This window comes from Ovis canadensis, chromosome X (genome assembly GCF_042477335.2).
Source record: "Ovis canadensis isolate MfBH-ARS-UI-01 breed Bighorn chromosome X, ARS-UI_OviCan_v2, whole genome shotgun sequence".
In the NCBI taxonomy this organism is placed as follows: Eukaryota; Metazoa; Chordata; class Mammalia; order Artiodactyla; family Bovidae; genus Ovis; species Ovis canadensis.
In genome coordinates this window covers 15,936,280-16,512,995 of record NC_091727.1, presented here as the reverse complement: position 1 = coordinate 16,512,995, position 576,716 = coordinate 15,936,280, and the positions used below count along the sequence as shown (strand labels likewise).

Below are 576,716 nucleotides of genomic sequence, written 5' to 3'. Positions count from 1 at the left end.
GTTGCTTTCATCGCTTTTTGAGGCTTTGTGGGCCAGAACATTTGCTCTGTGTATCTATTTCCAACTCATAATGCAAGATATGTAATTAGTGGTGCCTCCGCCCCCTCCCTGGCAAGCTCAATCAGGCAGAGCCCATCCAAATGTACTGCACAGAATCCTCTTCCACAGCAAACCAGGGCAGATGTTTCTTCTTCCAAAGAATCATTTTCCAACAATTCTCCAGCCAAAGAATCATCACTGGGATGTCATGAAATGTATCTGCTCTGGAGGAGCTCACATTAATTAACAGGGTTATTAAATACTGGACAAAGGGTTGTATGTGGCTAGAATTCTGTTACATAAAGCTTCAAAGGAGACAGTACCATCAGTTCAGTTCAGTCGCTCTGTTGTGTCTGACTCTTTGCGACCCCACGGGCTGCAGCTTGCTCAAACTCATGTCCATTGAGTCGGTGACGCCATCCAAGCATCTCATCCTCTGTCATCCCCTTCTCCTCCCTCTTTCAATCTTTCCCAGCATCAGGGTCTTTTCAAACGAGTCAGTTTTTCGCATCAGGGGCCAAAGTATTGGAGTTTCAGCTTCAGCATCAGTCCTTCCAATGAATGTTCAGGATTGATTTCCTTTAGGATGGACTGGTTGGATCTGCTTGCAGTCTAAGGGACTCTCAAGAGTCTTCTCCAACATCACACTTCAAAAGCATCAATTCTTTGGCGCTCAGCTTTCTTTATGGTCCAACTCTCACATCCATACATGACCACTGGAAAAACCATAGCCTTGACTAGACAGACGTTTGTCGGCAAAGTAATGTCTCTGCTTTTTAATATGCTATCTAGGTTTGTCATAGTTTTTCTTCCAAGCAGCAAGCGTCTTTTAATTTCATGGTTGCAGTCACCATCTGAAGTGATTCTGGAGCCCAAGAAGATAAAGTCTGTCACTGTTTCCATTTTTTCCCCATCTATATAGGCAGAAAAATATTTCTTTAAAAAGCCCTTTCAAAAAGCCAGTGTGCAGTTGAACCTCATGCTGTCACAATTTTTTTAGACCTGGAAGGAACCTACAGATTCACCCTTACATTCAATGATTTACTAAGCATTAGCTGGGTGCCAGGCACTAGAATGGGTGAGACAGATGGAAATGAGTCCCTGGTTAGAGAAACTTCCAGATCAGTAGGGAAAAAAGATTCAAATCAACAATTTGGTAGTATAACAGAAGTGATTAATGTAAAATTCAGCTGAAAGATATTAGACCTGGATGAGGTCTCACAGATTATCAAATCCAGTCAGCCTTTCAGAACCAATACCCCCTTTTCATATAAAAACAAAACTCTAGGCTACCCTTCAGGAAACTACAACACTATCCCCCACTCCCAGAAGATATGAATATTTTAGGAACATGGAGCTGGCTGGCTTCTGTGGATCTTACTCAGATCAGATTAGTTCCTACTTTGCTTTTTGGGTAGTTTTATTAAAAAAAAAAACCCCCACAATCTTAATGTTTTCTAAACACTTAAAGGCTATTTAAAAACTCCTCCCTCCGCTCCTCCTCACATCCGCCACCCTAGTTAAACTCATCCCATCCAAGAGCTCCATTTCAAAGATGAAGACATTGAAGTCCAGAGATATGAAAAGCAAGGCTCAGGGAACCTGGTGCCTCCAATATGGTGTGGGAGGATAAAAGAAATGGCAGGACTGGTTTAAAGAACAACATAGCCTTTGCTTCTCAATATGTGATCTATGGATCGGCAGCATCAACATCATCTGGGAGCTTGTTAAGATTACAGAATCTCAGCCTCCACCCAAAACCTACAGAATCAGAATCTGCATTTTAACAAGACTCCAGGTAATTTGTATCTCCACTAAAATCTGAGAAGTACTGCTGTAGCAGTCACTGTGGATGACCTCATGCCGTATCTTATTTGCCCACCTGAATTCATCAGCAGATATGATAGACAGTTTCCAACAGGTAAGCAGCTGCAATTGCTGGCATCTTAACTCCTTTCAAGTCTAGTGGAGTTGATGCCACAGGGTAAACCCACAACCAGTGAGGAACTGAAGCCAGCAGATAAATGCCCCATTCTCCCCATCAACAAACCAGAGTTGATGAACCCCCAGCTGGTATGGTTTGTCCAATTCTGTGAACATCTTAACAAAAAGAATTCCAAATAATCCTGAAGGATTCTGTCTCAAGCTGACTGGAGGATCTTATCAAGATCTACTTTGTTCAGGTGATTGTTTGGTTTTTCCCTGGCTCCTTGCCATCTCTCCACCTCCTAGTCATCTCCCATGATTTAGGATTACCCCAGGCCTGGGAAAGTAGCACCCAGTAATTTCTTGCAAACAGACTCTACCTGCTTCTCTCATACAGGTTGCCCATGTTGCTTTGGGAATTCATCCAACAATCTCTACCTTTCAAAGCCTTGAATCAGACACCAATCTGACTGAGGCTGGAATTTCAGGGCACTGCTTTCTTTCTTTAGATTGGGTTTTAATCATAGGCTTGCCCTTCTCAAGTCACACTGACCATCGTCCCTTGGGGTCTCTTATTTACTTATTTTACTTACTCTTTCTAAGAGGCATGCCTTCCATGGATGATGACTGTTGATATTCTGCCACCTAGTGGAGGAATCGGAACTGCAGCGATGGAGCCTACATGCTGAAGAGATGAATAATTTAACCACCACCATGATCCTACTGAACATGTATTATGTAGCTGCTGCTAAGTTGCTTCAGTCGTGTCCGACCCTGTGTGACCCCATAGACGGCAGCTCACCAGGCTCCCCTGTCCCTGGGATTCTCCAGGCAAGAACACTGGAGTGGGTTGCCATTTCCTTCTACAGTGCATGAAAGTGAAAGGTGAAAGTGAAGTCGCTCAGTCGTGTCCGACTCTTAGTGACCCCATGGACTGCAGCCTACCAGGCTCCTCCATCCATACGATTTTCCAGGCAAGAGTACTGGAGTGGTATTATGTAGAGACCACTCTATATAGAGGAGCTCATTTAATACTCATAATAGCCCCACGATGGAGATGTTTTCCTAATTTCATAGGCTTAAGAAAATTAAGGAATGTGGTGATAGTGATAGAGGGAAAGGACAAAAAACAATTAAAGAGCTCATTAATGAATGGGTTACAGCTCTAGGCAACTGAACCTCAACTCTGATGGGGATCCTTTGATAAACCACGTGAAACACACGTTAGAATTATCCCACCTGGGGATAGAGAGGCGGCAGCATTTATACTGACTCCCATTTCTCATTGGTTGAGGGGTCCTCAGGACTGTTAACTCATCCACAGATCTGGGTTGTACCTACCTGTGGCTGAGCAGACCTCAGTGGTGTCAGAGACTGCTCACAGCAAAGAAATGAAGATTCAGGCTCTTGAGGTGGGAAGCTGCCAGCATGCTGGAAACAGAATGTGGTAGAGTAAGATTCTGGTCCAGGCATGTCACACTCCAAAGTCCATCTTTTATCCTGTCCATCTATACTGTCTCAATAGCTCAACCACATATAAAGTGTATCACTCGGCAAGTTCTTCCATGTAGTCAGCACTGCGAGGCAACAGTTGGCAGAGCTCAAGTTCTCCTATCAGTTCTGGGTCAGACTGAATTTGAAGCCAGTGTCCACATCTTCTATGGACCGCCCCCACCCCCGCTGATCACTGTGGATGATTATAGCTTTGAAATGCTTCATGTCATCATGCTCATAAACAGGTACACTGCGTGAGCTGTTTAAGCTTTAGCCTGGCAAGGCCTAAGAGCTGGAAATCCCAAAGCAACTAGTGGCCACCTAGGGCAGGTTGTGAACATGGGGTGCCACAGCCCCACAGTTCTTGGTTTTATCCAGGCCCTCCCACCTTTGCATTTTCTTGTTCAACAGCACCAAGATACAAATAGTTATCAGGGAAAGAGCTTTCACCAGACAGACCCAGATTTCACTCTGAGCTCTGCCACTGACCAGCTGAAGGAACTTGAGAAGGTCAGTTGACTGGCCTGAGTCTGTGACTTCATTCGTCAGTGGGAGCTGATACTACATACTACCCATAGGATTGCTAGAGTGACTGAATAAAATAATGTGCATAAAGCAGAGCAGGAGCCCAGGCTTCAGGTGCCACTAGTTTATTCGGGAGGTGCAGACAAGAAGGGCGGGGAAGCAGGACCAAAGCCGGGAAGGGAGGGCAGCCACAGCAGGGTGCATTGCTAAGCTGGCTGCCGCTGTGGGCAGTGGGAACCTCATTCTGCAGAAACACTATGAGTATGAGGCCCTCAGCTCAGAATCACCCCAAACAAAGAGTGAGGGAACTGCTCTATTTGTGGACCAGTTCCTGCGAGTCATTCATTGAGAACCACTCCCTGGGTGCACAGCTGTGGGGGCTGGAGGGGGCAGGAATGAGCCCCTCCAGCCTGGAGATGTGGATGCCGGCAGGTGGAAGCGGGCCGGAGTGCCCCAACAGCACCCTGGACCATGAGCAAGGTGTTAACAGCACCCACTCTCAGCTGCCAGCCTGTGCCACTTGGTAGGTCAGCCCCACTTTCTTGCTGCCGTGCCAACCCATCCCCCATCAAAGACTCTTCCACCATTCTGCCGAATACAATGTGTGAGGCACTTGCCATTCTTCTCTATCATCGTGTTCTGCTGTAATCCCGGCGCATTGTTCTTTAAATATTCGTGCCTGGGAAATCCCATGGACTGAGGAGCCTGGCGGGCTATAGCCCAGGGAGTCACAGGGAGTCAGACGTGACTGAGCAGACGCACAGAGCTGGTGTACAGTGTTGTGTTAGCGTCAGTCAGTTCAGCCGCTCAGTCGTGTCCGACTCTTTGTGACCCCATGAACCGCAGCATGTCAGGCCTCCCTGTCCATCACCAACTGCCAGAGTCTACCCAAACCCATGTCCATTGAGCGTGTTAGTGTCAAGTGTACCGCAAAGTGATTCAGTCATACATAAACATATATCCACTCTTTTTCAGGCTCTTTTCCCATATAGGCCATTACAGAATATTAGGTAGAGCTCCCTGGACTATACAGGTCCTTGTATCTATTTTATATACTCATGCATCACTCTTCATCTCTTTTCCGCACTACAGTCCTCTCCCCTCCCCTCTCTCACCCTCTTCCTCACCTCTCTTCCTCAGTTCCCTCATGTTGCAGTCATTACTCTTTGTTTCCCCACTCTCTGGCGACCATCAGCTTCCAATTGTTCAGGAGTTGGTCTTTGTGCTATTTCAGAAGTCTCTTCTCCTATGACTTATATTAGCAAAACCATTTCTCTCTCTCTTGCTCCATGAAAAGGGAGGTTACCATGCAAAATGAGTGTTAAAGAAAAGAGCACTGAGGCAGACACTGTGGATTGCTCAGCCAATGGCTATTCCATCCCATTCTTCTTATCAGGAACTTACTGATTTTCTTTTTTTTTTAACTTTCAGAAAAAGGCATATTCCTCAGAGAGGTCAAGATCAAAGGAGAAGTACTTTTGGGTCTAAGCCAATCAGGGGCTAGCCTTTCCCTTGCAAGTGACTGATTTAGACATTACCTGGGTAGGCAACGCTGCCCAAGGAGACCTGGGAATGCCCAGGGCAAGGTAGGCCTTGCTCATGAAAAGGGATCTTTTTTTCTGCTTCCAGACATTGTTACCTGCACGAAACATCTTGGAACCATGAAGAAAATACAACAGAATATGAAAGAAATGAACTAGGGTCACTGTGTTGTTGAGCCACTGTTTCCACCAACCCTAGAGCCAACCTATCAGATTGCTTAAGTCCAATATGATATGATAAAGTCTTTATGCTTTAGAACTTTGTTAAAAAAGTACTTATGAGAGAATGATTTTAATTCACAAATGTTCTTAGTGGCCCATATATTTCACTGGGCTTGGCCACATTCTCCAGCATAGTGTCATTATGCATGTAATGTCTGTAAGAATGAGCCTGAAGAGACACAGGAGCACATCTAAACGAGCCCATCTGGCCTTTAATTAATACAACTCCTAAAAAGTCATGTGGAAACTGAATTTTTTCTATGTTGAAGAGCTAGCGAACTAAATTAGATGGAAGTGTTCTGGATAAACCTGAGGTCATGATAGCTTATGAATCACTTTCAACAATAAGACTTCCTTTAAATAAGCAAGCCCACGGCAAACCCTTTTGGGTTCAGAGGAATTTTATTATAAAAGTATATATTCTCCCTGTGATGAGTGATTCCTTAAATTGGAATTTGGCTTCAGGGAATCCGTGAATCCCATGAAATTAGAAGCCACATTCTATGTGTAAATGTGAATTTCTCTGAAAAAATAACTAAGCTTTCATTAGATTTTGAAAGGAATTTATAATTGCTCTCCTACCTACACACACACACACCCACACACCCACACACACACACACACACATATGACTTAAGAGCCACTGCTAATGTAGGTGTTTTCAAAGCCTGGATTTTCTTACAGAGGCATACTCTTGCATTTGAAGGCAATCTGACAGAGGGCTAGTGTATTATTCTGAGGAACCAATGTTCATATCCAATTTGTAAATTCTCAGATGTCACACCAGATGGCCTTATTTTCATGAGGGCTCTTAGGCCCTATGGGGAAAAAATATGTGGAGATTTTGGAACTAGTTGCCATGCCCTGTATTCCCAGGAGACATGGTTAACTATTGGAGTAATGACCCTCAATTTTTTCCTCTATATGTCTCTATATCAATCTAGCCCTTACATTTCCCATACTAACTCTGAACTTGGCCACATGACTTGCTTTGGCCAAGGGAACAACAGCAATTGTGATAGAAGCAGAGACTTGAAAAATACTCAAATATTGGTGATTTCTCTCTTTTTTACTGTTACTAGAGTCCCTGCCACCACCTCCATATGAAAAAGCCTGGGTTAGCCTGATGCATAAGAAACATACAATCCAGTCACCTCCATTATCTGTACAGTCAATCAACCCTCAGAAGCAGAACACTCATCTGGGTGGCAGCTGACTGCAGGCACATGAGTGAGTCCTGTCAAGACAGCAGTAGGACCACCCCACTGAGTCCAGCCCAAACTACCAACCCTATAAACTGAGTAAATAGCTTATTGTTGTAAGCCACTAAGATCCCTGGTGGCTCAGATGGTTAAAAAAAAAATCTACCTGCATTGTGGGAAACCTGGGTTCCATCCCTGGGTTGGAAAGATCTCCTAGAGAAGGGAACAGCAACCCACTTTAGTATTCTTGCCTGGAGAATCTCATGGACAGAGGAGTCTGGCAGATTACAGTCCATGGGATTGCAAAGAGTTGGACATAACTGAGTGACTATAGTTTCACTTTTTTCACAAGTTTGGGGATAGTTTGTTATGCGAACGCTAACTGATACAGGAGGGAAGACAATGGCTGTTTTTCCCCTGGCACCAACATCCTTTGTGGTCGTATATGGTGGAGACAGCAGGAAAGAAGACCACAGCTGCTGTAAAATCATGTTCCAGACCATGGGAAGGGTCTGCGACAGCCCCAGAAGTGGTGGTCAGCAAGCAGGCTGAGGAGGAGGGGCGGCCAGTGAGCAGAGGGGAAATAGGAGCCCTATGCTAGGTCCTTGCTGCCCCTGGCCTCACTAGAGTGGTCTGCACCCCAGAATAACTACTGGGCCCCTCCCTTCAGCCACTCTATCTCTCACCAAAGGAAGGTCTGGTAGGGGCAGCTAGAAAGTGGTTTTCAAGGGTTATTCAGGCCCCTTTTATAAAATGAGAATTAGAAGAGATTAAGTAGGAAAAAGGAACATCAGGAATTGAGTGTCAGAGATGGAGAAAGGGAATCAAAGAACAAAGGAGAAAAAATGATAAGAAAAAAAAAAAGGAGAGAAAGAAGATGTGAAATGTTACCCAGATTTGATTATAAAGAGTATGAAGGAAAACATATGATTATTATTTTCAGGTGCCTGCACTCCCAGGAGCCATATAACCTTCCCAACTGTCCTGGAGGAATTGAGGCTCACACAGGTCATGGAAGGTGCCCTAAAATTACACTGCCCCAAAGTGGCAGGACCATGACCGAGGCAGTCCTTAGCCCACAAAGAAAAGCAGCCTTGATGTGGATAATAATAACAGACTACACTTCCAGGTGCTTACTACGTGCCACACACAGACAAAGTGCTTTACACAGCTCGCCCATTTGGTGCTCGGAGCGGCCAGGCACCAGGATAACCATCCTGCCCACTTCACTGATGAGGACACAAATGTAAAGAGAGGTGAAGCAGCTCACCCAAGATCACAGAGCTGGGAAGTGGTGAGGCCAGGATGTGAGTCTGGCTGCAGAGTCTGCGCCTGCAGCAACTACACCACCACACCTGTCAGTGTGCTCCCGGAGACCACGCCCACCGAGGGTGCCGCCGCTCTCAGGGTTCTTAAGTGGCCGAGGGCTAGGCTCACAGTACTGCGACAGGCCTCAGAGGAGGACTGGTCACAATGTAAAGATCTGGGAAGGCAGGAACATCGCGAGGAGATCAAGTAGAGCCTCCCTCACGTTAGAGAAAAAGGCCTGGCTGCCGTGTGCTCCACAGCCAAGCTACAGCCAAGCATTCCTCTGGGATACACTTGTATGACTGCCCAGTGCACTGAACTTCACGGGAAAGAATCAGGAATGGGTCCTTCTCATTCTTGATGTCTAGGCCTTTGGAAGCTGGAAAGAGATTTTGCTGGGAGCTGTCTGAAGAAACAGTGAGGGGTGGTGAGGGGGAGATGAGAGCACAGAGAGGATACTAGTGAGACAGGCAGAGACACGTGGAGGGGAGGGGGGCCAGAAAAGAAGAGGCTGCTTCCCCGGGGTGGTTTTGCGTTGTTGACTGCATACCTCTTACATTGAAGTCCCCTGGGAGCCACAGGTGCATCCCAGCTGCACCCAAGAGAGTCTGATTCAGAACTAGATTCCCTAGCAGTCTCCTATCTAGATCTTAGATGATAATCCCAGGAAAAGAAAGAGTGGAAGATTCCACAGAATAAAACGTAAGTCAGAAATCTGTTTCGCTTTTGAAGTTCCTCTTAAAGAAAAGCAATCACCTTTGTCTCCGCATCTCCACTAGCCCTTCCTCTTTTCTGAGTTTCTTCTTGGTCACCAACATGCATTTAAGGCACTTCAAGGCGAGACACACCAGAAATCAGTTTAGCGGGAAGACTCATTTTAAAAAGCTAAATGAAAAGAAGAAAAGGCTTTGATTATGGTGGCAGTGCTCATTTTTGTGATATGAATCCAACTGAAATAAGGAGACAGTGGCTTTGGCAACCTGGGGGGTCTTTTGTGTGTTTTTGAGGGAAATTTCTGGATCTCTGGGCTTCGAGGAGTTTCGGCATCAAACCATCTGCCCCCTTTCCACACAGAACAGAAGAAAGGCAGTGTGCAGGCCCTGATTCTCTGCTCTTTGGTTTGAAATGTTTCCAGGGAAAGCACGAACACTCCCAAGAACCCTAAGGTATGTATTTAAATTTCTGAGATGGAAGTTAAAGGTAAGGAAAGAACACAAGGTTTCCAAAGGGAAAATTCCAGAAGAAGTAACCATGGAAACTGTTCCAAGGTCTTCAGAGTAGTGTCACATCGAGCCGAGAGACAGCCAGCCCCATTAGTGGGAAACGAAACCCTAAAGCAGACAAGCTAAGCAAAGGACTGAAATGAATCGAAAATGATTGAAACAATTTTTAATAACCAGGAAGCAACGAAAATCATGGGCTTCTATGCATGAGTGATACAAGCATCCATATGCTTTTTGTAGCCCTTCATCCTGAGGTTGTATTGCAATCACATGCATACCTCCAGGCTTTCCAAGTGGACCAGCACCAGATTTCAAGACTTTATTTATTCTCATACATGTATTCATTAGTTTACTCTTTCGATCAACAGCTGTTATAAGCTATTAGATGGCTCCACCGAGGCATCCATTCGGCACTTATTCAGTACCTACTATGTGCCAAATATTCTACTGCATATGAGATGTGATTGTAAACAAGACAGATATAGCACCTGTCTTCACAGAGTTTGCCATCTAGCTTATGTTGTGCTCAGTCATATGAAGGATTCAGAGAAGAAAGAAGTAAGTTTGCTAACCTTGGGGAAGCCACAATTTCATTATGAGGAAGGAAAAACACAGGATCAGTAAGAATTAAATACTTACACAAGCACTAGATCAGAATTCCAGGCAAGAACACAAGCAGTGTCATGGGCAATATATTTCCATTTTCCCCTTTTATCCCTGCCCAAGCTCACCTCCAAGCTTGTCTCCAGTTATTTAATACATTGTGAAGTTTCTTTGTGAGGGGAATCCTTAATGAGGTGAATGTCTTGAAGCAAATCTACCCAAAGCCTGTCTACACTGCAGTCATCCCTTAACCTGTATCTCCAGAGACAACTTTGGGTGTAGGTAAATTTCCAGATCTACTGATGGAGGGATAGGGTGAGAAGAAATACATCTTTGAGACCTGCTACTTCAAGGGCATCATAAATAACCAGTCCACTGTGAATTATGTTCCTGAACCAGCTCTCAGCCTTTAGGAACTCCCAGTGGTGTCTTTGCTCTCACTTCTGGAGCTGGACTAGTACTAGACAATCCTGCCGAATTCAAAACAAAATGACAGGTTTCTGCCTGCTAGAAGACCAGGAAAATGTGTGGGTCTTATAAGAAGTGAAAAAGTGGAATATGATCATCAACCTTGACTAGGGATCTCACACTGATGTCCGTGTGAAAATGGGGCAGAGTCAGGCCTCGGGGCTGGGGGTTGGGGGGAGATAACCCCGCCCCCTTCCTCTCACTGGCATTGGGCATGCCCCTCCCTTTTTGAATGACACAGATGACTAATTCACCACTTGGGAAGACCTCTGCATATTCCAAGAAAGTGACTCCTGGCTTATAGAAGTGAGGCTTGTTTGAATCTTTGGCTATGTAACTCCCAAGATGGACTGATGGGGAAAAAACTATATGATAGGTTGTGGTGGTGCTTAGTCATGTCCAGCTCTATGTGACCCCATGGACTGTAATCCTTCAGGCTCCTCTGTCCATGGGATTCTCCAGGCAAGAATACTGGAGCGGGTTGCCATGCCCTCCTCCAGGGGGTCTTCTGGACCCAGGTGAGGGGAAGACTATCCCTCTCACCACAGACTGTGCTCCCTTTCTCCTTTGTTTCTAGTTTACTTATCACTGGCAGAGAAACAACCTGGCAGACAAAGCAAAACCATGATCCTGGGCTACTGTGGGCTAACTGTGAAGAAAGTGGGGTTGGAGAGCAAGTCTCAAGAGGCTCGGCAACGCTGACTGATGGACTCTTTTCAGGCAAAAGTGTGGCAGTCTTGCTGAAGAGAGAATGCCGACTCTGGTTCATTTCAATTTCCTTCCATTTCTCCATGAATCAAAATCATTTTCACTTCATTGAGTTTTGATGGTAATCCGGTGATGAGCTACTCATTTGTCAGAATTTTCTAATTAGCACAGAAAGGAAAGGAATGTTCAACATGGTGTGTCTCATTTGCTTTCCTCTAAGGCAGAGGTCATAAATTTATGCAGTTGGCTACCTTCTCTGTGGTTTTTTGGTTTTATTTCACTTGGTAGAGGGAAGAAAAAAAAATGAGGTCTCCAGATCTGACCCAGGCTCACAAATTTATACTGGGCCTAATTCTTACCACTCTAAAAGGAAATATGTGCTCAAAATAATAAGCACATATTAGTTTACTGTTCTGTGAGTCAGTGATCTGGCCCGAGATCATTGGACAGTTCTGGTGGTATCATCTAGACTTAGGAATACAGCTGCTGTTGGCTAACGGACTGACTGGAATCTGGTCATCTATGGTGGACTCATTCACATGTCTGGTGGTTGATGCTGGCACTTAGTTGGGACCATGTGGGTAACCGATCCATACATCTTTGGCCAGCCAGCCCCAGCTTACTCATATGATAGAGTTCTCAGGGATCCCAGGAGCATCAGGAGAGGATGACCTCAGTGCAGAAGTACTTATCAAGTTTCTGCTTCCACCATGTTTTCTAATACCCCACTATTTAAAGCAAGTCACAAGGTCAAGATCAGATTCAAGGGGTGGAAAAACAGACTCCATACCTGGATAGAACTGTTGCCGAGTCACACTGCAAAGTGAGGGGGGTGCGTGTAGGAGAAGACAGACTTGTTGTGGCCACTTGTGCAGATAATCTCCTAGAGCCCTGTTGCTGTTTGAGACAGCAGCCCATGCAAGGACTCCTTTGCATCTGGCTGGCAGTGTAACGGGCTTGGTTGGACTCCACGTTTCATGTTTTTCCTCTGGTAAAATGAAATGGTTTGGAGGAGACAAAGGAAAAGATGTGAAGTGTTTAAGTTGCCAGAGGGTATTGTTTCAATTACATTTTCATATCTTTACAAGAACAAAATCACGCACATATGTATATCTTATATGTATGTATATACACAGATAAATTATGTATATACACATACATACTGTGTTCTTTTGATAAGGACACATGCTAGTACAGAGTCTGGGCACCTCTTTTTTTTGTATGTGAAAGCAGTGTTGATAATGTCTATCAAATAAATAAATGCTCCCAACCTTGACTTATTCATTTGATAGAAAGTTTTTACATCAATCTGTAAGCTGATCTATATAATCCCCATAAAATACACACATACTCAAACACAAACTCATTATATTTTCAAGCTAAGTAATTATTTAGAAGTGATAAGATTTTCTTTTCACTTTCTCACATTTATGACAACATATGTTGATCCAGTCTATTATTTTGTGTAAGGTGCATATGCCAAAGATGACAAAAATGATGGTGGTATGAGTGGAAGAGGGGGCCTACCTGGTGGCTCAGCAGTAAAGAACCTGCCTGCCAATGCAGGAGACATGAGTTTAATCCCTGGGTGGGGAAGATCCCCTGGAGAAGAGAATGGCTACCCACTCCAGTAGTCTTGCCTGGGAAATCCCATGGACAGAGGAGCCTATCCATGAGGTCATAAGAGAGTCAGAGAGTCAGACATGACTTAGCTGCTAAGCATGTACACGCATATCACACATCAGCCAGGGTTTGGTCAGGGAATCAGAAACCACTCTAGGTATTCTGAGAAGAAAAAGATTTAATGCATAAAATTAAATATTTACAAAACCATTGGAAAGGCTCAAGAAATGATGGTAGGGAAAAGTTGTCCCTCAGTTCAGTTCAGTTCAGTCGCTCAGTCGTGTCCAACTCTGCGACCCCATGAATCGCAGCACGCCAGGCCTCCCTGTCCATCACCATTTCCCGGAGTTCACTCAGACTCACGTCCATCGAGTCTGTGATGCCATCCAGCCATCTCATCCTCTGTCGTCCCCTTCTCCTCCTGCCCCCAATCCCTCCCAGCATCACAGTCTTTTCCAATGAGTCAACTCTTTGCATGAGGTGGCCAAAGTACTGGAGTTTCAGCTTTAGCCTCATTCCTTCTGAAGAAATCCCAGGGCTGATATCCTTCAGAACGGACTGGTTGGATCTCCTTGCAGTCCAAGGGACTCTCAAGAGTCTTCTCCAACACCACAGTTCAAAAGCATCAACTATTCGGTGCTCAGCCTTCTTCACAGTCCAACTCTCATATCCATACGTGACTACTAGAAAAACCATAGCCTTGACTAGACGGATCTTAGTCATCAAAGTAATGTCTCTGCTTTTGAATATGCTATCTAGGTTGGTCATAACTTTTCTTCCAAGGAGTAAGCGTCTTTTAATTTCATGGCTGCAGTCACCATCTGCAGTGATTCTGGAGCCCAAAAAGATAAAGTCTGATGCTGTTTCCACTGTTTCCCCACCTATTTCCCATGAAGTGATGGGACCGGATGCCATGATCTTCGTTTTCTGAATGTTGAGCTTTAAGCCAACTTTTTCACTCTCCTCTTTCACTTTCATCAAGAGGCTTTTTAGTTCCTCTTCACTTTCTGCCACAAGGGTGGTGTCATCTGCATATTTGAGGTTATTGATATTTCTCCCGGCAATCTTGATTCCAGCTTGTGCTTCTTCCAGCCCAGCGTTTCTCATGATGTACTCTGCATAGAAGTTAAATAACAGGGTGACAATATACAGCCTTGATGTACTCCTTTTCCTATTTGGAACCAGTCTGTTGTTCCATGTCCAGTTCTAACTGTTGCTTCCTGACCTGCATACAGATTTCTCAAGAGGCAGGTCAGGTGGTCTGATATGCCCATCTCTTTCAGAATTTTCCACAGTTTATTGTGATCCACACAGTCAAAGGCTTTGGCATAGTCAATAAAGCAGAAATAGATATTTTCTGAACTCTCTTGCTTTTTCAATGATCCAGCGGATGTTGGCAATTTGATCTCTGTTTCCTCTGCCTTTTCTAAAACCAGCTTGAACATCAGGGAGTTCACGGTTCACGTATTGCTGAAGCCTGGCTTGGAGAATTTTAAGCATTACTTTACTAGCCTGTGAGATGAGTGCAATTGTGCAGTAGTTCGAGCAGTCTTTGGCATTGCCTTTCTTTGGGATTGGAATGAAAACTGACCTTTTCCAGTCCTGTGGCCACTGCTGAGTTTTCCAAATTTGTTGGCATATTGAGTGCAGCACTTTCACAGCATCATCTTTCAGGATTTGAAATAGCTCAACTGGAATTCCATCACCTCCACTAGCTTTGTTTGTAGCTTTGTTTGTGGGCTTTCTAAGGCCCACTTGACTTCACATTCCAGGATGTCTGGCTCTAGGTGAGTGATCACACCATCATGATTATCTGGGTCATGAAGATCTTTTTTGTACAGTTCTTCTGTGTATTCTTGCCACCTCTTCTTAATATCTTCTGCTTCTGTTAGGTGCATACAATTTCTGTCCTTTATCGAGCCCATCTTTGCATGAAATATTCCCTTGGTATCTCTAATTTTCTTGAAGAGATCTCTAGTCTTTCCCATTCTGTTCTTTTCCTCTATTTCTTTGCATTGATCGCTGAAGAAGGCTTTCTTATCTCTTCTTGCTATTCTTTGGAACTCTGCATTCAGATGCTTTTATCTTTCCTTTTCTCCTTTGCTTTTCACTCTCTTCTTTTCACAGCTATTTGGAAGGCCTCCCCAGACAGCCATTTTGCTTTTTTGCATTTCTTTTCCATGGGGATGGTCTTGATCCCTGTCTCCTATACAATGTCATGAACCTCATTCCATAGTTCATCAGGCACTCTATCTATCAGATCTAGGCCCTTAAATCTATTTCTCACTTCCACTGTATAATCATAAGGGATTTGATTTAGGTCATACCTGAATGGTCTAGCGGTTTTCCCTACTTTCTTCAATTTGAGTCTGAATTTGGTAATAAGGAGTTCATGATCTGAGCCACAGTCAGCTCCCAGTCTTGTTTTTGTTGACTGTATAGAGCTTCTCCATCCTTGGCTGCAAAGAATATAATCAGTCTGATTTTGGTGTTGACCATCTGGTGATGTCCATGTGTAGAGTCTTCTCTTGTGTTGTTGGAAGAGGGTGTTTGCTATGACCAGTGCATTTTCTTGGCAGAACTCTATTAGTCTTTGCCCTGCTTCATTCCACATTCCAAGGCCAAATTTTCCTGTTACTCCAGGTGTTTCTTGACTTCCTACTTTTGCATTCCAGTTCCCTATAATGAAAAGGACATCTTTTTTGGGTGTTAGTTCTAAAAGGTCTTGTAGGTCTTCATATTGGTTGGGGCATAGACTTGGATTACCGTGATATTGAATGGTTTGCCTTGGAGACGAACAGAGATCATTCTGTCGTTTTTGAGATTGCATCCAAGTACTGCATTTCGGACTCTCTTGTTGACCATGATGGCTACTCCATTTCTTCTGAGGGATTCCTGCCTGCAGTAGTAGATATAATGGTCACCTGAGTTAAATTCACCCATTCCAGTCCATTTTAGTTTGCTGATTCCTAGAATGTCGACATTCACTCTTGCCATCTCTTGTTTGACCACTTCCAATTTGCCTTGATTCATGGACCTGACATTCCAGGTTCCTATGCAATATTGCTCTTTACAGCATCGGACCTTGCTTCTATCACCAGTCACATCCACAGCTGGGTATTGTTTTTGCCTTGGCTCCATCCCTTCATTCTTTCTAGAGTTATTTCTCCACTGATCTCCAGTAGCATATTGGGCACCTACTGACCTGGGGAGTTCCTCTTTCAGTATCCTATCATTTTTTTCTTTTCATACTGTTCATGGGGTTCTCAAGGCAAGAATACTGAAGTGGTTTGCTATTCCCTTCTCCAGTGGACCACATTCTGTCAGATCTCTCCACTATGACCCGTGCATCTTGGGTTGCCCCACAGGCATGGCTTGGTTTCATTGAGTTAGACAAGGCTGTGGTCCTAGTGTGATTAGATTGACTAGTTTTCTGTGAGTATGGTTTCAGTGTGTCTGCCCTAGCTTCCAAGAAATCAGGAACTGACAAAAATTGTAGAAAGCTCCCATTCATGGAGATCAACACTGAAATGGGTAATCTACAAAAGAATGTCTAGAAGCTGCTGGAAAACCTCACATCTATTGTCTGGAAAAGCACACACAACTTCTGTTGCCATTCTAATAAATTTTGCTTCTCTTCTGCTTTTCAAATCTTGAAAACTTCCCTATCATTGGAGGGCTTTATTATGAAAGCTGGCTGGCAAGATTTCTAGAAGATATAGCTACTAGTCTTGGTGCCCTTCAGTAGAGGGGAGAGCACATAAAGAAATGAGGTTGAATACTTGTCAAAATAAAGCCATTTAGCACAGACCCCCCAGTCTTAACCTTATAGCATGCAGTATTCTTAAGACTGTGATCCCATATTGTATGGACATATTGTAACAAAATGCAGTCAATCTATACATACTAGTTTTGTGCTCTTTTTTTCTATCCCAACTTTACTGATGTAGCCATATAACTCTGAAAACCCATAAATTGATCATTTTCATAGTAATAATATATTTCTTTTATTTAATATATGTAAGCACCTTTGAGTTCATAATTACACAAGTGGATTTCTAATATTTTCCACTGCTATACAAAGTTGCGAAGATCTACTTTCCCTCTTTTTGAGTTAACTTCTTAAGTGTCATTCTCCCAAAGAATTAACAGGTCAAAGTACATAATCAGTTCCTTAAAAGATACTGTCTTGTTAAAGCTAATGTAGAATAGTAAATTGTACTAATAAACATTACACAGAATAATCTTACACCATATGGCATTATTCAATCTGTTACTAGCTTTTATTTTCCTCTGAGTATACAAGGGATTAAAAAGTATAGGTTCACACCAAGACATCTGGCTTCAAAACAGTTTAAGTCACAAAGGGGTGGGTGGGTGGGTGCGTGGGTGCGTGGGTGTGTGGGTGTGTGTCCTGAGTCTGACAATCCCACTCACAACTTTTGGCTAATCCCTCCTGATGACTCCTATCCTTCCATCATTTCTCTAGTGTAACCCTGTGTTGAACTCTCTAGTTCAGAATGGGAAGTGTCCCTGGATGTTATAGGCCGTATCTCAGGGGTTCTGAGAGGCCTCTGGGGTCAGCCTGCACTCCAGAACTGCTGTTTGCCTGAAAGTGGGCCAGCCCTGCCTGCTCCAGGACTTCTGGGGAGAGGGGTTAGGTCACCGCCACACCTCAACTTTGACATGGAGCTCTCTCCTTCAACTCTTGACATCTTTAACCACTCCCTTTGATTGCCCTCTCCCAGCCCCACAGAAGGTCAAGACTGTGACCAGGACTCAAAGTTATTATGCTCGAAGGCCACCTCCTCTAAGAGGTCCCTCTGATATCCCAAATAAAAGACATCTCACTGCAGAACTGCCGTGAGACTTCATCTGTACTAGTTTTTGTACAACTTTTATTTTTTCTCAATTGTGAAGTGATCCATGCTTATTGTAGAAGAGTTGAGGAATATGGAAAAGATTAAAGAGGAGATAATCACTGTCAATATGTTCCTGTTATCCCTTTAGCCTTTTCCATGATTTTTTTAAAGCATAATTGAGAGCATACTATGGATATAGATTTTTTAATCTAACATTTTATCATGAGCATATTTTCATGTTAATTTTTTGATTTCTCACTTCAACAGGAACATAAATTCTATTGTACATATGTACTGTAATTAATTCTCAGTTGTTCCATATTTGGGTAGTTTCCAGTTTCATACTATTATACATAATGCTGTGATAAACATCCTTAATAATAAATCTTTGTCTACATGTCTATTTTCTTAAGATGGGTTTCTAGAAGTGGGAGTATTATTAAGAGTTAAACAACACTTTAATTTGAGAATTAGACAAAATTAAGGATCCTTTTCCCAGAATAATGTACTCAAACACAGACCCACACTTATGCATACACTTCATAGAAATTTACCTGAAGCTCACGTGTGGATTTACTGGGGGGTCCAAGAATCCCTAGGTTAAATATATTTCAATCACTAGGTCAAGAGATGTGACAAAATTCAAAGATAATGATAAATAGTCCTAATTTTTTAGAGCACTTAGAAACATCTGTCCCACTTTTACAGTACAGATAGTACTTTACACCTTTTATAATTATTATTCATGTCTTACCACCTTGTTAGACAGCAAGCTCTCTGAGAAAAAGGGTCATGGCTGATTTGTCTCTGAATTTTCCACAGGACTGAGAAAAGTGCCTAACCCACAATGGATGTTCAGCAAAGGGCCATTGAATCAATAACTCAAAGTCAACACGGAAAAGAAAGTTCCAAATATGATCATCTGGAAAGAGATTTGGAGTATGCTTCACACGCATGACAAACGAACGGTACTAAGAGATGGTCGCCGGAGCCGCCAGCAAGCCTGGTAAGCAGAACGGGGCATGTCACTTTACAGAGCCAAAGGGGACAGTGCTGCAAACGGATCTTCCGATTCCAGTGCAAGTGCCCAATGCTCCATTTCCGCAGCGTGGAGGGTGGCTATTGCCTGTCTCTATGATATTGAGGACTCTGCACCAGCAACTGGCCTTCAGTTCCTTGCTAGCGAAGTATTTCTAAGAACCACAATGACTATTAACTCCAGGATTAAGATTATATTCAAGTCATATTACCAACCTCCGTTAACTGCTCACAAAGTGCACATTTTTCAAGCAATGTGGAAGTGACCAGACGCATCACTGGCAGACATGCTTAACATCACAGCATCCACTGCTCCGTGCCCCCCGACCCCTGCCATTCTCTGTGAGAAGACATTCACTCTAATTTGGTTTGGGTTGGCAATGGACCCAGGCCTAAAGGGTGACTATGATAAATGAGAAAATGATTGTGATCATTCCATCCCCCCTTTGCAGGTACTGCTTTACCTCACATAATGACTGCTCAGTCTTCAGTCAGACTTTCTGCTATCATGGCTCTTGAAAAGTTGCACCACTTTGTGAACAATGACTCCCTTTTTCCCCCAACAGATTGACCTTTTCCACCCCAAAATACACTAAACAAATATGCTGTAAGACGTGATATGACATCATTGCAGTCTCAGCCTGAGTCCCGCTCACCAATTTTACTCGACATATATTTACTTGTCAGAGCATATCATATGGAATGAATTTGGATTGAGCATCATGTTTGAATGAGCCCAGAATGTTCTGTTTTGCATATGGAAGCCAAGTGCAAGGGATGAAGAGGTGTCAGCTCCATCTCTTTTAGTCCTTATGCATGTGCAATTTCCCAAGCTTCAAACCACTCTCGTGTTTATTTTTTTATTTTGTCTAAAGATTATTTCTAGGCTGTTACTTCATACTGAAGTGCACTTAAGAACAAAATAACCAAGAACTCCCTCTCTAAAGCTGGAAAGCTGGAGAAACAAGTGGTGGAGACAAAAGAATTCACCTTCCAAAGAATGACTCATACACTCTCTCCACCACCATTCCTGTCAAAAGTCTAGTCTTTCTACATTATATTTTGTGTACAAACAGCAGTTATTTACTTTCCCATTCTTCTTCATTTCTTATGAAAACTTGATTTCACTTTCACTCGATATATTTTCTTATCTGTGAAAATTTTCTGGGTATCTTTGATTGAGACAGACTAAGTTGTCATTTCTTCCCACAGAAATTAATGACTTAAAAAAAAAAACGAATAGCTTGTGACTCAGTGGCGGGGCTTTCTAGACTGAATGAAAATCATAAAGTGAGAGGCTGGGGTACTTCTCAGCCCACCCTGCAGCTAAGGATGGCAATGAGAGTCAGTTCCAGTCAAAGAGGGAAAGCCTCTTAGGGGCGGAGGGGGGAGTTTCTGAGGAAGATTCTTCTCCCCCTTCCAAGAACATGTTTCTCCTATTCTGGTCTTCCTACCTTGAATGTTAAGGTATTTTAAACACTGATTGGAATAGAGCTAGGGCAGCCTTCTCGTCAGGGAGAAAAGCATCAGAAGAATCATACCACGTCAAACCAGCACCCTGACCTGAGAAGAAACAATCCTAGAGCCATCCACCAGACACAGTTATGTGTGAAGCTAGCTTAAGCTTTGAGTCTACACCACAACAAAGTGAAACAACATAAAATTGACTATGAGTTTTATCTTTATAAAATATTTTGGCCAACCCTCTGAGTTCCTTAGCCCAGCTGCTTATCTTCTAAATTTCTTTGCTTACTCAGTTTAGGGATCATCTCAGGGTCCCCCCAAAAGCCCCATTCCTCTCACAGTATTATGCAAAGTCACTGAACTCTCGACACCTCCACTGGATGGACAGCCATTTCCACACATCACCGTTCTATGTTTTATTGTAAAATGGGCCAAACTCCACTGGCAAAGACAGTGAACTATCCACCCTTGACTTGTGCCTCACTTTGCAGACTCTCTGACGGGAGGGAGGAGACATTCCATTCTTTATTGCTGTGGATTATGCCACTACTTTAGAAGGCAGATCTGGATACAGTCAATTTGGATTTTAAATAATGCTTTTTCTCAGTTTCAAAAATATTGTCATAGTGTGTTTGAAAGAGCACAGAACTGGAATTTGGAAAACCTACATTTCAATCCAACCAAGCCTGACTATTTACAAGCATCTCAGGATGCCAATATCTTCATATGGAAAAACATGGGGGAGGGGAGAATGTACTAAAAAGTATCTATGGTCCCATCCTACTTGAGCACTTTCTAGATGAGCTATGTGGGGCCTGAGAAGCCAGCTGATGCAAAATGTAACTTACCATGTGTGATCAACCTCTTTTCTATTTTTAGTTCTGAGGCTTGATTTATCATGGTTAATTGTATAGTTGATATTTTGTTTCGATGCTCTATTTCCTTTCCTGGATTCCAAAGTTATACTGATCTCAGTACACTGACATCGCAGGCAGAAGGGGAAAATGAAAGGTTATGAAACAAAATCAAGTGATCAGACAGACTTACATATGTGTTGGTGGTTGCGGGGTGATGGGTATACAGAACTAGCTGTTCATTGCAGCTCTATTTGTAACAGCAACAGAGTGGAAACAAAATGTAAATATCCATCACTAGAAGTCTGGTTTACCAAATTATGACACATTCCTAATACTGAATACTGCTGCTGCTGCTGCTAAGTCGCTTCAGTCGTATCCAACCCTGTGCGACCCCATAGACGGCAGCCCACCAGGCTCCCCTGTCCCTGGGATTCTCCAGGCAAGAACGCTGGAGTGGGTTGCCATTTCCTTCTCCAGTGCATGAAAGTGAAAAGTGAACGTGAAGTCGCTCAGTCGTGTCCGACTCTTAGCAACCCCATGGACTGCAGCCTACCAGGCTCCTCTGTCCATGGGATTTTCCAGGCAAGAGTACTGGAGTGGGGTGCCATTGCCTTCTCCGAATATTGAATACTAGGCAACCATTATAAAGAGCAAGGCAGGGACTTCCCTGGCAGTCCAGCAGTCAAGACTCCACACTTCAACTGCAAAGGACACCAGTTCGATCTGTGGTCAGGGAACTAAGATTCCCACGTGCCACCTAGTGCAGCCAAAAAGTCAAAAAAAAAAAAAAAAAAAAGAATGGGGCATATTTTCATGTACTGATATGAAAAGTACTCCTAGATAGGTAGATCAAAAGATCAATAGAGAGAGAGAGTGAGAGTGTGTGTGTGTTATGGTCCTCAAAAATGTATATACTGTGCTGGCATGATGGAAAAAAATACATATGTTTGCTTGACCATGCACAGACTATCTCTGGAGGAATATATCAAAAATGCTAACAGTGACTGCCTTCTGGGATAGGAGATAAGGATTTGAGGGATGAAGATATGAGGGAAACTTACTCGTTATTGCTTATTTTTGGCATCTTTAAAATTTGTGCTATGTACATGCCTTATCTATTAAATAAATTCAGTTTTTAAGCATTAAAAAATCTTGTACGGAGCAGTACAGAGGTTAATGAGGTATGGGTATTATTGGCGGGCTTCAAACGCCCATATGCTTTCCCTCCTATGCTGGTAACAGTCCTCCACATCTTACATCTAGGCCTAGAGAACACCCCATGACCCACAGTTGAGATGGTCAGTGCCATCCTACTTTGTAACCCTGTTTGCGTCCTGTCCTCCCAGAAGACCTTGGGTACTGGCTTTGAGCTCATAAGAGCCGGTGCCCCCTCCTTGGGACCAGCAGCCATCACTGGGTGGTTGCTACTTAGCATCTCTGCCCTTTCCTGGCCACAGTGGGAGGCGGCCCTGGGTTCTTGGTGGAAAGCACATGGGTGCTAGAGTCGGACAGCCTTGGACTGGATCACAAGATCCGCTTTCAGAGACACGTGTTCCTTCTGTCCCCAAGCCTCCAGCTCATCTGTATGAGGCATTGTGAGACGTGAACCACATCAGAAAGGCACAGTGGGGGCGGGATAAACATGCATTCCTCTTCTCCCTCTCTCTTCACTTGCTTCACTGGTGCCCACTCATCACCACCCTCCTCAGTTTGCAGAGCAATTCCGCAGTTGCTGTTCCCTAAACAGTTTTTCTAGAACAATGGTTTTTAACCAGAGGCCACTTGATAGTGTTTGGAGACATTTTGTTGTCACAACTGGAGGAGGGGGCACAACTGGCATCTTGTGAGTAGAGACAAGGATGCTGCTCAACATCATCTTATGCAAAAAACAACTAAGTATTATCTGGTCCAAAGTGCCAGTAGTTCTGAGGATGAGAAACTCTGATTTAAAGATGTTTATAAAGCTCCAGGTGGTTGTTCAAATTGGAAGGGCACTGTATTTAAGAAAACTATTTGATTTTAGAGCAGCCTATCACTAAATTCACTAAGGAAATTTTCAGCAGTTACCATCTTTGCCCTGTGTCCAAGAACATGAGTCTATCTTTAAGTAAAGGAGAATGGAAAATTGGTGGTGGTTGGGGGTAGGGGGAATCATTACATCTTTTATTCCAAGAACTTGAGAAAACTTTCCTATGCCCTTTTAGACATGAATTGAGATAGCTTTGTATCACTGATCCACTGCTGTCCAGCAAACCACCTGGAATGTAGTGACATATAACAACAACCAGTATTTAGTTTATGTTCTTCTGGACAGTTCTCTGATCTGGGCCAGACTCAGCTGATCTCAGTTAGACCAGATCAGAAAGACCATCCAGGAGGGTTCACTCCAAATTGCTGACCTGCAGAATCAGGTGATTATGCTGACTGCTACATTTTGGAATTGTTTGTTACACAGCAGAAGCTAACTGACAGAACAAGCATTCGGTTTGGGGCTTCTGGCAGTAGTGCTGCTATGAACATTCTAGTACATAACTCATTCACATGTGCATACAGTTCTGTTGAGGGTAGGAATGAAAATGTTGTTGGATCTGCTTCATTCTTAAAGTACCACATTGGTCACACATATATATGCATGAACAGAGCTTCATTTTCTTTTCATACCTTCTCTTTGCTGCCTTCAGTTGCAGCAACTACCCTGAGCCCATTTTTCAAAAATTAAAGGTAATTGGCAGGAAGGAGTTCACGATGATTTTTCATAGCCAGGCAGAGAGTGCAAACTTCTGGTGCCCTGCCTCCTGTCCCTCCCACAGTGAAAACATCTTCTTCCATTAAAGCAAACAAACAAACTTTTCATCTTGTCTAAACAAAGAACCGTTCCCAAACATTTTTGCACATAAGAAGGAAATGACCAAGAGCACACAATAAGAAAATAATCTCTCAGGCATGTGAGAACATAAGAGCCATTGTGGTTTTTTAAAAAGCACACTTCAATGAGTAGGACAGAAGTTTTGTTTGATTATGACTCAGGACCTTGAGGCAGTAAATGGGAAAGAACTGCCAATTCCTGTGGGGAAGATGAATACATGTCAGGAAGAAATGTCTGGGTTGTGCATGTAATCAATCATCAAACATTTCTTAAGCGCCAACTGTGCATAGAGTCCTGCACTTCCTGTAAGTCCTTTGGACCCTGAGGAAGAGGAGGGGGCCATGAGCTCCGCCTGTGGTCACAGGTGCCGGGACACTGAAGCTCCAGACAAGAAACTGGTCCCACCCAGTCCAGGTTTCTGTGATTTCAACCTGGTTCAGCTTTTTCTGCTAGTATAATTCAGTTTCTTATTTCCAAAAGAAAAAAATACATGGGCATAAGCAGTCCCATACTTCTGAAGAATTTACTAGATAATGTCATTAAACCCAAGAGACATTTTTCTGTTCTCCTCTGACTTGACTTCACACTATGGACCACTCACTACTTTTCACAACTTTCACTTCTCTTGGCTTCAGTGATGAAGACCCTCCTGGTCTTCTTCCTTCTTTTCTGGGCTCTCTGCCTCCTGGGGAGGTTGGTCCTCTTAATAAGCTGTTAGATTTTGGAGTTCCTCAGTCCTGGGCCCTTGACTGTCTCTTGTTCCCACTCTCCCAAAAAAGTCTCATCCCCACCCATGCCTTATACATGTGTATGATGATGCCCACACATTTCTTTTACACTCCAGACCTCTACCAGTGGCCTATTTGACACCTTCTCATGGGCACTCAAGGGTACCCCAAACCAAGCACTTCCAAATCAAACTCCTAAGAGTCCAAATAAACTCGTCCTTGTGGGTGCACTATTCCTATCTCAGTGAGCAGCACATCGTTCATCCAGGGATACAGGACTGAAACCAGTTAGGTATTCCTGGTATCCTTTACATCTCCCTCCCACTGAAGCCTCATGACCACACATCACCCCATCCTGTTGAATCCCCTCATTCTAACTTTCCATGTCTATTTGCAGCTACCACAAACTTTCAGCATTGCTTGCCTTAATAACTAGCCCCTCCAGTCATTCTCCACACATTTACAATGTATGGTATCCCATATATATTTTAATTAATCTTTAAAACAATCCTAGGAGGTAGACTCATCATTTTATATAAGGAAACTGATGCCCACAGGAATGAAGTGAATCACCCAATGAACCACCATACCTAAGACACAAATCTGGATCTCAAACCCAGCCCTTGTGCCTCTAAATGCCCCATGAGTGCCCCACACCATGTTTTGTTTTGTTTTGTTTTGTTTTGTTTGCAGATTTATCAAGTTTCTTCACTTCAGTGTTGAACATGCTACTGGTGAGTATGGCTCATCTCCATGAATCAGCTCTTAAATAAACTAGCTAAAGCCATCCCACATTAAGGGCACTGTGTGTCATTTTGTAATGTCCCAGTTCTGTTTTTTATAGACTCCAAACAACTGCTTGGATTGATGCCTTGGAAGAACAGAGAGTATGAAGGAGATGAAGGAACTGGACATAATTCCAGAATATGACTATGGGAGAGTGTGGCTAAAGAGGGGAGAAACGAAATCACTGCAGGAGGAAAGAAAGTACAGACAGGCAGACTATTAGGAAGGTCACTGACATGATATGAAAGTCCCCAAGAATCAGGACTGGAGTAGCATCAGCAAGAGTGACAGTGAGGAGGATATAAAATCATAGTGGAAAGAAGGAAGTGAATGAGGGTTGGCAGATGACTGTAACAAGGAGATGGGTGGTACATTCACAGATGGAGACAGAAGAGACATTAGTGAGGAAGAAGAGAAAATGGTCTGGGAATTAAGAAACAAATAGCAAGGAAGGGTGCCCACCCCACTGTCCAGTCCAGAGATATGAGGAACATGGGAGAGAAAACAGCTACCACTGAGAAGATGGCATGAAAAGCTGTGTTCTCAAGACAAAGTCAGGTTTCATGGAGAGCAAGATAAAGGAACTATTCACGGTCGACATTTAGGACAAAAGCAGTTTTACTGACCAAGACTTCCAGATGGCACAGTAGAAAAGTTTAAGGAGTTGGGGAAAGGTGGTCAAAAAGCTCAGGAAGCCAGGTGTGTGAGCTAGTATACAAGGAATTCCAATAAGTCCTGCCTTCTGTCATGCTCATCAAGAGGTGGAGAGCCTGTTTCTTCTCCATGTGAATTGCTGTCACTTGACCAAAGGGTACTGCTTTCCTTGGGCTACACCCTCTGGGACTCAGCTACTGTGCTGTGAGCAGTCCCAGCTAGATGGAGATGATACACAGAGGGAAACCAAGAAACTCTTGTCAACCACCCACTGGAGCTTTCTGCCAAAAGCCTGTGTCAACTGCCAGCCACCTGAGATGACTGCTGCCCCAGTTAACATCATCAGCAGAAGTGAGACGAGAAGAAAGGGAGAAGGGCACAACTGTTAACAGAATGACATAGCTACTGAGAAAAATGAGATATGACAAAAACTGGTTATGTCTCAAACTCCTAATTTACCTCCTCATACAGCCTGCTATTCCATTTGGTAACCAGAAGTGTGTTTTCTATGTCTGTGAGTCTATTCCTGCTTTGTCAATAAGTTCACTTGTATCATTTTTTTTAAGATTCCACAAAGATAGCACAGATAACTATATTCAATATCTTGTAATAACCTATAATGGAAAAGAATCTGAAAAAATATACATACATATACACATATACATGTATATATGTAACTGAATCACTTTGCTGTACACTTGAAGCTAATATAATATTGTAAATAAATTATACCTCAATCAAAAAAGTGAGCATAATTGAAAAAATTGATTAGAACCTCCTAGGCCCAAGATGGTGGAAGATTAGACTTCCTGTAGACCTTGAGCCTCATCATATGCTCATTACAATGCATCAGCATGCTAATGACACACCCCACAGGTACCATGACAGTTCAAGGGTGGCCATAAAAGGCCAAAAAGTGGGCAGTGGCCTTATTTTAAGAGACCCCACCTTCCCCATGCCCCATTCCCAAAATAGTTAGAATAGTCCTCCCTTGTGTTAACCTATGAAATTACCAGCTCATAAACACTAACCATCCCATACCTCGGGGGCCTCTCATGCTGTCCAAGACTGATTGCCCTCTGTCTATGGAGTGTGTATTTCCTTGAATAAATCTATTTTCACTCTACTTTGGCTCCCTCTTGAATTCTTTTCTGTGTGAAGCCAAGAACTCTCAGTTGGCAGCCTGGATGAGACCTGGAATACAACCATTCTCTCGCTCCCCCTTCTCCTGCAACAGAAGAACCATCTGGCTTGGCTCAATAACCCATTAAACTCTGTGCAATTTTTTTAAAAAAGAGACTGATATTTGAGGAAAACAGGAGAATGGGAAAGACTAGACATCTCTTCAAGACAATTGGAGATATCAAGGGAACATTTCATGCAAGGATGTGCATGATAAAGGACAGAAACAATAAGGACCTAACAAAAGCAGAAGAGATTAAGAAGAGGTGGCAAGAATACACAGAAGAACTACACAAAAAAGGTCTTAATAACTCAGATAACCATGATGGTGTGATCACTCACCTAGAGCCAGACATCCTGGAGTGTGAAATCAAGTGGGCCTTAGGAAGCATTACTACAAACAAAGCTAGTGTAGGTGACAGGATTCCAGCTGAGCTACTTAAAATCCTAAAAGATGATGTTAAAGTGCTGCACTCAGTATGTCAGCAAATTTGGAAAACTTACCAGTGGCCACAGGACTGGAATAGATCAGTTTTCATTCTAACCCCAAAGAAGGGCAATGTCAAAAATGTTCAAACTACCATACAATTGTGCTCATTTCATATGCTACCAAGGTTAGGCTCAAAATCCTTCAAGCTAGGCTTCAGTAGTACGTAAATTGAGAACTTCCAGATGTACAAACTGGGTTTCAAAGAGGCAGAGGAACCAGAAATCAAATTGCCAACATCCATTGGATCATGGAGAAAGCAAGGAAATTCCAGAAAAAAACATCTACTTCTGCTTCATTGACTATGCTAAAGCCTTTCACTGTGTGGATCATAACAAACTGTGGAAAATTCTTAGAGACGCGAATACCAGACCACCTTACATGCCTCCTGCAAAACCTGTATGCAGGTCAACAAACAACATTTAGAACTGGGCATGGAACAACTGACTGGTTCAAAATTGGAAAAGGAACAAGACAAGGCTGCATATTGTCACCCTGCTTATTTAACTTCTATGCAGAGTATGTCATGCAAAATGCTGGGCTAGATGAATCACACACTGGAATCAAGACTGCTGGGAGAAATATCAACAACCTCAGATAAGCACATGATACCACCCTAACACCGGAAACTGAAGAGGAACTAAACAGCTTCTTGATGAGGGTGAAAGAAAAGAGTGAAAAAGCTGGCTTAAAACTCAACATACAAAAAACTAAGATCACGGCATCTAGTCCAATCACTTCATGACAAATAGAAGGGGGAAAAGTGGAAGCAGTGGCAGGTTTTATCTTCTTGGGCTCCAAAATCACTGTGGATGGTGACTGCAGCCACGAAATTAAAAGACACTTGTTCCTTGGAAGGAAAGCTATGACAAACCTAGACAGTGTATTCAAAAGCAGAAACATCACTTTTCTGACAAAGGTCTGTATATTCAAAGCTATGTTTTTTTCAACTAGTCATGTACAGATGTGAGAGCTGGACTCTAAAGAAGGCTGAGCATCAAAGAACTGATGGTTTTGAACTGTGGTGCTAAAGAAGACTCTTCAGAGTCCCTTGGACGGCTAGGAGATCAATCCTAAAGGAAATCAACCCTGAATACTCATTGGAAAGATTGATGTTGAAGCTGAACATACAATACTTTGGCCACCTGAGGCAAAGAGTCGACTGACTGGAAACCCTGAAGCTGGGAAAGTTTGAAGGCAAAAGGAGAAGGGAGTAACAGAGGAAGAGTTGGTTAGATAGCATCACCTACTCAATGGACATGAATTTGAGCAAACTTCAGGAGATACTGGAGGACAGAGGAGTCTGGCATGAAGTCCATGAGGTCTCAAAGAGTAGAACTCAACTTAGTGACTAAACAACAAATCTTAAGCCATTCAATTTTTGAGTGGTTTGGGTATAAGCTCAGTCATGTCCAACTCTTTGCGATCCCATGGACTGTAGCCCTCCATGCTCCTCTGTCCATGGGATTCTCCAGGCAAGAATACTACAGTGGGTTGCCATTTCCTTCTCCAGGGACTGCCCTGACCCAGGGATTGAACCCACGTCTTCTGCATTGGCAGGCGGATTCTTTACCACTGCAACACCTGGGAACCCCGGTGTGTGTATAGCAGATGGCTGAATCAGGGATACACAAAGTCATCTGGGGTCTAGGGTAAGTAAGTGAGGGATGACTAGGGTACCTTGAGTTTCCTTTGTGATTCACGTCATCCAGGGCAAAGGCTTAATGAGCTAAACTTTTTTTTTTTTCTGAGCAACTAACTGGAAGAATGGAACTGCCTTGGGAAATGTGTCTTTGCCTAGAGCTTCTACGCTGAGTCACAGTACAATAATGACTTATTTTCTGCCTCAGAACACAAACTCTGCACACAGGTTAAGACACAGAGTTTCCACCCCAAATCAGAAGAAGAGGTCTCCAGATGAACTGGTTTCAGGCTGGATCTTAGAAATTGTTTCTATTTTGGACATATCTTCATCTAAAATCATCACCCAGATCCCCGATAATTAGGACTCTGCTTCACCCTTCATGTATGATTTCCCCTCCCCCTGGAAGGAGACTCTCTGAGTGGTTCTCAGGTTAATAGGAAAGGAGCTTGCAAATGAACTGAGTAACCATGACAACAAAGAAGGGAAGGAAACAAACCAATTATGCCTATGCAAATTCCTTCCTGAACTGGCAAGGTGAGAGAATAGGGCCATTGCAGTAATGCCTAGTGGCTGAACGAGTTAGCGCCAGAAGCAGTTGTGGGGGCAGCTGTGGTAAGGGAGGAAGCTAAGCCTTCACCAGTCACTGCTACATGTTCATATTCACAATGACAGTACGTTTGTGGATGTATTTGTATATGCACGTGTATGTGTGTGTGTTTATTGAGCACCTATATACCAAAGACTTTGGAGAAGGCAGTGGCACCCCACTCTAGTACTCTTGCCTGGAAAATGCCATGGACGGAGGAGCCTGGTAGCCTGCAGTCCATGGGGTCGAGAAGAGTCGGACATGACTGAGCGACTTCCCTTTCACTTTTCACTTTCATGCATTGGAGAAAGAAATGGCAACCCACTCCAGTGTTCTTGCCTGGAGAATCCCAGGGACAGGGGAGCCTGGTGGGCTGCCATCTATGGGGTCGCACAGAGTCAGACATGACTGAAGTGACTTAGCAGCATACCACTTTAAGATAAAGCACACTGTATTTCACTTAATTTTCTTCAATTCAGGCCTTTCTGGACTTAAGCCCCCAACTCATCAACTCCAGTTGGCATGGGACAGAACAGAGGACTCCAGTTGTAATGTGCATGTGAATCGCCTGGGCATCTGGTTAAACTGCAGAGTCTGATTCAGTAGGTCTGGGGTGTCCAAGAATCTGCATTTCTAACATGCTCCTTCAAGAATCACATCTCGAGAAGTGAAGGTGGAAGGATTAAGTGTGGGTTCTGCATCCAGACCAGCTGGGTTCAAACCCTGGCTCTGTATATCCCCAGTGTGACTTTTGACAAGCTAACTGGCCTTCCTGCACTTCCTTATTTGTAAAATGGGAATGGTAAAAAAAAAAAATGGCAAAGGATAGTGTCCAAGAATTCCTGGGTGACCTAAATCAGTTTATGTATTTAAGATGTTTAATCAGTGACTCACAAGCTGGAATCAAGATTGCCAGGAGAAATATCAACAACCTCAGATATGCAGATGATACCACTCTATTGGCAGAAAGCAAAGAGGAACTAAAGAGCCTCTTGATGAGAGTGAAAGAGGAGAGAGAAAAAGCTGGCTTAAAACTCAACATTCAAAAGAAAACTAAGAATGGAACCCAGTCCTGTCACTTCATGGCAAATAGATGAGGAAAAAGTGGAAACAGTGACAGATAAGATCTTATTTTCTTGGGCTCCAAAATCACTGTGGATGGTGACTGCAGCCATGAAGTTACAAGATGCTTGCTCCTTGGAAGAAAAGCCATGACAAACCTAGATAAGATATTAAAAAGCAGAGACATCACTTTGCTGACAAAGGTCCAGAAGTCATGTACGGATGTGAGAGTTGGACCACAAAGAAGGCTGGGTGCAGAAGAATTGATGCTTTCAAACTGTGGTGCTGGAGAAGACTCTTGAGAGTCCCTTGGACTCCTACAAGGAGTTCAAACCAGGCAATCCTAAAGGAAATCAACCTTGAATATTCACTGGAAAGACTGATGCTGAAGCTCCAACAGTTTGACCACCTGATATAAAGAGCTGACTCACTGGGAAAGACCCTGATGCTGGGAAAGACTAAAGGCAGAAGGAGAATGGGGTGGCAGAGGATGAGATGATTAGCAAGCATCACTGACTCAATGGTCATGAATCTTAGCAAACTCCAAGAGTTAGTGAAGGACAGGGAAGCCTAGCATGCTGCAGTTCATGGGGTCACAAAGAGTCAGACATGACTTAGTGACTGAACAATGACAACATGTAGTATACACTCAATAAATATTAGTTACTGTAAACTTCTTATGACTTACTAATAAAACAGTTTATGCATACTGGGAATAATGTACTATGTCTTTTACCTTGATCATAGATGTTACTTTTCACACCTTTGTGAGAAAATTGGCCCCATTTTACAAAGAAAATGTGAGATCAAGGAGCTAGTTGGAAGCTGAATTTGAAGGCAAGCTGCCTGACTCCAGAACCCACATCTATGCAATGAGTATCATGAGAGAAGAAACTATAACTATTCATGACCATATCCTCAGGGAGCTAACACAAAAATATTTGTTGAATGAATTATCTAATAGGTATTTTGCCCTGAATTTAGAAATAAGTAAACTAAAGTTCAAAAGAATTTTAAAACATGCCCAATTACACCACAAATGGGAGAGATGGGATTGAAACCCAGATCCTCAACCTATAAAGGCAGCGGACTATTCTTATCGCAGAAGTAATCTTGACTTTACCACTGGGAGAGATGAAAGTGGGTAAAGAAAACTGACCAAAGAACAAGTATTTGAAAATACTCAACTGGAGCTGCTTGGCTTGTTTTGAGGATAACAGACCAATGAATTTGCTCACATGGAACTTCTTAGCCAAAGATTCTCCCCTCTGCTGAAGCCTCTAGGGCTACTGGGATCATGAGCCCATGCTTCCTTACCCTTACAGCTAAAGGGTTAATGGAAGCTTCTTTAATGGTCTTATATAATATTTAGAGGGTGTCTTAGTTTGGGTTCCCCCCAAGAATTCAGTACACATAGTCCATTTGAGAGGTTTAATGAAAAGAAAGAGGAGAGTGGATAAGTGATTCAGAAAAGAGAAGGCATCCAATAAGGAGTACATGATTAAGTCTTCTATCCACAATAGGTAATTGGCAATGAATCCCATGAAGAAGCCTGGGAAATGGTACAAAACACAAGTTTCAAATTTATCCCACATGAGGAGAAAGGTTGCTGAGGTACTTCTAACAACAACCAAGATTCGCTGTTTGAAGGCTGCTCTCAGGGGTACTTCAAGCCTGCCACACGTAAGAGCATGGTGACCCCCACTGTTCCAGAAAAAGCCATGTGGCAAAGAGATGTAGATGCTGCCAAATGTAAACCAATGGGAACACTGCACCATGGCAGAGTTCAAGGGTTATGGACAGGAAATCCACAGAGTCTGCTAAGAAGCAACTGTTTCTGATTCCTATGACAGCAGCTCACCGAGAGGGGAAACAAATGGGGGAGGAAAGGACCTACCTGTCCAAATGCGGTTCTTGGGGAAAGAAAGGGGCTATACGTCCTGTACATTATAGGCTAGGCCTCATACAGTCATTTCAAAAATGGGGGATGCAAGAGACAAAGGACCACACCTATTGGGTAGAGTGTTGATAAGCGGCCCACGTCTGTACCTCTCAACCCTGACTTCATTTAAACACATTCTTAAACTTGGCTGCAGATAAGGAAATAAGAGGACCTGTACTTGAGGGCTGGGGAGACGGTAAGAGAAGGTTCAGAGGAGGCATCCTGTGTTATTAGATTTGTTCTTAATCCTGGAAGGAAAAAAATATATTTATTTTCAGAAATATCAGCGTTCTCCAGAATCAGTGAGGTCATGGAAACCCTAATCTCTGCCATGTGCTCTCACAGCCAGTTATGCTAATTAAACCTGGGGGCTCCGGTGAACCCAGTGAAGTCAGGCCCAAGTCAGCAGGCTGAAGGGGGATGGGAAAGCACATGGAGACAGTATTAGTCATATTTGTATTCAAAGCTTACGTATGAGGCCAATTTGCCCCCACCCTTCCTTTCATTTTCCTGACACCTGGGCCATGGAAGCCACTCGGAGTCCACCCAGAATGTGCAGTAGCAAACAGCAAGATATGCCATTGCCATTAACCTGATTTGCCATCACCAGTGATGGGGGGGAGGGGAGGGAATCCTTCTAGAAGGGCATTAAAACTGGATTTGGGATCTAGAGTACTTCAAATGTTGTTGCTATTTTCACTCAGTTTCTCTTTTATTTTTTTTTATTTTTGGGCACACGTGGCCACACGTGCCACACAGTATGTGGGATCTTAGCTCCCCAGAGACGGATCCAACCTCCAACCCCTGCATTGGGAGTGTGGGGTCTTAACCACTGGACCTCCAGGGAAGTCCCTCAACTCAATTTCTTCAACAAAGGGGCATGGATGCTACTGGAGAATTATGAGCACATGGGCCTGAGGAAGCCACAGCAGCCATTCCCCAGCCTGTGGAGCTCTGCTTCTAAAGTGAAGTGAAAGCGTTAGTCATCCAGTTGTGTCCCACTTTTTGTGACCCCACAGACGGTAGCCCCACCAGGTTCCTCTGTCCATTGAATTCTCCAGGCAAGAATACTGGAGTGGGTAGCCATTCCCTTCTCCAAGGGATCTTCCCGACCCAGGGGTCGAACTAGGGTCCCCTGCATTGCAGAGTAAAGGTGGATTCTTTACTGTATGAGCCACTAGGGAAGCCACTTCTAAAGGGAGAGGTAAAATATTCAATATGCTTTCGAATCACCACACAGTATTTATTCCAAAGACATCTAAGAGCCCAGAGAAGGCAGATTTGTTCTGTGTATCTCTGCAATCCTGTCTCTTTCTTTCTGTCTCCTTCTCCTTCCTACCATTCCTGGTTCTTCATACACCAAATGCCTTTGAGGCACAGAGTGTGTCTGTGTGTATTTGCATAACAGCAGTCTTCTATATAAAAATGAATCCTGAATAGACTGCTGCATTATATATATGTGTGGGTATACATGTGCATACATGGATTTATTTTTTCAAGAACTAATGCCTCAATGTTTCTTTTCCTTGAGAAAAATTACCAACTACCAGGTCCTCAAATTCCACATAGAGCTTTGTAATAAGAGAGAAAATATATGCTAAAAGCCACAAAGACATGAAATAGAGTGAAGACTCATATTTTTGTTTCAAATAGCCCTGAATTTCCAAAGACTTCACAAGTAGAAGGCAATCTTGAAATGGCTTTGTTCCCCTCTACAGTAGGTGAATAATCTTTTGGACACTGGCCAGTGATTAAGTAACCAAGATTCATTTTCTCCCTGAAGCATAAAGAAGTTATGGATGCAGAATTGCTCCAGGACTGTGGGAAACACAGCTTTGCAAACACTGTCCTGAGTTCAGCTCTAGACACTGCTACTCACTGGAGCAACCTCTTAGAATCAGCTTCCTTATCTAGAAAATGGGGGCAATTCACACCTAGACCACAGAGTTACTGTGAACATTAGCCATATGGTATGGGAAGCACCCGGCACAAAGCAAGTGTCAAGAACTGTAAAGGGCCTAAGAGTCCAGCCTGCTTGCAAACTACCAAGCTAGCCTGCCACGGTTTTATGGATAGAAGACACAGACTCCTGGGTCAGAGATAGACAGTTTCTTACAGCAATAATAGTAGCCAGATTATCAGCATTTTCCCATCAGTTTCCCAAGTCTCACAGTGGCGTATGAAGAGGACCAGGTGACACCTGTATACACAGGCAGGTTTCATTATAGGAGAGTAACAGCGGCAGGCTGGGGTGGGGAATGATGGATCAAGGGAATGTATGAGGGAGTGGGCCCTGAAGATGTAGTTGTTGTTTTAGTCATTCAATTGCGTCCAACTCTATGTGATCAGATGGACTGTAGCCTGTGAGGCCCTTCTGCCCGTGAGATTCTCCAGGCAAGAATACTGGAGTGGGTTGCCATTTCTCCCTCCAGGGGATCTTCCCAACCAAGGGATCAAATCCCAGATGATACAGAGGAACACTCATTTTGGAAGAAGATGAAAAGGCAAAGAATGTGGAATAAGGCCACAGTAAAATGAGGGGATGAAGAAGAAATGGGTTGAAGGGTGTCTAATAGTTTCTGTTCTTGTACTGAGAAAAGGAATAGACATGTGAGGCAGATGATATTTTCCAACCAATGGTCTTAACATGTTGATGTATGGCAAAACCAATACAACATTGTAATTAACCTCCAATTAAAATAAATACATTTATATTAAAAAAATATTTCCATCTGCTTTTCCAGAAACTTGCCACTCCCCCATCCAGAGGTGGACTCTATTTTTCCTCCTCTTGAAACTGGTTAGGATTTTGTAACTGCCTCAACAAATAGAATGCAGTAGAAGTGATGTGTGACTTCTGAGACTGGATTAGAAAAGCCACCGTATCTTCCAGCCATTTCTCTCTTTCTTGGGATAGTCATCCTTGAGACTGAACCACCATATTGTGAGGAAGCCCAAGCTACCCAGAGAAGTCATGTGTAGATGTTCTGGCTAATAACCTCAGTGAAGGTCCCGGACACATTAGTAAACAGGTCTACAGAGGATTCTAGCACCTGGCTGTCAGGTCACCATCACCCTCTGAGGTTTCACCATATAACAGAGATCAACCAATCCTGCTGTACCCTGTCCAAATTCCTGACCTGCAGAACCCACAGAATGCATGAGCATAATATGTGGTTGTTTCATGTCACTGAGTTTGGGGTAATTTATTACACAGCAATAGATGACTATAACAACCAGGCTGGGGAGCAGGAAAGCCTTCCTAAAGAGAGCTGGGGAAAACTGAGCTGGTGTCTTTTAGGGAGAAATGAAAAGCTTTCAGTGGAGAGAAGCCTACCTGGGGAATGTGAAGCACAAATGTGTAGGGACCATAGGTTCAGTATGCCGCCATTCCTGAGCCCAGCTCACATTCCAGAAGCAGTGGGTGGTTGCATCACTCAGGCAGAGTACAAGAAGGGCCCTGACTCCTCAGAGTCTCCGGCTCATTATTCCAGCAGCATCTCTAACCTTTGTTGCAGACTCACGGCCATGCCTTCTCCTTCTGGCGATCTGCATTTTTCCTCCTTATTTCTTGTTTTAGCAGCACTAACCAGCCAGGAAATTGAGGAGTAGCTCTCAAACTGAAACACTCTTCATTCCCATGCATTTGCCACAACTCTGATACCCATGCTTCTTTGAATAAATTACACTTATTAAAAAAAAGTACCAGTTTTGGGACTTGCCTGAAGTGATTAAGATTCTGCACTTTCACTACAGGGGGGCGTGGGTTCAATCCCTGGCCAGGGAACTAAGATCCCACATGCTGCATGGCATGGCCACAAAAAAAAAAAAAAAAAAAAGTGTACCAGATTGAACACTGGAAACTGAGATGTACAGAAACATAAATTTACTTTTGGTTCTTGAGCACCTACCTCCATTGATGGTGCTAATTATAGACATCTCAGTTTCTTCTAGCTTTCTTTGGTTTTTTGGGATAGTTATTTAGTTTTCCAGAATTCTGCCTCCTTATCAAAGATTCCTCCTTCTCTTGTTTTCTAATATGGTGACTAGGTACATTTTCATGGCTGGGAGAAGGTAGCCTGGTCCTCCTGCTGTTCTCGAGGTGGAAGGTGGCTTGGCTTACCTGATTGCTTGGCATCCTGCCCTGGTCTCCACTGAGGGGTGGCTGGTCTTTCAGATACTGTGCTGGCAACCCCTGCTGCTGATGGCAGCTCCTGCCATTGCCTCTGCTGGAAGGTCCCCCAATTCTGCAGGGCCCCCGCAGGCCTTCACAAGTACCTCTGCCCTCCCAGTGCTTCCATGCCCAAGTCAGGCACCCAGGACCTGCCTCCTGCCTTCCAGAGAACACAAGTCTGTGAGGCTGACATCACCTTAATTCTTCTGTGTCCAGAAGATGAAAGCCAATGTCGTCGCAGGTTCCTGAGATACTCATAGTAATTCAGGATGTGCCTGGTGAGGTGGTCACTTACCCTGATGCTTTCAGGTTCTCCCAAGCCCAAGTGGGTGCTTCTACCATGCCTTTCTGTGGCCCGCATGTCTGGTATGGAGGGTGGGAAGGGTGGGCACTTGCTTCTTCTAGCGTCACCTCCCTGAACTGGAAGGGTGTTCCCTCTCTCACGTGTAGGGGCCCCCCTTCCTTACACTGGGTCTTCATCCTTCCTACACTATGACTTTACCATGGTCAACCCTCTAAGCTTTGGTTTCTATTTTATGAGAGCCCAACTTTGGGAATCCTGAGAAAAGCCTTTGCTTTCCCTTGTTCGTCTGCCTTTCAAGATTATTGTTTCAGGAAGGGCTTTTAAAAGTCTAGATGAAATGTTAAGCTAAGCAATGATTCATGTGTCCTCTGTCATACCCACTTCTTCCCAGGACACTAAGCCTTCATCTCCTGGCATGATCTTCACGACAGAAAAACAGCAAGTGATTCTTTTTTTTCTCTCCCTTTTTAAAATAAAACATACCTACAAACATAGAAAACACATTTTTATAGTATTTTAAAATATTCTCCTACTATCTATTAATAAGCTAAGTGGAAAAGTAACATCACAAGAAATCGAGACATACTGGCTTCTATTTTAAATTATATCTACTCTAAAAATGAAAATTGGTTTGCCAATAATTAAAATACTAAGCTATTTTTATCACATTTTGTATAATTCCAAATTTAAGTTAATTGTCATTATCCATGGGGGAATTTTGAAGCCAGAGGGAGAAATCTTTAAATATCACCTCAAATACACCAGGTACAACATTTGAAAAGTATCTTCTCAGGACAGAGCAGTGAGATGATTACTTTAGAAGACAACATTCTCATCATTAATGATCATCTCAGGCCTCAAACACCCACCAGAAGTCACATTTGGGTTAATTACAATCTGATTTCCAATGTGTACATGCTGCTATGCTTCCAGGCTGAATTTTTTCTTAACCTGAAAACACATATTTCAGAAAAGAGGAGTTTTGTGTGTCGATGAGACTAGAGTGTACAGGAGGTTCTGTTGGGCTATTTGAACAGAACCAGGGAAGGTCTCCGTCCCTGACTATCTTCCCCAGCCAGGTGCCAAGGTGCCGATATTTCACCATTAGAGAAGTATTCCTTTAACTTCAGAATTACCCAAATCAGCAATTCTCTTTAAAAATTTTCTTAGGAGTTTTCAGTTCAGTTCAGTCGCTCAGTCGTGTCTGACTCTTTTTGACCCCATAGACCTTAGCATGCCAGGCCTCCCTGTCCATCACCAGCTCCTGGAGTTTATTCAAATTCATGTCCATTGAGTCAGTGATGCCATCCAAGCATCTCATCCTCTGTTGTCCCCTTCTCCTCCTGCCCTCAATCTTTCCCAGCATCAGGGTCTTTTCAAATGAATCAACTCTTCGCATCAGGTGGCCAAAGGATTGGACTTTCAGCTAAAATATCAGTCCTTCCAATGAATATTCAGGACTGATTTCCTTTAGCATGGACTAGTTGGATCTCCTTGCAGTCCACGGGACTCTCAAGAGTCTTCTCCAACACCACAGTTCAAAAGCATCAATTCTTCAGCGCTCAGCTTTCTTCACAGTCCAACGCTCACATCCATACACGACCACTGGAAAAACCATAGCCTTGACTAGATGGACCTTTGTTGGCAAAGTAATGTCTCTGCTTTTCAATATGCTGTCTAGGTTGGTCATAACTTTTCTTCCCAGGAGCAAGTGTCTTTTAATTTCATGTCTGCAGTCACCATCTGCAGTGATTTTGGAGCCCCCCAAAATAAAGTCAGCCACTGTTTCCATTGTTTCTCTACCTATTTGCCATGAAGTGATGGGACTAGATGCCATGATCTTTGTTTTCTGAATGTTGAGCTTTAAGCCAACTTTTTCACTCTCCTCTTTCACTTTCATCAAGAAGCTCTTTAATTCTTCTTCACTGTCTGCCATAAGGGTGGTGTCATCTGCATATCTGAGGTTACTGATATTTCTCCCGGGAGTCTTGATTCCAACTTGTGCTTCCTCCAGCCCAGCGTTTCTCATGATGTACTCTGCATAGAAGTTAAATAAGCAGGGTGTCAATATACAGCCTTGATGTACCCCTTTTCCTATTTGGAACCAGTCTGTAGTTCCATGTCCAGCTCTAACTGTTGCTTCCCGACCTGCATACAGATTTCTCAAGAGGCAGGTCAGGTGGTCTGGTATTCCCATCTCTTTCAGAATTTTCCACAGTTTATTGTGATCAAATGTTTAAAGAGCACTATATACCACCCTTATGGCAGAAAGTGAAGAGGAACTAAAAACCCTCTTGATGAAAGTGAAAGAGAAGAGTGAAAAGGTTGGCTTAAAGCTCAACATTCAGAAAATGAAGATCATGGCATCTAGTCCCATCACTTCATGGGAAATAGATGGGGAAACAGTGGAAACAGTGTCAGATTTTATTTTGGGGGACTCCAAAATCACTGGAGATGGTGATTGCAGCCATGAAATTAAAAGACGCTTACTCCTTGGAAGGAAAGTTATGACCAACCTAGACAGCATATTCAAAAGCAGAGACATTACTTTGTCAACAAAGGTCCGTCTAGTCAAGGCTATGGTTTTTCCAGTGGTCATATATGGATGCGAGAGTTGGACTGTGAAGAAAGCTGAGCACTGAAGAATTGATGCTTTTGAACTGTGATGTTGGAGAAGACTCCTGAGAGTCCCTTGGACTGCAAGGAGATCCAACCAGTCCATTCTAAAGGAGATCAGTCCTGGGTGTTCATTGGAAGGACTGATGGTACAGGTGAAACTCCAATACTTTGGGTACCTGATGTGAATAACTGACTCATTGGAAAAGACCCTGATGCTGGGAGGGAGCAGGAGGAGAAGGGGACGACAGAGGATGAGATTGGATGGCATCGCCAACTCGATGGACATGAGTTTGAGTAAGCTCTGGGAGTTGGTGATGGACAGGGAGGCCTCGTGTCCTGTGATTCATGGGGTCGCAGAATCAGATATGACTGAGTGACTGAACTGAACTGAATATACAATTCACTATACTAGGGTGCAAAGAGGAGTTGGGATGAAGGGTGGGCAGAGATGAGAGAGAAGCAACAAACAAATTGATCAGTTAAGTCACCAATACCTTAGTGTGACTATTTTGCCAGCAGTTTTCCTTCCTTTGAGAATTAGGCTCAATGAGAACCTTGGGTATCTGAAGAGAGACCACAAAGAAGAAAGAAATAGAAAACAGAAGTTAGGGAGAGTAGAGAAGCTGCTAGAAACTATTATATTCCCTTAAGTTATCATTTCTGCCTCTCTCACACATTTTAATAATTTCTCCTCAGGACTTATCCTGCAATCTATACATAGATTTAATGAGGTAGTGTATTTCCTCTTTTTTCTTAAGTTATTAAATTGAGCTTGACATTAAATAATACTTATAATCCATGGCATCTAATACTTAGAGATCAGTAGTATTTTAATTGAAATTTTAATGGAGATAATTATAGATTTACATGAAGTCATAAGAGATAATGCAAAGATATCCTGTGAACACTTTATCCAGTTTCCACCAATGGTAACACTGTATAAAGCTATAGTATAATATCACAACCAGGACATTAACATTGATACAATCCACAAATCTTAATTGGATTCCCTCAGTTTACTAGTACTTCTGTGTGTCTGCTTAATTCTATGCAACTTAATCACATTTGTAGGTTCATGAATTCACCACCACAGTCAAGATACCACAATATACAAACAGCTCATACAACTCAATATCAAACAAACAACCCAATAAAAATGGGGCAGAAGACCTAAATAGCCATTTCTCCAAAGAAGATACACCATATGGCCAACAGATACAAGAGAAGATGCTCAACATCACTAATCATTAGAGAAATCCAAATCAAAACTACAATGAGGTACCACCTCACACCAGTCAGAATGGCCATAATCAAAAACTCCACAAGCAATAAATGCTGGAGAGGGCATGGAGAAAAGAGATCCCTCCTACACTGTTGGTGCATCCAATATGAACAGTATGAAAGTTCCTTAAAAAACTAAAAATAGAATTACTATATGATCCAGCAATTCCCCACCTAGGCATATATCCAGAAGAGATTAAAACACTAATTCGAAAAGAAACACGCACCCCAATGTTCATTCCAGCACTAATAGCCAAGACGTGGAAACAACCTAAATGTCCATCAACAGATGAATGGATAAAGCTGTGGTCCATATACACAATTAGTCATAAAAAAGAATGAATGAATGGCACCTGCAGCAACATGGATAGACCTAGATAATCATACTAAATGAAATAAGTCAGAGAAAGACAAGTATTATACAATATCACTCATATGTGAACTCTAAGAAATAATGCAAATGAACTTATTTACAAAACAGAAACAGACTCTCATAGAGAATAAACCTATAGTTACCAATGGGGAAGGGATAAATTAGGAACATGAAATTAACGAATACATACTACTATATATAAAATAAACAACAAAGATTTGCTGTATAGCACAGGGAACTATATTCAGTATCTTGTAATAAACTATAATGGAGAAGAATCTGAAAAAGAATATGTATATATGTATGTGTGTATATATAAATATTTGTATATATATAACTGAATCACTTTGTTGAACACCTGAAACTAAGATAATAATATAAAACAACTATACTTCAATAAAAAAAAACCCCACAAAATTCCTTCCAGATACCCTTTTATAACCACACTCACATCTCTCTCACCTCCCAACCCCATCCTGAACCCCTGGCACCTACTAATCTGTTTTCCATTTTTAAAATGTTGTCATTTCCACAATGCTATATAAATGGAGTCATACATTATATAATCTTTTATGGTTTTTCTCTCTTGTCACAATCCTCTGCAGATTTCTCTAAGTTTTGAGTGTATCGGTAGTTTCTTCCTCTCCAGCGCTGTGTGGTTTTCCACGGGACAGATGTAGCATGGTTTAACCATTCACCTGGTGAAGGACGTCTGAACTGTTTCCAGTATGGGGCTGTTAGATTAGTAATATTTATTGAGCACCTACTACATACGTTGTAACTCACTGGAAAAGACCCTGATGCTGGGAATGACTAAAGGCGGGAGGAGAAGGGGACAACAGAGGATGAGATGGTTGGATGGCATCACTGACTCAATGGACATGAGTTTGGGTAAGCTCTGGGAGTTCGTGATGGACAGGGAAGCCTGGCATACTATAGTCCGTGGGGTTGCAAAGAGACAAGACTGAGTGACTGAACTGAACTACATATGTTAGATACTTTCATATATGTTGTCCCAACTAACCTTTACTCCCCCAAAACCTTGTGAAATAAATATTGGTATCTGCCTTTATAATATATATTATGGAACTGAGGCTCCATGATGCCAATTGAGATGCCAAGTAACATCATCAGAATTCATAGTCAGGTCTATAAGTGCCAAGCACATGAGTGCTACTTGCCAGTTGATTTGATGGCTCTTCCCTTGGGCTAGCTTGGGTATCAGGGCTGGGGCTAGCCATAATGAGCTCAGAGTGAGAGCACTTAGGGCTATTTATGCAACCCCAGGTTTCTTCATTATTTTCCCACCATAAATCAGGATGGGCCTGGGGAACTGGGCAGTGAAATGCCTGGTATCTCACCTGCTCAATGGATTTCTGTTTTAGAGCAGCCTGTCTGTGCTCAGAGGGTCATCAACAAACCAAATAGCAAGATGAAGGTGAGATTTGGTTTCCCCCATCTTGATCAAGAATCAACTGTTTATTGTGCTCTTTTCCCACTTTCTCTGCCAATTGACAAAAGTATCAGGGGAGTGGTAGTTAAGCTGACACACTGTCATTCTGAAAACAAATGACTGGAAATGCCACGCCAGCTCAGATAGTTCCAGAAAAAGCTTCAGAGCAGTCCATCTGCCCAGGGGAGGGACACACTGTGCCTGTCATAACTCAAGCAAGTCTCCTGGAGGCATGAGTATGCCTGTCAATAATAAGTCAGCTCTCTGATGGAAGAGCCTTTGGGAAAAAAGGCACATGGATGTTACCCCTTTTGGACTTCAATACTGGGGCAGTTCCTCAATCCTCTCTCCTATGTAAAGTGCTTCTCCCATCAGCCCATCACATACAATTGCCATGCCCACTACATACCCCTGAAAACAATCAGAAGTTCTGAAATTACGGGAACAATTCCAATTAGAAATTGTGACAACAGTCAGGGGTGTGTGTATGTTTAAAGGGGGGATGTGAAAAACACAGTAAGAGATGACCAGACATTCACCAGAATGGTTAAAACTAAAAACACTGGCAATATCAAGTGCTGGCAAGGGGTAAGCATCCAGGAGCTCTCAAACACTGCTGATAGGAACACAAAACAGGACAACTGCTTTGAAAAACTGTTTGGCAATGTCTACCAAAGGCTTTCCTTGTGGTTCAGCTGGTGAAGAATCCGCCTGCTATGCGGGAGACCTGGGTTTGATCCCTGGGTTGGGAAGATCCCTTGGAGAAGGGAAAGGCTACCCACTCCAGTATTCTGGCCTTGAGAATTCCATGGACTGTATAGTCCATGGTGTCACAAAGAGTCGGACATGACTTGAGTGACTTTTGCTTTCACTAAAACTACAATATGCATCTCTTAGAACCTAGCAGTTGACTCCTAGGCATATATTCAAGTGAAATGAATGCGAATGTCCGCCAAAAGACATGCACGAGAATGTTCACAGCAGACTTATTCATAATAGCCAGATGTCCAGCAATGGGACAATGAATAAACAAGTATTGAATATTTGTGCAATAGAAAACTAAAGAGCAGAAAACAATCACTGATATTTACAACCTGGATGAACTTTACAGAGGCTGAACTCAAGACTACATACTGTGTGATATCATTTACATGAAGTTCAAAATGCACTACGGCAACAGAAGTCAGAAAAATGGTTACTTCCAGAGGGAATAGGAGATGGTAATTGACTGAAAAGGAGCATGAGAAGCCATCTAGGGTGCCTCATCTTGATCTAGGGGGTGGTTGCTTGAGTATATACTTTGGTAAAAATTCATCAAGCAAAAGACAAGATTCGTACACTTCATACCTTTCACTATATAAACAATATTGCCAAAAGTTTAGCAGTTAAAAAATGCAAGGGAGAGTTGCTCCCCATTCACTTCAAGGGAATCTGGACCAGGCCGCCCTTCTTTCCTGCCTTCCTCCACCTCATCTTTGGATCTGGTGGACAGATGTGTGACAGAGCCAGCTGACTGCTCCACCCAATGGATTATTTGGGGGATCCAAATTGATACAATATTAAGCATAATTAGTGGGAGAGTAGATGAAAGATTGGCACAGCAGTTGGAGGCAGGATAAGCACCTCATGCTAAAATGCCTCCAGAGACTTTTCCTGTCTCCCATGAACAAAAGGGTGACTCACATTGAGGCGGAGATGGAGGAATTATTTGAGCACGGATGATTTACGCTCCCTTGGAAACTTGAGTTGGGGACACACACACACACCGAGGGATCTACTTCTGACAGGCACTGATTCCAGAAGGATTTAAATACTCAAAATGAGAGATAGTGATTTAAGAAAAATCAGCAGGGTGTGTTAACCTCACACAATGTATGCATTTATTGTTTTTATTTATTTAACTGACATGCAGTAAAATTTACTCTTCATAGTACATAGTTGTATAAGTTTGAACAAATGCATACGGTTATTTAACCACCACTACTATTAAGACACAGAACGGTTCTCTCACACCAAAAATTCCCTCGAGGTGCCCCTTTGTAATCAACCACTTGTTCCACTCACCACCAACAATGCTCATCCCTTCTCTAGCCCTATGGTCCCTAGTTTTACCTTTTCAGCAACATCACATAATGGAATCATACACTATGGGGTCCTCTGGGTTTGACTTCTTTCACTTAGCATAAGGCCTCTGAGAATCAGCCATGTTGTTGTGTGGATCAATAGTTCATTACGTTTTACTGCTGAATATTATTCCTAGGGATAGAAGGAACACAGTTTAACCACCTACTAAAGACATATGGGTTACTCTTAGGTTTTGGTAATTATGAAATAAAGCTGCTACAAACATTCACATATAGGTTTTGGGGGGAGCACATGTTTTAGATTCTTAGGCAAATACCTAGAAGTGGGATTGCTGATAAGTGTAGGTTTGACTTGATAAGACACCAACAGTTTTCCAAAGTGCGTGTACTGCTTTCTAACTTGCAATGCATGAGAGTTCCACTTGTTCTACATCCTCGCCAACATTTAATATTTTCATTTTCAAAAAATGTCAGCCACTGTAACAAGTATGTAGCAGCACATTCGGTTTTAACTTGCATTTCCCTAATAACAAATGAAGGTAAGCATTTTTCCATGTGCTTATTTGCTGTCCACATATCTTCTTTGAAGGGCTTCCAGCTAACCTTTTCACCTTACCTTCTTTGATAATGGGTCTGTTCCACTCGTTTGCTCATTTTTTAAATGAGATGTTTATTTGCAATAATGATGCATTTAGGGAATTCTTTCTATATTCTGGATACCAGGGCTTGGTCAGAAGTATGATTTGTAAATTTTTTCTCCCAGTCTATAGCTTGTCTCTTCATTCTCTTCAGTTCAGTTACTCAGTCGTGTCCGACTCTTTGCGACCCCATGGACTACAGCACACCAGGCCTCCCTGTCCATTACCAACTCTTGGAGTTTACTCAAACTCATGTCCATTGAGTCAGTGATGCCATCCAACTATCTCATTCTGTGTCATCCCCTTCTCCTCCTGCCTTCTGTCTTTCCCAGCATCGGAGTCTTTTCCAATGAGTCAGTTCTTCGCATCAGCTGACCAAAGTATTGGACTTTCAACTTCAGCATCAGTCCTTCGAATGAATATTCAGGACGGATTTCCTTTAGGATGGACTGGTTGGATCCAGTCCATTCATTCTCTTAAGAGTATCTTTTAAAGAGCAGAAGTTTTAAATTTTGGTAATGTCTAATTTATCAATTTTTTTCTTTTATGGATCAACATTTTCATGTCATATCTAAGAACTCCTTGGGTCACAAAGCTTTCCTCTTATGTTTTCCTAGAAACATATTAGCTTTATTTTTACGTTTTTAAAATTGTATATATGATCCATTTTGAGTTAATTTTGGTATAAGTTCTGAAGTTAGATTGAGGTTCATCTTTTCACATATAGATGTCCAATTGTTCTAGTACCATTTATTGAAAAAACTATCTTTTCTCTATTGACTTGCCTCTGCAACCGAGATGAAAATCAACTGACTATATTTGAGTTAGTTAATCTATAGACTGTTTTATTCCACTGTTCTATGTTTCTATTCTTTCACCAATACCACACTGTCTTAATTAATGCAGCTCTATAGTAAGTCTTGAAATTATAGAGTGAGTCCATTGACTTTGTTCTTTTTCAAAATTGCTTTGGTTAACCCAGTCCATGTGCTCTTCCATGTAAATTTTAGAATCAGTTTAACAACATCTATCCCCCAAAATCTCCTGGGATTTTTATTAGAACTGCATTGAATCAATAGATCCATTTATGGAGAATTGACATCTAAATCCCATTGAATTTCCCAATCCATGACCACGCTATCTCTTCCCATTTATTTAGACCTCCTTTGACTTACTTCTTCAGTGCATTATAGCTTTCAGCATTCAGATCCTATGTGTACTTTGTTATACTTACACTTAAATGGTTTATATTTTTGTTGCTGTTGTAAATAGCACTGTTTTTAAATTCTGAATTCCAATTGTTTATTGTTAATACAAACAATTATTGTATGTTTGCCTTGTATCCTGTGACCTTGCTAAACTTACTTATTAGCTCTAGGAGCTTTTTGGGTAGATTCTCTGGGACTTTTCTATATAGACAATGTTATTGTAAACAAAAACAAGTTTATTTTTTTCCTTTCCAATTTAGAGGCATTTTACATATATATGCCTTTTAAGGTCAATCCCATGGCTGCTTAAAATATTTCCCTTCCCAAAGCCAAACTTTGCAGTTCTTAAGATGTTGCCTCTCTCATATACTCCACACTAATAACTAAAGCTGGGGACCACTAAAGTATAGTAGTCTGAATAGGCTAGGTTTTGCTGTAGTAACAAATAGCCCTGATACCTCAACAACAAACATCTCTTACAACAAAAACGTGTACAATCTTGCTCATAGTATATATCCATTCTTGGCTGACAGCAGTACGACCTCCATGGCCTCTCAGGGGCCCAGGCAGATAGACCAGCCACTGTTTTAAATGTTACCTGTGACTATGCCAAAGCAAAGGAGAATTCCAGAAATTTTTTCACAGAAGATTCATCGGTCAGTGCAGAAGTATCACATGCATTCCACGCACAAAGCACTGACCAGAACAAGACACATGATGCCACTCCACCAGAAGCAGGCTAGAAAATGCTATTCTACCACATAACTGGAAGTGGAGAGCCAGAAGTATTTGGTGAAGAGTGCTAATGACTACTGAGGCATAAACACACACACACACACACACACACACACAGATAACACATAAAAATCATTCTAATGCAATACAGGAAGTGGTGTGCCCCTTGAGACAAGTACAGAGGAAGTGCACATGGAGTTAAGATAAGGTTTCTCTTCTATGAGCTCCAGAGAGACTCCAGGTGAGGTTCCAGGCAACAGGAATCTTTAAAACTAAGCCTTGAAAGATGTTACAGATCAGATGTTCAATATGTTTACACTTCATGAAAGTGAAAGTCGCTCAGTCGTGTCCAAACCTTTGTGACCCCATAGTCCATGGAATTCTCCAGGGCAGAATACTGGAGTGGGTAGCCTACCCCTTCTCCAGGGGAACTTCCTGACCCAGGAATCGAATCAGGGTCTCCTGCATTGCAGGAAGATTCTTTACCAGCTGGGCCACCAGGGAAGCCTCCTTTGGATAAGTCACTTTAATGTCTCTGTGCCTCAGTTTCCTCATCCATAAAATGAGGCAACTAACAGTGCCTGATTCATAGGGTGTTGAGAAGATTAAATGAGGTTATATTTGTAAAACCCTAGAGTATTGTCTGGTATATAAGCACTATAAATGGTAACTGTATTCACATGCACACAAACACACACACACGTCTTTCACCAATTTTAACCCCATGAGATTTTTTAATGTAGACACTAGAGAACTAATTACCTATTTTTTCTTATCTGTAGCGAAATTTACCCCTGGCTCCAGTGAGCAAGGCTTGCAAACTGACAAAGTCCCACATTCCCTGCCCCCACTGACCAGGAAGCACCAAGCAGGGCTCTTCCTCCCACTCAAAACCAGCAACTCAGACCAGACTGCTCAGCTCTAAGTCAGTATTTTCCCTTCCCTGTCCAGAGCTAGACCACCTCAGCCTTCTCTAGATTTTTCTCTCTGACTGTAGAGACCTAATCTCTGTCTAGAAAAGTCCTTCCACCAAGCTGTGTGGAAATAAACCTTCCTTTATCACCTGCCTGGGGCTACTGTGGGTGCCATGAAGGAGCAGAGCCATGAAGGAGCAGAGCCCTGCAGGACAGCAAGAGATCTGGCCCAAGACACTTTTTCAGGAAAAGGACACAGCCGGCACTTAGAGACCTCCACATCTCCCTGAAGATGAGCAACTAAAGAACTATTTCTAGTGTAAACAGGAAAATAATAAATCTCATAAGTAGAATGACAATGAAAATTTTCATGGCTTAGCGCATTTGTGCAAGTAAAGCTCTTTCGGGTGTATTCCTATGTTTGACTCTCAGAAAAACTGTCAGGATTGCAGTCACTCTCGCCTCACAAACAATGAAACACAGACTCAGAAAGGTGAAGAGATTTGCCCATGACATGGCCGCTGGTAGTAACAGAGGAGAAGCTTGAACTCAGAGATCCTTCTCACAGTTACCTCTAACACCCTGTTTTCCAAGATATGGAAGGCACACTGCCAGCAGCGTGCCAAATGATTTCATGCTTGATATACTGATTAGCAGAATGTAAATCCGGAACAAACTCAAGCTTTGAAGCTTCCCTTTTCAATCCATTTTATTTGTTTAAAACAGTAGGCAATTTCAAGAAAACCTTAAGCAATCAACGGTACAGATGGCACACAGACGTGGCAAAAATTGTGAAGATGATCCTGAAAGGGCTGCAGGCTGGAAACCCTGCTATAAGGTGAGTAGTGAGAACAATGACTTCAGAAGCAGTGTGCTAGGCCGGGCTCTGTCACTAAAGAGCTCTGTGACCTTGTGCTAGCCATGACCTCTCTGAATGTCGGCCCCATCCTGTGTAGAATGAGAGGGTTGCTGCAGTCATTTCTGGAGCCTCTCCAGAAGGAGTTGTCTAGGTAGAAGCTGGGTGTTACATCCAGAAATGTGCTGGGCTGGCCATCTTTGGCCCCCTTCTTCTGCAGTCCTTTTTTGTTGCCTGAAATAAAGCCAACAAGAGACAGCCAGACCCAGGGCCACTCCTCCATGGGAGATGCTCAGAAACTTCCAAAGAGGGCCCGGGTGGCAGGCTGAACTCTCAAACCTGCTCCCCCTCATCAGCTGTGCACCTTGGGCCCTGCAGCCAGCCTAGGAGGAGAGACCGTGACAGAAGGGAGAGGGGGAAGGAAGAGCTTTTCCCATAGAGCCATCCTCCAACAAGAAAGGAGCAAAAGGGAAGCCTTGTAAGGATTCCAGCTGGGAGGGGATTGAGGGCAGCAAGAGGAATGGAATTCATAACAGGCCCACTCTGAATGGGACCAGGGTCAATGGGAAAGTTTCTTGGAAGATTCCCATTTGAAGGTTCTTAAAGGCACTTGTGGGTGGGTGGGTGGCAGCTCTCCTACCATTGAACCAGATCAGTACCCAGAACAAGAAGGTACCCGGGGTGGGGGGGTGGTCACCATCAGCTCATGAAATTATGAGGAAACCCAGGGCCACCCTGACCTGCCCTGTGACCTTGGGCAAGAGCTGTGTCTCTCTGTGCCTCTGTTTCCCCGTCTGTGACACAGACATAGTATGCTGAGGATTAAGTAAAATAATACATGTAAAGCCTACCACATGGTCAGAATGAATATTACTATTTATGTTTACCATTGAAAACCTGAGATGGGGGCAGCCTAGATGGTGTTCCCAGCTTGGATTTAGACAAACATGGGCTGACATCGTGGCTTAGCTACTACTTTGCGGTAAAACTTTAGACTGCAATTTCTACTGATAAAATGGTGATGCTAACAGTACCCCCTTCAAGAGAGGCCAGTTGTCAAATTCAACTGTGTGATCTCACAAAGCACTCAGAAGAATGCCTGCGTGTTTGAATTACTCAATAAATTATGGTTGTGATAGAGATGGAGCCATGCACCCGAAATCCTCTCTCAAAGACAACTCATGACCCCAACTATGAGGAATACAGCCAGCAGGCTGGGCACTATCAGTGCCTTTGGGGCCTGGGTGTCCCTAGTAAGTTCTCTGAAGGCAGAACTTTTGCTTTCTGGTGTCCACAGGATGCGCAGCACAGCAAGTATACAAGGTCAGCTCTAAATACTTACAGATGGGCTAACTCATTCAATGACTTACTTCTGAAACTTGGGGTGTACTTCAGTGGCACCAGCTGTTTTTTGGCCATGATAAATAGCTTGCGGGATCTTAGTTCCCACAGCAGGGATTGAACCCAGGCCCTCAGCAGTGCAAGTGTGGAGTCCCAACCACTGGACTTACTGACAAGTCCCCAGTGGCATCTACTTTTAAATCTTCCAGGTGAGAGGAGAGGAAACTCCAAGGAGCCTAATTCCAAATCCTCAGCAGGGATGAGGCTGCCCTTGCTTGCCAACTCAGCAGGTTTCTTTTCTTTATTTTCTGATATGGCTACCGAGCAGGGGCCTTGGAGAATGCAACTGAGTTCTCATCAAAATCCCTCCCCTCCTCCCTGAGCCTGGCTGCCAGAGAGGACACTCGCTCCTCTGACCTCGTTTCCCGGCAAGGCTGCCTGTGAAAGTGCAATCTTGGCAGAGGTGCCCTTTCAAGAAGATTTTTATCTTGCAGAACTTGACAGATTTTCGGCTCCACTCTTTCTTTTGAAATTTCTCATATTACCCCCTCTCCTCTTGCCATTCCGGCTTGGGTAATTTTTCTCTAAAGTGCCAGTTTCTCAGTTGGTGGTTACATTCCGGAGAGGGTTAATGTGAAAGGCAGAATGGCCACATCTTGAATAACTTAAACCAAAGGGAAGACTGAATATGAGATTGACCAGTAGCTAGCACAGTCCTGGGCTTTTGAGCAGTACTTTCCAAACACTGTGGGGCAGGGTCAGCCCCAGTTACAATGAATTGCAATCTGGTAGTGGTGGGGTGGGGGCGGTTGGTCACATGGAATAAAGGCCAAAATACTTAGCAGCTCCCTTGATCAAGAGGTGGTCCCTTCCTGCACCCCTTGAATCTGGGCTGGACTTGTGACTTGTTTCATCAATGGAATGCAATAGAAGTTAACACTGTGTTGATGCCTGGCTGAGACGTGGAGAAGCCTTGAAACTCCCACTCTACAGCTCCTGGAACACTGCAACCATCACGTGCACAAGCCTGTGCTAATCTGCTGGAGGGCAAGAGAGCACTTGGAGACAAAGGCCCAGTGCCCTCCTTCCCAATGAAGGCTCTTATAAACCAGCCAGGCCTTGCTGACCCAGCAGCTGACAGTGGAAGCATGGGAGGCCTGGCCTAGATCAAACAAGTCTGGCCCAAGCAGAAGAATGATCCAGCTGAGCTTAGACCAGATTGGCAGCCTAGTAAGTTTTGAGCAATTAAATAAGTGATGATTTATATCACTGAGTTTTGGGGTAGATTGTTTCATAACAAAATAGCTAAAGCAGGGGACAGAAAGCCAGGAAGCAAAAAAATTTCTAGAAGACCAAGATAATACAAATTGTGACATGAATAAAGGAAGCAAACAGGGTCATGTAATGGAGGAATGTGTGTGACAAATTTGGAAAGTGCAGTCAAGGGAAGACATCTCTAAAGAGGTGACATTTTTCCTGAGACCCCAATGACCAGGACAGAGCAAGCAAGGTGAAGACTTAAGGGCACAAAAGAAAACAAATGGGAACTAATCAAAATTACAAGCTTTTGCACAGCAAAGGAAACCATAAACAAAATGAAAAGACAATCTACAGGATGGGAGAAAATACCTGCAAATGATGCAACTGGCAAGGGCTTAATTTCCAAAATACACAAACAGCTCATACCACTCAACAAAAAAATAAACAACCCTATCCAAAAATGGACAGAAGACCTAACAGACATTCCTTCCAAGAAGACCTACAGATGACCAACAGGCACATGAAAAGATGCTCAACATCACTAATTACTAGCGAAATGCAAATCGAAATTACAATGAGGTGCCATTTCACACTATCAGAATGGCCATTATCAAAAAGTCTACAAATAACAAATGTTGGCGAGTGTGTGGAGAAAAGGAAACACTCCTACACTGTGGGTGGGAATGTAAGTTGGTACAGCCGCTATGGAGAACAGTATGGATGTTCCCCAGAAAACTGAAAATAGAGTTACTATTTAATCCAGCAGTCCCACTCCTGGGTATATATCCAGACAAAACTGTAATTCAAAAACTTACATGCACTCATATATTCATTGCAGCACTATTTACAATAGCCAAGACATGGAAACAACCTAAATACCCATTGACAAGTGACTGGAAAAAGAAGATGTGTTACACAGAAACAATGAACTACTACTCAGTCATAAAAAAGAATGAAATGGTGCCACTTGCAGCAACATGGATGCAACTAGAGAGTATCATGCTAAGTCAAGTCAGAAAGAGAAAGACAAATATCATATGATATCACTTAGATGGGGAATCTAAAATGTAACACAAGTGAATTTATCTATGAAACCAAAACAGAATCACAGACACAAGAGACAGGTGGTTGCCAAGGGGGAAGAGGTTGGGAGAGGGATGGAATAGGAGGTTGGAGCTAGCAGATGTAAGCTTTTATATGTAGAATGGATAAATAACAAGGTCCTACTATATAGCATGGAGAACTATATTCAATATCCTACAATACCTGGTACAGCCACTATGGACAACAATATGAAGTTTCCTTAAAAAACTAAAAATAGAGCTACCATATGATCCAGCAGTGCCACCCCTGGGCATATATATAGAGAAAACCATAATTTGAACAGATGCATGCACCTCAATGTTCATTGCAGCACTGTTTACAATAGCTAAGACACAGAAGCAACCGAAAATAAGCATCCATCAACAGAGGAGTGGATAAAGAAGATGTGGTACATATATACAATGAAATATTACTCAGGCATAAAAAGAATGAAATAATGCCATTTGCGGCAACATGGGTGGATCCAGAGATTATCATACTTAGTAAAGTAAGTTAGAGAAAGACAATATTATATGATATTGCTTATACATGGAATCTAAAAAAGATACAAATGAATTTATCTATAAGACAGAAATAGAATTACAGATGTAGAAAACAAACTGATGGTTACCAGCGGGTAAAAGGGCAAGGGATAAATTGGAAGATTGGGACTGATACACACAAACTATATAAAACAGATAACTAATAAGGACCTTCTATATGGCATAGGAAACTCTACTCAATACTCTGTAATGGCCAATATGGGAAAAAACTCTAAAAAGCAACATTGTAAATCAGGTATACTTCAATTAAAAATTTTTTTAAATCTTGTGATAAATCATAATGGAAAATAAAAAATTATATATATATATATACACACATACATATATATATATACATATACACAATTCCACAGGTACAAGCTGAATTTAGAAAAGGCAGAAGAACCAAAGATCAAATTGTCAACATCCGTTGGATCATAGAAAAAGCAAAGGAATTCCAGAAAAACATCTACTGCTTCATTGACTATACTAAAGCCTTTGACTGTGTGGATCATAACAAACTGTGGAAAATTCTTAGAGATGGGAATACCAGACTACCTTACCCGTTTCCTGAGAAACCTATATGCAGGTCAAGAAGCAACAGTTAGAACTGGACATGGAACAACAGACTGGTTCCAAGTTGGGAAAGAGTACATCAAGGCTGTATATTGTCAGCATGCTTATTTAACTTCTATGCAGAGTACATTGTGTGAAATGCTGGGCTGGATGAATGACAAGCTGGAATCAAGATGGCCGGGAGAAATATCAACAACCCCCGATATGCAGATATACCACTCTAATGGCAGAAAGCAAAGAGGAACTAAAGAGCCTCTTGAAGGTGAAAGACGAGAGTGAAATAGCTGGCTTTGGCTTAAAACTCAACATTCAAAAAACTAAGAATACAGTATCTGGTCCCATCACTTCATGGCAAATAGATGGGGAAAAAGTGGAAACAGTGACAGACATTATTTTCTGGGATTCCAAAATCACAGATGGTGACTGCAGCCATGAAATTAAAAGGTGCTTGCTCCTTGGAAGGAAAGCTATGACAAACCTAGATTGCATATTAAAAAGCAGAGATGTCACTTTGCTGACAAAGTCCGTGTAGTCAAAGCTATGGTTTCTCCAGTAGACATGTACAGATGTGAGTTGGACCATAAAAAAGGCTGAGTGCCAAAGAATTGATGCTTTGGAATGTGCTGGAGAAGACTCTTGAGAGTCCCTTGGGCAGCAAGGAGATCAAACCAGTCAATCCTAAAGGAAACCAACCCTGAATATTGATTGGAAAGACTGACGCTGAAGCTCCAATAGCTTGGCCAGCTGATGCAAAGAGCCGACTTACTGGAAAAGACCTTGATGCTGGGAAAGACTGAGGGAAGGAGGAGAAGGGGGTGACAAAGAATGAGATGGTTGGAGGACATCATCAACTCCATGGACATGAGTTTGAGCAACCTCAGGGAGACAGTGAAGGACAGGAAAGTCTGGAGTGCTGCAGTCCATTTGGTCACAAAGAGTTGGACACAACTTACTGACTGAGCAACAATAACAATGTATAACTGAATAACTGTGCTGCACAGTAGTAATTATCACGTTATAAATCAACTATACTTCTATTGTTTTAAATGTACAAAAATTTCCCTGCCCCCCCCCCACAAACAAAAAGAGCTGAGGGCAGAGGAAGCTGCCAGCACAGCCTCGAAGGTGTGTTTTCAAGAAAGAGAACCAGGGCCAGTGTGCCTGAAGTCTGGAAAGAGAATGAAAACAGGGCCAGGGGGAGTCAAAGAAGTCAGCAAAGAACAGCAAAATGCCATGGGAGGGTTTTAACAGAAGACAGATGCCATCTGAGTCCCATCTTTGAAAGGTCACTCTGGCCACAGTGTGGGTGTGGAGGATGGCTCATAACGTGCCAAGAGTGGAAGGCTACCGCAAATCCCAGGTGAGCAAAGATGCTGGCTTAGACTAGGTAATTATCAGTGGCAGTCAGGAGAAGGAGTCAGATTCTGGAACTATTTTGGAGGGAAAGCATCCTTACAGCGCATATGCTGGCTTGAAACCAAAGTTTGTTATTTGGGCTGTATGTCTAATAAAGTTTAGGTCATTGGTATTGCTTTTACTCTCCATATGCTTATCCCACAAATTTTATTCAGAAGTTTTTAATAAGTCCTGAATTTACTTGCATTTTATACCAGTTTTTATGGTTAATTATTAATAGGCACATGAGGTTTTCCCTATACTTAAAAGTGGATGAAACATAAATCCAACATCTGGTTGTATATATTAACAGAATGGAGAATTTGTTCATAATTCTTATATTCACAATTTGGTGAAGAAAATTAAAGTTTTTCTATTCAGAAATCATTTTGAACATTTAAACCAGTATCCCCATTATCATCTCCCAAGATAAACATTTGCTTATAAATCATTTCCTTAAAATGTTAGTTTTCTTAGAAATTAATTTGGAAACATATGTTTGACAATTATTGATAAACAGTAGAGTTCGGTGATTAAAATCATGGACTCTGGAGCCAGTCTGCTGGGTCCAAGTTCTAACTCTTATTACTTAAGTGATCTTTGGCAAGTTTTTAAGAATAAGGTATTAACAGTGTTTCCCAAATGGTGGTGTTGTGATTATTAAATTATCTCACACACAGAAAGTGCTTAGAATAGGCTCTGGTACACAATAGGGGACTTTAGGATGCCAATCACTGGGCTACATGTCTTTGCTGGTGTGACTATTTGAAAGGTGGAGAACTGCATTTCATTTAAAAGTTACCCCCCCCCAGAAAATCATATTTCAGGTTTTTCCCTAATCCAGTGTTTCCTTCCTAATTTTCTCTATGAATTCTGACTACATGCTGTCATCTCATGCCTGGTTCTCACTCTCACTGTCCACTTGGCCAACACCAGCCTTGAGTTCTCAACTGTGGATTGCATAGGTAAGGACAACCACATCAACAGCACACTGCATGATGACTATGCCAGACATGGCATGGCTGTGGAAAAGTTGCCTCTTCAAAAGAGGCAGTCAGAAAGCTAGTCCTGAGGTTGCACTTAGAGAGCGACTGGGATTGAGGTCATCTTACAGACTTACTCAGTCAAATAGTGCCTGGGCTGGGAGGACCTGGCCAGCTGGGAATCCTCAAGCATCTCTATCTCTATGTGGTCTCTCCCTGTGGCTTCTCCAATATGATGGCCACAGGGTAGATTTCTTATATGGTAGCTCAGGATGCCACCAGTACCTCGAGATGGGGAGAGGGCAGGGGAGGCAGGGGGGAGAGAGAGAGAGCCTGAGAGAGCACACATGTGCCAGGCAGATGCTGTATTCACTTTTATGACCCAGCTTTGGAAGTCACAGGCTAGTCACAACTAATATTGTAGTCTACTAGTTGAGGCTGTTAGACAGGTCCACTGGATGTTCAAGGTGAAGCAACACACACTCCACCTTTGGATGAGGGACTGAGAAGGTCCTGGGAAAACATGTGGGACTGGAACTATTATGGCCATTTGGGGAAAATATGCTCTGGCACAGATGACAAGAGCCAGTCGACTGAAGCACGACCTGTGTGGCCCAGGAGATGATGTCCACCAGGAACAGAAAGTCACAAGTCCACCTGAGCTGCTTTAATTTGTAGCTTTACACAAATGGCCCTGCTTTCATCAGGTTAAGAGAAAGAGTGATTACAGCTGAAAGAGAAGGAATAAAGTTGTATTTATTGAGCACCTATTACGAATTACCTATTGGGGCTTCCCTGGTGGCTCACTGGTAAAGAATTCGCCTGCCAGTGCTGGAGACACAGGTTTGATCCCTGGGTTGAGAAGATCCCCTGGGGAAGGAAATGGCAACCCACTCCAATATTCTTCCCTGGGAAATCCCATGGACAGAGGAGCCTGGTGATCACATGGGATCACAAAGAGTCGGGCACGATTTGGCGAATGAGCATACACACACACATATTTTGCCCTGGATGCTCACACAAAGCTGACTGTGGGTCAATAACGATTCTTCAGGAAGGCAATTTGCAGAAGATTCAGCAGGGCAGAGAGCTGGGCTGGCTGGTGCAGCCAGCTGCCAGATCAGCTGGGGCTGGCCAACTGTCGGTTTGGGTACTTTGATTCTCCCCGACCTGGTCTCTGGTTATATGATGGAAGCAAGTCCCATTGTGCAGGCACTTTTGAAGTGTCTTCTTATGTCATGATTGCTATCATCCTCTGGCCCCAACTAAGTCACATGATCAGACAAGTTCCACAAATGTTGCAGGAGTGGGGACACAGGGAAGGGAAAATTTTGTGGTCATTTTTCTGCAGCTTTACTGCAGCCTGAGAAGTCAAATTTTGTTCACCAGACCCACAATCATCTCTCACAGAAGTGGGACATGGTAAGAGAAGGGCCATGCTGAGACTCCTTATGCTTTACCTGAGGAGAGCCTGGGAGGACCAAGAACATCTCCAGAACAGCTCGGCACACTATAGCAGCCCCATGTGGTCCACAGACACAGAGAGACATCCAGGGGTCACCTCTAGCCTGGAATGACAGCAGCATATTGTGACACAAAGAAAAATTATGAGTAAGAGAAGAGTGAGGGGGAAACACAGCAGTAACAAGGCCATGAAAGGTAGAGAAAGAGTGAATTTTGGTGTGTTACTGAGAGACAGTATGGTTAAGAATGGTTCTGCAGCCAGACTACACGGATAACAATTAGGATGTGATAATGCATGTAAAACACTTGTTCCCAGCACCTCATCAAGGGCCAATGAATCATCACGGTCACCATCATCTGCGTGGAGGTTTCAGAGGGGAAGTGATAGGACAGAGGATTTTGATGAAGTTTTGTAAAATTTCACTTGCCCCCAATTCCCTTTTGACATATCCTGGAGAAAGACAGAACAAAAGCCTGAAGTATTCATTTCTTTTGTGCCTGCCAGACTGTGTTTCTTCAAGTGGGATGTCAGCCAAGACTAGAGATGTAGAGCTGGGCTTCCACTGGGATTACTCACAGAAAATGATGTTCTCATTTCATCCTCACAATCACTCTGTAAGGTAGGTGTTATTCTTCCTTTATAGCCTAGGAAACAGAAGCCCAGGAAGGTCAGCTGGATGGCTCTTGGTTACTCAGTAAGTGGCAGATCCAGGATTCAACACTAGATCTGTCAGAGTTCAAGTTCCATGCCCTTCCTTCCTGTCTTAAAGTTAATAGTAGGCTTTTTTTCTTTATTGCATTACTTTTATCTCAAAGACAATATGAGTTCACTGTAATAAAAAGATGTAGTATAAGTATTTTTACCCTAAGACCCTCTTCTCCTCAGTATCACCCATCATGACCATGGTCCCTGGCTGCCCCACCCCACTGTGCTGAAGTAATCAATGTTATCAACATAATGTGTATCTTTCTCCACTCCTATAAACATATGGACGCATGTATAGAGGGCATTAACTGTTTTTACTAACTTTTACAAAACTTCAATTTTATGATAAATTAATCTGCAAATGGCTTCTCTTCACAATACAGCACAAAGCAATCTTGAGAAAGAAAAATGGAGTTGGAAGAGTCAAGCTCCATGACTTAAGACTATACTACAAAGCTGCAGTAATCAAAATCATATGGTACTGGCACAAAGACAGAAAATAGATCAATGGAACAGGCTAGAAAGCCCAGAGATACAACCACACACCTGTGGTCAACTAATCTACAACAAAGGAGGCAAGTATATACATGGAAAAAAGACTGTCTCTTCAATAAATGGTGCTGGAAAAACTGAACAGCTACATGCAAAAGAATAAATCAGAACATTAACACCATATAACAACAACAAAAATACTCAAAATAGGTTAAAGACCTAAATGTAAGGCTGGATGTTATAAAACTCTTAGGAAAAAACACAGACCATGCTTTGGCATAAATCATAGCAAAATCTTTTTTGTTTCAACTCCTAGAGTAATGAAAAATTTAAAAAATAAACAAATGGGACTTAATTAAACTTAAAATATTTTACATAGGAAAAGAAATCATAAATAAAATGAAAAGACAACATATAGAATGGGAGAAAACGTTTGCAAATGATACGGCTGACAAAGGATTAATCTTCAAAACATACAAATAGCTCACGCAGCTCAATATTAAAGAACAAACAACCCAATCAAAAAATGGGTAGAGGACCTAAATAGACATTTTTCCAAAGAAGACATGTCCTCAGATGCTCAGCTGTGTCCGATTCTGTGACCCATGGACTGTAGCCTGCCAGGCTCCTCTGTTCATGGAATTCTCCAGGCAAGAGTGGTGGAATGGGTAACCATTACCTTCTCCAGGGGATCTTCCCAACCCAGGATGGAACCTGGGTCTCCTGCACTGCAGGAAGATTTTTTATGGATGGTCAGAAAGCATATGAAAAGATGCTCGATATAATTACTTACTTAGAGAAATGTAAATCAAAAGTAAAAGAGGTATCACCTCACACTGGTCAGAATGGCCATCATAAACAATTATACAAACAATAAATGCTAGAGAGGGTGTGAAGAAAAGGGAATCTTCCTACACTGTTGGTGGGAATGTAAATCAGTACAACCATTATGAAGAACATTATGGAGTTTCCAAAAACACTAAAAACAGAACCACCATATGATCCAGCAACTGGGCATATATCCAGAGGAAACTGTAATTCAAAAATATACATGGACCCCAATGTTCACTGCAGCATTATTTACAACAGCTAACACATGGAAGCAACCTAAACGTCCAATGACAGAGCAAATGAAGAAGATGTGCTAGATAAATACTATGGAATATTCAGTTCAGTTGCTCAGTCGTGTCCGACTATCTGAGACCCCATGAACCACAGCATACCAGGCCTCCCTGTCCATCACCAACTCCTGGAGTTCACCCAAACCCATGTCCATTGAGTTGGTGATGCCATCCAACCATCTCATCCTCTGTCGTCCCCTTCTCCTGCCCTCAATCTTTCCCAGCATCAGGGTCTTTTCAAACGAGTCAGTTCTTCACACCAGGTGGCCAAAGTATTGGAGTTTCAGCTTCAACATCAGTCCTTCCAATGAACACCCACAACTGATCTCCTTTAGGATGGACTGGTTGGATCTCCTTGCAGTCCAAGGAACTCTCAAGAGTCTTCTCCAGCACCACAGTTCAAAAGCATCAATTCTTTGGTGCTCAGCTTTCTTTATAGTCCAACTCTCACATCCATACATGACCACTGGAAAAACCATAGCCTTGACTAGACGGACCTTTGTTGACAAAGTAATGTCTCTGCTTTTTAATATGCTGTCTAGGTTGGTCATAACTTTCCTTTCAAGAAGTAAGCATCTTTTAATTTCATGGCTGCATTCACCATCTGCAGTGATTTTGGAGTCCAGAAAAATAAAGTCAGCCACTGTTTCCACTGTTTCTCCATCTATTTGCCATGAAGTGATGGGACCAGATGCCATGATCTTCGTTTTCTGAATGTTGAGCTTTAAGCCAACTTTTTCACTCTCCTCATTCACTTTCATCAAGAGGCTCTTTAGTTCTTCTTCACTTTCTACCATATGGAATATTACTCAGCCATAAAAAAACTAAATAATGTTATTTGCAGCAACAGGGATGAACCTAGAGATTATAATACTGAGTGAAGTCAGATAGAGAAAAACAAATATCATGATATCACTTATATGTGGAATCTGAAAGAAAGGTACTTATTTACAAAACAGAAATAGAGTCACAGATGTAGAAAACAAACTTACGGTTACCAGCAGTTGAGTGGGGATGGATAAATTGGGAGACTGGGATTGACATATACAGACCACTATATATAAAGTAGATAACTCATAAGAACCTACTGTAGAGCACAGGAACTCTACTCAACATTTTGTAATGACTTATATGGGAAAAGACTAAAACAGAGTGGATATATGTACACATATAACTGCTGTACACCTGAAACTAACACAACATTGTAAATCAACTATAGTTTAATACAATTAAAAAAAAACAATAAATCACAAACATCCTTCTAAGGCAATTAATAGAGATCTAATTAATTTTTTGTAAGAACTGCACAGCCCACACACTGTCAACAGGATATACAATTCATGCAACCATTTTCCTGTTGACTGGTGTTCTGGCTTCCAGGCTTTTTTTCCCCTATAGCCTAGACACAAATAAATCTTTATAGATCTACTTATATACCAATGATTGTGTATGTATAGAATATATTCTGAAATGTAGGTTTTTTGGGGTCCCAAATGTTGCAGTTATTTATTACTGTACAGCAAGCCATACCAAAATTTAGCAGCTTAAAAAATAATAATAATTACCTTTTGACCTCAAACCATCTTCAAGGAGGAATCAGTAGGGATAGAATCAGTAGGGAAGGAAGAAAGAATCAAGAAGGAATCAGTAGGGATGGAGCACCTCTGTTCTCAGTGGGATTAGCTGGGTCAGTTCAACTAGGAGATGGAAGATCCACCTTCAAGATGGCTCATTCACAGGGTTAGTAAGCGGTTGTCAGCCATTGATTAGGAACTCAGTCAGGACTGTAGGTCGGGGGCCTTAACTCCTTTCCACTTGGGCCATCACACCATAGGCTGCTTGGGCTTCCTCACAGCGTGGTGGCTGGCTTATAAGCACAAGTATCTCAAAAGAACTAGGCAGAAATTACATTATCTTTCTATAATCTAACCTCAGAAGTCATGCAGTATCAGTTATACCACATTCTATTTGTGGAAATAGTCACAAATCCACCCAGATCAAAGTGGAGGGGAATTAGACTCTACCTTCTGATTTTCTGATGGGGAGGGCAAGGTTTTGGTAGAGAATGTTGGCTGGAAGATACTGTTGCAGCCATCCCATCTTTCAAAAATATAGTCCTACCAAAGATCACATTGCTAATAAGTAATGGAACTAAGACTTAAATCTTGGTCTATTTTTCACTTCATAATGTGATGTGTTTTAGTGACATTTGCATGGTTGAATTTGGGATATGCAATCGAGTCAAGGAAAAACTGAATGCTGGGGCCAAGTGCGAACTAAACCTTATGGAAATAACCTACCAGGATTACCCAATGACTTGAAAAGCCCCTTTCTGCCTATAGCATAACATGGTTGAGGACAAGGTGGCTAAGGACCAACAGGGACTTCTGAATGGTCTCGGCAACCAAGCCCCATCCAGAGGATGTCAGTCTAGCACAGCTGCTCCCATTCATCATTTATCGCTTGTCCCAGAAGGGAGTTTTCATTCAGCCTCAACACATTCATACTACTATAAGCAAAAAAGTAAAATAACTCAGTTCTGCTTTTTGTTTTTCTTCCTTTTTACATTTTTGTTTGGACAGAGTGGAGAAGTTCAAACAGGAGATGAAAGGAACAAAAGATCAGCTGGAGTAGGAAAGCTACTTAGCCCATGAATGGACATGGTTACATGGTCAAAGCCCAAGAGGTGTAAGTGTGTTCTTGTGCAGAGTGAGGCCATGAGTGCATTTCAGAATACTAAATTGTCTTTAAAAATTGTCCTTTATTTCTTCCACTTATTAACAGATGCCTCATTTATTTATCCCAAACACAAGCCACAGCCTTCATCTATTTGGGGGCAAGCATTTAACTATGCTATGAACGATTTGTCTCAAATAACAATCCCCACTCCCACCTTTCATTCTCCTACCCCACCCCCAACAGCTTGGATGCTAACCCCATAATGCAGTCCCAAACCTCAGTTCCTTCTTCACTCAGGAGGATTAGGCTTGTGGAACTTAGACCAGACTCTAACAGCAGACACATTCTTGGCCAAGGTTTATGGCAACAGCTCCCCTATTCCTGATATCCTTTCAGAGTCTTGTGAGCTGTAAATAGGACACTACTCGATTCTAGGATGCCCTCTAGTTGTTTCCCAAATTCATGGGCTTGGTAGCACAGGTAGAATATTAGCAATCCCAAAATGTATTAGATTGCTAGCACTGTGAGGAAGAAACTGTCACAGGACTCTCTCTTAGCCTCTATGGCGTTCTGCCAATCTTTTTCTTTTTTAATTAAAAAAAATTTACAATTTTAAAGGTTACTTTCCATTTACAGTTGTAACAAAATATTAGCTACATTCCTGCACACCCAATAGTTTGTACCCACGACTCCCCCACCTCCATAATGCTCCTCCCCTACTCTGCCCACTGATAACCACTAGTTTGTTATTTAAATCTGTGAGTCCGTTTCTCTTTTGTTATATTCACTAGCTCATTATATTTTTTAGATTCCACATGTAAGTGATAGCATATAGTATTTGTCCTTCTCTAACTTATTGCACTTGGCATAATGCCTTCCCAGTCCACGTATGTTGCTGCAGATGGCAAAATTTCCATCTCTTCTATGATTGATTAATATTTCATTGTGCTATGTCACTTCAGTCATGTCTGACTCTTTGTGACCCCATGGACTGTAGCCCACCAGGCTCCTCTGTCCACGAGATTCTCCAGGCAATACTGGAATGGGTTATTTCCTCCTCCAATATTTCAGTGTGTGTGTGTGTGTATGTATATAAAACAAATGCTGGAGAGGGTGTGGAGAAAGAGAAACCCTCCTACACTATTGGTGGGAATGTAATTTAGTGTAGCTACTATGGAAGCAGTTTGGAGGTTTCTCAGAAAGCTAAAAATAGAATTTCTATATGATCCAGCACTCCCACTCCTGGGCACATATCTAGACAAAACTATAATTCAAAAAGATACATGCACCCCAATGTGCATAGCAGCACTATTCACAATTGCCAAGACATGGAAGCAAGCTAAATACGCACTGACAGACAAATGGACAAAGAAGATATAGTGCGTGTGTCTGTGTGTGTATATATACACACACAATGGAATACTACTCACACATAAAAAAGAACAAAATAATGTCATGGATGCAACTAGAGATTATCACATTAAGTGAGAACAACAAATACCACATGATATCACTTACATGTGGAATCTAAAACATGGCACAAATGAACCTATCTAAGAACCAGAAACAGACTCACAGACATAGAGAACAGATTTCTTGTTGCCGAGGGGGACGGGGAGGAATGGAATAGGAGTGTGCGGGTAGTAGATGCAAACTATTACATATAGAATGAATAAACAACAAGGTCCTACTGTATATAGCAGGGAGTTATATCCAACATCCTGGGACAAATCATAGTGGAAAAGAATATAAAAAAGAATGCATATATGTGTATAACTAAGTCACTTTGCTATACAGTGGAAATTAACACATTGTAAATCAACTATACTTCAACTAAAAAAAAATTTTAAAGAAAAAATAAAAGGAATCCTAACTGGAAAAAAAGTAAAAGAAAATCCTAAAGATGCTACCAGAAAACTACTAGAGATATCAATGAATTTGGTAAAGCTGCAGGATATAAAATTAATATATAGATATATGTTGCATTTGTATACACAGACAATGAACTAGCAAAAGAGAAGTTAAAGAAGTAATTTCATTTACCATTGCATGAAAAAGAATCAAATACCTAGGAATAAGCCTACCAAAGGAGGCAAAGGAGCTGTACTCAGAAAACAAAGACACAGATGAAACAAATTGAAGATGACACATACAGATGGAAAGATACACCATGTTCTTCAAAGAATCGGTATTGTCAAAACAACTATACTACCCAAGGCAATCTACAGTCAATGCAATCCCTATCAAACTACCAATGACATTTTTCATAGACTATAACAAATAATTTAAAAATATGTATGGAAATACAAAATATCCCAAACAACCGAAACAATCTTGACAAAGAAGAAATCACAGTCCCTGTCCCTGACTTTTCAGACAATACTACAAAGTTACAATCATCACAAAAACAGAAATATAGAGCCTAGAAATAAATCTGTGCACTGTGGTCAGTTAATCTACAACAAAGATGGCAAGAATATATACTGGAGAAAAAACAGTCTCTTCAATAAGCTGTGCTGGGAAAAGTGGACAGCTTCATGTAGAAGAGTGAAATCAGAACATTTTTTAATACCTATACAAAAATAAACTAAAAATGGACTTACAATCTAAATGTTAGACGGGATACTACAAACTCCTAGAGAAAAATATAGGCTGAACACTCTGACATAAATAGCAGCAATATTTTTTTTGATCTATTTCCTAAAGCAAAGGAAATAACAGCAGAAACAAACAATTGGGGCCAAATTAAACTTACAACCTTTTGCATAGCAAAGGAAACCATCAACAAGATGAAAAGACAACCTCCTGAATGGGAGAAAATATTGTCTTGCAATCTTTGATGTTTCTTGGCTGGTAGATGCATTACCCTGATTTCCTATTTGGGTTCATATGGTTGTTCTCCCTGTGTGTGTGCATGTGTCTGTGTCCAAATCTCCCCTTTTTGTAAGGAGCCAGTCATATAAGAATAGCACCCACCATAATGACCTTATCCTAATTTGATCATCTCCAAATAAGATCACATTCACAGGTACTGGGGTGAGGACTTCCACATCTTTGGGGGAGACATAATTCAACACACAACAGATGTCTATGTACTAATCCCTGCTGCTAAGTCACTTCAGTCGTGTCCAACTCTGTGCGACCCCATAGACGGCAGCCCACCAGGCTCCCCCGTCCCCGGGATTCTCCAGGCAAGAACACTGGAGTGGGTTGCCATTTCCTTCTCCAATGCATGAAAGTGAAAAGTGAAAGTTAAGTCACTCAGTCGTGTCTGACTCTTCGCGACCCCATGGACTACAGCCTACCAGGCTCCTCCGTCCATGGGATTTTCCAGGCAAGAGTACTGGAGTAGGGTGCCATTGTACTAATCCCTGGAACCCATGAACCCAGTTCAGTTCAGTCGCTCAGTTGTGTCTGACTCTTTGCGACCCCATGAATTGTAGCACGCCAGGCCCCCCTGTCCATCACCAACTCCCGGAGTTCACTCAGATTCACATCCATCGAGTCAGTGATGCCGTCCAGCCATCTCATCCTCTGTCGTCCCCTTCTCCTCCTGCCCCCAATCCCTCCCAGCATCAGAGTCTTTCCAATGAGTCAACTCTTCGCATGAGGTGGCCAAAATACTGGAGTTTCAGCTTTAGCATCATTCCCTCGAAAGAAATCCCAGGGCTGATCTCCTTCAGAATGGACTGGTTGGATCTCCTTGCAGTCCAAGGGACTCTCTAGAGTCTTCTCCAGCACCACAGTTCAAAAGCATCAATTCTTCAGCTACTTTATGGCAAAAGGAACTTTGAAGATGTGACTAAGCTTACGCAAGAGACTTTGAGATGGGGAGATTATCCTGGGTTACCTAAGTGAGCCCAATAGAATCACATAAGTCCTTAAAAGTAGAAAATCTTTTCCAATTGTGGAGAGACAGATATGTGAGGATGGAAGAATGATTAGAGAGATGTGATGCTGAAAGTGATAGAAGAGGTCCAGAAGCCAAGGAATGCTGTAGCCTCTAGAAGCTAAATTTTTTTTTTAATTGAAGAAACTGATTTCTTCCTAGAGCTTTCAGAAAAGAATGCAGCCCTGCCAACACCTTGATTTTAGCCCAGGAGACTTATGTCAGACTTCTGACCTATAGAACTGTAAGATACCAAAATTGTCTTGTTCAAGTCACCAAGTTTGTGGTCATTTTTAAGGCAGCAAGAGAAAATTGGTCTTAGGTCATGTTCCCCAGAAGTAGAACCTGAGTAGAGGATTTTGCGCAAGTGATTTTGATGGGAAGGAGCAGGAGAGGAGGGAAGCTAACTAAGGATGTGGTTTCTACTGGAGACCAGCTTCAGCCTGATCCCATGAGGCGCTCTGGATCATAACTAGCACCACCAAGTAGGTCAAATTTCCACAAGGTTTTTCTACCCCCATGCCAGTCCATGACTGATCGAGGTTGTGGAGGTTTGGGGTAGAGGTTTAAGTAAGGGAGGGGCAGAGCTTGCAGAGACAAGAGCAGCTAGGAGTTATCAACCAAAACTCCCAGTGGCTGGGAAATGGGGTTCCTACCAATAACCTTGGGCAAAGCAGTCAAACTTGGTGATCTTCAGCTATCTCACGCATAGACCACCAGGACATTTGTTTTGCACAATTTTAGGGTACATTTTGCCTGTACCTTCTCAAGGACATGACCTCACCCTGGCAGTCCAAGGCCTCTGTCTCCCAGGAGATGGGGTGGAGCCAGGTAAGAGATTGAGATTTTCCTATAGAGTGAATGTGGCAAGAAAGACGAAAGTAGTATTTGGCTTTTGACATCAAAATTGAAATATGCAGCAGGCAAGGGGCTTGCATGCCAAGAGATTATCTTCAGAAAGAATTTTCCAGAATCCTTTGTCTCCTTTTGAGTCACTCAGCAAATGAACTTCAATGACTCCACTCCTGAGTATTTTCTTGGTGGAAAAGGGGAGACCTTTGTCTCCCATTAAGGCATAGCTGAAGATAGGAAGAAGGAAATATGACAGATGGGAAACAAAAGCCCACTCCTTTCCCAGACTAAGAATTTGTGAAAAGTAGGAGACTCTAACGGAGAAGGCAATTGCAACCCACGCCAGTACTCTTGCCTGGAGAATCCCATGGATGGAGGAGCCTGGTGGGCTGCAGTCCATGGGGTCGCTAAGAGTCAGACACAACTGAGTGACTTCACTTTCACTTTTCACTTTCCACTTTCATGCACTGGAGAAGGAAATGGCAACCCACTCCAGTGTTCTTGGCTGGAGAATCCCAGGGACGGGGGAGCCTGGTGGGATGCTGTCTATGGGGTCGCACACGACTGACGCAGCTTAGCAGCAGCAGCAGCAGGAGACTCTGAGGTGAGGAAACAGTCATAGGAGTAACTCCTGAGCACACCTTTCCAAACTAAGACAAACCTCAGTCACTTTTTTTTTTCCAGCCACACTGCACAGCTAATACAACCAAGGATGGAACCCACACCCTTGGCAATGAAAGTGTGGAGTCTTAACCACTGGACCACTGGGGAATTCCCAAACCTCAGTCACCTCAAAGTCAACTGGGAGGTAATGGCATCGAGAATAGGGGTCTCTGGTCTTCCCAAGCTGCCTTCAGTCCCTGAAGGGTATGGCACCTAGGTTTAGAACCAGAGGACCCACCACAAGCCCACCTTGGCAGGACAAATTCACCTTGCAGGGGGCTGAACAGAGGCCTCCGCAGGTACTTCAGGGATGCCTGGTCATCCTGGGAGGGCCACAGGCCTTGACTACACCCAAAGAATGGTCCGAACCCAAGTTGCACCAGCAAAAACAACATCTATCTCATGTCCAGAAGAGGCTGAGGAACCTGCCTAAGTCTCTCTTCTCCTAGAGGTGGGAAAGTGCCCTGAGAGACAAAGTTTTCATCAAATCAAAGTCTGAACATCTCCTTCAAGGCCCATGTATATTATCACAACTGATGGTGCTAAAACCAGAATGGACATTTCATTTACTTTTTGCCCACCAACAAGCAAGTAGGGCCCTAGCAGACTCACTGAGGATCAAATAATGACTTTTGGCACACCCTCTGTGCAGGTGTTGAATTCTATCATGTGCATCAGGAGGAGGGTGAGCCAAATGATCTTCCATGTTACTTCCTAATGTTAACATTCTGTGACTGTATCCTGACATAGCAGGAGGCCACCGGAGCCGAGGAGAATTGGAGAAGTGGACTGTACTGCCTCTCTGGGGCTTGGAGGCAGCCCTTGGGCCAGCCCCTCACCCTTGCTTCTGGGGCAGAGCTGAAGGCCCCCACTTCCCCACTGCAGCCTCAGGCCTGGGCCCTCTAGCTTGTCCTTCTTCATCAGGGACTTTGCACTTTTCAGGGCTCATTAGTGTCTCTGTCATCCAAGAGAGGGCAAACTACAGGAAGCCAGCCTCCTGTGGTGGCTCTCAGGAAAGGCTTGGTGGAGGGAAGGTGAGGAACCCTGCTGAAGTTACCACGAGGTTCAGAGATGGTTGGGGGTTCCAGCGGCTCACCCAATGTCAACCAAACTCAACATTCTCAGAACACACTACAACAGTTCTGCCCCCCACGACCACGGACTCATCTGCTTTTTCTTTCACTTCAACTGTTTTTCAAGTGCATGGTTTCTCCTTCAAGCCCCACTCAAATTCCACCTCATCAAGAAAGCAACGTCAGGAGGATGCTTCCCTCCCCCACGCTACATTTTGCCCTGGCTGCTAATACAGAATTATTAAGTCACTTTGGAGAGTTTCTGCCTCCACTGTTAGAGAAAACTTACCCCAATTCAGGTGCTGCATCTCCAGGGCCTTGGACCTTGCAGACACTCAACAAAAGTTTCTGGAATGAACGAGAGCCAGGAAGGCGTGTCCCCTGAAGCAGCTCGTCAGCACCACCTGGAGCTTGTCGGAACTGCAGCAGCGCCGGCCCCGCCCCGCCCGCAGGTGATTCCTATCCACATTAATGCTTGCACCCCAGCACACGGCGCACGCACGCTCAGACTCGCTGCCTGCAAGGTGTGCAAGTGAAAGTTGCTGAGTCGTGTCCAACTCTTTGCGACCCCATGGACTATACTGTCCATGGAATTCTCCAGGCCAGAATACTGAAGTGGGTAGCCTGTTCCCTTCTCCAGGGGATCTTCCAACCCAGGGATGAAACCTAGGTCTCCCTCATTGCAGGCGGATTCTTTACCAGCTGAGCCACAGTGAAGCCCAGCAAGGTGTGCAAACTTCTTCCTAAATGGCCTAACGGTAAATACTTTCAGCTTTGTGGGTCAGGTATGGTCTGTGTGACAACTACTGAGTACTCTCAGTATGGAGTGAAAACAGCCATCAGTTCAGTTCAGTCGCTCGGTAGTGTCTGACTCTTTGTGACCCCACGGACTGCAGGAAGCCAGGCCTCCCTGTCGATCACAAACTCCCGGAGTTTACTCAAACTCATGTCCATTGAGTTGGTGATGCCTTCCAACCATCTCACCCATCTCATCCAGCATCAAGGTCTTTTCCAATGAGTCAGCTCTTCACATCAGGTGGCCAAAGTATTGGAGTTTCAGCTTCAACATCAGTCCTTCCAATGAATATTCAGGACTGATTTCCTTTAGCATGGACTGGTTGGATCTCCTTGCAGTCCAAGGGACTCTCAAGAGTTTTCTCTAATACCACAGTTCAAAAGCATCGATTTTTGGCACTCAGCTTTCTTTATAGTCCAACTCTCACATCCATACATGACTACTGGAAAAACTATTGCTTTGACTATACATATCTTTGTTGGCAAAGTGATGTCTCTGCTTTTTAATATGCTAAGTTGGTCATAACCTTCCTTCCAAGGAGTAAGCATCTTTCAATTGCATGGCTGCAGTCACCATCTGCAGTGATTCTGGAGCCCAAACCAGGTGTAAATGAGTGAGCAGGGCTGTGTTTCAATACAGCTTTATTTACAAGAACAGATGGCCGGCAGGATATGGCCTGCAAGCCATAATTTGCCAAGCCATGGTTTACCAAAAGGTAAGGTGAATGCGTTCATGGAAACAATACTATTTTATCCCAATCTCCCCTCCCACCCATGCTTCCACACTGAGCTTCTCAAAGGGGAGAAATTCCCAATAACTCTTAAAATGAGCAGCTTGACTTCTTAGCAGCTAAGAGCTCTTGTAAAATAACCCTTGTTTTTCACGGAGCCATTCGCAATTTGGAAGTTTCTTTTTGTGTGAAATTTTTGAGAGGAGAGATGCTTCAGTACTCTCTTTTATTTACTTTTTTAAAAAGTAAAAGCATCAATAAAATGTATATGTACAAAAGAATTATGAAACATATGTAGAGTCCACAGAATAGCAATGTACCAAGGTACCATCACATGGCCTAAGAATCTCAACTTTATCATCCAACAGAAGCCCCTGCACCCCCTATGTCCACCTATAATTGAACTATCCTCTCCACCCCAACCAGAGTAAGTTACCCTTAATTGTGTATTAATCTCCTTCTTGCTTTGCTTTCTATTTTATCATCTGCACAGTTATTCTTAAACAATTTTTTCATTTCCCCTTTGTGGGACTTCATGCAAATATAATCATTCTGTATGACTCCCTCTGGAACTTATTTTTTCCCAGCAACATCTAATTTTTGAGATTCAACCATGTTGGTATAGATTGTTGTGGTTTCCCCATTTTCACTGTTGTAGAGTATGCCATCATATGTACTACACTATCACAACATCCATTCTGTTGTTGACAGACATGGGTTTGTTTTTCACCGACCCCCTGCCCAGTTTGGAGCTATTATGCTTCCACAAGGCATTCTTCCACACACCTCCTAGCATATGTGTGCAAGAGTTTCTCTAGGGCATACCTTGTGGAATGGAATGGCTGCTTTGTAGAGTGTACACATGGGCAGGTCTACTTGGTAACACTAAAGTCTAAATTCAGCCATTCTCCAACAAACAGTAGGTGAGGCTTCCTATTGTTCCACATCCTTATCTCATGGATTTATTGATTCCAATTCCTTTTGTTTCCTTTTCAGTCAGGGTTCTAGCTTCATGACCTTAGCTTTTTCCTTGGTTAACTCTTCAGTTTTCTCACAGTTTGCTCATTCAGCACCTACCCTACATCCAGACATTGAGTTGGGGGCTACACCTTGGATAAATTTAAGACGTGGGCTCTGCCCTCAAGAAGCTCAGCCTGATTAAGACAAACATGTAACACTTGCCATATAATCCAGCAATCCCACTTCTGGGTATATACCTAGACAAAACTATAATTCAAAAAGATACATACACCCGTATGTTCATAGGAGCACTATTCACAACAGCCAAGACATGGAAAAAACCTAAATGTCCACCAACAGATGAATGAACAAAGAAGAGGTAGTACATATATATACAACAGAATACTACTCAGCCATGAAAATCAACAGAATAAGGCCATTTGAAGGAACATGGATGGAACTAGAGGTGATCATACCACATAAGGTAAGTCAGACAGAGAAAGACAAATATATCACTTATGTGTTGGATCTAAAATATGACATAAATGAACCTACCTACCTATGAAACACAAACAGAATCACAGACAAAGAAAAGACTTGTGGCAACCAAGAGGGAGGAGGAGGTTGGGGAGGGATAGACTGGGGACTTGGGGTTAGCAAATGCAAACTATTATACAGAGGATGGATACACAACAAGGTCTTCTTGTATAGCACAGGGAACTATATTCACTATCCTGTGATAAACCATAATGGAAAAGAATATTTTTTAAATGTATATATATATATATATACATATGTGTGTGTGTGTGTGTAAGCGAATCACTTATAGTGATTAGAAATTAACACAAGTAGAGCAAAAATTAACACCACAGTGTAAATCAACCACAATTTTAAAAGACACAGGCACATAAACAAATCATTGTAAAATGATGTGGTTCACACAACAACAGAAATGCTTGCAAGGCATTATGGGAGTTCTGAGGAGGGGCACTATAGGGTTTGGATCCAAAAGGCCAGTGGCTCTGCAGATGGGGTTGAATAGAGACGAGTGCCATTCAACGAGATGATGCTTGGACATCATCAACGTGGATTACTGATGCATATGCGCACACACATGCACACACACAGATTCCCACCCCTAGAGTGCCAGCTCAGCTTAAAACAGATTGTGAAGTGTCAGATCTGAGATTCCAGTCCCTCTCCCACAGTGAAAGGAATGTGACTTACATTGAAGTTTCTTTTGAAAATGCTTCTAAATTTCTAATGGCCTAGCACCACATGCCAGGCCACCACCCTGGTCTGCATTCAATTTATCTAGTGGCAACCACTGCCCCACACCTACCACAAAGCACCTCCCTGACCCAGGCCAAACTCACTCTGTGCTCTTAGGACAAAGCTGCTATTAAGGGCTGCTCCACAAGGGAAAAGCAGCCACCACATGGGCCCAAAGTCAGTGACATCAGTCATCCCCTGAGAGCCATTCCCCATTTTGGCACATGGCGCCTGATGGGCTTTCCCACCCAACCACCAGCACCTGTGTCTCATTTGGTGGGTTGCTCTGATCATCAACCATGAGCTGCCCAGGGACAGTGGGTTGGTGACATACTGATGGGTATAGGGTGTAAACACTTCTTGTCCCTTAATGCAGACACAAACTCCAGAGCATCATTGCAGGCTTGAGTCAGGCACCCCTGTGTGCTTTGCCAACTGCCTTGCCCTCAATGGGCTCCTGCCCCTCTCCAGGTCCACCTCCCACTCCCCTCCTGGTCTTTAAATATAGTGCTGTTTCATGAAGCCTCAGGCCAGAGTTTGCTTTCAGGGAACCCAATCCTAAGACAACAGGTGAGTATGACTAGGAGTGGCTGCTGTTCCTACTGGCTTGATTTCGGGGAGGAGCAGGGTGAGCTGACTGCTTAAAGCCTCTGGCCTTTGTTCCCACTACCTGGTGCCACGGCCCGGCTTCCCTCACCGAACCTGTTTCTCCCCAATCTTGACAAAGTACAGTAAGCTCACCAAACTTTCTGGGCCAAGATCTTTTCAGTTCAAATGTTGATAGGTCTCCCAGAAGCCATCGGAAGGAGCTTCCTCAGTCAAGTTTGTGTGGGCGAGCCCCAGTGGTTCCGCAAAGTGACAAGGAGATGGCACAAAGGTTTGAGTCCTGATCACTCATCTCCGGGAGAGTGCTTCTCCGGGGAGGGGAGCGCTTCTCTGGGGGAGGGGAGACAACCAAAGAATTCTCAGTCCACAGGAGCCTTTGCTTGTTCTGAAGGAAATTCTGTTAAGAGGCGTCCTTGACCACAGAGGATCATGAATGCACTAAGGGAACATTTCTAGTCTGAATGGAGTGCCTCTAAATCATGTTTCTTGGCACCATAGATCCTGCTGACTCGGGATGTCAGAACTGGCAGGTGTGAAAAATCCCTACCGTCCATCACTGCAAAACTCATCTTCCCCCTGGGGTCCAAAGCCAGCAGAGCTGAGGAAAAAGAAAACAAGGCAAGGAGGAGACCCTGCAGGAAAGCCAGCCAGGGCTTTCAGATTCAGAGACGCCAACATTCATCATCATTAGGTAAATGAAGAGTTAAGCCAAGGGTCGGCACCCTCCATCACTGGCTCCCTCCTTGGAGGGTGGGCAGAAGGCGGGCCAGTAGCTCGTGAGAAGCCCATGGGCTGTGGCCCCAGTGCCTCCTGAAGACTTAGCAAAGCCATGGCTAGGAACCCCTGGGGCTCCTGCTTTGATCTATGCATCCTGGGTAGAAACTCGGTAGAAGGTCCTTGTCAACCAGAGAAAAGCAGACTTGAAGCACAAGATGGGGTTCTGGAGAGGGTGTGGAGAGTCAACAGGGAGAGGACTCAGGGAGGAAGAGACGCCAGGGGCATGTAGGGCTATGGCCAGGTCTGCCATGTGCTCACTAACTCCCTTTCCTGTCTTCACTGGCACACAGTGAGATCCATTTCCCAGACTCCCTTGCTTTGTGTGTGTGTGTGTGTGTTAGTCGCTCAGTTCTGTCCGACTCTTTGCGACCCCATGGATTGTAGCCCACCAGGCTCCTCTGTCCATGGAATTCTCCAGGCAAGAATGTTAGGCACTGACAAGTGATTGAGCTCTGGCTAACGGGATTTGGACAGAACTGTGGTCTACTTGTCCTCACCTGAGCCCCAGAACCTCCCCCGGGAGCCCCCGTGCTTCCCTCCCCTGCCTGCCTTCCAGGGAAAGAAGATCTAGCTAGCAACAGCGAAGCCCTTAGGAGGGCAGAGATGCAGGTAGATGGAATCTGGGTCCCTGCATGACCATGTGGAGCTGAACCTCCATCCCCACACCGCCAGCTGGGCTTTGTGTGAGCCAGAAACCAAGGTCGACTGTTAAGGGCTTGACATTAACGGGTTTCTCTGTTTTAGCAGCTGACGTTACCTCAATTAATTGACCACGGAAGTTGAACCATGATGAAAGCAACCTTTGATATTTCACCATTGGGCCAAGGACAGGCCCCCCAGACAATAATCCTGAGAAGCAAACAAAGCAACAAAAAAAACTAGCTACTTGGATCCAAAAGTCTCCTTGCCAGTCTGAGGAGCCGTGAACAAAGACGAAGTGCTATGCAGGCTGACAAGCCAACATGTGATCTAGTTTGGTCACTGGCTAGTTGTGTGACCTCGAAAGGACACTTCACCTCTAAGGCACAGTTTTCTCACCTGTAAGCTACAGAGAACCCCATCTCATTTCTGTGGTTGTTGTAACACTCAGATATGTCATCAAGGAGATGAATATATCTAGTGTCCACCCAGTTGTCCCCCTTAAATAGGAGTTTTTCATTCTCTTGTCTTTCTCTGGAAACTTCTCCACACTACCATTTTCCCCCATAATCACTGGTGGTGTCTGACCTCGGTGAAATCACTGAAACACATACCTCATGCAATTTATCAGGTGCAGGAGAAAGACAGGACCTGGTGCTGGCCTGCTGTGTCATGCTAGAGCAACTGGACCAAGGCTTTCGTTCCACTGATGGATCACGTTCATTTCGAGCATCGTTTGGCAGCTCAGAGAAATTCATCCCCAGCCCTCACAGAGAGTTGGAAGGCTGGCCTGGCCCCAAGGACACCTCAGCAAATCTGCTACCCAGCTCCAGTGGCGGGCAGCCAGGCGTCTGGTCCCTCGGCCTCAGTCGTGCAGCTGTGACTGACAGGCAGCAGGGAGCTGAAGATCTGCTCTGGCTTCTAGAAAAACAGCAGCAGCAGCAGGCTCCACTGGAAAGCAGCCCTGCCAGCACGTCTGATGCTGACGCCCCACTGCCCGGGGACCCACACCGGAGGGTAAAACAGCAGGTAATTGATGGCTTTCCAAACTAACTTAGCTGACTGAGTTGACTCTGAAGTTTAAGACAGACGTTTGATTCCGGCCTGATCCTTACAGGCTATTTCCTGACAGCTTGGAGCAGAGAGCAGGAGCTGACTGTTGCTTCTTTGGGGGCAGACACAAACAATCCCTTGAGAGTGGGGGTGGGTCTAGTCGTGGGTCTCAGCCCTGGTTGCAGAGTGGAATCACCTGGGAGTTTTAAAAACACCTGCTGTTCAGAATACAACCCAGGCCAATGACATCAGTATTTCCGGGGCTGGGACCCAGGCATCAGGGGTTGGAACTGGGGGAGGTGGACGTTAAAGGTCTCCAGGTGATTTCACTTTGCAGCCAAGGGCAAGAATCACTGGGCTACAGCCTCCTAGTTCTCACCAGGCATTAGTTCCCTTGATGTTGGCCCCATTTGACAGAGCAGAGAATAAACTCAGACAGGATAAATCATTTGCTTAAAGTCATGTGCTTGGTAAGCAAAGGAGCCGACATACAACCCAGTTCAGTTCAGTTCAGTCGCTCAGTCGTGTTCGACTCTGCGACCCCATGAATTGCAGCACGCCAGGCCTTCCTGTCCATCACCAACTCCCGGAGTCCACCCAAACCCATGTCCATTGAGTCGGTGATGCCATGCAGCCATCTCATCCCCTGTCGTCCCCTTCTCCTCCTGCCCTCAATCTTTCCCAGCATCAGAGTTTTTTCCAATGAGTCAGCTCTTCACATCAGGTGGCCAAAGTATTGGAGTTTCAGCTTCAACATCAGTCCTTCCAATGAACACCCAGGACTGATCTCCTTTAGGATGGACTGGTTGGGTCTCCTTGCAATCCAAGGGACTCTCAAGAGTCTTCTCCAACACCACACTTCAAAAGCATCAATTCTTCGGTGCTCAGCTTTCTTTCTAGTCCAACTCTCACATCCATACATGACTACTGGAAAAACCATGGCCTTGACTAGACGGACCTTTGTTGGCAAAGTAATGTCTCTGCTTTTGAATATGCTGTCTAGGTTGGTCAAAACTTTCCTTCCAAGGAGTAAGCGTCTTTACATTTCATGGCTGCAGTCACCATCTGCAGTGATTTTGGATCTGAAAAATAAAGTCAGCCACTGTTTCCACTGTTTCCCCATCTATTTGCCATGAAGTGATGGGACTGGATGCCATGATCTTCGTTTTCTGAATGTTGAGCTTTAAGCCAACTTTTTCACTCTCCTCTTTCACTTTCATCAAGAGGCTCTTTAGTTCTTCTTCACTTTCTGCCATAAGGGTGGTGTCATCTGCATATCTGAGGTTATTGATATTTCTCCCAGCAGTCTTGATTCCAGCTTGTGCTTCCTCCAGCCCAGCGTTTCTCATGATGTACTCTGCATAGAAGTTAAATAAGCAGGGTGACAATATACAGCCTTGACATATTCCTTTTCCTATTTGGAACCAGTCTGTTGTTCCATGTCTAGTTCTAACTGTTGCTTCCTGACCTGCATATAGGTTTCTCAAGAGGCAGGTAAGGTGGTCTGGTATTCCCATCTCTCTCAGAATTTTCCACAGTTTATTGTGATCCACACAGTCAAAGGCTTTGGCATAGTCAATAAAGCATAAATAGATGTTTTTGTGGAACTCTCTTGCTTTTTTGATGATCCAGCAGATGTTGGCAATTTGATCTCTGGTTCCTCTGCCTTTTCTAAAACCAGCTTGAACATCTGGAAGTTCACAGTTTATGTATTGCTGAAGCCTGGCTTGGAGAACTTTGAGCATTACTTTACTAGCATGTCAGATGAGTGCAATTGTGCGGTAGTTTGAGCATTCTTTGGCATTGCCTTTCTTTGGGATTGGAACGAAAACTGACCTTTTCCAGTCCTGTTGCAACTGCTGAGTTTTCCAAATTTGCTGGTATATTGAGTGCAGCACTTTCACAGCATCATCTTTCAGGATTTGAAATAGCTCAACTGGAATTCCATCACCTCCACTAGCTTTGTTTGTAGTGATCCTTTCTAAGGCCCAGTTGACTTCACATTCCAGGATGTCTGGCTCTAGGTGAGTGATCACACCATCATAATTATCTGGGTCATGAAGATCTTTCTTGTATAATCTGGGCCTTTGGGCATTTAATTCAGTCATCTTTCTCTTCACCCTTCTAGCCTCATCTTCCTCTTCTATAAAATGATAATATCATTAATATGCTACCTCACAGGGTTGTTGTGAGGATGAAAACAACTCAATTTTCTTTCTTTATTTTACTTTATATCTACATATGGTCATCTACTGTGCCCAGCACTACTCTAGCACTTCAAGAATACAAATTTAGCTGAGTTCATTAAAATAGCCCCCTGTACCTTCTTATACCCCTGCAGGGAATTGCTCTGGGGAACAATTTGGCAGCCCCAGATATCACCTTTAAAATGTGTGAACTTTTTGACCAAGCCAAGTCTCATAAGTCATGCAAAGGAAATAATTAAAGATGTCTTTGAAAAAATTTAACACAAGGGTGATCACTGTAGTTCTTATAATGACAAAATGGAAATGCTAATGTTTGAATATAATGGATTTGTTAAATAAATGATAACACATCAAAAAAACTGAACTAGCATGGCTCAGTTTTAAATGGTGTATAGCACACCCTTTCATGTTATCTGACTCTGATTCCATGGGAGCTATTTTACAACTCTTGAAATATTATAACTGATAGCAATGTGAAACACTTCTTGCTTAGAGACACACAAATCCTGCCCTGTCCTGTCCCACGGAGGTTCAAATGACTGCCCTCCCCAACTAGGGAAGAGGCTGGTTTTGCCTCCATTCACACATTTATGCCAATATTCTTGATCTATAAATGTTTGTTCTTTGGATTTTCTTTTGAACTGGTTTTACCATCTTCTAGTTTCCTCACTGATTAATTACTTAAATAAAATCGTTAACAAGGATAAATAAAATAAAATTTGAAAATTTTAGAATAAAATACAAAGCGTATAGCAAACAGATTTCTAGGGTGGTTTCATGTTCATACCCTGCATAATCCCCTCCTCTTGAGTGTGGGTAGGACCTGAAACTTCTAACCAATAGAATAGGACAAAGATGTATGGTTAGATTTTCGTAGTGATAGAGATGTAGATGTGGATACAGATATAGGTAGAACACTGATCTTGCCAGGACACACTACAGAGATGCTCTTGCTGGCCTGGAAGAAACAACCATCATACTATGAGCTGCCAAAGGAGAGAGCCATGTAATGGGGAACTACGGTTGGCCTCTAAGTCCTAAGGGCAGCCCCTAGCCAAGAGCCAGGAAGAAGCTGGGCCCTCAGACACACAGCCTCAAGAGGTGAATTCTGCTACCAGCCTGAATGAGTTCGGATGTGGATTCTCCCCTTATCAGGCCTCTAGATGAGCATGCAGCCTGGCCTATGCCATGCATGTAACCTTGTGAGACCCCAAGCAGAGGCTCAAGCTAAACCAGGCCTGGACTCTTGACCCATGGAAACTGTGAGATAATAAATAAGCCACTCAGTATGTAATAATTTCTTACACTGAAATAGAAAGTAATAGAGGTGTCATGGAAGAATATTCTCTTACATGAAAAACATTTACAAAATTTTACTAAATTATAAAGCAATATGATCTAACACCCTCCCCCCCCCAAAATACAGAATTTGGAAAGTGAATACAGTAGAACGTGGGGACTTTTATTTCCTTCTTTTCAATTCTGTTTCTTATAAAATTACTTGCATTACTAATATAACACTAGAAAACATTGAAAATAAAAACACTGACTAGTATATTCAAGTGTTAATGGTGGTTATGTCAGGGTGGTAAAATTGTGGTTGAATTCTATGTTCTAGAATTCTAGAAAGCTATTATAATTTTTCTGCTTTGAAAAGCTAACACTTCTTGGTGTAATTAAACAAAATAAATAACTCCCAATTATTTTTTTAATTATTGAAAAAAGAATCCCACCATCATTGCTCCCAGATTGAATTAACAGGGGGAGACTAGCCACACAGAGTCCGTCTGTCATGCATAGACATACAGAATAACCTAGAGCTTTCAGCACAAATTCTAGTACCATGTGACCTGGATTCCAAGGTGGACTACCCAATTGTTGTATTTTATGAAGTTGGGCAAATTATTTAGCCTAATCTATAAAATGAGAGAATAATAATATCAACCTTATAAAGTAAGGATATCATGGATATTCTGTAAGACAGTGTATATAATTTATTTTTAAATGAGCCTAGTATACAATAGATGTTTAATCAGTGTTAGTGTTTACCATCATCATCATTATTATTAACCAACCAGCCATTGTAGGGGTAGCAGTATATTTCAGTCCTTGTCTTGTTCTTAGATTCAGTTTTCAAGATCAGTTCAGTTCAGTCACTCAGTCGTGTCTGACTCTTTGTGACCCCATGAATCGCAGCACTCCAGGCCTCCCTGTCCATCACCAACTCCTGCAGTTCACTCAGACTCACGTCCATCGAGTCAGTGATGCCATTCAGCCAAGCAATCTCATCCTGGGTCGTCCCCTTCTCCTCCTGCCCCCAATCTCTCCCAGCATCAGAGTCTTTTCCAATGAGTCAACTCTTCGCATGAGGTGGCCAAAGTACTGGAGTTTCAGCTTTAGCATCATTCTTTCCAAAGAAATCCCAGGGTTGATCTCCTTCAGAATGGACTGGTTGGATCTCCTTGCAGTCCAAGGGACTCTCAAGAGTCTTCTCCAACACCACAGTTCAAAAGCATCAATTCTTCGGCACTCAGCTTTCTTCATAGTCCAACTCTCACATCCATACATGACTACTGGAAAAACCATAGCCTTGACTAGATGGACCTTAGTTGGCAAAGTAATGTCTCTGCTTTTGAATATACTATCTAGGTTGCTCATAACTTTTCTTCTAAGGAGTAAGCGTCTTTTAATTTCATGTCTGCAGTCACCATCTGCAGTGATTTTGGAGCCCAAAAAATAAAGTCTGACACTGTTTCCACTGTTTCCCCATCTATTTCCCATGAAGTGATGGGACTAGATGCCATGATCTTCGTTTTCTGAATGTTGAGCTTTAAGCCAACTTTTTCACTCTCCTCTTTCACTTTCAGCAAGAGGCTTTTTAGTTCCTCTTCACTCTCTGCCATAAGGGTGGTGTCATCTGCATATCTGAGGTTATTGATATTTCTCCTGGCAATCTTAATTCCAGCTTGTGTTTCTTCCAGTCCAGCGTTTCTCATGATGTACTCTGCATAGAAGTTAAATAAGCAGGGTGACAATATACAGCCTTGACGTACTCCTTTTCCTATTTGGAACCAGTCTGTTGTTCCATGTCCAGTTCTAACTGTTGCTTCCTGACCTGCATACAGATTTTTCAAGAGGCAGGTCAGGTGGTCTGGTATTCCCATCTCTTGAAGAACTTTTCCACAGTTTATTGTGATCCACACAGTCAAAGGCTTTGGCATAGTCAATAAAGCAGAAATATATGTTTTTCTGGAACTCTGTTGCTTTTTCCATGGTCCAGATAGATACAAAAAAAAACACATAGGAATTATAATGATAGCATATTAATACAGATATTAAAAGGAATATCCCATCCCTTGAAAGACCTAAAGTGGATCCTATAGGTTGCTGTGGGTTCCTGAAGGCATATTTTGCCCACTTCAATGGTAGAAAGAGGTTCTTATATATAATTACCATTATGCTTGCTGGGTGACATGAAGTGGTTGGAACTGACCCTTTAAGAATCTGAGTCATGCTGGTTTGAGGTTGGTTGTATGCTACACTAAACTGCTTAGCTGTGGTGTGAGATGAGCCAGCTCTAGGTCAAAGCTCTCTCTCAACATTCCAGGGGCCTCTGGGCACTGGCTGGGAGATAGAAGCATTCCAAGGCCACCATGAAGCACAACTGAAGAGCTACAGCTAACCTTGGGATAATGTCAAAATCTGGGCTTGGTTGGGGCAGGCCAGGCCAAGGAGACTTGACAAACAGACTGAAGCAGGGGAGTAGCCAACATCAGGGGATCTACAGATCAGGTATCTAGTTGTGTGGCCACAGGCAATAGGCAAATGGCAAGCCAGCCAGGCAGATGGAGTCAGGGATGTCCTACCAAGTTTTCATTGCCTGGGACAGACCTGGCCTTGGGAGTCTGGCAGAGAGGGGTGGGCAGAGGCTAGGCCAAGCACTGACAGGGCAAGTGAGCCGAGCTACTGGAAGCAGTGCCACAGCTATGACATGCTCAGGATGGCATGTGGCCCCAAGGAGCAATTTTAAGGGATGAATCTCCCTCAGAAGCATGTGGCTCCAGAACACTTTCAGGGACAGGCATGGAACTACTCCCAGGATGAACAGGGTATAAAATGAAATCCATCTAAATCTTCCTCAAGAACATTCCTAAAGGATCCTCACGAGGACCTGTGCCCACTCTCACAAAGAACTAAGCAGCAGAATGGTGCATTCCATCTTGCTTAGATCAGAGGCTCGGTCACAATTATGAGGAAGATGCCACATATCCTCAGACTCAAAGGAGAAATAGAACCTATCTGGTGGGCCAAGCTTCATCACCATCACCATCATCATCCTTAAAAAACAAACAAATAAACAACAAAACCTTCTAATGTATTTATTTTTGAAAAACTGGCCTTTACAGACTCTGATCCTGAAATACCAAGGTGGAAAACAATTTAGATATATATATTTTTTCCTATGTATGTGGGAATTTCCACAGTTTAACAAGTTTCCTCCCCGGAAGGAAGGTGTCTAACACCAAAGGACTGTCTACTTCAGTGCTATCCTTTCTGCTCTCATGGCCAAGGCCACATCCAGGTCATAGTCTCCTTAGACCTAGAGCACTACAGAAGCCCCTTTACCCTGCATTTGGCTGCTAAACCCAGCAACACCCACATCACTGCTTTGAGGGTTCCAATACCTCCACTCGAAAGCTTGCAGTGGTGCCTACATTAGTCTGGGTGAGTAACGCCAGATGCTGTAAGAAACAACTCCTAAATCTCAATGATCTAAAAGCTTAACATGATAAAGTAAAATAGAACATGATAAAAGTCTATTTCTTGCTCATGCAAAGCCCACTCTGCTGAATGATTCTCCTCTATGGAGGAACTCAGGAATCCAGGTTGTATCCGTCTTGAGGTTCTACCATCCTGTGTGTTCAAATCTGACCTGATTTCACCAGCTACCAGACAGGACAGAGAGAGAGTATGGAGGATCCCATATTTAATACCTAGGTATCTCAACCTGTAACAAACACCCCTAATGCTCACATCCCACGGGAGAGAACGGGTCATATGAAAAGAGAGCTGGGAAAACAGTCCCTGGCTTGGCAGTCTGTTCCTTGCCTGTTGCAACTCAATACTGTGCAACAGGGGACCCAAATGTTTGGTCATAAATCAACCATCTATTCCACAGTATCTCTCTGCCCAATGAATTGCTTTCAAACTCTTTAGGGTGGCATTCAATTTAGCCCCAATTTTAGTCATGAAGACCATCTTTTAGCCAATCAGGATGACCAAGTTTCACCCCAAACATGTTGGTTAGCTTTTTTGATCAAATTGCCAACATCCGCTGGATCATCGAAAAAGCAAGAGAGTTCCACAAAAACATCTATTTATGCTTTATTGACTATGCCAAAGCCTTTGACTGTGTGGATCACCACAAACTGTGGAAAATTCTTCAAGAGATGGGAATACCAGACCACCTGACCTGCCTCTTGAAAAATCTGTATGCAGGTCAGGAAGCAACAGTTAGAACTGGACATGGAACAACAGACTGGTTCCAAATAGGAAAAGGAGTACGTCAAGGCTGTATATTGTCACCCTGCTTATTTAACTTCTATGCAGAGTACATCATGAGAAACGCTGGACTGGAAGAAACGCAAGCTGGAATCAAGATTGCTGGGAGAAATGTCAATAACCTCAGATATGCAGATGACACCACCCTTATGGCAGAGAGTGAAAGGAACTAAAAAGCCTCTTGATGAAAGTGAAAGAGGAGAGTGAAAAAGTTGGCTTAAAGCTCAACATTCAAAAAATGAAGATCATGGCATCCAGTCCCATCACTTCATGGGAAATAGACGGGGAAACAGTGGAAACAGTGTCGGACTTTATTTTTTGGGCTCCAAAATCACTGCAGATGGTGACTGCAGACATGAAATTAAAAGATGCTTACTCCTTGGAAGAAAAGTTATGACCAACCTAGACAGTATATTCAAAAGCAGAGACATTACTTTGCCGACTAAGGTCCATCTAGTCAAGGCTATGGTTTTTCCAGTAGTCATGTATGGATGTGAGAGTTGGACTGTGAAGAAGGCTGAGCACCGAAGAATTGATGCTTTTGAACTGTGGTGTTGGAGAAGACTCTTGAGAGTCCCTTGGACTGCAAGGAGATCCAACCAGTCCATTCTGAAGGAGATCAACCCTGGGATTTCTTTGGAAAGAATGATGCTAAAGCTGAAACTCCAGTACTTTGGCCACCTCATGCCGAAGAGTTGACTCATTGGAAAAGACTGTGATGCTGGGAGGGATTGGGGGCAGGAGGAGAAGGGGACGACAGAGGATGAGATGGCTGGATGGCATCACGGACTCGATGGACGTGAATCTGAGTGAACTCCGGGAGTTGGTGATGGACAGGAAGGCCTGACGTGCTGCAATTCATGGGGTCGCAAAGAGTCGGACACGACTGAGCGACTGAACTGAACTGAACTTTGTTGCAAAGCAAACCATTTAAACCTTAGTGGCTTAAACAACCACCATTTATTTAGCTCACAATTCCTCATATTGACCATTTCAGTCAAGCTCAGCTCAGATTCTTCTGGTTCAGCAATGTTTACTCATGTATCTGTGGTCAGTTGCCAGGTTGGCTAGGACTTTCTGTTTAAAGGGTTCCTCAGCTGAGCTGGCCTGCCTTTGCTTCCTGTGGTCTTGCATCCTCCAGCAGCCTAGTCCAGGCTTGTAGACACAGAGGGCTTAGAAGAATGAGAGAAGACTGGGCAGAGCCACCCAAGGCCCAGGATCCCAATTCACTAATTTCTGCAGCACTTTACTTGAAAAGCCAGAATTAGAGTATAGATCCAAAGAGTAGAGAATAGATTCAACCTCTTGATAGAAGGAGCTTCAAAGTGACTCCACCAGATAAATGTGTTATTGTCCATGTGCCATCTACCTAAAACCTCCCCCTCTTCTTTGTCTCTGCCTGTGGACCATTCCCGGAGAAGGCAATGGCAACCCACTCCAGTACTCTTGCCTGGAAAATCTCATGGACAGAGGAGCCTGCTAGGGTGCAGTCCATGGGGTCACTAGGAGTCGGACATGACTGAGCGACTTCACTTTCACTTTTCACTTTCATGCATTGGAGAAGGAAATGGCAACACACTCCAGTGTTCTTCCCTGGAGAATACCAGGGAAGGGGGCGCCTGGTGGGCTGCTGTCTCTGGGGTCGCACAGAGTTGGACACGACTGAAGCGACTTAGCAGCAGCAGCAGCAGCAGCAGCAGCAGCAGTGGACCATTCCAGCTCAAATGCCTCTTATTTCATAGTGACTTATGCCTGAGTTTAGGTTCTCCCCAAAACAGAGTCTGAGACAAGGGTTTGTGTGAAAATACTGAGTGAAGAAGTACGGGGAGAAGAGAAATGCAGGAAAAGTCAATATAAGGATGCTTTGGTAAGATCACCACTACGGGTATAAGAGCTGGTTCCATAGGGATCTGCTCAGCTACAGAATGCCTCTCAGAACTGTCCACCCTTCAGAGAAGTGGAGGTGGAGCCTTTATTCACAAGTTCTCATTTTTATTGGTGGAAGATGACCCTAGGGAGCAGTATCTTCCCTGCACTTTCAGGCTGCTCTTGCATGTGGACCAAGTCAACTCCATAGCATGAAAGACCAGAGGCAGAAAGATATTTGTGCAGGCTTAAAGTGGGATGCTGTCAGCTGGGATCCTGAGCTTGCCTAGAATGATCCATTACAGCTGTGTCTGCAATCAGAGAACCGGGAATGTTTGGCGAGGTACCAAAGAGGTTAGGTATAATTTCTCTGATGTCTGCTAGGAGGGGAATGCTCCCTTCTCAGGAATCCTATGCTCTCATCATTCTATAGCACCAATTACACACTATTTCTAATTTCAGGCATTCATATATGTATATAATCTCCCTTGCTAGAGTACAAGTTCCCGGAGGACAGTGGCCACATTGGACGGAACTCTGTAGACTCCTATGTTGGCCCCTAGCACAAAGCCCTATGGGTTTTGTTGGCTGAGCAAGGGAAGAAACTCCTAGATCCAAGACATTGTCATCTTTCACTCAAACACTCCTTCAACAAGTAACTGTGAGTACCTGCCATGTGCAGTGCTAGAGGGAGTGTAAAAAAACAAACAAAAACCAACAGAAGACCCACTGTCCCCAATCTTGAAAAATTTTTACTTGGGTATATAAACCACACACACATCATAAAGTCTAAAAGTAAGCATGTCTAAGGTAGTGCCATGGACATAATCTAGGGGAATGATGGTTATGCAGAGAAGACTCAATGGAGGGGGTTTATTGGTCTGCAGGTCACAATGAAGGCTGAGCTGAAGAAGGAGATGATGCAATAAAAGAAGGCACCATCTTCACCGAAAGGTTCCATATCTTTACAATGTCCTTCTGACCATAAAAATAATACATGCTCATTATAGAAGAGCCAAAAAGAACAAGGAATAGAGCTAGCACTCCTTCATAATCCTACACCCAAAGGTATCCACTGAAAACATTTTGACATAATTCCTTCTCGCCTTCCTCCTAAACATTTATGTTACATGACTGAAGTCACTCCTGGTTTATTTAGCATAAGAGCCAGAAGAGACACAGAAAAATGAGCCCAACTTCTTCACCATATAAATGAGAAACAGGCAGCCCAAAGAAATCAAGGGACATAGGAAGGCCCTAGAATTGAGACCAGAATGGAGGTCCCCCACTCCTAACCCAGTGCTCTTTCTTCACATCACTGCCTCTATTTACCTCTTCTTCCTCCCCACAGAACTATAAGTACACATACAAAACTTATGTTTGGGGCTTCAGACTTTCCAAATCAGTATGTGCTCTTAAAATTGTCCCTCTCCATGTGCAAACATTGGTCTGGAGAGAGATCATGGCTGCCAACAGAGTCACAGTGAGAGGTTAAAAGGCAGCAGCATACATGAGAAATCTCCCTGCATGCAGCAGGGGCCCCCAAAGCAAGGCTGGGTGAACGTGTGACTGGGGTATGGGGAGACTCCGTCTTCTTCCTGGTGTGTTTGGGGATGGGCTCCCAGAGTTCTGCTGCCTGTGCCCCAAGACAAAATAACCAGCTTCTCAGCCAAGAAGGTGGCTCAGTCAGGTCCCCTCTATGTCTGGGTGGCTTCATTTTTCTATAAACTTTATGGTGCTTTGTGGGGCCCTAAATGGGAAACCTTAAAGATGGGTTAGCTTTGTGGTGGGAAACTAAGATGGAGCCTGGCAGAAGAGATGAGGGCGCAGCCTAAGTTGTTTGTTAAAACTTTTGATTGGCTCTCTTGATTTCTGTGCACGTGGACAGCGCGTGATCACCATAGACTCGTTACAATGAAGCGCATGACGACTTGACCTTTAACGTGATTGGTGCAACTATGGTATATTAAGATTTGACCTTTAACATGATTGGTCCAACCCTCGTAAAACCCCCTTGCTTGCCTATATAAGCCAAGAGTTTGTGGCAATAAAGCGGAACTGCTTAGACGGAACTCCTGTGGAGTCTGATTGTTTCTCGCTGGCCGAGGGGCTGGGTTGGTGGACAGCAGGCTCACCTCTCCTCAGGAGCCCTCGGCTTTGCTGAGGGAAGTTCCACTGCCTCTCTCTTTCTGAGGAGCACCCCCCACAGAAACTGGCTCCCAACGTGGGGCGCGAAGCAGACAGACGGAGGTGGTGTCAACGTGCAGCTCTGAAAGAGGAGCGATGAAGGACCCTAGGCTGGTCGCAGCGCGGAGCTCCCCTTTAGAGGAGTATCGCCTGAGGTAATTCGGATTTCAAGGTGAGTCCCCCTCTGCTTTGAGGGAAGCGGCAAAAAACTCTCCTGACTTATTTTCTTTCTTTTTTTCTTTTCTGATTTGTCCTTAACTCCTTTTTCGAGAGTTTCAGTGAACAGGGGAATGGTTGTGGAGGCAATTGATAAGTCCTGGCTAGGGCCACTCTCTGGCGGACTTTGAAGGCCCTGCAACAAGTAAGCCTCAGTAACGAGAGCCCGACCGGGTGAAACTCTCCTTTAATCATTCTTAACTGAGGACGTGGCTTAGAATCTTCCCTGTGGGCACGGGTCAGGCACTTAAAGGCCATTAGGGCGCCTGCCACTTGAAGACTCCCGTGACAGGATAACGGGGTCACAGAACGGGCTAGAAACCTCTCGGGTGCCCGCCCCCAGCAAGAAAACTTCCGTGCAATGACGCAGGCACATAAACAGTTTCAAAAGCATACCACATGCCCAACTTTCTGGCCGCCACCACTCCAGGTAGGATTTTTGGTGGTGGTTCTCAGTGACTTTTCTTTCTATTCTGTCTAGGCAGCATGGGAAATAATATCAGGAAATCTGATGAGCCCGCACTCAGAGCACTGAGATATATGCTCATAAGCAGGGGACTTGAGATTTCTGACACCCAGGCCATTAAGGTCTGGGGGACCATTGTACAGTTAGCCCCCTGGGTTGCTTCGGCCAATCTGTTTTCTTGGGACACTTGGGATTGAGTACAAACCCTTGCTAGGCAGCGAGAGGCTCAAAATGGTGAGGAGCCCCCCTTAGGGTTCTATCTGACCATTTTGGCCCTCAAGCTCTGCTTTCCATGGAGCGAGGAGCATGTCACTGATACGAGTACCCCCAATTCAAAATCAGAAAAACAATGGGAAAAGTTAGACGAGGAACGAGTCATGTCAGACCAAAATATAGCAAAAGAGAATGTAGGGAATAAAGACTCAAGAGCGAATAGTGGGCCATGGGAGCCTTTTGGGGATGATAAAGGGGTGGAAGAAAATAGAGACCCCTCTGATGCCCCGAGACCAGGAGCCCAGGGGAGAGATCTGTGCCTCTCCCTGCCTCCCCCCTTTGAGGTAGTTTCGGGAGCACCTTGGGTGGGAAAGACAATGAGGTCACCTTGGAAAGGGAGAACCTATCCCGGGGACCCTTGGGGATCCTCACTGCCCTTTATTGGCCCGACTCAAGCCTTTCCTGTAAATGTTAACCCGGGGGTGCTCTGCAGTGCTTTGCAAAGAATGACTAAAAGGGCTGCAGATGTTGTAAGCTCCTCTAAGCAGATGGTCATGCCTATAAAAATCTCAGGGAAATTATACCTTAGCCTTTTGAGTCAATGAGCTAAAACCCAACAGAACATTCTGGGCTCATTTCTTATTTTCCCCCAGAACAGCAGGCTGTAGAAACAAAAGCAATTCCTGGGGAGTAGCCTGTGGTCACTGGAGTCACAGGGAAGACCAAGCTCTCTGTGTCTCAGCCACTGTGATTCTCTCTCTTCTGGCAACACAAACGCTTGGGTAGCAGAGGAGAAATCCATTCACGGACCCTTTGTGGGTGACAAAGAAAGTAACACCTCCCCTACCTTTCTTCCCAACAGCCACTTCCAAGTCCTCCACGGCCATTATCACCCATGCCAGGGGTGAGAAGCAGAGCAGCAACATAGAGTTTGGGAAGCATTTAACCTTCCTCCTGTGCTGGAAGCTGGTACAGGATTAGAAAACAATATGTGTACAATCAGGAAGGCTTAAAGGAATTTCAGAACTAGAACACTAGATGAAGTCACAGCTTGCTTGCTTGCTGTCTTTCAGTGAATGCAAAAACATCTCTTTTGGAGTGGATATATGTATCTATAACTGATTTACTTTGCTATACAGCAGAAACAAACACAACATTGTAAGTCAACTATAGCTTGATAAATTTTTTTAATAAAAATTTTTTAATTAAAATTAATGAAGCATATGGGGGAAAAAAGAACATCTCTTTTGCTCATGTACACCTCAGTGTCTAAACACACTTTTGTAAGAAGGGATTAGGTTACTTGCATACAGCAACACATCGTTTCTCTTTGAGAATAAGAACAGGGCATATCCTCTCTCCATGAAGAACAAGTTTGCTCTCCAGTTTGCTCTCTTTCCTCCCTTGACCCAAGCTCACCTCCCTCCATACCATCCCCCACAAACATGGAGGTCAATGAGTAATGAGTAACCTTCTCCCTAGGATCACATTTCAACATGAGGCCAGGGCATTACTAATGGCAGACTCCAAGGAACGTCCCAAAGCATACTCTTTGAAAACACATTCCACTCTTCTCTCAGACAATTCACAAGGGTGCAGAATGGGTCACAACCAGAATCCCTACAGATGAGGGTAAGAGAGAGTGACATCCCTTGAAACAGAATTGGGAGGTAAAGTCACATGAAAATGTTGGGTTCACTTTAAACGCCCAAGGGGAGAACAAGATTTCAAGCAAACAAATAGGTACTTCATCTCTGAGCCCATCCCAAGTGAGGCAAGCAGGATCCAGTCTGGTTCCGTTAGTGGCAGTGGGCAAAGGTCCATGTTCCCTTAGTTTCTCCCAGCTGGTTTGTCCATCCTTCACTTAAATGTGGAGAGATTGTTTTTAAAAGTCATTGCCATCTTTTCATGTGTTTGTTAGCCATCCGTATGTCTTCTTTGGAGAAATGTCTATTTAGTTCTTTGGCCCATTTTTTGATTGGGTCGTTTATTTTTCTGGAATTGAGCTGCATAAGTTGCTTGTATATTTTTGAGATTAGTTGTTTGTCAGTTGCTTCATTTGCTATTATTTTCTCTCATTCAGAAGGCTGTCTTTTCACCTTGCTTATAGTTTCCTTTGTTGTGCAGAAGCTTTTAATTTTAATTAGATCCCATTTGTTTATTTTTGCTTTTATTTCCAGAATTCTGGGAGGTGGATCATAGAGGATCCTGCTGTGATTTATGTCTGAGAGTGTTTTACCACTTCACACCAGTCAGAATGGCTGCGATCCAAAAATCTGCAAGCAATAAATGCTGGAGAGGGTGTGGAGAAAAGGGAACCCTCCTACACTGTTGGTGGGAATGCAAACTAGTACAGCCACTATGGAGAACGGTGTGGAGATTCCTTAAAAAATTGCAAATAGAACTACCTTATGACCCAGCAATCCCACTGCTGGGCATACACACCGAGGAAACCAGAATTGAAAGAGACACATGTACCCCAATGTTCATTGCAGCACTGTTTATAATAGCCAGGACATGGAAACAACCTAGATGTCCATCAGCAGATGAATGGATAAGAAAGCTGTGGTACATATACACAATGGAGTATTACTCAGCCGTTAAAAAGAATTCATTTGAATCAGTTCTGATGAGATGGATGAAACTGGAGCCGATTATACAGAGTGAAGTAAGCCAGAAAGAAAAACACCAATACAGTATACTAACACATATATATGGAATTTAGGAAGATGGCAATGACGACCCTGTATGCAAGACAGGGAAAGAGACACAGATGTGTATAACGGACTTTTGGACTCAGAGGGAGAGGGAGAGGGTGGGATGATTTGGGAGAATGACATTCTAACATGTATACTATCATGTGAATTGAATCGCCAGTCTATGTCTGACGCAGGATGCAGCATGCTTGGGGCTGGTGCATGGGGATGACCCAGAAAGTTGTTATGGGGAGGGAGGTGGGAGGGGGGTTCATGTTTGGGAATGCATGTAAGAATTAAAGATTTTAAAATTTAAAAAATAAAAAACTAAAATTAAAAAAAATTTAAAAAAAAATTAAAAAAAAAATAAATAAATAAATAAAAGTCATTGCCAAAGGCTTCTCTCCCAGTCTGACTGACTCACCGGATCTGTCCTCAGGTAGAGTAAAGCAGGGCTGTCTAGTAAGTGTGGTGGTCAGAAGCTGAAGAAGTTCCATCTGATGTCTTCTATTCTCTCTATGAAAATGATGACAAATTCATCTGCTCCAAATTGAGTGCAGGTCTGTGTGTGTGTGTGTGCACGCGCATGTGCGTGCACGTGTGTGTGTTGGTGGAGGGCAGTGTTGAAAATGGAGAAGGCGGAAAATAACTCTGGAAGAAATTGGGAGAAGGATCTAAGGACATAGAAAATGACTGCATATCAATTTTGAGGCCCCAGTTAACTTGGACAGTCTAACTTTGTATGTGCCATTGTTTTATTTTTTTCCATGGGCACAGGTACAGACTGAATGAGCCTGAGCCCCAGACTGACTCAGAGTGTGGTTTTGTCAGGCAAGTGCAATTATAGCACAATGAGGTCAGAGTTGAGGACATTTTCAAGAGGGTGAAGAGCAGCTGGAGGGAAAAATCAGAAAAAAGTGGACCCGGAGCACACACCAGGCAAGATACAGCATCCATTCCCACCAAGTGGAGAGAAAAGCCTCAGAATTCAGGGGGCATCAAGTAGAGTACTCAGAAGCGCTTTGACTCAAGAGTGGGAAATAATGAGCCTTAAAGTAAATGCTGCCTGCTCCTGCCTACCAAATCTTAAAAGCAAGACCAGAATCAAACTGTTTCTAAGTAATTCAACCACACCCCAGAAAAAGGGAAAGCAATTTAGAGGAACTAAAAAAAAATATCCAACACTCAATAAGATAAAATTCACAATGTCTGGAATCCAAATTTTGAAAATACCAGGAAAGCAAAGAAGCAGGAAAAGCAATCAATTGAAACTAAGAATGACACAAATGATTGAATTAGTAGACACAATCATTAAAACAGTTATTATAACTGTATTACATGTATTCTAGGAGCTAGAGGAAAGAGCAAAAGTTAATCAGAAAGGGTAAAAATATAGGTAAATCATAGTTCTTTAAAGCATATGTGAAGGTTGAAAGCAAAATACATAACTGGTGGTGATCTCAACATATGTAAATGTAATACATAAAACTACAACATAAAGAGGAGAAATGGATCTATATAGTAGTAACTGTGTGGATAACAATAAACTGGAAAATTCTGAAAGAGATGAGAATACCAGACCACCTGACCTGCCGCTTGAAAAATCTGTATGCAGGTCAGGAAGCAACAGTTAGAACTGGACATGGAACAACAGACTGGTTCCAAATAGGAAAAGGAGTACGTCAAGGCTGTATATTGTCACCCTGCTTATTTAACTTCTATGCAGAGTACATCATGAGAAACGCTGGACTGGAAGAAACACAAGCTGGAATCAAGATTGCTGGGAGAAATGTCAATAACCTCAGATATGCAGATGACACCACCCTTATGGCAGAGAGTGAAGAGGAACTAAAAAGCCTCTTGATGAAAGTGAAAGAGGAGAGTGAAAAAATTGGCTTAAAGCTCAACATTCAGAAAACGAAGATCATGGCATCTAGTCCCATCACTTCATGGGAAATAGATGGGGAAAGAGTATCAGACTTTATCTTTTTGGGCTCCAAAATCACTGCAGATGGTGACTGCAGCCATGAAATTAAAAGACGCTTACTCCTTGGAAGAAAAGTTATAAGCAACCTAGATAGGATATTCAAAAGCAGAGACATTACTTTGCCGACTAAGGTCCGTCTAGTCAAGGCTATGGTTTTTCCAATAGTCATGTATGGATGTGAGAGTTGGACTGTGAAGAAGGCTGAGTGCCAAAGAATTGATGCTTTTGAACTGTGGTGTTGGAGAAGACTCTTGAGAGTCCCTTGGACTGCAAGGAGATCCAACCAGTCCGTTCTGAAGGAGATCAGCCCTGGGATTTCTTTGGAAGGAATGATGCTAAAGCTGAAACTCCAGTACTTTGGCCACCTCATGCCGAAGAGTTGACTCATTAGAAAAGACTCTGATGCTGGGAGAGATTGGGGGCAGGAGGAGAAGGGGACGACAGAGGATGAGAAGGCAGGATGGCATCACTGACTCGACGGACGTGAATCTGAGTGAACTCCGGGAGTTGGTGATGGACAGGGAGGCCTGGTGTGCTGCGATTCATGGGGTAGCAAAGAGTCGGACATGACTGAGTGACTGAACTGAAGGTAGCTACAGTTTCACTGAAATAGGAAAACACTGATTCTAAATAAACTATGGAAGTTCTACATTTTGCAATCCCTAAAGCAACTACTAAAAGATAGTATACTGTTTAGAACATACCACATGACTGATGAAGGAAATCCTATGTCTACTGCAAAAAATCCTCCAATTTAAAAAATCTTCCCTAAGTTGTATTGTAATTTTCCTTTTTCTATTCATCTATTTCTTCTGTTGAATTTCTTTAGCTGTATCTTTTAATTTCTAAGATATCTTTTTTGTTTCATTTTCATGAGGATGATTTTTTTTCTCATGTCTTTACTATTTCCTACATTATTTGCACTTAATGGCAAATAGATGAAGTGCCATGCACTTCATGGCAAATAGTGAAAACAGTGACAGACTTTATTTTCTTAGGCTCCAAAATCACTGCAGATGGTGACTGCAGCCATGAAATGAAAAGATGCTTGCTCCTGGGAAGGAAAGTTATGACCAAACTAGATAGCATATTAAAAAGCAGAGACATTAGTTTGCCAACAAAGGTCTGTCTAGTCAAGGTTATGGTTTTTCCAATAGGCATGTATGGATGTGAGAGCTGGACTGTAAAGAAAGCTCAGCACCGAAGAATTGATGCTTTTGAACTGTGGTGTTGGAGAAGACTCTTGAGAATCCCTTGGACTGCAAGAAGATCCAACCAGTCCATTCTAAAGGAGATCAGTCCTGGGTGTTCATTGGAAGGACTGATGCTGAAGCTGAAATTCCAATACCTAAGCCACCTGATGCGAAGAACTGACTCATCTGAAAAGACTCTGATGCTGGGAAAGATTGAAGACAGGAGGAGAAGGGGATGACGGAGGTTGAGATGGTTGGATGGCATCACCGACTCAATGGACGTGAGTTTGAGTAAACTCATGGAGTTGGCAATGGACAGGGAGGCCTGGCATGCTGCAGTCCATGGGGTCGCAAAAAGTCAGATACAACTGAGCAACTGAACTGAACTTTCTGTTGTATTCATTTGTTTTGGATTGTGTCTTCTATTCTGAAGGCTTTCCAGAAAGTTGAAAAGGTCATCCATTCTTACTAAGAATTCTTATTAAGGTACTAAAAAGCCAGCTTCATAGTTCTTTATGTATGGGCTGGGTTTTTCTTTATGTATGGGCTGGGTTTATCAGTTGTCTGCTTTCAGGCAGAGAGCTGGCCTTTTATCTTGGAATTTCCTAAGTCTCAGAGTGGAGCCAGGTGGCACTAGTAGTAAAGAACCGGTCTGCTAATGCAGGAAGCATAAGAGGGTTCGATCCCTGGGTTGGGAAGATCCCCTGGAGGAGGAAATGGCAACCCACTCTAGTATTCTTGCCTGGAGAATACCATGCATAGAGGAGCCTGGTGGGGTACAGTCTATACAATCACAAAGGGTCGGACATGACTGAAGCGACTTAGCATGTATGCATACTGCAACAAAAAAGCTAAAAAGCAATCATAAAACCACCATCACCACAAATATTGCTCCAGGACACGAGGTCAACAAACTATGGCCCATGAGCCAAATTTTTGTAAATAAGATTGTATTAGAAAACAGCCATGCTCATTCATCTATGTACCGTATATGCCAGTTTCTCATGCTACAATGGCAGAGTTGAGTAGTTCCAACAGAGACCACATGGCCTTCAAAGCCAAACATATTTACAAACCAGCCTTCTATAGAAAAAGTTTGTTGACTCCTGTTCAAGTACCATACAGCCTCATCCAAACAAAAGCCCCATGACCTGTCTCTCAACACTTGTTAAGGGAGAGCTTCAAGCAGGGACCACTGTGAATGCTGCTTCAGAGGAACAAAACTCTACAACTGTGTGTGCTATGAGAAGCATGACATCCACCTCATTTCCATTTAGCAAATCTCTTAGGAAGGCGTCTTTGAGGCAAAACCTGGGACACATATGGAATCCAAGCTGTAAGAGAAACTGGGAAATGACTTAAGCTTTCAAATCCCTACCATGTAGTAAGGTGTGCTATAGAGGGTTGGAATGGGAGTGGGCTGATTTGTAGCATCTGTCAAACTGTTGATCTTGGTGGTCATTCAAAGTAAGATATCCACAATCAAGCCAACAGGATGGAGACCAAGAGAAGGTTTAAAATGGAGAAGAAAAGGCACATTATTTCAATTATTTAACCTTTATTGAGATATAACTCACATACCATAAATTTCACCCTTTTAAAAAAGAGTGGACAATTTAGTGATTTTTACTATTTCACAAAGTTCTACAACCATCACTATCTAATTCCAGAATATTTTATCACCCCGCAGAGAAACTCCATACCCAATAACAGTCACTCCCTATTTACCTCTCCTTCCAACTGCTACTCTACATTCTGCCTCTACAGATTTACCTACTGTATACCTTTCATATAAAGGTACTGTATTCCTTTCATATAAAGAGACTCATGCAATACGTGTCATATATCACTTATCATACTAAGTAAAGTCAGAGAGAAAGACAAATACCATATGATATTACTTATATGTCGAATCTAAAATAAGACAGAAATGAACTTACCTATGAAACAGAAACAGACTCACAGACATAGAGAACAGACTTGCGGTTGCCAAGAGGGAGGGGGAGGGAAAGGGAAAGGGAAAGACTGGAAGTGTGGGATTGGCAGATGGAAACTATTATGTATAAGATGGATAAACAACAAGGTCCTACTACATAGAATGGGGAACTGTATTCAACATCCTATAATAAACCATAGAGGCTCCCCTGGTGGCTCCGATGGTAAAGAATCTACCTGCAATGCGGGAGACCTGGGTTTAATCCCTGGGTTGGGAAGATCCCCTGAAGGAGGGCATAGCAACCTACTCCAGTGTTCTTGCTTCGAGAATCCCCATGCACAGAGGTGCCTGGCAGGCTACAGTCAATGGGGTTACAGAGAGTCGGACATGACTGAACAACTAAGCACACACAAAATAAATCATAATGGAAAAGACTATGAAAATGAATACATATTTTACATATATAACTCAATCACTTTGCTGTAAACCAGAAACTAACACAACAATGTAAATAAGCTATACTTCAATTTTAAAATGTGGCATTTTTGTGTCTGACTTCTTTCACTTAGCATAATGGTGCAAGGTTTATCCATGTTGTAGCCTATTTGTCAATACTTCATCCTTTCTATGAATATGTATGTACACAAAATATTTTGTTTATCTGTTCTTCCATTGATGGATACTTGGGATGGTTCCACTTTTTGGCTAATATAAATAATACTGCTATGAACATTTTTGTACAAGTTTTTGCATGAACATATATTTTCAGTTTTCTTGGTTATATGTATAGAAATGGAATTTCTAGGTCACTTAGTAACTCTGTTTAACTTTTGAGGAAATGCCCAATTGTTTTCCAAAGGAGCTGCACCATTATACAATGTTAACAGCATTGTATGAGGGTTCCAATTTCTCCACATTACTGTAAAGCTTATTTTCTGTTTTTTCTATTACCAACTTAGCATGTATGAAGCAGTATCTCAATATGGTTTTGACTTGTATTTCCCTAAGGACTAATAGTGTCAGACATTTTCTCATGTTTGTTGGCCATTTGTATATCTTATTTAGAGAAAAATCTGTTCAAAAACTTCAGCCATTAAAAAATTTGGGGTTATTTGGTTTGAGCTGTAAGAGCTCTTTACATATTCTGGATACTGGCCCATTATCAGATAAATGATTTGTAGATATTTTGTCCAATTTTGTGAGTTGTCTTTTCACTTTCTTGATAGTGTCCATTAAAGTACAGAAGTTTTTAGTTTGATAAAGTCTAATTTATCTATTTTTTTCTTTTTCTTTTCACTATTATTGCTAGGAAACTGTTGACTAATTCAAAGATATGAAGTTTAATATATATACTTTCTTCTAAGAGTTTTAGCTTTTGCATTTAGGCTTTTGGTCCATTTTTAGGTCAAATTTTGCATATGATGTGAGGTAATGGCCCAGTTTCATTTTTTTGCATATGTGTATCTAGTAGCCCCATCACCATTTATTGGAAAGACTATTCATATCTTATCAAATTGTCTTGGCATCCCTGTAGAAAATCAATGGCTCATAAATGTGAGCGTTTGTTTTTGGAATCTCAGTTCTACTGCATTGTTCCATGTGTCTACTCTCATGCTAGTACAATACCATCTTGATTACTGTTGCTTTGAAGTCAGTTTGAAATTGGAAAGTGTGAGTCCTCCAACTTTTTCTTTCTCAACATTGTTTTAGCTGTTCTGGGCTTGAGTTTCCACGTGAATTTAGGAAAAGCTTGTCAATTTTAGCAAACAAAAAAAGCAGCTAAGATTTTTATAGGGGTTGTGCTGAATCTATAGATCAATATTGTAATCATAACAACATTAAGTCTTTCAATTCATGAACATGAGATGTCCTTCCATTTATTTAAGTCTTCTTTAACTTCTTTCAATGATGTTTTGTAGTTTTTAGAGTACAAGTCTTACACATCTTTTGTTCAGTTTATTCCTAACATTTTATTCTATTTCTTTTGTAAATGGAATAATTTTATTCTATTTTTGGATTCCTCATTGCTAGTGCATAGAAATACAATTGATTTTTTAATACTGATCTTGTGTCCTGCGAATTTTCTGACCTGTTGTTTAGTCCTAATTGTGTGTGTGTGTGTGTGAATTCCTCTGGATTTTCTATATATAAGATCATGTCATCTGCAAAGAAAGATAGTTTTACTTCTTCCTTTCCAATCTGGATACCTTTTCTTCTACTTGCCAGACTGCTCTAACAATAGCATCCAGTTAAATACTGAATAGAAGTAGCAAGAAGTAGACATGTTCATCTTATTTCTGTTCTTAGGGAGAAACTTTCAATCACAAGCATGATGTTAGCTGTGGGCTTTATGTAGATGCCCTGTATCAATTTAAGAAAATTCCCTTCTAGTCCTACTTTGTTGAGTATTTTTATCATGAAAAGATCTTGAGTTCTGCCAAATGCTTTCTCTGTGTCTACTGAGGTTATCATAGGGTTCTTGTTCTTTATTAATCTGATCTATTACATTGATTGATTTTCATATATTGAAATAATCTTGTGTACATGGGATAAATACCACTTGATCATAGTGTTAAATCTTTTTAACATTTGGATTTGGTTTCCCAGTGTTTTGGTGGGTGTTTATGCATCTATAATCATAATGAATATTGGTCTATAGTTTTCTTATAATATCTTTGTCTGGTTTTGGTATGAGGGTAATACTGGCCACATGGAATGAGTTGATAAATATTTTCTCCTCTCTATTTTTTGGAAGAGTTTGTGATGGGTTGGTGTTAATTCTTCCCTAAACACAATAGAATTCACAAGGGAAGTCATCTGGTCATGGAATTTACTTTGTGGGAAGTTTTTTGATTACTGATTCAATGTCTTTACTTGTATTTAGATTTTCTATTTCTGCTTGAGACAGTTTCAGTACTTGTATCTTTCTGGAAATTTACCCATGTCACCTAGGTTATCTAATTTGCTGCCATATAATTGTTCATATTACTCCCTTCTAATCCTTGTTATTTTCATAAGGTCAGTAGTAATGTACCCACATTTATTACACACTTTAGTAATTTGAGTCTTCTCTTTTTTTCTTCCTCAATCTAGGGAACAGTTGGTAAATTTTGTTGATTATGGCAAAGACCTAGCTTTTGGTTTCATTTCTCTATTGTTTTTCTGTTTCATTAAATTTCACTCTAATCTTTTGTCACTTCCTCCCTTCTGCTTACTTTGTGTTTAGCTAGCTCTTCTTTTCCTAATTTCTTAAGGTAGAAAGTTAGGTTATTTTTTGAGATCATTTTTTTAAAAAATATAGGCATTTATACCTATAAATTGCTCTGTAAGCACTGCTTGAGCTGCATCCCAGTTTTACCTATTTCTTCCATTTCACCTTTTGTTTCATCTATTTTGGGAGTCTGGTGTTACATACACATATATTTATACTTGTTCTATCTTCCTGATAAATTGATTCTTTTGTCATTATAAAATATCCTACCTTGTATCCAGTACCAATGACTGTCTAAAAGTGTATTTTCTGTATTAGTATAGATACTCTAGTTCTTTTTGGTTACATGTTCATGTTATTTTTTTTAACTTTTAACCAATTTGTGTCTTTGAATTTAAAGTATGTGTCTTGAAATAAAAGCAAAAATAAACAAATGAGACCTAATTAAACTTAAAAGCTTTTGTGGAGTAAAGGAAACCATAAACAAAACAAAAAGACAACCTACTGAATGGGAGAAAATATTTGCAAAAGATATGATCTATAAGGGGTTAATACCAAAAATATATAAGCAGCTCATACAACCCAATGTCAAACAAACAAACAACACAATTAAAAAATGGGAAGAAGACTTGAATAGACATTTTTCAGAAGACATACAGATGGCTAACAGGCACATGAAAAGATGCTCATCATTATTAATCAGAAGAGAAATGCAAATTAAAACAACAATAAGATATCACATCTGTCAGAATGGCTATCGACAAAAAGACCACAAATTATAAATGTTGGCAAGGATGTGGAGAAGAGAACCCGTGCACACTGTTGGTGGGAATGTAAATTAGTGTATCCACATTGGAAAACAGTATGGAGACTTCTCAAAAACTAAAAATAAAACTACCATGTGATCCAGCAGTTCCAATCCTGAGTATTTAACCCCCCAAAACAAAAACACTAATTTGAAAAGATACATGCATCCCAATGTTTACAGCAGCATTATTTACAATAGCCAAGATACAGAAGCAACATAAGTGTCCAACAAGAGATAAATGAATAAAGATGATGTGGCATATATATATATATATATATATATATATATATATATATATATATATAATGGAATACTACTCAGCAATAAAAAAGAATGAAACTTTGCCATTTATGGAGACTTGGAAGGCATTATGCTAAGTGAAATAAGTCAAACAGAGAAATACAAATACTATGTAATATCACTTATATATGGAATCTAAAAAACAAAACAAGCTAGTGAATTTAACAAAAAAGAGGCAGACTCATAGACATAGAGAATAAACTACTGGTTACCAATGGGGAGAGGGAAGTGGGTATGGACAAGATAGGCACAGTAGATTAGGAGGTTGAAACTACTATGTATAAGATAAAGAAGCTACAAGGATATATTGTACAGCACAGGGAATAGACCAATATTTTATAATAACTTATAAATGAAATTTATCCTCTAAAAATCATGAACCACTACATTGTACACCTGAGACTTAACTAATACTATAAATCAACTATACCTCAATAAAAAAGAAAAAATATTTATGTGAAATGGAAAACCAAGCTTTGAACAGTGATAAGGTGATAAATGGCAATACCAGGTGTTAATCAGTTGAAAGTTAATTCAGATAAATGTGACACACACACAAATGTATTCTGCTCTATTCAAAGTCCTGTTGTCTCTACCAATTAGCTTGCACAAGTTGCTAAAACTGGGAAAAGCAGGGATAGTAATTGTAGAAGCAGTAAAATTATTAGGTATACTAATAATATTGTTTAATGAAAATAACTATTTCAAAAAGATAAAGTATGCTTGTTGTAGACAGACTATCATGGATTATTTTTCAAATATCCATTCTGGCAATCTCTGCTTTTTTATTGTTTAATCCGTTTATATCTAATAATACAGGACCTATATCTACCATTTTGCTATTTGTTTTCTATATGAATTATGGGGCTTTTGTTCACATATTCCTCCATTATGGTCTTCTCTTGTGTTAAATAGATATGTTTATTAGACTATTTTAATTATCTTTTTATTTCTTTTATTATATTTTTGAGTTATTTTCTTAGTGATTGCCCTGAGGATTATAATTAACACCTTAACTTATAACAGTCTAGTTTGGATTAATACCAACTTGATCTCACTGGTATACAAAAACTCTGCTACTATATAGCTCCCTGGATTGCTGTAAGCTTCTGGGTAATTCCACAGTTCTGAAAAAGTTGATCTTGATCACTAGGCCAGTGTTCTTATTGTTTTTATAGAGGAGAGAATTTTTGGATGTTCTTGCTCAACACCCCAATGACATTATTCTCAGGCAGTTCACTTTTAAAGGGTGCCTATAATCTTGGGAAGGAGTGAGATGATGTAGCTAAAGGTGTGGAAGAAAAGATGGCTGTGGAAGAAAAGATTGCTTCACCATATATATATAGCTGTGGAGGATTATATTTTGTTTCCAAAACATAAATAAATGACTGAATAATAAATGAGGATGAAAAAATTAAATATTCCTTACAGAAGAATTTCAATTAACCTATGTAGAAAGAGTGAGGGAACACCACACCCTTAGAACACCACAGCAATAACTGCTGCAGGCAAAATTCATAGATGTGTACACATATGTCCATTTCATCAAATTATGCTGCTACTGCCACTGCTAAGTCGCTTCAGTCATGTCCAACTCTGTGCAACCCCATAGATGGCAGCCTACCAGGCTCCCCCGTCCCTGGGATTCTCCAGGCAAGAACACTGGAGTGGGTTGCCATTTCCTTCTCCAATGCATGAAAGTGAAAAGCGAAAGTGAAGTCGCTCAGTCGTGTCCGACTCTTAGCAATCCCATGGACTGCAGCACACCAGGCTCCTCTGCCCATGTGATTTTCCAGGCAAGAGTACTGGATGGGGTGCCATTGCCTTCTCCGTCATCAAATTATACACTTTATATATCTACAGTTCTTATATGGCAATTATACCTTAATACCACTGGAAAATGTATTAATCTAATGCATTTTATTCTCCAATGAAAAGTCAATTTGTTGCTTGACTCAAGTAGAGAAGGCAACCTTCTGTAGGCAGAGGAACTGTTCTAATACCTATAATTCAGGTATCCCTTATGCCTTCACCATGACCACTTCTCTCTGGCTATTGAAGCCTAGTTTGCCTGCTCATATGTCTGGCCAGAAGTGCCAGCATATTAATGGCCCCAGAGGAACTTCCTTCAACCAGTTGGCTCAACCCATCTCTGCAGGGAACTGATTGGTGTATAAATAACCCAGCTTCCTCATCCTCTGGGTACAGTAACTGAAATAAGTGTTCCACACCATTTTCCAGAGTTCTACAACAAGATTATGCTCTCCAGTTGCCTACAGAAGTACCTGACTTGATAATGTATCCTTTATTGGTTGCTATCCCATAATTGTTTCATTTCCTCACTTCCCTATTGGTGTTTCCTTTATCTCTAAATAAACTACTTGCACTTGAATCTTTGTCTCAGGGCTGGCTTCTGGGGAAAACCAAACTAAGACAAATATTTAATGGGCACTTTTAGTGAATAATGAGCATCTCTTAGAAAAAATAGCTAAGGAACATACTTCTCTTGAATAGAAAAGCTACCAAGAACTTCAAGAGCCAAAAATTTGGTTGGCATTTCCCTGTTGCATGTAGGGTGCATGCGCAGAGGCGTCCTGAGCCAGTGCAGTGAGGACTGGGTTGCTTCTGAACATCCTGTTCACTGGTACACCAAGGACTAGAACAACTGCACCAGGCAAAAAGCTCTCACCAATAACAGAACTGAAATACATTAACATGAGTGATTTAATGATCACCTCAAGATGTCTGATCACTGGATATCATGGAGTGATATCATGATGGCTTCTCCCAAGAACGTGCCAAAACATACTCAGATGATGGCACAAGTCCTAAAAGATACGGGTATCATAGATACGAGCCAAGAGTTATAAATCAGATGTTGGAGTTTGCCTTCTGATACATAATCATGATTCTAGATGATGCAAAGTTTCATTCAGGTAATGCTAAGAATGCTACTGTTTGTGCAGATGATGTGAAACTGGCAATCCAGTATCGTGCTGACCAGTCTTTTACTTCTCAAGAGATTTTCTATTAGATACTACAAGGCAAAAAAAATAAAACCCTTTGGTCACATACTGTATGATTCTATTTATCTGAAATGTCGAGGATAGGCAGATCCACAGAGACAGAAAGCAGCTAAGTGGTTGCTTGGGATTGGGGTGGGGGAATGGGCCATGACTACTCAGTTAAACCCCATTTAATGTGTGGGGTTTCCTTTCAGTGTGATGAAAATGTTCTGTAACTAGATAAAGGTGGTAGTTATACAACACTGTGAGTGTACTGCCACTGAATTCTTCACTTTAAAATGGTGAATTTTATGTTATATGAACTTTATTTCAATTTTTTAATCTAGAAAAAATAGACACATGACAGAAAGCAGCTTTTCCCACCTTGTTGTTAAGAACAAAGTGGTTGGGACTGCTAAAGCCACCCTGTGGTCAGGAAGAAACAAGTCTGAGGAATAACAACCTTCTAGAGATGGCAGAGCAAAAAGATGGAAGGAACCCGGGTTCTGGATGAGATGTCAAGACACAATTGATATGCCACAAAACCACTCTTGCTCAGGACTTTTCATTTTGTAAGATAATAAATTCCCCTATTAAGACATCCTAGGGATGGGATGTTCACCAAATGTTTTATTTTTTTCCCTTTTATTTATATGTGCTGCCTGGAAGCTGGCAGGGTTCTGTAAATGTCCCTGAATGATTTCCAGATACTCCCATAATCATTTTCAGGCACCTCAGCTTTTAAAAACACTTCTATTTACCTGCAGAAACCAGACATGTGCCATTGCTGTTGCTGTAAGTCAAGCCTGTGAACCTAACCACTTACAGAATCTGACCATTCCAGCCCTCCCAGAATCAGATGCCAAGGTAGGGCAGCACACAGGTGCATCACACCCAGATCCTATCTGCAGTCCACTGGCACCTGAGATTCCCCAGTCAGCAGAAGGCTGACCTTCACCAGAAGAGACCCCTCTTTCTAGTCCCATTCTCACGTCAATTAATTTCAGTGTTTCCACATATGTATGGATGCCACGTCCCAGCCTCACCACTAGATACGTATACACATGCACATGTTCACAGCGCCTGAAACCATGCTCCTGGAGAAGCAGTTTTTACCTGAAAAATCACTCCGAAATCGCAATGCCACAAATCTCTCAGTGTAGTTCCACCTCACCTTCTCCCAGCCCTCATAAGAAAACCACGTTGGGTGGAAGTAGAAAAGAGACAGGGAGGCAGCTTGTCACTTCTTGCCCCTGCCCTGCACTGAATCCACGAAAGGTAACACTCCTCCAGGATACTGGAGCTAAGATTGTTGGGGGGGTCCCACGTCAGCAGCCACATCTGCCATCAACAGGAGTCACAGCATGGTCTCCTTTGTATTCTCCAAGACATTTTTATACGAAGAACTCAACTGATATCTATTGACTTGAGTTCTGTGTATCACAGTTGTCACAAATCCCAAGGTGACCTATGTGATGCTGTATAGCTGACAAAAAGCTTCTACATGTATCATGTTATTTAATTGGGGCTACAGTGCTCAGTGGAAAAGAATCCACCTGCTAATGAAGGAGTTGTGGGAGATACAGGTTCAATCTCTGAGTCAGGAAGATTCCCTAGAGGAGGAAATGGCAGCCCATTCCAGTATTCTTGCTTGGGAAATCCCAAGGACACAGGAGCCTGGTGGGCTCCAGTCCATGTGGTCACAAAAGAGTTGGACACGACTTAGCAGCTGATCAACAACAGTTCCTTAAGGTGGGTCTTCTCATTTTCATTTTAAGACAGGAAGCCAGGAGAAGTGAATGTCACACAGTCACAGCCTAAAAGTGATCCTCAAACCTCCAGCCAGCCTTTCTGATCCCAGACCTCTTGCCTTTTCTCTTTCTGTTCTCTATTTTGGACATCTAGGCCCAGAAGCCAGTACTTGGCCCTAGAGTTCCCCTCTGAAAAACTTCTGAGTCTTCAGGGACTCCTAACTCCCACCTCCATGGTACAGGCTATCTGAGGCTTGCTTTTCTAAAGTCATTGTTACAGTATCTATAACTGTGCTAAGAAATGCTGCTTTCATGGCCAGGCTCATGGAGTAAATAATAACCTTGCAGGACTGATGCAGATAAGAACAGAATCTCCTCTAGAAACCCACTAGAAGAACCCATTGTACCTGTATTACTTTTTAAAAACTTTTCAAGATAGCTTCATATAAACCGTGAGTGTTGAGACAGGTCAGAAACAGCTTTTTATCTCTTGGCCTCTCCCCCATCCCTTCCTACCCCCAACTCAAAAATTCTTGGTAGAATAAGGACTTTGAATTAGTTTTCTATCACTGCTGTAACAATTTACCACAAATTTAGTGTTTTGAAACAACACAAATTTATAATATTCCACTTTTGGAGGTCAGATTCTGTGTACAGCAAGGCTCAAGTGAGTCTTCTGCTTAGAGTTTCACAAAAACAAAATCAAGGTGTTGGCAGGGCTGTATTCCTTTCTGGAGGCTCTGGGGATGAATCTACTTCCACGCACATTCAAGGTGTTGGCAGAATCAGTTTCTTGTGACTACAGGGCTGATGTCCTCATTTCCTTGCTGGTTGTCAGCCACAAACCTCTTTCAACTTCTTTGGCCACTTGTATTCCTTATCACACTGCCCTTTCAACCTGCAAGTCCTCATGCTTCACGTCTTTCTGTCTTCCTCTTCTGCACTTAAGGGCTTATGTGACCATGTTAGGCCTGTTGGATGATCCCTCTATTTAAAAGTCAGCTGATTAGCAAGTGTAATTACATGTGCAAAGTCCCTTTTGCAATGTAAAAGAACTACAGGGTTAATATCAGATGACTAAGACCCTGTGGTCCAAAATTCTGCTTATGACACTCTACCGTCTGATGGCCCCCATGACTTGCATCTATTCTACATGCATCCATTTCCAAACAGCCTCCAAGTCCAGATTCCTTCTAAGCTTCTTTATGGTATTCAGGCTTTCTCTAAAGTGATTTAGGATTTCTCTGTAATTGTCCTTAATCCTTCTGAGTCCCCACCAGAAGTCTTTTAATATCCATATTTCTACTAACAGTCTGTGAACTGTGGTGTTGGAAAAGACTCTTGAGAGTCCCTGGGACAGCAAGGAGATCCAACCAGTCCATTCTAAAGGAAATCAGTTCTGATTATTCACTGGAAGGACTTATGCTGAAGCTGAAACTCCAATACTTTAGCCACCTGATGCAAAGAACTGACTCATCTGAAAAGACGTGATGCTGGTAAAGATTGACAGAGGGAGAAGGGGACGACAGAGGATGAGATGTTTGGATGGCATCACCGACCTGATGGACATGAGTTTGAGTAAGCTCCAGGAGTTGGTGATGGACAGAGAAGCCTGACGTGCTGCAGTCCATGGGGTCGCAAAGAGTGGACATGGCAGCAACTGAACTGAACTGAACTAACAGTCTGGTCAAGGAAAGCTAGGCTTTTCTCTATCATGTTGCCATGTCCTAGGTAAGTTACTTCACTTCTCAGGATTAAAAAATTTGTCTGCATAATCTAGTTTTAAATTTTAGGAGAGAGAATACCTCACAGAATGACTGTAATCATCTTCCTGCTGGCTTTGGATTTCAGCCATTACCAGGCTTCACAAGAAGAATGTCATCAATGACCCAGTTGTCACATTTTGGCCCATTCAAGGGGGAAGCAGTTTGGCCAACCTGTTTGCCTAACTTGAAACCAGCAGTGGGTTTTTGGGCTCTGAGATGATCTCTGAGATAGGGGCTCCTGTGTCTTCTACTTCCCAACACTGGACACAATGTCAAGGCCTGACAACTACCAACTGTCAATTTTTAATTTAACAAACACATGTCTAATGCTTACTAGGCAGTATTCTAAGTACTTTTATTTACATTAACATACAGGCACTATTATTGGTAACTTATGGATGAGGAAGTGAGGCACAGAGAAGCAAGTAACTTGCCTAAGATCACATAGGTATTAAGAGACAGAACCAGACATGAAAAAATGTTCAACATCACTCATTTTTGGAGAAATGCAAATCAAAACTACAATGAGTTATCACCTCACACCAGTCAGAATGGCCACCAATAAAAACTCTATAAATAACAAATGCTGGAGTGGGTATGGAGAAAAGGGAGCCCTACATACACCGTGATGGGAATGTAAGTTGGTGTAGCCATTGTGGAAACAGTATGGAGGCTCCTCAGAAAACTAAAAACAGAATAACCATCTGATCTAGCAATCCTACTCCTGGGCATATATCCAGACAAATCGGCAATTCCAAAAGATAGATACATTCCTATATTCATAGCAGCACTATTCACAATAGCCAAGACATGGAAACAACCTAAATGCCCATCAACAGAGGAATGGATAAAGAAGATGTGGTATAGACACACACACACACACACACACACACACACACAATGGAAAACTACTGAGCTATAAAAAGAATGAAATAATGCCATTTGCAGTAACATGGATGAACCTAGAGATAATCATATTAAGTGAAGTAAGTCAGAAAGATAAAGACAAATATTATATGATGTCACTTATATGTGGAATCTAAAATATGACACAAGTGAACCAATCTGTGAAACAGACTCACAGATATAGAGAACTGACTGGTGGTTGCCAAGGGGGAGGGGCTTGGGGGAGGGATGGACTGGGAGGCTGAGATTACCAAATGTAAGCTTTTATATATAGAAGAGATAAATAACAAGGTCCTACTGTATGCATAGATAACTATATTCAATATTCTATGATAAATAATGGAATTTTTTTAAGAAAAGAGAGAGAGATGGGGCCAGGATTTGAATCCAGGAAGTTGAACTCCAGATCTCATGCTTTAAATCACTATGCTATGCAGCCAGAGTGCCATCCTTCAGGTTACCTCTTCTTATTCATTCTAACAGTGTGGTCAGAAGAGGTGACAAAAGAAAATTATGCTCCTACCCAATTCCACTGCCTCCAACTGGACCATCAGAGAATTAAGGAAGAATGGTGCCTGGGAGAAGTATAAAAGGAGGAGGCTGAAACCAGAGTTAGAGAAGAAGGTTGAAAGTAAGGAAGTTGGACATTAGTGAGCTAAACATGTTGTAAGTTTAAGCTCTGTTTCTCCATATCTTCTGTCATTGCAGCTTGAAGCTGACTTCCAGGAATGCTGAGAAATTTCAGAGTCAGAGAGCAGACAGAAAAATGGATCAGCTGTGGATTTCACAGAGCCTAGCAGGCTGAGAGTCCCTTGGACTGCAAGGAGATCCTACCAGTCCATTTTGAAGGAGATCAACCCTGGGTGTTCTTTGGGAGGAATGATGCTAAAGCTGAAACTCCAGTACTTTGGCCACCTCATGCGAAGAGTTGACTCATTGGAAAAGACTCTGATGCTGGGAGGGGTTGGGGGTGGGAGGAGAAGGGGACGATAGAGGATGAGATGGCTGGATGGCATCACTGACTCAATGGACATGAGTTTGAGTGAACTCCGGGAGTTGATGATGGACAGGGAGGCCTGGCGTGCTGCAGTTCATGGGGTCACAAAGAGTCGGACACGACTGAGTGACTGAACTGAACTGAGTGGGCTGAACACACAGTGGAAGCCAATTAAAAATTCTTGCTCACACTTATGATTACCAAAGGGGAAGGGGAGGGAGGGATAAAGTAGGAGTTCGAGAATAACAGATACATATTACTATATATAAAATAAACACCAAGGACCTACTATATAGCACAGGGAACTATGCTCATTATCTTGTAATCACCTATCATGGAAGAGAATCTAAAACAGAATACATATACATGTGTGTATATATATATACACACATGCATATGTGTTTGAATCACTTTGCTGTATACCAGAAACACATTGTAATCCAACTATATTTCAATTTTCAAAAGTTTGATCAAGTCATATTTTAAATATTTTTAAAAATTATTGTGTCTATCAGAGAGAGGGAAGTGCTACTTAGAAGCTAAATTCATTATCAGCCATTCTGCCATGGAAGGAAAAAATTCTTATTAATGAGGAATATCTGTACATTGTTTCTTTCCCTTACAGAGGCTGGCAAGGAAAGAATGAGAAAATGTGGAGATGTGAACGCTCGTCTCACTCTTCTATGCTGCTAAAGGTGAGGTTGCAAACTGGCCATGCTGGGGTCTGAGTTGGCTCAGAGACATGTTTTGTTTGGCCTGCAGAATGTTAGCCTGCACAGTGGGGGTTTTTTTCCCCTCAATGCTTTAAATTGGAAATAGTGGCCAACATATTTTCAAAAATAGGCAGGAATCCTTTGACAGATGTATTGTAAATAACTTCTACTGTTCTGCAGCATGCCAAAACTCTCTTATGAATTTTGATAAACAGTTCTTAATGTCAATGAAATCCAATGTATCAATCTTTTCCTTTATGGTGACTGCTTTGTATGCCCTGTTAAAAAACACTTTTTATGAAATTCATGAAGTTATTATCCTGTGCTCTCTTCTAGCAGCTTTATTGTTTTACTTTTCACATTTAGACCTAGGACCCATATTGAAATAATTTGGGGACGTGGTAGGGATCCAGCTTCATTTTTTGCCATGTGGATATCCAATTGCTCCAGTGTCATTTATTGAAAAGGCTATTTCCCCAATGCCCTCCCCCCCTGGATTATGATAGTGTCTTTATTGTAAATCAAGGGATCATGGATGTGTGGATGTTTCTGGCCTCTCTATTCGGTACCATGGATCTATTCATCTAATATTTACAAAAATGCCACATTCTCAATTACTGTGACTTTCAAGTAAGTCTTGAAATCTAGTAGTGTAAGTCTTCCAATCTGCTCTGCTTCAAGATTATCTTGGTTATTCACTGGGATGGACACTTAAAATTGGTACATGTATGTATGTATCGATGCTAACCCTCAATTTAAAATAACAAAAAGGGACTTTCTGGGGGTTAAGGGAGATGAGATATTGAACATCTCTCAAGGACTCAGAAATCAGGAGCCTGTATGGTGGCAATAGTCTAGAGCTGCCTTTCTAGATACAATGTACAAGCTCCAATCTGTCACAAGCCCCACCTACTACTCCCCATCACCAAGGCAGATAGGCCAGCGCTCGCTCTGCTCTTACTCTGGACTCACTTCATTCATTTACCTTGTTGCTTGGACTCTGGACGTATGGGAACAAACAGACTAGTTTAGTAGAACTAGCTCTGGCCATGTGAAGAGGTGTTCCTGGCAGTGTTGATAAGGCTGCAGGGCTCTCGATAACTGAGGGAGGGTGCTCTAGAGCAGGGCTCTCGTTATGGGCACTGCTGACACATGGGGCCAGATCATTCTTAGTGATGGGGGCTGTCCTGGACACATCCCTGGATCCCACTAGATGCTCTCCCAAGCTGCAACAACCAAAAGCGTTTCTAGACATTACCAAATGTTCCCTGTGGACAGAGGCAGAATCACACCCAGTTGAGAACTGCTGGCCTAGACCCACAACAGAAACAGGAGGTAGGAAGAGAGATGTATAGGAGATAAGGGACCTGAGTTAGGAACATGGGCAGGACCCCTACAGTTCCCACCTACTAACTTTCCCTCAGCTAGCAGAACAAGAGATCTCCAAAAAGGGAGAGGACAACTCTGACAGAGCAAGAGTAGATGGTGCTGGGGGAAGCTGTGAGCAGGACAGTAGCTTCACAAACTCCAAGAGGCATCTTCTGCGTAAACCACAAGAATGATGTCCTCTAGTGTTGTATGATGTGTGGCCCTAGATATAAACTATTTCAAAGCTCTATTTCAAAGCTCTCATCCTTCTAAATAGTCTATAAATTCTGTCCTTTTCCCATTCTACCCCATCCTTCATACACACACACACACACACACACACACACACACACAAAGGCCTCATGTTTGTAGGAAGGGGGGCTGAAGGGGAGGAACTAAATGGTTCTTCCATCAAACTAATTCCTAGGAAGTATATTAAAGCCAGGAGTGACTAGGATAAAAACATCAATTCCTCTACCATTACCTCTGGTTCTCAGATTCTCCAGAAAGATCAAGATGCAGACTCTCACCACACATGGATGGAGGTTCAAGCCAATTTTATTTGCATTTCAAAGGTCCTGCATCACAAGTCTCTGTATCTGTCTTTCATTTGCTTTGCTTTCCCTTTATTTCATTCCCCAAGCATTATCTTTCTTCCCCTTGGCTTTCCTTCAGCCTCATAGCTTTGATGAAGTCTAATGCGGAGGTGGAGGAGACCTGTGCCCTATTCTGCAGTGAGATACCAAGGACAGGAGTGGTTCACACAGGTACAAAATTAAAAGCATTCTCGTTAGAAAATTTCAAAACATTAATACAACTGACTAAAAGTCAGTCTGCTTTTATTATCAGCGTGCATCAGCACTCCAAAGTTGTTCAGACATTCGTCTATAATAAAATACCCCTCCTCCCACCCCAAAATTCTCTTGGCTACGTTCTAAATGGTTACTGTGGTTATTTTTAATATGTATATGTTTATATATCATAAGCATAAGCAAGATCAGCAGATAACATATTTTACATATATACATAAACATACAATATTTATGTCCTCTGCTGATGTAGCTTTTGCTTATGATGCTATAGGATACTCACAGGTGAATCTTGGAAATATTACACAGTGTCTGTGCCAATTCCTTTTTTTCTGTCAAATCTATTGAGAGGATTTCAGGGCAAATAAATGAAGGTATACCTGGGTTACAATCTTATTCTCAAAGATACTTTTTATTCATCATTTCAAAGAAAATGCAGAGAGGGAAAAACCACCCCAATACCTGCAAACACTTATGCTGGCACTTACAGAACACCTCATATTTATAAAACAATATGGCAGGGCTCTCTGAAGTTGCAGCTTGCCACGAAGATGCTGTACTTGGAGCATGTCTCTCCCAGACTCAGGGGTTTTTTAGAATTGTTAAATAAACTCAACTGAGAACTCTTATTCAAAAGGAACTGGATATTTCAGCTTCATTTCCAAACTCTTCATTTCTATACTCTAATAAGCCTTCTTGCTAAAGAAAAGGGGGGCTTGCACCTCTGTCACCTTGGGCCCCTGATATCTCCCCTCCAAAAGAAAGAGTTGAGACTAGATAAAGGTTCACATGATCAGGTAGGACTCCTGCCTACCAGGGTTTAGACCCTTGTGTTCTAAGCTTTGATTCTTTGTCCAAGCAGACACCCAAAGTGTAACAAATTCATGTCAGTGTATGGCAAAACCAATACAGTATTGTAAAGTAATATAAAGTAAAAATAAAAATTAAAAAAAATAAACTAGCAGGCTTGGTTCATGCCAGAAACACTTGTTTACAATCTTCCAGTGAGGCATTTCCTTTCCAGGAGGTAGGGGAAAACATTGGGAGAATATAAACCACTCCTCAAATACCAGTGAAGTGACTTAGATTCACTGTGCTTAGATCTCAAAAGGGGCTGCAATTGCAGGGTTCTGTTTTATGTCTTCTCAGGACATACAAGGCCTTCTCTTCCAGCCTTGTGCCCCCTTCCTCCCCTCCACTCACTCCCTCCAGGGGAGAATCTTTCATAATTCCCAGAAGACAGCCTGCTCTTTTCCTGCCTTGCCTTAGCACACACAGCTCCCTCTGCCTGGAACACCCTCTTCTTCATGGTTAACACCTGTCCCTCTTTCAAGACTCTTCCATGATGCCTTCGTGGATCACCTGTCTGAATTAAATCCTCATGTATGTTCTAGCTTCCCAGACGGTTCAGTAGTAAAGACTCTGCCTGCTAATGCAGAAGATGCAAGAGATGAGGGTTGGATCCTTGGGTTGGGAAGATCCTCTGGAAAAGGAAATGGCAACCCACTCCAGTATTCTTGCCTGGGAAATCCCATGGACAGAGGGGCCTGTTGGGCTACAGTTCATGGGGTGACAAAGAGTTGGCCAGGACTTAGCAACTGAGCATGCAGGCCTACACGTTCTCAGAGCCACCTGGCTTTGTGCCGTCTGACAGATGCTGTGCTCACCACAACTTTTTCCTCCTGTGCTCACAGCTATGCTACTTGTCCCACTCACCCTTGCAGTTAAGTCTTGTCATATAACCGAGTTCCAGGAAATGAAATCTGCGTATAAGTGATGTGTGAAGAGAAATTGTATCCTCTCTACAGTTCTCTTTCTTCCACACACTGGCTACAAAGAGAAAACTCTCGAGCACAAGAGAAAGATGGAAGCACACATAGAAGGGATCTGGGTCCCTACTGAACAACAAAGAAAATGACACAACTATGACCTATACATTGAGTGAAAAATAAACTTTCATTGTGTCAAGTCACTGAACTCTCAGGGTTCTTTGTTACAGACAGCAGTGACCCATCCCTAATACAGTAAGTCCCCTACATACGAATGAGTTCCATTCTAAGAGCACATTTATAGTTGAATTTGTTCATAAATCCAACAAAATTAGTGTAGGTACCCAACTAACACAATCAGCTATATAGCACTCTACTATAATAGCTTTATAATACTTTTCATGTACATAAGACATAGAAAACAAAAAAAATAAAACATTTTAAATCTCATAGTGCAGTACCTTGAAAAGCACAGCAGTACAGTACAACAGCTGGCATACAGGGGCTGGCATCAAGTGAACAGGAAAGAAGAGTTCCTGACTGCAGGAGGGAGAGGAGGTGGGAGATGGTAGAGCTGAGGGATTGTCAGCAACAGGAGACAGAGGGTAAGGTGCAATGTCACTGACACCTGACATTGTTAGCACAGGTTCTTGTTTGTTGGATTCAATTCTATCTACCCTCTTGAGAAAACGATCCGGTGATGTCTGAGTAGTAGCTCTTTTCTTCTCATCATAGATGACATGGTAGCACTGGACTGCATTCTGAACTGATGCTACAACCTTCATGGACTGTTCTAGGTATGGGTCCTGTGCCTCAAAAACTAATAGCATCTCCTCAAATAAAGAAAATCCCCTGCCGTTTCCTAGTTGTGAATCTCTTCAGTTCTTCAGTTATTTCTTCTTCCTCTTGTCTCTCTTCATCCTTTCCTGGGCACGTTTGCATCTTTGAAAGTTTTCAACTTGAAGGTTCATATGTAGGGGACTTGCTGTACATCATATCACCTACCTCACACTGCCGTGCAAGTCATCTGGTCTCTGCGAGCTCCTTGAGGGAAGGGATTCTGTCCCATAGGTCTCATCTCAAGCTCCTAACATAGGGTTTGATACACAACAGGGCCAGAATAAATATCTGTGGAAGGAAGGTGAGGACAGGGAACTGATTCATGAATGGACACTGTAGCACAGCAGCAAGTCAGCCCTGGAAACATTTTTATCCTTTGCTCAGAATTAGTTGAGTCAGTTTTGCCTCTCTGCACCAGTGTGCTTGATTGTAAAATGTAGTTAGTGAGATCACTAGTTTGACTTTAGTGAGCAATCACTATCCCCAGGAGGGCCTGTTAACAGGAAAATTGCCAAGCCCACTCCCAGGGTTCCTAATTCAATTGGTCTGGGGTAGGTCCCAAGATTTTGCATTTCAAGTAAGTTCCCCAATGATGCTGATAGTGCTGGTCTGCAGACCAGACTTGGGAACCACTTGCCTAGATGACATGAGATCCCTGGGAACGGTCAGGGCCTGGTAGTCTCCAGTGGCCAAGCTTATCAGCCAAGTCATGGATGATTTTTCCAGAGTTAGTTTGGCATTTGGAACTACAGACTGGAAATATCCTGTGTGAGGCTAATTTGCATTCACAATACGGAATACAACCCCCAACTGATAGGAGACCGGTGCCTCCTAAAATTATTCAAGTTTTAAAGATAAGAAACTGCAACTAGGGTGCCAGATTACTTGGTTGGGATTTCAGGCCAGCCCTTCCTGATTCCTCCCCTTCACTCGCAATCTAGGCAAGGACATTATGTTGGAAACATTTCTGAACACACAGAACACCAACAAGATGAAGCAAACAACCTGACCGCACATTAAGCCAAGTTATCAGTTTGGTGGATCTTTAAAATGCACTGTGAAAAAAATAAAAATAAAAAATAAATAAAATGCACTGTGAATTAGCCACAATACCCCAGGAATGCGGAGTGTTTATCGAGCTTAAGGACCCAGCTCAGATCAGGAGGTGAAAATAACCAGATCTCAGACTTTGACTGAATAGGGAAGGCTGTCAGCTCCTTTTCACGTCACTTGCATTACATGCACAAGACCAAACACACACAATATACTGACTGACACCAAGACTACACCAGAGTCAACTTCATTATCTGACATTTATTGTCACATAGCACCCCAGTTTCACAGCATGTACATTTTACAAAGTTGGAGACTCTTAACCTGCTATGTTCTCCACAGACTTTCCAACAAGTGTGAAAGAGAGGCAGTAAGGTTAGCTTGAGTTGACAAATCACAATCCAAATGTAGGATACCCTGTATTTATTTATGTTTAAGACTAATATACATAGAGTTTCCAATGTTTAGCACATGAATGAGACTCTGGCTGAGTAAAAGACGAACACAACTTGTTAGCACATTATCATGAAAAGACAGAAGGCATCAAATATATAATTTTGCTGTTCCTCATTTAACTGTTCAATGTACCTGTAGTGAAAAAATATACATTTTTACTTTTGAGGTTAAAATAGACCATCAGCTAATTATCTCTCCGGGCCCACAGCTACAAAGACTAAAATGGCTCTTCCCACCTCTGGCTCACTTGAACACTGGATTTGTGCTGAAGACAAAAAGAATGGCAGTGCTAAAGCAAAGGGTATAACCAGCTCTCAGGGAGGTTACTGCCAAAGTCCTCACCCAAGTTGACTCAAAATAAAAACCAATTCAACTCAGTTGACCTAATCTCCATACAAGGGGGCACCTGCATCACCAGTTCCCTTCCCAAAGCAGGACACTCTGAAGGAGCTTTAGGATCCAATCCTGATGTCCAACATAGTGCTTTATGACCAAATTGGGACCAGAAGTTTCCCTACTGCCATCCTCAAATTCCAGTTCCAACCTGCTAAGTTCCATTGTCCTCTAGTCTTCAGAATCATAAACCACTTTGTCCAATCTCCCACAATCATGAACTTGACTTAGAGCAAGACAGGAGAACCCACAAAACACAAAACACAAACATTCTTCAACTACTGAGAGCAGAGCACCGCTTCCGTCACTAGAATAAGTCCTGTCGAAAACCTGAAATGCTTTTTGAAAAGGTCCCTCTACCATCATGTATGTTAATTAACATAGAAAACAATGAGACAAGCCTCAAGTGTGCACCTGGGATGTCTCGCCCACATTCACAGTCTGGCTGTTTCAGGAAATGCTTGGTAAGGCAATCTCTGAAAACCTATTCTGGAGAAGGAAGCAGCGCGCAGATTTGGCTTACACTGCTTTGCATGTCTGGCCCTCTTGGTCTGCTGTTCTTAGAGCTGCTCTTGGGAGGGTCGCAAAACTAGCTGCATCTCTCACTGCAAACAACAAAGTAGGGAGGCTCATAGAGTAAGACTCATAAACTGCTGTTGATGACTGATCTGCAGGTATTGGTGGGCAGCCTTCCTTAGCCTGGGCTGAAGGGGAAGCAAGATATGCCTCCAACTCAGGATTCCAAAAGCCCGCATCCCCCCAACTTCTTACTAGGAATCTGAACCACACTGGGTCATGATGCAAAATACTATAACAAAGCACCCATAACTAAAGTGTAAATTCAAGTGATTCTTCGAAATCAGTTTCAAAGAGTACACCTGAAACAGAGTCAACAACTTGGAAAGAGAAGCCAAAGTTACTAGAATGTTCTCTTTAACTAGAGGAGAAAAAGACTTCTCAACTGAGATTTCATTTTGTTCACATTCACACTGCTCAAACCACAACCTACTGAGTCCTACTTGTCAGTAATATGGGAAGATTTGGTTGCTAGGATATTTGTAATTCTTTTCTTAATATTTTAAAAATCAAATCCCATTACTGATATCTTGTCAGGAGGTGTGATTTTAGCTTGTGCTGAACAAATGTTCTTACCTCTAAGGTGTTATACTAAAATTGAGATCTTTCCAACTACTATGTTTACAAATGTCTGTCTTAATTGCAAGAAAAAAAACATCCATTCCAGATTATTTTCTTATTGATCTTCTATTAATAAGCACAGATCTATCATTACCATGGTTATAAGCTCATCTAAGAAATGGACACATATCATTTAGAAACAGACTAGAATTAAATCACATGTGAAGAGAGGAATGCTTTAATATTAGTTCAGACATTACTAGGGAATCAAAGAAAAATTCATGTTTCTGATTACTCACCCTAAACTATGCTGAAATGGAATATTTGCAACCCAAGTAACCCATGCTATATTGAAGAAAACTATAACTTACTACATATTGAGTTCATTTCAATCACAGTAGTCTATTTTAAAAACAAACTCCCATAAGGAATACAGGAATGGAATTCATTCAAAGCAACAGCTGTCAAAAGTTCTGCCAAGAAACCCAGGGTAATTTACTACATCATGAAAGGTGAGGTGTTCAGAAGAACAAATAGTTCAATCCTATTCTTTCAGATTTTATTTTTTGCTTCAATCCAAGAGAAATATCTAGATCTCAAATTCACTAAAACATGTTTCCATATTTTAAAACTGATTAATTAAGTAAATAAAACATGGTAAATAGAAGAAACCCTTCTAATCTATTTTTAGTACTGCTAGTGGCCAGAGGACTCAACTTAGAATCCATAAAATCCAACTCTGTCGATAGCTCCCTCCTTCTATGGATTCTTGGACTAGGAACTGTGGTTTCTTAGGGCCTTGGTTTCCCCAAAGCAGCTGCAGGATATGGGAACAGGTCCTCTCATCTCCGACATCCTACTGTGCAATGAGAAGAAAATGGGCACAGCTCCCAGCTAAGCGGCCTCCTCTCCTAACCAGATCCAAAGTATTTCTCTAATATTTATAAAGCAGTCAGATACCTCCAACTAAGGCAAATGTCTGCCTTGATTATGACATACTCCTCCATTCTAGAAATCTGCCTTTTGGGTTTGCTTCATGGCTGCTGGATAGGGAGGTGGCCAAAGCAATAAGTGATAAACCAGAGATGCTGAGGTACCCAGTAAATCGGTAATATACTGTGCATTCATCCTTGGAACTATGAGATTCCTATGGAGGAAGACTGATTAACAATAAGGTTATTAAACCCTCATGGATGGGGGGTAACATCAACATTCTGCCCACAGATTTCTGCCCAACAAGCAGGTCTTAGTCTTGAGTAGTTTTACAAAAGAGGCATAATGGTGATAACAATAACCCAGTCTTCCTATAAATCACATAAAAGGCTCACAGAAACATTATCAGGAGTTATAATCCTAAATTAAAAATACACATCCTAAGAAAACAGAGAAACAAAGGATAAGCACTAGCTAGGTAATAATGATGTTGTATGTGTATTCAATTGGTTTTTTAAAACATCCACTTCTAGGCAACTAAGAGACTGTGGTCACTATTAAATCCAGTCAGGAAGGTGGGGTATAGATAGTATTGTTGTGGGCTTTAATGCAATGTCTATCTTAAAATATTGCTGAGACTATGCAACACATGAGCCTTTGACTGTCCAGTGCAAGTTTTTTCCTTTAATGAAAAGCAAGCCAACTAAACAAAACCCCAAACTCCTAATTTGGCTCACTCTGATTTTGGCTTGATGAGGGAAAAACATGTTAATATTTTAAAAATGTAGAACATTGACTAACATTCTTTAGTTTATATGTCTGCTTAATGGATATGAAGTGCTATCTGGAGTATGTGCGTATGTCCTGGAAGATTATGAGATAAAGTGCATATGCTAGACTTTCCTGGATTGAGTGGAACAAAAGGCAAATATGATGTGAAACGTCTGCGATGTGGACACTGTTGATAAAACGTGTTGCAGCCCCCAGTTCTCAGAACATGTGAAAAGAGGTTACCTAAAAAATGTTCACTCACCCATTCATATTTTAGAAAAGGTTTAAACTGACCCTGAAACCCTCCCACAGGGACAAAGAAGGCAGCCAAAACGGAAGGAAAGGGGACTAGAGAAAGAGTTCAAGTCTTAGGATTTTCAAAATCCAAGCAATTCTGAATCCTTTAATATATACAGAACAGAATCAACAATTTTGTTTTTCTTTGGAAAAAAATCATCTGTTTGAGCATTTCTCTTCTGCCATTAAACTACTGATAAAGCTTGCCAATGGAGTAAGGAAGCATTAAATAAATGCCTACTTCTTCTCAGAGCAGTCAACTCTCTTGAAATTAAAGGCTTAGTCCTGCAAACTGCAGAGCTCTGCTAAACCACTTCAGAAAGGACCCTAGCACACTTCACACAATAGCTTAAGAACTGGTAAACTAGCAAAATGCACAAGAGATGGCAAATTTGCCATCAGTATCTTGAAGTGCTGTTAAAGCTAGAGAGCCCAGATACCTGGGAGAGCCAGTCAATTCCCACTGTCAACTTGAGCCTGCAGGACAAGCAGGGGCCACGTAGATTTCTATCGAATACTGGCTTCTGTGATTGGAGCTTACTGTTTTATGTTTTACATCACTTACACTGGAGTCGGTTGGGCGCCTCTGAACTGCACATAAACCAATCCCTCCTCAAGGGTCACTTCACAGAGAACAAAATAATCATATATCAAGTGTAAGGATCAGCTTTCTTTCATTATTTCTTCATACTCAATACACTTGTGATCTGGGTTAAAATAACAAAGACAAAAATAAATACCAAAGACTGTTGGATTACTGGTAATAATCACTGCCCCTTCTTCCTTAGTTTGAATACCTGGGTTCAAACAACAAATATTCATCAGTCCAAACAGTTTCATCAGCCTTTCACATTTGATGAGTGGTTTCCAAATTCATGCATTTACAGATATATTAACCCATGCAGGATAGAAGTAGAGATCTGGCAACTAGTTACTTAATTTGATTGGGCAAGGCAGTTAGGGCAGATTGCTCTTGTCCAAAAACCTGCATGAACGGGCTGAGTTATTTGTGTTGACAGCGTAGCTGGGCCAAGTTAAACAGATCATGGACAAAACTACTACTTCACAGAGGTGTAAGACTGAATAAGTCTTTGCTATTCCATAGAAAACAACAGTCATGTACTATTCATAGCTAGATATAATATCAAGATGGCACTAGAGAAGCAGTTTTTGGCATACGTATAGTGGTGGAGGGTACAGTGCCAGTCTAAAGCTAATGATTTTGTTTACTTCTAGTTTTTGTTTTTATCATCATCATGCCAAAGACTATCTAGTTGGAATAACAATTATTCAGGAAACCAACCTACTATATATGATATACATATGAAAATAAAACAAGCATCCTGAAGGTACTGGGTTACAAGGTCTTGTACAAATCATAAACTCTTTAAATAAATAATGCTCTAAATTGTTTTTATTTGCTAGAAGATTGGTTTTCAATAAGGAGCAACATCTAACACCTTGAGGAAATACTTAAGAATGGGAGATATGAATTCCACTGATAATTACAATTTTAAGTGTGACAATCAGTTGTATTTTTTCCACCACAGTAAAAATGTACGCGTGAAGCACAAGAGAAAAGGTGATATTGATTATATTCCGCTGCTCAGAGCTTTTGAGTCTCAGATATCTATGACATGTAGTTGCGTTGAAACATTCAAAGGAAAGATCTTGGCAGAAAAGGTCACCCACTGTTACTTGAATCTTGGCGGGGAGGGTCACAATACAGTGACTGGACGAAGTTGTTCCAATTGGTTTTCCAATGCAATCCGTTCTTGATGAACCTCCTGAGTTGTACAAAAGAAAGAGAAGAGAGGGGTCATTTCTTGGGTTCATCCCCACTTCATCTGATATTAAAAAGAAACTTATGACTGGACCCACAAGCATTCAGGTGCCATATAACTCAAGGAGGAGTAGACTGGGAGGCATTGTATTTGAAGCTGGTGACAGGACATAGGAGGCTTCAATAGTCTCTCAAATTCCTTTCTTGATGATGAAATGAAACTAATTGATCAACCCTCCCTCCTCCCCACACCTATATCTCACACTCAGTTTTTAACAGGATCAGTGGCTGGCACAGAATGATGTTAAAAATAAAAAGACTGATTGAAAGGGAGCAGAAAAGCAAAAGCAGACTCCTAATACTGAGACTACATTTCTAGTTTCAATCTCTTGTTTCTAATCCAGCACCATACTAGATCAGAACCAAGGGATAAGAAAGGACACTGGTTGTCCTTACACTAAAGTGTCATCCAGGATCCTGCATCTGTGGTTTAAGGTGTGTCTTCTCAGCTAAAGTTAGAAAAGAGGATCTGCAGTCTGCTACTTGGGAACTCAAACTCTGAGCCCTAAAACAGACCTAATGACAAGGAGAGAGGGGGACACGTAAAGGCATTCTGAAGTAGAATCAGTCAAGGTGGGAAAGAAGTCTATATAAAGGCTCAATTCTGAGACATCCCAGAAGAACAAACATGATGAAAATCATTATGGAACTCAACAAGAGTTTATTTACTTACCCTCCTTCCTACCATCCAACAGTCTCTGAATATCTATCTACTAAGGGCCCAGTTCTCACATGCTAGTAAGGTGATGCTTAAAATTCTCCAAGCCAGGCTTCAGCAATACGTGAACTGTGAACTTCCAGATGTTCAAGCTGGTTTTAGAAAAGGCAGAGGAACCAGAGATCAAATTGCAGACATCCACTGGATCATGGAAAAAGCAAGAGAGTTCCAGAAAAACATCTATTTCTGCTTTATTGACTATGCCAAAGCCTTTGACTGTGTGGATCACCACAAACTGTGGAAAATTCTGAAAGAGATGGGCATACCAGACCACCTGACCTGCCTCTTGAGAAATCTGTATGCAGGTCAGGAAGCAATAGTGAGAACTAGACATGGAACAACAGACTGGTTCCAAATAGGAAAAGGAGTGCATCAAGGCTGTATATTGTCACCCTGCTTATTTAACTTCTATGCAGAGTACATCATGAGAAATGCTGGGCTGGATGAAGCACAAGCTGGAATCAAGATTGCCAGGAGAAATATCAATAACCTCAAGTATGCAGATGACACCACCCTTATGGCAGAGAGTAAAGAGGAACTAAAAAGCCTCTTGATGAAAGTGAAAGTGGAAAGTGAAAAAATTGGCTTAAAGCTCAACATTCAGAAAACTAAGATCATGGCATCTGGTTCCATCACTTCATGGCAAATAGATGGGGAAACAGTGGAAACAGTGTCAGACTTTATTTTTTTGGGCTCCAAAATCACTGCAGATGGTGATTGCAGCCATGAAATTAAAAGACACTTACTCCTTGGAAGGAAGATTATGACCAACCTAGATAGCATATTAAAAAGCAGAGACATTCCTTTGCCAACAAAGGTCTGTCTAGTCAAGGCTATGGTTTTTTCAGTGGTCATGTATGGATGTGACAGTTGGACTAGAAAGAAAGCTGAGCACCGAAGAATTGATGCTTTTGAAGTGTGGTGTTGGAGAAGACTCTTGAGAGTCCCTTGGACTGCAAGGAGATCCACCCAATCCATCCTAAAGGAGATCAGTTGTGGGTGTTCATTGGAAGGACTGATGCTGAAGCTGAAACTCCAATACTTTGGCCACCTGATGCGAAGAGCTGACTCATTTGCAAAGACCCTGATGCTGGGAAAGATTGAGGGCAGGAGGAGAAGGGGACAACAGAGGATGAGATGGCTGGATGGCATCACTGACATGATGGACATGAGTCTGAGTGAACTCAGGGAGTTGGTGATGGACAGGGAGGCCTGGCGTGCTACAGTTCACGGGATCGCAGAGTCAGACTCGACTGAACAACTGAACTGAACTGAACTGAACTGAAGGGCCTGGTTCTGCTCTGGTTGTGATGATACCACCAAGGAACAAAACAGTTCAAACCAATGCCCTCAGAGGGCTTATACTCAAATGGCTGGAGAAAGATAAGAAAGTTTAAAAAAAAACCAAATACTTTCAGAAGGATTTCAGAAGGAAATTATATGCTGTAATAGAGAGTAATGGTGGATCTGGGAGAAAGGCGCAGAGCGTGGTCAGGGAAGGCTTCTCAGAGCTGATGCTACTGAGAAGAGACTTAAATGAAGTGAGAGGTGAGCCACGTGAAGATACAGGTGAACGATATTCAATGAGACAAAATGACAACAACTAAGGCTGCAAAGGATAGAATAAGCTTGGTGCCTTTGATGAACCACAAGGCCTGTGTGACCAAAAGCAGAGGGGACAATGAAGACCTTGGCAGGAACTAAAGTCAGAGAGTTAGGCAGGACCTGGCAGACAGAGTAAGGAGTGTGGATGCCATTCAAAGTGAAGGGGCACAGCGATGAGAGCTTTGAATCAGGAAAGGCATGTGGCCTAATTTCAAATTCAGAATTCTCACTCTGTCTTTTGTGTAGACAATGGATTGTAGCAGGACAAGAGTCAGAGCAGAGAGCATTTGGGAGGTTACTGCATGAAACCAGGTGAGAAATGAAAATGGCTTAGATTAAGGCAGTAGCCACAGAGAGAAGGAGGTGGATTTTGGACATACTTGAAATCTAGAACTAATAAGACATGTTGATAAAGCTGATGTAGGAAAGAAGGAAGAGGATTTGGAATTGAGGAATAGGGTGGTTGGTAGTGTGAGATTAATTGAGAACAAGAAGATTGGATGAGAAATGGACATTTCAAGGAGACAGTTGGGAATGAAGCATCTGAGATGTGTATATTAGGAGAAAAGTAGAATAAGCAGTTGTAAATGCATGTCTAGAGCTTAGAAGAAAGAGAAGAGGGGCTTTAGACATAAATTTGTGAGGTTGGATGGCCTTCAAAGCAATAGGATTAGGTAGCATCACCCAGCAAAATAATAAAGATGGTGGTGCCAAGTAAAGCTGGAACTGAACCTATGTACCAAACTCATTCCCTACTGGAACGCTAAACCAATTTTTTTAAATTAGGGGTGGGGTGGGGGTCATAGACACACAAGGACAGGGAAGACAACAGGGAAGAGGTGATAGCAATAAAACTGGTAAGCTGGAAGACAAACTAATGAATGCTGAATGAATTAGCTAATCCAAGAAAAACAAGTGTGTGGATTCTCCCAGTTGCTGAATATGTCTCTTCCAATGATGCTTGAGGGAACTGGACAGAATAACCATAGGGTGGATTTGGGGATAAACTGGACCCAATGTGAGATGTACCTGAGCTTCAGCTCTACTGATCACGTGATCTCCAGAAGCTCCTACTCTCACTGGTGAAACATAGGGACATTCTGGGTCTTCAGTTTAGAGCCTGTGTTTAGTAATCCTCCCCAAATCTGATGAGTCCCTTTTCCCAAGTGCACAGTCACACTGGTAAATGGGCACAAGGCTCTTTGGGAAAGTCTGAGAGAAAGACTAACAATATAAACTTTTGGCTGAAGAGTGGGGTCCTTCTTGCAGGTAACTAAGATGCCCCTTTATTCAAGGCTTCTGTATGTGTAAACTCAGTCTGGGAACTGACTGAGAGGCCTATGACTAGAGCTCCATTTGATGAGTCTTCAGATTTCTGTTAGCTAGACCTTAAACTTTTTCACGTCTTCAGATCAAGTAAATAAAAGTGCACTGCAAGCTAAGGATGGAGATAAAACAAGAACCAGTCTGATTTTACATAGAAGAATCCCTAAAAGACTCAAACTGGCAGTCTCAGATATCTATGAAAGTGAAAGTGAAGGAAAGAGGACTGTCCTCAAGAAGTGTTCCTTGAAAGTCTGATTCAGAAGTAATCAGATTCCCAAATTCTTCTTGCCACTAGGGTAGAACACTGAAGATTTATTCCTTTGAAAGGCAAAACAGATGACCTCTGGAATACCAACACACAGATACAGTTAACAACAAAAACTAGACTGGAAATAGAGGGGTTAAATGAACACCCTGAATGCTGAGAACCAGAGTCCTCTGCTCCACTGGACCACGTCTTCCTTGCATGCAAGAGACCAGAAGAGTCTCTTCTTTGAGGACTCCAGTCAGATCAAGAAGAAAAAGCCCAACGACACTGTCTTTGGGAGTTGCCCAGCTCTACAGCTCAGTCAAATTGGGGGAGAATGAAGCTCAAAGATGACAAGTCCCACAACAGGTATGGACCTTCAATCTGCATTCTCATCCTCCTCCTAAATATAAGCAGAGAAGGACCATCAGCTATTAAAGGAAAGTATCAGCTATTGAAGGAAAGTATGTAATGAGAAGTATATACAACAAAATAAAAAAGTATTGAGGAAGAAGAAAAACTACAATTAATAGAAGATATGACAACCATAAAACAAGAATAGGATGCCATCAAAAAGAAACAAGCAGAGAATGAAAAAAATGAACTCTTGGTTATTAAACATAGGAGATTTAGAGCTTAAAAATAAGTAAGTCTCCACACATAGACCAAAAAAAGAAACTAGAAGAGAAAAATTAGAAAACCAAACTAAGAAGTTCAGTGTCAGAAAAATATCAGGAAGGGAGAACAGGGAAAATGGGGGGGTCAATAAAAATCAAGAAAACTCCCAGAACTGAAGAATATGGGTTTCCAAATTTAAAAGGCCTATGAAGTATAGAGACCAGTGAATAATAGTGACCTATCTTGAGAACTCTGTATGCAGGTCAGGAAGCAAAAGTGAGAACTGGACATGGAACAACAGACTGGTTCCAAATAGGAAAAGGAGTGCATCAAGGCTGTATATTGTCACCCTGCTTATTTAACTTCTATGCAGAGTACATCATGAGAAATGCTGGGCTGGAGGAAGCACAAGCTAGAATCAAGATTGCCGGGAGAAATATCAATAACCTCAGATATGCAGATGACACCACCCTATGGCAGAAAGTGAAGAGGAACTAAAAAGCCTCTTGATGAAAGTGAAAGAGGAGAGTGAAAAAGTTGGCTTAAAGCTCAACATTCAGAAAACGAAGATCATGGCATCCAGTCCCATCACTTCATGGGAAATAGATGGGGAAACAGTGGGAACAGTGTCAGACTTTATTTTTAGGGGCTCCAAAATCACTGCAGATGCTGATTGCAGCCATGAAATTAAAAGATGTTTACTCCTTGGGAGAAAAGTTATGGCCAACCTAGACAGCATATTCAAAAGCAGAGACATTACTTTGCCGACTAAGGTCCGCCTAGTTAAGGCTATGGTTTTTCCAGTGGTCATGTATGGATGTGAGAGTTGGACTGTGAAGAAGGCTAAGCGCCAAGAATTGATGCTTTTGAACTGTGGTGTTGGAGAAGACTCTTGAGAGTCCCTTGGACTGCAAGGAGATCCAACCAGTCCATTCTGAAGGAGATGAGCCCTGGGATTTCTTTGGAAGGAATGATGCTAAAGCTGACACTCCAGTACTTTGGCCACCTCATGTGAAGAGTTGACTCATTGGAAAAGACTCTGATGCTGGGAGGGGTTGGGGGCAGGAGGAGAAGGGGACGACAGAGGATGAGATGGCTGGACGGCATCACTGACTCGATGGACGTGAGTCTGAGTGAACTCCGGGAGTTGGTGATGGACAGGGAGGCCTGGTGTGCTGCGATTCATGGGGTCGCAGAGAGTCGGACACGACTGAGCGACTGAACTGAACTGATGCCAAAACAAGAAGTGGGGGTAGAAGGGAAGCGAAAGCAAAATGCAAAACAAAAACAAGGTCATATACAAAGATTCATAAAACAGAATGACGTTTGACATTTTTCAAAATTTTATTTATCATATGGTAAAATTGACTTTTTCCCTTTCAGTGTGTAGTTCTACAAATGTCAACACATATAGATTTGTGTAACTGCCACCACAAAGAGGGTATATTACAGTTTCAGTAACCAAAAAGCTCCCTGGTACTACTCACTGACATATAAACCTTTACCACATGCATAATAACCCTTGACAACCAGTGGTCTGCTTTCCAGCACTATACTTTTGCCTTTTCAAGAATGCAAAATAAAAGGAATCATGTAGTACCTAACCTTTTGACACTGGCTTGTCTCATTCAACATAATTGAGTTTCATTCAAATTACTGTGTCTATCACTCCTTCTGCTCACTGAATACTCTTTCATTGTACTCAGTTTATCCATTCATCTTTTGAAGGATATTGGTGTTGTTTCCAAGTTTCAGCTATCATGTAAAATTGCTATTAACGTTTATGTACTGCTGGGTCACAGGGTTAAGTGTATATATAACTTCATAAGAAACTGACAAATGATTTTTCATAGTGGGGTACCATTTGGTATTCTCACCATCAATTCATGAGGGTTCCAGGTGACAGCACTTGATGCTGTCATGACTTTCTGTTTTAGCAATTCTATCACTGTGTGTGGTGGTCTGTGATCATGGTTTCAATCTGCATTTGCCTAGTCTTTGGAATCTCTGGAATCAAGATTTGCCTAATCTTGGGAATCAAGATTGCCGGGAGAAATATCAATAACCTCAGATATGCAGATGACACCACCCTTATGGCAGAAAGTGAAGAGGAGCTAAAAAGCCTCTTGATGAAAGTGAAAGAGGAGAGTGAAAAAGTTGGCTTAAAGCTCAACATTCAGAAAACGAAGATCATGGCATCCGGTCCCATCACTTCATGGGAAATAGATGGGGAAACAGTAGAAACTGTCAGACTTTATTTTTGGGGGGCTCCAAAATCACTGCAGATGGTGATTGCAGCCATGAAATTAAAAGATGCTTACTCCTTGGAAGAAAAGTTATAGCCAACCTAGATAGTATATTCAAGAGCACAGACATTACTTTGCTGACTAAGGTCCATCTAGTCAAGGCTATGGTTTTTCCTGTAGTCATGTGTGGATGTGAGAGTTGGACTGTGAAGAAGGCTGAGTGCCAAAGAATTGATGCTTTTGAACTGTGGTGTTGGAGAAGACTCTTGAGAGTCCCTTGGACTGCAAGGAGATCCAACCAGTCCATTCTGAAGGAGATGAGCCCTGGGATTTCTTTGGAAGGAATGATGCTAAAGCTGAAGCTCCAGTACTTTGGCCACCTCACGCGAAGAGTTGACTCACTGGAAAAGACTCCGACGCTGGGAGGGATTGGGGGCAGGAGGAGAAGGGGATGACCAAGGATGAGATGGCTGGATGGCATCACGGACTCGATGGACGTGAGTCTGAGTGAACTCCAGGAGATGGTGATGGACAGGGAGGCCTGGCGTGCTGGGAGTCATGGGGTCACAAAGAGTCGGACACGATTGAGCGAATGAACTGAACTGAATCTTTGGAAGGAATGATGCTAAAGCTGAAACTCCAGTACTTTGGCCACCTCATGTGAAGAGTTGACTCATCGGAAAAGACTCTGGTGCTGGGAGGGATTGGAGGCAGGAGGAGAAGGGGATGACAGAGGATGAGATGGCTGGATGGCATCACTGACTCGATGGACATGGGTCTGAGTGAACTCCAGGAGTTGGTGATGGACAGGGAGGCCTGGCATGCTGCGATTCATGGGGTCGCAAAGAGTCGGACACGACTGAGCGACTGAACTGAACTGAATGGCTAACAATGCTGAATATCTTTGCACATGTTTATTTGCCATCTTTATATCCTCTTTGGTGAAGTATCTGTTCAAATCCTTTGCCCATTTTTAAATTGGGTTGGTTGAGCTTTGAGAATTCTTATTACTGAGTTTTGAGAGTTCTTTATATAATTTGGACAGAAGTCCTTTGTCAAAATACATGGGTTGCAAATATTTTCTTCCAGTCTATAGCTTGTCTCTTAATTCTCTTGACAGTATTTTTGACAGAGTAAAAGTTTTAAATCTTGATAAAGTCCAATTTATTGACTTTTTCTGTGTTTGTGCTTCTGGCATCGTTTCTAACCTTGGGTCACAAAAATTTTTCCTGTTTTTTTTCTACAGGTTTTATACCTTTATGTTTTACATTTGTTTCTATGACCCATTTCAAGTTAATCTTTGTATCAGAAGTGAGATTTTTGGTCAAAGCTCATGTTTTTACAGATGGATGACCAATTGTTACAAAACAATTTGTTGAAAAGACTATCCTTTCCTCAATAAACTGATTTTGTATATTTGTCAAAGATCAAATGCTTATTCTATTCACATGGTCTACTTCAGGACTTCTGATTCTGCTCCACTGATTCATCATTAATCCCATACTGTCTTGATTACGGAAGCTTGATACTGAAAGTGATTCCTCCATCTTTGTTCTTTTTCAAATTTGTTTTAGCTATTCTAGTTCCTTGGCCTTTACATATAAATTATAGGATTTGCTGGTCTATGTCTACAAAACATCCTACTGGGGTTTTGATTGGCTGCAAGGATTCTATAGATCACCCTAGAGGAAAATAGTATTACTACTATGCTGAGTCTTCCAATCCACAAGCTACGTATGTCTTTCCCTTTATTTAGGTCTTCTTAGATTTCTTTTAGCAGCATTTTTCACATTTCAATATACAGATGAATTTATACTTAAGTAGTTCATTTAGGAGAGGAATACTCTTCTAAATGATAGCTATTGTGGATACTATGGTTTTTCAAATCTCTGTGACAAGTTGTTTATTACTTGTATATAGAAATATGATTGCTTTCTGTGTGACTTTATATTCTGTGACCTTCATAAACTCAGTTAGGAAATGAAATTTTAAGAAACAATTTGCAAATACTTACACACTCAGAACCACTAAGAGGTTTTCTAAAATCTCAACAATTAGAGAATAGTGAAAAATTTATACTACTTGATTTCAAGAGTTACAGAAATCAAGACCACGTAGTACCAGTATAAAGATCAACAAACAGGTTAACATAATGGAGTAAGAATTCATAAATAAATCACACTTACACGGTTATTAGATTTTTGAGAACAGCATCAGAGTAATCCAAGAAGGAAAAGAAACTTTTCTACAAATGATACTAGATTAATGAAATACTGATATGGGAAAAAATGAACCTTGACCCTAATCTTATAGCATACATAAAACTTAATTCAAAATGGATCATAGATACTGGTGCAGTCACTATGGAAAACACTATGGAAGTTCATTTAAAAACTTAAAACTACCAGGAGTGATGTCAGTAGGATGGCTGAATAAGACATTCCTTGTCCATGTCCCCCTGTCAATGACAATTTGGCATCCATTCCCAAAGTGCCTTTGTGGGAGTTATGGGATCCAGCACCATATATGAAAGGACCCAGGAGGTGTCTCATCTAGCCATGCATCTGGTAACAGGCACACAGATCTCAGTTCTGGCTCTGGACCCAGTAGGGTCCAAGAAACAGCTCTAGGCCCTCTCAGCCACAGTCCAGGAAACTCTGGGAAACACTGTTTTAGACAATCACCAGAGGTGAAAGAACTTTTGTGGAAGTCCAAGTTTCAAGCAGAATGGTATAGAAAAATAACACAAGTCTGGATGCACTGGGAGGGTAAGAACTGTTTGACTACTCACATCACCTTACCCCAAGGCAGCACAGTTTATGCCTAGAAAAGATCCTGGCCCATGATTTCTCCCAGGAAAGTGCATACCTGAGCAACCAGGTTCCCCAGTACTAAATTGTGAACTGCATGACTGGAGGTGGGGAGGGGGAAGAGGCTGGGAGAATGGCAGATAGGACTCTCAAAAGGGATTAAAGGAACATGGATCCTACTAAATGTCTCATGGGGCACCATCAAGAAGCCCACCCATAAGCCTGACTATAAGTTGGGCATCCTCCAACTACCCATGAGGCATTTCAGCACTCCATGGGCCTTACACACACCATCAACCTGTGGCCAGTTCCTTGGTCACATTCCTGATGGTGAGTGAACACATGCAGAAAGACTTGCTGGCCCAAATTTGTAGGCCATGAGAGACCACAAATTTGAGCTGCAGTGCCATCTTCAGGAAAATAAAAGGGAGGCTGTCAGTACTTGGCCTTGTGTTTTGCAGGATGAGAACAAGGCATACAAGATTAAGAACTGTGTCATAAGAAGGAACAATAAGTTCTGAGCTGTGCATCCACAGAAGATCTGAGAAACTGTCAGAATCTCTAACACGGCTGATTGAAAGTAGTTTGGGAAGAAGTAACTGCTACTTCAAATGTGAAGATAACAACACAAAACTTCAAGGAAACATGTCGCCACCAAAGAATTACAATAATCTTCCAGTAACCCATCCCAAAGATATGGAGATATAGGACTTACTCAATAAAGAATTTAAACGGCTATTTTAAGGAAACTCAATGTGCTGCAAGAAAACACAGAAAGACAAGTCAATTAAATCAGGAAAACTATACTACATGAATAAAACAAGAAGTTTAACAAAATGATAGAAATCATAAAATAGGGCCACAAGAAATTCTGGAGCTGAATAATAAAATGAATGAATTAAAAATATAATAGAGAACATCAACATCAGAATGGATCAAGCAGAATAAAGAATCTAAGATAGACAGTTTCAAGGGTTTTGAAACTATCCAGCCAGAGGAGAACAAAGAAAACAAATTTAAAAGAATGAAGAAAGGTACATGATCTATGTGATGTCATCAAAGGAAATAATTTGTGAATTATTAGAGTTCCTGAAGTTATGAGACAGAGAGCTTATTTGAAGAAATAATGGCTGAGAACTTTCTGAATATGGAGAGAGATATGGATATCCAAGTTCATGAAGCTCAAAGGTCATCAAACAAACTCCACTGAAGATTTCCTCTTTAAGATTTATTATAATAAACTTGTCAAAACTCAAAGAGAAAAATCTTAAAAGAAGCAAGAGAAAAGAAGCTTATAACTTAAAAGGGACTTCTTAAAAGGCTATCAGTGGATTTCTTAGCACCCTTTGAGAGAGTGAGATGATAATACAAAGTGCTCGTAGAAAAAAAAAAATTCCCAAACAAGAATACTCTATTCAACAAAGTTATCCTTCAGAAATGAAGGAGGGATAAAAGATTTCCCCACACAAACAAAGCCAAGGGAGTTGATCACCACCAGATCTGCCTCACAAGAAATGTAGAAAGAAGTTCTTCAAGCTGAAATGAAAGGATTCTAATTGGTAATATGAAAACATACAATATACTGGGGTAAACGTAAGTATATAGTCAAATTCAGAATACTCTAATAGTGTAATATGGCAGTGTGTTAACCACTTAAATTTAGTATAAATGCTAAAGGAAAAGAGTATTAAAAATAACCATAGCTAAAATAACTTGTTAATGAATATAAAATATGAAAAGTAAATTATGAATTAAAAAACAAAGTGAAAGTCATTCAGTCGTGTCTGACTCTTTGTGGACTGTATAGTCCATGGAATCTTCCAGGCCAGCATACTGGAGTGGGTAGCCTTTCCCTTCTCCAGGGGATCTTCCCAACCCAGGGACCGAACCCAGGTCTCTCGGATTCTTTACAGCTGAGCCACGAGGGAAGCTCTTTTTTTGTTTTTGTTTTTTTTTTGCTTTTGTTCAAAAACAAAAGGGGGAGTAAAAGGGTAGAGTTGTTGCTGCTGCTGCTGCTGCTAAGTCACTTCAGTCGTGTCTGTGCAACGCCATAGACAGCAGCCCACTAGGCTCGCCCGTCCCCGGGATTCTCTAGTCAAGAACACTGGAATGGGTTGCCATTTCCTTCTCCAGTGCATGAAAGTGAAAAGTAAAAGTGAAGTCGCTCAGTCATGTCCGACTCTTAGCGACCCCATGGACTGTAGCCCACCAGGCTCCCCCGTCCATGGGATTTTCCAGGCAAGAGTACTGGAGTGGGTTCCCATTGCCTTCTCTGAGAGTTGTTATATGCAATCAAAGTTATCAGCATATAATAGACTGTTATACCTACAAGATGTTTTATGTAAGCTTCATGATAACAACAAAGCAAACACAAAAACCTACAATAGATTCACAAAAGTTAAAGAGAAGACAATCAAAGCATACTATTGCAGAAAATCATCAATTCACAAAGGCAGGCAGTAGGAGAGGGAGAAATGAACAAGAAAACTATGAAACAGTCAGAAAACAGTTAACAGGGTATTAGTAAATCCTTACCTATTAATATTTACTTCAAATGTAAATGAATTAAGTTCTCCAATCCAAAGACATAGAGCAGATCAATGGATTAAAAAAAAGAAGGGACCAAACTACATGCTGCCTATAAGAGACTCACTTTAGTTTATGGTCACACATAGGAAAAAATGAAGGGATGAAAAAGATATTCCATGCAAGTAGATATCAAAAGACAAGAGGAGTAGTTATTCTTTTACCAGATAAAACAGGCTATAGTTCAAAAACCATATCAAGAGACAAGGCATGTCATTATATAATGTTAAAGGGATTAACTCATAAAGAAAATATGTCATAAATATATATGCAGGCAACATCAGAGCACCTAAATATATCAAGTAAATATTAGAATCGAATCGCCAGTCTATGTCCGATGCAGGATACAGCATGCTTGGGGCTGGTGCACGGGGATGACCCAGAGAGATGTTATGGGGAGGGAGGTGGGAGGGGGGTTCATGTTTGGGAATGCATGTACACCCGTGGTGGATTCATGTCAATGTATGGCAAAACCAACACAGTATTGTAAAGTAAAATAAAGTAAAAATAAAAATTTAATAAAAAATTCGAAAGATGAAATAGACAACAGCATAGTAATAATGAGGGACATCAATAGCTCACTTACAACAGTGGGTATATCATCCAGACAAAAATGTAACAAGGAAATGTTGGTCTTGAACTATACCAAATGAACCTAACAGACATACAGAACATTTGATCCACTAGAATCAGAATACATATTCTCAAGCACACATGAAATACTCTTGAGGATATATCATATGATAGGTTACAAGATAAGTCTTAGCAGATTTAAGAACATCAAAGTCATACCAAGTACATTTTCCAACTACAAGGTTATTAAACTAGGAATCAGTAACAAGAGGAAAACTAGAAAATTCAGAAATACATAGAGATTAAACAAAGCACTTCTAAACAACTGATGAGTCAAAGAAGACATCAAAAGGGAAATCAAAAAACTATCCTGAAACAAATAAAAATGGAAACACAGCATTCTAAAACAAATGGCCAACAGGTACACAAAACATGTTCAGCATCACTAATCATCAGGGAAATGCAAATCAATACCAAAATGAGATATCACCTCACACCTGTTAAAATGGCTATTATCAAAAAGATAAGGGATAAGTGTTGGCAAGGATGTGGAGAACAGGGAACGCTTGTGCAGTGTTGGTCAGAAGGCAGACTGATCCAGCAACTACACAAAATGGTATGGAGGTTTCTTAAAATTAAAAAAAGAACCATCGTAAGATCTAGTAATCCCTAATAATGAGTGATGTTGAGCATCTTTTCATGTGTTTGTTAGCCATTAGAGAAATGCAAATCAAAACCACAATGAGGTACCACTTCACACCAGTCAGAATGGCTGCGATCCAAAAATCTGCAAGCAATAAATGCTGGAGAGGGTGTGGAGAAAAGGGAACCCTCCTACACTGTTGGTGGGAATGCAAACTAGTACAGCCACTATGGAGAACAGTGTGGAGATTCCTTAAAAAATTGCAAATAGAACTACCTTATGACCCAGCAATCCCACTTCTGGGCATACACACCGAGGAAACCAGAATTGAAAGAGACACATGTACCCCAATGTTCATCGCAGCACTGTTTATAATAGCCAGGACATGGAAACAACCTAGATGTCCATCAGCAGATGAATGGATAAGAAAGCTGTGGTACATATACACAATGGAGTATTACTCAGCCGTTAAAAAGAATTCATTTGAATCAGTTCTGATGAGATGGATGAAACTGGAGCCGATTATACAGAGTGAAGTAAGCCAGAAAGAAAAACACCAATACAGTATACTAACACATATATATGGAATTTAGGAAGATGGCAATGACGACCCTGTATGCAAGACAGGGAAAGAGACACAGATGTGTATAACGGACTTTTGGACTCAGAGGGAGAGGGAGAGGGTGGGATGATTTGGGAGAATGACATTCTAACATGTATACTATCATGTGAATTGAATCGCCAGTCTATGTCTGACGCAGGGTGCAGCATGCTTGGGGCTGGTGCATGGGGATGACCCAGAGAGATGTTATGGGGAGGGAGGTGGGAGGGGGGTTCATGTTTGGGAATGCATGTAAGAATTAAAGATTTTAAAATTTAAAAAATAAAAAACTAAAAATTAAAAAAAATAAAATAAAATAAAAAAAAAAAGATCTAGTAATCCCACTTTTGGGTATATCCAAAGGAAAAGAAATCAGGATCTCAAAGGAATATGTGTATTCCCATGTTCACTGTATTATGTACAATAGCTGAGATACGAAAACAAGTTTCGCTCTACAGACAAATGGATAAAGATGTGGTACATACATGCAATTGAATATTATTCAGCCAAAAGAAAGAAGGAAATGCTGCCATTTGTGACACTGATGGACCTTGTGGGCCCTATGCTAAGTGAAATAAGTCAGACAGAGAAAGGCAAATACCATATGATATCACTTTTATGTATAATCTAAAAAGGCCAACTTCATAGAGACAGAGTAGAATGGTGGTTGCCATGGGCTGGGAGGCGGGTGCAGGAAATGGGGAGATGTTGAGCAAGGGTACAAACTTGCAGTCATAAGATATATAAGTTCTGTGGATGTAATGTATAGCATGGTGACTATAGCTAACAATACTTAAAAATCACTAAGAAGTAAATCTTAAACGTTCTCACCACGTAAAAGAAATTATAATTACATGAGTGATAAAAAAGAATGAAATTCTGCCATCTGCAACAACATGGATTTTGGGACATTATGCTAAGTGAAATAAGTCAGACAGAGAAAGATAAATACTGTATATGTGTGCATGCTAAAGTTGCTTCAGTTGTGTCTGACTCTTTGCAACCCCATGGACTGTAGCCCACCAGGCTCCTCTGTCCACGGGATTCTCTAGGCATGAATACTGGAGTGGGTTGCCATGCCCTCCTCCAGGGGCTCTTCCCAACTCAGGGATCAAACCCATGTCTCTTATATCTCCTGCATTGGCCGACAGGTTCTTTACCACTAGCACCACCTGGGAAGCCCATGAGATCAGTTATATATGGAATTTTAAAAAATTCAACAAACTAGTGAATATAATAAAAAGGAGGGATTTTCCTGGTAGTCCAGTGGCTAAGAGTCCATGATGCCAATGCAGGGGGCCTGGGTTTAAACCCTGATCAGGGAACTAGATCTCCCATGCTGCAACTAAAGATCCTGCATGCCACAACTAAGAGTTTCCATGCCAAAACTAAGAATTCATATGCCACAACTAAAGATCCCACATGCTACAATTAAGAGCCCGCATGCCACAACCAAGAGTTTGCATGCTGAAAAAGAGTTCACATGCTGCAAGTAAAGATCCCACATGCCACAACGAAGAACGAGTGAAGCCAAATAAATAAAGAATAAACTAATGGTTACCAGTGGGAAGAGGAAAAGGTAAAGGGCTACAAGTATATATTATGCAACACAGAAAGTCATAGCTAATATTTTATAATGACTATAAATGAAGCATAACCATTAAAAATTGTGTAAGTCCCTATATTGTACACCTATAACATATAATATTGTATAGCAACTATACTTCAATAATAATGAGGGCAAGAGGAAATTTTTACAGGGGATGGGCAATTTATGGCATAAATTGTGACAGATTCATGGATGTATAATTACTTCCAAACTCATCACATCACATACATTAAATACATACAGCTTTATAATAAGTGTTTAGTATATAATAAATAATAAAGTAGTTTAAAAACACAAATGTATCACAGATCTAAATGTAAAAGTTATAACAATAAACCATTTAGAAGAACACATAGGAGAATATGTTCATAATTTAGATGTAGGCAAAGTTTCCTTATATAATAGGAAGAAAGTTAATAACCATAAGTGAAAAAATGATAAATCAGACTTTATCAAAATTAAAAACTTCTATTCACAAAAAGATAGTTAAGAAAATTAATAGGCAAAATAAAGACTGGAAGAAAACATTCATAAAATATATATCTCAACAAAGGACTGGCAATAGAAAATATAAAAAGCATCTACCTACAACTCTACAAAAAAGACTGAAAATGATTTTTAAATGGCCAAACATTTGGAAAAAAACACTTCACAAAATAAAATATATGAAAAATAAATAATCACATAGAAAAGTGCTAAGGAGATGTAAAATAAAAACTACATCACAAGACTAGATAAAAATTAAAACAATAATACCAAGTGTTGGTGAAGATGAGGAACAACCAGGACTTTCACATAGTAGTGGTGGGAATGCTAAATGCTACAACCACTTTGGGAAAAGCTCTAGTCGTTTCTATTCAAACTAATCACACACAATCACCATATTATCTACTAATCCTAAATCCTAAAAATTTATCCAAGAGAAATGAGAAAATATTCCCATATAAAGAGTTATTTAAAAATGCAGTTTTATTCAAAATAGCAAAAATTAGAATTTCCAGGTGTCCATTAATAGAATTAATAACCAAACTATAGCATATTCACTCTGGAGAAGGCAATGGCACCCCACTCCAGTACTCTTGCCTGGAAAATCCCACGGACAGAGGAGCTTGGTAGGCTACAGTCCATGGGGTCGCTGAGAGTTGGACACGACTCAGTGACTTCACTTTCACTTTTCACTTTCATGCATTAGAGAAGGAAATGGCAACCCACTCCAGTGTTCTTGCCTGGAGAATCCCAGGGATGGCGGAGCCTGGTGGGGTGCTGTTTATGGGGTCACACAGAGTCAGACACAACTGAAGCAACTTAGCAGCAGCAGCAGCATATTCACTCAGTAGAATACCACTCAGCAATAAAACAGAACAGATTACTGAGACATACAATGATGAAAATGAATCTCAAAAACAATGCTACGTGAAAGAAGCTTTCCACAAAAGTACATGTCAGAGGACACTGTTTACATAAAGTCATAGAAGAGGCAACAATATGGCATAAGAAGTTTAGAAGAGGGGTTAAGTGTGGCAGAAATTAACTGGGAAGGAGTATGAGGGAGCTTTCCAGGGAGATGGTAATGTCCTCTATCTTGATATATTAGTATACATACTTACAAAGGGTCAGCAAGTGTACACCTAAGATGTGTGCACTCATTGTATATAAAATGTACAACATAAGGAAAGTTTGTAAAAATATTTAACTCTAGTTAATGATACGCATGTTAAAATATTCAGGGGACACACACAGATGTCTTGAAAACATGTTAAAAATAAGACAGACTGAAGGATAGATAAGAGGGATAAAAAAGGACAGATATGTGATAAAACAAGTGTTAGCGAGATGTGAATGGGAAAACCAACATTGTGTAACTTTCTTGCATGCTTGAAAATGTTCATAATAAAATATTAGGGGAGTTCCTTGGTGGCCTACAGTTAGGATTCCAGCTTTTCATTGCCATGACCTGGGTTCAATCCCTGGTTGTAGAACTGAGATCCCACAAGCTGTGTGGTACAGCCAAAAAAAAAAAAGGGGGGGGGGGTGAAGGCAGGGAGTAATGAAAGAGAAAATAAAAAATGAAGAGACAGTACAGACTCATAAAAAAGAATCATCAATGAAGGAGACAGACACGGAAAGTATGACATCCTGAAATCCAGTTAGAAATGACATTTCAGAGGAAGGAATTGCCAATGGTCTATGGCACAGGTTCTGAAAATCCAAAGAGTATTTAAACAGGCCCACTGAATGTGGCTATAAGAGGGGTGTGAGTAAAGGAGAGTAAAAGCCACAGCAAAGTCAAGGGAGAGAACACTATTGGTGAGGAAACAGAGACAGTAAATAACAACTCTTAGGAAGCTTGGCTGAAGGAGACTAGAGGCCGGGCAGCAGCTGGAGAGGATGTGGGCGCTGATGCGCTGGACAACACTAGAGCACGTGTCTCTGTGGGCGGCAATGACCCAGCAGAAAATCAAGGGATGTCAGGGCTGCCCTGAAAACGTGTGCTTAACTCAACTCCCAGTACCTGTAAATGTGAACTCATATAGAATAAGGTCTTTGCAGATATAATCTAGTTAAAACATGAGACTGTGCTAGATTAGGGTGGGCCCCAGCCCAATGACCAGTCTATCCCTATAAGAAAAGGGAAGGATAAAAAGAGGAATTAGACACAGATACACAGAGACCAGAAAAATCTTTATGACAGACAGTGGAGGCAGAAACTGAAGTGATGCATCTACCAGCCAAGGACTGCCAAGGACTGCCAGCCACCAGCAGAAACTGGGAAGAAGACAGGAAGAATTCTCCCCTAGAGCCTCAGAGAGAGCATAGCTCTGCACACACTGTGATTCAGAAGCTGCCATAGCTGGCAGAGAGTAAGTTGTTGTTCTTTTAGGCCACTAAGTTTGTAGCACTTTGTTAGGGCAGCCCTGGGAAACTAATAATACAGGGGAGAATAATGGTGAATAGAAGCAGGCGATAAGAACAGAAGAGATGTCCTTGAGGTGATGCGGAACCATTTTCAAGATACCAAAGGAGGGGATAGCCTTTGTGAGGATCAGGGCCACTCTCTTCCATTGAAATGAGTATAGCATCATTCATAGAGGACCTCGACAAATTAGGGGTTTACCCAGAAGCTTTGGACAATAAAGAATGCTTCAAAGAGCTTTGTAATAGCTTCTCTGTCTCTTTAACTAGCACACAATATGTAGCTTGCATATTAAAGCTTCAAGTCTTCCTCTAACAAGAACCAACCCATGAAACAAATACAGCAACTCTCTGCCTTCCAAAAGGAGTCTGAGAACAAAGAGCAAGTCTTACCAACACGAATAGAACCAGATGCTCAGCCAATGTTTGTCAAAACAAAACACAACAACCAGACACAAGGCCTGGTTATCCAAATTCAGGAAGCTCTTTACCTTGAGCTGCTGCTGGAGCTCACTGTTCAGACGGGCCAGCACGGCATTTGCCTCTTTATTTTTGCGGATAGCAGTTTGAATAGCCTTCTTCTGTTTGGAAGACTGCCTACAAAAAAGTACAGACAGTTCAGTGACACAGAACGTAGAGGTCCAGATCCCTGTGGGTCAGAACTCTCTGATTCACAAGAAGTGCTAAACTAACAAGGGGCTAACATCACAGAGCTCCAAAAATAAAATCATATATTCATAGGCAGGCAGGCACATACTAAAGGAAATAAGTTTCTTGGGATGAATTATTTAAACATGAAGCAGTTTCCATTTTACAACTTGAAGAAAAGCTGTGAATTAGGCCTTTTCAAACATGTTTTGTTCCATTTATCCAAAGGCATTTAATAAGCATTTCTTCCTGACAAACGACATTAAGTGGAATACCCTTTTTGTGCAATCATTAATGGCATTTCAAAGACCTGCAGGTGGCCCTGTGGGCAAGTCTGAAGGCAAAGAATAGAAAAACATTCTCTTCAGTAAAAATCCTACATTAACTTAGTCAACTCTCTTTTATTTCTTTATTATTAGGCATGAATGCCTAAGTATGTTTGTGTGTGAGTGTGTGTGTGCAAGTGCATACACCAACATACATCTGTGGCACTTGAGAAAAACACAAAATTGTTTTAATACCAGTCTTTCCAAAGTAAGTCAACAGTAAATTCACAGAACAGGTTTAACTAAGGTGACCACACAAGCCCCACCTGGCCCATTACAGTCTTTGCTTACACTGCCTGACTGGCCCTAATTTTTCTTAGCAACTACTTTCCCCCTCAAAACCGTCAACGTGGTTGTAGAACCTACAGCCTTATATCCCACAGCAAGAAATACTGAATCCTCAGAGCAAAAGGACCACCTAAGTTCCCCCAGAGAAACAAACATGTTTGTGATCCCTGGGAGCCAGAGCAACTAAACTAGAAAGCATTGTGGCCCCTGGAGAGAGCTGGTGGCGGTACACTGAGAATGTATACTATACTAGCTGCTCTATTCACTTGTATAAGGCATACTCCCTATCCAACAAGTTTAAACGTTAGTTTTTTACCCATAAATAGGCAAGGAAGAAGCTCCAAAATATACAGACTGGATTCTGGTTTCAGGACAAGACAGAGAAGATGCATTTCTCTCTATTCCTCCCACTAAATACAGTAAAACACTGGACATAATATACAGAATAATATAAGATGACTCTGCAAAGTAGAGTGAAGAAGGCAAACCAGCTAGGGAACTTGGTACCCAAGGAAAGAATAGCCATGAACTACCTGGGTTTTCTTTTTCACTTCATATGTATCTCATAAATGCCAATGAGAGCAGACAATAAAAAGCCTCCCCAAATTTCTGCTCTCTCTAGCCAAAGGACTGGGAAAGGAGCAGCCCAGCAAGACAGAAATTAGATATAATATTCCTCCTGAATACAGATGTAAAATCTTTAATAAAATATTATCAAACAGAATTCAGCAATATAAAAAAGAATTATAAATCATGACCAAGAGAAGTTTATTCCAGGGAAGCAAGACTGATTCAATACTCAAAAACAATCAATATAATTCATTACTTTAACAGGTGAAAAAGAGAATCACATGATCAGATAAACTAATATAGATTTTTATAATTTTATTTATAAAGACTCATTGAAATTCTTAGATATACCACAACATATATAGAACTTACATGCTGAAAATATACAACACAAATAAAAGAAATAAATTGGATCTAAGTAAATGGAGAAATATATGATCATTGATTGAAAAACTCAATACAGTAAAGATGTCAGTTCTTCCCAGATTGACATAAAGGTTTAACATAATTCCCATGGAAATCCCAGCAAGATCTTTGCAGCTCAAGACAAAAGTATTCTAAAATTAAATGGAAAGTCAAAGGAATTGGAATAGCTAAACAATTTTGAAAAATACAAAGTGGGAAAAACAGAAGACTTATTATATAGTTATAGTATCAAGTGGTAAAGTAATAAAGATAGCAATCAAGACTGTGTGGTATTGGCAGAGTGAAAGACACATAGATCATTAGAACAGAATAAAGAACCCAGAAAGAGATTCACACTAGTACAGATTATTTATTTTTGACAGACGAGGAAAAGCAAGTCAATGGAAAAAGAACAGCCTTTTCAATGAAAGTGCTGAAGCAATTCAATATCCATAGTCAAAAAATGAATCTGGACCCAAATCTCAAACTTCATATAAAAATTAACACCAAATGGATCACCAACCTAAATGTAAAGTGTAATATTATAAAATTTTTAGAAGAAAATGTAAGAGAAAATCATCAGGACCTAGAGCTTGGTGAACAGATTTTAGAGGTGAAAAGAAAAGCACAATCCATAAAAGGAAAAAAAATCAGTAAGCTGAGACTTCATCAAAAATTTTAAACTTTTGCTCTACAAAAGACTCTTTTAAGAGAATGAAAAGATAACCCACAGACTGAGAGAAAACATTTGCAAACCACAGATGTAACAACTGATCTGTATTTAGAATATACGAAGAACTCTCAAAACTCAATGTTAAAAAACAATTCAATTAGAAAATGGGCAAACGTGATGAAGAGACATGGAACCAACGAGGACACGTGATGGCAAATACATGAAAAGATGCTCTAGCTATTAGGGAAATGCAAATTAACACCACCGTGGATAGCGCTACACACCTATTAGAACAGCTAAATTTAAAAACTAGTGACAGTATCAAATGCTAGTGAGGATGTGGAGACACTGAACCACATACACTGGTGGTGGGAAGATAAAATGGTACAGTCATTTTGGGAAACAACTTGGCAGTTTCTTTAAAAACTAAATATACATTTAGCACACAACCCAACAATCACACTCCTAGACATTTATCACAGAGAAATGAAAACATATGTATACACAAGAACCTGTACACAGATGCTCACAACAGCTTTGTTTGTAATACTCGATAACTAGACACAAACAAAAGGTTTCTGAATAGGTGAATGGCTAAACAGACTGTGATACATACATAGTGTAGAATATTTCTTAGCAGTATTGATTTATACAACTTAGACAGATGTCAAGGGCATTATGCTGAGTGAAAACAAGCAAAGCTCAAAAGGTCACATGCTGTGTGATTCTATGTGTATAACATTCTGAAAATGACAAAATTATACAGACAGGAAACTGATCAGTGGTTACCACAGGTAAAGAGTAGAAAAGAGGATGAGGTGGGGTGACTCCTGTATCTTGATTACAGTGGTAGTTACAAGACATACAAATGTGATAAAATTGCACAGAACTATACATATATACTGTCCCAACATCAATTTCCTGTTTTTTTATATTTTACTATGCTAGATAAAATGCAACCATTTAGAGAAGCTACATGAAAGATACATAAGACTTCTTTGTACTATTTTTTAATCTTCTATGAATCCATAATTACTATAAAATAAAAAGTTTTATGAAAATACATCTTGATCAGAGCTGGATGCCTCTACTTAAACAACTACCACGTTAAGTGTGCTAGTTTATAACACTTTGCCCTTCCCTGGGAATTGTCTCCATCCCCTTCCCCTCCTCTGTAGGGATAGGCCCTAGGCAGACAGTCCTATTTGTTCTATGAAACACTCAGCTCTGTTTTCACACTTGAACAGATGCTAGCCTGTGCTAAGCTTACCAGAATCTCTCTCCCAGGGATGTGGGTTCCAGTTAAGAGTTTGGTTTAGCCTGGGCCCTGCACAGTGAGAATGTAATATCTGGAGCCGAAGGTGGTTGAGAAGATTTCACAGATAAAAATGTCAGAAAATAGAGATGAATCAGGAGGAAGGCCAATAGAAATATGGTCCTCTCCCCCAATCCATCCATGTCCCTGGGTTCAATGAGTCACCCCTGTATTCTTATAATAATGAACACAGTTTTGCTACCTCAAGTTGCTCTTTATGTTTTGTCACCAAATGAGCCCTGCATAATGCAAACACAGGATCCAGCTTCAAAAACCTCTCAAGAGTTCAGTAAAGTCATCCAACTTGCCTCACCATTTAAGACCTGCTTCTAGAGTCTGTCTAGGTTCTCCTAACCTTGTTTCTCACTGTTCCAGGCTGGGCTGTAACTGGCCTGGTTTCCAAGGAGGAAAATAAGGGAGAAACAGTGAGGTGTTTCTTTTACCTGCTGCTGTTGTTCATCAGGCAATCTCTCAGTTTAGAACTGTACACTGCGAGACTTGTACATTGAAGGTTATGTGGCAAACTGTCCTCCAATCACATTCTTGTGCCTTCCTGTTTTCAGTAGCATCTCCTCCTCAATTTGAGCTAGGCACACGGCCATACAATTAGAAACTAGCCGCATTTCTGTGTCTTCTTTGCAAGTAGGTGAGGCCATATGGCTAAGTCTAGGTGAAAGGTATCCAAGAGAAATGATGATGTCCTTAAAAGTAACTTATTTTCTCTCCATTTGTTCCTTTCCCCTTTCTGGGACCTGGAACATGAACATGTTAGAGGTGAGCCACCTCCAAACCCTATGGATAAAGGCAACCTTCACAGGATCTGAAACAAGATGACAGAAGGGACCCGGGTTCTGGACAGGTATGCTTCTGGACCACTCACCAACTCAGACTTCTACATAAGGAAAAAGTCAGTTTCTTTGTTATTTGAGTGACTGTTACCTCATTTTTTTCAATCAGCTGAACCACTGTTTGAAGGAATATAAACTGGGATCTCTAGATAAGAAAAATCTTCTTAGCCTTCACCCTGGACCCTGCTTTCTCCTATGGAATTCTGAGTACAGCTTCTAAGAAGTGAGTTTTTATTGTCTTTTCTCTTCTTGGAAATGGTAGGTTTCCATTAGAGATGCCAATCATCAATCCCACAGATATTCATTCCACTGTTGACAAACACGAAGAGAGAAGAGAAACAGAATCCCAACCACACCGAGAACTTGATGCAGGCAAGCAGACTCTGCCACACAAGCTCCCTGGAATGCCCTGGGGTGCCACAGGATACTTCCTGGGGTTCCAGAGAAGAGCTTAGGCCACAGAAGCTGGCACAGGTTCGGTCACAGTATTGCCACACAACACCCTCTAGTTCTAAACTGTTCAAGCAATTCTATTTTCCCAAAATCCATCCTTAGCAGAAACATAAAATACGGGAAAAAACAATCAAGCCAAATTATTTCTAAGAAAACCCCACTTCTGTCCTTATAGGCAGTTCATTAATGACTACACAATCTAAGAGCTGTTTATTACTTATAACCTGGACTCAGCAGCTCACTTGGAGAGAATATTTTATTAGTTCCTCTCTCCTATATGGAGTAGACAATGATGGTATCTGAAGCAGAATTTGTTTCTTATTAATAGGTCAGTTCTAATGTTAATTTCCCCAAAAGCTGATGACCATTTTGCAACTTGCTTTGTGACTCTTCTCAATTTTCCCAAAGATGGTATATAATAACAACCACTCTAAATGCACTGGAGAGAGATTAACTTACTACAAACCTTAGATGTTTAAGGGCATCAGAGCTTAATTCTCTCCCAGAACCCTAACCAGTAAAGGGCTATACAGACTAACCATTATGTGTCTGGCTGTCCTCTCTCCAGGTCTTAGAAAATTATGAGTGTTAAGTTGCTCCTTATCACTCTCAAATGAACTGGTCTGGGACCTGAAATAAGTCTCATACAGCTCCCTTATGGCAAAGTTTAGATACATGACATTTATAGCACTATTTGCGTTGCTGGTGGGTGCTAGCCTCTCTCACCCTGACCCCGTGAGCTCACCTAACTAGTGAAAGAATATCATGGTGAGGGATGGTGACTGAACAAGCAGATAAAACAAACGCCACTTTTCAACAAATGCTGCTGGGACAACTGGAAATCCATATGCAAAAGAATGAAACTGGACCCCTTTATCACACTGTACAGAAAAATGAATTCAAAATAGACCATAGGGGTCAATATAAGAGCTAAAACTATAAAGCTTGTAGATGCAAACACAGAAACTAATCATGAACTTGATATGGGCAATGGTTTCTTAGATATGAAAGCAAAAGCACAAGGGACAAAAGAAAAACATTAGATAAATTAAACTTGATCAAACTTAAAAATATTGTGCTTCAAATAGTGTCATTATGAAAGGAAAAAGACAATGCACAGAACAGGGGAAAATATTTGCAAATCATATATATGACAAGGGATTTATATCCAGAGTATATAAAGACCTCATTATTCAAAAATAGAAAGATAAGTAATCCAAGGATAAATGGGCAAAAAATATAAGCAGACATTTTCCCAAAGAAGTTATGCACATGGCCAATAAGCACATGTAAAGATGCTCAACATCACTGTTCATTAAGAAAATAAAAATCAAAACCATGAGACACCATTTCACACCCACTAAGATGGCTATGATAAAAACCCTAAAAATCAAATAACAAGTGTTGGTAAGGAAGAGGAAAATCTGGAACCCTCATACTTTACTGGTAGGATTGTAAAGTGCAATAGACACTGCCACTCTGGAAAACAGTGTGGAAGGTCCTCAAACTGTTAAACATAAAGCTACCATCAGTCCAGTCCAGTAGGAGCTGCTCAGTCATGCTTGACTCTTTGCAACCCCAGGGACTGCAGCCCACCAGGCTCCTCTGTCCATGGAATTCTCCAGGTAAGAATACTGGAGTAGGTTGCCATTTTCTTCTCCAGGGGATCTTCCCGACGCAGGGATCGAACCCAGGGCTCCTGCACTGCAGGTAAATTCTTTACCATCTGAGACACCAGGGAAGCCCAAAGTTACCAAATGACCCAGCAATGACCCAGCAATTTGATTCCTAGGTATAAATACTCAAGGCAAATGGAAATATCAGTCCACACAAAAATCTGCACATTAATATTCACAGCATCATTATTCTTATTAGCTGCAAAGTGGAAACAACCCAAATGTCCATCAGCTGATGAATGGGTAAATAAAATGTGGTATATCCATATAATGGAACATTAATCAGCAGTTTTAAAAAATTAAGTTCTGACTTATTATACAACATGGATGAACCTTAAAAACATGATACTAAGTAAAAGAAGACAGTCACAAAAGGCCATATGCTATATGATTCCATTTAAATGAAATAGCCAGAATAGGCAAATCTATAAAGACAGAAAGTATTAATAGATAATGGTTGCCTGGAATGTGGGAGTGGAAAGTGACTGCTAACGGGCACAGAATCTCTTTTTAGGGGCAATGAAAATGTTCTACAATTAGACTGTTATGATGAGTGTACAACTATATTTACATATACTAAAAACCACCAAAGTGTACATTTACCAGAGTGAATTGGATGCTACATGAAACACATCTAAATAAGGTTGCTTTTTTAAAAAAGATGAAAAAAAAAAAGACAAAGATTTCTGCTTGAACTCCACCAGTGGCCCTCCCATCTACTTTGGAGGATGTCATAGCCACCACTCAGTTGTCACATAGCCAGCAATGATGTAAAGTACAGATTACAGTGAAAAGTTGGGGAGAACATCAAAGAAAGTTTACACGTCTGTATCTCTAAGATCCATCCTCTAGACTGGAGGGTGGCTGGAAGATGGCCAAAGCTCTCAGGGACCATTAAGGACAAAATATACTTCCTTGATGCACTAATACCACTAGGGAACTGTCCATTTGGGGAAAAAAACAAACAAACAAAAGCTATCACCTAAAGAAGAGTGCTGCACAGATTCAGAATGAGGACTGACTTCATCAGCAAGCTGCACCCACAGAACCTGTCACTTTTCTTCCCATAACAGTGTAAGCAGGAGAAACCCTGCAGCAGACCATGAGACCTGTAAGGAGCGGTGTTATGACACATCCCAAGCATCTGTGTTAGTAACTAGTCAGGCTCACTTGAAGTCACACATAGCAGCAGGTTTCTGCCCTCAATTTCTGCCCTCACTCAATTTCACTGAGGCAAGTGATGGTTCTTAAAGTCAAAGCCTTCTGGAGAAGGATGGCTTGTCCAGACGATGGTTTTTTTGGTCCCTGGCCATGTCCACAGGTGTCCCTACCCTCTATTCAGCTACAGAAAGATATCTTAAAGGCTCTGCATGTGACCATTCTGTGCTGAGATGCTTAACAACAGAATCTCTTCAGGGGAATGAAAAGGAATCACATACTGCATCTACTCAAAGTCGGGTCTGAGGGTCTTGAAGCTGGTCACATGCATCAGGGGGACATGAGATAAGACAGGTAAAGAGGGGAACTGTCATTTATAGTACTGTCTTCTTCCCAGGAAAACACAGGCCAAAACAAGCAAGAAGGGTGGGAAGGAAAGGAAGAGGAGAGAGGAGGGGAAGGAAATCAAACCAATCTGAAATACACCCCAGCCTGTGATTCACACGCCCCTTGAGAGGTTGTCTTATCGCTTAGAAATCCTCTTTCTACATGACTGGGAGACTGTAATACTATCACAGAAATGAGTAAGGCAAGACTATAACCATTAAAATCACACCAGTCCAAGGGGCTGAGTGTAAACATAAGTTTATATTTACATATGTATATGCAGATTTAAAATGAAAGTTCTGTTCATCTGTGTCTCTTTTACTGTCTCGCATACAGGGTTATCATTACCATCTTTCTAAATTCCATATATATGTGTTAGTATACTATATTGGTGTTTTTCTTTCTGGCTTACTTTACTCTGTATAATCGGCTCCAGTTTCATCCACCTCATTAGAACTGATTCAAATGTATTCTCTTTAATGGCTGAGTAATACTCCATTGTGTATATGTACCACAGCTTTCTTGTCCATTCATCTGCTGATGGACATCTAGGTTGCTTCCATGTCCCTGGCTATTATAAGCAGTGCTGCGATGAACATTGGGGTATATGTGTCTCTTTCAATTCTGGTTTCCTCGGTGTGTATGCCCAGCAGTGGGATTGCTGGGTCATAAGGCAGTTCAATTTCCAGTTTTTTAAGGAATCACCACACTGTTCTCCATAGTGGCTGTACTAGTTTGCATTCCCACCAACAGTGTAAGAGGGTTCCCTTTTCTCCACACCCTCTCCAGCATTTATTGCTTGTAGACTTTTGGATCACAGCCATTCTGACTGGTGTGAAATGGTATCTCATTGTGGTCTTGATTTGCATTTCTCTGATAATGAGTGATGTTGAGCATCTTTTCATGTGTTTGTTAGCCATCTGTATGTCTTCTTTGGAGAAATGTCTATTTAGTTCTTTGGACCAATACAGTATACTAACACATATATATGGAATTTAGAAAGATGGTAATGATAACCCTGTATGCGAGACAGTAAAAGAGACATAGATGTATAGAACAGACTTTTAGACTCTGTGGGAGAGGGAGAGGGTGAGATGATTTGGGAGAAGGGCATTGAAACATGTAAGAAACAAATCGCCAGTCTAGGTTTGATACAGGATACAGGATGCTTGGGGCTGGTGCACTGGGATGACCCAGTGAGATGATATGGGGAGAGAGGTGGGAGGGGGGTTCAGGATTGGGAATTCATGTACACCCGTGGCGGATTCATGTCAATGTATGGCAAAACCCATACAGTATTGTAAAGTAAAATCAAAATAAATTAATAAATAAATAAATTTTTTAAAAAAGACAGTTCTGACTATGTGCTCATTTATCTGTTCTACTTACTTTTGGACTGCTGGATGGGTTTTCACAGTTGCTACAGGAGCTGGCCCGCTTACAGTGGTAGAAGGCTCTTGATTTTCTGTAGCTTGATTTTCAGGTCGGAATTTCCTACGGATGGGCTTTGATGGGGGCTGAGAATATGCTATCTCCTGTAGATTAAAAAAAAAAAAGTTAAACAAGTAAATGCCACTCATCTTGTCAATGCCCTTATGTTCCTTCTGGCCTGTCCCCACGGTCAGTCATGTACTCTATTCAAACTCCACATCCAAGGACATGTGGCTGATTTGTGGCTTGGCAAGACCTGGAGGGACCATCAGATTCCAGGGGCCTTTCCTTCTTCTTTTTTTTTTCCCCATGTTTGCAGCCTATTACCTTTTTGTTACCTAGAAGGACACAGGAATCAGTTGCCCTCTTTACCTCCTCTCCTTTCTTTTTTAAATGCTGTGTGCATCTCACATCATGAGGCCTTTCCTTACCAAAGACAAAATTCTCTCTTGCCTTACTTTGGGGCTTTGGGGAATATGTTCTAAATAAGTTCTAAGTTTTAAAGTTTGTAGAGGTCTTCATCACAAACTCCTCCTTCTCCTACCCCCAGCTCCTACATCAAGCCAAGCTGGTGAGCCACTGTGTCTTCTGGAAGGAGGCCGCTGGCTTGCTTTCTTGGAGGCCCTACCCCATCTGTCCTCCCAAGCATAGGCACATGCTCTGTGATGGGAGGAGGGCCTGAGAAAATGGGGCAGAAGAGAGGAGGGGGAGAAGCTGAATGGAGAGCATGGTGAGTGAGTAAGCAAATGCACTGGGACTCGGTGACACAGTGGGCAAGGGTAAACTGTGGCACAAAGACTAGAAAGGGGAGACCACCCAGGCCCCCTAGGCACTCCTCGAGGTTTAGTAGGGTGCAGGGCTCTGCTAAGGGCCCTCCCCATTGCTCCTCTTGGTCTTGCCAAAAGCAAGGCCATCATATTTAGATTAGAGGTTGAAGATGGAAGTACAAACTGTCAGAGACATCAAGGTGGAGCCCAGGAATCATTAGGACCCTAATCTTCACAAAGAACCCAGATTCAAGGAAATCTGGATCATAAACATTCATGTCAGGGCATGAAAACTTTAAAACAGTCTATGGGTTAATAGAGGCACGCAGCCTAGGGGAGGGGTCACAAGGCCATCACAGTAATGCCTTCATGCCGGCCTTACCTTCTTTGTTGGACTACTTTCTGCAGCTTGAGAGGGGGCCCTGTTCAACTGGGGATGTACCTCGGCCTCAGATGCTTGTTCAGACTGTAGCAAAACATCACAGAAAGGAAAAAAAAAGCAAAAATATATCCACCTAAATATGTAGTAAAGAGAGCTTAGGAAAATAGTTACTAACGGGAGACAGCCAAGGATGGTCAAGTCTGGCAATCCTTGAGAAAACTTTCTCTAGACTCTGCTATTCCCTCCCATCTCTCCTCCCAGAACTGTTCAATCTTAGGAAAAGGAGTAAGAGGAATGTCTTCTATAATTGGATGTATGTATTGCTAAAAACTAATGCTCTGAAAGTGCAAACTAAAAATAACAAGGCACAGTGGAAAAGTAGGGGAAAGAAACTACAATTTCAACTCAAGCACTAAGAAAAACAATAATTATAATAAAAAGCACTGACTTTTTTTATATCTAATTTCTGATAAAGAAACACTAGTAGATATGACTATTTACCTTTAAAAAAAAAAAGGAGAAGGGTAAGCATAATGGAGGGAGAAAACAGAAGGATTCTGGCTGCTGAGGGATACAGAGTCTGTGAATAAAAACACAAAGACTGGGGAGGAATGGCCCCAAAGGCCTGTAAGACAGTGGGGCCACACAGCCCAGTGGCAGAGCCCAGGGAGCAGGGACACCCTGTGCAGCTCCCTCTCTCCCAGGCTTGCTACATTTGGCGCTGCTAGAGTCCTTGGTTTTCAGCAGCTATTAGCCAGTGATGCAAAATGTTAACATGTGAACCAATAGGACCTCCACGTTATTAGTCCTCTATAAACTCACAAGCTAATCTGCATCACAGAAACACATTGCAGCACACAAGCTGTGGCCTGAGCACACCCACTTCATCGCTAACTGGGCCCTCTCCAAGCTCTAGTGGTGGCTCGCTTCTTCCTTCCTCTGACCCTACTCCTCTCCACCTCTCCTGCCAACTGCCCTCAGCACATCCCAGCTGCCTCTAGTCTTCAGAGACCAATGTCCAGCTCAGCACTCTTGTCTCCATTTGTATAGCTCCTGTCCCTAGCATCTGATCAGCCACAGCGTCCTACTTGGAATCATTCTCTCTTCCTGTTATGGCTCGTCTTATCCCTCAGATATGGGGTTTGGGGTTCTCCTGCTCCATTTTCCCATCACTGTTGACTCTTTCCCAGAGTAAGGCCATCTGCTCCTACACTTCCACTGCCTGCCCTGGATCCTTGGTGTCCAACGCACTCCCACTCCCTGCCTCTTCAAAACCCATGATGCAGGCACTCAACATGCCTGATTTCTAGTTCCAAGTTTTTCTTATAGCTTTCTCCTTTCGATGAAGGCTAACTGTATTATTACCATTGCTGTTACTGTTATTAATAAATGTATACTATGAACCACCAAAACCTTGCTATGTGTCACATGTTGCTCTGGATGTTTTGCATGGATTATTGCATTCATCATCACAGCCCTAGGAAGCAGAGGGGAAATTAAGGATCTAAAAGGCAAGGAATTCACCCAAGATCATACAAATAGCAGAGTGTGAAGCCAGGCTTCAGGTCCCAAAACTGGGCTGTGACCACTATGCTATATAGCTTCCAGCACTCTTGGGCCTGAGTGTTATTCACTCAAGAAATATTTATCCAACAGCCATGACAAGCAGGGCGTGTACTAGAACCAGTGCTCAAGGATGAATAAGCCCCAGACCTTGCCAATGAGGAGCTTGAAGTCTAGTGGAAAGGCAGATAAATGAGTGGGCAAACAGGCTTCAGGGGAATAAGGACTCTGCCAAGGACATGTGGAGCCTATAGGAACAGCTGGCCTTGTGGGTGATCAAGACTCAGGCAGAGGTGACATTCCAGCTGCAAGCTGGGTGAACGGCCAGATGTGGCCAACTAGAATGGCCCTGAACAGAGTCTCTTGATGAAAGTGAAAGAGGAGAGTGAAAAAGCTGGCTTAAAACTCAACATTCAAAATACTAAAATCATGGCATCTGATCCCATCACTTCATGGCAAACAGATGGGGAAACAATGGAAACAGTGACAGACTTTATTTTGGGGGGCTCCAAAATCACTTCAGATGGTGAGTGCAGACATGAAATTAAAAGACGCTTGTTCCTTGGAAGAAAAGCTATGACCAACCTAGACAGCATATTAAAAAGCAGAGACATTACTTTGCCAACAAAGGCCCATCTAGTCAAAAATATGGTTTTTCCAGCAGTCATGTATGGATGTGAGAGTTGGACCATAAAGAAACCAAAGAATTGATGTTTTTGTACTGTGGTGTTGGAGAAGACTCTTGAGAGTCCCTTGAACTACAAGGATATTAAACCAGTCAATCCTAAAGGAAATCAGTCCTGAATATTCATTGGAAGGACTGATGCTGAAGCTCCAATACTCTGGGCACCTGATGCAAAGAGCTGACTCACTGGAAAAGACCCTGATGATGGGAAAGATTGAAGACCGAAGGAGAAGGGGACGACAGAGGATGAGATGGTTGGACGGCATCACCAACTTGATGGACATGAGTTTAAGTAAGCTCCGGGAGTTGGTGATGGACAGGGAAGCCTGAAGTGATGCAGTCCATGGGGTTGCAAAGAGTCAGATAAGGCTGAATGACTGAACTGCACTGATCCCTCCCATCAAGAAGCTTACAGAAGCCTCTTAGGTTCATCCACCAGAGGGCAGACAGAAAAAGCAAGAAGAACCACAATCCCACAGCAGCTAAAACCAAAACATTACAGAAAGTTAATCAAGATGAAAAAGCAGAGAGTTATGTTCCAGATGAAGGGGTAATATAAAACCCCAGAAAAACAACTAAATGAAGGGGAGATAAGCAACCTTTCAGAAAAAAGAATTCAGAATAATGATAGTAAAGATGATCCAGGATCTAAGAAACAGAATGGAGAAGATGCAAGAAATGTTAACCAAGACCTATAAGAACTAAAGAACAAAAAATGATGGACAATACACTAGAAGGAATCAACAGCAGAATAACTGAGGCAGAAGAACAGATAAGTGAGCTGGAAGACACAATGGTAGAAATCACTGCCCCAGAACAGAATATGGAAAAAAGGATGCAAAGAAATGAAGACAGCCTAAGAGACCTCTGGGACAACATTAAATGCACCAACATTCACATAATAGGGGTCCCAGAAGGAGAAGAGAGAGAGAGAGGACTTGAGAAAATATTTGAAGACATGACAGCTGAAAACTTTCCTAACGTGGGAAAAGTCAACCAAGTCCAGGAAGCACAGAGAGTCCCAGGCAGGATAAACCCAAGGAGGAACACACTGAGACACATAGTACTCAAAATGATGAAAATTAAAGATAAAGATAAAATATTAAAAGCAACAAGGGAAAACTGACAAATATTAATAACATACAAGGGAACTCCCATAGGTTATCAGCTGATTGCTCAACAGAAATTCTGCAAGCCAGAAGGGAATGGCATGATATATTTAAAGTGATGAAAGGGAAGAACCTACAACCAAGAAAACACTACTCAGCAAGACTCTCCTTCAGATTTGATTGAGAAATCAAAAGCTTTCCAGACAAGCAAAAGTTAAGAGAATTCAGCACTATCAAACCAGCTTTACAACAAATGCTAAATGAACGTCTCTAGGCAGGACACACAAGACAAGGAAAAGACCTACACAAAATAAACCCAGATACAGGATGCTTGGGGCTGGTGCACTGGGATGACCTAGAGGGATGGTATGGGGAGGGAAGTGGGAGGGGGAATACATGTACACCTGTGGTGGATTCATAGTGAAGTATGGCAAAACCAATACAATATCATAAAGTAATTAGCCTCCAATTAAAATAGATAAATTTAAATTTTTAAAAAAATAAAATGTTAATAGGATCATATATTCATAATTACCTTATACATGTTAGAATGTCATTCTCCCAAATCATCCCACCCTCTCCCTCTCCCTCTGAGTCCAAAAGTCCGTTATACACATCTGTGTCTCTTTCCCTGTCTTGCATACAGGGTCGTCATTGCCATCTTCCTAAATTCCATATATATGTGTTAGTATACTGTATTGGTGTTTTTCTTTCTGGCTTACTTCACTCTGTATAATCGGCTCCAGTTTCATCCATCTCATCAGAACTGATTCAAATGAATTCTTTTTAATGGCTGAGTAATACTCCATTGTGTATATGTACCACAGCTTTCTTATCCATTCATCTGCTGATGGACATCTAGGTTGTTTCCATGTCCTGGCTATTATAAACAGTGCTGCGATGAACATTGGGGTACATGTGTCTCTTTCAATTCTGGTTTCCTCGGTGTGTATGCCCAGCAGAGGGATGGCTGGGTCATAAGGTAGTTCTGTTTGCAATTTTTTAAGGAATCTCCACACTGTTCTCCATAGTGGCTGTACTAGTTTGCATTCCCACCAACAGTGTAGGAGGGTTCCCTTTTCTCCACACCCTCTCCAGCATTTATTGCTTGCAGATTTTTGGATCGCAGCCATTCTGACTGGTGTGAAGTGGTACCTCATTGTGGTTTTGATTTGCATTTCTCTAATAATGAGTGATGTTGAGCATCTTTTCATGTGTTTGTTAGCCATCCGTATGTCTTCTTTGGAGAAATGTCTATTTAGTTCTTTGGCCCATTTTTTGATTGGGTCGTTTATTTTTCTGGAGTTGAGCTGCATAAGTTGCTTGTATATTTTTGAGATTAGTTGTTTGTCAGTTGCTTCATTTGCTATTATTTTCTCCCATTCAGAAGGCTGTCTTTTCACCTTGCTTATATTTTCCTTTGTTGTGCAGAAGCTTTTAATTTTAATTAGATCCCATTTGTTTATTTTTGCTTTTATTTCCAGAATTCTGGGAGGTGGATCATAGAGGATCCTGCTGTGATTTATGTCTGAGAGTGTTTTGCCTATGTTCTCCTCTAGGAGTTTTATAGTTTCTGATCTTACATTTAGATCTTTAATCCATTTTGAGTTTATTTTTGTGTGCGGTGTTAGAAAGTGATCTAGTTTCATTCTTTTACAAGTGGTTGACCAGTTTTCCCAGCACCACTTGTTAAAGAGATTGTCTTTACTCCATTGTATATTCTTGCCTCCTTTGTCAAAGATAAGGTGTCCATATGTGTGTGGATTTATCTCTGGGCTTTCTATTTTGTTCCATTGATCTATATGTCTGTCTTTGTGCCAGTACCATACTGTCTTGATGACTGTGGCTTTGTAGTAGAGCCTGAAGTCAGGCAAGTTGATTCCTCCAGTTCCATTCTTCTTTCTCAAGATTGCTTTGGCTATTCGAGGTTTTTTGTATTTCCATACAAATCTTGAAATTATTTGTTCTAGTTCTGTGAAAAATGTGGCTGGTAGCTTGATAGGGATTGCATTGAATTTGTAAATTGCTTTGGGTAGTATACTCATTTTCACTATATTGATTCTTCCCATCCATGAACATGGTATATTTCTCCATCTATTAGTGTCCTCTTTGATTTCTTTCATCAGTGTTTTATAGTTTTCTATATATAGGTCTTTAGTTTCTTTAGGTAGATATATTCCTAAGTATTTTATTCTTTTCGTTGCAATGGTGAATGGAATTGTTTCCTTAATTTCTTTTTCTACTTTCTCATTATTCGTGTATAGGAATGCAAGGGATTTCTGTGTGTTGATTTTATATCCTGCAACTTTACTATATTCATTGATTAGCTCTAGTAATTTTCTGGTGGAGTCTTTAGGGTTTTCCATGTAGAGGAAACATCTGCAAACAGTGAGAGTTTTACTTCTTCTTTTCCAATTTGGATTCCTTTTATTTCTTTTTCTGCTCTGATTGCTGTGGCCAAAACTTCCAGAACTATGTTGAATAGTAGCGGTGAAAGTGGACACCCTTGTCTTGTTCCTGACTTTAGGGGAAATGCTTTCAATTTTTCACCATTGAGGATAATGTTTGCTGTGGGTTTGTCATAGATAGCTTTTATTATGTAAATGGATTACATATAAATGCACCAACCAAAAGACATAGACTGGCTGGGTGGATGAAAACATGTACATGCATGCACTTTCACTTACAACATCACTCCATTTGACCCCCAAAATTGTGTGTAATTATTTTATATTGTTTAGGTTAACCATGTTCCCATTATGGCTTGTAATTATAATTATCTCTTATTTTTCACCTGGCTGTTAATTGTGAAAACTGATAAACATCTTTTACTATTGTGATTATGTAGCTATTACTGACTTAATACCATTATACCATGATTGGTCAATAGAAAAAATAATAGAATTCTATATCAGCAAAACCACCATTTAATAGAAAAATCTGTAATCACTTTTAAAAATTCAGATGTATATCAGAAATATCTTGGAACTTTTTGAAAAACACAAATGCCCAAGTATCACTTTTTTCCTCCAAGCTCCAGATATGTTTCGAATCAGCAGCTATGTTTAAAAACAACTGGACTATATGATTATCTTTCACTTTTATCTAGTTTGTTTCACTTTTTCTATTTCATATTCGCTGCTCCCATTTCATTCAGTTTATGTTTTCCAATTTATCCATCTCTTCTTTTCTTGATATTCTTTCTCAAGCTTTTATCAAGTGTAGGTAGAAAAGCTTTACAAAACGTGAATTTTTGCCCATCTAAAAATTTTATGACATTCTGATTCTACTTGTTTGACAGTATGAATAGAATGCTAGATTTCTAATTTAAAATAATAGATATGCAACAATCAACAAAGGCTTATTGTATAATGGAAACTATAGTCAATATCTTATAATAACCTATAATGGAATATAATCTCAAAAATAATATATGTGTCTATGTATAACTGAATCACCTTGCTGTGCATCTGAAACACTGTAAGTCAACTATACTTCAAGAAAATTTATATATTAAGAAAAAAGAAAAATATATTTTCATTCTGCTTTTGCAACAACAACAAAAAAAAGTTGGACAGGTCACATGGACTTGGATGGTGCTGCCCCTTAGGATGTTGAGAACTACTGAGGAGCCTTGATGGGACAACATGGGCTCTGCTCAGCTGGCTCCCCAGAAAGGGATATAGGCCCAGGGAGGCTAAGCATTTGGATTCTCCACCAGAAGAAGGGATCATTCACTTATTCAATTAGACAGATAATTATTTTATACATCTGATGTGCTACTTTCCAAGAATCCTCATCTCGAGCTCTACTTTTAGGCAACCTGACCTGAGACACCAGGCAATGTGCTTCTAGAAGAGGGGAGTTAAAGCATTCTAGTATGTTTCTCCTTGGGCTCTCTCTTGAATAAACTTTTCTGGGAGAAGCCAGGTGCCATGTCCTGAAGCACTCAGACAGCCTTGTGGAGAGCCCCACATAAGAAGGAAGTGAGGCCTCTTGCCAACAGCCATATGAATGTGCCATCTTAGAAGTGAATCCTTCAGGCCCTGTCAAGCCTTCCAGACGACTTCTGTCACAGCTGACATCTTGACTATGGCCTAATGAGGGACCCTGCACCAGAATCACCCAGATTAGTTTCTCCTGAATCTTGAACTCATAGAAACTTTGAGATATAAATGTTCATTATTTTAGATCTCTTAAAAAACATTCCAGTATGCCTGGGACTTGGGGTCTAGTTGAGTGGAACAAGTGTGAACAGTGGAGAAAAATGGGCAAGCTGAAGCTGGAGAAGGACAGTGGAGTAGATGACACGTGGTCTTATGGATTGTCCTGGCTTGTTTTATCAGCCACTCAGCGCCATTCCCCATGACTAAGCTCTTCTGAGCACTGAAGGGGATCAGAGCCTGGAAACTACATTTATACAATCTCCTGTCAACACAGTTCCTTGCTGCCACTGAGGGTCACTCACATGAAATCAAAGAAATAAGAAAAAACAAGCCATATTACTGCTCCTCTGACAGCGATGGGCAGAAAAGCATAGGCTTCAGGAGTCAGAGTATCTTGCCATGGACTCAGGCATTTCCCTGCAAATCATGACTCTGGTGCTGCAGACAGCCTGAGCATTTCTAGCTGTTTCCTTCGGTTCTTAGAATAGCTACGCTTCCTAAAAATTGTGGTAAACCTGATAGCATTGGCCTTCACCCACCTTCACTCCTCTAGCACATCTAATTCTTTTTGTAAGTACCTAATTCTATGCATGAAATCTCTTCCAGTGTGAAATACCTAGAGTGGTTTCTGTTTTCCTGACTACACCTTGGTTGGTACATCCATGTTGAGGATTTAAAGCTTATCCTGGGTGTCACAGAGGTCAACAAGGGATTTTAGGTAGGGAAGTAATCTGACAAGACTTGGTGTTTTAGAAGGATTATTCTGAATCTGCTGAGTGAAACAGATTGGAAGAGACCCATAATGGGGGGAGGGAACTCAGTTAGAAGGCTAAAGAAGGAAACAAGACAAAAGACAATGGTCATTCAAACCAGTCTGGTGAGAGTCGAGACAGACAACTTTGAGAGCTATTTGGACTGGAGACCGGATACCTCCTTGGAGATTGGTGGAGTGTGGGAAGTGAAAGGAAAGAACAGTGACACATGGACTCCTGGCTTCCATCTTAGACAATGGGCAAATGGTTGTGAGAGGAAACAGTTTAAAATAACAGCAAAGAAACATGGCCACACAATAGCTGAAAAAAAACTAAGCAGATTCATCACAAAGCAGTGCTAGAATCACCCATCCGATCCAGGTTCCAAGGGAACACCAGTTCCACGAATTTCTTAGAGAAAAGATTAGCAAACTTTTTCTGTAAAGAGCCAATAGTAAATATTTTCAGTTGTCCAGGTCATTCGGTCTCTGGGTCTCCAGGTCTCTGCTGCCAACCTGCAACTCTGCCGCTGAGTGCACAACCAGGTATAGAAAATACAAGGAACGGGTGTGGCTGTGTCCCAATAAACTTTATTTACAGAACAGGTGGCAGGATAGATTTGGTGTGTGGGTCACAGTTTGCTAGTCCCTGACCTGGAGGGGAAAAGATCCTACACATAAGGTCAGGAAACACTGCACAGTCTCTCTCCCTCTTAGAAATCCAGAGAACACACAGCATACCACATGCTTTGAAGTCCTGTGAGGTAAAGGAAGCCACTGTCTTTGTTTAACCCAGCAGTTCCCCAGACTTATCTGGCTTCAACTCCTTATTCTCATATAATTCACATTACCACCCAGCAAAACTAATGTCCTGTGTAACACACTTGGGGAAACACTGATCTACAGACAGGGTTTTAGAGGAACAAAGGAGAACCATTACACCTGATTTGAAAGGCAAACACCATTCAAGCCAAACATACATCCATCCCCTTCTCGTTCTGGCCAAGAGTGTGAGGCAGGGTGAGGACATTGCTGCAGGGCCAGAAAGGGCTCCCTTTCTGCCTCCCTCTTTCTCTGCAGTAGCAGCTGTTATTGCTGCTGCCAACTACTTCTCTGCATGAATTTATTTACTGGGCTCCTTTAAAACCTCCTGGACACAAACACAATAAAAATCATTCCTTATGGTAGTTAAAACAGATTAATAGAACATGGATAAATTATGGATTTTTTTTCTTAAAGTAGCTTAAAACAAAATAACTCAGGTTCCAGTTGCAGATGAGCTCACAAAGGCCCCATGGTGCCCATCTGAGACCAGTTGCTCATCACATCCCCTCACCTGGGCCACTGTAGAAACTTCAGTGGGTTTTTTCCCAGCCTTTGGTTTTTCCCTGGTCCAATCCATCCTGCATACCATTGAGGAACTCATCTTGCAAACCACCTTTTCATCAAAACATATTTTTTCAAAGCCCCTCGATGGGTCCCTAAGGCCTGGGCACACAACACACTCCTTTAGCTGGTTAAAGCTCTTCCAGTGTCTGGCTCCAATCTTCCTCTGCATCATAATTGCACTAGTTTGCCCATCTGGAACCCACTCCAGGCACATAACTATTATCTAAATCTTCAAACATATCAGAAGGTTCTCAACTCCATTCTGTTCTAGACCTTCTAACCCAGTAGAAGAGCTGCATAGAGCTGCACAGGAGAATTTTTATACATTACAGACTTTTAGATACCATCCCAGACTTCTCTAATTAGGATCTCCTAGGTCTGGAGCATTACAACTTGTATTTTAATAAGCTCCCTGGGTGATTTTTATGTAGCCTTCCCAGACCAACTAGGGACCACTGATGGCCCAAACTCTTCAGTTAAGAAATGAGAAACCAAAGTCTCCAAGGTCCTAGTCTGGAAAAGGCCACAGGTGCACCAGTAAAACCTAAGTAGGTTTCTTAATTGTTTTCTTCTCCCTTTACCATGGAGGGAATAGGTGGTATATGCAATATGGTTTCACAAATAAATATATATTTGAAGTTGGGAAAAAATTTTAGCAAGAAGGCTTTTGTTTAAAAGTCAGATTTGCAACCAAAAAAAATTCAAATCTCATTAAAAAAAAAGTAGTCTAGTTGCAAAACCAATTGCTACCATGTGAATAACTGATGACTTTTAAAAAGTTGTAATATTCATGCAACTGACAGATTAGAAAAAGAAACTCAAGTTTCATTCCTCCCAAGAATCCAGGCAGATCCCAAGATGGAATCACAAAGGCTGAGGCTAATTTCTAGACAGATGAGCAAACAATCTTGCTACAGCCTCTCAGGGATCTCTAGCATCTTATTGATATCCTCAGTGTCATTCAACCTGACTCCCATCTCTGCTGGGTAAGGACACACCAGAAAACCATGTGGTCAAACCCAGGCATAGAAGTTGCAGAACCAACGGCCAGCAGCACAGTGGCCACAACAAATTCCATCATTTCAGTCACTCTCAGAGAGAGAATCCAGAGGACTGAGTTCTCTGTAAGAACAATTTCCAAAATCCATGACCCAAGTCACTTGTGAGAGATAGCTAGAAGGCTGCATCTTATTTCACTCTTGCTTCCCTGGTACTGAAGCTGAAGGTCAGCGAACAGCAGGTCCTCTGATCAATGTGTGCAATGAGCCAGTAATGAATCCAACACTATTTCATATTCCAGTGCACAAGTCAAAACTGTCATCCCATGTTAACTGGCACCACAGAGCAGAGCAGGTACAGGGCACAGACTGTGGAGTCACATCCAGGCTTGGTATTTGCTTGGTACATAACCTGGACACCGGCTTAACCTCTCTGAGCCACAGCTTCATCACCTGCAAAAGGGGATAATCCACCTAACTTCTAGTGTTGTGAAGATTAAAGGAAACATCTGTCTTTGAAGGACAGGGAGGCCTGGCGTACTGCAGTCCATGAGGTCGCAAAGAGTCGACACAACTGAGCAACTGAACAACAACAACAGGGTTCTAAGCACAAGAACAGAGTAGCTTTTCACTAATGGCAGCTGCTATCCTGATCAGGAAGAAAATTATCATTGGTTTCCCAGGCACAGGATCTACTTCTGTAAGTAGAAGTTAACATAAGGAACTTTCCCCCTCTTGCCAAAAGATGAAAACCTTGAGCAGGAGAGTGCACCTCAAAGGCCTACCTTCACTTGATGTTTTACCACACTTATAATGTTGAATTCCTTTCCCACTTCCATTGCTCTGTATTAATGATGGAGGGTTTCAATAACACTTTTTCTAACTGCTGATAGCTCATACGTAGACTGTGATAAAGGTCCCCTTTGGGGCTGACATGGCCCTTGCTGCATGAGCCAGGTCCATCAGAGAAAGGTGACTTCAGAAAAAAATTCAATTAGAAATAGCTGGCTAGAGAGGTAGCTATAAAAATTACGTAAGAGTTAGGAATCAGCCATAAAATAAACTCAGTATTGATGAGGATGTAGAAGTGAAATGAGAATACTGTTGATGGAGTATAAATCAGTACACTTTATAAAACCATTTGGCAGCATCCACTAAAGCCAAACATATGCTTACCGCATGACCCAGAAATTCTACTCCTAGGGATAGACCCAAGAGAAATGACAATACACATCTACTCAAAAACTCGTACATGAACATCCACAGCAGCATTATTTATAACTGCCAAAATTTGAAAACCACCCAAATATCCATCAGCAGTAGAAAACAGTGATATATTTGTACACACAATGAAATACTACACAGCGTTGATCTACAACTGCATACAACAATCTGGATGGATCACACAAACAGCATGTAAGGTGAGGCCAGACACAAGAGTATATACACTTATGGTTCCACTTATATAAGGCAGCAAACAAGTAAAACTCATCTATGCTGTTAGGAGTCAGAACAGCGGGAACCTCAATAATAAGAATTGGAACTGAAAAATAGCATAAGAGGGACTTTCTGGGTGCCAGTAATATTCTGCTCCTTGATATAAGTGCCAATAACACATGTGTTGAGCTTGTGAAAATTCATTGAGATGCACGCTCAATGTGTACCTACTGATACATATTATACTTGAATAAGAAGTTAAAAAATAAATCCAGTAAAGCCAATTTCCTGTAATGTCCTTAAAGTGCCACCTAGTGGCACAAGTTAAATGAAAACAAGGAGGAAGATTCATTTCTAGTCAAAAACATGGCCTCGTTTCTAACATTTTGGGACCAGGCTGGAACAGTCCCTAGATTTAAAAACAAACAAACTCCACAAAAAAAAAAAAAAAAAAAAAAAAAAAAAAACAACCCTATCCCCTGGCACAGAGAATCCTGACACAAAGATTCAGTGGTAAAGTAAAGCTGTCTACAACAGAGCAGGCTGGTACCAATGAGCCAGTGATGACATACAGCCCTTCCACTGTGCCTGCAATCAGCCACGGTGGAAATATTTACAACACGGATGTCGGCAATGGCTACAAATAGTAGCTTTTTCCTTCATCGGAGAGATTTACCAGCACACCAGTAAGGGATACCTACAGAACTTGCTCAGCAGAGCAGGGTATTCAGGAGACAGGAAGAAAGAACTCGTTCATCCTATTTTCCCAGGACAGGCTTCTTTCCCTCTTCCTCACCTTGAAGGCAAGGCCTTAGTCAATTTCTTCTAATCATGGTTGAGAAACAGAGTTGGGAAGGTCCACTCACAGTAAGCCTTTGAAGCTGTCAGATGAATAAAGGATATTTGCTCAAGGTTCTGCTAGTGAAGTCTGAAAGAGTATCTTGGTCAGATAAAGGTCCTCCAGGTAAAGCTGCAAACTACAGACATAGGCATCGCAATCCTCATGTTAGGAGATGATGGGTTAAAAGCTTATGGGGGACTGTCTTTATGCTGGTTCTTTTCCTTATCATTTCCACTATTTAAGGTAACAGATGAAAATGTGGATTTCACCTACAGATTGTAGTTTGTTGACCCCTGATGTAGGCCAGCCATGAAAAATCACAGATGTGGGAAAGAAAATGATTCTAACACAACTCAGTCTGGTACTCATTCTGGGCTTGTGATCACAAAGTTCTGGCTGTCCTGAGTCTGTAATTCTGTTTGTCAGCTAGACTCCACCTCTGCTTCGCTGGGCCTGTACTGATAATTATAACAGCTCACTGTCGTGAGAGCTGACCATATGCCAGGCACCATCCTAAGTCCTTTAGAGATCTTGACCATCACAACCTATGAGAGTACACACTACTACTATACTCATTTCACAGACAGTGAAACAGACACAGAGAGGCTAAGTAAACTTGTCCAAAGACACACAGCCAGTAAGAGGCAGAGAGAGGATTTCTACCCCGAGTCCATGTTCTTAACTATTCTGTCAGGCTTCCTCCCTAGGCCTGCCCTCTGGGTGTTCTTCACCGTCCACTCCTAATGACAGACACCACAGCACAGGGGGCACCCTCCCATCCTGTTCTGCTTCCGAACTTGCTTCTCCCCTGACACTTAGGGGTGTTTCCTGGTTTCTGTCACTGTGTGGTGGGGGATAGGGGTCAGAGAAGAGAAATAAGAATTCCATTGTTCAGGATCCTAGAAATCAGGCATAGCTGCCTCCCAGGGCAAACACTGGGCTATCTTGTTAGTTATACAAACCATGGTGTCCAGCTATCACCTACAACCCTTGACCACAGAACATGAGGAAATGGGCTTAGATGAGACACACAAAAAATGATAGAGTTATATAGATGCACCATGAGAGACCATGGGCTGGGGGGCATTAGGCATAACTGCTTTCAGATGAAGGGTGAGAATGAAGGAGCTGAAGAAGGACCACATCACAACCTTTGTGTTCCTATAGTTCTCAGCCAAGTGTGGGCCTCTCATAATCACCTTTCATTAACACCTGATGAACTGAGTAGATGAACTTAAGGAATCTTTCAGAGGAGTGATGCTAGCATAGTAAGCTTTACACAGTAACATCACAAACAAAATATAATAAGGAGAAGGAAAACAAGCTACTAGTGATGGGATGAAGCTAATTTATTAAGAGGTTTCAGAAGATAAAAGGTATCCGTGATAATGTGTTGACTCTGTTGTTAAGAAGAGACAGGTTAAGAAAATAACTCTGAGACATGGTTGCACAGTAGAGCACAGTAGGAGGAGGTGGCACTCAGAGTCTAGATAGTCTGGGTCAGAATGGCAGCTTCAGGCCTTACTTGCTCTGGGCAAATTTCTGAAGTTCTTTGTGCCTTAGTTTGCTTATCTGCAAACTGAGGACAGCAACACAACCTACTATACATGGTTGCTAGGATTAAATGAGTTAATATTTATAAAGCACTTAGAAGAGCATCTGGCACGTAAGCACTATACGTACTTGATAAATTAATAAAGTAAATAATCACAAAGCCTCAATGGTTTGTATACTTTTAAAATCAATTTTGAAATGCATAAACAATAATTATTTATGATGTTAAACTTCTGCCTCTTTTTTTCCCCTCTTTGAAAGCAGGATATGAAATACACTTGGCTTTCTGCTATACCAAATATGGCCCAGTGACCAAAATGTGAAAGCTCTTTTGGCAAAGATGAACATAAGTCTGCACTGGGGAAGGCACTTTAAAAATAAACATTTTAGCTTAATGTTAGGAAATACTTCATATTTATAAAATGGCACAGAGACTGAAAATCCATATTAACTTGTGCTTAGCAGATCTATAGCTACTTTTTATGATGTGCAATGAATAATTTTTTCCTTCTCTTTCTCTAAAGGTTTATCATTAAATTTCAAGCACCTCCCCAGAAATCTTTCCCAGTTTTCCTCTTCTACGAAAGCTAGCACTGTCACTTACTAGCTATGAGGCTCTAAGTACCTCACTTCTACTTTCTGAACTTCAACTTTCTGTTCCATAAAATGCTATGCAATGATAGATGACAGCACAAGCAAAAAAGTGTTAAAATAAAGACTGAGACCCACTCAGCAGCAAGATAAAGATCCTTGTGGGGCCAACAAATTGGTAGGCAAGGCTAAGGGTTCAGAAGTAGGTGGAGGGAGTGGAGTGCTCCAATACAGCAAAGTAAGGGGTTTAAATGCCCCACATGAGGCAGGGGGCCCATAATAAGAAGCCAGAGACTAAGGTGACACTTCACTACCTGTAAACCTACAAAGCTGGGAAGAAGTCTGTGAAGGTGTTCAGGGCTGCCTACTTAGGAAAGGAAGCAGAAGCAGATACAACACTGTAGCCCAGTCTTGGGATCGGCCACCATCTGGTATCATCTGTATGATCCCTGACATCTGTACTGGAAGGAAGTGCTGGACCTCAAGAAGAAGAACTAGCCCTAGACTAGAGGCCCATGGGTGCAGGGCTGTGGGGTATGGTTGGCAGAGACACCACTGAACTGCTAGAAATGGAGGAGCTCGGAGAAATGAGAATGAAACTTAAACTCCAATTTCAAATAAAACTGTTAAGCAAATTTCAAAAAAAAATATGAAAGGAAAAAACACAGCTCTAAGAATTTACTTCTGACAAAAATGAAGACAGAACAAGTTGAAAATAAGTAACTTTAAAATAATTTTATTTAGAACCCACAAAGTTAAAAGTAGGGAATACATCCAAAAAGGAACTGAGAACTATGAAACAGAAATTGGGAAAAGCAAAACAAGAACAGACTGACATAAAAAAAATGGACTATAAAACCTAGAATCATATACAGTTACTTAAAAAGAATTATAAGTTTGGAAGTCAAAGATTTCATTCACAGCCAACCCAGAGAGATCATGACATAAAAAGATGAAGAGCCATAACTAGAAATAAAAGATGTGTTGACAGACATAGAAACATACCTAATGAGTTTCAGAAGAAAATAGAAGAAATAAGTAAGGAATAAGAACCTGCAAAGACATGACTGAGAGTGCTCTAAAATTAAAGACATGATTTTCCAGATGGAAAGTACACACCAATCATCATCTAGAATAAATAAGTTTAAATCTATACCTAGACACATTACAGTGAAGTTGCAACAGAACACTGAAAATAAAATTTTAAAAGCCACCAAAGAGAAAAAGATATTCACTCCAAAGGAATGCAACATAGATTCACAGAATACTCAGCAGCAACAAAAGTAAATGCCAGACAAGAAGGTAATACATTCAAAATGCTGAGGGAAAATAACCTTCAACCTAGAATTCTACATGCAGCAAAATAACCACATCAGAGAAAGGGCAATAAGAGTCTACTATTCAGAGAACATAGATGGATTTAAAAAAAATATTAGATGATGTATTTCAATAAAGGGTTTCTTTGAGCCTCAAAACTGCTAGAGTTATCATAATTTTATGATTATGCAATATTATATGCTTCATCACAAGTTCTGAGAGCATGGTTTCTTAAAAGTAGCTTCCAAAAGCCATTTTATTCTGATAGAGCTTTGACTTTATTTTGCTTCTCATAACACTTTTTTCCTTTCTCTCGATCAATCTTTATTGAAAGAGCAAATCTTTGTAAGAAAAACTGCTTAATTTCCCCACCAAAACAGCTGTTTAAACTCCTACCAATTACTTAGGAGTCTACTTCCAAATGGTAAACAGTAAACACATGACATTTATGATTGAAACATATAGAAACATTCAAGGATACTCAAATTCATATACCTACTGCTCACACAGAGTCTCCTCAAAATAGAGAATGCACTTACATAAACAAGTTATTATAAGATGAAATCAGTTCAATTCAGTCGCTCAATCGTGTCTGACTCTGCAACCCCATAAACCGCAGCACGCCAGGCCTCCCTGTCCATCACTAACTCCCGGAGTTCACTCAAACTCACGTCCATCGAGTCGGTGATGCCATCCAGCCATCTCATCCTCTGTCGTCCCCTTCTCCTCCTGCCCCCAATCCCTCCCAGCATCAGAGTCTTTTCCAACGAGTCAACTCTTCACATGAGGTGGCCAAAGTATTGGAGTTTCAGCTTTAGCATCAGTCCTTCCAATGAACACACAGGACTGATCTCCTTTAGGATGGACTGATTGGATCTCCTTGCAGTCCAAGGGACTCTCAAGAGTCTTCTCCAACACCACAGTTCAAAAGCATCAATTCTTCGGTGCTCAGCTTTCTTCACACTCCAACTCTCACATCCATACATGACCACTAGAAAAACCATAGCCTTGACTAGACGGACCTTTGTCGGCAAAGTAATGTCTCTGCTTTTGAATATGCTGTCTAGGTTGGTCATAACCTTCCTTCCAAGGAGTAAGCATCTTTTAATTTCATGGCTGCAATCACCATCTGCAGTGATTTTGGAGCCCCAAAAATAAAGTCTGACACTGTTTCCACTGTTTCCCCATCTATTTGCCATGAAGTGATGGGACCAGATGCCATGATCTTTGTTTTCTGAATGTTGAGCTTTAAGCCAACTTTTTCACTCTCCTCTTTCACTTTCATCAAGAGGCTCTTTAGTTCCTCTTCACTTTCTGCCATAAGGGTGGTGTCATCTGCATATCTGAGGTTATTGATATTTCTCCTGGCAATCTTGACTCCAGCTTGTGCTTCCTCCAGCCCAGCATTTCTCATGATGTACTCTGCATAGAAGTTAAATAAGCAGGGTGACAATATACAGCCTTGATGCACTCCTTTTCCTATTTGGAACCAGTCTGTTGTTCCATGTCCAGTTCTAACTGTTGCTTCCTGACCTGCATGCAGGTTTCTCAAGAGGCAGGTCAGGTGGTCTGGTATTCCCATCACTTTCAGAATTTTCCACAGTTTGTGGTGATCCACACAGTCAAAGGCTTTGGCATAGTCAATAAAGCAGAAATAGACGTTTTTCTGGAACTCTCTTGCTTTTTTGATGATCCAGTGGATGTCTGCAATTTGATCTCTGGTTCCTCTGCCTTTTCTAAAACCAGCTTGAACATCTGGAACTTCATGGTTCACGTATTGTTGAAGCCTGGCTTGGAGAATTTTGAGCATTACTTTACTAAGATGAGATAGCTAAATTATAAATTAATTACTTAAGTGACCCTTTTAGACTAATAAAAAGAATTAGTGGAAATTCACTGAGGAATTAACTTCAATGGCCCAATGAGAAGACAACATTGGCCAGCAACAATGGGAAAGGAATTCAAACTCTGACCACAGCATAATGGCCAACACCTTCAGGATCACTTTCAGAGATAAGAACACCTTATTATCAAAGTCTACTAAATACTTTTATGTAGTACAATCAATTTTCTGTATTCAGATATTTCTACTATTCTCCATGTAGTCATTCTCAGTTCAGTTCAGTTCAGTCGCTCAGTCATGTCTGACTCTCTGCAACCCCATGAATCGCAGCACGCCAGGCCTCCCTGTCCATCACCAACTCCCAGAGTTTACCCAAACTCACGTCCATAGAGTGGGTGATGCCATCCAGCCATCTCATCCTCTGTCATCCCCTTCTCCTCCTGCCTCCAATCCCTCCCAGCATCAGAGTCTTTCCCAATGAGTCAACTCTTCGCATGAGGTGGCCAAAGTACTGGAGTTTCAGCTTTAGCATCATTCCTTCCAAAGAATGGCTGTCTAATATTCTATTAGGTGGATATACATACAATACTCTTAACCAGACCCTTCTTCTCAAACATCTGTGTTGTCTGTACTGTTTTAATTTTTATTTAATACTAAAATAAATGTCATACAGAATTTTTTCTTTCTTTTGAACTAGTTCTCGGGGAAAATTCTAATGGCATTTGTTGAAAGATGGCACACTTTGAGTGGTCTTTTTGTTAATTTATTTATTTTAATTGGAGGCTAATTACTTAATGATAACCCTGTATGAGTGGTCCTTTTAAAGGAGGGAATTATAATTAATCTTTCCTCTTCTATTCCAATCTCAATATACTGTCATTCCCTCTTCTCCTTGAACTTCTCACTACAGCCATTTCCTTTGCTTTTTGAAATTCTCATGCAGAGTCAACTGTTTGAAAATACTACTTTTCAAATTTCTTTAATAAGTCCTTATAAGAGGACTTTAAGAACTCTCAAAATTCTATCTAAACAACAACTGCTTCTTCATGGTATACCAACCTAGGATTACAATAAACTTTCTGAGTAAACTATGAAACAATTCTACAACTAGATATCATAGAGTAAAATGTACTGGCAAAGTCAGCACAAGAAAAAAGGTCTTACACAAAGCAGAATAATCTACTTGAATCTTCAGCCTTGATAAATTCAAAACAGTGTGATCTATAATGAGAGATACATTTATCATAACCTATTTTAATTTAAAATACAGCCTTTTATTTTAACTAGAGGACAACACAAGATTAATTATATTCTTGGTCAGTAAAGCTAAAGGTTTACCCATTTTGCTGATCTCAGAAACCCAACTTATGATTTCAATGACTTCTCGCTTGTTTTCCTATTCTCTATTTATCTCCATTCTTTATTATGTCTTTCCTTCTGCTAGCTTTGGGTTCAGTTAGTTTCTATTCTTTTTTTACAATATTATGTTAGTTTAAGGTGTACAGCATAGTGACTCAGCATTTTTATAAACTATACTCCATTTAAGGTTATTACAAAATAATGGCTATAATTTCCTGTGCCATGTCTAATCCTAACCCTTGTTGCTAATCTATTTTACACATAGTAGTTTATACCTATTAATCCCATATGCCTATCTTGTACCTCTTTACTTCCCTCTCCCTGTGGTATCCACTAGTTTTCTTTAACTGTGAGTCTATTTCTGTTTTACTATATACATTCGTTTGCTTTGCAGATCCCACACATAAGTGATAAAACAGTATTTGTCTGACTTACTTCACTAAGCATAATATTCTCTTATGTCCACTCACATTGCTATAAATGGTAGAATTTTATTCTTTTTTATGGCTGAGTAATATTCCTGTGTGTGTGTATGCATGTATGTATGTATGTATATATGTGTATGTATATATACTCACACCACTTCTTTAACCATTACTCTGCTGATGGATACTTAGGTTGCTTTTGTATCTTCTAAATAATGCTGCTGTGAACATTAGAGTGCATGTATCTTTTTGAATTCGTTTTTTCTTTTTTTCAGATGTATACTCAAAAGTAGAATTGCTGGATCATAGAGTAGTTCTATTTTTACTTTTTTGAGAAAAAAACCTCCATACTATTTTTCAAAGTAACTGCACCAATTTACACTTCTATTGACAATGTACTAGAGTTGCCCTTCCTCCACATCCTCGTCAACATTTTCTATTTGTGGTCATTTTGATGACAGCCATTCTGACAGGTGTGAGGTGATGTTTCATCATGGTTTTGACTGCATTTCTCCAATAATCAGCAACACTGACCACCTCTTCACGTGCCTGTTGACCATCTGCCTATCTTCTTTGGAAAAATGTCTATTCAAGTTTTCTACCCATCTTCTAATAAGGTTGCTTTTATTAAAATATCAAGTTGTATGGGTATTTATCCTGGATATCAGTCCCTTGTTGGTCATATAATTTACAAATTATTTTTTCCCATTCATTAGGTTGTCTTTTTGTTTTGCTGATTATTCCCTTTGCTATGCAAAAGCTTTTAACTTTAACTTGGTCCCTTTTGTATATTTTTGCTTTTATTTCTTTTGTCTTAGGAAACAGATTCAAAAATATATTGCTCTTAGTTATGTCAAGGACTATTCTAGTTTTATGGTTTCAGTTCTTATAGGTAGATCATGAAACCATTTAAAGCTTATTTTTGTATATGGTGTGAGAAAATGTTCTAATTTCATTCTTTTACATGTAGTTATCCAGTTTTTACAACACTATTTACTGAAGAGACTATCTTTTCTCCATTGTATATTCTTGCCTCCTTTGTCATAGATTAACTGACCATACATGCATAAGTTCTGGGCTCTCTGTTCTATTGATCTATGTGTCTGTTTCTGTGCCAGTACCATGCTATTCTGATTACTGTGGCTTTGCACTCCGGTGCATGAGTTTATATGAGCAAAACTTCTAACTTTATTCTTTTTTCCCTCAAGATTGCTTTAACAATTCGAGGTCTTCCGTGGTTCCATGTGAATTTCAGGATTATTTATTCTAGTTCTATGAAAAATATCATGGGAATTCTGATAGGAATTGCATTAAATCTATAGATTGCTTGGGGTGGTATAGATATTTTAACAATATTAATTCTAACACTATAAGAATATGGGATATTTTTCCAATTCATTGTATCATCTTCAATTTCTTTCATCAATGTTTTATAGTTTTCAGAGTATAAGTCTTTCACCTTAAGTTTATTCCTAAGTATTTTGTTCTTTTTGATGCAATTTTTTTTATTTTCACTTTCCAATAGTTCATTATTAATAAATAGAAAACAAATAGATTTCTGTATATTAATCTTGTATCCTGCAAGTTCACTGAATTCATTAATTAGTTCTAATAGTTTTGAGGTGGAGACTTTAGGGTTTTCTATGTACACTATCAGGTCATCTGCAAATAGTTTTACTTCTTCCCTTCCAATTTGGATGCTTTTTATTTTTCTTCTCTGATTGCTGTTGTCAGGACTTCCAATACTATGTTAAACAGAAGTGACAAGAGTGGGTTTCCTTATCTTGTTTCTTATCTTTAGAGGAAATCCTTTTAGCTTTCCACCACTAAGGATGATGCTAACTGTGGGTTTGTCATAAAGAGCCTTTAGTATGTTGAGATATAGTCTCTCTACACCAACTTTGATGATAGTTTTTTCAATCATGAATTGATACTGAATTTTGTCAAAGGCTTTTTGTGCATCTATTTAGATGATTATGTGATCATGATCCTTCCTTTTGTTAAGATGGTGTATATCACATTGATTTGTGAATACTAAAACATCTTTGCATCCTAGAATACACCCCAGTCGATCATGGTGTATGATTCTTTTTATATATTGCTAGATTGAGTTTAGTAATATTTTATTGAAATTTTTGCATCTACATTCATCAAAGATGTTGCTCTGTGGCTTTTTTTGGCAATGTCTTTCTCTGGTTTTGGTAAAATGGTGGCCTTGTAGAATGAATTTAGGAGTGTTCTGTCCTCTTAAAATTTTTGGAATAGTTTGAAGATAACTAGTAGCCCTCTTACATTTGGAAGAATTTCCCTTTGAAGCTGCTGATCCAGGACTTTCGTTTGCTAGGAGGTTTTGTTTTTTAATTATAAACTCAATTTCACTATTAGTGATAGGCCTGTTCAAATTTTCCTTCCTGATTCAGTTTTGGCAAGTTTTATGTTTCTAGAAACTTGTCCATTTCTTCTAGGATGCCCAATTCATTGGCACGTAACTATCTGTAGCATTCTCTTATTATTTTTTCAATCTCTGTGAAACTGGTTGTTATTTCTCCTCTTTCATATCTTATGTTGTTCATTTGGGTTCTCTCTCTTTTTGATGAGCCTGGCTAAAGGCTTATAATTTTGTTTACCTTTTTAAAGAACAACTCTTGGTTTCCTATTTTCTAATGTGGGGTATGTTATTTTTTTGGTCTAATTATTTCCCCTCTGATCTTTATGATTTCCTTCCTTCTGCTGACTGGAATATGTTTGGTCTTTTTCTAACTCCTTTAGATTGTTTAGGTCTTAAGGAAGGCATGTATCCCTATAACTTTCCTTATGGAACTGCTTTTGCTGCATCCCACAGATTTTAGAAAGTTGTGTTTCTATTTTTACTTGTCTTGAGGTACTTTCTTTTTTACTCTTTGATCTTGTCATTGACCTATTGGTTTTTTACTAGCATGTTGTTTACTCTCCATGTGTTTTGCTTGTCTTGTTTTTTTTCTGTAATTGATTTCCCTTTCATACCACTGTAGTTGGAAAAAATTCTTTACATAATTTGTATCCTCTTAAAATTGTTGAGACTTCCTTTGTGGCCTAGTTTGTGGTCTATCCTGGAGAACATTCCATGTGCACTTGAAAAGAATGTATATTCTGCTCTTTTTAGATGAAATGTCCTAATATTTATTAAGTCCATTGGTCTATTGTGTCATTTAAGACCACTGTTACCTTACTAATTTTTTGCATGATCTATCCTTTGATGTATGTGGGGGTGTAAGGGCTCATACTATTATTGTATTATTGGCAATTTCTCTGTGGATATCTGGTAATATTTCCTTTACATATTTAGGTGCTCCTGTATCGTGTACATATATATTAACAAGTATAATATCCTTTCTTGTACTGATTCCTTTGTCTTATAATGCCCTTCTTTGGTTTCTGTTATAGCCTTTGTTTTAAAGTCTATTTTGTCTGATATGAGTGTAAATGCTCCTGCTTTCTTGTCATTTTCATTTACATGAAATATCTTGTTCCATCCTCTCACTTTCAGTGTGTGTGTGTGTGTGTGTGTGTGTGTGTGTGTGTGTGTCTTTAGCTCTACAGTGAGTGTCCTGTAGAAAGTATATTTTGTTAACTGTTTGGGGTGTTTTTTTAAGACTTTTAAGTTCCTTTCTTCTTTTTTTGTTCTCTTGTGATCTGATGACTATCTTCAGCATTATGTTTGGATTCCTTTTTCCATTTTGTGTGTACATCTAATATTGATTTTTGGTTTGTGGTTACCATGAAGTTTTTATATAGCAATATATAAAATAAGCTATAAATATCATACGAATAATATATACATGATTGTTTTAAATTGCTGATCTCTTAATTTAACAACCCTGCATTTGTACTGTCCTCCCCTCATGATTAATGTTTTTTCATATCCTAATTTACATCTAGTTGTTTTGTGTATCCGTTAAGATCCATTGTTTCCTGTAAGGATATGTCATCTAATTTCCACATTACTGAATCTTCCAGTTTTACTTTTTATTGAATTCTAGTTTCATTCCACTGTGGTCAAAGAAGATACTCTATATGATTTCAGTTTTTTAAAATGTGTTGAGACTTGTTTTGTGGCCTAACATACTGTCTATCCTAGGGAATGTCACATGTGCACTTGAGGGAAAACGTATAGGCTAGTGTTGAGTAGAGGGTTCTATAGATGTCTATTGGGCCTCTACTTCCTCATTTGTCTTCTGCCTAGTTGTCAATCCATTGATGAAAGTGATGTATTAAAGTCTCTATTATTGTAGAATTGGTTATTATTCCCTTCAGTTCTGTTGGTTCTGCTTCATATATTTTGAGGCTCTGTTGTTAGGTGTGTATAGGTTTATAATTTTTAACATATTAATGCACTGATTCTTTTATCAATACATAATGTCATTCTATGCCTCCTGTAACAATTTTTGTCTTCAAGTTTATTTTGGTCTGATATTAGCATATATATGCCAGCTCTCTTTTGGTTACTATTTGTATGTTATATCTTTTTCTATCCTTTCACTTTCAATCTGTTTGTATCAATGGATCTAAAGTGAAGTCTACTGTAGACAGCACATATTTGAATAATTTTTAAATCAATTCTGTCTCTGCCTTTTAATTGGAGATTTTAATCTATATAATTTAAAGCAATTAGTAAAAGGAAATATTTACTTCTTCCATTTGCTGTTTGTTTTCTATGTCTTATATCTGTTTTGTTCTCAACCCTCTTTTTTTAGGTTTTTCCTTAGTAGTTACCCTTGGAATTATAGTTAACATATTAACATTATAACAAGTTTGAATTAATACCAACTTAGGATCAATAGTACACATACCTCTGGTCCTGTATAGCTCTGCTGCCACCCTCTATTACTATTCTCACAACCAACATTTTTATACATGTGTGCCCATTAACACAGATTTTAAATTATTTACTAGCTTTTGTATTTACCTATGTAACTACCTTTACCTTTCTTAATTTCTTTTTATAGCCTCAAGGTACTGTTTAATATCCTTTTATTTCAGCCTGGAGAACATTGTTTAGCATTTTTTATAGGGCAAGTCTACTAGTAACAAATTCTTTGGGTTTTCTTACCTGGGAATGTTTCAGTCTCCAATGACACCATCTGGGAGGGTGTAACATGCCTCCCCAAGCTATCTGAGGCCATCAGTCACAGTTAAGAGACTAGATTCCCCCTTAGTCTCTGCTGAGGCCATCTCTGCTGGCTAAGAAAACACCACTCTGGGATGTCTACTGCTACTGCATAAGGGGCAAGATACCTGCCCAGGAGGTCTCTGCTGACATTGGAGGGAGAAGTAACCATGGTGTTTGACTGGGGTAGAGTTAAGTATTGTCAAAAAAAAGTTTATAACCAGCTTAGCTACCTCTTTCCCAGTCCTCTGGCTAGATAGTACATTTTCTTTCTGTTTGCATCTGTCAGTGGTTCTGGGTCTCAGGCTTTTCCTGTGCCCAGTCCAGGATATGTGAAAGATTTTTTTTAAACTCAGGGAACTCACTACTATGCTGTTCCTCAAGTCCTGAGGCCCTAGCTGGTTTGCTTTCCTCTTTACATCTTTTAAAATCCTCTTTCTGCCATATTATGCCTAGAGTTTTTAGTTGTACTTAGAGAGAAGCGGGAGGGAAGCAGGGAAAGATTAGTCCAAGCCATCTTGTACTCAGTTATGTTTTCTGATGTTTCATCTATATTTTCAACAAAATTTTCTTTGGACAGAGGAATACAACATAAAATCTGACACCTTAAGAACTAAGAGGATCTATCTAGACTAATCTTCTCATTTCCTAGAAGAGATACTAGGTCTGTCAGTCGAATTTGCTTACTTCCCACAAAGCCATAGAGCTACACAATAGCAGGGCTAAGGATAAGACCACAGACAGACACACTTGTATAATGTTGTATAGCTTTCATTATGTTCTTTCATCATTGCAAATAAAGATAAATCCTGGGCCTAGATCTTCTTTCTGTAATCACTAAAACACTCACTAACATATTGTGATTTTCAGCTAATCTTCAGCATGCACTGTAGGACAGAACAGAGTAATAATTTGGAAGAAAAATGCCTTCAAATAATTACTGAGTTTCCAATACATAAATACATAAAAGACTACCTCTTGGCATATACTAAATTTATATTTTGATGAGTAAAAATCAGGATGGTGTATATACCTTGGAAAGCTTACAAACATGATTCATCTACATAACCAATATATTGAGGTGATGTGGTAACTAATGTATATTACATTAGATCAGCTGAATATATTATAAAAGATCTCATGATATGTGATATATGCCTTCTGAGTTTTAATTTGATAAAGAATAAAGGCACGAAGTTTTAGAAGCTGTGACATTTCTATATTGTTTACACACAGTTTCTTGCTGTTTTCCTATAGATATTTGAAAGCTACCAATGATATATTTCATTTTACTCTCCTAAAAATGTATTTAACATGCATTTTAAACGGATTCAGTATGCATGCTATACTTTAATCAAATTTACATTCTAAAAACATACTACAGGACACTTTAAGACACTTACATAATCAGTAGTAATGTCAAAAGAGAGAGAGAGATCTAAAACTCTTAATGTCTCCCAGGAGAACTTACTATTTTGTATTATCAGCTATATATTAACTTGTGAAAAGCATACTTGAAATGATATGATATTAATTTATAAAAACAATATATTTTTTTAAAAAAAGCATGGAGTATCAAATATTTAAGAACTTCAGGGCCTACAAACTGCCATTTGAGTTTAAATGAACTTCAGTCTTTCCTTCCAAATGAAATAAAGAGAGTATTTTATATCAAGTTGTATCTAAGAAATTTGGCTTTGAAGTAAAGTATCATGCCCAACATATTCCCAGTGGGTTCAATATTGCCTTAGAGACCTGATCCTAGCAAGATGACAAAGTTAGATGACAAATTAGCTGAATGGACTATGATTTCTTTTCAAGGCCATCTGTGTTGAACGCTACTTCTTCACAACAGTACACACATGACCAGAGGCACATAGCAACTAGTTCTTCCAGCAAGACCTTCCCATCATACCCTCTGACCCTGCTAAAATCAATCATCATTTGAAGCCCGAGACCCCTAGGCCATTCACTGTGATTGGGATTCCTGTCCCCACAGGGTCTGGATGTATCCTAGCTGGACTTCATGCCTCCAATCCCCCCAACTTGAGAAAGCCTCCCACCATGCCCTTTAAGAAGTCAGGGCAGAGCACTGACAAATCCCCTATATTCTCAACTTCTTTGAACATTCCTTCCTCTCACCTTAGTTCAGTGCTTCTCAATCCTGACTGCACTTTCAGAATCACCTGGGGAACTTCTACAAACTCCCAGTGCTCAGGCCTCACCCCACACCATAGGTTCTGAGGATGGGGCCCAGGCCTCAGTAGATTGAACTCCTCCCCCGTCTAAGATGATGGCAATGTCTGCAAAGATAAGCTCCGCTGGGCTGTGTTATACCCTGTGCTGTGCCCTCAGGGGCTGCTCCCCAGACAGAACTCTAGGGTCAGGAGGTCCCTCTCTCATAGCTCTGGCACCACCAGGTCTCAATTGAGCAGGCCAGCTGCTCTTTACTGCCACATTCAAACACGAAATCTCTCTCACCTAAAATCTACTACTTTCCAAATTGTGGGCAGTTCCACCAACACACAGGAACTTCTCTTAAGCCTGTTTCTTTGCATTTGCTTTTTCTCTATAGTAATGCTCTGAATTCTTCAGTCATTGAAAAGAAAAGTTCTCTTGTTTCTGTAAAACTCAATTTAACTGGTAACCTCAGCACTTCCATGAAGCCCTCCTGGTTTCTCAGAGCTTAGAAGTACTGCTAAAAGGCTTCTTCCATAGTGATTCATCCCACAGTGCTATTGTAGTGCTCACCTCATTGCTTGCAAAGAGCACTTGCCATTAAAAGGTAAGAAATTAGTGATATAAGTAGGAAAATTCAGAGCACATGAGTCTAGATGGAGCCCCAGTTCATCAAATGTGGTGCTAATATAAAACTGAAAAGATTATCCTTTGGACAAAAAAAAAAAAACTTCTCTTTATTAAACATAATTACACTGAAGCTGTGGTTCTATCACAATTACCATAAGAAATCTGGCATGAGAAGTCCAGGTTCAATGCATGATACAGGATGCTCGGGGCTGGTGTACTGGGATGACCCAGAGGGATGGTATGGGGAGGGAGGTGGGAGGGGGGTTCAGGAAGGGGAACACATGTGCACCCGTGGCGGATTCATGTTGATGTATGGCAAAACCAATACAATATTGTAAAGTAATTAGCCTCCAATTAAAATAAATAAATTTTAAAAAAATCTGGCATGAGATCAACACTATTAAAGAGATTTGGCTATTGAAGTACCATACAGGCCCTGAACAGAAAACAGACCTACAAGACAAGTACCATTGATTGATTTGTGGATATTGAAGAATCCTTGCATCCCTGGGATAAAGCCCACTTGGTCATGGTGTATGATCTTTTTAATGTGTTGTTGGATTCTGATTGCTAGAATTTTGTTGAGGATTTTTGCATCTATGTTCATCAGTGATATTGGCCTGTAGTTTTCTTTTTTTGTAGCATCTTTGTCAGGTTTTGGTATTAGGGTGATGGTGGCCTCATAGAATGAGTTTGGAAGTTGACCTTCCTCTGCAATTTTCTGGAAGAGTTTGAGTAGGATAGGTGTTAGCTCTTCTCGAAATTTTTGGTAGAATTCAGCTGTGAAACCGTCTGGACCTGGGCTTTTGTTTGCTGGAAGATTTCTGATTACAGTTTCAATTTCTGTGCTTGTGATGGGTCTGTTAAGATTTTCTATTTCTTCCTGGTTCAGTTTTAGAAAGTTGTACTTTTCTAAGAATTTGTCCATTTCTTCCACGTTGTCCATTTTATTGGCACATAATTGCTGATAGTAGTCTCTTATGATCCTTTGTATTTCTGTGTTGTCTGTTGTGATCTCTCCATTTTCATTTCTAATTTTATTGATTTGATTTTTCTCTCTTTGTTTCTTATTGAGTCTGGCTAATGGTTTGTCAATTTTATTTATCCTTTCAAAGAACCAGCTTTTGGCTTTGTTGATTTTTGCTATGGTCTCTTTTGTTTCTTTTGCATTTATTTCTGCCCTAATTTTTAAGATTTCTTTCCTTCTACTAACTCTGGGGTTCTCCATTTCTTCCTTTTCTAGTTGCTTTAGGTGTAGAGTTAGGTTATTTATTTGACTTTTTTCTTGTTTCTTGAGGTATGCCTGTATTGCTATGTACTTTCCTCTTAGCACTGCTTTTATAGTGTCCCACAGGTTTTGGGTTGTTGTGTTTTCATTTTCATTAGTTTTTATGCATATTTTGATTTCTTCTGTGATTTGTTGGTTATTCAGAAGCGTGTTATTCAGCCTCCATATGCTGGAATTTTTAATAGTTTTTCTCCTGTAATTGAGATCTAATCTTAATGCATTATGATCAGAAAAGATGCTTGGAATGATTTCGATTTTTTTAAATTTATCAAGGTTACATTTATGGCCCAGGATGTGATCTATCCTGGAGAAGGTTCCGTGAGCACTTGAGAAAAAGGTGAAATTCATTGTTTTGGGGTGAAATGTCCTATAGATATCAATTAGGTCTAACTGGTCTATTGTATCATCTAAAGTTTGTGTTTCTTTGTTAATTTTCTGTTTAGTTGATCTGTCCATAGGTGTGAGTGGGGTATTAAAGTCTCCCACTATTATTGTGTTATTGTTAATTTCCCCTTTCATACTTGTTAGCATTTGTCTTACATATTGCGGTGCTCCTATATTGGGTGCATATATATTTATAATTGTTATATCTTCTTCTTGGATTGATCCTTTGATCATTATGTAGTGGCCTTCTTTGTCTCTTTTCACAGCCTTTGTTTTAAAGTCTATTTTATCGGATATGAGTATTGCCACTCCTGCTTTCTTTTGGTCTCTATTTGCGTGGAATATCTTTTTCCAGCCCTTCACTTTCAGTCTGTATGTGTCCCTTGGTATTGTAAAGTAAAATAAAGTAAAAATAAAAATTAAAAAAAATTAAAAAAATAAAACAAACAAACAAAAAAGACAAGTACGAACCCTGTTGATGGCATTTTATGCACTTTTTATGCATACAAACAATGAACAAATAAATTTAACTAACTCTCTTTTTAATACTGCTCCATACAGAACTTGTGATTGCTTCTTTACCATTTACACTATGAATCAGTCTTTAAAAAAAAAAAAAAAAGTGTTACCTCTAGCTTCTAGCCTGAGCCAAAATACCACACCCTGCTCTCTGGCATGTCCATAGGAAAACATGGAACCAAAACATTTGATTCTTTATATACTACTTGGCCCTTCTTGATCTTACCTATGGTGCTCAGATGGTAAAGCGTCTGCCTACAATGCAGGAGACACAGGTTTGATCCCTGGGTCGGGAAGACCCTTTGGAGAAGGAAATGGCAAACCACTCCAGTACTCTTGCCTGGAAAATCCCATGGACAGAGGAGCGTGGTAGGCTACAGTCCATGGGGTCACAAAGAGTTGGACACGACTTAGCGACTTCACTTTCGGTTTTCCATATAGTATAAGAAATAAGATTGGTTTCTTTGAATTTATTCATTCTCCTAACTCTAGGGCCCCATCTGGATAACTTAATCCAGATGTTCATATCATGGTGATGTCTGGTCTAAACATGGGTCAGCTACACTGCATTTTATGCTAAAAACCTACACCTCATATCTCTCACTTGATAAAAGTAGAGATGGACTTTTGGTATACATAGGAATGATCTATCTAAGGTCTTATCTATCTATATATCTTTTTGCACATATCTGCAATATACAAACTCTCTTATATACTTAAAACCTGATAGTACATCACTGATTGGCCAAATCGTTTTTTAAACAGCATACTTTTTGGAGAAATAAAATGTTTTCTCATTTATTATAGTCTAGTCTTGGCCATTTATCAAGTTAAATAATATGAAAATGTTAAATCAAAAAATAATTCAAAAATTTTTAAACTTAATCTCTTTTCAAATCTACTAATAAATATAATTATTTTAATTATATCAGGCTTCTTGGTTTCTCCCCCAAGGACTACAGTTTTAAGCCCCATAGAAGAAGTCTCTGTAGTTAAGTATATATATATATATTTTTTTTCCAAAGTAAGCTTGATTGTCCATACACACCAAGAAAACATTTATTTTTTTTATTTTACCAGAGAAAAAGAATAACTCCAAGTATTTAAGTTCTCTGTAATAAAATTTGTTGTGAAGTGGTAAAAATAACCTCATGAGAGAATAAGAAGGAAAAATTAAGAAAACACAGCAAACAAAAAAACACCACAATCCCAAGCTAATGTGTGATAAACTCTTGTTTTCATTCTCAATCTCTTCCAAGGAAAGCTATTGGCATACGATATAAAAATTTAACTTTAATCACATAATACAGAGATGAGGTGACAGATTAAAGATGTCTGGAAATGTTCTTACCAACACCTTAAGGCTGGTGTATAATAATGTGTCCTAACCACTAAGTCCTTAGGATATTAACAGGTATTTCATAAATAAAGGGATGAATGGTCACACACGCTAGAAAACTGCCAGCTTTAACAAAATTGACCAGGTTTCTTTACTGCAGAACTTCAAAGCCTTTAATGGGCTTGTGCGCACTGTGAATCTCCCAGAGCAGGTACCGAGGCAGCAAATTCATCTTACCACAGAGCTCTATTACTATCTCCCAGGAGGCTACTTTATCAAAAGTAGTTTGGGAAAGATTGAAACATACAGGTGCCCCATACAGGTGGTTAGGTGATTTACTCCTAGAGCCAATATTAGGAATTTGACATGGCACAAAAACAATGCACCATCATGTACCAATCACCCAAGAATCCCTCTAGTGTCCCACATACAATGGGTGAGGGGAGCATGGGGGAGGGAAGTGGTGAAGGGTTTTTCCTGCCTGCTTTTCTTACACACCTGTTTCTGGAGTCTGAAATCTCCATACTTAGGCAGCTGAGCTGGAGGCTTGGGCTGAGCGCTGGGCTCAGTGTTTACAATGTGATGGGAAATCTGGCAGACAAAGAAGCAGTCTCCTTCATTAACAGTGACTTGAGCATTCCCAGACCCCCATCAGCTCCTCAGTCACCAAGCCCCAGAGCAAGCAGGAAACCTACACTGAGCAGCTCAGATAAGAACTGCTGATAATGCAACACAGTTCACAACCAGGAAGTAACTACTGTCACTTGCGCAGCAGGAGAAACATAAGGAGGTTGGTCACAAAAGCCTTTTCAGACAAGTCTTTCATGCATTCATCCAGGTGACTCCCAAGCCCCACTCAGAAACCAGTAGCTGGTAGATAAGCACCTCCGGAATGTCCACTAATTCTATTGTGACAGTTTTACTGTTGGTCCAAATCAGGAGTCAGCTCATCTAGGTCCTTCTAGGGTATGTGGTGAAAGTCTCAATTGCCAGTGCAATGGATCCCTGTCTTCCCATGCACACAGATACTTTGACTGCAACTACAGGAAAGGGGAGAGACCTTCAGAAAACGGACCTTAGCTCTACTGTTTACCATGTCACCATGGGTGACTTGCTAAACCCCTGTATGGTTCAATTTCCTCATCTGCTTTTCTAAAAGGTTAATAGAAGGGGGTGGCAGAGGATGAGATTGATGGCATAACCAACTCAATGGATGTGAATCTGAGCAAATTCTAGAAGATAGTGAAGGACAGGAGAGCCTGGCACACTGCAGTCCATGGGGTTACAAAGAGTCAGACATGACTTTGCAACTGAACAATAACAACAAAATATCTGTACTTATATCATAGGATTTTTGTGAAGATTAACTACTATATTGAAAGCACTTAAGGGGCTTCCAAGGAGGTCCAGTGGTTAAGACTCTGTGCTTCCAATGCAGGGGGCCTGGGCTCGATCCCTGGTTGGGGAAACAAGATACCACATCCTGCACAACATGGCCAAAAAAAAAAAAAAAAAGAAAACCGAGAAAGAACATAGCACAAATTCGTGCTGTATTGTAGATGCTCAATAAACACAGTAATTTAAATCCCACGCTCCAGCAGCCCAGGACTGTGGCCACGGTCCTGTGTTCCTGCTGGGACGTCAAGCACAACTTCCTGCTGGGAAGGCAAGTTTGCTGGGAAGTCGAGTCCAAAGAATAGCAAGGAGAGGTAAGAAAGGCTTCCTCAGTGATCAATGCAAAGAAAGAGAGGAAAACAATAGAATGGGAAAGACTAGAGAGCTCTTCAAGAAAATTAGAGACATCAAGGGAACATTTCATGCAAAGATGGGCACAAAAAAGGACAGAAGTGGTCGGGACCTAACAGAAGCAGATATTAAGAAGAGGTGGCAAGAATACACAGAAGAACTATACAAAAAAAGATCTTCATGACCCAGATAACCAGGATGGTGTGATCACTCACCTAGAGGGAGACATCCTGGAATGCGAAGTCAAGTGGGCCTTAGGAAGTATCACTACGAACAAAGCTGGTGGAGCTGATGGAATTCCAGTTGAGCTATTTCAAATCCTGAAAGATGATGCTGTGAAAGTGCTGCACTCAATATGCCAGCAAAATTGGAAAACTCAGCAGTGGCCACAGGACTGGAAAAGGTCAGTTTTCATCCCAATGCCAAAGAAAGGCAATGCCAAAGAATGCTCAAACTACCACACAATTGCACTCATCTCACATGTTAGCAAAGCGATGCTCAAAATTCTCCAAGCCAGGCTTCAACAGTTCATGAACCGTGAACTTCCAGATGTTCAAGCTGGATATAGAAAAGGCAGAGGAACCAGAGATCAAATTGCCAACATCTGTTGGATCATCAAAAAAAGCAAGAGAGTTCCAGAAAAACGTCTATTTCTGCTTTATTGACTATGCCAAAGCCTTTGACTGTGTGGATCACCACAAACTGTGGAAAATTCTGAAAGAGATGGGAATACCAGACCACCTTACCTGCCTCCTGAAAAATCTGTATGCAGGTCAGGAAGCAACAGTTAGAAATGGACATGGAACAACAGACTGGTTCCAAATAGGGAAAGGAGTACATCAAGGCTATATATTGTCACCCTGCTTATTTAACTTATATGCAGAGTACATCATGAGAAATGCTGGGCTGGAGGAAGCACAAGCTGGAATCAAGATTGCTCGGAGAAATATCAATAACCTCAGATATGCAGATGACACCACCCTTATGGCAGAAAGTGAAGAAGAACTAAAGAGCCTCTTGGTGAAAGTGAAAGAGGAGAGTGAAAAAGTTAGCTTAAATCTCAACATTAAAAAAACTAAGATCATAGCATCCAGTCCCATCACTTCATGCAATTAGATGGGGAAACAATGGAAACAGTGACAGACTTTATTTTCTTGGGCTCCAAAATCACTGCAGATGGTAACTGAAGCCATGAAATTAAAAGACGCTTACTCCTTGGAAGAAAAGCTATAACCAACCTAGACAGCATATTGAAAAGCAGAGACATTACTTTGCCAACAAAGGTCTGTCTAATCAAAGCTATGGTTTGTCCACTAGTCTTCTATGGATGTGAGGGTTGGACTATAAAGCTGAGCACTGAAGAACTGATGCTTTTGAACTGTGGTGTTGGAGAAGACTCTTAAGAGTCCCTTCTAAAGGAGATCAGTCCTGGGTATTCTTTGGAAGGAATGATGCTAAAGCTGAAACTCCATTACTTTGGCCACCTGATGCAAAGAACTGATTCATTTGAAAAGACCCTGATGTTGGGAAAAATTGAAGGCAGGAGGAGAAGATGACAGCAGAGGATGAGATGGTTGGATGGTATCACCAATTCAATGGACATGAGTTTGAGCAAGCTCCGGGATTTGGTGATGGACAGGGAGGCCTGGCGTGCTACAGTCCATGGGGTTGCAAAGAGTCAGACATGACTGAGTGACTAAACTGAATAATTTAAATAAGTAGAAATCATAGCCAAAGAAGGACAAGGATGGAACTAAAGCCTTTGGTAGTAATGCACACATGTTCAGTCATGTCCAACTCTTTGTGACCCTGTGGACTATATCCCATCAGGATCCTCTGTCTGTGGGATTTTCCAGACAAGAATACCTGAGTGGGTTGCCATTTCCTACTCCAGGGGATCTTCACAACCTAGGGGTCAAACTGGCGTCTCTTGTGTATCCTGCATTGGCAGGCAGACTCTTTACCACTGTGCCACCTGGGAAGCCCCTGAACTAAAGCTTAGCAGGAGATAAATAGTGGAAATTCAATAAACACTTGTTGGTTAACCAGTCTCTCATAAAGCTAATGCTGGACTATTGGAAAAATAAGTTCTCACTTGTTTATATGTGGGTCAGGAGGAATAGGGCTTTTAATTACCCTAAAAACTGAAGGAAGAAGCCAATGTCTCATGGTATTTGCATCTTAAGGTTGAGTGGACACTAAAGACCATCTAATTCTCTAAGAGAAGGACAAATCAATGTTACAAGTGGTTTCAGTCACTCAGCGAGTCCTGAGATGCACCATATGGAATGGTATGCTCTGAACTATCCAGAGCAATGAGGTAAAAAATGAGACTGTGCACAGAGACATTTGTCAACATTTTCTGCCAAAAGTTGTTAGAGGGTCCTTAAAGATAGTTTCTTCAGCAGCAATTAATGAAAGGAAGGATCTGTAGCACCCTTTACCACACTCTGTGGATTTGCTGCTTGCTTCTCACTTTCAACTCTACAAAAAGTGATGAATAAAGACATAGTAGCACATGTCAAAAAGGCAGAATTCATTCACAAGTGAAACAGATTCAGGTGACATACTCTTCCACTCCTGCTAGATCAGCTCACTGTCCCAAAGGAAAATACCATCCTAAAAAAAAAACACTGTGAACCCAAACCACAGCACTAAACCCATGCTGATGACCATTTATTTTTAGTTTATGCAGAAAACCGCTCCTAAAACACCAAGGAAAATATAGGCACTCAATGTACACATACTTCACAGAATATACATGTTCCCTAGCCACAATCAGAGAGGCACCCCTTCTGCTCCTCTTTGTGTGAAAAACCACATGCAACCCTCCATAGCCAAGACTGAACTGTTTCACACATTTGCTTAAGGAGACTATCTCTTCCATCTGAGGCTGGGGGCTGGCTGGATAGGAAGAAATTCAGCCATGCTCTGCTCTCCCAGTCCAGTCCAGACATCATGTTGGAAACCTGACTGGCCAGTTCGGTGGTGATCAACCCATGCAAAGGAAGCATAGTGGGAGGACAACTCCCTACAGAAAGACAGTATACAAAAATCAATGTTGTCTCCTACCTGTGATGGACAAGGTCTTGGAGGGAGTGCAGGTGGTGGAGGTAACAATCCTGACTTTGAAGCTGAAAAGAAAAACACACACTGTTAAGGACCACCGGTGAGGGGGCGGAGGGAAGCCCTCTTTCACTTGTAAAACAGGAAACTTTTAATATCTGTGGGCTAAATTAAAAAAAAAAAAAGACCACATGCTATTCCAATCCCTTTTTCACTTCCATCCTATTCAAAGTCCAAATATTTATATAGGCTGTTGTAATTAAGATAATGTAAAACAGTAAGGAAATGACACCCTTTGATCAAAAAGGCCGGGATGTAGAACAGGATGGACAGTCAATCCCTCATTATTCTGATATTAATTATTTAGTTTCATATACTCTAGGCCCTTTGGCTCCTCGCCTGTTTCTCACAAGCTCTCAGCCATTACACTGCTCATTAGCTTGAGTTGGGAGCCAGAACCCTAATAAGGCACCGCTGCTGCCCTGTAAGTCAGTGGGTCTGACAGCAGTAGGGGAGGCTGAAAATGATGGACGAAAATGATATTTAGGGATTCTTCAAAGATCTCAATTTCTGATAATTAAACCTGTTTCTAAAGTAACCTGGCCCCATTTGAAGCATATTCTGAAAGAAAGTTTCATTCTAACTTAAAAAAAAAAAATTTATGAGATATAGAGAAAACTGGAGTTAAGCCAAGAATGTCTGAGTTGTAAATTAACAATGAAAACAAACATCTGCTATTGAATTATAAATAAGGCTCATGATCACATGTAAGAAATGAGTTTATTATCACACACTGGTCAAGTAAAACCACATTCTTTACAAACTTCTTTGAAAAGTGTACTGTGCTCTATATAACTATAGGCAGTTTACTTCCAAATCTGTAATATGTGTGTTAATATTTGGACAACTTTCTATGCCTTAAAAATAAATCACAGCAATGTGCCAAGAACATAAAAGTTTTTGCAAATCACTTTTGATTTGATCCAGCTAGATCAGATAAACTAGAATATGGAGTTCAGGGCTTTCCACAAAGGTAACTCAGAGTAATTTCATAGAGATTTTCCTCCTGAGCCAGTGCATGAATACAGTACAACCAAGTTTGCCCATCAGCAATTTCTCTCAATCTGTCTTTCATTAAAATTTATTAAACACATCAGTAAGTCAAAACTCCAAAAAGGGTGAGACCATGAAGAGCCTTCAGAAACAAACCATGTAGCAATAGAAAATGACAAAAGTCTCAGGAATTATCTACCTCAGGGCCCCCACTCTATGGGTCCTCAGAGTCTGGGTCTTTAAATTACCAGTTATTTAAAAAAATAAAACAAAAATAAACACAAAATCTATGCTTGCCTTTAAAGGAAAGGCCTTTCACCAGAATGAAGTTTATATTGAACCAACCCTTCATTAACAAAACAGGACTAAGAAATGATCAGACATTTAATTAAATGAGATCTGATTCCAGTCAAGATGGAATAACGGAAGCCAGATTTACCCTCCTTTTTGAAAAAGCCAAAAACAAATATATAAATGTTTTTTATATAAAATAAACAGTTTCTTTGACACTAGGAAATCAGGCAACAAAAGACAGTGGTGCATGGGGATGACCCAGAAAGATGTTATGGGGAGGGAGGTGGGAGGGGGGTTCATGTTTGGGAATGCATGTAAGAATTAAAGATTTTAAAATTAAAAAAAAAAAAAAAAAGACAGTGATTCCTGAGAGACAGGAAACAAACCAGGTGAGTCATGTGATTCACTGTCCCTGCTGACAGCCCTGCAAGTTACTGGAAAAAAGAATCTGCCTCTAGATACATGTCTGATTAATTTCATGTTTATTAATTTTTCAAAAACAAATGCCCTATTTTTATAAATGATATTAAGGCATGTTTCCAAATATACTTTTGGATAAAATTATATCATAAATATTAACAAATATAAACAAGGGTCCCTATAGTCAAAGCTATGGTTTTTCTAGTAGTCACGTAGGGATATGAGAGCTGGACCATAAAGAAGGCTGAGCTCCAAAGAATTGATGCTTTCAAACTGTGGTTCTGAAGAAGACTCTTAAGTGTTCCTTGCACAAGGAGATCAAACCAGTCAATCCTAAAGGAAATCAACCCTGACTATTTACTGGAAGGACTGATGCTGAAGCCGAAGCTCCGATACTTTGGCTATCTGTTGCAAAGTGCCGACTCTTTAGAAAAATCACTGATGCTGGGAAAGATTGAAAGCAAAAAGAGAAGGGGACGGCAGAGGATGAGATGGTTATATAACATCACCAACTCAAAGGACATGAGTTAGAGCAAACTCAGGGAGATTGTGAAGGACAGGGAGTCTGGAGTGCTACAGTCCATGGGGTTGTAAAGAGTCAGACATGATTTAGTGACTGAACAACAGCAACATGATCTCAAGGATAACATATACAGTATTTCACTGCGAAGCATGGCATTTGCTATATGTTTGTTTTCAGTTCAATTCAGTCACTCAGTCGTGTCCAACTCTTTGCGACCCATGAACTGCGGCACACCAGGCCTCCTTGTCCATCACCAACTCCCAGAGTCCACCCAAACTCATGTCCATTGAGTCAGTGATGCCATCCAACCATCTCATACTCTGTTGTCCTCTTCTCCTCCTGCCCTCAATCTTTCCCAGCATCAGGGTCTTTGCAAATGAGTCAGCTCTTCGCATCAGGTGGCCAAAGTATTGGAGTTTTATCTTCAATATCAGTCCTTCCAATGAATACCCAGGACTGATCTCCTTAGGATGGACTGGTTGGATCTCCTTGCAGTCCAAGGGACTCTCAAGAGTCTTCTCCAACACCACACTTCAAAAGCATCAATTCTTTGGTGCTCAGCTTTCTTCACAGCCAACTCTCACATACATACACGACCACTGGAAAAACCACAGACTTGACTAGATGGACCTTTGTTGACAAAGTAATGTCTCTGCTTTTGAATATGCTGTCTAGGTTGGTCATAACTTTCCTTCCAAGGAGTAAGCGTCTTTTAATTTCATGGCTGCAATCACCATCTGCAGTGATTTTGGAGCCCCCCAAAATAAAGTCTGACACTGTTTCCACTGTTTTCCCATCTATTTGCCATGAAATGATGGGACCAGATGCCATGATCTTAGTTTTCTGAATGTTGAGCTTTAAGTCAACTTTTTCACTCTCTTCTTTCACTTTCATCAAGAGGATCTTTAATTCTTCACTTTCTGCCATAAGGGTGGTATCATCTGCATGTCTGAGGTTAGTGATATTTCTCCTAGCAATCTTGATTCCAGCTTGTGCTTCCTCCAGCCCAGCATTTCTCATGATGTACTCTGCATAGAAGTTAAATAAGCAGGGTGACAATATAGAGCCTTGACGTACTCCTTTTCCTATTTGGAACCAGTCTGTTGTTCCGTGTCCAGTTCTAACTGTTGCTTCCTGACCTGCAAACAGGTTTCTCAAGAGCTAGGTCAGGTGGTCTGGTATTCCCATCTCTTTCAGAGTTTTCCACGGTCTGTGATGATCCACACAGTCAAAGGCTTTGGCATAGTCAATAAAGCAGAAATAGACGTTTTTGTGGAGCTCTCTTGCTTTTTGATGATCCAGCAGATGTTGGCAATTTGATCTCTGGTTCCTCTGCCTTTTCTATATCCAGCTTGAACATCTGGAAGTTCATGGTTCACGTATCACTGAACCCTGGCTTGGAGAATTTTAAGCATCACTTTACTAGTGTGTGAGATGAGTGCAATTGTGCGGTAGTTTGAGCATTCTTTGGCATTTCCTTTCTTTGGCACTGGAATGAAAACTGACCTTTTCAAGCCCTGTGGCCACTGCTGAGTGTTCCAAATTTGCTGGCATATCGAGTGCAGCACTTTCACAGCATCATCTTTCAGGATTTGAAATAGCTCAACTGGAATTCCATCAGCTCCACCAGCTTTGTTCGTAGTGATACTTCCTAAGGCCCACTTGACTTTGCATTCCAGGTTGTCTGGCTCTAGGTGAGTGATCACACCATCGTGATTATCTGGGTTGTGAAGATCTTTGTATAGTTCTTCTGTGTATTCTTGCTACCTCTTCTTAATATCTTTTGCTTCTGTTAGGTCCCGACCACTTCTGTCCTTTATAGAGCCCATCTTTGCATGAAATGTTCCCTTGGTATTTCTAATTTTCTTGAAGAGATCTCTAAGCTTTCCCATTCTATTGTTTTCCTCTATTTCTTTGCATTGATCGCTGAGGAAGGCTCTCTTCTCTCTCCTTGCTATTCTTTGGAACTCTGCATTCAAATGGGTATATCTTTCCTTTTGTCCTTTGCTTTTCATTTCCCTTGTTTTCACAGCTATTTGTGAGGCCTCCTCAGACAGCCATTTTGCTTTTTTGCATTCCCTTAATACATTACAAAAATTCCCATCTATTTTGAGACTTTTTAGGATAATTCATTACTGAATATTGAACCAAATCCACATTTCCATCTGTTGAGATGATGCTACGATTTTTCCTTATGATTTGTTAATATGATAAATTATACTATGAATGTCTTAAGACACTCATACACCCCTAGGATAATCCCAACTTTGTCAGGTTTTTCTATCTCCTAGGCTGAGTTGGCTAATATTTGTTAAGGATTTTTGTAACTATATTTATTAGTTAGACTAACAAGTGAATTTCCTTTCTCATATGGTCCTCTGGTGTGTTTGATTTGGCTCGAGAATGATCCCTTTGTCTATACTCTGGAATAGGGTGTATGAGATCAAAAATTGTTGCTGTTGTTGAATATCAGTTAAAACATGACATCAGAACCATCTGGGCCTCAGTTTTCCTTAAAACAAGATTTTTAATGATTTTACTTCTTTAAATGTTACAGGATTATTCAGACTTTCTAATTCTTAAAGTCATTTTTGATAAATGATATTTTTTAGACAGTTACTCATTTTGCCTAATAAATTTTCACATTTATTGCCATAAAGGTGTTCAAAACCCCCTTATCATCTTAATCTCTGCAAAGGAAATCTTTTTCCATTCCTATATACTGTTTGTGTCATCACTATGGTTTTCCTTCATCAATCTCACCTGACATTTGTCAAGTTTAATTCTGTTTTCAAAAAGCCAACTTTGAACTTTTTGTCTCTGAATTATATGCTTGCTTTCTGTTCAATTTGTGTCTGCTCATCTCCTTCCATTTACTGTCTTTGGGCTTATCCTATTGTTCTTTTTCTAGCTTAAACTGGTTGCTTGGCTCATTATTTTTCAGCTTTTCTTCTAACATAAGCATCTAGCATTTTAACTTTTTTCCAAGTATCTCTTTAATATACTCCCATAGGTTTTGATATGTGATACCATTCAGTTTTTAAATTTCCCCAATTTCCATTACAATCTCTTTTATAATAGTAACTTCTTTCTGAAGTCCATCCTTTAGAATTTCCTTTGTTGAGTGTCTATTAGTAGGAAGTTTAGTCAACTTAACTAAAAACTATTTTGCCCTCATTCTTGAAAGATGATTTCACTGAGTACAGAATTCTAGACTGACAGCTATTTTCCCCCAAAATCATTGAAAATAACATTTCCCTGTCTTCTGGCCTCCATTATTGCTGTTGAGAAGTCAGATGTCAATGGAATCACTGTTTTTCAGTAGGTAGGCTGTCTTCTGTCTGGTTGCTTTTAAGATCTACTGTTTTTGGTATTCTGCAGTACCAAACGTACTTTATAGCTGCCCATGTATTTCTTCATTTTGCTTTTCTTTCATAAGTTGCTAAGCACTGTCAGAATTTCTGAACTATGTGGCATCCCAGTAACTTTGGGAAATATTAAATGATTTTTCAGTCTTTGTACTACTTTCTTTCACCTCTCGTTCTGAAGCTCTTTGTCTAACTGTGTGGTATTCTGGATAATTTTCTAAAACCTGCTGTCCAATTAACCAGTTCCCTCTTCAACTCTTCAACTGTACTTAATGATCTAATAAGCCAGTCTTTGATTTTATTTAAATTACTATATTTTTCATTTCTAGGAGTTCTATTTGGTCTTTTTTTCAAAAAGCCTTTTTCATTCTTATAATTGATTGGCTACTTACTCATTTTCTTCATTTCTTTTTCTTTAAATATGCCAAACATATTACTTAGTCTATGTCTGATAAATCAAAAAACTAAGGGATTGGTATTTTCCACTGTTTTGTTGCTTCTGCTGGCTCTCTCCTCATTGTGTTCCATTTGTTTGAGTGCTTGGCAACCTTTAACTCTGAATACATATTCCTTGGAAAATTACCTATAGGAATACTTCAGGGCCTGAGAGGAAAATGGGTTCCTCCTCTATTACTCCTGCTAGAAACCTAAAGGCACTATCAACCCGGGCCACTTTGGACTGAAATCTTGGCTTGATAATGTGTAGGATTCCTTATTTCTGCTGTCCTAATATTGTGTTCAATGTCCTATAAATATGACCTTTGTGTAAAGATAGTAGTTTAAATATTTGCAATTAATCTCACTCTTACCTCATCAACAGAATAGTGACAAGAACTGTTTATATTTTTTGTTTAAATTGTTTACATTTGTAATTGGGAAAAAGGATAGATGACTGATAGCTAAATGAACAGTAGAGAAGGCAGCCAGTAACCAACCTGGACCAGAGAAGCCCCCAGTTCTCAAGAACTAGTGACATCAAACTCTTCAAGAAGTAGGGGTAAAATGAGGAAAGTAGTAAAAAGTAAACAAAGTTAACTGATAGTGGATCCTATTTCCCACCCTTCAGAAGAAAGGTGTATCTCAACAAGACCCTTGACAATCTCGTTCCAGCTACACCTCATGCCGCTTTGGGCTTCAGGATCCCTGCTCTTGTGGTCCCTTCTGCCTGTTAGTCATCATGATCTGCCTTTAATTCACCTGGATAGCTCAGAATACAAATATTTGCTTGAACTAACATTAGAAAGAACTATACAATTATGTTCCATTGCCATATTTTTAAAAACTGACTGAGTTTAGGAGCAGTTAGATCCTGAGATTTTTCTCATACATTATGCACAGTTTCATCCTGTCTCTCACTCCAGAGAAAGGCCAGAAGTATTTTCTTCTCCGAGGAGGACCCAAGGCCCAGGGGCCATACTGACAACAGTAAATGTAGTACTCCGGATGTTGAGACACTTCCAGCCCTCTCCCTGCTTGCTTCCAGACTATTGCACCCAGAGACTAGAAGATAGTGCTCTGGGGAATTGGACCAGCCAGGATGGAAGATCTAGGTGTCAACATCAAGAGAAACCAACAAGATGGTCCAGCCAGAATCATTCTACCATGAAGCCCACACATGGCAATTCCCAACCATTTACTCATGTATTCCATCAGCTTTTTAGACCCCATTCTTTAATATAAGCAGATGATAAATTACTGCCAGATATCTGCCCAAAATTTTCTAACCTAAGTTAGAACAATAAAAATAGAAAACAACTGACCTCAATGAAACAGATTAGCTCTACATGAGAAAAAAATTTAATGTTATTAACACCATCAGAATGATCATTCAGTTTACTCCAGGAATATTGAAACATTTACTGTGTGCCAGGTACTGTTTAAGGTGCTGGAAATATATCAGTAGAAAAAAAAAACACAGAAAAAAAGCTCTATCTTCATGAAGCTTATATACCACTGAGAAGACAGATAATGATGTAAGAGTAAGGGATAAAAGTTTTAATATAGTCATTAAGGAAAGCATCAAAAAGAGAAAAAATGCTATGTGTAAAGATAAAATAATGGGATGCTACTGAAAATAGAATATTCAAAAAATTAAAAACAGCACTTGAGATTTAAAACATGACAGCAGAAAGAAAAAAGTTTAACAGAAATATTCAAAGATAATCTAAGGAAATCGTAAAGAAAGCAGGTTAATATCCAAATAAAAGTTCCACCAAAAGAAATGGAGATATAGTAATAAATCAATTAACTAGTTCAAGAAAATTTGCTGGAAATGAAGAATATGAGTTTCTAAATTAAAAACATCCACTGGGTACTCAGGGATGGTGGAAGAAAACAGACCCATGGTAAGGTACATCAACATGAAATTTCAAAGAACTGTAGTTAGAAGATTCTACAATTTCCAAGCGCAGGGCAGAAAAGGAGGGCAGGCTATATACAAAGGATCAAGTGTCCAAATAGTTTTAGATTTCTTATTATACCACTGGAACCTAGAATTCATTGGAGCACTACCATCAAAATTCTGAAGAAATAAGATTTCTAATCAATGATTATTTACCCAAACTAGCAGCCTGCATGATGGTTCAATCAGAGATATTTTTAGACATCCAGTGTCTCAAATTGAGCACCACATACCCTTTCCAGGAAAGTTACTCAATGATACATGTTTGTGTGCTAAGTCACTTCATTTGTGTCCAACTCTCTGCAATCTCATGTACTGTAGCCCACCAGGCTCCTATGTTCATGGGATTCTCCAGCCAAGAATACTGGAGTGGGTTCCCTCCTCCAGGGAATTTTCCCAACCCAGGGATCAAACCTACGTCTCTTACATCTCCTGCATTCGGAAGTGGGTTCTTTACCACTAAACAAGAGAATAAACCAAGAAAGACTAAGACATAACAGGATAAAGGAGATCCAACATGGGAGAAATAGGAAGGGAATCCTTGGATGACAGTGCAGGAGGATACCATGATGAAAACTAAATACCAGGCACAGAATACAATCATTTAAGATTTCTTCACTAAGATGAAACTGATAACTGATATTTCAGAATAAGAGTAACCTTAGAAAACTGAGAGAGTCTACAGTTGATTCATGGGAAAGTACACTAGAAACAAGATGAGTTTTCACTCCAAAGCAAACAAAAACCTGTGCAGCAGGAAAAGTGAAAACTTTCCTCTATGACTCATATAGCCACAAAAATAATATAAATACAATATTAATCTAACCAAAATGATAATAAAAGTATACTGGGAGGGTAGAAGAGGGGAAAGGTGATAGTAGAGAGAAGACAGTAGATGATGACTAAAACTGAAAAGTCAATTAGAGGTTATACAGTATTTTATTTTGAAATATGAAGGAAATACCAAAATAATTAACATTAAAACTCTGTAGCAGAGTGCCTTCTCCCAAATCTTGAGGTAAATCAATGGCCTCTGAGGAACTTCCCAGATCTCACTATGTCCCCCCAGTTCAGCATGGAGCCCTGGCCTTCTCTTCCATTATATCAGGATATCAGCTGTGATTGATTACTCCCTTTTCCAGGTTTTCTGCTCTCTTTCCAAAAGTTATGTCCACTCACCTTCAATCAAGAGAAGGGAAAACTAAGAATTCCCACTTATTCTACTTGGCTTAAGATTTGGACCATCAGTAAGAAATCTCAACATTTACCTACTCACACACATGGCTCCTGGAAGGAAGCAGGCAGAGCTGAGTGTTCCCCAAGCCTCAGCTTTTCCCTTAGCTGCTATTCTTCCCCCCCCGAAATGGCATTTCTTCCTGTTTATGATTCTGTGTTCATTTCCTTTAATGGCAGGAGACACAAATCTAGCTTCATTCTACCAATTTTATGTCTAATTCATCTGTTGGTCTTCCAAAGCACCTAAGCATACTATCTTGTGTTTAGTAAGTATACAGTGGGTGAATTGAATTTAGTGAAAAATCTCTTATAATATCTTCAGTCCATTCACGACCTTAAATTGTTGTTGTTGTTCAGTGGCTTAGTCATGTCCAACTCTTTGCAACCCCATGAACTGCAGCACGCCAGGCTTTCCTGTTCTTCACCATCTCCTGGAGCTAGCTTAAACTCATGTCCATTGAGTTAATGATGCCATCCAACCATCTCATCCTCTGTAGCCTCCTTCTCCTCATGCCTTCAATCTTTCCCAGCATCAGGGTCTTTTCCAATGAGTTGGCTCTCGCATCAGGTGGCCTAAGTATTGGAGCTTCAGCTTCAGCATCAGTCCTTCCAATGAATAGTCAGGGTTGATTTCTTACGATTGACCGGTTTGATAGATAACCTTGCTGTCCAAAGGAGTCTCAAGAGTTTTCTCCAGCACCACCACTTAAAAGCATCAATTCTTTGGCACTCAGCCTGTTTTTGTATGGTCTAGCTCTCACATCCATACATGACTACTGGAAAAACCATAGCTTTTACTATATGGACTTCTGTCAGCAAAATGATGTCTCTGCTTTTTAAATATGCTGTTTAGGTTTGTCATAGGTTTTCTTCCAAGGATTATCTTGGAAGAAGACACTTTTAATTTAATCACAAAATTAAAAGACCTCAAATTAGATTCAAATATTTTATCCAGCATGCTCCAATCAATTTTTTTAAAAAGTACACCTTCATGCAAATTGAAACTGAAAACATACTTTGGCTGAATAATCTCTTGTACACATGCAAAAGATGACAACATACCTGTTAATAGTACTGCCTGCTTTCCCAGAAAGGAAGAGAAGGGGAGAAGGCAGGGGAGGAGAAAACATTTTCTGCATACATTAAAGGCTATCATACCTATAAATCAATTACAGGTTTATTCTTAAAGTTTCATAGTTAATAAGGTGGGGCATCAGATATCAGTAAGGCTTTGTCAAATAAGTGTCCACTGACAGATGAAAGGATAAAGAAGAAGTGGTACACACACACACACACACACACACACACACACACACACACACACACAGAGTGGAATAGTACTCAGCCATAAAAAAGAATGAAATAATGTCATCTGCAGCAAAATGGATGAACTGTGAAGGTACTATGCTTAGCGAAATCAGAAAAAGGCAAGTACTGTATGTTTTCACTTGTATATGGAATCTAAAAAAATGAAACACATGAACAGATGTAACAAAACAGAAACACAATCATAGATACAGAGAACAAATTACTGGTTACCAGTGGAGAGAGGGCTAGATGGAAGGGCATGATAGGGGTAGGCAATTAAGAGATACAGACTACTAGGTATCAAATAGATGACACAAGGATGTAATATACAGCACAAGGAATAACCAATATTTTTGATAACTTTAAGTGGAGTATAACCTACAAAAATATCAAATCACTGTGTTGTACACCTGAAAGTAATATAACATTGTAAATCAACTATACTTGAATTTAACATTTTCTATAAGTATAATCAGGGAAAAACTAATAAATACTCACATCTTGAAAAATAAATTAAAAACTTTATAAAAGAACCTACCATTTAATCACAAATTCAGAAAACACAGTAATAATTTCCAGTGTTTATTAAATTTATTGAAAGATGTGCATTTTCTGACACTGATCTGCTGAATCTGTTTCTTAGAACTGAGATTCTAAAACACTAACCTCTAAAATTTTTTATCCTCTTACTTCATTATGCTTAGAAATTTCCCAACACAATATTATTCATATTTATTACTGTCTATTTACTAACTTCCTTCAGATTTTTATAAAGCCCCAAATCAATGACTAAATGAAAACATGTTCCAGCTTACTGAGTGGAAATAAAGCAGCAGATGTAGCAATTGAAAGCTTCAAGGAACAGAAAGCCAATTCTTCAGGGGAATAAAACTTGGAATAACCTCAGCTGTGGAAAAGGGCTCCCATCCCCCCAGACTAGGAATATTTTATGAAGAAAATAAAAGCTTTCAAATGCCAAAGAAAAAAAAAAAACCTTAAAGGATGGAAAATGTTGAAAGAAGCCTGCCAGTGGGACCTACACTTTTAAGTATCAATCAAATAGAGTTGGCCATATGCAAAGCTTCAAGGATTTCGTCAGTGAGCACCATTCCTCTTCTTGGCAAGTTCATAAAAATGGCTATTTCTCTGTAAAAAAAAAATTGTTCTTTCTTGCTCTCCTTTCTAATCATGAAAACATGTGTAAGCCTCTGTCTGCCCCCTGATCACCCAGTTACACACAGTGATGGATTCATGTCATATACACCTATATATATAATAAAGTATGTGCCAGGAGTACCTTTCCAACAATATTTGTGCCCTGATCCCCTGATAATGCCTGACTCACCTTAAAAAATAAAAGGGCATTAAACTCTCTGTTAAGTAGAATAAAATTTTTCACCAGTTAAAATTAATGGACTTAACTTGGAACTATTCAAGAAAATATTAATGACTGTATTTGGGAAAGTAATTAGATCAAATTCCATTCTTTCACTTTACAGATAAGAAATTTTAAGCCTGGGACAGTAAAATTACATCATCAAGGTCACAAGGCTACTGTGATGCAGCAATCAGTATCATATTTTGAACCTATAGGACATGTAGTGGTAAAGAGCAAAAGAGGGCACTGACATGGGAAATAAGCAGCTCCAAAGAGGTTATTCTCCATCCAGAGAAAAAGTGTGTCAGAAAGCTGCAGAGAAAGACTACTGGAACTAAAGGATGTTTCTGTATATGCTGCTGCTGCTGCTGCTGCTGCTAAGTCGCTTCAGTCGTGTCCGACTCTGTGCAACCCCACAGACGACAGCCCACCAGGCTTCCCTGTCCCTGGGATCCTCCAGGCAAGAACACTGGAGTGGGTTGCCATTTCCTTCTCCAATGCATGAAAAGTGAAAAGTGAAAGTGAAGTTGCTTAGTCGTATCCGACTTTTCGCGACCCCATGGACTGCAGCCTACAAGGCTCCTCCAATCCATGGGATTTTCCAGGCAAGAGTACTGGAGTGGGGTGCCATTGCCTTCTCCGTCTGTATATGCTACACACCACAAACTCACTTAAGTGAGATGCTAAACGCTACCTAAAAACATGTCATTATAGCAAATATTTGGACTTCATTATAGCAAATATTTGGTCTTCTTAGTCATGTGAACACCTCTTCACAAGCCTACATATAATTCCTCTGCTTTGGAAAATATTCAATGTAGTATTGACATACAGATCAATGAAACAGAATTGAGGGTCCAGAAATAAACCTTTATATTTATAGACAAATGATTTTCAACCAAGATACCAAGGCAATTCAATAGGGAAAGGAGAGTATTTTTTCAACAAACAGTACTGGGACAAGTGGATATCTACATATAAAATGAAGAACTTAGACTCTTACCTCACACTATATACAAAAATTAAATCAAAATGGATTAGAGATGTGACTGTAAGAGCTAAAATTATAACACCCTTAGAAGCAAACAGAAGACCTACAAGACCTTGAGTTGGGAAAAGATTTCTTAGCTTTGACACCACTTTAAAAGACACCATTTAAAAAATGAAAGGCACAGATTAGGGGAAAATGTTTGAAAACCACATATCTGAAAATACAATGAACTCCAGAATATACAACTCAACAATAAAAAAGACAAACATCCAATTTAAAAGTGAGCAAATGATTTGAGTAGATATTTCACCAAAGAAGATATAGGCATCACTAATAAGCACATGAAAAGACACTCAATTAGTCATCAGGGAAATGCAAGTAAAAATCACAAAGAAATACTACACTGTACCACAGCTGTAACAAAAAATAATAAGTGCTGGTGAATATATTAAGAAATAGTAAGCACTGCTGATGGGAATGTAAGATGGTACATGTACTTTAGAAACCAGTTGGCAATGTCTTTAAAAGTTAAATAAAGGGACTTCCCTAGTGGTCCAGTGGTTAAGACTCTGCACTTCCAATGTAGGGGGCGTGGCTTCAAACCCTGTTCTAAGAACTAGTATCCCACATGCCATTCACAGCAGCAAAAAAAAAAAAAAGTTACATCAGCAATTCCACTCCTAGGTATCTTGACAAGAGAAATGAAAACATATCATCACACAAAGATTTTCATGCATTCAGATCCTGACATCATTACTCATAATAGGCCAAAAGAAAAACCAACTCAGATGTCCAATGAACTGAAGAATGGATAGACAATTACTGTTCAGCCATACAATGGATTACTATCCATAAATAAAAAGAAATTAAATACAGATACATGTTACAACGTGTATGAACCTCAAAAACATTATACAAAGTAAAGAAGCCAGACACAAAAGATACCACATTGTATGATTCTATTTATTATGAAATGTCCAGAAAGGGAAAATCTATAGAAACAGAAAGTAGATTAGTAGTTGTCTGGGGCTGGGCACTGGGATTAACTCTAAGGCATTAAAGGATATTATTGGGATATTGAAAATGTTCTAAAACTGGAATATGGTGACAACCGCAAAATTTAATAAATTTACTAGAAATCATTGAGCAGTTCACTTAAGATGGATGAATTTTATGGTCTAGAAATCATACCTCAACGGTTGCTTTCTTTAAATTGAAGTAAAGCTGATTTATAAGGTTGTGTTAGTTTCTGGTGTACAGCAAAATGATTCATATATATATATATATATATATACACTTACAAGATATTAAATATAGTTCCCTGTACTACACAGTAGGATCGTGCTGTTTATTCAATATTTTTTAAAGCTACTCATGGGGAAAAAATAAAACTAATCATATGGGAATACAGGGGAACACGATGGGCCATAGTTAATAATTGTTGAAGCTACTGGTTCAGTATCCCATACCTTTTCTCACATATATATGGCTTTTTATAATAACTTATTTTTAATAATTAAAAAATAGATATATTCCTAACATCTCCAAGTATTTATGAAGGCAAAACTTCCTTTCCTATCATGTGGAAGGAAACACAAGAAAATTATACTATTTAGTTTCTTGCATATAAAGGGCACCAAATTTATTCTCTAGTATACTTTTAAACTTTAGGTATTAGTGTTATTACCTATAGAAAAATAGCAAAGTATGCCCCCCAAATGAAATTCACACAAATTGCTTTTTCTGATACCAAATTTGCTGCAGCAAAGATCTGAACAAAGATTTCCCACCTTCAAAGGATTCTAAAATTTTTTTAATATTTTATTAAAGAAATTTTAATCTCTATTTTTTTAAAAATGTCTTAGGCTAGGCTGTGAGCAGCATGCAGGATCCTGTGTCCCCAACTAGGGATCAGACCTGTGCTCCCTGTATTGGGAGTACACAAACCACCAGGGAAGTCCTATCTTTAAAGGATTCTGATGGACAACAAGTAGTTACATTCTCTGGATCTCTGTCTCCTCACATGGAACATGTCAGAGTTGGCCAAAATGATGAACTCAAGTTCTCTCTCTTCTCCTTTAGCACTGATATTCTAACATTCTAGAATTTATTTGACAGTGTTTACCAATAACTCCTTCTTCCTGCACCCCAGGATATGTGTATGACAAGGGTTAATTAAGTCTCAAATGGAGACACAGATGGAGTTAAATGACAAATACACCTAAGATTTAACTTCAGTGAAAGTCAAGTTTCATTTCTCATATGAGAATTTATGTAAGTGCATTTTTCCTAATCCTTTTACTAGTAAACTCCTTAAATCACCAGTTGTGTGCATGTGTGTGTGCATGCCTGAGTGGGCATGTGTGTTGGAAGGAAGGAAAGTAGGCAGGAAGGCAGGCATGCAGCCTAGAAAAAGATTCCATCAGAACTCTTTTCCATCAAGAATTTTTAAAATAAGACTTTATAGTCAAACTAAATTTTACTCTTAAACATTTCAAGATGATCACAACTACTTCACATCAAAGTTTCCTAATCACTCCACAACCATTTGCAATCTGCGTTAACTCTACCATGCCAACGGAAGGCTCTAAGACTTCCTGGGGAAACAGTTTACAAACTCTTTCTCCACTAGTCTCCATTTTCTTTGGCCAGTCAGCAGATGTTAGCCTTCCAGTCTCCACTTTATTCTGAAATACACTTCTCCTTGGGCATGCCAGGCCATGGTATTGTGTCCTTTAGTTTTTACATAGAAGGTCCTGAAGGATTTGGGGGAGGGAGGTGACATCATAGTTGTGCTCAAAACAATCCTACTGTTCTATGAAGTAAAGAATGAAACAAGCATATCAGACTGGAGATTATTTTAGAAGACTCCCAGGCAATAAAAACTGAACCAAGGCAGATATCAAAAAAGGATCAACAAATTGGAGTCAAAGAATTTGACTCCAAAAATCAGATCCACCCTTCAATGGTTAGCTTAATTGTATGGTTGGTACGCCCCCCAGCAACACATCCACAGATCATTCCAGTTAGAAACCATCCAGACTAGCACGATTCTCACATGAAACTGTAATACTAATTGACAGATGTGGGGCCTTATCCATATTCCTCTTGGGCGTCTCTATGGTACCAACCACATAGTTAAGTGCTAAGTAAGTACTGGTTAAATGAATAAGACACTTTTCCTGGTCACCAGGAATGAAGTCTATTTCAGTTTTCATATACTTCTATAAACTCAAAATTCATATAAGGAATTTAGTAATGCATTGAGAATTAAATTGTTGTACAGTACTCTTCAGTTTAAAGCTTTAATAAAGGTGATAAGCAAAATGTTCAACAATTGGAAAATGGTTAAATAAGCCATGGTTGGGACTTCCTTGGCAGTCCAGTGGTTAAGACTCTGCTTCCACCGCAGGGGGCATAGGTTCAATCCTTTGTTGGGGAACTAAGATCCCACATCCCACGCAGCGTGGTCAATAAATAAGTAAGCAACCAAGCAAGCCGTGGTCCAAGTTAACAGAGGTAAAAGAAATAAAAGAGAGTATCAACATTTTGTAACTACTAATTAAGCCAAGGATCTAAGCAGTGGTTTGCTAGAAACAGCTCATACTAGCTTGGGAGAACCAACTGAGCAGATCTGTCCCAACCTCACATCCAGTGACACATTAGTAAGACCGAAATTGGCCATGGCAGGAATGTTAACACCATGAAAATTAACAATGGCTAGTTGTTAAATATTCATTATCATATCACTAGATACACACGATGGTGATCAATACTTGATAAAAAACCACTGTTGGAAAGGTTGTTGGGATCTTTATCATAAGGTACGAATCAGGCTAATACTACATGAATCCACTGATCAATCAACCATGACAAAAACAGAGGCATCAGACATTAAAAACCTATTAATGTGACGCAGTAGGAAGTACACAGCATCACTAAGAAGTCTTGCCAAAAACAGAATCTGATTCTAATTAAGTCTAGACCTATCCACTTGTTTATAGGACATACAGGAGACAGAAGAGGAGAGAACAAGCCAAATACAGAATGTGGAAATGTCTACAGAATGGATGATTTTCTAATGAATAGCAAGGGAGGGGCTGAAGAAAGACTCTATTAATAAAAGACGCAAAACAAGTGCAATGTGCATGCTGCCCTTGCTTGGATCATGAGTGGAACAAGCTGCTATAAAAAGACATACTTGAAACAATTCAGGGAATCTGAACACTGGCTAGATATTAAGGAATTATTACTAAATTTCTTACATATGATAAAAGCTTAGTCATTGGTTTAAATGCCTTATCTGTTAGAGATACAGCTCTGGGAGTTGGTGATGGGACAGGGAAGCCTGGCATGCTACAGTCCATGGGGTCGCAAAGAGTCGGACACGACTGAGTGACTGGACTGAACTGAACTGATGTATGAAACTATTACACCACCTGAGACTTGCTTCAAAATAACCTGGGGGTGGGGGTTCTCTACTTTTACACACATTTAAAAATTTTCCATAATACAGTTTTTAACAGAGTAGCCAGAGTACAGAACATGTATAAAAGAATGACAAAATTACCAGTCCTGACATGGATGTATCTTCAAGAAATAACATAGTATGCAAAAGCATGGGGGAAACATGCACAATGTGATGCCAATTATTTTAAATACAAAAAACATGAAAATGATGTCATAGGTACACATGTACATTAATAAATGCACCAGAAAATGCCAGAGAAATACATTCGCAGGGGAGGACACTAGGTTTGGTGGGGATGAAGTTAAGGGGGCACATCAGTAATGTGTGAATTTTACATACAAAAATGTATTTTTCTATTACTTAAACATGTTTTTCAAGCATTTTAAAAACAAAGGTTATACTAACATCTCCCACCACATCTTTCAGACACTCTGGTCCTCCCCTCGTTAAAGCACTTAGCCAGCAGGGATGCCTGTAAAACTGGAAAGTGGAACTAAAAGAGAAAGTACCCAATGGCAGGACCAGCTGCACCTTCACCTCGGCAAGCCTTTGTAAACCTCCAGCTTTTTGTCTTCTACAGATACAAATCATACACTGGTACTAGAGAAACTTTCACATAGCTTATTGGAAAAGAAGCTCAGCTCAGTTCAGTTCAGTTGCTCAGTCATGTCCAACTCTTTGCGACTCCATGAATTGCAGCACGCCAGGCCTCCCTGTCCATCACCAACTCCCTGAGTTCACTCAGACTCGCGTCCATCATGTCAGTGATGCCATCCAGCCATCTCATCCTCTCTTGTCGCCTTTTCCTCCTGCCCCCAATCCCTCCCTGCATCAGAGTCTTTTCCAATGAGTCAAGTCTTCTCATGAGGTGGCCAAAGTACTGGAGTTTCAGCTTCAGCATCATTTCAAACCCCTACAAATGGAGAAAGGAACCAGGAAAAGAAAAAAAAAAAAGCCAAAGACAGTACACTACAACCACAGCTTCGAAAGGCTGAAGTTGGCATGAGTCTGGATGAACATGCTGAACACTGGCACAGATAAACTTCAATCACCTGAACTGTGTTTTAACCTTCAAAAATATTCATCAAGCCCAACAGCCCATTCACATCTATTTCTCTATGTTTAAATGAACTTCTAGACTTCATAGCTCATGACAAAGTGACACTATACTGCAGCCAACACCTTTCATCTATCAACTACTGAGAAGTGCAATGGGAAATTTTAATGTTCTATCGCTGAGTTGTGAGTGTGTTACTTCTCACTGTAGATCCCTCCACAAACAAGAGCAGGCCTGAAAGCAAGGACTGAGGTCTAGGAAACTGGAAGGCATTCCCTGGCCCTTCAAAGACAAATGACTGCAGTGGCAGCCAATTGCCCAGGTCTGGAGATGAATTCCAGTCCTCAGCTGGTTAGTGAAGCAGGGTGAGGCCTGTGACCAGCAGGAATAATAGCATTCTGCCTTCTACCCTCTCTAAGAACTCAGTCTGCAGCAGAGGCAGCTGAAGAGAGAGAGAGACATGCCTAGTAAACATCTGGTTAAGTAGACAACTTCGGAGAGGCAAGTAGGGTAGAGAGAAGAGAAATACTTGCCCCTTCTTGAGGCAACAGAGTTTAGGCTCCAGCATTGGACTGTACAAGTTTAAGCCTAGCTCCACCATAAACTACCTCCATAACCTTGGCCAAATTAACTTCTGTTCTTCAGTTTCTGCATCTCTACAATAAGGATCAAATAGCATGTACCTCATTAGGATTGTTGTGAGAATAAGAGATAATGCATATAAAGTGGTTTAAATATATCCTTTGTACAAAGTAAGCCTCAACACGTGTACACCATGGTGGATTCATGTTGATGTATGACAAAACCAATACAATATTGTAAAGTAATTAGCCTCCAATTAAAATAAATAAATTTATATTAAAATTAAAAAAAAAAAAACAAAGTAAGCCTCAAATTCTTAACAGCCATTCTCATTCTGCTATCTAGTAGTAATGGAGTTAGTGTTAATGGAGTAGAGAATCCACCCCCCCCCAAAAAAAAAAAAAACCTGTTGCAAATAGGGAAACCTTGCTTAGGACAGAATGGATACAGCATACTGATGGGTAAAGAATTTACTATTCAACAAATGGGACTAAATCAATTAGTTTCACATATGACAGAAGACTGGATACTTTCAATAATGATTCTTTCCCAAACATGAAGAACGCATGTAAGAATTAAAGATATTAAAATTTAAAAAATAAAAAGCTAAAAAAATAAATAAATAAATAAATAAATAAACAAAAAATAAAACCTCAGACAAAAAAAAAAATAATGATTCTTTCAAAGTTGTTGTTGCTGTCACTCATTTGGGTCTGACCCTCTTGCAACCCCATGGACTGTAGCTTGCCAGGCTCCTCTGTCTGTAGGGTTTCTCAGAGAAGAATATTGGAATGGGTTGCCATTTCCTTTCCCAGGGGATCTTCTCGACCCAGGGATCAAACCCGCATCTCCTGCATTGGCATTGCTATTTAGATAGCAATACTTTACCGCTGAGCCCCCAGGGAAGCTGGTGTTTCCTAAACATTCATAGGGATTTCCTCTTCGATTTGTGGACAGATACAAGATTAGATAAGCAGTTAGAAGTCCAATAATGAGTATGTTCCCTACCTCATTAATCTAAGTTAAGGACAGTACATGCCCAGACAACTAATAGACAAATTCAACAAAGTTTCAATATAAAAGATCAGTATACCAAAAAAAATTATATTTCTATACACCAACAATGAAGACTGCAAAAATGAAATTAAATAATTTCCTTTAGGATAAAATCTTAAAATAAATAAAATACAGTCATTCCTCAGTATCCCTGTGGGACTGAATCCACAACCCTCTGTGGATACAAAAATCCAAGGATGCTCCATCCATGGGATTTTCCAGGCCAAGAGTGCTGCAGTGGATTGCCATTTCCTTCTCCAGGGGATCTTCCCGACCCAGGAATTGAACCTGGGTCTCCTGCATTGCAGGCAGACGCTTTACCGTCTGAGCCACCAGGGAAGCTTAAAATGATGTAGAACTTGCATATAACCTATGCACATCCTCACATATATTTTAAATTAACTCTAGATTACTTATAATATCTACTACAATGTAAATGACATGTCAAACTTTGTTGTATAGGACTTTCTGTATTATTTTCTGTAATACTTTCAGTCCACAATTGGTTGAATCAGTAGATGCACAAACTGAGGATACAGAGGGCTAAGAATTTGAAGAAGTGAAATTTGTATGCTGAAAATCACAAAACATTGTTGAATGAAACTAAATACTCATATAAATGGAAACACATCCATTACAACTAGAAGACTGTTAAAATGAAAAATATCAAGTTGTACTATATATATATATATATATATATATACACTTTTAATATATATTTAAACAAATTTTATTTGTCAATTAACCTCAATGAAGTTGGGGGGTGGAAATATGAAGATAGTAATATTAACCAAACTTACCTACAGATTCAATACATTTCCCAACAAAATCCCAGCTACAGAAATTAACAAGCTGATTCTAAATTTCATATGAAAATCCAAGGGACCCAGAATAACCAGAACAATCTTGAAAAAGAAGAATAAAGTGGGTAGTTACATACTTTCCAAATTCAAAACATTACAATTCTGGAATAATCAATATAGTATGGTATTGGCATAAGGAAAGACATACAGATCAATGGAATAGAATTAAGAGTCAAGAAATAAACCCTTATATTATGGTCACTGATTTTAAAAAAGATACCAGGAAAACTAACCTAGGAGTTAATCATTTTGTCAACAAATGGTGCTGGGACAACTGAATAGTCATATGCAAAAAAAATAATTTGGACCCCTATATACAAAAACCACCTCAAATGGATCAGAGACCTAATGCAAGAGCTAAAAATATAAAAAACTTCAAGAAAACAGGAGTAAATTTTTGTGACCTTGAGTTAGGTATTGTTTCTTAGATATGACACCAAAAGCACAAATGAGAAAAGAAAAATAGATAAAGTGGACTTCATCAAAATTAAGAACTTTTGTACTTCAAAGAACATCATCAAAAAGGGTGAAAGGACAACCCACAAAATAAGGGAAAATATTTGTTAATCATGTATCTGAAAAGGGACTTACATCCAGAATAAATAAAAAAAAAAACCCTTACAACTCAATAACAAAAAAAGACAACCCAATTTTAAAAATGACAGATTCTGAATAGACATTTCTCCAGAGATGATATAAATATAGCCAAAAAGCACATGAAAAGATATTTGACATCATTAGTCATTAGAAAATGTAAATGAAAACCATAAAAAGATATCACTTCATACCTACTAGGATGGCTAAAAAATAAAGGACAAACAATATGAAAGGTTTCAAGGATATGAAGGAATTATAATCCTCATACATAGCTTATGGGATGGTAAAATAGTACAGCTGCTTTGGAAAATAGCTCAGTAGTTTCTCAAAATGTTTGACAAAGAATTAACATAGAACTTAGAAATTCTACTCACATAGATGCCCAAGAAAAAGAAAAATACATGTTTATACAAAAACTTGTAGATGAATGTTTATACCTATATTATTCATAATAGACAAAAAGTAGAAACAACTGAAATGTCTACTAACTGTTTTGGATAAATAAAATGTGCCACACCCATACAACAATGTAATATTATTCACCCATAAAATTATTAAAGCACTGATTCATTCTGTTACATGGATAAACCTTGTAAACATGATGCTAAGAGAAAGAAGCTTGTCACAAAAGACCATATATTGTATGATTCCATTAATATGAAATGTCCAGAACAGGCAAATTCATAGACACAGAAAGTAGGTAGTGCTTCCCCACAGCCAGGGGGAGAGAAGAGGTGGGTGGAGAATGATTGCTAATAGGTATGGGGTTTCACTGGGGGTGGTGAAAATGCCCTGTGGCTGTACGACACTATGAATATACTAAAAAGTCATTGAATTGTACAAATTTAAAGGGTCAATTCTATAGAATGTGGACTATATCTCAATAAAGCTGTCATTTTAAAAAAAGAAATTGTCCAGACTACCAAACTGAACCTTTGACTGGCTATGTACTGAGGACCCAAAAGTCTGGGCATGGGGCAGGAATCCCATAATTCTACTAGATTTTAAAAAGTAACAATTAGTTCTTCCAGTTCAAGATGGCAGAATGGGAAGACACGAACTCATCTGCTCCTGAGAGAACACCAAAATCCCAACTAGTTGTTGAACAACCATCAAGAGAACACTGGAACACACCAAAAAAAATACCCCACGTCCAAAGACAAAGAAGAAGCCACAACGAGATGGTAGGAGAGGTAGAAACCGATAAAATCAAACCCCATACCTGCCATGTGGGTGACCCACAAACTGAAGAACAATAATACCAAAAAAGTTTTTCCACTGTTGTGAAGGTTCTGAGCCTCACATCAGGCTTCCCAGCCTGGGAATCCAGCAAAGGGACTGGGAATCCCCTGGGAATCTCACTTTGAAGGCCAGCAGGATCTGATTACAGGACTTTCACAGGACTGGGGAAAACAGAGACTCCACTCTTGGAAGGCACAAACAAAATCGTGTACACACCAAGACCCAGAGAAAAGGAGCAATGACCTCACAGGAGACTGAACCAGAGGTGTGGGTTGGCAGTGGCTTGCTGTGGGAATGGGAGGTTACTGGCAGCGACAGTCTGGTAAGCTAGCCCTTGGCTTAAGTCCTCTTAGAAGTTGCCATGAACCCTACAATAGCAGCCACATAGCCCAGGGCTGGGTCACCTCAGGCCAAACAACTGACAGGGAGTGCAACCAGACCCATCAGCAGATAATTGGATTAAAGTCTTAGGGAGCACTAACCCTGCCCACCAGCAAGACCCAGTTTTTCCCAGTCCCTCTCATTAGGAAGCTTACACAAGTCTCTTAGCCTCATCCACCAGAGGACAGACAGAAGCAAGAAGAACCACAGTGGCTGAAACAAAAACCCCAATGTAATAATTCATCAGAATGAAAAAGAAGAAGGTTATGTCCCAGATGAAGGAACAAGATAAAACCTCAGAAAAACAATTAAATGAAGTGGAGATAGGCATGCATGTGTGCTAAGTTGCTTTAGTCATGTCCAACTCTTTGCAACGCTATGGACTGTAGCCTGGCAGGCTCCTCTGTCCATGGAATTGTCCAGGCAAGAATACTGGAGTTGGCAGTCATTGGTTTCTCCAAGAGATCTTCCTAACCCTGGGATTTAACCCGGGTCTCCTGCATTGCAGGTGGATTCTTTACCATCTGAGCCACCAAGGAAGCTCTGAAGATAGGCAACCTTCCAGAAAAAGAATTCAGAATAATGATAGTGAAGACGATCCAGGATCTTGGGGAAAGAATGGAAAAGATGCAAGAAATGTTTACCAAAGATCTATAAGAACTAAAGAACAAACAAAGATGAACAGTACACTAAAAGGAATCAATAGCAGAATAACTAAGGCAAAAGAATGGATAGGTGAGCTGGAGGACAGAATGATGGAAATCACTGCCACAGAACAGAATACAGAAAAAAAGAATGAAAAGAAATGAAGTCAGCCTAAGAGACCTCTGGAACAACATTAAATACATGAACATTCGCATTATAGGGGTCCCAGAGGAGAACAGAAAGAGAGAGAAAAGACCCGAGAAAATATCTGAAGAATAGCTGAAAACTTCCCTAACTTGGAAAAAGAAATAATCAACCAAGTCCAGGAAGCACAGAATCCCAGGCAAGATAAATCCACGGAAGAACACATTGAGACACATAGTAATCAAAATGACAAAAATTAAAAACAAAGAAAAATATTGAAAGCAACAAAGGAAATACAACAAGTATTAATAACATATAAGGGAAATCCCATGAGGTTATCAGCTGATTGCTCAACAGAAATTCTACAAGCCAGAAGGCAATAGCATGATATATTTAAAGTGATGAAAGGGAAGAACCTATAACCAAGAATACACTACCCAGCAAGACTCTCCTTCAGGTTTGATGGAGAAACCAAAAGCTTTCCAGACAAGCAAAAGGTAAGAGAATTCAGCACCACCAAACCAGCTTTACAACAAATGCTAAATGAACTTCTTTAGGAAGGACACACAAAAGAAGGAAAAGATCTTTACAAAGTAAACCCAAAACAATTAAGAAAATGGTAATAGAATCATACATATCAATAATTATGCTAACTGTAAACAGATTAAATGCATCAACCAAAAGACATAGACTGGCTGGGCAGATGAAAACATGTGCATGTATGCATTTCCACTTACCACATCACTCTACTTAACTCTCCAAATTATATATAATTATTTTATATAGTTAGGTTAATTGTGTTTCCATTACAGCTTGCAATTATCTTTTTTAATCTGGTTATTGATTGTGAAAATTGATAAACATCTTTTACTATAATGATTATGTAACTTTTATTTGCTTAATAGCATCGTATCATGAATGATTAACAGAAAATAATACAATTCTATATCACTAAAACTACCATTTAATAGAAACACTTGTAATCACTTTTTAAAATTCAGATGCATATCAGAATTAACTTGGAATGTTTTGAAAAATACAAATGCCAGGTATTGCTTTTTTTCTCCAAAGCTGCAGATGTGTTTCCAATGAGCAGCCACGTTTAAAAACAACTGGACTATATGATGATCTGTTACTTTTATCTAACTTGTTTCATTTTTTCTATTTTGTACTCAGTGTTCCCACTTCATTTAGTTTATGTTTTCCAATTTCTCCATCTCTTTTTGTTGCTGTTGTTGTTCTTTCTCAAGCCTTTATCAAGTGTGGTAGAAAAGCTTTTGAATACATACAAACAGTATGTATAATATATATATTTTAGCAACTTTATGAATTTTTGCCTAGCTAAAAAATTTATGACATTTTGATTTACTATGAATGGAATGCTAGATTTCTAATTTATATTCACTCAAAATTTTGACAGTTTCAGGTATTCCAGCATCTAGTATTACTGCTAAACATCTAGAAAATTTATCTCAAAATAAAAATTTAATGAGCCTTGAAACTTCTAATCCAATTCCAAGGATATAAAGAAATACTGTTGTTAAAAAAAAAAAAACAGGAAATTAACATGTGATACAGTAATAAGCAAAGTTCAAATTCACAAAACTTTATGCTAGTGTCCATTATTTGTTTTCATACCTTATTCAAGACTCCACATTGTTTTTAACTGTATTGAGCAGGTTCAGCTGCATGCAACAAACTCTGGTGAATTCTCTTTTCATTTTTATTCTTTATAAGTATTTCCTAATTTTCCTTATTATGGCTTCTTAGATACACCCATCAGAAACATCTGTCTTCTTGGATATATTAAAAAATGGACATTTAATTTCCAAATACATGGGATTTTTTAAAGTATCTTTTACATTAACTTCTCATTTTGACATTAATTTCTCATTTAAATGCTTTCTTCTCTGTAATAACTCTCTGCGTTTTTGCAGTCTTTTAACTTTCCTGAGGCCTTCTATGGCTAAGTCAAAGGTTTCTCTTGGTAAATGTCAAACTGCACTGGAAAATACGTGGATTATTTTCATGTATCTTTTAACATTGATTTCTAGCTTAATTTCAAGTGATAAGAGAACAGATTCCACATGAATTCAATACTTTTAGACCATAAAATTTTTACACCTTGTTTCATGTCCCTGGACATGCTCCATTATCTCTCAGTTTATAGTCTATGGGAACTTGAATTTGTATCCTGTTCTGTGAAAACTATATAAATCTTAATTATGTTGAACTGGTTCATAGTGCTTTTCAGGCCTACTATGGCGTCACTGACTACTCAATGGACATGAGTTTGAGCAAACTCCAGGAGACAGTGAAGGACAGGGAAGGCTGGCATGCATCCATGGGGTCACAAAGAGTCAGTCGGACATGACTTAGCGACTGAACAACATATCCTTCTATTTGTCCGTATCTTCATACTATTAAAAATCTTGATTTATCCACTTAAAAATAATTATAATGTATGAAAGTGAAAGTGTTAGTCACTCAGTCATGTCCAGCTCTTTGTGATCCCATGGGTTATAACCCGCCAGGCTCCTCTGTCCATGGGATTCTCCAGGCAATAATACTGGAGTGGGTTGCCATTCTCTTCTCCACGGGATCTTCCTGACCCAGAAATCGAACCCAGTTCTCCTGCATTGTAAGCAATTCTTTACCATCTGGGAAAGGGAAGCCCATGATTGTAATATATACTGGAAATATATGTGACCTTGGGGCTTCCCTGATAGCTCAGTTGATAAAGAATCTGCCTGCAATGCAGGAGACCCCAGTTCGATTCCTGGGTCAAGAAGATCCGCTGGAGAAGGGATAGGCTACCCACTCCAGTATTCTTGGGCTTCCCTTGTGGCTCAGCTGGTAAAGAATCTGCCTGCAATGCGGAAGACCTGGGTTCAATCCCTGGGTTGGGAAGATCCCCTGGAGAAGGGAAAGGCTACCCACTCCAGTATTCTGGCCTGGAGAATTCCATGGACTGTATAGTCCATGGTAATTTCTTAACAATGGAATGAACTTTTATTATCAGTATGTCTAAAGCAGAGAGAGGACATTAGCTACCCATGGGCAGATACCAACCTTGGTTTTTGATGGCCAAGGTAATGGTTTTAACATGTGGCTCTCAATGTCCTCGACCATACAGGATGTGGTGGAAAGAGCTGTCCACCAACACTTGATCTCCTCTCTTAAAATAAGCAGTGTGGCACTGGGAAGTTATGGCCCTGCCAGGGACTTCATTTTGCACTGCCTGGCAGCTAACACTATCCAAGAGACTAAGTTTTCCACTTAGATTTGTGTGGACATGATGAAGGCTCCTGGTTTGAAGCTCTAAAAGGATAGCTACATCTCCCTCCACAATTCCTGCTGCTCTTGTCGGTGGAGGTTCAGTGGCTGAAACAGTACTATATGTGGCACTGAAGCAGCTGGCTGTCACTATGGCAACCTCAAGATGCAAACCCAAGACTTTGGAGGAGGTAGGGCAGTGTCAAGAGTGGGAGGAGGGGCCTTTTCACCCCTCACAGTCACAAAAGAAACCCTTTCATGAGGGGGGTAAAAACCTTATGAAAACAACTGTTTCAGTGAGGAAAAGGAAGTTAAAATCTAGAAAGTATTATCTTCACTGTGCTGATTTTTCTTATAGGAATTTCAGTAATATTATATGTTATATGGCAGAAAGCGAAGAGGAGCTAAAGAGCCTCTTGATGAAGGTAAAACAGGAGAGTGAAAAAACTGGCTTAAAATTCAACATTCAAGAAACTAAGTTCATGGCATCTAGTCCCATCACTTCATGCAAATAGATGGGGAAACAGTGGAAACAGGGAGAGACTTCATTTTCTTGGGCTCCAAAATCACTGCAGATGGTGGCTGCAGCCAAGAAATTAAAAGACGCTTGCTCCTTGGAAGAAAAGCTATGATCAACCTAGACAACATATTTAAAAAGCAGAGACATTACTTTGCTGACAAAGGTTGGTATAGTCAAAGCTATGGTTTTTCCAGTAGTCATGTATGGATGTGAGAGTTGAACCATAAAGAAGGCTGAGCACCAAAGAATTGATGCTTTTGAACTGTGGTGTTGGAGAAGACTTTTGAGAGTCCCTTGGACTGCAAGGAGATCCAACCAGTATATCCTAGAGGAGATCAGTCCTGGGTGTTCATTGGAAGGACTGATGCTGAGGCTGACGCTCCAATACTTTGGGCATCTGATGCAAAGAGCTGACTCATTAGAAAACACCCTGATGCTGGGAAAGATTGAAGGCAAGAGGAGAAGGGGACAACAGAGCATGATATGGTTGGATAGCATCATCGACTCAATGGACATGAGTTTGAGCAAGCTCTTGGAGATGGTGAAGGACAGGGAAGTCTGACATTCTGCAGTCCATGGGGTTGCAGAGTTGGACACAACTGAGCAACTGAACAACAACGACATATGTTTCATGGCTCTAAGTATAGAGCTATAATATCTAAACCTCACTGAGGAAGTCCAGGGTTTGACTGCCTCTAGATTTTGTACACTTGCATCATCACTTCCTTAGATCTTCTTGTACATTTTTTTTCTAACAGAGCAGCTGCATGGGACAGCAAAAGGGTGGATCCAAGGCCTGGAACAGCTGTGACAAAGATGAGTTCCCTTTTCCACACAGTGACCCTATTATGTCAATTTCTTCCTATGAAAACACACATTTTTGGTATAATGCCAGCACATATCTATCTGGAACTCTATGATAGCCAGAATCCTATAAATCACATATTCACATCCTCTTCATAGACACCAAATTAAAGCCAACTGTCACCTGCGGCCAGAGTTGAGCTCATTCATTTTCATAAACTCCCAATCTAAATCAGTCCTTCATTATTTTCTATATCATGTTACCTATCATCATAAATTTGAAGGCATTAATACGACCCACTTCCAAGTTATTCCTTCCTTCCCAAGAATCCTAAACCGAGTCTGCAGACTCTCCTCCCCTTGGTCTCTACAGGCTCTTACCCTATTTGCTTCACCCTCTGTATAAACATCATCACTCCTATACAACAACCATCTCACCTTTTCCTTCATTTCCTGCTCTCATGCTTGCTTCTTTGCATCTTTTCTCCATCCTCTTTCTTCTCCACACTATCACTACACTCTAGGCTACTCTGACTCAGCAACTTATCCTCATTCACTGTGTTTTTCATAGCCCTGTGATTCTCATTTTTAAAAACACTGGCTTCATTTTATCTGTCCCTTTCAACTCAAGTTTACATCTTATTTCATTGCACACTCAGTTCAGTTCAGTTCAGTTGCTCAGTCGTGTCCAACTCTTTGTGACCCCATGGACTACAGCATCCCAGGCCTCCCTGTCCATTGCCAACTCCTGGAGTTTACTCAAACTCATGTCCATTGAGTTGGTGATGCCATCCAACCATCTCATCCTCTGTCATCCCCTTCTCCTCCCTCCTTCAGTCTTTCCCAACATTAGAGTCTTTTCCAATGAGTCAGTTCTTCACATCAGGTACCCAAAGTATTGGAGTGTCAGCCTCAACATCAGTCCTTCCAATGAATATCCAGGACTGATTTCCTTTAGGATGGACTGGTTGGATCTCCTTGCAGTCCAAGGGACTCTCAGGAGTCTTCTCCAACACCACAGTTCAAAAGCATCAGTTCTTTGACACTCAGCTTTCTTTATAGTCTAACTCTCACATCCATACGTGACCACTGGAAAAACGATAGCCTTGACTAGACAGACCTTTGTTGGCAAAGTAATGTCTCTGCTTTCTAATATGCTGTCTAGGCTGGTCATAACTTTTCTTCCAAGGAGCAAGCATCTTTTAATTTCATGGTTGCAGTGACCATCTGCAGTGATTTTGGAGCCCAAGAAAATAAAGTCTATCACTATTTCCCTATCTGTTTGCCATGAAGTGATGGGACCAGATGCCATGATCTTAGTCTTCTGAATGTTGAGCTTTAAGCCAACCTTTTCACTCTCCTCTCTCACTTTCATCAGGAGGCTCTTTACTTCTTCACTTTCTGCCAAGAGGGTGGTATCATCTGCATATCTGAGGTTATTGATATTTCTCCCAACAACCTTGATTCCAGCTTGTGCTTCCTCCAGCCCAGCATTTCTCATGATGTAGTCTACATATAAGTTAAATAAGCAGGGTGACAATACACAGCCTTGATGTACTCCTTTTCCTATTTGGAACCAGCCTGTTTTCCATGTCCAGTTCTAACTGTTGCTTCCTGACCTGCAGATTTCTCAAAGGTACACTATCTTTCCCTATTTTCTTTACTTTTTCTTATTCTTCTATTGTTATAAATAGCATGGCCTAGGTAGAGTCTGTCTTAAGTGATAAAGTTAGCCAAAAGATGGGGTACTGGGGACTGGGAGGATATGGACCCCACGAAGGAGCAAATTAGCTTAGCTTCCCCAGGGTCATCTTCACATTCCCAAGTGTCTGAGATAAGACAGACTCAGAATCTCATAGGGAAAATGAAGAGGAGACAAGTGGTCACTGTGATTAGGAACAGAGCAGGAACACCTGAAGCTAAGTGTGCCTCCACATAGCAATTCACAAAAGAATACATATTAATGCCTGATAATGATATGAAAAGATGTTTGGCTTCACTAGGAATCAAGGAAATGCAGACATTTGCCCATTAATAGGTAACGATTAAAAAGATGAACATTAGCCAGTGCTAGTGAGGGTGTGAGGACACATTCTCAGACAATGTTACAGGTGGGGTAAGTTGATAGGTACAAGTTTCTGACAGCATGGTTTGGCAATGTGTATTTACACTTCAAAGGTATATGGCTTTTGAGTCAGCATCTCCAATTTCAGCCAAAGAAAGTAAGTACACAAGGAAACAAAGATATAGCTACCAAGTCATGAATAACCTCTGCCATGTTTATGACATGAGGGTAGCGAGAGGATGGGGGGAGCCTGGGAAAGAGAGGCCCACACCTGTGAAGGGGTGAGGGGAGTAGATAAACTAAAAGGGGAGGGGAGGAGAGAGGAGCAGGAGTAAACACTGAGGTGAAAGGGAAAGGCTCACAAAGGACCCCATGAGAAACGAGTGAGGAGAGTACACACGAGGGGGGTGTGAGGAAGAGACAAGGAGGAGGCAAAGGGGTAGGGGCAGACCGGGAGAGAGAAACCTCCATGGGGTGCATCCACTGCCACCGTCATACATCCGCACCACACAGGCACAAAGAAACAAAAGTTGAAAGAGGGTTGATGAGGAAGCTCAGGATACATGACAGCAAATGCCGTGTGACCAAGCTTAGCTAGAGTGACACATAAAGACAAATGCAGCAGAGGGTGACTGTAAGGGAACCGCGGTTCTCACTAAGGGCGCTATGGTAACTGGTTTAGACTCTATCCTGTGTTTTCCTAGACTGTCAGAAATTTTAATAAGTAATTTCTAGCAGTAGGGAATACACTAAAATTCCACAGAATTGAGACAGACCTTTGTTCTTTCCTGTGAGAATTAGCACACATGCAAACAAATTAAGTAGGTGCAATGGTGTCCCCTGCTTGTCATACTACAGAAATGATCCTCATGTGATCAATTTAAACTGCCCATTAAAATTTCATTTGTGTAAACTGTACTAGAAAGATAATGGAATTAATGTACAAATACAGATGTCACCCATCTAACTATTCTTTGGCATTTATCAAACCAAAATGCTTTTCCCTTGAAGTTGTATCAACATCAGAGATGTAAAGAGAAGCTGTGTAAACTCTCAGGAGCAGGCATTTGATATAGGCGCGGGGCAAACACAACAGGGAAGCAGGGCAGTGGGCCCAGAGAAGCTGTTAGTGAACAGGTGACTGCCACAGGCCACCAAGGCTCGGTCCTTCTGCAAGCTATCCCAGGCACTGTGGAGAATGAGTCACACAACTGTCCCACCGGGGGCAGGGAGTCAGGGACCTTCCTCAGACCCTCTCTCCCCATTGGTCTTCAGTAGGAGTGAGAGTCTAGGGCCTGAACATGGCACTACTTGGATGACGTCTATTATTTCATCAACATCCCATTAATTCTCTGGAGGGTTGGCCCTGTTTCCCAGATTAGGAATCTGAGATACAGAAAAGATTAAGCCACTTGCTAAAAATCAAATAGTTGATAAGTAGCTGGGCTAGACTCCAAATTCAGAGTTCTCTCTCCCACTCTAGGGCGCCACGTCATAAAGGCCATGGCCCGCCCATTCTCCAGCACAGCTGGCACTCCTCATGAGGAAAGACATAGCCTGAGGGAGGGGGCATGTTTCCAGCCTCTCTCCTCTCAAGGAAAATGTATGGAGATAGCTTCCCAGATTGTTTTAATAATCCTGCATCCACAGAAAAATCTTCTAGGTCTTCATCCACCAGAGCCATGTGAAATTTTTATAGCATCATCATCTGTGCCTACTCCCACCCCAAATACCAGTTACTATGAAATTATGCCAGAATTTGGATCAAAGTATGGGGGAAAATTCAAGACAAATTTTTATCTGATGAACTCATGGCAGAGAATCAAATTTCATAGACAGTTCCAGATTCTAGTATATTAAAAAACAATCTGTAACTTTTATGTGAGGAGAGTACTTTATTAGAACAAATAAAACATGCTGAGCTCTGTCAGGACATAGCAATCATGCTAATGTGTGAGCCAAGGAGAGTCTTTTCTTGCTTTAGTCAAATGGATAACCACCTGCAAATCACTAGCATCTGAGGTTGATTTAAAATGCACATAGATATAGAAAAAAGTTCCAGGAAATTATTGCATTTAAAGCTTGCCTGCAGTAGTCAATGGAAAGGCCCTTGTGGCTCCCAAAATAACACTCTGGATAGCCCTGTATGCTAGCACCTTCGCTCCCTCCAAGGTACGGCTCCCATTTGTGCTTCCACAGTCTCCCCAGGAGGACAGCCCCTTTTCACAGGGTGCCAGGGGAGCGAACACAACCGCAACGCCCCTGTCCCAGCTGTACAGCAGCTGACTTGAGCAAGTCCCATCCCCAGAAGCTCCAGAGCAGCCAACCTGAAGAAGCCCTTGCCTTAGACACCTACACCAAGCACCTAATCATTGGTCACTTAGAAAGCAAAGCCCCCCTTAGCATTAACACTTGGAGGACACAGGATCTTCACCAAAAGGATAAAATGCAGAAAATTCTGGCCAGGCAATAATCACGGAGACCTTTCACAGAACAGCATAAGCATCTGAGGAAACAAGAGATGGCAATCCTGGACACAAATTACCATGATGATGCAAAGAACAAGACCCTGGCCAAACATTCAGTGGGCTGTCTGGGGATGAAGCATTTTCATCCTCTGGGTACAGAATTCTGTAATTCCTGGTCCATCGTGAATGTGGGCAAGGCTCCAGACACACAGTATCTATGTGCCTAGAAGGGCCTTCCTACCTAAGGACAGCCCAGCCCCGTGAAGGCTAGTTGGGCCTGGTCTGCTTATTCTCTGGACCCATAGAGACCTCTGTGGCGACACCCATCCACTAACTCCAACAGGAAAGGGAAGGGCTGGCGTGCAGAAGGGCACTTCACCTGGCACACTGGGATGGAAGACTTTATTCAGATCCAAGGAGGAGGCTCTGGAATGGGTTTTCTGTGGCCGCGGTGGCGGGGTGGGAGGGTCCTCGCCCCTTTTCATGGCCTCTTCTATGGAGGTGCTAGAGTAAGATCTGCAGCAAAATAAGGGAAGGTCAGAAGGGAAACAGCAAAGCTTTACTATCTGAAATTGGGCTGAAACGGAAAATACCCACAAAAGTCTAAGTGACTGCCAAGGCCTGTGGAGCTCCTAGAGAAGCCATGTCCCTGCTGCCCCCTCAATGCCACACCAGCTGCAACAAGCACCCAACCCCACCCCCTTAGACCTAAACTTACCCAAGAGGAAACACTTTCTGTAAATTCAAATCCATTTCAATTGGAATTGTTAATAACAATAACATGTCAATGCATCTGGTTAGGTACATCCATATTTTAATAGAAGGGCTTCATGGTATTAACTGACCACAGAACCTGACTCCTATTTACATGTAAATGTGATAACAGGCACATATGGAACTGGGACAGATAAGCTGAGAAGCAGAATCAAATGTTCAACGGAATACGCCACAAATGAAATTCAGGAAAGGAAAACATACATCAATCAGATTGAGGGGCCTTGGGTGTCTTATCATGAGAAACACAGGTCTGGGCAAAATTTCAAAGCAAAAGCATCCTCTTAACCTTTTCTGTCACTCAATCTATAACAAGGCAGGAACTAGGCAATTTCTGATATTATAATTCCAATTAATGGCATTTAATGAGAAAGGAACTGGGTAAATTAGCAACTTACATACGTTTCATTCAAACTCCAATTTCAGTTTCTAAATGCTTTGACACTGTCTATGAGCCAGGGAAGAAACCTTTGGACAGGAGCAGGTAGACTATTTATTAGAGTCCTGCTTATTTTCTAAATTAATTCAACTAAGTACATTAGTCTATTGCTGAGGACTATGTTGATGAGTTCCCAATATGGCTTTCTAAGAAGTGCATATATACATCTTATGTCTATTCTATTCAGCTTCTGAGCTAACTTCATGCCAAAGAAGAAAATGACCTTTGAGTCAGAGATGTGTCCTAGAGACAAATTAGCCTCAGGAAATTGCCTTGATATTTAGCTATTACAGTAGCACTCAGGAAATTAGAATCTATTCATTACTTTTAAGCAACTTCAGTTCTTGGTAAAGCTAGTTTTGACATAGCAAGTTCTTATTTTCCTGAGTAACTTCCTCAAGGTTTCTATGTGGTAGTCCAGAGTTTTGCTTATCATGCAATGTTGCAATCTTTAATAAAGCCACCATAATGACTTATGTTATGCTTTTGCACTGATCCTTGTAACACAACTTGCAAGACATGCAAGCCAAAGGCAGGCAAGAACTAACAGGAAGAGTGCTCTGATTCTTTCAAGCAGAATAAAAAAATCCACAGAAAACGGCAACAAAGTTTTCAAATGGGAACTCCTGATTAAAAAAGGAAATTAGCGACTCTAGCTAGAAAGAACTTTCTATGCCAGATATAGCTCTAGTGACAATTTTTACTCAAGAAAGAAAACATAATGTGGTATGTATAAATCGTGTGCAGGTATATACACACATATACATATACTTGAGCACACAATCTCATACCATGTATCTTATTTCATTTTACTTCCATATGTAATCTGTGTATTTATATTTTTATACAGAAAGGTAAATGAATATTCAATAAGTGATACTATAAAACTATAAATACAGCCAATTAAAATATAAATGTGCAGGGACTCAATAAAATAATGAATGTAGTAGTATTAGAAGGGTGATTTCCCTTCTCCTTACATTTCTAAAAAGTTTTGTTATTTCAAAGAGGAGGATTCAAATAATTTGATTCTCATGGTCTCGGTAAAGACCCAGTTGGATGTAGTGAAAATAACAACATCCAAATTAAACCAAGAGGACAATCCCTAAAAGAATCATATATAAAATTTAGGCAGAAATATTAATAATAGAATGTGTGATTGAGATTTTGTCATTTCACTTGCTTTGAGAGACAGAGAGGAAGCTAGCAGAATTAAAAAAAAAAAACTATGAGGGTTGATTTCTGACATTTAGAGAAGTATTTGTCTACTATGAAGGCAGACAAATGTTACTATTCCTACATCCTAGAGCCAGCACAGAGTAATTTGTAAAAGACCCTTTCATCCTTTAAAACCAGGATGAGAAAATGTGGTGGCCATAGAGAGAAATAGGGACTATACCTTTTTTCCCTACCAAAAATTACTGTACCAGTTGTTTTAACAAATATGAACATAGATATCTGTACCTTCTATAAACAAGGAAACAAAACTCTAACTTGGAAAATCCAGATATAAAAAATAAACTAAGGTGTAATTCTTTGACTTACAAGGAGACCAGAGTTCCTTAAATGGCAGTATTTCAAGCATACAAAATATGATCATATTTAAATTCACCTTCTCAGGAACATATCTAGTAGCCAAAGGAGGGAAAAAAGTCACTGAGAGCCAAAGCAAAACTTGGAAGATACACAAGCAGCATCCCATCTCCCACTGCAGTCTACTGGTGAACAATCATCTCAAAACCGTGTCCCCTCCTTGAGGTCCTAGGAGTTCTACCAGCATCTCTGTATTCTTCCTCACTCCTCCCATCTACTATCTGATGGCTCTCCCTTTGCTCCTAGCCTCTCCTGACTCAGTGATTATGAAGCTGAGAAGAGCCTCTAAGAGGATGAAACAGTCCACAAACACTGCTTACCTGCAGTTTTGAGCCTTACTGACATTGCCAGAGCATTTTCATTCCCTACTCTAGATTTTATACCCAGACTTATTTTTTGGTGTTCACCTTGTCATGACAGGAAATTTCAGTGTTAGTTACCTTTTAACCATATTTCCCTCTTTCCAAAGGTACTTCCCCACTATTCGTTATCATCCTGCAGCAACTGGGTCACGTCACACAGCCCCCTTCTTCACGTCAGCTTGCCAAAGAGCTGCAGCCCCTCTTCTGGCACCAGTAAACACAGAAACTAAGAGCCTCTCCAGCAGCACTGTGGGCTCCAGTCAGACCCCTAGAGACGCGTGAACTCACCTACAGCCTAAGTGTCAAACTGAAGGGAAAGGGGAGCATGGGTTAGGTTTTTCGTTGGGAGATTTACTTCTAGTCAGGGAGAGGGCACAAAGGGCATTAAAGCAGAAATTTAAACAAACACTACCTGGATCTTGGTCTTGCTTTGAGACTGTTGGAATCCTTAGGAGTGGCTGAAACAAAGATTATTTGCTGTTTGCTTGGGTTTCATGTCTGCAGTTAAACAGGTTTATAAGCAGCACCTGGGCTAGTACAGAACACATCAACAGTAAACGTGAGGTACAAACATCCCTATGGAAAACTTGACCACTTCCACATTTTTGTGATTTCATAATTTTATTTCTAAAGCTAAAGGCACAATTAACAGGAAAGAAAAAGCAACATATTTTTCCTTTTATCAGACCACTAGCCACAAAGCCATTCTTAAATCGAAGCTGGCTAATGAAGAAATTCCAGTCTAAAAAGACAACTCCCTCAAAAGGTTATCTATTTATATAATGATGGGTTCAGACTTGAGGGTTTCTTGGTCTATCATGATAGTCAAGTATTAAATAATAACAGATTTTGAACCAGTCTTCCCTGAAGGCTATGAAGAAATTTATCAGGCTATATATTTTTAAGGTTTTCTTAAAATACACCACCAGGACAGCATGACCACAAGAAATCAAAGCTCCCACAATTAAGCTGAAATGAACTATGCAGTTTTTCCCATAAGAAAATATTTTTGTGTCTCAAATTATACAGAGAGTATTATGGAATATATTTTGTCAACCAGACAACTTTTTCTTCACCAATTTAAATCATAAACTAGCTTGCTCACTACCAACACATATGAAGCCTACTTTCCCATCATAACTTGTTGGGAATAATGAGAAAGAAAATGTTTCACTGCAGGATGTCATCCTCTTTTACATTACTCCAAAGATAAAAACCTTCCTTGGTGGGAAGCATGCTGGATTTCTGACGATCATTAAGTGAAAGTGTTAGTCACTCAGTCGTATCTGACTCTTTGTGACCCCATGGACCATAGCCCACCAGACTCCTTTGTCTATGGGATTCTCCAGGCAGGAATATTGGAGTGGGTACCCATTTCCTCCTCCAGGAGATCTTCCCAATCCAGATATTGAACCCATGTCAACTGCACTGCAGGCAGATTCTTTACCACTGAGCTACCAGAGAGCCCTTAAACTCCTTAGGTTAGATACGCAGGACAGAAATGGGGAACTGAGATGCTACCAAGGTACAAAACAAACTAGGAACACACGTTCCCTTCACTATGGTCAGCTGCAGAAGACACGCATTTCTCCTGACCAAAGCACCCTGGCTTCTCGGAGTGAGAATACAGCCACCTTTTGATTATAAACCACTGGAAGGCTGCCAGAGCCCCGAGAAACAGGAGGCCGAGCAGTGTGAACCTGCCTTGCTGGGTCTCATGCACCCACAGTGGTACCTGCCCGAGGACAGGCAACCACCTCCCCTCCTCCAGGCCCCTGGGCAGCAAAGGATAGTGGCCCAAGAGAAACTCTCTTCTAGCCCAGCAAGCTGTCCAGGAGCTGGGCAGACAGTGGGACTCCATTCACCATGGCTGGCTCTGATCCGCTTCTCTCAGGCCCCACTGTTTCCCAAAAATGTGTGAGTCAGAGAAGTCTGCTGCTGCTGCTAAGTCGCTTCAGTCGTGTCCGACTCTTAGTGACCCCATGGACTGCAGCCTACCTGGCTCCCCCGTCCATGGGATTTTCCAGGCAACAGTACTGGAGTGGGTTGCCATTGCCTTCTCCGTCAGAGAAGTGTAGGTCATGTTAAAAGACTATTCCCCAAACCAGACCATGATAACTTGTTAATTCCTTTGTCCACTGCCACTATCTGTCTTTATGCTGGGGTGTGGATGGGTGTGGAAGGAGCAGGAATCCTGTTGCTGATAGACAGGCAGACAGATGGGATGAGGGGGGTGGCTGAGGGTTAGAGACTAGGCCAACTCCTCCTGGCTGTGACATTCACTAGCTGTGATTTCTCTGAACCTCAGCCTCCTCACCTACAGAATAAAGAGAATAAAAATGAGGCCCCTTTCTCACATGGAGAGATAAGAAGGTGAAAGCACTTTAAAAACTAAATGTGTTCTAGAATTGCAAAATATTACTCTTGTACAGTGTCCTTAATTTTTTAAGCTTAGAAATTTGGTTTCAAAATTTAGTTTCTTCTAAGACAGCAAAGGAGATACAGGTGGGTACAGGGAATAGAAGGAGAGAAGTGCTCTGCTGCTTAAGACCATCAGGGTGGCAACTGTGAAAAATACCAACAGGAGGCTGAAGGCTACAGTTTGAGGACAAGCAGGTCCGACACCCTTGGCATGATGTGGAGACACACAGAAAAACATGGCCGTGGTGCAGAGTGGCCTGGTGAATTAGGCTGGAATGTGGCATTAGCTAAGAAATCCATCAGATTCTACTACTATACACACACTCAGCAATTAAAAGGGTAAGAGCCTATGAGAAAAATTACGTACCAAGGAATACCCCACTCCCTGATGATTCAGTCCCATCCCACCTAGAAGCCACAAAATTCTCTTCACTGCCATTACTATTATCATGGTTATCACCACCCTCTGCGGAAGGAAGGGCAGAAGTGGGAAATGAGATCCCAGACAGGGCTGGTGAGTCCCAACAGGTTCCAGATCAGAAAAAGCTGGAGAACACGATTCTATTTAAGTCTTCCATCAGCTTCCAAGCCCCTGAAAGTCGGACTCAGCATTTGGAGCATGTGAACATCTGCAAAAATGGTGAGGGCAGGTTGTGTCAGAATCCAGGCAGAAGACCATGGGCAAATCATAGCTTCTCACTGAGCTGGGCAGAGAGAAGAAGAGTGAGAATTTCCTAGAACACACCAGGCACATCACCTTTCCAGGAGACAGAAACAGGACAGGAAGGCAAGCCTAAAGTTTAATTCTCCAGAAAACAGCAACTCAACCAAGGTGAACTGCTAACTTGGTATGAAAAGCCTCCAGAATTAGAAACCACCACCTTGAAACTCCTGTCTTTCACTAAGAATTCAAACGTTCCCTGGGTATTAAATAAGCTTTCAGATGAGGTATTCCCTGAAAGCTCCAGAAAGGGCAGCAAAGAACAAATCAGAAACCACACAGTATGCTCCCAGGCAGAATGTGAAACAAATTCAGATATACTTTACATACTGTGGCACATATACCCTGATAGGCTCTGACTGGTGATCTATGCCATGCCCTATTAAATGTTGAAAATGACATCTAAAACTCCTGCCCCAGAGAACATGGGGCATGCTCATGGAAATAAACAGGAAGAGTTATAAGCCAAAAAGGTTGCTGGAGAAGCACAATTTAACTCTCCAAATTTAAACAGATTTTATTAATACCATAACATGAAGTTTACAAAAACTGGGATGTATCCACTTCATTTCCAAAAATTAGAGTTGGAAGGAACCTACGTCAGATGATTGTCCTACGCAAATAGAGCATTTCCCCCATGATGAAGGAACTTGAATCAGTTCCAAAAACCAAAACACAGCTTGAAAATTCCTACCATTTTTGGAGTCACAGTTAATTTACAATCTTAATTTCCTATTTCTTAACATTGCTTTTGAGAGATAGTGGTTCCCCAAATAGGCTGAACATTAGAATCCTCCAGGGGGTTGCCTGAAAATACAGATTCTTAGGCCTCATCACTGTAATCAATCATATATTCTCCTTCATATTCATTCTCTCTTCCTCCATCTCCCTCTTCCTCTCTCCCTTGCTCCCCATTCCTTTTTCTATCTCTATCCCTCTTTCTTTTAAACCCTAAATGAACTTGGTATTTCAGAAATACACTACTAAGCCTCGATAAATATTGATTCCTTTGTTCTAACTTTAACAACTAAAGCCTGGATGATACCTAGCTAACTGAAACAAACATGATTTAATTATTAAATATTAAAAGAGAAAACAATAAACGAGAAATGAGCAACTTCTTTCGTGTCCCTATAACCAGAGCTACAAACATCCCTAGCTAGTATGTTCTAAACTAGGTTCATCTTGGTTCAATGACAGCTCCATTGAAAAAGCTGAGGACACAGGCCCGGCCATCTCCAATGTCCACAGACACAGCCCTGACTCTCCAAAAACCTGGGCAAACACAACTTTTATTTTTCTCCATGGAATCTACTCCATGTATAAGCACATTTACCTGTTTTCCTGGTGGTGAAGTATAATAAAAATATTTGAGATTTTTATTTTGGAAATGGAAAGTTTCACCTATGAGCCTCCCGTTGATCCACTCCATCAGCTCCTTACTCTACAGGGAAACCACAATGGCTTACTAAAATCTCAAATTAAAGCCTTCTCAACTTTACACTTAGTGACAATGAGACCCTCAATTCAAACAGAGAGATTCTTTCAGTGAAAACTATATTTAGAACTTACAAAGGAATCACCCTCTTCTCATACCTGAGAAGAGCGAAGGAGTAAAAAAGAAACCAAAAGGTTTCCTTAGAATAAAACACACAACAAATATTTGGAAAGAAATATATACATATATATTAAAAAATCACAAATGTGTCAGTCTTCTCACTGAAACTACAGGGCTGTTTTTTTTTTGTTTTAGAAATAATTACATTTAAAATATATTAAATTGGTTTTCTCCTACCTGAATCCTCAGACATGTCCTTTGGTAAGGCTTCATCAGTAGCACTCTTCAAAGCTAGCAGTGTTTTGTTTTTAAAGAAAAAGAGAAAGAAAAGAAGAGGAAAGAAAAAAAATTATATCTAAAGCATGTTACATTAAAACAAAGAATTCCAAGTTATCACTTATGAAAACAGTGTTCTATATACCTATAAGTTGCTATAGCACTTACTAAAACAATAAAAGCCTCCTATGATAATGGGCTCTACTCCTACAGAGAATACAGACATATTTTCAATGTTCCAGAGAGAGTGCCACCAGTGGCTTGGGAGAGTATTACCAGGAAATATCAAAATTCCCCATTTTTTCCCAAGCAAAGACATCAGGATCTCTCTGGGAGTGAGAGCCAGGCTTCACAATTTTAAGAGCTCGCCAGCTTCCCTGGTGGCTCAGAGGATAAAGCGTCTGCCTGCAATGCAGAAGACCCAGGTTCAATCCCTGGGTTGGGAAGATCCCCTGGAGAAGGAAATGGCAACCCACTCCAGTATTCTAGCCTGGAGAATCCCATGGACAGAGGAGCCTGGCGGGCTATACTCCACAGGATCACAAAGAGTCAGACACGACTGAGCGACTTCACATACACACAGGTTATTCCAATGGGCATTTAAGGCTAAGATCCACTAGGAAAGAGAGTTATCAAAGTACTTGCTGCTACAGACAATGTCCGGGTCTGCCTGCCCCTCCTAATCAAACACTGAAATAGACAGCATGCAATTGTTGTAATTGTTTCCCTGTTGGCTCAGTCAGTGAAGAATCCGCCTACAATGCAGGAGATCTGGATTTGATCCCTGGGTTGGGAAGATCCCCTGGAGAAGGAAATGGCAATTCACTCCAGTATTCTTGCCTAGGAAATCCCACGGACAGAGGAGCCTGGTGGGCTACAGTCCAATAGAAGGGATACTGGCTTCAGAATTAGAAAATCTTAGTTTTTACCACTGCTCTTTTTCTCACTGAATAAATGATTCATACTGCCTGAACTTGAGTTTACTCATCTATATATTTTAGGTGATAAAATATACCAGCCACCATTCAATTTTGTGAGGACTGAATAATGCACTGCATGAGGAAGGACTCAATCAATCATAAACCACTGTAATAGAAGCATGGGAGGAAGTAGGGTGTTCTTCCTTCTCTTCTAGACAGTGCCAAGCCAAGTCATCCCTGTGCTTGATGCTAGCTATAACAAGCAACACTGTGCTGCAATGCTCTCACCCACCCACTAAGGTAAGGAAATTGTTGCTGGGCTCCACGTCACAGCCCAACACCCGCAAAGTCACAGAGAATAAAGCCTAGGGACAGAAACTCTCTCTCCAGAAGGTAACTTCCTCAACGGTTAGATCTGTGTGCAAATGTACATTTATATTGATATTCTGGGATCACACCTACCAACACAATGTATGTTCTCAAACCATTCAGCTTCCAGTCATTTCCTAATTAGTATGGCCAGATTCCAATATGAGGTGTCAGAGTAGCCTGAGGATCAGCTGTGAGTACAGGGTCGTAAATGAAGGGCTTTGGACACTCAAGCTCATTACTGCTTTATGAACTATAGTTCAGTGACAACTGAACAACTTGATCCATCCAAATGTGTTCATATACTGAGAACAGTCCTCATACACTCTAGAAACCAGCCATTCCAAGAGAAGTAGATTTTTAAAATGCACAGAAAATGTTCCCAAAGGGAGAAAACTCTTTCTTTTCATACCTTGTTTGTCATCACCAGTCACATCTTGGGTAGGGACAGGAAAGTCGGCCATGTCTTTAATAGACAGCTTCTTGGAAAGAAAAGTAAATTAACAATATGGGTTGGAATGAAAAAGAAGTGATGTGCATATATGATGAAAATGTTTTTAAAAGCTGTATATTTTGCCAATATTTCTGTCTTCCATAAATCTTGACATTTAATATTACTTTTTCTAGGTTTCTAGTGAGGTATAAGTTAATTTGCATTGAAAAATTTTCTATACACAGAGGAAGAACATAATGATTTAGGCTGAGGTCTATGTATAGAACATACATTGTATCTGAATCTGGTGTGAGCTTCAGCCAGAGTTGTAGAGCATTTGCCCATGACTTCAGTCAAGAACAAACCTATGCTCTAGCTATTTTCTCACAAGCAGCAAGAGTTTCTGACAAGTAGTCCCATCATGTGGATATTTGCCAGAATCTCATGCAGAGGGTGCTCAACCCTGATTCAAATAGCCTCCCTATCATGAAATAAGAGAATTTTATTGGTGTGCAGAAGAAAACTTTCTGCTAACTCATTTAAGAGAGACATTTCCACTTATACTAAGATGAATACCCAAATTAATCATGTGCTGATTAGTTTAAAATTCTGTATAAAACCTATTTACTATAATTTCTTATAAACTCTCAATTAGCATGGACTCTGTCCTCTGATAAGATTAAAGGATAATATATTCATATTTGGTATATATATAAACAAATTCTAGAAAAATATATAAAAACTGAAGGGTGACTGGGTAGATGGGGATAGGGATAAGAGGAAGACTTGTCACTATAAGCCTTTTGGTATTCTTTTTATTTTAAATATATTCAAAGAATCAAATAAAGGAAAATTTTAAAACTTAAAAGTAGGGTAAATTCCTGGAGTTATCTGGTGCTCCCAAAAGTTAATTGGTTTACCTCTTAGAATCAGAACAGCCCAAGAGACATAAGAATACTTCTGTTTTCAAACTGTTTCAAAGAACGGAGTTACAATACTACCTGGTGGTAATCTGATCTAGGGTTTAAGAATGCTCAGACAAGTCATTCTTGGCATCACAATGAGGCCTCCAGACCTAATTTAGAACACAGAATGTATCTCAACCAAATGTATCTCAACCGTGCCCTTCTTTCATTTTCTTGTCCCAACGGGATTATAAACCAGATCCTTAACTAAATAAAATAATTTAGGAGTAGAAAAAAACAGATAAAAAGAAATCCAAAAGAACACCACTTAAAGAAATTTTAAAAATCTAAATAAATGGAAAGACATTCTGTGTTCATGGGTCAAAAGATTTAATACTGTTAAAATGGTGATACTCCCAAAATTCCTCTACAGAATTGAAGCAATCCTTCTTAATTTTTTTGCAGAATTTGACCAGCTGGCCCTAAATTTCATATAAAAATGCAAGGGACCCAAAATAGCAAAAATATTCTTGGAAAAGAACAACTTACCAAAAACTCACAGGAATCAAGACAGTATAATACTCACATAAGACATATAGATCAATGGAACTGAATTGAGAATCCATAAATAAACCCTTACATTTGTGGTCAACTGCTTTTCAACAACAGTACAAAACAATTGAGTAGGGGGGAAATTGTCTATTCAATAAATGATGCTGAGACAACTTGATATCCATATACAAAAAGAATGAAGTTGAACCTCTTCTTCACAATCTATATAAAAATTAACTTAAAATGGATCACAAACCTCAATGTAAGACCTAAAACTATAAAACCCTTAGAAGAAAACATAGGAATAAATCTTCATGATTTTGTATTAGGCAACGGTTTCTTAGACATGATACCAAAAGCACAAGTAAAAAAATTTAAAAATCAGATAAATTCTACTTCATCAAAATAAAAAAATATGTGTGCTACAAAGCATACTATCAAGAAAGAGGAGAAAAACAAAGAAAAATACTTGCAAATTATGTATCTAATAAGAAACTTACATCCAGAATATATAAAGAACACTTAAAACTCAATAAAAAAAAACTCAATAATAAACAACCCAGTTTATAAATGGACAAGAGATAGGAATACACATTTCACCAAAGAAGACACACAAATGGCTAATAAGCACACAAAAAGATGTTTAATATCAGTGGTCATTAGGAAATTCAAATAAAAATCACAGTGAGATACTACTTTATTCCCATTAAGTAAGGAAAGTCACTCAGTCGTGTCCCACTCTTTGCAACCCCATGGACTGTAGCCTACCAGGCTCCTCCCTCCATGGGATTCTCCAGGCAAGAGTACTGGAGTGGGTTGCCATTTCCTTCTCCAGGGGATCTTCCCAACCCAGGGATCGAACCCGGGTCTCCCGCATTCCAGGCAGACACTTTAACCTCTAAGCCACCAGGGAAGCCCAAAATGGAAAATCAGGGAAGGGATTTATTCCCATTAGGATGGCTAAAATCAAAGAGAGATAGTAATCAAAGTTAACAAGGATATGGGGAAATTGGACCCCTCATACACTGCTGGTAGAAAAATGTAAAATGGTATAGCTGCTTTGGAAAGTAGTTTGCTAGTTCCTCAAAAAGTATAACAAGGTATAATGTGATCCAATCAATTCACTCCTCAGTTTATACCCAAGAGAAGTGAAAACGTGTGCACACAAAAACTTGTACATGGATATTCATAGCAGCATTTTTTCTAACAGCCCCAAAGTAGAAACAACCCAAATTTCCATCAGCTAAAAAACGGATAAACAAAATGTGTTCTATCCATACAATGGGACAGTATTCATCAATGAAAAGGAATAAAGCACTGATACATGTTACACTGCGAATGAACTTTAAAATATTATGCAAAGTGATCTCATCACAAGAAAAAAATATTTTCCCCTAATTCTTTAATGGTGTCTCTATCTGAGATGATGGATATTCACTAAAGTTATTGTGATAATCATTTCAAAATGTGTGTAAGTCAAATCATTTGGCCATACACCTTAAACTTATCCAGTTGTATACATCAACTATGGAAGCAGTGACAGATTTTATTTTGGGGGGCTCCAAAATCACTGTGGATGGGGACTACAGCAATGAAATTCAAAGACACTTGTTCCTTGGAAGGAAAGCCATGAGAAACCTAGAGAGCATATTAAAAACCAGAGACATCACTTTGCTGACAAAGGTCCATATGGTCAAAGCTATGCTTTTTCCAGTAGCCATGGATGGATATGAGAGTTGGACCATAAAGAAGGCTGAGTGCTAAAGAATTGATGCTTTCGAATTGTGGTGCTGGAGAAGACTCTTGAGAGTCCCTTGGACAGCAAGGATACCCAACCAGTCACTCCTAAAGGAAATCAACCCTGAATATTCATTGGAAGGGCTGAAGCTCAAATACTTTGGCCACCTGATGCAAAGAGCTGACTCATTAGAAAAGACCCTGATGCTGGGAAAGATTGAAGGCAAAAGGAGAAGAGGATGGCAGAAGATGAGATGGTTAGATAGCATCATCGACTCAATGGACATGAATCTGAGCAAACTCTGGGAGACAGTGGAGGACAGAAGAGCCTGACATGCTGCAGTCCATGGGGTCACAAACAGTTGGACATGACTTAGAGACTGAACAACAACAAATACATCAACTGTATCTCAGTAAAACTGGAAAATCAAAAAACAAACATTATACTAAATGAAAGAAGCCTGTCACAAAAGACCACATGTTATATGTTTCCATTTATATGAAATGTCCAGAATAGGCAAATTCTAGAGACAGAAAATAGCTTAGTGATTACTAGAGGCTGGGGCAAGAGGAGAACAGTAGATGACTCCTAATGGGTACAGGTTTTCTCCCTAGAGTGATGAAGATGTTCTAAAATTAGACTATAGTGACAGCTGCACAACTGTCAATATGCTCAAAACCACTGAATTGTATACCTTAGCTGAATGTGGTATGTGAATCATATCTCAATAAGCCTGTTTACAAAAAAAGCAACTCAGTAACCTAAGAAACATGGCTAAAGACACATATACTTGAAACTGTAATCTTTAATTCTTGATGGAAATAAGTATATGGTACAGCTCTGCTGTCTTCTGAAAAAGATGTACTGCTGAGCAAACTTCTCAAGACCTGAATCAGCTATAGCTCCATTCACAACAAACACCTGACTGGAGTCACCCCTCACAGGGCTGCTGGTACCAAGTTCTATTTAAACTCCAAGCATGAGGACTTCCCTGGTGTTCTAGTGATTAGGACTCTAAGCTTTCACTGCCAGGGGCCTGGGTTCAATCCCTAGTCAGGGAACTAAGATCCCAGAAGACATGTAGCACAGCCAAAAATAAAATAAACTTTAAGCATGCATTCCTGTGTTTAAAATATCTCCATTTCCAGATTTGACAACCATCTGTATATTTGGTCCTTTCCTTTTAGACAGATAACGAGTATACCAGTAGTCATGTATGGATGTAAGAGTTGGACTATAAAGAAAGCTGAGTGCTGAAGAATTGATGCTTTTGAACTGTGGTGTTGGACAAGACTCTTGAGAGTCCCTTGGGCTGCAAGGAGATCCAACCAGCCCATCCTAAAGGGAACCAGTCCTGAGTGTTCATCGCAAGGACTGATGTTGAAGGTGAGACTCCAATACTTTGGCCACCTAATGCGAAGAGCTGACTCATTTGAAAAGACCCTGATGCTGGGAAAGATTGGGGGCAGGAGGAGAAGGGGACGACAGAGGATGAGATGGTTGGATGGCATCACTGACTCAATGGACATGAGTTTGGGTAAACTCCAGGAGTTGGTTGATGGACAGGGAGGCCTAGCATGCTGCAGTCCATGGGGTCGCAAAGAATCAGACACGACTGAGTGACTGAATTGAACTGAAGTGAGTACGTGGGGAAAAGCAACATGAGTCAGTAACTAATTTCTCAAAAAAAAAAAAAAAACAGCATTATTTGTCTCTGTTGGAAAGGCAAAGACTATCTGATACCATGGCAAGATGGGACAAAATGTTTAACCAGAAAGAATATGAATTAAAGACTTTTTTTTTTTAGTAAATCACCTAACAACAACATAATTTTACACAAGCAGGGCTACCCATAGCAAAAAAAAAAAATTTATTTAAAAATAAAACAAAAAATCAAAAACCAGGGCAACTGCATAAGAGTTGTAGTGTCCTGGCCTGACAGACAAACTTCTACGGACACTGCCAGCAACCCAGAATACACTGGGGGCTATGAAAAGTGGCTGACAATCATGTCTGCTTCACCATCATGCACATTCTACAAAAAGAAATTGAAAAAGCCAAAAGTCTTTGAATGCACGTCTATCACACCACCTGAAATCACTTTATCTCTTTCCCCAGAGGAGAAATCTGCTAAGCAAAGGAGCACAGAGGCTACAACTCAAAAAAAGAGTAGCAGAGAGTCTGAGAGAGATGTTATCAGAGAGAATGATGCAGAAGCAGGCTGGACTGGCTCAGAGAGGATGGCATCCACAACAAACACTACAGGCACCAGAGCCTCACGGGGGAAGAATAAATAATCACACACCATCACAAGAAATTTTGTAAATGGCCCTGTATCTTGCCTTTGATTTCTATCATCTTGCAATGTCAGAGCATGGTAACAGAAGCCTATGAACAAACCTCCATTTATGAAATACTTCCAGACTTTTCTCAGGGTGGGAACAAGAGATATAATAAGTTGTCATCACAGCAATTATAATGGTGGTGATGGTGATGATAGTGCTGATATTAACAATAACCATAAGGACCCCTAAGCACACATCTAAGCCCATCAATGGCCCATCGTTAAAGAATTCTTCAGGTTTCTCTTGAGGATCATCCCAATTAGGCAGCTTTGAATGTGATTTGGGGCCCTCATATACAGTTCTCAAGCTTCCTCTCAAAACTGTTCTAATTCATTATACCTGGTTAATACTCAGCTGCTAAAAATACAGCTTTACAATGTTTACTTCAGAATTAAAGTTTGGTTAAAGTAAATAACCTGTCTTCCATTTTTGGGGGCTTAGTTTGGCAATACCTAAATTTCACCTCTAAAAGGTCAAGAGGTTACTTTGCTTTTTTCTCCAAATCTAGTTTTAGGGAGAAAAGAAAAAAAAAAGATAATTACAGATATATCTGGTGTCTAAATCTGAAATGCTGAGCTTCAAAGTACTAAGTATGAAGAGAAAACATTATGAAAGCAGATTTTCCAGAGTTTGTAAAGAACATCAGCTAACGGATTTAAGTGTACACACATCCTTACTTACTAACATATGATGATTTTTTACCTCCATCCGATTCAAGTCACGGGGTTGTTGGTTTGCTGGTACTGACTCAGAATAAGAATCAAATAATGCACACTCCCACTTGGGCTTAGGAAAGGCTAAAAAGAAACAAAAAGAATACATAAGAATATATACTTTAGTCATAGTGATCATTGTTTCCTTGCAGCTTTTCTGTGCTTCATAAATAGAACAACAAAATCAGCCAGCTCCTATACTAGAGATGGCACTCATCACACTGAGGTAGTACTTCATGTTTTTACATATAAAAGCTGGTACTTCTACCATGCCTACTCTACACACAATAAAACTAAGCAACAGTGAAGTGAAGCACCTCAGTCAATGTCAAAGAGCCAGTAAATGAAGAACAGGAACTTGAACTGCTAGCAGTCCTGCTGGAAAGTCCATGCTGTCAGCATTTCATGTTATATTAAGAACACAGGAGTCATTTTCCACCTTAACCATCAGTATTACAATACTTTCGTTTTAACTATGATACTAGCAACATATTTAAATGGCAGTAACTATATGCAGAGTACATCATGAGAAATGCTGGGCTGGAAGAAACACAAGCTGGAATCAAGATTTCTGGGAGAAATATCAATAACCTCAGATATGCAGATGACACCACCCTTATGGCAGAAAGTGAAGAGGAACTAAAAAGCCTCTTGATGAAAGTGAAAGAGGAGAGTGAAAAAGTTGGCTTAAAGCTCAACATTCAGAAAATGAAGATCACGGCATCTGGTCCCATCACATCATGGCAAATAGATGGGGAAACAGTGTCAAACTTTATTTTTGGGGGCTCCCAAATCACTGCAGATGGTGACTGCAGCCATGAAATTAAAAGACGCTTACTCCTTGGAAGGAAAGTTATGACAAACCTAGACAGCATATTCAAAAGCAGAGACATTACTTTGCCAACAAAGGTCTATCTAGTGAAGGCTATGGTTTTTCCAGTGGTCATGTATGGATGTAAGAGTTGGACTGTGAAGAAAGCTGAGTGTCGAGTGCTTTTGACTGTGGTGTTGGAGAAGACTCTTGAGAGTCCTTTGGACTTCAAGGAGATCCAACCAGTCCATTCTGAAGGAGATCAGTCCTGGGTGTTCTTTGGAAGGAATGATGCTAAAGCTGAAGCTCCAATACTTTGGCCACCTCATACAAAGAGTTGACTCATTGGAAAAGACTCTGATGCCGGGAGGGATTGGGGACAGGAGGAGAAGGGGATGACAGAGGATGAGATGGTTGGATGGCATCACTGACTTGATGGACATGAGTTTGGGTAAACTCCGGCAGTTGGTAATGGACAGGGAGGCCTGGCGTGCTGCGATTCATGGGGTCGCAAAGAGTCGGACATGACTGAGTGACTGAACTGACTGAACTGAACTGAACTATGGTGATAGTTTGCATACCATAAACATTAACTGAGGAAATACTGCATTTTAGCTATTACTATTGGAAGTAAATAGACAAGATCTTACAATGCTATGTGCTGAAGAAAATTTTATGAAATACTCATTTCTTTTGATTAGCAGGAATAACAAAAGTAAGAGCACAAGTTCTTACTGATTTATAACAATGAAATAAGAATCACATTATGGGTGTATTCCAACATAGTAAGTTCAGAGACAACAGTTGTTTGCTGGGTAGATGAGTAGATCAGCATAAGAAAAATCATGCTACCTGGTAAGCTAACACTGAACACTCACACTATTTCTTAGAAGCAGATTCTGTTTCACCACTTTTGTCACAAAGTAAGTAAAAAAGAAATGTCTCAACAGCTAAGGAAATTGTCAATATTCCAAAGAGGAAAAGCAGACTGAGGTAGATAGTAAACAGAAGCTACAAATCCAGTTTGTCAAGACCAGCCATTAAGAAATCAGAATTTTAATGGCATGTTTTTAAAAATATTGTTAATCAAATGTTAAGACATGGACTGGTGTTGTTTTGAATCCTTTCTCACCCTCCCATCACCACCAGGGTTTGAAATGCCAACTTCCCTCTTGGTAAAGCAGTGGCCACCAAGAAAGAGCTGCCACACACAGCTGAGCACAAGCACCTTAGATTGTTCCTCTGCTTCCTCTGGTCTGCATTTCACTGATAGCAGGGGGGACAAACCTTGAGCCCCAGTGATTTTTCTGACTATACCAAGTCATCTCACCCTTTCCTTGGTGTAAAAAAACAAACAAACAACAACAAAAAAAACCCTCAGTAAAACACGTTTCCAAGTTTGAAGTTTGTACTGTCCCTCAAGCCAGCCCCAAGAGGAGTTTTAACCAAGATAAGATTTATCTTTGTAGCTGACCAATCAGTGACCCGGCTACAATTATACACTGATGCCTTATCAAGAAGGAGTCGAGCTGCGTAGAAAGCTAACACTTTCAAAAACTACCAAGGCCATCCATTCACTGCCAAATCTCTCTCCAGCAAGTCCCCACGTCTCCTCCTCCACTGTAACTTCCCAGTGTCAGCCTCCCATGGCTGTGATCCACCCTGCCATGATCTGCTCTTCAGTTTCCACCCTTCATCCTCAAAACCTGCTCTCAGTTCAGCAACCAGCATGACCGTTTCAAACAGCAAATCTGACTGTGTCCCTTCCCTGCTTCAAACACATCATCATTGTCCATGATCTGTTCCCCAGCTTCCTCTATAGCCGTATCTTCAGGGCCTGGCTCTCTGCAATCCAGCCACCATAACCTGAAATTCACATGACTCCCCTGCTCCAAACTCCCTATCAGAGAGGGACACTGCAGCATAGCTGCTGTCCCCTGTGCCCAGAGCCCACTCTTCTCCCTTCTTCACCTGCAGTGCCCTTAGCTTACCCTTCACATTTAAGTGCAAACATTTAAGGAAGTCCTCCCTAAAGTCATCCATTCTCCAACTGTCTCCAAGCCCTATGATGGTAAGAACTCTCTTTTATATAGCATGCTGACCACAGAGAATAACACAGTGCCTCTGACATAGGACATAACCAGTAGGTACTTTTAACAAATTATAGGCTAAAAATCTATACCCAAATCCACCCAGTCACCTAGACATAAAAATATCCAAAAGCCCATGAGTAAGCCACCAAATAATCCAAAGTCTCCTTCCAATTCTGCCTGTTAATTTTCACTGTTGGCAGACAGCAGGGAATGAGATGCAACAATTCTTGTTTTGTTACTTTATTGAAAATAAGCTTACATATTTATGAATGCACAATGGTATCAACCAAATTTACACTCTTCACCAATGTTATTGAAGACTGGATTAATTTGTTTTAAAGACCAAATAGAGATCAATTTGAAAATTTTTGAAACAAGAGCTAAGTTTTTTAAAAATTTAAATTTGGTCTCATAAAAATGAACCCTCAAAATGAATAGGACCAGTCACATTTTTCAAAGTCTAAAAGCATAGAGAAGACCTCAATAGTTCTGGCCATTTTCTTGAATCAAATACAAAAATAAACAAGGGTGATAAACCATTTAAAAGTTAACTACTAAACCCTTCAGTTCAGTTGCTCAGTCGTGTCCGACTTTTTGCAACCCCACGAATTGCAACACGCCAGGCCTCCCTGTCCATCACCAACTCCCAGAGTTCACTCAAACTCATGTCCATCGAGTCGGTGATGCCATCCAGCCATCTCATCCTCTGTCGTCCCCTTCTCCTCCTGCCCCCAATTCCTCCCAGCATCAGAGTCTTTTCCAATGAGTCAACTCTTCGCATGAGGTGGCCAAAGTACTGGAGTTTCAGCTTTAGCATCATTCCTTCCAAAGAAATCCCAGGGCTGATCTCCTTCAGAATGGACTGGCTGGATCTCCTTGCAGTCCAAGGGACTCTCAAGAGTCTTGTCCAACACCACACTTCAAAAGCATCAATTCTTCAGCGCTCAGCCTTCTTCACAGTCCAACTCTCACATCCATACATGACCACTGGAAAAACCATAGCCTTGACTAGACTCTTAGGATTTACCTAAAATATATTTACTATCACTATGTTTGATGGGGTTTTATGAGGTCTCTCATGATTTTTGCTAGGACTATATAATTATTATTTAAGATTAATACCACAAACTGGAAATGATGGGTAATTTTTATTTAATTGAAGGGTATGTGATAGATTCTTCCATTTTTTCTATATAAATGCATGCTCCATAAAAGGTCACAAACAAATTGGTGTGTGGCGGAGGGGTTCAAACAAGGAGTCATGACACTTGGCCTAGGTTCCATGGCCACATAACATAAAAACAAGGAAACCACATTCATCAAAACCCCAAAATGGAAGATGGTGGAGGAATAGGACAGGGAGACCACTTTCTTCCCCACAAATTCATCAAAAGAGCATTTGAACACTGAGCAAATTCCACAAAACAACTTCTGAACGCTGGCAGAGGACACCAGGCACCCAGAAAGGCAGCCCATTGTCTTTGAAAGGAGGTAGGACAAAATATAAAAGACAAAAAGAGACACAAAAGAGTTAGGGATGGAGACCCATCTCGGGGAGGGAGCCGTAAAAGAGGTTTCCAAACACCAGGAAACCCTCTCACCGGCGGGTCTGTGGGGAGTTTTGGAATCTCAGAGGGCAACATAACTGGGAGGAAAAAATAAATATAAACCCACAGATTACACACCTAACTGCATCTCTCAGTGAAGTAGCCTAGACGCTTGCGTCTGCCACCAGCAAGCAGGGGCTGAACAGGCAGGCACGGGCTGCAGTGCTTAGGGTAAGGACTGGGCCTGAATGCTCTGAGGGCAATCTGAGGGAACTAACATGAGATAGCAACCCAAACTGTGGGAGAGCCAGAGAGAGAGAAGAAAAAAAAAAAAAGAGGAAAGAGAGAGAGAGAGAGAGAACTTTCCCAGAAAAAGTTCTAACCTAAGGCACTGCCGGCCTGCTCACAAAACAAAGAACTGAGCAAATACCAGAGGAGAGCTAGCCAGTAGTGGACTGGCCCATCCCCCATCAGAGGCAGGGAAGCAGGTAGATGCCAGCCAGAGCTGGAAGGGGCAAACTCAGCCCCAGAGACAGCATCCTCTATCAAACTGCGAGCAGGCTCCCAGTTGCTAACCAAGTCTACCTGGGATCCTGGACGGTTGACATCCACCAGGAGGGTCGCAGCCAGAGGTCAGCTCCCCAGAAGAGACACATGGCACACCTGAGACAGCGCTCCAGCTGCGCACTGGGAAACTGAGTGGCCAGGACCTGGGAGGTGATAAGATGCACCGCCCCATCTGGGGAGAGTGCACTCGCCAAGCACCTGGTCACCTGAGCTGCTCAGACCTGGGAAGGGCACAAAATGCAGGCCCAACCGAGTCTGTGCCTTTGTGGAGTACCCGAGTACCTGAACCTGAGCAGCTTAGACCTGGAAAGTGCACACAACCCAGGGCCTGCCTTAGATAGTTCGCCTGCAGAGCAACCTGGAGCCTCAGCAGTGTAGACCAGGAAAGCACACATGCTGTGAGCAGGGGCAAACACAGTGTGGCCCAAGCACTGTGAGCATTCCTCACACATGCCAGTGATATTTGTTTGCAGTGTTCCTCCCTCCCCACAGCACAACTGAACAAGTGAGCCTAAATAAATGACCACCTTCGCCCCCTTGTGTCAGGGCAGAAGTGAGATACTGAAGAGACTTGCAAACAGAGGAAGCCAAAAAAAAACAAAGAAAAGGAATCCGCTTTGGAAGTGACAGGTGTAACAGATTAAAACCCTGTAGTTAGCACTGGCTACACTGGAAGGGATCTATAGACCTTGAGAAGAAGTAAGCTGGAGCAAGGAACTATCTGAAACTGAACTGACCGCACACTGCCCTCAACAGCTCCAGAGAAATTCTTAGATATATTTTACTATTATCATTTTTTAATTTTCCTAATTTTTTTAGTTTTAAGTTCTTTATTATTCCTTTCATTTTCATTTTTAAAACCTACTATTACCTTGCCAAAAAAAGACTAAAGCAAATTTCATATTTTCTAATAACTTTTGCAATTTTTTTTAATACTGTATTTTTCAGAGTCTACCCTCTACTCTAGATTTTTAATCTTTGCTTTTTGGTATTTGTTATCAATTCTGTACCTTTAAGAATCCAATCTTCAGTAACCATTTTTACTCAGGAGTGTGATTACTGGCCTGATTGCTCTCTCCCCTTTTGACTCTCCTTTTTCTCCCCCAGGTCACCTCTGTCTCCTCTCTCCCTCTTCTCTTCTCTACCCAACTCTGTGAATCTCTTTGGGTATTCTGGGCTGTGAAGAACACTTAGGGAACTGATCACAGGTTAGATTGATCTCTCTCCTTTTGACTCCCCCTCCTCTCTTCCTGGTCACCTCTATCTCCTTCCTCCCTCTTCTCTTCTCTGTGGAACTCCATGAACCTCTCTGAGTGTTCCAGACTGCGGAGTGCAAATAGGGCATTGATTACTGGCTAAACTGCTCTCTCCCCTTTTGATTCAACCTCTTCTCCTCCTGGTCACCTCTATCTCCCTCCTCCTTCTTCTATCAAGAAGAAGAAGACAAAAAGAAAGGCCATGAGAAAATACTCGAGGAGATAATAGTTGAAAACTTTCTTAAAATGTGGAAGGAAATAGCCACACAAGTCCAAGAAACCCAGAGAGTCCCAAACAGGATAAACCCAAGGTGAAACACCCCAAGACACATATTAATCAAATTAATGAAGATCAAACACAAAGAACAAATATTAAAAGCAGCAAGGGAAAAACAACAAATAACTCACAAGGGTATCCCCATAAGGATAACAGCTGATCTTTCAATAGAAACTCTTCAAGCCAGAAGGGAATGGCCCGACATAAAGTGATCAAAGAGAAAAACCTACAACTCAGATTACTGTACCCAGCAAGGCTCTCATTCAAATATGAAGGAGAAATCAAAAGCTTTACAGACAAGCAAAAGCTCAGAGAATTCAGCACCACCAAACCAGCTCTTCAACAAATGCTAAAGGATCTTCTCTAGATAGGAAACACAGAAAAGGTTTATAAACTCACATCCAAAACAACAAAGTAAATGGCAATGGGATCATACTTATCAATAATAAGCTTAAATGTAAATGGGTTGAATGCCCCAACCAAAAGACAAAGACTAGCTGAATGGATACAAAAACAAGACCCCTATATAGGCTGTCTACAAGAGACCCACCTCAAACTTAGGGACACATACAGACTGAAAGTGAAGGGCTGGAAAAAGATATTTCATGCAAATGCAGACCAAAAGAAAGCAGGAGTAGCAATACTCATATCAAATAAAATAGATTTTTATATAAAGGCCATGAAAGGAGACATAGAAGGATACTACATAATGATCAAAGGATCAATCCAAGAAGAAGATATAACAATTATAAATATATATACACCCAACATAGGAGCACCGCAGTATGTAAGGCAAATGCTAACAAGTATGAAAGGGGAAATTAACAGTAACACAATAATAGTGGGAGATTTTAATACCCCACTCACACCTATGCATAGATCAACTAAACAGAAAATTAGTAAGGAAACACAAACTTTAAATGATACAATGGACCAGTTAGACCTGATTGATATCTACAGGACATTTCACCCCAAAACAATGAATTTCACCTTTTTCTCAAGTGCACACAGAACCTTCTCCAGGATATATCACATCCTGGACCATAAATCTAGCCTTGGTAAATTCAAAAAAACTGAAATCTCAAGCATCTTTTCTGATCACAATGTGGTAAGATTAGATGTCAACTACAGGGAAAAAACTATTAAAAATATAAACATAGAGGCTAAACAACACACTTCTGAATAACCAACAAATCACAGAAGAAATCAAAAAAGAAATCAAAATATGCGTACAAATGAATGAAAATGAAGACACAACAACCCCAAACCTATGGGATTCAGTAAAAGCAGTGCTAAGGGCAAGATTCATAGCAGTACAAGCCTACCTCAATAAACAGGAGAGAAATCAAATAAATAACCTAACTTTACACCTAACGCAACTAGAAAAAGAAAAAATGAAACACCCCAAGGGTTAGTAGAAGGAAAGAAATCATAAAAATTAGGGCAGAAATAAATGCAAAAGAAACAAAGGAGACCATAGCCAAAATCAACAAAGCTAAAAGCTGGTTCTTTGAGAAGATAAATAAACTAAACAAACCATTAGCCAGACTCATCAAGAAAAAAAGGGAGAAGAATCAAATCAACAAAATTAGAAATGAAAATGCAGAAATCACAACAGACAACACAGAAATACAAAGGATCATAAGAGACTACTACCAACAACTATATGCCAATAAAATGGACAACTTGGAAGAAATGGACAAATTCTTAGAAAAGTATAACTTTCCAAAACTGAACCAGGAAGAAATAGAAAATCTTAACATATCTATCACAAGCACAGAAATCGGAACTGTAATCAGATATCTTCTAAAAAACAAAAGCCTAGGACCAGATGGCTTCACAGCTGAATTCTACCAAAAATTTAGCAAAGAGCTCTTCCAGAAAACTGCAGAGGAAGGTCAACTTTCAAACTCATTCTATGAGGCCACCATAACCCTAACACCAAAACCAGACAGTTCAGTACAGTTCAGTTCAGTTCCGTCACTCAGTCATGTCCTACTCTTTGCAACTCCATGAACCACAGCACGCCAGGTCTCCCTGTCCGTCACCAACTCCTGGAGTCCACCCAAACCCATGCCCATAGAGTCAATGATGCCATCCAACCATATCATCCTCTGTCATCCCCTTCTCCTCCTGCCCTCAATCTTTCCCAGCATCAGGGTCTTTTCCAATGAGTCAGCTCTTCGCATCAGGTTTGCCAAAGTACTGGAGTTTCAGCCTCAACATCAGTCCTTCCAATGAATACCCAGGACTGATCTCCTTTAGGATGGACTGGTTGGATTTCCTTGCAGTCCAAGGGACTCTGAAGAGTCTTCTCCAACACCACAGTTCAAAAGCATCAATTCTTCAACACTCAGCTTTCTTTATAAAAACCAGACAAAGGTGCCACAAAAAAAGAAAACTACAGGCCAATATCACTGATGAACATAGGTCCAAAAATCCTTAACAAAATTCTAGCAAACAGAATCCAACAACATATTAAAAAGATCATATATCATGACCAAATGGGCTTTATCCCAGGGATGCAAGGATTCGTCAATATTCGCAAAGCAATCAATGTGATACACATTAACAAATTGAAAGATAAAAACCATATGATTATCTCAATAGATGCAGAGAAAGCCTTTGACAAAATTCAACATTCGTTTATGATTAAAAAAAAAAACCCTCCAGAAAGCAGGCATAGAAGGAACATACCTCAACAGAATAAAAGCCATATATGACAAACCCACAGCAAACATTATCCCCAATGGTGAAAAACTGAAAGCATTTCCCCTAAAGTCAGGAACAGGACAAGGATGCCCACTCTCATCACTACTATTTAACATAGTTTTGGAAGTTTTAGCCACAGCAGTCAGAGAAGGAAAAAAATAAATAAAAGGAATCCAGATAGGAAAAGAAGAAGTAAAACTCTTACTATTTGCAGATGACATGATCCTCTACATAGAAAACCCTAAAGACTCCACCAGAAAATTACTAGAGCTGATCAATGAGTATAGTAAAGTTGCAGGATATAAAATTAACACACAGAAATCCCTTGCATTTCTATACACCAACAATGAGAAAACAGAAAGAGAAATTAAGGAAATAATTCCATTCACCATTGCAATGAAAAGAATAAAATACTTAGGAATAAATCTACCTAAAGAAACAAAAGACCTATACATAGAAAACTATAAAACACTGATGAAAGAAATCAAACATGACACAAATAGATGCAGAAATATACCATGTTCATGGATCAGAGGAATCAATATAATGAAAATGAGTATACTACCCAAAGCAATCTATAGATTCAATGCAGTCCCTATCAAGCTACCAACAGTTTTTTTTCAGAGAACTAGAACGAATAATTTCACAATTTGTATGGAAATACAAAAAACCTCGAAGAGCCAAAGCAATCTTGAGAAAGAAGAATGGAACTGGAGGAATCAACCTGCCCAACTTCAGGCTATACTACAAAGTGTCAGTCATCAAGACAGTGCGGTACTGGCACAAAGACAGAAATGTAGATCAATGGAACAAAATAGAAAGCCCAGAGATAAATCCACACACCTATGGATACCTTATCTTTGACAAAGAAGGCAAGAATATATAATGGAGAAAAGACAATCTATTTAACAAGTGGTACTGGGAAAACTGGTCAACCACTTGTAAAAGAATGAAACCAGAACACTTTCTAACACCATACACGAAAATAAACTCAAAATGGACTAAAGATATAAATGTAAGACGGGAAATTATAAAACTCCTAGAGGAAAACATAGGCAAAACACTCTCTGACATAAATCATAGCAGCATCTTCTATGACCCAACTCCCAGACTAATGGAAATAAAAACAAAAATAAATAAATGGGACCTAATTAAACTTTAAAGCTTCTGCACAACGAAGGAAACTATAAACAAGGTGAAAAGACAGCCTTCAGAATGGGAGAAAATAATAGCAAATGAAGCAACTGACAAAGAATTAAGCTCAAAAATATACAAGTAACTCCTGCAGCTCAATTCCAGAAAAAAAACAACCCAATCAAAAAATGGGCCAAAGAACTAAATAGGCATTTCTCCAAAGAAGACATACAGATGGCTAACAAACACATGAAAAGATGCTCAACATCACTCATTATCAGAGAAATGCAAATCAAAACCACAATGAGGTATCATCTCACGCCAGTCAGAATGGCTGCTATCAATAAGTCTATAAACAATAAATGCTGGAGAGGGTGTGGAGAAAAGGGAACCCTCTTACACTGTTGGTGGGAATGCAAACTAGTACAGCCACTATGGAGAATAGTGTGCAGATTCCTTAAGAAACTGGAAATAGAACTGCCATAAGACCCAGCAATCCCACTGCTAGGAATACACACCAAGGAAACCAGAATTGAAAGGGACATGTGTACCCCAATGTTCATTGCAGCACTGTTTACAATAGCCAGGACATGGAAGCAACCTAGATGTCCATCAGCAGATGAGTGGATAAGAAAGCTGTGGTACATATACACAATGGAATATTACTCAGCTATTAAAAAGAATGCATTTGAAACAGTTCTAATGAGGTGGATGAAACTAGAGCCTATTATACAGAGCAAAGTAAGTCAGAAAGAAAAACACCAATACAGTGTATTAACACATATATATGGAATTTCGAAAGATGGTAACGATGACCATATATGCGAGACAGCAAAAGAAACACAGATGTAAAGAACAGACTTTTGGACTCTGTGGGAGAAGGTGAGGGTGGGATGATTTGAGAGAACAACATTGAAACATGTATATTATCATATGTGAAATAGATTGCCAGTCCAGGTTCAATTCATGAGACAGGGTGCTCAGGGCTGGTGCACTGGGATGACCCTGAGGGATGGGATGGGCAGGGAGGTGGGAGGGAGGGTCAGGGTGGGGAACACATGTACACCCATGGCTGATTCATATGAATGTATGGCAAAAACCACCACAATATTATAAAGTAATTAGCCTCCAATTAAAATAAAGAAAAAAAACCAAAATGGAATGAGAGAGGGGAGAGTGAGACAGAGAAAGGGACATAGAGAGAGACACTGAAGAGGAAATACAGCAGTGTATCATGCTGCTCACTTGCAAACTAGTTCCTAGGGACTCCTGACAGTCTCCCCAAGCCTGAAAGGAAAGGGAGCAGGCTGGAGTTACAGTCCGCTGGTGTCAGAAAGCAGCTGCTATAAGCAAAGTCCAAGTTCTGAAATATGTAGTTGCATTTGCTCTGTGAACCCTCCCCTTCATACGTTTTCTGAGGACCTCTGGGCATGATCCTGTGGGTCATGCTTCCTCCAATTTTTCTACCTGTCCCTGGCACCAGACACTCTTCCCTTTGGTTGAGCCTCCACCCATTAGTACCTACCACAGAATGACAGACTTTTTATTAATATTTAAGAGTCAGTGATCTCAAGACTGACTTAGATAAGCAACTGGTCACTTTGAATCTCATGCCTTTACGAGGAGGGGACAAGACAAGATAATCTAAGACCTCTTCCAGATCTAACCACAAAATTTATGCTCTATTAATGACTAATCACATTTTCTTTAGACACTGGTTCCCTCTTGCCAATAATCATCAATGACTAAGCTATCATGTTTTAGAGATCCTCCCTAAAAAGTGAGAATTGCTATTGAAACCACCAGCTGTTTCTGGACAGCTGTTTCTTTCAAAGGAAGCTATACTTCCGTGAGTAATAGAATTCACATCAGAAATCAGCCCACTGCCTTTGAATGGTCAAAAGACACTACTAATTTTTTCAATCTTCCAAAGAAGTTAATACAAATGTTGGACTCACTGTAACTCTTTCCTCTCCAGAGAATTGGGGATTGCTGTTAATTAATGAAAAAGACAAAGAGATTCTATTCCAACTTTCTGGCATGCTAGAATGTTCTATATCTTTCATCTGATTGCAGTTATATGGGTGGATACATATGAAAAACTTAAGTGTACCTTTAAGATTACAGCCTTTCATACATTTTACCGTGTGGAATTTTTAAACTTTTTCATTAGGTACAAGAATCCTAGTCCATTCCATTACCTAAGGTCACTTGGGGACACCAGAATTGGCCTGAAGATGCCAAGTCAGCACTGGCTCTAAAGGTAGATCTTCCTCTTCATGTTTTTATCAGCTGGGGGTTCAGGAGTTGCCTGGTCCACAATTTTTATGAAAGATGCAAAGAGCTGACTTATTTGAAAAAACTCTGATGCTGGGAAAGATTGAGGGCAGGAGGAGAAGGGGACAACAGAGGATGAGACAGTTGGATGGCATCACCAACTCAATGGATATGAGTCTGAGTGGGCTCCGGGAGTTGGTATTGGACAGGGAGGCCTGGCATGCTGCAGCTCATGAGGTCATAAAGAGTCGGACATGACTGAGCGACTGGACTGAACTGAAGTGACCTTGGTTTAAATCCATCCAGACAGTACTCACACTCACCCAGATCATCCCTATGACTCACATGATAAGTTGTGAGTCTAATATCAGTTAAAGACAGTAACTATAGATACAAAGAACTCCTCAAAGTATGTGGACATCATCTTGAAAAACAAAAGTTTCTTATAAGGTCAGGATGGGAAACACCTAAGGTTTGGGATTTATGACCAGGCCTTACCTGCTTGCAGGTACTCTGGCTGCAGAGTTGGAGGCAGGCCCTCAGGCAGTGGGTAGCCGTTCTTTCGGGCCACAATGAGGTGAAATGCAGCACAGAACTCTGGCAGGGTCAGGGCTCCATCGCAGTCGGCATCACTCAGTTCCCTAAATATAGCAGATATCATGAGCGCCTAACATGGGGCTCAGAGGGAAAGTTGCTCAGCCTCAAACATGCAAACACAACTCCTAGGCTCCCTGGTGGCGGCCCTGCAGGATCCCCCAAACTCATATAAAATCTCAGGAGGCCACACAGAGGATGAACAATCAATACCACTAGCATAAGTAGCACTTTATAAATAAAAATTTAAAGTCTTCAAGTTGTCCAGTAGATCTGTTTTTCTAAGGGAATGCACAATCAAAAAACTATGGGATGAAAAGGAACAGGATGCCCACAATTTCACAGTTAGCTGACACTCATTCAATAAATGCCTGGTGTGAAGTGCCCAAGCCTGGCACCTAAAATAGTTGGAGGAAGGGCTTGCCCTGCCCTTTCACCTGGCCCTGCCCTTTCACCAGTGTCCTGGCCATTACTCAATTACCCAAACTCAGATACAAGTACTTCATTTTTCAGCTTTAAGGAAAAACCTTGAACTTTTCAAGTCACACAAATGTTGTATCAAAAATTTGCTTGAAAATTCTCTCCGGGAAAAATACAAATAAGCTCAGTAAATACTTGTTGAATTATGTTTTCAGATAAAAATAGCAACTAGGGAAGGCTGGAACTGGATGAGATGAAAGTAAGAAAGGGAGAGGCTTGAAAAGGCTTATCTTTGCTTCAGTCATTGTTTTCCACTGAAAAGCAGAGACAGACTTGCCAAAACAACTAAGACCCCATAAGCTCAACCAGTCTCTTAGGCATACAGAGACAAATATGCCTGTGTTAGGACAAGCAGAGAGAGAAGGCATATTTTTTCTACTTGAAAGAAAAACCATGGAAGGTAAGCTCTGGAACTTTCCTTTGGAACCTCACACCCACCTCTCCTTGGAATATTCAGAAAATACCAGCCCCCCAGCGTAAGGAACCAGGGAATTTTTTTTAAATGATAGGTGGAGAGAAGCCCACAAAGCTTCTGTGGATACATCTCAACAAAAAGATAGGAACCCTCATGCCGATAATGTTAAGACTGGGAATTCTGCCGAAACAGACTGTATTCTTTACAAAATGATAACTTCTTTTTTCCCAAGCTTTAAAGCCTAATAATGTTTGCCATTTTTTCTTTAATGTTAGAATATATTGCTAAAGAACCGAAAGCCAGATCAGGATCCCAGATACGGTAGCATTTACAAGTGTCAATGGAATAGTTTTTCAATATGATGCACAAAACATGACAAGCAATTTTAAATCCTACTATAATTTTTTATAAATCCTCATTTTAAAAGTTTTACATAAATATTCCAGTACTTTAATTATATATTTATAGCAGCATGGCCTCCCACTCAGACTCGAGGAAGAACAGCCGACACACAGCCAGGAGCTTATAGAGGCACCAAACGCTTTCATAAAAGCAAACAGAGCCATCTGGACCAGGCTGTGAAGCCCTTCTGGAGCCAGGGATGCAGCTGGCACGGCAGCAAGGTACAGAGTGCACCATAGCTGCAAGTCTGAGCCAGGGTCCAGCTGATAAACACAAGCCAAATTTATGAAACTCAGAGGCAGCAAGAATAGTCAAATTTAACTTAATTCCAAAATATCTGTGGACCTTCTGTTCACCTGGCCTCATAAAATATTATAAAGAATAGCTTTTCAAGATTTTCTAGTTATGTGCAGCACATGAAGTAGAAAAATCTGAAAATACACAAGATGGAAATTCTCATATGCTCACAACTGCTTATATTGAAAAGGCATCTAGGTGAGGATACGAATCAGGAAATTACTTTTTAAATAGGCAAAATAGTGAATAATACATTCTGGACACTATTCATTGCACTTTTCATATAATAACTTAATCTTCACAGCAACAATAATTTAAGTTCTATTATTAGGTTGTTTTTAAAAAATTCAAAACATTATTGCTTTAAAATGCAAAAGTAGAAGCTAAGGGATAGCTATGGATAACAGTATGAAACTACAAGGCATTAATTGTACTTACCATATATAGGAGAGTTCTGGAATGGAAAGTTTTGATTTGGTGAAGAAGTTTTTGGCAACAGAACCTGTCAAGAGCCATTGTTTAAATAAATCATTAATTACTTACCTAGAACAGCTTTTTTATTTATGTATTTATGTATAGATGAATTACCAGTTTTTTCATTCAGCCATCCCTACCATATAACAACCACAAACATAACAATTATTCATCAAAGCAACTACAAATCATGTGGCTAAAAGCAACATACAAACAGCTTTTAAAAGAATATGTAAATCAGGATAGGCAAAAGAAGTAGTGACATAATACTTATTATCACATGAAAAGTATATTATGTTCAGGTTCCTTCTTCATTTTTCTGAAAATCTGCAAAATTTACTAAAAATTTAAAAGATACAAATATCAAAATTTTCAAAATAAAATCTGTCCAGCATTTTAAATGAAAGGGTATGTGAAAGTAATACACAATCATGGTAGGAAACAAAGCAAAAAGAAGAAAATGAATACCACTAACCTCATCACACTACAGATAAGACAGGCATCATGGGAAAGTGTTTCAGTGAGATTTTAGATCTCTTGGTGGCTCTTCAAGAATTGTATCCAGGAACTATTACTACTTCCTTTATTCACTGGAAATTCACCAATATCAATGGAAATGATTCCATTCTGCATCTTACCTAGCTGCATGCTCCAGCTGCACTTAAAATGTTTAGTCTCAATCCTTATTGAGATTGAAATTTTTATGCTTTCTGCTCTCAAAACAGTTTCACAATTCTAACACAAAAATTAGTCAAGTCAAAGCCCTAAATGCTATTCTTAACTGATAAAGTCAAATGTCTTTCCTTAGTGATTGTAAGTCTTCTAATTGGCCTTAAAACAAAGGATTATAATGGACACTAAAGCAGACTTATTTTCCATTGATATATAAAGGATCAAAGACAAGTACCCTATAAACGAATGAGCTTCCTCCCCCAGAGCACCCTGGAAATAATGGTGACATAGGACTGTTGGCCATCCATATAGCCAACTTGTCAAACATTTGTCAGAAATGTCTTGAGGGAAATCCCTCATGGTACACTGGGCAAGAATCCACATCATGGGTTCAATCTCTGGTTTGGGAAGATTCCACATGCTGCAGAGGAACTAAGCCCTTGTGCCACAACTACTAAATGCTTGCTCTAGAGTCCATGAGCCACAACTACTGAGCCCACATGCTGTAACTACTGAAGCGCACACACCCTAGAGCTTGTGCTCTGCAACGAGAAACGACCACAATTAGAATCCCTGCTCACTGCCAACTAGAGAAAGTCCACGAAGAGCAACAAAAACACGGCACAGCCATAAATAAATATTTTTTAAAAAGTGTTGAAAGCATATTTGTCAGCTATTTTATAGATATAAAGGCATTCTCTCATTTCATTCTTCTTTTTCCTCGCTGATTACCTTTCTTCAAAGCACAATACACTCAAACCCACAGCTAGAGATCTGGCCTGGCTTGGCCTTCACACAGTAGAGAGAGTAATGGTCGTCCCACCCACAGGGAAGCTGACAGCTAACAAGTACAGAGAGAGGACAATTGAGAAAGCCCAAGTGCTCCCTCCTTTGGTGTGGACAGATGCTCAAACCAGGAGCTGGAACCCACACCCCAGCCTCCTCCCAAGCAATGAAGAAACCCCAAACCAGCCTCCTTTTCATCTTCTCTCCAGTCATTTTCATATCTATTTGAGACGAACATGTGAGAGAAGAGGTAGAAGGGAGACTTAAAAGCTGTTGGCATTCAAATATTAAAACCATGAATCCAGACTTTTTCTTATAAAAGGGTCTCTCAGCCCAGTGAACTACAGCTACACAGAGCATTTCCCTTAGAAGAAATGGAGTAGCCCTCATAGTCGAAAAAAAGAGTCCAAAATGCAGTACTTGGATGCAGTCTCAAAAACAACAGAATAATCTGTTTCCAAGGCAAACCATTCAATATCACAGTAATCCAAGCCTATGCCCCAACCAGTAATGCTCAAGAAGCTGAAGTTGAATGGTTCTATGAAGACCTACAAGACCTTTTAGAACTAACACCTAAAAAAGATGTCCTTTTCATTATAGGGGACCGGAATGAAAAGGAGGAAGTCAAGAGACACCTGGAGCAACAGGCAAATTTGGCCTTGGAGTACAAAACTAAGCAGGTCAAAGGCTAACAGAGTTTTACCAAGAGAACACACTGGTTATAGCAAGTGCCCTCTTTCAACAACAAAAGAGAAGACTCTACAAATGGACATCACCAGATGGTAAACAGCAAAATCAGATTGATTATATTCTTTGCAGCCAAAGATGGAGAAACTCTACACAGTCAGCAAAAGCAAGATCAGGAGCTGACTATGGCTCAGATCATGAACTCATTACAAAATTCAGACTTAAATTGAAGAAAGTAGGGAAAACCACTAGACCATTCAGGTATGACCTAAATAAAATCCCTTATGATTATACAGTAGAAATGACAAATAGATTCAAGGGATTAGATCTGATACAGTGCCTGAAGAACTATGGATGGAGGTTCATGACACTGAAGACAGGAGGCAGTGATCAAGACCATCCACAGGAAAAAGAAAAGCAAAATGGCAAAATGGTTGTCTAAGGAGGCCTTACAAATAGCTGAGAAAAGAAGAGAAGCTAAAGGCAAAGGAGAAAAGGAAAGATATACCCATTTATATGCAGAGTTCCAAAGAATAACAAGGAGAGATAAGAAAGCGTTCCTCAGTGATCAATGCAAAGAAAGGAAAACAATAGAACGGGAAAGACTAGAGATCTCTTCAAGAAAATTAGAGATACCAAGGGAACATTTCATGCAAAGATGGGCACAATAAAGGACGGAAACAGTAAGGACCTAACAGAAGGAGAAGATATTAAGAACAGGTGGCAAGAATACACAGAAGAACTATACAAAAAAGACCCTAATGACCCAGATAACCATGATGGTGTGGTCACTCACCTAGAGTGAGACATCCTGGAGTGAGAAGTCAAGTGGGCCTTAAGAAGCATCACTACGAACAAAGCTAGTGGAGGCGATGGAATTCCAGTTGAGCTATTTCAAATCCTAAAAGATGATGCTATGAAAGTGCTACACTCAATATGCCAGGAAATTTGGAAAACTCAGCAGTGGCCACAGGACTGGAAAAGGTCAGTTTTCATTCCAATCCCAAAGAAAGGCAATGCCAAAGAATGTGCAAAGTACCACACGATTGCACTCACATGCCAGCAAAGTAATGCTCAAAATCCTCCAGGCTTCAACAGTACATGAACCGTGAACTTCCAGATGTTCAAGCTGGATTTAGAAAAGGCAGAGGAACCAGAGATCAAATTGCCAACATCTGCTGGATCACTGACTGTGTGGATCACAACACACTGTGGAAAATTCTTCAAGAGATGGGAATACCAGACCACCTGATCTGCCTCCTGAGAAATCTGTATGCAGGTCAAGAAGCAACAGAACTGGACATGGAACAACAGACTGGTTCCAAATCAGGAAAGGAGTACGTTAAGGCTGTATACTGTCATCCTGCTTATGTAACTTATATGCAGAGTACATCATGCAAAATGCCAGGCTGGATGAAGCGCAAGCTGTAATCAAGACTGCCAGGAGACATATCAATAATCTCAGATATGCAGATGACACCACCCTTATGGCAGAAAGCAAAGTACTAAAGAGCCTCCTGATGAAAGTGAGAGAGAAGAATTTAAAAGTTAGCTTAAAACTCAACATTCAAAAAACTAAGATCATGGCATCCAGTCCCATCACTTCATGGCAAATAGATGGGGAAACAATGGAAACAGTGGCAGATTTTATTTTCTTGGGCTCCAAAATTACTGCAGATGGTGACTGCAGCCATAAAATTAAAAGACGCTTGCTCCTTGGAAGAAAAGTTATGACCAACCAAGACAGCATATTAAAAAGCAGAGACATTACTTTGCCAACAAAGTTCCGTCTAGTCAAAGCTATGGTTTTTCCAGTAGTCATGTATGGATGTGAGAATTGGACTATTAAGAAAGCTGAGCACCGAAGAATTGATGCTTTTGAACTATGGTGTTGGAGAAGACTCTTGAGAATCCCTTGGACAGCAAGGGGATCCAACCAGCCAATCTTAAGGGAAATCAGTCCTGAATATTCTTTGGAAAGACTGATGCTGAAGCTGAAACTCCAATACTTTGGGCACCTGACGTGAAGAGCTGACTCATTTGAAAAGACCCTGATGCTGGGAAAGATTGAAGGCGGGAGGAGAAGGGGATGACTGAGATGGGTGGACAGCATTACTGACTTGATGGACATGAGTTTGAGTAAGCTCCAGGAGTTGGTTATGGACAGGGAAGCCTGGCACGCTGCAGTCCATGGGGTCGCAAAGAGTTGGACATGACTGAGTGACTGAACTGAAGTGACACACAACATTGATCCATCAGTGACCAAATTTTAACACATCCAATATACAGAGACATTTGAAAAAAAAAAAAAAAAACAAAAACAAAAACAAAGACCAGTAACCCATTATAAGCTTCACAGGTGGTTCAAAGGTAAAGAACCCACTTGCCAATGCAGGAGACACAGGAGACCCAGGTTGGATCCCTGGGTTGGGAAGATCCCTTGAAGGAGGGAACAGCAACCCACTGCAGTATTCTTGCCTGGAAAATTCCATGAACAGAGGAGCCTGGAGGGCTACAGTTCATGGGGTCACAAAGAGTCGGACATGACTGAGCGACTAACATTTCATTTCATTTCCCAGAATTAAGATCCCACGTGAAAGAAAGAGAAAAAGGAAGAGAGAAAGGGAAGGAGGGAGAGAAGAAGGAAGGAAGAAAACTATGATATAAGGAATTGTCTGGCAGTCCAGTGGTTAAGATTCTGTGCTTTCACTGCTGGAGGCCCAGGTTCAACCTCTGTTTTGGGAACTAAGATCCCACAAGCCAAAAATAATAATAATAAAACTGTAATATATATTCCATATATATTCCTGCTTAGAAGCAAATAAACTCTTACATTTTCATGACCTTGAATTAAGCACTGATTTTTTTAGATATGATTGTTGTGCAAGCAACAAAAGAAAAAATAATCTGGACATCAAAATTAAACTTTTTTGCTTTGCAAGACACCATCAGAAAAATAAAAGGACAAGCCACAGACTAGGGAAAAAATATTTTCAAATCATATGTCTAGAGAATTTGTATCTAGAATACATAGAGAACTCTTACCACTCAACAATTTTTTTAAATGGCAAAGGAGGGACTTCCCTGGTGGTCCAGTGGTTAAGAGTCTATGCTTCCACAGTGAGGAACACAGATTTGTCCCCTGGCTGGGGAATGAAGACATCATATGCTGCGAGGTATGGCCAAAAACTAAGAAAAATTTTAAATACAGAAAAGGATTTGAATAGGCATTTCTCCAAAGAAGATATACAAATGGCCAATAAGAGCATAAAAAGATGGTCAATGTCATTCTTCATGTACAAAGAGATATCACTTCACATTCACTAAGGTGGATTCAACCAAAGATAGTAACAAGTGTTGGCAAGGATGTGGAGTTATTAGAACCCTTAGACACTGCTGGTGGCAATGCAAAGTGGTGCAGTCACTTTGGAAAATAGTCTGACTGGTTCTCAAAAGGTTAAATATAGAATTATCATATAAGCCAGATATTCTACTCTTAGGTATATATCCAAGAGAGACAAAAACATACATCTACACAAAAACATGTACACAAATGTTCAGAGCAGCATGATTCCTGATAGCCAAAGAGAAAACAACCCGAAAGTCAATCAAATGATGAAAAGATAAATAAAATATGATCTGTCCATACAATGGAATGATAATGGAGTGAAGTTCTGGTATATACCACAACATGGATGAACCTTAAAAACATGCTACGTAAAAGAGGTCACACACCAAAAAACACATATTACACAATGTCATTTATATGAACAGCCCAGAACTGGCAACTCTATAGACAGAGAAAGTAGTTTAAAATGGTAACTTAAGGCTAAGGGATGGGTGGTAGGGAAAGCAGGAATGGGAAATAAATACTAGTAAGTAGGTGGTTTGGGGGGAAGTGTTCTAAATCTATTGTTCTTCAGTTGTTAAGTCATATCTGATTCTTTACTACTCCATGGACTGCAGCATGTCAGACTCCTCTATCCTCCACTATCTCCCAGAGTTCTACATCTAGATTGTGACTATACTAAAAACATTGAATAGTACACTTTAAATAGATGAATCTTACAGTATGTAGACTTAAAGTGTTTTTTAAAAGGGGCCATTAATTGGTTGCAATGTATGAAGCTCTCCTGCCCTTGATCAAATGAAAATTTTCAAAACGCAGTTGCGAGACAATCAGGGAAATCTGAGCAAGACTTGATATTAAGCAATTTGTGGGTTATTTTGTGTTTTTTTTTTTAATGTGCCAATGAGTTGTGGTTATGTTTTTAATAGCAGTCTTATCTTTACAGATACATCCTGAAATATTTTCAAATGAAATGGTCTGGAAATTGCTTCAAAACCATCAAGGCTCAGAGAGGCTATAGATAAAAACAAATTGTGAGAGCTGAGTGGTAAGTATATAGAGGTTTGTTATACTAGCCACTAGAGTTGTGTTTGCATTTGAAACTCTGTGAGATATAAAGGTTTAAAAAAAAAATTATTCCTAACAAGTACCTATTTTCATTTGGCTAAATATCTGTATATACATTGCGAAGAAACTCATTTAAGCAGTGTATAAAATGAACATGTGGTCAATACATGAAATCTGGGTTTCTGGTTTTTTTTTTAAAAATCATTTTGTCAACATTAATTTGTTGTATCTACAACATTCTGCCTTCAAATAAAGCCACTACTACCAATCAGACAATGATATCTGTGTTTATACAGGTATATTCCAACTACACACTGCATGTCCGGAGAGAAAATTAATTTTAGTCCACACTGCAATGTGTCAGGTAACAACTATCAAGGACATACTGTCATTCTTCACAATTAAAGTATAAAAACAAAGTTTTATGAATTTTTCTTCCAGACTCTACTATTTCAGCTTGTTTACTCTTCAGCCAGGTGAAATATAGGCACGTAGGAACAAAATCAATTCCTCTCAGCTTGAATTTTGCATGAGAACACAACACGAATATATATTTCTGAAGATACTACAGAAGAACTAATATATGGACATAAAAATGCTGGCCAATTTTCCAACCAATTTTTTTCTCTCAGAAAAACCAGAGAAAGACTGGAGTCAAAGAAAGTGAGCATGAACTTGAACTCTAAGGTGTATATAGCATAAGGAGAACTGTGACAGCAACTCATTGGGAGGCTGCACTATGTCCTTGCTCTAATACCAACATAATGAGTAAGCAATTAAAAGTGTCACCTTGGTGTAACACTCATTTCCAGAACTGCTCCAGCTAATAAGGCACAGGATCTGGACCAGGACGCTTCATATTCCCATTAAACTCCTTTGAGATGGAAACATAAACTTCCAAATACCGTTGCCAAGTATTTTTCTACATGGATTATAGTTGGTAAGAAATTCAACCTCAGAGAAAAACAAACTGAAATCATAGAAGGTTTTTGTACTCATTTTGAATGGACTATTTCTCAAGATGGGCACTGTTATTTATGTGAGACAGTAAGCTGGGACCTGTGTTCTCACCCACCACACTTCATTACCTGAAATGAAGGAACTCGGATCAGGCTGAAGGGACCGGAACTGGTTGACATAGTACTCGCGCTGCTCTTCCGTTATCCTCCAGGGTTCGTCTGGGTAACTAGTGCTGTTATCCTGCAGTTCTCTCTCCACTGAAAAGGACTTTAAAAAGAAATCAATAAGCAAATGCTCACAGAATCTGTCTTTTGTGAAATGAAGTAGAAATATTAAATCCCAATAAAAGTTACCGAGGATTATACTTATTTTTTTCTCAAGGGAATAAATGTGAACACTTCGTGACTAGAGTTTAATGTGAACATAAACTTCTGAAGGGCAGACATGATGCTTTATACCTTTTTGTGTGTGTTCCCCTAAGTTGCTACCAGGACTAAACATGAAATATTGAACACTCGGGTAAGTGACAAAAGATTTACCAATGTGATGAAGGGGGGAAAGTACAAGCATTCCTTTCTTCAAATATTCGCAACAGTTTGATCCTTTCAAATTAGCTAAGCAGATCATAAAATAATCTAGATTCTTTTTAAGTCATTTTTTAAAAAATCTAAAACAGTTATAACTACGTCATCTTTTTTTCTGAATCATTTCCAGTGTATAAATATGGGAATCAAATGCTCAGAATCAAGTCCCATGTCCCCAGGTCCCACTTGAGTGGCAAGTCAGAATCATCAAACCTCTCATTCCACATTTGTGAACTGAGGTTCTACTTAGTAACAGAGTGGAGTGCAGAGATGGGCTGTCATGGTACCGCAACAAACAGGGTAACAAGGGGTGCATCTGACCTGCCACTAGGGGGCATGCAAGCCAAAGTTGAGAATTTAAGGATACAGAACCAGTGTAGTAGTGCAGGAGAGCAAGCTCTGCGAGGGAACCGGAAAAGAAGCAAAAATGGTGATCCTGGAAAGAGCAGCCCAGAGCTTTGTTCCATCCCTCCCGTCTACTCTGAGGTTAAGGTGCTTCTTGCAAACGCCACCTTCATGGAACAAGGAGGGTAAGCCTTTAAGACAAAAGGAGACTAGGAAAGAAGTATTGCTACTAATGAGCCATCAGGTTGCCTGCTTCTTGAACGCACTATCAAGGAACTAATCATTAGGAAGGTATTCTAGTCACTAGCACCAGAAAAAAAAACAGTCGATCATCTCTGTCCCCTGCCCCAAATTCCCCAACACACAAACACCCCATTTTGGAAGTAATTCTTCCCAGGAACACTTGACTTTCCTCTAATGCCATTCACAGAAGAAACAAGTCTATAAAAGCTTGAGTTGTAATATAACCTTGAGATGCCATCTTTGAAGTTTTCATACTAGATTAGTTTCCACTAAATGTAAGTCAGACCATTTTTAAATGCCCTGGAAGTCATTATCCATTAATTAATGCCTTAAATTCAAAGAGTGTTTTGAAACTCACAAAGTATTTCACCCTCTATCTCACCTGAGTACCTCAAACTTTTGAGAAGTAGCCACAGGAGTTAGTAGTATCATTTTCCCAGATGAAAACTGAGGCTCAGAGAGTTTAAGGGACATGCCCATAGACTTCATGGAACTCCTGGAGTCAGCAGATAAATGCAGTTTTTTTAATCTGTTGCCAAAATTTCCATGCTAGGTGTTGGCTGCTACATTCCTTGGTACTAACATGGAAGCTTCTACTCCCCTAGAATGCACTCCCCTTCATGCCTGGAACCAAAGCTGCCATACCCAGTCATTGTTAGCATCAGCCCATGCTTGTTCTTTTCCCAATCCCATAACCATCTGCTCACTCTATTTCCTCTCTCATATTACCTGACTCCTGAGTGGCATCAGTAGTCTCTTGTTCTTAGTTGCTCAGTCATGTCCGACTCTTTGAGATCCCATGCACTGTACCCCATCAGGCTCCTCTGTCCATGGGGACTCTCCAGGCGAGAATACTGGAGTAGATTTCCATGCCCCTCCTCCAAGGATCTTCCCAACCCAGGGACTGAACCCAGGTCTCCCACATTGCAGGCGGATTCTTTACTGTTTGAGCCACCAGGGAAGCCCAAGAATACTGGAGTGGGTAGCCTCTCCCTTCTCCAGGGCATCTTCCTGACCCAGGAATCGAACCAGGGTCTCCTGCATGGCAGGTGGATTCTTTACCAGCTCAGCTACCAGGGAAGTCTAACCTGACAGTAGAAATCAGGAATAAAAAGGAGAAAGTGACTGATTTTCTCTGCTTAAAAGCTTACAGTATGACCTGTTACTCAATAAAACAAATTCACCTCCTCTACCTTGCTTTTACGACCCTTATAATCCAGCCTCCTCCTTGGTCACATAGCAGGCTTCTGACAGCCCATATGGTCTCTCCTCATGGGTCAGATTTGTGCCTTCTCCCCAAAACACTCTTTCTGTGATCCCAGTGTGCACAAATCCTACCCATTCACAAGCTCCATGGCCCTGAAGGGCTCTCTGATGTACCTGCCATGCCCACAGGCACTGCAGAGGTGCTGCCTGCTCCCTAGCCCCCCAGCTCTGCTACAAAGATGGGTCTGGTACCACATGTGCACCACATGGCCCAACTCATGCCTGATCTCCTCCACCTCAATCCAAGTAAGGGTGGGTGGGCGCACAGGATGCTCTGGTGTAGAAAGCTCTTCTCTAGAGAGAACAAGCTGGGCCAGATGCTCATTCTTGGGGATATAGATAAAACTGGAAAGATAAACCAGAAGAGAAAGCAGACCCTGAGCAGATGTACAGCAGAGCTGCGGTGTCAAGCTGGGGCCAGCTGGGACTTAAAGTCATGAGAGAGCCAGAATCAAGCACAAGCAGAACCTGTGAGGTACAGAAGTACTAGAAAGAGTCCAGGGGTTGTTGGGAGCCAAAAGGTAAATGGACACTAAAGTCAACTCAACTAGGGCAAAGCCTGTTAATAGAGGAATAAATATGAATAACCAAGAGCTCCCATTACTGGGGACCACTGGGCCACTCCTTGTCTCTGATTTTTTGGATTCCCATGAGAATCCCAACCCCTTTCTCCTTCTCAAGAAAACTTAAGCTGACAGGAAGAGCACCTACTCCTTAAAACCAAAAGTGCCTTCCAACAACAAGGGAGGACATGTGAACACTGGGCAACCTGTACATGGTGTGGCCCTTCTACCAGCTTGCACAAAACACATTCACTGACCCCAATCTCTTTCCCTTTGCTTCTCACTGCATGTTTTTAACTGATTGGACAAACTCAAGTGATTTGAGCATCTTACAATGTGAATCCCAAGTATCATACAGTTTTTGAACATTTAAAGTTGTTAAATATCTTCCTTCAGGTTTCAATCTGGAGGGCAAGAGTTGTATCATCTAAGGCTTCATTCCACATACAATCCCTAGCAGGCACAGCACAGACACTACAAAGCCAGGTGAAGGGCCACTTATTGACAGGCTCTAATAACTTCAGGGTTATATCTTATATTGAAAGAGATGCAGAAACACTACTCTAAGCTGTGCTTAATGAAAGAAAGCCTGTAAATCCATTTCATCTTTTAAAGCTTGAGATCTATCAACAGACCTCCCTTTCAGTCTCATGGTCTGATCTCTATGGAGAGGTCTCAAGTTCCTCATCCATTAAGTGAGCAATTTCAGAGACAGGTAAAGGCATATGGAAGGGGCAGATCACATGGCACATATCTGAAGCCAAAATATTCCAAAACAAAGCTGATCTATTCCCTGGTGGCTCGGGCGGCAAAGAGTCTGCCTGCAATGTGGGAGACCCGAGTTCGATCCCTGGGTCGGGAAGATCCCCTGGAAAAGGGAATGGCAATCCACTCCAGTATGCCTGCCTGAAGAATCCCATGGACAGAGGAGCCTGCTGCGCTACAGTCCATGAGGTTACAAAGAGTCAGACATGACTGAGCGACTAACACTTCACTTTCACTTTGGGTTCATTTGGAGGAGATGGTTCCCTGTATCTGGTCCCGGTGGTGAGATGGCAAACCTGGGTTCTGCTGCATTGCAGGCAGATTCTTTACCATCTGAGCCAACCTCAATGAACCCAAAAGTAAGCTCCTCCATCCATGGGATTCTCCAGGCAAGAATACTGGAATGGGTTGCCAAAAGGCAACCATAATAATCAAAGATCTGAAAAGTCAGTCACCTAAGGGAAAATGTCTACTTGCAAAGACTAGAGGCACTGAGAAATGGAGATGGGGGAGCAGGGAGCCTTGGGCCTCTGAAGAGAAGCCAGAACCAGGAGGAGCTCCACCTCCACGTGCGCCCAAGAAGCACCCCCAGTTTCACCCTACCTCTAGTGGTTTGGTTGACTGGGTGGAGATCTTTGGTACTTGGTGCCAATTTTGAGCTCTGGCAGTGTTCTCAAGAAAATATAAAAAGAGAGAGAGAGAATCTTCCACATCTGTGTGCTTAAGCCACATACATATGGTTCATTATACAGTTTCTCTAGACACAGGAGAATTAGATTTGCTTATATTTAAAACATTCAAACCCTCGGTTTTGTTTCAAGTGAAATCCAAATATCTCACACTGCAAGTTGTTATCTCTGGGGAAAACAGGCTGTTTATAATGAAAGAGACTTCAAAAGACTCATTAAAAAAAGTAATACTATTAATAAAATCCCAAAAGGCAACATCTACCCCTAAAGTATCTTAAAATCAAACATAGTTAAAAAATATGAATTGCAAGAAGGCATGTTGGAGAGAACTTAAGAAGGGAGTGTATATTTTTTCAACTACAGAACATTTCTGTTTAGCATATAATTCTATCCTGGAGGCCTCCTATAAATGCTGCCTTAGAGTCTAGCCATTTCACCTGAGGGTGCAATGATGATCGTAGAACAAAGTCCTTTTGGTGCTTAGCAAACAACAAACCATCTGGGGGAGCAAAAACTCCTAGCAAGCCCACAGTGTCTATGTGAGGACACCTCCCCTGTTAACAATCTTTTGGAAATAAGAATGCCATAGAACAACCACAGATCAAAGCATGATTTCATGAACAAAGGTGTGAGAGGACTCAACCACCCTAAAGGGAAAGACTGGCTCACAGGCTGTAAGACTAGACTATAGCCTACATGACCATTAAACTGCCTAAAGAAAGATCATAGGAACTGATCCATCATGGGGCAGAGAGAAAAGAAGAGTCAGAGAAGCAAATGATAGCTGTGCTTCTATGTGGGATTATGCTGGCTGTCCTTTGATCATTCACGCCCTACCTGCCTGATGTATGGGTCTCACTGAGTGGTTGCCCAGCCAGGAATGACATTTTCCAGCCTTTCTTGCAGTTAGCCACAGACATGTGACTAAGTTCAAGCCAATACAGGGGGAGTGCAAGTGACCTGCACCAATGCCCAGCAGGGCTAGCACCCCTTGGTTCTCCTCTGTGCTTCCCCCGTTGGCCCACTGAGAAGGGGATAGCAAGGCCACAGGACACAAGGAGTGCTGGCACCTGAATCACTACGTGGAGGAAAGCTGTCTGCCAACCTGTGAGATGAGTGAGAAACAATCTATTGTGGGAAGTCATTAACACGCAGGTCATTTGTTATAGCAGCTATTACTCTAACCAACCTACTCTTGAAGCGAGGCCCAAAGGAAAGGCAGAGCTGCCTAGCACCAATGGCACAGCCACTCCTGCACCAAAGATGAAGCATGAAGCCATCCTCTTTTTGTAATATGACCACCTAACCACAGCTTTCTAATTGGATTGCTCATGCAGACTATCTATAGGAACAGCATGCAGATGCATCTTTACAGCCATCTTTCTGTGCTTGAAAGATATGACTTTCTATGCTTCAAAGATATGACTCTATCTTTCATGAGTTTGCAGGAGACTCTAAGGGAGTTAGTACAGAGTAAAGAAAAAAAGAGGGCTATGGTAAAACTGAGAAAAATTGTTAAATGAAGAAAGGAGCTAGAGGAGTAGACAGAGCTCAGTGATTTTGTCTTTCACATCCAACCATTCTGTATCATACTCTGTCTATATAGTCTTGTCCTGTTTCCCACCTCACTCTCATTCTAACATAAGGCCCATGATGACAGGAAATTGTTTCTATTCTGATAACAGTTATATCCCCAGCGCCTAGAGAAGTGCCTATCAAGCAGTAAACATTCAAAAGATGTCTGGCAAATGACCGGAAAAACTGTCAGTTCTAACTCACAGACAGAACAGTTAACCTGAGTTCTCCTATAATGACTGGAGCTGAACTTTAAATGCACTTACCAACAATTGTCACTCAGCAGTGTAAAGGCTGGACTTGCCTATGAAATCAGAGAGGGTAAAAAACTTTTTTTTTTAACTTTTTAGTTTGAAATAATTATAGATTCACTGCAAGTTGCAATAAATAATTTCTGGTTTTGCCTACAGTGAAGTTAATCACAATTAAATCCTAACAGAGCAATTTAACTTTATCAGTTTCTTCATGGAAATAAATCTACAAAGATGCCTTTAATCACATATTACCAAACTTACTTAAGGATCTAATCTCAACAGCTTAGAAGCCTGAAGGCCAAACTATAGGAATCTCTTGAGTTTAATGAGCAACGCACAGTTGCTGCTTATTAAGATAAACTAAAAGATTTTTTAATGATCACCACAGACATCGAAGAATGTTACCTAACACATATTCATGATTTTGCCAAGTGTCAGACATTGTGAGCACCTAATATACTGGATCTGTTTTCATCTTCACAACAACCCTGCAAAGTAGGCCCCATGAGCTTCATTTTGGAGAACAGGAAACTGAGGATTAGGGAAGGGAAGTGACATACCAAGACCACACACCCAGTAAATGGTAGAGTCAGAATATGAGCAGAGTCCAGAACATGTACTCTCACTCAGCAGGCTCTGGGGTTCTTCCTATCTTAAACATCCATCCATCCATCCTTTAACGATGTACCATTTCCTTTTAAGAATTAACTGCACAGCAATGCCTATATTATTGCTATTAATTCTGCAGATATAAGATCTCAGTTGAGGATCTGACTCAACTGAGGATGTGAATATCCTATACTTACACCTCCCTCCCCATTATCTAGTTTAGTTGCAGATTCTGGCCAGTGAACTATTAAATTATACAGAGCACCATCTTATTTCTTACATAACTTTTGCTTATAGCATCTGGTATGTTTTCATATCAGGAAAAAAATGACCATGTCTGTCAGCCTCAGGGCATGCTGGCATGGTAGCTAACCCTTAGAGGTTACTTACTATTTCCCAATGGATGAGTCAAGGACAAAATGTTACAGGCAATTTACCCTGCAAGCAAGACTGCTTGGAGGGCTGAAAGGGTGCAGACTAGTGAAGAGTCCAGAAGAGTAAGGGGGGGAAGAGAAGCACTCGGTCAGTAGCACCTCCTGTTGGGATAGGTGATAAGGGGCATGACACCACCTGCCCCACTGAAGTCTGGGGATACTGATGCACTTAGGGGTGAAATGGTGCTGCTGTAAGGAGCCTTTCTTGTTCACACCACACTATCTACTAAGACCAAAGGGGCCTAGGAATCAAATACCACACTCCTTTGCAGCTTTACAAAGTACTCTCTGACACCAGGAGTTCAACTGGGTGTTTTCAGCTACATCTAAGAGGCTAATTCAGAGGCACCCTGACTATCAATCAGTGGGGGCCCCAGCTACTACCACAAAACTTCTGAACACCATAAACCTTTAATGAAATGCTCACAGAGATGGGGTAGAAAAGCAACACTGACCCCACAAGTAAAATGTGCTTATTTGCTTTCATGTAACTAACCTGTCTAACCACATGGATGCTGGAATCCTCATATGTACCAGCCTACCATTTTGATATTTCTCACTGCCTCTAAGCATGGATTCTGAAATACCTTAAGGTGGCAACCCAATTAGTCATGCTATTTACTGAATCAACATCTTTATGGGAAGGATGTCCCATAAACATCCTTCAATCTCTATCCCAAGCACCCTCTTCTTATGTCCTGGAGCCACCTTTCTTTCAGTGATCCAGTATCTCCTTAATATTCTCATCCTGTAATACATGTTTGCCTTTCATGTAGAAGTGTCTCAGTGAAGAAATTAGGTGACTACAATCACTTGAATCATTAAGCAGTGTGGGTACATTGGGAGCACCCGAGGAATACCATAAAAGACAGCTACAAAAGATGTAGGCTGAGAAAAGTAAATTTCAGTATCATTCAGTAAAATGTTTTAAAAATAAGGGATAGAAAATTTCAAAACGAATTATAAGTAGATGGAAATAAGTAGGAAAAGGAGGCTGGATGCTGTGAAATACAGGACCTCTTTGTGGTAATAACAGTGACCACTGGGGTATCTGTGGGTTCTAGGTAGAGTCAGGGAAGTAGAACACACACATCAACCATCTACCCCTTAGGAGATGATCAAACTCCAGCTAGGGTTTGAAATTAAATGGGGAATGAATGTGGTAAAACAAGATGTCAAACTAAGAATAAATCACATGCATTCCTATAAAATTTATCAAACTAGTTTTTCCAGTTATACACAAAGGCAAACAAACACATACCCTCTCCCTCCCTCCCTCCTTTCCCTCTCTCCCTCCCTCCTTTCCCCTCCTCCTTCCATTTAGTCAGAGGAAGAGAATTTGGCTGTTTCAGCAACACATTGTATTGATATTTACCATCCCTAAAACAGATTTTCCCAGCCCTAATCTCTACCCATAAAGAATCTGCCTGCAATGAGGGAGACCCGGGTTTGATCCCTGGAGTGGGAAGATCCCCTGGAGAAGGAAATGGCAACCCACTCCAGTATTCTTGCCTGGAGAATCCCATGGACAGAGGAGCCTGAGTGGACTACAGTCCATGGGATTGCAAAGAGTTAGAAACGACTAAGTGACTAACACTTTCACTTTCTCTCTCTACCCATAAACTAATTCAACTTTGCTGTCAAGAAGGTAGAAACAACAAATCAGTGCCAGCAGGCCTGGGGTGCTCCAGAACCAAAAAGACGTGGAGTTCCTAACCTCCTCCAAGTGCATCGGGGACCCAGGACCTCCTCTCAACCATACAAGAGAAATGCTAAAAAAAACTACACCAGTATTTCATTTTTTACTTATCATACTGACCAAGATTCCTAAGTTTCTTAGTACACTGCATTTGCATGGATATGAGAAAAGACACACTCTCATACATTGTTAGTAAGTGTATAAATGTGCACAGTCTCTAATTTGAAAATCTCTACCAAAAACTAACAATGTATAGCCATCTCACCCAGTTATTCCATTTCTAAGAACTGATCCTACATATATACAGTAAGTTTTGAGAATCTGCCCCTAGAAGACTATTAAGTTCATCCCTTCAGAAAGGAAAAAAAAAAATCACAGCACGTATGTTTACGGTTTAAAAATTGAGTAAAAGATATTTTTAGTGGGATCTAGTTGGAAGGATATTTTATTTCTCAGACCAGTCTCCCTAAAGCCAGGTTAAGGTATACTGCATATATTACATATATAAGAATAGCTGTATGTGCTTATATATACATAAAACATTCCCAAAATGATACAAAACAAATGGACTACCTTGGCTACTTCATGGATGGAAAACCGAGAAATACAGGATGCCCATTCCTCCAGGTGAGGCTCACAGATAAATGGGTGAACAAGCAATGAACTGCTTTTTAAGAATGAAAAAAAAAGGGAACCCGACATGTACAAGAAACATTAGAAAGTTCTAATACTTCATGCTATCAATGGGGAAAAAGCATAGATAAACTGAGACAAAGGAGAAAACCAAGAAGGCAAGAGTGAGGCTGAAGAGGGCATTTTAAGAAGGTGGTCATTGTTAAATGCTGCCAAGGGATCAATAAGACACAGACTTAACACAAGGTAGTTTCTGGCAACCATGGCAAAGACAGAAGCAGTGGTGTATGGTGGGAGCAGGAAGGTCAATTCCAAACCCTACACCAGCAAAATCATAAATGACTATGCGATCTAGATGGTTAAGATCACTTATGAAAAGAAGACCACAAAGGGGCTTCCCTGGTGATCCAGCAGTGAAGATTCTGTACTTCCAATGCAGAGAGAGTGGGTTTGATCCCTGGTTGGGGAAACAGGATCCCGCATGCCACATGGCCAAAGGAAATTAAAATTAAAATACCACAAAATGATCTATCAACACACTACAACAGAGAAGGAGGAAATAAGATTTATCATTTCTTTACAAACACTGTCAACTATTCACCAACATAGGTTGTGTGCTCAGTATCTGAAATTTCATGGGGAAAAATATCCAACATCTGAATGAAAAAATAAAAACATCTGGGCACTGAATCCACATAAGCACCTCTGAAACGCCAAGCCCACAAGCTGCAACAGTGCCGACCCAGAGTCCCTGAAAGCCTCCCCCAGTTCCCAGAGGCCATGTCCCTTCCAACGAAGACATGAAGGACTTAAATACAAGGCCACAGAGGAAGCTACAAGAGAGTGAGGCTGTCATGGGCACAGCAACGTGGGGAATGAGTGACTCCGGCACAGTCTAGCACCACGACCAATCCCTATTAATCGTCTACCACCAAAATCCTTCACGTCACATCCTCTCATCTACATGGCTAATTCTGGTTGGCATCTGTTTTCTGTGATGTGCAGTCCAGCCAAATCAAGTTGACAGGCATAAGAAGGAAACCTAAGAACTGAAGAAAAACACATCAGCCATGAAAACCACAGACTGCTGTCCCAAAAAAGCCCTTGTTCTCCTCTTAAACTGAAGGCAATGCTCCAAACAGGAGGAGGGACCTCCACTGACACCAAACAAACATTAAGGGAATCAGACAGTTGCAGAGAATTACAATGGACTATTAAATCCATTCCAACTAATTCACGTTACAGAAAAGAGAAGGAACTTGCCTCAGGTCACGCAGCATATGGCTAGACCTGGGCAAGAACCTGTCTGACTTTTGTGCATGATCCCATAAGTCCTCTTAATGGCCAATGGCTGCCAAATACTTCTATTCAGTCCCGACTGTCCCCAGGCTCTGGCCACATATATCCTACCATCTCCTTGACACTGCCTTTTGGCTGTCTCAAAAGCTCAAATCTCAACACTGATCTTATGATCTTGCCTCAATACTCCCAACACTGGTTTTTCATTCAGGGCTTCTCAGATTAACAGATGACATCACCATCCATCCACTTCCTCAGACAAAGACCAGAGAGTGGTGTCCAGTGTTTGAACTCTAGCCCAACTGCTTCCTAGCTGTGACCTTAAGCAAGCTAAATGAAGTCTTTATACCTCAGGTTCTGTCATCTGAAAAATGGGATAATGATAGAAATTACCTTATAAGATAGTTCTAAGCACAGCAAGAGAGGTGAATAAAATGCAAAGCTCATAGTAAATGTCTCTGTTTGTGGAGCTCCCTCTCTCCTCTTGCCTGCTTTCCCCCAGCCCCACTCCCTCACCTGGACAATAAGGATCAGCCCTTCCCCTTTCAACTCAAATTTGATTTCCCACTGGAAGACTTCCTTGATCAACCCCTGCCTGCTAAGGCTGGGTCCTAACTTCCCACCTCCATTTTTCATCCTCAAAGCACAGTATAATTTCTGCTCACCACATATCATAATTATATATTTGCTTTGTGATGGTCTGATCAATAGCCACCTCCTCCAGTAGTCTGTAAGCTCTAGGAGGGCAGGGAATGGGAGTGTTATATCTCATTTTGTACTCTCAACATGGTACCTGGCACTTAACAGGTGTTTAGTAAATATTAGTTGCTTAAAGTACTCAAGAAATAGAGGAACATATTTAATAGAATGGGAAAGACTAGAGATCTTTTCAAGAAAATCACACATATCAAGGGAATATTTCATGCAAAGATGGGCACAATAAAGAAAAGAAAAGGCAAGGACCTAACAGAAGCACAAGAGATTAATAATAGGTGGCAAGAATACACAGAAGAACTGTACAAAAAAGGTCTTAATGATCCAGATAACCACGATGGTGTGATCACTCATCTAGAGCCAGACATCTGGGAATGCAAAGTCAAGTGGGCCTTAGGAAGCATCACTATGAACAAAATTAGTGGAGGTGATGGAATTCCACCTGAGCTATTTCAAATCCTAAAAGACGATGCTGTGAAAGTGCTGCACTCAATATGTCATCTAATTTGGAAAACTGAGCAGTGGCCACAGGCCTGGAAAACGTCAGTTTTCATTCCAACCCCAAAGAAGGGCAATGGCAAAGAATGTTAAAACTACCATACAATTGCACTCATCTCACATGCTAGCAAGGTAATGCTCAAAATCCTTCAAGCTAGGCTTTAACAGTATGTGAACCAAAGACTTTCAGATGTAAAAGCTGGATTTAGAATAGGCAGATTGATCTTTGATTGAAGATCAAATTGCCAACATCCAATGGAGATAGAAAAAGCAAGAGAATTTCAGAAAAACATTTACTTCTGCTTCACTGACTATGTTAAAGCCTTTGACTGTGTGGATCACAACAAACTGTGGAAAATTCTTCAAGAGATGGGAATGCCAGACCACCTGACCTGCCTCCTGAGAAATCTGTATGCAGGTCAAGAACTGGACATGGAACAACAGACTGGTTCCAAATTGTTAAAGGAGTCCATCAAGACTGTACATTATCACCCTGCTTATTTAATGTATATGCAGAGTACATCGTGGGAAATGCTAGTCTGGATGAATCACAAGCTGGAATCAAGATTGCTGGGAGAAATATCAACAACCTCAACTATGCAGATGATACCACCCTAATGACAGAGAGCAAAGAGGAACTAAAGAGCCTCTAGATGAAGGTGAAAGAGGAAAGTGAAAAAGCTGGCTTAAAACTCAACATTCAAAAAATGAAGATCATGGCATCCAGTCTCATCACTTCATGGCAAATAGATGGGGAAACAATGGAAACAGTGGCAGATTTTATTTTCCTGGGCTCCAAAGTCACTGCAGACAGTGACTGCAGCCATGAAATTAAAAAATGCTTAGAAGGAAATCTATGACAAACCTACACAGTGTATTAAAAAGCAGAGATATCACTTTGCTGACAAAGGTCCGTATAGTCAAAGCTATGGTTTTTTCCAGTAATCATGTATGGATGCGAGAGTTGGACCATAAAGAAGGCTAAGCACTGAAGAATTGATGCTTTCAAACTGTGGTGCTGGAGAAGACTCTTGAGAGTCCCTTGGAGAGCAAGGAGATCAAACCAGTCAATCCTAAAGGAAATCAGTCCTGAATATTCATTGGAAGGACTGGTGCTGAAGCTCAAATACTTTGGCCACCTGATGCATAGAGCCAACTCACTGGAAACAACTCTGATGCTCAGAAAGATTGAGGGCAGGAGGAGAAGGGGGCGACAAAGGATAAGATGGATGGATAGTATCACTGACTCAATGGACATGAGTCTGAGAAAACTTTGGGAGACACTGAAGGACAGGGAAGTCTGGCATGCTGCAGTTTATAAGGTTGCAAAGATTCAGACATGATTTAGAAACTGAACAACAATAAGTTTTTTAAAGTGCTCAGGAAGCATGTTTACCAGCAGAAAAATGGGCCTAGAGATTAGAAGAGAAGGCTTGGGACACCAATCTAAAGGAGAGCCCAAGGCTATCGCCTGCCAGGTGGCTACACAGAAAGGGCCTGGTGAGCCCCATCTGACCATAGTGAAGCTCAGGATTTACTGCTTGTTTGACCATCATTCTAACAGTTCAGGATGTGGTCTCCACAGCACTAGAATCAGCATTAGACTCTGTAGAAACAAGGACAGCCATACCTTGTAGATTTTTTTAGATGAATCCCAGTCCCTCTGATACCTTTCTTAATGTAACTATCACTCCACAGTAGGTGTGATTCTCATGTTTAAAAACTCTTATTTCTGTACCACAGGACCTCCAAATGCAGCCAACTACTCCATCTGGGTGCTCAGCTGAAGAAAAAACTGTCTGTTCCAACTTAGAGGTAAAACTAGCTCTACTGGGCTTAGGAGAGAATGGCATCTTGGCTCCCCAGTGTGGTACCAATAAGGGATTTTTCAGGAATATTTTTTACTATACCCAATGTTTATTTATACAGCAACTCTAGAACCTAGTCTCCTTGTAACCTGGTACTCTAACGAATACAGTAAAGTATTTCAAAGAACAGGTTTTGATACTGGGCAAGTCTGGTCAAATTCTGGCTCTGCCACTTACTAGTTATAAATGAAACTTTAGACCCATGACCTGACCTCTCTCAGTCAGTTACCTCATCTGTAGTCGGATATGATAGTTGGAGGAAGCGTTACACACAAATACACAGCATAAAGCTGAATTATCTACCATCTTTAAGAAAATTCTTTGTACACAAGAGTTCTACCTCAGAAATTCTGTATCATGCCTACCATATCATGGCTACCGATCTCCAGAGGCTATAAAGTGGACACCTCAACCTCCCTTAGCCTTGTTTATTCTCTTCTAGAATACCAGCCCACTTCATTATGGGACTATCTAAGATCACCCTCTATTGTGAGGAGGTCTCCCTATGCATAAATGATGTTTCTTCCTCAGTTGGACAATTGAAATGTTATACAAACCACCCTACTTCTTCCTGTCTTTAGAGTCAAACAGCCAACTCAGTTTTCCCATGGTTTCTCTCACAGTGATGCACTCACCCTTTTTTGGGAATATGACTCCACCAGCATAGGACTCAGAGGTACTACACAACATAACAGTTGCAGACATGGGGTGAAAAAACAGCTCTTTATCCAAAGGAAACAATGGAGAAAAGGAAAGTAAAATTTTCTAAGTTGTGGTGTAACAAGGAGAAACTGAGATATCACTTGTGCTTCAACCATATTTCTTTTGTATCAACTACAAATAGGAAACTGTAGTTGCTGCCAAGTAACTGTTCTCCAAACAGCAGTGGACTAGGCACTGACAGAAAATACAGGAGAATCACCTCTGCCTTCCAAAGCTGGTAATTTAAGGAGGCACAAAACAAATGGACAATAGCAAAGTATGCACTGAATATGTAATAGTAAAGAATAAGGCAGAGATTTAAAAAAAGTCTGTTTTAGACAAAGTAAAGGCCTCCTGAAGGAGATGCCTAATGATTAAGCAGATGAAGGTGGAAGGGCATTTTAGACCAAAAATCAAAAACCAGGCCAGAGTAGTCTAGAGACACAGAAAAGGGAAGAAACAGACAGAGTAAAAAGATTTAGAAAATATACAAGCAACAGAACAAGAAATACAATATCTGCATTAGGGGATAACTTTATATCCTCCTTAAAAGAGGAGGGGATTCAAAAAGTCACACCCCTGAAGTCTCCCACTGGCATAAGCCAACAGAGGCATCACTTACCCGGATAAGGGAAGCCTGATGCCGAGGGGGTTTGGCTCCTGGGCCTCCTGATGAGGGTCCCTCAGGCGGGACAAGGGGCTGTCTAGCTTCATAAGGAGCTGAAACGGCAGGAGGGAAAGTCAGCATGGTTCACAAAGATTCCACCCACAATTTATGAATTCACATTCAAACTGCTATAGTGTCTGTTCTTCGGGGAAGAATTAGTAATTAGTTTATATACAAAGGGTCACCTAAGACAAACAAGGGCTTCCCTCATAACTCAGTAAGTAAAGAATCTGCCTGCGATGCAGGAGACCCTGGTTCAATTCCTGGGTCAGGAAGATCTGCAGGAGAAGGGATAGGCTACCCACTCCAGTATTCCTGGGCTTCCCTTGTGGCTCAGCTGGTAAAGAATCCGCCAGCAATGTGGGAGACCTGGGTTCGATCCCTGGGTTGGGAAAATTACCTGGAGAAGGGAAAGGCTACCCATTCCAGTATTCTGGCCTGGAGAATTCCATGGACTAAGTTCAAGGGGTCGCAAAGAGTCAGATACAACTGAGTGACTTTCACTTTCACTTTCTTCCACTTAAGACAACAAACCTTGGTGCCCCTGGGTACAATTTAACTGAACCATCTAAAGATAGTCAACCAAGTCATAATAAAGCAGGGAGATATTTACATCAAGTTAAGATTAGCAATAAATTGGAAAGGTGGAATGGTGTAAACCTAAACTGGGATAGAAAATAATGAGCATAGTTAGAAAAGTGCCATGTTTTAAGAGTTCAACTTCTAAATATAAGGTAAATTCTATATATACCCCACTATTTAGAATGCTTCCACTCATCATACACACTCCCAAGGAGCAAGAAAGTGAGCATGAATTTTGAACATTAATAATCAACATTATCATTTTGCTTATTTTTGAAAAATAAATGTCACTATCTTCTTTTCCTTATGGAAAGAATATAAAACCAAATAGAGAAAAATACAAAAAGGAATAAATTCATTTTACATTTATTACTTTATCATTCAATAACCAAACTAAAAATAATTTTGCTACCTTTAAGAAAAGTTTTTAAGTCACAAAAATGAATGCATATTTTTCATTCCTTTTATTTCCAGAACACTTAATAACAACTTTTCCAATATTATACAAAAACGGTTAAACGGAACCAGGCAGTATTCAGCTCCAACAGAAAGGGGAAATTATCACTCAAGATGAAACCATTTCTGATCTCTGCAGGTTAACAGTTCAGGTTTTTGGAAGTATATAAATAAGTAAAAGGTTTTCTTTCTATAGCTTCCTTATACATCAAATTAGGTAGAGACAGAAGAGCAGCCTGTTGTGGCATCACCTTTAGCAGAGTTCGAACTTTTTAAAATAAAGAAGGTATAACAACAGCACATCAAGAACAACAAATGACTCTTGGGCTCACATCTACTCTTTGTATTTCCTCCAAGGAAATGGAATACATTATTATACAATTATTATTAACACAATATTATAACATTAAATTACATTAAAACATCAAAATCACTGCCTGGAAAAACATGAAGTGGATTTTCTGATGCTGCTAAGAATAGATGAAAAACATAAAACCTGCAAAAGAAACATACATAGAGAACTCATAGTCCAAATCTTAAAAAATAAGTCTCAGGTGGTAGGCAGGTGTTGTCCTCAAAGAAGGATTTTTAAGATCATTCCATTTTGAAGGATCATCAAATTTAACTCCTACTGAAAGATCTGAACCACAGCAAACTGTACCATGGCTGGGATACCAACGGTCATAAGCTGATCCCCTGCCTCCCCTTAGAGGGAGGGAACTTCTACTGCTCAGGAAGGACACATGTAGGGGGCGGCTGACTGGCCCATGGCTCCAATCCCTCACCAACAATGGCCTTCTTTCCCTTTAAAGAGACAGACATATCTTATCAATAAGGCTTAAATGAACACTGAGTCACATGGTGGGTCATTTTTCGAGAGGCCTGGCCTCAACGGCAGATTTTCTCTTCATACTCCTGCGGGAAGCATGGGTTGGTCACACCTGCCTACGACTGGAAAAATGAGTGTCTAAAGCCTTCTGGTCACAAATCTTAGACACATGCTCCTATCAGTTGGTACCAGAGCTGATATTCAGGCCACTATTGCTCTGACTCCTGTCTCATTCCTCAACTGAAACTGAACTCAGGAGGCAAAAGATAGGTATACTACTCATTGTCTCTACTCTTTCCCTCCAAAATAAAACCTGAAACATGCAACTCAATATAGAACAAATAATTCTTAGATCCCCTTATAAGAGGTTGAACAAGGAACGAGAAGTACCACCTTTCTCCAAGGGGAAGATTATAAAATGAACCTTAAAAGATTTCATCATTCTGAGATTCAGAGTCAAACTAGAACAGAGATCGCAACTAACTGCCAAATAAAGACTCTCCATCTGCAGTCATCCAATGAATGATATCTAGAAGGTGACTTTTAAGAACACTTGAGCTTCAAAAACATAATGAGTACCATATTCTAGAAACACAAAAGAAAATACAAGGGAACATCTTAGCACCTACAATGTGCCAGGAATTCTGCTAGGAATAGACATTTATATAATATTACTCATTTCATCCACAGAGCAAAATTCTAAGGCAGACTTTATTTCATTTCACAGATAAGGGAAATTGAGCCTCAGAAAAACAAAATACCCATAGTAATACAGGCTGGAAATGGAAAGAAATGAGAAATGTAGGCCTACCAAGTCTACCTTTAGGCCCAGGAGACTGACATCATAGCCCATGCTCTTAAGTGAGAAGATACCTAGAACTGATACATAAGAATAAGATGCGTAAGAAAAAGTAGAACAGACATTGATTTTAAAAATAAGACTTTAGACACCAGAAGAAGCAGGTTTAAAGAGTCAAAAGTAGTTACCTCTGCATAGAAGAAATATATCTCAGCATAGCAATGAATAGCCCATATATGACAAACGCACAGCTAACATTAAACTTAATGGTAAAAAGCTGAAAGCATTTCCTCTAAGATCAGGAACAAGACAAGGATGTCCGCTCTCACCACTTTCATTCAATGTACTTTTGGAAGCCCTGGCCGTAGCAATCAGATAAGAAAAAGAAATAAAAGGAATCCAAAAGGAATCCAAATTGGAAAGGAAGAAGTAAAACTGCCACTGTTTGCAGATGATGTGATACTACAAACAGAAAATTCTAAAGATGGCACCAGAAAACTATTAGAACACATCAGTTAATTTGATAAAGTAGCAAGATTCAAAACTAATAGGCAGAAATCTGCTGCATGTCTATACACTAACAATGAAGTATCAGAAAGAGAAATTAAGGAAACAACCCCACTCACCATCACATCAGAAAACAATAAAATACCTAGGAATAAACCTACCTATGGAAGCAAAAGACCTGTACTCAGAAAACTATAAGACACTAATGAAAGAAACTGAAGATGATACAAATGGAAATATATACCATGTATATGCTGTTAAAATGACCATACTACCCAAGGCAATCTAGAAACTGAATGTAATCCCTATCAAATTATCAATGGATTTTTCACAGAACTAGAACAAAAAAAAAATTAAACTTATATGAAAACAAAAAAGATCCCAAACAGCCAAAAACAATAATGAGAAAATTAGAATGGAGCTGGTGTAATCAAACTTCCTCACTTCAGACTATACTACAAAGATACAGTCATCAAAACAGTATGGCACTGGCACAAAGACAGACACACAGATCAATGGAACAGGATAGAAAACCCAGAAATAAACCCATGCACTTATGGTCAATTAATCTACAACAAAGGAGGCAAGAATATACAATGAAGAAAAGATACTCTATTCAATAAGTGATCCTGGAGAAAGCAGACAGGTACATGTAAAAGAATGAAATTACAGTATTCTCTAATACCATATACAAAAAAAAACTTAAAATGGATTCAAGGCCAAAATTTAAGACCAGATACTGTAAAACTTTCAGGAGAAAATATAGGCAGGACACTCTGACATAAATCACAGCAATATTTTTTTGGATCCATCTCCTACAGTAGTGGAAACAAAAAGAAAAATTTAAAAATAAGATCTGGGACTTTCCTGGAGGTCCAGTGGCTAGGACTCTGTGCTCCCAGTGCAGGGGGGCCAGGTTAAATCCCTGGTCAGGGAACTAGGTCCCACATGCATGCTGCAATTAAGACTCAATGAAGACAAGAAACAATTTTTTTTAAAGGGCTTATTTTTTAAAATGGGATCTAATTAAACTCAGTTTTTATACAAGAAATGAAACAATAACATATATGTACTACTAAATACAAAATAGATAAACAAGGACCTACTGTATAGCACAGGGAACTATATTCATTATCTTATGATAACCTATAATGGAAAAGAATCTCAAAAAGGACACATACACATATATATATATATCACTTTGCTGAACACTGAAACATTGTAAATCAACTGTACTTTTAAAAGTAAATTTAAAAGGAAGAAAGGTAGTTGCCTCTGGAAACCAGAACCAGGTTGAGTCAGAAGGAGAAGTATTATTGTGATTTAAACATGGTTTTTAAAAATACAGATAGCAACTTCTGCCTCTGAGGGTTGTGGTAAATAGAAAACAGTGCACACAAAGAACTCGGAACAATGCATGGCACTTGAGTCTCACCCAGTGAGCATCAGCTAGACCACATCCAGCAAAGGTGAGCAGGCGCCCAGGAGAGAGGCAGAGGGGGGGCTCTGAATCACAGACTGTCCAAAGATGCTGAGCCTGATTTAAAACGCAGACATATGCCCCATTAGCCAGAAATCATGGCAGAATCCTGGACAGAAAAGCAACCCTAGAAAAATGGATTCCTAGAAAATTTTCCTAGCAGCAAAACTCATTTCTGAAAATGCATAAATTCAAGTTTAGGGATCATAATGTAGGAGAAAAACCAGGAAGGGGTAACAGAAACTTAGAAAACAACGTTTCAAGAATAAAAGAGTGCTCACAAGAAAATGTCACTTCACATGTAACAGAATATCTAAGATTAAAAACACTGAAGAAAGAAACCAGAGTACCAACTGCTGGCAAGAACACTTAACTCTTATATATTGCCTACGGGAGTATGCAGTCAGTTGGTGAAACTCTTTAGTAGTTTCTTATACCTACCCTAAGGTGCATCAATTCCACTCCCAGGTGCTAGAGAAATGACATATGTCACAAAAAGACTCATACACAAGTGTTCACAGCATCCTTATTCATAACAGCCAAATGCTGGAAATAACCTAAATATTCATCAACAGAAGAATGGATCATCACTCCATGATACAGTCATACAGCGGAACAACACTGAGTAATATATTAACAGGAACAAACTGCTGAGACACGTAACATGAAGAATCTCAACCACTGTGCTGAGGAAAAGACACCCAAGAGTACGGTCATTCACTATGATTCCATTTATATGAGTTTCTAGAAGAAGCAAAACTAATCTATGGTGATAAAAATCAGTACTGTGTTTTCATGGGGGAGGCAGGGAGCACAGAGAAAGTGACTGGAAAGGGGCATCTCTAAAGTGGCAGAAATATTGGTTTTAATGTCAGGCAGACTTTTTATTGAAGTATACAGTTGATTTACAATATACTTTTAGCATAGTGATTACAGTATTTTTATAGATTATATTCCATTTAAAGTTATTTTAAAATAATTGCTGTATCTCCTTGTGCTGCCTAATATACCCTTGCAGCTTATGTATTTTATACATAGTAGTTTGTACCTCTTAAATGAACCTTTTTTTTTTTTTTGGCTGCACTGGGTCTTCATTGCTTCTGCATGAGCTACTCTCTTCATTGCAGTGCTCAGGCTCAGTAGTTGTGGCGTGCAGGCTCTAGAGCTTGGGCTCAGTAGTTGTGGTACCTGGGTTTAGTTCCTCCATGGCATATGGAATCTTTCTGGACCAAGGATCAAACTCATATTCCCTGCATTGGCAGTGGATTTTTATTTACTGTGCCACCAGGGAAGTCCAAGTAGTTTGTACATATTAATCCCCTACTCCCTCCACTTTCAACTACTAGGTTTGTTTTCCATATCTGTGAGTAGGTTTCTGTTTTATTAAATTTATTCACCTATTTTATTTTTTGTATTCTACACATAAGTGATAGCATTGTTCTTTCTCTGCCTTATTTCACTAAGGATAATACCCTTTAGATCCATCCATGTTGTTACAAATGGTAAAATTTCATTCTTTTTTATGACTCAATATTCCATTGTGTATATGTATGTACGTGTATCTTCTTTCTTCATTCATCTGTTGATAGACACTTAGGTTGCTCTTGTATCTTGGCTATTGTAAATAATACTGCTCAGAACACTGGGGTGCATGTAGTTTTTCAAATTTGTGCCTTTATTTTTTTCAGATATATACTCAGCAGTAGAACTGCTGGATCATATGGTAAGAAAATACTTTATCCATGATAAAAGTGGTAGATACATGGGTATATCCATTTGTTAAAACTCAAATTGAAGATTTTAAATGTGTGCATTTTATCACATGTAAATTTTAGCTCACTTTTTTTAAAAAAGGCTAAGAAAGAATGAAAGCATGGACAATCTTGACACAAGCTGCTAAAAGTCAACAACAAAGAAGAGAAGTGGGTTGTTTCTTTGACACTAGGGGAATGAAAGCCCAATTTGAATGGAATGAGGAGAACATGGAGTATGAAGGAGAGAAAGCTGGTACAGACAGGTTTTTTTAAGGAATAACAACCAAAAAAAGACAGGGTAGAACCTGGTGACTCAGTAGAACAAAAATGACTCACCTTTGAATTAAAAACCAAAAACTAGACACCATGCTAGGCATCGGACTCCAACTTCCAAAACTAGATGAAATTAAGAAAAAAAATCCACTTCTAAAAACAGGGAAATGTGGCAGGAGAAACTATAAGAGGAAAATGAAGAATTCTCAATCCCATTTCATTTTCGGACACCAATGGCACACTCAAGTTCTAGGGGAGTGATTTTTCATTCCTATTCCCTTACACTCATGTTCTCGCTTATCCTCACAACAGCCCTATAGGATGCTATTACTCTGTTTCAAACGAAACGAGGAAAATCATGGTTCAGAGTAGTAAGTAGCTTGCCCAAAGTCACATAACTAGTCACATAAACCCTCATCTTCTGATTCCAATCAAAAGATTTTCCCAGGACTTCCCTGGTGACACAGTGGATAGGAATCTGCCTGCTAATGCAGGGGATATGTGTTTGATCCCTGGTCCAGGAAGATTCCACATGCCATAGGGCAACTAAGCCCATCAGCCACAACTACTGAGCCTGAGAGCTGCAACTACTGAAGCTCATGTGCCTAGACCCTGTACTCCACAAGAGAAGCCACCACAATGCGAAGCCCAAGTACCACAACAAAGAGTAGTTCCCACTTGCTGCAACTAGAGAAAGTCTGTGCAAAGCAACAAAGACCCAGCACAGCCAAAAATAAAAAAGAAAGAAAAATTAAAGAAAAAAAGATTTTCTCATTATGCCATACCTGCTTCTTTCAGCAAGATTATAGCCTCTCTTTAGTTCAGTCTAGCACACTTTTATCTGTGTCCCTCTAGAAGTCATCACTATTTTCAATGCAGCAAAAACCTGCAGAAACTGGGTCATTTTCAGTTACAGCTCACAGAATAAAAAGAGTGGGGGGTTACAGATATCCAATTCTAGAATACCTATAAAGGTCATATCTTCAGCTAGGAGCCTGAACTCCACAAGGACAAGATGCTGCAGTGAATTTGTGGAGCTTTAAGCACTGCAGCCTAGGCAGCCAACTGTATAAGTCATTCTCAGAACCAACTAACATATTTTACCACTAACATAGCCAACGTAACACAAATGTGAGCAAGCAAGCAAGGGCACAATTGGGTACTTCACACACCTCAACACAACGCTTCCCCTGGCATTTCTCTTATTATTTTTATTCTCAAGCACAAGAGCTAAATATTTTCACTTATGTGCTCAGTCTTTAAAGGTTGAATCAATTCTTCTGCAGAATTCTATTTTTTAAGTAGTTTCATGAGAGCAGGTATCATATAAATATGTTTGGTATGTTTGCAGAAAGGAATAAGAATTCCAAAACAATACAAATTCTTCATGTGTGATGTTCCTGTGTAATGAAATTTGTAAATGAAGGATTAAATCATCTAAATCATTATCTACAAGTCTAAAGATAAACTAGTTTGTAGGACAGAAAACAAGGCATTACTAATATAGATTTCATTTTGTGTTTTTTTTTAAACCTTGCTTGAGAGTATAAAATTAAATTGAGTCTGGTTTACAGAGCCGGAGATAAGTCAGGAGACTCAGAAACTGGTCACATTGCTGACTGATAGAGCAAAGTGTCTCTAAGACACTGCCTGGGACAGCTGGCCTCTTACCTGAATGCATCTGCTCCGTGCTGCTCCGCAGTTTGCTGTAGCCATGGCTCAAGGGCACCCTCTGGTAATGAGGCGGGGAAGAAGGAGGGGAGGCAAGAGGTGACATCGAGGGAGACTGCGTTTCCTGCTTCAAAGAACCAGAGTAGAGTTCAGAGGGAATCACTCAAGAAGCCTGGTGCTCTGAGCTGCAGTTATGAAGTATAATGACTGCTTTAACAAATGAAGATGCTTTCTCAAAAACGCAGCTTGGTTAAAAAGCACTGTCTGAGGATTCAAAAGTCTCCCAGAGAACAGTCTCACCAGAATTCAGTTACCTAAATTACTAAAACAAGCCTGACACACTTCCAGTTACTCCAATAATACTATCCTTGGGAAAACAAAAGACAACTGATCACATGAAATAACATTCAAACTCTACAATTTTGATCTCTTTGTGAATAGATTCAATTTTCATTCATTAATAAAAGCTCTTATTCCCTGGATCTACACTTATCAAGTTTTCCAACAATGTGGATATTTTTTAAATATTTTAAATGGTAATGCTAAATATTCTTGGAGCTGACTAGTCAAAGTAAAATGTCAACTTTTTTTATACTGAGAAATTCCAAAACAATTCATTATGGGTAAACTCCAACTAGCCTACTCCTAAACACTAGGATGGCACCTTAATAAAGTACAAATCTCAATTCGAATGTGAACTTTATGTAGGACCACAGGCGAGACAAGCTACTATTACTTGGCTTTTTACTATTACTCGGCTACTGGGTTTCCTCTCTTTTTTTAATGCTACTAATAGACTGGTAACAAGGAAACCATACTTTTTATCAGCATAGAGACTATATATGTGTTCTTAGTAAAAAATAATAATAATAATAGTAATTCAATCTGAGATATCAATCAAGTACTCTTTTTCAAGTAAAAGAATATTTGCTTTGAATTATAAGTTCACAGCCACAGACTGGGTGGGCCTAGCATAAATCCAGACTGAAGTGAAAGGATGTGTCCTCAGTGACACAGCCAGGGGATGAGCCTGAAAAATTCCCAGAGCATCAATCATCCTGGGATAGTGGGCCCTCATTCCTCTCCAAACGCTGGTGGGAAAACATGCCAAAGAGTACTGGCTGAAGATTCTGATATAGGCATACCTCATTTCATTGCACTTCACAGCTACTACTTTTTTTGAAAAACAAAGTTTATGGCAACCCTGCATCAAGCAAGTCTACCAGCACCGCTTTTCCAATAGTATTTGCTCACTTCATGTCTCTGTGTCACATTCTGACAATTCTTAACAATATTTCAAACATTTTCATTATTATCATATTTTTATGGCAATGTATAATCAGTGAGGTTTAATGTTACTACTACTTGCTAAGATGGTAAGTTAGCAATTTTTAGCAATAAAGCATTTTTTAAAATAAGATATAAACATTACAGTTTTTTAGCCACAATGCTATTGCACATTTAGTAGACCATGCTCCTCTGTCCATGGGATTTTCCAGGCAAGAGTACTGGAGTGGGGTGCCATTTCCTTCTCCAGAAGATCTTCCTGATCCAGGGACTGAACCCAGGTCTCCCACATTGTAAGCAAGACGCTTTACCATCTGAGCCACCAGGGAAGTCCTTAGTAAACTACAGTATAGTGTAAATCTAACTTTTGTAAGCACTGCTGCTGCTGCTAAGTCACTTCAGTCATGTCCGACTCTGTGCGACCCCATAGATGGTAGCCCACCAGGCTCCCCCGTCCCTGGGATTCTCCAGGCAAGAATACGGGAGTGGGTTGCCATTTCCTCCTCCATTTGTAAGCACTAGGAAACCAAAAACTTGTGTGACTACTGCCGTGGTCTGAAACTGAACCTGCACTGTCGCCAAAGTATGCCTGTACTCCTTTTTATATAAATCTCTGAAGAACTAGTTTAAAATGTATGAGAATTAGGACATTATACAACAGAACATGCTATATGTCACTTAAATATGACATTTCTGCAACAATACTTCAAATATCCAGCATTATTAGGGTGAACCATATACATTCATTTTCCAACTTAATCCTTTAATAGTCACTGCATTTGAAAAATATTTTTATTGGTCTTTCTAAAACATGACAAATTTCTTTTCCATATAGAAGGTACTACATTGAATATGATTTGACTTTTCTGCATAATTCAGTATCTTCACTGCAAGTACCTTGATGCCCTGAGTGCTCACTAATGTGTAAGTCTATTTTACCTCTTATTGACAGACTCACTCATCTGGAATTTTACACTTTTCTCTCTACTCATTACTATCTGACTATTGTAATTAGTGGTCTAATTTTAAAAGCCTGTACACCCATTCTTGTTCCTGACCTGTACATGTAAAGGCAGCATTTCCCAAGATGGCCCTCCAAATATGCCCCCCAAGAAGGGATTCCCTGGTGAAATAAGTTTAGTACATGCCAATCTCCAGGTCTCTTTATTGCAGGACTTGTCAGGGCCTTTACTGTGCTAATATGCACCGTGAATGTCTAAGACAAGAGTATTTAGCCTTTCCCCCAAGAATAAGGCATGAAACAGCATTCTCCAACCACATTTAACCAGAGAAACCAGATATTTTAGAAGAAAGCACTTATTAAAAACTCCTAGAGGTTACATTTCAAAGAACCCATTTGGAAATGGTGGTTAGATAAATCAAATAAGTGTGTTAAAGCAGTAGCCTTACTTGAGACACAATTCTACATTAAAGTAGGCTCTAAATGGCCCATAGATGGCTCTTGGTAATTGCTATGCATCAGCCTCTCCTTCTAGCTACAAGGAAACTTTATAGGCACACTCCAAGCCTATAATTGTATCCCAGATGGTGCAATTCAAGGAACTGGAAGTTTGACAGCAGCTATGAGGCACTGCTCTGTGAGGGTTCATGGTCAGAAGCAAACAGACTTGCCTGACCAGACTATTTACCTGTTTATCCTCATCGTCGATTCTTTTGAAGGTATTTTTTTCTGTGATTAAATACGGAATCTGAACTTTAGTTCCATGCAGCTCAGCCGTGTTCCCAAACCGGATTTCAGCATCAGTCTTTGACATCATAAAGCGAGGCAGCGGCAGTTCTTTAAGAGCAGAATCAAAGAAGCTCAAGTGAGACTTTATTTGAAAACTGAAAAAAGGGGAACTCAATGGCCAAAAGATGAGTCACTTTTGAGGAAAAATTCCAGAGCACTAAATATAGATTAAATCTGATTTCAACACAATAAAGACTCCTATAATAATGTCATGATAGAAAAATGCTACAGTTTAAGCAAGGTATCTTGGCTCAACATTTTTAAACGCTGTCCAATCATTCTAGAACAAATTCAGGTTTTGGACAGATCTCCCATTTCAGCCTTTAGTTTGGCACCAAGAAAAGGGATGTGACATTGTAGAAATCAGTATAAAGCAACAACAGTAGCAGGGAAAACTTATATAGTATTTATTATATGCCAGAGATTATATTAAGATCTGCAAATATTAACTTATTTAATCCTCACAACTCGCTACAGTAAGATGATCATTATCCTTCTTTTACAGATGTGGACTCAGACCAGAAGGAGCTAAGATGACACAGTGTATCTGTGGCAGAGCTGGCTCTTCACAAGTCAGTGCTGCTGCCCTATAGAAAGGCCCCTCATTCCCAGGGCAGACTTACTGGATACAACACGTTCTCATCCTGTTATTGCTCAAGGAATTTTCACACACAATCTCCAGTTGTCTTTTTGTAATGGAATAAGGAAAATGGCATCAAGTTAGAGCAATCAATCCAACATTCAGTCAAATTCTACTGTTAAAACCATTAGCCACACTCAATATCACAAAGAGCTGAAATGCAACAGTCTGGTGTATTTACTTACCTTTCAAATTTCTGACAAAACTATTCTGAAAACAGAAATGATACTTTGGCACACTTCAAGTTCTCAGCACAGCAAATCGCACACAATAACACAGCACAAAGAACACCAAAAATGGGTACAATATTCTGGATTAGGCATAATGATTTGCATCTGGATTCATTGTTTAGGATAATATTCATCAGTGTGCCTTTGCCTTCCCTTAGCTTGCTCTTCCAAAAACACAGCTGCACTTCCAATGATTGCTGCTGTGTTACAGCCAGAAAACATCTTAGCAACAGCAAGAGTATCTCAGCTCCCCAGGCAAAGAAGGCCCCTGGTTCTCTAATATCCACATCATGTTTATTTTTAGTTGCTATGTCCACATTCAATTCAAAGAAGTAGGCAATATGACAAATCCCTGCGTGATCAATCAGCCAAGAGCCCGAGAGACATGAATAGAATAACCAATCTGGAAAATTAAACCAAGACTTTCCCCTAAAGAGACAATGGTCACCATTTTTAATATTTTATTATTTCCTAACCTTGGCAGCTCTTCAGCACTCAAGGCAGGACTGGACTTCAAAAGAAAGAAGGCAAGAGAAAAGAAAGTCTAGATTCTCAGTAAATCAAATATGAGCTAATCCTACGATTCTCTTCTCAGAAAGGTATTTATTACAGCTCAGTCTGCAAAAAGGATCTTAAAAAATTGAACAAGATCACATAAAATAACTTGTACTCTAATCTGCCCACAAGAGAATGACGCTACTTACAAGCCCTATCTGAAAAAAGAAGAAAAAAAAAAAAAGGAAAAGTTCAGCATTTGTAAGCTCCCTGACCAGTGTTTCACTGCTATTTAACATATAACTCCAGGAACAATGGAACACAAACCGGGTTGGTGAATATCAACTATTACACTAAGGCCCCCAGCTGTCCTTTAGGACACTGTCATATCACAAATTCTCCTTCCCTGGCTATGGCATTTCTCCAGAATTGTTCACCTGGGAAAGAATCTCCCTCCCTCAGACAGCAAAAGACAAAATACAGCTGAATTTCTCTCATACTTTCTTTGTTTACAAGGCTTTAAACAACTTTTACTTAACAGAATTGTAACCATATATAATGATATTCCTATTATTGAAAACTAATAAAGATGCTATTTTTCTTAAGGTGGTGCAAGATTTTTTTTATGCTACAAGCTTTTTAAAAGTGAAAAGCAAAACTAGTTTGTCAACGTTCAGTCTAAATGTTGCTTCATAGTCGTATGTACAGCAAATTTAATAGCAATACTTTATTAGAAAGTTAATCAATAAAGTACCTACTATCCAGTGATATATGTCAAGTAATCACAGGAGAAGATCTATCTGCAATAATTGGTTAGAATCTTTTCTCCCAAACTGAATTAAATTAGCACACAGGAAACAAATTAAGAGTTCAAATAAAATACTGACAGGGGCCAAGGACACAATGAGCACAGCAATCATTTGTCTCATAATGGTGTCTTAGGTTGTATTCTTTGAACACAGAAATGCTTTGTATATTAAATAGAAATGACTATTTTTCCCTTCCACAAAGAAAATTATGTCTCTGCTTTTTTAAACATGTGATCCTCTAAGGGAAAAATCCTTTGTTTTCCCATGTTTGATGGAGTCATGAATATTAGAAATACATCAATCTCCTCAATTCATTATAAAAAACATAAGCAGCATAAATGCAGTAATAAAAGATTAATTACAAAGAGGCAGCTGCTGTGCACTGTCCTCAAAAGACCCTGATGCTGGGAAAGATTGAAGGTGGGAGGAGAAAGGAACAACAGAGGATGAGATAGTTGGATGGCATCACCGACTCAATGGACATGAGTTTGGGTAAACTCCGGGAGTTGGTGATGGAGAAGGAGGCCTGGCATGCTGCAGTCCAGGGGGTCACAGAGTTGGACATGACTGAGTGACTGAACTGAACCGAGAAATATAATCGCAGTCACATGTATCATTGTAAATTGTATAGTAGCTACATTAACAACAACAAAAAATGTTAAGTGAAGAAGCCAGTGAAAAAATACAAATACTGCATGGTTTCACTTACATGACGGATCAATCGTCAAACTCAAGGAAACACAAGGTAGAACGGTGGATGCCAGAGGCTGAAGGGAAGGGAACTGGGGAGCTGTTTAATGGGGGTGGAGTTTCCACCTTGCAATGTAGGCAGATTGGTTGCATAACAATGTGGATATACTTAACACTACTGAACTGTATACTTAAAAATGGTTAAGATGATTTTATATTATGTATGTTCTGTCACACCTAAAATTTTTCAACTTAAAAAAAAGCAAAAAAAGAGGTAAAATTAATTTAGTAATTTTAATCCAATGTTATCAATGACAGCATGTAAACAAGATAAAAATTAATATAACAGTTTACATTCTCTTTTCAGACTAATGCTTTAAACCCCATGTGTACTTACCTGTACCACAGACCTCAATTCAGATACACCACATTTCAGGCACTCAGGAGCTGCAGTAGTATGGCTACTGGCTGCCCTACTGGAAAGGCAGTTTGGCTGATGGTTGCTATGACGCAATATGGACCACTATGGCCAGAGATCTAGATTTTACTAAGAAATACTATAATGTTAAAAATCAACAAATAATTGATTTATTCTTAAATTATGTATGGAGTATTTTGTATGGAGGGATGATGATGATGTACACAGAGCTTAAGAATTTGAAGACTTTTAAAAATTTATTTATTTTTGGCCATGCTGGGTCTTCATTGCTGCAGGCTTTTCTCTAGTTGCATCAAGGGTTTCTCATTGCAGTGGATTCTCTTGTTGCAGAGCACAGATTCTAGGGAGCACAGGCTTCAGCAGTTGTGGCTCCCAGACTCTAGAGCACAGGCTCAATAGTTGTGGTGCATAGGCTTAGTTGCTCGACAGCATGTGGGATCTTCCCAGGGCACGGATCAATTCTGTGTCTCCTGCATTGGCAGGCAGATTCTTTGCCACTGAGCTACCAGGAAGCCTCATTTGAAGACTTTTAACAAATGTATATATAACCTCATAACAAACACCCAAACTGCTTTCTAGTTAATCACCTCCCCTTCTCCCACTGAGCAATGTACTCTAATTTCTAAATCCACAGATTACCTTTGCCACTATAGAACTTCACATAATGGAATCATACAATATTAATCTTTGTGCCTAGCTTTTCTGGTAACACCTTGTGATAATCATCCAATGTACAACATAATCATCTAAAGACATAGTTCATTCTTTTTCACTGCTATGGAGTAATCCACTTTTATGAATATACTAAAATTTTTTAAACCTAGTCTCTGTGATGAACATTTGGGTTGTTTTCAGTTTGGAGTCATTATAAACATAGTTACTGTGCACAGTCTTATAAATTACTTTTGAGAGACATGAATTCATCAGTCTTGAGATATAACTATGAGCCACATTCAACCTGCTGTCTATTTCCATATAGCTCTTGAGTACTATATAGTAGTAGTATAAGTATAAACTATGTACAAAATAAGCTACAAGCATGTATTATACAACACAAGGAACATAGCCAATATTTTATAAGTATAAATGGAGTATAATCTTTAAAACCTATGTGTGAATCACTATATCATACACCTGTAACTTATATAATACTATACATCAAAGTATACTTCAGTTTTTAAAAATAGTATTTTCATTAAAAAACAATAGGTTTTACATTTTTGAATGCTTGGAAAACATCAAAAGAAAAATAATTCATGATGTGAAAATTATGAAATACAAATTTCAATATCCATAAATAAAGTTTTACTGGAACACAGCCATGCTCTTTTGTTTACACATTCTGCTTTCCCAGTTCAAGAGCAGAGCTGGATATTTGCAATAAAAGCCATATAGCTCACAAAGCCTAAAATATACACTACCTACCCCTTTACAGGAAAAGTTTGCTGACACCTGTCTTATACAATACAGTGCTTAAAATAAAACATAGTCTTACTAAAACAAAAAAGTTTCATTTAATGGAAAAACATTTTACATTACTTGAGCTTTTAATTTAAATTTTAAGTAATTTAAATTGTTGATTTAATTAAAATTCAATTTCTCACTGGCACTAGACACATTTTAAATGCTCCATAGCCAGTTTCACAGGACTAGTGACTACCATATGAGACAGCACAGTTTAGATGCCTGGCCAAAGGATTACCCAATTTTATGCTCACAAAAACACTACAAACCAGCTACTACTGGACATCTGCTCCAGTATGAAAAACACTGACAGTGTATTAAAAAGCAGAAACATAACTTTGCTGACAAAGGTTCGTATAGTCAAAGCTATGGTTTTTCCAATAGCCGTGTATGGATGTGAGAACTGGACCATAAAGAAGGCTGAGCATCAAAGAACTGATGCTTTCGAATATGGTTTTTCCAATAGCCATGTATGGATGTGAGAATTGGACCATAAAGAAGGCTGAGCATTAACAAAATGATGCTTTCGAATTGTGGTGTTAGAGAAGATTCTCGAGAGTCCCTTGGACTGCAAGGAGATCAAACTAGTCTGTCCTAAAGGAAATCAACCCTGAATATTCACTGGAAAGAATGAGGCTAAAGCTGAAGCTCCAATACTTTGGTCACCTGATGCAAAGAGCCAACTCACTGGAAAAAGACTTTGATGTTGGGAAAGATTGAGGGCAGGAGGACAAGTAGGCAGCAGAGGATGACATGGTTAGATAGCATCACTGACTCAATGGACATGAATTTGAACAAACTACAAGAGATAATGAAGGATAGGGGAGCCTGCCATGCTCTAGTGACTGAAGGAACTCTCGAGTAGTTCAAGGGTCAGTTGTAATTGTTATCCTTTATAATCCTACAACTTTGTACACATTTAAAACATTACTCCAAAATAGAGACACAGATTTACAGAACAAACATATGGATACCAAGGGGGAAATGGGGATGGGATGAAATGTGAGATTGGTATTGACATACATATCCTACTATGTATAATGTCTACGCCCCAACCAGTAATGCTGAAGAAACTAAATTAAACGGTTCTATGAAGACCTACAAAACCTTCTAGAACTAAAACCCAAAAAAGATGTCCTTTTCATTATAGGGGGCTGGAATGCAAGAGTAGGAGGTCAAGAAATACCTGGAGTAACAGGCAAATTTGGCTTTGGAGTACAGAATGAAGCAGGGCAAAGACTAACAGAGTTTTGCCAAGAGAACACACTGGTCATAGAAAACACCCTCTTCCAACAACACAAGAGAAGACTCTACACATGGACATCACCGACTCACACATGACCAATACTGAAATCAGACTGATTATATTCTTTGCAGCCAAAGATGAAGAAGTTCTATACAGTCAGCAAAAATAAGACCAGGAGCTGACTGTGGCACAGATCATGAACTCCTTATTGCCAAATTCAGACGTGATTGAAGAAAGTAGGAGAAACCACTAGAACATTCAGTTCAGTTCAGTTCAGTCACTTAGTCATGTCCTACTCTTTGTGACCCCATGAATCACAGCATGCCAGGCCTCCCTGTCCATCACCAACTCCCAGAGTTCACTCAGATTCACATCCATCGAGGCAGTGATGCCATCCAGCCATCTCATCCTCTGTTGTCCCCTTCTCCTCCTGCTCCCAATCCCTCCCAGCATCACAGTCTTTTCCAATGAGTCAAGTCTTCGCATGAGGTGGCCAAAGTACTGGAGTTTTACCTTTAGCATCATTCCTTCCAAAGAATTCCCAGGGCTGATCTCCTTCAGAATGGACTGGCTGGATCTCCTTGCTGTCCAAGGGACTCTCAGCAGTCTTCTCCAACACCACAGTCAAAAGCATCAATTCTTCGGCACTCGGCTTTCTTCACAGTCCAACTCTCATATCCATACATGACCACTAGAAAAACCATAGCCTTGACTAGATGGGCCTTTGTTGGAAAAGTAATGTCTCTGCTTTTCAATATGCTATCTAGGTTGGTCATAACTTTTCTTCCAAGGAGTAAGCGTCTTTTAATTTCATGGCTGCAGTCACCATCTGCAGTGATTTTGGAGCCCCAAAAAATAAAGTCTGACACTGTTTCCATTGTTTCCCCATCTATTTGCCATGCAGTGATGGGACCAGATGCCATGATCTTCCTTTTCTGAATGTTGAGCTTTAAGCCAACTTTTTCACTCTCCACTTTGACTTTCATCAAGAGGCTTTTTAGTTCCTTCACTTTCTGCCATAAGGGTGGTGTCATCTGCATATCTGAGGTTATTGATATTTCTCCCAGCAATCTTGATTCCACCTTGTGTTTCTCCCAGCCCAGCGTTTCTCATGATGTACTCTGCATAGAAGTTAAATAAGCAGGGTGACAATATACAGCCTTGACGTGCTCCTTTTCCTATTTGGAACCAGTCAGTTGTTTCATGTCCAGTTCTAACTGTTGCTTCCTGACCTGCATACAGGTTTCTCAAGAGGCAGGTCAGGTGGTCTGGTATTCCCATCTCTTTCAGAATTTTCCACAGTTTATTGTGATCCACACAGTCAAAGGCTTTGGCATAGTCAATAAAGCAGAAATAGATGTTTTTCTGGAACTCTCTTGCTTTTTCGATGATCCAGCGAATGTTGGCAATTTGATCTTTGGTTTCTCTGACTTTTCTAAAACTAGCTTGAACATCTGTAAATTCATGGTTCATGTATTGCTAAAGCCTGGCTTGAAGAATTTTGAGCATTACTTTACTAACATGTGAGATGAGTACAATTGTGCAGTAGTTTGAGCATTCTTTGGCATTGCCTTTCTTTGGGATTGGAGTGAAAACTGACCTTTTCCAGGACTGTGGCCACTGCTGAGTTTTCCAAATTTGCTGGCATATTGAGTGCAGCACTTTCACAGCATCATCTTTCAGGATTTGAAAAAGCATTCAGGTATGACCTAAATCAAATCTCTTACAATTATATAGTGGAAGTGACATATAGATTCAAGGGATTAGATCTGATAGACAGAGTGCCTGAAGAACTATGGATTGAGATTCGTGACACTGTACAGGAGGCAGGGACCAAGATCATCCCCAAGGAAAAGAAAAGTAAAAAGGTAAAATGGTTGTCTGAGGAGGCCTTACAAAGAGCTGTGAATAGAAAAGAAGCCAAAGGCAAAGGAGAAAAGGAACCATTTGAATGCAGAGTTTCAAAGAATAGCAAAGAGAGATAAGACAGACTTTCTCAGCAATCAAGCCAAACAAATAGAGATAAACAATAGAAAGGGAAAATCTAGAGATCTCTTCAAGAAAATTAGAGATACCAACAGAACATTTCATGCAAAGATGGGCACAATGAAGAACAGCAATAGTATGGACCTAACAGAAGCAGAAGACATTAAGAAGAGGTGGCAAGAATACACAGAAGAACTATACAAAAAAGATCTTCATGACCCAGATAATCACGATAGTGTAATCACCAACTTAGAGCCAGACATCCTGGAATGCGAAGTAAAGTGGGCCTTAGGAAGCATCACTAAAAACAAGGAGGTGATGGAATTCCAGTTGAGCTATTTCAAATATTAAAAGATGATGCTGTCAAAGTGCTGCACTCAATATGCCAACAAATTTGGAAAACTCAGCAGTAGCCACAGGACTGGAAAAGGTCGGTTTTCATTCCAATCCCAAAGAAAGGCAATGCCAAAGAATGCTCAAACTACCACATAATTGCACTCATCTCACACACTAGTAAAGTAATGGTCAAAATTCTCCAAGCCAGGCTTCAACAGTACGTGAACCATGAACTTCCAGAGGTTCAGGCTGGGTTTGGAAAAGGCAGAGGAACCAGAGATCAAATTGCCAATATCCACTGGATCATAAGAAAAAAGCAACAGAGTTTCAGAAAATCATCTATTTCTGCTTTATTGAATATGCCAAAGCCTTTGACTGTGTGGAGCACAATAAACTGTGGAAAATTCTGAAAGAGATGGGAATACTAGACCACCTGACTTGCCTCTTGAGAAATCTGTACACAGGTCAGAAAGCAACAGTTAGAACTGGACGTGGAACAACAGACTGGTTCCAAATAGGGAAAGGAGTACACCAAGGCTGTATATTGTCACCCTGCTTATTTAACTTCTATGCAGAGTACATCATGAGAAATGCTGGACTGGATGAAACACAAGCAGGAATCAAGACTGCCAGGAGAAATATCAATAACCTTAGATATGCAGATGACACCACTTTTACGATCGAAAGTGAAGAAGAACTAAAGAATCTTTAGATGAAAGTGAAAGAGGAGAGTGAAAAAGTTGGCTTAAAGCTCAACATTAAGAAAACTATGATCATGGCATCTGGTCCCATAACTTCATGCAAATAGATGGGGAAACAATGGAAACAGGGACAGACTTTTTGGACGGGCTCCAAAACCACTGCAGATGGTGAGTGCAGCCATGAAATTAAAAGACACTTACTCCTTAGAAGAGACGTTATGACCAACCTAGACAGCATATTCAAAAGCAGAGACATTACTTTGCCAACAAAGGTCCATCTAATCAAAGCTATGGTTTTTCCAGTAGTCATTTATGAATGTGAGAGTTGGACTATAAAGAAAGCTGAGCACTGAAGAATTGATTCTTTTGAACCGTGGTGTTGGAGAAGATTCTTGAGAGTCCCTTGGACAGCAAGGAGATCCAGCCAGTCCATTCTAAAGGAAATCAGTCCTGAATGTTCATTGGAAGGACTGATGCTGAAGCTGAAACTCCAATACTTTAGCCACCTGATGCGAAGAGCTGACTCACTGGAAAAGACCCTGATGCTGGGAAAGACTGAAGGCAGGAGAAGAAGGGGACGACAGAGGATGAGATAGTTGGATGGCATCACCAACTCAAGGGACATGAGTTTAAGTAAACTCTGGGAGTTGGCGATGGACAGGGAGGCCTGGCATGCTGCAGTCCATAGGGTCACAGAGTGTCAGACACAACTGAGCGACTGAACGCAACTGAACTGAACTATGTTAAAATAGATAACTAATGAGAGCCTAATCTATAGCACAGGGAACTCTCTCAGTGCTCTGTGGTGACCTAAATGGGAAGGAAATCTGAAAAACTGGATATATGTATGTGTGCTTAGTCGCTCGTCGTGTCCAACTCTTTGTGATCCATGGACTGCAGTCCACCAGGCTTCTCTGTGCGTGGGGATTCTCCAGGCACAAATACCAGAGTGGGTAGCCTTTCCCTTCTCCAGGGGATCGTCCCAAACCAGGGATCAAACCCAGGTCTCCCACATTGCAGGCAGATTCTTCACCATCTGAGCCACCAGGATATACGTATATATATATGACTAATTCACCTTCCTGCACAGCAAAAACTAACACAACATTATAAAGCAACTATATTCCAATAATTTTTTTAAATTGCTCCAAGAAGGGGTTCACAGGTTTCACACTGTCAAAGGGGTCATGGCACAATAAAGTTTCAAAACACTACTCTAGACCCTGCTACACCTTCCCTCAGTCCTCACACTTCCTATTGGCCTGTCTTTGGAAGGCAGGAAGGTTTGCTCCCAGCACAAATGTTCACACATGGTTTCCTCCTCAGGAACTCTCTGCCAGCCTTGAACTTCACCCCAGTACCACCTTCTGCCCTCCTAAGTTAGCTTTCCCAACAGCATTACCCCAGCTCCCACTAGGGTGAGGCTAGAGAAAAGCCTGGGGCTAGCACTTGAGGTACTCCCTCTCAGGGCCCTGGAAAGTCAGAGTCAGCACTTGCAGGGTCCAGGGAGCTAGAACCCCTAAAGTTATACATCCCCTACAGTTATACACCCTGGGTGCCTCTTGCCTCTCTCCAGTTTGGGCCCTAATGTGACCAAATCTGTACTCAGAGCTTAAGCAAAGCTCTTGAAGATACTCCACTTGACTGTCTTTAGAAGTCACTCTCAACCCTGGCTCCACAGAAGAATCACCTGGGGTGCTCTGAAAAACCTTGTGCTAAAGCCACATATCTGCAGGTAGTCCCAGGTTCCTGTAGTTTTTATTTTGCATTTAAAGTTATCCAGATGATTCTCAAGTGCATACAAGGTTGGGAACCAATGCCTAAGAGAGATGACTTCTGTAAGCATCCTCAGAAGTTCCTGGTGAACGTGAATTCCAAATGTTTGTGTTAAAAAGAGTGACAGATGATTAAGACACTCCCCATGCCCAGGCATTTGGGTCTTCATGTATTCATTCAACAAACATGCCCTGAGCACCAACAAGGCCCCTCAGTACAGGGGTTACCAGAGGCTCCTCCCTTCCCCTTAGATGTGCAGACTGCTGAGGAAGATAGCCAAAAAATTACTCAAACCTGTAAAGGAGTACTTACAAACCCTAACAAAAGAGCTATGAAGGAGCAGGCAGTGAGAGAATTAAGCAAGGAGGGGACTGTCACATTATCCAGCACTAATAGGCCCATCCAAGGATTACCTAATTCCCTAGGGATGAATGCTTTTAAGTTACTATTTACTCTTGATGAAGCATTTTACAATTCTGAAAGGGTGATATTAACTTGTGGAAAATTTGTTGGATAACAAACACTTCTTTTCTGATAGCAGTGCAAATGAATTTTATCTTACAAAAGAGTATAATAACCCAGTTACAGTTTTATTTTTCTGTAGGGCATTAATCAATTTTGTACGTAATTTAGCAAGCTTATTCCAGCATTCTTTCTTTCCGTGACTATAAATACTTCTGACTTTCCTACATTTTCTTGAACCAGCTCTACTATATGCTGGTTCCTTTGTTAATGAATTAATTTGACAGGACATACTTTAGATAGGGTGTCAGGGACAGCCTTGGAACCCTAAAGGGTGAGGAGGAGATGCAGCCCTGGAAGGAGAGGATGGAGAACAGACCACTAGCAACCCAAGATCTTGACATAACATGCTCTTTCCTGCAGTAGGAAAGAGGTGGCCCAGAAATGGATACACAACCAGTAAGGCTGGGGGACAGATTACAAGAAAGAAAAGATATTTGAAATGAGGAGGGGTAGTAGGCAGAGACTAGATTATGTAAGGCCTTACAGATAACTGTAGGGACTTCGAACTTTGTGCTATGTACAATAAGCAAACACAGGGAGAGTTTCAAGGAGCTATATAAAATAATCTATTTTGAAAAAGCTACTTTTAGTGCTACGTGGGGAAAGAGACTGGAGTAGAAAAGAGAAAAGTCCAAGAAACTAATGACAAAACCATTGTGGCACTCACGAAAGTGGCTGCAGGTGGCCTCATTTAGCAGAGGTAGAAAGATGCAGGAAACAAGCAATGAGATTGGCAGAACTTTTTAAAAAAATTAATTATTTTAATTGGAGGATAATTACTTTACATATCGTGATGGTTTTTGCCATACATTGACATGAAACAGCCACAGGTGCACATGTGTGCCCCCATCGTGAACCCCCCTCCCGAACCCCCCTCCCACCTCCCTCCCCACTCCATCCCTCCCCACTCCATCCCTCCAGGTTGCCCCAGAGCACAGGCTTTGGATGTCCTGCTTCACTCATTGAACTTGCACTGGTCATCTATTTTACATATGGTAATACACATTTCAATGCTATTCTCTCAATCATCCCACTTCCTGGATCAGAAAGTTGTGGTACATTTTCTGCCAATGGACATCTAGGTTGCTTCCATGTCCTAGCCATTGTAAACAGTGCCACAATGAACACTGAGGTACATGTGTCTCTTTCAATTCTGGTTTCCTCGGTGTGTATGCCCAGCAGTGGGATTGCTGGGTTGTATGCCAGTTCTATTTCCAGTTTTTCAGGAATGTCCACACTGTTCTCCATAGTGGCTGTGCCAGTTTGCATTCCCACCAACAGTGTAAGAGGGTTCCCTTTTCTCCACACTCTCTCCAGCATTTACTGTCTGTAGACTTCTTGATGACGGCCATTCTGACCAGCATGAGATGATACCTTATTGTGGTTTTGATTTGCATTTCTCTAATAATGAGTGATGTTGAGCATTTTTTCATGTGTTTATTAGCCATCTGTATGTCTTCTTTGGAGAAATGTCTGTTTAGTTCTTTGGCCCATTTTTGCTTGGGTTGTTTGGGGGGTTTTTTTGGGTATTGAGCTGCATGAGCTGCTTGTATATTTTGGAGATTAATTATTTGTCAGTTGTTTTATTTACTATTATTTTCTCCCATTCTGAAGGCTGCCTTTTCACCTTGCTTATAGTTTTCTTCCTTGTGCAAAAGCTTTTAAGCTTAATTAGGTCCCATTTGTTTATTTTTGTTTTTACTTCCATTACTCTGGGAGGTGGGTCATAGAGGATCCTGCTGTGATCTATGTCAGAGAGTATTTTGTCTAAGTTTTCCTCTAAGAGTTTTATAATTTCTGATTTTACATTTAGATCTTTAATCCATTTTTTAGTTTATTTTTGTGTATGGTGTTAGAAAGCATTCTAGTTCCATTCTTTTACATGTGCCTAACCACTTTTCCCCAGGACCACTTGTTAAAGAGACTGTCTTTTCTCCATTGTATATTTTTGCCTTCTTTGTCAAAGATAAGGTGTCCATAGGTGTGTGGATTTATCTCTGGGCTTTCTATTTTCTTTCATCGATCTACATTTCTGTCTTTGTGCCAGTACCATACTGTCTTGATGACTGTAGCTTTGTAGTATAGTCTGAAGTCAGGAAGGTTGATTCCTCCAGGTCCATTCTTCTTTCTCAAGATTGCTTTGGCTATTCGAGGTTTTTTTGTATTTCCATACAAATTGTGAAATTATTTGTTCTAGTTCTTTGAAAAAAACTGTTGGTAGCTTGATAGGGACTGCATTGAATCTATAGATTGCTTTGGGTAGTATACTCATTTCACTATATTGATCCTTCTGATCCATGAACGTGGTATATTTCTGCATCTATCTCTGTATTCTTTGATTTCTTTCATCAGTGTTTTATAGTTTTCTATGTATTAGGTCTTTTGTTTCTTTAGGTAAATTTATTTATAAGTATTTTATTCTTTTTGTTGCAATGGTGAATGGGATTGTTTCCTTAATTTCTCTGTTTTTTCATTGCTAGTGTATAGGAATGCAAGGGATTTCTGTGTATTAATTTTTATCCTGCAACTTTACTATATTCATGGATTAGCTCTAGTAATTTTCTGGTGGTATCTTTAGGGTTCTCTATGTAGAAGATCATGTCATCTACAGTGAGAGTTTTAATTTGGATTCCTTTTATTTCTTTTTATTCTCTGATTGCTGTGGCTAGGACTTCCAAAACTATGTTGAATAGTAGTGGTGAGAGTAGGCACCCTTGTCTTATTCCTGATTTTAGTGGAAATACTTTCAATTTTTCGCTATTGAGGATAATGTTTGCTGTGGGTTTGTCAGATATGGCTTTTATTACGTTGAGGTATGTTCCTTCTAGGCCTGCTTTCTACAGAGTTTTTATCATAAATGGGTGTTGAATTTTGTCAAAGGCTTTCTCTGTATCTAATGAGATAATCAGGTGGTTTTTATCTATCAATTTGATAATATGGTATATCATATTGATTGATGTGTGAATACTGAAGAATCCTTGCATCCCTGGAATAAAGCCCACTTCGTCATGATGTATGATCCTTTTAATATGTTGTTGGATTCTGTTTGCTAGAATTTTGTTGAGAATTTTTGCACCTATGTTTATCAGTGATATTGCCCTGTAGTTTTCTTCTTTTGTGGTATCTTTGTCTGGTTTTGGTATCGGGGTGATGGTAGCCTCATAGAATGAGTTTGGGAGTTTGCCTTCCTCTGCAATTTTCTGGAAGAGTTTGAATAGGATAGGTGTTAGCTCTTCTCTAAATTTTTCATAGAATTCACCCATATTGGCAGGACTTCTGATGGATTATATTGTGAGGGAGGGAAAGGAGGAAATCAAGAACGTCTTCTAAGTTCCTGGCTTAAGCAACTGCATATGGTAGAGGTATTTAGCAAAATGGGAAAGACTAGGGGTTAAAGGCACACATACACACAGGCACATGCCACTCAATGACTCTTACAGAAGAAGGACTGAAAGGACCCACAACTCCCTGTGTGATAGGTCTTTCAGATTAGGCTCTCAGAGGGCATTCTCTTTCACCTTCAAGGTGTGTGTCATCAAACACTAAGCTAATCGATTTCAAGCAAAAAATTGGAAAATGCTAAATAGCAGCTCAAAGTTTGGCCCAGTCTTGCACTCATCCTTACTCAACATGCGCTGATTGCAAGTAACTTATTTTAAAAACCTTTAAATGAAGGAATAAAATCCAGAATTGTGTGGATCACAATAAACTGTGGAAAATTCTGAAAGAGATGGGAATACCAGACCACCTGACCTGCCTCTTGAGAAACCTATATGCAGGTCAGGAAGCAACAGTTAGAACTGGACATGGAACAACAGACTGGTTCCAAATAGGAAAAGGAGTACATCAAGGCAGTATACTGTCACCCTGCTTATTTAACTTCTATGCAGAGTACATCATGAGAAACGCTGGACTGGAAGAAACACAAGCTGGAATCAAGATTGCCAGGAGAAATATCAGTAACCTCAGATATGCAGATGACACCACCCTTATGGCAGAAAGTGAAGATGAACTAAAAAGCCTCTTGATGAAAATGAAAGAGGAGAGTGAAAAAGTTTGCTTAAAGCTCAACATTCAGAAAACGAAGATCATGGCATCTGGTCCCATCACTTCATGGCAAATAGATGGGAAAACAGTGGAAACAGTGTCAGACTTTATTTTTGGGGGCTCCAAAATCACTGCAGATGGTGACTGCAGCCATAAAATTAAAAGATGCTTACTCCTTGGAAGGAAGGTTATGTCCAACCTAGATAGCATATTGAAAAGCAGAGACATTACTTTTCCAACAAAGGCCCATCTAGTCAAGGCTATGGTTTTTCCTGTGGTCATGTATGGATGTGAGAGTTGGACTGTGAAGAAAGCCAAGTGCCGAAGAATTGATGCTTTTGAACTGTGGTGTTGGAGAAGACTCTTGAGAGTCCCTTGGACTGCAAAAAGATCCAACCAGTCCATTCTGAAGGAGATCAGCCCTGGATGTTCTTTGGAAAGAATGATGCTAAAGCTGAAACTCCAGTACTTTGGCCACCTCATGCGAAGAGCTGACTCATTGGAAAAGACTGTGATGCTGGGAGGGATTGGGGGCAGGAGGAGAAGGGGACAACAGAGGATGAGATGGCTGGATGGCATCACCGACTCAATGGACGTGAGTTTGAGTGAACTCCGGGAGATGGTGATGGACAGGGAGACCTGACATGCTGCGATTCATGGGGTTACAAAGAGTCGGATACAACTGAGTGACTGAACTGAACTGAACTGAACTGAATACTTAAACCCTCAGTGGTAAAAAGCAGCATCAGGATTTGTAAAATGGAGAAAGCCTCATATTTGGGAAAAGGGTTAATCCCTTATACAAGTGATAATTTAGACAATCCACCCCTTACACCCCCTCCCCCATCCCCAGGAAATTAAGCTATAGATCTAAGCACAGATCAGGTAAAAGATTTCAGTCTAACCAAATACAAGCAACAACGGTGTCAGAAGTTTATTCTTTTATACGACAAAGAAGCTCTGAACTCTTCCAGAAGATGAAGTTGGGAGATACTATAATAAAGATTAATGATCATTTATAATGGAATGAAAACTTTCAGTGCCTACCACAAATCAAAATTCAGTGAGCTATAACTCTGAACAGATCACAGCAAACACTGACCAACAGACACCAAACCAGCCACTGAAATTACACTCCATCAAGAAATCTATTTCAAGGAACCAAATTATATAATACTGAGGGATGCTTTGGGGGTCAGGTTTTTGTTTTTTTTTTTCCTGTTCAGGAAACATTCCAGATTTACAGATTAGAATCAGGACCTTACTAAACAGAAAAAATCATCCAGAAGAGGCTACTATGCATAACAATAAAAAGCCTGGGAAATGGAGGCTGAGATCCTGGCTGGAGCTGGTTAGAACCTAACATCCTTAGGCAAGTTGCTTAATTCCCCTACACTTCCATTTTCACATCTGTAAAATGTGGATAATAACAGCACCAGGATAGAGACTTTCAGAATTCACCCACATCCAGTCTCCTCTACTTGCAGGCACATGAGGGAACTACATCCCCCAAAGCCTGCTCTGCATGTCAGTAGAACCATGTGCCAAGTTCTGGCCAATACACTGTGAGCAGCAGTAACCTGAGTCACATCCAGGCCAAAGCATTTAACTGGTAGGCTGAGAAACTATTCCTCTGTTGTGGCAATTACAGGAACAGGTGCTGTGTTGGAGGTGCCACAGGATAAAGCTGCCAGGATCACAGAGCCAACACATGGAGGGCAGCTGCCCTGGAGGGTCACCCTGACCCACTGCAAAGCAGTATGCAAGCCTTTGTTCCATTAAGGCACTGACATTTCAGCGGTACTTGTTATCACAGCTTATTCTAAGCAATTCAAATTGACACAATTATCTAGTTTAGGTAAATGTCATGAGGACTAAATGATATAGTGTCTGGCACACACTAAGCCTTTAATAAAGATTAGCAGGATGATTGCAGCTTCCTGATGGTTAGTGTAAAAAAGCTTTGTTTTCTATAGTCAATTTACCAGAATCTTCTCTGCTATTTGGAGCTACAAGGTTACCATGGACTAACCATAAATCCTGAGCCCACACAAAGATCCACCAGGGACTTCACAGAACAGATAGGAATAGTTGGGTGATTTTTATCTCAAAATGAGGAAAAAGGCAAAGTTCCTGCATAGCTGTGTAGACACAGGAAAGTAATTCATATCACAGTGAACTAACAAAAGACCTCAGCACATCCACTGAATAATCATGTTCTTTAAACAGCTTGGTAAAAACCAGTACTGAAGCAGGGCAAATGATGCTAAGAGCTTGGGGCTTTGCTTTTGGTTTAAGTCATGAAAAGTGCTCAAGTATGTGGTGGGTTTGGGGCAGGAATAGCAAGATAAGAAAATGATAAATAAAAACTCTGAGAAGATAAATTCATTACGAAAAATAGCCCCCAAGTACTTAATAGGGCTTTGGGAATTGAGAGATTAAAAGATAATCATACTTGACATGCCTGGCAAGAACAGAAGAGAGAGAGAAGGGGCAGTGCCACTCAAACTCTCCTCGTTACTCAGTTCCTTGTCCCTCATAGAACCTTAAACAATAGATTCCTCAAGTGGAAAATTAAACTGAGTCTTACTATTTTGCCACAGGTTCTAGAACCCTTGTCCCAATCTTTCTCAGCTAAAGAACAAAATCTGTTTTTAATGGCAAGTCAGATAAAAGACTCGCTCAGGTCACTCTCTGAATTTTTTCTCATTAAAAAAAAGAAAACTAAGACACCTGGTAAGTCTTATTTTATAGAAGAGATGGAAGAAGACACAAAAAATTCCACAAACGCTTACAGAACAGGCCTTAAACCCAGGTCTCTTTTTTATGACAAAAATGGTTCTCGTTAAAAAAAAAAAAAAAAAAAAACTGTCATGGATGACAGAATGTATAAATGGGAGATACTTACCACATTTAATACTCTCTATCCGCACAGGGAGGCCAGACTGTGCCGCAGCAATTAATTTCAGGGCAACGTAAAACTGTGTCAGACCAAAATAACCAACCCGCTTGGCACCACACAATTCTGTGATCTGGAAACAGACAAGAGAAGGGATGCTGAAAATTCCATTTCATAATGGGAAAATGAGACAAGATAGATTATGAAATCTCAAGGATTTCACGGGGTAAATAATCAAAAAGTCCCTGGAGAGCCTATGTGTATACGCTGGTGGGATTCTTCATCCTCTAGCTTGCAGGGAGGTTTTCAATTTGGGTAATTCAATTCTACCCACGCATGATGTTTCAGAACTAGGTGATTATTCCTCCTCTTTCAAAGATAAAAATAAAAGTGGCAAAGGATGGCTGTTAATCTTCTTACAAAAGAGTGGCTTTTTCAGGGGGTGGACTGTAATGTACAAAGTCTAGAAAGTCACGAAGGTGAAAAGAGAACAGTTTAGTCATCACCATTATTTGTGGATTATCCCAGTTGATCGAAATTAAAAGTGAGTTCATTATTTTTTTAAAGTTCTTAAGCAAACTGATTTCCTAAGCATCAAAATTACATCTTGAGTGCACACCTCAAGGAAACAAAAAAAAGTACTACATACACAAATATTATTATCAAAATATTGCAATCTTTATCACTTGTAGACCTTAAACTAACATGATATGTCCTATTGGTAGTTTAAAATAACAAATTAAACATACAATGACTTCTTTAAAGTTATTTCTAAGTAAAAGATACTCCAAAATTCAAATAATACTAAGTGGGGATAAAGAACTAAGAAGTACCCTCCCTTCCTATGTCCCAGAGGAAAATATTACATATTTCTTCTAGAAATGTTCTCTGCATATATGTAGTACACACCTGTGTTTTTCCTGTTGTTTAATCAAACTTTATACAAATAGACTATCACATACTATTTTAGGACTTGTTTTTCATTTAGTATTATCCCTTGACTATTCTTCTCTATCAGCACAATTAAAATTACCACGTTGCTTTAACAACTGCATAATATTCTGCTATAAAGATATACTGTGCATTTTTTATTATTAGTTGGTTCCTTATGGATGGAATTTTAGATTTCCAATAATTACTTTTAGATTTAGATTTCCAATAATTACAGGAAAAATAATTATTCCAATAATTTCCAAAATATCACAAATGCTTTCAGAACAAACTATAAGCAGCCACTAAGTAATCTTAAGAAAATTACAATAAAAATTCAACTAGGATGTAAGCAAAAAATAGCAGCATAAGGGTCACCAAAAACGCTCTCCTCCATCAGAACAATGAGAAACTAACTAAAATGGACAGAACTCTGGAAATTGACCAAAAGTTTGCAGCTTTGGGCGGGGGCGGGGTTGGGTGCAGCGATGTTATTCAAGAAAAACAGCCTAATCTCAGGAAGAATGGTGAGTTTTGTGGCATTTTAACTGGCCTTACTTCCATTCTCTTTCACTCCTACTCTGGGCATTTTCACTGTATTGCAGACATCCCCAGCCTGCAGTCATAGTAAGACTGCCAGCCGTTGAAAGGACAGAGCTGGGCTTCTTGGTTGTGAAGACTACTGTTTATCATCAAACTGGGTTATCTTGCGGCCATTATTTCTTCAAATATTTTTCTGTCCCTCTCTCTTTCTCCTTCTGGTACTTCCAGTAGGCTACTGTCTACTGCTCCACTAGGAGCTACAGTTAGAGGGGTGAGTCCTATCTTCTCAGCTATACTCACCAAGAAGAGTCCTCCACTGCATGGAACTGATGGGGGTTGGGAAAGGATGAGGTCATGGCCCAAAGGCTGCTGGCTCACTGTTCTTACTAAGATTTAGTAGATTTTCTTGAATAAATGTTTCTACATTTGCTGTATGTCTTCAGGCCAATTTCCAGAGACTTTAAATGATTGTCCTTTATAATTTTTACAGTTGAGAGGTTATTTCACTGGGAGGAAGATCTGCTGAGTTTTTCACACTGCCATTCCAAAACTCTCAACCCTCTCAGATTGATTCTTGAGTGGAGAAGCAATAGAATGTTATGGTATAAAGAACAGTTCTTGGAGTAAATGACTTAGGTGTGAATCCCTGCCTTAGCACCAATCGGCTGCCTGTATAACCTAAGGCAAGTCACTTACCTTTTGTGCCTCAGTCTCCCCTTAAGTGTAAACAGGTACTCACCTCATGTAAGTTAAAGTAGCAGTGCCAACAATAGTGTCCATTCAATAAACATGCGATCATCTAATTTTTCGGCCCACTTGTTTATTTTGTTGCCATTCTAGCTGCATATTAGAATAACTTCAGTAGATTTTGAAAATAAAAAGGGACCTAGTCTCCACTTCCAAAGATTCTGCTTTAATTACTCAGTAGTGCAGCCCAGGCATGGGTATTTTTGTAACGCTCTCAAGGTAATTCTAAAGTGCAGCCAAAGCTGAGAATCACTGCTCTTTGGTAATCTCATTCTTTCCCAGGCGTCAATGACCATACAGAAATGCTAATGATCACCAAATCACTCTCTCCAAACCTAACAACTCGGATACTTCATGCAGTTTTCCAAAACCCTACTGGACATCTCTAGGTGGATACCCTAAGCCATCTCAGACATAATATAAATAAGCCGTACTCATTTGCCCCTCCTCACATAACCTTGAACCTGCTGATCTTCCAGCAACCCTCGCCTCAGCTGTTGGCATCAACCATACCATACCTTAAATCAGAAACTTATTTTCAATGTTAATCACATCCAGTCGATTCTATAACAGAACCATCTACCAAATCAAGCCGATCTTCTCATTTGCAACACCTTAATTCCTTCCTAATATCTCACTTGGCCATCATGACAGATTTTATTTTTTAGCAAAATTCACACAAATTAGCATAAAGCAGGGACAGGTTTCTTTTTTTTCTTCTTTAACTTTATTCCAATAGTTGGTGTTCTTCTCTCAACAAAAAAGTCAGGCACTAGGATCCCACAGGCCAAGTGGTGCAGCCAAAAAATATTTATAAAAAGTAAAAAAATAAATTACATCACAATAAGCCATCTATCTGCGTGTGACTAACTCTCCACTAGGCTAAGCTCTATGAAATAGGAAGATGTGTCTTGCTCATTAGTTTCTTTGCCCAGCACATTCTTTATGCTTAATAAACAGTGGTTGAACAGTTTGCTTGAACCAGTCTCCCCTCAGCAGATTTTCCAATTCCAGTTCATCCTCCATAGTGCCTACATATCTGCCTTTTAAAAGCTGACAATACTGTTCTCAGGCTGAAAGACATCTCAGCCTGGATCCTCACCACCCTCAGGACAAAACTCTTATCTTCATAGCATAGCACTAAAGTTCCTTCACAACCTGGCCCTGAGCAGCTTCTCTAGTTTCACCTCTTGACACACACACACACACACGTGGTCACAATTCTATAGCTGCATTCATCTTCTCTTGCTTTCCTAAAAACATCTTGCCCTTTTACACTTCTGTGCCTAGTGCACACAGTACACAAGATGGGGAACTAAATAGCCTTGAAGTCAAGGTTGGTCAGGCTGAAATCTAGTTTCCTCAAATATAAAATAGATACTGTCACTCCCATAAGAGTATGAGGGAAAAAATAAATAATGTACTAAATGAACCTACTATAATGCTTTGTTGTTGTTTAGTCACTAGGTCATGTCCAACTCTCTTGGGACCCCATAGACTGCAGCTTACCAGGCTCCTCAATCCATGGGATTTCCCAGGCAAGAATACTGGAGTGGGTTGCCATTTGCTTCTCCAGGGGATCTTCCCAAACCAAAGATCAAACCTGCCTCTCTTGCATGGCAAGTGAATTCTTTACCACTGAGGCACCAGGGAAGCCTGATATAATGCTTAGCAATGTTCAATAATTGTTGAGTTCCATCCTGGACCTGGAACATTCTCCCTCCCTACTAGATTAAGCTCAAATGTTACAGGCTCTATAGCTTCTTCCCAAGTCCCCAGGTATAGTCTATTTTCCCAGTATACACTCTGATTATTCAAATATCTATAAATGTCTATTACATGATATATTATTATCTTGCATACGTTCCAAAACAAATGAGGGGAAAGGAGTAAGTGAAGACTATGGGTGAAACAAGTATTATCAAGAGTTGCAGATGACTGAAGCTGGGTGATAGGTTCGTGAAGATTCATTCTCCTACTGTGTATTTCTTTAAGTTTATTTATTTTATTTTTTTTAGCTGTGCTTGATCTTCACTGATGCACATGGGCTTTCTCTAGTTGCAGTGAGTGGGGGCTACTGTCTAGTTGTGGCACATGGGTTTCTTATTGAGATGGCTTTTCTTGTTGCAGAGCTCAGGCTCTAGGAGTGTGGACTTCAGTAGCTGAAGCACATGAGCTCAGTAGTTTTGGCATGTGAGCTCAGTAGTTGTGTGGCATGGGCTTAGTTGCTGTGAGGCATGTAGGATCTTCCCAGACCAGGGATTTAACCTGTGCCCCCTGCATTGGCAGGTGGATTCTTTCTTTTTTTATTATTTTTTAAATATAAATTTATTTATTTTAATTGGAGGTTAATTACTTTACAATATTGTATTGGTTTTGCCATACATCAACATGAATCCGCCATAGGTATACACGTGTTTCTCAACCACTGGATCACCAGGGAAGTCCCTCCTACTGCATATTTTGTAGACATTTGAAATTCTCCATTTTCAAGCATTTTAATGTCTATTTCAACACTTATCACATATTATAATTATCTGTTTATCTTTTCCTCCCATTAAAATTTTTCTCTCCTAGGGCAAGGGCTAACTTCTACCAAGCTCCTAGTGCAACGATAGACACCCAGGATACAGTCCAAAAAATTCTCAATCAAGTGAATGAAGCAAAGCTTACAAATAAAATGTAATTGAGTTTTACAATACATTCCTTATTGTGAATAAATAAATTACACACCTTCAGATACAAGCTTGCCTATACATGGAAAAAACCAACATCATCAATACAGCTGTCTTGTAAAATAATTCCTAATATTGATAAATTATGATCCTTGGTATGGAAACAATTTAACAACCATAGTTCAGTCAGTGTTAATTTATTATCAAGGTAACCTTCAGTTAGTCCTTTACCATATCTACCACATGGAACTAGAAAAGTTCTTAACTAAAGGTCATTGAAATTTCTGCTAAAACATTCACTATGGTACTTTCAGACTAACACCCAAATCTCACATTAGTAAACTGCCTCATTTACCTTGGAATCTGCCCTTAGCTGCCATATACCAGCAGAAGCACTACTTTGTAGCCATCGTAGAAGATACACACATAAATGAGGTAAGCCCATACATAGGTCACCTTTCTTTCTCTTTGTCTAAAAGACATGCCAAGAACTCTCTGAAATATTCAAGCAGCAAAGAAGATAAATTATAGGCCTTTGGAACTTATATATGGAGCCTCATAAACCTGAGACTTCTCATTCCAAAAAGTAGGTTAATTCTGTTTTTTTCTTTATTGAGGTTCAAAATGTTCTAATTCTAAATTCTCCACGGAAAAGCTCTAAATTGTGGGTAGAAATGTTTTAATGCAATCTAAAGAAAAAATGGCAGTACCTTACCCCAGATACTCAATTAACAGGGGATATTTTATATAACTGCTCCTTCAAACAGTCCCAGTTGCCAAATTTTTCTCAAAATAAAGAAAAAATGGAAAGATTCCACTCCTCTTCTTTAGTCTAAATTCCCAAACTGCAACCCTCTCAGCTGGACCCATCTTAAGTTACACATTGTGGACATTTCTAATGCAGAACAAGAATCTATGGACTCATGTTTGTTTTCTCAGGTGGACGGCAAAAGATGAAAAAAACAGAAATGGATGAAATCAACTTCCTCACAGCGTACATATGCACACTCAACTGCTGGAGTGCTGGATATGCATCAGAAAAACTCATCGGCCATTTGGGAGGAACCTGGACAAAGTTCTGGAAGAAGATGGAAGGCCACTAAAATAGCTTCCCTCCTACCTAATTCTGAAAGATTAAGTGGCTATGCTGAGTAATCAGTCCACGCCGGCTTGCCTGAAATAATACTTTCTTTCCAAGCTGAAATGTAATAAGTTTTCAAAACTGTTCAAAGGTTTGAATAAGCTTCTCTCTTTCAAGTATTTTTAAAGACTTCCTTAGAGAGATTTAAAAATCCAAAGTCCTGGTGGGAGGGGTTGAAAGAATGCTCCGAGAACACTAGTGGACCCCTATTTTCTATTCTCTCTCCACCACAGCTGGCCAAGTTCAGGGTCTCTGCTCACACATCTACTACTTCAAGTCGTGTCCCCAGACTTCTGCAACCTCACACACCATCCTCCACATTCCCTCCATATCTTATTGAAACAAGACTACTCCCAACTCAAACAGGCTTCTGGAGTTCCTCATGCCCTTTCCTATAAAACCCAGAGCACAGTTTTGAGGTCCTCTCATCTGGCCCAAACTACCTTTCCAACAAGCCCACCCATGTCTGTCTCCTCCCCACTCTGTATCCAAAACTTCAGCCACCCCAGATGCTAACAGGTCTCTCAATACAGGACAGCCAGGCAGGCCTCTGGGCACCTGCCATGTCTCCCACCTGGAAGCTGGATGCCTCCCACCCACCAGACTCTTTCTTCAAATCACCTCAAGACCAACCTTACCTTTGGAACCATACTAAATTCCACATGGAATGTTTTCTTCACTCTCATTGTCCTCACTACTTTTCTATCATATCACTAGCCTTGTAACACAGCAAAATCAGTATTCTGGTCATTGTCTTCACTGTACTCCATCTCTTTCCTCTACCCCACAAGTGCCCAGCACAAGGTAAAAAGTGTATCTTTTATCACAGGTATCCCCCAGGACTCATACTTTAGGGTTCTCACTACATATTCAGCTGCTCAATAAATGTTTGTTGAATTAATTAGTTTTCATAGCACATAGTAGCAAAATGCTCTTCTTTCTCTTATCTTGTAATTACTTTTACAAGTGGCTGCTAAATGAGCTTTAGTCATCTTAACACTAGAGAGCCTGAAGAGCTCCTGCAGGAATATAACAGCATATTAGCTGCTCTGTCCCCTTCCTGCATAGCTAGAACAGACTGGTCAGGCTCAGAGCATGAGAAGCAGCCTGCACTGCACTCTGCCCTGGTCCTTGGCCTCTACCCCTTGTCCTCAATCTCACAGCCAAGGACATCTCAGCGATGCTCCAGCCACTCAGAGCCCTCAAGATGCACTGTAAGCTTCTACCTCCAGCCTCCTTCTGCTTAGCATACCTCCAGAAGATGACAGCCCACACACTGGCACCCTCAAAACAGACATAAAGAGAATTTAAAGCACAAGCTTGTAAGTTGTACCTGAGCCTCTCAGAAAATAGCTGAAGAGTCAGGTTCACTATCCTGGATTTTCCTTTCCTATTCATGTATATATTCTAAATATCAAAAGGGACTTTCAATCCAGAGGGACCTGGGTGAGCCACCGAAGAAAATATGAATCCCCATGTCTGATCACCCAACATGAGGTGCCACAGCACATGCCTAAGCCAAACCCTCACCCCATTAAAGAGAGGACAGACATTCAATGCTCAGGTGTGACTTCAGACACGGAAGCCTACTAATACCTAAAAGTACTTATTAAAGTGTCCTGGGCACCATCCCACTGAAAACGCTGCACTCAATGCCAAGTCAGGAAGTGAGCTGCACTGAACAAAACAACTCACTCTTTTCTCTCTCTTATCCTCCCCCAACTTACTTTTGCTCCCTTCCTCCTTTATCCTCCCTCTCAGACCTCTAAATAGTTTATTGCGTGCTTAGTCGCCAAGTCATGTCCAACTCTTTGAGATCTCACGACCTGCAGCCCACCAGGCTCCTCTGTCCATGGGATTTTCCAGGCAAGAAAACTGGAGTGGGTTGCCATTTCCTCCTCCAGGGGATCTTCCCGACCCAAGGATTGAACCCATGTCTCCTGTGTCTCCTGTACTGGCAGGCGGATTCTTTACCACTGAGCCACCTCTCAAAACAGGACTATCTCCTATACCATCACCACATCTGAGGAAGTCAACAGTATAATCACACTGTATGGTCCATACTCTCATGTTCTCAACTGTCTTAAAAATGGTCCACAGAACAATTTCCTTTCTCCCATCCAGGACTTAATGTTCATGCATTACATTTTTATCTTATGTTTCCACGGTCTTTCCCCAATCTAGAACAATCTCACCCTGTTCTTCAAGACACTGAATCTTTTCAAGAGCTCAGGCCAGTTGTCCTGCAGAATATCCCACATTTTGAGTTTCTGTCTCCTTGGGATAACATTCAAGTCAAACTTTTCTGGCAAGGACACCACACGGTGACGTCATGGTATAGTAAGAGGTATACATCAGTGAGGGGTACATAATTTCAGAACATCCCACCACTAATTGCTAAGCTTGGCCACTTGGTTAAGATGGTGACTGCTAGATCTCTCCACTGGAAAAACATGTTTTCACATAATACATTGAGAACTTTTGAAAATTCTATTCCCTGACAAACTGACTTTTGACTCTGCTCAATACTAATTCCAAGTAAGTTTAGCTAAATGACATCAGCATCTACAGAACTAGAATCTTAACAAAAAAAAAAATAACAAAGATAGGAAGATATTTATTCCACGGCTGTCATTACCTCCAGTTTATGCACAAATAAATGCCACAACTCATAAAGTTAACTGACGTGTTCAAGGTCACAAGTTCAGAGCCAGCACGCAAACCTCTATGTGCCTGGGTCCAAATGCAAAGGCTTTTCCATTACATCAGGGGTTGGAAAATTGATGTTCATAGGCCAGATCTGGCCCACTGCCTAGTCTTATATGGTTTTTACAGATGAACATTTGCAGTCAATTTGATGGTAGGGAACACTAAACTTTGAATCCTATGAGACAAAATGTTATCTCCAAAATAAGAATTCCATGCTTCTTACTAGTAGATCTGTATTACTCTCCTGAAAAAAAATAAAAAACCTGTATTCAATTATTATATTTTTAATTTTGTCAATAAAAGCTCTGAGGAAATTTGTTTTCTCTCTTGTTATATGAGTACCTATACAGTATCCTCAATTTTGTCTCTTGACCCTCAAAGCCTAATATTTACTACCAGACCCTTCAGAGAAAGGGTTACCAGTCCCTGATGAGACACTGCCTCCCGGAGTTATACATGACATCCTGTGGATACACTCAAAGACATGTAGCAAGGTATTTTCCTAAAATAATTAGTGGCACTAAGTAAATACCAACTTAAACAGTGAACACTTCTACTAGAGGAAAAGAACACACTTGTATCCCCCCATTTTCCACCCATTTATATACATTTGTTTAAAATTTTCAGAAGCTTTTGAACTAGGGCTTCCTACATTACTATAAACTTCCACAGCAACCAACTGGAGCGTATTTCAGATACAAGCAAAATCTATGCAATAATTCACATACTAAAAATAGGATTTTGCTTTTGCCTGCCTTACTGAGATGGTATAATTGACAAAATTGTCATATATGTAAAATGACCAATGTGATGATCTGATGTACATATAGACTGTGAAAGGATTTCCACTATCGAGTTAATTTATACATTCATCACCTCTCATATTTACCTTTTGTGTATGTGTGAGAACACTTAAGTTTTACTCTCTAAACAAATTTTAATTATACAATACCATTATCAGCTACAGTCACCATATTATAGGGCTTCCCTGATAGCTTGGTTGGTAAGAATCCGCCTGCAATGCAGGAGACTCCGGTTCGATTCCTGGGTTGGGAAGATCCACTGGAGAAGGAATAGGCTTCCCACTCCAGTATTCCTGGGCTTCCCCTTGTGGTTCAACTGGTAAAGAATCCACCTGCAATGCGTAAGACCTGGGTTCAATCCCTGGGTTGGGAAGATCCACTGGAGAAGGGAAAAGCTACCCACTCTAGTATTCTGGTCTAGAAAATTCCACTGACTGTGTAGTCCATCGGGTCACAAAGAGTTGGACACAACTGAGTGACTTTCACTTCACCATATTATATATTATACAGCAGATCCTCAGATCTCATTCATCTTAGAGCTGAAAATTTATACCCTTTCAATAACAACTCCCACTATTTCCCCCACCCTACCATCCTTGGCAACCATCATTCCATTTTCTGTTTCTATAAGTTCAACATTTGTCTTCTTTTTTCAGATTCCATATATAAGTGATATCATGCAGTATTTGTCTTATTTCACTTATTTGCTTTTTAGTTTTAAAAAGAAAAGGTGTTATAACTCTTCATAACCATTCTTTGAAGACATCCTTATGCATTTGTGAGCACATAATAATCTAAGATCTCCCAACATATAAGCTACTCCCAAGTTGCAAACCATTTTTTGGAAATTAGATTATCTTTTAGATTCCCCCAAGATGCCATTTAATTTGGGACCAGAGCCTATAATAAATTATAGACCAAATCCAGTCAAGATAATTAATTGATAGATGAATGAATGAATGACAGAGGTTATGACCCCAGATCTGGTTTGTCAGCATTCTTGGCCCAAGGCCAAAACTCACCCAAGTAGTGGGGAAAACCCAGCCTGTGACCCTGACTCAGATGGGACCTGAACAGGGAAAAGACTCTAGGCAAAAAAAACAGGAACCTGTATACTGTCAATGGAAGAACAGAACAGTGTAACATCCAGAGACCATTTAGCAACACCCATAAAAATTACAATTAAAAAATTATAATCAAACCTTGGATCTAGCAATTCTACCTCTAGGAATTTTAGGAATTCACATTGCACTTTACACAAGCAAAATGACATTATCTACAAGGTTATTAAATATGTATCATCTAAGATACAGATTTGAAAACACCCAGAGGTCCATCATTTGAAATATTAGCTTAATCAATCATGGTTCACCCACAGAGAAATTCTAGGCAGCTCTGGTAGACATGTGTCATATCTGTGATTACCCCATAATCTCTCAGAAAGCCTTTCTCTACTGAGAACTTCTCACATTACAAATCTCAGCCCCCAGCTTGAAAGCTGAGAATCAAATTGCTACGTCCTTTGCAGCTAAACTGCAAACATGTGACCAGGTCTCAAATGATGGGAATATCCACACAAGACTTTGCTTGAGAAGTGAGAAATGTAAGGGAAGAGACTCTGCTCAGAGCTTCTACTTTTGCAGGGGAAGCTGCCTTCTTGGTTCAGGATGATGGTGGAAGCAACTGCAGTTCAGTCTGATCCCTGCTACTTGCTACTCAGTACAGGCAGGAGCATAGGTGGCGCCCACCTAATACTAGAACTATATATGGTGTGGTCATTGTTTCTGGCAAGTTAGATGCCCCCTGTCTTGTAATACTCCAAACAATTCCATGAGTTACCTAAAAATTCTAATCCCTTTTTGGCTTAATCATCTAGAGTGGATTCAGTTGTTAGCCACAAAAACCACCAACTAAAAAAGAATGAGGAAGCTCTTTGTGCAATGATATGGAAAGATCATCAGGTTAAACTGCTGAAAAGAAAAAAGCAAGACGCACAACAGGGCATAGCAAGTACCATTTTTTTTTAAAGGAGTTGAATCTAGATGCATCAACTTCTACATTCATATGCTATTCTGGAAATGGAAGCTAACAAGTTTGGCTGCAGCTGTTTCCAGAGAAGGGAATGGTCAGCTAGGGCACAGGGGTAGGGAAGAGTTAATTGAATTTCATTTTGTACCTTTTGAATTTTGAATCATGTGAACGTATGGTCTACTTTTTAAAAATGATTTTAGAAAAGTTGTAAAGGGTAAGAGACAAAGCCTAACCCCATGTCAGCAAGAACTATTATGGATGTACCCCCAAAACCACTCCCCTGCCACCCTCTAAGGGCAGTTTCCAAACGAAGTGCCCAGCTGAACAAAGCTGCAACAGTCCTTTCTCGCCCAGTCCAGATTTTACACACACAAAGTGCCCTTTCCTCTAAGTTGCCAAGCACAGAGCAAGGCAGCAGCTTGCTTTATCATTTTTTTTATCTCTATGTTATTTCCTCTCTGATCTTTATTATTCCCTTCCTTCTGACTTTAGGTTTTGCTTGCTCTTCCTTTTCTTTTAGGGGGTAAGGTTAGCTTGTTTGAGATTTTTCTTGCTTTTTTTGAGGAAGATCTATTTACTTATGAAGTTCCCCACAGGACTGCTTTTGCTGTATCCCACAGATTTTGTAGTTGTGTTTTCATTGTCATTTGTGTCAGCATATTTTTTTAATAGCAACTTGCTTTATAAGAATGAGCTATCTTTGTCAAAGGTAGGGGCTATCTAGCTGGGTGACTGTGCAGAAGGCACCTGACCTCTTTAGTCTCATCTATTAGAATGAAGCAGTCAGACTACACAGAACACAAACCTTTTGCTAGATCCAAAAATTCTATGAAAAGGAACTGTATGGGTAAAAGCTAAAACTATGGTTTGAACCTCCCCCTCTGGCACTTACCACTTCTACTTATATTATGGTTCTCAGTATACCTGCTACATCTCCCTAAAACAAGGCTGTAAATCTCTTGAGGGCAAGTCCTGGATTAAAAAAAAAAATCCCTGCATTCCCCAAAGCACACATCCCATTGCTTTCACGTCAGGAAGAGTCATGGAATAAATTAAATATACCGACTTTGACTTAACTCTTCACTCACTAGTAGAACCACTATGCATGTTGCTTTCTATCTCTGAATTATGACATATGTGAATATATCAACCTATTCCCCAAAGAAAGTTTGTTTTGTTTTGTTTTTACATTTTAAAGGATAGCAAGAACCTGAGGTGAGCTCGGGTAAGTCATTTTATAATCACCTAATTTCAAGCAAGCAAAGGCAAAGAGAAATGCAGTTGAGCCTTGAACACTGGTTTTAACTGCACAGGTCCACTTATAATGCAGATGTTTTTTCAATAGTACATGAGCTGCAATTGGCTGAATCTGCAGATGCAGAGGACTCGCATATATGGAGGGCAGACTCCAAGTTACACATGGATTTTCAACTCTGGAGGATCAGCACCCCTAACCCCCTGTGCTTTTCAAGGATGAACTACACAACATATCCTCCCAGAGCTTTGAATTTACTCCCTTTGGCAGGGGTTGGGATGGCAGGAGAAGGAATATTTTTGTATTAAAAGACAAAAATATGCTAAGGAGTCAAATATGATATTAATATGGTTCTTAGAGACAATAATTCAAATAAATTCAAAACTTGGACTAGTTACTTTGGTTTTTGAACAATGGATTGACATATATAGGTTTGACAGAGTTAAATCTACAGATATTTTTTTATCATGCACCTAGATCATCTTTTAGAATAAGGAAGGATTACAGGTAGTGATGGCATCTGATGATAATGACTTCTTACTATGACTTTTCTTCTCTAGGGCTTCTTTGGCAAGCCAGCGCCACAGCTCTGGAAGCTGCCCAAGCCAGCTGCACACATGCAGGCACGCACTTCAGGGTCAGGAGTTCCTGGAGGTTGGCACCTGCCCAGGAAGAAAACCAGGATCTAACAGCTCAAGGCAGAGGAGAGGGGAAGAGTGTGCCAGGGGTGAACCACCAAGGTACAGAAGAAGCATTCCCCCGACCACAAGAAGACCGTCACTGTGATGGAGGAGAAAAGGAGAATCTCCAATAAGAACTAATGTTCACTGATGGTCGACTGTGTGCCAGACTCTCTCTCAAATGCCAGGAATTGATGAGATGAAGGAAACTTACACATACACAAAAGCAGTCTTAACACTAGAACTGAATTAAAAGGCAATTACAGCTCAGATTATAAAAGGAAATTTGTCTGAGGATTCTGGCCCAGGTTTCTAGGCTCTGTATATCACAGTATTTCATACAGCTGGAAGCAGCAAAATCTCAGGTGAACTCATGTGCTGCCAGGATTATACAAAGCTTTTACTGGTTCTGGCAACTCAGACTTACCTCAGAAGCCAAAGGATTCGCTTTTCAACTTGTTTATTGACATTTTTAGTGCTTTTCATAAATAAAGGTTGAGCTTCTTTGGTATTTTTATAAGTTTGCTGATTTCAGTCCATTCTATATTTTATATCTTTTATTTCACACACACTTGTGCACATACACACACATTTCTTTTTTTAAAGAAACTAGTGCCTAAGAGAGAGAGACAAAGGAAGAAACTAGTGCCTTAGCTAGAGGAAATGGAGAAGGCAATGGCACCCCACTCCAGTACTCTTGCCTGGAAAATCCTATGGATGGAGGAGCCTGGTGGGCTGCAGTCCACGGGGTCACTAAGAGATGGACACGACTGAGCAACTTCACTTTCACTTTTCATTTTCATGCATTGGAGAAGGAAATGGCAACCCGCTCCAGTGTTCTTGCCTGGAGAATCCCAGGGACAGGGAAGCCTTGTGGGCTGCCATCTATGGGGGTCACACAGAGTCAGACACAACTGAAGCGACTTAGCAGCAGCAGCAACAGCAGCAGCAGCAACAGCAGCAGCTAGAGGAACAGAGCATACCAGGACATCTCTTCTAAGTGGAGCATCCATTCTTTATACACAGATCCTTGAAATGCTTCACAGAATGAATGAACGCAAGTTCCGTCTCAGATCATACCAGAGTTTTCAGTCTCCAGTATGAACCTGGATGGACTGGAACCCTCCAGCAGAGTGAAACATACCAGGAACAGCAGCTTTTGGTAGGGTAGGCAACCTGACTTCATTAACTGGATTTCTGTGCCAAGTTCCTAGTGAAGACCCTATCCAACTGTTAAAAGAGCAAAGGACCTGCTCACCTCCCCTGCCACACTGGCAGCCTCCCTCTGAGGAGGCTGACCCCCCAACCAAAGCAGGCCAGTGCAGGGCACTGAAGCTGGAGACAGCCCCTCCCTGTTCAGGTCAGTTCTCTTCCCCCCAGCAGAGCCTCGGGACAACCAGCACCCTGAGTCCCCTGCAACATCATGGCAAATGCAGGTGACTTTAAGGGGCTTCAGCCCAACCAGGGGTAACCTAACTCCAAGCCCATCATGCTATTGTTCCTATTGTAACCTAGTGGCTACATTCTATTGACCAAACTCACCTCCTTTCATGACCATATAAATCCCCTTTCTATGCCTCAGCTACACACATCCATTCTCTTCCCTCTCTAGCCTGACAGACATCCATCACTGAAAGCTGGGCCTTGCTCTCACTTATCTGTTCTTGTCCTGCAACTCATCCCCAGATGCCCGTTGACACTTCCCTGATTCCCAAACCTTCCTTGCTCTTAGATCACCTGCCACTGAGCTGTGTTTGCCTGAAAGGACATCCCTAGGACCCAGGTGGATATCCTAGCTCCTCCCCTGAATCACCTATAGACACTAATTCATCAGCCCAGATAGACTCTGCATTGCCTGACCTGATACATCCACCCATCTCCCCTTAACTGACACCCCCACCACAATGGATGAATTGAGACCTAGGTCCTGATTTTTCCCAAGACATTCTATCCATCACAAGCCGTGCTTAGAGATTTGACAACTTAGAGACACAGAAAGAAGAGTCCCTGCTCTCAAAGGGTTTATAATCTGTTATAGACTGAACGTCTGTGACCCCCTCTATTTCATGTTAAAACCCTACCTCCCCAGTGTGATAGTATTAGGAGATGGGGCCTTTGAAAGGTGATTAGGGATGTGAGGAGGTCCGGAAGGCAAAGCTCTCATGAATGGAATCTGTACTCATAGAATCAGAAGAGAGCTCGCTTCCTCCACGATGTGAAAACATAGACAGAAGTTGGCAGTCCGCAACCCAGAAGAGGGCCATCACCAGTCATGTTAGCACCCAGTCATGTTAGCACCCTTATCTCAGACTTCCAGTCCTTAGAAATGTGAGAAGTAAATTTCTGTTGTTTATAAGCCACTCACTTTGTGTTATTTTGTTACAGCAGCCTGAGCTAAGACACAATGTGATTGAGGTGTATCTAAGAAGTTTGAGGAAAAAGGATGAACATTTCTCAAACAGCTACTACCCATCCTCCAGGCAGAATCCTTTTCTCTTTTATGTTTCATTTCTAACACTGAAACTAATCCTACATGAATGGTTTTGCAGATAGGTACTTCAGAGTTTAGAAACATTATTAGAGAAATTCTGGAAAATAAGAAACCATCTGAATTAAAAAATTTTGCCTCTCAACAATTTCTATTACAGATGTCACATGAACGAAATTCACTGAGTCAACCCCTTATATTCACTAAGATACCACCCATTCAGTCCTCTTAGATGGCACTCTATGGCAGTGAATGGCATCTCTTTGGGCGCACCAACTCAAAGATACACACTATCTGTAGCTTGGCAGCCACAGATAATACAAATTGGGCCCCACAATTCCCTGGCCTTCCAATTCATCATGGACACACATTTGTAAGAGAAGGAGCAAGTATAAAGGGTTCAGCCTCAAAACTGAGTATATTTTCTCAATAGACCCAAGAAACAAACCACAAACTGGCTCCATCCTAACTATGTTGTAACCAGCTGAGACAACCAGAGTATAGAACAGAAACTGACCAACATTTGCCACTTCTCTTTTGGCTGCCCAGCATCAGAAACCCTTGCCAGTGTTTATGAAACTTTTCACCTGTCTTCAGTCAAATAGGCTAAAAATGTCAGATATCCACTTTCATGATTTCTTCTCAACCAGGGTATGGGCATAGCAACTAAGCTTGGCCAGACACAACACACAGGCATTTTAACCAGTAATGAGTGATGTGAAGTAGCAGGAAGACTAGATCATTGTTTTCTGGAAACAACAGTAACCCCAGTGACCCTAGGGGCAGCAAGGTGCCTAGCACCACACCCAACGACCAGTGCAGGCAATGTGTTTTGTGGCCGGAGGCATCCAATATTTAGTAGCTACGGTTGAAGCATCCTAACCAGACCAATTCTATGCTGAGATATGCCTCTAGTTCTGGCAGTGTTGCCCCTTAGCTGTGCATTAAGACTTTTATTCAGCTTTTCAAGAAGAAAGACTGAGCTATCCAATATCCTGCCAATAAACTCCTTTTTCTGTCTAAATTACCCCCTGATGGCTCAGTAGGTAAAGAGTCCACCTGCAATGCAGGAGACAAAGGTTCAATGCCTTGGTCAGGAAGATTCCCTTGAGAAGGAAATGACAACCCACTCCAGTATGCTTGGTTGGGAAATCCCATGGACAGAGGAGTCTGATGGGCTATAGTCCATGAGGTTGCAAGAGCCAGATATGACTTGTGACTAAACCACCAATTTCTGTTACTAATGGGATAGTGTTACTAAGAATCCTGGATGTTACAGAGGACAGGACAAAGGCAAGCCTTAATTGGACCAGAGCATTGACTGTATCAATGATTCACTGCTGCGTAACAAACTACCCCAAAACTTTAGTGCCTTAAAACAATATTTATTTAGTTCATAACTGTGTGAGTCAGCAATGTGGGCTGAGCTAAGCTGGGCAATACTACTACTGATCTAGGCCAGACTCTGCTGAACTCAGGGGGGTACTCACTTATGCTTCTATAGTCAGCCTTGGGTTGACTGGCGCCTTCATTCTCCTCCATATAGCCTCTCATCCTCCAGCAGGTGAGCCTGGGCCTTTTTACATGATGACAGAATTCTCAAAGGAGCAAGCATTGAAGCTGAAATGCTTCTTCAGTTCTAGGTTCAAAACCTACCCAAGTCTCTTCCACTGCATACGATGGTCAAACCAAGTCATAAAACTGGCCAAGATCCTAAGGATGGAGACACAGGCTCTACATCCTGTACTTAGCTCCACAGTTGCTAAGTATGGGGGGAGTTTTGCAATCTACCATACCTGTTTCAAGAATAGCACCATGGGGAAGCTGTCACAGTAGAGATAACCCTAGGGATTCCCATTTATGAGAACTGCTTATATCTAGAATCTGTGCCTACAACTATCTCCTTTAACCACCACCAATGTCAGCCACTGATTCAACAACACACAATAAACACACAGTGCTGAACCTGCCAACTCTGCAGCCTGTGAACAGTTTTGTACAGGGCAGGGCCCTTGGATCTTTTTTACTATAGGGCATGCTGAAGATTATAGACTGAATAATGCGGCATCAGACAACGAGATCTCTGGCTCTGGGCGTTGGTTTTTTTTAACTTCAGCCTTCCTCTTAGGCAAAACTCAACATCAACATTTTCTGCATATGAACAAACGGGTAGTTTGAGCACTTCAGGCAGAGGACTAGTTAATATGCCTAACTTACAGAAAAACTTATCATAACTTGCAGGGAATCTCAAAAAGCTCTGCTCTGAATTTGTTTATTAGGATCTTGAAGAGATTTAACTATATCCTCTTCCAAGAGTCACTCAAATTGGCAGACCCCACAAACTGAAATTAGATGTTTCCCTGACAATTGCTGAAATGAGAAAGGGAGGGCTCCTGCAAGAAGTTTCCATGGAAACCACCCAGTCCTTGCACCTACCATTTACCTTAGACTTTGGCTGGCATTCAAGCACATCAAATCAGCAATAAAAATGTAAGGAAGATGGAAGGGCTTTGGAGTAATAAAAAATATCAATGCTTGGTACAGTGAGATTTTCCAGGAAAAAAAGAAAGCATAATCAGTCCAAACATCTCAGGACTCAGATTAAGAAGCCTATGCATACTCAACCCACACCTCCTCCCGCTTTTTTCTGGCCATACCCCACAGCTTGCAGGATCTTATCTCCCCGACCTGGGATCAAACCTGGGCCCTCAGCAGTGAAAGCACAGAGTCCTAACCACTGGACCACCAGGGAAGTCCTCAACCCATTTTTCAGTTCAGTTCAGTTGCTCAATCCTGTCCGACTCTTTGTGATCCCATGGACTGTAGCACGCCAGTAATCTCCCGGAGTTTACTCAAACTCATGTCCGTTGAGTCAATGATGCCATCCAACCAGCTCATTCTCTGTTGTCCCCTTCTCCTCCCACCTTCAATCTTTCCCAGCATCAGGGTCTTTTCAAATGAGTCCCATTTTTAAATACTCTAAAAGAAGTTTAGAAACAATAGTGTCTGGTTTCCCTAGTGTTGCTATGACAAAATACCACAAACTGGGAGGCTTAAAACAACAGAAACGTATTGCCTTACAGTTCTGGAGCCTGTAAGTACAAAATCAAGCATTAGCAGGGTTCGTTTCTTCCAAGGGTTCTGAGGAAATATCTGTTCCATGCCTCTCTTCTAACCTCTGCAACTCCAGGAGTTCCTTGGTTTGTAAACACATAACTCCAATCTTCATCTTCACATGGCATTTTTCTTGGGTGAGTTAGGAGTCCACCCTTCTCCAGGAAAATCTCATCTTAACTTGATTGCATCTGCAAAGAGCTACTTCCAAATAAGGTCACACACATGCCAAGGTACCAGAGGTTAGGACTTCAACATATCTTTTTATGGGGATACAATTCAACCCATAAAACATAGCTCTTATATAAAGTATTTTATTTTACCTATTCACTGTTTGTTAAGGCAAACTGATAGCTCCATTTAATGTATAGCTTAATCAAAACAGAAGGTTTGTACTTGGTCACACAGCCACACTTAGCTACAATGAAATCTGAGCAGTGCAACCTTTACTCTGGATAGCTATGTGCCCAGCTCAAAAATGGAGCTACAAAAAGAGAAGCTACTACAAAAGAGAAGATAGGAATCAGGGAACAATAAGAAATCTCTATCACATAGGGAAAGATAAAAATCACTCAGGAAAACAAGTCAGTGCCTAGACACTCTGGTTCTTAGGCAAGAACCCACTGCAGGAACAAGATCATAAAACTTAATGGTGCTTGGAAATGACCTTGGAACTGAAATGAAAAAACTAGTTTGTGTCTAACAGAAAACCAGAGGCAAAAGGCACTCAAAGGGCAAACACTGAATAGAATTTCAAATTAGCAGCACTTGAGGAAAAAAGTCAATCATACACCTACATACAGAGATGGCCCTCTCCATTGCTCCACTTCAGAACAAAACTAGACCAGGGCCTTAGAACACCACCAAATATAAAGGTACTATTAATACATTATTTAGTATTATGATTCTTCTGACTCATGCTTTTTTTAAATTTATTTTTAATTGGAGGCTTCTCTCATAGCTCAGTTGGTAAAGAATCTGCCTGCAGTGCAAGAAACCCCAGTTCGATTCCTGGGTCGGGAAGATCCGCTGGAGAAGGGATAGGCTACCCACTCCAGTATTCTTGGGCTTCCCTTGTGGCTCAGCTGGTAAAGAATCCACCTGCAATGCGGGGGACCTGGGTTCGATCTCTGGGTTGGGAAGATCCCCTGGAGAAGGGAAAGGCTACCCACTTCAGTATTCTGGCCTCGAGAATTCCATGGACTGTATAGTCCATGGGGTCACAAAGAGTCGGATACGACTCAGTGACTTTCACTTTAATTGGAGGATAATTGCTTTACAATGTTGTGTTGGCTTCTGCCATACAACATGTATCAGCTGTACGTATACATATGTCCCCTCCCTCTTGAACCTCCCCCCACCCTATTTCACTCCACTTGGTTGTCACAGAGTACCACATTGAGCTCCCTGTGTTATGCAGCAACTTGCCATTGACTATATAACTCTGATTCTTTTCTTCCTTGCTTTTTTTAAAATTAAACTTTGTATTTTGAGGTAATTATAGATTCATATGCAGTTGTAAGAAATGATACAGAGAGACCCTGTGTAACCTTTACCTAGTTCCCCACAATAGTAATGTCTTACAAAACTATAGTGAAAGAACACAACCAGGATACTGACTTTGACACAATCAAGATACAGAACATTACCATCATCACAAAGACCTTCAAGCTACTCTTTTACAGCCAATCATTTCCTTCGCACTCCTGCCCCCTCAATCCCTGAGAACCACTAATCTGTTGTTCATGTCTATAATTTTGTCATTTAAAATAAGTTACGTAAATGGAATCACACAGTATGTACCATTCAGAACTGGCTTTGTTCACTTAGCATAAGTCTCTGGAGATCCATCTAAGATTTGTGTACATCAGTAGTTCATTCCTTTGTACTGCTGAGTAGTATTCCATGGTATGAATGTACCAGTTTGTTTAGCCATTCACCCAATGAAGGGAATCTGTATCATTTTTAGTTAAGGGCTATTAGAAATAAATCTGCTATAAACATTTGTGTACATGTTTTTGTCTGAACATAAATCTTCGTTTATCTGGGATAAATGCTCAGGAGTATAATTATTGGGTTACATATGGTAGTTGCATATTTAGTGTTTTTAAGAAACTATCAAAAAAAAAAAAAAGAAACTATCAAACTATTTTCCAGAGGGGCTATATCATTGTACACTCCCATCAGCAAGGTATGAACACCCCATTTCTCTGCAGCATTTGGTGATGTCATCATTTTGTATTCCATCGACTCAGGTATGTAGTAATATCCCATTTGGCTTTAATTTGCATTTTTCCAGTGTCTCATAACACTGAACATCTTTTCCTGTGCTTATCTGTCATGTTATACATCCTATTCAATGAAATATCTCTTTATGTCTTTTGCCCATTTTTTTTCCCATTTTCAATTGGATTGTTTGATTCTTTTAATGTTGAGTTTTGAGAATTTTTTATATACTGTAGATAGTCCTTTGATATATATATGTGCTTTGTAAATATTTTCTCCCATTGTGCAGCTTGTCTCTTAACAAGATCTTTATCAATGTAAAATGAATTTGATGTGTGAAATTCATTTTAATGAAATGAATCAATGTTATCATTTTTTTTTTCTTTCATGAATCATACTATCCATGTCAAGTCGCCTAGTCCTAGGTCCTGAAGATTTTCCAGTATTCTGAAAAAATTATAGCTTTAAATTCTACATTTAACTTTGTGGTCAATTTGATTTATTTTTTATATAAGGTGTGATATTTAGATCAATGTTTTTTTTTTTAATTTTTAGTTTTTTATTTTTTAAATTTTAAAATCTTTAATTCTTACATGCATTCCCAAACTGGTTTTTGTTTTTGCCTATTTATGTTCAACTGATCCAGCACCATTTGTTTCCTCCTCTAATTGCTTTCACACTTTTTGTCAAAAATCAATTGGGCAGGGCTTCCCTGGTGGCTCAGTGATATAGAATCTGCCTGCCAGTGCAGGAGACAAAGGTCCAATCCCTGATCTGGGGCGATCCCACATGCCACAGAGCAACCGAGTCCATGCGCCACAGCCACTGAGCCCGTGCTCTGGAGCCCACATGCCGCAACTCCTGAAGCCCCAGGGCCTACAGCCCCTGCTCCACAACAAGGGAAGTCACAGCAATGAGAAGCCCACACACCACAACTAGAGAGTAGCCCCTACTTGCCATGACGAGAGAAAAGCCCACGCACGCAGCAATGAAGACCTAGCACATCCAAATATAAATAGTCAATTGGGCATATTCATGTGGGTCTATTTTTAGGTTCTTTATTCTGTTCACTGATCTACGTATCTGTCTCGCCACCAACACCACACAGTCTTGATTACTATAGTTATATAAGTCTTGAAATCAGCCAGACTAATTCCTTCTACTTTATTCTTCTTTTTCAAAATTGTTTTAGCTATTTTAGCTCCTTTGCCATTCCATGTAAATTTTAGAATACCTATATCTATATCTACAAAAACCTGCTGGGATTTTTATAAGAATTATATAAATCAATTTGGGGAGAACTGACATCTTTACTATATTGAGTCTTCTAATCCATGAACATGGCATGTCTCTCCATTTATTTAGATCTCTGATTTCTATCATCAGTACTGTGTATTTTTCAGCATACAAGTTCTGTGTATGCTTTATTAGATTTATACTTTTTTAACAACTGTAACTGTTATTGTAATTGTAATGCTAGTATATAGAAATACAATTGATTTTTTTTATATGTTCATTGTGCAACCTTGCTGAATCCACTTATTAGGTCTAGAATTTATTTTGTAGATTCCTTGGGACTTATACATAGACAATAACATCATCTGCAAATAGGGGCAGTTTTATTTCTTCCTTTCTGATCATATGCTTTTTATTTCTTTCTCTTGCCTAACTGTACTGGCTAAATCTTCTAGGGCAATGTTGGAAAACAGAGATGGGAAGAGACATCCTTGTCTTGAAAATGTACCCAAAATAACCTCAGAGATATAACAAAAAATGAAGAAAAATAAAGTAGTAAATATACTGATGCATCTAAATTAGTAGTCGGCAAACAAAGACCTACAAGCCAAATCTGGTCAACTTTGCTTTTGTAAATAAATTTTATTGGAACACAGACATGCACAATCATTTACATATTACCTATGACTTTTTTGGCACTACAACAGTGGGGTTGAGTACTTTTAACAGAGACTATATGGCCCACAGAGGCTAAAATATTACCATCTGACTCTACAGAAAGAAATTGCTGAACTGTGATCTAAATAAACAATGCCTCTATAAAATAATCTCTTATAGAGTTTAACATATAACACTAAAGAATGTAAGACCTGAAACCATAAAACTCCTAGAATAAAACACAGGCAGTACGCTCTGTGACTTGAATATTAGCAATATCTTTTTGGATATGTCTCCTCAGGCAACAGAAACAAAAGCAAAAATAGACAAATGGGACTACATAAAACGAAAAAGCTTCTGCACAGCAAAGGAAATCATCCACAAAATGAAAAGACAAGTTACTGAATGGGAGAAGATATATCTTACATCAGATAAGGGGTTTATATCCAATATATATAAATATATGCACCCCTATGTGGTCAAAACAGCATTATTTACAATAGCCAAGATATGGAAACAACCTAAGTATTCATCAACAGATGAACAGATAAAAATGTGGTGTGTGTGTATATGTATATATATATATGTGTGTGTGTGTGTGTATATATATATATATATATATATATATGCAATAGAATACTACTCAGCCATAAAAAATAATGAAATTTTGCCATTTGCAACAACATGGATAGACATTGAGAGTATTATGCTAAGCGAAATAAGTCAGATGAGAAAGACAAATACCAGATGATTTCACTCATGTGAAAATATATTTTAATAAAGAAATACATAAATGAACAAACCAAATAAAAATAAATACACAAATACAGAGAACAGAGTAGTGGCTATCACAGGGGAAGGGGGGATTAAATGAGTAAAAGAGATCAACTATATCGTGATGGATGGTAACTAAGCTTTTGGTGTGAGCACTGCTATACTGTGTATATCATTAGAAATAGAATACTGTACACATGAACCTTTTATGTTACAAACCACAGTTATCTCAATTTAAATAAATATATACACACACACATGTACAGGGCTTCCCTGGTGATCCAGTGGTTAAGAATCTGGGGAGGGCTTCCCTTATGGCTCAGCTGGTAAAGAATCTGCCTGCAATGCAGGAGACCTGGGTTCAATCCCTGGGTTGGGAAGGTACCCTGAAGAAGAGAAAGGCTACCCACCTCAGTATTCTGGCCTGGAGAATTCCATGGACTGCATAGTCCATGGGGTCACAAAGAGTTGGACATGACTGAGCAACTTTCAGAGAAGGCAATGGCACCCCACTCCAGTACTCTTGCCTGGAAAATCCCATGGACAGAGGAGCCTGGTAGGCTGCAGTCCATGGGGTCGCGAAGAGTCGGACCCGACTGAGCAACTTCATTTTCACTTTTCACTTTCATGCATTGGAGATAGAAATGGCAACCCACTCCAGTGTTCTTGCCTGGAGGATACCAGGGACGGGGAGCCTGGTGGGCTGCTGTCTCTGGGGTCGCACAGAGTCAGACACGACTGAAGTGACTTAGCAGAGCAACTTTCACTTGCAATGCAGGAGACATGGGTTCAATCCCTGATCCGGGAAGATCCCACATGCCTCACAGAGCAACGAAGCCTGTGCACCACAACCACTGAGCCTGAGACAGCTGCAACTACTGAGCCCATGTGCCCTAACTACTGAAGCCTGTGCCCCTAGAGCCTGTGCCCCACAAGAGAAGCCACGGGAATAAGAAGCCCTCACACCACAACTAGAGAGTAGTTCCCACTCACTGCAACTAGAGAGAGCCTATGTGCAGCAACCAAGACCCAGCACAATCAAAACTAAATAAATTTAAAAATTTTAAATATACATATGGTAGCTCAGCTGGTAAAGAATTCACCTGCAATGCAGGAGAAAGTGAAAGTGAAGTCACTCAGTCATGTCCGACTCTTTGTGATCCCATGGACTGCAGCCTCCCAGGCTCCTCCATCCATGGGATTCTCCAGGCAAGAATACTGGAGTGGGTTGCCTTTTCCTTCTCCAGGGGATCTTCCCGACCCAGGGATCGAACCCAGGTCTCCTGCACTACAGGCAGACACTTTAACCTCTGAGCCACCAGGGAAGCCCTGATGCAGGAGATCCCAGTTCAATTCCTGGGAAGATCCCCTGGAGAAGGGATAGGCTACCCACTCCAGTATTCTTGGTCTTCCCTGCTGGCTCAGATGGTAAAGAATCCTCCAGCAATGTAAGAGACTTGGGTTCAACCCCTGGGTTGCGAAGATCCCCTGGAGGAGGGTAAGGTATCCCCTGGTATGGCAACCCACTCCAGTATTCTTGCCTGGAGAATCCCCATGGACAGGGGACCCTGGTGGGCTACAGTACATGGAGTCACAAAGAGTTGGATGTGACTGGGCAAGTAAGCACAGCACAGCACATATAATACTAAAATATAAGGTAAAAATAAGTTGGGAGATAGGATAAGTGAAGTCAAAGAGGCTTGAATTGTCCAGGAAGAAGATAAAGACAACATTAATAACATCCTGTAAACACATCCTCTTAGGGGGCTTTCTGCACTGTTCAATGGTAAAGAATCTACCTGTAATGCAAGAGATATGGGTTTGATCCCTGGGTCAGGAAGATCCCCTGGAGGAGAAAATGGCAACCCACTCTAGTATTTTTGCCTGGAAAATCCTATGGAAAGAGGAGCTTCAGGGGCTACAGTCCAAGGGTTGCAAAGAGTCAGAAACAACTGAGCAACTGAGCACACAAACACATCCTCTTAAGTTAAAAAGGTAGAAAAACCTCCATGGAGTCTCATTTTATTGTTTTTCAGGAATATTAAAGCAGAATCACTTAACTGCTAACATCACTGAATAGCAAGATATTATGTGTCTGTAATAAATCTCTTCAAAATATCCACAAGGGGGGATTCACTAGTGTCTAACCATCCATCCCCATGCTATTCACTGCTAGGATGACCAGACCAACCATTCTGGTTTGCCTGAGACTGAGGGGTTCCAAATTGGGAAAGGAGTACATCAAAGCTGTATAGTGTCACCCTGCTTATTTAACTTATATACAAAATAAATCATGTGAAATGCCAGGCTGGATGAAGCACAAGCTAGAATCAAGAGTGTGGGGAGAAATACCAATAACCTCAGACACAAAGATGACACCACCCTTATGGCAGAAAGTGAAGAGGAACTAAAGAGCCTCTTGATGAAAGTAAAAGAGGAGAGTGAAAAAGGTGGCTTAAAACTCAACATATAAAAACCTAAGATCAAACAAAAAATAAATAAAAACCCAAGATCATGGCATCTAGTCCCATCACTCCATAGCAAATAGATGGGGAAACATTGGAAACAGTGACAGACTTTATTTTCTTGTGCTCCAAATCACTGCAGATAGTGAGTGTAGCCGTGAAATTCAAAGGCGCTTGCTCCCTGGAAGAAAAGCTATGACCAACCTAGACAGCATATTAAAAAGCAGAGTTATTATTTTGCCAACAAAGTTCCGTCTAGTCAAAGCTATGGTTTTTCCAGTAGTCGTGTATGGATGTGAGAGGTGGACTATAAAGAAAGCTGAGCGCAGAAGAATTGATGCTTTTGAACTGTGGTGTTGGAGAAGACTCTTGAGGGTCCCTTGGACTGCAAGGAGATCCAACCAGTCCATCCTAAAGGAAATCAGTCCTGAATATTCATTGGAAAGACTGATGCTGAAGCTAAAACTCCAAAACTGTGGCCACTTAATGTGAAGAACTGGCTCATTGGAAAAGACCCTGATGCTGAGGAAGACTGAAGGCAGGAGGAGAAGACAACAACAGAGGATGAGATGGTTGGATGGCATCACCGACTCAATGGACATGAGTTTGAGTGAACTCCGGGAGTTGGTGATGGAGAGGGAGGCCTGGCGTGCTGTGGTCCATGGGGTCGCAAAAAGTCAGACACAACTGAGCGACTGGACTGAACTGAACTGAACTGAACTGAGGGGTTCCCAGGATGTAGGATTTTCAGTACGAAAACTGAACGTCCAACTTGGTAACCCTACTTCCAGCTCCAATGGTCCACACAAGTGAAATGGACTGAGCGTGGCAGAACCAGTCCTTCTCTTTTCCATTCACCTCCAGCATCCTAGTGAGCAGGTAACCAAGTACATACCACGTCCCCTACCGGTGTTACAATTGCTTCCCAAATGATGCCTGAGAGCACACAGACTCCTTGGCTCCTTAAAGGTGCAGTGTGTCAAAAAGGTAACTGAAAGAGAAGAACTCATGGATATCTTCTCAAGCTCTGTCTTCTCACTTTCTAGATATCACTGTCCTACTAAACGATACCAATATGTAGTACAGAAACAAAAGTGTATTTTAATCTAAGAGAACTGGGAAACTTCCAAAGAGCACTGACCTGAAAAATCTTGACAGAGCAGAGGAAATTGATTTTCTACCAAAGCCATGCAGAGGATTAGACTCAGATTTAGGCCAATAAAAGATTTACATTCCATCCAAGTCCCAATATAACATGATGCACAGATGAAAACATGCTCGTGAAATGACATAGCTGACACACATTAGAAAGTCTAAAGTAAAAACCAGCTCATAAGAATGCTAGTCCCAAAGGCAAAAACACAACATATAAGCTACATAAAATGTCTATAATGAATCACAGCAGAATCAGTTTTTCAAATAGATTTTCATCATTAATTTTTATTCTCATTCTGGCTCCTTTTCAAAATGACCGCCCACAAAATCTCAGGATCACAAAATAGCATCTGTCATGCATTTATAACAATCAAAAAATTCTTAAAATTATTGACACCTCCAGCTTTCCAACTTTCATATATTAGACTACTTCACTCCTCTGCTACCACTTATGCAGATAATTTTTTTCTTATAACCTCTAATAATTATGGTAAGGTTCCCAGAACTACACTTAGAGCCAGTAGAGGTATTGGGGACGAGTCTAACATTGACTGACCTGGGTACCCACACTGAACCGTGTACAATGAAAATGCAGGTATGCCCATCAGGTGGCCACCTGTTCTGGCTACAGTGAAAATTAAAATTAAAGCTGCTTCTCACAACACTCTTCACTTTTTCAAGTGTTCTTCAAATACAGATCTTTCTTTCAATCTTCCTATATTGCATAGGGTATCAACAGATAAAGTAAAGAAAAGCTAGCCCTGTATAAATGAAGCATAATATTGGGACATCAGGAGTCAAGAACTAAAGTAAGGGAGCCAGCCTCCATGTAGAATTGGTCACATTCAACGGAACCCAATTTTGAAAGAAAAAGGAAAATACTTAAAGGAAGCAAGAAGCTCTAAGCCAATGCAATTAACAGTGGTTAAAAACAATGGGTTGATTCCTGAGGTGGAAATGTTTTTTATTTCATGGTCATACAATTAAATACAGTAAATCCATATAGCTCTGTACCCAGTCAAGGCCCTTTCTTAATTTTCAAAGCTCAAACCAAGTATAATAAAAGTACAGATAACTGGTTCAGGAAGAGTACCCATTAACATCCTCAAGTTTCAGGGAAACCTATTTTAACCTTTAAGACATCTAGAAAAACTCAGTTCTGAATCTGTTTAAACAAATCTTCTTTCCAGGAGCCACCTGAATTGATGGGCACCATGTATTAACTGAGGGATCCCTGGGTTGGGAAGATTCCCCTGGAGAAGGGACTGGCTACCCACTCCAGTACTCTTGCCTGGAGAATCCCATGGACAGAGGACCCTGGTGGGCTACAGTCCATGGAGTTGCAAAGAGTCGGACAGGACTGAAGCGACTGAGTATGCACATATATTAACTGGAAGGGGATGCTTCCCAGGAATAGCTGGATGAAGAAAGGAAGGGCTCCTCTAAGAAACCTTCATGAAAACCACCCAGTCTTTGTATCTATCATTTATCTTATACTTGGGCTATCAATTTCAGCACATCAAATCAGCAATAAGAACATCAGGATGTTAGAAGGGCTTTGGAAAATGAAGAATTCCCAGTTTAGTAGAGGGTGATTTTCCAGTAAAGAAAAGAAAGCACCAGCAGTTCAAACTTCTCAGGACTCAAGAGACCTCTGCTATTTCAGCCTACTAAAATACAAGTCCCGCAAATGAAATATTTGCAACACAGCTTTTATATTAAGTATTTTTGTCCATTCACCAATCTTTATAAAAGCAAATTTATATTTTCATTTACATTGTGAATGGTTTGGGTATTTTAAAATATGAAACTCTGATTTGGACATTTGGAATATGAAAAGGAAATACAATTTATAATTTTGCAACTATGGGATATAAGGATCCTACATGGCAACCAGCCTCCAAGATGGTACCAATGATCTCCACCTACTAGTATTCATAATGCCCTTGTAACACCTTTTTCCACATTGTAGAACAGAGTTGTCTGTGTGACCAAGTGAAGTGATGATATGTGACTTCTGAGACAAGGACATAAAAGATACAGTAACTTCTCTCTTGCTGGCTCTCTCAGATTCCTCACACTGGGGGAGGCTAGCTGCCATGTCCTGAAGACCCTCAAGCAGCCCTAAGGAGAGGCCCATGTGATGAGGAAATGAGGCCTCGTGCCAACAGCCATGTGAGTGAATCATCATAGAAGCAGATGCTCCATCTAATCAAGCCTTCAGATGACAGCAGCCCTGGATGACATCTTGACTTAAACCTCAAGAGAGATCCTGAACAAGAACCACTCAGCTTAGCTTCTCTTGGATTACTTATTATCAGAAACTATATGAGATAATAAATGTCTGCTGTTTCAAAGGACTACGATTTGAGATAACTTGTTACACAGCAATAGCTAACTAATACAACACATAACTGTTATCACTTGGGTTTCCCTTGCCTTTCTTTATGTTCAAATCAATGCTAAAGAGGTAGTATGGAAAGAACAGGATTCTACAGGCAAACATATTTGGGTCAAATCATAGCCCCACCACCTACAACCCTGTATATTCTTCATCAAATTACATAATTCCAGTGCCTCATTTTCATCTAAAACAAAAAGATGAGTATATCAATTTCACAGATTATTTGTAAAAAATCAAAGTACAGTTGCTCCTTTAACAACATGGGTTTCAACTGTGCAGGTCCATTTATGCATGGACTTTTATTCAATAGTAAATACTAAAGTACTGATGATCTGTGGTTGGATGAATCCGTGGGTGTGGAACTGTGTATCTTGATACAAAGAAACTACAGATTCAGAGGATTTCACATGTGATTATCCATGATGTGGAGGGTCAACACCATGAACCTCCATATTGTTCAAGGGTCCACTGTCTGTATAAAAAGCATGGGCCTTTTAGAACTAACACCCCAAAAATATGTCCTTTTCATTACAGAGGACTGGAATGCAAAAGCAGGAACTCAAGAAACACCTGGAATAACAGGCAAATTGGCCTTGGAATACGGAATAAAGCAGGGCAAAGGCTAATAGAGTTTTTCCAAGAGAACGCACTGGTCATAGCAAACACCCTCTTCCAACAACACAAGAGAAGACTCTACACATGGATATCACCAGATGGTCAACAACGAAATCAGATTAATTATATTCTTTGCAGCCAAAGATGGAGAAGCTCTATACAGTCAGCAAAAACAAGACCAGGAGCTGACTGTGGCTCAGATCATGAACTCATTACTGCCAAATTCAGACTTAAATTGAAGAAAGTTGGGAAAACCACTAGACCATTCAGGTATGACCTAAATCAAATCCCTTACGATTATACAGTGGAAGTGAGAAATAGATTTAAGGGAATAGATCTGATAGAGTGCCTGATGAATTATGGATGGAGGTTCGTGACATTGTACAGGAGACAGGGATCAAGACCATCCTCGTGGAAAAGAAATGCGAAAAAGCAAAATGGCTGTCTGGGAAGACCTTACAAATAGCTGTGAAAAGAAGAGAAGAGAAAAGCCAAGGGAGAAAAGGAAAGATACAAGTATCTGAATGCAGAGTTCCAAAGAATAGCAAGAAGAGATAAGAAAACCTTCCTCAGCAATCAATGCAAAGAAATAGAGGAAAAGAACAGAATGGGAAAGACTAGAGATCTCTTCAAGAAAATTAGAGATACCAAGGGAACATTTCATACAAAGGTGGGCTCAATAAAGGACAGAAATGGTATGGACCGAAAAGAAGCAAAAGATATTAAGAAGAGGTGCTAAGAGTACAGAGAAGAACTGTACAAAAAAGATCTTCAAGACCAAGATAATCACGATGGTATGATCCCTCACCTAGAGCCAGACATCCTGGAATGTGAAGTCAAGTGGGCCTTAGGAAGTATCACTACGAACAAAGCTAGTGGAGGTGATGGAATTCCAGTGGAGCTAGTTAAAATCCTGAAAGATGATGTTGTGAAAGTGCTGCACTCAATATGCCAACAAATTTGGAAAACTCAGCAGTGGCTACAGGACTGGATAAGGTCAGTTTTCATTCCAATCCCAAAGAAAGGCAATGCCAAAGAATGCTCAAACTACCACACAATTGCACTCATCTCACACGCTAGAAAAGTAATGCTCAACATTCTCCAAGCCAGGCTTCAGCAATACGTGAACCGTGAACTTCCAGATGTTCAAGCTGGTTTTAGAAAAGGCAGAGGAACCAGAGATCAAATTGCCAAGATCCGCTGGATCATGGAAAAAGCAAGAGAGTTCCAGAAAAACATCTATTTCTGCTTTATTGACTTTGCCAAAGCCTTTGACTGTGTGGATCACAATAAACTGTGGAAAATTCTGAAAGAGATGGGAATACTAGACCACCTGACCTGCCTCTTGAGAAACCTGTATGCAGGTCAGGAAGCAACAGTTAGAACTGGACATGGAACAACAGACTGGTTCCAAATAGGAAAAGGAGTACATCAAGGCTGTATATAGTCATCCTGCTTATTTAATTTCTATGCAGAGTACATCATGAGAAACGCTGGGCTGGAAGAAGCACAAGCTAGAACCAAGATTGCCAGGAGAACTATCAATAACCTCAGATATGCAGATGACACCACCCTTACGGCAGAAAGTGAAGAGGAACTAAAAAGCCCCTTGATGAAAGTGAAAGAGGAGAGTGAAAAGGTTGGCTTAAAGCTCAACATTCAGAAAACAAAGATATGGCATCTGGTCCCATCACTTCATGGGAAATAGATGGGGAAACAGTGGAAACAGTGTCAGACTTTATTTTGGGGGGCTCCCAAATCACTGCAGATGGTGATTGCAGCCATGAAATTAAAGACGCTTGCTGCTTGGAAGGAAAGTTATGACCAACCTAGATAGCATATTCAAAAGCAGAGACATTACTTTGCCAACAAAGGTCCGTCTAGTCAAGGCTATGGTTTTTCTAGTGGTCATGTATGGATGTGAGAGTTGGACTGTGAAGAAAGCTGAGCACTGAAGAATTGATGCTTTTGAACTGTGGTGTTGGAGAAGACTCTTGAGAGTCCCTTGGACTGCAAGGAGATCCAACCAGTCCATTCTGAAGGAGATCAGCCCTGGATGTTCTTTGGAAGGAATGATGCTAAAGCTAAAACTCCAGTACTTTGGTCACCTCATGTGAAGAGTTGACTCATTGGAAAAGACTGTGATGCTGGGAGGGATTGGGGGCAGGAGGAGAAGGGGACGACAGAGGATGAGATGGCTGGATGGCATCACCGACTCAATGGACGTGAGTTTGTGTGGACTCCGGGAACTGGTGATGGACAGGGAGGCCTGGCATGCTGCGATTCATGGGGTCACAAAGAGTCGGACATGACTGAGAGACTGAACTGAACTGAAACAAGCATTTAATGTTAGTTCCCTCGCTATTTTAAAGGGTAAATGATTCTACTAAAACTGAGACAACTGATGAACAAAACTTCAATTAAACTGAACTACTGAACCCTAGGAAAGTTGGGAAAAAAACTCCCTTTCCCATGGATCCAAGGGAAGACTTTAAAGCCATCCCCAGGGCCTGCCACATAATTGCAGAAACAAGGGGGCCACCCTATGTGCTGTTTTTATAAAATAGCTTTAATATTTTTTCAACATCCCTGCATTAATCCGGGTAAACTAGGTTACATAAAAGCAGGGGTTCTCAACTTCAGCACCACTGACATCATGGGACCAGATCATTCTTTGTTGTGGGAGCTATCCTGTGCATTCAAAGATGTCTAGCAGCATCTACCCACTACATGCCAGTAGCACCTTCCCCAGTTGTGACAACAGACCACTGTCTGCAGACATTGCCACATGTCTCAGTGTGGGGAGTACAAAAACACATCTTATCTGAGGACTGGTGTGCTAAAGTATCAAATAATCACCAAATCTTAAAGGTTTAAACTGACTTTTTTTTTCCCTTGCTCATGCTACAAAGTCTATTCAGTTCTGGGGCTCTCTCTGCCCAACAGTATTGTCATCTTGTGTTTGTATAGAACCTCACCAGTTATCATGGCAGAAGGTAAAAGAGACATGGCAAACTACATACTTCTGCCTAGAAAAAGACACACATCACTGCCCCTCACAGTTGTTGTTCAGTCGCTAAGTCATGTCTGACTTTGTGACCCCATGGACTGCAGCATACAAGGCTTCCTTGTCCTTTACTATCTCCCAGAGTTTGCTCAAACTCATGTCCATCGAGTCGGTGATGCCATCCAACCATCTCATCCCGTTATCCCCTTCTCCTCCTCCCTTTAATCTTTCCCATCATCAGGGTCCCTTCCAATGAGTAAGCTCTTTGCATCAAGGGGCCAAAGTATTGGCGTTTCAGCTTCAACATCAGTCCTTCCAATGAATATTCAGGACTGATTTCCTTTACAATAGGACTGGCTGGATCTCCTTGCAGTCCAAGGGACTCTCAAGAGTCTTCTCCAACACCACAGTTCAAAAGCATCAATTCTTCAGTGCTCAGCTTTCTTTATGGTCCAACTCTCACATCCATACATGACCACTGGAAAAACCATAGCTGACTATACCAACTTTTGTTGGCAAAGTAATGTCTCTGCTTTTTAATACACTATCTAGGTTGGTCATAGCTTTTCTTCCAAGGAGCAAACGTCTTTAATTTCATGGCTCCAGTTACCATCTGCAGTGACTTTGGAGCCAAAAAAAAAATAAAGTCTGTCACCGTTTCCATTGTTTCCCCATCTATTTGCCGTGAAGTGATGGGACCAGATGCCATGATCTTAGTTTTCTGAATGTTGAGCTTTAAGCCAATTTTTTCACTCTCTTCTTTCACTTTCATCAAGAGGCTCTTTAGTTCTTCTTCACCTTCTGCCACAAGGGTGGCATCATCTGCGTATCTAAAGTTATTGATATTTCTCCCGGTAATCTTGATTCCAGCTTGGGCTTCATCCAGTCTGGCATTTTGCATCATGTACTCTACATATAAGTTAAATAAGCAGGGTGACAGTATACAGCCTTGATGTACTTCTTTCCCGATTTGGAACCAGTCTGTTGTTCCATTTCCAGTTCTAACTTGCTTCTTGACCTGCATACAGATTTCTCAGGAAGCAAGTAAAGTGGTCTGGTATTCCCATCTCTTGAAGAATTTTCCACAGTTTGTTCTGATCCACACAGTCAAAGGCTTCAGCGTAGTCAATGAAGCAGAAGTAGATGTTTTCCTGGAACTCTCTCACTTTTTCTATGATCCAACAGCCCCTCACAGGCTACTGGCCGAAGCAAACCCATGGCCAAAGATGATATAAAGAAAGGGACACTGAACATCTGTAAGCAATTATGCAGTCTATCAGTCCCTAAAACATCCTGAGGTAACTAAGATCTTATACAAGGAGAAAGGTATTCACAGCTAACTTGACAAAACTCACCACAGTCTACGAAGAGTCAACCCAAATGTACCCAACATGCACATAAATCAACATTCTCTCCATTTTGACACTGGTTTTCAAACTGTGCTCTATGGAAGTGACAATTTCTAAAAGTGCTTCAGATATTCTGTAACACTTAATTCATTTTTTATTTTTTAAAAATAAATGTGATACTTCTACGTATATAACCAAGAGAATTTAAAACAAATGCCCATATAAAAACCTATACATGAATATTCATAGTGGCATTATACATAAAAGCCAAAAAGTGGAAACAATTCAAATATTCAATAGAACAAACTGTGGTATATATCCATAAGGTGGAATATTACTTTGCCAAAACAATGAATGAAATACTGATACATGCTATAGCCTTAAAAACATTTAGTGGATGAACCTTAAAAACATTCAGTGAAGTCAAAGAAGCCAGACACAAAAGACCACATACTGTATGATCCCATTTATATGAAATGTCTACAGTGGACAAATCTATAGGGACAGAAAGTAGATTACTGGGTGCCCAGGGCTAGGATGGAAGACTGCTAGAAGGGATGGGGTTTCTAACTGAGAGTAATGAAAATGATCTAAATTTTATTGTGGTCCTGGTAGCACAATCCTGTGCATAAAGTAAAAACTACTAAAGTGTACACTTTAAATTAGTGACTTGTATAGTATGTGACTCATATGTAATAAAACTATTACCCAAAAAAAGTCTGCCAGAGGACTTCCCTAGTGGTCCAGTGGTTGAGAGTCTGCCCGCCAATGCAGGGGACACAGGTTCGATTTCTGGTCCAGCAAGATTCCACATGCAGAGGGGCAACTAAGCTCACATGCCACAACTACTGAAACTCTTGCATCTAGAACCTGTGCTCCACAACAAGAGAAGCCACCACAATGCCAGGCTGGATGAATCACAGGCTGGAATCAAGATTGCCGGGAGAAATATCAACAATCTCACATATACAGATGACACGATGAGAAGCCTGCACACTGCAACTAGAGAGTAGCCCCTGTTCACCACAACTAGAGAAAGCCTGCAAGCATCAACGAAGACCCAGTGCAGCCAAAAATAAGAAATAAATAAATAAAATTTTTAAGAGTTAATCACACTGTGAACTTCATTTAAAATAAAGTTTGCCAGAATAGAAATATGCTTGACTTTTTGCTTTTTCATTGTTGTTATCTCTTTTTTCCAGATCTCTATAAAATAAACATGATTACAATTTTTGCCAACAGATGGGGATAATCATAGTTCCCAGGTACAGAGCTTGGCCACACTTTGAAAACCTGCTTCCCTATAGGGAGAAGGAGAAAATGTAATCTGGAAACAGATGGTGGACAACTCAGATACACAAACCTGATGGAGAATAAAAACGAATTTGAAATTTCACTCACAAAATTTTGTTGCTTTTATAAGGCAGTCCCCATCACACAGTCCACAAGAAACTGAACTGCAAACTTTTCTCCCCTCCCATGGGTCTAACAGTGTTCTACTGTAATGCAGCCATCAAAGACCAGAAAACCTTTTCTTCTTAAACTTCTGTCCAAGATAATAACTTATTCCCTGAAGACAACTTCTCAAATGGAAGTCAAAGGTGACTGCAAAGTACTTTGCAGGGCCTGCACATGAGCCAACAGAAAACAATTTGCTTTTAACCTTTCATTTGTTTGAAAAGATGTTTGATGAAAAGCGCTTAAGAAGCAGCTTTCTTAAATTTTGGTCAGAAGATAAATATGATAACTCCAGTAATCTGCACTCTATTAGAAAAGAAGTTCTTCATTTTTTTGTGCCATGGACCCTTTAGCAGTCTGGTGAAACTTTTTGGATCTATTTTAGAAGTGATGCTTTTAAATACAAAAATAAAACAGGATTACAATGGAAGCCAATTATATTAAGATATTTATTGAAATACTATAGAAATGAGTAATATAGCAATATATATACTCTTTTATTATGGCATTAAGTATCATGAAGTACCAAAAACTCTAAAACCTGCCAAAATTTTGAAGTCATGACCAGCAAAAATTTTATTTCAAGGTATCTGCAACAGCTATAATGCAATATGAAACTGGTTTATTGATGACAAAGTTACAGGTGGTCATGTACAGGTTAATTTGTACAAAGTTACAGGTAATTTGTACCTGTACAAAGTTACAGGTAATTTGTTACCTGAATTAATTAATTAATTGAAATACTAAATATCCATTGTTACTCAAAATGAAAAGTTACTTTTTTATCCATTCAAGGTCAGGGTCCCTTTGAATTCTATCTGCAGATTCCTTGAGATCTGAGAACCTGCGCAAAGAAAGCATGCTTTAAAACAAGCATAATAACCTAAGATGTGAATTCTTCCCATACAGGTGCAAATGTTAATATGTCTGCAAACATCATTTAGAATGTTTTCCTTATAAAAGACACAGAAACAAAGGCTGTGGTTTTTGTCTTTTTTTTTTAATACTGCCAATGCCTTGTACCCAGCACACAAGAAAGTGAACATTAATAAATAAATAAATAGTATCATCTGAGATAAAAGAAGCCAGCCAAGTTCACTTTTATTCTGGACATTCTCTCAACATAAATCCTATCGTTAGACTTGGCTAACTGCCTAGAATTTTATCTGGACTAACCCTTAACCATAGGAAAGATGGCAAATTTTATTCTACCCCCAGAATTTATCCTCCACCTACCTTCTACACTCCGTAAGACTGTTCTCAGATTTCTTAATCAATATTGAAACAAGTAAAATCTCCTGTGGCTATGAATTTTGGCAGTCTTAATGGTATCCATGGAAACGTCCTAATTGAAAACATTCAGTTCCCATTGGATCATCTTATCCCATGGAGCATTTAAGAGAATTCATTTAAATCCTCCCACATATTTGACACCCTGTAAAGAATCTGGCAGTGCTAAGTACATAGATGATATGGGGGAAAACCTGTAATCGGTACATCCAAAATAATTCTAGAGAATGGCTTATGGACACTCAAAACCCTGACTATGATGTGCTTGCAACACTTGGTAAATTTAGCATTTTGTCTGCAATATAAACAGCACTCTGAAGCTTATCAACAATTTCCTTTTCACTGCATTAAAAAAGGACCATTTATTAATTTATGCCATAGAAAGTAAGAAGTCAGCAACTGGGAGCCCCCTGGCTTTCTCACCTTTCCTCATAATTTTGCCTCACGTGTTACTTATTAAATGGTACAAAATTTCTAGTTAGCATCAACACGGCTGTTCCTCCCTTAAAGATCCAGGGCTACAAATAATAAACACAGCATCATAAAAAAATCCAGCTCGCCTATTTCTCTCTTGTCTAAGGCACATCTGTTTTATGTTATCAATCGGTACTAGTGTGAAGAGGGTAGAAAATCAGACGCAGCCAGTAAGAAAAGCCACTTTATCTTTTTATACACCTCATCTTTATATATATATATACCTCATCTTCTTTATGTGTAAAATGGTGGTGAGGATGCAGTGACCATGTCGGCCCCAAAACTGAGAGAACTGCGACTGAACCCAGGCCTTATCCTCGCCCACCCTATGCCCCAGTGGTGCTGCTGCTGCTCCTCATGCTCCAGTGCTCACTCAGCAGGAGTGACTCAAGAAAAAAAGGAAGCATGAGGGCACAGAGAGAGCATGGATACCAGCCAAGGCTGACAGAGTTTCAATAACCTGGGATTAGAAAAGCTGTACAAATATATTTATTATCAAGATGGTTCAACTTGTCATTATTATCAGCTTACTTTTATTGAGTAAAAGGTTCTGTGCTCACGCCAGATGGCCAGGAGAACATTAGGAAATTTTTTCTGAAGGACAGTGCTCAGTAATCCAAAACAAGCCAAAAGCAGAATCTCCTGCTATTTGGATAAAACCCAGCATCCATGGAAAGAGCAGAGGCAATGAAGTGTTTCTACCCTGATTGGGTTATGACAAAATAAAAGTATAACCATCACAACCCCAATACCAAATCTGTTTGCCAATATTTAACTGAATTGAAAAATCAAGGCTTTCATTTAATCACCACCTATAAGAGGCACAAGCAGGTCTTCCCTGGTGGTTCACTGCTTAAGAATCCACCTGCCAATGGGTTCAATCCCTGGTCTGAGAAGATCCCACATGTCACAGGGCAACTAAACCCATGTGCCACAACTACTGAGACTATGCACCCTAGAGCTCGTGCTCCACAAGGAAGCCACGACAATGAGAATCCTGTGCACTGCAAACAGAGAAAGCCCACACGCAGCGACAAAGATCCAGTGCAGCCGTACATAAATAAATAAATGCATGCATAAATCCTCAAAGAAAAAAAAACACAAGTATCCAGGGCCCACTATGATGTGAAAAGCCTAAGTTATGTTGTATTTCATCCTCAGACAATGAAATACCGCAGCAAAAGAGATAGGGCACAGACACCAATAGGACATTCCTAAGAGTAAAGAGCAGAAGAGATTAAAAAGAGGTGGCAAGACTACACAGAAGAACTGTACAAAAACGATCTTCATGACCCAGATAATCACAATGGTGTGATCACTCACCTAGAGCCAGACATCCTGGAATGTGAAGTCAAGTGGGCCTTAGGAAGTATCACTACGAACAAAGCTCATGGAGGTGATGGAATTCCAGTGGAGCTATTTCAAATCCTGAAAGATGATGCTGTGAAAGTGCTACACTCAATATGCCAGCAAATTTGGAAAACTCAGCAGTGGCCACAGGACTGGAAAAGGTCAGTTTTCATTCCAATCCCAAAGAAAGGCAATGCCAAAGAATGCTCAAACTACCACACAATTGCACTCATCTCACACATTAGTAAAGTAATACTCAACATTCTCCAAGCCAGGCTTCAGCAATATGTGAACTGTGAACTTCCAGATGTTCAAGCTGGTTTTAGAATAGGCAGAGGAACCAGAGATCAAATTGCCAACATCTGCTGGATCATCGAAAAAGCAAGAGAGTTCCAGAAAAACATCTACTTCTGCTTTATTGACTATGCCAAAGCCTTTGACTGTGTGGATCACAATAAACTGTGGAAAATTCTGAAAGAGATGGGAATACCAGACCACCTGACCTGCCTCTTGAGAAACCTGTATGCAGGTCAGGAAGCAACAGTTAGAACTGGACAGGGAACAACAGACTGGTTCCAAATAGGAAAAGGAGTGCGTCAAAGCTGTATGTTGTCACCCTGATTATTTAACTTCTATGCAGAGTACATCATGAGAAACGCTGGGCTGGAAGAAGCACAAGCTGGAATCAAGACTGCCAGGAGAAATATCAATAACCTCAGATATGCAAATAACACCACCCTTATGGCAGAAAGTAAAGAAGAACTAAAAAGCCTCTTGATGAAAGTGAAAGAGGAGAGTGAAAAAATTGGCTTAAAGCTCAACATTCAGAAAACGAAGATCATGGCATCTGGTCCCATTACTTCATGGCAAATAGATGGGGAAACAGTGGCTGACTTTATTTTGGGGGGCTCGAAAATCACTGCAGATGGTGATTGCAGCCATGAAATTAAAAGACGCTTACTCCTTGGAAAGAAAGTTATGACCAACCTAGACAGCATATTAAAAAGCAGAGACATTACTTTGTCAACAAAGGTCCATCAAGTCAAGGCTATGTGGTCATGTACGGATGTGAGAGTTGGACTCTAAAGAAAGCTGAGCACCAAAAAATTGATGTTTTTGAACTGTGGTGTTGGAGAAGATGCTTGAGAGTCTCTTGGACTGCAAGGAGATCCAACCAGTCCATCCTAAAGGAGATCAGTCCTGGTGTTCATTGGAAGGACTGATGTTGAAGCTGAAACTCCAATATTTTGGCCACCTGACGTGAAGAACTGCCTCATTTGAAAAGACTCTGATGTTGGGAAAGACTGAAGGCAGGAGGAGACAGGGCCGACAGAGGATGAGATGGTTGGAGGGCATCACTGACTCAATGCACATGAGTTTGGGTAAACTCCGGGAGTTGGTGATGGACAGAGAAGCCTGGCGTGCTGCAGTTCATGGGGTCCCAAAGAGTCAGACACGACTGAGCGACTGAACTGAACTGAAGAGTAAAGAGGCCATCTTGAGAGCAGACCCTCCAGTTCCAAGTGCCCAAACAATACAATTTAAGATCAGAAATGATCTGGTCAGCTGACACCTTCCAAAATCCCCAACCACCAACAAAACTGTGAGAATGGTTATCACTATAAACCATGAAGTTCTGGGGTGGGTTTTTAGGTGGCAATACAGAACCAAAACAGACACTCTTCGTTTCTTGCGTGAGTTCTGGTACCATCAGAGAAGTAACAGTGACGTCACCTGACCATTCATCCAGATTAGTAGAAAGTGAACAAGACTCCTTGTAGCTGGCTCGGGAGCCCAGAGTCACTTACCTTCAATCCTCAGGCAAAAGTTCATTTCAGCAGGAAACGGGTCACCTGACTTCTGGCCAATTCACCTCAACAGTGAGGAACTAGCCCATTTAAGTGAAGGTCTCCCAGGAGCAGGAAACCTGGAGTAGCACCCTAGAGTAACTGCTGCCTCTTCCAATGAATGACCTCTCACCTCTAGGAATCTTCTCTGTGTGAACCTCCAGAGAAATCCTATCCATGGTTTGGCAGGCACCTAACTAATTATGGGTTACACAGCCTATCAAGTTGCTAATCTCTCAAGAGCAGGACACTCATAGGCTAGCCCTGGAGTCTCTTGTCCATCTAAAGCCCAGCTGAAGTAAGGAATCTGCTAAGTCTCAAGTTCTTGTCAAATTTGCCAAAGAAATGAAACAGACACCCAACACCATACAGGAAAGGACTAGGTGGCTCACCTGGGCAATTTTATTGTTTGAATATTTTCAAATCTATACTTTTGTCAGCTTCAGCAAGCCAGGCCATTTGGCTGTTCTACCTATATCCTATGCTGCTATTAAAAGTAGTTCTATAAATATTCCTAATAAGGTTAGAAGAATGATTGGGGGTAGGTGAGCCCTCAAAGAACACTAATGACTCCTCACTAAAAATGAGGAGTCCTTTCTACTCTGCAAAGTGTTTCACAGTTTTGTCTCCAAAGACCCTTTGGAGAGAAGTTAATTTTGTTATGTTCACTTTACAGACAAGGGCATAGGGACACACAAAGAGCACAGTGGTAAAAAGTTTTTATGAACCCTGGGTCTCTAACACTGCTAGAATTTATACTTAAATTGAAATACATATCAAGGCATGTACAAAAGCACAGATGATGAGAATGACTACATCCAACTGGTAAACAGCCAAGATGGAAAACAAAGGAGAAAATATAAACTCTGGTCTGCCACCTTAGAGGAGTAATTTCACCTCATTGTGCCTTTACCCCATCTAAAACACCCAACCCCAGAGGTACAGATTATCAAACTAATGACTATTTCCATTAACTTTCACAACAGAACTGCTTCCCTTACCAGGTTTTAGAGCTACTATATAGTAACTCAGGGCAAAATTCAGAAATTGCCGTACATTAAATTTTTATCATAGTTCTGACACAGGAGTAAAAAGTCAAGTGATCGTCTCCCAGATAACATAGGAAGTTGGTGTTTATTCTAAAACACCATTATTATGGTATATAAAATGATGTTACCAGGAGCTGAGGGTAGAGGGGCAGTGAAGAGTTATTGCTTAATGTACTCAGCAATAACTGAGTACTCAGTTTCTGTTTGGGATGAAGAAAAAGTTCTAGAAATGGACAGAGGTGACAGTTACACAACTTTGAAAATGTACTTCATGTACTAAAATGTAATCTTAAAATGGTTAAAACAATATATTTTGTGTATATTTTACTACGATACAAAAATTTTAAGGGAAAAAATGCTTGTATGAGGAACTTCAACAGTAGAGAATGGTTAAATCATATATTAACATTTTAAAGGTAGAAAATGACTCAAGCAAAAAAGTTAAAACAGTTTGGAGGACAGATGAGCCTGGTGGGCTACAGTCCATAGTGTCACAAAGAGTCAGACGTGACTGAAGCAATTGAGCATGCACGCGTGCACACATCAATCTGAATGATTTTGAAAGCCTTTTCTATCATAATTTTTCAATCTAAACACTGGATTTAGTCAGTGTAAGAGGCTTCATTGTATTGATCACTCTAATACTTTATACCTAAAAACACTTCAGACTGAAGATGATACTTAAATGATTAAAATTTAAATCACCAATGAAGGGCAACGAGACATCTTATGCCCCCATGCATTACCTGAGAAGAGCACGTCACTGACGCAGTAACTAGACAAAAATGCATGATCTTCATCTAAATGAGAGAAGCCACCAACCAAACCCAAATGTGGTACATTCTACAAGACAGAGCCATGAAATATCATTGCTCAGAATGTCAATGTCACAAGACAAAGCTTACAGGACTATTTCAGATCAAAGGAGACTAAGGAGCCATGATAAATTCAACTTGTGATCCTGGGTTGGATTCTGTATCAGGAAAGAACAAAAAGATTCCTACAAATAACATTTGGGGACAAGTGATGAAACTGGAATATAGGCTTAAGACAAAGTACTGTATCAGAATTAAATTTCCCAAATATGATTAACTTATCTCTCCTTGCTATTCTCTGGAACTCTGCATTCAATTGCATTTATCTTTCCCTTTTTCCTTTGCCTTTCGCATCTCTTATTTTCTCAGCTATTTGTAATGCCTCCTCAGATAACCATCTTGCCTTATTGCATTTCTTTTTCTTGGGGATGGTTTTGGTCACCGCCTACTACAAAATGTTGTGAACCTCCATCCATAGTTCTTTAGGCACTCTGTCTAGCAGATCTAATCCTTTGAATCTTTTCCTCACCTCCACTGTATAAACATAAGGGGTTTGACTTAGGTCATACCTGAATGCCTTAGTGGTTTTCCCAACTTTCTTCAATTTAATTCTGAATTTTGCAATAAGGAGTTCATGATCTGAGCCACATGTAATAAGACATATTAATATTAGGAAACTCATGATACAATGCATCATCATCGAAAGGATAGAAAGGATGCATCATCATTTTTTCAGTAACCTTGCCAGAAATGTATGATCTTATTCAAAAAGATTAAAGGACATTCTGCAAAATAACTGATCAGTACTCTTCAAAAGTGTCATGAAAGTTAAGATTAAGAAACTGTTACAGACTAGATGAGACTAAGGAGAAATAACAAGTCAATTTAACATGGGATCCTGGATAGTAAGTATCCTGGAATAGAAACAGACCACCAGTGGAAAAACTGATGAAATTTGAATTAAGGTCTGTAGTTTGATTAATAATATTGTAGCAATGTTAATTTCCTTCTCTTCATAATTGTACTATGATTATATAAAATGTTAACATTAAACAAGCAGGGAGATAAATAGAACTCTGTACTATTTTTTGCAACTTTTCTAAAAGTCATTTTCTGTAAACACATCTCTTGGGTGACTGAATATTCCTACTGGATTGAACATACATGTTAACCTCTACTCTCACTCAAAATGCCACTACAATAATAATAAAAGGCTTTTTAAAAAAGAAAAAAGAATTAAACTTACAAGCCCAAGAGAAAGGGAAAGAATAAAATCGTAGTGGCTAGAAAACAGATGGACATACAGTAACTGCAGGAAGTGGAAACCAAAAAGGTCAATTCATAGAACAAACTCTGGGAAAGGACCCAACTCCCTCTGAGGTGGTAGAGCTCAAAGCAGAATATAACACTATTTCCAACCTAAGACACCAATACTTCAGGTAGCACTAATAAAATGCAGCCAAATAAGATATAAAACTTTACCACTTAGCATTTATCTTAGACTTATTAAAGGAGCTCTTTTAATTTAGATTTTTCATTTATCACTCACATATTCATAAAAAGGAAAATAAGCAAAATTATTTGTTCAAGGTTTCCCTAAAACTTCCTCGCATTCAGAATAAGACTTCTGTCAATCTTTTTGACTAAGAATGGTCAATGTCCCTACTTTTCCTCTGTGCCGTCAATAACATTCAGTGATGCAGTATTTCTTAAAAGAATCCAGAAAAAGAAACTGGAACCATTAGTACTCAGCTCTGAAATTATGTAAAGTGAGACTATTTTTTACTCCTGCTTCAAGTTTGCTGCTAAACACTAAGGAAGCAGCCAACTTACCACCTTTCTCACTGTCCTCATCACTATCTCCTACACATTCAGTTCCTAAGAGTTAACAGTGCTCTACTCCAGACTCCAGTATCCTTTCCCAAGCCAATGCCCAGTCTGCAAGCTTTGATGCAAGTTAAGATGCCACCAACTGTGAAATGTCCTAAGTTTAACTGATGAGGGAAAGGGGAACATGTGCCTCAAAAATAAATAAAACAAATCAATGAAGTGTGGTACTGGTGTAATGATAGAAATTCAGATCAATGGAATAGAATGGACAATCCAAACAAAAGCACTTATCTTTATGGTCAATCAATTTTGGACAAAGATTCCAAAACCATTCCATGGAAAAGAAGGATCCAAGGACAACTTTACAACAAATGATACTAGGACAACTGGAGAGCCATATACAAAACAGTGACACTGAACCTCTACCTCCTATATATATATATATAGGAGAAGGAAATGGCAACCCACTCTAGTACTCATGCCTGGAAAATTCCATGGATATACATATCTAAATAAAAGAGTTAAAACTGCAAAATTTTTAGAAGAAAACATAGAGATAAATGTGTATGGCAAAACCAATACAATATTGTAAAGTAATTAGCCTCCAATTAAAATAAATAAATTTAAATTTTAAAAAAATATTTATGACTTTGGTTTGGGCAATGGTTTCTTAACTAAAATACCAAAAACAGAAGTAACAAAAGCAAAAAGTAAACTAATCAAAAACTTTAAATTGTATGCTTCAAAGAATAACATCAAGAAAATAAAAAGACAACCCACAGAATTTGAGATGCTTGGGGCTGGTGCACGGGGATGATCCAGAGAGATGATATGCAGTTGGAGGTGGGAGGGGGGTTCAGGAATGGGAACTCATGTACACTCATGGAGGATTCATGTCAATGTATGGCAAAACCAACATAGTATTGTAAAGTAAAATTAAAAAATAAAATAATAATAATAATAATAAAATAAGTTTCCTGGTTAAACACCCAAATGAAAAAAACCAGAAATGTTTAGGAAGTCACTTACCTGAGAGGAGACTTGTATCTAGAATATATAAAGAACTCAGTATCTTATAAAAACAAATGATCCAATTTAAAAATGGGCAAAGGACTTAAGTAGACATTTCTCTAAAGAAGATATATAGATGGCCAATAAGCTCATGATATCATCAACATCATCAGTCATTAGCAGAATACAAGTTAAAACTACAACAAAATCCCATTTCTCATCTACTAGGATGGTTATAATCAAAAAGGCAGACAATAACAAAGGTTAGCAAGGATGTAGAGAAATTGAAATCCTCATATATTGCTGGTGGGAATGTAAAATGGCATAGCACTTTGGGAAAGAGTTTAGCAGTTTCTCAAAAGATTGAACATAGAGTTACTGTGTGACCTAGCAATTCCACTCCTAGGTAATTAACCAAGAGAAATGAAAACATGTATCTACACAAAAACATGTACCAAAATGCTCATAACAGTATTATTCATAATAGTCAAACAGTAGAAATAACCTAAATGTCCATCAATTGATGAATGGATAAATAAAATGTGGCATGTCCATAAAAAAGAATATTACTGGGCCATAAAAAGTACTGGTACATACTACAACATGAACACTGAAAACGGTGGCCTCGGTATACTGGGACTGGGGATGACTGCTAGTGGTTACAGGGTTTCTTTTGCGGGTGGTACAAATATTTTAGAAATGGTGTGAAGAAAAGGGAACCCTCCTAAACTGTTGGTGGGAATGTAAATTGGTGTAGCCACTATGGAGAACAGTATGGTGGTTTCCTTGAAAAACTAAAAACAGAGTTACCATATCATCCAACAATCCTACTCCTATGCATATATCCAGAAAAGGTGAAAACTCTATTTGAAAAGATACATGCACCCCAATGCTCACTGCAGCACTATTTACAATAGCCAACACAAGAAAGCAAGCTAAATGTCTATCAAAAGAGGAATGAATAAAGAAGATGTGGTACATATATACAATGGAATATTACTCATAAAAAGAATGAAATAATGGTATTTGCAGCAACATGGATGGACCTAGAGACTGTCATACTAAATGAAGTCAGACAAATACCACATGACATCACTTATACGTGGAATCTAAAAAATTTATACATATGAACTTATTTACAAAATAGGAGCAGGCTCAAAGACATAGAAAACAAACTTATGGCTACCAAAGGGGAAAAGGGATAGGGAAAGATAAATGAGGACTTTGGAGTTAACAGATATACACTACTATATATAAAATAGATAGGGAATTCCTTGGCAGTCCAGTGGTTAGGACTTCATGCTTCACTGTTGAGGGCATGGGTTTAATCTCTGGTTGAGGAACTAAGATCCCATAAGCTGTGCAGTGAGACAAAAAATAAAATAAAATATATAGATGAATAATAAGTATTTACTGTATAGCACAGGAAACTATATTCAGTAACATGTAATAACCTATAATGGAAAAAAATGTGAAAAAGTACACATATATACATACAGGTACACACACACATATATATATAAAATAACTGAATTACTTTGCTATATACCTGAAACACAATATTGCAAATCAACTATTCTTCAAAAACAAAGAAAAAATTCTCAAATTAGACACTGCATATACTAAAAACTAAATTTTATACTTTAAATGGGTAACTTGTATGGGATGCAAATTATATCTCAATAAAGCTGTTATTTAAAAAGTGGGGAAACAAGAGAAAAAGGAGAAAACATAGTTTTTAACTAATTGCACAAATGTCCCAAAGTTGATTATGTTGAGTATATTAAATTCAACAGGATGAATGTAGAAGATGTAATCTTGATCATATAGAGGATTTACTAAACTAAAATAGCACAATTAGCACAGGTGATTTACTTAGGATTATTAAAGTATCAAATGTTTATATGCTGGCTGAAAGCCCAAAAGTAGAAAGCAATATAGTTGGAAGTAAATAGAGCAGGGGGAGTTACAATTACTGACCTAGTGAGGAAAACATATTAACTAATAAAATGATAAAATTCATTAGGCTCCCAGATTTGGGAAGGGTTATGAATATCTGTTATGATAAAAAACCAATATGGGTGTAGAAAGAGAGTTGAAACTGAATATATTTGAGATATGCCATAGCACATGAAAGTCAGCTTGTAAAAGCAGTAAAAAGTGGAAGAGAGGAACGTATAATACATACCAAAAGAGAAACTATACATAAACCCAATCTGCTTTTAGTATTCAGTACAATCTCCCATTCTAGATGTAGGAGAATATACAATAGGTGTTGCAAACTTCAGTAAATACTCTAGGTCCTATGGGCTATACAGTCTCTGTTACAACTACTCAGCCCTCCAGTCTAGGGTAGATAGGCCATGGACGATACGTACACATCAAAGTGTGGCTGTGTGCTAAGGAAACTGTTTACAGAAACTGAAATTTGAGTTTCATATAATTTGCAAGTGTCATGAAATATTCTTTTTACTTCTTCCCAACCCTTTAAAAAGTTACAAACCATTCTTAGCTCATAAGTCATACTAAAAAATATAGGTGACAGGACAGACTTGGCCCACAGGCTGTGTTTGGCCATCCCCTGGCAGAAAAATGCTTTCAGTTATCAGAAACACATCAACACACACTGGTGAGCAAGAAGGAGCAATCAGGTCTTACATGGCACAGTACTTACTCACCAGAAACCAAAAAGCATACTAATAAGTATGCTGCATCTGGACAATAGTGACAAAAAACTTTCAGAATGTTTATGGGAATTAAGTGAGTTAACACACACAAAAAAAAGTTCTACGAGTAGTACTGGATACCCAGCAAGCCACTTAACAACTATTTTTGATATTATCAGCAAAAAGATATTCATACTGACTCCAAGAGAAAATATTCAACACAAGGGGATAATGAGTCCATTTCTGCAGTAGTAAAATGTATATCAGAATTTCAGCATTAACTTTCAAGTCTAAAGCTCCAAGCCATAGTATTTCTTAAGAGAGTCTAAAATTCTCAAAACTAGAGTAAAGTTTATTTCAGCACTAGAAACCTGCTATTTACGTGCAAGACAAATTTCTAGAAATAAGGTGAGAGGATGACAAATGTTTGAGAGTTACCACTCTACTAAATTGCCCAAAGGATTTTTTAAAATAAAGATCAATTGTAGGGTCAAGAATTCTTCCTTGGCTACACATGAGATCAAAGCTAAAATGAGCAGTGGAAACTCATGTTCATCAAAAATCTGTTCCATTTAAGAACCTGCAAGAAATGAGTTTTTGATCAACAGCTCAGAGCTCATCTAGTCCACCTGATCACTTGCTACTGCTGGGTTTATAAGAACACGGCACTTAGGAAGAACCATTTGTTGAAGAATGAGAGAATTATACTACTTGCTCCGGACTCATTCCTGTGTTGCACACCCTCTAGCACCAACAGAAAGAGAAGCCATTTCCTTTTCACCATGAGAGATGGCTTCAATCATCATACTTACCTGACCTGCAAAGGAAGACTTATAACTCAGAATTAAACAGAGCACCACCACCTGCCCTTTACAGATAAAATCACATTTTGAGACAGTAAAACAAATCAATGCTCATTTCTATTTCACAATCGTAAACAATGGAATGCTGACAAAGCACCCTGCTAAACATTCACCAAACCACCTGTCACCAACATCACCCTTGAACACAAAGGGCTATTTTTATGTAGTACACTACTGAGATAGATAATATCCCATTGCCATGGCAACAAGTTTTCCAGAAGATATGCTAGCCCATAAAGAATGCAAATGAGAACGAAGCTATTTCTTTGCATTTGAGTTTACTATGCAATATATGAGGAGGATTCTAGGTTTTTACGAGCCCTGGTTTGCTCAACAGGGCCTTGTTAAGTTTGAGCAATGTACACACACACACACACACACACACACGCACACGCACGCACACATGCACACACCCATGCACACGCACATGCACGCGCACACACACATGCGCGCACACACACATGCGCGCGCACACACACAGACACACACACACAGCTATTTGGGGATGAAGAAGAATCCCTACAGGAATCCTATCCTTTAGAAAAAAGAAAAAAGCTAATGTAACATAAGGTCATATGCCTACACGTTATAATACACTTTCTACTCCCCTGAATTACCTCAACTCCAGTCCCAGGGTGCCCTTTCCCACCATGTACAGCCAGTGCTCACAGAAACTCCCAGAAGGTCGCTCCATGGCTATATGTTTCCCAGTGCCCTGAACAAGAAAAAACACTGCAATCCTTGGAAATGACTGCCCCACTGTGATCAAAAAGCTCCCATATGTACACCCCCTATAGCCTCAAGGCCTCCCGCGACAAGTGGGAAAAAGCCCTCTCAGCCCTCCTAGAGGGCAGGGCTGCAGGACCACAGGCCCACCGAACACAGGTGGTCTCTCTCACCTCAAACCAGCCATGTCCCTTTCTTCTAAGGATCCAGAGTGTGGGTTTCAGCCCAGATTGCACCCTGAGCTGGCCCTCCATCTGTCACCCAGAGTCACCCCCAGCCCGTTGGCCCACACTCTATCCAAGAGGCAGGCCTCTGTGAGCTTCTACATGCAGGCTCCCATGCTTCCAGCCTCCAGAATGGCAGCCAGCAGGGGACGGAGCCGGCCACATTTATCCCTCAGCCCCCACCCCCTCACTGCCAAGGACATTCACGGCCTTCCAGACTACTGTTCATATAGGCAAAGCACCCTTCACAGCTCCAGCAGCAACAGAGGCCAACTGCCATGGTGGCTGCTCCACGCCTCAGCGTTCCTGCTCTCAGTAAACCCCCTGGGCATGCTGTGCCTGAAGGCTGCTGACAACCCCAATTTCTGGTGGCTTCCTTGGCCTCAAAGTTGAACTGGCTTGGCCCTTAGACAGTCCCATGTTCTGCTTCACCCTACCACAGAAACACCTCAGAAATGGTCCAAACCATCCTCAGACATGCACCAAGAGAATCACCCCTTCAAGCAATAACTCCCACACTTACACAGAACTGTCATGGAAACAATAGCCACTGGGAGGTCATCAGGAAACACCCTTTCCTTTTTAGTTTGTCTCTAACAAAAACAATTCCATAACATGACACTGTAAATCAGCTATATTTCAATACAATAAAATGTTTTAATAATTTAAAAGTAAAAACAAAGACTGATAATTCTCTGGTGGTCCAGTGGTTAGGACTCCATGATCTCACTGCCAAAGGCCTGGGTTCAATCCCTAGTCAAGGAACTAAGATCCCACAAGATGCACAGCGTGGCAAATAAATAAATAAATAAAAACAAAGACTGAATTCCAACTCAAATAAATTAATAAGAAGTCACTTATTTGCATGACCCTGGGCAAGTTACTAAACCTCTGCACCTCTGTTTTGTTTTCTTCAAACTGGGGATATCAATCTTGTGGTTTGGAGTTAAATGGCATGAGCCTCTACAAGTTATGTGCGTGTGTGCTCAGTCATGCCCAACTCTTTGTGACCCCATGGACTGTAACCCACCAGGCTTCTCTGTCCATAGGACTTCCGAGGCAAGAATACTAGAGCGGGTTGCCATTTCCTTCCCCAGGAGATCTTCCCGACCCAGGGATACAACCCATGTCTCCTGCATTGGCAGGAGGATTCTTTACTACTGTGTCACCTGGGACATCCTCTACAAGTTATAGGACACGGTAAAATACATGGTGATCAGTCAATACATGGAAGCTGCTACCATGATCGTATATACGCAGACACCATGTATCTACAACCAGAGTAGATTCTGCCCCCTGGCAATGTCTGCAAACATTTTTGGTTGTAACAACTGGGAAAGGGATAGATGCTAGCATCCAGTAAGCAGAGCCCAGGAATGCTGCTAGACATCCTACAATACATAGGACAGTGTCACTGCAAAGGATGACCTGGCCCCATCAGTGGTGCTGAGATGAGAAACTCTGATCTAGAACAAACAATAAATTAAAAGAAGCTAAAACATCCATGTGCTAAATTTCATGCACTTCACTTCCATTGCCATCTCTCAGTAACAGGATGATAAAATTACCAGACTGCAGAGCGTATGCAAACGATAGGAGTCCAAACATTTTAAAATAATTTTAAAGAGATCCTAAAGAAAAAACAAACTCAAAAGGCTAGTACACCAAACATCTTCGTATAATCATCTGTTTTTCACAAGGCTGATCCTGAACTAAGCAACAAACAAAGAGATCATTCTATCAAATATGTTCTTTTGAAGGCATCAGGGGCAAACATTACACATTGCAAATAGAACTACCTTATGACCCAGCAATCCCACTTCTGGGCATACACACCGAGGAAACCAGAATTGAAAGAGACACATGTACCCCAATGTTCATCGCAGCACTGTTTATAATAGCCAGGACATGGAAACAACCTAGATGTCCATCAGCAGATGAATGGATAAGAAAGCTGTGGTACATATACACAATGGAGTATTACTCAGCGGTTAAAAAGAATTCATTTGAATCAGTTCTGATGAGATGGATGAAACTGGAGCCGATTATACAGAGTGAAGTAAGCCAGAAAGAAAAACACCAATACAGTATACTAACACATATATATGGAATTTAGGAAGATGGCAATGACGACCCTGTATGCAAGACAGGGAAAGAGACACAGATGTGTATAACGGACTTTTGGACTCAGAGGGAGAGGGAGAGGGTGGGATGATTTGGGAGAATGACATTCTAACATGTATACTATCATGTGAATTGAATCGCCAGTCTATGTCTGACGCAGGATGCAGCATGCTTGGGGCTGGTGCATGGGGATGACCCAGAAAGATGTTATGGGGAGGGAGGTGGGAGGGGGGTTCATGTTTGGGAATGCATGTAAGAATTAAAGATTTTAAAATGTAAAAAATAAAAAACTAAAAATAAAAAAAAAACAAAAAAAACAAAAAAAAAATTAAAAAAAAATAAAAAATAAATAAATAAATAAAATGGATCAGATTCAACACTTAAAAAAAAAAAAAACAATTCTTAATTGCTGGCATTTATGGGATTTACTTCAATTAGTCAGGAAATTAACACAGGTAAAACACTTAATTATCCCCAGGAGGCTGAACAAAGATATTTTTCTGTAAACCAAGGGCAAAGTGTTACAAGTGAATTAAGTCAAAGCAAACATTTACTACTAACCTAATATTAATGGCCTCTCTTGGTCCTGAATTAGATTATTAGGATAGTTGAATTTCTCCAATCTGTAAAAATCACTTTTTCCTACAAGTCCATGTTCCAGCCAGCCTCTGAATTAGACATAATAAGAGGTAAATAAAACAGGCCAAACAGCCATGCTCCAGAGAGGTTCTCTGGAGTGAAGCAAGACTGAGAGGACCAGACAGACAGGTCAAGAGCAGAGAAGGTTCAAAGCTGGGACTGCAGCAGTGACTTGAGAGTGAGGTCCTAGAGGAAGCAGCTGAGCATCCATTCACTCTGGGCTTCCTTCCCCCTTACAGGACAGTTGGGGCACTAGAGGTGGGGGTGGACCACAAGGGCCTGATGGAATCTCATTCCTGACCTAGAATCGGCAGCAGTGTTGCTACCATTCTGACTTTGGAAACAATGAGCAACGAAGAACTGGAATTTCTAGACACCTCCTAATTCTTTTGCACAGGGCTTCTTAACTGTTTTTGTGCTTCGACCCCTGTGGGCAGCCTCACGGACCTCTTCTCAAAATAAACTTAAATGCGTAAAAGTAAACACTTAAAATACACATGATTATTGGGAAACCCCTGATGGTTCAGTGATCAGGACTTGGCACTCTCACTGACAGGGCCTGGATTTGATCTTTGGTTGAGGAATTAAGATCCCACAAGCTGAGGGGCATGGCCAAAATAAAATAAAATACACAGGATTATAGGCAAAATACACCGAACTACAGCTACCAAAATATTAAAAAACAAGTTTGTAGTGGAAGTACATGTATTTTTTAACACAGTGATAAGATCAGCCAGCTGACTGTTTATCATCACTGAAATACCTGAAACAATTGTAATATGATTTTAAAAATTCTATTTCTATCAAAAAGACAATTCAAAAAATTCCTAGAGACAAATGAAAAAGAAAGCACAACAGTCCAAAACTTATGGGACACAGCAAAAGCAGTTCTAAGAGGGAAGTCCCACACCCTAGGAAACAGCTCAGTTCTGAGCAACCCAGCATGACTACCTTATGGTCAGGGTCCCCTTCTTGTGACTTCTCGCTCCTTACACGGTGGGAAGGACTAGGGATCTCTCTGGAGCCTTTTTTATACAGCCCTAATCCCATTCATGAGGGCTCCATCTTGATGGCCTAAGCACTTTTCAAAGGCCCCAGACATGTACCAAAGCAAAGAATGATATAAATACAAAATACTAGACACTTTGCCTTCAGGAAACAGGAAGTGTGAAAACACCTGCTAAGGAACCAAACCCTCTTTTAAAAGTTACCAATAATTGCCAAAACAACTATAGGGAATTCCCTGGTTGTCCAGTGGTTAGGACTCAAAGCTTCCACTGCCAGGGGCCCAGGTTTGATCCCTGGCTGGCACAGCCTAAAAAATAAAAGATTCAAGACTTCCTCAAAACCAATTTTCTATATTCTTAAAGTAAGGCTGTTATGAGTATGACAGTAGGACAATGTTCAAATTCATCTTGTATTTCTAGCCTTCACTTTGTTACTTCTTCAATCTCCCTATTGGTTTCCTCAACTTTACATTAAAGACTAGCTCGATGATATGAAACCATCATTCACTCTTGCCATTTAACCGTAAGTCATCAGTATTAAACCCATATATGACCACTCCCAGGTGTCCTCAAAGATAAATTCTATGAATCATACGATGTCTGAGACTTGCTTCAGGTTAAAAGAGGGGGCAAAAAACAAAAGTAGGAATGCAGATGGAATGGAATCGATCATGTATTGATGGTTGTTGAGCAAGGGTGGCAAGTGCAGAGGAGTTTAATGTAGTAGTCTGTTTGCCTGAGAGTTTCCATTTTTTAAAAAATGAGAGAAAAGCAAGCCTATGAAAGTCTAATCCATTAACTCAAAGGTCCTCGAACACTCTCAAGAATATAAGTGTGCTTTTTGATATCTATGAAGGCATTTTAATGTTTGTACATGTTTAGAACAGTCCCCTAATCATGAGACACTCTATATAAACCAAGAAAAATGCCACCTACTTTCCATAGGCATAAAGGCCTCATAAAATAATGAGTCACTGCACGAGTAAGTAATGAAGATTTTTTAAAAGGAAGCATAAATGAACTGCAGCTACATGTGTCAACAAGGACAAACCTCAGAAAAAACAATGAGAGGAAAAGCAAGTTTTGGAAGGTTACACAGAGTACTATATTCCTTTTAAGTTAAAAAGCCATACAAAACAATTTATCATTTTAGTGACACGTATGTGTATGTATGTGTGTGTATATACACACATGTACGTATGTACACACTACATACACACACACACACACACAAACATGTAATGAAAGTACAAAAACTTTTCTAATCATGCACACCAAATTCAGGACAGTAGTAACCTCTGGGGTGAGGAGGAAGGAGAATGGGACCAGAGAAGGGGTCACACGAAACTTCCACATTAATTAGGCTGTTTTACATTTTATGCTGAGTAGGGGGTACACGGAGAAGGCAATGGCACCCCACTCCAGTGTTCTTGCCTGGAGAATCACAGGGGCGGCGGAGCCTGGTGGGCTGCCATCTCTGGGGTCGCACAGAGTTGGACACGACTGAAGTGACTTAGCAGCAGCAGGGGGTACACAGTTATTGTTGGGTAATGCTCTAGTTTTACACATCAGAAAAGTTTTTTATAAGAGTTAACAACTTACTATTATGCAAATATCCTCCTTTTAACCAAACAATGGTTTGGCTCTGGAACTTCCTTAACCTGTGGGCATTCATTCTTATACAAAAAAGAACACTTTATCTGAAACAGCACATAGTCTAGGTTACTGTTTTAGCTTGCTGGTCTCTATCTCCCTAAAGCATATGTAACAAAGGGATATGATATAAAGATGTAACAAAGGGATATGGTATAAAGATGTAAAAATAGAAAATTGTTTTATTTGCATTAAAAATAGCTCTAATAATCTAGAAACTGGAAAAAGTTCACAGAAATTTTGTCTTTTGTCTAGTTTTTTTAAATGATTAAACAGTTGCTTCAAAGAATTTCAAGAAAACCTTTAAATATGGCTTCTTCCCAAAGGTGAGTCTATATACAGGAATTTTTTAGATCTCCTCTACTTCTCATAGCTTTCTTTCACTTCTTTACTTCAATTAAAGCCACTCAAACAATCAGACATTACTTCCAAGCTTTTTTCCCATTCAATGATTTCCCCTGATAATACAGAATCAACAGTATTTCACAACTATTTCCTTTAGAGCCTAAGAGTTAACTGGCAAGTCAATGAAAGACAAGCACCATATGCATGATCTCAATCTTATGTGGGATATAAAAACAAACAAACAAACAACTGGAACTCATAAAGAGAACAGTTTGGTGGTTGCCAGAGATGGCAGTGGGTGAAATGCGTAAAGGTGGTCAAAAGGCATAAACTTCCAGTTATATAATAAGTAAGTCCTGGGGGTGTCAGGTACAGCATGGTGACTATATTTGATAATGTACTGTATATTTGAAAGCTGTTGGGTGTAAATTACTAAAGTTTTCATCACAAGAAAAAAATGTTTGTAACTGTGTGCTGATGGATATCAGTGATCATTCAACAAAACATACAAATATTGAATCATTATCTTATATACCTGAAACTAGTATATCATATTTCAATTATATCTCAGTAAAAAATACATTATCTCAAAGCAAGGAGTTAACCATTATAACAATGAAAACTCATTATGATGACTACTTGAAATATGCACAACATTCCTAAAGACTAAGACATCATCCAAAAGGATAAATATTACAACGGAGTCTATGTTGTTCAGTCGCCCAGTTGTGTCCGACTCTTTGCAACCCCGTGGACTGCAGCACGCCAGGCCTCTCTGTCCACGCCCCTCACCTCCCAAAGTTTGCCCAAGTTTATGTCCAGTGAACCAGTGATGCCATCCAGCCAACTCATCCTCTGACGCCCTCTTCTCCTTCTGCCCTCAGAATATATGTATACAGTTTGTTAATTCATTACATCAAACAGAAAACTTGCCAGTTTCAGGTGGCTATTTATGTTCCAGCTGCTATATTTTCTTACTCAAATTCTGAAAATTAAAGACATTTGCACTGCAGGAATTCCCTGATGGTCCAGTGGTTAGGACTCCAGGCTTTCACTGCCAAGGGCCCAGGTTTGATCCCTGGTCATCAGGGATCTAATATCCCACAAGCCTCTTGGCCAAAATAAATAATATAAACCATCTGCATTGGAATGTAAGCTCCATGAGGACAGGGAGGCTGTGTTTGATTCACATGAGCCTGTCTCCATGAGGACAGGCTGTGTTTGATTCACAGCTGAAACCTTAGCACCTAGAATAGTGCCCGACGCTCAAAAGAAACTAAAATACTTCAAATACACATCCAATCCAAGTCTATGCATTCTAGTAAAATGCTGGCCTTTCAATACAAATTAAATACGTCATAACCTGAAAAACCAATCACTCTAACACTTGTAATTCTTTGTTCTGAAGTATTTAAAACTATTTACCTGTTTCTTATTCATATTTACTTTTTGTAATTTAAAATTTTACTCTAACATTTTTCTACCCCATACTAGAAACCTGTTTTAAAATAAATCAGCACCTCTTATAAAAAGACCAAAAGGCCTTTTAAAGTGGGCTATTACGACACATTAAAATATAATTCAAAACAGAAAATGAGCTTTTCTGTTCTTCACTTTGCCGACAGAGGTCCATATAGTCAAAGCTATGGTCTTTTCAAGTAGTCATATACAGATGTGAGAGGTGGACCATAAAGAAGGCTGAACACCAGAGAACTGATGCTTTCAAATTGTGGTGCTGGAGAAGACTCTAGAGAGTCCCTTGGACAGGAAGGAGATCAAACTAGTCAATCCTAAGGCAAATCAACCCTGAATACTCAGTGAAAGGACTGATGCTGAAGCTCCAATACTTTGGCCACCTGATGCAAACAACTGACTCACTGGAAAAGACCCTGATGCTAGGAAACACTGAAGGCAAAAGGAGAAGAGGGCGGCAGAGGATGAGATGGTTGGATGGCATCACTGATGCAATAGACATGAACTTGGGCAAGCTCTGGAGAGATGGTGAGGGACAGGGAGGCCTGGCATGCTATAGTCCATGGGGTTGCAAAGAGTCAGACACAACTTAGCAACTGAACAACAACATCATGACACACTAAAATACAATTCAAGATGGAAAACGAGCATATGGAAAGATCCTAAGCATCATATGTCATTAGGGAATTGCAAATTACATCAAAAGATACCACTACATACCTTCTAGAATGGTGAAACTCAACACTGACAACACCACACGCTGATGATGATGTAGAGCAAGAGGACCTCTCATTCATTCCTGGGGGAACTGCAAACAGTACAGCCACTTTGGAAGAGAGTTTGACAGTTTCTTACAAAACTAACACTCCTACCATGTGAGCCAACAATCACGCTCATTGGTATTTACCCTAAGGGGTTGAAAACTTAAGTGCACACAGATGCTTATAGCAACTTTATCTATAACTGCCAAAGCTTGAAACTAACCAAGATGTCCTCCAGTATGTGAATGGATAAACTGTGGTACATCCAGACAATAGAATATTATTTAACACAAATAAGAAATGAGCCAACAAGCTATGAAAAGACACAGAGGAATCTTAAATGCATATTACTAAATGAAACAAGACAATCTCGAACTACATGACATTCTGGAAAAAGGCAAAACTTTGGAGACAGTAAAAAGATCAGTAATTGCCATGGGTTGGGTGTAACAGCAAGGGATGAATAAGTAGGGCACAAAGGATTTTTAGGGCAGTGAAACTACTCAGTATGATGCTACTCATACTACTCAGTATGATCCTACAATGGTGGATACGTGTCATTACACATTTGTCCAAAACCAAAGAATGTACATCACCAAGAATGAAACATAATGTAAACTACAGACTTTGGGTGATCATGATATGCCAATGCAGGTTCATCAATTATAAAAAATGTATCACTCTGGTGAGGGTATTGATAATGGGGGGGGCTGGATATGTGTGGAGCCAGAGTGTATATAGGAACTCTGTGTACCTTAACCTCAAATTCGCTGTGAACCTAAAACTGTTCTGAAAAGATAAAGTCTGTTAAAATATATATATATATATGTATATATGTATATATACACACACATGTATTTCAACTGAAAAAAAATCCCTAAGATAACTCACTTACATAACAAAGTAACAGGTGTAGTGATTTATTTTTATTTCAAGGAGGAGACAAAATAAGGCATTTTTATAGAACATGTACTTTAGGTAAGATTTTCAATCTTCCTGGAACATTATGGTAATCTTAGTTGTATGCCTATTAAAAAGAAAAAAAAATCCATTACCATAGAAACTAACAGGGCTAGTTAGTGCCTCCACAAATGGGGCAGTTATACCTGTTGGACCACTTAATTAAACTTACAAGTTCCTGTTTAACAGGGAAAGGCTAAAAACATCTATATCTGTTCTAAAGACTGATACACTTATGGAGTAGTGAAAGTCAAGATAAATTGAGTGCTCATGCACGTACACACACCCAGACACACCACACCACACACAACCAACGTGGTTAGTAAAAATTAGATGGCTGCTGGCTTTGTTTGAATCTCTTCTGATTACATTACTCTGTCCAGGATGCCTTCGATGTTCATTTTCACCTGTGCAAAGAATACTGGATTACTGCATTGTGTTAGGTTGGGCTTCCCAGTGGCTCAGGGTAAAGAACCTGCCTGCCAATACAGGAGACACTGGAGACAGAGAAGCCTGGTGGGCTACAGTCCATGGGGTCACAAAGAGTCAGACACGACTGAGCACACAGGTTAATGGGGAAGGAAGTCTTTTGTTTTGCTGCGCTGCATAAGGGAGCTCTAAAGCTCGTAGAGATTTATCACAAGCAATATTCTAGGGATGTCCCCTCTTGCCAGCATCTTTTGCAAGAAGAAGGTTTCAACTAGACATCAAAAATACAATCTCATTCATACAAAGGCACCGTGCCTTGAGTTCTTTTTAAACCTTAAACACCCTGGGTTCTAACACCAGGAAAGGCCCCTCCCCAACTCCTTAGAAGAAGTCAATCAACATAATTCAGATTTAATATGCCTACCCATCTCTTATCACACTCCATGCATTACTGACAACAAAATAAGCCTTTTAACAGAGGCCCAGCTGTCACTTACTTGCTGTGCGGCCTGTCACTTATTCCTCTTTCAGTTGAGAAGCAGCAATAGCATTTAATAAATTATGCTTGGGAGTATTCTGAGGACCTCATGTAATAGCCATGGTTCATGTTTTAAAATATTGACTTTTCTTCTACCTGGTCAAGTTCAACTGCTCAAGAGCAGAAGTCAAACTGTCTCCAGAGCAAAGACTTCTTAAGAGACAAACAGCCGTGTTAAGGTCTGTGGATACTAATTATATTTTCAGAAATCTTGAATTCTGAAAAGTGAGAGATTACAGAGTGGCTAAAATTATGCTCAAACAGACATACGCATGCTCCAGCAGTATAAAATGCTCTTAAATGATTTTTTTAATCTACAAACAATGATATTGCAAGTGAACCATAAAACCCTCAGTACCCCTTTGGAACTGGATTTTAAAATATCACTCCCCACTCTAAATATACAATTGATGTTAACTTTCAAACTGCCTCCAGCTTTTTCTTTCTTTCTATTTTTTTATTGAAGGATAACTGCTTTACAGAATTTTGTTGTTTTCTGTCAAACCTGACTCCAGCTTTTAAGAAAAACTTCATTTCAGATTTGGGGCCTGGTATTAAGAATCTTATCACAACGAAGTAACAGCAAAACACAGACAAAGATGCTTATTGCTCCACGGAAAGCACAAAAGGAAAACTGACCTACTGTGCATCCTCCTCCTCCTCCTTTTCCAGGTATGGAGCAGCCAAAAGGAGGCAGCTATGACACACATTACTTGGCAATTCTATTTCAAGTCCAAATAATGGTAAGATGGGAAACTACAACTGTCCCTCACGGTGAATGTCTGGGAACCACGTCCAGTCCTAAATAGGAAGCTTAGCTCTGCCTTGACAGATGTCCTCTTGCAGCCCTGTGTCCCGGTTCTGCAATTTGTCATTAAGCTGTTCAGTTTAATGCTAATATGCAGAAATACGTTAGTACGCAGATGTACAGTAAATTCGTGTACATTACAAGTAGTATATAAAGCGGACAACATTCAGTCGTCGGCCGCCGGCCACACACACACACACCCTTCAAGTTCAAATCCTGCAAGGCATCCAAGCGCCCACTCACCCAGGAGAGGGAAGTGCAGGAGCGGCAAGCAGAGGTTACTCCAGACAGCAGCCAAAACAAACACTAGTTACAGAAGAAGGCAAACTTTGGGTCTGGGAGGCTGCAGAGACCCCAGAAACGGCCGGGGAGAGGAGGGAGTGTCCGTCTGTCTCAGCGGAGGAAGATGGGAGCGCACCCAGCACCGCTGAGCTGTGGAGGAGGCTGGTGTCCCCTGGGGAACAAGGGCGTCGCCGCCATTCTAGGCTGCGAAGCCACTCTCCGCGACCTGGCCGAGGCCTCCGGGTGCCTGTCGGCGGCCCTGTCGCCCCACCCCGCCCCCTTGTCCCTGCAGAAACGGTCCCCACAGACTCACAAGGGCAAGGGTGCGGGGACCTACCTGGTGCAGCGTCTCGGCTGGCAGCTGCGACGCTCGGAACAGGTCGGCGACCGGGCCAGCGGCTGCAGTGGTCGCGCCAGGGGCAGCCCTGGCGGCCTCAGGGGGGCCGGGACCCGGGCCCCCGCCTGAGGCGCCGGCGCAGCGCGCGAAGAGCTCAGAGTAGCACTGCTGCTCGCCCTCGCTCAGCAGCAGCGGCGGTCCAGAGCCGCAGAGCCCGCCCGCCGCCGCCTCCATGGAGCCTGAAAGGGGGGCAGGCGGAGCACCGTCCCCGGCTAAGGCGCCGCCGCCTTCACCACAGCCTCCGCTGCTCCGGCCTCGGCCTCGGCCGCCGCCGCCACCGCCCCCACGCCCCGCAGCTGCCGCGCGACCGCTTCCTCCCGGCGCGCGCCAGCCCCGCCCCCGGACTTGAATGTTGTGCCTCCGCCGCACGGCACATGGAGACAGGCGCGGCACGAACCTATCACGGCCTTGGATCGCACCATGGCCCCGCCCCCGCCCCGCCCCGCCCCACCGCGCTGGGCCAGGTAACTAACTCGGAGCGCAGCCTGCTCGGCGAATGGTCACCTGCGCCGCCCGCGCTGCAGAATCCAAAGGGCCAGAGCCACAGTCATTCCGCGTCCACTCTGCGCGAGAGAGGCATCTTTGGTTCTTCCCACCTGGAGAATGGCGCTTTTCAGGGGGTGGGAAAGGCTGTGGCGATTTCTCCCTAGAACGCTGGAGCAAGTGTAGTGCTTACGTCACGCTGTGCCCTTCCCAGAAATGGACTAGGCACGGGATATGGACGAGGCATGGGTAATTACGCTTCGCTTTTTCCATGACAGTCCTGAAAATCTGGAGGGCAGGAACAGGGTCCCAGTGACTCCTGTAAAGTTCAAGGTGTTCAAGGTGGCCACAGGGTTAAGCCACTTTCTCAGGCAAGACTCAAAACCTGGGGTTGAGCCTTAAAAAGGAATAAAATCGGTTAGTGTTCAATGCTTGAGTAATAGGAGTGAAAAAGGCCCTGAGAAGAATTTGCCCATGTATATGCATTAAGCCTGGCTGGGAAACACTAACCCAAGGGGAAAAAAATCAGTCCATGGTTTAGAGATATACCTTCCACCCGAAACAGTGCTTTAAAAGAAATATTAAAAACAAAACGGAGACTTCCCCGGTAGTCCAGTGGTTAAGATTCCAAGCTCCCAATGCAGTGGGTGAAAGGCCTGGGTTCCATCCCTGGTCTGGGAACTGGATCTCACATGCCACAACTAAGACCCAGCATAGCCAAATTAAAAAAAAAAAAAAAGTCAGGCAATAGCACTAATGATAACAAATATGCTTTGGTATTTTGTTCAACTAAAATAAGGACCAAGCAAAGGAAGAGAGGAAAAGAAAAAAACATAAAGTCACAGGAATGGGCAAAGATAAAAAGAGAAACATAAGAAGAAAAAAATTATGTTAATTCATAAATGATGCCCAGAGTAATATTTCCTTTTTGGAATCTGGAAAAATGAAATAGAAAATGAGGATCCCCAAAATTACTCAGATTTCCTTATACCATTGTTTGCTTCAGACTTGCCAGGAGTGAGTTAAGACATAAGTAGGTTTGGAGAAGAGTACCAAAACGATAGGTAACTTAGGAGGAACAAAGACTGACTTAATTCAGGAATTTTCACTTCAAAAATCTCACCACCATTGTATTTTCCACAACTATAAAACCTTCTCAAGAAAACTGGAAGCCAAGAGATCATGTTTATTCTCTTCTCATTTTTCCCTTTATGGTCAGGCTTCCCTGAGAATGGCCCACCATTCTAACAAAGGTGAGAAAGGGACGTATTCTCCATTATAAATATCAAACCCCAATTTTCCCTGTGACTCCTGTAAAAAGAAATGTGAGATATAATAATCCCTAACACAAGCTGGAATCAAGATTGCCGGGAGAAATATCAATTACCTCAGACATGCAGATGACACCACCCTTATGGCAGAAAGTGAAGACGAACTAAAAAGCCTCTTGATGAAAGTGAAAGAGGAGAGTGAAAAAGTTGGCTTAAAGCTCAATATTCAGAAAACAAAGATCATGGCATCTGGGCCCATCACTTCATGGGAAATAGATGGGGAAACAGTAGAAACAGTGTCAGACTTTATTTTTGGGGCTCCAAAATCACTGCAGATGGTGACTGCAGCCATGAAATTAAAAGACACTTACTCCTTGGAAGAAAAGTTATGAGCAACCTAGATAGCATATTCAAAAGCAGAGACATTACTTTGCCGACTAAGGTCCATCTAGTCAAGGCTATGGTTTTTCCTGTGGTCATGTATGGATGTGAGAGTTGGACTGTGAAGAAGGCTGAGTGCCGAAGAATTGATGCTTTTGAACTGTGGTGTTGGAGAAGACTCTTGAGAGTCCCTTGGACTGCTAGGAGATCCAACCAGTCCATTCTGAAGGAGATCAGCCCTGGAATTTCTTTGGAAGGAATGATGCTAAAGCTGAAGCTCCAGTACTTTGGCCACCTCACGTGAAGAGTGGACTCATTGCAAAAGACTCTGATGCTGGGAGGGATTGGGGGCAGGAGCAGAAGGGGACTACCAAGGATGAGATGGCTGGATGGCATCATGGACTCGATGGACGTGAGTCTGAGTGAACTCCGGGAGTTGGTGATGGACAGGGAGGCCTGGCATACTTCGATTCATGGGGTCGCAAAGAGTCGGACATGACTGAGCGACTGAACTGAACTGAACATTACTATACTTCAAGCTACATTATCTATTTAAGCCTGGAAGTACCTCTCTGAGGTAGACTGCTTTCCCATTTTTATCCCCATTTTGCAGATGAGAAAATGGATGCAGAGACGGTATGATTTGCCCAACTGCATACTAGATTCCCAGCTGACCTTCCTTACTCAACTCAGTTTAAGAAATTTGACAGGTATTTATTAAGCACTGCTATGGTTTTTCTAGTAGTCATGTATGGATGTGAGATTTGGACCATTAAGAAAGCTTAATGGAAGCTTTGAAGCTTCCATTTCAAAGATCTCTTTGGAAAAAAAAAAAAGATCTCTTTGGCGCATGGAAGAGTTGATGCTTTTAATTGTGGTGTTGGAGAAGACTCTTGAGAGTCCCTTGGGCTGCAAGGAGATCAAACCAGTAAATCCTGAAGGAAACCAGTTCTGAATATTCATTGGAAGGCTCGATGCTGAAGCTGAAGCTCCAAAACTGTGGCCACCTGATGTGAAAAACTGACTCACTGGAAAAGACCCTGATGCTGGGAAAGATTGAAGGCAGGAAGAGAAGGGGACGCCAGAAGATGAGATAGTTGGATGGCATCATCAACTCAATGGACATGAGTTTGAGCAAGCTCTGGGAGATGATGAAGCACAGGGAAGCCTGGCGGGATGCAGTCCACGGGGTTGCAAAGAGTTGGACACAACTGAGCAATTGAACTGACTGACTAACTATTAAGCACTGCAGTGATGGGGAAGAGAACTCATATCTGTGCCTATCAATCAATCAATCAACACTTATGGGTAGAATAAGAAGTATTGACTGTATTCTTACTGGAGTACTTTGAGAGATTTAAAAAAGATATACAAGACCTGTTGCTTTCAGGGATTCTGCCGCCTCACTGAAAAAGATAAAACTAACACAACAAATAAAAACAAACAATAAAAGACAATATATAATTAAGTTATAAACTCTGTCCATTTCAGTTCAGTTGCTCAGTCGTGTCAAACTCTGCAACCCCATGGACTGCAGCACACCAGGCTTGCCTGTCTATCATCAACTCCCTGTTGTCCCCTTCTCCTCCCACCCTCAATCTTTCCCAGAATCAGGGTCTTTTCCAATGAGTCAGTCTTCACAGCAGGTGGCCAAAGTATTGGAGTTTCAGCTTCAGCATCAGTCCTTCCAATGAACACCCAGGACTGATCTCCTTTAGGATGGACTGCTGGATCTCCTTGCTGTCCAAGGGACTCTCAAGAGTCTTCTCCAAACCCACAGTTCAAAAGCATCAATTCTTTGGCACTCAGCTTCCTTTAGAGTCCAACTCTCACATCCATACACGACTACTGGAAAAACCATAGCTTTGATTAGACCGACCTTTGTTGGCAAAGTAATGTCTCTGCTTTTTAATAGGCTGTCTATGCTGGTCATAACTTTTCTTCCATGGAACAAGAGTCTTTTAATTTCATGGGTGCACTCATCATCTGTAGTGATTTTGGAGCCAAGAAAAATAAAGTCTGTCACTGTTTCCATTGTTTCTGCATCTATTTGCCATGAAGTGATGGGACCAGATGCCATGAACTTAGTTTTCTGAATGTTGAGTTTTCAGCCAACTTTTTCACTCTCCTCTTTTACTTTCATCAAGAAACTCTTTAGTTCTTCACTTTCTTTACTTTCTGCCATAAGAGTGGTGTCATCTGCATATTTAAGGTTATTGATATTTCTCCTGGCAATCTTGATACCTGCTTGTGGTTCATCCAGTCCAGCATTTCCCATGACATATTCTGCATATAAGTTAAATAAGCAGGATGACAATATACAGCTTTGACATACTCCTTTCTCGATTTGGAACCAGTCTATTGTTCCATGTCCAGTTCTAACTGTTGCTTCTTGACCTGCATACAGATTTCTCAGAAGGCAGGTCAGGTAGTCTGGTATTCCCATCTCTTTCAGAATTTTCGACAGTTTGTTGTGATCCACACAGTCAAAGGCTTTGGCATAGTCAATAAAGCAGAAGTAGATGTTTTTCTGGAACTCTCTTGCTTTTTTGATGATCCAGCGGATGTTGGCAATTTGATCTCTGGTTCCTCTGCCTTTTCTAAATCCAGCTTGAATATCTGGAAGTTCACGGTTCACATACTGTTGAAGCCTGGCTTGGAGAATTTTGAGCATTTCTCTGCTAGTGTGTGAGATGTGTGCAATTGTGCAGTAGTTTGAGCATTCTTTGGCTTTGCCTTTCTTAGGGATTGGAATGAAAAATGAACTTGTCCAGTCCTGTGGCCATTGCTGAGTTTTCCAGATTTGCTGGCATATTGAGTGCAGCACTTTCACAGCATCATCTTTTAGGATTTGAAATAGCTCCATTGGAATTCCATCACCTCCACTAGCTTTGTTCGTAATGATGCTTCCTAAGGCCCACTTGACTTCGCATTCTAGGAGGTCTCGTTCTAGGCGAGTGATCACACCATCGTGGTTATCTGGGTCATGAAGATCTTTTTTGTATAGCTCTGTGTATTCTTGCCACCTCTTCTTAATATCTTTTGCTAAACTGGGTACCCCTGTGCTAAGTGCTGTGGGAGTTTAGAGAAGAGAGAAACATCTATGAGCCAGAGCTCAGCCAGGAAGTCTTGAGAAGGGTGCTTGGGATGGTTGTTGATTAATGGGTGGGGCTGGGTAGGTGAAAGGTCAGGACTGGGCGGGAGGAACCCTAGTGACTGGTGCCAAGTAAGTGAGGAGTGAGGGACACAGGCTGGGGCAGGAGGGATGGGCAGCCTCTGATGCGCTGCAACCAGACTCCATGAAGGATGAGAGGCACAGCCAGAAGTGACCTAACAGCAGCAACATTTTAACCCAGCACAAAGGAAGAAAAAAATGGCATTTTTTAAATGTTTTAATATCTAAGGAATGCCAAGTACTGTTCATTATTTCTACAAGTTTTTTTGAATAGAAGAAATAGTTACCAAACTTCAAATGAACACAGAAAATGTAGAAACTAGAAACATTTACATCCCTTTAGGGCTAATGCTAAACAAGAATATTTTAGAAGAGAATTTCTTTATCCTTTTGGCAGTTCTAAGCTTACACACTGGTTTTGGCTCCATCAATGGCCAGACAAGTCAGAATGATAATCTATTCATGAATAGCCAAGAGATAGTCTTTAAGTTATGTAATTTTTTTTTCCTTTCAATCCAGCATCAATGCCTTTCATGAAGATGACAGCTTAAACTCAGAACAAGGCTCTGGTTACCTACAGGGAAAGTGTGAAAAGCTAAAGTTACTCAGTCGTGTCCTCTTTGCTATCCCATGGACTATACAGTCCATGGAATTCTCTAGGCCAGAATACTGGAGTGGGGAGCCTTCCCCTTCTCCAGGGGATCTTCCCAACCCAGGGATCGCACCCAGGTCTCCTGCATTGCAGGTGGATTCTTTCCCAGCTGAGCCACAAGGGAAAGGGTTTTCTAAGGAAGGGTTTTCTAAAGCAGGGGTTGGAAAGGTAGAACCAGTTACCTGGTTTGGTATGGCTCATAAGCTAAAAATGGATTTTACTTTTGTTTTGATGCTTGAAAAAAATCAGTGCTTTCTGGGCACTGACTAACATTTCAGGACATGAAAATTATATGGAATTCACATTTTAGTGTCTGTAAGGAAAGTTTGATTGGAACACAGCCGCCCATTCATTTATGTGTTTATGATTGTTTTTGCACTACAATGGCAGAGTTGTGATGTCACCTAAAATATTTACTCTCTGGCCCTTTACAGAAAAATATTTGCTGGCTTCTGTTAAGTCTATGAAGACCTAATATTTACTTATTGTTGTTGTTTAGTCCCTGTTGTTGTTGCTGTAGTTGCTCAGTTGTGTCCGACTCTTTGCGACCTCATGGACTGTAGCCCACCAGGTCCTCTGTCCATGAGATTTCCCAGGCAAGAATACTGGAGTGTCGGGACATGCAAAAAAAAAAAAAATAGAATACTGGAGTGGGTTGCCATTTCCTTCTTCAGGAGGTCTTCTCGACCCAGGGATCAAACCTGCATCTCCTGCATTGAAGGCAGATTCTGTACTGCTGAGCCACGATGGAAGCCCAATATTTACTTATACCTACAGATGGCATGCTTCCCTTGTGGCTCAGCTGGTAAAGAATCTGCCTGCAATGTGGGAGACCTGGGTTCAATCCCTGGGTTGGGAAGATCCCCTGGAGAAGGGAAAGCCTACCCACTCCAGTATTCTGGCCTGAAGGATTCCATGAACTCTATAGACCATGGGGTCACAAAGAGTCAGACACAACTGAGTGAACTTTCACTTTCACAGGTGGCGCAAGTGGTAAAGAACCCACCTGCCAATGCAGGAGACATAAGAGAAGTGGGTTCAGTCCCTGGTTGGGAAGATCCCCTGGAGGAAGGTATTCTTGTCTGGAGAATCCCGTGGACAGAGGAACCTGGTGGGCTACAGTCCATGGGGTTGCAAAGAGTTGGACATGACTAAAGTGACTTAGCACACAAGCACAGCCAATTTACGGGTCACCTGGGAAGAGGTAGTAGGGAGTATTCTATTTGGCTTCTCTGAGCTTCAGAATTTTCTTGAGTTATATTGAGATACTTTAGATTATATCTCAAAGATGGATGAACGTTAAAAAATACTTATTGAAGGATTGACCAATGTAAACACTAAGTAATCACTTGTTTGGCTAATTTGTTTAACTTCTTTTTTTCTAGAAGTAAAGAAAGGTATATCTTTAACAGTGTGAGAGAGAATCCTATTCCCCTGGCCACATTTTATCATGAGAAAATTTCCTCTCTACTTACTCCCCAGGAGGGAATATTGATGAAGTAACATTGGTGCTCCTTCCACCTCCTCTCATTTACTTTTTTATCAAGGAAGAAGTAATAGAAGGGAGAAGAAATGGATCATTCCCAGTTCCAACAGTGTGCCCATTTCTGTCTCTATCTGTGTGTATCTCTCTCTCTTTCTTGCTACTGCTCTGACTCTGGCTCTCTCAAGCTCTCTCTCAACCTCTCTCCACCACCACCACCTCTTAATAGTGCTGCCCTCAGAGCAGATGCCACTCTACCCTGATTCCATATGTCAAGCACACCTAGTTTGGAGCCACCTGTTGTTCTCACTTGAAAGATTTGATGGGAGATAAACAACTAAGTCCCACTGTACAGCACAGGAAACTATATTCAATATCCCATGATAAGCCATAATGGAAAAGAATATGAAAAATAATGTGTATATATATATGTGTAACTGAGTCATTTTGTTGTACAGCAGAAATTAACACAACATTGTAAGTCAACTATACTTCCTTTTAAAAAAGAAAGACTTGATGGGAAAAGATAGCAATTTCCTTGCAGCTTGCTATGTGAGGGTCTGTTTTATAGACACTCTGAGGTAGGGAAGGAAGCAGGTAGGGAGAGTAAGAAGAAGCCTGATTGTGGCCACAAACACAATCTGAATCTCCAATCCAACTCCAGCAACAATGAAGCTGATGTGGGCCATGTGGACCTCACCTAATTCTTTCTGCACTCCCAGAGAAAGACAGGGTTGAAGTACTTGGACCCGTCTATGCCCTACAAAGCACTAATGATGATGGAATCTTACAAGTTACTACAGCCCATAAAACCAGTTTTGAATATCAGTGAAATATCCTGTATGCACTCGTCTGTGTGTGTGTGTGTGTGTGTATGTGTGTGTGTGTGTGAGTACTGTGCCCTCTTTCTTCCTATATCAGCTCCATCCTGTGAAAGAAAAACTTGACACACTGAGAAGGTGGCTCTTCTCAAGCAACCAACAAATTGTTCTCAGCAGCCATGCTAGCCTCTCATGTAAGGTATCAGACAGTTCACCTCTCTCGATGGATTAAGCTTTTGGGAGCCCTGGGAATGGCCAAGTCGCTGAGCAGAAATGCTAAAAAAAAAAAAAGAAAAACAAAACCCTGTGCACTGTAAAGTCCAACAGCTTTGTCACACAAACTGGACCCAACAGTTAGCACTCCTCGTTAACAATAGCAAGCTGTCTAACCTTGGGAAAGCAGCTTCCGGCTTTGTTTCCCTGAACAAGATTTTAGATAATTATCCTAGCCATATATTTTCATTGTGCTTTTTAAAATTACCCATAAAACCCAAATAGACTGTTGTAGCTTTTTTCTATGTTTAAAGGAATAAGAAAAAAAAATCTTACTTTAGTTTTTCAGAACTTTAGTCATCACAGATTTGAGCAAGGGTTATTATTGATAATAAATTGATAGAATTCTGGAAATCAAATTTTGAGAAGCTATTTGTGTTTCTTAAAAATGGAGGATTCACTAAAGGAGTCAGGGTAGGCTAACTACTGAAACAACCTGGAAAATCTCAGTGGGTTAACATAATCATGTTTTGTTTCTTGCTCATGTCACAGTCCAGCAAGAGTCAGTGAAGGCAAGGTGATTCTCTTCATGTTCATCAGGGACACTATCAGTAACTCCTCCATCCCCTGGGACCTCAAAGTCGGTCACTAGATGCTCTGCATCTGGGAGAAATAAAAAGAAAGGGAAAAGGGACTCAGCAGAGCTGGAGCAAGAGAGAGAACATGGAAGGCTGCTTGCCAAGAGGGCTTAAAAGGCCAGGGCCAGAGGTGGCACAAATCCCTTCTCCCTGCTGTCTACTGGTTAGAGCTAAGTCACATGGCTACACTAAGGTGCAAGGGAGTCTGGGAAATGTAGTCAAGCTGTGTACTTGGAAGGTGAAAGGGTTTGGATAACATCTAGGCAGACTCAATCATGTAAAAATGTCAGACCTATTGTAGAAACTGTTGCTTTACTGCTAAGATTCCTCTCACCAGGCAACGCACCAGTGAGTGTTGTCCTGTGATGGCTCACAGCTGCTCCCTTCTTTGGAGACTTGTCCTCAATCAACCTGGAGCTGCTTCAGGTCAGTTACACATCCACACCCCTTATCGAGCAGCCAACCACCAATGGCTGACTGACAGGAAGTAGAAAAGGTCAGCCCCTTGCCTCAGGGGAGACCAGCTTTGTGGTACAAACCATACTCCAAAGAGCCCTGTGGGATCAAGTAAGTCTCCAACTGAGATTGCTTTCTTGCTTAGTGCCTTCTCTAGCCCCATTTTGATACCTTCACTCTCCTTCTGCCTCTGTGAAGCACTTATATAAGAATCCTCATCTCAGTCTCTGTTCCCAGAGAACCCAACCTGAGTCAGAATTTTACATCAGAGACTAATACTACTCACATCCTTCCATCCTAAGTTGCTTCAGTCATGTCCAACTCTTTGCAACTTCATGGATCATAGCCCACCACGTTCCTCTGTCCATGGGATTCTCAAGGCAAGAATACTGGAGTGGGTTGTCATTTCCATCTCAAAATACTACCCACATCTCATAGAAAAATCATGGGCAAGTAACTGTAACTATCTAAGTGCTATCAGTAGAATATATATAGTCCTATACTCCATAACAGCTTCTTCAGGTGGTTCAGTGGCAAACAATCTGCCTGCCAAGCAGAAGACACCGATTCAATCCCTAGGTCAGGAAGATCCACTGGAGAAGGAAATGGCAATCCACTCAAGTATTCTTTCCTGGAGAATTCCATGGACAGAGGAGCCTGGCGGGCTACAGTCCATGGGGTCACAAAAGAGTCAGACACAAGTTAGTGACTAAACAACAACATCCTCAATAAACAAAGACTGCTTTCCCAGCACTACAAACAGAATATTTTTATGGTAAATATTGATTGTGGCCTCATTCTTCATTTTTGTTTCCTGCCCTTTCTGCTTTAACCAAGTTGATGTGGCCACTGGGGCATCTAGGATCTGAGTCTCAGTTTTGCAAGGACACAAATGTGTTTATCACATCTTTGGAGGTATCACAGCCCACAGGAGAATGCAGGCACATAAATCACGATTACAGTTAATTGATTTATGTCCATAGTGATATCTCGTCTGTGAACCATGTTCCAGGTGCACAAGTTCTCTCTGAAGATAGATAAATTTTAAAAAACAAAACAAAACTGCTTCTCAAATATAAGCCATAGGAACAAGAGAATTAAATAAGGACAGTGAACCTAAAATACCCTTTTTCACAGTCAAGGATGTTTCCAAGTGGTGTTTTGAAAACTAGGAATACAACTTAATCATCTTGTGCCCAATTAATGATTGATTTAAATCAAGAGAGGAATCAGAATTACCTGGAAAGTTCTAGAAACCACCTGGGAAGTCCTATAATTTTAAATCTTCTAGGGGGGATTTAAACTGTTAAAGCAATTGTTTAAGCTGAGTGGTGGGCGGGAGAGCTGGGGGAGATTATATCAATCTAATTTTTTTTTTTTTTGGCCATGCCTATGGGATCTTAAGTTCCCTGACCGGGGATGGAACCCATGGCCCCTGCACAGTCTTAATCACTGGACCACCAGGGAAATCCTGCCAATGGATTTAAAAATAAATAAATAAATAAATAAAACAATAACAACAACAAAGCTATTCTTTCTGGAGCCAGATCTTCCCCAGCAAAGCCTCAAGAGACGTGTGATTCTTTAGGAAACCACTATCACAACCCTGGAGAAGGAAATGGCTACCTACTCCAGTATTCTTGCCTGAAGAATTTCATGGACAGAGGAGCCTGGTGGGTTCATGGGTCCATAAGGTCATAAACAGTTGGACATGACTGAGCGACTAACACTTTCACTTTTCACTGTCGTTACAGCTCTAGGCATTATTCTTATCAATTGGCTTAAAATATATGTGTATGAGAGCCAAGTGTATGAGAGTTCATCAAAGACATAGCATGACCCACTAGGATGGCTATAATCAAAAAGAGAGACAAGAACAAGTGTTGGTGAGGGTGCAAAGAAACTGGAACACTCCTCATACACTGCTGGTGGGAATGTAAAACGAAGCAGCAAGTTTTGAAAGCAGTCTGGCAGTTCCTCAAAAAAATTAAACTTAGAGTCAGGAAATGACCCAGCAATTCCACTCTTGAGTACAGACCCAAAAGAAATAAAGACACACATCCATATCAAACTTGTACACAAATGTTCATAAGAGCATGATTCATTCAATCCATAAAGTAGAAATAGCCCAAATATTTACCAACTGATGTATGCAGAAACAAAGACATAAAGTATACTGACACACTCTGCAACCTGGATGAACCTGGAAAGCATTATGCTAAATGAAAAACAAGTGAAAGTGTTAGTCGCTCAGTTGTGTTGGACTACTTGTGACTCCATGGACTGTAGCCCACCAGGCTCCTCTGTCCAGAATTCTCCAGGCAAGAATACTGGAGTAGGCAGCCATTCCATTCTCCAGCGGATCTTCCCGACTCAGGGATCAAACCCGGGTCTCCAGTATTGCAGGCGGATTCTTTACTGTCTGAGACACCAGAGTAGAAGCCAGACACAGAAGCCACATACTATATGATTCTATTTACATAAAATGTCTAGAATAGCAAATCTGGAGAGACAGGAGTGGTTGCCTAGGGCTAGGTAGGGAGAAAAGAGAAATGGGGAGTGACTACAGGTTTCTTTTTGAGGTGATGAAAATGTTCTGAAATTAGTAGTGATGTCTGCACAACCTTGTGAATGTAGTTAAAACCACTGAATTATACACTTTAAAAGGGTGAGTTCTATGGCATATGAATTATGTCTCAATAAAAAAAAACATGCTATGTATTTAAATACATAGCATGTTACTCCCACCTGCCTATTATTTCCTTGCAGAGGCAAACGAAGAACAGTGTGTATTGGGGAAGATAACAAAGTATCCTCGCCTCTGCATAAGTCATGCTTGGAATGTAACCCCCAGCCTCTTCCCATCCATGCTGACCCAAACAGGCGACACTTCACACTGGGTGTTGCCACTCTTTCACCACTTCATTACATTGTATAAATGCCAGGATCATTGTGGACTATGTCAATTAAAAGCAAACATACAGAGTCAGCAGTGAGAACAGTGAATTGAACTGTCCCAAATGGTGCCCTTTCTAAATCTTGCCTCTCCCTGCCTCTTACCCTGGTTTAGAGTCCCCAGCACAAGTCTTCAGTGGAGAAAAGCAGTTTAATAACCCAGTCATGTGTCACGTGACACAGTGGGTATGTTTTGGATATGTTTCTAAAACTATATAGACCAGATTTTCATAAGGATAAGTGAAATTTGAACAAATTTAGAACAGGCTTTAAAATAACTCTTATTGGACTTCCCTGGCAGTCCAGTGGTTGAGACTCCACGCTTCCAATGCAGGAGCACAGGTTCAATCCCCGGTGGGAGCAGCTCCTTATGCCATGAAGTTTGTCATGCCATGCAGCATGGCCAAACAAATAAATAAAGCTTATTATGAGTAATCTTATTAAATTACTTCTACTTCTTTGTTGAGTCATCCTTCATTTTCATATATCTAGTTTATTTAAAGTACAGGAGACATTAAGTTTCTGTGTTATAGACACATTTATACATAAGCGATTATTTATATCTCTAATTCATTAGAGAAGAGCTTCCTGAACCCAGAAAATGGCTAAGTACATGTCTGAAGTAGTAAAGAATTTAAAACTTTCATTTTGTTGACTTTCAAAACCACACATCTAAAATGTATTCCAGTTCAGTTCAGTTCAGTTCAGTTGCTCAGTCACATCCGACTCTTTGCTACCCCATGAATCACCGCACGCCAGGGCTCCCTGTCCGTCACCAACTCCCGGAGTTTACTCAAACTCATGTCCATCGAGTCGGTGATACCATCCAGCCATCTCATCCTCTGTTGTCCCCTTCTCCTCCTGCCCCCAATCTCTCCCAGCATCATGGTCTTTTCCGATGAGTCAACTCTTCGCCTTTGTTGGCAAAGTAATGTCTCTGCTTTTGAATATACTATCCAGGTTGGTCATAACTTTCCTTCCAAGGAGTAAGTGTCTTTTAATTTCATGGCTGCACTCACCATCTGCAGTGATTTTGGAGCCCCGAAAAATAAAGTCTGACACTGTTTCCACTGTATCCCCATCTATTTCCCATGAAGTGATGGGACCAGATGCTATGATCTTAGTTTTCTGAATGTTGAACTTTAAGCCAACTTTTTCACTCTCCTCTTTCACTTTCATCAAGAGGCTTTTTAGTTCCTCTTCACTTTCTTAGTAAAGTTAATTCTAAGTGGGTTTTGTTGTTTTCTTTTTTCATGTTTTAACTAAGTAAAAATTCTTTCTCAGATTAATTTATATAAAAATGAGACAGTATAAATATTTAAAATAATAACTAAATTTTAAAAATAGTACAGGCATATTATCGAGATATTGTAGGTTTGTTTCCAGGCCACCATAATAAAGCAAATGTTACAAAAAATATTGCAAAAGCAAGTACATGAATTATTTGGTTTTCTAGTACATACAAATGTTATGTTTAAACTATACTATAGTCTATTAATTGTGTAATAGCTGTACATACCTGAATTTTAGAAACTGCATTGCTGGCAGTTCCCTGGTTGTCCAGTGGTTGGGACTTGGTGCTTTCACTGCCATGGCCCTGGGCTTGATCCCTGATCAGGAAGCTGAGATCCTGCAAGCTTTGTGACCAAAAAAAAAAAACAAAAACGAACAAACAAAACTGTATTGCCAAAAAATGTTAACCATCATTTTAGCCTTCATTGAGTCACAGTAACATCAAAGATGACTCATCACAAATCACCATAAAAATATAATAATAACAATGAAAAAATTTAAGATATCTCCAGAATTACCAAAATGTTACACAGAGATATGAAAAAAGCAAAACAATAAAAAAACAAAAAAGGGTACTTCCCTGGTTGTCCAGTGGTTAAGATTTCACACTCCCAATGCAGAAGGTACCAGTTCAACCCCTGACTGGGGAACTAAGATCCCACTTGCCACACAGTACAGCCAAACAAAAAAACATCAAAACAAACAAAAAACACCAAATAAACAAACAAAAACCCAATACTGTACTGTATACTTGAAAGTTGCTAAGAGAGTACATCTTAAAAGTCCCAACCAGTGGGCTGCTGATGGTTTGGTAAATCATACTGTTGATGCTAATAGTTTTCTCTCCTATTTCCAAAGCATTCTTGTCCCAAACAACCTCTTTGGTCACCCTCTAACAAGCATCCTCCAAGAAGTGTCGGTTGAGCAGAGTCATCACATCACTGGTGGTGCCTGGAGTCCACGAAAGATATCTACACACAGTTCAAGAGTCAGAGGAAAAATAAAACAATTGTGTTTATATACATTTAATAAATCTGAATTTAAGTAAAATATGATTTTCAAAGAAGTTTCGATTATCATTACAACCCTAAAATTCATGCAACTGATATCAATCAGCTAACATCCATTTGCTAAGGGTGCATTTGATCTTCGTCATAATGATTTTTATGTCACTTGCACATTCTTACTTTTATTTGTCCAATTTGCATGTCTCCCTGTAACAGTAGTACTTCATCTTACTCCCAATTTGGAAAAATGGACCAGCAATCTATTGAAACATAAAAGGAGTTAAGAAAAAGTTATCTAAATACTGAAATGCAGAATAACTTTGTAAATGCAAATAGTGCATAAGAAATTGTCAATATAGAGCTGACTCTCTATTGCTGGGGTAAGAGTATTTGTAAATGTTATGAGCATAAAAAGAAGAACAGGAATAAGAAATAGAATAATTAAATGAAAATTAGGTTTTGTTCCTAGATCCGTGTACTTTACCTGTTTTTAAACTGTCAAATAGTGGCAGGAGGTCACTGGAGCCTTGAATATTTTTCATAAACAGTGCACAATGACCTCTTTGGTAAACTAACTGAGATTTTCCAGAATAAGCTAAAAATTGTGCTTTCCAGGATGCTAAAGGTTCAAGTTGTATTACTGCCAAGAAGTTTGTAAAAGCACTCAACAATGTTAATGGAAATGTTATGCTAGGAAGCAAAAAGGAATGGCCTGTTGGCAAAATTCTCTCTTCAAATGATGGTGTTGTGTATCCCCTAATATCAATGGCATTCTGTATCAACAAGCACTTATGATGATGTTTATGTGAATAGATTTTTCTCATTACAGCTGCAATAAACTTTCTCTTGGCCTATCTAACACAGAATAGTAAAAAGTGCTCAGTGTTTTCTTTTGTTTGTCTCTGAATGTCCATGTTACAAAAGGTATTTTTCATTTAGGTAAAATTTACTGTGAGAGCTAGTGCTAAGGTAACACCAGAAAGCGAGCAGCAATGCAGGGCTTTGCTAGGTGTGTCAGATTGGTGGCAAGTGACAGAAAAATAACTGAAAGTGCCTTAAAGGAATTCCCTGGCAGTCCAGTGGTTGGGACTCAGTGCTTTCACTGCCAAGAGTGCAGGTTCCATCCCTGATCAGGGACTAAGATCCCACACGCTATGTGATGCAGCCAAAACTGGGGAAAAAAGAAAAAGGGGCCTTAAGCCAGAGAGCATTTAATGGCTCACACAACTTAATTCAGGCACTAAAGTGGTATCATCACAAGCTGTTTTGTCTCCATCTCTTCATTCTGCTCTGTTAGCTTTATTCTCAGACTCCACAGAGTGTCTCAAGTCATTACTTTGCCAATAGCCCCAACTAACGTCAACTTAAATCTCACTAAGTCTGAGTTACGGTCCCATCCATGAATCCGTTTCTTTGGTCAAAAGAATGCAATGCTTTTATTGGCCACAATGAATGACTATCCATCCCTGGAACTAGGGATGAATTAGGCTCCAAAGCACAGAGTCTGAGATTCAGAAGGGCTGGTCTACCAAAGGAAAATCAGGGAATTATACCACAAAAAAGTTGAATAGATGATGGGGAGGGAGGTAATAATAGAACCCAATCATAGTGTGTGAATAAAATGACAGTTTTTTCATGCTGCTTTATTCACTCAGGACAGTCAGATATCAGCAACGTGCCTCTTGATTCAGTGTGGAAGTAATCTGATTAAATTGTTTTTTTCAGTGTGCTCTGAAAAGTGATAAATGGCATGTATAAGATGACTTTTCCATACAGGGGTGCATTAACTAACCAGAAAAAGATGCTCATATAAGCATGAAATGGATAATGTCAGTAAATAACATTTTTGCATATTCCAGTTCTTGCTGCTTTCCAAAGCACAATTCAGTGATGCATTTAATACATTCAATAATCTGAACTTATCACTCAAGATCCAAACCATTGTGATTTCTAATGTTCAACATAAGATACTGGACTTTTTAAAGATCAGACTAAGGAACAAATAGTTGAATCACCAGGACTTTCTCCCTCTCTCCAACTTTGATGAGTTTCTTCATTTGATGGAGAAATTGTTGCTGTATTTTGGAGTATATTTTAGAATCACACAGGACTTCCCTGGTGGTCCAGTGATTAAGAACCTACCTACCAATGTAGAGGACACAGGTTCAATTCCTGGTCTGGGAAGATTCCACATACTGAGGAGCAACTAAGCCCGAGCACCACAACTACTGAGCCCACATGCCTAGAACCCCTGCTCTACAACAAGAGAAGCCACTGAAACGAGAAGCCTGCACATCACAATACAGAGTGGCCCCCACCTGCTGCAAGTAGAGAAAGCCTGCACACAGCAAGGAATGCCCAGCACAGCCAAAAATAAATAAATAAAGAGAATTGCATACATTTCCAGTTAAACAAGGCAAACTGACCTCATACATATATCTTGGGTCTCTTTTGAAACCCCATCACAAATAATGAAAGGCAATTTTTGAAGGCACAAACTCGAAAAGAAACAGATAGCCCTATAGAAGTTGACAGCAGACAAGATATGACAACAAAATTTTGAGAGCAAGAAAGTGGATGGTCAAGTGGCATATGACATAATGATAGGGACAGAATAAAGGGACAAGTTAGGTGATTAAATAGTTAATCCCACTAGGAGATTGTAAAGTAGAAAAAAAAAATACGAGAGATCCCTGTAAGTTAATGATTACTCAAGAAAGCAGGTTTGCTTAACCACAAAACCGAGTAGGCTTCCTTAGCAACAAAACCATGTAACAGAAGCCCAAGATATGTCCCAAAACAATAAAACAATGATGACATGAGACCCACATCCAGCCCAGTGAGCTCAATGAATTAATGATCCCTAGGACATGCTCTCTGCACATATGAAAATCAATAATTTGTGGGCCTAGTTTAACCATGTAGAGATAAGAAAACTCCTCTGCACAACCTGGAGGAAGAGCTGATGATGGAAGCATGACATCTACTCAAGAAAGACAGTCTTCTTCCTTATCTGTCAGAGGGCAGACAGAATGAAAACCAGTGTCACAGAAAGCTTGTCAAACTGATCACATGGACCACAGCCTTGTCTAACTCAATGAAACTATGAGCCATGCCCTGTTCAGTTCAGTCCCTGAGTCGTGTCTGACTCTGTGACCCCATGGACTGCAGCACACCAGGGTCCCTGTTCATCACCAACTCCTGGAACTTGCTCAAAGTCATGTACATCGAGGCGGTGATGACATCCAACCATCTCATTCTCTGCTGTCCCCTTCTCCTCAAGCCTTCGGACCTTTCCCAGCAGCTGGGTCTTCTCCACTGAGTCAGTTCTTCGCATCAGGTGGCCAAAGCAGGTAGCCAAATGTTGAGTTTTAAGCCAATTTTTTGACTCTCCTCTTTCACTTTCATCAAGAGGCTCTTTAGTTCTTTGCTTTCTGCCGTAAGGGTGGTGTCATCTGCATATCTGAGGTTATTGATGTTTCTCCCGGTAATCTTGATTGCAGCCTGTGCTTCATCCAGCATGGCATTTTGCATGATGTAGTCTGCATAAAAGTTAAATAAGCAGGGTGACAATATGCAGCCCCGAGATTCTCCTTTCCCGCTTTGGAACCAGTCTGTTGTTCCATGTCCGGTTCTAACCATTGCTTCTTGACCTACATACAGATTTCTCTGGGGGCACGTCAGGTTGATTGGTCAGTAAGATTGATTGGTCTTTGGTCAGTAAAGTTCTCATAATCGTGAATGGGTTTTTGGGAGATGTTTCTGGTGCTGGGAAAGATGGAAGACAGGAGGAGACAGGGACGACTTTGGGTAAAACGATTAGCTAGCATCACCGACTCAGTGGACATGAGTTTGAGCATGCCTGGGGAGTTAGTGACGGATAGGAAAGCCAGTCGGACAGAACTGCACAAATGAACTGGACGATTTTCACGACCCAGCGACGGATCCGGGCCCTCCTATTTTGGCAGTCACTTTTTTTTTTTAATATGGTGATTTGAGTCACCCTGATGGCCTAGACAGAAAGAGTCCATTTACAAAGCGGGAGACCCAGATTCGCTCCCGGGGAAGCATCTCCTGGAGAAGGGAATGGCTACCCACTACAGTATTCTTGCCTGGAGAATTCCATGGACAGAGGAGCCTGGAGGGCTACAGTCCATGGGGTCGCAAATAGTCTGAGCATGACTGAGTGGGTTCGGCACTCTATTTCATTCCACATTATAGTGAACCTTCTTTTTGTCAAATGCAGCGCCCCTATATCATTATCTTAGGCCATCAAGAAAAGCCTTATTCAAACGAAATCAGACCCAGAGTGTCCAGGAGGAGAAAACATGGAGTCAGGGGCCTGGGACCAAGGGACTGGAAGCTGGCTTCAGGGGAGCTGGGGGGGGGGGGGAGAGGCGTGAATCTCAGGGGCGGGGCCTCAGGCCTCATTTGCATAACCAGCATGCACTGCGCACATGTAGTTTCTATTTATTATTTCCATTATCATAATTTTATTTAAAGCGTAGTATTTCGAAGAATGAGCCTTCGTCCACTTCCGTGAAAAGATCTGCAAACTCTTGACCCGGACAGACCCTTGACGGTCCTCATCCTCACTGTGTTAGAAGTGACCGTTACATAATCAGTATGTTCACAGGCTCCTTGGTCTATTTAGCCTTAACCTTACCCTTGCTTCTACCCGGCATGAGTTCTTGGTGTTTTACCGAGAATTCGGCCGGGTAGGTTAAGTAAGAGGAACGGGAGCTCTCCTAATATTTGGAGAGCTTGTCTTAAACAAGACTAATACGGTTGTGTAAAAAATAGAATTTAAAAAGTGAGTCCGTTATTCTACACCTGCAGCAGATAGAATTTTTATGTGTGTTTGTCTAGGGAAACCATATTCTTAATTTTTAGTCAGTAACATTTTCCTAATGCTGAACGGGTTTTCCTCGAGATTTTTTGTGTTTTGATTCTGGGAAAGATGGAAGACAGGAGGAGAAAGGCACGACGCTGACTCATTGTAGAGCACTCACTTTCTCGGTGGACATGTGTTTGAACAAGCCCCAAGAGAGCTGTTTGGAGATGACTGAACGAAGAAACTGGACAATTTTTACGACTCAGGGATGAAACCAGCTCCTCCTATATTGGTAGACAGCTTTTTTTTTTTTTTTTTTTTAGTGATTAGAGTCACCCTGGGGGCTTTAACAGTGAAGACTGCTTGCAATGTGGGAGACGGAGGCTCACTCCTGGGGAAGAATCTCCTGGAGAAGGGGATGGCTACCCACTGCAGTATTCTTGCCTGGAGAATTCCATGGACAGAGGAGCCTGGAGGGCTACAGTCCATGGGGTCGCAAATAGTTGGCACGACTGTGCACTCAGGGAACTCTGTTTCATTTGACATTATAGTGAACCTTCTCTGTGTCAAATGCAGCACTCCCGTATCATTTTCTTAAGCCATCGAGAAAATCCTTTATTTGAAAGGAATCAGATGGAGAGCGTCGAGGAGAAGACATGGAGTCAGGGGCTTGGCATCAAGGGACTGGAAGCAGGCTTTGCGGGAGCTGGCGTGGGAAAGGTGCGAATCTCGGGGGTAGGGACTCAGCGTTTATTTGCATAACCAGAATGAACTGCATGCGATATGTTCAATTTATTATTTGAATTTATCATAGATTTCCTTTAAACACAATATTTCAAAGAATGAGCCTTCGTCCACTAATGTGAAGAGATCTGCTACAACCCCTTCACCGGGACTTACCCTTTTTTTGCTTCTCATCCTCAGTGTATTAGGTGTAAGCTTCCCCTCATCAGTACGTGCCCAGGCATGGTCCGGTATCCGTCCTCCATTTCTTCCTGCTGCTTGAGCTTAAACTGTAGTGTTGCCTGCAGACTAAGTCAAGTAGGACCAAGAAAGAAGTTTTACATTAGCCAACAGTTTTTGGAGGTCTTATGAGCTTAAACAAGACCGATATTCTTGTGTAGAAAAGTAGAATTTGGAAAATAAGTGATTTCGGGTGATTTGTTTAGATTCTTGAAGCTTTCTGTGTTTATCATTTCAGATTGCGGGTTTGGTCTTTGGTGAGTTGAAAGTGACAGTCACTTAGTCGTGTCCGACTTTTTGTGACTCCATGTACTATGCAGTCCATGGAATTTTCCAGGCCAGACTACTGGAGTGGTTAGCCTTCCCTTTGTCCTGGGATCTTCCCAACCCAGGGATGGAGCCCAGGTCTCCCGCATTGTAGGCAAATTCTTTTCCAGCTGAGACACAAGGGAAGCCCAATATCCATAAAACCACAATGGGGTTTGTCAAGTGAAGACAGGATGGCCGATTGGGTATGGCTGAGCAAATAAACTAGCCAGATTTTTCGCTCCCCATGGACGGAACCCGGGCCTCGGATATTGGCAGATAGGTTTTTTTTTTTTTTTTCCTTCTTTTGCTGATTAGAGTTTCCCTGGTGACTTAGAGAGCCTGCTTTCAATGCAGTAGACCCGGGCTCAGTTCCTGGGGAAGGCTCTCCTGGAGAAGGGAATGGTCTGGCTCTGGTCAGACACGACTGAGTGACTTTCAGAGAGAGAGCCACCTGGGAAAAGGAGAATTCTTTCTGCGTGATCCCACGTTTCTGTCGCAGGTGTAGTTGTCTTTTGGGCTGTGCTTTGTTTTCTGTAGTGTCAGTCATTCAGTTCTGTGGGACTGTTAGCCACCCTATGGACTATAACCTGCCAGGCTCCTCTGTCCGTGGAATTCTCCAGGTCAGAATACTGCAGTGAGTTTCCATTCCCTTCTCCAGGGACTCTTCCCGACCCAGAGATCAAACCCGAGTCTCCTGCATTGCAGGCGAATTGTTTACCATATGAGCCACCATTGTTTTTTTCTAATCCACAGTTATTACTACTGGATTTAGTGGTAGTCCACTTTCATATTTGCATTATTCATATAGGTTTGTTTTCTTGGTTCATAAACTTATGGAGGTAGTTAGTAAACCTATGGAGGTAGATGTGTTCGTTCTGTTCTCACCCTTCCCACCCCAGGATGTAATATTTGTAAAAACCCATAGAAGGTCTCAGGCTTTACTGGTAGCACAGCTGGTAAAGAATCCACCTTCCATGCAGGACACCTGGGTTCGATTCCTGGGTCGGGAAGATCCCGTGGAGAAGAGAACGGCCACCCACTCCAGTATTCTGGCCTGGAGAATTCCATGCAGTGAATAGTTCATGGGAGTCACTTTAGACTCCCTATGAGAATTGCTGATCAATGTGTATATTTAACTTTTCATTTATGTAATGCCACTTTTTGCCTTTTCTACAAACACTGTACCGGTGCACACTCAACGGGACTGTATCAACATTTCGCTGTTTCACATGCCCAGCACTCTTGTTGTTTTCAGGCTTTTAGAATTTTTGAGCGCCTGGGACGTGTGCAATCCATCATTTAAAGTATTTGCATATAATTTCACTGTATGGAGGAGCCATCACTTGTTCAAATCAAAATTCTGGTGTAGGCTGTGTAGATAGTTTCCAATTTTTCTATTTTATACTCAAAGCAGTGGTTGTCCAATTACTTCCTCAAGACAAATTCCAAGAGTGAAAATGCTGGACTAAATGTTCCACACATTGAAATTTTTTATCCATATTACCCACCTGTCACCTGGAAAGATTTTACAATTTTACATTCTTATCTGCAGTATTTGCATATCTTTTACTCCCAAATGCGTTTCAAAACCAACTTTAAAAATATAAATATATGCTTTGTATATACTTAATATTTTCATTTGTTTTTAAAAAATAAATTTATTTATTTTTAAAATTTATTTTTTAACTGAAGGATAATTGCTTTCAGAATTTAATTTTAAAGGCCAAGTGACACAAGGCCCTCAGAAGAGCAAAAGCCAGAAATGCTTTTTCCTATCCCAGTTCCCACTTCCCAGAAACAACCATTTAAAATCGTTAGCAGTTTCATCTGTTTGCTTCTATAACTCATAATATGCTTATACTGCTCTTTCTTCGTTTTGTTCTAAACTGTAGCAGACAGGCTAGATGCCCACTCTGATATCAAATTTTCCTCAACCTTCAGAGATAGCTTAAAATTCCTGAGCCTTTCCAGGGTTCTGAAGCATTAAAGTGTCCTTGTCCCCACTTGGCTGCTGTTACCTGCTCTCCTGTTTTGTCAATAACAACATATCTTTTCTTTTGATTCCTTTACTGTCATTTAGTGGAGTTTTGTGGACAGAGAAGAGAAAAATGGATATATTTAATCTGCCATATTCAACCTGAAATCTGAAGATACTGTAGATTTTATTATTATTATTATTATTATTACTATTATTATTATTTGGCCATGCTATAGGGTTTGGGAGACCTTAGTACCCTGTTCAGGGATTGATCCTCTGCTCCTGCAGTGGAGTCCCAACTACTGAACCGGGAATTCCCGTTACTTTTAGAAAATTTTTTAAAACTCTGAAAACAATTAGAGTAGTATCTATGTTAGAAAGGCCTCTCTGAAAATCGGTTAACACTTGGGGCAGGGATGGACCTTAAGAAACATGGAATCAGCTGAGCGCCCCCTACTGGAATATCTTGCCCAAAGAAGTCTGACTTTCCCTGGGGCCTCTCTGTTCAGGGCCCAATGCTTCACAATTGTGGCGGTCCACCAAAGGAGTCCGGGAGATTCTAAAAATCCTATGCCCCGGACTCCACCCTGGGCCAATTAAATTTTTCTCTGTGTGTGTGGGGATTGGGCATCAGCATTTTTAAAGCTCTTAAGTGGTTCTGGAGTGCAGAGTCACTGTTCTCGGCTAAGCAGCTCACTGGTTTAGCCCATTTATAACAGCATGGTAATATTTGGACCGGAATCCGTCCCGTGTCCTTGTTATGCAGTTACTTCTGTGTGTTGTCTAGATTCTGGATAGTGTCTATTTTCACGCTTTAATTTCATAAGCATGTCTTCTGTTAATCTGAGTGACAAAGCCCACAGTGGCATAACGTAGCACTTTTGTGCCACACTCATTTGGCAGAGGCACAGGATTTAGCTCAGTCCTCACATCACATTTCTATTCTGCAGTAAGTCGCCGTGACAGAGTGAAAACTGTCCAGTGAAGTGGCCCTTTTGCTGCATGTGGATTTTTGCATTGCTGGAGTGCAGTAATGGTGGAGAATAGTATGGTCTTAATGACTATTATTGTGATTGTAACGTGGATACTTGAGTCGTAGTCACCGAAACCCTCCATTATTATGAATTGATCCAATGTCTATATGGGGTTGCAAAGAGTGGGACTGACAGAGCACACCCAGACGCACTATATTAGTGCCCCCCACCCACCCCCAGCCCCTCCGCAAAGCATTATTGAGAACAGGCTTAATTCTTAGAGGGGCTGGTTAGTCTTGCTGCGTTTTAGCTTTAGCCTGCAAAACGTATAGTCATTGCTCATCATGGTTATCAGAAAAGAACAAGATGGGTCAATATTTATCATCACGACTGGATGAGGGGAAAATCCTACAACAGATTTAGAGTAAAGGACCATGTGGAGGGAATTCTCTGGTGGTTAGGGTTCCATGCTTTCGTTGCCAAGAGAGCAGGTTCAGTCCCTGCTGGGGGACTAAGACCCTACAAGCTGAGTGAAGCACCTCCCATGCAAAAGAAATAGTGACTGGGTTGCAGTGAACTTTTATAAATGAAGGACAGGTTACTGAATTTGAGATGTCTACAGTGAAAGTAAAATGTGTTCTTAAAACTCAAGACTATCTCAGGGCAGTTGCAAATCTAACAACAGGAGCTGACAGGGTCCTCTATATCAGAAGAGAAGTTTTCGTTTTCAGGGAAAATGGTAACATTTAAACCTTAAAGAAATCAGGATGCACTGAATAAATGCTATAAAATATTGTAGTTTAACAACTGAAATCATAAATGGCTTTATCTAAACAAATCCCTCAGTGTGAAGATCACACAACCAAAGTGATTTGTGAGAAATGCATAACTGCATGAAGTTAAAGCTTCATGAATACATGTCATCTGCCATGACTTTCTAGTCTTCCAAGCATCTTTGGGGACGCTGTAACATGCATTTTGTCATTTTATTTTCTTCTTATCAACATAGTTGGATACTTTCATAAACTATTCATTCATTAAAATAGTCTTCTTCCAATGAAAATAATTGATTATATTAACTATATCAAAATTTCTACCACATATTTTTTAAAACTCAAAAATAATTTGTTAAAATTGAATCCACCTGATTTCAGGGTTGAAAAATGTGTATCTTTACTTGAAATGGTAAGAAAATCTACCAGAAAGAGCAACCGACCAAATAATTCACAGTATAGAAGCACATGCAGAGTCCTATTTTTTAATGCCTAAAGCAGTCAAGAAGGCAAGTAAAAAGTTGCAGGTTGGATATAATCTTAAGTTTTCTTTCGGTAAATTTAAAAAATATTTTGTGAATCCTATTCATAATATTATTTTTTAATGCTCAAAATTGTAAAAAATATGAAACACTTTTTCGAATTTGTGTGTCATCCTTGCACAGGGGCCGTGCTAATCTCTGTATCATTCGAGTTTTAGTATATGTGCTATTGAAGCTTCTAGCACTGTAACCAGAGAAGGCAATGGCACCCCACTCCGGTACTCTTGCCTGGAAAATCCCATGGACGGGGGGCCTGGTGGGTTGCAGTCCATGGGGTCGCGAAGAGTCAGACATGACTGAGCGACTTCACTTTCACTTTCCACTTTCATGCATTGGAGAAGGAAATGGCAACCCACTCCAGTGTTCTTGCCTGGAGGATCCCAGGGATGAGGGAGCCTGGTGGGCTGCCATCTATGTGGTCGCAAAGAGTCGGATACGACTGAGGCAACTTAGCAGCAGCAGCAGCAGCACCGCAACATTATTTTGAATGTGCAAAACCACAATGGGGCACATTATAACCCACAATGGTTATAATGGGGCATCTGAAAGCACAATGAGTACAAATACCTGCTTTATCTCCTAAAAGATAAGCTTTTTAAATTTTCAGATATGACACATTGAGCCTTGTCACTTGGTGTAAGTTAGCACTTCTGCGTATAGGAGACTCTGCCACTGTGCCGAGTGCACGGTAGCAGCACACTACCTCCTGAGATTGGCGAGGTCAGCTGAGGATTGGACTTACTTGCCATCAACTGCTGTAATCGCAAAATAGATGGATATTGTTAATTCTTGTGTGATATTGTCTCCATGCACCTAAAATAGGCTCTAAAGACTTAGTATCATTCGATGCTCTATTTACCTTTTAAATGACTTTTGTTATTTAGGTTTATTTGCATAAACACATCACCCAGCCTTCACAGCCTTCAGGGTGGGCACATCAGCCCTTAGATGCCACCCAAGAATCTCAGAGAAAGCTCATGAACATGCAACGTGATTCTCAGAAAGCCTTGCCTCTGTGCTTGGTAGAGTGCACACTCTGAAATGTGCTGTGAGAAATATCTGATTTAGCAGGATTATTCATTGTCCCCCTGGGAATTTGGATCCTCTTAATTTGGGCCTGTGGCAAAGGGAGTGGGCAACGGGTGACAACTGGAGGCACTTGCAACTAGAAAGTCAGCGTCAGCTGAGAATGCTACAGGAAGAGTAAAAAGCACCAGAAAGTTCTGTTGCCCTGAGCGCATCAGTATATTTGTGTGGCGCCGTCAAATCCTGCATGCTCGCTCAGTCATGTCCAACTCTGCGACCCCACAGACTATAGCCCACCAGGCTCCTCCGTCCATGGGATTTCCCAGGCAAGAACACTGGAGTGGGTTGCCAGTTCCTTCTCTCAGCTCGTGAGGTCCTTTCTAATCCCCGGGGGTCTTGGTACCATGCAAGACCCTGAGCCAGCAGGTCTGGGGGTGTGGCCTGAGACCCTGTATATCTAACCCCTTAATTCTGCTTCCTTTTATGAAGCTCCTTTTCGTGAAGCTCATGTATTTTGATGCACAGTATAACTTGTTGGCTGACCCCCAAGCACATAACAAATACTGAAAATTTTCCCATCAAACAGATTAAAATTATTTTGCCCTTTAGAAGAATAATATTTCAGGGAATTCCCTGATGACCTAGTGGTTACGATTCTGGGCTTTCACTGCTGTGGCCCCAAGTTCAATCGCTGGTCAGGGAAGTGAGATCCTAAAAGCCCCACAGTGCAGCCAGAAAAAGAAAAAAAAAAAGAATAACACTTCAGTTACCTGTGTAATTTACAAAATCAGAACAGTTCACCGACGGATGCATCCATAAAACTGTAACCTAACTATTTTTATGCTGTGTATAGGAGCTCCAATGGTGCAATCAGTTAGTGTACTTATATGCTCTGCATAAAATCTTATTTTATCCTTTTATTTTCACAGGGTAACATACAATTAAGCATTAAGACTGTCATGTAAAACTAATAGCAACAACTGTAACATTTCTATTTTCATTTTAGGTTTTTAATTTTTTAAGATATTATTTATTTATGACTGCACTGGATCTTTGTTGCTGCACAGGTTTTTTAAAAAATTTATTAGTTTTAATTGGAGGGTAATTACAATATTGTGGTGGTTTCTGCCATACATCAACATGAATGGGCCATAGGTATACATGTGTCCCCCTAATCCTGAACCCCCCCTCCCTCTCCACCTCATCCCCCTAGGTTGTCCCAGAGCACCTGCTTTGGATGCCCTTCTTCATACATCAAACTCCCACTGGCTATCTGTTTTACATATGGTAATGTATCTGTCTCAGTGCTGTTCTTTCAAATCATTCCACCCTCTCCTTCTCCCACTGAGTCCAAAAGTCTGTTCTTTCCTTTTGTGTCTCGTTTGCTGCCCTGTACGTAGGATCAGGTGGCGCTAGTGGTAAAGAATCTGCCTGCCAAGGCAGGAGACATAGGAGATACAGGTATGATCCCTGGGTCAGGAAGCTCCCTTGGAGGAGGGAATGACGATCCACTCCAGTATTCTTGCCTGGAGAACCCCATGGACAGAGGAGCCTGGTGGGCTACAGTCCCTAGGGTCACACAGAGACGGATACGACTGAAGCTACTTAGCGTGCATGCTCCTTTGCTGCCCTGCACATCGGATCTTAGGTACCATCTTTCTAGAGTCCATCAGTTCAGTTCAGTTCAGTCGCTCAGTCATGTCCGACTCTGCAACGCTATGAACCGCAGCACGCCAGGCCTCCCTGTCCATCACCAACTCCCGGAGTTCACTCAAACTCATGTCCATAGAGTCGGTGATGCCATCCAGCCATCTCATCCTCTGTCGTCCCCTTCTCCTCCTGCTCCCAATCCCTCCCAGCATCAGAGTCTTTTCCAATGAGTCAACTCTTCCTATGAGGTGGCCAAAGTACTGGAGTTTCAGCTTTAGCATCAGTCCTTCCAATGAACACCCAGAACTGATCTTCAGAATGGACTGGTTGGATCGCCTTGTTGTCCAAGGGACTCTCAAGAGTCTTCTCCAACACCACAATTCAAAAGCATCAATTCTTGGGCGCTCAGCTTTCTTCACAGTCCAACTCTCACATCCATACATGACCACGGGAAAAGCCATAGCCCTGACTAGATGGACCTTTGTTGGCAAAGTAATGTCTCTGCTTTTTAATATGCTATCCAGGTTGGTCATAACTTTCCTTCCAAGGAGTAAGTGTCTTTTAATTTCATGGCTGCACTCACCATCTGCAGTGATTTTGGAGCCCCCCAAAATAAAGTCTGATACTGTTTCCACTGTTTCCCCATCTATTTCCCATGAAGTCCATATATATACGTTAATATATGGTATTTGTCTTTCTTTCCTACTTCACTCTGTATAATAGGCTCTGAGTTCACCCACCTCATTAGAGCTGACTCAAATACTCCTTTTTATAAATGAGTAATATTCCATTGTGCATATGTACCACAGCTTCCTTATCCATTCCTCTGCCCATGGACATCTAGGTTGCTTCCATGTCCTAGCTATTGTAAACAGTGGTGCAGTGAACACTGGGGTACATGTGTCTTTTTCAATTCTGTTTTCCTTAGGGTATATGTCCAGTAGGGATTCCTGGGTTGTTCAGTTCAGTTGCTCAGTCGTGTCTGACACTTTGTGACCCCATGAATCGCAGTGCACCAGGCCTCCCTGTCCATCACCAACTCCCGGAGTCTACCCAAACCCATGTCCATCAAGTTGGTGATGCCCTCCAACCATCTCATCCTCTGTCATCCCCTTCTCCTCCTGCCCCCAATCCTTCCCAGCATTAGGGTCTTTTCCAATGAATCAACTCTTCGTATGAGGTGGCCAAAGTATTGGAGTTTCAGCTTCAACATCAGTCCTTCCAATGAACACCCAGGACTGATCTCCTTTAGGATGGACTGGTTGGATCTCCTTGCAGTCCAAGGGACTCTCAGGAGTCTTCTCCAACACCACAGTTCAAAAGCATCAATCCTTCACTGCTCAGCTTTCTTCACAGTCCAACTCTCACATCCATATATGACCACAGGAAAAACCATAGCCTTGACTAGACGGACCTTTGTTGGCAAAGTAATGTCTCTGCTTTTTAATATGCTATCCAGGTTGGCCATAACTTTCCTTCCAAGGAGTAAGTGTCTTTTAATTTCATGGCTGCAATCACCATCTGCAGTGATTTTGGAGCCCCCAAAAATAAAGTCTGACACTGTTTCCACTGTTTTCCCATCTATTCCCATGAAGTCATGGGACCAGAAGCACAAGCTGGAATCAAGATTGCTGGGAGAAATATCAATGACCTCAGATATGCAATTGACACCACCCTTATGGCAGAAAGTGAAGAGGAACTAAAAAGCCTCTTGATGAAAGTGAAGGAGGAGAGTGAAAAAGTTGGCTTAAAGCTCAACATTCAGAAAACTAAGATCATGGCATCTGGTCCTGGGTTGTATGGTAGTTTTATTCCTAGTTTTCTAAGGAATCTCCATAGTATTCTCCATAGTGGTTGTATCAGTCTGCATTAACCTTCTTCACACCCTATCCAGCATTCATTGTTAGTAGACTTTTTGATGATGGCCATTCTGACTGGTGTGAGATGATACCTCATGGTGGCTTTGAGTTGCATTTCTCTAATAATGAGCAATGTTGAGCATCTTTTCATGTGTTTCTTAGCCATGTGTAGGTCTTCCCTTGGAGAAATGTCTGTTTAGATCTTCTGCCCAGTGTTTGATTGGGTTGTTCATTTTTCTGGTATGGAGCTGCATGAACTGCTTGTATATTTTGGAGATTGTCAGTTGTTTTGTTTGCTATTGTTTCCTCCCATTCTGAGGGCTGTCCTCTCACTTGCTTAGTTTCCTTCGTTGTGCAAAAAGCTTTCAAGTTCAGCCAGTTCCCATCTGTTCACCTTGTTTTTACTTCCGTTACTCTGGGAGGTGGATCATAGAGGATCTTGCTGTGATTTATGTCGGAGCGTGCCCTGCGTGGGCTTTCTTTAAGTGCGATGAGCGGGGCTACTCTGGTTGCAGTACGCAGGCTTCTCACTGTGGTGCGCCTCTTGTTGCAGAGCATGGGCTCCAGGACGTGGGCTCAGTAGTTGCGGCACAGGGGCTTAGTTGGTCCACAGCATGTGGGGTCTTCCTGCATCAGGGATCGAACCCGTCTCCTGCATTGGCAGGTGGATTCTTTGCCATTGAGCCACCATGGAAGCCCCAGGTTTTTAACTTTCTCTGAAACCTTTCCTTTTTTATGTTTATTCAACATTCGTCAATAAGAATTTTAGTGCATATACTAAGAGCCAACTACTGTCATATTCTGAGCTGCTTATATCTAGGATTTTTAACTACTTAAAAACATTTAACATTTGTTTCCCTACAGCAAACTCTATATTCTCAAATTTTTTCCTTTCAACAGGATTGCCTCAAAAGTTGCCAGATACCACCTCTGAGTAATCAGCAATTGCAGACCCACAAGTGGAAGTCTCTTGATAATGGTGTCAGTGGTTTCATCAAATACAACCCAAGTGATTCTAGCTGAGGAAGTCTGGCTTCTTTGCAGGAGAACATCCCAAACTACAAACATAAACACCTAATTCTCATTGACTATATCTGCCAGAGGACTATAGCCTATAATTTTTATAGACTGGATGCCATGATCTTTGTTTTCTGAATGTTGCACTTTAAGCCAAATTGTTCACTCTCCTCTTTCACTTTCATCAAGGGGCTCTTTAGTTCTTCACTTTCTGCATGAGGGTGGTGTCATCTGCATATCTGAGGTTATTGATATTTCTCCCGGCAATCTTGATTCCAGCTTGTGTTTCTTCCAGTCCAGCGTTTCTCATGATGTACTCTGCATATAAGTTAAATAATCAGAGTGACAATATACAGCCTTGACACACTCTTTTTCCTATCTGGGTCCAGTCTGTTGTTCCATGTCCAGTTCTAACTGTTGCTTCCTGACCTGCATACAAACTTCTCAAGAGGCAGGTCAGGTGGTCTGGTATTCCCATCTCTTTCAGAATTTTCCACAGTTTATTGTGATCCACACAGTCAAAGGCTTTGGCATAGTCAATAAAGCAGAAATAGATGTTTTTATGGAACTCTCTTGCTTTTTCGATGGTCCAGCAGATGTTGGCAATTTGATCTCTGGTTCCTCTGCCTTTTCTAAAACTAGCTTTAAAAGTTGGTTTAAAACTCAAAATTCAGAAAACGAAGATCATGGCATTTGGTCCCATCACTTTATGGCAAATAGATGGGGAAACAACAGAAACAGTGACAGACTTTACTTTCTTGTGCTCCAAAATCACTGAGGACAGTGACTTCAGCCATGAAATTAAAAGACACTTGCTCCTTGGAAGAAAAGCTATGACCAACCTATTCAGCATATTAAAAAGCAGAGATATTACTTTGCCAACAAAGGTCCGTCTAGTCAAAGCTACAGTTTTTCCAATAGTCATGTATGGATGTGAGAGTTGGACTATAAAGAAAGCTGAGTGCTGAAGAATTGATGCTTTTGAACTGTTGTTGGAGAAGACTCTTGAAAATTCCTTGGACAGCAAGTAGATCCAACCAGCCCATCCTAAAGGAAGTTAGTCCTGAATAGTCATTGGAAGGACTGATGCTGAAGCTGAGGCTCCAATACTTTGACCACCTGAAAAATAACTGACTCATTTGAAAAGACCCTGTTGCTGGGACAAATGGAAGGTGGGAGGAGATGGGGATGACAGAGGATGAGATGATTGGATGGCATCACTGACTCAATAGACATGTGTTTGCATAGACTCCAGGAGTTGGTGATGGACAGGGAGGCCTGGCCTGCTGCAGTCCATGGGGTCGCAAAGAATCAGACTCAACTGAACAACTGAACTAAACTGAACTGATAGTTGGTTAACTAAGTCAGATGACCTGGGGTATAGGCTATACCTAATGATAGTTATTGACTTTAATTCTTACTTATGATCTTACTAATAGTTGCTGCTGCTGCTAAGTAGTTTCAGTCGTGTCTGACTCTGTGTGACCCCATAGATGGCAGCCCACCAGCACCCCCTCCCCCCCTCCCCCGCCCGGTCCCTGGGATTCTCCAGGCAAGAACACTGGAGTGCGTTGCCATTTCCCTCTCCAATGCATGAAAGTGAAAAGCGAAAGTGAAGTCGCTCAGTCATGTCCGATTCTTAGCGACCCCATGGACTGTAGCCTACCAGGCTCCTCCATCCATGGGATTTTCTGCTAGCTATATTATTTTCTATGTCGCTTGTTTCAGAAGATTATTTCTTATGTTACCAAATGTGTAACTGAGCCTTTGATAAAATGCTGATATGCAATTCCATAGGAGATCAATGATTGTAATAATGTAACTCTAGATATGGGAAGAAGCAACAAGAGGGAATATTTTCCTGGAGCAAGAAGCTAGTAAGACAGGTATGGTCCAGAGACTTTTGCTATTCGCAAGGCCTGGTCTAGTAACAGCACATTGAGTGGCCTATCAATGGAATCTTTGCTATACCTGGGAATAAGCCTTCCCAGCACCACAGGTCACAATGGCCATGAAATGCCCACAAAGTATGGTCAAATATGTGGCTATGAAGGGGCCCTACTGACTGGAAACTGGCATTTGTTAGCTGCCTCTACAAAGATTAAATAATGACCATTGCAAGATGCTGACCTTCAACACCCCCTGAAAGGAGTTCAAGGGTGGAGATCAGAAATAAGGCACTCTGTGCTCTGGGAAAAACCCAGAACAGGCATTCAGATAGTCAGATGTTTTCAGGTAAAGATTTTTATGAGCCCAAATTCTTGCATCTTCTCATCCTTAGAGAAACACTAACATCATGAACCAATGTCTGGTCCTGATTCTCCTGGCTAGTCCCTCAGCAGCTTTTCTACTATTAATCTTTGGGCCATGTACCTCTAAGTTTCTTGTTAAGTTTGCTCTTTCTGCTGCTGCTGCTGCTAAGTCTCTTCAGTCATGTCCGACTCTGTGCGACCCCATAGACGGCAGCCCACCAGGCTCTGCCATCCCTGGGATTCTCCAGGCAAGAATGCTGGAGTGGGTTGCCATTTCCTTTTCCAATGCATGAAAGTGAAAAGTGAAAGGGAAGTAGTTCAGTCATGTCTGACTCTTCGTGACCCCATGGACTGCAGCCTACCAGGCTCCTCTGTCCATGGGATTTTTAGAATACAACAAATCTCCAAGTGGTAGTATGACAAGAATATCCCCTGACCAACATCCAGAGAATGCTGAAACAAGCTGCCTTATCATTCCATGGACTCTTTTCTCCCTCCATAAATGCACCCTGACAGAGAGCAGACAAAGGAAACCCAGAGCCCAACGATGCCCCTGTACAGCCTGAAGAAGCCAGATTGGTCATCACCCCTTTTCCCTTGAGACTGGGTTCCCAAGTACCTGAGAAGGGAAATAGGTAGATAGTCAGACATGAGCAGGATATCAAAAGGGGCCAAAGAAAAGTGAAAGTCGCTCAGTTATGTCCAACTCTTTGCAACCCCATGGACAATACAGTCCATGTAATTCTCCAGGCCAGAATACTGGAGTGGGTATCCTTCCTTTCCCTTCTCCAGGGGTTCTTCCCAACAGCCCTAAAAATAGAGGAGGGAGGAATGTGGTGTCCCAAGGATGAAAGAACGGGGTGTGGGGGGAAGACAACAAGGAGGGCCTTGGAAAGCAGGAATGGAAAAAAACAGATGCTTATTGTCCTTCCCACTCCCCCTCCATGTTTTAGCTATTAACGAATTTCAGGTCCTCCTGAGCAGTATAACCTGTCTGCCCTCTTACCCCATAGGGAGAAGGTATTTGCCTTTCTCTTCCCCCACCCAGTATATGTGCCTCATCCAATCAGCAAATGGCCCACAAGACCCCTATCCTGCTCCATGTACCCTTCGTATAAAAATGGACCAAGGACCCCGTTCAACATCGGTTCTCTCTTAAGCTGGCCTGCTGTTCTAATAGCATCTCCCACTGTTAATAAACTTTATTCTCCTCTCATGCTGCCTCATGTCTGGAAATTCTTTTCCAACCTGTGCACAGACCATGACAGGAAAGACAGGGGGCATGAGGAGAAGGGGACAACAGAGGATGAGATGGTTGGATGGCATCATTGTGTGAAATGAAAATATTTCCTGCCATATTAACAAACAAGAAATGTCACAGCCATCAGCAATTTCTGGCCTCCCAAAGTGAATGAGGGCTCCCAAAACAGTGATCGAGCTTGCATCTTCCCGTACACAGAATGCTACAGTCTTTAACTTGATACCTGATCTTTGATGTTCAGACTGCTTGCTCCCTTTGTTGCTAATTTGTATATAGCCTAACTTCTTCTCTTGCCTCCTTAAAGCAGTTTTCTCAGAGCTACTGAGATGCTGTCTCTGGGCTGAGAGTCCTAAACATTCCCACCAAATAAAATAACTATATTTTCAGGTTGTGACTATATTTTTAGTTGAGTGGACATGGGTTTGAGCAAACTCCAGGAGACAATGAAGGACAGGAAAGCCTGATGTGCTGTAATCTATTGGGTTCCAAAGAGTCGGGACACAACAGAGCAACGAACAACAATTTGAGGTGCTATCTCCTGCACTGCCTCAAACAAAACTTAACTTGCAGTTCTCATTTTGCCTCAAATAAAACTTAACTCACAACTCTCTTGTATTTTTTTAAGTCAACAGGGCGTAGAGAAATTGGGGAATATTTATGAGATGTTTTGACAGTTCTGGTTTATGTCTGGTCTGTTGTTCTGGGGGCTTGATGAGGATTAAGGATTAGAACTTGGTGTGATATGATAAGTGTAGTTTACGCTGCTGCTGCTAAGTCACTTCAGTCGTGTCCAACTCTGTGTGACCCCATAGACAGCAGCCCACCAGGCTCCCCGGCCCCTGGGATTCTCCAGGCAAGAACACTGGAGTGGGTTGCCATTGCCTTCTCCAACGCATGAAAGTGAAGTCACTCAGTCGTATCCGACTCTTCATGACCCCATGGACTGCAGCCCATGAGGCTCCTCCATCCATGGGATTTTCCAGGCAAGAGTACTGGAGTGGGGTGCCATTGCCTTCTCCATAGTTTAGGCTAGATGGACACAATGAAGTGTTTACCCCAAGTCTTAGAAAACAAAGAGTTGTTTGATGCTATCTATCGACATGTTGGTTAGTCTGAGTGAACAGAACAATAAAGGTATTCACATTTTTATCTTTCTAGGCAAGAGTTCGTGGGAGAGTTAAGTCATCCTGATAAAGACATCCAAATAGTAAAGGCATGTTAATATAAGTAGTAAACTGTATAGGAATAAGGGTTTCATTGTGAACCACAACCTCTGAATTGGGTTTCAGAGCCTATTTTGGTGATTAAAAGCTAGAGTTTGTCTTTGCCTTCCTGCTGTAATAACCTTTAGGATCTTCTAGACAATAGATGCCTCTGGCTTAATGTGGCGAGGTTCAATTTTATAAAGTACCACCTTGAAAGTACATATCTCTAGCTTTTATCTTCCTACATAAATATGTTCAAGTCTCTCAAATTTTATAAACAAATCTCTCCAGGTAACCTGGGGATGCCTGGGCATTCAACAGTTTCTGTGATTCCCACTGTGCTTGGCATCTCATCTTAGATGCCTCCTGCTAGCCGACTGGGAGGGTTCTTGACATCACTGCATTGCAGCAGCTCTGGGAATAGCACCTGTGCATGGCAAATGTATACCAACTGCTTGGAGAACTGCATTAATAAAGTAGACAAGGAGGACGAAAAAGCAAGCAAGCAAACAAAGGCAGTAAATCTCCACACTTTTTGAAATGCAGTCCCAGAGTCTCTCTGTTTCCTTTGCTCTTGGCTATCTGTCCTGTTTCCTCCACTCCATTTTTTCTTCTTAAAATTTTGGATGACATCATAACTACTACTCGGGTGGTCACGTCTTAGTCCTTATCTTGATTGATCTTCCTGCTCCTCTAGAACTAAGAAAGAATTATCAGAAAGGATGAAAGACGATCAGGAAAGCATAGAGTCATGGAAGTCTACAGAGGAATTTTAAGGAGGATGTGATCAACACTGTCAAACATTGCAGAGAAATAGGACCAGAAAAATCACCCCATGCTTTCTGGCAGGTACGGGGTAGTTTGTTTGGAGAGAAACTTCCTTCAATACTTGCCCAGTGTTTTCCTTCTGTATCAGTTTCTAGTAATCAACCATGATTTGGATCTACTGCCAATGTAAGCAGATGACTATTCTCAAATTAAGGATGGTGGCTACTCCTGTTGATTTATTACTAAATGCAAGAAGTTGTTAACCTAAAACAATAAAACAGCCAGTTATTTTACTAGCAAGATAGGTTTATTTGGCATCAGGAAAGAACTGCAGTCTGGGACATATAAATATGGTAAACCACATGCAAGTCTGGTAAAGCAAAGAAGAAAAAACTCTTTTATAAGGAGAAGGGAAAATTGGAAGGAGCTGTTGTTAAAAAAATAATTTAAAAAGTCCAATAAAGGAAACTGAGAGCTTGAAGTATAGTGGATTTTCATTGGCTGAGCTGTGACAGTTTATCTTTGGCTGAGATGTTGCCAGGCAAGAAGAAAGTCTTTCTTTCCCCTGCACTTGGTAGGACTGTCATTTCTTGCTGGAGATGCAAAATATGTGTCTTCCTGTTGGGATCTGTACTGATATTGACTGATACGTGCATGAGAGTTCCCTCTTCTGGCCTCCTGACTCCATTTAACTGAGGCTTTTGCTTAATTTTCACAAAGTCTATGCTAACTGGAACCTTCAAGCTGTATTTGAGGGATGTTCTTGTTTTGTCTTTTTCTCCCACTCTTCGCTTTCTATTGATAAAGGAAATTTGAATTGAGACCCACGTAATCATGTTGTAGCCATGTGTTCTGGGAAACAAACTCACTCAGAAGGACAATGCGGATAGTGGAGTACAGTTTATTACACCGGCAGGCCCAAGGCAGAGTCTCCTCTTAGCCAAGGACCCCGAACAACTTTTGTGAAAACCTTATATACCTTAAGTGTACTGCTCAAGCACACATCCCCAGATTCCTTAAACCTAGCCTGGAAAGTGTTAAAGGGAGATACAATCAGGTTACAGCCATGATTCATAATCAGAAGGTCAGCTGGTTATACACTGTAGCCTACACCAATGGGTGCCATAAAGATTACAAAAGTGATTGACTACATAGGGGATTATTACATTCTTTTTGGTGACAGGAAAATCTTGGTATGGAATCTGGTGTTTATCAGTCTCGGAGGCCAGTTCAGCCATATGTATGTTATCCCCATGGCTACCAGGCACATATCCAAAGCTCACTGAAAGTGCAAGATGGAATTTCCTTCTTTTTCAAGATGGAGTCAGCTTGGCCTGTTCCTTTCCTCCCTCAATGGAGGCTGCTCCAATGGCCCAACTCACATCACAAATTTCAACCTAAGTCAGCCTGCACTTGAGGAAAGCACTTCACTGCCTAGGAAACCTAATATACACTAACCACAATCCTCCAGCTCAGATTTAGCTAGTTCATCTTACCTTAGAAAACAGGATGTGGTAACCTTACTAGGAAATCCCTGAGTGCCTAGCCAGCCATGTCCTGTTTCTGCATTGCTGCCTCTACTGCTATCTAAAATTTGATCTTGCCCAAATCCTTTGGGAAGTGTGCTCCACTGCTTATGAGGTGCTGTACTCCCCTGATCCATGGATCGTTTTCCCTTAAATAAAGGACATCAAACTTGTCACTAAATTTATTATTTTTGTCACTGACACTGTACAGCAATATGTCATGTATAGAATTTGTCAAAGCTCCCACAAAGACCACTAGAGCCACCCCTTGGTCAGATAAAGCAGGTTTATTAAACTTGCCAAGTAAGCAAGAGCCCCAAGTTCACAAAGTCTCAGTAGTGACTTAAAAGAAGGAAGTTAGAGAAGCTACAAACATATACAGTGTAGAGCTTTGGGGCTGGGCTCAGATGGTTCTAAGGCTGGTTTAGGCAGGGAATGAACATGTGTCAGAATTTGTAAAACACACAGGTGGCTGAACCTTGGAACACATGGATCTGAATTGGCTGATGTTAAAACAATTTGAGTTTAAGCAGGGTCTGTTGCAAGTTTGTGGTTTGCCTTTCTGGGACACAGTTATGTTATCCATTATAGGAAATCATGCTATAAACAGTGTTCCAATATATTAAAAGGGAACGTAACCATTGTTTTGCCTATTCCAAAGTTTTGTATATATTTTTTCTTAATAAAAGTAAGACTTTGCATTAGCGGTCTGGGAGCAACATGATATGGTACATAGATGACAACTGTAGATCTAAGTTAGTGCCATTGGGAATACAGTGCTGGGTTGAGAAAGATTTTGACACCATGCCTGGGGTCTTAAAGAAAAAAAAAATCCTACAAACTATTACAACATTCTTTTAGGATTCTGTAGAATTAGAATGGTCTGTAGAAACTGGAAAGCTAAAAACTACATTTTCTAGATTCACCTGAAGCTAGAATTTCAGATGTGCTTTGGGTTCTGCCAGTCAGATGCCTTCAAGCCAAAAGGACATGAAGCATCTCTGTGCTGGCATGGATTGTGGCCCCAGACTCTGAGCTTCCCTGGTTGTGTCCTTCTGCAGCATGATGAGCCAAACCAAGAAAGTGAAAGTGAAAGTGAAGTCACTCAGTCGTGTCTGACTCTTTGCAGCCCCGTGGACTGTAGCCCACCAGGCTCCTCCATCCATGGGATTCTACAGGCAAGAGTACTGGAGTAGGTTGCCATTTCCTTCTCCAGGGGATCTTCCCAACCCAGGGATCGAACCCAGGTCTCCTGCATTGCAGGCAGACATTTTAACCTCTGAGCCACCAGGGAAGCTGAGCCAGACCAAACCAAGCCAAACCAAGACCCTGCCATCAAATCCCCTTTGTTATTTGTCAGTCCTATTTGGGCTTCACTTGTAGCCAAGACTTCTGAGTGATATATCTAATAGCACACAGATTTTTCTATTCAATTTCAGGTCCTCACAAAACCCATCCACAACCCCCAGATTAAAGAGTCCTATAGTGTAAGAATTTTATCAATTTACTCTGAGTGTATCTACACAAGACTGAAAATCTAGTAGAAAGTTTATGAAATCTCTAGCCACACAGCTACAGATGTGTGATTATAAATAATTCTTTGGGGAGTTTCAAAAAAAAATTAATCTTTTCCTCTTCCACTGATTCACCAAAGTACCTAAAAACCATTCCTAAGAGTATGTTGCTCAGTGTTACACTGTAACATCTTCTTTTTTTTTGTTTTAATAGGTACTATGCCCCTACTACAGTGGACACTATACTACATGAAGGCAATAAACATGATTCATGTTCTCATGGAGATTTAAGTCAAGTTGGGGAGAAAAACAAGTAAGCAGGGGGTTCTCTTATTTAAATGTCCCTGATGTACCATTTGGGGGTTTCTCTGATGGCTCAAGTGGTAAAGAATCCACCTGCAATGCAGGAGACACAGGAGACATGGGTTCGATTCCTGGGTCAGGAAGATCCCCTGGAGGAGAAAATGACAACCCACTCCAGTATTCTTGCCTCGGAGATCCCATGGACAGAGGAGACTGGTGGGCTACAGTCTGTAGGGTCACAAAGAGTCAGACACGACTGAGCACATGATGGATGGATAGATGTACCATTATCATTCATTACACTAAATAGGAAATTTATCCACATAATATTCAGTCTATTTGGCATTATCTACAAAAGTTAAACATATGTCATCCCATGACTCAACAATCCCACTGGTAGATATACAGCCAAGAAAAATGGTACATAGGGCTACCAAAAGGCTTATACAAGAATATTTATTTATATACTAGTAAATTTTATTTATTTTTAAAAATTAATTTATTTATTTTAATTGGAGGCTAATTACTTTACAATATTGTAGTGGGTTTTGCCATATATTCACATGAATCTGCCATGGGTGTACATGTGTTCCCCCTTCCCACCTCCCTCCCCATCCCATCCCTCATGGTCATCCCAGTGCACCAGCCCTGAGCACCCTGTCTCATCCATTGAACATCAACTGGTGATCTATTTCACATATGATAATATACATGTTTCAATGCTATTCTCTCAAATCACCCACCCTCGCCTTCTCCCACACAGTCCAAAAGTCTGTTCTTTACATCTGTGTCTCTTTTGCTGTCTCACATAAAGGGTCATCATTACCATCTTTCTAAATTGTGTTAATATACTGTATTGGTGTTTTTCTTTCTGGCTTACTTCACTCTGTATAATCGGCTCCAGTTTCATCCACCTCATTAGAACTGATTCAAATGTATTCTTTTTAATGGCTGAGTAATACTCCATTGTGTATATGTACCACAGCTTTCTTATCCATTCATCTGCTGATGGACATCTAGGTTGCTTCCATGTCCTGGTTATTGTAAACAGTGTTGCGATGAACATTGGGGTACATGCGACTATTTCAATTCTGGTTTCCTTGGTGTGTATGCCCAGCAGTGGGATTGCTGGGTCGTATGGCAGTTCTATTTCCAGTTTTTTAAGGAATCTCCAGACTGTTCTCCATAGTGGCTGTACTAGTTTGCATTCCCACCAACAGTGTAAGAGGGTTCCTTTCTCTCCTCACCCTCTCCAGCATTTATTGTTTGTAGACTTTTGATAGCAGCCATTCTGCGTGAGATGGTACCTCATTGGGGTTTTGATTTGCATTTCTCTGATAATGAGTGATGTTGAGCATCTTTTCATGTGTTTGTTAGCCATCTGTAGAAAAGCTTATACAAGGATATTTAAAACAGCTCTATTCATAAGTGCCAAAAACTGGAAACAACCCAAATGTCCATTAACAATATAACGGATAAACAAAGTATGGTGTATTCATACAAATGGAAAACTATACAGCAAAAAAAAAAAAAAAAAGAACAAAGAACAAATTCCTGCTAACTCCAACTGATGGAGGAGATAGATAGGCTCCAGTTCAGTTCAGTTCAGTTGCTCAGTCATGTCCGACTCTTTGTGAAGCCATGAATCCCAGCACACCAGGCCTCCCTGTCCATCACCAACTCCCGGAGTTCACTCAGACTCACGTCCATCGAGTCAGTGATGCCATCCAGCCATCTCATCCTCTGTCGTCCCCTTCTCCTCCTGAGCCCAATCCCTCCCAGCATCAGAGTCTTTTCCAATGAGTCAACTCTTCGCATGAGGTGGCCAAAGTACTGGAGTTTCAGCTTTAGCATCATTCCTTCCAAAGAACACCCAGGGCTGATCTTCTTTAGAATGGATTGGTTGGATCTCCTTGCAGTCCAAGGGACTCTCAAGAGTCTTCTCCAACACCACAGTTCAAAAGCATCAAGTCTTCGGCGCTCAGCCTTCTTCACAGTCCAACTCTCACATCCATACATGACTACTGGAAAAACCATAGCCTTGACTAGACGGACCTTAGTTGGCAAAGTAATGTCTCTGCTTTTGAATATGCTGTCTAGGTTGGTCATAACTTTGCTTCCAAGGAGCGTCTTTTAATTTCATGGCTGCAGTCATCATCTGCAGTGATTTTGGAGCCCCCAAAAATAAAGTCTGACACTGTTTCCACTGTTTCCCCATCTATTTCCCATGAAGTGATGGGACCAGATGCCATGATCTTCGTTTTCTGAATGTTGAGCTTTAAGCCAACTTTTTCACTCTCCTCTTTCACTTTCATCAAGAGGCTTTTTAGTTCCTCTTCACTTTCTGCCATAAGGGTGGTATCATCTGCATATCTGAGGTTATTAATATTTCTCCCGGCAATCTTGATTCCAGCTTGTGCTTCTTCCAGTCCAGCGTTTCTCATGATGCACTCTGCATATAAATTAAATAAGTAGGGTATACAGCCTTGACGCACTCCTTTTCCTATTTGGAACCACTCTGTTGTTCCATGTCCAGTTTTAACTGTTGCTTCCTGACCTGCATACAGATTTCTCAAGGGGCAGGTCAGGTGGTCTGGTATTCCCATCTCTCTCAGAATTTTCCACAGTTTATTGTGATCCACACAGTCAAATACTTTGGCATAGTCAATAAAGCAGAAATAGATGTTTTTCTGGAACTCTCTTGCTTTTTCCATGATCCAGCGGATGTTGTCAATTTGATCTCTGGTTCCTCTGCCTTTTCTAAAACCAGCTTGAACATCAGGAAGTTCACGGTTCACATATTGTTGAAGCCTGGCTTGGAGAATGTTGAGCATTACTTTACTAGCGTGTGAGATTAGTACAATTGTTCGGTAGTTTGAGCATTCTTTGGCATTGCCTTTCTTTGGGATTAGAATGAAAACTGACCTTTTCCAGTCCTGTGGCCACTGCTGAGTTTTCCAGATTTGCTGGCATATTGAGGGCAGCACTTTCACAGCATCATCTTTCAGGATTTGAAATAGCTCTACTGGAATTCCATCACCTCCACTAGCTTTGTTCGTAGTGATGCTTTCTAAGGCCTACTTGACTTCACACTCCAGGATGTCTGGCTCTAGATGAGTGATCACACCATCGTGATTATCTGGGTCATGAAGATCTTTTTTGTACAGTTCTTCTGTGTATTCTTGCCACCTCTTCTTAATATCTTCTGCTTCTGTTAGGTCCAGACCATTTCTGTCCTTTATTGTGCCCATCTTTGCATGAAATGGTCCCTTGGTACCTCTAATTTTCTTGAAGAGATCTCTAGTCTTTCCCACTCTATTGTTTTCCTCTATTTCTTTGCATTGATCGCTGAAGAAGGCTTTCTTATCTCTTCTTGCTATTCTTTGAAACTCTGCATTCAGATGCTTATATCTTTCCTTTTCTCCTTTGCTTTTCACCTCTCTTCTTTTCATGGCTATTTGTAACGCCTCCCCAGACAGCCATTTTGCTTTTTTGCATTTCTTTTCCATGGGGATGGTCTTGATCCCTGTCTGCTGTACAATGTCACGAACCTCATTCCATAGTTCATCAGGCACTCTATCTATCAGATCTAGGCCCTTAAATCTATTTCTCACTTCCACTGTATAATCATAAGGGATTTGATTTAGGTCATACCTGAATGGTCTAGCGGTTTCCCCTACTTTCTTCAATTTAAGTCTGAATTTGTCAATAAGGAGTTCATGATCTGAGCCACAGTCAGCTCCTGGTCTTGTTTTTGCTGACTGTATAGAGCTTCTCCATCTTTGGCTGCAAAGAATAGAATCAATCTGATTTCGGTGTTGACCATCTGGTGATGTCCATGTGTAGAGTCTTCTCTTGTGTTGTTAGAAGAGGGTGTTTGCTATGACCAGTACATTTTCTTGGCAGAACTCTATTAGTCTTTGCCCTGCTTCATTCCACATTCCAAGGCCAAATTTGCCTGTTACTCCAGGTGTTTCTTGACTTCCTACTTTTGCATTCCAGTCCCCTATAATGAAAAGGACATCTTTTTGGGGTGTTAGTTCTACAAGGTCTTGTAGGTCTTCACAGAACCGTTAAACTTCAGCTTCTTCAGCATTACTGGTTGGGGCATAGACTTGGATTACTGTGATATTGAATGGTTTGTCTTGGAAACAAACAGAGATCATTCTGTCATTTTTGAGATTGCATCCAAGTACTGCATTTCGGACTCTTTTTTTGACCATGATGGCTACTCCCTTTCTTCTGAGGGATTCGGCTCCAGGTTAGATATTTACATCTGGCCTCCTATTTGCATTTCTTGGGGCACAAAGAAGTGGGCTTCAGGCTGGATATTTACAACTGTTAGCATTTCCTGAGACAAGAGATAGATGGGCTCCAATTAAGGCATTTACAGTCAGCCTCCTGTTTGACCTCTGAAATGGAAGAAACAATGGAAACAGGGTAAATAGCCAGTGTTTGTTTCTTGTAAACACCTTAAGGTAATAGTCATGGTGATAGTCAAGACAATAGTCATGGCAAGGACAAAGAGGGGCAAAATCCTGTTTGAGTAAAGGATTAAGGGATCTCCACTCCCCCTTCTCTTGGGACAAAGGAGACACTACACACACACAGAAAGGCTCCTTGTGGGTCAAAAGTTAAGGGATAACTCCAGGCCATAATGAGTCTTGTTCCTTCCAGAAGCCTTCACTTCCATCTTGACTGAGGGATGTGTGTGCACCCAGGGGAAGGTCCCAGGGTAGGTCAGGTGTGGAAAAAGAAACAGATAATTGACCTGAAGGAAGAAAAAGACCTGGAAAAACTGCCTTATATAAATGACTTAGCTGCCTCTTTACTGTGCTCCTTCTCACAAGGCGGGGACACCCACACCCTTTCTCTACAGATGTGCATCTCAGCCTTGCTCCTGCTTAACTACAGACCATTTCTCTATGTGCTCTCCCACTTGTTGTTATATTGTGTCTTTAATAACAAACGTGATACCTGCACTTACAGTTTCTACCTCTGTGATAAATGCATTTTTCACTGAAGGCAAAGATCCAGGGAAAATTAGCTTCTCGTCTCTAGTTCTTGCTGTTCTAGTGGCTAAGATTCCTGGTTCTCATCCAGGCTATGTTGTGCTGTGCTAAGTCGCTCTGTTGTATCCAACTGTGTGCAACCCCATGGACTGTAGCCCACCAGGCTCCTCTGTCCATGGGGATTCTCTAGGCAAGAATATTAGAGTGGGTTGCCATTTCCTACTCCAGGTAATCATCAGGACCCAGGGATCAAATCCAGGTCTCCCACATTGCAGGCAGATTCTTTACCATCTGAGCCACCAGGGAAGCCCAGGCTACCAAGGTTCAATGCCTGGGCAGGGAATTAAGATCTTACTTCACGCCACCACTCACTGCTGCCTTGCTGAGATCACAACCACATGGATGAAGCTCACAGATAATATGATAAGTGAAAGATACCAGACACTGAAGAAAAATTTTAAAAGTTTTTTTTTAAGTCCTGCCATTTGGAGAGGCTTTGGACTCTGGAGCTGGAAGGGGGTTCTATAATGAGAGAGACTTCTTAAGGACACTACCTCTGGTCCTGCGATATGGTAATGCTGAGAGATTTGGAAGTGCTGCTGCTCATGTTTGGCTCCATATGCAGACTTAACTGTGACCTAGATGTATCCCATTAACGAGTCATTCATCTGTCAGCTTAGCCTTGGTGACTGAGGCCAAACACATAAAGGATGAGTTAAGACAAACACTGGTTGATTTCAGCTTGTTTCACCAGCTCTCTTATCAGGAGATTTTTGAGTATTAAACAGTAATCTAATTTAAGTAATTACATTGCTTCAATTTGGTAGTTAGAAAAGCCAAACACACCATTGTACTGTATTTTTTTAAAAATTAGAGAAGTAAGACTCAAAAGAGACACCATTTTTTTTCCATATATATTGTGCCTTACCAACAAGCACTTGTAGTCAAAGGATCAAGGAAAAGCTAAGACAGGAAATGAAAATAAAAATTGAGGCAAGAAGGATAATCTTTACTGAAATATCAAAGTGAGACTGGAATTAAGCTACAGGATTATTAGGATCAAATAGGTAATCAATCCATTTAGAGGAACCAAGTTACAGCTGCAGTGTGGTCCTAGAAGGACTTAGCCTGAAGGAGAATCTTTTGCAATGTAGGTTATTTGAGCAGACATTTTTTTGGATGAGATGGGAGGGAAAATGGCTCTTACTTTTTAAATTGAAGTATAGTCGATATTAGTCACTCAGTTGTGTCCAACTCTTTGCAACCCCATGGACTGTCACCTGCCAAAGTCCTCTGTCTATGGAATTCTCCAGGCAAGAATACTGGAATGGGTAGCCATTTCCTTCTCCCGGGGATCTTCCAGACCCAGTGATCGAAACCTCATCTCAGATGGTGGATTCTTTATCATTTGAGCTACCAGGGGACCCCTAATAGCAGAAATAGAAGAAGGACTAAAGAGCCTCTTGATGAAGGTGACAGAGGAGAGTGAAAAAGCTGGCTTAAAACTCAACATTCAAAAAACTAAGATCATGGCATACAGTTCCATCACTTCATGACAAACAGAAGGGGGAAAAGTGGAAACAGTGACAGCTTTTATTTTATTGGGCTCCAAAATCACTGTGGACAGTGACTGCAGCCATGAAATTAAGACACTTGCTCCTTGGAAGAAAAGCTATGACAAACCTAGATATCATATTAAAAAGCAGAGACATCACTTTGCTGACAAAGGTGCATATAGCCAAAGCTATGCTTTTTCCAGTAGTCATATACAGATATGAGAGCTGGACCATAAAGAAGGTTGAGCACTGAAGAATTGATATTTTCGAATTATGGTGCTGGAGAAGACTCTTGAGAGTCCCCTGCACAGCAAGGAGATCAAATCAGTCAATACTAAAGGAAATCAACCCTGAATATTCATTGGAAAGACTGACGCTGAAGCTGAAGCTCCAATACTTTGGCCACCTGATGGGAAGAGCTGACTCATTGGAAAAGACTCTGATGCTGGGAATGATTGAGGGCAGGAGAAGGGAACAACAGAGAATGAGACAGTTGGATAACATCACTGACTCAATGGACATGAGTTTGAGCAAACTCAGAGATAGTGAAGGACAGGTAAGCCTGGTGTGCTGCAATCCATGAAGGCACAAAGAATCAGAACATGACTTAGCAACTGAGCAACAATAACTGAAATAAAATAAAACATATCAATCTTAAGTATACAGTTCAATGGTCTTGATAAGTACATACACATGCACCCACCATCCAAATCAAGACATAGACTATATCCTTCATGCCAGAAAGTCTCCTTGTGCCTCTTTCTAGTCAACATCCATTCAGTCCAATCCCTTCCAACCACTTTCTAATTTTTATTCCTCTAGGTTAGTTTTGCTTGGTTTAGAATTTCATTACATGGAATTCAACAGAATGATTTATTTTACTGAACATTTCTTTTTTTTTTCTTTTCCATGCTGCACAACTTTCACAATCTTATTTCCTTAACCAGGGATTGATCCTGGGCTGGCAGTGAAAGCACCAAGTCCTAACCATTGGACTGCCAGGGAATTCCCCTCATTCATCATGTTTTTGAGATTCATCCATATTGTTGCATATGTCCAGTTTATTTTCTTTTTATTACTCAAGAGTATTCTATTGTATAAATACACTGTTAGTTGATAATCTACTCTACTGCTGGTGGATATTTGAGTTGCTTCCAGTTTGTGGCTCTATAAATAAATTTGCTGTGAACATTTTGGTACAAATTTGAGAAAATACATTAGAGTGGGATTCTTGAGTATTAGAGTAGACGGATTTTTAACTTTATAAGGAATTGACAAAAAGTTCTCCAAAGTTGTCATATCACTGGACACTCCCACCAGCAGTTCAAGAAAATTCCAGTTGCTCCACATCCTTCCCAATAGTTGATGCCGTCAATCTTTTTTATTTTAAACACTCTATTGATATCTCAGTTGGGTCGTAATTCCATTTCTGTGATGATTAATGATGTTGAGCACCTTTTCATGTGATTGTTTTCCCTTCTACATCTTCTTTTGTGAAGTATCTGTTTTTAATACCTTTGACCTGCCGTTTTATAACCTGCTTTATTCTCCTTAAATAATAAGCAGTTATCTAGTTTGCTGCCTGAAAGAGTTCTGTGATGAAACAGATCAATTCAAGCAGTAGATTTAGCCAAAATAGCTTTTTACACTGGTCCAATGTCACAGTTAAAAAGCAAATAGCCTTGCTCCAATAATAAACCTGTATGACTTCCCCAAAGTAAAATGCCAACTCTAGTACTTTATTTTCAATTCTGGGGTTTATGTATGTACTCCAAATAAACAGTTTCACCATAAGCATGAAAACTGGGGGCTATGGTCTATTATAGATAAATTATGTTTTTAAAAACTTATCTGTTTGCTTTTAAATGAACTCTGGCTAGGGGAACACTGAAAATCATAAGGATTTCTATACCCAAAGAATGAGGTTGAGGCTCTCTCTCTCTATATATATATATATAATCAATGAGTTTTAAAAGGCTTTAGAATGGTTAGCATGAAATAAACAGTAGGGTCTCATTAAGGGATGAACAGAAAATTTTAGTTTCACCCACTATAAAGTGTTTCAATAAAAATCAAAATCTTACAGTGAAGAGGAAAAGTTAAAATTTTACATAACCCCCTGCTCATTCTGCCTCTGTAACTCAGCTTGCCCCTTGCAAAGTCTGGATCGTGTAGGTCACGTAGTCTCAGAAAATGGGGACTTAAAATACTAGGAACTGGAGCTTATCTCACTCGCCCTTGTCCTGCTCTTTACAATTGCCCAGCCCCTGCAAACCTGCTTAATCGTGCCTGTCCATGTAAAGGTCAGACATCCCCCTCCCCATCTTGACTGCTGTTCCCACGTGCGTGAAAACCCTTAGTTTAAACCAGCCTATTAGCAGCTAGTGTTGCTCACTATAGTAGGTCTCTAAAAACTCTGTAACCCCTTTGTTCAGGGCTCAGAGCTTAGAGTGTTAACTCTCTGGGCCTGCCGGTGTAATAAACCTGAGTTCTCCAACTCTCCAAGTGTGGTGCTTCGTTTCTCAATTAATGATTTCTGCAACAACAGAATGGAAGACTTGGATTTCAAGGCTGTATATTGTCACCAGTTTACACCAATTCATCTAATGTCACTGTTAGATATCACTAGAAACATTATATTTATCTTAAGGGCTAATCAGTTTGAATGTTCAATTATTCTGTATTTGCCAATGAGGGCTTCAAGGTAGCTCAGTGGTAAAGAATCCACATGCAATACAGCTGACTCAGGAAATGCAGGTTTGACTCCTGGGTCAGGAAGGTCCCCTGGAGAAGGAAATGGCAACCCACTACAATATTCTTGCCTAGGAAATCCCATGGATGGAGGAACCTGGTGGCCTACAGTCCATGGGGTAGCAAAAGAGATGGACATGACTTAGCAACTAAACAACATTTACCAATGAAGACTGATTAATTTAATGTGCTGTAAGGAACTTAATATTACCAAATGTAATCATAAATGTGATGGTAGGATGTGGTACTATGCTGTTCAGTTGCTCAGTCCTGTCTGACTCTTTGCAACCCCATGGACTGTAGCACACCAGACTTCCCTGTCCTTCACCATCTCCCAGACTCCACTCAAACTCCTATTCATTGAGTCAGTGATGCCATCCAACCATCTCATCCTCTGTCGTTCCCTTCTCCTTCTGCTTTCAATCTTTCCCAGCACTGGGGTCTTTTCCAATGAGTCAGCTCTTCCCATCAAATAGCCAACGTACTGGAACTTCAGCTTCAGCATCAGTCCTTCCAATGAATATTCCGGGTTGATTTCCTTTAGGATTGATTGATTTGATCTCCGTCCCTGCTGTCCAAGGGACTCTCAAGAGTCTTCTTCAGCATCACAGTTTGAAGGCATCAATTCTTTGGTATTTAGCCTTTTTTATTGTCCAGCTCTCACATTCATACATGACTACTGGAAAAACCATTGCTTTGACTATACAGACCTCTGTAGGCAACAAAATGTCTCTGCTTTTTAATACACTGTCTAGGTCGGTCATAGTTTTTCTTCCAAGGAGCAAGTGTCTTTTAATTTCAAGGCTGCAGTCACCATTCACAGTGATTTTAGAGCCCAAGAAAATAAAATCTGTCACTGTTTCCATTGTTTCCCCATCTATTTGCCATGAAGTAATGGGACCAGATGCCATGATCTTAGTTTTTTTAATGTTAAGTTTTAAGCTAGCTTTTTCACTCTCCTCTTTCACCTTCATCAAGAGGCTTTTTAGTTCCCCTTCACTTTCTGCCATTGGGGTGGTGTCATCTGCATATCTGAGGTTGTTGATATTTCTCCCGGCAATCTTGATCCCAGTTTGTGTTTCATCCAGCCTGGCATTTCACATGATGTACTCTGCATACAAGTTAAATAAGCAGAGAGATAATATACAGCCTTGACGTCCTCCTTTCCCAATTTGGAACCGGTCCATTGTTCCATGTCCAGTTCTAAATGTTGCTCCTTGACCTACATATGTGTTTCACAGGAGGTAGGTAAGGTAGTCGGGTATTCCCATCTCTTGAAGAATTTTCCACAGTTTGTTGTGATCTCCACAGTGAAGGCTTTAGCATAGTCAATGAAGCAGAAGTAGATGTTTTTCTGGAATTCTCTAGCTTTTTCTATGATCCAGTGGATGTTGGCAACTTGATCTCTGGTTCCTCTGCCTTTTCTAAATCCAGCTTGTACATCTGGAAGTTCTCAGTTCACATACTGTTTGAAGTCTAGCTTGAAAGATTTTGATCATTACTTTGCTAGCATGTGAAGTGAATGCAATCGTGCATTAGTTTGAATATTTTTTGGCATTGCCCTTCTTTGGAATGGGAATGAAAACTGACCTTTTCCAGTCCTGTGACCACTGCTGAGTTTTCCAAATTGCTGGCATATTGAGTACAGTACTTTAACAGCATCATTTTTTAGAATTTGAAATAGCTCAGCCGGATTTCCATCACCTCCACTAGCTTTGTTCATAGTGATGTTTCCTAAGGCCCACTTGACTTCGCATTCCAGGATGTCTGGCTCTAGGGGAGTGATCAACTATACTCCAGTATAGAACATAAAATATTAGTTAATAATAATAATGTGTCAATAAATCAATATTCTATAACAAACTACATGGGAAAAGACTATCAAAAAGAACAAATATATGTATATGTGTAACTGAATCACTTAGCTGTACACCTGAAACAAACACATCATTGTAAATCAACTATACTGTCTTTTTGTGCATGCTCAGTCTTGTCTGACTCTTTGCAACCCCATGGACTGTAGCCCGTCAGGCTCAAATCAACTATACTCCAATATAAAACATAAAATATTAATTAATTAATGTGTCAATAAATTTCTCTGTTACAAAAGGCAGTTATAAAAGTCCACCTCAGGAGTTCCCTGGTGGTCTAGTGATTAGGATTCAGTGCTTTCACTCCCGTGGCCCAGGTTCAGTCCCTGGTTAGGTAACTGGGATCCTGCAAGCTGCGTGGCGAAAAAAAAAAACCCAACCCTACATGTGTATGGGATCATGGAAAACATTAGGGTAGTTCTAGAAGTTAAAAATAAACCAAGAAACAACATAAAAAACACAACTTCCTACCAAAAGATTGCATTACTTTATCTCCTTGGTTCAATTTAAATGACTTTTTAAAAAAGTTCTTCAATGTTCTTTGGGATAGGGAAGTTAGTTACTGAATCTTCTAGTTTATTTTAATGGCTGTCACCAATGAAAATGTTAGCCTTACAAAGCCAACTGCAAGCTGAAATGCAAAAAGAAATGAGAATAAAACAATTTAGAGTGTTAAAAATAAAAATTATAACTAGCAATAGTATCATCCTCTTTCTTGGGCTTTTCATTTCCATTCTTTCAGGGACACAAGTATGAAAAATATTACAGGCTGTTAAAATCTTTTGGGATGATTGATTTTCTGAATTTAAGTGTTGTAACTCCTAGTGGGTACCCACTCTAAAGGAAATTGACAAAGTTTTAATTTTTCCACCAAAGTAATTATTTTTACATTTAATACGCCACACCAAGCTGAATTTTCTTAGGGCTACAAAGCTGTATATTTCTGCTTTAAATATAAGTAATAGCAGATTTTTCCCCACAAAGTTTGCTATAAAACTTTCAGAATTTTCAAATAATTCACTGAAATAAAACTTCTATCCCATGAGAAAAATGCAGACATATATATATATATATGAAAAATGCTTAATTTTACTAGTAATTAATCATTACATGAGAAAACTGGGCAAGTAGTAAATATATCTGTAAAAAAAAAGCCTGATTTTAGGAGATATTTTAATTTTTTTTCTTTTTGCACCTTTTTACCAAACTCTATTTCTTCCAGCCTCTAGCCCCTGACAACCACTTGTCTACTCTCTGTTTCTATGAGATTGACTTATTTTTAGATCCACATATGTGACACTGTGCAGTATTTGTGTATCCATGTCCTGCTTATTTCATTAGCATAGTGCTCTCAATATTCATCTGTTTAGTCACAAATAACATAATTTCTTCTTTCCCATGACTGAATACTATTCCATTGTGTATACATACCATATCTTCTTTATTCGTTCACTCGTTGTCAGAAATTTAGGTTGTATCCATATCTTGGCTACTGTGAATAATGTGGCAATGAACATGGGAGTGTAGATATCTCTTTGATGACCTGTTTTCAGTTTCTTTGGATATACACCCAGGAGTAGGATTGCTGGATCAAATGGTAGTTCTATTTTTTATTTCTTTTTTAAAAAATATTTATTAAAAAAATATTTATTTATTTGGCTGTGTTGGGTCTTAGTTGTGGCCCAACAGATCTTTAGCTGCAGTATGCGGACTCTTAGTTGTGGTTGGTATTTGGGATCAAGTTCCTCAATCAGGGACTGATGCTGGGCCCCATACATTGGAAGCTCAGAGACTTAACCGCTGGGAATTCCCTATTTTAAATTTCATGAGGAACTGCCATATTGTTTTCCATAGTGGTTGCACCTATTTACATTCCCATTAACAGTGTATGAGGGTTCCCTTTTCTCCACATCCTCACAAGCACTTGTTCTCTTGGTGTTTTTTTTTTTTTTTTTTTTTTTGGACAGCCATTCTAACAGATGCAAGGTGACATCTCATGGTGGTTTTGGTTTGCATTACCCTGATGATTAATGATGCTGAGCACCTTTCCATCTGCCTGTATGTCTTCTAAAAATGTACATTAAAATAATTTAAACATTCACCATCCAATAACTGTCAGCTAAGAGACTCTAGAGATAAACATAAGAAAGATACAGTCAAAATAAACAAATGGGACCTAATTAAACTTAAAAGCTTTTGCACAACGAAGGAAACTATAAGCAAGGTGAAAAGTCAGCCTTCAGAATGGGAGAAAATAATAGCAAATAAAGCAACTGACAAAAAATTAATCTCAAAAATATACAAACAACTCCTGCAGCTCAATTCCAGAAAAATAAACGACCCAATCAAAAAATGGGCCAAGAACTAAACAGACATTTCTCCAAAGAAGACATACAGATGGCTAACAAACACATGAAAAGATGCTCAACATCACTCATTATCAGAGAAATGCAAATCAAAACCACAATGAGGTACCATCTCATGACAGTCAGGATGGCTGCTATCAAAAAATCTACAAACAATAAATGCTGGAGAGGGTGAGGAGAGAAAGGAACCCTCTTACACTGTTGGTGGGAATGCAAACTAGTACAGCCACTATGGAGAACAGTGTGGAGATTCCTTAAAAAACTGCAAATGGAACTGCCATATGACCGAGCAATCCCACTTCTGGGCATACACACCAAGGAAACCAGAATTGAAAGAGACACATGTACCCCAATGTTCATCACAGCACTGTTTATAATAGCCAGGACATGGAAGCAACCTAGATGTCCACCAGCAGATGAATGGATAAGAAAGCTGTGGTACATATACACAATGGAATATTACTCAGCTGTTATTAAAAAGAATGCATTTGAATCAGTTCTAATGGGGTGGATGAAACTGGAGCCTATTATACAGAGTGAAGTAAGTCAGAAAGAATAACACCAATACAGTATATTAACGCATATATATGGAATTTAGAAAGATGGTAATGATGACCCCGTATGCAAGACCGCAAAAGAGATGCAGATATAAAGAACAGACTTTTGGACTCTGTGGGAGAAGGCGAGGGTGGGATGATTTGAGAAAATAGCACTGAAACATGTATATTATCATATGTGAAATACAGCGCCAGCCCAGGTTTGATGGATGAGGCAGGGTGCTCAGGGCTGGTGCACTGGGATGACCGTGAGGGATGGGATGGGGAGGGAGGTGGGAGGGAGGGTCAGGATGGGGAACACATGTGCACCCATGGCTGATTCATGTGAATGTGTGGCAAAAACCACCACAATATTATAAAGTAATTAGCCTCCAATTAAAATTTTTTAAAAAAGAAAGATAGTCTCTATAAAATAGATAACCAACAAGGAGCTACTGTATAGCACAGGGAACTGTACTCAATACTTTGTACTAATCTATAAGAGTTATATATATTCTTTCTCAGATTCTTCACATTCAGAATATATATATATATACATGTATGTAAACGTACACATATATATAAACACACAGACACACATATATATATTAGTATAACTGAATCACCATGCTGTATATGTGAAACTAACCCAACATTATAAATCAACTATACCCCAATACAAAAAAAAAAAAAAGAAAGGAAAGAAAGATATAGTCTCCACATTTGAGTATCTTAAGAGTCTACAAAAAGGGAAACAGGTTCCAGAAGAAGGACTGTTCAGTTCTATTCGTGGGGTGGGCTTCTCTAAGACAGTACACCTTGTTGTCTTGAAAGATGTTAAAATGTCCACTGAACTTGCCAGACTCGATTACTGAGTTATTGATGCCAGCCTATGACTGTCTTTGAAATACTGCAAAAGGAAGAAATCAAGATCCTAACAAACACCTTTGTTTCTCATCACCAACTCCTGACTGTGAGCCTTCATTTTATATAATCCCTAGACTCCTTGTAGAGGAGGTCACAGTTCTTGAGGCATGAGCCTACAGTGTTTCCCTCTCCACTGGCTGAGAATTAAAGCCAACTTTCTGTTTCCTCCAAGCTCTGTCTCCATATTTTTTATTCAACTAAGTGGGCAGAGAAAGCCAAGATTTTGGCCAGTAACACTATCTCCTGATTTTCCATCTTTTTAAAAAATTGGATCAAAGAGCAAGAATATCTTGCTCAATACATATGATCAACTTTTTTTTTTTTTTCGTTGTGCTGCATGGCCTGTGGGATCTCAGTTCCCTGCCCAGGGGAAATTCCAGGGCTAGATGTTTTCTTAAAGTAACTTTCTTCATATAATTCACACAATGGCTGCTTCTAAATTCTATATAGGAAAGTATCTGGAAGTAGTTATCTGTTTGAATCTGTGTTTGCACAGCAATTTACAAATACTAAGATGTCAGTTGTCCAAATCTAAGAATGGGTCAAGATTGCCAGGAGAAATATCAACAACCTCAGATATGCAGATGATACCACTCTAATGGCAGAGTGAAGGGTAACTAAAGAGCTTCCTGATGAAGGTGAAAGAGGAGAGTGAAAAAGCTGGCTTAAAACTCAACATTCAAAAAACTAAGATCATGGCATCCATCCCACCATTTCATGGCAAATAGGAGGGGGAAAAAGTAGAAGCAATGGCAGATTTTATTTTCTCAGACTCCAAAATCACTGCGGACAGTGACTGCAGCCATGAAATTTAAAAATGCTTGTTCCTTGTAAGGAAAGCTATGACAAACCTAGACAGTGTATTAAAAAGCAGAGACATCACTTTGCTGACAAAGGTGTATGTAGTCAAAGCTATGCTTTTTCCAGTAGTCATGTACAGGTGTGAGAGTTGGACCATAAAGCTGAGCACTGAAGAACTGATGCTTTCGAATTGTAATGCTGAAGACTCTTGAGAGTCCCGTGGACTGCAAGGATATCAAACCAGTCAACCCTAAAGGAAATCAGCCCTGAATATTCATTGGAAGGTCTGATGGTGAAGCTGAAGCTTCTGTACTTTGGCCACCTGATGGAAAGAGTTGACTCATTGGAAAATACCCTAATGCTGGGAAAGATTGAAGGCAAAAGGAGAATAGGGCAGCAGAGGATGAGATGGTTAGATAGTATCACTGACTCAGTTCAGTCACTCAGTAGTGTCTGACTCTTCATGACCCCATGAACCCCAGCACGCCAGGCCTCCCTGTCCATCACCAACTCCCAGATCTTACTCAAACTCATGCCCACTGAGTCAGTGATGCCATCCAACCATCTCATCCTCTGTCATCCCCCTCTCCTCCCACCTTCAATCTTTCCCAACATTAGAGTCTTCTTCAGTGAGTCAACTCTTCGCATCAGGTGGCCAAAGGATTGGATCTTCAGCTTCAGCATCAGTCCTTCCAATGCATATTCAGGACTGATTTCCCTTAGGATGGACTGATTGGATCTCCTTGCAGTCCAAGGGACTCTCAAAAGTCTTCTCCAACACCACAGTTCAAAAGCATCAATTCTTTGATGCTCAGCTTTCTTTATAGTCCAACTCTCACATCCATACATGACCACTGGAAAAACCATAGCCTTGACTAGACAGACCTTTGTTGGCAGAGTAATGTCTCTGTTTTTTAATATGCTGTCTATGTTGGTCATAACTTTTCTTCCAAGGAAGAAGTGTCTTTTACTATCATGGCTGCAATCACCATCTGCAGTGATTTTGGAGCCCCAAAAAATAAAGTCTGCCACTGTTTCCACTGTTTATCCATCTATTTGCCATGAAGTGATGGGACCGGATGCCATGATCTTTGTTTTCTGAATGTTGAGCTTTAAGCCAACTTTTTCATTCTCCTCTTTCACTTTCATCAAAAGACTCTAGTTCTTCTTCACTTTCTGCCATGAGGGTGGTGTCATCTGCGTACCTGAGGTTACTGATATTTCTCCCAGCAATCTTGATTCTAGCTTGTGCTTCATTGACTCAATGGACATAAATCTGAGTAAACTCCAGGAGATAGTAAAGGACAGGGAAGCCTGGCGTGCTGCAGTCTGTGGGGTCACAAAGAGTGCACAGGACTTAGTGACTAAACAACAACAAAGAATTGTTCACATGAAGATTGCTGGCTGGAGGCCTAAACATCCCTCAAACTACTCCTTAGGATTATCAAGGAAAAGTAAGAGCTGGACAGTAAAGAGATTAAAAAGAAGAAGGAGGAAGAGAAGAAGAAAAAGAAAAAAGTAAAAAGATTTTATTCAAGGCTACTACAATAGAGAAAAGAGATCTCAGTATAGAATGAGGTTAATTCTGAATACAGCATGGGCAAGTGGGAATCTATAGCCAAGGAGCATTCTGGGAGCCAGTGGATAGAAAATGACTAAAAACAAACAGCAAGGGGGTTAGGGAAATTGTAGCTACACTCACCTAACAGGATTCTTTGCTGAAGACAAGTCTGGGTAATCAGACATTACCTGAGGGACAGAAGAGGATGCAGAACCAGTCAGAGATCAAAGGGGACCAGATATGGAGGATGAGGAAAGTGAAGCGTTAGTCAATCAGTCGTGTCCAGCTCTTTGTGATCCCATGGACTGTAGCCACCAGGATCCTCTCTGTCCATGGAATTCTCCAGGCAAGAACACTGGAGTGGGTTACCATTCCCTTCTCTAGGGGATCTTCTCCACCCAGGGATTGATCCCCAGAGTCCCACATTGCAGGCAGATTCTTAAGAGTCTAAGCCATGAGGGAAGCCCGGAGGCTGTAGGGTTCTGGTTAAATTAACAAAGCAGGGTTTCTGCTAAACCTGGAAGTACACAGATGGGCCTAGGAGAGGTTCAGGAGCTTGACATCAGTTTGGTCAAGCAAAGAATCTTCACCACAATCAACAGAAATTCACATAATATTGTTCCAATTCAAAGATGATTATTCAGAGCCTTGGAGATTTTAAGTAACTTGCTCTAGAGGCTCATGGATACACAAATGTCAGAGACTGAAAACAAATATCTGGGCCCAGTGAATGGGATTCCTCAGTTCATAGAACAAAAATCAAAAGAAGTAGCAAGAAGGATACTACGTCATTAGTCATTACAGGAGCTTTCTTGTAAATCTCAAATATAACCACTTCTCACATCTCTACCACTGCCACCCTAGTCCAAACCACAGAGCAACTCAGCATAAAGACCACAGTCCCTTGACCTCACCCAAGCTCCTCCACAGTCCACGTTCCACATGTCTCCCAAATATTTTAGCAGTCTTCATGCTCCTTTGATTCATTTGGTAGACAAGAAAATAATTTTGGTCAGCCTCCTCTCATAACCCTTTAGTCCAGGTACACTGCCCTCCCCCCCACGCCCCAGCACACAAGGGAAAGAAGAACGGAAAGTACCTGAGCTGACCTGTTTCCCTCCTGTAGACTCTGGGTCTTGCCCATACCTGGATGGGCAAGGCAGCCTGACATTGTCTCAATCACCTTAGATAGTCTCCTTCACTCTCCTTGTTCAATTCCCAGTCTGCCACTTGGAGGAGAAAAAAGCTTTCATTTCAGTTTTCATCCCATCTTGAGTATCTGCTATGGAAGAGGTGCCATGCTGTTTCCTAGGGACAGGATAGTGAACCAGACACATATGGTCCCAGTATTTTGGAGCTTACATTCTAAGCAGGGATACTGACAAACCAAGTCAATAAATAAATACAGAGAAAGTTCACCAGCCTGATAAGCTCTAGGAAGAACATGGGGTGTTAGATTAGAGAACAGTAGGAAGGGAGCCAACTTAGATTAGGTGGTTGGCAAAAGTCTCTCTGGGAAAATTACATTTAAGCTAAGACTGAAGGGAGGGTGAGGTTGGGGTGTAAAGAGGCAGAAAGGAACAATAAGTTCAAAGGCTCTGAGACTGAACAAACAATTGGCAAGTTCAGTAAACTGAAAAAGACCAGAATGTTCTTGCTGCACAGTGAACATGAAATTTCTTGAGAGATAATCAGGAGCCCAATTAGATAAGGCCTTAGAGACAATGAGGTGGCTTCCCAGGTGGCTCAGACTGTAAAGAATCCGCCTGCAATGCAAGAGACGTGGATTCGATCCCTGGGTTGGGAAGATTCCCTGGAGAAGGGAATGGCAACCCACTCCAGTATTCTTGCCTGGAGAATTCCATGGACAGAGGAGCCTGGTGGGCTGCAATCCATGGGGCTGCAAAGAGTCAGACACGACTGGGTGACTAACACACTTTACAGACTATGGTAAGGAGTCTGGATTTTATTCCAGGTATTAATATAATGGGAAGGTACTGAAGAGTTAAGTAGGGAAGAGAAATGATCAAATATTTCTTAATATTTTGTGGGAAATGGATTTGAATGGTTAAGGGTAACAGTGGAAGACCAGGCTCTGGCTCTGGTCAGGTGAGAGATAATGCTGGCTGGGACTGGGCTGGTGGCAGTGAGGAAGGAAAGAACTAGAGAGATCTAAAAATATAATGTGGAGGAAGAATCAAATAAAATTGCTGTTTTAAAAAATCCACTTTTTTCAAATAGCAATAGACTCATTTATTTTGTTAATAAAAATTAAATTTTCTTAGATACAAATGGCAATATATATATATATATATATATATATATATATATATATATATAAATAAGTAAGAGTATTCTGGAGAAGGCAATGGCACCCCACTCCAGTACTCTTGCCTGGAAAATCCCATGGACAGAGGAGCCTGGTAGGCTGCAGTCCATGGGGTTGCTAGGAGTCGGACACAACTGAGTGACTTCACTTTCACCTTTCACTTTCATGCATTGGGGAAGGAAATGGCATTCCACTCCAGTGTTCTTGCCTGGAGAATCCCAGGGATGGGGGAGCCTGGTGGGCTGCCATCTCTGGGGCCACACAGAGTCGGACACTACTGAAGTGACTTAGCAGCAGCAGCAGCAAAGAGTATTCTAGGATTTTTAAAAAACAGAAAGAAACTCACAGACTTAGACAACGAACTTATGGTTGCAGGTGGGTAAGAGACCATTAGGGACCTTGGGATGGACATGTACACACTGCTATATTTAAAATGATAATCAATAAAGACCTACTGTATAGCACGTGGAACTCTGCTCAGTGTTATGTGGCAGTCTGAATGGGAGGGGAGTTTGGGGGAGAATGGACACATGTATATGTATGGCTGAGTCCCTTCACTGTTCATCTGAAACTGTCACAACATTGTTAACCAGCTCTACTCCAATATAAAATAAAGTTTTTTTTAAATAAAAAGAGTATTCTAGGACTTCCCTGGTGGTGCAGTGGATAAGAAACTGCCTGCCAGTGCAGGGGACATGGGTCTGATCCCTGATCAGGAAAGACATGCCTCATGCCACATGCCTCAGAGCAACTAAGTCCATGCAACACAACTACTGAGCCCTTGTTTTAGAGCCCTCAAGTCACAACTACTGAGCTTGTGTGTTGCTACTACTGAAGCCCACATGCCTCGAGTCTGTGCTCCACAACAAGTGAAGCCACAGCAATGAGAAGTCTGTGCACTGCAATGAAAAGTAGTCTCTGCTCACAGCAACTAGAGAAAGCCTGTGCAAAGAAACCAAAGTCCAGCATAGCCAAAAATAAAAAAGTGAGAGTATTCTAGACAGATAAAGAATCTGCCTGCAATGCAGGAGACACAGGAGACATGGGTTCGATCCCTGGGTCGGGAAGATCCCCTAGAGAAGGAAATGGCCACCCACTCCAGTATTCTTGCCTGCAAAACCCCACAGACAGAGGAGCCTGACGGGCAACAGTTCAAAGTGTCACAAAGTTGGACACGGCTGAGCAACTAAGCATGCACCTTCTAGAAAGAAAAGTCATATTTGCCATTTGTGATTTAAGTTTTTCTGAAGGTACTTAGATGAATTATTATATTTAAAAAACATTTGAACCTTTGTATGTATAAGTGCCACCAGATTTGGGAAAACATCATTTTAATTCACCTGAAATGGAAAAGAAAAAAGTTATATTCTGGCACTTAAAAGTGGATGGCTGTTGAGTCACAAATTATTTAAGCATTTAAAAACATTTTGAAAAAGAAATTGCTGATGGAGTAGATGGAGAAGGCAGAATCAAGAATGGTGCCAAAAGTTTCTGGTGCCAAAGTTTCTGGTTGGTATTGACTGTTCCTTTAGTTTTTTTTTTAAATATAATCTGCTTTATTAACATATTGTTCATCATTTTCTAAAGTCTGAACATCAATAAAACAAGCTCTGATTTGTAGTGTTTATCAATCTCCCTGGTATAAATACACATCTCAAGATTTTTTTATTTTTGTTTTGGATTTAGACCATTTTTAAAGCCTTTATTGAATTTCTTACAATATTGCTTCCATTTTATGCTTTTGGGTTTGTTTTTTTTTTTTTTTTTTTGCCACAGGTATGTGGAATCTTAGCTCTCTGACCAGGGATCGAACCTACACTCCCTATATTGGAAGGTGAAGTCTTAACCACTGGACCACCAGGAAAGTTGGTATTGGCTTTCAATGAGATAAGGACAATTGAACAAGGTAAGAGGTAAAGTTGTACAAAAGGATTAAAAGTTCAGTTCTGGACATGTTAAGTTGGAGATGGGCTTAGTCGTCTTGACTCTGGATAAGGCAAACCCAAAATGGTCTTGATGAAAACAAATGTGTCTTAAACTGACACAACAAATTAATAACAAAGGGAAATGTGTGTAAGACTTTGCAAAAATTAAAGCATCCAGAACGGCTGTGTTTCTCAGAGATTTTATTTATCTAAAACTTGCAACTAATGACACTACGATGTAGGTACACGATTTTTGCTCTCTTATAGATGGGTAACAGAGAAGGCAATGGCCCCCCACTCCAGTACTCTTGCCTGGAAAATCCCATGGACAGAGGAGCCTGGTAGGCTGCAGTCCATGGGGTCGCTGAGCAACTTCACTTTCACTTTTCACTTTCATGCATTGGAGAAGAAAATGGCAACCCACTCCAGTGTTCTTGCCTGGAGAGTCCCAGGGATGGAGGAGCCTGGTGGGCTGCCGTCTATCTATGGGGTCGCACAGAGTCGGACACGACTGAAGCGACTCAGCAGCAGCCGCAGCAGCAGCAGCAGCAGATGGGTAAACAAAAGGAATGGTGTTTTTCTTTCTGGGGATGACCCAGAGGGATGGTACGGGGAGGGAGGCGGGAGGGGGGTTCAGGATGGGGAACACGTGTATACCCGTGGCGGATTCATGTTGATGTATGGCAAAACCAATACAATATTGTAAAGTAGTTAACCTCCAATTAAAATAAATAAATTTATATTTTTAAAAAAGGAATGGAAACTTAACTCATCCAAACTATACAGCTAATTAGGGTAGGAGTTATTACGGTATAAATTGTAATAACTTATGATAAAGATAGGAGAAGATTACCTTATTTACTCTATGGCCTCATGTCAGAGAGTACTTTTCCCCAGCTCCAAACCTGACCTGTACGAATTCTGGCTGATGATGCCGGAGAATTGCAACTCTGCAAACCACTTCTCTACCAGTAGGGGGAGCTAGCGAAACTGTAAATGAACAAGGAGGAGGAAACTCCCTCTCCCTCTCCCTCTCTGTTCTCTACATCTTGGTAGCAGCAGCTCCTTTACACTGCAGCAGCTGAACCCAGCTGGCAGTTTTTCCAACATTTGCAGAAGAACCAGCTTCATCATCACTGCATCTCAACCCCCAACTAGCAGCCTCAGTTGGAGATGCGCCTCTTTCCTGAGGTCTGGGTCCCAGTTCCCTCCTCTCAGTTTCTAAGTTTAAGTAATTTTAACTTCTTTATTTTGTTCAGCCATGACATCTCAGAGTTCTTTTTATCTTTTCATAGATAACAATTCTTTATATGACATTATTTTAAAAACTCATAATCTATTACAACCTTTTATTTTTGCAGTGAATACAGAGTTACAGAATGTCCTATTAACAGTGACTTTCCTAGGCTTGCTTAAAGCTAAAGAGATAATTACAATTTTTCAAGAATATTCTTTGTATAAAAACTGTCCTTTGCCTAGAAGAAAGACTAGAGAGCTCTTCAATTGATATCATACAACTCAGTTTGGTTTTCATACACAGAGAGAACCCTCTTCCAGGTGAACTTTTCTTTTCCCTCCAGAACTTATTTATTTTGGATAACTGAACTTTGTACCCTTTGACCAAAACCTCCCATTTTCCCCTCCCTTTGCCCCTGGTAACCACCATTTTACTCTCTGCTTCTATGTTTTTGACTATTCCACATCCCACATATGATTGAAATCATGAAATATCTGTCTTCTGTTTTAATAACTAGTGTGGCTTTTTGTCTCCTAACTGTTCCCAGTTGATACAGGACTGAAAAATAAATATTACCAGTCAATGTCACTTATGAATACAGATGTTAAATTCTAAATAATATTTTAGTAAACTTAGAAACAAAACTGTTAGAGGCATAGTCTGCAGCCACAGAATGGATCAGCAAAGAGAAGCAGGTCGAATAATTAGACGATTCCTTGAATACTATATTCTCATGGAGCACAGCCTATACATGCAAGACTCAGTCAGGAGTAGGCCACAAGACTGGAAGAAGACATTTGCAAATCACATAAGGAATTTGTATCTAGAACACATAAATAACACAGCTCAATAATAGGAAGCCAAATAACCCAATTTAAAAATTGGCAGATTTGAATAGACCTCACCAAAGGAGATAACTGAATGGCCAATAGGCACATGAAAAGATGCTCAACATCATGAGGGAATTCAGACTGAAACTGAAGAACGTATGGAAAACCACTAGGCCATTCAGTTATGACCTAAATCCCTTATGATTATACAGTGGAAGTGACAAATACAGGAAAGGGATCAGATCTGATAGAGTGCCTGAAGAACTATGGACAGAGGTTCATTACATTGTACAGGAGACAGTGACCAAAACCATCCCCAAGAAAAAGAAATGCAAGAAGGCAAAATATTTGTCTGAGGAGGACTTACAAATAGCTGAGAAAGGAAGAAAAGTGAAAGGCAAAGGAGAAAAGGAAAGATATACCCATCTAAATGCAAAAAGCGTTAGTTGCTTAGCAGTGTCTTCCTCTTCGTGACCCTACGGACTGTAGCACATTAGGCTCCTCCGTCCATGGGATTCTCCAGGCAAGAGTACTGGAGTGGGTTGCCATTTCCTTCTCCAGGGGATCTCCCCAACCCAGGGGTTGAATCTGGGTCTCCCACATTCTAGGCAGATTCTTCACCATCTGAGCCACCAGGGAATAGCAAGGAGACATAAGAAAGCCTTCTTAAGTGAACAATGCAAAAAAAAAAAATAGAGGAAAACAACAGAATGGGAAAGACTAGAGATCACTTCAAGAAGATTAGAGATACCAAGGAAATATTTTATGCAAAGATGGGCTCAATAAAGGACAGAAACAGTGTGAACCTAACAGAAATAGAAGAGATTAAGAAGAGTTGGCAACAATACACAGAACAACTGTACAAAAAAAGGTCTTAGTGATCCAAATAAACACAATGGTGTGATCACTCACCTAGAGCCAGACATCCTAGAGTGTGAAGTCAAGTGGGCCTTAGGAAGCACTACTACAAACAAAGCTAGTGGAGGTGATGGAATTCCAGCTGAGCTATTTCAAATCCTGAGGGATGATGCTGTTAATGTGTTGCACTCAATATGCCAGCAAATTTGGAAAACTCAGCGGTGGCCATAGGAATGGAAAAGCTCAGTTTTAATTCCAGTTCCAAAGAAGGGCAATGCCAAAGAATGTTCAAACTACTGCACAATTGCACTCATTTCACATGCTAGCAAAGTAATGCTCAAAATTCTTCAAGCTGGGATTCAATAGTATGTGAACTAAGAACTTCCAGATGTACAAGCTGGGTTTAGAAAAGGCAGAAGAATCAGAGATCAAATTGCCAACATCCACTGGATCATAGAAAAAGCAAGGGAATTTCAGAAAAACATCTACTTATGCTTTATTAACTATGCTAAAGCCTTTGACTGTGTGGATCACAACAAACTATGGAAAATTATTAGAGCGATGGGACTACCAGACTACCTTACTTGCCTCCTGAGAAACCTGTATGCAGGTCAAGAAACAACAGTTAGAACTTGACATGGAGCAATGGACTAGTTCCAAACTGGGAAAAGAGTACGTCAAGGCTGTATATTGTTACCCTGCTAATTTAACTTGAATGCAGAGTACATTATGAAAAATGTCAGGCTGGATGAAGCACAAGCTGGGATCAAGATTGCCAGGAGAAATATCAACAAGCTCAGATATGCAGATGACACTGCCCTAATGGCAGAAACCAAAGAGGAACTAAAGAGCCTGTTGATGAAGGTGAAAGAGGAGAGGGAAAAAGCTAGCTTAAAACTCAACATTCAAAAAACTACGATCATGGCATCTGGTCTCATCACTCTGGCAAATAGATATGGAAACAAGGGAAACAGTGAGAGACTTTATTTTACTGGGCTCCAAAATCACTGCAGATGGTGACTGCAGCCATGAAATTAAAAGATGCTTGCCCCTTGGAAGAAAAACTATGACCAACCTAGACAGTGTATTAAAAAGCAGAGACATTACTTTGCCAACAAAGGTTGGTATATTAAAGTGATGGTTTTGGCAGTAGTCATGTAGGGATGTGAGAGTTGGACCATAAAGGAAGCTGAGCATTGAAGAATTGATGCTTTTGGACTGTGGTGTTGGAGAAGACTCTTGAGAGTCCCTTGGACAGCAAGGAGATCCAACCAGTCCATCCTAAAGGAAATCAATCCTGAATATTCATTGGAAGGACTGATGCTGAAGCTGAAACTCCAATACTTTGGCCACCTGATGCGAAGAACTGACTCAGTGGAGAAGACCCTGATGCTGGGAAAGATTGAAGGCAGGAGGAGAAGGAGACGACTGAGGATGAGATGGTTGGATGGCATCACTGCCTTGACGTACATGAGCTTGAGCAAGTTATAGGAGTTGGTGATGGACAGGGGAGCAGGGCGTGCTGCAGTCCATGGGGTGGCAAATAGTCAGACACGACTGAGCAACTGAACTGAACTGAACAAATGTCCACCAACTGATGAATGGAGAGACAAAATGCAGCCTTCTGACGTACAGGTCACTGAAGAAAGCTGGATAAATGATTGATTCTTTCCCTTTATTTACCAGCCTTAAAAAATATCATTTGATTGTCTAACATTTACCAAAGATGACCAATGAAGTTTTGTCAGTTTTTTTTCAAGTCATTGTAATGAGCTTATTGATTGATGAATATTTGATGTTTTGCTTCTATTCTTAATAGTTTCAAATTGATACATATTCATGTAAAATACAGAAGAAAAAAGTCATCCCAATCATTTGCCTGTATATGTATGTATGCATGTGTCAGTCATTCAGAACCGTATGAACCTCTGTTGACATTTTGGTTTGTTTCCTTCTGGCCTTATTTCTATGCATATAGTTTTATCAGATAAGAATGTCGGAGATTCCAAATATCTCAGCATTTCTTCAGCACAAGTGTGAACACTGACATCGCTAGTGAGCAGTAGGGAAAGAGCTAAAAGCCAATCTCTGGCCTTCTGAGAGCTTGATGTAGTGGTCCTATTCGCTTAACTTGACAGTTAAGACATGTTAGCGTGGCACAGTAATTTTCCCGTGAATTCCAGGAGTCTGCAGTCTAACAAGCAGAAAGTACAAATATGAATAACTATAACTCGAGGTAAAAATATTAAGTGGTATGAAAGGAAAATTCTATGGGAGAGATGATTTCTACTGATCCTCTCGCCTTCCTGGGGTATTGCTCTGTGGCTTCTCTTAATATGTTACTATGATTATCTAAAAACAAAAAGAAGAACTCTAAATCAGTTCTTGGCCATACATTAGAATCATCTGGGGGTACTTTTAACGATCTCAGGCTGCACCACAGACCAGTCATGTCCAAATTTGGGAGGAGAGACTCAAGTATCAGCATTTAAAAAAAAATTCCCCAGAGAATTCCAATATGCAGTGAAGGTTGAAAATTGCCAAATGACTACTGTATTCAAAACTCTGTGCCAAATTCTATGCAGTACTATAAAATCCATTAAATATATGTATGTATATGGAAGCATTTCACTTTTTTACAACATGCTGTTCTTACGTCAAGTCATTTTCCTTGTACATTTGTGTCCATTCAAGTAATTAAACATAAAGGGGTTAGCCATTTGAACTCATAACTAATTGTACCTTATTAATTGCCCACTCTAACAGTACTAGTGAACTTAAGATGCAAATCAGAACTGCAAGTTCAAAGTCATGACAAAGTTAATGATTCATCCTCCTCTCTGTTGTTGCAGAAAGATGAGTTTGATAACCCTCGTGTTTATTCTGGAAGCAAAGGAAATGCCTACTGTAAAGAATGACCCCAATTTCCATTCTAGACTTAATCCAGAAGTCTAGAGTTGTAGCTGCCTTTTTCTAAAATTGAAGTATAGTTGACTTACAATATTGTGTTACTTTCAAATGTACAGCAAAGTAATTCAGTTATATTTTTTCTGATAATTTTCCATGATAGGTTATTATAGGATATTAAATATAGTTTCCTGTGCTATACAGTAGGTCCTTGTTATTTATTCTATATAGAGTATATATTCTATATAATGTATATCTGTGAATCCCAAACTCCTACTTTATCCCTCCCACACCCACTTTGGTAACCATAAGTTTGTTTTCTATGTCTGAGTCTTCTGTTTCATAAATAAGTTCCCTTGTATCATTTTTTTTTAGATTCCACATATAAGAGGTAACAAGTAATGTCTGTCTTTCTCTCCCAGACTTACTTCCCTTAGTTTGATAATATTTAGTTCCATTCATGGCGCTGCAAATGGTAATATTTCATTATTTCTTATGTCTGCAATTGCCTTTAAAACTGTTTATTGTGAAATAATTTCAAACTTACCCAAAAGTTGCAAAAACAGTATAAAGAAACCCCTCATGCAATTTCATCAATTGTTACCATTCTACCACCTTGGCTTTATCATACAATGAATAGATAGATAATAGATAGATATGTAGAGAGATATAGGTGGATAGTTTTTATGCTTACAAGAGTAAGCATAACATTATCATGTTTCTTAATCCCATTTGGAGTGTATTTCCCCTTAGAATAACCCTTAGAATAACAACATTCTCTTACAAACCACAGATCAACCACAAGAACAAGGGAATCTAGAGTTTATAATCAAAGTTTCCCCACTGTCTAAATCATGTCCTTCAGTTCAGTAGCTCAGTTGTATCTAACTATTTCCACCCCATGGACTGCAGCACACCAGGCCTCCCTGTCCATGACCAACTCCTGGAGCTAGCTCAAACTCATGTCCATCGAGTTGGTGATGTCATCCAACCATCTCATTCTCTGTCATCTCCTCCTCCTGCCTTCAGTCTTTCCCAGCATCAGAGTCTTTTCAAATGAGTCAGTTCTTCACATCAGGGGGCCAAAGGATTGGAGTTTCAGCTTCAGCATTAGTCCTTCCAATGAATATTCAGGACTGATTTCCTTTAGGATGGACTGGTTTGATCTCCTTGCTGTCCAAGGGACTCTCAAGAGTCTTCGCCAACACCACAGTCCACAAGCATCAATTATTCTGTGCTCAGCTTCCTTTATGGTCCAACTCTCACATCCCTACATAACTACTGGAAAAACCATAGCTTTGACTAGATGGACCGTTGCTGGCAAAGTAATGCCTCTGCTTTTTAATAGGCTGTCTAGGTTGGTCATAACTTTTCTTTCAAGGAGCAAGTGTCTTTTAATTTCATGGCTGCACTCACCATCTTCAGTGATTTAGGAGCCCCTCAAAATAAAGGCTCTCACTGTTTCCATTGTTTCCCTATCTGTTTGCTGTGAAGTGATAGGACTGGATGCCATGATCTTAGTTTTCTGAATGTTGAGCTTTAAGCCAACTTTTTCACTCTCCTCTTTCACTTTCATCAAGAAGCTCTTTAGTTCTTCTTTGCTTTCTACCATAAAGACGGTATCACCTGCATATCTGAGGTTCTTGATATTTTTTCTTGGCTTTCTTGACTCCAGCTTGTGCTTCATCCAGCCTGGCATTTTGCATGATGTACTCTGCATTCAAGTTAAATAAGCAGAATGATGATATACAGCCTTGAAATACTCCTTTCCCAATTTGGAATCAGACTGTTGTTCCATGTCGAGTTCTAACTGTTGCTTCTTGACTTGCATACAGATTTCTCAGGATGCAGGTCAGGTGGTCTGGTATTCCCATCTCTTGAAGAATTTTCCACAGTTTGTTGAGATCCACACAGTCAAAGGCTTTGGCATAGTCAATAAAGCAGAAATAGATGTTTTTCTGAAACTCTCTTGCTTTTTAGATGATCCAACAGATGTTGGCAATTTGATCTCTGGTTCCTCTGCCTTTTCTAAATCTAGCTTGAACATCTGGAAGTTCATGCTTCATGTACTGTTGAAGCCTGGCTTGGAGAATTTTGAGCATTTCTTTGCTAGTGTGATAGTGAGAGCAACTCTGCGGTAGTTTGAACATTCTTTGGCATTGCCTTTCTTTGGTATTGGAATGAAAACTGACCTTTTCCAGTCCTGTGGCCACTGCTGAGTTTTCCAAATTTGCTGGCATATTGTGCAGGCTTTCACAGCATCATCTTTTAGGATTTGAAATAACTCAACTGGAATTCCACCTCCACTAGCTGTGTTCGTAATGATGCTTCCTAAGGCCCACTTGACTTTGCATTCCAGGATATCGGTCTCTAGGTGAGTGATCACACCATCACGGTTATCTGGGTCATGAAAATCTTTTTTGTACAGTTCTTCTGTGTATTCTTGCCATCTCTTCTTAATCTCTTCTGCTTCTGTTAGGTCCATACCATTTCTGTCCTTTATTGTGCCCATCTTTGCATGAAATGTTTCCTTGGTATCTCTAATTTTCTTGAAGAGATCTCTAGTCTTTCTGATTCTATTGTTTTCTTCTATTTCTATGCATTGATCATTGAGGAAGGCTTTCTTATCTCTCCTTGCTATCTTATCTTATCCTTCTCCATCAGAAGGCAGACAGAATGAAAACCACAATCACAGAAAATTAACCCATCTGATCCCATGGACCACAGCCTTTTCTAACTTAATGAAACTATGAGCCATACCGCATAGGGCCACCCAAGATGGACACGTCATGGTGGAGAGGTCTGACAAAATGTGGTCCACTGGAGAAGGGAATGGCAAATCACTTCAGTATTCTTGCCTTGAGAACCCCATGAACTGTATGAAAAGGCAAAAAGATAGGACACTGAAAGATGAACTCCCCAGGTCAGTAGGTGCCCAATATGCTATTGGAGATCAGTAAAGAAATAACTCCAGAAAGAATGAAGAGACAGAGCCAAAGCAAAAACAATACCGAGTTGTAGATGTGACTGGTAATGGAAGTAAAGTCCAATGCTGTAAAGAGCAATATTGCTTAGGAACCTGGAATGTTAGGTCCATGAATTCAGGCAAATTGAAAGTGGTCAAACAGGAGATGGCGAAAGTGAACATTGACATTTTAGGAATCAGTGATTTAAAATGGACTGGAATGGGTGAATTTAACTCAGATGACCATTTTTATCTACTACTGTGGGCAAGATCCCTTAGAAGAAATGGGAGGAGCCATCATAGTCAACAAAAGAGTCTGAAATGCAATTCAGTTCAGTTCAGTTCAGTCGCTCAGCCATGTCCGACTCTTTGAGACCCCATGAATCGCAGCATGCCAGGCCTCCCTGTCCATCACCATTTCCCAGAGTTCACTCAAACTCACGTCCATCAAGTTGGTGATGTCATCCAGCCATCTCATCCTCTGTCGTCCCCTTCTCTTCCTGCCCCCAATCCCTCCCAGCATCACAGTCTTTTTCAATGAGTCAACTCTTCTCATGAGGTGGCCAAAGTACTGGAGTGTCAGCTTTAGCATCATTCCCTCCAAAGAACACCCAGGGCTGATCTTCTTTAGAATGGACTCGTTGGATCTCCTTGCAGTCCAAGGGACTCTCAAGAGTCTTCTCCAACACCACAGTTCAAAGGCATCAATTCTTCGGCGCTCAGCCTTCTTCACAGTCCTACTCTCACATCCATACATGACTACTGGAAAAACCATAGCCTTGACTAGACAGACCTTTGTTGGCAAAGTAATGTCTCTGCTTCTGAATATGCTATCTAGGTTGGACATAACTTTTCTTCCAAGGAGTAAGCGTCTTTTAATTTCATGGCTGCAGTCACCATCTGCAGTGATTTGGGAGCCCCAAAAATAAAGTCTGACACTGTTTCCACTGTTTCCCCGTCTGTTTCCCATGAAGTGATGGGACCCGGTGCCATGATCTTAGTTTTCTGAATGTTGAGCTTTAAGCCAACTTTTTCACTCTCCTCTTTCACTTTCATCAAGAGGCTTTTTAGTTCCTCTTCACTTTCTGCCATAAGGGTGGTGTCATCTGCATTTCTGAGGTTATTGATATTTCTCCCGGCAATCTTGATTCCAGCTTGTGCTTCTTCCAGCCCAGCGTTTCTCATGATGTACTCTGCATAGAAGTTCAATAAGCAGGGTGACAGTATACAGCCTTGAGGTACCCTTTTCCTATTTGGAATCAGTCTGTTGTTCCATGTCCAGTTTTAACTGTTGCTTCCTGACCTACATACAGACTTCTGAAGAGGCAGGTCAGGTGCTCTGGTATTCCCATCTCTTTCAGAATTTTCCACAATTTATTGTGATCCACACAGTCAAAGGCTTTGGCATAGTCAATAAAGCAGAAATAGATGTTTTTCTGGAACTCTTTTGCTTTTTCCATGTTCCAGCGGATGCTGGCAATTTGATCTCTGGTTCCTCTGCCTTTTCTAAAACCAGCTTGAACATCTGGAAGCTCACAGTTCACATATTGCTGAAGCCTGGCTTGGAGAATGTTGAGCATTACTTTACTAGCGTGTGAGATGAGTGCAGTTGTTTGGTAGTTTGAGCATTCTTTGGCATTGCCTTTCTTTGGGATTAGAATGAAAACTGACCTTTTCCAGTCCTGTGGCCACTGCTGAGTTTTCCAGATTTGCTGGCATATTGAGTGTAGCACTTTCACAGCATCATCTTTCAGGATTTGAAATGGCTCCACTGGAATTCCATCACCTCCACTAGCTTTGTTTGTAGTGACGCTTTCTAAGGCCCACTTGACTTCACATTCCAGGATGTCTGGCTCTAGATGAGTGATCACACCATCATGATTATCTTCATCATGAAGATCTTTTTTGTACAGTTCTTCTGTGTATTCTTGCCATCTCTTCTTAATATCTTCTACTTCTGTTAGGTCCATACCATTTCTGTCCTTTATTGTGCCCATCTTTGCATGAAATGGTCCCTTGGTACCTCTAATTTTCTTGAAGAGCTCTCTAGTCTTTCCCATTCTGTTGTTTTCGTCTATTTCTTTGCATTGATCGCTGAAGAAGGCTTTCTTATCTCTTCTTGCTATTCTTTGGAACTCTGCATTCAGATGCTTATATCTTTCCTTTTCTCCTTTGCTTTTCGCCTCTCTTCTTTTCATGGCTATTTGTAAGGCCTCCCCAGACAGCCATTTTGCTTTTTTGCATTTCTTTTCCATGGGGATGGTCTTGATCACTGCCTCCTGTAAAATGCCACGAACCTCAGTCCATAGTTCATCAGGCACTCTATCTATCAGATCTAGGCCCTTAAATCTATTTCTTACTTCCACTGTATAATCATAAGGGATTTGATTTAGGTCATACCTGAATGATCTAGTGGTTTTCCCTACTTTCTTCAATTTAAATCTGAATTTGGCAATAAGGAGCTCATGATCTGAGCCACAGTCAGCTCCTGGTCTTGTTTTTGCTGACTGTATAGAGCTTCTCCATATTTGGCTGCAGAGAATATAATCAATCTGATTTTAGTGTTGACCATCTGGTGATGTGAAATGCAATACTTGGGTGCAATCTCAAAAATGACAGAATGATATCTATCCATTTCCAAAGCAAACCATTCAGTATCACAGTAATCCAAGTCTATGCCCCAACTAGTAATGGTGAAGAAGCTGAAGTTGAATGGTTCTATGAAGACCTATAAGACCTTCTAGAACTAATACCCAAAACAGATGTCCTTTTCATCATAGGGAACTGGAATGCAAAAGTAGGAAGTCAAGAGATACTTGGAGTACCAGGCAAATTTGGCCTTGGAGTACAAAATGAAGCAGGTCAAAGGCTAACAGAGTTTTGCCAAGAGAACACACTGGTCATAGCAAACACCCTCTTCCAACAACACAAGAGACCCCTCTACACGTGGACATCATCAGATAGTCAATACCAAAATCATATTGATTATATTCTTTCCTACCACAGATGGAGAAGCTCTATACAGTCAGCAAAAACAAGACTGGGAGCTGACTGTGGCTCAGATCATGAACTCCTTATTGCCAAATTCAGACTTAAATTGAAGAAAATAGGGAGAAAGAAAGAAAGAAAGAAAGAAAATAGGGAGAAAGAAAGAAAGAAAGAAAACCACTAGACCATTCAGGTATGACCTAAATCAAATCCCTTACGATTATACAGTGGAAGTGACAAATATATTCAAGGTATTAGATCTGACAGAAAGAGTGACTGAAGAACTATGGACGGAGGTTCGTGACATTTTACAGGAGGCAGTGATCAAGACCATCCCCAAGAAAAAGAAATGCAAAAAGGCAAAATGTTTGTCTGAGGAAGCCTTACAAATAGCTGAAAAAAGAAAAGACTTGAAAAGCAAAGGAGAAAAAGAAAGATACACCCATTTGAATGCAGAGTTCCAAAGAATAGCAAGGAGAGATAAGAAAACCTTCCTGAGTGATCAATGCAAAGAAATAGAGGGGCCTTGTTCAGTAAATCTTTAATCCAATTTTCTGTTGATGGGCGGGGCTGTGTTCCCTCCTTTTTGTCTGACCTGAGACCAAACTATGGTGGAGGGAATGAAGATAGTGGTGACCTCCTTCAAAAGGTCCTCTGCATGCATGCGCTGCTGCACTCAGTGCCCTGACCCTGCAGCAATACACCGCCAACCCACGCCTCCACCGGACACTCCTGGACACTCACAGGCAAGTCTGAGTTAGTCTCTTGTTGGGTCCCTGCTCCTTTCTCCCGGGTCCTGGTGTGCACAGGGTTTTGTTTGTTCCCTCTAAAAGTCTGTTTCCCCAGTCCTGTGTAAGTTCTGCAAACAAAGGGACAATAATGTCCTTTCTAGCACTCTTTTCTGCTCCAGGACCCAATTCCAGAGCATTATGCATGACCTTTAGTTTCATGTCTCTCCCATCTCCTTTCATCTGAAATAGTTCCATGGCCTTCTTTGCTTTTCTTGCCATTGACAGTTGTGAAGAGTACCGGCCACTTGTATTATGGAAGGTCCCTCAGTCTGGGCTTGTGTCCAGTTTTCTCAGGATCAGATTGAGTCTTGTGCTTTTGTTTGTTTGCTTGTTTGTTGGCCATGGTGTTTGGCTTGTGGGATCTCAGTTCCTGGACCAGGGGTTGAATTCAGGTGATGCAGTGAAAGCCCAGAATCCCAACCACCAGATCATCAGAAAACTCCCTGAGTTCCAAGGTTTCAGAGTAGGATATCAAATAAGAGCTCCTGTCTCACCGTCAAGGTACCACAGAAAGAGGATCATGAAGTCGGCTTATTTCATCACTGGTGAGGTTAACTTTGATCACTTGGTGTCTGCCAGTTTCGTCCACTGTCAAATTACTAATTTTCCCCTTGCAATGTCATTATGAGAGACCAGATGAGGTGAGCAAGGCACTTAGGGCACAAAATGTTGACAAATATTTAAAGATAAAGTCATGTCAATAAGATACTAAAAGGCTCATTTTTATATTTGTTTTAGATGTTTTAAATAGTTGCAATGGCTTAAAAAATGATTTAAAATGTTGCTTGTAATACAGTTTTGCCTGCTAAATTCTCCACATTTTGTAACCTGTTTTATTTCTTCGGGTGTAAAGCGTTTTTGCTTAGTATTGTGATATTGTATATGTTTTGTCCCAGTTGTATAGTAATGTTTCAGTCCATCATCCAGCTTTGGCTGCTGAAATCATACAGCTGTGAAGACTTGCCTTTGTTTCTGTTAGACTGCTTTTCAGTTCCGTATTGAGTATCTTAAGTACTGTAGAAAAGATGTCACTTCTTCCTTTAAGGCTGTTTTGTAATATACATAAGGACTGGAATTGTGTTTTTAAAGAAAAGCATTCAAGTATGACAATAATACTATCTGTGTTTTCACCATTCAAAGTGCTGTTTAGTAGTTGAAACTTAAACTATTTAATGTCATTTAATAAAGTGACCAAAATGTGTTGTGCTCTTTATTGCATTTTCACAGCTTTGAAAATCTGTGCACATAATGTTTCATAGAAAATGTATAGCTTTTTATGTGCTATTTAATGGTGATTCTTTTGCACATTTAGTTATTTAATATTGGGAGGTCAAGGAGTTTGTTTTTTGAATCTGTTATATACTAAATTCTGTAAAAGGAGATCTCAAACCTCAAAAATAATTTACATACCAGGAAAAAAAAAATGTTGAGAAACTCACTCTTAAGAGGGAGTGCAAGTGCAGGTCTAGCCCCTGATAGGAAGATCTATTATCCCTTTTCTACAGTGAAAGCAAGGAGTCCTAAGCACTAGATTGGGAATTTCCTGACTGCCCCTTTTAAAAAATACCTTGTTACATAAGCAATTCCTCTGCCATCTCTTGGGGGGTTCAGGAGGCAACTCTACAAACTTAACGTTATGATATAAAATTTGAAAAATAAAACTGAAATAAAATTCTGCCATCAAATTTAGTCTCAATGAGAAAAGGAATCCAGGTGGATGGGGTCAAAACAGCAAAAGCAAAGCAAGTGGGAAACAGGATGTTGAGAAAAATCACTGGTGCGAGGAGCAGAGCATAAGGATCCTGGGCTGCGCCTGTCCCCGGGTTGGACCCTTGAGTCCATCCTAACAGAAATACCTGTTGTGCCTTCAAAATTCCAAGGGCCATCATATGAATCCTCTGCTCTGGGAGTGAAAGGTCAATTGCTCAGCAGGCTGGGTAGGAGCTGCTCCCACTCATCTCTCTGACCTTATCTCCCACCTCCCGCCACAGCTCAGCAGTTCTGCTAGAACAAAGTCGTCTGGCCTCAGGGACTTTGTGCTAGTTTCCTGGCACAGGACATTATGTCCCAAATCTCCATATCCCTCCTGCAGATTTCTGCTCAACCTGGTCACTGAGGCCTTCTCTGAGAACCATCAAAGTTACTGCCCACTCACCCCTACTCCCTGCCTCCCTCCTCTGCTTCACATTTCTTCAGAGCACTTAGGACCACATACTTACAAACATGTTTCTTTGTTTTATCTATTTCACCCCTGCTGGAATAGAGAGTTTAGGCAGGATAGGCATTTTTGTGAGTTTTGCTCACTTCTGGATCCCCAGTGTCTAGAACATGCCTAGTACATAAGAGCTCACCAAATGTGTGTGAGTGTGTCTGTGTGTGTGTCAGCGATAGGAAAAGAGAAACAGAGAGAGGTAACGTTGAGAGGTAAGTTGGAACAGATAACATTGAGAGGGAAGTTGGAACTGATGCTCTTGCCTCTGATAGGATGGGCTTATCGTGAAGCTGATAAAGCTTAAGGAAAGGTCCTAACATATTTACACAGCCATATGCTGAAATTTGTAAAAGTAAAATGCTTAAACTTCAGTTAGTTCAAAATAGCATCTCTCTCCACTCTGGCACCCCCACTCTCACACTTTCTGTAGTGGCTTTGTCCTGCATCAGCTTAGCTAAGCTGGAACCACATTCTCTTCTCCACATGCTTCCAGGTTAGGCATAGAGACATTTTGTGGCAGGCAGATGTGAACCAGAAATCAGATTTTTGAAGCTCCAAAGGTTAGTTCAGGGTGCCAGGCACTGTGACAGCTTGCACTCAAGTCACTGATCGGATCTCCACTTAGATGGCACTAGGTAACACTCTGCCACTAAACCTTCTTCCACATAGCCAGTCCCACTGACCTACAGCAACTTTGGGCCCAACAGCAGACACAGGGACAGCAGTCCACACGATAATCAGACCCTATTATGAGTCCCTCACTCTATGTCACTCATGGCAGTTCTGCTTCTTTGATGACCCCTGACTATTACACTTCCCATGGGGCTCAGTGACACTGAAGTGGTCAAAGGAACTCCAGTGAGGGACTCCAGCTGAAGGAAAATTGAGTTGGGCACATATTTTACTGGGATTCAGAGACTTATACTCACAATGGCTTACAATCACTTCCTTGAATGGTTGGGTCATTTATAGCCACCCTAAATATGAATGGCTCCCAGGAACACACCGATGGTCTGCTGCCAGAAGGCATATGGTAATATGATCATGTCTTAGGGCACCTGGCATCAGAAGCATGTGGGCTGTGGACAAGAAATGAGGTTTAAAATGTATAAAGCCAGAAGCAAATCTGTGGGAAGTTCTTTCAATCATATTATGCAATTTTTTCCCCAGACTTTGTGATATTTCTGGCATTTGTGAGCTTTTTAACAATCTTACTTTGTTATCATTTCTTTTCTCATTCCAAAGAATTGTTCACTTTTATACCCAATGTTGTATTATTAAGTTTGTATTACAGTTGCATGTATTGGGTTAGCCAAAAAAGTTTGTTGGAAAAACTCAAATGAACTTTTTGGCTAACCCAATAAATTGAAGAAATTAGGACACATCCTCTCACTACACACAAAAAGAAATGCAAATGGTTAAGTTAAAGACTTAAACGTAAGACACCATAAAACTCCTAGAATAGATCATAGGTAAAGCATTCTCTAATATAAATCATACCAATGTTTTCTTAGGTCAGCCTCCTAAGGCAATAGAAATAAAAACAAAAATAAACAAATGGAACCTAATCAAACTTTCAAGCTTTTGCACAGCAAAAGAAACCATTTAAAAATGAAAATACAACCTACAGAATGGGAGAAAATATTTGCAAATGATATGACAGACAAGAGCTTAATTTTCAAAATATACCAATAGTTCATATAACTCAACAACAAGACAAACAAACAACTCAATGAAAATAGGCAGAAGACCTAAATAGATATTTCTCTAAATAAATACAAATGGCCAATAGACACATGAAAAGATGTCAATATCACAAATTATTAGAGAAATGCAAATCAAAACTACAATGAGGTACCACCTCACACTGTTCTGAATGGTCATCATTAAAAACTCTACAAATAACATCAACATGAATTAGCCATAGATGTACATATGTTAATGCTTCCCTGGTGGCTCAGATGGTAAAGAATCTACCTGCAATGCAGGAGACCTGAGTTTGATCCCTGGGTTGGGAAGATCCCCTGGAGAAAGAAATAGCAACCCACTCCAGTATTCCTACCTGGGATATCATATGTCCCCACCTTTTTGAACCTCACTCCCACTTCTCACCCTTTCCTACCCTTCTAGGTTGTATCTCCTTCAATTAAAAATAAATAAATTAAAAAAAACTCTACAAATAACAAATGCTGGAGAGGATATGGAGAAAAGGGAACCTTTCTCCACCATTGGTATGAATGTAGGTTGGTACAGCCACTGTGGAAAACATTGTGGAGGTTCCTCAGAAAACTAAAAATAGAATTACCATATAATCCAGCAATACCATTCCTGGGCATATATCCAGACAAAACAATAATACAAAACGATTAGTTTGGTGCAAACTAATTGCGGGGTTTCCCTGGTAGCTCAGATGGTAAAACCATCTGCCTACAATGCGGGAGACCCAGGTTTGATCCCTGGGTCGGGAAGATCCCCTGGAGAAGGAAATGGCAACCCACTCCAGTACTCTTGCCTGGAAAATCCCATGGACCAAGGAGCCTGGGGGGCTACAGTCCATGGGGTCGCAAAGAGTCAGACAGAACTGAGCAACTTCACTTCACTTCACTTCAAACTAATTGTGGTTTTCCATTGTTGAACTTGGCTGTTTGATATTAGAATACATTCTCAAATAGATATGGTTAGTTATACATCATTTTAATGCACATTTCTTACTCTATGTTTTTGCTAATGACTTATTGTTGTTTTCTTAGTTGCTCAGTCATGTCCAACTCTTTGCAACCCCATGAACTGTAGCCCACCAGTTCCTCAGTCCATAGGGTTTTTCCAGGCAAGAATACTGGAGTGGGTTGCTATGTCCTTCTCCTAGGGATCTTCCTGACCCAGGGATCAAACCTGTGTTTCCTGCATTGGCAGGCAGACTCTTTACCACTGAGCCACCAGGTAAGCCCAGTGACTTTTTACTTGCTGTTTATTTTAGATTTATTTTAGACTAGGGAAAATGATGTTAGACAAAATGCAAATTTAAGCAGTTTTCTTAGCCAAGTTCAAAATGGGTCATAAAGCAGCAGAGACAACTTGCAACATCGACAAAGCATTTGACCCAGGAACTGCTAATGAACATACAGTGCAGCAGTGGTTCAGGAAGCTTTGCAAAGGAAACAAGAGCCATTGGAAGTTAACAACGGCCAACTGAGAGGACTATCAAATCTGACCCTCTTATAATTATTAACACACAAGAAGTTGCCAAAGAACTCAAAGTCAACCATTCTATGGTCATTCGGCATTTGAAGCAAATTGGAAAGGTGAAAAAGCTCCATAAGTGGATGCCTCATGAGCTCACACACACACACACACACACATCATTGTTTTGAAGTATCATCAAATCATTGGTTTGAAGTGTCATCTTCTCTTATTCTTTGCAACAATGAACCATTTCTCAATTGGATTGTGACGTGCGACGAAGAGTGGACTATATACAACAACTGGCGATGACCAGCTCAGTGGTTGGACCAAGAAGAAGCTCCAAAGCACTTTCCAAGGCCAAACTTGCACCAAAAAAGATCATGGTCACTGTTTGGTGGTCTGCTGCCCATCTGATCAACTACAGCCTTCTGAATCCAGGAGAAACCATTACATCTGAAAAGTATACTCAGCAAATCAAAGAGATGCACTGAAAACTGCAATGCCTGCAGCTAGCACTGGTCAACAGAATGGGTCCAATTCTTCTCCACAACACCACCTAACCACACATGGCATAACCAACACTTCAAAAATTGAATGAATTGAGGTACAAAGTTTTGTCTCATCCACCATATTCACCTGACCTTTCACCAAACGACTACGACTTCTTCAAGCATCTCAACAATTTTTTTGCAGGGAAAGTGCTTCCACAATCAGTAGGAAGCAGAAAATGGCTTTTCAAGAGTTCCTTGAATCCCAAGGCACAGATTTTTACACTACAGGAATAAACAAACTTATTTCTCACTTGCAAAAATGTGTTGATTGCAATGGTTTCTATTTTGATTCATAAAGATGTGCTTGAGCCTAGTTATAATGATTTAAAATTCATGGTCCAAAACCTCAATTACCTTTTCATCAACCATATGAATATGCACACCTATATTCATAGCAGAACTATCCACAGTAGCCAAGATATGGAAACAACCTAAATATCCATTGGCAGATGAACAGATAAAAAAGATATGGTACATATATACAATGGACTACTACTCAGCCATCAAAAAGAATGAAATAATGCCATTTGCAGCAACACAGATGCAACTAGAGAGTATCATGCTAAGTCAGAAAGACAAAGACAAATACCATATGACATCATTTATACATGGAATCTAAAACATGACACAAATGAACTTACCTATGAAACAGAAACAGACTCACAGACATAGAAAACAGACTTGCAGTTGCCAAGGGGGAGGCATTTGGGGGATAGATAGAGTGAGAGGCTAGGGTTAGCACATGTAAGCTATTATACATGGAATGGATAAACAACAAGGTCCTACATTATAGCACAAAGAACTATATTCAGTATCCTATGATAAACCATAATGGAAAAGAATATTTAAAAAAAAGAATGTGTGTGTGTGTGTGTGTGTGTGTGTGTGTGTATAACTGAGTCACTTTGCTGCACACCTGAAAGTAACATGACATTGTAAATCAACTATACTTCAGTAAAAAGAAAAGTTTGTTCTGTTGTTCTTAAAGAGGGACTCCAAACTGCACAGGCTTTAGGACCCATGAGACCTGGACCATCCCCTCCTTCTAAATATGAAGCTGATGAAATTGGCTTTTATCCTGAAAGCAATCAGGAACCACCACAGGATTGTGGTAGAGGACCTGTACCAATAATCAGACGTGTACCAACTGGTGGTGCACTTGGAGCAGGGTCACATTGGCTTGTGAGAGCTAACTTAAATTTTCAGAAATTTCACAAAGTGGTTGAAATCATAATGGCAGCTTAAAATCATCCACTGTGGTAGTATTTACAACTATACAAATTGGCAAATGCTACAAAACAGGCCTTCCTCTATCCCCACCCCCAGGGGACCCAATTTTAAACTTATACTGCTGGTATCAAGGGACTTCTTGGTCATAAATCCTCATGAGAAAATATGACCATAATTAATCTACTCTCAGGTGTAGCTGAGATACAGATTAGATGAAGAGTAATAAAGGTTAAGGAGGGAAAACTCTCTCAAGACAAACAAAACTGTACCTACCCATCCACCTTCAACCTTGCTTAAGATAAACCCTGCTGATCTTCAGTTCTATGGGAGAAGGGTTGGGGTTCACAAAAGTGGAGATTTTTGAGTTTGTGTGTTGCATGCCATGCCTCAGTTATGTCTCAGCCAAGCACTGATTATGACAAATGCTATTTAATATTTTAAATTGGATTTAGAATCACATAGAAGGTCATTGCTTTTGCTTCTGGGGGGATTTCAAAGTGTATATTAAAATAAATATAAAGATAAAGATAAATATTTTCATTGATAGCCTAAAATTACACAGACTATATTTCATCTAAAGTATCATGAATTTAAGACATTTTATATGTATAACTAAGGAAAAATGCTGCCAACTGTGAAGTGCCACTGTCAGTCAATTATGTTAAAATGTGAGTAAGTGTGAGTCTCAGAATCCATGAAATATGAAATAGCCATTGGAGATTTCCTACGCTAAAAGCATTATTTAAGAAATGAGGAAATTTAAATAAGGCCCTACTGCATAGCACAGGGAACTATATTCAATATCCTAAGATAAACCAATAATGGAAAAGAATATAAACAGAATATGTGTATATACATATATGAGTCATTTTGCTGTACAGCAGAAATTAACACAATATTGTAAATCAACTATATTTCAACTTAATAAACAAATAATAACAGAAATGAAGACATTCTAGCTCTGGAAGGGCAAACTATCTACTTAAGGTCATAGGCTTGCTGCTGCTGCTGCTAAGTCGCTTCAGTTGTGTCCAACTCTGTGCAACCCCACAGACAGCAGCCCACCAGGCTTAGTTACTGACAAAAGTGAAAATGGAATCCAGTTACTTCCTGCCTAGATCAAAGCTCACAGTGATAATTTCATACATCAGAGACAACACTAAAGGTTAGTCTTCCAACTCTAGGAACATGATGTGCAAAAATGTATGAATCATCCTCAGATAAATCAGAAAATGCCGGGCACAGTAGCTGGCCAATGGCAGGAACATCACTGTTAGTGTCCTTTACCTCTTAAGTTATTATTGTTAGCTTCAAAGTTGTTTAAATGCCAACATAATAAAGCCATTCAGAAAAACCAATATTCCTATAGAGTCTAGTCTGCTAGACTTGCATGGTCCAACATGGCAGCCACTAGTCACATGTGGTTATTTAAATTTATAATTAAACTAAATAAAGTAAAATTAAAAACTCATTTCCTCAGTCATAGTAGCCACATTTGAAGTGTTCAATATCCACAGGTGGCTAGTGGCTGATCCACTGGACACCACAGTCACAGGACACTAACATCACAGCAGAAAATTCTGTGGGACAGTGATGGTCTACACTCATAACAAGAGTACTATATTGCTCATGATTTTTTGGTTTGAGAGCTTTTTTTCCCTCAACCCAAGTAAGGCTCTTCCCAAAACGTTTTACAAAAACTTAACTTGATTTATGTATTTGTGCGCCCTCCTGTGGCTAGAGATGGAAACTAGTCTGCTTTAACTGAGGTGAAGCTGCATATTTATAAAAGGGATAGTTTAGAAATCTTTAGTAATCTCTAACACAATACTGGGGCTTCCCAGATAGTGCCAGTGATAAAGAATGCACTTGCCAATGCAGGAGACACAGGAGACTCGGGGTCGATCATTGGCTCAGGAAGATCCTTTGGAGGAGAATATAACACCCCATTCTGACATTCTTGCCTGGAAAATTCCATGGGCAAAGAAGCCTGGCTGACTACAGTCCATGGGGCCGCAAAGAGTCAATCTGAGCACAATACAATATTGTAAATCAACTATAATTTTTTAAAAAAATTCAAAGAAGTCTTTAGTAATCTGAGCACTAGCAAGAAATGTTACACAAAACAGTACATACATTTTGAATTCACTAGAGACTAAGGAAAATCTACTACATTTGAGAAGGTCTGAGCCTCAGCTTGAGAAACCTATATGCAGGTCAGGAAGCAACAGTTAGAACTGGACATGGAACAACAGAGTGGTTCCAAATAGGAAAAGGAGTACGTCAAGGCTGTATATTGTCACCCTGCTTAGTTTACTTATATGCGGAGTACATCATGAGAAACGCTGGACTGGAAGAAGCACAAGCTGGAATCAAGATTGCCGGGAGAAATATCAATAACCTCAGATATGCAGATGACACCACCCTTATGGCAGAAAGTGAAGAGGAACTAAAAAGCCTCTTGATGAAAGTGAAAGAGGAGAATGAAAAAGTTGGCTTAAAGCTCAACATTCAGAAAACGAAGATCATGGCATCTGGTCCCATCACTTCATGGGAAATAGATGGGGAAACAGTGGAAACAGTGTCAGAATTTCTTTTGGGGGGCTCCAAAATCACTGCAGATGGTGACTGCAGCCATGAAATTAAAAGATACTTGCTCCTTGGAAGGAAATTTATGACCAACCTAGACAGCATATTCAAAAGCAGAGACATTACTTTGCCAACTAAGGTCTGTCTAGTCAAGGCTATGGTTTTTCCAGTGGTCATGTATGGATGTGAGAGTTGGACTGTGAAGAAAGCTGAGCGCTGAAGAATTGATGCTTTTGAACTGCGGTGTTGGAGAAGACTCTTGAGAGTCCCTTGGACTGCAAGGAGATCCAACCAGTCCATTCTAAAGGAGATCACTCCTGAGTGTTCTTTGGAAGGAATGATGCTAAAGCTGAAACTCAGTACTTTGGCCACCTCATGCGAAGAGTTGACTCACTGGAAAAGACTCTGATGCTGGGAGGGATTGGGGGCAGGAGGAGAAGGGGACGACAGAGGATGAGATGGCTGGATGGCATCACTGACTCAATGCACATGAGTTTGGGTGAACTCTGGGAGTTGGTGATGGACAGGGAGGCCTGGCGTGCTGCAATTCATAGGGTCGCAAAGAGTCGGACACAACTGAGCGACTGAACTGAACTGAACTGGCAGTCCAGTGGTTAGGACTCGGTGCTTCCATTGCCAGAGGTCGGGTTCAATCCCTGGATGGGGAATTAAGGTCCCCCAAGCTGCATGGTGCAATTAAAAAAAAGTTATTGATAAAAAATGCTAACCATCTTTTAAGCCTTCACTGACTCATAAACTTTTTGTAATAGTAACATCAAAAACCACTAATCACAGATCACCATAACAAATATAATAATAATAACAAGAAGCCTTAATATATTGTCAGAATTACCAAAATGTGACACACAAAGCGAGCAAATGTGGTTGGAAAAATGATGTCAATAGATTTACTCGAGGCAAGGTTGTCCAAACCTTTCATTTGTAAAAAAAAAAAAAAAAAAAAAAAGGACACCTGTGAAGCACAATAAAGTGAAGTTCAATAAAATGCTGCTGCTGCTGCTGCTAAGTCACTGCAGTCGTGTCCGACTCTGTGCGACCCCATAGACGGCAGCCCACCAGGCTTCCTCGTCCCTGGGATTCTCCAGGCAAGAATTCTGGAGTGGGTTGCCATTTTCTTCTCCAATGCATGAAAGTGAAAAGTGAAAGTGAAGTCGCTCGGTCGTGTCTGACTCTTAGCGACCCCATGGACTGCAGCCCACCAGGCTCCTCCATCCATGGGATTTTCCACTGAAGTGGGGTGCCATTGCCTTCTCCGTCAATAAAAATGAGGTATGTTTACAGTTTGGGGGAAGAAAAACCCAAACAGAAGACCAAAGCACTAGCTGAAAAACTATAAATAGAATAATAGCAAACAATTCAATAGTACATTAACAGAATCATTCACCATGACCAAATAGGATTTAGTGCACGAATGTAAAGACTTCTGTTTTTCAGATTATTTTATTGAAAAATAAATAAAATCTTGCAGGTTAAAAAATCAGAAAATATAGATAAGTATAAAGAAAGTAAAGATTACCCAGAATTTTGTCACCCAAAGACAATCACTAGCACATACAGCTAACTAGAAGATTGCATACGCTACACATTGTGGTAATGCTCCTTCCCACACTCATTTACACAGCTTTAAATGACATGAAATAAGCAACGTACATGGCCAAAAAGCAGCTGCCTCCAGGGGATCAGGCAGAGTTTCTGGGTCCCTACACCACATGGAGCAGGCTCAGTTGCAACCACTGGATTGAACCCAGTGCTGAGTACAACGCTGGGCAGCCACCCTTTCAGTTTAACACCTATGTGTACAGTATGCTGGGTGCTTTGTCTCTGAGATTAAGTGCCAAATCACATCCCTCCTAGTGCAGCTGCAACTCATCAATCAAGGGTTTCACAATGAATACTTTTGAAAAGCAGGTACAAGCTGACCCACTAACATTCCACATTTATCTTAGTAAACTACTTTCAAGGGAGCAAATACATATAGTGTTGCTTTTATTTTAAATATATATATCTTTATTAAGATAGAATTCACACACTGTACAATTCGCCCATTTGAAGCATACAAATGACTAGGTTTTCGTGTATTTATGTTTGTGCAACTATTGCCACAATCTAATTTTAAAACATTTTCATTCTCCCTAAAAGAAACCTGAATTCATTAGCAGTCACTCCCCATTTCCCCCCAAACCTCCCAGCCCTAGGCAATCACTAATCTACCTTGTGTCACTATTCATACGTTTCATTTAAATGGACTCATACAACATATAGCATTTTATGCCTGGTTTCTTTCACTTATATATTTTCAATGTCTATCCATGGTGTAGGATATATCTGTACTTCATTTCTTTTTACTGCCAAATAATATTCCATTTTAATAGATATATTACATTTTACATAGCCATTCATCAGTTGATGGACATTTGGGTTGTTTCTACTTTTTGACTACTATGAATAATGCTGCAATGAACATTCATGTACAACTTTTTGTGTACATCTGTGTTTACATTTCTCTTGGGTACATGTCTATGAGTGCTTATTGGTGACAGAGTTTAGGACATGCGCTACCCCAGTTTATTATTCTTAGCTCATATCCTTTTTATCTTATTACATTTTCCCACAACTCTCTGCTCTTCATAAAACTTAGCATAAACACATTCATGTTTAACCACTTCTTCAGGTCTTCATTTCCCTATCAAAGCTCCTGTGTCACATAAAACTTGTATTAAATAAATCTGTAAGCTTTTTTCTTGTTAATCAATCTTTTGTTACAGGGGCCCCAGCTGAGAACTTAGAATGGTAGAAGAAAAATTATCTTTCTCTCCCCTCCCCTATCTTGGCTATTTGTATATCTTCATTGGAAAAAATATCTGTTCGGATTCTTTGCCCATTTTAAAATTGGGCTATCTTTTATTATTGAGTTGTAAGAGTTCTTTATGCATTTTGGATACATTCTCTTACCAGACACGTGGTTTCCAAAAATTTTCTCCCATTCTGTGGGTTGTCTTTTTACTTTCTTGATGTATCATTAGCACCATCAGTTCAGTTTGGTTCAGTTGCTCAGTCGTGTCTGACTCTTTGCGATCCCATGAACTGCAGCATGCCAGGACTCCCTGTCCATCACCAACTCCTGGAGTCTACCCAAACCCATGTCCGTTGAGTCAGTGATGCCATCCAATACCATCTCATCCTCTGCCGTCCCCTTTTCCTCCTGCCTTCAATCTTTCCCAGCATCAGGGTCTTTTCAAATGAGTTAGCTCTTCGTGTCAGGTGGCCAAAGTACTGGAGTTTCAGCTTCAACATCAGTCCTTCCAATGAACACCCAGGACTGATCTCCTTTAGGATGGACTAGTTGGATCTCCTTGCAGTCCAAGGGACTCTCAAGAGTCTTCTCCAGCAACACAGTTCAAAAGCATCAATTCTTCAGCACTCAGCTTTCTTTGTAATCCAACTCTCACATCCATACATGACTACTGGAAAAACCATAGGCTTGACTAGATGAACCTTTGTTGACAAAGTAATGTCATGTATGCTTTTGAATATGCTATCTAGGTTGGTCATAAATTTCCTTCCAAGGAGTAAGCGTCTTTTAATTTCATGGCTGCAATCACCATCTGCAGTGATTTTGGAGCCCCCAAAAATAAAGTCTGACACTGTATCCACTGTTTCCCCAACTATTTGCCATGAAGTGATGGGACCAGATGCCATGATCTTCATTTTCTGAATGTTGAGCTTTAAGCCAACTTTTTCATTCTCCTCTTTCACTTTCATCAAGAGGCTCTTTAGTTCCTCTTCACTTTCTGCCATAAGGGTGGTGTCATCTGCATATCTGAGGTTATCGATATTTCTCCCAGCGATCTTGATTCCAGCTTGTGCTTCCTCCAGCCCAGCATGTCTCTTGATGTACACTGCATATAAGTTAAATAAGCAGGGTGACAATATACAGCCTTGAGGTACTCTTTTTCCTATTTGGAACCAGTCTGTTGTTCCATGTTCCGTTCTAACTGTTGCTTCCTGACCTGCATACAGGTTTCTCAAGAGACATGTCAGATGGTCTGGTATTCCCATCTCCTTCAGAATTTTCCACAGTTTATTGTGATCCACACAGTCAAAGGCTTTGGCATAATCAATAAAGCAGAAATAGATGTTTTTCTGAAACTCTCTTGCTTTTTCATGATCCAGCGGATGTTGGCAATTTGATTCACAGCATAGAAGTTTTAAATTTTTATGAAATCCAGTTTATCTTTTTTGGGGGAGGAGTCATTTGTTCTAGAAATCATTGCCTAACTCATGGTCTCAAGATTGTTGTTGTTTAGTCACTAAGTCCTGTCTGAATCTTTTGCAACCTCATGGACTGTAGCCCACCAGGCTCCCCTGCTCATGGGATTTCCAAGGCAAGAATATTGGAGTGGGTCGCCATGCCCTTCTCCAGGGGATCTTCCCAATTCAGAGATCAAACCCATGTCTCCTGCATTTGCAGGTGGATTCTTTACCACTGAGCCACCAGGAAAGCCCTCTCAAAGATTAACTCTTATCTTTTCTTCTGAGAGTTCTACAGTATGAGTCCTTCAAGTTTGTTCAAAACTATTTTGGCTTTTCTAGGCCCCCTGATCTTCCATATGCACTTGAGGGCCAGCTTATCAATTTCTGAAAAGTTAGCTAGGATTGTGATAAGGATTGCACTGAATCTATAGATCACTCACACTGTTTTGTAACCTGCTTTTTTTTTTATCCCAATTAAGTATACTGTGGACATCTTTCCATTTCAATACTTCTAGTGCCATGATTTTTTATTCTTATGTAATAACTCAATAAACACTTATTAAACAAATACAAGACACAAGGTGGTCTGGTTGATGGTTATACCAAGATGAATCAGGCACATATCATATCTGAAAAAGGAGCTTTCTACCTAGGAAGGGAAATAAGACATGAACAAAAATAACTGGGCTTCCCTGGTAGCTCAGTGGTAAAGAATCCACCTGCCAATGTAGGAGACGTGGGTTCGATCCTGGGTCGGGAAGATCCCCTGGAGAAGGAAATGGCAACCCACTCCAGTATTCTTGCCTGGGAAATCCCATGGACAGGGGAGCCTGGCGGGCTACAGTTCATGCGGTTGCAAAAGAGTTGGACACAACTTAGTGACTAAACAACAACAATAATAAATAACTGTATTCCAAGTATGAGAAAGAGCTAGATTAAATGCTACCAAAAAGAAAAAAGATTTTTTACAGATATGAGGAAGGAGGTAAAGCTTCCATGAATATATAGACATTTAGCTAAAACTAGGGTTTCTTACCCTTTAGCACTATTGCTGGTTGGGGATCATTCTTTGCTGTGGAGGCTGTACTGTGCACGATGGGATGTTTAACAGCATCCCTGGCCTCTACCCACTAGACACAAAGAGCACTCCCTTCCCCCAGCGTGACAACCTAAAATGTCTCTGGCATTGCCAAATGTCCCCTGAGAGGCAAAATCACCCCTGATTGAGAGCCACTGAGCTAGAACTTAAATCATCATTGTTAATGGCTGTGTAGTACACTGCATAGATCATCCAGAAGTTATGTAGCCAAGACGCTGTAACTGCACATTCCTGTTGTGCCTAATTTTCCACTATTTTTTCCTTTTAAGTAGTACTTTTATTTAATGTTACTTTGGGCTTCCCAGGTGGTGCTAGTGGTAAAGAATCTACCTGCCAATGCAGGAGACACAAGAGACTTGGGTTCGATCCCTGAGTCGGGAAGATTCCTTGGAGTAGGAAATGGCAATCCACTCCAGCATTCTTGCCTGGAGAATTCCATGGACAGAGGAGTATGGCGGGCTACAGTCCATGGGGGTGTAAAGAGCCAGCCATGACTGAGCATACATATACATGTTATGTTATTTATTTATTGCTATGCCATGCTGCATGTGTAAAGAACCCACCTGCCAATGCAGGAGAGGTAAGAGACATGGCCTCGCTCCCTGGTTGCGGAAAATCCCCTGATGGAGGGCATGGCAACCCACTCCAGTATTCTTGATTGAAGCCTGGGGGGCTACAGTCCATGGGGCTGCAAAGAGGCGGACATAACAAAGCAACTCAGGACGCACACACATGCTGCATGGGAGATCTCAGTTCCTTGACCAGGGATTGAACCCATGCCCCCTGCACTGGGAGTGTGGAGTCTAAGCCACTGGACCACCAGAGAAGTCCCTCCACTAGGTTTTATAAAACATAACTTTTAGAAGTATGACCTGACATTGGCTCCTTAGGATAAGTAGCTAACATCACGCTAGATTTCTTTTTTACTATAAAAGTTATACATGTTAAAATTAGTCTTTCAAAGGCAACCCTCAGAATGGGAAAAAATAATAGCAAATGAAACAACTGACAAAGGATTAATTTTCAAAATATACAAGCAGCTCATACAAGTCAATACAAGAAAAACAAACATCCCAATCAAAAAGTGGGGAAAAGACCTAAACAGACATTTTTCCAAAGAAGACATACAGATGGCTAACAAAAACATGAAAAGATGCTCAACATCACTCATTATTAGAGAAATGCAAATCAAAACTACAATGAAATATCACCTCACACCAGTCAGAATGGCCATCATCAAAAAGTCTACAAACAATAAATGCTGGACAGGGTGTGAAGAAAAGGGAACGTCCTTGCACTGTTGGTGGGAATGTAAATTGATACAGCCACTATGGAAGATGGTACGGAGATTTCTTAAAAAAAAAAAAAAAAAACAAACTAGGAATAAAACCACCATATGACCCAGCAATCCCACTCCTAGGCGTATACCCTGAGGAAACCAAAATTGAAAAAGACACATGGACCCCAATGTTCATTGCAGCAGTATTTACAATAGCTAGAACATGGAAGCAACCTAGATGCCCACTGACAGATGAATGGATAAAGAAGCTGTGGTGCATACATACAATGGAATATTCAGTTCAGTTCAGTTCAGTCGCTCAGTCGTGTCCGACTCTTTGCGACCCCATGAATCGCAGCACGTCAGGCCTCCCTGTCCATCACCAACTCCCGGAGTTCACTCAGACTCACGTCCATCGAGTCGGTGATGCCATCCAGCCATCTCATCCTCTGTCGTCCCCTTCTCCTCCTGCCCCCAATCCCTCCCAGCATCAGAGTCTTTTCCAATGAGTCAACTCTTTGCATGAGGTGGCCAAGGTACTGGAGTTTCAACTTTAGCATCATTCCTTCCAAAGAAATCCCAGGGCTGATACTCAGCCATAAAAAGGAACACATTTGTGTCAGTGCTAATGAGGTGGATGAACGTAGAACCTATTATACAGAGTGAAGTAAATCAGAAAGAGAAAGATAAATAGTGTATACTGATGCATATATATAGAATCTAGAAAGATGGTACCAATGAATTTATTTGCAGGGCAGCAAAGGAGAAACAGACATAGAGAACAGAGTTATGGACATGGTGTGGGGGGAGGAGAGGGTGAGATGTATGGAGAGAGTAACATGGAAACTTACATTACCATATGTAAAATAGATAGCCAATGGGAATTTGCTGTATGACTCAGGGAACTCAAACAGGGGCTCTATATCAACCTAGAGGGGTAGGATGGAAAGGGAGATGGGAGGGAGGTTCAAGAGGGAGGGGATATATGTATACCTATGTCTGATTCATGTTGAGGTTTAACAGAACAAAATTCTGTAAATCAATTATCCTTCAATTAAAAAACGAATTTTAAAAATTAGTCTTTCAAACAATTTGAAAAAGTAAAATTAGAAGTCTTGCTCAATCTCACTCTCCAGAAATAGTCTGTGGTATGTCAATTTAAAATCGTTATATGTATTCAGAAGTGAAGTGACAAAAGCCTTCTTTTAAGGCATTTTTATCATCTCATGAGATACTCTGGTCTATTCACTACAAATTTCATCTGGAGTTCTCCAAGCCACAGTTTTTAAAATACAGGTCTTGACCCATACATGAAACCAACATAAAGGATCATGATTAACATTTTTAAAAAATGAAAGAGAACAAAATAGATCAGATCAGATCAGAGTATATTACACACAGTGAAGAGAGGTACTACTTTGTAAGAATTTTGTTTCAGTATCATAGAAAGATAGATGATAGATTGAAAGATGACAGATAATGTAAAATGCAGATGTTGCTGTGGATTGCAGCCAATAAAAAATTTAAAGCCACTGCTTTAAGCAATATATATAGATACACACACATACATACATATATACATATAAAACATTCTTTTATATATCATCCCTTTATATATTATATAAATATAAATATATATAAAACATTCCTTTTTATAATGGGAATGAAGTGGTAGGCGATGCAAGCCTATTTTTTCTTGACAAAAAATAACAACAAATATAATGTAAGCAAGAATACTTATGTTAACAATTACTTCCCAGAAAAAGAACACTGAATTCCATACTGGATAATGATTCATGTAAATTTAAAGTCAGAGCTCCATCAATTCAAATTCCTCTGACTTCTTAGGAATTAAATGATTCAGTAAGAATCATCCACAATGCTTCTATATGTTTACAGTTCAAACAGTACTGTGGTATACATTAAGATGGTTGCTGATAATAGATAACCAACAAGGATCTAATGTATAGCACATGGAATTATACTCAGTATCTTGTAATAATATAATGGAAAAGAATCTGAAAAAGAATATATATGTATACCTGAATCACTCTGATGTACATTTGAAACTAACACATTGTAAATCAACTATATTTCAATAAAAAACTTAAAAATATATAATAAAAAATTTTTAAGATGGTTGCTGGTTTTTCCATTTAGTTTTTTTTGTAACTTTATTCACTCATTTGATTCATTTAACAACATTATCAAACATTTATGACTACCCGCAGGGAACAGGGGACATGGTGGCTCATATAAATGTCATACCTCTCTTGGGCAAGAAGAAGTTAGAGGGGTCATTTATATGGCCCTGGTGCTCATGAATGTATTTATTTCATACCAGGAAAACACAATGAGGTTCATATGGTCAACTGACTTTACATTGTTACATAAATCTTCATGTTCATTTAAGACTAAACTATTGTGGTCGCAGAGTCAGACACGACTGAACACAGCACACACACACACACACACACACACACACACACACACATTGTGATGGTTGGGCATCCCTAGGGGCTCAGTGGAAAAGAATCTGCCTGCAACTCAGGAGACGTGGGTTCTATCCCTGGGTAGGGAAGAACCCCTAGAGAAGGAAATGGCAACCCATCCAGTATTCTTTTGTTGGAAATTCCAAGGACAGAGGAGCCTGGTGGACTACAGTCTGTGAGTTCACACAGAGTTGGGCATGACTTAGCAACTAAACAATAACATTGTAATATCTAGCTACAACACCTGGTTAATGAAGGATTGCACTGAAATTATCAATACAATACAACTAAGTTTCTCCCAAAAGTTAGAACATTTACCGCAACTTGCAATGATCTATCATATTTTCAAGGTCACTGAAGTCAAGATTGCTGGGAGAAATATCAATAACCTCAGACATGCAGATGACACCACCCTTATGGCAGAAAGTGAAGAGGAACTAAAGAGGCTCTTGATGAAAGTGAAAGTGGAGAGTGAAAAAGGTGGCTTAAAGCTCAACATTCAGAAAATGAAGATCATGGCATCCGGTCCCATCACTTCATGGGAAATAGATGGGGAAACAATGGAAACAGTGTCAGACTTTATTTTGGGGGGCTCCAAAATCACTGCAGATGGTGAGTGCAGCCATGAAATTAAAAGACGCTTACTCCTTGGAAGAAAAGTTATGACCAACCTAGATAGCATATTCAAAAGCAGAGACATTACTTTGCCAGCTAAGGTCCATCTAGTCAAGGCTATGGTTTTTCCTGTGGTCATGTATGGATGTGAGAGTTGGATTGTGAAGAAGGCTGAGCGCTGAAGAATTGATGCTTTGAACTGTGGTGTTGGAGAAGACTTTTGAGAGTCCCTTGGACTGCAAGGAGATCCAACCAGCCCATTCTGAAGGAGATCAGCCCTGGGATTTCTTTGGAAGGAATGATGCTAAAGTTGAAACTCCAGTACTTTGGCCACCTCATGCGAAGAGTTGACTCATTGGAAAAGACTCTGATGGTGGGAGGGATTGGGGGCAGGAGGAGAAGGGGATGACAGAGGATGAGATGGCTGGATGGCATCACGGACTCGATGGACGTGAGTCTGAGTGAACTCCAGGAGTTGGTGATGGACAGGGAGGCCTGGCGTGCTGCGATTCATGGGGTCGCAAAGAGTCGGACACAACTGAGCGACTGAACTGAACTGAATTGAACTGAAGCCAAACCATGGCAGATAGATGGGGAAACAGTGGAAACAGTGTCAGACTTTATTTTGGGGGGCTCCAAAATCACTGCAGATGGTGAGTGCAGCCATGAAATCAAAAGACACTTACTCCTTGGAAGGAAAGTTATGACCAACCTAGACAGCATATTAAAAAGCAGAGACATTACTTTGTCAACAAAGGTTCATCTAGTCAAGGCTATGGTTTTTCCAATGGTCATGTATGGATGTGAGAGTTGGGACTATAAAGAAAGCTGAGCACCGAAGAATTGATGCTTTTGAACTGTGGTGTTGGAGAAGACTCTTGAGAGTCCCGTGGACTGCAAGGAGATCCAACTAGTCCATCCTAAAGGAGATCAGTCCTGGGTGTTCATTGGAAGGGCTGATGTTGAAGCTGAAACTCCAATATTTTGGCCACCTGATGCAAAGAGCTGACTCATTTCCCTGATGTTGGGAAAGATTGAAGGCAGGAGGAGAAGGGGACGACAGAGGATGAGATGGTTGGATGGCATCACCGACTCAATGGACATGGGTTTGGGTAGACTCTGGGAGTTGGTGATGGACAGGGAGGCCTGGCATGCTGCAGTACATGGGGTCGCAAAGAGTCGGACACGACTGAGCGACTGAACTGAAGTCAAAACTGTAGGTGAATGCACAAAACGGCTTTCAAAATAACAGGGACAGGAAACATTTCAGAAACATGGAAAGTTTTCTTTAAAAGATCACCAAGAAGACTTGATGAAAAAAACTTCTCAATCTTCTGTGTGAGTCTGTTCTTTGCCACAACACCCACAGCCAAGTGAAGTCAGCTCAGCTGATCTATCAGTGCAATCATTGAAAGCCATGTGGCAGGGGTAGATACAAATCACAAAGTAAACATCTGGTGAAATGAAAGGGGTAAACACTCATCTCTAAGTACAGAATTTCATTCTGACATCTAGTCCACCTCCTCATTTCCAAGATGAGGAAACAGAGGCTTGGAAAAGATAAGATTTTCTTTAATTAATAGACTTTTCTTGAGCAGCTTTAGGTTGAGAGAACAATTGACTGGAAAGTACAGAGAGTTCCCATATAGTTCCTCATCCCACCAATCCCATTTCCCATGTTCATTCAGACATGTTAATCTTTATTAATTTAATTTTACACATGTTAATTGTACATCATGTGGTACATTCATTATAATTTATGAGCCAATATAGGTATATTACTGTCATTAAAGCTCATAGTTTACATCAGGGTTCACTCTTTGGGTTGTACATTTTATGGCTTTGACAAACACATAATAACAAGTATCCATCATTATGGAATCATACAAAATAGTTTCACTGCCCTAAAAATCTATTCATCCCTTTCTCCTTCCTCTTGAACCCTTGGGACACTTTTTACTGTCTCCATAGATTTTAGCCATTCTAATAAGTGTGTAGTAGTATCTCGTTGTTTTAACTTGCAATTCTGTAACGATATATGATATTGAGCATGTTTTCATGTGCTTATTTCTCATTGGTATATCTTTTTGGTGAGATGTCTATTCAGAACATTTGCCCACATTTAAATTGGGTCATTTTCTTATTGTTGCATTTTAAGAGTTCTTTATATATTTTGGATATCAGTCTTCTATTAAATATACCTTTTGAAAATATTTTCTTCTAGTCTGTGGCTTGTCTTTTAATTTCCTTAACAGAAGTTTTTTTTTTGCTTGCTTGTTTTTGCAGAGCACAAGGACGTGAGTAGTCTTGGGATGTGTCCCTTTTTGCCCTGAGATCGTTCTGTACATGATTGTGCCTCTGAGGGTGTTGAACATCTCAGTATAAGGTCCTGGAGTGACACCCCACAGTGTATGGCAGACAGCAGGAAGGACATGGTAGGAATCCTAACTCAAAGCAGAAGTTTTTAATTTAAAAAAATTTATTTATTTATTTATTTATTTTTTGGCTGTGCCTCGAGGCATGTGGCATACTAATTAACCAACCAGGGATCAAACCTGCACTGGAAGCTCAGATTCTTAACCACTGTCAGAGAATCCAGAAGTTTTAAATTTTAATGAAGTCCAACTTATCCTGCTTTTGGTGCTATATCTAAGAAAGTGAAAGTTGCTCAGTTGTGTCCAAATCTTTGCAACCCCATGGACTACTCCAGGCCAGAATACTGGAGAGGGTAGCCTTTCCCTTCTCCAGGGGATCTTCCCAACCCAGGGATCGAACCCAGGTCTCCCACATTGCAAGCAGATTCTTTACCAGCTGAGCCATAAGGCAAGCCCAAGAATACTGGAGTGGGTAGCCTACCCCTTCTCCAGGGGATCTTTCTGACCCAGGAATTGAACTGGGGTCTCTTGCACTGCAGGTGGATTCTTTACCAACTGAGCTATGAGGGAAGCCCCAGAAGTCATCACCAAATCCAAAGTCACCTAGATAACCTATGTTATCTTCTAGGGGGTTATTTTTTACTGTTTAACAGGTATGCTGTGTTTAGTCATTCAGTCGTGTCCAACTCTTTGCGACCCCATAGACTGTAGCCTGCCAGGCTCCTCTTGTCCATAGGGATTCTCCAGGCAAGAATACTGAAGTGGGCTGTCATGCCCTCCTCCAGGGGATGTTCCCAACCCAGGGATTGAACCCAGGTTTCCCACATTGCAGGCAGATTCTTAACTGTCTGAGCCACCAGGGAAGCCCGTTTAACAGGTATAATTGCCAAATAAAATTGTAAGATAAAGTGTAAAATGTGATGACTTGATATATGTATATATTGTAAAAGGATTTTCCCCATCGAGTTAACACATCCATCATCTACATTTATTTATTTACATTTTTGCATGTGTGAGAACATTTAAGTTCTACTCTCTTAGCAAATTTAAATTATATAATACAGTAATATCGACTATATAGTTACCACACTATACATTAGATCCTCAGTCAGACCTTATTCACCCTACAGCTGAAAATTTGCACCCATTTACCAGGTTCTCCCTCTCTCTCCCACCATCCATCCACCGGCAATTACTTTTCTTCTCTGTTTCTATGAGCGTGACTTTTTTTTTTCTTTTTGATTACCCATATAAACGATACCGTGTAGCAATTGTCTTTCTTTCTCTGGCTTATTCCACTTAGAATGATGCCCTCCACATTCATTCATGATGTTATAAATGACAGGATTTACTTCTCTCTTTCTGGCCACCCTGCTGCTGCTGCTGCTGCTAAGTCGCTTCAGTCGTGTCCGACTCTGTGCGACCCCATAGACGGCAGCGCGCCAGGCTCTGCTGTCCCTGGGATTCTCCAGGCAAGAACACTGGAGTGGGTTGCCATTTCCTTCTCCAATGCATGAAAGTGAAAAGTAAAAGTGAAGTCGCTCAGTCGTTTCTGACTCTTAGCGACCCCGTGGACTGCAGCCTACCAGGCTCCTCCGTCCATGGGATTTTCCAGGCAAGAGTACTGGAGTGGGGTGCCATTGCTCGGATGATCCAATCAGAGAACTTAGTTCCCGTGGCCCCTGAAGTGGAAGTATGGAGCCCTAACCTCTGGACCACTACAAAATTCCCAGGATTTCCTTCTTTTTTAAAGGCTGAATAATATTCCATTGTACATACATACCACATCTTCTTTAACCCTTCAGTCATTGACTAACTCTTAGGTTGTTTCTATACGTTGGTTACTGTGAATAGTGCTGCAGTGAACATGGGGGTGCAAATATCTCTTCAACTTCATGATCTAGGGACTTCTCTAGTGGTCCAGTGGTAGGCACTATGTGCTTTCACTGCTGAGGGCCAGAGTTCAATCCCTGGTCAGAGAACTAGGATCCCACAAGCTGTGGAGTGCAGCCAAAAAAAAAAAAAAAAAAAACGATTTGGTTTCTTTTGGAATATAAACCTAGAAGTGGGATTACTGAATCATATGGAAGTTCTCTTTTTACTTTTTTAGGTATCTCCATACTGTTTTCCATAGTGGCTGTACCAGTTTACATTCCCACCACCAGCAGACAAGGATTCCCTTTCTCCACATCCTCACCAGCATTTGTTATCTCATCTTTTTGATGATAAACATTCTGACAGGTGTGAAGTGATATCTCAGAACAGCTTGGATTTGCATTTCCCCAATGATTACAGATGTTGAGCTCCTTTTCATCTATCTGTTGGCCATTTGTTTTCTGGGAAAATGTCTATTCCGGTCCTTTGCCTGTTTTAAAAATCTTCTAGGGATTTTAATTTCGCATTTAGGTCTATTATCTACTTTGAGTTAATATTCACAAAAGATGTATGATCTGCATCTCAATTTGATCTTTTACACGTGACTACCCTGTTCTCACAGCATTTGTTGAACAGACTATCCTTTGTCCATTGAATTGCCCTTGCTTCTCTGTCAAAGAAAAGGTAAGACATTTTCAATAACACACCCAGGTTGTCTTTTTGTGTCAGTTTTTTCTGCTATAAGCCAACTACATCTGCATTTAAGGGAACAGCAATGGAGTTAAGGATCTAGTGTTTATTAATATAATCTGCTGCTGCTGCTAAGTCGCTTCAGTTGTGTCCGACTCTGTGTGACCCCATAGACTAAAGCCCACCAGGCTCCCCCGTCCCTGGGATTCTCCAGGCAAGAGTACTGGAGTGGGGTGCCATTGCCTTCTCCGAATGGGTTTGATAATATTAGATTGATAATAATCATAGGGTTATCATGAGACAAATTAGATAATAAATGTAAAATAACTGGCACATACTAACTGCTCAATAAATGTTATTATTACAGGGGCTATTATTATTACAGTATTCTAAATTTAACCTGCTTCCTGTCTCAGGGACTCACCATCAAAATACATCAGACAATAAAATACACATATTTTTCTTCATTCTCTAGATTTTTTTCTAATTTTTATAAAATCATGTACCATTTAGGTTTGTTGGTTCTTTTTTCAAAACCACATTCTCTGTCAACTCATCTACAGTGACAGAAAGCAGATCAGTGCTTTTTCTCTGGCCAGAGATAGAGGAAGGAACACAGGGAAACTTTTGGGGACAATTAAAATGTTCTGGTTTTTTATTGTGGCAGTGCTTTCATGGGTGTTTACATCTGTCAAAACGATGAATTATATACTTTAAGTGGGTGCAGTTTATGGTACATACACTGTATCTTAATAAAGCTGAAGCACATAACTCATTATGAGACAAGTCAGGAAATGTAAATGCTATCTGGACACTGATATCAAATAATTTTACTAGTTTTTTTGCATGTAAGAATGCAATGCAGTTATTTTGAATTTTTTGAAAAAGAAGCCCTTAGAATCTTCATACACTGCTGATGAGAATGTAAATTGGTGCCGCCACTATGGAAAACAGTGTGATTACTCCCAATATTAAGAATAGAACTACAGTATGATCCAGATATTCCAGTTTTTTTTTTTTTTTTTTTTTTTGGCCACACCACTCGGCTTGTAGGATCTCAGTTTCCCAACCAGGGATTGAACCAGGGTCTAGCAGTGAAATCCTGGAATCCTGGCCACTAGGCCATTAGGGAACTCCCCCGGCTATTCCACTTCTGACTATTTATGCAAATAATACAAAAACACTAATTCAAAAAGATACATGCACCCCTATGTTTATCTCAGTATTATTTACAATAGTTAAGTGCCCATCAGTGGATGAATGGATAAAGAAGATATGATCCATACACATACACACACACAGGAATACTAATGAGTCACAAAAAGATGAAATCTTGCCATCTGCAACAACATGGATGGACCTTGAAGGTATAATGCTGAGTGAAATTAGTAAGACTGAGAAAGAAAAATACCACATGATTTCACACATATGTGGAAGAAAACACACACACACACAAAAATAAATGGACAAACCAAACCAAAACAAACACACAAAGAACAGTATAGTGGTTACCAGAGGGGAAGGGAGGAAGGGCAAAATGAGTAAAGGGGGTCAACTGTATGGTGATCGATAGAAACTAAATTTTCAGTGGTGAGCACACTGTAGGGTGTAGAGAAGTGAAAATATAATGCTCTACACCTGAAACATATATTCTAAACCAATGTTAACCTCAATGTGAAAAAATAGTAAGGAGCCACTGTATTTTAGAGATGCATATAGAAATATTTATAGGTGAAATCATATGAGATGTGATACGTGCATCAAAATAAATGAGGGATGTCAGGACTGGGTGGGGATGAAACACATTTGACCACGAGCTGATCATTATTGAAGGTAGGTGGTGTCTACAGGATATTCATTCCACTATTCTCTTTTGTGTATGCTTGAAATTGTAACTTAAAATTTGAAAAACCCCACACATGGCAGGAATTATTATCTTTACTTCAACTAGTAAGGTGAACAAGACTGAAAGTATCCCTAAGGTTTTCTTTATTGTTTCTGCATGCCTTTTTTTTTTTTTTTTTAGTTTAGAACAGAAAAAAGTTATTGCACAGCCGTGCAAGGATATGGGCAGCTCATGCTTTACAAACCCCAAAACTTGGACTTCCCTCGTGGCCCAGTGGTAAAAATTCACCTGTAAATGCAGGGGACACGGGTTTGATATATCCTTGGTCTGGGAAGATTCCACACGCCGCGGAGCAACCAAGCCCACGCGCCACAACTACTGAGCCCATGCATCTAGAGCCCTCAAGCCACAACAAGAGAAGCACCGCAATGACAAGCCCAAACGCCACTAGAGAGGAGCCGCTGCTCACGCCAACTAGAGAAAAATCTGCACAGCAATGAGCACCGAGCACAGCCAAAAATAAATAAATAAATAAATTCCAAAAAACTCCCCCGAAGCTTTCAGCAGAGTCCTTTTCTAGGATAGGGGAGGGAGGGGCAAACGTCTTGGTGTCAAGACCTGTTCTTGAGGTCAGGTAACAAAGTTCCTGCAAACCGCCATCAAACAAGTATTATTCTCTGTTCTGACAAGAAGGGGCAAGGTTCCAAGGCTCAACATTCACCTTCAGTGCTCCAAGTCCTGGCTGAGAGGAGCAGGTCCCTGCGCTGGCTGGTCACCCTACCCCAAAGCGTTCACCCAGCACCCAGGCTGGGTCCTTCCAACCAGTGCCAGGCCTGGCTGAGGAGACAGATCTCAGCTGGCAGCACCCTCAGGGCTGGGTCCCCAGATCTCGCTTAGCCATCCTCGCTGAGGGAGCCAGGCGCCCAACACCCAGCCAGCCCTCAGACTCCTCAGGTAGCCGAAATCGGGGGGCAGTCAGGACCCACAGTCTGTGACTCATGCAGATGGCTGCTGCCATTAGGTTGCAGAAACAGGAGAAGGTCACTGCCACCTCAAGGCCTGGGCCCAGCCAATGGGCGGCCTTGGCCAGGGCTCTGGAGCCCTCCAGGGCACAGCCCCCAGCCTGTCCCCTGGGCTGCCGGTACCCCCAGCTCACCCACCGGCTGGTGGACAGGTGAGCTAACTGCCCCCTCAGAGGGCCGGGATCCGCCTCTTGCCTCAGTCTCCACCTGCAGAACGCCACTCCTCGACCGTTGGCCCACCAATGGTCATTCGGAGGGGCCCAGTGCAGTGCTGACCAATGGCTGAGCAGGACCACTACTGGTTGCTCATGACAGTTGCTCACTTGGGGGGCAGGGCTGAGTGACCCTTAGTGGTCTATGGTAACCACGGCCTGGCAACGGGGCCTGCACACCATCTTTAACTTTCATTTGTAAGTAAAAATGTTGAGGTAATTGTGGATTCACATGCAGTGTAAGAAATATTATAGGTACAGCCATCATACACTGTGCCCAGTTTCCTCCAAAGGTTAACAGCTTGCAAAATTATAGTTGTTGTTCAGTCACTCAGTCGTCTCTGACCCTTTGTAACCCCATGCACTGTAGCACACCAGGCTCCTTTGTCCTGGACTATCTCCCAGAGTTTGCTCAAATTCATGTCCATTGAGTTGGTGATGCCATCCAACCATCTCATCCTCTGCTGCCCCCTTCTCCTTTTGCCTTCAATCTTTCCCAGCCTCAGGGTCTTTTCCAATAAGTCAGCTCTTCTCATCAAGTGGCCGAAGTACTGGAGCTTCAGCATCAGCCTCAGTCCTTCCAATGAATATTCAAGGTTGATTTTCTTTAGGATTAACTAGTTGGATCTCCTTGCTGTTCAAGGGACTCTCAAGAGTCTTCTCCAGCACCACAGTTCAAAAGCATCAATTCTTTATCCAGACTGGTATTTCACATGATGTGCTCTGCATATAAGTTAAATAAGCAGGGTGACAATATACAACCTTGACGCACTCCTTTCCAAACTTTGAACCAGTCCGTTGTTCCATGTCCAATTCTAACTGTTGCTTCTTGACCTGCATACAGGTTTCTCAGGAGACAGGTAAGGTGGTCTGGTACTCACATCTCTTGAAGAATTCTCCAATTTGTTGTGATCCACACAATCAAAGGCTTTAGCATAGTCAATGAAGCAGATGTTTTTCTGAAATTCTCCTCCTTTCTCTATGACCCAATGGATGTTGACAATTTGGTCTCTGGTTCCTCTACCTTTTCTAAATCCACCTTGTACATCTTGAAGTTCTCGGTTCACATACTGTTGAAGCCTAGCTTGAAGGATTTTGAGCATTACTTTGCTAGTGTGTGAAATGAGTGCAATTGTGCAGTAGTTTGAGCATTCTTTGGCATTGCCTTTCTTTGGGATTGGAATAAAAACTGACCTTTTCCATTTCTGTGGCCACTGCTGAGTTTTGCAGATATGCTGGCATACTGAGTGCAACACTTTAAAAGCATCATCTTTTTGGATTTGAAATAGCTCAGCTGGAATTCCATCACCTCCACTAACTTTCTTCGTAACCTCAGTTTTACCTGTATTCATTTTTGTGTTTTGTGTGTCTTTGTGTATTAAGTGCTACACAATTTTATTTCTGTGTAGATTCATGTATCCATCACCACTGTCAAGATACTGAACAATTCCAATGCCACAAGCACAAGGATTCCTCCCTCATGTTGCTGTTTTATAACCACACTCACATTCCTTAAACCTTACCCCTAATCCCTAAAGTCTGGCCACTACTAATCTCTCCTGGATTTCTAAGGTTTTGTCATTTCGAAAATGTTATATGAGTGGAATGATAAGGCATGTAACCTTTGGGGATTGGCTTGTTTTGCTCAACATAATTCCGTATAGATTCACTCAAGTTGTGTATCAATTGTCCCTTTCTTTTTATCGCTGAGTAGGATTCCATGGTATGGATTGTAGAATGGCTTGTTTAACTATTCACCAGCAGAAGGACATCTGGGCTGATTTCAGTTCTTGGCTCTTATAAATAAAGCTGCTATGAACATTCACAGATGCATTTTTCATCTAACATTTTGTTTTGCTAGCAGTATAATAATTTCTCTTATTCATTAATCTTAGACTATTGGTAATTTTCCAAACTTTCCAAGTAAAATCTGTTGGGTTAATTGCTTTATACATTTTAAGCATGTGTTATTTCCCTTAAGTGAGATTATAAAGTATTTTCTAAGTGGTATTATGAATTTCTCTGACTTTTCTTCTAACATACTTTGAAAAGCAAGTCTCAATACAAAGTTGTAAACGACCTTACAATTATAGACCTCTTGATGACTACAACAGCTTTACATTAGTGCTGGTTTCCTCTTTACAAGAATTAAATGAAGCAATCTTGCTGTAACTTCTGCACCTCATAAATATGTATTAGGAGACAAATTTTCCAACTGATACATTTATATGCCATCACTAAGGGTCAGAGAACATGTTACAGGTTTGAAATTTGTGCCCTTGGGTCTTTAGGCATAAAGTACAATAATGATGTAATTTACATTCAGCCACAGATACACTGAAAATTGCCAAATACCAGGCTATTCTATTTTCAAAAACCACCACTGATCCTTTTAAAGGCAAAGTATGCTTTTGTTGTGGTTATTTACCTGCCTGAGCTCTAAGCTGACCCTTTTAACTCTGCTGTGATACCAGGGCTGGGGCTCTGCAAACTGCTTTTCCAAACTCCCAAGCCAGTTTCCTTCCCATTAGGTTCTGTCAGTGGAAGTTCTGATGGAGGACTGGAAGGAGGGACAATGGACCCATGGTTGCCAGCTTCCATCAACAGCCCCCTCTCCCCCAACCTCATGCAGGGCTCCAGCCTCCAGCTTCTTTCAGCCTTCCCAGCATCACCATACCACGGCCCAACAGAGGTACCAGTGCTCACCAGCCACACCTTCTTAGGGGTCTGAGCAGGGGCTGCAGGAGTGCACCCACCAAAGGTCCATGCACCGGCCTGTGCAGGGCCTCTCTTCCAAGCTCTGAGGTCTTGGTAATCCCACTTCTTTCCTTTCATTCTCCAAGCCTGAGGCGTGGGAGCTGCTTCTTGCAGTTACTAATATCAGCCCTAGGGGTACAAGAAGCAGTGACAAAAATTCAAGTTGCCTTGTTATCTTTTCTTCCAGCTGTGTATCCAGTTCTCTGTATTGAATCTGCTCTGTTGGAAACACTTTGTATGCCTTTCTGTTTTCCTGTAGCTTTCACAGAATTGCAAATACACATTTGCTAAGTTTTCAGTACCTTATCTCTTTCCTTTCCAACTGCAAGGGTCATAATCCTTATTCAGTAGAATGCATAGTTAAATTCAGGCCTTGGAGGGGGAAGGGGTTAGGTGAACATCAGACATTCTTTGGTTGTAAGCAACAGATGGACTCAGGCTAACTTCAGCGAAAAGGGAATATATGGTAGGGCCTGAGGAGATGACAGAATAAAAGAGCTATTCTAGACATCTCAGAAGCAGGAACCAGTGGCCAGCAGTTTGGGGTGCTTCACCAGCAACAGTCTAGGGAATCCACATTCCAGAAAGGGTGTGGTTGATTGGCCCCTGGGGGTTAAGTACCCCCAGGGTACTTTGGCTTTGGCTGTTGGAAAGCAGGGTATCCTAATGGACAGTCCTACCAAACTGTAAGAAGTCTGGAGAAGGAAGTGGAGCTCACTCTGGAGGAGGAAGAATGGACAATGGCCAGCAATTACCGAGTCCAGCGAACTTCAGAGGAGGTCTTCAGCTGTAAACTAAAATGTATTATATACTAAAACTTTGAATAAAAGAACATGCTAGGGGTAGAATGCTCAGAGAAAGTTTTCTAAAAGGAGGTTCTATGTGAGAAGACTTCTCATCTCTGCTATGGATTGGGTAAAGGTCAGGAGGAATTTCCTATTCAATATTTTTCATTTGAGAAGTATTTATTTACTTCGCCCTGGTGATTCCAAGTCTAAGCCCCAGGGATTCTGGTCTAGGTCATTTCCTTGACTCACTGTCACCAATGCACAGCTCGACTGGCTTCACCTTAAAGGCTAACACAGCAGGGTAAACTGGCCTTTCAGAAATCTAGCGGGATACTCCACAAGGGTTAAATATTAACTAATTTATAAGTATAAAATAATTACTTCACTCTACCTAATATCACAATAGTAAATGCAAACAAAGTACAAGTTCAAACAAGCAAAGTGTGCTTTCAATTTTATAATAATTTTCCTCCAACCCCCTCTCACACAATTGCATTAAATATTTTAAGAGAGATTACTTAGAATTGTATCACACTAAAGCAATTCTGTCCATTTGTCTCCATCACTCATCTATTTCTTTTGATATTTTTTATAAAATATGTGGGATTTATTCTGTTTATAATACTAACGTCTGTCCATTGAAGAAAACTTTTAAATAGAGCAACATATGAAGAACAAAACAACCATCATGCATAATATCAGCAACCAAGAGACAATGACTATTAGTGTTTTCGTGTATTTTCTTCCACTCCTAATGATTTGGATAAAAACAATTTGACCAGAAACAAAAATTGGTATTCTTTATGTACTTCTTTTACTTGTGTAATTTTCAGATTTTTCTGTAATGAGTTTTCCTTTCTTAATAAGAAAACAAACAATAAAGGGATGTATGAAAGAGCAGGAGAGTTGTGTGTTGCTCATTCCAGGTATCTCCAGTTCCCATAACACTGCTTGGCACACAGTAAGAACTGCAACATCTTTTTGAGTGGCTACGATTTTTTGCCAAAAACTAGCGAGAAGGAGTTGCTAATGAACAGATTCATCCACAGCTACGTCAGGATATTATTTCCCTCTCTCATTCCTTTTGGTTAACAGTTCACTTTATCACATACAATCATTTTTGCTGTCTTAATAGAAGACCAAGTAAATACAAATTCCAACTCCAACATTCACTATGTGACCTTGGCACTGTTTACCTGAGCTTCCTCGTCTGGTAAGCTCTGGTTCAGTTGCTGGGGGTACACCAAAACAAAGATCCTGCCATTGATTTGCATTCTAGTGTAGGAGAAAAAGCCTATGAACAAACATTTGTTGGGTGGTAATAAGTGCTCTGAAAAAAAAGGAAGGGGCCAGAAAGTGATTACCTGTAGAGGCATATGAGGGTGTGTTGCTGTTTTATAAGGGGCTGCTACTGCTGCTAAGTCACTTCAGTCGTGTCTGACTCTGTGCGACCATAGACGGCAGCCCAAAGCCAGATAAAAAACAGACTTGCGGTTGCCATGTGGGAAGAAGGAGGGGAAGGAAGGATTGGGAATTTGGGATTAGCAGATGCAAACTATTATATATAGGATGGATAAATAACAACGTCCTAGGGTATAGCACAGGGAACTATATTCAACATCCCATGATAAACTATAATGGAAAAGAATATGAAAAAGAATATATATATATATATATGTATAACATCACCTTGCTGCACAACAGAAATTAACACAACATTGTAAATCAACTATACTTCAATAAAATTTTTAAAAATTCATAAAGGGCAGTCAGGAACTGGCTACAGGTTTCAAAAAATATACTAGTGACCAGTCTCAAACCACAACTTGTGACTCATCCCAATCGCGAAAGCAATGTAGGGAGTCATTTGAGTATTTTAAAAAATGAAATGAAGTACCAGAGTGCACTGCACATATTAAAGGCTAGCACTGTGTGGTATAACTTGTTTTGGTTTATATACAAGTGTACTAATCTGTAAAACACAGCTGGCATGGAGAAACTGGTGGTTAACACTATAGCAATTTTGAGGTAAGCAGTGTTAGAAAAAGGTGCCTAAACAGAGCATCTCCCGGTTAAGATAGTCCACACCTTGTGAGTGCACTAGCTTCAGTCCTGTCCGAATCTTTGCGACCCTACGGACTGTAGCCCGCTAGGCTCCTCTGTCTATGGGATTCTCCAGGCAAGAATACAGGAATGGGTTGCCATTTGCCATTTTCTCCTCCAGAGGATCTTCCCTATTTGATTAGTAGACTTAGCTAAGTGCAAGAGAGACAAAAAGACAACCACAGAGAAAGTAAGAGAAAAGATTAGGACCAGAGCTAAGTAGGTGGGATGAAAGGCAAAAAAACATTCGCTTTACCCTCTGAGCCACTAGAAACTCTAAAAAAAAAAAAATTACAGTTTGCAATTCAAGGGAGAAAAACTGGTATCACATTTTTGAGGCAAAAAAGTACCTAGCCAGAAAAAAGACCAAAAACTTCTGGAGAAATAAAACTGGCAGATTCAATTTAACAACAACAAAATCCAGAACTAACAGAGTATGCTGTACCAGATACTTTTGAATTAAGTGTATGATAGCACCCAAATATTTTCACAAACTCCCAAAATATCTGTTCTGTATTTCCTACTCAGACACTTAGTGAGGTGGACAGCATAAAGATTTTAAAATCATCATCTGGAAAGATTTCTTTCAACTCTTTAAACATTAATAGGTTTTAGAAATCATGCCTACCCATCAGAAAATAAGTAAAATATATTAATGGGAGACTGGAAAACAGCTGCCAAGCCTTCAATTATTCTAGAACAAGGTGGGCAAACTACAGTCCTCCATCTAAATCTAACCTGCCACCAGTTTTTGTAGGGCCCAGGAGCTCAAAATTTTTTTTCCATTTTCAAGCGGTTGAAAATAATCAAAAGAACATTTTGTGACTCGTGAAAGTTATATGAAGTTCACATTTCAGTGCCTATTAAGTTTTATTGGAATACAGCCAGGTTCACCCATCTTGTCTAGGGCTGCTTTCTCGCTGTAACACTGATGAGCACTTGCCCCCAAAGACTGAAATATTTACTATCTGGCCCCTTTTAGGAAAAAAAAAAAAAACATTTACCAACCAGTGTTTTAGAACAAGAGGGCTGTGTTTAAACACCCTTCCAACCCTCTTCCCTCTCCAGCGCTCCTCCCTTCCCCAGCTTCAGTCACTAACATTCCTGGGCCTGACATGAAAGGGAGAGCGTTATAATAATGAATTGTATCATATCGGAAACCAGAGACACCAGACAGTAAATTTCTATATAAGGTAATACGAGTGGTTCTGCCACGGAATGCCTGGGTTTATTTCCCGATCAGAAAAGTGGGCATCAGAGCAGCAACTGCCCGATTTCTTTTGAGAATCTCCACCGTCGCTTGCAAGAAGGCACTTGGAAAATAGCACAGCAGCAAGTGTTCTGGGGCAGGGGTGCTTTTGCAGGGAGGGCCTCCTCTCAGAGTCTGGATGTAGACTGAGGTTGCCTTTGCGCTAGGCTCCTCGGCCACCTCCCCCTAGCCCGTCCCCTTTGCTCCTGGCCCTCATTTTCATTCCTTTTTGGCCTTGCAGCCTGCTTTCTCCTCACCCCTGCGTACCCCTCAGGGGCTACCAAGTTCCAGGACAAAGCAAGGCTCAGGCAAGCCGGTCCCAGGTCAGCTCTACCCAGTTCTTTCCAGCTTCGCCAGCCTAGGGTGGGGTCACCCTGGGACCCCCGCAGGTTACAAATGACTCAGCAAGGCCCAAGGCTAGGAAGAATACAAGAATGGCAATGCAGGAACAAAATCCTCTGCAGTACGACAGGGCTCAAATATCATCTTAAAGACTCGAATTTGTTAACAAAGACGAAACTCAAATCAGCCTCGGGGCGCTGGCGGCCTGTGCTTGAACAGGCCGCAGGTTTAGCCTACAAGGCAGGCCCAGCGGCTTGAACAGTCGGAAAACGCCCGCGGCCTCTGCTAAAGGCCCCCTTTGCCTCCGACAATCCCACCTCGCCTCGACCAGGCCCCAGAAAAGGCCAGTCGGCTGGAGGGAGAACTTTCAGAGTGCACAGACTTATGCATGTCCGTGACTGTCAGAGAGACTTTGAGGGCACAGTAGTCTCTCGAGACTAGAAACCATTTTTCTCTCTAGCGCTGAGATTTTGCTTGGCTAAGCGGCAGCAGCCTCCCAGCCCCCCACCCCCACCGCCAAAGCCGCAGCAAGCAGCCACGTCCCGCGGCCCCAGGGCTCGCCGCCCCGGGGCTCGCAGCCCCCACGCAGCTTGCACGCCGCGCCTCCTTTCGCCCCACCCCCTCGCGCCCCCATCCGCCCCCGCGGCCTGCCCTGGGAGCGCCAGGCGAGCCCTCGCGCCTGCGCCTCGCCAACTTCCTGCCGCGGAACGCCCCACCCACCCCCAAAAGCCCGCCTCCGAACGCCGCGTTAAACCTGCCTGCCGCCAGTCATTGGTCAAAAAGACGAAGCCGTTGGCTCCGAGGCCCACCCAAGCCACCGCCTCTCACTTTTCCCAGGGCGGATGCGCCTGCGCTCAGCTGCCTGGGCGGGCTGGGAGGCGCGGGTTGAAAAGTCTCGTTCCAAGTTTGGAGAGAGAGAGAAGAGCGCCTCAGACCTCGGTACCCGCAAGCTGGGAGGAGGCAGCAGAGAAGGACGCAGCGTCTGGGGAGCTCCCAGGCTGTAAGACGGAGCTCAGGCTTCGAGAGCTAGAACTGTGTGACGCGCCTGGGAAAGGCAGGAGCGCTTGTGGTTGGGCTGCTCTTGGCTAGCAAGGGGAGTCCGAGGCGGCGGCGAGGGGCGAACGACCCGACGCAAGATGGCGAGTAAAGAGAGTAAGAGGCCCCGCGGGGCGGCGCGCGGCGGGGGGCGGTGAGCGTGCGAGGCCGCGGCACGCGCCGGCGAAAGGCGCGAATTGGCGTGAGGAGCAGGGGGCGGGGCCGGGCGCGAGGCAGGGCGCGCGCCTCGAGGGGCCTACGCGGGACGGGGCCGCGGCGCGAAGGGCTTCGAGCACTTCCGGAGCCAGGCGCGGGGCCGCGGTTGGGCCCCCTTCCCGCTACCCCCCGGCGTCACCCCCCTCTGGCGGCGGCGCTTGCTCTGCACCCGGGCGGAGGCGGCCTCCGTCGCCGGAAAGCGGGCACGGCACCATCTTCCACGCGCGCGCGTCGACCGCCTCGGGGTCGCGGCCCTTGTCCGGGGGATTCTGGAACCCGCCGACTTATGGCTGCCGGCTCGGGTTTCGTGGGAGCTGAGGCCTCTTCTGGTGGGGGATGGGGGGAGCGGGCCGATGCGTTTCTGCTACACGTGGATTCGTCTCGCCGGGTGGGTCGGGGAGCCCCTTTACATACGGGTCGTCATCTTGGAACAGGTGCGAACAGCTGTAACCGGCAAAACAATTGCGATATCTATGTAATTAATTGCCCAATATTGTATACGCAGGCGGTATTGATTTCAAACTGCAAAAAAATAAGCTTCCTGGTGTTAATATTCTCCTCGCGTTCTGGAAGACCAGTGAGTTGGTCGTGTCCAATTTAGTGGTTAAGAGAAAGAGGAGATTAGGTGTGGCCATCTCGAGGTGACCTCCAGTATAGATTTCGATCCCTTTCAGACACTTAATCGTATGGGATTTGTCCAAATTTCAGTGTTTGAAGATACTGTGGAGGAGCGTGTCATCAATGAAGAATATAAAATCTGGAAGAAGAATACACCGTTTCTGTATGACCTGGTTATGACCCATGCTCTTCAGTGGCCGAGTCTTACCGTTCAGTGGCTTCCTGAAGTGACTAAGTAAGGGTTTTTGTCAACTCTTATTTTGCATAAATTTTGCTGTTAACATGAATCTCCTAGTTTTTCGCGTCTTATACATAGAACATAAACAAGTAATCGATTAAGCCTTTCGGTGATGTGGCAGGTGATTTTTATTTTCAAAACTGACTTACAGGGTGGTTTCTGACGTATAAATGTGGAATTAAAAGCGGACAGAGAATCTGTTCTGAGATTAAGGATATTTGTAGGATGCACGAGATACATTTGACATTTCTTGAACTTAAATGTAGACGCTGGGTTTTCTTTGGACCCCAAACTAATGGATTTCTTTAAAACTCAGTGGGAAAAGTGCACGAATCATAAGTGTATGGCTTGATGAATTTTTGCAAAATGAATACCTCTTTGTAACCAGCCCACAAGACGAATACGTTTTAATTGGCAAAGGAGAAAACAGTTTTGCAGCGGTTCACCAACGAAAAGGTGGTATAATATGATACATTTTGAGGTTGTTTTTGGTCTTCACCTCTTTGTAAAATTTCTCTGGTAATAATTGCTGACATTTGTTGAGCACATCTGAAGAGTTTTATGTCCTATTAGATTTAATACAACAGTACAATAATTATTTTTTATTATCCTCTTCTTTTTAATCGATGTGGAAATGGGCTGAGATGTTAAGTAACATGCCCCAGATCACACAGCTGGTAAGTGGTGGAGCGGGCTTTGGAATGCAAACCAGGTGGCCCCAGAGTTGAGGCAACCTCTGCACTAGGTTATGGTTCTCATACACTTGCACTTTTCCTAGTAAGAACCTGGCCATGTACTTTAAAAATGTATTAAATTTGATTGTTATGTGTATGTCATTTAATGAGGATTTATTAAACTCTAGAAGTTTTGCAACAACTTTTAAAAATAAGAGTAAATTACTTTGGTATAAAACTCATATAGTGGCCAGATTTTCCATATGAGAACATTGACTTCTACACGGTTAGGGACTTCCAGTGGACTTTTCAAAAATCTCAATGTAAATACACAGATGTGGGAAGAGGAGCCAAGAACTAAATAATGGAGACTTCTAAGTGTTGACATTTACAGCTTTGACCATCAAATGCTTAAGGGTATTGAGGTTCTGATGTAGTGCAGCACGGGTATTTGACTATGTCTTCCTATTAAGCAGATTAAGTTAAACAACTTAATTTGAATCTTTTTGATGTTTGACAGTAGAAAAGAGCCCAGGCTTTAAGGTTAGAGATCTGAATTTGAATCCTGCCCCTTGCTTCTTAGCTTTGTGAATTAGGGCAAATTGATCAGTCTCTATCCTGAAATAGTCTGGTCTGTAAATGGAGATGCTGAAAGTTCTTACAGCCTACATCTGAGGAAATGAATAAGATCACACATGTTAAAATGCTGGCTCAGAGTGAGTACACAGTAAGTGGTGATTGATGGTGGTTCTCCCACCCTTTCCTATTCAGAAATAAGTTGTTAGGGTGGAATAGCTCTGTTTCCATTTGTATTTCAATGAAAGCTGTTTAGTCACATTACCTATTATGTTTTTTGTGTAAAACACTTTAAAGATAATAAATCTGTGTTTTCTCAGCCCAGATACTACTTTTATATTAACACTTAGGAACTTAACAGAAAATACTTTATATATTCCATGGGGTTCTTTGCATACAAAGAAGTGGGATCTGGTTGTGGGATGGGCAGTGGCTCTGGGAGTGCAACAAAATGCCAGCCAGCCTGCATTCTTGTGTGTCGAAGACGGCTGAGTGGTGCTTTGCAGGTTTCTGTTTGGACTATGAAGGGACTGTGATTGTGTTTTGTCACTATGTAGGACAGTAGAAATGTTGGATACTCTTACAGCCTGGCACTTTGAGAGGCAGGCCCTACTCAACCTCATCTGGCTGGTCTTCTGTATACATACAACATGCTTCCAAATGATTACTTGCACTTTCTGAGCTGTTGCCCTTAAATTCAGTTAGGTGATCATCCAAATAATTGATTTGGCTCTTTAAATTTTATTTAGGTATCTCTAAGAAACTATTTTTCAAAACCAGTAGATCATTACTTCATATGTCTTATTGAATAATTTCTTAAACATATTGAGACTTATATGCTCTACCTAAAAATCTATGTATGCATTCAAATTCAGATGATACAAAGCTGCATAGAGTGAAGACTAAGTTCCCCTTCCACATCCTCTGTTCTTCTGGTTGCCTTACCCAGAGCAGAGTCATTTGTGATTTCTTATCCATCCTGCCGGCATGAAGAAGTACATGCTATGCCCCTCCGCCCTCTTTTTCTGTTAGGAAGTTGTTGACTTGACTTTGGATCTTAGTTCCCCAACCAGAGATCGAACCTGTGACCCCTGCAGTGGAAGCTTGGAGTTCTGACCACTGAACCACCAGGGAAGTCTCTGTTCACTTGATTTTTTAAATTAAGAGTTTGTATTGGAGACTTTCTTCCTATAAGCATGCTTAGATATATGAAGGGCTCGGTAGAATTCCTTTGTGGATATACTGTGACTTGTGTCACCAGTTCCTTATTGATGGATATTTGTTTTCAGTCTTTGGCTATTTCAGGCATTCCTACCAAGAATAACCTTGTGATGATAATCTGTGATTGTCAGGTGAATTTCCTTAAGTGGTCAAAGAATTCTGGCACTGAAAATGGACAAGGTCTTTTGTAACGAGTGCTTCTGCAGCCTTAGGTACATCCAGTATTTGAAGAAAGCAATGAAATATTGATGGGCTCAGAAAAGTAGGCTTGTTTTTCGATGATGGTGATGAAAGAATTTGTAGTAAAAAGAAAAATCCTTATATGATGATGGAGTCAGAGGAAACTGAAATAATTGAATTTTGGAGTCAAAAGAAGCTTTTCAGACCCTCTAGTCCATGTTGTAATTCTACTCCTTAAAAAGGTCATATGATGAACTGATGTGTTTGACCGTAACTTTACCTGTAGGTCTTAGAATTTTTCTACTTAACGCTATAAAAAACAAGTCACTTTTCTTCCTTTTATGTCAGCCCTGATATTGCTGGTGCCTCCTTTCTCTCAAGTATTCCTATTTCTTTTCAAATGGTTCTCATGAGATATGTTTAAGTTCCCTTTCACTTCAAGCCACTATTCCCTGTAAAAGTTTCATTTTTGCCTAAGTCCTTCTAAAATGCATTGCCTAGAGCCTAATTTTCTAAGTGTGGTTTTCCCAGTCACAGATTAGTAGATGAATGCCCATGTGTATTGCCTCTTCCTACCCTATATAAATTCATGTAAGATGAAAGTAATTAATTTTTTTATAACCACATCGTATTCTTGGCCACTGAACACACATCAACTCAGACCCATGTCTTAATTTTTTAAATAGATTCACTTTTTTATTTTTAAAAATATTTTATTTATTTATTTATTATTTATTTGACTGTGCCAGATCTTGCAGGATCTTTGATCTTTGTTGCAGTCTGTGGGATCTTTAGTTGTGGCATATGGGATCTGATTCCCTGACCAGGGCTGGAATTTGGGCCTCCTGCATTGAGAGTGCACCATCTTAGCCATTAGACCACTAGGGAAGTCCCCATGTCCTTTTTCAAATGAACTCCTATTGTTTAGCCATGGCTGCCTTATTCTGTTCTTGGAGTTTTTGTGTATTTACTGCTCTTTCATACCCTAAGCCCAATCTTGGTAAAATTTAATCTTGTATTTTTTAGTTATTACTAAATTATATGCCTGGAAGTAATTCACAAACCTTTATTCTAAACCAATGAATCCTTTGTACAGCTGGAATTTAGAAACAGTCTAGGGTTTTGTTTTTTTTTTTTAATGTTGGGGCTCAGAGCCTTACTTCTCAGCCTGCCTTACTAATGTGGAACTATGGGACACAGGTGAAAGTTGTTCTGAATAATACAAATGGGAACGCATTGTTAATAGATACAGATGCAAAATCATCACTTGGATTAAGTGCCAAGAGTCATCAGTGGTTTCTTTAGCCACAAGGAGTTACCATAGAATAGGGTAACAAAGACGACCCCCTCCCCTGCCTTCCCCTGTAAAAATGGGAATGCCTGTTTTATGAACGTTAAGCACCATAAATATAAATAAGGGGTTTTCACATCATGTCATTTTTACTCATAACCTGTTTTTTAGGTGAAGAAATTGAGACCCGCGGGGAAGTTGTGATTTAAGGAATCACATATAACTAATTTTAGTTTGAGCCTGGGTTTAAACCCAGTTTTTCTTGACTCAGCACTTTATTTTGTCCATTCTGCCTTTTTACCTCTTACTGGGAAACCAGAAACACCTAGAGTATTAAAATTGAAGGTTTTTGTTGTTGTTGTTGTTAGGTGAGAAGTCATGATTTATGAATACGGGAGCCAGTGATAGACAATTTGTTAGCAACTGATTTCTTAAAGGATTGTGGAGGGGGAAGTTGAAGTTTTAGTTGCTCAGTCATGTCTGACTATTTGCGACTCTGTGACCCCTTGGACTGTAGCCAGGCTCCTCTGTCCATGGAATTCTCCAGGCAAGGACACTGGAGAGGGTAGCCATTCCCTCCCCAGGAGGTCTTCTTGACCCAGGGATCAAATCTGGGTCTCCTGCTTTGCAGGCAGATTCTTTACCATGTGAGCTACCAAGGAATCCCCTTATAAGATTAATATGACTTATTTTCTTTCATAAACAGACCGGAAGGAAAGGATTATGCCCTTCATTGGCTAGTGCTGGGGACTCACACATCTGATGAGCAGAATCATCTCGTGGTTGCTCGAGTCCATATTCCGAATGATGATGCGCAGTTTGATGCTTCCCACTGTGACAGTGAAAAGGGTGGTAAGTAATCCATACATTCCAGCATTGGTGTCTGAGGAGTAAGCCTCTAATTATATATTAACTTATACCAATATCTTTTGGGTAGTTAAACCTCAACTCTGAAATTTTACATTCACACGATGAGATAAATCTGTATGCACTGGTATGGAAAGGTGTCCAAGATAAATTGGGTAACTGATGTGTGTGATTATAGTAACAGTTTTGGTAATAGTAAGAATATGTGTTGGTGTATGCATAGAAAAAAAAGTCAGGCATTTATACCAGATGGTTAATAGCTTTTTTATGAAAGTTGTTGACTCCCTTCCTGCAAACCAAACATAATTCCCCTGTTTGGTATTCCCACAACCACCGAAGTTTGATGATTTTGCTAGGAGGACTCAAAAGACTCAGCAAATTATACTCAAGGCTAAAGTTTGTTATAATGAGAAATGAACAGAAGCAGCAGGAAAAAGATATACATCAGGGAGTCTAGGGAAGTCCAGTGCAAATCTCATCCAGGGCCACACAGGATGTACTTTGTTTCTGGCAACAAATAACAGGGAGACATGTGGGCTATCTCTGCCCAGGGAAACCCATTTGAGGGTCAGGGTCTCTGTCTTTCTTGGGGGTTGGTTGTGTAGGCAAATTATACTGGCAGCCAGCCATGGCAACTGAATCTTGAGACCCCAGTAATGAACTCAGGTGTGTATCGTCAATCTTGATATTTGTACAAAGCCACCCTGACAGACTGGAACAGCATGGTCCATTGCTTCAGGTATACACCACAAAATCAACCCATCAGTGACATAGAGGACATTCTGAGGTCTGTGTTCCCAGGAGTTGATCAGGGGTCAGTTGTGGCCCCAGTTTCCATCAGCAGCGAGGACTAAGCAAGCAGACCTGCTGGGTTAGTGCTTCCCCACAACCCCATGTGGTTAAGCAGATCTTAACATTGTCCAGTACTTTTTAAAAAATAAAACACTGCTTTATAGCTAAAATCTTGCCAACCCTGCTCCATTCCTCTCTGCTTTCCTTTCCAGAATTCATCACTGTCCTGAAATTAGTGTGCCATTTTCAGCTATTTTTATTATTCACACATAATGCTGTACAGTTGGCTTTTTTCATTCAGTTCTCTGTGTGTGTACCATGTAAATGTCTAGCTTATTCTTTTTACTGCTGTGTAGTATTCCATTACACTTAAACCCCCATTTATTCTTCTGTCAAGGGGTAGTTGGGTTATATCTCTGTTGGTGTTTTGTTCTTGGAGCAGTGCTTCAGTGAATATCCTTGCCAAGTCTTCTTGTACTTGTGGGAGAATTTATCTAGTGGAATGGAATTGCTGAGTTGTGTGGTGTATTCATTCTCAACCTAAAATAATATAAAAGTTTCCCAAAATGATTTACTCAGTTTAACACTTCCACAATTCATAGTCTATTATCCTACAACCTTATGCATTATTTCTGTAAATATTGTTGTAATCAGGAAATTTTTAATGGCTTTTAGTCCTAAGTGAGTGAAAGTCGCTCAGTTGTGTCTGACTCTTTGCAACCCCATGGACGTCCATGGAATTCTCTAGGCCAGAATACTGGAGTGGGTAGTCTTTCCCTTCTCCAGGGGATCGTCCCAACCCAAGGATTGAACCCAGGTCTCCCGCATTGCAGGCGGATTCTTTACCAACTGAGCCACAAGGGAAGCCTAAAGTATGTAGTTAATTGGGCTTTAGTCTCTGCATAATAATACGGAGATACTTAGTTATTAGTCACTTGTCCAGTGAATTATATTCTAACAAGTGACTGCAATACTTAGTTGACATCAAGCTTTTTAAAACTTTAGTTATGGTGTTTTTTTTAGTTACAGTATTTTTAGTAGATACTATTATCATTAAGATAGTGATTTTTTTCAGACTTTTCCTTTTGAGTTTTAAGAAAGCTCTGTGTACACAGTAAATCTTACCTGAAAGCCCAGTTTTTCTTAAAGGAAACCTGTTGAGTTTTTCACTAAAGGAATTGGGAAGCTTAAGAATCTTTGCAGCAGGAGAGAGAGAGAGAGTGTCCTATGGGTCCACGGTGGTGGGAGGTTGAAATACAGAAAAAGCGACAGCTTTGGAGCAGGGTCTCAAGAGGTAGCAAGTGATGGATCAGGAGGGGTGTTCTTAGAAAGACCGAGGCATTTTCTTTCATTGACATGATGGGAAGGGAAAGTGCACAGAGGGAAATGGGTGACTGCATATGGTTGTGTGAGAGGAGTTGTGTGAAATGGGATATGATTTTCAGCCCCAGAAATAATAAGCAATGGTATTTGTCATAGAGAAGAAGAATGGCTAAATTCTTTCTTTTTTTTTTTTTTTTTTGCCTGAGTGACTTGTAGGACCTTAGTTCCCCAACCATGGATCCAACCTGGGCCCCCCACCCCCAGTGAAAGCACCAACTGCTAACCACTGCACTGCCAGAGAATTCCCAAAAATGGCTAAATTCTAATAGTAAGCCTTGGGAGCCAGTGTTGATTATGCATTCCCACAGAGCAAGATGTGGCTGAAACTGAGAAAAGGCTTATGGATTTCAGTGTGATTTCACCAGGCCCCAGCTAGTCTATTTTACTTGTTACCTCCCTGGCTCCATTAGACATTTGAGTTAGTGTTACTTGACCTGAGATACAGAGTGAGTGAAAAAGGAATGTGCAAAGAAGAAGTGACATAGGTCAGGAAGAAATAACAGTTATAATGTCAAGCCTCCAAGCTTCTAATATGTCAGCAACTAATTCAAGTTTTTATCCATGAGCACAGGAAAGAAAATAATCTTGTTTGCTATTATCTGCTTAGATGTTCTCTACTTGTATTCTTTCTGCTACCATCTTACTGCTTCTCTGAAGTTATACTTTTTTGTGTGGCTTTGTCACTTTTCTGAGGTCTTTTTAATAACTATTTAACATACAGTCATATTCCCACACCAGATAGAAAGGTTAGCCCACTCATTTTAGCTTTGGCACTCCACCAGCAGTTGAACCAATGTGTTGAACTCGATTGAGCAGATGTGTTCAAGGATTCTGGTGGAACTGACTTGTGCGTGACTGTGTCTGTGTCTTGGTGTTGGGTGGAGGTTAGTCAGCATGGGTTTCTGATACGAGGATGTTTTTGACTTTAGACTCAAGGAGTGTTCATGCTCCTGAGGATGAACCTATCTTAAAGAAACCTAAAATACGATTCTAATTTCAGCACTTCCAAATGAGTTGTGTTTGAACTAAAAGGCTGAGGTGTGTTAATTGCATGGTTATTTAAATTTTCATAAATAATTACATCATCTTCACAACTGAAAGAAGCTGGTTTTTAATTGTTTTAAGTCCAAAATGGAACTGAATTAACTTGAAAGAATAGGTATCAGTATTTTCCAATTCAGTTGGAGTTGAATAAATTAATTCTGAGTGGCAAATGAACCCATATTTTTCTGTGCTCGCTTGGTCTCACTCTTGTTCTCTCTTACCAATTTGTGTTATATTCCGTCAGATTAAAATCTCAGGTTGACTAAGTGACTTATGAATTTTAATCGTAAGTATATGTGTTTATTTCTTTCTTCTCACATTAGAATTTGGTGGCTTTGGTTCTGTAACAGGAAAAATTGAATGTGAAATTAAAATTAACCATGAAGGAGAAGTAAACCGTGCTCGTTACATGCCGCAGAATCCTCACATCATTGCTACAAAAACACCATCTTCTGATGTGCTGGTTTTTGACTATACGAAGCACCCTGCGAAACCAGGTATGCATTAATAAAGTCAGACCGATGCTTGATCCTTCTTGATTCGAAATAATTGCTTTGATATCATACAGACTAGTATACTCCAACTTTTAGAGATTTAGAAATGGTTTCAGGGATCTAAAAACCATGTTCAAATTCAGTGATTTAATGCAGGACCTCACAGCAGGTTATATTCCTGGCTAAGATTTATTATAGCGAAGGATATAGAGCAAAAAAGGAGAAAAAAAACTGGCTAAGGTTTGTTATTACAAAGGATACAGAGCAAAAACAAGAGGAGAAAGATACACATCAGGCAGAGTCCAGAGAGGTCAGGCGTAGACTTGTGAGTCCTTTTCCACTGGGGCCACACACCACAGGGGTAGAGATGTCTCTGTCGAGGGAAGCCTATTTGAGTCTCAGTGTCTGCGGTTTTTATGGCAGTCTGGTCACATAGGTATATCCTGCTCTGTGACCAGCCATGGTAAGGGAAACTCCGCACCCCAGCAGTGAAGTCAGATGCTTCATGAATCTTGCTCAACAATCCTGCAAGTCTCAACAAGCTGCCACAGCATGCCGCACTGCTCTGGGCGTACACAGCTACATCAGACAGTGACATGAAGAATTTTGTGAGGGTCACATTCCCAGGGGTGACGAGGTCAGTCATGGTTGTAGGCTACTCTGGAGACATGCAAGGGCTGAACATCCAGACCTGCTGCTTTCTTTAAAAAATTGTTTTAAAAATTGGCTTGGATTGTCACCATGTAAATTTGTGGGCTGGTACAGTTTTCAGTGTTTTGTGTTAGAACTTAGTACTGTGTTTTGCAAAGGAACCAGTCATTTTATTGGTTTACATAGAGTATTTAAAATGTAGCACAGAGAACCGCTTTTCAGGGTGGCTGTGGGTCAGACCAAATCCTTGTTTGTGTGCAGTGCTTTTGTAGGCATTATAATAAATGTTAAGACTTAGGAGTGAGGATTTGCTCTTACCAGTTCTGATAAACAGATAATCACTTAGTAATCAATGTTATTTCTTTTCCTTTCTTTCTTTTTTCTTTAGACCCAAGTGGAGAGTGTAATCCTGACCTTAGGCTAAGAGGCCACCAAAAGGAAGGCTATGGTCTTTCTTGGAATTCCAATTTGAGTGGACATCTCCTAAGTGCATCTGATGACCATGTGAGAAATCTGTTCTTCCTAATCTACTCATGCACTAAGAGTTAAAGACTGTTACGAACAGCTCTACACTGAAGGAAACTAATAGATGAAAGGTTTTCTAAGATTGTTGTGATAACATTTCCACAGGTTTTAGAACATTGGTTATCACACTGCCCTTTTGGAGTCTTAGAATTCCTCAAATTTCTTTTGAAGCAGCCATAGAATGGAGGGAAAGTGGGCAAAAGGTGTTCCATTTAAAAGTGGACCTCTGTAATGGAGACACTCTAAAGCATTTGTAAGGCCTGATTAATACATTTTAGTTTTTTTTTTTTTTTTTTAGTTTTTTAAAGTGTACAATTCTATGAGTTTTACTTTATTCACAAAGTTGTGAAACCATCAGCACTAATTAAAAACCATTTTCATTAAATGTCACAAAAAGTAACTCCATATTCATTAAGCAGTCTACTCCTCACCCCTTCCTTCTCTCGGCAACCACTAGTTTACTTTCTATCTCTGTAGATTTGTTTTTTTCTTGATATTTCATATAAATGGAATTATATAGTAGGCAACTTTTTCTGTCTGACTGCTTTTACTAGCATGATGTTTTCAAGGTTCATCCATGTGAGCATATGTCAGTACTTGATCTCTTTATGGCTGAACAGTGCTCCATTATATAGATATACCACAATTCATTTATCAATTGGTAGACATTTGGGTTGTTTCCAGTTGGGGCTGCTTTGAGTATTGTTACGAACATTTTTGTACAGGTTTTTGTGTAGATAAATGTTTTCATTTCTCTTGGGTAGTCACCTAGGAGTGTAATTACTGAGTCATATGGTAACTTTAAGTTTAGCTATTAAAAGAACTACTAAACCGTTTTCCAAAGCAGCTGTACTACTTCACGTCCCTACCACCAATGTACCAGTGTTCCAGTTTCTCCATGTCCTCACCAGCAGTTGTTATGGTCTGTCATTATTATAATCATTCTAGTGGGTATTTCATTGTGATTATGACTTACATGTACTAATGGTGTTGAGCATCTTTTCATGTGCTTGTGGCCATTTCTGTATCATCTTTGGAAAAACTTGTATTGAAATCCTTTGTCCATTTTTAAATTTTTTTTATGGTTGAATTTTAAGAGTTTGTTTTAAAATATATTCTAGATATGAGTCCTTTATCAGATATGTGATTTTAAAAAAATTTCTCCATTCTTTAGGTTGTCTTTTCACTTTTTTGATTTCCTCTGAAACAAAAATTCAGTTTATGTATTTTTCATCATTTTGGCTTTTGATACCATATCTAAGAAGCCATTACATAATTCAGTATCACAAAGATTTACACCTATGTTTTTTCTAAGAATTCTAGTTTTAGCTCTTATATTTAGGTCTTTGGTCCATATTGATATGGTGTGAGGTAGGGGTCCAGCTTCATTTTCTGTGTGTGGATATCCAGCTTTTCCAGCTAATCTTTCCCTGTGGAGTTGCCTTGGCGTCCTTTAAAGTGTTTTAATAATGAAAAAGTACCACACAGATGCAAAGTGATCATGTTAATTTATATAGACCAATGTTTATAGCGTTCTTGCCACTAACAGCCCCATATTTTCTTTCATGGTTCCCATACTGCAAGCATAAAGTGTTCGGTATGATTCCAAGCACAAGGCAAGAGTAGACTTCTGGAGCTTTTGAAGGCTCATGTAACTTGGCCACAGTTAGCATTTTATGTCAGCCACGTGAAAGTAGGTTCCCTTGCCTTCTTGTTAGTATATCCTCATGTATATGTCTGTCAATGACAATTTCTATTAAGCTTTTTGAAACATTGAAGTAGGTAATTGGCCCAGTCAAGATTGTTTAGTTATAGGCAACAAAAACCAACTCTGGGTGCCTGGGGGTTTTTTTTCCTTTCTTTTTTCTTTGGTAAATTTAAAATTTTCATGACTTTTAGTTTTTATTTTTAAAGATAAAATCTTCAGGTGGATGTTCTGAGTGATCTTTAAAAAATATCTAGTTTATTTTTTAACAGTAAATGTATACCCTCTTTACCTGTTTCTTCTGCCCTCCACTCCTAGCAACCATCAGTCTGTTCTTTATATCTATGAGCTTGTTTTTTGTTCCTGTTGCTTTTAAGTTTCCATATATAAGTGAGATCATATGGTTTTTGTCTTTCCTTAACTTTATTTCATTTCGCATGATGCCCTCAAAGTTCATGCTGTCATAGATGACAAGATTTTCTCTTTTATGGCTGAGTAGTATTCCATTGCACACATATAGCACATCTTCATCCATTCACGCACTGATGGACACTTAGGTTGTTTCCATGTCATGGTACTGTAAAGAATGCCACCATGAACATGGGGGTGCATATATCTTTCCAAATTAGTGTTTGTGTTTTCTTTGTATAAATGTCAAAGTGGGATTGTATCATGTGGTAGTTCTATTTTTGCTTTTCTGAAGAACTTCCATAAATACTGGGTTGGGCAAAAAGTTCGTTCAGGTTTTTCTATACCATATAATGAAAAAACCTGAATGAACTTTTTGGCCAACCCTGTATTTTCCTTGGTGGCTACAAAGAGGGTGCTGACTGATTTAAACAGAAAAGGAATTAATTGGAAGGGCATTATGTAGGGTAGCTCACAGAATCACTGTGATGGCAAGAAAATAGCCTGGAAAAGAGGAGAGGCCAGGTTGTTGACCCAAATTAGGCCAGTGAGGATGTTACTCTTGCCATCCCTGGAAAGTGGATGTAACACTCCCCATGCCCCTCTACCCTGTCATCAGAACAGAGTCTCTGAAAGAAAGCCTTCTTCTGTTTCCCTCAGAGTGGGCATAGGATCGTCTCCCACACAGGGAGGATGGGTTATACTCAAGAACTTAATTACTAGTACTTTTTGAAGACACCAGGCTGGGAGTTGCTAGTCATAATTAATAGCTGATGTTTCCTAAGGGCTCCACATATGCGAGGCATCTTGGTAATTTTCCCAGGATCTTTCTGAGGTGAGGAGCAGGTAATAGTTCGACACATTCCACCTTTTCCATGCATGTAAATTGCGTCCAAATGTGTGAGTATCAACAGAGACTAAGGGCCACATGTATTGTGTAACAGAAACCCTTTCAGATAATAAAATGATTGATGAAGAGAGGAAGCTGATACTAGTGTCAGTGGAATTAATTTGAATATACCTTAATGGAATTACCTCATACTCCATTGAGGTGACAATCACTGCCCTATACTTTGCAATATTTTTTCATAGAAACTTCAGACTCTTCTCAGCTATTTTTATGACGAGATGTTAAGAAAAGACTCAAACTCTCAAAGCCTGCGGATCTGTAACCTTTGAGGTCTGGGCAGGCCCTGTGGTCTCTTCAGTAGCCTTGTAGGGGTTTCTAGGTTGTTCAGCTGTTGGCACTTGCTGATGTATGTAGTGGTTTCTGCTGTGAAGTGACAGTTGTCCAAAAGCTTTCACTTTTTAAGAAGCATGTTTTAGTTTTAATTCCCAGTTTCCCAGCCCAGCATGAAGTTTTAAGATATGCATTTCAGTTTGGTGGATATTGAACCCCAGGCTCGTGTTGTGTAATCTAGGTGAATTTTAGATACTTGATTGAATGTATGTAGGTGGAAACTCAAACCAGAATGTTTCTTGCCTGCCACCATGCTGTCCTCCCGTCCCCATTACACTGTATTTTCCTTCCCCTCTGCATCTCAGATTGTGGAAGCTACACCTGTACACTTTGCTATTTATGAAACTTCACTTTTTTAAAAAATTTTCATATAGTAAGTAGCTTTGTTTTTAATAAAGAGTTTTAAATAAGGTGTTAGCATTTAAATTCAGTCTCTCATAACTAACTCTTGTTTTGTTCCTTCTTCAGACTGTCTGTCTGTGGGATATTAATGCAGGACCAAAGGAAGGCAAAATTGTGGATGCTAAAGCAATTTTTACCGGCCACTCGGCTGTTGTAGAGGATGTGGCCTGGCACCTGCTGCATGAGTCCTTGTTTGGATCTGTTGCTGATGATCAGAAACTTATGATGTAAGGTGGAAAATTGAGTGGGGTTTTGTTATATGGGTGTCCTGAATGACCATCAGTGATTGTGGTGGCTTTTAAATTGTGTCTTGGCCTTCAAAAAAAGAAAAACAGCTTTAGTGAGGTATAATTGACATGAGAAGCTATAAATAGGGATGGCCTTTTTACGTAAAAGTTACTGTGCTGTATGATTGAACACAACTTTTTATTTAGAAAAAGAAAAAAACAGGTACGTGCACATGAGGAAACATGCTTGGGGCAGTGGTATGTATCAAAATCGGGGATCAGGGTAACTTGCCTTGAAGTTGAGGGAGGAGAGTGATTGTGCATCAAGGCATGGCTACAGGGCTGCATTCAAGCACCTGGAATGCTTTTTATCTCATAAACTAGCATCTGAGGCAAACAAAGCAAAATACTGAATTTGACTAGGCTAGGTTATAGATATGAAACAGTAGTCTCTAGTATTTTGTGCATGCTTGAAATAGTTGGTAATCCAGATAGGGACGTAATGAACAAGAAAGCAGAGGTAGCCCTAGTTTGTTCTGTGCAGGTTTAGAGCATATCACCTAGTGGTTGGAAGTCCAAGTTGCCAACTCTGCATGGTTAGTGTCCCTGAAAGGCAAGTTAGCGAGAGAGGAGTGGCATGGAGTGGTGCTGATGTGGGCACAAGTGTTGGGGAGGGAGGTGGGGCAGGGTTGAGTGGCCTGCTCTTGTGCTGTGTGCCTTGTACCTTTGTGTTTTAGATGGGACACTAGGTCCAACACCACCTCCAAGCCGAGCCACCTGGTTGATGCGCACACTGCCGAGGTCAATTGCCTGTCCTTCAATCCCTACAGCGAGTTCATTCTCGCAACTGGCTCTGCGGATAAGGTTTCTAAGTTTTTGCATATTTGGTGTTTACAAACCTACTTGTCTTTGTTACTACAATATTTTAAAATTCTTATGTAAAGTGCAGAAACAAATTCCTTTTCATTTTATTTTTCTTCAGACTGTAGCTTTATGGGATCTGCGTAACTTAAAATTGAAACTCCATACCTTTGAATCTCATAAAGATGAAATTTTCCAGGTATGTGACAGTTTTCTGGTGTCTCTGTCAGATTTTAGTAACTTTTTACTAGAGAGAAGTTTATAAATTTTTTTCTTTTACATAGTGGACTTGGGACATTGGGTTTTTGTTTTGTTTTTGGCTATGCCATGTGGCTTGTGGGATCTTAGTTCACCAACCAGGGATTGAACCCTGGCAGTGAAAGCCTAGAGTGCTAACCATTGGACCACCAGGGAATTCCCTGTGTTTGTTTTTTTTTTTTTTAAAGCTCCTTGCCTACTGTGTAAGTAAACTAGTGAGAAATAACTTGGAGATTTCTAGATATTGTTAGTTCAGAAGTAAAAGGAACAGTCTTTGCAAAATAGGATCAGTTTAAAAAGTGAAGATAGTTTCCTGGTAGTCTAGTGGTTAGGATTCAGCACTGTCATTGCTGTGGCCTGGTTTAAATCCCTGGTCATGGAACTGAGATCTCAGAAGCTGAGCAGTACAGCCAAAAATAAGTAAATTAATTTTTTAAATGAAATCTTATATATGGTTTAAAATAGAGATGTGCATAGGCTAAGGTACACTTCATTAGAAATGTTAAAAGCTTCTGGGGTGGTTTGGGAGCTAAGTTTATTGGGAGCCCTAGCAGAGTTACCCTTGAGGAATATGACCCTCCCAGGGGAAGGCTGAAGAGATGTTTCATTTAAGAGCACCTGAAGGGACAGCACAAAGAGTGAAGGCTTGTAGGCCAAGCAAAGGGTACAGAAGATGAAATGGGAAAATATCTAGGATTAGAACAATAGCCACAGACCCAGTAATGGATGATTCTTTATGTTTTCAAATATGTGTTGCTAGGTCCACTGGTCTCCACATAACGAAACCATTCTGGCTTCAAGTGGTACTGATCGCCGCCTGAATGTGTGGGATTTAAGGTAACTCAGGATCTGGTGACAAAAATTGCATAAATATGCTAATATAGCAGATTATGTAATAATTCATAGACTAGAAGAGCGATTTGCTAACCCCAGTTTAATAAGTCTAAAATTAATCTTCAGTACCTTCCTAAAGAGTCTGTTCCATAAAATAGAAGTGAATCAGCAAATGGAATGTGAAAAAAATTGATGCAAATGTGAGTTTTGATTTTCTTTGTAATTAGGACTGAAGTCAGGGTTAGGGGTGCATGTGTGTTTTAACATCCAAACAATGGTATTGAAAAAACTCTTGCTATAGAAAGGGGTAAAGACGTCAGCTGTTTGTGTCTCCTTAGATTTCAACGTACATCTGCAGGACTAATCTTTTTCAGTTGTTTTTTTCCCACAGGTATGAGCTCTTCCTGTGGGTTGTGTAACTGCTGAGGATGAGAACAGGATAAGCACAGCCAATGCCATCGGGGGTTCATTATGGAAACAGTTTCTCCCAATTCTTAAAGTTCCTTGACTGCAGGGTTGCTATTCTAAGAATTTCAGACTGTTCGCTTTTTTTTGAGCTTTTAGAGCCATTAATAATGTTGCTGTATTATGTATCTCTCTGTAGAGATGTTCTTATCTGGAATCTAAATCATAGCATTTCCCAAAATAACTTCTTTCCTACCTGTATTGCTTTGAAGTGGACTGTTTAGTCAAGGCTGCCTTAATTACAAAGACAGTATACCCACTTTTCAGTGTATGGAACAGTAAAACTGCTAAACTGCTAATGTTCTGTGTTCTTACAGAAGAAACCCTAGTCATGATAGATGCTTGAAAATGTAGAGAATCTTTAAAACAGACATCTGAGAATATTCTTTTTTACTTGAAAACACTAGCAAAGTCCACCTGTGGAATAGGTATCAAGGATGATAATGGTTTGTAACTTGAGTGACTTCACTGTCGGAACTGCTAGCAAATTCTACAAATTGAAGTTTTGGGGGGTTGTGTTTGTTTTTTTAATTGAATTAAGATAAGAAAAAATTAAAACTTACCCTGTCCTTGGCTTATACATTCCATATTTAAAGTTGTTTTGTTGCCCTATCTTTAGCAGATCTGCAGTATTGGTGTGTAGTTGTATTTTACTCCTGGGATGAACAAGGGTTTAAGAGTGAAATGTAGGGATCAGGCATCAGTTCTTCTGTAAATATTTTATATACTTTTCACCTTTTAATCCTAATTCAGGAAACGCCTCAGTTAAGATATTGAATGAATTCTAAATTAATGTTTTATTAACAATAATTTCTATTCTGCAGCTTCACTTATGAACAGCTGTTACTACCATTTCCAGAAAGTAAACACCCTGCCCTCCCACCAAATAATTAATACAAAAACTCTAGCTGATAACAGTATAGAAATACATTGCTTTTAAGAGTGTTTTAGGATGGGATTTCTGGGCTGATGCTGGCTATGCAAACTTTGTTGCTAGAAGAATTTGAATACTGAAGGCATCATGTTTTTTCTCAATAGCAAAATTGGAGAAGAACAATCAGCAGAAGATGCAGAAGATGGGCCTCCAGAACTCCTGGTATATATTGACTTTTTCTTATGCAAGATGAAGTGTCATACGCAGACTGGACTATTTGTTATTGTTTCATGTATTTGAAAAAGTAGTCAGGACGATCAGATTCTATCTCTTGAGGATGATTTCAAATTGAAGGTTATTGTGATTTAGTCTGAAAAGTCTTGTTTTGTGATGCAGGGCTCCATAAATTTTAAGTCGTTTTTTAGTTAAAGTGTTGTTACCAACTATTTTTACTTTGGTAATAGTAGTTTTTTAAACTTTGGTAATACTGGTTTGTTCTCGTTTTGAGGAGTTTTTTGACATTGCAATACAACATATGGGATCTTAGTTCCCTGATCAGGGATGAAACCCGTGCCCCCTGCATTGGGAGCACAGAGTCGTAACCACTTGACCACCAGTGAAGTCCCTGGTAACTAACTGTTTTATTGAGATAAAATTTACAGACCATACAGTTCACTATCTAAATACTTCAGTGATTTTTAGTATATTCATAGAGTTGCACAGCCATCACAAGTCAATTTTAGAACATTTTTGTCCCCTCGGAAAGAAACTGTACATTTAACCATCACCTCTCAGTCGTCTTTTGTGAGCCCCTGGCTACCACTAGCCTACTTTCCATCTCTCTCGATTTGCCTGTTCTAGGCATTTCATATGAGAACCACCATACAGTATGTGGTCTCTTGTGACTGATTCTTACTTTTTTTTTTATATATCACAGGGAGAGGACAGTGTATAACTTTGTATTTAACATCTCTTAACAATTTTGTGGTCCTTGAGAAAATTCACTAGGATTTTGTTTTCTTTTTGTTTCTTGAGAGTCTGAAATCAAGGGACATTCGTATTATCCTTATAAGAAATTTTTTAATTTTTAAAAAAATTTTATTTTTTGGCGTTGCTGTGCAGCATGTGGGATCTTAGTTCCCCAACCAGGGATTGAACCTGTGCCCCTGCAGTGAAGCTGGGAGGCTTAACCACTGGACTGCCAGGAAGTCCCAATAATTGTTTCTTCTGAATCTTAATTCTAAGATCTATAAGGCCCTGTGCAGGAAGTAAGATTGCTCCCTTCTGCATTTTTTAGCAAATACCTCAGTTTAGCCCTAATGGGGACTTTCTGGAGTCCTGGAAATTTCCCCCCACCCCCAGCCTTGGGGCAGTGTGTCTTGGAGAGATTGAAGGATGGCTGAGAGCTATGCCTTTCCTTTACTAAGGGGGAGAAGAGGATTCTTCAGGGGGCCACAGAAGAACCAGGAGTCTCCAGGTGTTCCAGTTTCAGGAAAGAGTATATGACATCCTGGAAACGTATTACCTTGAATATTTTTACCTAACTGCTGCTGCTAAGTCGCTTCAGTCGTGTCCAACTCTGTGCGACCCCATAGATGGCAGCCCACAGGCTCCTCCGTCCATGGGATTTTCCAGGCAAGAGTACTGGAGTGGGGTGCCATTTTACCTAACTATATATCTGCTAATGAGGCAGAATTTGAGTGTTGATTGTATTAGGTATGGAAACAGCACTGTGGTTGTGAAGGAAAATGTCATTTCAGGTGATACAGGCTGAATGAAGTATTTAGGGGTAAGGTATGCTGTCTGCAACTTTTTGGTGGCTCAGCCAGTGGTATGTTAACAGTATTGGGGGCATCTAGGTGAAGGTTATCCAAGCATTTGTTGTACTGTCCTGTCACCTTTCTGGAGGGTTTGGAAATGGGCAAAGAGTGGTGGAGGGCTAGATTACCACCCTCCCTCCAGACTGCAGTTCAGCAACCTGTTTCTGGACTGATGCTCTAAAAACTAGCTTCTAACATAAGATATGAAACCAAGACTTTTTTGTTCTTATTAACAGTTTATTCATGGAGGACACACTGCCAAGATATCAGATTTTAGTTGGAACCCAAATGAGCCTTGGGTCATTTGCTCCGTGTCTGAGGATAACATCATGCAGATATGGCAAATGGTGAGCTAAAGTGTTTATTTTTCCTCAGTGACTATCTTGAAGAGATTTTTACTAATGATATAATAGAAATATTTCAAGTATTTCGGTGCATACTACATCAAATATTTATAGAAGGAAAGTCTTAAAAGACCTTTCTCCATTTTAACAAGTCTTTAGTTCAGTATGCACATGTTGATGTAGACATAGCTCCTGCTCCAATTTTCATGATTATGATTCTTCATAACTGGACTCTTGGCATCATTGCTCCATGTCCAGTGTCTGCTGTCATGCAGTGTATTCACACTGAGATCCTGAGTTCTGTGATGCACACTTGACATTTCTGAGACATGGTTTACCAGCCCTTTCATAAGCTTCAGGGCTATCTATTGCTCCATCTAAATGCCTGAAATGCTTTAGGAAAATGCCTTTTTTGGACAACTTAAATAAGTAGTGCATGGTCAGCTAGATATATGTGTGAAATTATACCCTGGCAAATAATTTTTGAGAACACTGGCCTGCCTTTTCCTCATTAAATTTATTAAAGTCTGAGAGTAAAACACAAAAAGTAAACTCTGAAGTTTCCACATTTAATTTCCAACACTAAATCACACTGGCCAGTGACATCTGAAATCTGGATAGAACTATTAAATGCTGTTTTTAGATAGTCTTGTAAAATTTTTAGGGAGTTTTACCTCTGATTTTATTTGGTTATTATCTCCAGGCTGAAAATATTTACAATGATGAAGAGTCAGATGTCACAACACCGGAACTGGAGGGGCAAGGATCTTAAACCCAAAGTACGAGAAATGTTTCTCTTGAATGTAATGCTACATGAATGCTTGACTTATCAAGCGCAAAAACAGCATTGTATAGTAGGGAGTTGAAGTGGGGTGGCATATGGCGTTCTTTACCTTCTGATCCTAGCACTTTCAAGTGAGCTATTGCGTACTGTATCATATTGTAGCTTTTAGGGAAGAATGTTGCTTAAGAAAGATTATCAGCTTTGTTTTAAAATACAAGTAAGCAGGGTACTGCCTTTGATTTAACTATAAGTCCTTGTTTTCTCTAAGTGCTTGCTGTTCCCAAATATGCAAGAATAACTTTTACAATTTTTCCCTCCAACACTTCTTGTTTGGCTTTGCAGAAATAAAGTTTTAAAATAACCTTTGTTTTATTATTTTAGACCCTCAGTTTTGAGGGGGGGGGGGTTGTGTATGGATGGATGTCCCTTTTTTATGAGGCGGCTATTGGGTATACATTACAGGCCAAGAACTTACTGAATTTTCTTTCCAGGGTACACCGTAGTATCCTAATACAAACATGGGGAGAAGTTAGGTGTTTGTATTTGGTGGTTGATTGGTGAACCTAGAACATGTCATTTGACCCATATGCCATTTGGGCCTTAACTTGGGCAGCTTTAAACAAAAATACAAGCTTGTGTGCTTGTGTGGCAGGTCAGTAGAGGGAACAGACCAGCCTGCAGCTTGGCCCTCAACCTCTTCTGTAAGGCCTGCCAGCTAGGAATAGTTTTTACATTGATTTTTCTTTTATTAAAATTTAAAAACATTTTTTTGCCGTACCACAAGGCAAAATCCCTGGGAGGGACTGGGGGCAGGAGGAGAAGGGGACAACAGAGGATGAGATGGCTGGATGGCATCACCGACTTGACGGACGTGACTTGATGGACGTGAGTCTGGGTGAACTCCGGGAGTTGGTGATGGACCGGGAGGCCTGGCGTGCTGCAGTTCATGGGGTCGCAAAGAGTCAGACACAACTGAGTGAACTGAGCAAGGCAATCCTAGTTCGGGATTAAATCGGCCCCAGGCAGTAAAAGTGCTGAGTCTTAACCACTGAACTGCCAGGGAATTCTCTACATTGACTTTTAAAGGTTGTTTGGGAAAAAGGCAGCACACTAATCCTAAACTACTTTTGACTTACAGAAAAAGCTTGCTAACTCCTTATATTTATGATTGTGCTTAAATACTTATTATTTTCATTTTTGTGTGTGTGTGCTTAAATACTTTTGCTCACCATCAATTAAGGTCTTTCCAATGTGCCTCTGTGTACATACACACTCTGCTAGTCAGATAAGTAACACCTTGGAATGTGCTAAGAGTTGGCCAAACTGAAGAAATACATAGTCCTTTGGGATTTTTAAAGCTCTGACGACAGCTACAGTGCAGAATTTCCTAGTCCTCTGTTTTAGAGGTTAAAAAAAAAAGTCCTAACATGTCTGGCTACATAAAACTTGTTTTCTGTCCCCAGCCAGACTGGCTGCGGTACCAGCCCTTTTTTAAGTCATACAACAATGAAACTACCTTTTAAGGCACAAGGACAGTATCTACAACTGTCTTCGGATTTGATAGACATTAAGGTCACACAGGCAACAAAATACACAGAAGCTGTTAAATTTATCATACATATTTACTTAATCTATACAGAATTGAGTAGATAAAATCAGATTCACATTAGTGAAAAATCTCTACAAAATGTCTTTGAAAAGCAAAACAAGACTGCCTCTTAAACAATTCGTATCCTCATGAAAGACGTGGGCTGTAAAAATAAAGCAGTGTGTTTAGCACAAACTAGAAGATATCTGCATCATTTTTTCACAGTTATTTCCATCTACAGTCTGAAAGAGGTAGATTTTTCTGCAACACCTGAGAATTGAATTGATAACCAGGTGTAATAAAGGCAGTTGCATACATAACTAAAAAATACTGGTCTCAAGACCAAGAAATGTACTCCTATAAGTCTGAGGATGAAATGGTCCATTATCCAAGACCCAAGTTTTCTCTATTCCTTGGAGTCTCCTGCCACTATAAATAATACACATCAAGATTCCATGATGGTGCAACAAATGCAGTTGAAGCAAATTTGACATTTAATCTTTTATGGGCCAGCCTTAGTAGCATCTGTGTTCTAGAATGTGGTAGAAATGGAGCGTGCTACAAAGCCACAATGCTGGGCTGGCGAGGTGAATGCCTTAGGAGCATGTCCTTCTCAGAGGGTCCCATTCGTATTTATTCACAGGGTAATGAGAGGAAAGATTCTGAAAGGATACCAAATGCACCCAAGACAGAATCCATGTCCTTTAAACACCATGAGAGCATCTAGCTAAAAATACATAGCAAGCCAAAAGCAGCAGGCCAAGTACTGTTAATCACGTCGCTTTATAAAGCCCTTGAAAATATGCAACAGGTCCGAGCTTTACGATCTTCCACACAGGACAAGCACCACACAGAAACGTGGCGGGCTACACAAATGGCTTAAGCCAGTAAGAGCTGTACATCCAGCAGAGCGCTTGTGAAATGGGATCATTAGTACTAATTTTACAGTAGAGTATATTTCTGATATATACCTCCATTTCCTCTCAGGGAAATGAGTCCAATATTTCATTTAGTAGCCAAAGGTGATATTTATAAAAGGCTGTTGGAGAAAGATGTTTGTTTTTGCTTCCGACTCATTTTGACAGTAATTAGTAACAGTGGGTTTCTTTTCCTCCACTGTCTGGCCCTTTGATTAACGTGACCAGCGGTGGAAGCTTAGACGTAATCCTTCACTCCAGGTGCTGGTGCCGACAATTTTCAATTCTTTCAACCCAGTTTAGACCACGAATGTGACAGGACAAATAAAACTTTAACAAAGAGAAAAACCCTTCTAACTGGACAGAAGAGTTTGTTCAGTCCAGTAAGCAATTCAAGAAGTGTCAGTTTGATAGTTTTGCTCAGTGGAATGTGCTAACATCAGTTCTAGTAGAACCTTTTTATTTCATAAAGTATTTCAATGCAAATTATACCAGGGACAAAGTCAAACTCTTTGTCAGTGCAGCCTGGTTAATGATGTGTATAAACTCAACCACATTTGACAGTGTGAAGAACAAAGGAAAGTTATAAAAGAACAAATCCAAAAGTGATGTGCTGCATTTCCGAAGCCCCCCATTCCAAGTGTAGACACCTTGATAATACTGTTTTGTTTTTCCATAAAAAAGAATGAAAACTAAGAAAAGGGTGAGAAACAGACTGAAAGCGTAAGTAATAGATCCTGGCTACTTAGCTCTCTGCCACATTTCCTTTAAGTTAAAAACGCTGGTTCCAGTCTTTCTGTTTTAGACATGAAATAAAATCAGTTTCAGCTAGCATGATCATAATTAAAATTCCCTTTTAAAAACCCTGGAGAACTGTGCTGGTTGGACTCAGAATAGTTGGACACCAACTTTCAAGTAGCCAGAAAGTAGTGGAGGGACTTCTGCTTAAGAAAAGCTACACAATGGTTTTACCCTCATTGTCTTAAACTGACGAAGGACTGTCAGTGGTAATTCTCCATGGGAAGTGGAGCATGTGCACCCAGAATCCCAACTGAAAAGCAAACCACCAGGCTCCCCACACTGTAGGCTTTCAGGTGGTCCAACCAGGCGCTTCTAACCTGAAAACGGTGATGGGACTATTTTTTAGTCAGAGAAACAGTAAGCCTGTTTCTCCAATGATTTGCCTATATATACTACTTTGTTTAAATTATACCTCTATGTACATATTCTGCCAAAACAGAAACTCTAGGCTTGGGGACATCTCAGTTTGTCAAGTGATATATCAAAAAGCTAATTTGAAACAAATATGCTGTGCTTGTTTCTGACCCAAGCTTTCAGTTTTATTGGCATTTAGATGGACAGGGAGGCCTTGCGTGCTACAGTCCATGGGGTCGGAAAGAGTCAGACGCAACTGAACTGAATCGTCTTGATTTTCCTTTTTTTTTTTTTGAGTTATATTCACAGGGAGGGGTGGGTATTTAAATGAATATTGTTTTCTCATCAAGGAACCATTATCAGGGAGTTCACTGGCAGTCCAGTGGTTAGGACATGGTGCCTTCACTGCTGAGGGTACGAGTTCAATCCCTGGTTGGGGAACTTAAGATCCCAGAGGCCACAAAGCACAGCCAAAAAAAGAAGGAACCATTATCAGAACAAAGTTCCCTTGTAATGGTCAGCCCTGGTGAATGAAATTTTAATTCAGACAAAATTCTGTGCAAGGAGCAAGGGAGAGGGAAAAAGGCAATGAGCACATGCATTCTGATGAAGGGGAACGAGGCAGATGTGCAACACGGCTGAGGAAAATGTAGAGTAAAACTATTCAAACCTGCCAAGCAGCCTCCTGTACCACTTAAGTCCAGTAGTTCTAAGAAAATACAGATATGGTAGAAAAAGTAAGAAAATTTTCACCACAAAACCAAGTTACTACTAACAGAGGAAGTTATACACAAAATAGAGCTCTCAGTACAGTGATCATACTTGGTCTCAGTCAACTGACTCGATGCTGGGCCCGGCTCCCAGGGACCCGGCCTCAGGGATAACCCGGGCGGCACTTTGCCAGGTGGCACCAGACTCCTCGGGCAAAGCTGAGGCGGTGCAGGGCTGGGCCTCGGGTGGCGCTGGGCCTCCGCCTGCCGCCCTCCCGGACACCTGCTCCTTCAGCACTTCCACCTTCTCGTTGAGCTCGTTCCTCTCTGTCTGCAGAGCCCGGCACAGCTTCTCCAGCCGTTCCAGTTTTATTTGAAAGGCTTTGTACTCTTTATCTCGGACAGTTTTCTATAAAGAGAAAAAGCAGGGTTTATTTAACCTAACTGAATATGAATTACATTACTGGATACAACAAATTAAGTCTTTTGAGCCACTTGTTGGGTCACCTGAACATGTTCAATTTCTTCAAACACTTCCTAACATCCAGCTAGCTGCGTTTGCACACTTAACTATGGACACCAGTTAATGTGCTTCTGATGTGACAAAATGAAAATCCCTGTCGAGTTTCTTAAAAAGAAAGGAAAAAAAAAAAAAGAACCAAAGTCTACCTTTAATAACATTTTGTATTGATAAATTAATAAGAAAATTCAAGATACTCACCACTAAAGACTAGCAGATAAAATAAGGGCTTGCTTAAAAACAAAACTCATTTCCACATTATTTCTCTTATTTTACCAATCCTCAGATGAGAACAAGATTCAGGGTGTGTTATTTAGTGTTTGCAAACCTCAGCTTTGTAAGACTGGCAGAAAGTATTATGCTGTTTTTTGTATGGACTTAAGGTAGAGACAGGCACCCAAGTTGGTGGCCTGTGCTCCCACTGAGAAATCTGACCCAGCCAGGTGGGCGCCTGGCAAAAAGGCAGATTCCCTGACCCCCACCCCCACACGAAGTCAATCAAACTTGCTGGAGCCCAACAACTCAGGTCTTAGAAGCTGGGGATCCCAGCAGGCTGGGAGGCAGGAAACCCAACACCTCACTCAGGGTCCTCCCTACAGCCTAGCTCCTGACGGGACAGACTGCACACACCACCCCTCTCTGCCCAGCTCTGGCCAGTCCCCAACTGTGACAGCAGTGTCGCAAGGTGGCATTTCCCCAACCTGAGCTAAGATCACACCCTCCTTGCGGAAAGCCACTCACCTCTTCAGCCATTTGCAGAAGTGCTTTGTTATTCTTTTCCCACTTGGTCCGCCATATAATTGTTTCTTTTTCCAGTTTTTTAATTTTCTTTGTCATCTGTGAATTGACACAATTGCAAATTTAAATTCAAAGTGCCATTCCTTATCTCTACAGCCAACCCCAAGCCCTGACCGGTCCTCCCTGCTCCCATCATCCCCCTGCCCACCCCAGAGTACCGCTGGGTGCAGTGCCGGGGGTGGGTAGAGCTCATCTCTCCAACTCCCAGGGTGGCGGTGGCCAAAGAGGGGTTCATACAATGAGAAAAACACATCTCAGCTCCTCATTTTTCAGAGGCAGCGACACCTGGTGGAAGCTGTCCGCCAGCACACTCTGAGCGCTTGCTTGGGCCAAGAGCAACCATCCTCCTTCCCAAGTTGTACCAAAAACATCTGTTCCTGAATTTTCTGTGCATTAACATCTTCATGTGATTCTTGGAAGGAATGAGGTTCCCCCTCCTCCCCAAGATGGAGAACTTGCCTCCGCCCCAACATCGGAGGCTGCAGCCGTCTGGGAACCAGAAGCAGCAGAGGGGACCGGGGACCAGGGGAAAGTCATTAACCAGCTTGCCTAATACGACTACGACTCACTGCTTCAGATTTTGCTAAAAAATAAAATGGATCCAAAAATCAGAGGAATGTTCTTAACGAACACCGCCAGAGCCCAGTTTTCAGAAAGTCAGGACGAGGTTTCACTCTGGCGCCAACAAGCTGGCACAAGGACAACCACCACCCCCCCCCCACCCACCATTCCCATGCCCCTGGCCACAGTCTCTGGGTTCCCCTGATGCCTGAAGGGGGTCACTAGAGAGCCCTTGGTCCCGCCAAGCACTGCCTGAAATATGGCACTTTATGAAGGGCAAGCATTTTTGTTATTTGTAAGGAGGAAGGCAGAGAAAGGGCACAGAACTCGCCTCCAGTCACACAGTGTGGACCTTCAGCCCAGGGCCATGGTCCTGCCACCACCATCGCCCCCTATGCTTCCATCCCTAAAAGCCCCTGGTGTAAGGATGGATGCGTGGGCACAGGTATAGACACTGGGTCTTAGTTTAATATCCAGGATACAGCTCTCCTTACTGTAGGCAGGAAAAAGAACCAGAGCCCCAAAAATCACTCTGGTGGAGGGAGAGAGAATTCAGTGGGAGTATAAAAGGAAAAAAAGAAACCTAAAAAGGTAGAAATACCAATGATAATCAACCAACCAAAATACATAGCTAGCGTTCTGGGCTTGGCTTGTCATTAAATAATTTAATCTTCCAGGACACCATGCTTTGTGAAAAGGACTGGGGGAGGGTTGGGGGGGTATCACCTGAAGCCAATACAACAGACACAACAAAAAATAAACCACTTTATTGCTAAGAACAAATTGTATTTAATGAGGAGTTAACTTTGGTGGCCTAGAGAGCACTAGCTCCATGTGGTACTACTGAGAGCAAAGTGACAGGATATGCCGCCACTGGAGGATCGGAAGAGATTAAGAGAGCACGATAAAAACAGGAATACTCCCAAGCCACGAACATGCTTAAAACGGCTTATTATATAAAGTCGCTTTTAGGCAAATACTCCACTTAAAATAGAGAAATACCTTTTCCATTTCCTGCCGGAAGGTTGTAAACAGTTCATTGCTTTTTGCCATGGTAGTCTGGAATTCTTCAAACTTATCCATATAAAGAGAAAGCTACAGAAAACAAGTATGAAAAATTTAGACTTCTAGGTAAATGACTTAAAATCTCAGACTTTCAAAAAGAACATAACATGGTTAAACATTAGTTACCTGTTCTAAGTGACAGAAATAAGAATAGATGCACACCAATCCTCAATCCCAGACATCAATGGCTGCAGTTGTAAAAACCTACCGAAATGCACTGAAACTTAGGAGGTTATGTTGATCTCACCATCTTTATATTTTAAGTGTTTAAAATATACAAATATTAGCTCCATTCCACCAATTATAATAAAAACTGAAGGATGTGGAATAGCTTTTAAACTTCATACAACAAATCCTTTATCAAATACCTCCTTTCCTTATATTTGAAAAACTGATCCTTGGAAAAAGATCATTCTTTTGGAATACCACCTGCATAGTTCTTAGTTTGATTTCAGAGATATCTCTTTTTTAACATAGGCAAGAAAATGGAACAGAAACCAAAGAACTGGTTTGGTTGGGAGAGAAGAATTCAGTGGGAGTATAGTTAAGAGAAAAAAAGATAAAAGAGGTAGAAACATCAATATTTCTTTTAACTCCAACCCTGAAGGAATTTGTATTCTAGCTGGGAAAATAACACCAACTGACCAGGAAAGCAAAATGTGAACACGAGTCACTTTTTCCTCCCACAGGACAGGAATTCACAGAAGCCGGGGTTGGAGAAGGAACAGGAAGGGTCAGAAAAAAATTGCTGCCTGTGGCTGAGGCCAGAGCTAGGTCTCAAGGGCAGGCTGAATTTTTTCATTTCAGACAAGGAAGGAACCCTAAGAGTCCACCTAACATAATTGCATTAGTTTAGGATGAGTAAACGGGCCCAGAGGAATAAAGTGCTTTGCTCAAGATCACACAATACATACAAAGAAAGCAGAAGAGAATAAAAGACCACCAGAGGCCAAGAAGCAGTATTAGCGACGCCTTTCCACCTTTAGCAGTGCCGTGTTCATAGCAGCAGAGAGAAGCTGTGACCAGGGAGGGGAGGGGCGATGTTCCGGGACAGAGCGGGGAGCCTGGTAGCAAGACAGAGGCCAGCTCTGCTGGCTGAGGAGATGCAGACCGAAAGCGAAGCTACCAGTGGCACCAGGCCAGAGGAGGTGATGATAAGACAGCCAAAGCGTGCCCGGGGAAGGGTGAGGCCAGGGGCCAGGACAAATAGAAATTTCAGGGCCAAGAGAAGAGCACAGAGGATTTCCGCACAGAGCAGCTCATAGAGGGGTGCACAGTGACAGAGTCTCTGGGCTGCTGGCCTGGAGTCGGGAACGGCGATGAGGCTCAGGCGGGTGGACAGAGCAGTCCTGGCACTTGAGGGAGATTCTTAGAATGGTCTCTTTTTATCAAATATGGAACATGCGGGTGGACTGTCCCATCAGAGTTCAATGCTGCCCCCCTCTGGGTAATCAGTATGTGACAACTACCATCTTGGACGTAGGAGCCTAGATTACAAAACGGTGGTCAAAACACACCAATAAGACGAAGAGTTCATCAACAAAGCCTGGAAACGGACATGGCAAACAAGAACAGAGGACAAGATTGACTCTTGGGAAGAACCGCACATTTAGAGAGCAGAAAAGGAAGAGGTGGCAGCAAAGGAAACAGTAATGATCAAATAACATTACTCAGGAGACAAGAGAAGCTGCACTCCTAAGAGTTCAACAGAACTTGAGCTGCTGTGAACTCGGTAGAAGGGCCCTCTGGGGCCTTGCATTAAAGTCCATCTTCTGAAGCCATATATAGACTTTTTATATGTTTTCCACATCGATTCTCTTCTCCGTTTACATGGACAACTGACTTTATAGGGCTAATAAGGGGTTCAAATTTCCTAGAAGCATTGTAGCACAATAATTTATGGTGGAAAGTTCAAAAGACTTCTCTGTCACTTTAAGTTAGGCTAGCTTTGCAGGAAATGAGTGTCACCATATTGTAAAACATGCCCAAAGACCAACAGCACTCAAAAGATGTGTTCAGGGCTTCCCTAGCAGTCCAGTGGGCAAGAATCCTCCTGCTAACGCAAGGGTCATGGGAGCAATCCCTGCTCCAGGAACATGCCATGGGGCAGCTGGGCCCAGGCACCTAGAGCCTGTACTCCACAACAAGAGAATCCGCAATGAAGAGTAGCCCCTGTTCGCTGCAACTAGAGAAAGCCTGAGTGCAGCAATGCAGACCCAGTGCATCCATAAATAAATAAACAATTAAAAAAAAGAAAGATGTATTCATAAAGATTCAGGCCAGTCTGCGTTTTAGAATGAATCTAGAGTTCATACATTAAAGAAACTTGTTACATGATAAACTTTCAAAATGCGTAATACATTTTTAATCATCTAGCTAACCTTTTCTGAGAAAGGATGAATTACTGCTACAAATACCTAATTTCACCTGTCTGTAAAGACATGGGAATTCCTTCCTGCACCTCTTTTTTGAGTAGGGAAGAAGCATCTGTTACCCTTCTTCCACACAAGGCACCCACAGAGAAAGACTGCATTAGAACAAACCTAAGAGGTCTGGATTAAAAAGTGGGGAGGCAACAAAGAAAAGCCGAAAAGCCCAGACAGCTTCATGGGTAAATTCTACCAAACACTGAAAGAACTAATACCAATTCTTATCAAACTCTTCTCAAAAAGTAAAGAGAAGGGAATACTCTAAAACTCATTCTACAAGGTCAGCATTGCCCTGGTACCAAAAGATAGGACAGGCCAGATAAGAAAACTACAAGGATGGTTCAAATAGGCAAATCAATAAATATACCACATTAACAGAATAGAATGAAAGACAAAAATCATATGATTATCTCAACAGATGCAGGAAATGCATTTAGTAAAACTCAACACCACCCATGATAAAAATGCTCAACAACAACAAAAAAAGCTCAATGGGAAGTTCCCTGGCAGTTCAGTGGTTAGGACCCTGTGCTTTCATTGCTGAGGGTACTGATGCAATTCCTGGTCAGGGAACTAATTCCACAAGCTGTGTGGTATGGAAAAAGAAAATAAAAAATTTCAACAAACTAGGTACAAAGAAAGTCATAGGTGACCTAATAAAGGTCATATGTGACGTACCCACAGCTAACATTATACTCAAGAGTCAGTGAAAGGTTGAAAGCTTTGCCTCTAAAATCAGGAATAAGACAAAGATGCTCACTATCACCACTTCTGTTCAACACAATAGTGAAATTCCTAGCCTGCACAATTAGACAAAAAATAAACAGCATACAAATCAGAAAGGAAGCAGCAAAACTCTTTGCTGATGACATGATCTCATACACAGAAAATCCTGAAGACCCCACCAAAAAACTGGTAGAATAAATTCAGTAAGGTTTCAGAACACAAAATCAATATACAGAAATCAGTTGTGTTTCTATACACTGACAAAACATCTGAAAAAGAAAAAAATAAATTCAAGACAAAAATAAGTGGAAAGATACTGTGTTCATGGATCAGAAGAGTCAATATCATTAAAAATGTCTATACTATTCAAAGCCCTATCAAGATTCCAATGGCATTTTCCAAAGAAATAGAAAAAATAATCCTAGAATTTGTATGGAGCCACAGAAAAGAAAAAAATTGAGTGCCCCAAAATAAACCCTCACAAATACGGTTAATTTGACAAGGGAATCAAGAATACTCAATGGGAAAAGGAAAGTATCTTCAATAAAACGTATTGGGAAAATTGGATAACCATATGCAGAAGAATGAAACTAGGCTGTTATCTCATACCACTCACAAAAATTAACTTGAAATAGGTTAAGAACTTAAAAAGATTTTAAACTGTAAACTCCTAGAGGAAAACATAGGTAAAAAGCTCCTTGACAATGGTTTTGGCAATGAATTTTTGGATAAGACACCAAAAGCAAGAGCAACAAAAGCAAAAATCAACACATGGGACTACCCTGAACTAAAAAGCTTCTATACAAAAAAACAATCAACAAAGTGGAAAGGCAACATACAGAATGGGAGAAAATATCTGCAAACCACATATATCTGATAAAGGATTAATATCCAAAATATATAAGACACTCATACAATTCAATAGCAAAAAAATTAATTAAAATTTGTAAAAATCTAATTAAAAAACCAGCAGAGGACTTGAATAGACATTTTCCCAAAGACATAAAAATGGCCAACAAGTACATGAAAAAATGCTCAATTATCACAAGTCATCAGGGAAATACAAATCAAAACCACCTGTCAGATTGGCTAAAACAAAAAAGGCAAGAGATAACAAGTACGGGTGACAGTGTAGTGAAAAAAGAGCTCTTGTGCACTGTCGGTGAATACATTGGTGCGGCCCCCACAGAAAACAGTGAAGAGGCTCCTCAAAAACTTAAAAACAGAGCTTTCACTGATGCAGAAATTCTGCCTCTAGGTGTGTATCCAAAGAAATGAAAAGAGGATCTCAGGGATCTGTACTCTCATGTTCCTGCTCTGTGTTATCCACAACTGCCAAGGTGTGAAAGAAACCGAAGTGTCCATCAACAGACAAATGTATAGAGACTGTGGTATATGGACTTCCCCGGAAGTCCGGGAGTTGAGACTGCTTCCATTGCAGGGGGGATGGATTGCAACCTTGGTCAAGGAACTAAGATCCTGCATGCCATGTGGCACAGTCAAAAAGAATTTTTTTTTTTAATATGTGGTATATATACACAATGGAATATTATGCAGCCATAAGAAAGAAGAAAATCTTACAATTTGTGACCACACAGATGGACTTTGAGGGCATTATGCTAAGTGAAATAAGTGAGTCACAGAAAGACAATACTAGATAGTGTATGATCTCACTCACATGTAGTATCTTACAAAGTGAAACACAAAGAAACAGAATAGAATGGTGGTTGCCAGAGGCAGAGGGTGAGGAGAAAGGGGGTAAGTACCGGAGATCTCACATAGCATGGTGACTATAGTTAGGACCCTGCAGACAGTGGGACCAACTGTCCCATCTGCCTGGTTCCTGGGACTCAGGACTTTAAACCAGGAAGGTCCTAGGCAGGTCAGGTTGAGGGGGTCACCCTAAATGAAGAGGAAAACTCCAAGAGGGACGTGTGACCCACTCTCAGGTCTGCTGGGAACAAGCAAAAGCATCTGAGATGAGATTCAAGGTACGTTTCAAATGAACCATAGATTTTTTTTTTTCCCCTTACAAATTCTCCCACCCCGGCCGTCAAGTTACCTGCTGTTTTAGTTGTATTTCTTGTTGTTTCATTTGTTCATATTTGTGTCTTGATTCTGTTGCTTCTTTTAATAACTAGAAAACAGAAACATTCTGGCAAAATACTAATAGTAATTAAAAGATGACTACAAGGTCCAATGTCCAGATAGTTGGGCTTAATCCGTCATTATTTTAGCAAGAACCATGAGATGTTAAATCATGAAAAAGTTGCTATCACTACATTTATGAGTGAAATACTCTGTCACATCAGTTGCTAATTACCTGTATCTTTGATTTGTTCCACTGTTAACACTCGTAAATGTAGGAATACACTTTTATTCCTTAGAGAAAGTACCTGTGAGGCCTAAGTTCATAAAACTCAGGGTTAAATTGTATTTTTTTAGATGAAAACAATTAGAAGTCTAATATTAGCAGAAAATATGGGTGGGAATCTTGACATTATCTGGGTCATTCAGAAAGTCTCCCTGGAACTTCCCTGGCAGTGCAGTGGTTAAGACACTGTGCTTCCACCATGAGGGACACAGGTTTGATCCCTGGTCAGGTAACTAAGATCCCACATGCCATACAGTACGGGAAAAAAGAAAAATTAGAAAGCCCTTCTGTTCCATGAGAGGCAAGATGAGGCAGAGTGAGAGGGTAGGGAGCAAAAACAATGAAATCAGACAACTGGTTTCTGATCACTTTTTTTTTTTAAAGTGGGGGAGACTAATAGAATGGAAGCTTTAATTTATATACTTGAGTTTAAGAAAATTATATAATGAAATTACACAGTAGTAGGCAGCTGTGAAATTCAGTTCCTGAAGTAAAATGTCACACTTAGTCCATTAGTCTTGAAAAATCTTTAAAACCAACCAGAAATACATGTTTTGTGTATGCATGTATGACATTTCTACTCCAACTGGGGAAAAGACAACTGTCTCTTCAATTATGTATAGGATGGCCCTGTCAGTTCATGTGAAAGGAGACGCTGTGCAAAAAATACATCTCTCTTAACCCTAGACTTGCACTCAGCATGACATGTTCTCATCATGAGGCCCCATTGGGATCCAAGTCTTCATATTTGGCTCACCTTGGGGCCTAAGGGACTTGAGTGAAAGCTGCATGGGACACTTTTCATTATTGTAACCACTTCTGACTTTCTGTTTATTTTTTGGTTGAGCAGGTAAAGTTGAATTTGCATGTATTAAGTATATATACCCAATGAGATTCCACTGTACTCACAATTATTGACAGACAACATAATCTGAGTACATATTCTGGGAATAATGCTGAGTGATTAGGGTGTAGAGAATTCTGTTAAATTTTTATCAGAAAAGTAAACTAGAATAAACAATTTCCCTAGTTTCAAGTTACCTGTTTGGAAATAAAATCTAACAGTATGTATCAATAGGACATACATGTTTGTAAAGCTTCCTATTAAACTGAATTCTTGAATATAATGTGCTAAATACTGGTATAATCCTTAAACTTGGTAGGCATTATCTAAAAAGTGAAATAAATATTCCAAGCACAGAAAAGTGCAACGAATGCAGGTCTTTGCACTAAGTTGGTCTAATTCCTCCAGTGTATCTTCTGTATGTAAAGTTGAATAGAAAGAAAAGGCTAATGCTTTCTAACACACGTGCTCTTTATAATCTAGAACAAAAAAATTAGCACAACGCAGAATGGCTTTGGTCACAATTTTGGCCATCATTTCTTTTTTTAAGAAATAGCACTTACAAACTCTCTCTCTCTCTGATGTTTCTCATCAGCTTCTTTTATCAGCTGTGTCGTCTGCTGCAGTTTGGCGTCCACAAGTTGTTGCTGCAGTTCCTTGTGTTTGAATACTTTATCAATGTGCTACGGGGAAAGGACAATTTCTTCTGTCACTTAATGAGAAGAGGGACAGAATGACGAGGACACATGAGGCAAGTTACAAGACCTCACTCGTGAGGCTGCTTTTCCTGCTAGGGCTAACACCAGTGGGTGCCTGTCTCAGAGCTGTGCTGGCAGAAGCCTGTGCTCAACATGCCTCCCTCTGGAGATGGCCCATCAGTGCCTCAGTAGCTGCCCTGTACCTCCTATTTCAGCACTAAGGTGAAAATGAAGCTCAAACTGTATCAAGAAAAAGATGGCTAAGGAGATCAAACTGTTAAACTCATCCATCATACACGTAATTCCTGGATAGGTTTTTCTCCCCATTAAAATTTCCCAATTTCTCAGCTGGAGGCAGCATGCTGTTACAGGAGGAACAGCACCAATCTCGCCTCTCTGGGGGGAGCCATACCCATAATGCGAAGTTGTAAATGCCAGTGCAATGGTGGTACTGTGTAAGGTGCTTGGTACCTGCCACTTACCAGATACATTTGGCAAAAGGTTATTATTATTTTCAACTGGAAGTATTTAGTGGTTATTTATGTATGATAAAGTCATCAGAACATCCCTCTCTGACCAAGGAAAGAACATTCAATAATACTTGAATAAGGCTCACAGTAATGTGATTTAAATATACATAGCTTCCAGATTTTCTATATCATTGTCATATTAAACAACAAAACTAAAAGAATAATCTTAAGAAAAGTGAGAGCTTTATAATCTAATAGAAAGTTTATTCTCTAGGACAAAAATGTTTCTTAAATAAACACACTAAGAACTTAAAAAAAAGAGAAAAGGAAATCTTTATCTTAGAGATTTGAGACACATCAACAGTAAAACAGATGGGTTTTATTTGGATCTTGATTCAAATAGCTTGTTTTTCTTTTTTTAAAAAAGGACGGAGACAACCAGAAAAATTTAAATGATGACTAGATTTTAATAGTATATAAGTACTGTTAATTTTTTAGGTGTGAATACAGTATGGTAGTCACACCTAAAAACGAATCCTTCATCTTGATGAGGTCCACCCTCAAATAGACATGAATGGACTGATACCTTGGATTTGCTTCATAATAACCCAGGAGGAAGTGATGGGAATATAGCTGAAACTATAGTTTCATCTGCTAACACCAGGTGATACAGTCTCTACTTTTCTTTGTAATTTTCCATAATGATAAGAATAAAAAAGGTAAGCAAAAAGCATCGAAAGTGATAGAAAACCTTTTAAAAAACTTAAGTTTTTGAAGGGCCATATGTAAAACTCTAAATTAATAGAATCTAAAATTTGCCTTGAAAATTGGATAAAATAACCCAAAGAGATGCCACGATCTCTCTGTTTTTAAAATCAGGTCTTTTAATCTATCTGTGTAAGTGATACAACACACATAAGAGAACAATGTTTTACTAACTTAAAAGGCAGGGTATCTTTCATTTAAAAAACCTAACCCTTTATTCCTACTCATTTGACCTCTAAAAGGGAGGAATTTTTAAAAGCACATGATCATCTATTTGCATTTAATCTAGACACCATACCCAGACTTCCCAACTAGCTTGTATAAGTCTTAGTCTGGAGGCCAGCGACCAAGATAAGCAGCCAGAGATTCTTCCAGTAAATTTTTTACTTCAACTAGGTGTAAAAAAGTTTAGAAACAGGTTTTTTTCCTCCCCCAAATGGTGTAAAACCCTCAGTTAAAAAAACTGAAACGCAGGTATAATGCAATGGTGCTTAGTCACCCAGTCATGTCCGACTCTTTGCGACCCTATGGACTGTGGCCCACCAGCTCTGCTGTCCATGGGGATTCTCCAGGCAAGAACACTGGAGTGGGTTGCCATTTCCTTCTCCAGGATGCAATGGTAGTGTAGACCATATAGATTACTACAGATGTCTAAAATACAGCATATTTGGGGGCCAGGTTACTTACTCATTTTTAGTCTAGATAAGGGGGGAAAAATCTATGCCCAAGTCATAATCTTCCAAAATCACATGGAAGACAAGTTGTGCTTAACACTGTCTCCAAGAAATTGCTTCACAGACCCAAATCCAGTGACTTCTGGGCCATCCCTAAGAATCCCGTGAGGAAAGGATTCCACTACACATACACAAAGGTTCTAAAACACCCCAGAATGAGTGTTTCAGTGAATGGTTTCGGTTCATTGTGACAGGAGACAGTCCCCACTAACGTCGCCTAAACACCTGATCGCCCCTACCTCCTCCCGCAGCGCGTACTGCTCAATGAGCTTCTTCAGCTTCTCGCCCAGCTCGATGTTCTCCTGGCGGAGCTTGGCATTGTGCATGTCATGTTGCTCCAGCTGTGCCTGGATTTCATTCAAAGTGATTTGGAAGTGTGCAGTGGCTTCTTTCCGTCTTTCTTCCTCCTCTCTGGCCTGCTGCATATTTTCTTCCTTATTACCCCAAAAAATTTCTGTTAATGGTACAGACCTAGACATAAGATACTTACAAAAGACACTGCTGCCATGGGGGTTCACTGCTTGCTGCCCTGAAGTGGTGCTTCTAAACTGGAATTCCTTCCCTCTATTTACGACCGGAACGCTCTCATTTGAAAGCAACCAGGTTCCCCTAAACAGATAATCAGAGACACAAGGCTGCCCTGCTCTAAAGTGCTCTGTGGCCATCTAAAGCCCACTGTGCTGAGACACGAAGAAGGAGCTTCCCCAGGCAGCCAGCTACCTCCACACAGGCTTCCCAAATACCTGCTCTCATTGGTCTCATGGGGCAGCAGCTGAAATCAGCCTGAAGAGGGAAATCCCTTCTTGCACCTTATTTTTGGGGTTATCCCTTCTACTCCCTAGATCGCAAGGGGCAAAAGGAATGTGTATCTTAAAAGCTTAGTCCCAACTCTTGCTCAGATACAAATGCTAAGAGACTTCTATGTGTCTACAGCGTTATCAGTCCAATCAAAGTGTGAACTTGCTGCTACGGGGAAAATATCACCTGGTTTCATGAACACTGAAATCCAAGGATTCAAAAACAAAGAAAAACTAATGGCTCCCCATCAGGTGAAGGTCCATTTCCTGAGGGCTCCTATGTTCTAGGGCCTTGGGTGTCTGGCATGGTGGGGGAGTCTGATGAGCGATCCCACTCAGTCACATGAGGACAGGCCCACCTGCGTCCCTGCCCCTTTCTCTTCTTCCCTTGTTGGTGCCAACTACCTTTTGGGTACCCGCTGCCTCATCTTTTAATCAACCGAGGAATAAGTGTTCTTCTAAAAGTACTTGTCAATGGGGAGCTGGAATGGGCAAGGGCAGCTGGCAATGCAGCCAATGAACAGCCCTTGAGGAGCTCACTGGGGCCTTTCCTTTCCCTCAAGTCTGCTCCTACTCATTTTGGTCCACATTTCACACATGCTAAAAAATGACTTCAGTGCTCAGCCAGAAACTGCAAATTTGAGCTTTCTAAGCCATGGCTCTTAGCAGGAAAGCTGTGGTCTAAACATCAACCTCATCTATATTCCCCATGAGCAAGTACGAGGTGTGGTAAGAAGCATCAGGCCAAGCAAAATAGAATGATGGCTGTCTCCAAGGAGACACAAGGATTAAGTTCAAATGGATACATGGTGACTATAAATTCAGCTAAGTCGGTCTCTCCTGAAAAACAGAAAAAGGAACCAACTTACCTTTAACGTCTTATTGTGACGCTGAAGTTCCCTGCAAAGAGACTCAAGCTTGCTTCTTGCCAAGATAGCCTTGCTGTGTTCACTCTGCAAATGAACTTTCTCTTTCACGATCTGGGCTTGCTTCTTCTGCAGAATCTTCATTTGCTTCTGAACATTCCTGCTCTCCTCCAGCTAAAATTAACAAGCACTTTACATTTAGGAAATACAGTGAAAACCTTTGAGTGATGGCTGGAAGAATTCCAGTAAGAACCATGGAATACATTTCCCAAACCCACAGTATTGTAGTGTAATATTTTATTTAAATTGTTTCGTGCTATGCTACCCTGCCAACCTTCTCTTTTCATTATGATAAGAAAGCAAGCAAATGATTTAGTGTAGGAGAAAAACAATCTTCAGTCCTTCACTTGTTAAAAGCAAAACAAAAAATGTTTTGGACAACTTTTGAGGAATCAACACCATAACATTTCACTTTCTTGAAAAACACACTCAAGCTACTTTATTAAACTGATCCTCCAAATTAGAACTTAATAAGCAGCAATAAGTGTTCCTTGCAAGTGGGAGGGGAATCACTCTCCTTCCACTTATAGGTTTAGAGCAAATGTGTCTGTTTCAAGGTTAAACCAACACTAACAGATAAGATGGCAGCTTTACTGACCTATCATTGAAGAAGGAAAGGATGCTGAGTCACTATTTCAAGAGCAAGAGCGACACCTTGTGGCCTCTCAAAACACCATGCATCCTTGCAGGCGAGATGCTTATAGCTATTAAAAACACCTTTATGGAAATTCCTGCTAGAAAATAATTTTTTTGTAAAATACCCTCGTAGTCTTACTCGGGGGGGGCAGCAGGATCTGCACACACTATCAATAACTCCACTGAGAACTGGAACTCCCCTTGCCCTCCCCCATTCAAGGTAACCACAACCCCGAATCCTGGGGTCCCTTCCTTTGCTATTCTTGGTATTTTATGTCATCCGTGTGGTGTCCTAAAAGAACTCGTTTTGATTTTAGTGTTTTTGACTTTATTTGCTACTGCAACCAAGAAACCCCATTTAAAATTTTTCTTTAAATGAATTCAAGCTTAAATGGCCACATGTGGCTAGTGGCTACTGTTTCGGACAGCACAGCTACAGATTACGCTGCCAGGACTCATCTCGATTCTTTGCATGCAGCTACAGAGCAAGGACCAGCAAACAGACTCTGTAAGTGGCCAGAAAGGAAATATTTTAGGCTTTGCCTGTTTTGCTGTCGTTATCTTTTAAACACCACTAAGCCATTCTTAGCTTGTGGGCAGTACAAAAACGAGCCTTGCAGGCTTTGGCCCATAGGTTGCATAATATTTCACTTAAAAAAATACAGCACACAACACACTTTGTTGACCCAGTCTCTTGTCAGTAGGCATCTGGGTGGTTTCCAGGTTCTATTACAATTCACACGTTCTCACACATGTGCTTCCTGGTGTAATACACACCACACAAAGAATTTCTTCTGGGTACGAACCTAGAACTAGGGTTTTGGGGAAATGATTTCTAAACGTTCGTTGCACGTGACAATGGTGCCGCTTTCCAGAGCAGCTGGCACATTTACTCTCCCACCAGCAGCTTATAAGAGATCAAACAGATGTCCTTCTCTAAAACATCAGTCACCATTCTTCATTTATGCCACTATTAACGGACATAAAGAAGCATCTCGCTGTGGCTTTGATTTGCATTTCTCTGAGTATTCATAAGATCAAATATCCCTCGTATATTTATGTACCTTTATGTTAAGATACCTTCACATCTTGATGTTTTCCCATTTCTATGAAATACCTCTTACACATGTCTGGCCCAGTTTTCCATTGGGTTGATTGTCTTTATCATATTCATTTGTAGATTTTCCCTAGCTCTTCCTGACATAGAATCTTCTGTTGGTTATTATTTGTTGAAAATATGTTCTCCCCAGTTTGTGATGTGTCTTCTCCATCTCTTTTAAAGTGTCTTCTGATGAAGAGAAAGTCTTAATTTCAATAGAGCCGATTTCTGAGATGTCTCCAGTAGTGCTTTTTGTGTCATAAGAAATGCTCCTCTTACTCCAAGTTTGGTAAAATATTCATCTGTTAATGTATTTCAATAAACCTAAACAATATCTAAAATTTTAGGTTCTTAATCCATTTGGAATTCATCACTGCATATGGTGTTTAAGGATCTAATTTCATTTTTTTTCCACATAAGGATATCCAGTTTTTAAGCTCCATTAATTTCTGGAAGATGGTATAATTCTCCTTAAATGCAACTATAGTTTATATAAGATGCTCTTCAAAATCCCCAAGGGGTGTTTTTTCCCATGGAACTAATAAGCTCCTAGGAATCTAAAATTTTATACAAAGTAAAGTGTCAAGAATATCCACGACACTTCTGATGAAAAGAAGATATACCTACCCAACCAGGTAATCAAGATTTATTATTATGCTGTAGTAATCTACGGAACTAAGGGAACGGGAAAGAACAGCACCATTATGTAGTAAGGACCATGTTACAGGACCCATGCTTGGCAAGCGAAATGTGGCGATTTCATAAACCCATGTTATCTGGTGAACGTGGCAGCCACAAGCGCCAGTGATGTCAGATGAAGCTGTGACAAAAACGACAGAGGACTGTGACGGCAAAACAGAAGTTTCTGGAGTAATCCTTGGGGAAAAGGCTACTCCCTCGATGGTCTCACTGCTGCATAATCTATATGCTCTACCTTCTTTAAAAAAATGAGTTTTGTATGAAGAAACAAAGCTTGATAACATTTTTTGAAAACAGCATACATTTCGTCCTTCACATGTTCAGCACAAATCTAAATCAAAGAGAGGTTGCTCACTGAGCAACACCCCAAATTTATGTACGTGTCACATCCCAAAATGAATGTAGCCATTACCGGTGCTTTTAAAAAATTAACCATGCCACCCCACCACACACACACACATAAAACAAATGCCATGAAGAAAACACCTTAGACCCTTGCTACTTAAGCAGTGCTATCCAAGAAGCTGAAAGTACCATCATCACCCTCACGTGGGAGCTTGTTAAAATGCAGACTCTCAGGCTCCAGAGAATAACAATGTGCTTTTGAACAACGGAAGCCCCAACATCTGTGTGGGCCTCAGAAGGACTGCCGAGACCGCCCCTTCTGCTAAGCCACGTGTGACTCTCTGCTGTTGTCCCAACACTGGGTCAAGTAGCTGATCTGCTATGCTGCTTTTTTCTCTTTTACTCTTTTCCCTTTTTTGTCTTCTTTTTCCACCACTTCTCACATGATTCTCTTCATGTGGATAAAACCAACAGGACTGTCTTCCGCAACCAATGTTCCTGAACCCAGCAATCTGACCTCCTTGTGTTTTCGGCAATCTTCACACCTGTGAATGTTCTGGGCTCTTTTTATTGATGCGTGGGGTTTACCGCTGCTCTGAATGGAAGGTGCCAGACTGCTGAATGCCAGCTAAGTGGAGGCATACACAGACTCATTTGTAAATAAATACAACTGTAATTCTTTGAGCAATAATTCATTTTCAAAGCTGGTCACTGACACAAAGTAGTGTTTACAACATGGAATAACTGCCTTAACAACAGATGAAAATGTATAAAAATTACCCATGATAATTCACCAAAGTATTTCACAAAAGATAGTAATTTAGCATATTAGATCCACTCATTCTAAAAGTTTCCCACAGCCCTTACTTCAAAGGGATTTATGGCTTTCCTATTCCTCATCTTAAAAAGGACAGCAGAGTTTCCATATTGAGAGTGCTTTCATAATTTTACAAAGGGAATTAATGTGACTTAAAATAACATAGGGGCAGAACAAATGAGGTTAATTTCTTTGAAAGATGGAAAAATGAATGCCTGCCACATAGTGGATGCTAAATAAATATTTTCTGAGACACAGTATTGTTTTAGTAGACTCTCACCTAACTTAGTTATTTCAATCCCAATGGTTAAGAGCCTTTATCTCTAGAATTCCCTTGGAAAAAGTTAAATACAACTTTTAAACACATAAAAACTATTTAATGTATTTAAAAAGTTAAATACACCCTCCAATGACTGGCATTTAAAATATTACAACACAGGAATGGAAAGGTAGACTTAGAAATACTCTAAGACTGAGTTTCAAAAAAAAATACTATGCTGTATCTTTAGCATTATAATGCTCTATAAATGTGTTATCTTATAGAATGAAGTCATATAAGCAAAAAAAAAAAAAAAGCCACAAGAAATCAGATTCTCCCCGTCAATTATGGAGTAAAATACAACTTTACATTTAAAGCTATGTCAAAATCATTTTAAAAAGCTTATCAAGCACATATACATTTTGCTATATTTTATATGGGCCTCACCCCTTTGATTCAATACTCACAAGATCGGCATATTTCTTACAGAGAGCTGCCAGCTTCTCTTCTGGAGTTGAAAGAGTGTTTAGGGCTTGCATCAATAATAAGACTTCTTTTCCTGGTGATTAAAAAAATAAGAAAGAAGTCCCAGAAGAATGTGATCAAATCTAACCTATAAATTCTAAGTAGCACTTCCTATGTTCTGACATCCAGAGTAAAATAATTTATGCCCATAGCTAGAAATAAGAGATTTACTAGCTAAATTAAGAAAGCTATTTTTAAAATCTGGATCAGCAGGCACCCCTTCCTCCCCATCTCTACCCCAAATTTCTCCACTCAATAACACTGTGAGCTATCTGTGAAAAGAACTTGCTGAAGGCTTAAAAATTCCCTTGCTTAACTACTGATATCCAAGTTAAGACAAAGGGCAAGTTACAAAGGGCAAAATATTTTTAAAAGCTTCCTCCTGACCAAGTACGAATACAGAAGGAAGTTCAAAGGGAATTTTGGCTGCTACTCTCTGCCTAAGACACTTATAATCACTGGTGACACAGATCTTTTCCTTTGAGCAATTTAAATAACTTCTCATGACTTAGTAAGCATGTTCCGTGTGTTAACCAAATTTAGTATGAAAAAAAAGGGATGTCAAGATGGCACTTCCCTTGGGAAAAAGAGCTGAACACAGTATTATTTTAAGGACTGTGGCAGGGAGAAGCAGGTGGCTGAGATAGGAGGGGACAAATGGTGTTTTGAAATAAGTGATACATTTTATTTCTTCAGCTGGGTAGTAGGTACCATTTTTATTTTTTTAAATGTTCACTCTTCCTGAAGGGTATTTCATTAAAAATACATATGTGGGGGACTTGCCTGGTGGTCCAGTGGTTAAGACTCCATGCTTCTACTGTAGGGGGTATGGGTTCAATCCCTGGTTGGGGAACTAAGACCCCACAGGCCGTGTAGTGTGGTGAAAAATTATATTATGTATATTGAACATGACTTTGGTATATACGGTGTACAGATTGCTATGATGAAAACAAGCAGGCTAATTTCAAAACAGAATGCTTTCCTATCCACAGAAAATTTTAGTAATAAATCCTCTCTCACTTGGCCCAAGATCAATAAGAATTTTTAAAGAAATGACTAAATATGATTATTGAATACAATTAGAAATAATAAGGTAACCTGCAATTTTTATGAGAATTCACTGTTTTTTTTCTGAGATACAATTCACAGACCATAAAATTCACCCTTTTAAAGTGAACAATTGAGGATTATCACAAAGTTGTACAACTATCACCACTGTCTAATTTCAGGACATTCTCATCACCACAAAAAGAAATCCCACGCCAATGAACTCCCCAGGCTCCCTCCTCCAGGCCCCTGTTAGCTACTACTCTACTTTCTGTTTCTGTGGATTTGCCAATTCTAGATATTTCATATTAAGTGCAACTGTGTAATTTTTGGCCATTTGTATCTGTTTTCTATCGCTTATTATCTTCAAGGTTCACCCACTTCTATATCAGGATACACTCCTTTCTATGGCTGAGCACTCAAGCACTCCAAGATAGGATTTTGTGTGCACACGTTTTCAACCCTCTTGGAAATATAACTAGAGGTAGAACTGCTGTGTCATATGGTAACATGATATGTAACTTGCTAAGACTCCTGCCTTTACACATTTAACTGGGGCGGCTGATTTTGAAGAAATTTGTCTTGTTTGCAAGGAATTAATATTATTTTTCATATTTCTACAAATTTTTAAGTTCTCCAAGTTAACAAAAAATGGATTTAATAAGGAAGATCATCTCAACTCAACATATAGAGAACCAAACAAATAAAACACTGTTAATCTCAGGTAGAACAAGTATGAAAAACTTAGGAACAACCAGTAACCTTAAAATAAAAGGGAAAATCAGATTTCCTAATGAGATTTACCATACCACAATCTTAGTCCTAAATCTCAAACACAGCAGGAAAAAGAAAACATATTCTTGAAAACCCAGTCTTAACCCACTTCCTGAACTACACCTAATGTTACATCACCTCTAAAGTTTTGTGACTAGGTTTGAAATAAAATGATCAAATAAATCTATAGTTTTCACAGTGAATTTTGGTCAGACTACATTAAAGATGCAAACAAGGCAAGTCAAATACTACTTCTGGGTGGGAACTCTCTGGTGGTCCAGCGGTTATGACTCTCCACTTTCACTGCTAAGGGCATAAGTTCAACCCCTGGTGGGGGAACTAACATCCCACAAGCAAGGCAGCATGACCCCCATTACCCCCGACCCAAAATACTACTTCTGTCAAGTTGTCCCCAGATTTCTTCCACGAAAGCCCATCCCTGACTACTCCCTCCTCTGCTACTTTGGCCCCTGCACGCCACTGCAGCAACAGGCCGCCCGCCTCGCTGAGAAAGACCGAAGTGTTAGCTGAGCAACATCGCTCTCGACACTGGCCATGTTCACTCATCAGGCCTGTGCTGCTGGAAACACAGGTCACAGGAGCGATACGTGAAGTGCGCAGCCCCAAGCAGAGGCAACGAGGCCGTTACCTAAGGTTTTGTCTTTGTTCCTGCTGCGTTCTGAATCCTGCTGGCCATCAGGGGGATCTGTTCGAGCCTCTCGCCCAGGAATTTCCTCCCGTGACTCTCGTGTGCAGTACGTCGGGCTCACCAAACTCCTGCCCTTTGTTATAAAGTCACTGCGTGCATCCTCTTCCAAGGAATGCTTGTTACTTGTACCACCACAGTGTGAGTCTTGATGTTGAAGAATATCATTGGACTGAGAGTTATGCAACATATCCGCTTTCACTCCGAGCCCGCACATTCCAGCTTCTTCCATTGTGCCAATCACAAACTAGAGGGAAGGGAGAGGAGAAAAAAGATGGGAGGGGAGAGTAAATTAAATGTAATCAGTGTTTATAATCAATTACACACCATAGGTTGACAGCTTTTTTCTTTCTTAGTCATTTGTAAAATGGATATAAATATGGTAGTTTCTAAGCTTCACTGAGAGGTGACCTAACTGTAAAGAGTAAGAAAATTCCAGTTAAGATGGACAAAAAGCACATGAAAAGATGCTCAACAACACTAATGATTAGAGTAATGCAAATCAAAACTACAGTGAGGTACCACTTCACATCAGTGAGAACTGGCCATCATCAAAAAATCTGCAAACAATACATGCTGGAGAAAGTGAAAGTGTGAAAGTGAAAGTCACTCACTCATGTCTGACTCTTAGCAGCCCCATGGACTATACAGTTCCTGAAATTCTCCAGGCCAGAATACTGGAGTGGGTAGCCTTTCCCTTCTCTAGGGGATCTTCCCAACCCAGGGACTAAACCCAGGTCTCCCACATCACAGGTGGATTCTTTCCCAGCTGAGCCACCAGGGAAGCCCACACATGGTAGAGAGCGTGTAGAGAAGAGGGAATGCTCCCACACTCTTGGTGGGAATGCACACTGGTGCAGCCACCATGGAGAACAACATGGAGGCTCCTTAAGCAACTACAGAGCTACCATATGATCTAACAATCCCACTGCTGGGACTATATCCAGAGAAAACCATAATTTGAAAAGATACATGCACCACAATGCTCACTGCAGCACTATTTAAACAGCCAAGACACGGAAGCCACCTACAAGTCCATCAACAGAGGAATGGGCAAAGAAGATGTTGTATGTATATATACAGTATATACACAATGGAATATTAGCCATAAAAAAAAGAATGAAATAATGCCAACTGCAGCAACATGGATGGACCTAGAGAATGTCATACTGAGTGAAGTAAGCCAGACACGGAAAGACAAATATAATATGATATCGCTTATATGTGGAATTTAAAAAATGGGTACAAATGAACTTATTCACAAAACAGAAGTAGAGTCACAGATGTTGAAAACAAACTTATGGTTACCAGGAGGGAAAGGGAGAGGAAGATAAACTGGGAGTTTGGGATTGACATATACATGCTACTAAATATAAAACAGATAAAAAAGGACCCACTGTATAGCACAGAGAATGCTATTCAATACTCTGTAATGACCTATATGAAAAAGAATTGAAGATAAAAAGTGGAGAGAGATATATATACAACTGATTCACTTTGCTGTACACCTGAAACTAACATAATATTGTATATCAACTACACTCCAATAAAAATAAAAGTAAAATAAAATTAAAGTTAAAACAAATCATACAACTGAGTGGTAGCAAAGGAAACAAGAAATGCCATTTAGTTGTACATCTAAACTTATTTCACACACACAAAATAAACTTACTTCCTTATAAAAATTCACCACTTAAAACACTTAGTACCTTAAAAGACATGAAATTATCCCAAGTTAATGAATGTTCTTTTCTCAGGTCTCAGCCTCTAGGGCACGGTACAGCAGAGATGGCTCACTGACTGTCCAGCAGTAACCCAGGCTCCTCCAAAATCCTGCAGAGCCAGGACTGCTGGCCGAGCGCTCAGGATGGCCGACATTTCACAGCCCCTTTCACATGACCGGGACTCTCATGCGAAGTTCCCATCAATAAAATGTGAGCCAGAGGGATGACTTTCCCTTCTGCAACAAAACCTTTCTTCTGAGAAGCACACATTCTTTCTCCCCCATCTCCTTCCCACTCTGGCTGGACAGAGGTCTCCAAGACCCTAAGAGACAGCAGAGCCATAGGATGAAAGCAGCTCGGGCCCCTAAGCTCACACACATAAAGCCACCCTTCTTACCAAGAACACCCACACTGGACTACTAAATGAGAAAGCGAATACCTTGCTCTCTTAAAAGTCACAGACATTGTGAGAATTAGGTGTTAAGCAGCTACCACTGCTCTAACAGACAGCAGGCATGGGAGAGCAGGCTTCATTCTAGTATTTTATTCTCCATCAGTACTTTAAACTTACTTTCTCTTCTAGCATCCTGGTCAACCCATTTACTCACGGGGGAGATGGTGGTTTTCTCCTTTGTAACACTACTTGGTTATGTGATGGGGCACAAATTTAAATTGTGTACATTTCCTCTCTGCATAAAGACGTCCTCTTCCTTTTCTAAAGAAAATTAACTGATGGGGAGGTGGCTAATACCTTTCTCTTATCACAAGTGGACAAAAGCTACATTACAAAGTTAGAGAACAGAGATTTACTATTTCAAATTATTCAATAGTATTCAATTGAAGAAATGAAGATAATTTTTAAAGAAGATAATTTAAAGTATCAAAGTAGCAGGGAATTGAGAGATTATAGGAACTAAATTCTTATATTTTATAGTTGAATGTTGATAAATCAAGAACTCTGCTTTTGCAAGAATAAACTGGTGCAGCCACTTTTAAAACCTCTTTCGCAATATGGCTACCTTCCAACTTAGTTAATTCTACCCCAAGGATTTTACCCTAGTATGTACAGATGTGCAGCCAAAGGCCAAGAATCTTAAAAGCTGTACTATTTGTAATTGCCCCCAAATGAAATCAACCCAAATTTCTATCAACAGAAGAATGGATGCATTGTAGTGTGTTCATACCATCCACCAAAGAGAACCAAGTACGGCTAGATGCAGCAACAGGGATGAGTCTCATAGAAAACACCACAGGAAACCATTTACATATAAAGTTCCAAAACAGGAAAGCCAATCATTGGTGCTAGAAATCAAGGGAGTGTTTACCACTGAGTGTAGGGGCTTCTGAGGTGCTCAGTAATAGCTAGATGGAGTAACACAGACATTCACTTTGCGAAAATTCATTAAGGCTAAGCTTTTACAACGTGTATACTTGTCTGAATGTATGTTTTACCTCAATAAGGTTTATTTTCAAAGCTGCAATTTACATATTAAACAGAAATCAGAAAAGCAATGCAAGTCTAATCTCTCTCCCCAGAGGAAAATATTTCTGTTTAGGGTGAGGGTTCCAATTTCTCCACATCTTCATCAATACTTGTTATTGTCTGTCTTTTTGATACAGCCATGGTATTCGGCGTGACGGTATCTCACCTAATGACTAGTGATGTTGAGAACCTTTTCATGTGCTTACTGACCATTTGTATACCTCCTCTGGAAAAACATTTATCCAGCTCCTTTGCCCATTTTTAAATTTGGGTTATTTGTTATTTTATAATTGAGTTATAAGAGTTCTTTATACACACCTAGATACAAGTCTCTTATCATATATATGACTTGCAAATTATTTTCTCTTATTGCTATCCTTCATTCTCCCAATTTTCGAGAAAACTCACAGTATATTCATCAACCTATTTCAAAATGTCATAGGAAATTTAACTAAAAGTTACTCTGGCTTTCAGATTAAAAGCATATAGGTCAATTATGACTACCACAGACAGGAAAAAAAAAAAGAGTTTAGAAAGGCCAAAATGTTCAACTAACTCAAATTAACAGCTGGTGGTACCAAGCATAAATAAGGATATTAAGTTAATCTATATAGTGCACAGCCATTACATCTCATGTTATCCTTCTAATATTATTTCATCATTCTCTATTTTTAGTTAACACTACCTTTTTGTCTTTCCAGATACTCCTTTCACCTCTAAACTCCTGTCACACATATTATGTTATCACTTATTTGGTATGTACATGCTCCTAGATAATGGCAGCTTATGCATAAAAGGTGCTCAAGTACCAATAAGCGGAAAACACAGGGGTCAAATGGCTGCTGAAAACAAACCATGGGAAGTGTCTAAGTGCAACCACACTAGTTTGAGAAAATACCACTATTATTATTTAGTCATTAGAAGCAAGACAGTATTACATTTCCATTCTCTCCTGTACAATTAATTTTGATTTATTCTTAACATTTGCTAATGAAAGACTTACTCTGGCTCTATAAACTCTTTGGTTTATGAATAAGTCCAGTTCCAGCTTGATTATCTTGATTATTAACGGTCTACAAGTACTCTCAATACAGCAGGCCCCAACTTTTCCTACTTGAGGTTCTGCACTGGACCATTTGATATGAAGCAAATTCTTAGGGCCAACAAGTTCATTTACATTGTAAATGATTTCTCAGTCTTCATCTCCTTAAGCACAGAATTCTATATCATACAGCCTACTCTGCCCTTTCTGACAACCATTCTGGACATCTTTGCTTGGGTACAATCTCTTATATAAACAATAGCAGCAACAGCTAATACTTATTCAGCAAATACTATAGCTAGGCACTACGGTATGTACTTCGTGTACTCCCTAATTTAATCCTCACAACTATGTTGAGACAGTTACCATTATTGTCTCTGCTTTACACATGTGCAAACTGTGGCATGGTAATGTTAAGTATCCTGCCAAAGTGAAAGTGAAGTCGCTCAGTTGTGTCCGACCCTTTGCGACCCTGTGGACTGTAGCCCACCAGGCTCCTCCATCCATGGGATTCTCCAGGCAAGAATACTGGAGTGGGTCGTCATTTCATCCTGCCAAAGGTCACAGTAAATTGCAGGGCAAAGATCTGAACCCTGGCATCTAACTTGAGTTCATGCTCTTAACCACAGCAACATACTGCTTTCTGACGAGCCTATGTCTATTGTACAAACATCCACACCCTGCCTGACCTTCTAGTAAATATACAGCAGTCTATTTAATAATGATTTAATAATGGGGAGAGATGCTCCCAAAGTTTACATATAAAAAGAAATTACAAAACAGCATGTACCATGTATTATGTATATACACATACACACATAGAAAGCACTGGGAGGAAATACATCTAGAAACAGATGGTTTTGGGAATTCCCTGAGGTCCAGTGGTTAGGACCTACACTTTCACTGCTGAGTGCCTGGGTTCAGTCCCTGGTCAGGGAACTAAGATGTCCTGGGCCACATGGCATGGCCCAATAATAATAATAATAAAAGTTTAAAACTTTCACTTGGGACTTCCCTGGTGGTCCAATGCCTAAGACTCCACACTCCCAATGCAGGGGGCCCTGGGTTCAAGCCCTGGTCAGGGGACTAGATCCCACATGCCACAACTAAGAGTTTGCCTGTAGCAACTAAAGATCCGGCATTATGCAACTAACAGACATGGCAAAGCCAAGTAAATAAATAAAAACTTAAAAAAAAAAACCACCAACAACAACTTTCACTTCCGCTCCTTCAAATATTGTTGAAGCTAAAGAACCATTTTTCTTTGGCTTATTTTGTTTCAATGTTTTTAATGATGGCTGTTCTTTTACTAAGACCGGTCTGAAGGAAAAACAAAAAAGCTAACACCCACGTTCGCTTCCTAATTATTTCAAGTACCATCTGCTTAAACCAGCTTGAATGCCTTCGGCCAGCGCCAGGCACGTGCTGAGCGCAGACACTTGGTCCTGGCTGGTCCTGCCCATGGAGGGTTGGGTGGCCGCAGGAGGCACAGGGGAAAAGGCTGCTTGCACAGATTCATTTCCTCACCCCTGGCAGAAATCCTGAACTCGCCTCTGGTCCCCAGAGTCTTGAGAAACTTCTCAAGTAGGTAACGGGAACCTTCAGAACTTACAAGGCCCATTACTCCCACTTAACCTTCTCCACTCCACTGAGAGGTGGGTCTCACTATTTCCGGACAAGGAAAATGAGACTCAGTGAGGTGAAGTTACTTGCCCAAGATCATCTTCAGGTCAGTAAAAGGGGATGGGAAAACTCAAAACCAGGTCTGTCAAACTCAAGAGCCTATGTTCTCACCATCACACCGCTCCCCTCCCTTCACACATAAGCCTTGGAAAATAAAAGTTCAAAGTCAAACATGCAGTTACAAAAGAAATCTAAGACATTAAGCATCTTAAAAAAAAATCTAGCATGCTAGATATACCAGCATGAATTTAGGTAAACACTGGGAAAGACCTGGAATTTTTAGCAGTAAGTAACTCTGGGATTTAGGGAGGTAAGACATCACTAATTTGGGGGTAGAGATATCTTTAAATACTTTCAAGTGATTGTATTTAAGACACTGAGAGGTTTTCCTAAAACTTTTTTGTGTCTTAAGATTAAACTAAATTATCTGTAAAAATATCTTCAAGCCTACGTTTCTAATAATTTCCTCTAGGAGTCCCCCACTACGAAGAAGGAAAGCGAAGACAGAGCACACGCCTGCCTGGCCACTAGGCGAGGAAAGAAGCCACAGACACCAGGTTCTTCCCACTCTCAGCATGGCCGAGACACGTCTTCTTCGGTTTTGAAAATACAAACCTCTTTCCTAAGTTTCCTGTATTTTGAGAGGCTTTTTCCAAATACAAATTTTTACAAACAAATCTACTATAAAACTTACATTTTCATATGTATTTTTTTAACTATTTCTTTAAACGGATGGAGTTGGTAGGTTCATGCACTTTTGAAATTAGAAAAGTGGAAGGAGATCTAAATAGACATTTCTCCAAAGACATACAAATAGCTAAAAGGCACACAAAAAGATGCTCAACATGGTTAATTATCAGAGAAATGCAAATCAAAACCACAATGAGGTATCATCACACACCAGTCAGAATGGTCATCATCCAAAAGTCTACGAAAAATAAATGCTGGAGAGGGTATGGAGAAAAGGGAACCCTCTTGCATGGCTGATGGGAATGTAAATTGATACAGCCACTATGGAGATTCCTTTAAAAACTAGGAATAAAACTACCATATGACCCAACAATCCCATTCTTGGGGATATACCTTGAGGAAACCATAACTGAAAGAGACACATGTACCCCAATGTGCACTGCAGCACTATTTACAATAGCTAGGACATGGAAGCAGCCTAGATGTCCATCAACAGATGAATACAGAAGTCGAATATTACTCAGCCATAAAAAGAAATGCATGAGTCCGTTCTAATGAGGTGTGAGAACCTAGGGCCAACTACACAGAATGAAGTAAGTCAGAGAGAAACAAATATCATATATTAATGCATATATAGAGAATCTAGAAAGATGGTACTGATGAACCTATCTGCAGGGCAGGAACAGAGATGCAGACACAGTGGGGGAAGGAGAGGGTGGGACGAAAAGAAAGAAGAGCACTGAAACACACACATGACCACATGCAAAAGAGACAGTGGCGGGAATCTGCTACAGGACCAGGGGGCTCAAACCCGGGGTTCTGGGACAGCCCAGAGCTTTCTCAGAAAACTCAGAAGCCAATTTATTTTTTTAAAGAAGAGGAAAATCAATTTACTAAATATTAATTGGAAACTTCAGACTAGCCAGAAGACAACATTCATAGGGCTTCAAATAAGTCAGAGATTCAATTTTCAAGGATTTCTGAACAATCCGATTACAGTTAAAAAAAAAGCCCAACATATGAAAACATGTTCAACCTGGATTTCCCTGGTGGTCCAGTGGTTAAGACTCTGTGTTTCCACTGTAGGGGGCATGAGTTTGATCCCTGGTCAGGGAACTAAGATCCCACATGCTGTGTGGCAAGGCCAAAAAGAAAAAAAAAAGAAGTTCAACCTCATTCATAATTAAAAGAAATACAAATGAAAATAGAAATCAAAGGAACACTGACCAGATTTAAAAGGATGATTTAAAACAAACAAAACTTCATGTGGGCAAACAAGGTCCTGGGAAGTCTACCTTGGTAGCATACTGGTTTTGCAGAGGTATTCAGCAGTTATTTCTGAATGTCTGAATGCACATTCACTTTCACCAGTGAGTCCACTGAAGTTTATTCCACAGATATTCTCACTCAAGGGCAAAGGCTACTCAACACCACCACCTGTTGCTACGCACAGGAACCAGATGGTCTACTGATACAGAACTGGGTAAATAAATAATGGTCTTCCATACAAGGTAAAAGGAGGCAGTTATTCAAGAGTGTAAGGCAGTGCCATGTCAGTAAGGACCAATCTCCAAGGTGTAATTAAGGGAAAAAAAGCATTTGGTCCTGGATGGACATGTGAGTATAAAAACATATTCATACAGAAGCCAGTAAATGGAGGAAACTTTATTCTATAAAGTTATCTCCCAAACTATGTGCTAGACATTTGAAACGCTCACCATGACCAGTATTATAAGAAGTATTATAAAAAGCAATACTATACTTTTTCACTACTCCATCACACCCCAGGCTCAGAGTCTGAAGACTGTAGGAGTTTGTCTTGAGTCATTTCATATCATCTTCTCCCTTCACCCTGCTTGACAGACCTCTGGGTTTGTCCCCCCAAATCTTTACACTACATTATAGTAAGAAATTGGATTATAGAGGAGGAAAAAAAGGATCTACTAAGCAGGAATTTTTGCAGCCATTCTGATTTATCTCCTTCTTAAAACAATTCTGAAAATTGAAACAATTCATTTAAACTTGGCCTCAATTTGAAAGTACAGCTAGACCATCTACCCAGTCACTTCACCAGTTTAAAAAAAAGGTTCATCATGGATAGTTAACTCTTCCCAAGTAGAATCAGTTTGAGATACCTGGAACACACAAAAGCGGGTTAACAGTGTATATAAGACTAAGTTCTGAGTGGAGGGAGGAAGGAAGGAAAAAAAAACCTAACATTTACTAATTGCTAAGTGCTGAACATTTAAAATACACTATTTAGTTTAGCCTTACAATTCTGAGACAGTGACAGTATTACTTCATTACACAGATAAACGAGGGAGCAAAGTAAGAAGTGAGGAAGAAGATGCCATGATTTGAGACCTACATGTACAGAGCCTGGAATGGAGGTAGTGTTTCTACAGGAAATGTCCTAAAGAATCACATCTAAAGTTAAGAAACATAAAGAACACCCAAATGCCCATCAATGGATGAACTAATAAAATAAAGTATGGTAAAGGCATACCTGATTTTATTCTGCTTTGCAGATATTGCACTTTTTACAAACTGAAGGTTTGTGGCAACTCTGCGTTGTCAGATGGTTAGCATTTTTTTTCACAATAACGTATTTAAAGTATGTACATTTTTTTAAGACATAATGCTACTGCACACTTAACAGACTACAGAGCACAAAGAATCATAGTAAATAACTGTACGCACTGGGAAACCAAAAAATTCGTCTGACTCACCTCATTGTGTTATTTGCTTCATTGCAGTGGTTTGGACTAGAACCTGCACTATCTTCAAGGCGCACTTGCATCTTACATTAGGATATTATTTAACCTTAAAAAGATCATTCTGACACATGCTGCAACACGGATGAACCTTGAATAAGACATTATGCTAAATGAAAAGTCGAACGAAAGAATGTAGTCTGATTTCACTTACATGTAATACCTGGAGTAGTCAAATTCACAAAGCAAGGAAACAGAACGGTGGCTTCCAGGAGGAGAGGAAATGGAGTCAGAGGTTCAGTTTGGGAAGATGAAAAAGTTCTAGAGATGGATGGCGGTACAGCTTGCACAACACTGTTCATGTCTTAATGCCAATGAACTGTACGCCTAAAAATGACCACGTTTATGTTATGTATATTTTACCCCACACACATGAACAAAGAATCATGGTAAATCATGATTTCAAATATTCAAAACCTTAGCAAATAAAACCTAACTTTATACTGGTCATCAAGAATTAATATAAACATATTCCAGTTGCTTGGATTACTGAATTGCTCCAGTAGCAAGACAAAGCAGTTGAGTTAGTGATAACTGGGATGCCACACTCCTCACAACAAGTCTTAGGGAAAGGCCCATGAAAAATAAGCCTATTCTCTTCTGACAGAATAAACAACAAAAAGCAGACGCCACTTCTGATAAAACTGGAGGGCGGTGGTTCTCAAGTATAGTCTGCGGACCCTTCCAGGTAGTCTGCAAGTTAAAAAACTATTTTCATAATACTAAAATGGCATGTCTTTTTTGGTGTTGACATCTGTACTGATGGTACAAAAACAATAATGAGTAACACTGCTGGCTCCTTAGAAAAAATCAAGGCAGCAGCACCAAACTATACTAGGAGTCATGGGTTTTGTCTTACATCTTGATGTACCGGCGGAGGGTGGGGGGGACTACTCTTTTACCTAACAATAATTTCTTTTAAAGACAGCTCACCACTGTTTATTCAGACTTGGGTATTTGGCAGGTATATTTTCTCCAATATATATGAACAGAGTCTGTCACTTAAAGGCAAACAACTGACAGTATTTGTTGCCAAAGATAAAATTTGAGTTTTCAAGCAAAATTCAGAATTTTTGAAAACTATCTGCCACCGGAAGCTTCCAAATACTTAAAGACTTTTCTGATGAATTCTGTGATTTTGATATTGTAAAAAGTGTGATAACATTTCGAATATCAACACAATTCAGTAAACCAGTATTTTCTAAATGACTAATGGATGATACCACAAAATGATGCATGAGAAAAAACATCCAAAGTGCAAAATAGACCCATAGTTTTAAAACAGTACAAAAAGTTACATAAGATTTCAGGACCCACACTGCCAACTAACCTTCAAGAACTACTATTTGCTGAGTTTTGGTGTAGTATCAAGAATTCCCACAATTATCTAAAAAGGCTATTAAAATACTCCTCCCTGTTCCAACTACAAATGTGTGTGAGGCTAGACTGTCTTCACACACTTCAACTAAAATGGCATGTTTCCACAGACAGAATGCAGAAGCAGGTCTGAGAATTTACCTATCTCCTACTAAGCCAATCATTAAAGATATCTGCAAAAATGTAAAACAATGCCATTCTTCTCAATTTTTATTCTGGAAAACAAGCTACTTTTAACTTTTAAAACAACATTATTTATGTTAATGTGTGGTATGCAGTTTCTTCCTCCTACTATTCATGACCTTGTAGAATTCTCCTCCTTCCCCTTGAGTGTGAGCTGGACCTAGTGCCTGGCTTCTAACACTGAGAGAATTTGGCAAAAGGGAGGCTGTCACTTCTTTGATTATGTGACAAAAGACTGCAGCTTCCTCCTCTTCTGTGCTGGTGCTCTATCTTGCTTCATTCGATGAAGTCAACAGCCATGCTGTGAGATGCCTATGGAAAGGCCCGGTGGCAAGCAAGCAAGGGAGGCCTCCAGCCAGCAGCTCATGAGGAACAACCTGCAAAGCACTGGATCCTGCCCACACCACACGAATGTGAGCCTGGAAGTGGATCGTGCCCACTCAAGCCTTCAGAGGACTGCAGCCCATGAGGCCCTGAAGCAGAGGACGCAGTGAAGTCACTTTCAGACTCCCGTGATTGTACATGTTGTGTCAGGTGCTAAGTTTGGGGACAATACGTTATACAGGAGGAATAGATAACTAGTACAAGGCCAGTTGATTTAAGTGAATAATAATTTAAAATTGTTTCAATTTGTAAACACGGGAATTATCATGATATATAACCCACATAAACAAAAGCTTCTTGGGGTTTTCAATAATTTTTGAGTATGCAATAGGGCCCTGAAACCGAAAAGCTTGAGAACTGCCACCCTGGCCGTGGTGGAGCAGGGACAGAGAGATGCGAGGCCAGCTCAGCGAAAGCAGAGCCTGAGACAGCTCCTGAACCAAGCGGATCCATCTCTAGGGAACATGCCCTAGGATTGGGTGGGAGGACCACACCTAACAGTCAGCCCCTTTCCCTTTTGGTTAAGGCACTACAGTCCCTATCACTGTAATCTACACGGGTGAGTGAGGAAGATTTGGTATAAACCATTTGCCCTTCACCTTTCTTTGTTGTTCTGGTTCATTCGGAAGCCTCTCCAACAGTACTTGATATACTTCTTCACTGAATCCTCAAAATTATCGTAAAGGGTGATATCTTAGCTCCTGGACCAGGAATTGAACCTGGGGCCCTGGAAGTGAGGGTGCTGAGTCCTAACCATTGGACCACCAGGGAAATCCCGAGGATTTGTCCCAACTTGTTACTTTAGCCAGCAAAAGGCTCTAGAATGATTGTCACAGCATGTAAAGAACAGGGGCATTAATGAGGTAAATGAGAAGAAAAGAGGGGCAAACCAGTGCTGAAGTTAGGGCAAGGGCACCTGATTTCTCCTACTTGTAAAGAAGCCAAGAAGGAGTCAGTGTTACTATCTAGAGTGGTCGGTGCTAACATCTTAAATTGTGCAGGTCATCTGCCTTTTAATCCAAGAATGATGGCATTTGATTTCACATTTAACTTCTATGGCCATTTCTTTTATTAAAAGGAAGGATGCTGGACTCTATGACTTGCAAAATCACTTCTAGCTCTAAAAGTGTAATTCAGAGATTAACAGCAATCTGAGAGATACCTATGTCAGCCTAAACACCTATCTAGGCAGCAGAAGGATCAGGAAATGAGATTTTAATGCATAAAGCTGCTGAAATGTGCTTGGGCCTAATCTATTTTGCAAAGGGACAGGGGTTGGGCCACACATTTAGCATCTTCAAGCCACAGACTCCTGAGAGGTAGAATGGTCCTCTCCTTTTATGAGTTACCTCAATGCAGCATCCCTGTCCTGACTTCATGACATCATCCTTCACCAGCTCCATGTGGACCAGTCATGATGCACCTTTGAAACATCAAACCTTCTCTTTTTTCCTTTGGCCTTCTCTTTGTCTTATCCCACTTAACCCGACCCCTTCAGCTCTTTGTTAACACTACGTTGTGTAGACTTTGGCAGAGTCTCTCTCTAAACCCTCTCCTTTTCAATTCATCCCAATTAAACTTGGAGGTGCCTTTACAGGGAGTCACACTGCAATACATCTCCTAAATCAAACATCTTAAGGTCAACTTAGGGTGTAACAGGATGAAACAAAAGCTGTAAGACTCACAACTCCCCTGGTTCTTGGATTACTATAGCTTCCCTATACCCTCAAAGACCTAACCCCACCCTTCCTAATTTCTTTTCATTTAGCAAAATCTATTACTCATTTTTACATCATGAGAAATGCTGGGCTGGAAAAAGCACAAGCTGGAATCAAGATTGCCAGGAGAAATATCAATAACCTCAGATATGCAGATGATACCACCCTTATGGAAGAAAGTGAAGAACTAAAGGGCCTCTTGACGAAAGTGAAAGAGGAGTGAAAAAGTTGGCTTAAAGCTCAACATTCAGAAAACTAAGATCATGGCATCTGGTCCTATCACTTCATGGCAAATAGTTGGGGAAACAGCGGAAACAGTGACTGACTTTATTTTGGGGGGCTCCAAAATCACTGCAGATGGTGAATGCAGCCATGAAATTAAAAGACACTTACTCCTTGGAAGGAAAGTTATGACCAACCTAGACAGCATATTCAAAAGCAGAGACATTACTTTGTCAACAAAGGTCCATCTAGTCGAGGCTGTGGTTTTTCCAGTAGTCATATATGGATGTGAGAGTTGGACTGTGAAGAAAGCTGAGTGCTGAAGAATTGATGCTTTTGAACTGTGGTGTTGGAGAAGACTCTTGAGAGTCCCTTGGACTGCGAGGAGATCCAACCAGCCCATCCTAAAGGAGATCAGTCCTGGGTGTTCACTGGAAGGACCGATGCTGAAGCTGAAACTCCAATGCTTTGGCCACCTGATGCGAAGAGCTGACTCATTTGAAAAGACCCTGATGCTGTGAAAGATTGAGGGCAGGAGGAGAAGGGGATGAGAGCGGGTGAGATGTTTGGATGGCATCACCAACTCAATGGACATGAGCCTGGTTAAACTCCGTGAGTTGGTGATGGACAGGGAGGCCTGGCATGCTGCAGTTCATGGGGTCACAAAGAGTCGGACACGACTGAGTGACTGAACTGATTACTCATTTTACCTACTACCAAGTTTTAGTCACATTCAATGAAGAGTACATTTTTATTTATTATCCTCAAGAAATGTGTTTAGAAAGCACAAGACACATGGAATATGGCTAATGGCTTCGGAGCCCAAAAAGCCTGGCCTTTGAATATACCACTTGCTGTGTGGCCACGGGAGGTCAACCTCTGTTTCCTGATCTATAAATTAGAGATATACAGGAACTACCTTCTAGAGCTGTGAGAAGATTAGATACAGTGAATATATATTGCTACCATGCAACAGAACTGTTTATAATAATATCTGAATAAAGGTGCACTTGCAAATTAGGCAATATGCCTATGTTTTTTAAAAAAAATATTTATTTATTTATTTGGCTGCACTGGGTTTTGGCTGTGGCATGCAGTACCTTCCCTGCAGCATGTGGGAGCTCAGCTCCCTTATCAGGGACTGAACCCAAACCCTGGCCCCCTGCACTGGGAGAGTGGAGTTTCAGCCACTGGACCACCAGGGAAGTCCCCATTCTCACTTTTTTTTTTCATTCTCACTTTTAATATGACCCACATGTCAATCTAAAACATCCTTAATGAAACGTGCTTCCAAGCTACTGGCACATCTTCCTCATCAAACCATTCTACTTTGCTCTGAATAGGGAAAGAAGAAAAATGAAAAAGTGGTAGCTTAGCAATATTATTCATGGCAGACTACGGAGTAGGAAGTGGTGGGTAATGAGGGTTGTCCTGGGGACATTTTGGAAATGTAATACAGAATGCAAATCAGTACCCTGAGCAATGAATGTTAATAACATTATGTCAACAGGACAACACTGGTGATTTTATTATGTTTCCTTCAAGTAAGAACATTTAAGAGAATTTCAACTAGGAAATAGACTGAATCATAAAAACATATGAAGGAAAAAAACACTCAAAGTTCAAACTCTTAAAGGGTCACTTGACCTAGTTTATCCTCTTCGAGAAATGCCCTGTTTGGGAAAATTCTAAACATAGCTAATTCTCAACGGTGGTGAATATTATATTAAATCTATATACCACTTTGCACACTTAAATACTGTCACATCTATTATAATAACTAAAAGTTACTGATAATCACATTAGAACCAAACAAAAAGTAACTGGGAAGAAAGCTGCAGGGAGGGAGAGGCACAGGCTTTGGGATATTAGGTTAAAACTCCCTGGGTAAGCAGAATCTGTCCATGCAGTCAAGTACGTTGGTTGTGTTATCAACTATACAATTATATACCAGCTCTATGCCAACGTCACCAACTCTGAGCTCTGTTATTTAATAAGAGTAACGTTTTCTGGTGGTTGTTTTGTTTTGACACCCAGGGCTACCATCTATTCTGCAGAGGTAAGGAGATATTAGAATGCAAAGACATTCTAAGTGCTTAGCGCAATGCACGAAACAGTGAGTTCCTTTCCTTTGAAACACAACTCTGAAAAGTGTAAAATTGAACAGCATATCTATTGAAAAGAAAACTATTACAGTGACTCCTGTGAAGTATTCCACACAAAGGCAAATCACACGCACCCTGTTTTACAGATTCTGGATTTGGCATGTACATCCCTAAACAAAACTTCTCTAGTCAAGACCAATATAAATGACACAAAATAACATACACAACACCTTCCATAACATCATAAATGACTGTGATATACATATTATGATCTATGAAGGTGGTATGTGCTGTGTCTGATCTCCTTTTTTACTGCTTTGCTTGTTTGCTTCTCCATGAAAATAAAATTTACCAAAGCTTGCTGATAGAATTAGGTGACAATGTTGTAAACAGAAGATCACTTTGATTCTTATTACTTAATCTCTGTGCTAGCAGAGTGGAAATTCATCATCAAGTTTGCAAATGGGGAGAAAAACAAGATAATCAAATGGTTTCTTTCTATCCCATACTCTCACCCCACCCTGACCTGATTTTTCCTCATTAAGTCAATCACAGGGAGGTTCTGGGAAGAGGGAAGAATACAAAGGTTGGAAGATAGATTTGGGATTCCCAGGTGTCTCAGTGGGTAAAGAATCCGCCTGCAATGCAGGAGATCCAGGTTCAATCCCTGGGTCGAGAAGATCCCCTGGAGGAGGGCATGGCAACCCACTCCAATATTCCTGCCTGGGAAATCCCACGGACAGAGGAGCCTGGCAAGTTACCGTGCATGGGGGGCAAAGAATCCAACAGGACTGAAGCGACCGAGCATGCTGAGAACACACGCAAGAAAGATTTACAGAATAGCACCCTGAAAGCAACAGAAACTGACCTTTCATATATGCTCCCCTCCAGACCAAGTAAAATTCTAACATGCCTAGCACTGTGCTGAACGTGTCACATCAAAGCTTATGCTTTACAACAGTCCTATGCGTTAGGGATTAGCATCAGCCCCACTTTATAGATGATGCAATTGAGACTTGGAACGATTGCAAAACCTGCTCAAAGCTATAAAGCTACAAAGCTAATATGCAGCAAGAGCCACGAGTCTTGACTTCAAATCCATACTATTTGCCCAGTGTTGTTTGTTATTTAGTCGCGAAGTCGTGTCCAACTCTCTGTGACCCCATGGACTGTAGCCCATCAGGCTCCTCTGTCTATGGGGTTTTCCAGGCAAGAATACTAGAGTGGCTTGCCATTTCCTTCTCCGGAGGATCTTCCCAACCGGGATCTTCCTGACCCAGGGATCTAATTTGTGTCTCCTGCACAGCAGGCACGGAGAAGGCAATGGCACCCCACTCCAGTACTCTTGCCTGGAAAATCCCATGGATGGAGGAGCCTGGTGGGCTACAGTCCATGGGGTCGCTGAGAGTGGGACACGACTCAGTGACTTCACTTTCACTTTTCACTTTCATGCACTGGAGAAGGAAATGGCAACCCACTCCAGTGTTCTTGCCTGGAGAATCCCAGGAACGGCGGAGCCTGGTGAGCTGCCGTCTATGGGATCACACAGAGTCGGACACGACTGAAGCGACTTGGCAGTAGCAGCAGCACAGCAGGCGGATTCTTTACCACTGAGCCACCTGGGAAGCCCATTTGCCCACCACCACCTATTTATTACTGTAGTGTCGATTCATGGGCTTGCAAAGAGTCAGACAAGACTTAGAGACTTAGCGACTAAGCAGCAACATGATGAAAGGATACTGGGTTCCAGACTCAGCTTCACCCCTTGGGCTAATTCCATGACCTTGCTGAGCAATTTGTCATCTATAAATGAAGACTGTGACAGCTGCTCATCCTTCTCCATAGCATCTGAGTGATGCTGACAGAGTTAATGTATGTGCAAATATGCCATCAACACTACAGGTCACCACATAAATGTAAGATTTCACTAATTTGAGCACAGATCCCATATATCTTTATCCTTCCTATCTGACCTAAAAATAAGTTTAAAAGTAGTTAAATAATTTTTAACACTCCAAGCAAAAATCTAGGGGGGAAAAATAAACCTTAAGACGTTCTAGAAATGGCAAAAGAATAGAGACAGCAAAAAGATCAGTGGTGGCCAGTGGTTTGGGGGAAGAGAGGAAGGGATGGAGGTTTTAGGGTAGTAAAACTCTTCAGTATGATATCTGTAATGGTGTATGTATGTCATTATACTTGTGTCAAAACTCTTAGAAGGTACAGCACCAACAGTGAACCCTAATGTAAACTATGGACTTTAGTTAGTAGGAAGGTTATCAATATTGACTCATCAACTGTAACAAATGTACCACAATGCTGCAAGATATAAATAACAGGGCAAAGGGGTTCCCTGTGAACTCCGCAATTTACATTCAATTTTTGGTAAACCTAAAACTGCTAAAAAAAAAAGTCTATTAATTTTTGAAAACTCGATCTTATAAAACAAATTCTAGTAAAAATAGAAACAAACAAAAAACCCCACAAATTCTACATAGGGATTTAAGAAGTACTATGAACGAACCCGGGGTTCTAAAAAATGTCTGGAATACTTAACAAAGTAATATCCCATCTTTTTAGACCAGTGTCGTCCAAGAGAACTTTATGAATGAGCAATGATGGAAATATTCTACATCTACTCTAATACAGTAGCCACCAGGCACACTGGCTATTGAACATACGGAATGTGGTTTGAATACTGAGGAAAGCAATTTTTAATTTTACTTAATTTTAATTAACAGTTAAATAGCAACAGGCACAATAGCAAGTGGCTATCACCTCAACACAGTTTTAGACAATTCAAGAGACTCTTAGAAATGTACTGTAATGTTAAAACAGAAAAGGTACCTCAAGAGACCGTTCAATCAGCCATAGTTATGAAACAATGCAAAATTACCTGAGGTCAAGAATGACAAGATGATTAAGACAAACAGGAAGCAACAAAGTCCATCTCCAATAGTCTCTCACTTTAAGTCCCATAATGTAACCCAAAAGTGACAAAATGTTCACTGTCCTCTTTAATTCCTTCAATATTTTCAAAACAACCCAATCAGTTAAAACACCATTTCTGCTTCCTGAAAAAATAGGGCAGAGGTCAAATTAGAATTAGGAATATGTTTTCAAGCTACTGGCCCAGAGGAAATAAAAAATGAAGGGTCCTAAGGAAATAACTTAAAAGTAACTTCTACAAACACAAGATATTCATCTTTCTCTTTTTTTTAATGAAAATTCAAAAACTAATGTTTAACCATGCATTTCAATTCCATGTCACAGTCAATTGGAAATCAAAAGGAAAAAAGATGCCCAGAATAGCCTGAGCAAAGAAGAAAGGTGCCTGATGTAAGTCAACAAAAATGAGACAATACAGACACACAGGTCTCTTCTCATCCAGCTGTTAAACAGAGGGGTCATTACTCAAAGGGTCATTACTTCTTGGTTCTTTAAAATGCTAGCTGGTTAAATCTCAGTTCCTAATTCAGACTTTTTATCCTTTTGCTAAGGGCATAAAAAGGAACTCATGTCCTCAATTACAATGGCTTTTCATTGAAGTCCTCCTCTGGGGGACCTACAAAATCAAACACTGAGATTGGCTCCCCACCCTCAGAGAATAAGTGAGGTGTCCAAAGTGACAGTGTTGAATCCCTAGAGGTACTTCAGTCCACAGCTTCTTTTTCAGTCCTTCAAGCACTGGATCTTTCTTTTTGAGTACAAAGAGAGAGAGAGAAAGGTAATTGAGAAGTAGTGACACTCTCATGCAGAGACGTGAAAACACCTAACCTTAGAAACAGGCCCCCCAAAACTAATTCTTGACATTCTGCACAGAGGGAAAACCAACCTTTGTTCTTAAGTTCACGAGTCGCATTAGAAAAATATTATTTCGCAATTTCCTAAAGGAGTGATCTTTATGAGTATTCAAATGCATAATTAAGTAACATTAAACAGCCCCGAGTGATCAAGCAAGACGTCCAACAAGTTGAACGTTTCAATCTGTTCACCGGCAAAGAACAAGATGAGATTCCACCTTTCCAGTCCGTTTCCCTGCACTTTCTCTTCCTGGGCCCTGAAAACCCTGTACCCGGTTCGTTGTGCAATCTTTTTCGAACTCCACCCACTGACTCCAGAACAAGTAGAATTCTCCCATTCTGAAGGTCTTGATTTTCCTGTATCCAGGGAGACACTGAAAACTCCTTGACGTGAGTCAAGTAAGGCAAGGGAACGGTCCAGCGCAACTCCCAGATTGAGAGAGACCAAAGGGCAATATAGGGGAAGCGCTCCACTGTCCGCTCACCGGGTTGGGTTGGGGGGTAAATAAAGTAAGAAAAGGGGGAGAAATATAGGGGGAAGGAGGGCTGCATTGGGAAGACCGGCTATCCGCGATGTTCCTCCCAAGTCTGCGGGACCCAGGTCCTCCAGCATCTTCTCCCCACCGCCCGCCCCACGTGCAGCCAACCCCTTGGCACCGGGACACTGGCCCCAGGGCCTGGGTCCCGGGGGCCGAGCGGCCGCGCTCGCCAGCCGGCGCAGTGGCGCGGGAGAAGGGGGGCGCAGCGCAGTCCCGGATCCCGCGCCGTTATCTTACTGCGCAACAGCCTTGCCCGCGCCGCTGGGACGCACCGCGCAGCGCGCACCGCGCAGCGCGCCCCGCGCACCTGCCGGGCGCGACGAGGGCGAGTCCGTGACCCCCGGCAGCCCCTCGACGGTGGTGCCCAGCTCTAGGAGCACGGGAAGCACGCGGAGGGCGGGGGTTGGGAGAGGGAACACCTGGTGTCCGGGGCCCCGCGACGCCGGCCGCACGTGGCTGTCACACCTGGCGCGCCCCCGCCAAGCACCCCTTCCCCCTCTCACCAGGGTGCGCCCCCTGCCCTCTCTCCCGCCTCCGCCGCGCGCCTCCAGTCCCCAACCATCAGCCCTCCCACCCCACCCATCCTGGTTTCACTCTGCCCACCTGCTCCCACTGTCGTCACCCCCGGGACCGAAGAGGGCCGGATGTTCGCCCCATGGCTAAAAGGTAACCGGAGAGAGTGAAGAGGTGGACCCCGAAACAGCTAGCCCCAGCATTTCCCCGCCCCGGCAACAAGGTGGGCAGCCCCCACACTGACCTTCTGCCGCGGGCTGCGTCGCCGTCCGCCCCGTCCGGCCTCAACTGCCTCCTCGGCGCCGCCGCCTCTTCCCCGCGCAGCCTCCTCTACCCGCGTCGCCATGAGGTGACGGCAGCAGCCAAACAAGCGGCCCGACAAGGGGCACGGAACCTCTCAGGGCCTCGCGCCCCGCCCCTGAACCCCTCCGCCAATCGCCGCATGCAGGGCTCCCACGTGACCGGAGGAGGTTGGCCCCCGAGGGGACAGGACGGGTTGGGGGTAGGGAGCTCTGAAGCAGGGGCTGGGCTTCTGCAGGGCCGAAGGGCGAACCGAGGCCGCGCGAGTCTGCGTGAAGGGAGAAAGGGACTCTGGAGCGGACCACAAGTCCCAGCAGGCAGCGCGGCCACGGCTCGCAGACCCGGATCAGAATTGAAGCGTAATGCGGCGTTCCGAAATGCGGGAGAGTAGCCACTGTGCCCCTGGAGAAGGAAATGGCACCCCACTCCAGTACTCTTGCCTGGAAAATTCCATGGACTGAGGAGCCTGGTAGGCTACAGTCCATGGGATCGCAAAGAGTCGGACACGACTGAGCGACTTCAGTTTCAGTTTCAGCCACTGTGTTGTGTGTGCAGCCTCCTGGGATTGGTAGTTTCCTAGGAGCGATGTACCAGTACCTTTATTATCCTACGGGAAAAGTTCAGAAATATTTCAGTGTTTGGGAAGGAGCGGGATCGGGGACACATTGTTGTGCTTTTGTTTTGGTTGCTGTTTTTCGGAACTGAGGCCGAATGATTGGAGGATGAGAGAAAATATTTCGTGACTTTCAAGGCAGGAGACTTGTAATGGCTTTCAGAATTTGCGGTTTCTGGCTCGGACACCTGTCTTGAGTCCTGCCCCTCCACCAGAGCTTTCAGCACCGCCTACAGATCCCGAGCTCCTGCGCGATGGGGGCTGCGTCATATTCGCCTTGGCTGAACCGCCCTGGCTTCTAGCACAGTTCTCCATCCACCCTTAGTTGGCGCTTAATACACATTGAACGTACTCCGCTTTTTCCACCAGTCGTTTCGTTACTGAATTTTTTTAGCAAACTCGGTTTGCTGAGTCCATTTTTTTTCTTGATGAAATTGGGGCGGGGATGGAGTTTTTCTCAGGAGTACTCCCTATTTATATCTGATGGAACCAGATGTCCAATGACCAAGCTTCTTGACAGTCACAGACTGTCATGAAATCCTGACATGTTGCCTTAAATAATTCATTATGAAAATTTGTGTAAATCGTATGCTATTTTTTATGAGAGAATACAAAGCAGTGGTTGCAGGCCCCAAAGATTTAATAACTTATATGAGAATAAATTTCAATATTGGGGGAATTCCTTCTATTAATTTTAATTATTTCTGTAAATTTTGGGGAAAGTACCATTATTTTACTTCACAGGCAGAACACCTCAGTCCAGCTTTGACATTTCAAACCTACAACAACGATAATTAACCTAGACTCTATATAAAAATGCCTAGAGTATATAAAGCTGATGACTTCGGCCACTATTCCTCACCTTCTGAAAAGCAAAAGTCCCAGCCAGATGCAGAATAAATCTATCGGTAATGCTGCTTCTAACTTACCTGGGGAATTCAGTGTTAAAACAGACTGCAGTTAATTTATGGTACAGGAGAACACCATGCAGCTACTAAAAATAATAAACATTTTTTTATTTTTATAAGCATTTTTTAAATTGACCTAGAAAATCTACATAGCACAGTAAGCTTTTTAAAAAATCCATTTTTTATAGAATTGCCTGTAGGTTTATAAAGAGATGTTTAGAAGGACATTAATCAAAATGTTAATAATGTTTTTCCCTGGGAGGTGAAACTTGGGAGTATTTTTACTTCATGATTTTCTGTATTGTTTGAAAATACAATATTGAAAAAGCTAGCTTAAAACTCAACATTCAAAAAACTAAGATCATGGCATCTGGTCCCATCCCTTCATGGCAAATAGATAGGGAAACAATGAAAACAGTGGCAGACTTTATTTTCTTGGACTCCAAAATCACTGCAGATGGTAAGTGCAGCCATGAAATTTAAAGACGCTTGCTCCTTGGAAGAAAAACTATGACAAACCTAGACAGCATATTAAAAAGCAGAGACATTACTTTGCCAACTAAGGTCCGTCTAGTCAAAGCTATGGTTTTTCCAGTGGTCCTGTATGGATGTGAGAGTTGGTCTATAAAGAAAGCTGAGCGCCAAAGAATTGATGCTTTTGAACTGTGGTGTTGGAGAAGACTCTTGAGAGTCCTTTGGACAGCAAGGAGATCCAACCAGTCCATCCTAAAGGAAATCAGTCCTGAATATTCATTGGAAGGACTGATGCTGAAGCTGAAACTCCAATACTTTGGCCACCTGATGTGGAGAACTGACTCATTGGAAAAGACCCTGATGCTGGGAAAGATTGAAGGCAGGAGGAGAAGGGAACAGCAGAGGATAAGATGGTTAGATGGCATCACCAACTGGATGGACATGAGTTTGAGCAAGCTCCGGGAGTTGGTGATGGCAGGGAAACCTGGTGTTCTGCAGTCCATGGGGTCGCAAAGAATCAGACATGACTGAGTGACTGAACTGAACTGATATATGGAACAAAAAAATCAATAGTTATCTTTATTAAGAAAACAAAAGGACTATGCAAGTGACCTCAAGTCCTAAGAGGAATGAAAAATAGTTCATTGTATTTGTTTTAGTTGGTGGTGGTGGTTAGTTGCTAAGTCGAGTTTGACTTTTGCGATTCCATGGACTGGAGCCTGCCAGGCTCCTCTGTCCATGGGATTCTCCAGGCAAGAATACTAGAGTGGGTTGCCATTTTCTTCTCCAGAGGATCTTCCCAACCCAGAAATTGAACCCAGGTCTCCTGATTTTCAGGCAGAGTCTTTACCCACTGAACTACGAGGGAAGCCCTTTGTTTTAGTTATATATATTCTTATTTCAAAGGGATTTGGAAGGCTTGTAAACGTACACACGATATGCCATGATGTACATATGTGTGTGGAGATACAGATATATGTCATATCATTCATTTATATACAAATAGAGAGGGAGAGAAAGAAATGAGAAGAAAGTGAAAATGATAAAAGGATTGGGAAAAATAAGATGAAGTCATGGGTGAGTTGATTACATGAAATACATGCCTTGTTCACAAGCTAGAGGTAAGCCAAATTTTTATTTTGAGCTTCTTGACAGCTGAGAAAAGAGGGAAACACAATTTACAGAGGGAAACACAACATAAAAAAAATAAAAGCAAACTGAGTGCTCAAGAGAAACATAGCTATTATGGCTCCAGTGAGAAATATGAATTTCAGAGGTCTGCTTCTTATAACGTCCTTAATGGAGGTGATAGCATTTTAAAAATCTGTCCACAAGTTCCTTAATGCCCCTCTCTTCAAAAGGTGAAGTCTACCAAAAGAAAAAAGAAAAAGGTGGAGTCTGATTCCTCTATTCTTGCAAGAGGGCCATGCTTAGTGATCCATTTCTAAGGAAAACAACTTAGCAGAAGGGAGAGAGAAAGAATAGCTTCTGCCTGGCTCTCTGGGTCTCAGATGACTCTCTTCTTCCTTGGGGTAGACTAACCTGATTTTTTATAGACCCCTTCTTTGTTTACAATTTTATCTTAAATGCTTTCAAAGAGATTACTGTCAAGCCTGAACTCAAGCTCTGTAAAGCTGCTGAAATCATTGTTGAGGTTATGTTTTCAGTCTTCAAGAGCTATCATTTCAGTAAAAAAAACAACAACAACAAAAAAGAGCTATCATTTCTTTCTTTCCAAGTCTTTAAAAGGCATCCCACTTTCTGTCTGCATTAATTATTCTTATGTTTTTGCTCAAGGACTTATTTTTTTAGTTAAGTGTTCCTGCCAGAAAGGTGAAGGCAAGAGAAAAACAGCTCCTCACTAGTAGGGGGTATTCTCCTCTCCTCCTCCCTAAAGGCTATGTATTTACCTGAATATGGGCTCACTTATTTAGATGCTCCCCTTGTCTCAGACAATAAAGAATGTGCCTGCAATGCAGGAGACCTGGGTTCGATCCCTGGGTGGGGAAGATCCCCTGGAGAAGGGAATGGCTACCCACACCAGTGGGGCTTCCCCAGTGGCTCAGCAGTAAAGAATCTGCCTGCAATGCAGGAGACAGAGGTTCAGTCCCTGAGTCAGGAAGATCTCCTGGAGGAGGGCATGGCAACCCACTCCAGTATTCTAGCATGGAGAATTCCATGGACAAAGAGGATCCTGGCGGGTCCCACTCTCCAGTATAAGGGGCTTGGGTTTTTTTGTTTTGTTTTTGGCTTGCAGGATCTCTGTTCTCCTGCCAGGGGTTGAACCTGGGCCCCAGCAATGAAAGCCTAGAATCATAACTAACCACTAGACCACCAGGGAACTTCCTTGAGTTGTTTCTTTTTAGGGCTTGTTGAATGGACTGCCCCCAGCCAAGTGGTAAATGAAATGAAGGCAGGGGCTGTGCTCATGAAACGCCTGTATTCTCAGCACCCAGGAGAATGCCAGGCTCAGAGAAAGCCCTCAATACATACTTTTTGAGAAAGAGCCTCTGAATGGTGAAAATGTACTGACCACTTGGTTTTCTGAATCTGTGCAGATGCGGGCCAAACCTCCGATTGCCCATGTGATATCCTTTCTTGCGACCTCTCAGAGAGTTTCCCGTACTAACAAGACCTCAGGCAGCCACAGGACCAAGATCATCCCAGGGTAAACTTGGTGGCAACAGAAAGTTTTCATTCATCAGTTAAACATTTACCGAGCACCTACTACATTCTACTACATTGTGTAAATGCTCAGTCACTAAGTCTTGTCCGACTTTTTGCAACCCCATGCACTGTAGCCCGCCAGGTTCTTCTGTCCATGGGATTTCCTGGGCAAGAATACTGGAGTGGGTTGCCATTTCCTTCTCCAGGGGATCTTCCCAGCTCAGGGATGGAACTTGCATCTCCTGTGTCTCCTGCATTGGCAGGTGGATTCTTTACCACTGAGTCATCTGGGAAGCCCACCTACTACATTCTGAGCCCTTAATTAGACACCAGGCATATCACAATTTAGAATAAGGGCTCTCAGGCCAACAGTGGAGAGTGATAACAAACAGTAAAATAATTCATCTGGAATAATCTATATGGAATAGAATCTTAAAAAAAGTGGATATATGTATATATAAACTGACTCAATGTACAGCACAAACTGATACAACATTGTAACTCAACTGTATTCCAATAAAGAAAATTGAAAAGAAAAACTAACATCACTCAGAAGATAGAGGTATTGCAAAGTAAGATCTTGAGCATTATTTTCTACTAGTGCAGGGGAAGTTTAAGAAAGGTTTAAAGTAACATCTGAGCCATATCTTAAAGGATCAACAGGTGTTAAAGTAACCATGCTAGTTTGACTTGTCTACCTCAGGGTATTTTCAGAGAAAGGAAAGCTCCTACCAACCTTTAAAATAGCCAAGGGTATTATTTCGACGAAAGAGTTGAATTTCATGTTTCTTGCACACTATTGGGGTTGCAGGTAGTGCAAAGGAGTATTTGCCTTTCTGTAGAACAAAGAGGTGATTGTCTGATTCGATTACCCAATGCTGTCCTTGGGTGCTCACCCTGATTTTAGTCTTTATAGAAATTTGGCCAATTTCAGCATTTGCTATACACTTCCATGTTTCTGGCAGACACTGTAAGATTTTAGAAATGATTATTATAGCCAGCTTGCTCAGGCATACTGATGGCTGGCTGTGGAGGGTACAGTTAGATTGGCACATGCTGGGGTGCCAGCTCCAGAAGGAACAGGATACTTCAAATAAAAACTCTTGTCCTGTCTGGAATATTGGGAGAGAGTACATGCATTTGAAAAATTCAAATACATGTATTGCATATATAGGCTTCATGAATTTTGTTCTGATTTATTTCCACAACTCTTAGCCAGAATTACAGACTTTCAAGAAATGAAAACTATGTATAAAGACAATGGCAAAGACAAATGCAAAATACTTGTGAGGTTAGGCGCTATTGAAGGCCTTGATATAAAATGTCCTGGAGAAAATATTTATGACTTGAAATACTATCCTTCTTCATCAGTGTTTTCTAAAGTTGGTCCAAAACCACAGTTTCAAAGTCTCCTAGGATGATAAAATGCAGATTCCAGGCCTCCTTCTAAGATCTAATTTGGAGAAGATTGGCATATTTAGGGATATTTGTCTTCCCATCCATGAATGTATCAGTATAGTATATCTTTCTTTTATTTTGGTGCTCTTCAATATTTCCTTCTATGGCATATACCAGAGAAGGCGATGGCATCCCACTCCAGTACTCTTGCCTGGAAAATCCCATGGATGGAGGAGCCTGGTGGGCTGCAGTCCATGGGGTCACGAAGAGTCGGACACGACTGAGTGACTTCCCTTTCACTTTTCACTTTCACACATTGGAGAAGGAAATGGCAACCCACTCCAGTGTTCTTGCCTGGAGAATCCCAAGGACAGGGAAGCCTGGTGGGCTGCCATTTATGGGATGGCACAGAGTTGGACACGACTGAAGCGATTTAGCAGCAGCAGCAGCAGCAGGGCATATACATCTTTTGTCAGGTTTATCACTAGCTACCTTATATTTTTTCCATGCTAAAGTCACTTCCGTCATGTCCAACTCTTTGTGGCCCTATGAACTGTAGCCCATCAGGCTCCTCTATTAAAATAAAAATATTAGAATGAAAGATTTCATTAAGCTAAGATTTCATAAGCTATAAAGCAAATACAATGAATAACTAACTGTAGTTGATGCATCAACCATGTCTTGTCAAAAGGCAGAAATAAAAAAAAAGTGATTCAGTTATCACGTTGGTGTTCAGTCGCTAAGTCATGTCCAACTCTGCAATCCCATTGACTGCAGCACGCCAAGTTTCCCTGACTTTCGCGATCTCCCAGAGTTTGCTCAGACTCATATCCATTGTGCCAGAGATGTCATCCAACCATCTCATCCTCTGTCATCCCCTTCTCCTCCTGCCTTCAGTCTTTCCCAGCATCAGGGTCTTTTCCAATGAGTTGTCTCTTTGCATCAAGTGGGCAAAGTATTGGAGCTTCAGCTTCAACATCAGTCCTTCCAATGAACACCCAGGACTGATCTCCTTTAGGATGAACTGGTTGGATCGCCTTGCAGTCCAAGGGACTCTCAAGAGTCTTCTCCAACACCACAGTTTAAGAGCATCAATTCTATGGTGCTCAGCTCTCTTTATAGTCCAACTCTCACATCCATACATGACCACTGGAAAAACCATAGCCTTGACTAGACGGACCTGAAACTAACACAATATTGTAAATCAACTGTATTTCAACAAAAGAAAATAAAAAGAAACAAACGGACAGAAAAGCTGACAAAACTTAGAGGAGGAACCCAGATCCCTAAAGAGGAGGTGCTGTCGATGCCAGGGTCTTTGAGGACACTGTGGTGAGGTTGGTTCAAGAGAAAAGCTGTAAGAGGGAATCAATGGCCACCACTGAAGGCCACAACCAGAAGACTGCTGCTGAGTTTATGCTTACAAAATCGAGAAACAAAGTCCCTTTTCTGCTTCAGCCTGCCCTCTAGCACTTCCCAGTGGCAGGGCCTAACAGGGAACAGTGGGCCAAGGAGAAGGGCAGGGCATGGCAGCTCCAGAGGAAAGCTTCACAACCAGTGCAGTTGCCCAACTTCAGCTCTGGGCGGGCTTTTGTGGTGTCAGTGGCCCAAACGACAGAGGGACCTATTTACAGTGTCATTATCCATGCTAAATTTCTAAAAATAATTTCTTAGTATCATCGGCTATCCAGTTCATTTTCAAATTTACCCTATTGTCTCAAGGGTGTATAGAGTGTAATATATATCTAATATCACATGCTATATTTTTTAATTTATTGACGTGAAAGTCACATCATATAAAGTTAGCTACTTTAAACTGAGCAATTCAGTAGCATTGGGTACGTTCACAATATTGTGCAACCAACACCTCTATCTAGTTCAAAAACGTTTCCATCCCTCCAAAATAAAACCCTTTACCCAGTAAGCAATTTCTCCCCATTCCTCTCCTCCCCTAACTACCAATCTTCCTTCTGTCTGAATATTTGATATAAATGCAATCATGCAATATGTGACCTTTTCTCAGGCTTCTTTCACTCAGCACACTGTATACAAATTTTTATAGGTACATGTGTGTATATATACATATATATATATAATTTTTAAAGTACTGTCATGTTGGAAAGGCAGCTGGCAGTGACTGTAACACTTTATCATTCCTAATATTATTAAGTTTTCTCTTTATTTTATTTTTTGATCAGTCAGTGTTTCATTGAGTCTAATTTTGGTTTATATTCATGCATTCATTTCTACTATCTTTTTTATTCTTTCTAGCTTTTTTGATCTGTAATGAAATTGCCTTATTGATGTTTCATATTCTGAAAGCAATATATATACTACAGATGGCCAAAATGCACATGCAAAGATGATTCACAACACTAATTATTAGACGAATACAAATCAAAACTACAGTGAGGTACTACCTCACCCTGGTCAGAATGGCCATCATCAAAAAAATCTACAAACAATAAATGCTGGAGAGGAGTGGAGAAAAAGGAACCCCTGTACACTGTTGGTGGACATGTAAATTGGTATAGCCACTATGGAGAATAGTATGGAGGTGCCTTAAAAAACTAAAAATACAACTACCATATGACCCAGCAATCCTAGTCCTCGGCATATATCCAGGAAAAAAAAAACATAATTCAAAAGCATACATGTACCTCAATGTTCATTGCAGCACTATTTACAATAGCCAGGACATGGAAGCAACCTGAATGTCCATTAACAGAGGAACAAATAAAGCAGATGTGGTACATATATACAATGAAATATTACTCAGCCATTAAAAAAAAGGAAAACAATGCCATTTGCAGCAATATGGATGGACCTAGAGATTGTCATAATGAGTGAAGTAGGTCAGACACAGAAAGACAAATATCATATAATATTGCTTATAGGTGGAATCTAAAAATGGGTACAAATGAACTTATTTACAAAACAGAGGTAGAGTCACAGGTATAGAAAACAAACATATGGTTACCAGGGGATGGGGGCGGGGGGAGGGGTCAACTGAGAGAATGAGATTGATATATACATACTATTATATATATATATCTTTTTTTTTTTTTGCCCACACCACACAGCATGTGGGACTTCCCTCAACTAGGGATTGAACCCATACCCCCTGCAGTGGAAGTGCAGTGTCTTAACCACTGGACCACAGAGGAAGCCCAACACTACTATATATAAGATAGATAACTAATAAGGACCTACTATATAGCACAGGGAATTCTATTCAATACTCTGTAATGGCCTATATGGCAAAGAATCTAAAAAAAAAGAATGGCTGTGTGGATATATATATATGTATATGTATAACTGGTTCATTTTGCTGTACACCTGAAACTAATGCAGCATTGCAAATCAACTATATTCCAATAAAAAACTAGTATATAAAAAGTGAAAAACGTTCAGATTAATATAGAGTAAAAAATAATCACCTACAATCTTACTACCAAGACAGAGCTATTATTAACACTGTATTGGATAGCCTTCCAGTTTTTTCTAGATACACCAGTGGTAGGACAAACATGCATTTTTTTCAACATTTTTTTAATGGTAAAATATACATAACATAAAATTGACCATTTTAAATCATTTAGTAATAGAATACAGTGATTTTGCATCCCTCATGAATGGTGAATAGGGAACTGAATATCAACAGGTCTCAAGGTCCACTGGGTGGGTGACCCAAAACACCCACTGGGTAAGTTTGTGTCAACATGATCAAAAGTGAGTGGGATCAAGCCTGGGCATCCAACTGCCAGTTGGCTGGAAATACCAAGGGGCGGGGTGAGTTATTCCTGGAGCTGCACTTTGAGTTTGCAATCAGAGACATGCAGGCTGCAGAGAGCAGCGGAGTTAAAGGGCTGCTGCTGCTGCTGCTAAGTCACTTCAGTGTGACCCCATAGACGGCAGCCCACCAGGCTCCCCCGTCCCTGGGATTCTCCAGGCAAGAACACTGGAGTGGGTTGCCATTGTGAAAAGTGAAAGTGAAGTCGCTCAGTCGTGCCCGACTCAGCGACCCCATGGACTGCAGCCTACCAGGCTCCTCCATCCTAGGATTCCTCTATAGATAAACTGTAAAGAAAAGAAAGAGATGGAGGGGAAACTGCAGATAAAACCGACTTACAGGACACATAATAAAGAGGACAAGACTAAACGACTGTCTAGGGGTGCACATATGGGTGAACCACAGAGAATCCTGATGACCATAGAAGTCTCCTGGGAGGGAGGGGGCGGTGACTCAGCCAGGATCCTCAGAGGGGATGGGGATGAGGCGGCTGGCAAAGCTCTATTTCTTGATCTGCACTGTGGTTACCAGGGGGTTTGCTTGAAAATATTTCATTAAGCTACACATTTGTTTGTGTGTTCTACTTTTCTTTCCAAGAAAAAAAAAAGGTTAAAAATAATCAATGGTTTCCAGGAATTCCGTGGCAGTCTAGTGGTTAGAACTTTGAGCATTCACTGACAGGACCCAGGTTCAATCCCTAGTCAGGGAACTATGATCCCACGTTCCCTCTCCACACATCCCCATCTCTCAACTCCCACTACGTGGAAGCCACCATTCTCATCTCTGAACAGTCTGTTTTACTTGCAATGATAGTTTGGACTAACAGGCTTGGGATTTTTTTTTTTAAGCTGTCTTATGATTTTCAGTTTTAGATCATGGTAGAGACTTCTACCTGCCCATTTTGAAATCAACTCTTCCTTCTTCCTTAGTAGTAGGAATAACCTCAAAGTACTAGTCGGACACATGGACATCAAGAGTAAGACCATATTTTCCAGCTTCCTCCGGAGCTGAGCTGGCGAAGTGTCTCCAAGTGGAAACGTAGCGCGGCTGGTTTCTTCTTACAGGACAGCAGATGGCGCCGTTTGCCTTTTGTCCCTTTCCTCCATCCAGACACAGGGAAGGCAAGTAAATAACCCTTCTATATAATCGGCTCCAGTTTCATCCACCTCATTAAAACTGATTAAAAAAATGGCTGATTCATGTTGATGTATGGCAAAACCAATACAGTACTGTAAAGTAAAATAAAAAAAATAAAAGGCACAGAAAATAATAATAATAATAATAATAATAACAATAACCCTTCTACGCCAGCATCAGTCATGTCTGACTCTTTGCAACCCCATGGACTGTAGCCCACTAGGCTCCTCTGTCCATGGGATTCTCCAGGCAAGAATACTGGAGTGGGTTGCCATTTCCTCCTCCAGGGGATCTTCCCGACCCAGGGATCGAACCTGAGTCTCCCGTATTACAGGCAGATTCTTTACCATTTGAGCCACCAGGGATTCCCCTCTAGGCCAACACACACATGAAAATATACTCAGCATCACTAATTTTTATTAAGGAAATACAAATCAAAACTACAATGAGATATTACCTCATGCCTGTTAGAATGGCTATTATCAAAAAGGTAAAAAATAACAACCGTTGTTGAAAATGTGGAGAAAAAGGAACTCCCATACACTGATTGTGGTACCGTAAATTTGTGCAGCCACTATAGAAAACAGCATGGAGACTCTTCCTAAAATTAAGAACAGAACTACAATATGATCCATCTATTCCACTTCTGGCTATTTATCTGAAGAATACAAAAACACTAATTTGAAAAGAGATATGCACCCCTATGTTCATTGACAGGTTTCCCCGGTGGCTCAATGATGAAGAATGCAGGAGACACAGGAGGTGAGGATTCGACCCCTGGGTTGGGAAAATCCCCTGGAGGAGGGCATGGCAACCCACTCCAGTATTCATGCCTGGAGAATCCCATAGTCAGAGGAGCCTGGCAGGCTATAGTCCATAGGGTCATAAAGAGTCAGACACAACTGAAGCAACTTAGCATGCACACACCCGCCACGGATCAGGAAAGCGATTGCAAATGGAAGCACACTCCGCTCAAGGCTGATTGAAAGTTTTAAGTTGATAACAACAGGAACCCAGCAGAGGAAAAGGAAGGAAGATCCCTGCTCAAGAGAATAAATGGTCCAGATTGGAGTAAAGAAAGGCATAAGATTTCTGGAGGGATGTTTCCTGAAGTAATTGAAATGACTAAATCACCTATGGTGTTGGAATATATTGAAAGTAGACTAACATTTCTAGCAGAGGCTCTGGAAAAGAGCGAGTAATAGGTGTATAGAAAATCAAGCAAATAAAAACTAAGATAATTGTTAAGTCAGAAACGAAAAGAAAAGTTGAAGAAGAAAAGTAACGTCGGGGGACTTTCCTGGTCCACCTAGAATCTGCCTTGCAATGTAGATGACTCATGTTCGATTCCTCGTCAGAGAACTAGGATCCCGCATGCCGTGAAGCAACTGAGCCCAAGAGCCACCTCAGCAAAGGATCCCATGTGCCAGATGCACAACTAAGACCAGATGCAGCCAAATAAATAATTTTTTAAAAAAAGAAAAGTAATGTATTCATCGGTCACTTGATGGCTAGCTTGTGAATAATATTCACATGAAATAATGTAAAAAAAGAGATTAGATTAACAAAAAAACAACTATATCTGGAAGATGGTGATGGGAAAAGGCCGGTGTGTGTGCGCACGTGTGCGTGTGTATGTGTGCTGGAAAAGTTTCCTTAGTTCTTTCTTAATTTTCTCCTTTTCATTTTGTGTTCTCTTTCTGGACTTCTTGTAGCTAGATATGGTACATTCTGGAATGAGCCCCTAATTTTTGTCTTTTCTCTCTCATTTTTCTACCTCTTGTTTTGCTCTGTTTTCTAGAAGACAGTCTCGACTGGATCTTCTAATACTACTTCTAACGAAGTTTTGACCTGTAACTTCATGTTGCTGCCCCTTCTAATGCAAACACTGTTAGTAGGGAGGATGGGGAGAAATTATACTGGAGAGGGAAGCAGCCTGGCCAGCCACACTTTTATATCTTTGGTTATATCCTATATCTCTTTCCTGCTATTATTTGTACCTTCTTGTTTTCTTTGATCACCTCTTTTAAAAACTCATTTTGGCTTCCTGGATTCTTTGTCTTGTATTTCTGCTCTGCTTATTTATTCTTTCCTTTTTTGTTGTTGTTGGCCAGACTTCGACCAGGGATTGAACCCTAGACCATGGGAGTGACAACACCAAATCTTAACCACTAGACCACCAGGGAACTCTTTATCTTTGCTTATTATGAAATCCTTTTGTTAGGGGAAGTACACTGAAACCACCTACCCTGGCCAAGCACCATAGTAACCATTTCCGTGAGTTACTTTAGACAGGAGGTCCTGGTAAGGAACAGGGAACTAACAAGCTACCACCAACTGGAAGAATTCAGGAAAGGTCAAAAGGAGACGCCACGTGTTCTTCCACCTCCCAGAAACCTCCTCGCTGGCATCCATCTTGGCTGAGCAATATGTGCGCCACTAGGAAGGACCCTGAGTCAGAACGATTGACCAAAGACAACCTGGAAATTAATCCCATCACTATAAAACAAAACAAACAAACAAAAAACACTGCTCCGCCTTTTCAAATCTTTGCTGCAGCAAGACAGAACAGAGGAAATGACACACTCTCCGGACATAACTGGTTGCCGTGACCCGGAAGTAACCTGGCTGAAACAACCTCAGCTAGGCTCCAGTGAGGTGGAGACCAAGCACAGCAGAAGCCCAACCCAGAGAAAGCTCACGCTCTGAAAGCTGAACGTGAAGAAAACACAGCCCAGTGGAAGTAACAAGAAGCCTAGCATGCTGGAAAGCAGGACAGCAGAACCAGCTCGGCAGGAAGCTCACACAGCTCAGTCGCAGATTCCAGAAGACCTCCGGTTAAGGTAGGATGTCCTTGCCCCTATGGCTAGAAGGGCATATGACTAACAAAATCTTAATTCCTTTACAATCTCTCGTTTCTTGTTTTATTGAACCCCCTGTGAGCAGGCAAGCAGCAGTGGGTGCAACTGAGGGACTCTGGCAGGAGCTACTCTTCAGTGTGTCCTGAAGGCTCCACTAACTGCTGTGCCTTAGTAGCTGTTGCCTAAGCGGGTGAGGGTTCTTCTGTCCTTAATCTCCTTTGTGCCAAGGATCAGGCCAATGAAAATTGTGGGCACAGGTCAGGCACTTAGCAGTTTTTCTGGCAGGTTATTAAGGGGGTTCCTCAGTACGTTCTTCCCATTGCTTTTTCCTCCCATCCTTCAGCTCCTCTCTCCATCTATGCCACTGTTTACAAAGTATTGGGCAGGCCATCATCTTTCCATTTCCACAATTCCAAAATTGTGCTTGAAACTGTTTACCTAAGATTGGGACTCCTTCCCTGTGGGAAGGACTCTAACCCAGCCAAAATCCATGGTTCCTGGTTTCAGGACCTAATGAAGCTCAGGTTCTTGATATCTCATTGCAGAAAGAATTCAGTGAGAGACAAAGCGATAGGTAACAAATGGATTTATTCAGATTCAGAGAGAAGCACACTCCACAGAGTGTGGGCCATCACAGAGGGCGAGTGAGGCAGCCATGAAATGTAGTGTGGTTAGTTTTTATGGGCTGGGTAATTTCATATGCTAATGAGTGGGAGGATCATTCCAGCAATTGGGAAACCACCCAGTCCTTGGTCTTTTGCTAATGCCCTGGAACTGCCATGGCACCTCTGGGTGCATCATAGCTTACAGATTGAGGATCAAAGTTTAGTTGAAGTAAACTTGACTGTCACTTTGGACCCTTTTGATTTTAATTGGTTTATGTTATGTCCTTAGGCTATGTCATTCTTTCAAAAGTTGTGCCCTGCCCCCATCCCTCCTGTTTCATGCTCTTTTCATGAGCCCCATCTGGGCCCACAATGTTGCATCTACAATCTTCTGGTGGGACAAACCAGAAAACTGCTGGCCCTTGGGAAGAATATACTGTATAACATCCAATCCCTCTAGAGATTCAGGCCTTCATCTTCCATGTTTCCTACAACATATGTGGCAACAGCACCTCTCAGTGAATCCGCTAGGGCAGGTGACAGGTACACAAATGCTTGCTAGAAGTCCATCTGTTGGTGGCATCCCTTCAAGGGCAATTGGGCTTCCAGGGACAACGTTTGCCACTTTGGAGGCTAGCCCCACAGGCCATTTGTGCCAAAACCCTTACCACCCTTCTCCTAAAGCTGCGAATATACCCCCAGATCAAATCTCCACTCCACTTTTATGGAACAGCTGGTCTCTTGCCTCTTATCATTTTGCCCTTAAGCCACTTACTAACTCCTACAACCACGACCCTGCCCCCTCTGCAGGAAACATCCAGCTCCACCCAGCCTGTTATTAAAGCACTCTTAACACCCCTAACAGGACCAGTTAACCCACTCCTTTGTCATTACTTCTGTTATTACCTAGAATGGGTCTATGACAGTGAAATGTTTACCATTGGAGACACTTTAAACTGTTCTTATGGAGGACTAGAGGAAGAAATCAGTGTCTTATATCACCTTAAGAGGATTAGGCTTGGAGCTATTTCGCCAGGTGCCCAGTCTCAAGGCACAGGCTTGGATTGCTTTACATCATGGTATCTTCCCATCCGAGGTGGACAAACTGGCAATGAGTTAAGTTTACAGCCCATTAATCCTACCCAGCACTAGTCACACTGGAGACCTTGGCGACCCCTAGCTCCAATCTGGGGATCCCAGAAGGTTGACCTGCCCCAACCTGCCTAGGGATCTGGTCCCCTGGAAACTGTCACGCCTCAGCCTGCTCGCAGATCTGCCAGTCCAGGGGTCCCAGGAGGTTGACATGCCTCAACCTGCCCGGGGATTTGATCTCCAGAAGGTTGACATGCCTCAACCTGCCTGAGGATCTGCACCCTAACCCAGGGATGCCCAGCTCTCAGGTTGCAACAGTACTGGGTAGGATAAGCTTCAGAAAGACTCACCCCTAAGTAAGTCCACCCATGGAAATAGAAGGAAGCCTAATAGTTGTAGGACTGTGCCCAGTCTCAACAATAACTCAGGAGTCCAACAAGAACCCCATTGCCTTTCTGGAAAGTCTAAAAGAGGCCTTCCCAAAGTTTACCAATTTGGACTTAGACTCTTACGAGGGACAGGTGATTTTTAAAGGACAAATTCCTGTCCCAGTGTTCATCAGACATAAGGAAAAATATACAACAGCTATAGCAGCAGGGTCCTGATAGACGAGACGGTCCAGATAGCTACCAATACCTTTTATCACAGAGAATAGGAGAGGGAGTCCAAGGCCCCGGAAAGAGAGAGAAGGAAAAAGATAAGGCACACCCAGATGCTAGCTGCCCTCCAGGGAAGCCCTATGGCAAACCCTGAGTCCTTGAAAGACAAGGCATGAGGCAAATGTCTAATCTGTAGATAGACAGGACACTGGGCCAAAGAAGTGTCCAAACCATGGCAAGTCTCCTAAAATGGCTTGTTATAAATGCTATCAATTGGGACACTGGGTAGCACTCTGCCCTCAGGACTCAAGAGCCTCAAGGTCAAGTGCCAAGCCTTCCCTTATGATGGTTCAACAGGACTGAAGCAGCCCACTCCAGCCAGCCCACCGGTCATAGATAACCATTACAGGGATGGAGCCAAGGGTTCAAAGGGATGTGGCAGGTAGGTCCAAGAATTTCTTGGTTGACACAGGGGCTACCTATTCTGTCCTGACCTCCTACTCCAGAGCCTTCTCCTCCTAAACCTGTACCATTTTGGGTGCTACAGGAAAAACAATTACAACAAGATTTACCTGAGCAATTCTTTGTTTCTGGGGTGGACAAATATTTTCCTACCAGTTTCTGGTGGTCCCTGAGTGTCCTACTCCCTTGTTGGGAAGAGACATACTCACTAAGCTGGGAGCCACGCTTGTGATAAACTTGTGGGAAACTTTTCAGCCACTACAGCTGAAATGACTTGGACAGTATTACCCCAGGGGTTCAGAGATAGCCCCCACCTGTTTTGACAGATTCTTTGCTGGATCTCCTAGATCTGGACCTGGGACCAAATGGGAAAATATTGCAATATGTATATGACCTAGTAGTCTGCTCCCCAGATGAGGAAAACGTCCAACAACATGTGATTGAGGTTCTAAACTTTCTCACAGAGAGGGGATATAAAATCTCCCGTGCTAAGGCACAGATGGTTAAGACAAAGGTCACTTACCCTGGAGTTCAGATGATTCATGGGTCTAGGAGGCTGTCTTCCTAGAGTACAAGGAATCCTGCAGTTGCCTTCCCCCATGGCTTGAAAACAATTGTGAGTTTTCCTGAAGCTAACCAGGTATTGTAGAATCTGGATATCCAGCTATGGTCTAATCTCCCAGCCCTTATATGAAAGCTTAAAGGGACAGGTTGATTCAATCCCATTGACAAGGGGAACTCCTCCAAAGGAGGCAAAGGCTACAGGAAAACAAGCCTTAACTCAAGCACCCACCTTGAGATTGCCAGACCTGGAAAAAGCATTCCAACTATATGTCCACAAAAAGGAAGGAATGGCCCTGGGAGTCTTAACTCAAAAGTTGGGACCCGAGTCCCAGCCAGTAGCTTACTTATCCAAGAGGCTAGACCCAACGACCTGAGGTTGGCCTCCCTACCTTCAAAATCTTGCAGCTATTGCAGTCCTGATAGAAGATGCTTTAAAACTCTCTTGGGGGCAAACTAATTTTGTCAGCCACCAAGCGAAACAACTCCTGAATGAGAGAGGCCATTTATGGATGTCTGATCAAAGGATCGTCAGATATCAAGTAGTGCTGATGGAAAATCCAGGTCTGACTATATTCCCTTGTGAGGTTCTTAACCCAGCTACTCTCCTGCCTACCCCGAGGGCTCTCTCCCCATTCACTCTTGCCTAGAAACTTTGGACCATTGGACAAAACCCCGAGACGGATTGTCAGAAGATCCTCTGATGAATCCTGAGGAAATCTGGTACACTGATGGAAGCAACTTTATCTTAGTTGGAAAAAGAAGAGCTGGATATGCAGAAGTCTCCAATTTTGAGACCACAGGGGCTAAACTGTTGCCACCAGATACTTCAGCCCAATTGGCTGAGCTCATAGCTCTGACTTGAGCTTTAGAGCTGGGAAAAGTAAAAACAGCAGCCATTTACACTGACTCCAAGTATGCCTTTCTAGTGCTACATGTACATGCTCCTTGCTATTTGGAAAGAAAAAGGCCACTGGACCACCCGAGGGTCCCCAATCAAGTATGGTGATCAAATCCTTAGTTTCTTGGAGGCAGTCCATCTGCCCACTGAGGTTTCAGTCTCCCACTGTAAAGGACACTAAAAACAGAACGGAAGTGGCATGAGGGAACCAACCAGCAGATCAGGCAGCTAAGAGAGCAGTATTACAGAACAGTGACCTAACAGGGGCTGCCACCCTAGTTCCACAGGCTAATTTGCTAGAAACTCCTTTATATACTGAAGGTAAGCCTCTTAAAGCTAAGACTGAGGGCTTTCAAGATCATATGGGGTGGTTCCAATAGGAGGGACTCCGTTTTTCTCTCTGGGAACCTCTAGTGGAAGTTGGTTAACTCCTTACATGCCACCACTCATTTAGGGCAGAAGACCCTCCAAAGATTACTAGAAAAGTCCTTCAGAGGAACAGGCCTCCAAATGACTATAAGGCGAGGGGTCTCCTCTTGTCTCACCTGCCAATTAAACAACCCCCAAGGAGCTTGAAGACGTCAGCTGGCCCAGCCCATCCAACAGCATGGGACCTACCCAGGAGAGGACTGGAAGATGCACTTCACCCAGATGCCAGTTTCTAAAGGGAATAAATACCTACTAGTCATGATAGATACAGTCACAGGACGGATCAAAGGTTTTCCCACCTGGACTGAGAAGGCCGAGCAGGTGGTAAAAAAAACCTGCTCCATAAAACCATTCTGAGATCTGGCCTGGTGATGAATCCTTTATTCAAAAGGAATCAGACTCAGAGCCTTGAGGAGGAGAATATACGAAGTCAGGGGCCAGAGAACAAGAGACTGGAAGCTGGCTTCGTGGGAACTGGGGCGGGAAAGGCGTGAATCTCAGAGGTGGGGACTCAGTGTTCATTTGCATAACCAGAATGCACTGCACGCAATATAGTTTCAATTCAATACTTCAATTTGTCATAGATTTCTTTTAAACGTAGCATTTTGAAGAATGAGCCTTCATCCACTTACCTGAAAAGAACTGCTGCAAAGTCTTGACCGGGACTGACCCTTGATGCTCCTCAGCCTCACTGTGTTAGGAGTGTATCTCTCCTCATGAGTATGTACACAGGTATAGTATGGGATTCTTACCTTTGTTCTTGCTCCTGCTTGAACTGAGTCTTTAGTGTTGCACTTAAGATTTGGTCAGGTAGGCCCAAGGCTTAAAAAAGGCCAGTTACCCACAATTTTTTGAGGTCTTGTAAGATAAACAAGGCAACATTCTTGTGTGAAAAAGTAGATCTTGAAAAGTAGGCGACTTCAGGCAGTTTTTCTAGGACTTCTGCAGTGAAGAGTTTTTCTGGTGTGATTGATCATTTGAGATCACAGGTTTGATCTTTGGTCAGTAAGACTCCCATAACTCTGAATGGGGTTTTCCAAGAGGTTTTTCTGCTGTACCTTTGGTCAGTAAGATTCCCATAACACCCTGCATGGGGTTTTCCCTGAGGTTTTTCTGCTGTTCAGAAAGATTGAAGGCAGGAGTGAAAGGGACAATATTGAATACAACTATTAGATGGCATCACCAACTGGATGGATGTGAGTCTGAGCATGCCCCAGGAGTTGGTGATGGATAGGAAAGCCGGTCGGACAGAACTGAGCAAATGAATTGGACAATTTTCATGACCCAGGGATGGGACTGGGCCCTCATATTTGGAAGTCACCTTTAAAAAAAAAAAAGGCAAAAAACAGTGATTAGAGTCACCCTAATGGCCTAGATAGTAAAGAGTCCATTTACAAAGCAGGAGACCCAGATTTGCTCCTGGGGAAGCATCTCCTAGAGAAGGGAATGGCTACCCACTGCAGTATTCTTGCCTGGAGAATTTCATGGACAGAGGTGCCTGGAGGGCTATAGTCCATGGGGTCGCACAAAGTCCGAGTATGACTGAGTGGGTTTGACGCTCTATTTCATTCAACATTATAGTGAACCTTCTCTATGTCAAATACAGCTCCCATATACCATTATCTTAAGCTGTTAAGAAAATCCTTATTCAAAAGTAATCAGACCCAGAGTGTCGAGAAGGAGAAAACATGGAGTCAGGGGCCTGGGAACAAAGGATGGGAAGCTGGATTCACGGGAGCTGGGGCAGGGAGAGGCGTGAATCTCAGGGGCAGGGACTCAGCATTTATTTGCATAACCAGAACGCACTGCACAAAATAGAGTTTCCATTTACTATTTCTGTTTATTGTAGATTTCTTTTAAACGTAGTATTTCAAAGAATGAGCTTTCTTCCACTTTCCTGCAAAGATCTGCTGCAAACTCTTGACCCAGTTCAGTTCAGTTCAGTTGCTCAGTCATGTCCGACGCTTTGCAACCCCATGAATCGCAGCACACTGGGCCACCCTGTCCATCACCATCTCCCGGAGTTCACTCAGACTCACGCCCATCGAGTCGGTGATGCCATCCAGCCATCTCATCCTCTGTCGGCCCCTTCTCCTCCTGCCCCCAATCCCTCCCAGCATCAGAGTCTTTTCCAATGAGTCAACTCTTCGCATGAGGTGGCCAAAGTACTGGAGCTTCAGCTTCAGCATCATTCCTTCCAAAGAAATCCCAGGGCTGATCTCCTTCAGAATGGACTGGTTGGATCTCCTTGCAGTCCAAGGGACTCTCAAGAGTCTTCTCCAACACCACAGTTCAAAAGCATCAATTCTTCAGCACTCAGCCTTCTTCACAGTCCAACTCTCACATCCATACATGACCACAGGAAAAACCATAGCCTTGACTAGATGGACCTTAGTCGGCAAAGTAATGTCTGCTTTTGAATATACTATCTAGGTTGGTCATAACTTTTCTTCCAAGGAGTAAGCGTCTTTTAATTTCATGGCTGCAGACACCATCTGCAGTGATTTTGGAGCCCCCCAAAATAAAGTCTGACACTGTTTCCACTGTTTGCCCATCTATTTCCCATGAAGTGATGGGACCGGATGCCATGATCTTCATTTTCTGAATGTTGAGCTTTAAGCCAACTTTTTCGCTCTCCTCTTTCACTTTCATCAAGAGGCTTTTTAGTTCCTCTTCACTTTCTGCCATAAGGGTGGTGTCATCTGCATATCTGAGGTTATTGATATTTCTCCCGGCAATCTTGATTCCAGCTTGTGTTTCTCCAGTCCAGCATTTCTCGTGATGTACTCTGCATATAAGTTAAATAAGCAGGGTGACAATATACCGCCTTGACGTACTCCTTTTCCTATTTGGAACCAGTCTGTTGTTCCATGTCCAGTTCTCACTGTTGCTTCCTGATCTGCATACAGATTTCTCAAGAGGCAGGTCAGGTGGTCTGGGATTCCCATCTCTTTCAGAATTTTCCACAGTTTATTGTGATCCACACAGTCAAAGGCTTTGGCATAGTCAATAAAGCAGAAATAGATGTTTTTCTGGAACTCTCTTGCTTTTTCCATGATCCAGCGGATGTTGGCAATTTGATCTCTGGTTCCTCTGCCTTTTCTAAAACCAGCTTGAACATCAAGGAGTTCACGGTTCACATATTGCTGAAGTCTGGCTTGGAGAATTTTGAGCATTACTTTACTAGCATGTGAGATGAGCACAATTGTGCAGTAGTTTGAGCATTCTTTGGCATTTCCTTTCTTTGGGATTGGAATGAAAACTGACCTTTTCCAGTCCTGTGGCCACTGCTGAGTTTTCCAAATTTCCTGGCATATTGAGTGCAGCACTTTCACAGCGTCATCTTTCAGGATTTGAAACAGCTCAACTGGAATGCTATCACCTCCACTAGCTTTGTTCGTAGTGATGCTTTCTAAGGCCCACTTGACTTCACATTCCAAGATGTCTAGCTCTAGATTAGTGATCACCTCATCATGATTATCTTGGTTGTGAAGATCTTTTTTGTACAGTTCTTCCATGTATTCTTACCACCTCTTCTTAATATCTTCTGCTTCTGTTAGGTCCATACCATTTCTGTCCTTTATCGAGCCCATCTTTGCATGAAATAAATGTTCCCTCTTGACCCAGACTTACCCTTGTCATGCCTCAGCCTCACTGAAGTAGGAGTGAGCGTTCCCTCATCCATATGTGCACAGGCATCGTGCAGCATTCTTATGCTCATTCTTGCTCGTGCTCAAACTGAGTCTTTTGTTATACAGTTAAGATTCAGTTAGTTGGGCATAGAGCAGGATTATAAGCCAGTTACACACAATTTTTGGAGGTCTTGTGAGATAAACAAGGCCAGCGTTTTTGTATGCAAAAACAGACCTTGAGGAGTGAAAGTTTTGAGGCAGGATTTATTTCTGGGGTTCCTATACTTAACAGCTTTCTGTGTGTTAATTGTGTGAAATCATGAGGTTAGGTTTTCGTCTGCTCAGATGACTCTGTCACTCCTGTCTGACTGTTTTGTAACCCATGGACTGCAGCACTTCAGGTGTCCCCGTCTATCATCCATCCATTCTTGGAGCTTACTCATACTCATATCCTTCGAATCAATGGTGCTATCTAACCATCTCATTTTCTGTCGTCTCCTTCCTCCTCCCACCTTTTGTCCTTCCCAGCATCAGGGTCTTTTCCAGTTAGTCAGTTCTTCATATCAGGTGGCCAAAGTATTGGAGTTTCAGTATCAGCACCAGGTCTTCCAGTGAGTATTCAGGACTGATGTCCTTCAGGATGGACTGGTTGGATCTCCTTGCAGTCCAAGGGACTCTCAAGAATCTCCTCCAACACCACAGGCCAAAAGCATCAATTCTTCAGCGCTCAGCTTTCTTTACAATCCAACTCTCACATCGTATATGACTACTCGAAAAACCATAGCTTTGACTGGACGGACCTTTGTCAGCAAAGTAATATCTCTGCTTTTTAATATGCTGTCTTAGTTGGTCATAGCTTTTCTTCCAAGTAGCAAATGTCTTTTCATTTCATGGCTGAAGTCACTGTCCTCTGTGATTTTGGAGCACAAGAAAGTAAAGTCTGTCACTGTTTCCATTGTTTCCCCATCTATTTGCCATGAAGTGATGGTACCGGATGCCATGATCTTCGTTTTCTGAATGTTTAGTTTTAAGCCAAATTTGTCACTCTCATCTTTGGCATTCATCAAGAGGCTCTTTAGTTCTTTTTTGCTTCCTGCCATAAGGGTAGTGTCATCTGCATTTCAGAGGTTTTTGATGTTTCTCCCGGCAGTGTTAATTCCAGCTTGTGCTTCATCCAGCATGGCATTTTGCATGATGTACTCTACATATAAATTAAATAAGCAGGGTGACCATCAGAGAATTCCCTCCACACGGTCCTTTACTCTAAATCTGTTGTAGGATTTTCCCCTCATCCAGTGTGATGACATATATTGACCCATCTTGTTCTTTTCTGATAACCATGATGAGCAATGACTATACTTTTTCCAGGCTAAAGCTGAAACGCAGCAAGACTAACCAGCCCCTCTAAGAATTAAGCCTGTTCTCAATAACGCTTTGCGGAGGGGCTGGGGGTGGGTGGGGGGCGCTAATATAGTGCGTCTGGCAGTGCTCTGTCATGTCCCACTCTTTGCAACCCCATATAGACATTGGATCAATTCATAATAATGGAGGGTTTCGGTGACTACGACTCAAGTATCCACGTTACAATCACAATAATAGTCATTAAGACCATACTATTCTCCACCATTACTGCACTCCAGCAATGCAAAAATCCACATGCAGCAAAAGGGCCACTTCACTGGACAGTTTTCACTCTGTCACGGCGACTTACTGCAGAATAGAAATGTGATGTGAGGACTGAGCTAAATCCTGTGCCTCTGCCAAATGAGTGTGGCACAAAAGTGCTACGTTATGCCGCTGTGGGCTTTGTCACTCAGATTAACAGAAGACATGCTTATGAAATTAAAGCGTGAAAATAGACACTATCCAGAATCTAGACAACACACAGAAGTAACTGCATAACAAGGACACGGGACGGATTCCGGTCCAAATATTGTCATGCTGTTATAAATGGGCTAAACCAGTGAGCTGCTTAGCCGAGAACAGTGACTCTGCACTCCAGAACCACTTAAGAGCTTTAAAAATGCTGATGCCCAATCCCCACACACACAGAGAAAAATTTAATTGGCCCAGGGTGGAGTCCTGGGCATAGGATCTTTAGAAACTGTCCGACTCCTTTGGTGGACCACCACGATTGTGAAGCACTGGGCCTTGAACAAAGAGGCCCCAGGGAAAGTCAGACTTCTTTGGGCAAGATATTCCAGTAGGGGGCGCTCAGCTGATTCCACGTTTCTTAACGTCCCTCCCTGTCCCAAGAGTTAACCAATTTTCAGAGAGGCCTTTCTAACACAGATACTACTCTAATCGTTTTCAAAGTTTTACAAAATTTTCTAAAAGCAACGGGAATTCCCTGACGGTCCAGTGGTTGGGACTCCACTGCAGGGGCAGAGGATCAATCCCTGAATGGGGAACTAAGGTCTCCCAAACCCTATAGGGCGGCCAAATAATAATTATAATGATAATAAAATCTACAGTATCTTCACTTCCCTGGTGGCTCAGAGATTAAAGCGTCTGCCTCCAATGCAGGAAACCTGGGTTCGATCCCTGGGTCGGGAAGATCCCCTGGAGAAGGAAATGGCAACCCACTCCGGTATTCTTGCCTGGAGAATCCCATGGACGGAGGAGCTTGGTAGGCTACAGTCCACAGTCTCGCAAAGAGTCGGACACGGCTGAGTGACTTCACTTTCACTTTTCATCTTCGGATTTCAGGTTGAATGTGGCAGATTAAATATATCCATTTATCTCTACTCTGTCCACAAAACCCCACTAAATGACAGTAAAAGAATCAAAAGAAAAGATATGTTCTTACTGACAAAACAGGAGAGCAGGTAACAGCAGCCAAGTGGGGACAAGGACATTTTAATGCTTCAGAACCCTGGAAAGGTTCAGGAATTCTAAGCTATCTCTGAAGGTTGAGGAAAAATTGATATCAGAGTGGGCATCTAGCCTGTCTGCTACATTTCAAACAAACGAAGGAACAGCAGTATAAGCATACTATGAGTTATAGAAGCAAACAGATGAAACCGCTAAGGATGTAAAATGGTTGCTTCTGGGAAGTGGAATCTGGGATGGGAAAAAGCATTTCTGGGTTTTGCTTTTCTGAGAGCCCTGTGTCATTTGGCCTTTAAAATTAAATTCTGAAAGCAATCATCCTGCAATTTAAAAATGAAAATATTAAGTATATACAAAACTTAGATTTTTTTAAAAAGCTGCTTTTGGAATGCATTCAGGAGTAAAGGTATGCAAATACTGTAGATAAGAATGTAAAATTGCAAAATCTTTCCAGGTGACAGGTGGGCAATATGGATCTAAAATTTCAATGTGTGGAACATTTAGTCCAGCATTTTCACTCTAGGAATTTGTCTTCAGGAAGTAATTGGACAACCACTGCTTTGATTGTAAAACAGAAAAACTGGAAACTCTCTACAAGCCCTACACCAGAATTTTGATTTGAACAAGTGATGGCTCCTCCATACAGTGAAATTATATGTAAATACTTTAAATGATGGTTTGCACACGTCCCAGACGGTCAAAAATTCTAAAAGCCTGAAAACACCAAGAGTTGCTGGGCATGTGAAACAGTGAAATGTTGATATAGTGTTATTGAGTGTGCACTGGCACACTGTCTTTGGAGGAAAAGCAAAAAGTGGCATTACATAAATGAAAAGTTAAACATACACTTTGATCAGCAATTCTCATAGGGAGTCTAAAATGACTCCCATGATCCATAGAGTGCATGGAATTCTCCAGGCCAGAATACTGGAATGGGTAGTTGTTCTCTTCTCCAGGGGATCTTTGCGACCCAGGAATCGAACTCAGGTCTCCTGCATGGAAGGTTGCTGTTTTACCAGCTGAGCTACCAGGGAAGCCTGAGACTTTCTACAGATTTTTACAAATATTACATCCTGGGGTGGGAGGAGGGAGAAGTAAACGAACACACTTACCTACATAGTTTTACGACCTACCTCTGTTAAGTTTATGAACAGAGAAAACGAACCTGTATGAATAATGCGACTATGAAAGTTGACTACCACTAAATCCATAGTAGTAACTGTGAATTGGGATTAAAAAAAAAAAACAGAAAACACGTGGCTCACATAGTAAACAATTTGCCAGCAATGCAGGAGACCCAGGTTCGATCTCTGGGTTGGGAAGATCCTAGAAATGAGGAAGGCTAACCACTCCAGTACTGTAACCTGGAAAATTCCATGGACTGCATAGTACATGGGGTCGCAAAAAGTCGGACACGACTAACTGACTTCCACGACCAAACCCGAAATGGTAAACGCACAAAGCTTCAGAGTCTGAAATAACCGGCCGAAACCAGTTACTTCCCAAGTTCTACTTTTTGACACCAAAATATTGGTCTTGTTTGGTCTCACAAGACCTCCAAAAATTATTGGGTAAAGTAAAATTTTCTTTCTTGGTTCTACTTGACTTAGTCTGCACGGTGGTACCAGAGACTAAGCTAAAGTAGGACCAAGAAAGGGAGCATGGATACCGGACCGGGGCTCGGCACGGACCGTTGAGAGGAAGTGCACTCCTAACACACTGAGGATGAGAAAAAAAAACACACACACAGTCCCAGTGAAGAGGTTGTAGCAGATCTTTTCACGTTAGTGGACGAAGGCTCATTCTTCGAAATACTATGTTTAAAGGAAATCTACGATAAATTCAAATAATAAATTGAATATATTGCGTGCAGTGCTTTGTCGTTATGCAAATGAACGCTGAGTCCCCGCCCCCGAGATTCACGCCTGTCCCCGCACCGGTTCCCGCGAAGCCAGCTTCCCGTCCCTTGCTCCCAGGCCCCTGACTCCATGTTTTCTCCTCCTCGACACTCTGGGTCTGATTTCTTTTGAATAAGGCTTTTCTCGACGGCTTAAGATAATGCTATATGGGCGCTGCATTTGACACAGAGAAGGTTCACTATAATGTCGAATGAAATAGAGTGCCGAACCTATTCAGTTGTGCTCAGACTATTTGCGACCCCATTGACTGTAGCCCTCCAGGCTCCTCTGTCGTTGGAATTCTCCAGGCAAGAATACTGCAGTGGGTAGCCATTCCCTTCTTTAGGAAAATCTTCCCCAAGATCGAATCTGGGTCTCCCGCTTTTTAAGCGGACTCTTTACCGTGACGCTAATCAATATTTGGAGAAGGCAATGGCACCCCACTCCAGTACTCTTGCCCAGAAAATACCATGGATCTAGGAGCCTGGAAGGCTGCAGTCCCTAGGGTCGTGAGGGTCGGACACGACTGAGCAATTTCACTTTCATGCATTGGAGAAGGAGATGGCAACCCACTCCAGTGTTCTTGCCTGGAGAATCCCAGGGACGGGGCATCCTGGTGGGCTGCCATCTATGGGGTTGCACAGAGTCAGACAAGACTGAAGTTACTCAGCAGCAGCGATCAATATTAAAAAAAAAAAAAAAAAGGAAAAGAAAAATGACTGCCAAAATAGTAGGGCTAGGTTCCATCCCAGGGTCGTGAAAACTGTCCACTTCATTTGCTCAATTCTGTCCGACCGGCTTTCCTAACCGTCGCTAACTTCCGGGGCATGCGCAAACTAATGTCCACCGAGTAGATGATACTATCTAATCGTTTTTCCCAATCTGCATGTCTGAGGTTATTGATGTTTCTTCCAGAAATCGTCATTCCAGCTTGTGCTTCATCCAGCATGGCATTTCTCATGATATATTCTGCATATAAGTTAAATAAGCAGGGTGACAATATGCAGCCTTGATGTTCTCCTTTCCTGATTTGGAACCAGCCTGGTTTTCAAAGTCCAGTTCTAACTGTTGCTTCTTGACCTGCATACAGATTTCTCAGGGTCAGGTCATGTTGAGTGGTCAGTAAGATTGATTGGCCTTTGGTCAGTAAGGTTCTGATAATCGTGAATGGGTTTTCCAGGAGATTTTTCTAGTGCCGGGAAAGATCCAAGACAGGAGGAGAAAGGGACGACATTGGGAAAAACGATTAGATAGTATCATCTACTCGGTGGACATTAGTTTGCGCATGCCTCGGAAGTTAGCGACGGTTAGGAAAGCCGGTCGGACAGAATTGAGCAAATGAAGTGGACAGTTTTCACGACCCTGGGATGGAACCTAGCCCTACTATTTTGGCAGTCATTTTTCTTTTCCTTTTTTTTTTTTTTTTTAATATTGATCGCTGCTGCTGAGTAACTTCAGTCTTGTCTGACTCTGTGCAACCCCATAGATGGCAGCCCACCAGGATGCCCCGTCCCTGGGATTCTCCAGGCAAGAACACTGGAGTGGGTTGCCATCTCCTTCTCCAATGCATGAAAGTGAAATTGCTCAGTCGTGTCCGACCCTCACGACCCTAGGGACTGCAGCCTTCCAGGCTCCTAGATCCATGGTATTTTCTGGGCAAGAGTACTGGAGTGGGGTGCCATTGCCTTCTCCAAATATTGATTAGCGTCACGGTAAAGAGTCCGCTTAAAAAGCGGGAGACCCAGATTCGATCTTGGGGAAGATTTTCCTAAAGAAGGGAATGGCTACCCACTGCAGTATTCTTGCCTGGAGAATTCCAACGACAGAGGAGCCTGGAGGGCTACAGTCAATGGGGTCGCAAATAGTCTGAGCACAACTGAATAGGTTCGGCACTCTATTTCATTCGACATTATAGTGAACCTTCTCTGTGTCAAATGCAGCGCCCATATAGCATTATCTTAAGCCGTCGAGAAAAGCCTTATTCAAAAGAAATCAGACCCAGAGTGTCGAGGAGGAGAAAACATGGAGTCAGGGGCCTGGGAGCAAGGGACGGGAAGCTGGCTTCGCGGGAACCGGTGCGGGGACAGGCGTGAATCTCGGGGGCGGGGACTCAGCGTTCATTTGCATAACGACAAAGCACTGCACGCAATATATTCAATTTATTATTTGAATTTATCGTAGATTTCCTTTAAACATAGTATTTCGAAGAATGAGCCTTCGTCCACTAACGTGAAAAGATCTGCTACAACCTCTTCACTGGGACTGTGTGTGTGTTTTTTTTTCTCATCCTCAGTGTGTTAGGAGTGCACTTCCTCTCAACGGTCCGTGCCGAGCCCCGGTCCGGTATCCATGCTCCCTTTCTTGGTCCTACTTTAGCTTAGTCTCTGGTACCACCGTGCAGACTAAGTCAAGTAGAACCAAGAAAGAAAATTTTACTTTACCCAATAATTTTTGGAGGTCTTGTGAGACCAAACAAGACCAATATTTTGGTGTCAAAAAGTAGAACTTGGGAAGTAACTGGTTTCGGCCGGTTATTTCAGACTCTGAAGCTTTGTGCGTTTACCATTTCGGGTTTGGTCGTGGAAGTCAGTTAGTCGTGTCCGACTTTTTGCGACCCCATGTACTATGCAGTCCATGGAATTTTCCAGGTTACAGTACTGGAGTGGTTAGCCTTCCTCATTTCTAGGATCTTCCCAACCCAGAGATCGAACCTGGGTCTCCTGCATTGCTGGCAAATTGTTTACTATGTGAGCCACGTGTTTTCTGTTTTTTTTTTTTAATCCCAATTCACAGTTACTACTATGGATTTAGTGGTAGTCAACTTTCATAGTCGCATTATTCATACAGGTTCGTTTTCTCTGTTCATAAACTTAACAGAGGTAGGTCGTAAAACTATGTAGGTAAGTGTGTTCGTTTACTTCTCCCTCCTCCCACCCCAGGATGTAATATTTGTAAAAATCTGTAGAAAGTCTCAGGCTTCCCTGGTAGCTCAGCTGGTAAAACAGCAACCTTCCATGCAGGAGACCTGAGTTCGATTCCTGGGTCGCAAAGATCCCCTGGAGAAGAGAACAACTACCCATTCCAGTATTCTGGCCTGGAGAATTCCATGCACTCTATGGATCATGGGAGTCATTTTAGACTCCCTATGAGAATTGCTGATCAAAGTGTATGTTTAACTTTTCATTTATGTAATGCCACTTTTTGCTTTTCCTCCAAAGACAGTGTGCCAGTGCACACTCAATAACACTATATCAACATTTCACTGTTTCACATGCCCAGCAACTCTTGGTGTTTTCAGGCTTTTAGAATTTTTGACCGTCTGGGACGTGTGCAAACCATCATTTAAAGTATTTACATATAATTTCACTGTATGGAGGAGCCATCACTTGTTCAAATCAAAATTCTGGTGTAGGGCTTGTAGAGAGTTTCCAGTTTTTCTGTTTTACAATCAAAGCAGTGGTTGTCCAATTACTTCCTGAAGACAAATTCCTAGAGTGAAAATGCTGGACTAAATGTTCCACACATTGAAATTTTAGATCCATATTGCCCACCTGTCACCTGGAAAGATTTTGCAATTTTACATTCTTATCTACAGTATTTGCATACCTTTACTCCTGAATGCATTCCAAAAGCAGCTTTTTAAAAAAATCTAAGTTTTGTATATACTTAATATTTTCATTTTTAAATTGCAGGATGATTGCTTTCAGAATTTAATTTTAAAGGCCAAATGACACAGGGCTCTCAGAAAAGCAAAACCCAGAAATGCTTTTTCCCATCCCAGATTCCACTTCCCAGAAGCAACCATTTTACATCCTTAGCGGTTTCATCTGTTTGCTTCTATAACTCATAGTATGCTTATACTGCTGTTCCTTCGTTTGTTTGAAATGTAGCAGACAGGCTAGATGCCCACTCTGATATCAATTTTTCCTCAACCTTCAGAGATAGCTTAGAATTCCTGAACCTTTCCAGGGTTCTGAAGCATTAAAATGTCCTTGTCCCCACTTGGCTGCTGTTACCTGCTCTCCTGTTTTGTCAGTAAGAACATATCTTTTCTTTTGATTCTTTTACTGTCATTTAGTGGGGTTTTGTGGACAGAGTAGAGATAAATGGATATATTTAATCTGCCACATTCAACCTGAAATCCGAAGATGAAAAGTGAAAGTGAAGTCACTCAGCCGTGTCCGACTCTTTGCGAGACTGTGGACTGTAGCCTACCAAGCTCCTCCGTCCATGGGATTCTCCAGGCAAGAATACCGGAGTGGGTTGCCATTTCCTTCTCCAGGGGATCTTCCCGACCCAGGGATCGAACCCAGGTTTCCTGCATTGGAGGCAGACGCTTTAATCTCTGAGCCACCAGGGAAGTGAAGATACTGTAGATTTTATTATCATTATAATTATTATTTGGCCGCCCTATAGGGTTTGGGAGACCTTAGTTCCCCATTCAGGGATTGATCCTCTGCCCCTGCAGTGGAGTCCCAACCACTGGACCGTCAGGGAATTCCCGTTGCTTTTAGAAAATTTTGTAAAACTTTGAAAACGATTAGAGTAGTATCTGTGTTAGAAAGGCCTCTCTGAAAATTGGTTAACTCTTGGGACAGGGAGGGACGTTAAGAAACGTGGAATCAGCTGAGCGCCCCCTACTGGAATATCTTGCCCAAAGAAGTCTGACTTTCCCTGGGGCCTCTTTGTTCAAGGCCCAGTGCTTCACAATCGTGGTGGTCCACCAAAGGAGTCGGACAGTTTCTAAAGATCCTATGCCCAGGACTCCACCCTGGGCCAATTAAATTTTTCTCTGTGTGTGTGGGGATTGGGCATCAGCATTTTTAAAGCTCTTAAGTGGTTCTGGAGTGCAGAGTCACTGTTCTCGGCTAAGCAGCTCACTGGTTTAGCCCATTTATAACAGCATGACAATATTTGGACCGGAATCCGTCCCGTGTCCTTGTTATGCAGTTACTTCTGTGTGTTGTCTAGATTCTGGATAGTGTCTATTTTCACGCTTTAATTTCATAAGCATGTCTTCTGTTAATCTGAGTGACAAAGCCCACAGCGGCATAACGTAGCACTTTTGTGCCACACTCATTTGGCAGAGGCACAGGATTTAGCTCAGTCCTCACATCACATTTCTATTCTGCAGTAAGTCGCCGTGACAGAGTGAAAACTGTCCAGTGAAGTGGCCCTTTTGCTGCATGTGGATTTTTGCATTGCTGGAGTGCAGTAATGGTGGAGAATAGTATGGTCTTAATGACTATTATTGTGATTGTAACGTGGATACTTGAGTCGTAGTCACCGAAACCCTCCATTATTATGAATTGATCCAATGTCTATATGGGGTTGCAAAGAGTGGGACATGACAGAGCACTGCCAGACGCACTATATTAGCGCCCCCCACCCACCCCCAGCCCCTCCGCAAAGCGTTATTGAGAACAGGCTTAATTCTTAGAGGGGCTGGTTAGTCTTGCTGCGTTTCAGCTTTAGCCTGGAAAAAGTATAGTCATTGCTCATCATGGTTATCAGAAAAGAACAAGATGGGTCAATATATGTCATCACACTGGATGAGGGGAAAATCCTACAACAGATTTAGAGTAAAGGACCGTGTGGAAGGAATTCTCTGGTGGTTAGGGTTCCATGCTTTCATTGCCAAGAGAGCGGGTTCAGTCCCTGCTGGGGGTCTTAAGATCCTACAAGCTGAGTGAAGCACCCCCCGACCACCCAAAAAGATGGTGACTGGGTTGTAGTGACCTTTTATAATGAAGGACACGTTACTGAATTTGAGAAGTCTACAGTGAAAGTAAAATGTGTTCTTAAGACTATCTCAGGGCAGTTGCAATTCTAACAACAGGAGCTGACAGGGTCCTCTATAACAGAAGAGAATTTTTAGTTTTCAGGAAAAATGGTAACATTTAAAGCTTAAAGAAATCAGGATGCACTGAATAAATGCTATAAAATATTGTAGTTTAACAACTGAAATCATAAATGGCTTTATCTGAACAAATCCCTCAGAGTGAGGATCACATAACCAAAGTAATTTGTGAGAAATGCATAACTGCATGAAGTTAAAGCTTCATGAATATACAT

General features: G+C 40.9%; 3 protein-coding genes and 3 non-coding genes across 9 annotated transcripts; 2 read left to right on the top strand and 4 right to left on the bottom strand.

The window, feature by feature from the left end:
• Positions 1–116,698: 116,698 nt before the first annotated feature.
• On the bottom strand, positions 116,699–368,087 carry REPS2 (RALBP1 associated Eps domain containing 2). 2 transcript variants are annotated; one of them, XM_070291379.1, is made up of 18 exons: positions 367,595–368,087; positions 305,641–305,764; positions 287,248–287,396; positions 284,312–284,435; positions 275,916–276,013; positions 260,682–260,820; positions 252,996–253,059; positions 250,868–251,010; positions 237,685–237,779; positions 231,422–231,491; positions 229,682–229,735; positions 225,157–225,202; positions 221,956–222,092; positions 188,440–188,501; positions 152,110–152,193; positions 150,919–151,064; positions 141,274–141,379; positions 116,699–122,231 (listed from the first exon to the last, which is right to left on the bottom strand). In XM_070291379.1, exons 1-18 carry the CDS (start codon positions 367,826–367,828, stop codon positions 122,163–122,165), a joined length of 1,944 nt encoding a protein of 647 aa, XP_070147480.1. In that variant the 5' UTR covers positions 367,829–368,087; the 3' UTR covers positions 116,699–122,162. The 2 variants fall into 2 exon arrangements, with proteins under 2 accessions (XP_070147480.1, XP_070147481.1); XM_070291380.1 differs by having other exon boundaries at positions 284,312–284,438; positions 367,595–367,956.
• Positions 208,839–208,910, bottom strand: TRNAC-GCA (transfer RNA cysteine (anticodon GCA)). Its single transcript has one exon. It is a non-coding gene; the product is annotated as a tRNA-Cys (tRNA).
• On the top strand, positions 230,095–230,166 carry TRNAC-GCA (transfer RNA cysteine (anticodon GCA)). Its single transcript has one exon. It is a non-coding gene; the product is annotated as a tRNA-Cys (tRNA).
• A 24,845-nt stretch (positions 368,088–392,932) lies between the features above and the next one.
• LOC138931232 (U6 spliceosomal RNA) lies at positions 392,933–393,040 on the bottom strand. The gene has a single exon (XR_011446483.1). It is a non-coding gene; the product is annotated as a U6 spliceosomal RNA (small nuclear RNA).
• Positions 393,041–476,963: 83,923 nt separating this feature from the next.
• Positions 476,964–498,619, top strand: RBBP7 (RB binding protein 7, chromatin remodeling factor). 3 transcript variants are annotated; one of them, XM_070291376.1, is made up of 12 exons: positions 476,964–477,383; positions 478,191–478,335; positions 482,987–483,132; positions 486,690–486,863; positions 487,900–488,015; positions 491,858–492,018; positions 492,756–492,882; positions 493,001–493,078; positions 493,898–493,974; positions 495,475–495,532; positions 497,367–497,477; positions 498,178–498,619. In XM_070291376.1, the coding sequence occupies exons 1-12, from the start codon at positions 477,368–477,370 to the stop codon at positions 498,244–498,246; spliced, it is 1,278 nt and encodes a 425-aa protein (XP_070147477.1). In that variant the 5' UTR covers positions 476,964–477,367; the 3' UTR covers positions 498,247–498,619. The 3 variants fall into 3 exon arrangements, with proteins under 3 accessions (XP_070147477.1, XP_070147478.1, XP_070147479.1); XM_070291377.1 differs by having other exon boundaries at positions 476,992–477,383; positions 486,717–486,863; XM_070291378.1 differs by lacking the exon at positions 476,964–477,383 and adding an exon at positions 477,754–477,916.
• A 1,242-nt stretch (positions 498,620–499,861) lies between these two features.
• Positions 499,862–544,290, bottom strand: TXLNG (taxilin gamma). The gene is made up of 10 exons (XM_070291375.1): positions 543,724–544,290; positions 523,186–523,489; positions 520,658–520,749; positions 516,279–516,449; positions 514,852–515,046; positions 512,509–512,628; positions 510,790–510,864; positions 505,510–505,602; positions 503,890–503,985; positions 499,862–503,037 (listed from the first exon to the last, which is right to left on the bottom strand). Exons 1-10 carry the CDS (start codon positions 543,823–543,825, stop codon positions 502,747–502,749), a joined length of 1,539 nt encoding a protein of 512 aa, XP_070147476.1. The 5' UTR covers positions 543,826–544,290; the 3' UTR covers positions 499,862–502,746.
• Positions 544,291–576,716: the final 32,426 nt, after the last annotated feature.

What these genes read in the sequence shown, in the direction of transcription:
- REPS2 (XM_070291380.1), bottom strand. Translation starts at nt 367,828, where the DNA reads ATGGAGGCGGCGGCGGGCGGGCTCTGCGGCTCTGGACCGCCGCTGCTG. An exon ending in GCCAGAGTACCTGCAAGCAG is followed by an intron (nt 237,780 to 250,867) that starts GTAAGGCCTGGT and finishes GTTTCTTTTTAG; the next exon opens with CCTTTCCTAAGCCCAAGTGG. An exon ending in AAAGTAGTCCAACAAAGAAG is followed by an intron (nt 151,065 to 152,109) that starts GTAAGGCCGGCA and finishes TTTAATCTACAG; the next exon opens with GAGATAGCATATTCTCAGCC.
- RBBP7 (XM_070291378.1), top strand. Translation starts at nt 477,769, where the DNA reads ATGGCTGCCGGCTCGGGTTTCGTGGGAGCTGAGGCCTCTTCTGGTGGG. An exon ending in TAAGTGCATCTGATGACCAT is followed by an intron (nt 488,016 to 491,857) that starts GTGAGAAATCTG and finishes TTCCTTCTTCAG; the next exon opens with ACTGTCTGTCTGTGGGATAT. An exon ending in ATGGGCCTCCAGAACTCCTG is followed by an intron (nt 495,533 to 497,366) that starts GTATATATTGAC and finishes TCTTATTAACAG; the next exon opens with TTTATTCATGGAGGACACAC.
- TXLNG (XM_070291375.1), bottom strand. Translation starts at nt 543,825, where the DNA reads ATGGCGACGCGGGTAGAGGAGGCTGCGCGGGGAAGAGGCGGCGGCGCC. An exon ending in AGTACGCGCTGCGGGAGGAG is followed by an intron (nt 512,629 to 514,851) that starts GTAGGGGCGATC and finishes CTTTCCCCGTAG; the next exon opens with CACATTGATAAAGTATTCAA. An exon ending in ATCAGAGAGAGAGAGAGTTT is followed by an intron (nt 510,865 to 512,508) that starts GTAAGTGCTATT and finishes TCTGTTTTCTAG; the next exon opens with TTATTAAAAGAAGCAACAGA.